The sequence below is a fragment of the Microcebus murinus genome, chromosome 21 (assembly GCF_040939455.1).
Source record: "Microcebus murinus isolate Inina chromosome 21, M.murinus_Inina_mat1.0, whole genome shotgun sequence".
Taxonomy (NCBI): domain Eukaryota; kingdom Metazoa; phylum Chordata; class Mammalia; order Primates; family Cheirogaleidae; genus Microcebus; species Microcebus murinus.
In genome coordinates, this window is record NC_134124.1 from 1949584 (window position 1) to 2510837 (window position 561254).

The 561254-nt window shown below is 47.4% G+C and overlaps 12 protein-coding genes, 3 long non-coding RNA genes, 2 other non-coding genes and 2 pseudogenes across 41 annotated transcripts; 10 read left to right on the forward strand and 9 right to left on the reverse strand.

The window, feature by feature from the left end:
• Nucleotides 1-8800: 8800 nt before the first annotated feature.
• PDLIM4 (PDZ and LIM domain 4) lies at nucleotides 8801-23794 on the forward strand. Of its 2 annotated transcripts, XM_012762113.3 has the most exons (7): nucleotides 8801-8974; nucleotides 13540-13691; nucleotides 17766-17847; nucleotides 22486-22667; nucleotides 22881-23044; nucleotides 23289-23391; nucleotides 23487-23794. In XM_012762113.3, the coding sequence occupies exons 1-7, from the start codon at nucleotides 8882-8884 to the stop codon at nucleotides 23689-23691; spliced, it is 981 nt and encodes a 326-aa protein (XP_012617567.1). In that variant the 5' UTR covers nucleotides 8801-8881; the 3' UTR covers nucleotides 23692-23794. The 2 variants fall into 2 exon arrangements, with proteins under 2 accessions (XP_012617567.1, XP_075852127.1); XM_075996012.1 differs by lacking the exon at nucleotides 23289-23391.
• Nucleotides 23795-29918: 6124 nt separating this feature from the next.
• LOC105870018 (short transmembrane mitochondrial protein 1 pseudogene) lies at nucleotides 29919-30062 on the reverse strand (annotated as a pseudogene).
• Nucleotides 30063-40034: 9972 nt separating this feature from the next.
• Nucleotides 40035-85007, forward strand: LOC105869946 (solute carrier family 22 member 4). The gene is made up of 10 exons (XM_075996014.1): nucleotides 40035-40644; nucleotides 57845-57948; nucleotides 58576-58730; nucleotides 66160-66331; nucleotides 69175-69301; nucleotides 74280-74380; nucleotides 75955-76169; nucleotides 77098-77280; nucleotides 81812-81947; nucleotides 84739-85007. Exons 1-10 carry the CDS (start codon nucleotides 40252-40254, stop codon nucleotides 84812-84814), a joined length of 1662 nt encoding a protein of 553 aa, XP_075852129.1. The 5' UTR covers nucleotides 40035-40251; the 3' UTR covers nucleotides 84815-85007.
• Nucleotides 69158-70056, reverse strand: LOC142863065 (uncharacterized). The gene is made up of 2 exons (XR_012913944.1): nucleotides 69706-70056; nucleotides 69158-69417 (listed from the first exon to the last, which is right to left on the reverse strand). It is a non-coding gene; the product is annotated as an uncharacterized LOC142863065 (long non-coding RNA).
• On the forward strand, nucleotides 81158-81274 carry LOC142863401 (U5 spliceosomal RNA). Its single transcript, XR_012914169.1, has one exon. It is a non-coding gene; the product is annotated as a U5 spliceosomal RNA (small nuclear RNA).
• Nucleotides 85008-110222: 25215 nt separating the features above from the next.
• On the forward strand, nucleotides 110223-137494 carry LOC105869948 (organic cation/carnitine transporter 2). 2 transcript variants are annotated; one of them, XM_012762115.3, is made up of 10 exons: nucleotides 110223-110664; nucleotides 118880-118983; nucleotides 124330-124484; nucleotides 125460-125631; nucleotides 127292-127418; nucleotides 128957-129057; nucleotides 130982-131196; nucleotides 133035-133217; nucleotides 134526-134661; nucleotides 135023-137494. In XM_012762115.3, the coding sequence occupies exons 1-10, from the start codon at nucleotides 110272-110274 to the stop codon at nucleotides 135108-135110; spliced, it is 1674 nt and encodes a 557-aa protein (XP_012617569.3). In that variant the 5' UTR covers nucleotides 110223-110271; the 3' UTR covers nucleotides 135111-137494. The 2 variants fall into 2 exon arrangements, with proteins under 2 accessions (XP_012617569.3, XP_075852133.1); XM_075996018.1 differs by lacking the exon at nucleotides 110223-110664 and having other exon boundaries at nucleotides 116096-118983; nucleotides 124330-124497.
• A 3784-nt stretch (nucleotides 137495-141278) lies between these two features.
• Nucleotides 141279-143133, reverse strand: LOC142863067 (uncharacterized). The gene is made up of 2 exons (XR_012913946.1): nucleotides 142874-143133; nucleotides 141279-141498 (listed from the first exon to the last, which is right to left on the reverse strand). It is a non-coding gene; the product is annotated as an uncharacterized LOC142863067 (long non-coding RNA).
• Nucleotides 142119-346986, forward strand: RAD50 (RAD50 double strand break repair protein). 7 transcript variants are annotated; one of them, XM_012762118.3, is made up of 29 exons: nucleotides 149569-149659; nucleotides 180263-180303; nucleotides 266106-266197; nucleotides 267722-267914; nucleotides 268324-268458; nucleotides 278596-278679; nucleotides 287711-287862; nucleotides 289152-289337; nucleotides 289698-289902; nucleotides 297323-297451; nucleotides 297695-297860; nucleotides 298951-299144; nucleotides 299981-300187; nucleotides 301426-301608; nucleotides 302059-302216; nucleotides 304277-304452; nucleotides 304981-305218; nucleotides 316856-317045; nucleotides 318268-318394; nucleotides 319147-319340; nucleotides 321360-321470; nucleotides 321863-321955; nucleotides 322030-322143; nucleotides 324909-325036; nucleotides 326982-327206; nucleotides 341674-341759; nucleotides 342279-342421; nucleotides 345232-345365; nucleotides 346526-346986. In XM_012762118.3, the coding sequence occupies exons 5-29, from the start codon at nucleotides 268375-268377 to the stop codon at nucleotides 346710-346712; spliced, it is 3894 nt and encodes a 1297-aa protein (XP_012617572.2). In that variant the 5' UTR covers nucleotides 149569-149659; nucleotides 180263-180303; nucleotides 266106-266197; nucleotides 267722-267914; nucleotides 268324-268374; the 3' UTR covers nucleotides 346713-346986. The 7 variants fall into 7 exon arrangements, with proteins under 7 accessions (XP_012617570.2, XP_012617572.2, XP_075852131.1 ...); XM_075996016.1 differs by having other exon boundaries at nucleotides 267762-267914; XM_075996017.1 differs by lacking the exon at nucleotides 268324-268458.
• IRF1 (interferon regulatory factor 1) lies at nucleotides 210080-217267 on the reverse strand. Of its 5 annotated transcripts, none has more exons than XM_012762125.3 (10): nucleotides 217042-217267; nucleotides 215961-216052; nucleotides 214588-214687; nucleotides 213582-213758; nucleotides 213425-213474; nucleotides 213191-213317; nucleotides 212885-213007; nucleotides 212356-212405; nucleotides 211370-211505; nucleotides 210080-211026 (listed from the first exon to the last, which is right to left on the reverse strand). In XM_012762125.3, the coding sequence occupies exons 2-10, from the start codon at nucleotides 216045-216047 to the stop codon at nucleotides 210938-210940; spliced, it is 939 nt and encodes a 312-aa protein (XP_012617579.1). In that variant the 5' UTR covers nucleotides 216048-216052; nucleotides 217042-217267; the 3' UTR covers nucleotides 210080-210937. The 5 variants fall into 5 exon arrangements, with proteins under 5 accessions (XP_012617579.1, XP_012617577.1, XP_075852134.1 ...); XM_012762123.3 differs by having other exon boundaries at nucleotides 210080-211062; nucleotides 217042-217263; XM_075996019.1 differs by lacking the exon at nucleotides 215961-216052 and having other exon boundaries at nucleotides 210080-211062; nucleotides 217042-217266.
• IL5 (interleukin 5) lies at nucleotides 259384-261346 on the reverse strand. The gene is made up of 4 exons (XM_012762126.3): nucleotides 261207-261346; nucleotides 260963-260995; nucleotides 259830-259958; nucleotides 259384-259718 (listed from the first exon to the last, which is right to left on the reverse strand). Exons 1-4 carry the CDS (start codon nucleotides 261342-261344, stop codon nucleotides 259620-259622), a joined length of 399 nt encoding a protein of 132 aa, XP_012617580.2. The 5' UTR covers nucleotides 261345-261346; the 3' UTR covers nucleotides 259384-259619.
• A 10968-nt stretch (nucleotides 346987-357954) lies between the features above and the next one.
• Nucleotides 357955-359329, forward strand: LOC105870008 (dnaJ homolog subfamily A member 1 pseudogene; annotated as a pseudogene).
• Nucleotides 359330-364572: 5243 nt separating this feature from the next.
• Nucleotides 364573-367150, forward strand: IL13 (interleukin 13). Its single transcript, XM_012762127.2, has 4 exons — nucleotides 364573-364984; nucleotides 365940-365993; nucleotides 366239-366343; nucleotides 366662-367150. The coding sequence occupies exons 1-4, from the start codon at nucleotides 364853-364855 to the stop codon at nucleotides 366761-366763; spliced, it is 393 nt and encodes a 130-aa protein (XP_012617581.1). The 5' UTR covers nucleotides 364573-364852; the 3' UTR covers nucleotides 366764-367150.
• Nucleotides 367151-375688: 8538 nt separating this feature from the next.
• Nucleotides 375689-383213, forward strand: IL4 (interleukin 4). The gene is made up of 4 exons (XM_012762129.3): nucleotides 375689-375823; nucleotides 376089-376136; nucleotides 379975-380151; nucleotides 383112-383213. The coding sequence occupies exons 1-4, from the start codon at nucleotides 375689-375691 to the stop codon at nucleotides 383211-383213; spliced, it is 462 nt and encodes a 153-aa protein (XP_012617583.2).
• A 7311-nt stretch (nucleotides 383214-390524) lies between these two features.
• Nucleotides 390525-434176, reverse strand: KIF3A (kinesin family member 3A). Of its 5 annotated transcripts, none has more exons than XM_012762131.2 (18): nucleotides 434016-434176; nucleotides 430807-431080; nucleotides 422259-422403; nucleotides 422034-422118; nucleotides 414544-414649; nucleotides 413201-413340; nucleotides 412565-412762; nucleotides 412084-412258; nucleotides 407918-408016; nucleotides 405837-405908; nucleotides 400141-400297; nucleotides 399551-399731; nucleotides 399216-399326; nucleotides 398426-398551; nucleotides 397105-397158; nucleotides 396658-396726; nucleotides 395955-396079; nucleotides 390525-393925 (listed from the first exon to the last, which is right to left on the reverse strand). In XM_012762131.2, the coding sequence occupies exons 1-18, from the start codon at nucleotides 434019-434021 to the stop codon at nucleotides 393877-393879; spliced, it is 2172 nt and encodes a 723-aa protein (XP_012617585.1). In that variant the 5' UTR covers nucleotides 434022-434176; the 3' UTR covers nucleotides 390525-393876. The 5 variants fall into 5 exon arrangements, with proteins under 5 accessions (XP_012617585.1, XP_075852150.1, XP_075852149.1 ...); XM_075996035.1 differs by lacking the exon at nucleotides 434016-434176 and adding an exon at nucleotides 433420-433507 and having other exon boundaries at nucleotides 390525-391180; XM_075996034.1 differs by lacking the exon at nucleotides 434016-434176 and adding an exon at nucleotides 433420-433507.
• Nucleotides 434177-437154: 2978 nt separating this feature from the next.
• On the reverse strand, nucleotides 437155-437261 carry LOC142863404 (U6 spliceosomal RNA). Its single transcript, XR_012914172.1, has one exon. It is a non-coding gene; the product is annotated as a U6 spliceosomal RNA (small nuclear RNA).
• A 7237-nt stretch (nucleotides 437262-444498) lies between these two features.
• SEPTIN8 (septin 8) lies at nucleotides 444499-471884 on the reverse strand. Of its 9 annotated transcripts, none has more exons than XM_075996023.1 (10): nucleotides 471664-471884; nucleotides 460606-460726; nucleotides 459435-459630; nucleotides 458349-458529; nucleotides 456481-456642; nucleotides 455817-455913; nucleotides 455518-455686; nucleotides 455184-455316; nucleotides 454896-455086; nucleotides 444499-445858 (listed from the first exon to the last, which is right to left on the reverse strand). In XM_075996023.1, exons 1-10 carry the CDS (start codon nucleotides 471691-471693, stop codon nucleotides 445693-445695), a joined length of 1446 nt encoding a protein of 481 aa, XP_075852138.1. In that variant the 5' UTR covers nucleotides 471694-471884; the 3' UTR covers nucleotides 444499-445692. The 9 variants fall into 9 exon arrangements, with proteins under 9 accessions (XP_075852138.1, XP_075852137.1, XP_075852142.1 ...); XM_075996022.1 differs by having other exon boundaries at nucleotides 444499-445855; nucleotides 458349-458535; nucleotides 471664-471882; XM_075996027.1 differs by having other exon boundaries at nucleotides 458349-458535; nucleotides 471664-471708.
• A 24561-nt stretch (nucleotides 471885-496445) lies between these two features.
• SOWAHA (sosondowah ankyrin repeat domain family member A) lies at nucleotides 496446-500140 on the forward strand. Its single transcript, XM_075996031.1, has 2 exons — nucleotides 496446-496844; nucleotides 497397-500140. Exons 1-2 carry the CDS (start codon nucleotides 496446-496448, stop codon nucleotides 498630-498632), a joined length of 1635 nt encoding a protein of 544 aa, XP_075852146.1. The 3' UTR covers nucleotides 498633-500140.
• Nucleotides 500141-504633: 4493 nt separating this feature from the next.
• On the reverse strand, nucleotides 504634-512394 carry SHROOM1 (shroom family member 1). Its single transcript, XM_012762146.2, has 8 exons — nucleotides 512311-512394; nucleotides 507321-508353; nucleotides 507167-507222; nucleotides 506768-506977; nucleotides 506025-506570; nucleotides 505798-505939; nucleotides 505417-505689; nucleotides 504634-505293 (listed from the first exon to the last, which is right to left on the reverse strand). The coding sequence occupies exons 1-8, from the start codon at nucleotides 512361-512363 to the stop codon at nucleotides 504961-504963; spliced, it is 2646 nt and encodes an 881-aa protein (XP_012617600.2). The 5' UTR covers nucleotides 512364-512394; the 3' UTR covers nucleotides 504634-504960.
• LOC105869967 (uncharacterized) lies at nucleotides 511341-528457 on the forward strand. The gene is made up of 3 exons (XR_001153363.2): nucleotides 511341-511526; nucleotides 521972-522061; nucleotides 522370-528457. It is a non-coding gene; the product is annotated as an uncharacterized LOC105869967 (long non-coding RNA).
• The last annotated feature ends 32797 nt before the right edge of the window (nucleotides 528458-561254 follow it).

Here is a 561254-nt window from a genome sequence, read left to right on the forward strand (position 1 = left end):
GGAGTCCCAGAAGGAAAGGGAAAAAAATTGGGGCAAAAAAAATTTTTTTAAATAGCGACTGAAATTCTATATTTGATTTAAAAAATAATTAACTCACCATCCCAAGAAGTTTGGAGTTGTACAGCCCCAAGTAGGATGAATACAAAGGAAAACACATCCAGGCACATCATAGTCCAATATCTGAAAACCAAAGAGAACATCTTAAAAACAATGAGAGAACATAAACACATTACATAAGAGGTACAACAATAAGAATCACCATTTATTTCTCACCAGGAGTAATGCAAGCAAGAAAACAATGGAATGATATATTAAATATTAAATATGGCATGGGGGAAAAATCAACCTAGTATATTCTATAACCAGAGAAATTACCTTTAAAAAGTGAATGAGAAAATAAAGATATTTTGGAACTTAAAAAAAAGCTTTTCATGGGAATCTCATGTGTAATAAAAAAAAGCTGAGAGAATTCATCAGTACAGGAAAGTTCTGTATTGGAAATGTTAAAGGAAGTTCTTAAGGCTGAAGGGAAATGATACCTGTTGGAAATTCAGCTCTAAATAAAGGAACAAAGACTACCATGAAATACAACAAGTAAATAGAAAATAGGGTTTCTTGTTTCTTAAATTACTTTAAAAGACAACCAATTGTTTAAAGTAAAAATAATCGCTATTATGGAGTTGATGTCATATGCAGAGGTAAATGCATAACAACACTAGCAAAAGGAGAGGAGGGGTAAATGGAAGCATATTATTACAAGGTTCTTAAATTATATAAAAAAGCAGCATTTATCCTTTGGTTATCTTTATTTTTCTTTATATTATCTTCATTTTTCTAGTTGCAAGCACAATAAAATTTATTGATATAAAATTAAAACACTAGAAACACATAATCTAGAAAAAGTAAATGTCCCAAAATACCATTTGCAGAAATAACAACTACCAACAGTTTGAAGCATATTCTCAGATATTTTTTTTATCTATATGTAACAGGAAAACATATTTAAAGTATTTATCTTGATGAAAAAGTTGTTTCTTACCCCAAGTGTCTTAGTCTGCTTAGTGTTGCTATCACAGAATACCAGAGACTGGGTAATTTATGAAGAAAAGAAATCTATTCCTCACAGTTCTGGAGGCTGAGAAGTCCATTTTCCAAGACCTCAAGGTGCCGGCATCTTTTGAAGGTCGTCTTGCTGCGTCATCCCCTGACAGAAGACAAGAGGGGGAAAAAGTGAGAGAGAAAGTGAAGGGAGCCGAGTTCATTCTTGATGAGGATGCCATTCTGGTGATAACGAACCCACTCCCACTGGCTTAATCCACTCCTGAAGGCAGAGTCCCTATGGCCTGATCACGTCATAAAGGTGCCACCTCTCAACACTGATGCATCTGGGATTAAGTTTCCAACACATGCATTTTGGGGGACACATATAAAAGATAAGATCAAGATGATAAAAATATTAACCCATATTTCCTACCAGATTTTTTTAGTTTAAACATATGAATAGTTTATTAAAACATTCCCATTGGAAAAAATGAAATATATAATCAATCTATTTGGAATTCATTTTATACTGTGGAAAGTTATATAGTATATAGGATTCAATGTTTTTTGTAGAGATGAGAATCTTGCTGTGTTGCCCATGCTGGTCTTGAACTCTTGGCCTCAAGTGATCCTCCTGCCCTAACTTCCCAAAGTGCTGGGATGGCACCAGGCCCAATCATGAGATTTTATAATGTTAACTCAAGGTTGTAATTTGAAAAAAAAAGTCCCCAAATTGATAACAGTGTTTTAAGATACTACGGCAGCCAATTTGCTATATTGACAGGTTACATGGATCCACTATTTTCTTAAAGGTGCTATGCTGGTATTAGGATGATGGACTTTCACAAGGACTGTGGAAGCTGTCCATCTCTCTCTGGCTCCAGAACACTGTGGCTCTCTGAGGGAGAATGTGTGTGCTTCTGCTGTGGGCCAGCAATGCTTCACGCTCGAATGACCGATGTCACAGCTCTTTGTGGTCAGCTTGTCTTAATCCGTGTCCCAGCTACTTCTCAGAGCCTGCTGGTCCTGGAGTCCTGGGCAGGCCCTTCCCGACTCTCAGTGCACTTCGAGCCCAGACCCACTATTTTCTCTTCCTCTTCCCTGAGATGGGTCAGCTCCTTGTTTAATTCACGGCACATATAGGTTCTTGTTGCACATCCTTTTGGAGTAATCTTGGCTTCCTCCTGCAGCAGAGGCATGACCCCCACTGTCCTTTAGGCGAGTCTACCTTCCCATTAACATGGTGATCTCAGAGAAAACGATGATTCGACCAAGGCATCCTCTTGGTGGGCGCTCAAGTCCTGTGAGTGCTCTTGCCACGGTGGGTGGATCTGAGAGACGCACAGCGTGAGGTTCAGCCCCACGCCCACGAGGGCTCCGCCACCCACGCCCTGCTGCGGAGCCTGGGTCTGGACCGCTGTGGGCTTCGCTTTGGGAGAGGAAGTGGGAAAGGATTTAGAAAGTTCTCAGAAGCCAAGAAAATAGCCACCCAGGACTTGGGGCTGAGTCACGGGCCCTGCTCCAGTCTATTCTCCCGACTTTACAGCCCCGGATCTGGCTCTTCCGACTCTAATCCCTGTGGCCCTGCACCTGGGTTCCCAGCCTCCGGGCCAGCTGGCGGCTGGGCTCCGGTCTGCCCCGATCCCCCAGCAGCACAGGCAGCCAGGCTCACACCAGGTGGCCCCAGCTGGGCTGTCCTGTGGCCAGGCCCGGAGGTGAGGTCAGCCTGAACTGCCCCACCAGCCTGTGACTCAGTCACCACTGGGCACCGCTGGGCAGGACACTTCCCCAAGACCAATCGGTGACCAGAGGAGCTGGCACTGTGGGGAGAGGACTGCTCATAGACCAGGAGGAAGGGAAAGGATGGGGCTGGATGTCCTGAGGGAGCCTCTGCCACCTCTGCCACTCAGTGTCACCACCACCAACCACCTCAGGAGCAGGGACAGAGGCCTAATCCACACCGGCGAGAACAGGGGCTCCGAGCAAGGGTCCATCCTGAGAAGAAGAGCCAGGAGGCCTGGAATTTAAATCTCTGACGTTATTTCCAAGTGAGGCTATACAGTTCAAATGTGTATTATATAGACTTAAATGTCCGACACTGAGGCCTCAGACAGTGCCCACTTGTAAGAGGCTCTTGAAAATATCTGTCAAGGCCAGGCGGGGTGGCTCACGCCTGTAATCCTAGCACTCTGGGAGGCCAAGGTGGGTGGATCGCTCAAGGTCAGGAGTTCAAAACCAGCCTGAGCAAGAGCAAGACCCTGTCTCTACTATACATAGAAAGAAATTAATTGACCAACTAAAAATATATGGAAAAAATTAGCCGGGCATGGTGGCACATGCCTGTAGTCCCAGCTACTCGGGAGGCTGAGGCAGCAGGATTGCTTGAGCCCAGGAGATTGAGGTGTGAGCTAGGCTGATGCCACAGCACTCACTCTAGCCTGGGCAACAAAGCGAGACTCTGTCTCAAAAGAAAAAAAAGAAAATATCTGTCGAATAAACATGCAAAGCATAAATGTCATAGTTCTTGAAACACTATTTTCTTACCCCAAGCATTTCTTCCCTTTTTCTTTTACTGAAAGCCTAAACATATGGAAGCAGCCTGGGCCACTCCAGCCCTGAGTATCCCTGGGTGTCAACTCAAGTGGTCAGGAAGAGGAGGGTCCTCAAGCCCGAGGCCAGACTGTCCCAGCCAGACCAGTGCCGCACCCAGGTGTGCGGGTCTGTGGGTGTGTGGGCTCGGGCAGGGCCTGGCCCAGCTGGCCGGCGAGTGGACGCGTGTGTCTGAGGAGCCCCAGTCTCTGGATCTCTAGGCCGCGTCCATGCTTGCCTTCTCTGTCTTCCGTGTGCTGCTGGTAGAGGCTCACCTGCCCTCACAGCCCCGCATGTCTCTCTCCTAGGCTGAGAGGGGAAGGTCCTGCACCCTTCCTTGCTTTTGTCTGGGCATGGTGGCGGTCAGGCCGTGGCCGAGAGTGTCCTGGGCACAGAGTGAGCACACAGCCCACTGCTCCCTGGAGGAGCTGATTTGTGAAGCCAGGCACCTTTCCTTCCCAGAGACCAGCGTGGCCGGGCTCATGGAAGCCTCCAGCTGTGAGGGGAAGCTGGACACCTGAGAAGCCCGGGTAGGGCCTCTCTTTGGGGGCTACAGGTAGGATTGGGGCAGTGGAGCTGGGGAGGCTGGGCCATCAAGGGCAGGCCGCCTGCACCCTCCCACCTGCATGAGAGGTGGGAGGGGTGAAGCGCGGTCTCCTTGGAGGCAGGGGAGAGGCCGTCAGCGGCCTTCCTGAGGCCCCAGTCACACAACACTCGGTCACACATGGGCCTCACTGCCACCGCCAACAGCCTGTTCTGTCACTTCCCTGCCGGGGCTGGGCTGAGCTGCCTCTGGCTGCCCCACGTGTCTGCTGCCTCCCCAGCACCCTTCTCCTCCCAGGCCTCGGGCCAGGGCCTCCCTGGGCCCAGCTGGCTAAACCTGCCCCTGCCCTGCCACCTGGAGCCCCTTTGTTGGGTCCCAGAGAAGACGGGGTGTCTCTGTGAAAACAGAGACAGAGCAGGTCTGACAGGCATTGTGTGGGGAGGCAGGTACGGCTGAGACACAGCGAGGCCCTGGCGCTAGGGGTGTGACACAAAGGCACCAACACGGGAACTAAACTCCAGACCCACCACTGGACCCTGTGTGAGCTGGGGGAGGCCACTCACTCTCCCCCGCACCCCCGGGCTCAGTTTCCCTGGTTCCGCTCTTGTGGCTGCCCTGAAACCTGGCTTGGGGCCAGCAACCAGGCCCCGGCCAGCAGAATCAGCTCTGTCCCTGTTTGGGTCCTTGGAGCCTGGCTCCTTCCGGAACACCCAGCCCTCAGCCCCAGAGCAGTGTGGCCGCTTGGGGAGTCCCCCACATGCGCCCCGGTCTAGTCGACCAGGCCCAGGCACAGCAGGACTTCAGTGTTTGCTAGGGGAATGCATGGCACAAAACGCGAGCTGGACGCTCCCTGTCCCGGGACACCTTCCTCCGTGTGCCCTGCTGACCGAAGCCCAGCTCTGTTGCCTCCTTAACTGAGCCCTGTCCTCCCAGGACGCACAGGGTGGCAGCCGCAGCCCACCCCTCAGGCCACACTGTCCAGACCTTCCTTTTGGGCACTGCCTGGTTCCCCTGCCCGGGGCCGCCTCCACCTCTCCCAGAGCCCCCAGCCCCGGCTAGGGCAGGCCTAGCTTGACTCCCTGTCACTTGAAGGCCCCATTCTGGCCCTGCGGGAGGCAAACGCAGCCTGCCCCCACCCAGCTCTGCCCTATCACAGACCGCTGTCCTCTCCACCATACAGACCCCCTGGACCAACAGGCTCCCGGGCAGCCCAAGACCGTGTGGCGGGAGCTGGGCCAGACAGGCACACTGACGTGGGGGCTTCTGAAGTTCTCTCTGGCTGCTCTCTGGGATCCTGGAATGGTCAGTACTGTGGCCTGGGCATTCAGCAGTTCTCCCTACCAAATATTTGGGCTCCCTGGAATCCAGGCTATCGGCTGGGGGCTGGGCCTTGAAGGAGGGTTGTACCGGCCCCAAGGAGCTGAGCCTGAATGGGGCAGACTCTGCCCAGAGACCTGTGGCCCCTGGGCCAGGGAGGAGCCGGTCAGCATCTGAGCTCCCTGGCCAGCCCCCCTGCACCCAACCTCACAGGAAGCATCCTCAGGTGTGGGCTGCCCTGCCAGTTTCACTCCACCTCCCCACCCACACTGCTTCCGACTCTGGGGCAGTCTCCCGGGCTGTCCCTGAGGTTGACCTCTACCTCAGTCTGACGTTGTTCCTGTCCCACCCCTTCCCTTACCCCAGGCTCAGGCTCAAGGGCATCTCCCAAGGGTGTCTGTCCTGCTGGGGCCTGCCGGCCCTGCCTGCCCATCAAGGAAAGGGCATTGTGGTTTCCCCCGACCTTGCACAGGCCTGGCTGCACACGGAGGGCCTGGGCACCGTGCCCTGAGCCGCCGTCCTCACCATCCTGAGCCTCCTCACACCCTCCCTGCCATTCTCTGGGTCATATCCAAGGGATGAGCTAAGATAACAATTCTAGGGACAGTGATAGTGTTGTTGATAGTGTTTTTGAACAACTTCCGTGTGCCAGGCTCTCCACTGGGTGCTGGGGAAACATAAATAAACGAGACAGCCACAGCCCCTGTCCTCACGGCCGCCTCAACCCAGCTCCTGGCAGGACCTGGCACATGGAGAGCACTCAATACATATTTGTTGAATAAATGAAGAATGCGTGAAATGGGCAGTCCGGTTATACCCAGCAGCACAGCTGCCTGGAGGGGTAACATGTGAAGCCCACGAGGGCGGAGGTGAGGCATGATCTGGCCACTGGCATCCCCATCCTGGAAGGGAATCCCGGGCCTTGTAGCTGTCCTGAGACTTGGTACCCCAAAGAAATGGGGTCTCAGGAACACAGCAACCCCCAGGACCAGGCCAGGAAAGGGGGAAAGGGAATTCTGAGGGCTGTCTGGAAGAAGTCTTGGGGGGGGGGAGTTGGAGAGGCCATAGGACCTGCGGCTTGTCTGACCTGCTGGCCAGAACCCAGGGAACATCGGGAGCGAGTCCAGACTGTGGCCCCCAGTAAGGGCTACCCCTGGCCTCCAGCAGCACAGGGGTCCCAGGCCTCTCTCCTGGGGGATTGTGCTGTCAGAAGTGGGCTGCTAGTGTTCTCTCCGGTCGGGGATGCCCCCAAGGGCATGACTGGCACGTACCTGGACATCCTGTACTACTCCAAGCAGTCCAGATGCTACACAACAAAATGTGAACGTTTCTGTACCAGTTTCTAGAAGATTCCCCCAGATTCCCCACCCCCATCTCTAGCCCTGTGGGAGAAGCCTTTGGAAGCAGATTACACTGCCCAGAGATGGAGGGGCCAGGAAGGTCATACCCAGGAGGACCACCTGCAGAACAGAGTGACACAGGCCCCACAGACAGAGGTAAACAGGGAATGAGGGAATGTCAGGGCAGAGGTGGGGGGACAGCCAGTCTCTAGGGGGTTGTAGATTGGGAGAAACAAGCAGTGTCTTGGAGGGGTCTCAGGACTCCACCATGGGGTGCACTGGGTAGAAGCTTCCACAGACGTGGGGATCCCTTATCCCAGCAAAACTCTACACTGCTGATATTCACTGTGACTCTGCGATTCCAGAGGCATCTGGCCACCAACCACGCTGGGCACCCAGCCCTCTGAGTAGCCAATAAGTGATGGTCGCCCCACTATCTACTCCACTCAGTGGGGTCTACATTCTGAGGAGCTTCTGTCCTATAGACCTCAGAGAGGCCATCCAGAGACCAACTCTCCACCTCTGGGTACCTGGGACCCAGGTCTACATGGGGCTGAGCAGAAACTTCTTCCACCACAAAGCATTGAGAGCCCATAGCCGGTGCTCTGTGGACCCAGACATGCCCCCAAACATACCACCCCCCCCCACATACATACCACTGCCACATACACCACGTAAGTGGTTTCTCTCCCAGCTGATCAGACAGCAGCCTCAGTGCCCAGTGAGGCATCCACACTCCACCCTGAAGGGCCCCTCCTGCCCTGGGTCTGCACCTCTCAAGTGCTCCTCCTTGGGGGGTACTGGAGACCCGGTGGACACGTGTCAGCCCACAACCCGTGAGGGTCCTGAGAGCAAACCCCTTAACAGAGCTTAGCTAAGAGGGCACACGGGGCTGTTAAGAGGTTGGCTGAAGACCGGGTGCAGTGGCTCACTCCTGTAATCCTACCACTCTGGGAGGCCAAGGCTGGAGGATCGCTCAAGGTCAGGAGTTCGGAACCAGCCTGAGCAAGAGTGAGACCCTGTCTTTACTAAAAATAGAAAGAAAACTCTGTCGCAAAAAAAAAAAAAAAAAAAAAAAGAAGGTTGGCTGGAAGGGCAATCGGGGTCTTGCCTCACTGATGTAGCCAGACGCAAGTGCCCAGAGAGCCAAGGTGAGGGGCGAGTTGGGCCCGCCCCGGCCGGCCTGGCCGGCGCCGCACCTGCAGAGGCTGTTCAAGGACAGCCCTGGAGAACGAAGGCTGGGAGTGGAGAGAAGACCTTGGGGAGACAAGGGCCCCGCATGCACCACTCCTCCGCGCACAGCCACTCCCCGCGCCCCGCTGGCGGCTCCTTTCCTGGGGACACAAAGCTTCTTGCAAAAGAGGAGGGAAGGGGGCCGGGAGGGGCTGGCGGCAGCAGGAGGGTGAGTGTTCAGGGGAAGCGGGAACACCGGGAGAGACAAAGCAGGTTGCTTCCAGACGCAAGTCAGGAGTCACCTCCTCCAGACAGCCTTCCTGGCCTTCCCAGACTAGTTTGGGGACCTTTCTGTTGCCACGCCCACAGTTGGCGCTGCCTGCTGCTGTCCTGGGTCTGTGTCCCTGGCTCAGGCCCGGTTCTGGGACCAGGGCTCTCGGTTGGGAGGGCCCCTCCCAGCGAGGGGTGAGGCCGCAGGTTTGCCTGCCCGGACGCCCCATCCCCCATCTCGGCCCCCTGCCCGCCCCTCCCCCGCCTGGGGCGCCCCCCGCACGAGACACTTAAAAGGCCGGTGCTCGAGCTCCCGCTGCGGGTTTGGGCCCAAGTCCCCCAGGTCGGAGGACGGAGCGGATCACATCTGGCGCGTCCCAACCCCGGGGGTCTCCGAGAACTAGGGGGAGTGCCGGGCTGCGGGCGAGGGGGGGGGAGAGAGGGGAGGGGGCGGGGTCCGGGCCCCGGGTGGGGGGAGGGGGCGGGTCCGGGCCCCGGGTGGGGGGAGGGGGCGGGCCCGGGGGGCGGGGCGCGGCGTCCAGGCGGCGGCGGCGACGGCTGCTCAGTGTCCGGCTCCGGCTCCGGCTCCGCCGCGGCTCCGCCCGCGATGCCGCACTCGGTGACCCTGCGCGGGCCTTCGCCCTGGGGCTTCCGCCTGGTGGGCGGCCGGGACTTCAGCGCGCCCCTCGCCATCTCGCGGGTGAGTGCGCCGGCGGCGGGTGGCGGGTGACCAGTCCGAGCCCGGGTCCCCGCGATCCGCCCGGACCCAGATCCCCGACGTGTGCGAGGCTTGACGCGGAGGGTGGCCCGAGTGACCCGCGCGCTGTAGACGCGGCTTCCAGACCGGCCCCGGCCCCTCCCCTCCTGCTGGAGAAAGTCCCCCGGTCCCCGGAGAAAGTCCCCATCCCTGGAGGATGTCCCCGCCCGCCCCGTTAGGGGTTCACCGGGGGAGCAGGGGTCCGGGCAGATCCGCAGAGGTTCGGGAACTCTCCTCAGACACAGCCCTGCCCGCAGATTTGGGGCCAAATGAGCGAGAGCCCCTCCCCCCATCAGGGTCCCTGCCGGCAGACCTGGCTGACCCCAGGGGGTCTAGGGTCCGTCTCTCAATCTGAGAAGGGTCCGTCCACTTCCCCACTTTGGGCCTTAGTCTCTCATTCACGACCTCAGTCCCCCTGAGGGGAAGTGACCAGGAGGAATTTTTGGCTTCTAGGGGAAGGAAGACTTGACTGTGAGGCTGTGAGACCCTTCCCTAGGGGACAACGCAAAGCCAGGGCCCAGGACAGCCCGGCCCGCTGCTAAGGGTTCCAGGGGAGGGGGCCGTGCCCTGCCCCAGAGAAGGAAGAAGAGGGGGCACACCCCGTGGGTGACTGGTCTGAGGACAGAAGAGCAGGGGAGGGGACCTGGGCCCTGTGGAAAGGGGTGCCCAGTCTAGGGGAGACAGGATCCGGGCCCAGCTTTGGGGTCCTCGTGTCTGGAGGGGCAGAAGAGGGGACTCAGACACTGTCCTTGGGGGGCCCAGCCTAGGGGACAGAAGAGAAAGAATTCAGGCCCTGCCCTGGGTGGCTCCAGTCTGGAGGGAGCAGAGGAGGTGACCTGGGACCCTCTGAGGCCACCCGTTGGTCCCACACAGGCTGCTGTGATCTTTGGGGACTGCGAGGAGGGACTGAGAACCCGCTTCCCCCACCCTACTGCCACCTCTCACCATGGGGCTGGGCCGGCTGGCCGGGCTCTCGGACTTCTCTCCAGTTCTAGGGAGGGGTGGACGCGGGTGGAGCATGGAATCGTGGAATCCCATTTCTGGGGGCCGGGGTGACAGGCAGGCCCAGCTGTCCTGGGAGGCTTCCCACATCTGCCCTCCCCGCCAGGTCCCGGGCAGAGAGGTGGGCCTGCAGCACATCCCGAGCCCTTCACCCCCCACTTTCCTTTGGGGTCCCGGCTGGTGTGTGCCTGTGGAGCCGTGTCTGCCTGCGTGTGTCATGCCGTGTGTCCGCCGAGGGTGACGGTGGGGGTTCTGGGCCGGCCAGGCACCCTGGGCGTGAGGCCGCTGACAGGCTCAGTGACGGCCGCAGGCGGCGGGGAGCGGAGACATCTGTTCCCACGCGGCCGCCTGGCCCTGAGGAGAGGCCTCCCCACGTCACAGCGGCGCTTAGCGGCGGCCTTGTTTGGAGCTGCCTGGGGATGCAGGCCCCTGGCGGGAGGGCAGTCTGGGACAGGGTTTGCAGGAGGAGCCCCACTTGTCCCCCAAAGTCACGTGGCAGCAGCTCAGGCCCAAGGAGCCAGGACGGCTGAGCCTGGGCTTGGGTGGGATCTGGGGAGATTTTCGGAGCTGGTGGGGCGCAGGCTGCGGCTTGCCTGGCAGGTACCTTGGGGGCAGATCTGCAGGGACTGGTAATAGGTGGGAGTGTCCCACCAAGGGGCTCAGAATCCAGCCCCTCCCACGCTTCCAGGACCTTTCCTGCTCAGGGCCCTGCAGGGAGGGACGGTAGGGGGGGGGGCTGGCTGCTGGGCAGGGCTGGGGGCTCACAGTCTCGGCCCACGAAGCCCTAGGGAGACCCCGGGAACAACATCCGGGGCTCCTTCCCCACAGACAGACAACGACTGCCTGCTTTGGCCGAGCATTGGGGCAGGCCAGGCCCCCCATCATGGGTGTTGGTACCAGCCCCTGCCCAGCAACTCATCCCTGGAAGGAGCACACCCATCTGCCCAGCCTCCGGTTGGGGTTCCACATGCCCTGGTGTCTCAGGTGGTCCTCACAATAGCCCTTGGAAGGAAGGCCTCCCTCTGGCCTCCAGGGTGGGGACACAGAAGCACAGAGAGGTCAGTGTACCCAGAGCAGCACCGTGGAGACAGGAATCCGGGCCTGTGACAGTAGGAGACTATTGGGACCTGAGGTTGATGGTGGCAGCTCCCACTGCAGCGTCTGGGCTGGGCGGAGCAGGGCCAGGAATGCAGCTGCCACAGGTGAGGGGCTGGTTCACGCCCCACCTCCCACCTGACATCACTATTCCTGTCTCCCTTTCTTCTTTCTGCTTACCCTGCACTTTAGCAGCTAGAAGCGTCGGCCTAAATTCAACTCTGTCCTGTGACTTCCCTGCTCAAAATCCTCCATGGTTTTCTACCCCCCAGGAGAAATACCAGCGTCCCACCTAGGTGTGCAGCAAGAGCCCTGCACCACCTGCTCCCTGCCTCTTCTATGCCCTCTTCATCTGTACCCTCTCCCCCCACTGACCACGCTCAGGCCACACAGGCCTCCTTCTGCTCTGCCTCCAGATGCCATGCTGGTCCTTCCACCTGGAACACCACCTCTCCCCAGGATACTCTCTCTCCCCTCACTCCTGTTTGAGGAAAAGCACAGTGATTAAGAACATAGCTTTGAATTTGGGAATCAGTTGGCTTGGATTGAAATCTTGACTCAGCCATTTATCAATTAAGTGTCCACAAGTGACACTGTACTTCTCTGGACCTCAGTTTCTTCATCTAGGAAATGGATCTGCCTTGAGGATTAACGAGGCAATGCATGTAAAGGTGGCTTGGGAGAGTCACAGTTTCCTGGCCTTGCGCCCGCTCTGACCAGAATGCCCCCCCCCAGCTAAACGGGGCTGGCAGCATCCCAGCCACCCCTGCTTTCAAGAAACTTCCTCCGCCCACAGAAGTCTGAATGCGCTCCTTGTGCTGGCTGAGTCATCTATAGCTAGCCACCCCTCTGAAGACGACAACAGTGTGGGGACAAGGGCAAGGTGTCCTCCCCAGGCCTCTTTTCCTGTATCTGTAAAATAGGGATGAGACTCTGTCACTCAGTGGTTGAGCGGTTGCCGTGAGCTAGTTACCGGTCAGGTGCTGAGCCCAGGCCTGGCACGGAGCAGGTGTCCACCAAGGGGAGGGGTCCTGCGGGGAGGAGGGATGGTGCCAAGTGGACAGGACAGGCATGTGCAGGTGCCCGGGCCCTGCAAGTGCACGTGAACATGGGCTGGCTGGCGAAGGGTGTCACGCCTCAGAAGAGGAACATTCTTGAGGCAGCCTGTTTCAGGGCCGGTCAGCTTGGGCAGTGCCCACACCAGGCCCCCAGCCAGGGAGCTGCCAGCACCTCGGCTTGTCCACACACTACCGGGAACTGGCTGAGCAGGCCTGGGGGGCTCCCAGGAGCTTCCACCAACACCCACGGGGACAAGGTCCCTGGCGGTTCTGAAGTCATAGCAGGGTGCTGGCTGGCAAGGCTGGGTGAGAATGGGGGGGCCTCAAGTCTATTTCTAGAGGCAATGTTGGGGCTAGGACAGGCCGGGGGGCACCCTGTGACCTGAATTCCCCTTGCTTGCTTGCTCAGGTCTCTCTGTGAGTCTAACTCTACCTGCCTCATGTGACCTGCATCACATGACCAGCATTGTAGCAGCTTCCAGATGTGGACACTACTTGGCCCCGTGGGGTCAGTGGTGGCACTGAGGCAGCCTGAGTGCCCATCCTGCAGGGAAGCAAGGGCGGCATTCTGACCTGGGGTGCGAGTGCAGCTGGCACCGGGCAGCCCTGGCCTGGCCTGCAGAGGGGATGTTCAGACCTCCCCACTTTAACTGTGACGAGGTGTCAACGTCCACAGGAGAGGTGAGGGGCACTCAGGGTACTGGGAGAGCCCAGAGGAGAGGCTCCTGGAGGAAGTGGCCTCTGTGCTGGGACCGGAGGATGAAGGTTTGGGAGTCAAAGGAAAGAGAGCTCCAGGTGGAGGGAAGAACCGCCTTTGCAGAAGGGTGGAGGTGAGACACCTGGCGCCCGTGAGTGTCCCATAGACATTTAGATGATCTGGACAGAGTTGTGGGGGGGGGGAGGTGAGAGCAAGTCTATAGGAAGGCAGGCTCTCAGGTTTGGATGTTAGGTCAGGGGGGTGCCATGCTGGGTGGGGCACTGTCTGTGTAGGGCGTTTGTGACATGCCCATGTGCTGTATGTATCTGAATACACATGTCCCTGTGTGTCTGTGTGTCCCTTGCATGTCTTTGGGCACGTTCAGGCTGCAAGAGTGACATCCACTTGTCCCGGCCCAGAGGAAGCCCTGCTCGTGTATGCTCACCCCCTGCCAGGCCTGCAGGTGCTGGAGTGGGGGGTTCAGAGCAGAGGCTGCAGCAGGACCACATGGGGACCTCCCTCAGCCTCCCAGCTTGCCCACCCCCAGCCCTGCGGGCAGCTGCGCCAGCCGGGTTCTGAGGCTGGAGGAGTCTAGAGCAGAGCCTGCAGCAAGGCCACGTAATGACGGTGCCAACCCTCCGGCTTGTCCCCCACAGGTCCACGCTGGCAGCAAGGCCGCGCTGGCCGCCCTGTGCCCGGGAGACCTGATCCAGGCCATCAACGGTGAAAGCACAGAGCTCATGACACACCTGGAGGCGCAGAACCGCATCAAGGGCTGCCACGACCACCTCACCCTCTCCGTGAGCAGGTGCGCCTGCTGCAGGCTGGGCTGGGAGGAGGGGACAGTTGTGGGCAGCCACACCCCGGGGAGCCGGACCTCGCACGGCCCGCTGCTCGGGTCCCGGGCACCCCAGCCAGGCAGGGCCCGAGGAGTGGGGCTTTCGTGGGATCTGGCAGGGCCTGTTTAGAGCTGGGGTAGCTTAGGGAGGGAGGAGGCCCCCTTTTAACTTGAGGCTGGAAGTGTGCTGGGCGCTCGTGGCGAGTGTTACCGGCACCTAGAATAAGCCTGAGTAGCCTCTGGGGTGTTTGTTTCAGTCATTTCCCTTCCCCGAGTGACCAGCTTAACGACCATTTCAAAGCAGTTTTTTGTCCAACACCTCGTTTAACCCTCAAACCAAGTTTAAAAAGGTAAAATCTAACGTAGTCTCTACTTTACAGATGAGACAGCTGAGGCCCAGGAAGGTTGGAGGTGCTTACAGCCACACAGCCAGGGAGTAGGGGGCAAAATTCAAACTCGGGTCTCCCTCACTCATAAAGACTCTGGTCCCCCCATGTGGCTGCTGACCAATCCTACCAGCCCCCCACAGCAGCCCTGCCTCCACTGTCCCCACCAGGGCCCACACCTGTGTCCTTGTTACCTCTGGATTTGGGAGGAGCTTTCTGCCAGGGACTGCATGATCCTGCGCAGCCCGTCACGGGGAGGAGAACGGGGTCACCAAGCCCAGCTGTGCCTCACAGGGGTCCCAGGACAGAAAGCCCACCCCAGGGTTGCCCAGCCCTGCTCAGGTCCCGGGTCTTTTTTTTGTGTGTGTGTGAGACAGAGTCTCACTCTGTTGCCTGGGTTAGATTAGCTCACAGCAACCTCAAACTCCTGGGCTCAAGTAATCCTCCTGCCTCAGCCTCCCGAGTAGCTGGGATTACAGGCATGCGCCACGATGCCCGGCTAATTTTTTCTATATATATTTTTAGTTGGCCAATTAATTTCTTTCTGTTTTTTTAGTAGAGACGGGGTCTCGCTCTTGCACAGGCTGGTCTCAAACTCCTGACCTCGAGCGATCCTCCCACCTCAGCCTCCCAGAGTGCTAGGATTACAGCTGTGAGCCACCACGCCCGGCCAGGTCCAGGGTCTTTATTCAGTTCTGACAAGCGCTTGGGCTCACCCCGGCTGAGTGGGATCTCCCTGAGCCCTGCCTCACTCGGATTCACAGCAGTCGGACAAAACTGCTCAGCCCCGCCGCGTCCACTGTTACAGGGACTTTCCACGAGCCCTGTGGAAGTATGTGGGCGAAGCCTGCTCAAACCACAACACAGCTAACCACGCCTGGGAGCTGGCGGGGTGGGAGGAGTCCACTGGCTCGGAGCCACTAACCGTGGTGGAAAGGCTGAGGTCGCCCCTGTTTGTGCCTGGCCCACGTCCAGCTCGGGGTCAGGTCAGGGCCCCTGGCTGTGCCCCGGCACCGAGCGGGCCCAGCTGCAAGCCTGGGCCGTGTATGCTCTGCCTGGCACACAGGGAGGGTGCCCCGGCCTTGGAGCTCTGCAGGGCCGGGCCTCATCTGGACTCCGGGGTCTTAGGTCAACCTAGGCTTCCTTTCCCATAGAATAGGACCGCGGTCATCACCCTCTCCCAGACTGATGTGCAGGCTGGACGGGGACATGTCAGCACTGCTCTGTCCACCAGTGGCCTCCCAGGCCTCCCACTTGGCGGGGTTCCTGGCCCTGACTCACCTCCAGCTTCAGCCCATGTGGCTGAGCGAGGGCGGCCCTGGCGGCGGTGGGGGTGGGGGTGAGAGGGGGCTGAGTCAGGAGATTCCCGGGGAGAATGATGTCAGGGCGGGTGGCGGGTGGAGGTCCCCCTTCCTTCCTTCCCTGGTCCGTTGTTCCAAGCCAGGCGTGCACAGACCTAGAGGTCCACTGACCTGTCCCACTCTGGGCATTTCAACCCCAAAATGCCGTTTGGCCGAGGAGCAGGTGCGAGCACGTCCTCCACGGTCCCAGGGCTGGCCCCAGGCCCAGGTCTGCATCCGGAAACCACGCCGTGCTCCAGCAGTGAGTTACCCTGAGCCTTAGTTGTCTCATCTGTAAAGTGGGGACAATATTAGGTTTTACATTTTCTAAGTTGGTTTGAGGGTTAAACGAGGTGTTGGACAAGAAATCGCTTTGAAATGGTCATCAAGCTGGTCACTTGGGGAAGGGAAGGGACAGTTTTGTGATCTGGGCCTTGAGTGACGATGACACCCCAGGCCTGCTCAGTCAGAGCCACAGCCTCTCCGTCCCCATCTCTAACCTCAGGCACGCAGACTCTGGGGGACTAAGACGTGGGGGCCACCTTGACCCTCTGGGCCAACGTTTCTTCTCCTGGACCCCTCCTAGCTGCCAGGTCTCTGACTTTGCTCCCCATCCCGCCTGCCCTGCCAGGACCTGTGCCCGGGCCCAGAGACACGTTCTGCACACACAGCACGGGCTCCACCGGGGCCCAGCCAGGCGGCTGGCTGCAGTGAAGCTACTCCAGCGCTTCTCCCAGGTCCCTGCCCAGACCAGCTCCCCACCTGCCCTCTTGGGCACAGAGGCCTTCATCCCCACAGGCTCCCCCAGAATGAAAAGTGTGGTAAAGGCTCCGTTCCCACTAGGCCTATTTTGCCAGGAGCCCAAGGCCAGGCGTTCAGCAATCCAAGCCCAGCACTTCCTGGGCACGCGCTATGGGTCCAGGTCCTTCCTGTCATCAACTCCGGCCCTGGGGCCACTGACCAAGCTCCTGCTGCCCGTCACCTGTGGTCCAAGGTGCCTCTGCACAGCCCATCCTCTGGCTGTCACTTTGTCCAAAGACAGGCAGACGGAGCCACCTGCCCAGCGTGAAGTGGAGGCCTGGGGAGGGGTCGGCACAGGACTGAGCCCTTCATTCCAACCTGAGGCCTTCCCAGCCCTCACAGCTCTGGGCTCTTGGCTCCCTCTGACCCTGGGACCTCAGGCTTGTGTGTTTTCTGGGCATAATAACTTCAGGGAAATAGAAGGCCAAGTAGATACCCGAGATGTCCCTGGTTTATCCCAGCAGAGTCCTGAGCAGGTGGAGTTAGGGCAGTAACTTGGGAGCCTGGCTGAGGGGCCTGAGACAGAGACCAGGCCTTGTCCTGGGACAGCAGAGCCCTGACACTGAGGCCCCAGTGGAGAGGTGGCCTGCCCAGGTCCAGGGGATGGGCAGAGGTGAGGAAAGGCAGAGCGGGTATGGACGATGGGTATAGACAGATTAAAACCCTCAGCTGAGAAGGGGAGGGAGGCAGGGATGAGCTGCTAGGCCATTGGCAAGATGTCAGGAAGCCCCAGGGGGCCCCTCGGGGCAGTTAGGGGACATTGTTCCCTTTGTCCTCAGCAGCAGCCTCACTCCAAACCCACCGCCAGGGCCAGGCCGGGGTCCTCGTACCCTCCCCGCCTGCCTTCCCACGGGGCTACTGCTCAGCGAGGCCAGGCCCAGGCCGCAGCCTCTGGCCCGCCCGCCCTGCTCATGGCAGGTTTACGATGTTTTTCTCCCTCCTGAGTGGTGTTTGGGTTTTGGTTTCTATGGTGAAGCAGGAATTTCCTAATGGCCTGCTTCCCATCTGGGCTGGGCAGACATCAGGGATGACTCTGCCAGCCTCTGAGGGAGGGGAGCCCCCTCCAAGCCTCCATTCTGCCTCCCCCGGAGCCCATGGATGCTCGACACCAAGCCCCTGCCAGGGCCTGTGGATGCCGAGGGCTCCTAGCTCATTAGCGCGGGAGGCCTGGTCGTCCTGCCAAGAGCTGGGCTTCTTGAAACTGAGCTTCCGTGGGCCCCGGAGAGGCTAGGACAGTGGGAAGCTGCAGGGCTTCTGCTGCAGCCTCTCCAGGAGCCAGACCAGAGTGGGACAGGGTAGGGAAGGGGGCACACAGCCCTGCCCCAGGAGGGTGGCAGATCGAGGGTTGTGGCTTCTTGTAACGACAGCCACCGTCATGGTACAGGGGGAAGCACGGGAGTGGTGTCCCACCTGCAGGCCTGGTGGCTCTGGGCACAGAGCCTGCGCCCCTGGGTCCTGGCCCCAGGCATGGTGGGCATGGTGGTCATACGTAACTGACCATCTCAATTCCTGCACAGGCCTGAGGGCAGGAGCTGGCCCGGCACCCCTGATGACAGCAAGGCCCAGGCACACAGGATCCACATCGACCCCGACGCCCAGGTATGTGCAGACTGGGCTCGACCTGGCCTGGCTCAGAGTGAGCCCAGGGCAGAAAGGCTAGGCTTGGGCCACAGGGTCATCTGCACCAGATGTCCTCGCTGTGGCTCTCAGATGCCCAGGACAGAGACTGAGGCAGGAGTCTTCCCTGGGCTGTGCCTACACCCGTCCCGTGTTTCTCAGGTGACAAGCACCTGCTGTGGGTTCTGTCTCTACCTGTGGCAATCCTGGATTCTAGACAGAGGTGCCTATGATGTGCAAGGGGTTGGCTAGGCCTTGGCTTGGGGCTGCCACCCACCCGGCTGCAGTTTACCCTGTGGCCCAGTATGGCCAGACCAGGCAGAAGTCCCCAGGCTCGGGGTGGGAAAGGTTGGTAGCAGCTCCAGGCTGTGGAGTGACCTCGGGCTGTGGGACACTCCTCTGCTTTGTCCCAGCCTTGGGTGCCCCACCCAGGCCTGAAGTTCTCTCCTGGCATCCTGTGGTTGCACCTGGCAGGCCTCAGGCTGCAGGCCTGTCTGCTCAGCCACCTTTCTGTGCCAGGCAGGAGTGGTCTCTGGTCCTGTTCTCAATGAGAGTTGAGGGGGCCGGGCTGCTCGGCTCTAGGGCCTTGCTTTCCCATGGGTATGGGGTGTAGACAAGTGGGCAAGACTGAGGCATCCAGAGCCTGCTGGACATCTGTGGGCCACAGAGTTTGGGCAGGATGGAGACTGGGCTGGTCTGGGGTGGAGCCAGAACCAGGGGACCCAGCATGTGGGACCAAGGCCTCCTGGGCCTGCTTCTGTCCACTCTCTCAGCTTGCAAGAAAAGGGACCAGAGCAGGGAGAGGAGGCTTGGCTGAGCCAGAGAGAAGGATCTACGCTGGTTCCTCCCTTCCCACCTACTCCACTCCCACTGTGCTCTGACGTTTGTCCCCTACCTTGCTTGGCCAGCATCCCTGAGGCCAGGTGCCGACCACCTGCCAGGGAGAGCCCATCCTGGCAGCAGGGAAAAGGCACTTTTAAGTTATGGGATGGGGGGAACCAGGGGCCAGAAGAGCCCAGAGCAAGCACGTGACTCAGATAAGGGGTCAGAGAGGGCTTCCTGGAGGAGGGGTTTTCCAAGCCCAGACCTGAAGGCCTAGGAAGAATCAGACAAGCCGAAGGGCATGGGGAGAGGAAGTGTGCTCAGGAAGCACGTTCAAAGGCCCAGTGGTGAGCTTGTGCACCACGGGCTCAGGGGACAGACAGGTCCAAGGGGAGGGAGGGCAAGGTTGGAGGGGGGGGCAGGGGCAAGGGACGAGGGGGTGGGGCAGACCACGGAGAAGCTACGTCTGTGTCTCAGAAGCTAGTTTTGGTGGCCTTGTGTGCCCAAGGCCCTAGGGCTGGGAGTAAAGGGGACAGATGTTGGCATATACAGATGAGCCCGGCTTGACCTGCGCCAGGCAGGAGGGAGCAGCTAGTGCAGGTCCCCAGCTTCCCTTGGAGGTGGCAGTGCCAGCAGGGACAGGATGGGGCCTGAGGTTTGGAATGTGGCACTCAGCTGTGTCCACTTCTCTAGGAGAGGCCCAGGGCCGGTGGGCCTGCAGGGCTGGGGGCCACGGAGCAGCTCCCTGCCCCCCGCTTATCCTCACGGACTCCCTCCAAGACCAGGCTGCCAGTGCTCAGGCTGGGGGGGGGGGACTTTCCACAGGCAGCAGGGCAGCCCCCCGCTGCCGCCCTACTTTTGTACTTAAAAGGTCATGGGCTCCATGGGTGGCGACAAAAACACCCCCACCCGCCCTGCAGGGCCGAACCATCCCCAACACAGACACAGGGCCCATTGTCCCCGTGCTGCTCCCACCCTCTGCCTGCCAGGGGCGTTTGGCAAGGGCACAGGGAGCTAGCTGGTGCCATCAGAGGGGGAGGAGACCACAGCTGGCCCCAGGAGCAGCACAAGGTGCCCCCGGCACATGTCCCCAAGGGGGAGGGGACAGGGCCAACTGGAGCTTCAGGCCCACCTTCCCTGGGGGGCTGGAGGAGACCCTCCTTCTCCCAGGCCGCGTGTGGGAACACAGGAGGCACTTGGCCCAGGCCAGGGTGCAGGAAGAGTGGTGATGAGGAGAGAGCTCCTAGAGGGAGCGGCATCTAAGCTCAGAACCAGGTGATGGGCAGCCACAAGCCTGGGGGGAGCCGGCAGTCCTCGTGCGCTCAGCCTGTCCTGTCCACGCCAGCAGAGAGCTGGAACAGAGCCTCTGGGAGATGCCACCTGCTCACCTGGACATAGTATCTGCCTCTGTCCAAGTTAAGTGTCCCAGATTGTGATCTTAGCTGCTCGGGGGCTGATGAGCAAGCAGGTGCGTGCCCCCATTCTGTTGGAAAACCCACTGAGGCCTCCACACACATGGCAGCAGCAGGCCGGCACTTAGCGGCGGGGAGCACGGGGTCCAAGGTGCAGCACGCAGAGAGGGGACATCCAGGAACGAGGGCGCAGGAATCCCCATCGCAGCCGTCCCTCCCATGGCTGACTGCTGCGTGCCAGGCCCTGTGCTGAGTGCTCTGTGCGCAACTGTCTTCTTTCGTCCCCGCAAGGAACTTAATACAGAGACCATCACATTGCCTAATTCGAGGATGAAGAAACTGAGGGTCAAAGAGGTGAAGTGACTTGCCCAGTGAGGGAGTGACAGAGCTGGGACTCTCACCAGAACTGAGGTCACCACTGTGTCCTAATCCCTGAGTTCAGACCTAGAGCGGCGGCTGCATGTGTGGCCATGGGAGGGGCCAGGCACTGATGACCCTGCAGTGGCCCCCACACCCTGCTGGGCTGGGGGCAGTGAGGCCTCCTTGCTCCCAGTCCCCTTCCCACCAAAGCTTCCTCCCGAGGCCTGGCCCTACCCCCACCGACCACGGCCCATCTGGTCCCCATTAGCGGCCAGCCCTGCCTGCCTGCCCGCCCGGCAGACACACGTGTGAGAGTACTCAGGTTTCCTGGGGGCTTTTGTTGGGCCTGAGGGGGGTGGGGGTCTTCCTGCTGCTGCTGCTGCTGCTCTATTGATGGGGGCCCACCTAGGCTGCAAGACCCTCCCCTTTATCTGTTGGGGTGGAGGCAATGGGGAGCCCCCACCCAACTGCTGGCCTGCCCATTCCCCAGGCTGCTATCCTGGAGAACGCAGGGGATGGTAGGGCAGAGCCCTGCAGGGGCGACTGTGCCTCAGTGCTGGAGGCTACTCGAGTGCAAACTGGGTTCTTTCTCGCTGGGGTAGGTGTCCTCTCCTTCCTACCCAGTCCCCCTGTGCACACGGTAGAGCAGAGGTTTACACGTCACCTCCCAGGCTAAGGCTGAGACCCAGGCCATGGCCTGGACTCAGGGCTCACCCTAAAATCAAGTTGCTCTGGATGCCAGCCACGGAGGCCACCATGGTCATTTCCATCGTGTCTCATGCTGGCTCCAACTATATATAACCATGTATGTATGATAAGTCATGTGTACGTGGACTGGCTGGTGCATGTATGTTGTTCTTATGCATGTGTGTAACATATTTGTGAGAGTATACATGCCCCTGTTCACACTGCTGTGCATGTGCTTGCGTGTGCTTACAAGTTGGAGGCAGCACAGCTCTGCACCCAGCAGGGACAAAGAGTCCCCAGTTCCCACCCAAATGCGCACCCACAGATCACTGCCCTCTGCTTATGAGCTGAGGGGCATGTTCAGGGCACTCCTCCCCAAAGTGTTTCAGCCACGGGCACAGGGCTGCCCAGGGGGTAGTGGGACGGGGAACCTTGAGCCCTGGCCCTGCCCCTCACCTGCAGTGCCCACAGCAGGCTACCTGCTGTGACCTGGGAAGCAGGAGATGGGGGTACAGTGCAGGCCTCAAAGAGGCTGACCCCACAGCAACACTCTTGAGCCTCAGCCTGCCCAAAGGGCTTTGGCCACACAACAATTAAGGACCCTTCCAGGCTGCAGGACAGGAGTTACTTGCCTTTTTGTGTTCCCAGCCATGGGCCAGTACCCAGCACAGCTGTGGCAGGTGGGAAGGGTCAGCACCAGGACCTCCTCTGCCACCCTGGCCTTAAAAGGCTTCTTGAAGACTGGATGCAGTGGCCACGCCTGTAATCCTAGCACTCTAGGAGGCCGAGGCAGAAGAATCACTTGAGGTCAGGAGTTCGAAACCAGCCTGAGCAAGAATGAGATCCCATCTCTACTAAAAATAGAAAAAATTAATTGGCCAACTAAAAATGTATAGAAAAAATTAGCTGGGCATGGTGGCGCATGCCTGTAGTCCCAGCTACTCTGGAGGCTGAGGCAGGAGGAGGATGGATGGCTTGAGCCCAGGAGTTTGAGGTTGCTGTGAGATAGGCTGACCCCACGGCACTCTATCCCAGGCAACAGAGTGAGACTCTGACTCAAAAAAAGGTTTCTTGGGCTGGACCTGCCCCAACCCCGTCCCTCACAGGTCATGGGCCTGGGTGGAGTCTCAGGTGCTCTGGTTTCTGTGTCTGACTTTCCAAGGGCGTTTCTACTTTTGCAGGGGTTGAACCAGGCCTAGGGCTCAGCCCTTCCCCGGAAACCCCTTCCCTGGCTGGGCACCATAGCCCTGAGATGCCAGAGTGACATCCACCGCCTGGGGGAGGTGGGTGAACAAGCAATGGCCAGAGTCTCCCAGAGCCTCAGGCCTCTCTCTCACAGGATGCCAGTCCGGCGACCAGCAGGCGGCCCTCGGGTGCTGGGATTGGGCCAGAAGACGGCAGGCCGAGCCTGGGGTCTCCGTATGGGCACCCCCCTCGCTTTCCTGTCCCTCACAATGGCAACAGCAACGAGGCCACCCTGCCAGCCCTGATGAGCGCTCTGCACGTGTCTCCGCCCCCCAGGTAGTACGCAGTCCTGACCTTTGAAGCCACACCCAGATCCCATCCTAAACTCTGAGCGCTCAAATATCACCAAGTCCCATCCTGACCCCTGACACTTGATCTTTGGGTCTCCACCGGTTGCATTCCTACTCATAAAACCTCCCCAGACCCGGCCACCAGTGCAGCACAGGCTGAAACTGCAACCCTGCCCCCACTTCATCTCCCTCTCCCCAGCGCCGACCCAGCCAGAGGCCCCCCGCGGAGCCGGGACTGCAGAGTGGACCTGGGCTCCGAGGTGTACAGGATGCTGCGCGAGCCCGCCGAGCCCTCTGCCTCGGAGCCCAAGCAGTCTGGCTCCTTCCGCTACCTGCAGGGCATGCTCGAGGCGGGCGAGGGCGGTAAGACCCTTGACCCCTGACCCCACCTGCCTTGCTCCTCCCTGCGGTGTGCGGAACCCCTCCCCCAACCCCTGCCGCCTGCCAGTCACCTGCACTGTCCCGGCATGGCCCTTGCGCCCTGCCCGCCAGCCCCGTCCCCAGGCTCAGTGCCAGCGGCCCCAGGAGGGGGACCCACCCGAACCCCCCACGGAAGCGGAGCTCGGACCTCCACCCCCGGCTCACGCCCCCGTGCTCCGCGTTGCAGGGGAGCGGCCCGGGCCCGGCGGCCCCCGGAACCTCAAGCTGGGCGCCCCGCTGAGCGGCCTGCAGGGGCTGCCCGAGTGCGCGCGCTGCGGCCGTGGCATCGTGTGAGTACCGCCCGCCCCGCCCCGTCCCGCCCCGCCGCCCTCCGGGCCCTGCGAACCCCCCGTCACCGCGCTGTCCCCTCCGCTCCCGCCACCAGGGGCACCATCGTCAAGGCGCGCGACAAGCTCTACCACCCCGAGTGCTTCATGTGCAGCGACTGCGGCCTGAACCTCAAGCAGCGCGGCTACTTCTTCCTGGACGAGCGGCTCTACTGCGAGCGCCACGCCAAGGCGCGCGTCACGCCGCCCGAGGGCTACGACGTGGTGGCCGTGTACCCCAACGCCAAGGTGGAGCTCGTCTGAGCCGGGCCCGTCCCCGCCCCGCTGCTTTCAGTGTCCCTGCGCGGCCCGTGTAAATACGCGTCTCCCCCGCCCGTCTAATAAAGTTCCTACCCCCGGCCTCGAACCTGTGTCCGGCCTGCTGTCCTCCGGAGTAGGCTGTGGCTCCCGAGTGCAGGGACATCTGTTCATGTGCCAGGCGTGCCCTGGGCACTGAGTGCCATGGGGAGCAAGGCAGGCACCCTGCTGCTTTCAGGGGGCCGCAGCCCGGGTGGGTGCCAGCCCTCCCATCACAAGGGGCGTGTGTATGAACAGAGGCGAGGCCTGGGGTGCTGCGACGCCAGGTCGAGAGGGCAGGGGCGATGGGGTGGCAGCTAAGAACACGAGAGAAGGGAGGCGAGAGCTGCACAGGTGTGCAAAGGTGAGCCTGGTCAGCAAGGGCACATGTGGCGTCGCGGCCCCTGCAGCCTCGGGACCTGTCGCCCTGCAGAGGAGGTCGCTGGGGCCGCCGCGGACGTCTGATCTTCCCGGGGTTCTCTCTCCGCCCCCCACTTTCTCCTGCCGCTGCCCCCACCCCTTCGTCCCTTTCCTCTTTCCCCGCTAGGGGGCGCGCTTCCTTTTCCAAAGAGAAGGAAAGGGAGGTTTCTGGAAAGATCTCTCGCCTGGGACTGCTATCCACCAGGACGCTCCCCTTCCCCCCCCCCACCTCCCCCAGGCCCGGCGCTGCCGGGACTGGGTCCGCCCTGGGCCCTTCCAGCCCCGGCTGCACGCACGGGAGACTCACACTTGCAAAAACAGATGCCATCAGAGTCAGTGGACTGTGGCTGTTCACACTAGACGCGTGCTGGGCCCCGGGTGGCGCGGATCCGCCCTCCAGGCCGCTCGCTCCGGGTGAGAAACCGACTCACGGCACTCAGCGCCTGCGTATTGAGCGAGCCCCAGTGACACACGTGTCTGCTGTTTTCAGTTTTGTGCCGTCACAATTCACACTCTCCCCACTGCACGCGACAGTGCCCGATACAGGATATTTTATTTGCTTTTTCTTTTTTGCCAGTCTGATACGTGTAGTGTGGTATGCCATTGTCTTAACGTGCATTTCTCTGGTTGCCAGCGGTGAGCGTTCGGTCACTCAACAAACATCTGTGCTGTGCGTTTGCGCTGCCCAGAGCTGAGGGGACAGAGTAGACCTCCCGCTCTGGGAGTGGTTAGCTCTGCACGTTATCTCCTGTGTGATGACCCTAAACCCTTCACTCATTTTTCCAGGGTTTATTTAACTTCTTTTCTGGGTGGGTGGGGGGAGACATTGAGAATGGTGGGGAATGTTTGTTTTCTTTAGATTTCTCCTATTCAATTTTTAGGTTTTCTATACTGTACCTCTCATTGTCATAATGAGATATAACTGTTATAGAGGGACGTTTCCTTATTAAACTTATTTTTAATGATGGATAGGAACTTTTTATGGTCTTGTTAAGAAATTTTTGTTAAAGGATTCCATCCCGGCTGGTCTATTTTCCTATTGGTGTGATAAATCACATTGCTGGCGGGGGCACGGTGGCTCACGCCTGTAATCCTAGCACTCTGGGAGGCTGAGGCAGGAGGATCGCTTGAGAGCGAGACCCCTGTCTCTACTAAAAATAGAAAGAAATCAGCTGGATAACTAAAAATATATAGAAAAAATTAGCCGGGCATGGTGGCACATGCCTGTAGTCCCAGCTACTCGGGAGGCTGAGGCAGGAGGATTGCTTGAGCCCAGGAGTTTGAGGTTGCTGTGAGCTAGGCTGACTCCACGGCACTCTAGCCCGGGTTACACAGTGAAACTTGTCTCAGAAAAGATAGTATCACATTGCTTTACTTACAGCCAGTCTGTCCTGGTTTTTCACTTACAAGCAAGTCAGGGCCATTCTCATACATTTCCAGGTGTCGGAAGCTCACAGCCCCGCGCCAGGCTCTGGAGGGACAAGCCTCTCCGAGGCTGGAGTTGCCGGAACCTAGATGCTCTAGATGCTCGGTGGCCTGGAGCTCTTTCCTCCGGGAGAGGACTGTGACCTGCACTTATCCTGCATTTACTTAGGTGCTGTGTACTCTTCTTACAAATGTTGATTTCCGTTTTCTTCTGGTTAGGTTTGTTCCAGGGATTCCTTCCAAAGGCTCCTCCTGCCGCCCCTCCCTGCCCCAGGGAGGACAGCAGGGGCGCTGGCAGGTGCCCCGGGAGAAGCGAGGCGAGGCTGGCAGGGCCTGAGTCGTGGGCCCTGGAGCCCCCGACCGCGTCCCGCCCTCGTCCCCTTCTGCGCCCAAGGGTCAGACCGTGGGCAGCGAGGGGCCGGCCCGAGCACCGCGAGTCCCCGCGCACGCAGACTCCCGCCGCCCGCGGCCACACCCGAGCAGGGCTGGGAGACTCCGCCCTCCCCTCCGCGCCCAGCCTCGCCCCTCGCTTGGTCCCGGCCCCGCCCGGTCACAGGCGGGAGCGAAGGCGGGTGACCGGCAGCCAGGGAGGCCGTTAGGCACTGGGGCGGGTGGAAAAATACAGAAAGCCGTGGGCACAGGCCCTCAGCCCGCGTCCACACTGACCGCAGACTGGGCTCCCCGCCCCACTGCAGCCGCACGTGCGCCAGCCGCGGTTCTCACCTTAACGCCCGCCCAGACTGGCTACAAGCCCCTGCCCCGCAGGGACCACCCTCCCTGGCACCCTCGGCTCCCCAAGACCAATAGCTCGACCGCCACCCCGCCACCCACGAGGCGAGGCGGCAGCAACCAGAGCAGCCCCTGCCTGGGAAGGGGGGGAGCTGTGGGGACTGTGGCTAAGGGAAGTGGCGCCCAAAACTGCCAGTCTGATCTGTCCTTTCCTTTTCCGCTTCAAGGCCCAGTCTCTGCCCTGTCCTCAGCCCACATCTCCTGCCTAGAGGCCCTGACTAGGCGCAAGTGCAGTGGATCATGAAAAGCTTGAGACACGGTCCTTGTGGGACAAGGTCTCCGTGGCCCCGGATCCCAGACCTGAGGGAGGAGACAGCAGAGTCTCTGTCCAGGATCCCCAACTCAGTGCCCCAGCCATCCTGGCCAGGAGCCAACCCTCACTGTTGTCTCCACATCTGCCCTGCCACAGGTCCTTATCTCAGGGGCCTTCCAACCAGAGACTTGGACGTGACCCTCTGCACCCTCACCCCACCATCCCACCCTGCCCATCACTATGTCTGGGGATCTGCCTCCTAAGCGTTTTTAGGGCCCACTTCAGGGCAACTAAAGGAACAGTCTAGCTCACAGCAACCTCAATCTCCTGGGCTCAAGTGATCCTCCAGCCTCAGCCTTCAGAGTAGCTGGGACTACAGGCATGTGCCACCATTCCCTTGCTTCAACCTTCCCATAGCCTCCAGGGCCCTCAGGATGGAGTCCCTGATCCACTGCCTGTCATTTTTTTTGTTGTTGTTGAGACAGACTCTCACTCTGTTGCCCGGGCTAGGGTGCCATGGCGTCAGCCTAGCTCACAGCAGCCTCAAACTCCTGGCCTCAAGTGATCCTCCTGCCTCAGCCTCCGAGTAGCTGGAACTACAGGCATGCGCCACCATGCCCGGCTAATTTTGTCTATATATATTAGTTGGCCAATTAATTTCTTTCTATTTATAGCAGAGACGGGTTCTTGCTCTTGCTCAGGCTGGTCTCGAACTCCTGACCTCGAGCAATCCGCCCGCCTCGGCCTCCCAGAGTGCTAGGATTACAGGCATGAGCCACCGCGCCCAGCCTAGGGAAACACTTTAAACACACATATGGAATAGGTACAGACTGTAAGCAGTGCTCTCAAGTAAATAAGGAAGGTACTGCAGTAGAGAATATGTCATGCCTGCGTATAAGGAGTCTGGGAGGACCTTACAGATGAGCTAACATGGGGGCCAGAGGCCTGAGGTGGTAGGAGAGCACCTGTGGAGGTAAGTGGGGGAATTGCATTCCAGGCAGAAGGATCAGCACATACAAAGGCCCCGCGGGCTAGGCAGGGGAGCAGGCCTGTGCGCTGGGTTCTAAGAACAGCAAGAAGTGCTGGAGCTGTGAGTAGCAGATTCGTCAGAGACATGTGGGCGTGGGGAGGCTGACCGCGTTGGCCCTTGTAAGCCGTTGGTTCTGCGGGGAGCAGCCTATGCAGACCTACCACCCTCCAAGGGCTGAGGGAGCAGAGAGGCTGAAGAAATTAGCTGACAAACCCAGTTTCTCAGAAAGCAGCATTCAACAGGGAGCGGCATCTCGGCAGTATCTCTGGTGGCCGTGAGAGGGCGGGTCCCTGCACGGCCCTCCAGAAAGTATTCTTTATGCAGTGAGCTGTAGGGTAAAGCACACAGCTGGTCACACCTTCAGACTTTCTTGCCAAGTCCTGTGACCACTGGGGAGGCTAGATAGGCATCTTTATGAGTCCCTGTGCTACAGGTATTGTTTAAGGATCTTCCTGCAGAACACCTTGGTATGTGGAGTCAAACATAGGTCATATCAGGGCAGTGAGTTTCTGTCGCTGTTGCTGTGCAACTGGCTGTTTTCCTGCAGCCACGGTAAGGACTTTGGCTTCTACGCTGAGACGGGAAGCCGCAGGGGTGGCATGACCTGGAATTATGTTTTAACCAGGCTCACTCGAGCTGCCGTATGGAGACGAGACCCTGAGGAGCAAAGGTGGAAGCAATGAGACCAGCTAACAGGCATGACTGCCTTCCTCCCTGATTCCTAACCAGCCTTCCACCGCCTCTGCCTTTGAAGCTCCAGCCCTGATCCAGGCCCCACGGTCTCTGATCTCCGGCCTGGGGAGTGTAATAGCTTCCACCTGGCCTCCCAGTCTCCCGTCTGGCCCCTTAATCCTTTCTCCACATGACAACGAAGGGAGGTTTTTAAAATGCAATTCCATGTCACTCCTGTCCATTAACGCTTCCTTCTTGGTGCCTTAGGACAAAGTCTAAATTCCAAATCCTGGCTCACAAGGCCCCAGGGGGTGCAGCCGGCTGACAGCTCTGACCAGGGCTCTGCTGAGACTCCTGGAAGCTTCCTGGACCCTCCCAGGAGGCTGAGAAAAAACAACTGAGTGCTACCTTCTGGTTCTCTGATGACAAGCTTTGTTACTCCCCACCTTCCTCCCTGAGAGCCAAAGGAGGGGAGTGGAGGAGGAGCCCAGATGGCTGCTCCAGGCCTGCCCTCCCTTCCTGGCCGAGGACCCAGCCCCTCCAGGGGGTGCAGCAGCCTGGCCCTGGCTCCCAGCTGTGAGCGCTGAGCTGGATGGGGCGGGGTGGGGGCGGGCTGTGACCCACACCGTGATGCCCAGGAGCCCGGGCTGTGGCCCCGAGAGGCCCTCTGCCCCACCTGGGGAGCACCAGGGAACACCTAGCCTCCTCCTCCCCCGTCGGGTCCTCCTGTCCAGTTCCGTGCATCCCAGTGCTGTCCCGGACAACTCGTTCTTACCCAGGGTGACAGCTGCTTGTCCTTGAACCACCGGTCAGCCTCTTCTCAACACTGGGTAGCTTCCTGGTTTATCATTTTCCCACACGATCGTCTGTGTTTCTAACTGTTCCCTCAGCACCTCTGAATGGAGCTGGCACCTCTTAAAGGGTCTAATAGCAAGCAGTGTCCTGTGCCCTCCTGCCACACCTGGGAAAATCTGGGTCCCCAAGGAAGCCAAACCCCAGCTTTGCTAGTGTCTGACGTGGACCCATTTGTGGCTGGAAGGAAGAGACTGGAAATCCCAGGAGAGGCTGCCAGAGGCCTCACCGGTCCCTGCGGGGTCTGGGGCCAGCCTCAGCCGCCATCTCAGAAACCCCACTATTCGCCATACCCCATCTATACTAAAAGAAAAATAGAAAGAAATTAGCTGGAAAACTAAACATATATAGAAAAAATTAGCCGGGCATGCCTGTAATCCCAGCTACTCAGGAGGCTGAGGCAGGAGGATTGCCTGAACCCAGGAGTTTGAGGTTGCTGTGAGCTAGGTCGACGCCACGGCACTCTAGCTCGGGCAATAGAGTGAGATTCTGTCTCCTAAAAAAAAGGTAGTAGAAATCCCAAAGAACAAGGGAGAGACTGCTAATTAAAGGTCCTATGTACTAATCCAGCACCATAATTCCAGTCGTGGAGTCTCCCAAGTAGCTGAAAGGAGGGTATGGAAAGAGGTGGAGATGTCTTTGAGTGACAACACGTGGTCTAGCAAAGAAAATCGCAGGGGCTGGAGAGGAAAACAAAAGCTTTTGGTTCAGATGGTAAAGGAGCCCTCAGGGGTAGGAGCATCGGAGTCCCTCTCAAGAACTAGGGAGTTTGTCCTTAGCGCTCAAGTCCTTTTTAATTTCTTCAAGCCTTTTAGCCAGGTTTGGTCTGTCATAGCTTGGAGCCAGATACACTCCGACCACTTTGCCCAAAGTTAATCCGAGCAGGAACTGGAGCATGATGTCGGCCGGGAGGGCAGACAGGCGTCTATGGTCTGACCTCTGTCTGCACTGGTATTGGCCTCCCTCCTCCCCAGTCCCTTACTACTGTCCCTTTAGGTCCGTTCCCAGATAAATCACATGCACACAGACCCTTGAGGCAGGCTCTGTCTTCAGGAGGAATCCCAGCCTAAGAACTGCTCTCAGGAGAGGCCCTAGAAAGCAGACCTGCAGGGAAGGGCTCTAGCAGGGGGTCATCCACCTTTCCAGCAGAGACAAGGCCCTCACAGCTGCTGGTAGAGGGTGGTGACAACCCCTGGCACAGGACATTACTGACCGAGACTCCCTGGCACGGTGGATGAGAATGAGATCCAAGAGGAAGGTGAAGCATCAGTTTGTTTCAGTGACTTTTCAACCAGGGGCAATTTTACCCCCCAGCAGAGGTTTAGCATTATCTGGATATATTCCTTATTATCACAACTAGGGGAGCGAGCTACTGGAGTCCAGTGGGCAGAGGCCAGAGATGCTGCTAACCATACTGAAATGCACAGGACAGTCTCCCACAACAAATAATTTCTTGCCCCTAATTGTAATAGTGGCAAGGATGAGAGAGCCTGATTATGGTTTTTAGAACATATGAGAACAATGGTGATTATTATAAGGATTATAAAATTGACTGGCTTTTGTTAATTGCTTTAGAAGCCCCAAACAAAGAAAATGACAGGCTCTAGCCTATTAAGTCAAGACCCACTGTGAAGCCAGGAAGCCTCCATGGCAGCTTGAAAGAGAACTTTATTTCCTGGAGCGACAAGGCAGAGTGTACTGGAAATCAAGCCCAGGGTTTAACTGTAAGGGTAGGAGAGCCACAGAAAAGACTGCATGCACAGCCTTGGTGGGTTTCCTGTGACAAAGTCATGGCCCTGTAGGACATGTGTGGAACCCAGGATCACAGAATGGGAACATTTGGGTAGAGTATTATGAGAATTCTGAATTCATGGTGTCCCCTAAACCTGCAAGGCTAGCAAAGGCGGCTCTCTTCCCCTTGCTGTAGAAGAGACTCTCCTCTCCTGCAATCCCGGCTGAGACTCCTCCTAAGGCAGGTGGTCTTGAAGATGATCCCTATTCTCTTAAAGATCCTGCCCCAGCCCCCTCGTTGCCTCCAAACGAATGACTAGGGTGAGGTGTCAGCACGGCCTCAGTGTGGAAATACAGGACCTGATTTGCAAGGCAACAGTGTGTGCCTTGGAAAATTACAGGACCTATATATCCTGGCAGGAACGGGGGGAACATGCATGAGCATTTATTAATCTGGAAGCACTCTCATTACTCAGGGATTAACATCCGCACAAGGAAACATAAAACCATCATCTTTGAAACCTGACACACAATTATCGCCTCCAGGAATGAGCTAAAGATGCCAGAACTTCCTTGGCAGAGTGCTGAAGGAGAATGTCAGATCGTAGTTATCACGCAAGACTGGGGAACCTGCCTCAGACGGTCTTGCCAAGCAAAGTCAGAGGACACTCTCTGCACCAAGGCAACACATGCTGTCCAGGCGGGGAGTCCCTAGTGTCAGCAGGGACGGTGGGATTCTGGGATGGTGGCATTTAAGCAACAGAGGCAGGGTGGATGTCGTCGCCACACAACCAAAGTGGCAACCAGTGAGCATGGACCCACGGGTTCTGTCTGTGGCGGTGGCTGATAGACCAGGGTGTTCCTTCTACATCGGCAGATGACCAGGTGACGCTCGGCTATCACAGTGGCAACAGCAGCACCCCCCAAATCAAGAGCTGGTAAGCAGAAGGCAGATGACAGCTGCCACCATGGAAAATGGTATTTCCTGACAAATCCCCCAGATCTAGGCCAGCTCTCAGGCTCAGAGCCTATTGATTTAACCACTTTAGTACCAGCGTCGACTGTAGTCAATGGCCACAGATGAACGCACACAGCAACTTTAGCCGACAGCTGTGATATAAAGGCGCACAGCCACGCGGCGACTTTAGCCGACAGCTATGATATGACTTTTCTAATTTTTCATTTATCAAAATAAAATTGTGAACATTTAAAAATAACGTGATGAAAACATATCTGTATATGTTACCTATTCTGATTTACACTACAAGTAAAGCTGCCTGTAAAGTAGAACAAGCTTTCAGTGCTTTCAAGCTTTCCTCATCACACAAGAGCAAAACGGACTCGTCGTCAATGCACAGCGCACGCTACCGTGCGGACTGTGAGCGCCGGCTGTGGGCGAGGTTTGGCAGCCGGTGAGCGCAGTACTGAAGTAGTTAAGGGAAAGCCAAGTCTCTTAATGGAAGAATCTTCCAGTGCTGCCCGAAGTATACATGAGAATTATTTCCCCGTAAGGAATCTTTGGTCTTTTACCAGAGTAGGTCTGGGAGGGAGGAAGGAAAGGACCCAGACCCTCAAGGGCTGTTGGGTGCAGAGTATGAGCTGGCAGCAATGCTGGGAGATGGAAACACTCTCATGGTCCCCCAATTAGACTGGGGGCTCCTGAATGCCAGATGACAGATGGAGTTCTCATGCAAGCAGATCAAGTGAGTCTGAGGACGGCATGCTCTGCTATCTCCCTGGTCCCTAAGTAGGTAACTGAGATATGATAGTTCTAGCAGCTACCAGCACCCTAACAGTTTACTCCCTGTCCCTTTAAGAGCCACTGTGGTTAGAAGTGCTCAGTGGAAGCTCCTGACACCCCACCTTTCTGAATGATTCATTAAGTCAGAAGTAAAACCACACCCTGGGTAGAATTGTAGAGATTAGTGCCAACATCAAAGATTTTCTTCTCAATATCCTTCCGCAAGGAGGATCAAAAGCTATTTGCTTTTATGTGGGAATAATAGCAGTACATATTCAATCTCTCACCTTGGGTTATGTTAATCCTCCTTCCCTCTGTTACAACAAAGTACTTAGTGACTTGCATTGTCTCAGTATTCCATAGGACATCATGGTGGTCCACTGTATTGGTGACATCATGCTAATTTGACCCAGTGAGCAGGAGTAAGCAAGTGCTCTAGACATCCTGGCGAGACACATCCATGTCAGAGGATGGGAGAGAAAAGATATGAAGATTCGTAGCCTTCCATATTGATCAAGTTTTTCTTGCCATTTTGTTCTAGAATTAGTTAAATGGATATAAAAGTAGACAAACTAGTAAAATGAACCACTAGAACCACTATCACAGCCAATCTTATTCCATCTATATCCTCACTCACTTCTTCTATCCCATATTATTTTATTTTATTTTTTGAGACAGAGCCTCGCTTTGTTGCCCAGGCTAGAGTGAGTGCTGTGGTATCAGCCTAGCTCACAGCAACCTCAAACTCCTGGGCTCAAGCAATCCTCTGCCTCAGCCTCCTGAGTAGCTGGGACTACAGGCATGAGCCACCATGCCCGGCTAATTTTTTCTATATATATTTTTAGTTGGCCAATTAATTTATTTCTATTTTTTTAGTAGAGACAGGGTCTCGCTCTTGCTCAGGCTGGTTTTGAACTCCTGACTTTGAGCGATCCTCCCACTTCGGCCTCCCAGAGTGCTAGGATTACAGGTATGAGACACCCTGCCTGGCCAATCCCATATTATTTTAAAACAAACCGGTGAAGTCACCAGGGATCCAGTAGTCTGGAGCACACCAGGCTCTCCCCGTAAATTAAAGGCGAGCCGTTGTGTCCTGTACTCTCCAACACTAAGACGTGGTGTTTGGTGGATTGTTACTCTGACCCACCTGTTCGATGCTTTGGAAGGCTCCCAGTTTCAAGTGAAGCCCAGAGCAAGGTGAGCTCTACAACTGTGGCTCCCAATTTCCCCGGTCTGTGGCCTGCTAGGAGCAAGGCTGCACAGCAGGAGGTGAGCAGTGGGCAAGTAAGCGAAGCTTCATCTGTGTTTACAGCCACTCCTGGGTTGCTGGCGTCACCGCCTAAGCTCTGCCTCCTGTCAGATCAGCTGCAGCATTAGAATCTCATAGGAGTGCAAACCCTGCTGTAAACTGTGCATGTGAGGGATCTAAGTTGTGCGCCTTTCGGAATCTAATGCCTGACGGTCTGAGGTGGAGCTGAGGTGGTGATGCTAACACTGGAGAGTGGCTGCAAATACACATTATCATTAGCAGAGAGGTGTGACTGCACAGAGACTGTAATAGATCAACTGCTTGAAGACTCATATCAAAACCCTATCAGGCCGGGCGCTGTGGCTCACGCCTGTAATCCTAGCTCTTGGGAGGCCGAGGCGGGCGGATTGCTCGAGGTCAGGAGTTCAAAACCAGCCTGAGCAAGAGCGAGACCCCGTCTCTACTATAAATAGAAAGAAATTAATTGGCCAACTGATATATATATATAAAAATTAGCCGGGCATGGTGGCGCATGCCTGTAGTCCCAGCTACTCGGGAGGCTGAGGCAGAAGGATCACTCGAGCCCAGGAGATTGAGGTTGCTGTGAGCTAGGCTGACGCCACGGCACTCACTCTAGCCTGGACAACAAAGTGAGACTCTGTCTCAAAAAAAAAAAACCCTATCAGTTGGCCGGCCGGTGGCTCACGCCTGTAATCCTAGCACTCTGGGAGGCCAAGGCGGGTGGATCGCTCGAGGGTAGGAGTTCAAAACCAGTAGAGACCCCGTCTCTACTAAAAAAAAAAAAAAAAAAATAGAAAAAAATTAATTGACCAATATATATAAAAATATATATAGAAAAAATTAGCCGGCCATGGTGGCGCATGCCTGTAGTCCCAGCTACTCGGGAGGCTGAGGCAGGATCGTTTGAGCCCAGGAGTTTGAGGTTGCTGTGAGCTAGGCTGACGCCACGGCACTCTATCCCCAGGCAACAGAGTAAGACTCTGTCTCAAAACAACAACAACAAAAAAAACCTGTCAGTGAGTGGCCAGTGACAAGCTGCGTCTGGTAGCAGGCTTTATAGTGGCAAGTGGGCATCTTACTTCAATTGTAAAGCTGCATCTGGTGGCAGCTTTAAGTCGGAAGCCAACATTTATTTTAGTCTGTGTGTGGCCTGCCCAGTATTTTTTTCTTTTTCTTTTCTTTTTTTTTTTTTCTTTTTTTTTTGAGACAGAGTCTTGCTCTGTTGCCCGGGCTAGAGTGAGTGCCGTGGCATCAGCCTAGCTCACAGCAACCTCAAACTCCTGGGCTCAAGCAATCCTCCTGCCTCAGCCTCCCAAGTAGCTGGGACTACAGGCATATGCCACCATGCCCAGCTGATTTTTTGTATATATATATTAGTTGGCCAATTAATTTCTTTCTATTTATAGTAGAGACTGGGTCTCGCCCTTGCTCAGGCTGGTTTCGAACTCCTGACCTCGAGCAATCCGCCCGCCTCGGCCTCCCAGAGTGCTAGGATTACAGGTGTGAGCCACCGCGCCCAGCCCCAGTATTTTATTTACCACTTCTGTCTGAGCCTCTTTCCTGCACTGCACACTTGTCTCAGTCACAGTGTTGCTAAGCCCACAGGCTAACCCTAGCAAAAATGAGTAAAAAACAAATGTTGCTGGAGAGCTTCTTTGGAAAGGGGGAAAGACTAAATGATGCGACAGCAGAAGACTCTACGACTGCCAACAAAACGAAAGCTGCATTTAAAAGAAAATACCAAGAGTCCTGCTTAAATTATGGGTTCATCGAAACAGGTGATTCACATTCTCCAGGCTGCTTTTTATATGTGGCGACTGGCTACCCAACAAAGCCATGAGACCCTCAAAGTTCAAGCACCCTGCATTATACGACAAGCCTTTGGAGTTTTTCAAAAGAAAAAAAGAACATGAACGCAAAGAACAGAAGCAATTATTGAAGGCCACCACTCCATCAAATGTGTCTGCCCTGAGAGCATCACTCCTAGTGGCTAACCGGATTGCTAAAGCTAAGAAGCCCTTTCCTACGGGTGAGGAGTTGATCCTGCTGCTGCTAAGGACATTTGCCATGAACTTTTAGGAGAGGCTGCAGTGCAAAAGGTGGCACCACCACTAGATGAATTGATGAAATATCAGAGCGTATGGAGGCACGGCTATTAAGAGAGGGTTAATGAGTCGCCGTGGTACGCAATCCAGATTGATGAGTCTGCTTGTTTCTGTGCCATACATTTTTCAGGAGGATGCGCATGAGGATATGTTACGCTCACTTTTGTTCCCAACCAACACCACAGCTACAGAACTATTCAAGTCTTCGAATGATCACATATCAGGAAAACTGAATGGGCCATTTTGTGTCAGTATATGCATGGTCAGAGTGGCTGCCATGACTGGTGGCTTTCTGGTTTCACTACTTAGGTCAATGATGTCAGTTCTGGCTGTGAGTCTGCGCATTGTGTCATCCACGGAGAAATGCTGGCTAGCCAAAAAAATGTCACCTGAACTCAACAATGTTTTGCAGGATGTGATTAAAATTATGAACCACATGAAAGTACACGCCCTTAACTCACGTCTGTTCTTGCAGCTCTGTGTGGAGATGGATGCAGAGCACGCATGTCTTCCGTATACACAGACGTGAGATGGCCTTCTATGAAGGTAGATCACTGGCCAGAGTTGAGTTATGAGAGCCGCTCCAGAGATTTCATTGAGAAAAACAGTCACCACTGGCAGCACATTTCAGTGACACAGAATGGGTTGCAAAACTTGCTTACTTGCGTGACACATTCAACCTGCTCAACGAATTCGATCTGTCATTTCACGGGAGAACAACAATTGTGTTCAAATTGGCAGACAAAGTGGTTGCCTTCAAAGCCAAACTGGAATTATGAGAGCAACAAGTGAACACTGGGATTCTTGACATGTTTCAAACATTAGCAGAGATTTTGAAAGAGACTGAGCCAGGGCCCACTTTCTCCCAGCTGGTGCATGATCGCCTATCTCAGCTTTCAAGAGCTTGAGCACTACTTCCCAACCACGAAAGACCCCTGAACTGGGAAGGAATGGATCCATGACCCATTTGTGAACAAGCCAGGTTAATCAACTTTATCTGTGCTAGAATAGGATCAACCACTTGAGATCACAAATGACAGTGGCCTTAAAACTATGTCTGAGACAATTTCAAATTTCCATACGTTCTGGATTAAAGTCAAGGCAGAATATCCTGAGATTGCCACAAAAGCACTGAAAAGCCTGCTTACATTTCCAACACCCTATCTTCGTGAAGCAGGGTTTTCTGCAGTGACAGCAACCAAAACGAGATTATGGAGTAGACTGGGCATAAGCAACACACTTTGGGTGTCACTGTCTCCCATCACCCCGAGATGGGACTGTCTAGTTGCAGGAAAACAAGCTCAGGGTTCCCACTAATTCTGCATTATGGCGAGTTGTATAACTATTTCATTATATATTACAATGTAATAATAATGGAAATGAAATGCACGATAAATATAACGTGCTTGAATCATCCTGAAACCATCCTCGTCCACCCTCCCATCCCCCGGTCAGTGGAAAAATTGTCTTCCCTGAAACCCGTCACTGGTGCCAAAATGGTTGGGGACCACTGCTCTACAGGGTGTCCAACTATGTACGAGCTTCCCTACTGTTTGGTCCATAAAATCCAGCAGGTTCCATGGAGCTAGAATGTTCATAAGGCTGCTGGGTAGAGTCTCCAACAAGCCCTAAAGAAGAGTCTTGGTGCAGATCTCTAGGGTTCCACAGCAAGGACATGCCTCTACAGCAGAGAGTTATTTGACTTCTGAAAAGCAGCTATTTGGCCCCAGTAAAAACCAAGAGCCTGGCAATGGGACGGTAAGGGGCTGTGCAGCCAGAGATGCCTAGTGTGAGTTGGGAATTGTCAGATCCTACCAAGTCATGTGACTAGGCAGGCTCACCGGCCGTCCATCAGACAATACTACAGAAATGACAGATTCAGGGTCAGAACTGAGCAAGTCAACAGGGTGCCTGTGAGCCAATAACAGGTGACTCACACTCCTATGACACCCACCTCAGCTGTACCAACACTTTTCCTTTAGCTCAAACCTACTGGGGGGTAGTTCTCTGTAACCAACTGATGGAGGGAAAAAATACTCAGCCCGACTCACAGATGGGTTAGCTTTATATGTTTATAGTTATCACACGCACACAAAAAGGATTGTCACTGTAACATAGCTCCATATAGAGGGTGAAGGGAAATCCTCCCAATAGGCTAAGCTTTAAGCAGAACAAACACGTTTGTTTTGTATGTATGGAGGGCGAAATGGGTCTAGGCACCGATTCAGCTCTCACTTGCATGCAACCTGGAGGTGCAAGGGAGTTAAGTGATAGAGACAGAGCTGGGAAGCAAATCCCCGACCATTATACGTGGCTCTTCAGAAGGCCTCAGTGGGATTGGACCCCAGTAGTCTTACAGCAGTAAGGACTGGGACAAGCCTGAGGTGTATGAAAAGAGAGAAGCATTTGCCCCTGGTACAGAATTGAAAATAATTCAGCAATCAAGATAAATGATATTTTAATGTAACATTTTTTTAAATCAAAATTAATGTGAAAATCCACGACGAAGACACTATCAAATTTTTAAATAAATACAGGATGCGAATTGCTAATTTCCCCTTTATCCTCGGGTTCCAATAGAGCTAGCTCTGCGTGGCACTGTGAAAGACCCTGGTCATTGCGGAGGACCAGCTCCACGTCACAGTCCTGTGTGCTGGCGTTACCTCCTTCCCTGTTCACGTCCTCCCAGGTCCCTCCGCACTGTTTGCAGGATCACTACTCCAGATCAACTACGTTACCTCAGTTTTGTCTCAGGCTTGGCTTCATTATTTGGGGTGGGGGTGAAGGGACGAAACCCAGTATGTCATTCAGAGAAGGATCCTCTCAAAAGTGAAGGGAAGCTCTGTGAACAATTTCACTGCATGGACAGGCTTGAGTCGGAGCTTTCCCGGCACATTAGGACACATGGTCTTATGCCAGGTGGGGAAACTGAGGTTCCAAGGGGGGGTGGGAAGCCAGTATAAGAGGAGGGGTCAGACTGGAAGCTACAAAATAAGAGGAAGAAATGTCCCTTGGCCTCTTAATCAGGGTCTGGAGAAGCAAACAAACTGGGGCAAACCCTCCGGAGACGAGGGCTCTTTAGCCTGTCAATTTCGTCTGCCTCAGTGGACCCGGGACTCGGGCTGCAGCGCCAGCCGGCGGGCACCACGGCAGAAGGACCTTAGGTCTGGGCACTGGGCGGACAAAACGAGCGGGGTGGGAGGGGAGTGGGGGGTAGGGAGGGTGCGCTCCCGCCGGATTTGAGCGCGTGTTCTCCTCCCCCTCCCCCCTCCGTTCCCGGCGGCCCTGCTGCGAACAGAAGCCCCGCGGCGGGAGCCGGCTGCGGGCCCGCCCTGGTAAGAGGCCCCGCGGCCGTGACGCGAGCGAGAGGGCCAGAACCAGGCCAGACGCAGGCGTGACAGCGGCGCCCCGGTGGCCGCGCTCCCGCCACAGGCCGGCTCGGGGGTGACGTCCTGTCTGCAGGCCCGGGACAGCCGGCAGCCCCTGCCCCTCCCCGCGGCCTGGGCCTGCGCCTGACGCGCGGTGACCTTGCTCGTCCCCTGCAGGCCCCGGCCCGTCTCCGGCCCTGAGGCCGCTTCCCCGGCGCCGCCGGCCGGCGACCGACTCGGCGCTCCCGGCCGCGTGCGGAGCGCTCGCTGTCGCCGGCGTCGGCCGCTCGCGCAGGGCCCGCCGCCCGCAGAGCTTTCCCGGAGCCGTCTCCACTGCCTCGCGCGCCGCGTCCCAGTGCGGCCGCCGAGACTCGGACCCGGGTCGGAAGGGACCGCGGGGGGAGCCCGGCCCGACCAGGGCTGGGGCCACCTGGCAGAGCCCTCGCTCTGCGGCCTCGGCTGCTCCCCGCTCCCGCCCTCCCACGTGGGCGCAGGTCTGGGCGTCCGCGCTCGCTCGGGGGCGGCCGGGGACCGCCCGGTTCTCGGAAGCGGCGCGCGGCGGAGCCGGCAGGAGGCCCGGGCGGGCCCGGAGCTGGGCGCACGGGGCGCGGGGCACGAGGCGGAGCCGCGGAGAGCCCCGCCCCGGCCGCCCGCCCTCCCCGCCGGGCCGGGCCCGGGGGTGTGGTCCCGGGTGCGGGCGGCATCAGGCTTGGCTCCGCGCTCCTGGGCAACCCCAACCCCCGCGGCCCGTTTCCCGGGAACGGCCCCAGCCCCGCAGCCTGCCCGAGCCCGGGAACGTCCTGACGCCCTCGGGGGACGCCTGCCCGAGAGCCCCCGGACCACCCCGATTGCAAGCCGCAGAGCGGGAAGCATGCGGGACTACGACGAGGTGACCGCCTTCCTGGGCGAGTGGGGGCCCTTCCAGCGCCTCGTCTTCTTCCTGCTCAGCGCCAGCATCGTCCCCAACGGCTTCAATGGCATGTCCGTCGTGTTCCTGGCGGGGACCCCCGAGCACCGCTGCCGCGTGCCGGACGCCGCGAACTTGAGCGGCGCGTGGCGCAACCACAGCGTCCCGCTGCGGCTGCAGGACGGGCGCCAGGTGCCCCACAGCTGCCGCCGCTACCGGCTGGCCGCCATCGCCAACTTCTCGGCGCTCGGGCTGGAGCCGGGGCGCGACGTGGACCTGGCGCAGCTGGAGCAGGAGGGCTGCCTGGACGGCTGGGAGTTCAGCCAGGACGTCTACCTGTCCACCATCGTGACCGAGGTGGGTGCCCGCGGCTGTCGGGGCCGAGGTGGGGACCGGGCAGTGAGCTCCCCTCCGTCTGCGTCAGCCCCCTTGAGACTCCCTGCGGCGCCCGGGGCGGCGCCCCGCCCCCCACACCTGCCGGGTGGTGCTTCTAGCCACAGGTGCGCGCTGTGGGGGAGAGCGCAGGACTCACTCTGGGCTCATTCCTGGATGGTTTCTGTCCAGGGAGGGGGTGATGGAGAAGAGAGTGCTGTGACCAACCGTCTTTTCCTTTCCGAGTTTCTCAATAGATGAAGTTTCCCAAGGGCTTAGATGCTGCCTGGGGAGGCCCAGCCCCAGACGGCCTGAGTCACCTTCCTGTCGGGGACGGGAGGAGGGGTGCCAAGGACTCCGTTGAGCTAAGATGCAGACAGACAGAACAGTACGTGGCCTGTTCCCTGGCCACGGACCTCTGGAGGTATGAGGACGTGCACTGCTCTGCCCAGTACCTTGTGGTGAGGCGTGGGCTCCTGTCCTGAGGCCCCGATTGCTCCGAAAGGAAGCAAAGGGCCTCCTGGTGCTGGTTGGGCATCAGCAGCAGAGACAGCAGAACCCGGCCCGGCACTCATGGCTGGGCAGACCCCAGAGACTTCTCTGAGCACAGGGCCAGCGGTGGGCAGGGGCTGCGGCTGCGGCTTGTGCTACTAGCCCCTCAGCATCCTGAGGGGTTGGTGGCAGGTTTTCTAAGTTCCAGGAAGCAGGACACACTGCTCCCGCTATTTTTCCTGTTTCATGTCTGGTAAGGACCAGCATATGCTGGATCCGGGTACAGCCTCCTCCTAGGGGGGCATCCTCACAGCCTAGGTAGGTAGGGTTTCCCTGCTTCTAGCCCCTCCTCTGCTGTGTGTTCCTCCAAAGAAAAACTTGAGTGGCCTCTGCTGGTCCTTTATCCCTTTCCATCTGTGCAATGTGACAGTCATCGGACATTGTGTCTGGCTTTGTGCTGGGTACAGGGCCTACACTCCGAGCTCAGATGCCCACAGAGCACACTGGCTGTGTTAAAGAGTGCTGATAACAGCCCTGGTTAGCAGTAGGGTTCTGCAGTCCTTGCTGTGTGGCTTTGGGCTAATAACCCTCTCTGTGGGATAACAAGAGTAGGAAATATTCCAAGACAGGGTGATAAAATTTGACCTGAGTCTGAAAATATGACTGATGCCTGTCTAGGCAAAGGACGCGGCAGATTCTGGGAATGGAATTCGCACAGATCAGGGTGGCTGGAGCTCAAGGGAGGACGGGTGAGACTAGAAATACCCCCACGGGCCAGGTGATAGTGGCCCTTGTAGTTATATTGAGGAGTCAACTTTCTTCTGAGGACAGCAAGGAAATAGTAAGGGTTCTAAGCAAGGCCAGATTTGTGTTTCTAGAAAGAGCTTACTCTAGCTGCTGTGAAAAGCAAAAAGACCAGTGAGTAAACCTTGGAAGTCACCTCTGCAGAACAGTGGCCAGCCAGGCCCGGTGGCTGTGAGGACTGCAGGACGAGTTTAAAGTAGGCTCAGCCTATGGACCACTCCGGACACCCCTACCCCCACGAGTCAGCACTGCACCTGCCCCGGGCCCTGGGGTGGCTGCGCTTCTCTGGCTTTGACCCCTTTCCCATAGCCTGGCCCAGGGGCATCTAAGACCAGAGCCAGCTCTTCCTACATGGATTCCTGGAAGTTTCGTCAGCACCTGAGACAGAGGCTGAGCCCACTGGCTGCAGCCGTCCGGACCAGCTGGGCTGACCTGTCTGCTGGCCACTTCTTCTCCAGTTTTATTCACCTTGGGATGGCAGGGTAGATACTGGCCTCTGCGCCTGTGGCTGCCCACGTTTGCCGTGTTCACCAGGGCCCTCGGGCACCTCCAGGATCCCCTCATCACACACTCACACAGGCAGCCGGATTCGCTCTTTCAGCAGACTCTCTCTTCCTCGCTTCCTTTCTGGTGGTGGGAGTGATAAAAGCCAACTGGGCAGTGGGGCTCGGGAGGAGGAGGAAGGGACGTGAACCCCAGGGTGGGCAGGATGGGGTGGCTCTCCCCAGAGGGGTGGTGGCACAAGGCATGCTGGAGTCAGACTGATTAGAGGGCCCATTTTGACTCCACCACCAACCACCTGGCTGACTCTGGGCAGCTTACATCTCTGCTTAAAGCCTCAGTTTCCTTATCTCTAAAGTGAGGACATACACATATGCAAAGATGCAGATCAAAACCACAGTGAGATACCACCTCACACCTGTGAGGGTGGCCACTATCAAAAAACAGGAAATAACAAGTATTGGGAAGAATGTGGAGAAATTGGAACTCTTGTGCACTGCTGATGGGAATTTAAAATGGTGCGGTTGTTGTGGAAAATAATAGGGTGGTCCCTCAAAAAATTAAAAATAACCTGTAATCCTAGCACTCTTGGAGGCCGAGGAAGGCGGATTGCTCAAGGTCAGGAGTTTGAAACCAGCCTGAGCAAGAGTGAGACCCCATCTCTACTAAAAATAGAAAGAAATTAATTGCCCAACTAAAAATATATAGAAAAAATTAGCCGGGCTGGTCAAGGTGGCTCATGCCTATAATCCTAGCACTCTGGGAGGCCAAGGCGGGCGGATTGCTCGAGATTAGGAGTTCGAAACCAGCCTGAGCAAGAGCGAGACCCCGTCTCTACTATAAATAGAAAGAAATTAATTGGCCAACTAATATATATAGAAAAAATTAGCCGGGCATGGCGGCATATGCCTGTAGTCCCAGCTACTCAGGAGGCTGAGGCAGAAGGATCGCTTGAGCCCAGGAGTTTGAGGTTGCTGTGAGCTAGGCTGACGCCATGGCACTCACTCTGGCCTGGGCAACAAAGTGAGACTCTGTCTCAAAAAAAAAAAAAAAAAAAAAAAAAATTAGCCGGGCATGGTGGCACATACTTGTAGTCCCAGCTACTCGGGAGGCTGAGGCAGGAGGATCGCTTAAGGCCAGCAGTTTGAGGTTGCTGTGAGCTAGATTGATGCCACAGCACTCTAGCTCAGGCAACAGAGTGAGACTCTGACTCAAAAAAAATAAAAATAGAATTAGTATATGATCTAGCAATAGCAGTTCTGGCTGTATATCCAAGGTAATTTAAAGCAAGGTCTCAAAGAGATACTTGCATACCTGTTGTCCATAGTAGCATTAATCACAATAGCTAAAGGCAAAAGCAACCTGAATGTTCATCAATGGATGGATGGACAAGCATAATGGGATGTATGCATACAGCGTTAACAATATTATACATACAATGTTATAATATTGAGCTTTAAGAGGGAAGTAAATTCTGACACATGCTACAACATGGATGAGCTTTAAGAGGGAAGTAAATTCTGACACATGCTACAACTCAATAGTGTGAATTCAATTCAATGATGATTAAGGTATGAGAAATTCCTAAAGGATTTTCTGCATTCCTTTCGTTCAAAGAGTTTTTCTTCAGTGTGTGTTTTTAAGTGCTTAGTTAGCAAATAAAACCTGTTGTAGGCTTTCCCTTGATATGTCTTATTACTACTGATATTGACCTTGATCACTTGGTTTAGTTGATGTCTTCTGGATCTCTCCACTATACAGTTACTGTTTTTCCCCCAATAATTAATAAATATCTTAAGGGAGGTAATTTGCAATTATATAAGGATATTGCGATTATATGAGGATATTATGCTTAGTGAAATAAGCCAGTTACAAAAAGACAAATATTGTATGATGTTACTTATATGAGTTGTAAAGAGTAGTCACACTCACAGAAAAGAAAGTATAAAGAGTAGTCACGGTTGGGCGTGGTGGCTCACGCCTGTAATCCTAGCACTCTGGGAGGCCAAGGCGGGAGGATAGCTTGAGGTCAGGAGTTCGAAACCAGCCTGAGCAAGAGCAAGACTCCCTCTCTACTATAAAAATTAAGAAATTAATTGGCCAACTAATATATATAGAAGAAATTGGCCGGGCATGATGGCGCACGCCTGTAGTCCCAGCTGCTTGGGAAGCTGAGGCAGGAGGATCACTTGAGCCCAGGAATTTGAGGTTGCTGTGAGCGAGGCTGACGCCACGGCACTCACTCTGGCCTGGGCAACAAAGCGAGACTCTGTCTCAAGAAAAAAAGAGTCACACTCACAGGAACAGAAAGTAGACGGGGGTTGCCAGGGGCTGGAAGAAGGGAGGAGTGGGGAGTTGTTGTTTAATGGGGATAGCGTTTCCGTTCTGTAAGACGAAAAGAGTTCTGGAGAGCGATTACACAACCGTGTGAACGCTATTGAACTGTACACTTAAAAATAGTTAAGATGGGCCAGGCGTGGTGACTCACACCTGTAATCCCAGCACTTTGGGAGGCAGAAGCTGGAGGATCACTTGAGGCCATGACTCTGAGACTAGCCTGGGCAACATAGAAAGACACTGTCTCTACAAGAACATAATAAGAATTAGCTGGGCGTGGTGGCACATACCTGTAATACTGCTGCTGGGAGGGCTGAGGCAGGAGGGTCCCTTAAGCTCCAGGAGTTCAAGGCTGCAGTGAGCTACAGTCGCACCACTGCCCTTCAACCTGGATGACAGTGCAAGACCCTGTCTCAAAAAAAGAAGAAAAAATGGTTGAGATGGTAAATTTTAGGCTATGTATGTTTTGTCACAATTTTTAATAGGGATAACAAGAGCGCCCACCTCATCTGAGTTGTCGGGAGGACACAGCAAGATCACGCCACACACTCAATCCCCCGGTAGCCAGCAGAGTCTGGCACCAGAGAATGGGCATCGGAGGCCTCCTTGCCTTCGCCTCTGGCTGGGCGCCCTGGGCACTGTGGGAGCTGTCCTGAGGTCCAGGTTGTGGCCAGTACAACAGGTGATGAGGTTTGTGGGAGGCTGAGCCTCCCTCCCCACAGTGGCAGCTCCAGGGCTCAGAGAATGGGACTTAGGTCCAAATCCATGCTGACCTGGCCAGGGCCAGTGGGAAGAATGATCTCAGCTCCCCCACAGAGTCAGTCCCAAGGCCCCTGAGCAGGTTCTCTGCATCCTGGCCGACACGCCACAGGTAGAGGGTAGTTCTCCACTTGTATCTCTGCCTTGCACTGCTGGGTCAGGATCTCCCAATGAAGACAGAGATGCCTGCCTGAATGGCCCCTCCCAACCCCTCTGCAGGAAGGAAGGTCAGCCAAGAACCCTAGGATGGCAAGTTCTGCTGTAGAAATGCCTGTCACAGTGAGCCAAGAGGTAGGGACTTGAGTATATATATATGTGTGTGTGTATGGTAGTTTCCTTCCTCACGGGCCAATGGTGAAGTCCAATTTATTTGTCCTGTGCAGCTACTAAGAATCAAATTATTTTTTAGACTTTATTTTAAAATAGTTTTTGATTTAGAGAAAAGTTATAAAAATAGTTCAGAGAGTTCACATATATATACCCACTGATGTTAAAATTTTAAATACCCGAATCCATTTATCAAAACCAGGAAGTTAACATTGGTTACAATGGTGCTAATTAAACTGCAGACCTTGTTCGGATTTCACCGGTTTTTCCACTAATGTCCTTTTTCTCTTTTAGAATTCCACTCTGTATTTGGTTGTCATGTCTCAGTCTCCCATCTGTGACCGTTCCTCAGTCTTCCCTTATCTTTCACGACCTTGATATTTTTTATGAGTTATTTTGATGTATGTCCCTTGATTTGGGTCTGTGTAATTTTTCTCAGGAGTAGATTGAGTTATATACTTTTTGGTTGGAATACCACGGAAATGACGATATATCCTCAGGACATCATGACAGAGGCGGGTGACATTGATATGTCTTTTTGTTTTTGTTGTTGTTGCAATATTTACTTTATTGAAGTTGCCTGGAAATAAACCCGCAATATCTCTAAGGCATGCATGTGATCTCAGATATTTGGTAAGACCCATGAAATTGGAGAAGGCTTTCCCTGTTTCCTACATTATATAGCTCTAGGGTAAGTTCTTAAATGCTGCATTGTGATCAGACTCCAATGCCTTGAGAAAAATGTGTATTCTCAAAACAAAAAACAAACAAAACCCAGATAGATTCTAGTAGCTCTCCTACATTTCCAAAATGCATGGGAGATCTTAAGACTGTGAGTTCTTTCACGTCTTAGAAGTGGATGGGGATACCTGAAGACTTTCCCACATTCTTTATACCAAGAATACTCAATAGTGTGAATTCAATTCAATGATGATTAAGGTATGAGAAATTCCTAAAGGATTTTCTGCATTCCTTTCGTTCAAAGAGTTTTTCTTCAGTGTGTGTTTTTAAGTGCTTAGTTAGCAAATAAAATCAGTTGTAGGCTTTCCCTTGATGTGTCTTATTACTACTGATATTGACCTTGATCACTTGGTTAAGTTGATGTCTTCTGGATCTCTCCACTATACAGTTACTGTTTTTCCCTCAATAATTAATAAGTATCTTAAGGGAGGTAATTTGTGATTATATAAAATCCTGTGTCCCCTAAATTTTTACCTATTGATTTTAACATTCTTCACTAGACCTTGAGTGAAACAACTATGACTGTGGTGTTTGCCTAGCGATGATTTTGTGTTTCCCACATTCCTTCTACACTTGGGAATTGGACTTCTGAAAAGAATAGCTTCCCTTCCACATCCATTTATTAATTTATGCAATTATTAACTTATATCAGTACAGGCTCATGCAAATTCATTTTATTCTGTCAGTTACAATCTGATACTATCCTCATTTATTTTGTTGCTCTAGTTGTTCCAGCTGAGACCAGGTTATGTTTTCACTGTAAGAATAAAGGATTTAAAAACCCAGAGTAAGGTCCTTCATCTGTGTCTGAAGTCAGGACCGGAGGAGGCTGTGTTTGCCCCAGGGAATGAGAGCCAGTGTATCTCATAGCTCAGTTTTCCTCTGCGTTGAAGCGGGGCAGGAACAGGAGCAGGGACTGGCAGGATCTGGGTTGGGACCGAAGCTTCTGTTGGAGAAAGAAGGGCCCCAGGCATCCCAGACTGCCTGTCTGATGATGGGGTCCTTGGCACTGAGACCCACCGTAGTGGTCAGACCCCAGACTCCATGGGCGTGGCCCTCCCTACAGCCCTCCAGTGCCAAGACCCCAGAGGGCAGAGGCCCTGCGTGTGAGCAGCTCAGAGCCCTCCTAAGGAGCAAGAAGGGCAGCAAAGGCCCTGCTTTCTAGGGGCTTCCGCTCATCAGCAGGACCACAGGGCAAGCAGCAGAGGTGAGCCTGGCTCCTGGCCGGGGTCTAAGCACGTGCTGGCCTTTGCCGTAAGCACGTCCTCTTTGCCCATGGGACAGCATTAGGTAGCCTTCACCCCCAGTGCACGGGCTGGGGAAACTAAGGCAGTTACCTTAGAGCTGGACACCGATCTTGCTAGGCCTCATGCTCCAGAGGCCCGAGGGTAGCGCTGTGTGCTGAGGACCAGCCTTCTCGGCAGGCCACATCGGTCTGAGCCAGGGCTGCTGCTGCCACCCCGTGTGGACTTCTGTCCTCTCCTGCGGCCGCTGTGTCGTCCGGGGCCTGTGGGTGGAAGAGCTGGTGGCTCCACCCCTAAGCGTGAGACAGGACCTGGGCCTCTGGAGTCACAGCCCTGTGCCACCTCTCCTGGGACCTGGGGTCCTAGACAGCGGCAGGACTTCCTGATTCCAGCCCACAGCCCAGAGCGGGCGGCACGCGGAGGGGCGTGAGGGCTCAGCCCCTGCTCTCCGTCAGCTGCTGGGCGGCTCTGGGAGCCCAGAGTGAGGGAATAACCAGACAGACGGAACCCGGCAGGTGGCCGGCCACCGCCTGGGTCATCACACAGCCGCTCTGGAGGGCGTGCCTTCCTGGGGTCTGGGCGGGCTCCGACAAAGGGGAAACTGTGTGACAGGCGGGGATACTGCTTGCTGCCGTGGAGACGGGCTGTCAGGACAGTCTGAATATTAACCAAGTTGCTCAGCCAAGTCCCTCCGGCAGATTCCAAAGGGGATAATGTGTGCGTGTCTCCAGCCCCAGCCGGTCCCAGCGAGGCTGTTATTTCCCGTCAGCGCTTTAGGAAGCAGGTCTTGCTGGAGAACAGACGCGGAGACTTGGGGGCCTGTCCCGCTCGGGCCTGGACGTGCTCCCCTGTTGGTTTATCAGCCACCGCGATCCAGAGTGTTTGCCGCAGCCTCTCAGCTGTGTCCCTCCGAGAGCAGACACCAGGGACCTCAGAGCGTGTCTTTGTGCAGAGGCTGCCTCACCTGCACCTCCTGCCAAGTTTCTGGGTACACGGGCTTTGTTTGTCCCTCCTGGGGGGCGGCAGAACCCTCAGACGCAGTCCAAGGCGGCGTGTTGACAAGAACTAGGCTTTGGCGGGGCTGGTCGGGAGGAGCTCCTGGTGCCCCTGGAGCCACTGTGGCTCCTCCCTGGGATGCATCCGGTTCGTGTTCAGGGCTTCTGCACGTCCGCCTGGTTGTGGAAAGCTGTCTCGTGGTTTTAAGCATGTCTCTGGAGCCCCAAAGAAAGGCACGGATCCCCGTTTGGAACAAAGATGGTATGGAGAGAATGGAGGCTCTGGGGAGGGGCTGGACTGACCCACATGTCCAGCAGGAAGCTCAGACAGGCCGGGCGCGGTGGCTCACACCTGCAATCCTAGCACTCTGGGAGGCCGAGGTGGGCGGATTTCTCAAGGTCAGGAGTTTGAAACCAGCCTGAGCAAGAGCAAGACCCCGTCTCTACTATAAATAGAAAGAAATTAATTGGCCAACTAATATATATAGAAAAAATTAGCCAGGCATGGTGGTGCATGCCTGTAGTCCCAGCTACTCGGGAGGCTGAGGCAGGAGGATTGCTTGTACCCAGGAGTTTGAGGTTGCTGTGAGCTAGGCTGACGCCACGGCACTCACTCTAGCCTGGGCAACAAAGTGAGATTCTGTCTCAGAAAAAAAAAAGAACCTCAGACAGTCCAAAACGGGTGGCTCCTGCTCCATGTTTGCAAGGCCGGAGGGCAGGTACACAGTGGCACCTCCCAGAGTGTCCCTACAGTGCTGAGTGACTGACACAGACCCCAGGCCGTTTGCTCTCGTCCTCAAGAGTGGAGGCTGGGAGAGCTGTGGTGGATCCAACGGCAGGATTCAAGGGCAGAGCCAAGTCCCTGAGTGGCCCCTCTCCTCCCCATAGCCCGCTCTCTCCCCTCCCCGGTTCCCACTCAGACTCACTGGGGCTTCTGCCTCGGTTCAGCCTCTGACAACCACAGAACTCTCCACCGGGGCTTCTGCACCATGGTGGCTTTTTCTTTACTGTAAAGAAAGACAGACAGGGACAGTTTAAGATTTAGCCGCCTCCAGGCTCAGTTATTTATAAATGGAAATACAAGCAGAAGAATTAAACAGCCAAAAAAGATGAACCCACAAAATGGGAGAAAATATTAGCAAATCACACATCTGATAAAAGACCTGTATCCAGAATATTAAAATAACTGTTGCCATTCAGCAATAAAAAAAAAAAAACCTGATTTTAAAATGGGTACAATCATTTGCCCATTTTGGAGAATAGATATATTTGCAAAGAAATACAAATACATAAGCACATGGAAAGATTCTCAGACTTTGAAAACGGCAGCGTGAGGAGCTCTGCAGACCTGCCCCCCAGCGAAACAGCCGTAGTGGTGAAGATCTTGTGTGTATAAAATACACGCGCACACAGAACATTTAGTCTCTGGAAATTGTCCCGAGGACATGCGGCAAATGAAGAAATGTTTATTCAGGAACGTCTGCGATGTCTTGGTGAGGACAGGTGTCAACGTCACTTGAGTCACGGCATGTCCACCCTCCCTTCCCCACTCCCAGGGCAGAAGGTGGAAGCCCCCTCCAGGTGGGGGTAGCCAAGAAGACGGTTCTGTCTCCACTCAGCTGCCAGTCAAAGGATGCAAAGTCTCAGCAAGAGGGACAACCAGTGCCTCCCAACCGCTCCTCTGCACCCTCCAAGTGCAGCCAGGAGATCAGAGGACTTGTCCTCCACCCAGCCTCTACTCACACGCTGGCGGCTCTACCCCGGGTGCCACGGGTCAAGAATATCAGGGCCCTGGCTGGGCGCCGTGCCTCATGCCTATAATCCTAGCACTCTGGGAGGCCGAGGCAGGAGGATCATTTGAGCTCAGGAGTTCGAGACCAGCCTGAGCAACAGCAAGACCCCATCTCTACTAAAAATAGAAAGAAATTAGCTGAACAACTAAAAATATACATAGAAAACATGAGCCAGGCATGGTGGCACATGTGTGTAGTCCCAGCTACTCGAGAGGCTGAGGCAGGAAGATCGCTTGAGCCCAGGAGTTTGAGGTTGCTGTGAGCTAGGCTGATGCCACGGCACTCTAGCCCGGGCAACAGAGTGAGACTCTGTCTCAAAAAAAAAAAAAAGAATATCGGGGCCTTGGTTTCCCTCATCCCAGGGCAGAGGTTCCACGCTAGGAGAGCTGAGCCAAGAACAGAGGCTGCACCTCCACCCAGTGTCCTACCCACAAAGGAGGGCATCGCCTTGAGAGACCTGGGCCACTTTCCCTGCCCACTGCCTTGCAGCAGTGGCTCAGAGATTTTGCCCAGGGGGAGAGAGAGTCCAAAAGTACAGAGGATGCCAAAACTGTCCCCACAGGAAATATATTTGAAACAGAGAGTGTGGAAGGTCAAGCCTAATATTGCTCCTGAAAACACGGAGATATTGCCCAGTTGCAGTGGCTCACGCCTGTAATCCTAGCACTATGGGAGGCTGAGGCAGGAGGATTGCTCAAGGTCAGGAGTTTGAAACCAGCCTGCCCAAGAGGGAGACCCCATCTCTACTAATAATAGAAAGAAATTAATTGGCCAACTAAACTTATATAGAAAAAAATTAGCTGGGCATGGTGGCACATGCCTGTAGTCCCAGCTCCTCGGGAGGCTGAGGCAGGAGGATCGCTTGAGCCCAGGAGTTTGAGATTGCTGTGAGCTATGATGATGCTATTAAACTCCAGCCTGGGTGACAAAGCAAGACCCTATCTCAGAAATAAATAAGAAAGAAAGAAATAAAAAGAAGTAAAACTAAACAATGCTGGTGGTTGCACAACTCTGTGAGTATACTAAAAACTACTGAATTGTATACCTTAAAAAGAGTAAATTTTATGGTCTGTAAATTATATCTCGAAAAAGCTCTTATAAACAAAAATAATTCAATAGCCAGAGGGTTTTTTTGTTTTTGGTTTTGCAGATGGTCAAGAAATTTTCAGCTTCAAATCATAATCAAGTTATAAAGATGGAACAGGGGTAGATGTATATTCTATTATTACCTAACTAATATTAATACTTCTCTCTTTCCCCTGAAATGAAAGATAACTATGGGAAGACACGGCAGAAATCTATTTTTCATTCTTAAATGGACCATTGCTCATTTTTCATGCACACTCATCTCTGGGATTGAAGTGCATTTGTAAAGGAATTTTATACCTACTGGTAAGAGGTTTTCTTACAAGTACACGGATAGGCCAAAAAAAAAATAATAATAAGTAAATAAAAATTAATAAAATTGAAAATAAAAAAAGAGCTTTTCTGGTTTTTAGTAATGGAATGGAAGAGTTTTTACTTCTTAAAATCTCTTCTGCCTAGGCAGGTTGGCTACAGCCTGCTTTACTTACTCACGCACACTGTTCCAAGTCACAGCTTTGCTGAAGACAAAGGCACAGACGGGGCTGGGCGCCCGCCCTTTAATGAGGCCGATGCTCTGTCAGAACCTCCACTGACATTTCCCGTCCACTGCACACGACGAACCCGGCAGGGGGTGTCACTGTCACCCCTTTGAAGACGCAGCAGCAGCTGACAGAGGTGGATGAGCGGCCGGGAGTCACACGGGCAGACTCGGCAGAAGCCGAGAAACCCCCGCTCTTTGCTCAGCACCAGGCTGCCTTCCAGAGCTCTCCGTCCCAGGCAGGCCAGAGGAGCTGCGCTTACCTTTACGATCCTTTACGGCTTCAGTACAAGTTAAAATTGCCAGACTTTGGCTGCTTGGAGAGTTCAAGGTGAGGGTGATTTTCAGAGTGCAGTGCGATACTCCCCAGCCCAGAACCAGACGTTTTCCTAACTCGTTTTCTGTTATTCCTATGTGTTTGGCACTCATCCATCAACAACGTGTTAAGCATGCACTGTGTGCCTAGCCCTGTGCATTAGTCGTCTAAAGTGCAATTATTCAGATTATTCAGGTTTTAAAGCTCTGTTCTTGTGTCAGAAGATGAGGAGGAGAGGGCTTCTCTTCCTCTCTAGCCAGAGCGTAAGGGCAAAGTGGCCCAGAGCAGACCTGCCCCGCCTGGGACCACAGGGCTCTGCACATGCGTGTGCACGTCTGATCTGTCCCGTAGAGCGTGCTGGACCTCGAGCTCTGTGAGGGCAGGGACCGTGTCTTTGTCCTGCCTCACATCGAGCCTGGCCAGAGCAGGTGCTCCATGTCAGGGGTAAATGACAATTTATCGGTTCATCTGGGGAACTCCCTGGGAAACTCAGCCTGCTGGCTGTATCGCTCGTGCCTCCATTTCCCCATTTGTAAAGTGAGATGGGAAGAGTCCCCGTTCCACACGGCAGCTCTGAGACTCCGTGAGATGATAACACAGGTGCTCAGTGAGTGCCCAACACACCGCAATTGTCATTCCTGTTACTGTCACCATTAGGAGGAGTGACAGGCACTTTCTTCTACGCCAAGAGACTCCGCCCGTACCCTGTTCCCTGTTCCCTGGCGACCTGGATTCCTGTGTCTTAGAGCAGAGACGAAGGCTGCAGGCCCTGCCGTAACACACGGAGCTCACCCTGCTCTGCTGTGAGAACATCAGGCTGAGACCCTGAGGGTGGGACGAGCACAGTGACCCGGGAGACCCCACCCAGTGTCCTGCCCTGTGCAGCTTGGGCCAGCAGCTGCCACATCCCACTTCTCGCTGGGGGAGGGCAGTAAGCTGTGTTTTGGGAATGTCAGTGTCTGCCTGGGAGGACAGCCCCAGGACAGTGCCAGCCAGCTGCTCCAGGACAGCCACCACCGGCCTCTGAACTGACTGTGTGTATGTTTGTGTGTGCACGTGTGTTCATGTGTGCGGGGACCCCCAGGGACAGTTCTGTCCCATCAAGGAAAAGACTGCCTCCCTCTGGGCCTACATGTCCCTGTTGGCCACAGGGGGCTCTCAGGGCCTTGGCTAGTGGGGGCCCCTAAGACACACCCCTCAAGCACGAAGGGACCGAAAACAGCCCTTTGGGGTCAAGGCCTCTCTCTGGGCCGGCAGCTGATGGACTCCTGCCCCACCAGCCCCAGCTGGAACTTTGCCAATCCTGTGCCCTAAGACCAGACCCTTGGCAGCTTTCCAGAAAGACTTCTTGGGCACAACAACTCCACGAGGGAGAACCTAGCCCTAGAGCCAGACATGGGCAGCCCTGGGGTCCAGCTACCTCGCCCTGCTGGCTGTAAGCGGGCTCCCCAAAGGCAGACAGCACCTTGCCTGGGCGTGGGGCAGATGGCAACAATATGCACAGGGCCTTCTCCTGTGCTGCGTGAGGCTGAAGGGGCTTCTTGGCCCCTTTTCTGGGAGGGAAGTGGACCTAAAGCAGCAGCTGCACAGACTCAAGGAAAGAGAGCAACGGGGAGCTGGCACCCACCTCAGCCTGCCTGGTGCCCCCCAGGTCAGGACTCCCACCTCTGCTCCTCCCCCCAAGGAGACCACGCTTGATCCACTCCCAGGGCCAGCTCTGTGGGAACACAGCCTGTGCAGTCACACCGAGCCCACACTGGGTTTCAACGCTCTGCAGTTGTTGTCTTGAAATTCTTAATAATTTTTGAACAAGTGGCTCTGCATTTTCAGTTTGCACTGGGTCTGCAAGTTAGGGAGCCAGTCCTGCCCACTGACTCTGCTCACACAATGCCTGGCCCCACATCTGACAGCCTCCCTCTTTCCTTTCCATCTCCAAATCCTGTCTGTCTCCCCCTACGGCAAGGTCCTGATGGAAAAGAGACGCTGTATTCGGAGGAGCTTTTCTGCTCAACTGCAGATGGAATGGAGGTGGTTGATAATAGACGTGTTAGATACGTCTGCCAAGCTCGAGACCGTGGTGGAGACCTTCTACCCCTAGTCCTGGGGTAATCCCGGTATCACAGTTCTCCAAGAAGTGTAGGGGATCATATATAATAAGCCCATTTTGTCCTGCCTTTAGAGCACAGGCCCAAGAAGGACATGGTGACGAGACTCAGGCTCATGCTGGTATCTGCACGCCCACTTCCTTGCTATGACTTCAGACAAATCCCAGTCCCACAGCCTCAGTTTAACCTTCTGCAAAATGGGTCACATTTTACATCATGAGGCTTTGGGGCCCCAAGTGCTCATCTCTCTGTGTGCCAAGGGCAGATCCCAAGCTCTTCTCCGAAGCTTCGGCCAGTATTTTTGGAGGGAGGCGGCTGTTAATTCGGACACACGTCCTCTATACCACTTCTGATCTGTGGGCTGGCAGAGGACACGAACCCAGCCATGCGGTCTAGAGGGTTCCTTCCCTCTTTCCCTGACGCCCATTCCGGGAGCTCAGGTGAGGCAACCCCACTCTGGATCTGGTCTCAGATTTATCAGCGGATCTTACCTGAGGGGCAGAGAGCTGAGTTCCTGGCCCAGGATGTTTCCTCCTGCAGAGCTGTGTGTTGGCGTCCTGCCCTAGCCAGCCTGTGGGCACAGTGACAGGCAGTCCCAGGAATCTTACTTTGCCTTGAGGACAGGGCTGTTCTCAAAGACATTGTCCTGGACATCACAGCGTGGCCCCTTGGTGGAAGAAGCACATAGGGAGATTTCTCTCAGTCTCAGCACTCAGAAACTGTGCTCCTGCAGAGTGAGTTTGCCCCTTGGGTGCCGTGGTCTCTGCAAGAGCTGAGCTGCTGGGAATCTCGGAGCCGGAGCCGGGACCCTGTCTGGCAACAGCCCCATGGACAAGACAGTCTGGGCTCAGCCGACCCCAGGCTTGGCTTTGCCACCCTTTACTCTCTGCTCTGATTCCTGAGCTTTTTGCTTGGCACTTTTCTCTTGTGTGTGCTTCATAAACTCTCTGTGCTATAGGAGTAGTTGTGGTACAAATATGCAAATTCATGTTTTTTTTTTTTAATCTTAATTTTTCTTTTTTTTTTTGAGACAGAGTCTCACTCTGTTGCCCAGGCTAGAGTGCCGTGGCGTCAGCCTAGCTCACAGCAACCTCAGACTCCTGGACTCAAGCAATCCTCCTGTCTCAGCCTCCCAAGTAGCTGGGACTACAGGCATGTGCCACCATGCCCGGCTAATTTTTTCTATATATTTTTAGTTGGCCAATTAATTTCTTTCTATTTTTTAGTAGAGATGGGGTCTCGCTCTTGCTCAAGCTGGTTTCGAACTCCTACCTTGGGTGATCCGCCCACCTCGGCCTCCTAGAGTGCTAGGATTACAGGCATGAGCCAACGCACCTGGCCTACACTTAGTTTTTCTTTTTGTTTCAGCATATTATGGGGGTACAAATTTTAAGGTTTTGAATAATGCTCTTGCTCCTTCCCCCCCACAAGTCTGAGCTTCAAGTGAATTCGTGTTTAAATCCACCGCATTTTCAGGGGAGCTGCGAGGATTAGGAACTGAATTGCATTGCAAATGCCATGGGAGCACCGAATGGAGCTGGAGTGGGTGGGAGACTAGGGGTCTTTCCTCAGCACCTCCCCATCCCCACCCACGAGGACCAAAGTGTTCACTGGCACCTGCTGTTTTATTTTATTTTATTTTATTTTATTTATTTATTTATTTATTTATTTATTTATTTATTTATTTATTTATTTTGAGACAGAGTCTCACTTTTGTTGCCCTGGCTAGAGTGAGTGCCGTGGCGTCAGCCTAGCTCACAGCAACCTCAAACTCCTGGGCTCAAGTGATCCTCCTGCCTCAGCCTCCCGAGTAGCTGGGACTACAGGCATGCGCCACCACGCCCGGCTAATTTTTTGTATATATATATTTTTAGTTGGTCAATTAATTTCTTTCTATTTTTTTAGTAGAGACAGGGTCTCGCTCAGGATGGTTTCGAACTCCCAACCTCGAGCAATCCGCCCGCCTCGGCCTCCCAGAGTGCTAGGATTACAGGCGTGAGCCACCACGCCCGGCCTATTATTTTTTTTATTTATTTTTTGAGACAGAGTCTTGCTTTGTTGCCCAGGCTAGAGTGAGTGCCATGGCGTCAGGCTAGCTCACAGCAACCTCAAACTCCTGGGTACAAGCAATCCTCCTGCCTCAGCCTCCCGAGTAGCTGGGACTACAGGCATGCGCCACCACGCCCGGCTAATTTTTTGTATATATATTTTTAGTTGACCAATTAATTTCTTTCTATTTATAGTAGAGACTGGGTCTCGCCCTTGCTCAGGCTGGTCTCGAACTCCTGACCTCGAGCAATCCGCCCGCCTCGGCCTCCCAGAGTGCTAGGATTACAGGCGTGAGCCACCGCGCCCGGCCTGTTTTATTTTTTAAATAGATGAAAGGTCACTAAACACACTTTGAAATCGTTGCAGCCTCCCTCGAGGTTTCATCCAATTGAGTTGAGAGCTGAGAACTAAGACTGTGGCAGAAACTCTCCTTGTGGGGATGCACCACAGCGACTTGTTGGGGCGGCCGCACCCACAGGCCCTGGGGAACCGGAGGGACCAACTTCCGGAAAGGCCTGGCCAGGAAGGAGGGTGGAGGAAGGGGGGGGGAGCTGCCCCGGCACCTGGGGCCCGAGTCAGGCCCAGGCTCAGCTGAGGCGTGAGTGGACCAGGGCCACAGAGGTGTCCTCAGGCGAGTGCTCAGAACGTGGAGTCGCAGAGCTCCTGGGGCCACGCGTACTTGTCAATAAGGGAGAGAATGTTTACCCGCCGCCCAAGTGCCTGTGCTCTCTGCCTGCCCCTCTGGGCTTCTCAGACACCGTCCCTCCCTGCTCAGTGGCCGCCTGAAGGGGCAGTGCCCCCTTGGCGTCACCCTGCGTCACAGCTGAGCACCACCAGGCACAGCTGCGGCCCCTGCTTGCTGCTTGTGACGTGACATTGGCAGAGTAGGCGCCGTCACCTGCCTTTCAGAAGAGGCAGGACAGTGACCTGCCCCGGGTGCCAGTCCCAGCGCTGGCACAGGCTGGTCCCACCCGGGGCCGCTAGGCCTTTGCCCCAGGCGCGCGCGGAGGGAGCCTGCCTGGCAGCCGCCACTGGCGTCCCTGACTCGGGGCGGGCCTGCGGGGGCCGGGCTCACACGCGTGTATTCTCCGCCCGCAGTGGAACCTGGTGTGCGAGGACAACTGGAGGACGCCGCTCACCACCTCCCTGTTCTTCGTGGGCGTCCTGCTGGGCTCCTTCGTGTGCGGGCAGCTGTCGGACAGGTGAGGACCCTGCCAGGGACAGCAGGTGGGCTGGTGGTTCACTCGCTGCCTGTCTCGGGTTGGGGCTGTTTCCACCCAGAGAAAGGAGGGCCCGCAGGCCACCGAGTCCGTGACGGGGGGGGGGGGGGGGGGGGGGAGGCCCGACCATCGCCGGCACCTGCTTTTGGACCGGCCGCCCTGCCTCGCACTCCCAGGGCTTTGGCCGGCGACGGGAGGGTCTCCTGACCCCACTGGAAAGAAAGCACAGTCCTCGCACCGCAGGCCCTGTGACAGACACGGTGCTGCCGTCCCCACAACAGCCAACAGCCGAGACCTGAGTTTGGGAAATGGGGCAGGAGACTGTTCCGATCACACCTGTGCTCCGTTCTGCCCACTGGTCAGCTAGCAGAGCCTGGAATTAACACGGCCACCCACTACGGTGTCCCCTGTCACCAGCAGATATTGCTGAAAGGGAACCAGAAGGGACCTCCTGAGCAGATGGGTGCCTGAGGCCACAGCAGGAGGAAGCTGAGAGGATGTGACAGGGAGAAAGTCTGCGGTGTGCCTGGCGCAGGGCTTGCACCACTCCGAGTTTCAGCCTTGTGCAACACGCACGCCTCACGTTTTCTGTCACACTGTGTTCTGTAGGTTCGGCAGGAAGAACATCCTCTTCTCTACCATGGCTGTGCAAACTGGCTTCAGCTTCCTGCAGATTTTCTCCGTCAACTGGGAGATGTTCACTGTGTTATTTGTCATCGTGGGCATGGGCCAGATCTCCAACTACGTGGTGGCCTTCATACTAGGTAGGCACGGCTCTGAGACAGAGGGCTCCTCCCTCCAGCCCTCTGCAAGGCCAGGGGAGAGAAAGACACTGGACCGAGCTCCCAAAGCCTGACGGGCCTGAGTACATGTGTGCGGGGGAGTGTGGCCAGGGGTTCTTCAAGCCAGTGACGGACAGGGCAGGCACGGGGAACCACCTCTGTGCTGGGCCCTAAATATGGTGGAGAGCAAGAGCTGGAGCTACGCCAGGCATGGTGGCTCACACCTGTAATCCTAGTGCTCTGGGGGGCCGACAAGGGAGGATCGATTGAGGCCAGGAGTTTGAGACCGGCCTGAGCAAGAGTGAGACCCCATCTCTACTAAAAATAGAAAGAAATAAGCTGGACAACTAAAAATATACATAGAAAAAGTTAGCCGGGCATGGTGTTGCATGCCTGTAGTCCCAGCTACTCGGGAGGCTGAGGCAGAAGGATCGCTTGAGCCCAGGAGTTTGAGGTTGCTGTGAGCTAGTCTGACACCACGGCACTCTAGCCCAGGTGGCACAGTGAGACTCTGTCTCAAAAAAAAAAAAAAAAAATAAGCTGGAGCTGGTAAGAACCAGCCACGCAACAACTGAGACACATTCTCAGGAGCAGGGAGGGCAGGAGTCCAGGGCAGGGACAGCCTGGAGAAGCCTTTGCTCTGAGCCGTGCAGGCTGGAGGCCCACGAAGGGACAAGGGCGATTGGTGTAACCAGCACACAGGCGGGGGATTCCACGCCAGCCGCCATCACTGAGCAGATGTGGCCTCACCCTGAGTCGGGGCCAACCGCAGGGCATGTCGGCTCAGTGCAGGACAAGCTGCTCTTCGCTGATACCCGCCCTGTCTCCGTCAGGCACATGGGGGAGACCCGCCAGCCACCAGCCAGGCAGAGGCCCCGGGGCCCCCAGCGCCTTTCCCTGGGAGGAGGCTCGGTGAGGCCAGGAGAGCTGGTCAGGGTCAGCCCCGGGAGTGGGAGCCCCCGTGTGCTCTCTGAGCCCACCTAGGCAGGTGAGGGGAGGGGAGATGAGGCCATCCTGGGACCACAGACCCCAGTTCCTAGACTCCCCAGTGTGATCGTATTTTCTGGCTGGCTCGCACAGTCCCAGTTTATCCCCATTGTCGCGGTGTCATTATGAGTGGTGCCCCCTTAATATAAGTCCGCTGATTCTTCTGATCTCCAGGGTCTGAGTCCGGCCAGTGGCCAGGTGACTCCGGCTGCTATTAAGAGTGCGGGTGACGCAGTGGCGTTGGGGACACTGTGTTTTCTCGCTCCGTGCGCACCCTCTGCCAGTTGCCAATGCGGACTTGTTCGAGTCCCACTCCTTTAATTATTTGTGAGGAGCTGGGGGGGTGCGAGGCAGAGCCACAAGGGGGCTGCTCTCCTGCCCGCAGTGGAACAGGGGAGCGAGCATGACTCGAGGATCATCTGTGCATAGAGAGGCACGGGGGCTCCAGGCCAGCCCTGGGACCTGGAGACTGCAGGAATTTAGGACAGAAACTGCGACTGCCCAGCGCCTATGGCCCCGGAAACTCGGGATTCTTGGCGAAGCGAAGCCTGTTGTTCTCACATTCTAAGTCCCCAGGATCTGCCTTCCTGGGGTGGCCCTCCCTGCACCTGAAAATCCTAACACGTGGCTCTGTGTGGGCCAGACCCCAACCAAAGACCACGTGGGCCTCCCTAGCACAGAGGGCCCTGCCCAAGGCCAGCAGACCCGTGTCACAGGAGGCCCCCAAGGGCTGTCTGGAGTGGAAGGGCAGGGAGTCGTGGTGAAGACCAGGAAGCTCTGTCATGGGGACTGGGACCAGTTGACACCTGTGCCAGGCGGTGGCACCCCCAGGCTCTATGTGCTGATCGGCACGGAGACCTACCTTCCCAGGGGCACAGGTGCTCCTGGAGCCCGGGAGCCTCCCCTCTGCAAGTGGCTGAGACGGGAGAGCACAGCCCAGGCTTCCTGCAGGAAAGCCCAACCCTGGCACTGCCATGTGCTCCCTCCCAGGTCCCCTCCCCACAGCTGTGGTCTCACGTGCAGGGCAGAGAGGAGCAGGGGCGGAGGGGTAAGTGAGGCCTGGGAGATTATCAGTGGCAGGCAAGAGGCAGGCAAGATGCCAGTGCTCGGGGCTTTGCTATCGGCTGGGCCCAGGCCTGCGCAGGCTGCTATGGTTGCCGCCACAGCTGTAGTCTCACTGCACTGGGCTTGCAGGGCGTTGCTAGCTTTTGTGTCCTGGTGTGGGCGTGGGCCCTGCTGTGTCAGGTTTCGGGTCTGGAAATTTGAGAGTGTCACTGACAACCAGCCTGCCCTGGGGCAGCAGTGGGCTCCACCGGGGCCTGGGGGACACGGTGTGAGGACCAGGTGGCCTCTGGCTCAGCGCAGCAGCGCTCTCTGGTGTTTGGGGGCCAACACAGCCAAATTCCAGGTTTTATTTGACTAAAACCAAAGGGTGGGGTCTGGCTGAGAAGTCCCATAGGTGCCGTCACTTATGCCCTCTGCCCTAGGGAAGGGCTGACAGGGCTCTGCCATGACAATCTCCAATCCTAGGCGTCTCCACGTTGATTCGAGAAGCGGAATCGCTCCCACTCTCAAAGCAGGTGCAGAAAGGGGTCCTCTTCTTGTGCTGCTTTTTAGAGGCTGTCAAGCCTACCAGAGCCACAGGGAAGCAGGGAAGGAAGCACAGTGCTGCCCAAACAACGTAAGTCGCACACCTGGGAGTGAAGGCACCGCCAGAGTGACTCTGGTGCAGGAGGAAGTGACTGACTGCCCAGGACCAAGGAAACGACTGACTGCTCAGGACCAAGGACGCTGGCCCGACCCTGCTCCAGCTCCCCGCACTGCCTCCTCCTGTTTCCCAGAAATAACGCCCTCCCCTTCCAGGTCAAATGCCAGCAGCGTAGGCTTCTGTCCCCCATAACGACCTGCTTCAGTGAATTCTGCATAAAAGTTAACTGTCTCCAATCTGCACTGATTCGTTAACTCGGTAATTTTCAGTGCTTCTCACATCAGCCCCCACACCGTGCACGCTTCTTTGGGCCTGCCGAGCCACTGAAAGCTTCGCTTCCTCTGGGGTCCAGTTGTCCCTCCCGTCCGTAAGTGTGTGGCTGGTGGACAGCATCTCCCTTTATCCCTTTGGCTGCCAGGAAGCTCTGGCAAATGCGAAATTGGACTGTATATCAACCACGCAGCTTTTACCAGCCACATATTTTTGAAGTGTTTTTAAATTGAAATATAATTTTGTCTTCGTCTGCTTGGGATGCCCGTAACAAAATACTGCAGACCAGGAGACTTAAACAGCAGAAACGCGTCGTTCCACAGTTCTAGAGACTGGAAGTCCAGGATCAAAGTGCCGGCAGGGGAGGGCTCTCTCTCGGGTCGCAGATGACAAAGAGAGAGAAAGTCTCTAGTGTCTCTTCTCGTTAGGACACTAATCCTATCAGATCGGGGCCCACAATTATGACCACGTTTCGCCTTAATTGCTTCTTTACTCCAAACACAGCCACACTGGGGGTTATGACTTCCATATACGAGTGTGTAATGGGAGGGACAGAAATATTCAGCCCATAGCAAATTTGCACACCGTGATATTCACTCTTTTAAACCGTACAATTGAGCGGTTTTTAGTATAATATATTCACAAAGTTGTACAGTCATCAACCCTAACCTCTCATCACTCTGAAAAGAATCCCTCTACCCATTAGCGTAGTTTCCCTCTTCCCCCAGCCCCTGGCAACCGCTGATCTACTTTCCATCTCGGTTTGGGTTTGCCTCTTCTGCACATTGGATAGAAAAGGAATCACACAGTAGGTGGCCTTCATGACTGCCTTCCTTCACTCACTGTTTCAAATGTGTCCACGTCACAGCGTGTATTAGATTCCACGGCACGAATACAACGCGCTTTGTTCATCCGTTCATCAGCCATTGGACATCGGGCTATTATGAATAATGCTACGAACATTTGAGAATCCGTTGTTTTATTTATTTATTTATTTTTGCAGCTACGTGTTTTCAATTCTCTTGGAGTTGAACATGAGTCCAACTACCTAGGAGCCAAGGTGCCAGGTCAGATGGCAACTCTGTGTTTAACCTTTCGAGGAACGGAGCTGCTAAGCTGGTTTCAAAGTGATCAGCTGCATATTTTTGTTCTTTTCTTCAAGGCACAACTTTTTACTTTTCTTTATATTTTATTTTAATGTTGCCATTTTTTATTGTATTTTGAATTAGAAGCTGCCTCAGAACCTCGGAGAGGCGTGTTGGGGTCTAAGCACATACACACGGTGCAGGAAGTTGCCACCCCCCTTGTTTGCATCGTACCGTGTGGGGGAGCAGCTGGGGGGGGGCAGGGAAGAGCAGGACCCACTGCCTGGTCACAGGGAGCCACTGCTGGTTGTGCAGAGGCTGCCAGTGCCGTTGTCACTGAGGACCTGGGGACATGGCGCGGGGAAGGGAGCACTGCTGGCTCTATGCAGAGATGAGAAGGCTCGCTTTTGACCGGAGCCAACTGTGAAGGTTTATAGAGGAGAAAAGGGAAGCCCTGGGCAGGGGAATATCTATGAATTTGATGAGAGTCCTGAGCATTTTCTGGGAAGCAGCGAGGTTCTGCTGTCTTCCACGGGGCCTCGTGGCGAAAGGCGCTGTGCTTCCTATCAGTCCCCTGACAGGTGCCACATTTCACCTTCTTGACCAGGATAAAGGTATAGCTCTTACTAGGCACCTGTCATGTGCCAGACGACCTACTAGGCACTTTGCATATGTTATCTCGGTCCTCATAATAACACCTCCTTGAAGCAGGGCTGATCACAGGCGCATGCCTGTAGTCCCAGCTACTCGGGAGGCTGAGGCAGGAGGATCGCCTGAGCCCAGGAGTTGAAGGTTGCTGTGAGCTAGGCTGACGCCACGACACTCTAGCCTGGGCAACAGAGTGAGACTCTGTCTCAAAAATAAATAAATAAATAATGCCATCTGTGCAGATGATGATGATGATGACGTATGACGAAGGGTGACTGCCTAAAAGTCAGAGAGCAGACAGCAGTGCTGACAAGGAATGATCTAGATTCGTGCCAGGCGCGTGGCTCCACAGGCAGGCAGAGAGGCACATTCACAGAGCTCTGTCCCCCACGTGTACGCTGCGAAGTTGTCACAACTCGGTTCTGGTCCGAGACCCGAGCTTGGAGAGGGAGATGATCCAGGAACCCTTCGGTGTGACCTCTCTCTCCTCTTACCAAGGTCACGGAGGTGTGAGGGAGCCCCCCAGCCTCACGATCCTACAAGGTCGCCCCTTGGTCCTGTGCACTTTCCGCTTTCCCCAACCAAACCCTCTGCCGCTTCACTTCTAAACCGTTGCTTAGCAACAAAGCATCCCTTACCCATTCCCGTCCAGTCCTGTCCCGTACTCGCAGCCAGAGGGGTTAGAAACCAGGGCGCGGCATGAAGGTCATTCAAGAGGTCAGAAGAGATCTGGGAATCATACTCACGGTCCTCAGAAAAGGCAGGGCTTATCCTCGGAAGTGAGATTACGGCTGAGAAACGCGGCGGACGGTGAGGGCCATTGCAAGGTGGGCTTGGGGAGCGCACAGAGCTGGCTGTTCTACCAGTCTGGCTTTCTTTAAACGACAACTGGAGAGGGGGCAGGCCTCCCAGTTCTGGGAAGTGAGGGAGGATGAGTGGGCTGCGGTGGGAGCAGGCTGGAGCTGGGAGAGCGAGACCGGCTGAAGTAGGCATTTTGCTGCTTCTCTGGAACCAGCCCTTGACCCCTTCGCCTGTGTTCGGGGCACGTAAACAGGATTGAGAAAATCTCTCTTGAAAGCCAAGCGTGAACGACCTTTGGATTTTCTGGGCTGCTGCTTCTCGGCAGTGTGGGCAGATCCCACACGAAAGGCAGAGCCTTTGCCTCTGGCCAGGTCCACACCCCGGGCAGAGGACCGAGGGTGGACTCTGTAGAAAGGCCTGGAGTTTCTGGCAAGAGAGGGAGCTTTGTCCTTGGACTCCCCTGTCTCCCGGGGGCGGGCGGGCAGCGTCTCTGGGCAGCTGGCGCGGACGTTCCGCCGTGGCGCTGTGCAGAGCAGCTCCGGTGGCCTTTCCTTGTCCAGACGGACCGTGTCCGCCTGGGGCTGATCTCGGGGCGCAGCGGGGCTGGAGGGCATCCCGTCCTGGGTGCTGGGGGCCCGCCCTGTGCACCCCCAGAGTCAGCTGGCTCCTGCAGATCATTTCTCGGGGCTCCAGGGTGGGTGCGGATGTCCTGACATCTCAGAAAGCGAGAATTCCCCGCTGTGTCCCGAGGGCCACTGTCTGTTTATTTAAAGTTGGGAACCGGGCGAGGTGGCTCACGCCTGTAATCCTAGCACTCTGGGAGGCTGAGGCGGGCGGATTGCTCAAGGTCAGGAGTTCGAAACCAGCCTGAGCAAGAGCGAGACCCCATCTCTACTATAAATAGAAAGAAATTAATTGGCCAACTAATATATATAGAAAAAATTAGCCGGGCATGGTGGTGCATGCCTGTAGTCCCAGCTACTCGGGAGGCTGAGGCAGGAGGATTGCTTGAGCCCAGGAGTTTGAGGTTGCTGTGAGCTAGGCTGATGCCATGGCACTCTAGCTTGGGCAATAAAGCGAGACTCTGTCTCAAAAAAAAAAAAAAAAAAAAAAAAGTTGGGAACCGTAGGAAAGGCTGACCCCACCAGGACCCCACACAGCCCCTCAGAAGAGCCCCCCTTGTCTCCTGGAAGGCTCCCTCCGCTGCTCATGTGGGGCTTTATTTCGGAGCTGTGGCACTGTCAGAAGAGACCGCCTCTTGGGGCAGGGCCTATTTCTACGACATGGAATGGCCTTTAAAAAAATAAATCTATTGGCCGGGCGCAGTGGCTCACGACTATACTCCTAGCACTCTGGGAGGCTGAGGTAGGAGGATCGCTCGAGGTCAGGAGTTCGAGACCAACCTGAATCAAGAGCGAGACCGCGTCTCTACTAAAAAATAGAAAGAAATTAATGGGCCAACTAAAAAATATATAGAAAAAATTTGCCGGGCATGGTGGCTCATGCCTGTAGTCCCAGCTACTCTGGAGGCTGAGGCAGGAGGATCACTTGAGCCCAGGAGTTTGAGGTTGCTGTGAACTAGGCTGACGCCATGGCACTCTAGCCTGGGCAACAGAGCGAGACTCTGTCTCAAAAAATAAATAAAATAAAAATTAAAAAATAAATCTATCATGATTTCTTAATCATAGGGGGAAAAAAAAGAAAGAAGGAAAAAAATAAATCCATGGCGACCCCATCTCTGTAAACTGAAAAGTCCGGGATCACTTCCCACCTTCCTCCTCTGGGCCACGAGGCAAACGCCTTTTCCTTTTCCTAAGAGGTTACAGTTTGAACTCTCACTGCCAGGTAACAATATACGAAGCAAATATCGACGTGGGTTAAAATGCTAATACTCCTCCCTTGTTTTGAACAGGAACAGAGATTCTTGGCAAGTCAGTCCGTATCATATTCTCCACGCTAGGGGTGTGCACATTCTTTGCAGTCGGCTACATGCTGCTGCCGCTGTTTGCTTACTTCATCCAGGACTGGCGGATGCTGCTGCTGGCGCTGACGGTGCCGGGGCTGCTGTGCGTGCCGCTGTGGTGGTGAGTGTGACGTGTTCCTGGACGGGCCCCTGCTGCGGGCCGGCACACCTGGGGCACACCTGGGCCACACCTGCAGCCTGGCGCTGCCTGGCCCGGGCCTGCGTGGCCTCCACTGAACTCACTGGGGCCAGCCTCAAAGCCCAGAGAGCTGCTGCCTCACTGTGGGGGCCTGTGTGGTGGGTTCAATTCTTCATTGTCCTACAAAGTGCTGTTCTCAAGAATTCCAGTCCCTCCCCAGACAGTCCCCACGCTTGTCGCTGTCGTCAGTGGAGATAGTGTTATTGGGCTTTGTTGGTTTTAGCACTTTTCCTTCTCTTTTTTTTTTTTTTTTTTTTTTGAGACAGAGCCTTACTCTGTTGCCCCGGGTAGAGTGCCGTGGCGTCAGCCTAGCTCACAGCAACCTCAAACTCCTGGCCTCAAGTGATCCTCCTGCCTCAGCCTCCCCAGTAGCTGGGACTATAGGCATGCGCCACCATGCCCGGCTAATTTTTTTCCTATATATATTAGTTGGCCAAGTAATTTCTTTCTATTTATAGTAGAGACAGGGTCTCACTCTTGCTCTGGCTGGTTTCGAACTCCTGACCTTGAGCAATCCGCCCGCCTCGGCCTCCCAGGGTGCTAGGATTACAGGCGTGAACCACTGCGCCCGGCCTTCTATATATTTTCAGTTTGCCAATTTCGTTGCCCCAGACGAAGGCAGCTGGGGCCAGCGCTGACAAGCCGAGTGCTGGTCCTGAGTGTTTAGCAGAGGCCTTCTCACTTTCCCATAAAAACGAAATAGGTTTCCTCCGAATGTCTCGCCCTTGGCGGTGGGACTGTCGAAGCCATGCCCATCGGTCTAGGGGCCAGGGCTGGGGGACGTTCCGAGCTGCTGCTTACCCAGGATGCGACACAGACTCTCCAGCCACACCCACCCCCGGGGAACCTGCGTTAGACCTGCAGAGAGACTGTAGTCAGTCCATTAACTTGTGAAGTGATCAGCTAGACTTGACGTTCTGTGCACCAAAAACTCAAGGCGATTTAAAAGTAGAGATCCCGGTGGCCCTGAGAGCAGCGGGCCAGAGAGGGGCGGGAGCCCACACAGGGCCATTGCACGTGGTCTGGGGGCTTTTTATGACCCGAGTTTCCAAAGGGCTTGGCAGTCAGCGGCCACAGGTGTCCAGGGAGTGTGTACAGGGGCTGGGGAGAGGCAGAAGGAGGCTGTGGACGCGACACTGAGAAGCTTTGCAGTTTCTGGCTGATGGTCTCTGAGCGCTGTAGGAAGTGGGTGTTTCTAAGCACCCCTGGCTGGGGGCAGACACTGCTCAGAAGCCGGGGCGTTCATGAATCTATAGCAGCTGCGTAGTAAGATCTCTAATTCTGCACTTATGCTGCAGCCGCCAGCCACATGTGGCTGTTTAAATTAAAATTAATTAAAAGCAAATAAAATACATTTTCATTTCTTCAGTCACACTAGCTCAACAGCCACATGTGGGTATTGCCTAATGTCTTGGCCAGCACAGATGTAGAACATTCCAGACAGCACGGCTACTGGACAGCACGGCTCTGATTACTGAAGGTCAGCAACTTGACATTATCGCAGTTCCTATAGGGACCCACTGAAGGCACATTCGGAAGAATGCAGACTGGGCTCTTTTTGCAGCTCACATGCTAGTGAGCTGGGGAAGGGAGTCGGCCGTTTGCTTTGCCCTGAGTTAGTTCCTTGTGCAGCTTCCGGGCCTGTTATAGGAGGACTCTGTGTCTGCTACGTGTAATTCATTTTCTGGGATAACTAAGTACAGATGCTCCTCTACTTATGATGGGGGTATGTCCCAGTAAACCCATTGTAAGTTGAAATTATCATGTTGACATTCCAAACCTACCTTAAACATGCTCAGAACACCAATACTGGCCTATATATAACACAAAACCTATTTTATAACAAAGTGTCAAATATCTCATGTAATTTATTGAATGCGGTACTGAAAGCAAAAAACAGTGTAGGTGCTTGAAGTGCGGTTTCTACTGAATGCATATCACTGCCACACCCCGGCAAAGTGGGGACATCACAGGTTGAACCATCGTGAGTTGGGGCCCGTCCATACAGATTGACAGAAACGTAAGGAGAACAAGAGCTGGCAGGGGAGGGGCTGAGAGATTTCAAGAAATAAAAATTAGGGAAGAACATAAGTCCAATTATTTGCAACTGTGTTTGAGCATCAGTTACCAATGTGAATAGACTATGTAGTTTTAAAAATTAAGTTTTTAGACATGAACCACAACATTGGGGTTCCTCTCCCCAAAACCGGTTTAGGTGCTCACTGACCTAGGAACCTATTGAAAACCATGGAGAAAGCCCTTAGGTGGGTGTCAGTGCCCCACCCTCTCCTGTGACTGCAGGGAAAGCTCAAGAGCACAGGCGCCGTGGCCGTCCTTTACCCACTAAACTGTGACCACCACCAGCTGGCCGCCAGGAGTTCTCCTAGGGACGTACACACTGGAAGGACAGTCTCTTCTCTGTCTAGTGGCCGTAGGTCTTTTATGGGACACATTGGCTGTATTAAGTTCGGGGTGGCCTTCTCCAGCTGCCCTGGCTTAGACAGACCCACAGCTAACGTCACCTTCATGGTCTGGTCCTGTTTCAAGCACAACAGACAATCGGTCTTACAATTTGATCAGAAGTTTGAAACTTGAAGGTGCTTTTATGTATTCTCTGTGCTCCAAGAGAAATCTCATGAGGACTCCCTCCCAAGTGTCTTTAAAAAGACAGACTAGAATTTATAATTATCTGGGGGCAACTTTTAGTTAATAGTATCCAACCCCGCTGTTGTGAAAAATCATAAACTATTAAAAATGAATTCTAGGTTTATTCCTGAATCTCCCCGGTGGCTGATATCCCAGAAGAGATTTAAAGAGGCTGAAGATATCATCCAGAAAGCTGCGAAAATGAACAACATAGAGATACCGGCCGTGATATTCGATCCTGTGGAGGTGAGCATTTGCAGGTGTCTCCTCTTCAGATCAGCTATGCATTCTTGATTTTTGTGGAATTTGATTTAATTCAACATTTGTTAAGTGCCCACTGTGTACCAGGTACTGTGCTGGGCCTGAGGAATACAATCAAGATTAAGCTCTAAGAAAAAAAATCCACCTTAAAGGGCTGTTTAAAAATTAAGTGCAACAATATGTGCAAACTGCTTTGAAGATATAACAGCAAGTGTTCATTAAATATCAACTCCCTTCATTTTGCAAGTTTACCAACAACTTTTTATTGGCATTGCTCCAGACTATCGATGCAGCTACTGTATTGATGGTTTTTAAATGTCCAGATTGAGTGGAAAAAATATGTTTAAGGACCAGTCCACCCTGGGTTCTCCTCTGTCCCCGAGTCTTACCAGAGCCTGCTGAGGAAGCTGTGCGTGTCTTTTGTCCTGCTGTGAGTCATGTCTGGAACCTGAAGGCCTAAGAGCACAGGCTTGAGGCTTCGCCCCTGCAGGGGGGCAGCCACAGAGTAAAGCTGATGTTCCACGGAAGCAGCTGCACGTCCTGACGGGCAGTGAGGACGCGCAGGGTGCCGTGCCCAGCTCCTAGAGGAAATAAGAAAAGTCAGACACGGCCCCTGTGCTACAGGAGCATAGAGCGCAGCTCAGAGGGGCAAGAGGATTAGATGAAGGCAAACGACGACACAGGGAGGAAATGCTTAGCACCCACGGAATGGGTTCTGTGTTCAAGCAGCACAGAGAAAGACAACAGGTGGCCCAAGGGCTGGAGAGACAGGTCCAAGCCAGGGAGGACAGCAGGAGTCACTTAGAAAAATAGAGAGGATGGCCGGGTGTGGTGGCTCACGCCTGTAATCCTAGCTCTCTGGGAGGCCGAGGCGGGCGGATTGCTCAAGGTCAGGAGTTCAAAACCAGCCTGAGCAAGACCGAGACCCCGTGTCTACTATAAATAGAAAGAAATTAATTGGCCAACTGATATGTATATTAAAAAAAAATTAGCCGGGCATGGTGGCGCATGCCTGTAGTCCCAGCTACTCGGGAGGCTGAGGCAGAAGGATCGCTCGAGCCCAGGAGTTTGAGGTTGCTGTGAGCTAGGCTGACGCCACGGCACTCACTCTAGCCTGGACAACAAAGCGAGACTCTGTCTCAAAAAAAAAAATAAAAAAATAAAAAACAAAAATAGAGAGGACGGAGCAGGGCATTCCGGGCTAGGAGAAGGCGGAGGACTGTGGTGGCGTCAGCAGCAGTGAACACGCCCTGACCTAAAGCCTACACCACCGGCTACCTCAAAAGCAGACCTGGGCACGCCAGTGCTCCACCCTGAGAGCTTTCTCCTTCCCTGGCCTTCAAGACCTTATCCAGAAGCAGGTACCCTGGCTGTGGCTGGAGGCTTAATTGCAATGGCCTTGAACTCAAGCTCTCAAAGAGCCTCCAGGTCAAAACATCACTTAATCCTTTGCCCTTCAAATCAAGAAGTCTATTCCCAGTCTTTTTTTTTTCTTTCTGACACAGAGTCTTGCTCTATTGCCTGGACTACAGTGCCCTGGCATCAGCCTAGCTCACTGCAGCCTCCAACTCCTGGGCTCCAGCGATCCTCCTGCCTCAGCCTCCCATATAGGTGGGACTACAGGCATGCGCCACCATGCCCGGCTAAGTTTTTCTATTTTTAGTAGAGACGGGGTCTTGTACTTGCTCAGGCTGGTCTAGAACTCCTGAGCTCAAGCAATCCTCCTGCCTCGGCCTCCCAGAGTAGTAAGATTACAAGCGTGAGCCACCGAGCCCGGCCCGTTCCCAGTCTTAATCAATTTAACTGGATGAAAAAACAACATAGGAAGTATCTAACACTTCTGCTTTTCAGAGCTGTGCTGGGTGTTCACTGGTGTTTGTCAGATGTGTGGCCTGATTTCTGTCTCTGAACCTTACGGTCTAGCTGTAGGCATCTGCCCACATGGATGAGAGCAATCATGAAACAGATAAGAGATACACAGTCATAGGCACGTAAGAATAAAGTCCAGGGTCAAAACGCACGCTTCTGATAGCGCCTGTGTCTTCCCGCCATGATGTTTGTTTGGCCTCAGCTGGAGAGGCCCACCCAGGGGAGGGGGTTCTGCTCTCCGGAGGCCGGGTCCTCTCTAGGGGGACCTGCAGACCCTGTGCCGGCCAGTGCAGCTGCTCAGATAGTGAAGAGCCGACCGGATGCCGGCCCGGGGTTCTGTGCATTTGATGCTCCTGCTGCCGTAGCTAGAAGTATGGCTCTTAGCCCCATTTTTTTCAGGAGAGAAAACTGAGGCGCAGAGAAGTAACTTGCCCGGGATCACACAGCTATTCAACTGGGATCTGCAACCTACATCTTTCTGATGCCAAAGTGCATGCTCTTAACAACTGTGCTTTTTTTTTTTTTTGAGACAGAGTCTCATTATGTTGCCTGGGCTAGAGTACCATGGCATCAGCCTAGCTCACAGCAACCTCCAACTCCTGGGCTCAAGTGATCCTCCTGCCTCAGCCTCCCAAGTAGCTGGGACTACAGGCATGCGCCACCATGCCCAGCTAATTTTTTTCTATTTTTAGTTGTTTGGCTGATTTCTTTCTATTTATAGTAGAGACAGGGGTCTCGCTCTTGCTTAAGCTGGTCTCAAACTCCTGAGCTCAAGCGATCCTCCTACCTCGGCCTCCCAGAGTGCTAGGATCACAGGTGTGAGCCACAACGCCTGTATTTTGATAGAAGAGGCTAAAGAGCATTGAATGGTAGCCAGCCCATTACGTATAGATGTGTTTTTTACTTTGTGATAGTGATTATTCTTTTTCTTTTTCTCATTTTCAATCAGAATAGAAATCTAAATTTCCAAAATAAGAAAAGAAGAATACAGATTCCCAGGCCTCTGGGCCCCATGGAAGTTGTAGTCAGAGGGCCAGGGTGGAAGCTGGCAGTCTGCAATTTACCGAGGGCACTGCGGAGGCACAGGTTACGCAGTGGCTTTGCTCTGTTGTCATGAGAGGGTTGTGCGGCTGGGGCGTGTTCTGGAGCCGTGCACTGCAGACAGTGCAGGAGAGGAAAGGCAACACGGCTGCAGGCTGTGTGAGCAGCCTTGGGTGATCACAGGAAAGAAGGACTCACACCTGGGGGCACCTGCTGCAAAGAGAGACTCCTCCCTCAGCCTCCTACTGCGCCCGAACCACAGGGCCACGGAGTCCTTGTACTTTATCCCCGAGAGACTCCCCACCTCGGATCCTAATAACTTTTATCTTTAGAGTTTAGAGTTTCAACTCTAATCAGCTTGGTTATCTGGATTCATAACTCATGGCAAGTTGGCACCGGCAGATTAAAAGCAAAAGAGTATAAAGCCTTTTGACAGTGGTAAGAAACGGCTGCTAGTAGTGGATGGCTAGCATCTTTTCCTCGACGATGCAGCGGTAATAATAATAATGGTCAAGGCCAGGTGCGGTGGCTCAGGCCTGTAATCCCAGCCCTTTGGGAGGACGAGGTGGGAGGATCGCCTGAGGCTGGGAGTTGGAGACCAGCCTCTGCAAAAAGAGTAGCCCCCGTCCATCTCTACAAAAAAAATTTTTTTAAAGTTAGCTGTGCATGGTGGTGTGTGTAGTCCCAGCTGCTCAGGAGGCTGAGGCAGGAGGCTCACTTGAGCCCAGGAGTTCGAGGCTGCAGTGAGCCACAGTTGCACCATTGCACTCCAGCCTGGCAACAGAGAAGGACCTGTTTCAAAAATAACAAAATAATAGTTAAAATGTGCTGGGCATTTACCATGGTCCAAGCACTGTGCTAGGCTTTCTATATATGATCTCATGTAATCTTATCGACTCCCAGTTAGTTTACCACTGTACAGAGGAGGAAACTGAAGCTCAGAGAGGAAACGCAGTAACTTGCTCATGGCCCCAAGTCACTGGAGCCTGTTCTGCTGCTAAGAGAACAGTGTTAAACTCACACATGGCCTCACAGCAGTTTGGGGCGAGTGGCCCTGCCCTTGAGTAGGCCCTAAGGGCCCCAGATTGGTGCGATGAAGGCCACCCTCAGTGATGACTGACTCAAGGAAAGGGTTTCCATAAGGAGCCAGTGGAGCTGGGGTTACACATTTAAAAGGCTTCTGTTTAGGCCGGGCGCGGTGGCTCACGCCTGTAATCCTAGCTCTTGGGAGGCCGAGGCGGGTGGATTGCTCAAGGTCAGGAGTTCAAAACCAGCCTGAGCAAGAGCGAGACCCCGTCTCTACTATAAATAGAAAAGAAATTGATTGGCCAACTGATATATATATATATAAAAAAAATTAGCCGGGCATAGTGGCGCATGCCTGTAGTCCCAGCTACTCGGGAGGCTGAGGCAGAAGGATCACTCGAGCCCAGGAGTTTGAGGTTGCTGTGAGCTAGGGTGACGCCACGGCACTCACTCTAGCCTGGACAACAAAGTGAGACTCTGTCTCAAAAAAAAAAAAAAAAAAAAAAAAAGGCTTCTGTTTAAAATGGGCTACAGGCCGGGCGTGGTCACTCACGCCTGTAATCGTAGCACTCCCAGGAGGCCAAGGCCAGAGGATCGTTTGAGCCCAGGAGTTCAAGACCAGCCTGAGCGAGAGCGAGACCCCGTCTCTACTAAAAAATAGAAAACATTAGCCGGGCATGGTGGCACATTCCTAAAATCCCAGCTACCCGGGAGGCTGAGGCAGGAGGATCGCTTGAGCCCAGGAGTTTGAGGTTGCTGTGAGCTAGGCTGATGCCACTGGCATTTCTAGCCTGGGCAACAGAGTGAGATTCTGTCTCAAAAATAAAAATAAATAAAAATGGGTACAAAGATTTTACAGTGTGGGAGTAAGCGTCACACATGTGGATGCCCTGTGGCCCCCAGTTTCCAGACTTCCAGGGATACTCAAGGGGAAATGCGAATTGCATGCCTAAGTTTTCCCCGAGCATCATGACGGAAGATAATTCCTTGCTACCTCTTAACCTCGTGGCTGTTGGTGCTATTGTAGTTGCAGGAGCTAACCCCCCTGAAGCAGCACAGAGTCTTCATCCTGGACCTGTTCAAGACCGCGAACATCGCCACCATCACCGTCATGTCCCTGCTGCTGTGGTGAGTCGCAGGGACCTGGAGCGCAGACACAGAGCGCATACGTGTGCAGCTGATGTGCTCGGATTCAGGGAACGCCATGGCAAGGCCTGGGCTTTCCTGAGGCAGAATAGAAATTAAACGATTCTAAATTCTTTAGAAATGCCTCCATTCGGTTCATGGGGCTGGATTCTGAAAAACAGCCGCAGGGACCAATATTTCAGTCTGCAGGACGGGGGCCCACGGGAAAGGGACCCCCCACACCAAGGCTGTGGGACTGAGGTTACTGATGTCCCTGGGACAGGAGTCCCTCCCCTCCTGGAGCCACGGGATTAAGACTGACGATGTCCTGGAGCCTGAGGCAGAGGTACGGGTCAGCTCCTGCTCCCGGGAGCCGGCGGGCGCTTGAACAGTGAGGTTAGAGTAACCCGGATCCCCCCGGCCTGGACTGGAGGCTGGACAAGCTTTTTACCCCTGCCAGTAGCAAACGAACAAGTGCTTTTAAGCACAGAAATAAGGAATTGGCCTTGTGGACTAGACTTAATAATAACACATCTGCCAAGACATGAGGAAGAAAAAAAGAACGCGCCTGCCCCGTGCTGGCCGCACAGAAAAACTCGCGCGTTGAGGCCGCAGCTCGTGTATTTTTAGGGCCACTTTGTTTTGTGGTCAGCGCTGATCTGATCGATGGCAGGGCTCGCGCCTCTGAATCAAGCCAGCGTGTCCGGGCACTCGGCCTTCTCTGCCCTCACACGCCAGCGTGTGCTGCTGATGCACACGCATCTCAGGCGGGGGCGCTGTTGAGCTGACAGCCAGCGCGTCGCTAGCCCCACCCACCTGCTCTTACCACTAAACGTGCAAACCACTAAGAGCCCCGGAGCAACAAAGTTCAATTTTCTGTTTTGTTTTGGATTAGTCCCCATGCTGCCCAACGTGGGTCTGGTGTGTGTGAAAAGACCCGACAGAGTTGGTGAAAACATCTTTCTGACCTCCTCTGAACTAGAATGACCGGATGCTCAGTCTGCACTCTGTGGTGCTTTGCAGCATTATGAGACTTTCATTCTTTTCCCTAAAGTGAGTTTTGCTAAATCAAATCAACTGTGAATGGATCTCTTATATCTGCTGCTGCTTCTTTTTTTTTTTTTTTTTTTTTTTTTTTGCGACAGAGTCTCACTTTGTTGCCCAGGCTAGAGTGAGTGCCATGGTGTCAGCCTAGCTCACAGCAACCTCAAACTCCTGGGCTCAAGTGATCCTGCTGCCTCAGCCTCCCGAGTAGCTGGGACTACAGGCATGCGCCACCATGCCCGGCTAATTTTTTCTATATATATTAGTTGTCTAATTAATTTCTTTCTATTTTTAGTAGAGACGGGGGGGGGGGGGTGTTGTCTCGCTCAGGCTAGTTTCGAACTCCTGACCTCAAGTGATCCTCCCACCTCGGCCTCCCAGAGTGCTGGGATTACAGGCGTGAGCCACCGCGCCCAGCCTCCAAGTGGCTTCTTGTAGGACAGCAACATCTGGACAGTCTCGACTACCATGAAATTTTAGAGTGATTCAGGCCAATCTTGTGTCATGTTTACCTTTTTCCTTTCATCTTCCAGGATGCTAACCTCTGTGGGTTACTTTGCTCTTTCTCTGGATGCCCCTAATTTGCACGGAGATCCCTACCTGAACTGTTTCCTCTCCGCCTTGATTGAAGTTCCGGCTTACGTCACGGCCTGGCTGCTGCTCCGCACCCTGCCCCGGCGTTACATCATAGCCGGGGTGCTGTTCTGGGGAGGCGCCGTGCTCCTCTTAATTCAGCTGGTACCTGCAGGTAAGGAGTTAAGCAAGGTTAACGATTGACCCTAGAAGACCCACACATTAACTAAGCCTCGAGTGAGTCACTACTCCCTGCGCAGGCAGCCTTTCTATCATAAGCCATTCATAAGTTACCAACAGTAGAGTGCTCATTTCCTGTGTTCAAAACAACTACCCTCAAACAGAGGAGTCTCAGCCTCGGAGAATCAGAAATCACCAACGACACGGAAAGAGTAACGCCCAGGCATCCTCTTCATAAAAAGACTCACCTAAACCCTCAAACCTCTTTCTCTGAGACACATTTGTGCTTCTTAATTTCTTGCTACTCTCAAACCTTTTATCTGAGGTATACACGCAAGTGTCAGACTTGGTGTTATGCGCTGGTCCCAGTACACATTCAGTGATTCTGTGGTCTGAATCTTAAAGTGGTTACATAGCACACAGTGATACATGCTTCCCTTTTCCCCTTGTGTCTTTCTCTTAATATTAAAGTGTTGATCAAACTTCTTAAATGGGGTAAAAAAAGAAAAAAGAAAAAAATAATAAAGTGTTGATAAATTATTGATACATAGTAACATATACATAGAAATAGATATTTCCTAATAACAAATAGGGTAGAAAGGATTGGACCTTTGAAGATTAAACTTAACTATATTAACATGCTAATAACTTATCACGAAACTGTTACAACAAAAGGCAAGTAGACAAAGGTCGATGAATGCATTAATGATCTATCATAGGATAACACCGGGGCAAAGTACAAAGCTACCCCTCACTCTCTCTCTTTGTCCACATCCAATTATTAGGAATTTGAAGAGAAAGTGTTATTTTGCGGATATCTTTATGTTAACAAAAACATTCCCACTGATGCAAAAACGACAATAAAAGGAACTGAGTTTATCCCTTCTAAAAGCACCCCTGTTTTCACTGGGTCCTTTTCCCAGATTACTACTTCTTGTCCATTGGCCTGGCCATGCTGGGAAAATTCGGGATCACCGCCGCCTTCTCCATGCTGTACGTGTTCACAGCGGAGCTGTACCCGACGCCGGTCAGGAACATGGCCGTGGGGGTCGCGTCCATGGCCTCCAGGGTGGGCAGCATCATTGCTCCCTACTTCGTCTACCTCGGTGAGATGCCTCTTGTCAGCTTCTTCTTTCACTAAGTTGGTTTTAAATATCGAAGGTTTTCATTGTCAAACATTCAAACACCACAGAATGTCCTGGGGAAAGTACAAGTTCACCTCTCCTCTCCCAGTAGCCCTAGAAGTGGCAAATATTAACAGTTTGCCGAGTAGCCCTTCACACATTTTGTTTTGCACAGCACATATACAATAGATATATATGATTTTTTATTTTTTTTTTTTGAGACAGAGTCTCACTCTGTTGCCCGGGCTAGAGATAGTGCTGTCAGCCTCATTCACAGCAACGTCAAACTCCTGGGCTTAAGCAATCCTTCTGCCTCAGCCTCCCAAGTAACTGAGACTTCAGACACATGCCACTGCACCTGGCTACTTTTTTAATTTTTTATAGAAATGGGGGTCTTGCTCTTGCTCAGGCTGCTCTCAAACTCCTGGCCTCAAGCGATCCTCCCACCTTGGCCTTCCAAAGTGCTAGAATTACAGGCATGAGCTACTGTGCCTGGCCATCCTTTTACCCACTTTTTCCATTTTTTTTTTTTTAAGACAGAGTCTCACTCTGTTGCCTGGGCTAGAGTGCCATGGTGTCAGCCTAGCTCACAGCAACCTCAAACTCCTGGGCTCAAGCAATCCTTCTGCCTCAGCCTCCTGAGTAGCTGGGACTACAGGCATGTGCCACCATGCCCTGCCTGGCTATTTTTTTTCTATATATTTTTAGTTTGCCAATTAATTTCTTTCTATTTATAGTAGAGACAGGGTCTCACTCTTCCTCAGGCTAGTTTTGAACTCCTGACTTTGAGCAGTCCTCCGGCCTCAGCCTCCTAGAGAGCTAGGATTACAGGCATGAGCCACCGCGCCCGGCCCTTTTACCCATTCTTTAATGGTTTATTCATCTTTTCTTTTTGGTTTGTGCAAGCTGTTTATAATGGAAGGAAATTAGCCCTTTATATAAATGTTGTAAATATTTTCTCTAGTTTATCATTTGCATCTGGACTTTATGATATTTTTGCAATGCAGAAAATTTTAGTTTTTATAGTATTTATGCTCCAGTGTATCCATCTGAGATAACACTACACAGGGATTCAGTAGCATATTCAATGTGAAGGAGGATCTAGCACTCCCAGTTTAGTCCACATTAAGGAAATGGTGAGAAATGTAGACATCTCCTTATTCTTCCTAGTCATCCACTGATTACCTACTGGTCCAAACACACACACACACACACACACACACACACACACACTCCTAAAGACGCATATGAATTCTCAGAAAGGTATACCCTGAAGCCTTACAAAGAAAGAGAAACATTTTTCTTGAAAATACTGTGAACTGCTGCCCTGAACCACACCTGAGATAGCATGTCCTACAGACTGCTGTTACTTCCCCTTTGTTCCTACCTGTGCTTCCAAACCATTCTCAGATGGGCCAGTTGTGGGCCACAAGTACAAAAACGTACAGAGTCTAAGACCTTTCTACTCCACAATATCCATTCCTGTTAGCGACACATAGGCCCTAGGGAAGCTTCAAGATCTATGTTTTTCTTATGTTTCAGGTGAAATAAAATACATAGATGTGTTGTTCCTCTATAATTTCTCTACGTATGCAGAAGGGAAGCAAGATGAGGGCCAATTACCCTTCTCTCTAACAGCCCATAAGAAGAGAAAGAATGGTTCTTCCCTTTACTTTTAAAACCAATACATATAATTGCTACAAAAGGGAAATCAAATCCAGGCACAAAGTGGTCTCACAGAATATGCCTGGTATTTGTCATTTATTGATTTAAATTAGATTGAATAGGCCAGGCACGGTGGCTGATGCCTGTAATCCTAGCACTCTGGGAGGCCAAGGTGGGGGGGGGGGCATTGCTCGAGGTCAGGAGTTCGAAACCAGCCTGAGCAAGAGTGAGACCCCGTCTCTACTATAAATAGAAAGAAATTAATGGGCCAACTAATATATAAAGAAAAAATTAGCTGGGCATGGTGGTGCATGCCTGTAGTCCCAGCTACTAGGGAGGCTGAGGCAGGAGGATTGCTCGAGCCCAGGAGTTTGAGGTTGCTGTGAGCTAGGCTGACACCACAGCACTCACTCTAGCCTGGGCAACAAAGCGAGACTCTGTCTCAAAAAAAAAAAAATAAGAAAAATTTAAAAAATAAATTAGATTGAACAGGCCGGATGCAGTGACTCACGCCTATAATCCTAGCACTCTGGAAGGCTAAGGCCCGAGGATCGCTCAAGGTCAGGAGTTCAAAACCAGCCTGAGCAAGAGTGAGACTGTCTCTAATAAAAGTACAAAGAAATTAATTGGCCAACTAAAAATATATAGAAAAAGTAGCCGGGCATGGTGGCACATGCCTATAGTCCCAGCTACTCTCGAGGCTGAGGCAGGAGGCTGGGTTGAGCCCAGGAGTTTGAGGTCACTATGAGCTAGGCTGATGCCACGGTACTCTAGCCCAGGCAACAGGGTGAGACTCTGTCTCAAAAATAAATAAATAAATTAGATTGAACGTATTAGATTTTTTTTCCTCTTAAGATTCTCAGGCTGGGCGTGGTGGCTCACGCCTGTAATCCTAGCTCTCTGGGAGGCCGAGGCGGGTGGATTGCTCAAGGTCAGGAGTTCGAAACCAGCTTGAGCAAGAGCGAGACCCGTCTCTACTATAAATAGAAAGAAATTAATTGGCCAACTAATATATAGAGAAAAAACTTGCTGGGCATGGTGGCACATGCCTGTAGTCCCAACTACTCAGGAGGCTGAGGCAGGAGGATTGCTTGAGCTTGAGCCCAGGAGTTTGAGGTTGCTGTGAGCTAGCCTGACGCCATGGCACTCACTCTAGCCTGGGCAACAAAGTGAGACTGTCTCAAAAAAAAAAAAAAAGATTCTCAGCTGGGCATGGTGGCACATGCCTGTAATCCAAGCACTTTGGGAAGCCAAGACAGGAGGATTGCTTGAGGCCAAGAGTTCGAGACCAACCTGAGAACATAGTGAGACCCTGTCTCTACAAAAAATAAAACAATCAGCCTGGCGTGGTGGTGCACCTGTGGTCCCAGCTACTCAGGAGAGGCTGATGCAGGAGGATCACTTGAGCCCCAGGGTTTGAGGGTTGCAGTGAGCCATGATGACGCCACTGCACTCTAGGCCAGGCAACAGAGTGCGACCCTGTCAATCAATCAGTCAGTCAATCAATGATTCTCATGGCTCTGTGGACCTAGCTTTCCACTGCAGAACACTGGTTTGGGCAAAAGCAGAGGTCACACCAGACCTGTAAGGGCCAAAACCTGCCTCTGGTACATCCTGGTCAACTCCTTCCCCTTGATCCTCCCCTTCCCCATCTCCAGTGGCCTCCACCTTAAGGCAGAACTTTGGTAGCAAAGACTCCTATCACTGGAACATCTGTCACACGTGATTAGGGCTTTTTTTTTTTTTTTTTTTTTTTTGAGACAGAGTCTCACTGTATTGCCCAGGCTAGAGTACCATGGCGTCATCCTGCTCACAGCAACCTCAAACTCCTGGGCTCGAGCAATCTTTCTGTCTCAGGCTCCCGAGTAATTGGGACTACAGGCATGCGCCACCATGCCCGGCTAATTTTTTCTATATATATATTTTAGTTTGCCAATTAATTTCTTTGTATTTTTAGTAAAGACAGGGTCTCACTCTTGCTCAGGCTGGTTTGGAACTCCTGACCTTGAGCAATCCTCCCACCTGGGCCTCCCAGAGTGCTAGGATTACAGGCGTGAGCCACCACGCCTGGCCAATGATTAGTAGCTTAGAGAATACCAGTTGATAGGAAAGAATGAAAAACTTTACGATACTGCAAGGGGATTGTAGACATGCACAGTCAATGTCGTCTGCCAAAAAGAAGCTGTGATACGATACGCTCTGGTTTCTCTTCAAAACAAACAAATCTTTCACCTTTTACTGAAGATTTCCGTGGAAAGGAACAGTTACGAGTTGATAACCAAATTTTTTGAGGTCTTGCTCAGGCAAGGCTAAGAAAAAAAAAAAAAAACAAAAGAAAGAAATAAAAAGAAACTGTGGGCTGGGCGTGGTGGCTCATGCCTGTAATCCTAGTTACTCTGGGAGGCCAATGAGGGAGGATCCCTTGAGGCCAGGAGTTTGAGACCAGCCTGAGCAACAGCGAGACCCCGTCTCTACTAAAAAATAGAAAGAAATTAGCTGGACAACTAAAAATATATATAGAAAAAATTAGCCGGGCATGGTGGCGCATGCCTGTAGTCCCAGCTACTCGGGAGGCTGGGGCAGGAGGATTGCTTGAGCCCAGGAGTTTGAGGTTTCTGTGAGCTAAGCTAGCCTGGGCAACAGAGTGATACTCTTATCTCAAAAGAAAAAAAAAAAAAAGAAAAGAAAAGAAAGAGAAACTGTGATATTGTGTTTGCATTTTCCTTCTGAAAATGTTCAGTTGTAAAACTACTCTCATACACTGTTTGCCAGCTTCACAAAACGGTTCTCAAGAGGATGCCCGCGATGCCTGCGTCTAGCTGATGTTCTCACGTCTGGGTCCCCACAGGTGCTTACGACAGGCTTCTGCCCTACATCGTCATGGGCAGTCTCACCGTCCTGAACGGAATCATCACCCTGTTCTTCCCCGAAAGCTTGGGAATGACTCTCCCGGAGACCTTGGAGCAGATGCAGAAAGTGAAAGGGTAAGTGGAACTTGACAGAAGGAAGCCCACATTCCTCAGGGAGAATGAACAGGCCAGAATAGCCAGGGAGGTTCTGAAAAAGAAGAGTGATAAGCAGAGACTAGATTCATCAGGTAATAAAGCATATTGTTAAGAAACAGTAATTAAATAGTGCAGTGAGGGTACAGGAGTGGAAACCAATGGAATAGAGTAGGGTTCAGGATAAAACCCAAGAAAATATAAAAATTCAGTACTTAATAAAGAGCAGCAAAGTTAGTGGGGAAAAATTACATTATTCAGTAAGAGGTATTATAACATTCGGCTAGACATTTTGGATAAGTAAAAAAGTTGAATTTTATAAAAAGCATTAAGATAAATTTCAGAAAGATTAAAAATTTAGGCCTAAAAATGTAAAATGGGAAATGTAACAGAAGAAAACATAAACATTTTTATAACCTTAGAGAAGATCCTTCTGAGCATAATATGAAAACCAGAGAACCATAAAGGAAGACATATCTGATTATATGACTTTTAAAATTATTATTTTATTTTATTTTATTTTTTTCTTTATTTTCTTTACCCTACATGAACTTTGACTAAACTTTTAAAATTATTGGTAAAGCAAAAAGAAACCATAAAGTCAAAAGTCAACAAGCCAGGGGAAAATATTTGCGACACAAAATACAGACACAAGGCTACCATACCTAATATACAAAAGCTCTTAGTAATCAGTGGGAAAAAACCAAATAACTCAGTAGGAAAACTGACAAAGAACAAGAATACACAGTTTACAGAAGAGGAAAGTTAAGTGTCCAACATACTTATGAAAAAAAAAGTAAAAAAATTATATACTCAAGTAAAAAGATTACTTGTCCACATCAATAAAGAAATTCAAAACAGTCTCATACTGCAAGTATTGGGAAAAATAAAAATAAATAAATAAAAAGAAGTGCAAAACAATTGAATATCCTTTTTTTGGCTTATGAGGTTATACAAGCACTTTCTTTCTGATATCTATTGGGTGTCTTACAATTCGGTTCAATCCTGACACCAACTACCTGAAGTTAGCATCAGACTCCACAGGATTCGGGGCTCTTACTCCCACGGAACTGCCTGACTCACTTCAGGTGCAACCCCCAAAGTGCCGGGTCCCTCGGTCACCCAGGTTTCTGTCTACTGGCTACGAAGTCTGGGGTTCCCACAGCTCCCCTGCTCAGCTTCGATGATTTGCTAGAATGACTCACAGACTCGGGAGGACACTTTGCTCACTGTTAGCGATTTATCACAGAGGACACAGGTGCACGGCCGGGTGAAGAGGTACAAAAGGGCAAGGTCTGCAAAGGTCCCAGGTACAGACAGGAGCTTCTGACCACACAGAGGAGGGTGCACACCCTCCTGGCAGGGGTATGTGTTCACCAACTCAGACGCTCCCCAAGCCCCCCATCGTTTAGGGGTTTTGTGGAGGTTTCATCACGTCTGCACGATGGATTAAGTCTATCTCCAGCCCCTTTCCTCTCCCCAGAGCTCAGAAGGAGGGTGGGGCTGAGAGTTCCAAGCTTCTAATCCAGGCTCAGGCTTTTGGAGGACCAGCCCCCGTTCTGAAGCTATTGAAAGGCTGTGCTGGCCAGGTGTGGTGGCTCACACCTGTAATCCTAGCACTCTGGGAGGCCAAGAGGTGGGCGGATTGCTCAAGGTCAGGAGTTCAAAACCAGCCTGAGCAAGATTGAGACCCCCGTCTCTACTAAAAATAGAAATAAATTATTTGGCCAACTAAAACTATATAGAAAAAATTAGCCAGGCATGGTGGCGCATGCCTGTAGTCTCAGCTACTAGGGAGGCTGAGGCAGGAGGATCGCTTGAGCTCAGGAGTTTGAGGTTGTTGTGAGCTAGGCTGATGCCACAGCACTCTAGGCTGGGCAACAGAGCGAGACTCTGTCTTAAAAAAAAAAAGAAAGAAAAAGAAAAGGAAGACTGTGCTAAGAGTGGCCTCATTAGAACAAAAAGGCTCTTACTACCTCTGTCACTCGGGAAATTATAATGGATTTAGGAGCTCTGTCTTAGGAACAAAGACAAAGACCAATATCTTTCTCTGACACCACAGAATGGTAAACATTTCAAATATTAGTGATATGGTAGGAGAGGTTTAGGTCTAGAGTAAAACTGCCCGGCTTGAAATCCCAAGTCCACTGCAAAAATCTGGGCAAATTGTCACTATAGAAGAGATGTTATGAAATTAAAAAAAAAAAAGAAAAAAATAAGTAAATAAATGAAAGAAAATAAAGTTAAAAAATAAAAGAAAAAGAAAAAAATGTAAAAAGAGAAAATTTGGGCAAAGCACTTAGTGTTCACTAAACCTCAGTCTTCTCATCTGTTATATGGGAATATTTCATATGGCTATTTTGAGGATATAAAAGATAAAGTGTTTTCATTGCCTGGCCATGATAAAGATAAGTCTATATGTGAATAGATGCTTTTCCCTGACAGAACTCCCACTGCAAAAGCTGCCAATGTTTAATTCGTTGTTTCCTCCTAATGATTTAGCTACTTCAGAATCAACTCTAACTGGGAAGAAGTTCATGTTTACCCCTCTAGCTTTTCCTCAGGCAAACCGAAAGAGTTTAAATTGTTGGTTTTATACTTAATTGAGAAAATGGCCCTAGGTGTTTAAAATCATAAAACACTAGCTCTATGCTCATGGGGTTATTAGAGTTCAAGTAATTACTTGTTCATTGATGGGAGAAATGTTTTTCATTGTCAGTTTGGCATTTTCGGGAGAGTCTCGAATTTTCTTTAGCATCTATTTTATTTTTAGGTTCAGATCTTGGAAAAAAGCAAGACAGTCAATGGAGACAGAAGAAAATCCCAAGGTTCTAATAACTGCATTCTGATAAAATTTCTACCCCTTTGGTGAAAACTGGAAAACAGATAAATAAGACTCTGTGAAAACCTGGAGCCTTTCCTGCCGAAATGGACCGAATATAACAATTAACACTAAAATGGACTTTGTTATCCAGAAATGCTTGTTGTGTGGTAAACTTTGGACTGTTCTTGCAGATAATGTACTTGTTTTTAAAAAACAAACTATTTCTAGAGAGCCTTCTTACTAATTAATTCTTACTAATTAATTCAAGGAAATGGATTGGTAAGATAGTTTTGAAAATATGTTAGTAAAAGACTGGTAAAACCCATATAAAGACTAACACTCATTTCCTAACATACAAATTACTATCCAAATAAAAAGAGTGTCATTGTATTAAGACAACTATTAGATGACAACAGTGTGTATGTATGTACACATGAAAACCAGCACATTCAAAATTATGGGGGTTGTGTTTTGTTTCTTGTTTTTCTGTTTTTTTTGAGACAGGATCTCTCTGTTCCCTGGGCTAGAGTGCCATGGTATCACCGTAGCTCATTGCAACCTCAAACTCCTAGGCTCAAACAACCCTCCTGCCTCAGCCTCCCAAGTAGCTGGAACTACAGGCATAAGCCACTATGTCTGGATAATTTTTCTTTTTTTCTGTTTTCTTTTTCTTTTTTTTTTTTTTCGTAGAAATGGAGTAGGGAGTGAGAGGGTTGGTCTCCCTCTTACTCATGTTGGTCTTGAACTCCTGAGCTCAAGCGATCCTCCCGCCTCTGCCTCCCAGAGCACCAGGATTACAGGCGTGAGCCACTGTGTCTGGCCTACAGCAGTTTTTGAGATGGACTCATATACCGCTACAACCAAAGATTACACCTATGCAGTATTCCCATCCAAGAAAACATTATCCACTCCTTGGAGAAGAATTGATGGCTGCTAGATGAAAAAAAAACAAACCATTTTCCCCATCTACTCTCACACTCAACACAGAATACTTTTTTGTTTTTTTAGACAGAGTCTTGCTCTGTTACCCAGGCTAGAGTGCTGTGGTGTCAGCCTAGTTCACAGCAACCTTAAACTCCCAGACTCAAGCGATCCCCCTGCCTCAGCCTCCCAAGTAGCTGGGACTACACGAGTGCGCCACCACAGCCGGCTAATTTTTCATATATATTTCTTTAGTTGGCCAATTAATTTCTTTCTATTTATAGAAGAGACGGGGGTCTCACTCTTGCTCAGGCTGGTTTCGAACTCCTGACCTGGAGCTATCTACCCACCTCGGCCTCCCAGAGTGCTAGGATTACAGGTGTGAGCCACCACGCCCGGCCTGTAATTCGGTTTAATTCTGATACTATCCACATGGAGTTAGCATCAGATCCCAGGGGGTGGGGGCTAAGTCCCACCAGATGGCCCCATTGCAGATGCCAGTCACAAATCGAGGCCACACATACTTCTGACTCACCAGCTACAAACCAGGGTTTCCTCAACTCTCTCCTTGTGTTCAATTAATTTTCTAGGGTGGCTCTCACAACTCAGGGAAACATTTATGTTTGCCGGTTTGTTATAAAGGATGCAGATGAACAGCCAGATGAAGAGGAACATAGGTCCAAGTCTGGAAGGGCCCCAAGTACAAGAGCTTCTGTCCCGGTGCAGTTCAGGTGCACAACCCTCCCTGCTTGGGGATCATCCACTAACTCAGAAGCTCATCAAATCTTGCTGTTCAAGAGTTTTCACATGGCCGGCGAGGTGGCTCACGCCGGTAATCCTAGCACTCTGGGAGGCCAAGGCGGGAGGATGGCTCAAGGTCAGGAGTTTGAGACCAGCCTGAGCAAGAGCGAGACCCGTCTCTACTATAAATAGAAAGAAATTAATTGGCCAACTGAAAATATATATACAAAAAATTAGCCGGGCATGGTGGCGCATGCCTGTAGTCCCAGCTACTCGGGAGGCTGAGGCAGTAGGATCGCTGAGCCCAGGAGATTGAGGTTGCTGTGAGCCAGGCTGACGCCACGGCACTCACTCTAGCCTGGGCAACAAAGTGAGACTCTGTCTCAAAAAAAAAAAAAAAAAAAAAAAGATATATTTTGCTGGCAAACAGAAAATCAGAAAAACTGCACAAATTGGTTAAATTAGTAGAGATAGTTTCTATGCTCCACAGCCAAGAGTGGTGGAGCACCCTGAGAAAAGGCTGTCGAAGCCAGCAACCTGGAGAGCCTTTTAACACTATTCTTGCCTGTAATCCTAGCACTCTGGGAGGCCAAGGCGGGCAGATTGCTCGAGGTCAGGAGTTCGAAACCAGCCTGAGCAAGAGTGAGACCCCCGTCTCTACTATAAATAGAAAAAATTAATTGGCCAACTAATATATATATATATATATAATTAGCCGGGCATGGTGGCGCATGCCTGTAGTCCCAGCTACTCGGGAGGCTGAAGCACAAGGATTGCTCGAGCCCAGGAGTTTGAGGTTGCTGTGAGCTAGGCTGACTCCACCGCACTCTAGCCCAAGCAACAGATTGAGACTCTGCCTCAAAACAAAACAAACAAAAATCCTTATCTTGAACTTTTCTGATTAACTCAGAATTTTTTCTCTATGTTATATTTCTAATGTACATTTTGCTGATTCTACTTTTTGATTGCTATTTTAAAATCCATAGAATATCTTAAAAATAGTTTATGCTTTGTCATTGGGAACACAGGTGTACAGCCTCAGCTACCTTGCATTTTTATCTCCTCCACTGAGGCCTGGCTAGATCACCTCTCCGCCTACCTGCTGGGCACCAGGTCACCTGTAGTCCCAGCTACTGGAGAGGCCGAGGGAGGAGGATCGCTGGAGCCAAGGAGTTGGAAGTTGCTGTGAGCTGTGATGACATCACGGCACTCTAGCCAGGGCTACCAAGCAAGCCAGACTCTGTCTCAAAAAAAAAAAAAAAAAAAAAGAAAGAGTTATGGTTCTCCTAAGGTTATAAATGACATGCCCTCATTTTATGGGGGCCATATATCTTCGGGTGTTATTTAGGCCTGAAGAAAATAAGAAATATTTTACCCCCAAAAAAACATTTCTTTGCCACATTTTGAGATGGCTGCAGGCAAACAGGAGGACGCAGCACGGCTGTCTAGGTGGGGAGTCTGGGTTGAGCTTCACATCTAGAGAGAATCTCTGATACAGGCCCTCAGGTCCTGCTTGTTTGCTCTGGGAAAGGTTTACTGAGACTCTAAAACCCTTAAAGGACTGAAGGAAAACCTTTCCTCAGGGCTGTGATCCTTCCCCACCGCCCCTCCCCAGGCCACCAAACCAGCAAGCAAACCTGTGTACTCATTTTCTGAGCCCCTTCCTTTCTTCAGAGGACCCCAGTGCCTCACTGGGGAGAGGAGGGCAGGGCTCGTGTGACTCGGTTTTGGGTCCGGTTCTTCCTTTTGGCATAATGAAGGGGGGAGGGGGCGGGCGGTCCTGAGATTTTTATTTTTCCTTTACGAATTAAAATTCATGCTTCAATAAGATTTAAGAGCTTAAAAAATAATTCTAAAGGATGTCAACCCAAAAGAAAGAAGTTGAATTAAAATTAATGTAAGTAGAGAGTTTATTTGGGCTTGAGTATTGCAGCCCAAGAGCATAGATTCAAGCAGCCCTCAATATCCCTCTGGTTAGCAGCAGTTTTAAGTAGATTTTTCAGGGAAGAAGAGGCAGTTCCTGAGTTATTTGCCAAGATTTTGTGAAACAGAAGGAATGGCCTAAACATCCTCCTCTCCTTTTTGAGAGCTAAAGCTGCATCCCTGCCTCAGGCCAGTGGTTGGGAGGGGCAGGGTGAGTCTTCTGTTTATTTGTGCAACAGGACATGGCCCAGCCAGACCCTTTGGGTAACAACAGCTCAGAGCAGTCTCAGGTACAAGAGGTATGAAAATTCATCAGGCCTAAAGAGACAAGAGGACAGGACCTGAGTCATAGCCCCAGAAACTCCTTTGTTCCCATGCCTAGGTGCAATTGTTTAAAGTCATTTTGTTCCAGACTAGCTGCCTCACCTGGAATTTGTGCTACAAAAAACAATCAGTAGTTTGTTTTTTTAACGTAAATGTTACTGAAAACTCAGCCCTTGTCCATGAGGCCTAAGAAGAATGAGGATGGGCGGTTCCAGGAGGAAGGAAAGAGAGTTTAATTACTTTGCCAACAAAGGTGGAAAAATGGTAGACCTCGTCTCAAAATCCAAATCCCCCACCCTGTCCTGCACATTTGCAAAAATACAGAGCTTTTATTTATTTATTTATTTAGAGACAGAGTCTCACTCTTGTGCCCTGGCTAGAGTGCGGTGGCGTCAGCTTAGTTCACAGCAACTTTGAACTCCTGGGCTCAAGCAATCCTCCTGCCTCAGCCTCCTGAGTAGCTGGGACTACAGGCATGCGCCACCATGCCTGGCTAATTTTTTCTATGTATTTTTAGTTGTCCAATTAATTTCTTTCTATTTTTAGTAGAGACGGGGTCTCTCTTGCTCAGGCTGGTTTCGAACTCCTGACCTTGAGCCATCGGCTGGCCTCGACCTCCCACAGTACAGAGCTGTTAAAGGGTGGGTTCTCAGCTTCAGGCAATTACTGCTCAACTACAGCTGGTGATCCTGATTGTCATATCTCAGCTGAAGACCATCTGGTGACCTCCGCCCAGAGTCCCCCTTTACCTGTGTGTTTGGCTGGGCTGCCTCCTGCTGCACAAATAAACAAAAGGCAGGAATGCAGCTTTAGTTCTCAAAAAGAAGAGGAGGATGTTTTAAAGAGACAGATAATATTTTTGCCATTTTTCCCAGGCCATTCCCTCTGCTACACTATTTTTCTTTTCCCAAAGGCACCCGAAAGAACAAATATGCAATATGTCTAAGAAACTTTAAAAAATGAACAGTGACAAGGGGACATGCTCTCTCGCATATATAAAAACACAGGAAAGATAAATCAGACCTAAATATCTGTATAATTGTAACATAGGATAAAGGTGGATTATGAAACAGCAGTAAACTGATACATCATTGAAGACTGGTGCTGGGACAATTAACAAGCTGGAAAACTGGTAAAAACTGAAAAACTGGGGGGAAAATAGCATCTCACCATAAATCACATAACAAATTAATTCATGGTCAATTAAGGAGTCAAACAGAAGGCCGGGTACAGTGTCTCATGCTTGTAATCCTAGCACTTTAGGAGGCAAAGGTGGGAGGATCGCTTGAGGTCAGGAGTCAAAGATCAGTATGAGCAACACAGCAAGATCCATGTCTAAAAAACTAGAACAACTAGCTGGGGGTGGTGGCATAGTCCTTAGGAGCCTGAGGCTGCAGTGAGCTATGATGATACCATTGCACTCTATCTTGGACAACACAGCAAGACCCCATCTCAAAAAGAAAAAAGAGCCAAATGTAATAAAGAAAGAAATGAAAAGCTAGAAGAAAATATAGGCGCTTATTTAATCTTAGGTTGAATAGGGACTTAAGATTAAAAAATAGATTTTACTATAAACTTTTAAAGAATTCCATTCCACACATCAAAAAAAATCTTAAAATTAATACAAGGAAAACTAAAGAAATGGTCTTTGCTCCCAGCACATGCACCCTCCTTATGCACTTGTTGCCCCACCCCGCCCCCACGCCCTCACCGACTCACAGACACTGCTGCGGAAAGTCCTCTGACTCCCTCCTCATCAATCCTTTCCCCTCTGCTGGACCTTCCCCAGGTACTATGTAGACAGGCCGGTATTCTACAATGCTGAAAACCTCTCTTTTGACCCTACTTATACCTTCAGCCACTGCTCCATCTCTCCCTGCCCTTCAGCATCAAAACTCCTCTAAGTATTGCTGTATACTTGCTACTTTCAATTTTTCTCTTCCAATTTTCTCTTGCTCCCACTGTGATTAAGCTTTGCCCTCCACCTTTCACCAGAGAAACTTTATCGAGGTCCCTAGCCACCTGCGTGTTTCTAAGCTTGGTGGTCAATTCATGGTCTTCATCTTACCTGAATTCTCCAGGCTTTTGACAAACTCATTTCTCTGTCTTCCTTGAAATGTTTTCTAGAACACAGGCACTTGCTTGGTTTTCCTCTTATCTTGTTGGCTGCTCCCTAACCATTTCCTTTGCTGGTTCTTCCTTATCACTCTGTGAAAAGAAAATCAAAGCCTCAGGGCCACCCCCCAGCTCCTTATGCAGAAGAGAAGGTGGTAAAGGCCTCAGGCACCTGTGAAGAGGGGGGGGGCGCCCAGGATCATTCCTTAAGGAAATTCCTTGCTAACCTGGTAAGCAAGGACATGCAAACTGTACCTCTGTCTAGCACCTAGAACTAAAACCTACCCCAGGCCTGGGCGAGGTGGCTCACGCCTGTAATCCTAGCACTCTGGGAGGCCTAGGTGGGTGGATTGCTTGAGGTCAGGAGTTCAAAACCAGCCTGAGCAAGAGCGAGACCCCGTCTCTACTATAAAAATAGAAAGAAATTAATTGGCCAACTAATATATATAGAAACAAAAAATTAGCCAGACATAGTGGCACATGCCTGTGTCCCAGCTACTCCGGAGGCTGAGGCAGCAGGATTGTTTGAGCCCAAGAGTTTGAGGTTGCTGTGAGCTAGGCTGACACCAAGGCACTCACTCTAGCCTGGGCAATAAAGCGAGACTCTGTCTCAAAAATAAAATAAATAAATAAAACCTACCCCAGTCCACATTCATAATGAATCACAAGTGTATCTCACAGGTAACAGCTGGAGGCAAGACAAAATCAGATGTTCTTCCTCCTACCCAGAGACTTCTACATAAGTGATGCTTCCTTCACTTCCTTATTTTATGTAATGATGTATTCATAGATTTCTTGGGCCTCACAAGAATTGTAACCACTACCTCATAACCCTCTCCCCAACCGCCTTTTCCTCCTCTATGTATGCCTTTATTTATTTTTTTTTTTGAGACAGAGTCTCACTCTTTTGCCCTGGCTAGAGTGCTGTGGCGTCAGCCTAGCTCACAGCAAACTCCGCCTCCTGGGCTCAAGCAATCCTCCTGCCTCAGCCTCCTGAGCAGCTGGGACTACAGGCATGTGCCACCATCCCCCTCTAATTTTTTCTAATATTTTTAGTCGTCCAGCTAATTTCTTTCTATTTTTTTAGTAGAGACAGGGTCTCACTCTTGCTCAGGTTGGTCTCAAACTCCTGACCTTGAGCAATCTTCCCACCTCAGCCTCTCAGAGTACTAGGATTACAGGCATGAACCACCGCGCCTGGCCTCTGTAAGCCTTTAAAATGCTGAAGTTTCCAACTTCCCCTTCAGAAAAACAGCCACTGCTTGTCTGCAGTCCATGTTTTTCCTGGTGTGTCCTCAAAATCTGGGCTTAATAAACCTCCATTGATTGAGATTTTTGCCTCAGTCATTGACTTGGGTCAACATCCCCTAGTGTTTACTATTGCAGTGCCCAGAACTTAGTCTTTGGTTCTCTTTTAAAAAAACAACAACAAAAAAAAACCCCTCCAGTTTCATGGTTTTTTTTGTTTTTTGTTTTTTTTTTGTGGACGAGGTTCTGGGGCCCCAAGAGAGAGGGGCCCCAGAAGTCACCCGGGTTTTAAATATCATCTCTACTATACATTGACAACCACCAAATATATAGAGATAAGTGAACTCAGGCTCACATACTAACTGCCCCTCAATATCCTCACTTGGGTGCAGAATAGGTATCTCACACTTAACATGTTCAAATTTAATGTGTGCTCCTAATTTACCCCCAAATCTGCTCTTCCTGAAGTTCTCACCATCTAAGTAAATGGCAACTTCATTCTTCTGGTTGCTCTTTCTCTCATACCCTATATCTAATCTGTCAATAAAACCTTTTTTTTTTTTTTTTTTTTCCCCGCGCCGGTCAATAAAACCTTTGATCATAATTTTAACATATCTAGAATACAGTTCCTTGCCTGGATTCTGTTAGCTTCCTTTTTTTTCTTTTGAGACAGAGTCTCGCTCTGTTGCCTGGGCTACAGTGCCATGGCGTCAGCCTAGCTCACAGCAACCTCAAACTCCCGGGCTCAAGCAATCCTGCTGTCTCAGCCTCCCGAGTAGCTGGGACTACAGACATGCGCCACCATGCCCAGCTAATTTTTTCTATATATTTTTAGTTGGCCAATTAATTTCTTTCTATTTTTAGGAGAGACTGGGTCCCAGTCTTGCTCAAGCTGGTTTCAAACTCCTGACCTTGAGCAATCCCCCACCCGCGGCCTCACAGAGTGCTAGGATTACAGGCATGAGCCACCATGCCTGGCCCTGTTAGCTTCTTAACTGGTCTCTCCTCCTTAAATTCTGCCCCTGCTCCCCTTGGACCCACTCTGAGCATGGTAGTTAGAGCTATCTCAATCAGATGATGTCACTTTTCTACTTAAAACCTTCCAAGAGCTTCCCATCTCAGATTTTCATAAAGCCCAAGTCCTTACAATGGCTTATAAATAGGATGATTACATGTCACATTTGCCTAGGATAGTGCCAGTTTTTTATCTATGGGCCTAGTGTTAGCTGTTTGGGGTTGCTTCTTTTTTTTTTTTTGAGACAGGGTCTCATTCTGTCACCCAGGCTGGACAGGCTGGAGTACAGTAGCACAATCACAGCTCACTGCAGCCTTGAACTCCAGGGCTTAAGCAATCCTCCCACATGGACTTCTCAACATGCAGGGGTCACAGGCATGAGCCACTGCTCTTGGCTGTGTTAATTGTTAATAATCCTCCCCCTTCCACCTTTTACTCCAAAAGTCTCCTGATTCAGATGACAAATTATATAGAGTGGTAACCTGCAAGTCACATTTAACAGGTTACTTTAAAAGTAAACAGGCTTCTAAATTAACCTGCCTTGGGAATGTCTTGTGATTCATGGTGACATCCTGTCCCTGAGTAAAGAGCCTTATCACAAGTTCATCAGATTGTCAGTGGACTGATCAATGCAAAACGTACTGACTCTGAAAAGGATGCATATTTATTTTCGAATCATAAAGTGTCACTGACTGTCTTGCACACAGACATGTTAGCCTATGTTGCAATCTCTATCCAATAATTGTAACCTCTCTATTGTACCCGCCAGTGAGAAAGGACAGCCCAGGGTATGATGAGTCCCCCTAACCTCCTGAACTTTTTGACAAAGGCTTCCAACTTGTAGCAGACCCTGGAACACTCCCAATTTTGTTGGTGTGTTTTCCTGCATCAATCCTCACATTTGACACCCAATAAACCTTTATCAAATTATTTCTGCATCGACAGCCTTAATTTCAGATGACACACTGGCATAGCCACAGCATTCAGGAAGGCCCTCCCTGGACCACCCAGTTCAGCTTCCAATCTTCCTGCAGGTACCAGCAACAAACCAGCTGCACTCCCAAACTCAGAAGCCCCTGCAGGGTGCGACAGACAAGCTCCTTCCGGAATCAGTGAACCCCTCTTCTTAATCAAAGTCCTGGTTTATTGAAGCTGGGGTCCTTTGCTAGGAGGTACAATGACTCCCTCTGAACAAGAGTTACTGCTATGAATTCAAAGTAGGGGTTCTGTTGAATTCTACAGCGAGGTACAATAGGAGTTTTGTCAGAGGTCTGAGGCAAGACAACCTTTCCTTAGCTTTCTCCTTTTTGATTGCACAAAGGCATTCTTGCTCCAAAGATAAGAGACTCTCACTCCCACCAGCCAAGTGGCTTTCGGGAAATCAAAACTGTCGGAGGTATCAGGATATGAGACACATGATGTGTGGCACTGTCATAGCAGAATCCCCACACTTCTTAACTTTTTGCTCAGCCAGCAGGCTGTATAAAGAATCATCCTCTCTGGCCCACGAGCACCTTGCTACTTCTTAAGAGGGGACTTGGGAATCTTGAGGCGCAAGGAGAATATTTCTGGCCCCCCTGCCTGCAATCTCCAGGAAGAAAGTGTTGTAATCAGCAAAGTCGATCCACTACACAGTTCAACCAAGATGGGAGATGTGTCCTCGAAGACTGAGGGTGCCCTGCCTCTATTGTATGCACAATACTATCGTCTTTCTACTTGCAAACATTTAGATAAGTGGATCCACCTAACCTAGGATGGACAGTCATAGGCAGCAGTGGCCAAAATGTGGCTCTTTTGAAAATGCCTAAGACAATTTATTTGCTCATGCAATTAGAAAAAGCTGGTTTTAGAACCTGACAAATGAAGTGGGAAGACTTACTTCCATAGCACCTAGAAACTTCTAAAAGAAATTCTGAAAGAGAAATATTTCCTCCATTTGGGAGGTAAACAAAAGGATATTTGAAGCTATTTCTGAATAAAGAAAGACTTCAGAGGCTTTCCCCTTTTTCGACTCCAACCTCTCTTCTTCATGGTCTGAACTGCTTCCTCTCTGCTTGTTCTCCCACATTTCTTAGGCAGAGATTTTTGGAATTTCACAATGCACACATTTCCCTCTCTCAAAAGGGGATATACATTAAAACTTGGAACAGAGGAGCAAATAGAACAACGACAGATAAGAATGAAACTACTAAGATTATAAAAATCCAGGTCCAACAAAATTTTTCTAACCCAGACTAATGAATAACATGGATGATTTATTTCAAGCTTCGCTGGGCCATTCATGGTCCCAACCTACCACTGACATGGTAAAATATATGCAGCCGCCCCCACTGAAGTGGAAGTAAGCCCAGATAAATCTCTTACCCAATCTCACACAATACCCTCTAACTGTCCTACTGGACTTCACAGATCCCTGGAGATGTAAAACATCGTTGCCCTTTTGGGAATCTTAAATTATTTCTCTGTGCTTTGAGATGTAAATTCACTACACTGGTTTTCCTGAAACATGGTAAGAGCATCAACCATGTAGAAGATATAAACTTTAATTTGTTCCACTTATAGAGGCATGATTTAATTCAACTGTCCTTTCAAGCTAGTGATTTTTTCCTGACTTGAGACTAAAATTTTTAAATCATGGTATAAAATATTTATTTGTGTCTGTATTTATCTGTGTATGTGTGTACATGTCTATATTTGTATATTATCTATATGGTACCAAATTGACTTATAAATAAATGAGCACTCATAAATTAGTAGGCCCAAATATTTTCCAAATTCATGTGACTTGAATAAATCTTTTGATGAATAAGGCTAGTTTATTTTATTTTGTTTATTAATTTTTTTGAGACAGAGTCTTACTCTGTTGCCTGGGCTAGAGTGCCCTGGCGTCAGCCTAGCTCACAGCAACCTCAAATTCCTGGGCTCAAGCCATCCTTCTGCCTCAGCCTCCCGAGTAGCTGGGACTACAGGCATTCGCCACCATGCCCGGCTGATTTTTTCTATATATGTTAGTTGGCCAATTAATTTCTTTCTATTTATGGTAGAGATGGGGTCTCGCTCTTGCTCAGGCTGGTTTCGAACTCCTGACCTCGAGCAATCTGCTCGCCTCAGCCTCCCAGAGTGTTAGGATTACAGGTGTGAGCCACCGCACTGGGCCAATAAGGCTAGTTTAATATTGTTGGTTTAATATAATCAACAGCCAGGGCAACATAGCAAGACCCCATCTCTACAAAAAATTTAAAAATTACCCAGGCATAGTGGTGCACATCTGTAGTCCCAGCTACTTGGGAGGCTGAGGCAGGAGGATCTCTGATCCCAGCAGTTCAAAAAGAGAGAAACAGAAAGAAAGAAAGACAATTACCTTCTGAGTTATTGGCAAAATCCCTATAAATTTAACTGTAAGATTCTTATTTAAGTGAACACCTAATATTCTCAAGTTATAAAAGCTGTTAATAGGAAAATAACTGGAAATGATGAATAAATTTGTTTAATTTCAGTTTTTATAAGTTATCTAGGTAAAATATTAAAAATAAATAATGTAAATCTGAACACTTATAAATGAACTTTTCATGTCATTTAAAATCTTAAAGTTGGCCGGGTGCGGTGGCTCACGCCTGTAAGCACTCTGGGAGGCCGAGGCAGGTGGATTGCTCAAGGTCAGGAGTTCAAAACCAGCCTGAGCAAAGGCGAGACCCCATCTCTACTATAAATAGAAATTCATTGGCCAACTAATACATATAGAAAAAATTAGACGGGCATGGTGGTGCATGCCTGTCGTCCCAGCTACTTGGGAAGCTGTGGCAGTAGGATTGCTTGAGGCCAGGAGTTTGAGGTTGCTGTGAGCTAGGCTGATGCCACGGCACTCACTCTAGCCTGGGCAACAGAGTGAGACTCTGTCTCAAAAAAAAAAAAAAATCTTAAAGTCATGTTAAATTAAATAATAGTCATTAAATATCTGGGTCATTTCCAATTAAGATAAAAAATATGTTATGAGAGGCCGGGCGGGGTGGCTCACGCCTGTAATCCTAGTTCTCTGGGAGGCCGAGGTGGGCGGATTGCTCGAGGTCAGGAGTTCGAAACCAGCCTGAGCAAAAGTGAGACCTTGTCTCTACTATAATTAGAAAGAAATTAATTGGCCAACTAATATATATAGAAAAAATTAGCCGGACATGGTGGCCTGTAGTCCCAGCTACTCGGGAGGCTGAGGCAGAAGGATTGCTTGAGCCCAGGAGTTTGAGGTTGCTGTGAGCTAGGCTGATGCCATGGCACTCACTCTAGCCTGGGCAACAAGCGAGACTCTGTCTCAAAAAAAAAAAAAAAAAAAAAGAATAAGGAGTATTCTTTTTTTTTTATTTTATTTTTTTTTTATTTATAAACTCTACTCGTGTGGAAGGAGTATTCTTTTTTTTTTTTTTTGTAACCAAAAACATTTGTAAGAAGGAGTATTCTTAATAAGAAAAATTGGAAGAAGAAGCAGAGAAGGATGGCAAAATAGAACCTTCCAGCAATCATCCATCTGCAGGAACAGCAAATCAAACAACTATCTAGGCAAGAAAGCACGTCATAAGAACCAAACATCAGGTGAGTGATCATAATATTTGGTTTTAATGCTACATCAAGGAAAGAGGCTTGTTTCTTTGTTGAAAGCAGAATCAAGCTGTCATCTGTTTAAAATAACTGGTTATAAGATTTTTTTTTGCAAACCTGTTCAATAAATAGTGTTGGGAAAACTGGATATCCATATACAGAAGAAAGAAACAAGATCCCCATCTCTCACCCTATATAAAAATGAAATCAAAATGGATTAAAGAATTAAATCAAATATCTGAGACTATGAAAATACCTAAAGAAAACATTGGGGAAATGCTCCAGGACACTGGTCTGGGCAAAGACTTCTTGAGTAATAGATACTGCAAAAGCACAGACAAGCAAAGCAAAATTGGACAAATGGGATCACATCAAGCTAAAAGCTTCTGACAGCTAAGGAAATTATCAATAGAATGAAGAGAAAACCCACAGAATGGGAGAAAATATTTGCAAAAGTACCCATCTGACAAGGGATTAATAAGTAGAATAACAACTTAATAGGAAAAAATCAAATAATAAAATTAATGGGCAAAAGGCCGGGCGCGGTGGCTCACGCCTGTAATCCTAGCACTCTGGGAGGCCGAGACAGGAGGATTGCTCAAGGTCATGAGTTCAAGACCAACCTGAGCAAGAGTGAGATCCTGTCTCTACTAAAAACACAGAAAGAAATTAGCTGGACAACTAAAAATATATAGAAAAAATTAGCCGGGCATGGTGGCACATGCCTGTAGTCCCAGCTACTTGTGAGGCTGAAGCAGGAGGATTGCTTGAGCCCAGGAGTTTGAGGCTACTGTGAGCTAGGCTGACGCCATGGCACTCTAGCCTGGGCAACAGAGTGAGACTCTGTCTCAAAACAAAAAACAAAAAACACACGTACCCCATAAATACATACAGCTAGTATGTACCTATAATAATTTAAAATAAAATTTTTTTAACAAAAGGAAAAGAAAAATTATACAACAAGCATAAAAAGAAAAAGAATAATTTTGTCTCATAAGGAGGTTATTTAAAGGTTGTTTCAAAACAGAAGATAGAAGCGAACCAGAATAACAGTAAGTAGGAGAGAGAGTTGAAGACAGTTATAAATATGAAATGTACTTCTGGCAAGGAAGGTTAAAAGACAAGAGAATAATTTTGTATGAGAAAGAATCTCGTATAGTAAATTTTTATCCTAAAGTAAAATGTCTTGTTATTTAAGAAATGGGAAGTCTCATCCAAATGGTAGAAAAGAGGAAGAGGAAAGCAAAACAAAAAGTCCAAGCCTGTCGTAAGTGGTCTGTGCAAATCATAATAAGATTTGTGAAATAAAATGTATGAAAGAAATCTTGCGTGTGATTAAGTTACCTATAATTAAAAGGAAATTATTTATGTCTTTCTAAAGATTGAGCTTTGATATTAAAAATACAAGAATATAAAACTAAAAATTATCATCCCCTATGTTATAACAAGGTTTTCTTAAAGTATTGATTTGCTCTTAATAAAATTGCAAGAGGTTTTGATTTTTCATCCTGAAATGTATTTCTTTCTGGAATTTCTTTTCATCAAGATGATTTCTGAATTGTCTTTATTAGGTTTTTGATTAAAGCTCAGGAAAACTGAGCTTTAAAAGGGATAAAGTTTTGGCCAGGCACAGTGCCTCACGCCTATAATCCTAGCACTCTCGGAGGCCGAGGCAGGTGGATTGCTCAAGGTCAGGAGTTCGAAACCAGCCTGAGCAAGAGCGAGACCCTGTCTCTACTATAAATAGAAATTAATTGGCCAACTAAAAAATGTATATAGAAAAAATTAGCCGGGCATGGTGGCGCATGCCTGTAGTCCCAGCTACTTGTGAGGCTGATTGCTTGAGCCCAGGAGATTGAGGTTGCTGTGAGCTAGGCTGATGCCACGGCACTCACTCTAGCCTGGGCAACAAAGCAAGACTGTCTCAAAAAAAAAAAAAAAGGGGGTAAGGTTTTTATGTCCACATAACTTTTTGTATTGCTTTTGAAGTCTTTGGATTATTACTCTGGTCAAATGAATAATTATTATGTAACAGCAACCTGTGACTCTGTTTTGGTTATGTGTTTTGAAATTTTTGACATCTTTGGCAAGTTTCCCTGGCATTGAAATGCTAAATTAAGAATTTTTGGCCTAAAATCAAGTTTGGGATTTTCCAGCTAGGCCCCTAAAAAGCGTTAAAGAATGTATGTCTCACGTTATAGTAAATGATTAGACTTATTTGGCAAATCATATGGGAGGCGTCATCAAATGCCTATTGACTTTATTAAGCTGACAGACTTAGAAAAAGACTGGCCTAGTAGCTTGTCTACATGGTTCCCTTACATTTCTAACTTAGTGGTAAGTTAAAAACATCACTTTCTGGCCGGGCGCGGTGGCTCACGCCTGTAATCCTAGCACTCTGGGAGGCCGAAGTGTGCAGATTGCTCGAGGTCTGGAGTTCGAAACCAACCTAAGCAAGAGCGAGACCCCATCTCTATTATAAATAGAAATAAATTAATTGGCCAACTAATATATATAGAAAAAATCAGCCGAGCATGGTGGCGCATGCCTGTAGTCCCAGCTACTTGGCAGGCTGAGGCAGCAGGATCGCTTGAGCCCAGGAGTTTGAGGTTGCTGTGAGCTAGGCTGACGCCACGGCACTCACTCTAGCCTGAGCAACAAAGCGAGACTCTGTCTCAAAAAAACCAGATTGTCTTTGTGGTTATAATCTTTATGTGCACAACATTTTTACTATCAAATTACTATTCTTTCATTTCAATGGATTTAGGGGGTACAAGCGGTTTTTGGATACATGAATGAATTGTGCAGTGGTGAAGTCAAAGCTTTTAGTGTGGCTTTCACCTGAATAGTATACATTGTACACAATAGGTTTTTGGTTTTGTTTTTGTTTTGCTTTGAGACAAGGTCTAGCTCTGCCGCCCAGGCTGGAGTGCAGTGGCATCACCATAGCTCACTGCCACCTCAAACTCCTGGGCTCCAGCAATCAAAAGGATGAAATGATAACCCACAGGTCACATTTGACAGGTTAGTTTAAAAGTAAACAGGCTTCCAAATTAACCTACCTTGGAAAGGTGTTGTGATGTGCAGTAACATCCTGACCCCGAGTAAAGAATCTTACAATGGAGGCCGGGCGCCATGGCTCACGCCTATAATCCTAGCACTCTGGGAGGCCAAGGTGGGAGGATTGATCAAAGTCAGGAGTTCGAAACCAGCCTGAGCAAGAGTGAGACCCTGTCTCTACTAAAAATAGAAAGAAATTAATTGGCCAGCTAAAAATATATAGGAAAAAAATAGCGGGGCATGATGGCACATCCCTGTAGTCCCAGTTAGTTGGGAGGCTGAGGCAGGAGGATCGCTTGAGCCCAGTAGTTTGAGGTTGATGTAAGCTAGGTTGACACCACAGCACTCTAGCCAGAGCAACAGAGTGAGACTCTGTCTCAAAAAAAAAAAATCTCACAATGGGTCCCTCAAATTGCTGACGTACTGATCAATGCACAACCTACTGACATGAAAACTGATGCTGATTTGTTTTTGAATCATAAGGTTTCACTGACTGTCTTGCACACAGACGTGTTAGCTTGCGCTGCAGTCTGTATCCAATGACCACAACCTCTGAATTGCACTTGCCAATGAAAGAGGACAGCCTCGGCCCGAGGGCCCCCCTCCCTTCTCCTAAAGCTTATTATAAAAGCCTTCCAACGTGTAACAGACTCCAGAACACTCCCAACTTTGCGGTGTGTTTTCCTGGGTTGATCCTCACATTTGGCTTTCAGTAAACCTTTATCAAATTATTTCTGCTTTGACAGCCTTAATTTCGGTCAATAGCGGTCACCCAGCCTATACAGTCCTACTCCGTCTGCATGTCCCTCCTTCGGTTCTCTGACTTCATCTCCTATTACTTTCTCCAGGGCTTTCTTCAGGCTCCTCAGGCCTTGCTGTGCTTTTTTTTTTTTTTTTTTTTGAGGCAGAGTCTCACTTTGTTGCCCACGCTAGAGTGTGGCATCAGCCTAGCTCGCAGCAACCTCCAACTCCTGGGCTCAAGCGATCCTACTGTCTCAGCCTTCGGAGTAGCTGGGACTACAGGCATGCGCCACCATGCCCGACTAAGTTTTTGTATGTATATATTTTAGTTGGTCAATTAATTTCTTTCTATTTTTAGTAGAGACGGGGTCTCGCTCAGGCTGGTTTCGAACTCCTGACCTTGAGCAATCTGCCCCCCTCGGCCTCCCAGACTGCTAGGATTACAGCGGTGAGCCATCAGGCCCTGCCCCTTGCTGTGCTTTGAACATGCCGGATGTGCTTCCTCGTGCTCCCTATTCCTGCTCCCATGCTCCTCTGGGGCTGGGCTCCGTGGGGGCTGAAGCCCAGGTCAAAGTCGTTTCTCCACCCAGAGCTGGGTGTCCTTATTCCCTTCCTCTCACTCTGCTCGAGCGGCAGTCACCTCTACTGTGATTTAGACCGAGCCAAGCTTGCTCTGCCCAGGTAATTGCCTTATCACCACGGCTACCTTCAACAAACTGCTGCACGGATTGTAAGAAATTATGAGGTTTGCACTATCACCCAGTCACTTCTTGGCCTTTTAACTAAGACCGGGTGAACTATCACCCAACGCCTCTGTCTGTGTTGCAAGTGTGGAAAAGTCTAAAGCCTGGTTTTGAGAACCTTGAGACGACCTTTCTCCAGCAAATTTGATCTTTCTCCTCTAACACTCCTGTTCTGAGTCCTCACTGTGCTCCTCACACGGCCTTGCCCCCCAGCCCCTCCCACGGTGCCTTCCCTGCAACCTCATCCTCTGAGACACCCACCCCACGGTGGACAAACAGCTCTCCCCGTTCAGGTACCTCCTGGCTGCTGTCCACTCTTCACCTGGACAGGGACCTGGTCCCGCCTCCCGTCCCCAGCACTGATTTCCCTCCCGGCCCCGTCTCTCAAACAGAGGCTGCTCTTTTGTGCTTCCTTCCCATGAACTTGACAGCCAGGCAGACCTCAGCACCGTCTCTTTGGTCGCTGTGACCAACAACCTGCCTGGCTATGCATCCACACTCGTGAGCTCTCTGGACACAGCCCGAGGTCCTGGTGGCTTTTGTGCTCAGGAGGATGAGCAGTTCTACACCCAGACCCAAGGTGCTTGCCCTTCACCTGTACTTCCCACCCTCCCTGCAGGGACGGCCCTGGACCTTGTCACCAGTCACAGCAGCTCCGCCCCACTCTAGGACCTTTCGTTTTCCTGCAACCTCTCAGCTCTCACCTGACCTCATTTTCATTCCCTTCCAGTTCATACCTCACCATGCCCTCAGTTCACTTGTACTCTTGCCATTGTGCTGTCCTGGTGTTCACTCCTCTTGCAAAATCCAGGCCCACCACAAGGCAGACCATTTTGCTCTTCACTCTCAATCCAGGCTGCTGGACCAAGACACAGGAGGGAAGGGGGATTGTGGACAGTTGGAGGAAACTCGGATGCTAGAGAGTGACCAGTGGGTGGAGGGTCCAACGGTGATTGGAAATGTAAATTTGCAGAGACACCAATTCGCACGGTTGTGTGATTTCCCCCAACGTCTCGGGTAAGAGTGAAGCACACAGAGGTCTGCAGTGCAGACCAGCAGGATGACAAGGGGACGGATGGGATGGACTGCAGCAAAGGACCAGAGTGTCCAGATTGAAGAGGAAAGGGAAGAAAAGCCGGCAACTTCTGTCTGGCCTCATATGCTGCATCCATCTACCTTTTCTTTTCTTTTCTTTTTTTTTTTTTTGAGACAGAGTCTCTCTCAGTTGCCCAGGCTAGAGTGCCGTGGTGTCAGCCTAGTTTACAGCAACCTCACACTCCTGGGCTCAAGTGATCCTCCCTCCTCAGCCTCCTGAGTAGTTGGGACCACAGGCTCAGTATCTGTCTTTGTGTTCTCTCTGTGTGCTCTCTTTGTGTTCTCTCTGTGTTGGAGGATTTCTGCCCACAGTGGTGAGGGTGGACCTCATTTACTCAATCTACTGATACAAATGCTTGCTACTCTCTGTCAGAAACATCCTCATAGACATACCCAGAAATAATGAGCTATCTAGACATACCTTGGCCCAGTAAAGTTGACTATAATATTAACCATCACACAGACAAACCCAGAGTTCCAATTTGGACCTTCCACATACTAACTATACATACTAGGTAAATTCCTTAACTTTTCTTTTGGTTTCTTTTTGTGTTTTGTTTTGTTTTTTTTTTTTTTTTGAGATGTCCACCCAGGCTAGAGTGCCATGGCATCATCATAGCTTACTGCAACCTCAAACTCCTGGGCTCAAGCAATCCTCCTGCCTCAGCCTCCCACGCAGCTAGGACTATAGGCATGCACCACCACTCAGCCTCCCAAAGTGCTAAGATAACAGGCGTGAGCCATTACTCTCAGCAGGAGTCATCCTTAATTTCCTTCCTCCATGCCCATATCCAGTAGAAAACCATGTCACCTCTTGCTTCCAAAATATATTCTGAATTCATCCATTTATCTCTTCCACAGAGACCACTCTAACTCAGGCCATCGTAAGTTCTCGCCTACGAAGCCGCACTGGCTTCCTAACAGTCAACCTTGCATTCTTGTCATCTACAGTCCATTCTCCATACGGCAGCCAGAATGCTCCTTTTATGCTAGAAATCAGGCCTGATCCCTTCTCTGCTTAAAATTTCTTTGATAGTTTCTCAGCTAGAAGAAAACTCAAACTCCCTTCCACTGCTCACAGGCACTGGATGATCGGCCTTCACCTATGCTGGCCTCCCGCCAAGGTCTCTGACTTAAGTCCCAGCTCTCCTCCCTCACTTGGATCACTGTGTTCCAGTCACGCTGGTCTTCCCGCTGCTGTTCTAGCACCCCGAGCGCATTCCTCACCTTGCAGTCTTTGCACCTGCTGCTCTTCTGCCTGGTACACTCGCTTCTCAGATCTCCATGACAGGTTTCTGCTCATGCCTAGCATCTCCGCTCAGGTATGGCCTTCTCAGAAAAGTGTCCACTCACCATTTAGTCTACAGTATCCACCCACTCACCGTCACTCTATACCCTCACCCTCTTTTATTTCTTCTTGGCACTTGCCACGCTTTAAAATTTGTGCTTATTTTTATTTATTTTTTATTATTTATTTTTTGAGACAGAGTCTCACTCTGTTGCCCAGGCTAGAGTGCTGTGGCATCAGCCTAGTTCCCAGCAACCTCAAACTCCTGGGCTCAAGCGATCCTTCTGCCTCAGCCTCCCGAGTAGCTGGGACTACAGGCATGCGCCACCATGCCTGGATAATTTTTTCTATATATTTTTAGTTGTCCAATTAATTTCTTTCTATTTTTAGTAGAGACGGGATCTGGCTCTTGCTCAGAGCAGGTTTCGAACTCCTGACCTCGAGCAATCCTCCCGCCTCGGCCTCCCAGAGTGCTAGAATTACAGGTGTGAGCCACCACGCCTGGCCCTTGAAATTTGTGCTTATTTTTAAAAGTTTACCGTCAGCCTCTCCATTCCCCAGCTAAAACGGGAGCTCCGTGAGAACAGACCTCTTCTCTCTTTCCTCACTTCCCAGAACTGTGTTTGGCGCATGGCCTACCCACACATTTGGTGAATGCATGAAGAAGCAGATAACATTACTGACCCGATTTTCCTGCTATTTCATATATTTACATAAAGGTCTTTTGGGAATACTCATATTTCTAACATTGGTCCTCATGAATGTCTTTTCCATGTATTCTAGAAAGTGCTAACCAGTCTTCAAAATGCAAGCAGCATATTTCTCATCTGATTTTATGCGGGTATACTCTGAAGGGAATGAGTTTACATTTCTACTGCCACTAACAGGATGGTCAAATTTGTGGCAATGCACAACTATTTCTATGGAATTCAGAGCCAAACTGTGAGTTTTCATATTGGAGGTTACATTTATCTAATGAAAAAGCCTGGACACCTAAGTCCTTAAGCAATGGTGCAAAGTATTTGATTACATTATTTTTCTAGTCTTCAGAACGTTTCAAGGCCCATTCTCTTTGTGATTAGTTACCTATCCGTCCAGGCCAAACAGACTGGGGTTATAATGCAGGATTATATAACAGTAGAAATATGATTTTGCTGGCCACTCTACTGTGAAACCCGGTAGAATTATGCCAAGTCCCGCTGGGCTGCAGCTGCTCTACTCTGCCCAAAATGCTGATCTGCACCGGGGTGAGCACATGCCACTTGAGATGCTGGCTGATGAGGCAGACAGACCCCTTTCTCACAACTCCAGGGTCACAGTCTGATACTCAGAGGCCAAGGCAAATAACGTCTCACAGAGATTTTGACAAAAAAAAAAAAAAATGGTTATTTCAGATTTTATTCAAGATCCCCTTACCATAAAAATCCATACACAAATCTGTGGTATCAACAGCAGAGGCTGGACAGACCTCTGAATCATCTTCCACTATGATGTTGAAGGTTTTTTTTTGAGACAGAGTCTCACTCTATTGCCCATGCTAGAGTGCTGTGGCATCAGCCTAGCTCACAGCAACCTCAAACTCCTGGGCTCAAGCGATCCTCCTGCCTCAGCCTCCCGAGTAGCTGGGACTACAGGCATGTGCCACCGTGCCCGGCTAATTTTTTATACATATTTTTAGTTGGCCAATTCATTTCTTTCTATTTTTAGTAGAGATAGGGTCTTGCTCTTGCTCAGGCTGGTTGCGAACTCCTGACCTTGAGCAATCCACCCGCCTTGGCCTCCCAGAGTGCTAGGATTACAGGCGTGAGCCACCGCGCCCGGCCTGATGTTGAAGCTTTAATATTGGACTAAGCCTGGACCTTCTTCTACTCTTTCCTCAAAGGAAGAATCCTTTCTTTGGAGGCTTCCTTCCCCTTCCTCAGGCAAGTAAGTGCTGACTGCTCCAGCCCACAAGGTCTCCAGACACACCCTAATGGATGGGGAACATGTAGTTCTTAAGGTACTTCTTTGGAGTCTCAATAATCAAAATAAAACTAATAATCATAGCTAATGTTTAGTTTGCACTTAATGAGTGCTAGGCATTTGAGCTAAGCACTACCATCCCAGGAAACTGAGGCTTAGAAAACTTTAAAAACTTGCCCAAGCTCAAAAGCTTGGAATTGGAGGAAGCAGCAATTAAATACTGGTGTTTCTATTACTGTCTACCCAGAGGCTATGCTCTTAACTAATACACAGACTATCGCTTATTGCACAAGTAATTATAAGGTTCTTCTGTAAAATTCTATTCTGTAGAATAGAAGGTAAAACAAATCAAGGAAGTAGAGATGTTGGTTCTTCTGGATATTTACTCAACATATTATTTGATTCAAATTATTTGTATATGAGTTCTCTATTGCCACATAACATTATATCCCCAAATTTGGCAACCAGCCTGGTTCAGAGACTTTCATGAGGTTACAGGGAAGCTATCATCAACCTCAAGACTCAACTGATGAAGGAGCTGCTTCCAGGCTCACTCAAGAGTGCTGGTGGGCCTCAGTTCCTCACTGACTGCTGGCAGAAGACTTCATTCCTAGACATCACGTGGGCCTCCCACAGGGCTGCCTGCCCAGCATGGCAGCTGCTTTCTCCTGGAGCAAGAGAAAGAGAAAAAGAGAATGCCCAAGATGGAAAGCTTCTACTTCTGCTGTATACTACGGTCACACAGACCAATCCTAGCACAAAGCGGGAGGTACCTACACCAGGAAGCAGAGATCACTGGGTACTATCTTAGAGGGAAGCTACTACACTTGCTAGCATTTGAGTCAATTTAGAGTTCTAACCCTGAATCTGCTATCTGCTATACAAATCAGTTTAGGTTCTCTTATATATAAAAATTCTAATTCAGAATCTTGACAGATAAAGGGCCTCAGGTAACTGATTCGAATTCTGAGTTCTCTCTCTCTTTTAAAAGATGCAATTTAAATAAAAATAACATTAGATAGCAATCACGGGGCCACCAGGAACTGGATGGCCCCATTCCAGGTTGCTCTTTGCCTTGTGCAGGAGGACAAGCCATCCATGACAAATGGCTGATTTTCTTCTCTTTAAAAAATTTTTTTTAATTATTTTTTTATTCGCGGCTTCTGTGGCTGTCTTAAAAAAATTATTTTTTTATTTTTGAATCAGGTAGCCTCAGAACTAGAATAGGTTCAGAGAGACTCTCTATTTCCTTCTTAAGGATTTGTAGCTTCTTTGGTAGTTTACCAAATTGTTTGCACATTACTTCATGAGGGTTTCTGATGCCCAACTGATATTTCCCTAATGTTAAAATAAGACTTTTTCACCTTGTTTGGTCTGGACACAGGTCAACATTTTCTCAGAGAACCTTTCATTTATTTTGAAATATTAAAATAATATTTTAGGATACAAAAAACCAAGTTTATTTTCAAGAAGCTTTGCTTTCTTTTTCAGTTAGTTCCAGATAAGGATTGTAACTTAAGATGTTAGAAAGGATTAAGTACATTGCTAAAGGCATAGCTAACCTTCTTCAAGAAGCAGAAATAGTGAACACTAAATACAAAGAAATTACCAATACCGTGATAACATTTTAATCACATCTTTAAAAACTCTTCTGTGTTTTATGGAAATATTTATATTTCCTTATGTAAAACCTGCTGGCAGGGTTAGCTTCCCCTTCTGTATTTTTATTTTCAATGTAGAATATAGGACTATTAAATATTCTTATCCAACAAATTATATTCTTCAAAGGTACACTTAGTTCTCTATCAGTAAACCACCATTATTATAAAAAAAGGAATATCTTGCTATGTTGAATTTAGCAGCTCAAACTCTTTTTTTTTTTCTTTTGAGAAGAGGTCTTGCTCTGTTCCTGGAGCTATACAGCACAGTGGCATCAACATAGCTCATGTAGCCTCAAACTCCTGGGCTCAAGCAGTCCTCCTGCCTCAGCCTCCAGAGTAGCTGGGACTACTGGCAATTCCACATGCAGCTGATTTTTGTATTTTTTGTAGAGATGGGTCTCACTATGTTGCTTAGATTAGCCCAAAATTTTAAATGCCTTATAATGGTGTCCTCAAATAAGACAGCCAGTAGCTAGCTACATGTGACTACTGAGCACTTAAAAAGTGTGGTAGTTCAAATTGAAATGTGCTACAAAATACACACTGGATTCTTAGGATTTAGTATAGAGGGGGAAAAAAAGGTAAGATCAATGATTTTTGTATAACAATGTAAAATATTAATAATTTCTGTATTGGCCGGGCATGGTGGCTCACACCTGTAATCCTAGCATTCTGGGAGGCTGAGGCGGGTTGGATCGCTCGAGGTCAGGAGTTCGAGACCAGCCTGAGAAAGAGCGAGACCCCTGTCTCTACTAAAAATAGGAAGAAATTAATTGGACAACTAAAAAATATATATATATATAAAATTAGCCAGGCATGGCGGCACATGACTGTAGTCCCAGCTACTTGGGAGGCTGAGGCAGAAAGATCGTTTGAGCCCAGGAATTGGAGGTTGCTGTGAGCTAGGCTGACACCACAGCACTATAGCCTGGGAAATAGAGCGAGACTGTCTCAAAAAAACACGTTATTTTTAATAACGTCTGTATTTATTATATGATGAAATGACAATGTTCTGGCTATGTACTAGATTAACTAAGTATTTTATTCAAATTAATTTCACTCTTTCTTTCTACTTTTTTTTCATGTTCTTTTTACTTTCTTAATGTGCAGCATTGCCAGATAAAATACAGGACAATCAGTTACATGTGAATCCCATATATGCCTGCATGGGACATAACAGTAAAAAATTATTTGTTCTTTCCCTGAAATTCAAATTTAACTAGGTGTCTTCTGTTTTTATTTGCTAACCCCCCAGAAATCTAATATGGCCACTAGAAAATTTAACGTTAGAAACGTAGCTCCTTCTTCTACTGGACAGTGCTGCTTTAGAATCATCTAGTTGCTATTTCTTTTTCTTACTGGTTAACTCTTGCATAAACTCTATTCTATGCAGAAATCAGTCATTAGAGGGGAACATTTCATCCTAGGGTAGGATCGTTAATCTTGAAGTTAAATTTTTACATTTGCTTGAACAACATTCTTTGTTACAGACCAATTTATTAAAAAGGGCTTCTGGGCTGGCATTAAAAGCCATTGTTCCCGGTGTCTCTACTAGGATAGTTAACAGTCCCAGTTGCAAAATAATCCGTGTCACTCTTGTAGGCTTGGGCGGTGACAACTGTCTGGGGACCCTGGGCCCATCCCAGTCCTGGGCAAAGGGTCGGGAGGGCGGGGGTGTCGCTGAGACTCGAGCTTAGCGGCCACCTGCCCGTCCGCCCACCTGTCCCGCGCTGGAGGGTCGAGCTCGGCCTCGGAAGTCCAGGCCACGAGTGTCACCGCCGCCCTCCCCCGAGCCTGCGCCACCCGGCCACCCTCTAGGGGCCCCGCCCGGTCCCAGGTGCTCGCGGGGGCCCGGCGGCCCAGCTCCGCCCCCGCCGCGCCGGCCCAGAGCCCGCCCCGGCCCGCCCCTATGTAAGGCCGGCGCGGCGGCGGCGACTGTGCGCGCGGCCCCGCTCGGCTCCTCGCTCTCGGCCCCGCGGCGGCGGCGGCCCCGCGCACGCGCACTGCGCCCCGCGCCCGCCGCAGCCTGCGACCCCGCGCCGCGCCGCAGAGGGCGGCATGCGGGACTACGACGAGGTGACCGCCTTCCTGGGCGAGTGGGGGCCCTTCCAGCGCCTCGTCTTCTTCCTGCTCAGCGCCAGCATCGTCCCCAACGGCTTCAGCGGCCTGTCGGCCGTGTTCCTGGCGGGGACCCCCGAGCACCGCTGCCGCGTGCCGGACGCCGCGAACCTGAGCGGCGCGTGGCGCAACCACAGCGTCCCGCTGCGGCTGCAGGACGGGCGCCAGGTGCCCCACAGCTGCCGACGCTACCGGCTGGCCGCCATCGCCAACTTCTCGGCGCTCGGGCTGGAGCCGGGGCGCGACGTGGACCTGGCGCAGCTGGAGCAGGAGGGCTGCCTGGACGGCTGGGAGTTCAGCCAGGACGTCTACCTGTCCACCATCGTGACCGAGGTGGGTGCCCGCGCGGCCCCCGGGCTCGCGCGCCCCGCCCGGGTGCACGCTGGATGCTGTCACTCCCCTCCCTCAACACTCAACTGCCTGGTGACCGGTGTCCTCCGCGCCAGGCGGCTCAGAGCCCTTTGCGAGGTGACTTCCAACCGGAGTGTGCCCCTCGCAGCACAGACCTGTCCGGCCTCCCATTCTGGTGGCCGCATTGAAGAGGGAACCAGGAAGACCCTGGTGGCCCCTGGGAGACACTCCAAGGCCCTGAGGGGGCATTACTTCCTCTGGATGGAGTTGGGAGGGGTGAGCCAGGGCTTGGACCAAGGGGCTGTCACCGTCTTTCCTCCAGTCTCTTGGTATCCGTTCAGAAAAAAGGAAATACTCCTCTTTCTTGAACTTTTAAAGGAAGCATGTGTATAAAACTGCCTCTTCCCTCTTCTCTCCAGTTTCTCCTTCCCCCATCTATCCTCAACCCACAATGACAATCTGGTCATGCCCTGTAAGAAATTGTGTCCCTTTTGCCCATGGCCACTGGTCAGTCTTTTGGGATCCGTGCATCTGGAGATCTGTTCAGGGTGACTTGTGTGTGGACCTGGAATGTTTTCTAAGGTATTCTCTGGCAAAGTCGTGGTCCAGATTTAGTTAAAGCATACAACCTGAGTGCACAGGGAGTGGAGGAAACTTTCCTTTCATATTTCCCAGCCCCTTGGATTTTTCATTTTGGGCTGCTCTGTCTGTTCCCTGGCCAGCCTGTTGGAGCTGGATGTGTGACATGATGTTAATGGTGCTTGTGCTTTATGTCTTATTCAGACACCGGCTCTCTAACTCCCTGGAGTTCCAGCTGAGCTGGAGGAGCCGGCAGTGACAGAGCTCTCCTTGATAGGCACTGGGTCACCAGGTTCACTAAGTGTCAGGATGAGGGATTCGCAGGTTAGAGAAGGTTTCCTGAGGGAGGAGGCCTCTCAGGGAGTCTGGGGTGTTCAGCTCAGCAGAATCCTGAACGGGAGGCCCAGGTGCAAGAGCTGGAAAATACCCAGCAGGAGGGCAGAGTTCTGGAGGGTGGAGAACTCAGGGGTGGGTGCCACAGGTCCATGGGTCCACAAAGAGTTGGAACCTTCATTTGTTTCAAATCCTGGGTTCTAGCCCCACAAGTAAATCTGTGACCTTCCTGGAAGCCACTGAGAACTGAAGGCAGAGGCTGTCCCGGGGGTTGCAGGCAGAAGCCATGGAGGAGAACAGGATACAGGAGTTCCTACAAGTTCTAGTGGCCGCAAAGAAGAGGAAGACAGTGAGGTCAGAAGCAGCTCATGGCATCTCCTGGGGTCTTGCCTTGACCCCTGAAGATCCCCTGATGTATTCGGGTCCTTGGCTCCTGCCCGGCTGCCCCCGTCTTGCCTTTGCCAAGTGCTGGTAGCATCGATGCACTCACTCCCAAAGGTCAGCTGTGCCGGATGGCCTGAGCCTACCTTGCTGCCAATGTCAGTTTTTCGTTTTTACATTCAGACCATCTATTTAGCTGTCTTAGCAGTTCCGTGAGCATTGTGTGCCCTTTCACTTACTTGCAGGTTGTCAGTCTTTGCAGGGAGGCGAGATTAATACTTTACTTAGCTCTGTTGCGGGATATTGGAATGTCTGACTTTAAAAATTCAAAGCTACTTTTTCCTCTCAGGAGAACAGTTGCTGTTGGAAACTGCTGCATCAACATTCTGATGGCTTTTTCTAAGGCCCATTTTCTTTCAACCCAGACCTGGCTGGGTTGCAGCAGCTAATTAGTCTCATGCCTGCTAAACACCTCCAAGCCTTGCCCTCTGCCCCAGATCATACAAAGAGGTGTTTGTAAGTACAGTGGTGTTGGATTCCTTTTCGTGTGTGTGTGTGTGTGTGTGTATGTGTGTGTATATATATATATACATATATATATATATTTTTTTTTTTAAATAGGGGCTCACTCTATCAGACTAGAGTACTGTGGTACAATCATAGCTCCCTGCAGCCTCAAACTTCTGGGCTCAAGCGATCCTCTTGGCTCAGCCTTCAGTCCCAGTAGCTAGGACTACAGGCGAACGCCACCATGCCCGGCTAATTTTTTAATTGTTTTTTGTAGAGGCAGGAGTCTTGCTATGTTGCCCAGGCTGGTCTTGAACTCCTGGCCTCAAGAGATTCTCCCATCTCAGCCTCCCAAATACAGGCATGAGCTCCCATACCTGGCTTCCTATTCATATTATTCAGCCAAAGACTTGAATCTCAGGCCTCCTGTTTGGTTTTCTTTTCCCTTTGTTTAAGTTAAAATGTATACATGTAGTACTAAACTTTGTGGTAGCTTTAGATCAATTCCTGACACAAGGCTGTATTCAGAGGGAAGTTCTCAGGAAAATTTTTATTGACTGGGTTTGTGAATAATTTAAGAAATCATCTGTACAGTTTGACAACTGAAGAAAAACCAACGGTTTAATTCTTAGAAGGGAAATTTGAGAGTGGCTAAAAAGGATTGACTGTAATATCGTGAAGGAAATGTGATTTCCCACCTGTTAACTGGGGCTTGGTGCTATGTGGATCTGGAAGGAGATCTTGGGACTGGCAGAAGGAAGGGGACATTCCTTAGGAGATGAAAGAGGTTTGTGCTTACATGTTCCAGGAATAGCTTGGTGGTCCACATGCTTCCAGGCTGGCCCCTCTGCTGGCCCTTCAGTCATGCCTGGGGTGCTGGGCAGCCAGCCAGCCCATCCTTCAGTGCTCCACAGCCCAGGACTGCCCCCTCCTCCAGGAACGTGGGTGATTTCTCAAGTGGCCTAGGCTGCCTGCTTTTTGGTTTCACCATGGCTCAGCCAAGCCTATAGGCAGAAAGGTTCCTTTTTTTTTTTTTTTTTTTTTTGAGACAGAGTCTTGCTTTGTTGCCCAGGCTAGAGTGAGTGCCGTGGCGTCAGCCTAGCTCACAGCAACCTCAATCTCCTGGGCTCAAGTGATCCTACTGCCTCAGCCTCCCGAGTAGCTGGGAGTACAGGCATGTGCCACCATGATGCCCAGCTAATTTTTTCTATATATATTAGTTGGCCAATTAATTTATTTCTATTTATAGTAGAGATGGGGTCACACTCTTGCTCAGGCTGGTTTCGAACTCCTGACCTCGAGTAATCCGCCCGCCTCAGCCTCCCAGAGTGCTAGGATTACAGGCGTCAGCCACTGTGCCCGGCCCAGAAAGGTTCCTTTAGAAACTTTTTTTTTTTTAAACAGAGTCTCTGCTCTGTTGCCTGGGCTAGAGTGCGGTGGTGTCAGCCTAGCTCAGAGCAACCTCCAACTCCTGGGCTCAAGCAATCCTCCTGCCTCAGCCTCCTGAGTAGCTGGGACTACAGGCGTGCACCACCATGCCTAGCTAATTGTTTTTATTTTTAGTAGAGACTGGATCTTGCTCTTGCTCAGGCTGGAGTGAGATGTCAACCAATCCTCCCATCTCAGCCTCCCAGATTGGTAGGATTACAGACGTGAGCCACTGTGTCCAGCATAGAAACTTCTAAGCTGGCGCCGAGGAGTCCAGGCCTCCTTAGCTGAGACCTGGCAGTCCTCTGCATCGCCTTGCTCCCTGCCCGCCTCTGCTTCCCAGAGCCGCCTGGTCCAGGCCTCAGCAGGACTCCCACTCACTCCCTATAGTCCTGGACTAGCTTTTTATCACCCTTGACTCAGGTGTAGACAGACAATCCTGGAAAATGGGAGAGCCCTCACTGGTACCAACAGACCTGCCCTGAGGAATCGCCATGGCAACCTGGGAGTGGGGCAAGGGCTGGGTCTGGGCTGGAACCCCCAGAGAGGCCTGGAGCTCGTGCCTTGCTGCTGTCTGTGCCTTTGCCGACTTCTCTCACTTGGGAGGCTCGACCCTCATCTGTACGTTTGCATCTTATGGGAAATCAGAGAAGCCACTTGCTGGCCCCTACAGCCCCTGTGCTGACAAATCACAGTAGACACGACTGCCCCCGAGCGGTCAGATTGAGCCCCTCACGAGCTAGCCGAGAGCCATCACCCTGGGTCAGAGTTCTGACAGTTGGCACAAAGCAAGGCATCAGGGAACAAAGAAAATACATTTATTCTGGAGAATGGAGTTTAGATTTCATCTGGACTTTGGGCAGCTGGGCCAGGAATAAGCCCAAAGGATACCATGATTGACACCCTGTGTGTTTATCCATTTACCCACTCACCTGGGTACCAAACAGCTCCTGAGCCTGTCCCCTGCGCAGGGCACCGGCTGGCAATGTGGGGATATGATAGCAAACACCTCTTTTCTTTGCACTGAGCACCTTGAGGCGAGGCTTCACGGTTACCTGTAGCAGGAGGTGGGGTGAACTGTGTGTAGCAGCACCCGGCGTGTAGTATAACACGCGGTGTCTGCCACTGTGTCTGACCGTCGGCGCGGTCAGGCTAGGTGCATCTCAGGGGAGGACGTCTGCCTTAAGGGCACAGACCCTATTTCTTTTCGCTTCCAGCCAGTTTACAGGTAAGAACATTTAGTCCCAGGGAACTATGTTGTCTCTCTACTTCCCATGACTGAAATGCGGCACTCATTAGCATGAGGTACGAGAGGCACAATTCTTCCTCTTTTAAAAAAGTTTAATGACTGGCCGGGCGCGGTGGCTCACGCCTATAATCCTAGCACTCTGGGAGGCCAAGGAGGGAGCATTGCTCGAGGTCAGAAGTTCGAAACCAGCCTGAGCAAGAGTGAGACCCCATCTCTACTAAAAATAGAAAGAAATTAATTAGACAACTAATATATATAGAAAAAATTAGCCGGGCATGGTGGCTCATGCCTATAGTCCCAGCTACTCGGGAGGCAGAGGCAGGAGGATCGCTTGAGCCCAGGAGTTTGAGGTTGCTGTGAGCTAGGCTGATACCATGGTACTTACTCTAGCCTGGGCAACAAAGTGAAACTGTCTCAAAAAAATAAATAAGTAAATAAGTTTAATGGCTTTATTAATACATAAATTGCGTAAAACCTGCATATATCTAAAGTGTGCAGTTTGAAAAGCTTGGCAGGTACATCTATACACCTGCGAAGCCATCGCCACCCGAAAGGCACATTTCTCATCGGAACGAAGCGCGAGTCTAGGCCCTTCGCCAGCGTCATTTCCAGGCACCGTTCAGGTTGGACCTGCTCTCGCAGCTCGCCCAGAGGGGAGGTGGTGACTCCAGACCTGTGACCTGAGCACATTCACGGTTAACATTGACAGCTGTTGTCAGCAGCCAGCACAGCCCGTCCGGGGTGCCTGGAGGCGTCAATAAGCTGCAGCCACTTCGGTCTCAGCTGGGGAGCCCGGAGCTCAGTGTGGAAACACCCTACTCTCAGGCCACTGTGCCCTGGTTCCTCTGTGGACACTTCAGGCGGGGGGGGGGGGGGCCGGGGGACTTAGCCTGGTCTCGGGGGCTTCTCCTCCCATCCCTGCTAAGGGGGCCTCAGGCCGTGCCCTGGAGCTGTGCTGTCCACCTGTTGGCTGGCAGGTGGGTGGATGGACTGCTGGGTGGGACCTCATGCGTGCCTGCCCTGGGTTCATGTTTGAGACCTGCCATGTTTCCTGCCCCTACTGTGCTCACAGCCCCCCTGAGGCTGGTGGAAAAGAAGTGTTAGCACACGTTCGCTTGTGGAGGGCCAGCGCCAGGCCTGAGCGTTGTCCAGGACTGTGGGGGGGCGGCACCGCTAACCCAAGGGGTCACACACTTGCCTAGACTAAGGACAGGCTGGGCCCAGCTGGGAGGTGGGGCAGAGGAACCCCAAGAGACACTCTGGCACCTGTCCCAAGGTGAGCACTGCAGTCACCCTGTCCCTGCACCCCCAGAACTCACTGTGGATGCCACGTGGCTCTCCAGCTCGGCCCGCCCTGCCGGTCCCCAGTCCTCGTGATAGACCTGAAAAGAAACGGCTGCTGACCCTTTGTTCATTTTTTTTCTCCTTTTTTGCTACAAAAGTAATCCATGCCAGCTGGAAAGTAGATCCCATCATGCTCAAGAGTGGCCATAGCTATGATCTGGCACCTGATGCTCAGCCTAACGGCAGAGGCCTGCACCTCATCCTTGATACCCTCAGCTTTGTCCCCCCGCCTCTGCCACTCCCAGCTTTAACAGCCATATGTGGGTGGGGTGAGTCTGCCCCAGGAGCACCCACCCACCGCCCAGAGAGAGGGAGTCTGGGTGTCGACACTGGGGGCCGTGGCGGCCCGAGCGCTCAGTCTGTGGTCTCTGACCCTCCTGGTCCTGCCCGTCTGGGCTTCCTCTGCGCAGGGTGGAGGTTGCCAGCCCACTGTCAGCCCCTCCAGGTGCGTGCTTGTTCCAAGTGGAGAGCCAGTGGCATGCCTGACTTCAGGGGCTCTTTTTTTTTTTTTTTTTTTTTTTTGAGACAGAGTCTCACTCTGTTGCCCAGCTACAGTGCCGTGGCGTCAGCCTAGCTCACAGCAACTTCAAACTCCTGGGCTCAAGCAATCCTCCTGCCTCAGCCTCCCGAGTAGCTGGGACTACAGGCATGTGCCACTATGCCCAGCTAATTTTTTCTATATATTTTAGTTGGCCAATTAGTTTTCTTTTTATTTTTAGTAGAGACGGAGTCTTGCTCTTGCTCAGGCTGGTTTTGAACTCCTGACCTTGAGCGATCAGCCTGCCTCGGCCTCCCACAGTGCTAGGATTATAGGCATGAGCCACCGCGCCCAGCCTTGCGGAGGCTCTTTGTGTACAGCCCGAGGGCTGCCCTGTGTCCCAACCCCTCCAAGAGGTGCCCAGGGGCTGAGTGCGTACCCTTGCCAGCAGGGCAGGGAAGCAGACTTGCTTTTCCCCATGTCTCTGGCCATGAAGAGCTGCTTTGTTCCAGGGAGCTGCACGCTCTCCCTGCCTCTGTTCATGAGTGGGGCGCTGACAGGCTCCGTGCAGGGCAGGCTGGCAGCCTGGCGCCACGGGTCTGCGTTCCCAGGAGGGTGGCTGTTCATGTGAGAAGCCTGCAGAGGTTGTTACTTAGTGCCGTCTCTCTGTTCTGGGAAACATTTTTCTGGGAACCACCAAGTTTCTTGTTTTGGTTTTTTCCTCCCTTTGGCTCCTTCTGAGGCTGAGGCAGCCTCATGTGTGAGTGTCCGGCTACTTCCCTTACGGACCGCTTTTCCTGTCCATAATAACTGTCGAGTGCTGGAAACCCAAGCAACGCAGCCCATTCCCTGCTCCTGTCCCTGTTTTACAAATGGAGAAATTAAGGCACAGTATTGGTGGGAAGTACTTGTCTGAAGTTGGACAACCATTTAGAGTAGAAGCTAAAACCTAGTTTCCTACATCCTAGCTCACAGCTTTCAGCTATAACTGGGCCTGGTATTTTTTTTTTTTTTTTGAGACAGTTTCACTCTGTTGCCCGGGCTAGAGCGCTGTGGCATCAGCCTAGTTCCCAGCAACCTCAAACTCCTGGGCTCAAGCGATCCTTCTGCCTCAGCCTCCCGAGTAGCTGGGACTACAGGCATGCGCCACCATGCCTGGCTAATTTTTCTATATATTTTTAGTTGTCCAGCTAATTTATTTTTATTTTTAGTAGAGATAGGATCTCACTCTTGCTCAGGTTGGTCTTGAACTTCTGACCTCGAGTGATTAGCCCGCCTCGGCCTCCCAGAGTGCTGGGATTACAGGCGTGAACCACTGCGCCCGGTCTGGGTTTTACATTATTGGCGTGCAGCATCAGAGATTCCAGCTCTGTCACAAGAAGGATCCAGGGCTTATTGGCCTCGAGTGGGAGCCTGAGCAGAGCTGAAGGAACAGGTCCAGGAGGTGCAGTCTGGGCCCTCTGGCCTCCGTCCCTTGCTGGATGCCTGGACACCCAGGGCCCTGCTCTGGAACACTCCTGTGCTGCTCTTGCCAGCGGCCTGGACCCCACTGAGCAAGGGCACCTGCCTCTTCCACAGCCCTGGGCTCCGCTCAGGGTCTTAGGAGCAAGCACCAGAGGTCCTGCCTTCTGGGTTGGCACATGGGCAGCGCACTCGCCCCTGCCGTCTCCCCTCCTCACGATGGAAGCAAGACAGTGAGGCCCATGGAGCCATGGAGACAGGGTGGGGAGGCAGCCTGCTCTCTGCCTACCGCCCCGGTGAGCGTGGTCTGGCTGAGTGAGCTCGCACACGGAGACCAGGCGGGGAAGCAGGATGCTCTGGTTTCGTTTTCTAAGAAGCCTTACATTTAAAACCTTTTTAGAAGAAGCGAGTGACACCCCCCTTTGCTCCTCTTGCAGTGGAACCTGGTGTGTGAGGACGACTGGAAGGCCCCCCTCACGATCTCCATGTTTTTCGTGGGGGTGCTGGTGGGCTCCTTCGTGTCGGGGCAGCTCTCGGACAGGTAAGGCGCCTGCCTCCCGCTGCTTTGACCCATTTCTCGTAAGCAGGTTCTTGTGCAATTCCGAAGTTTTTGACTCAAGGACCACCAGTGGCTTCAGGAATCCCAGAACCTTTGTGATCATACACAAAATGTTAGAGATGCTCCGTGAGCATTTTTCTGCAGGAAGGTCTGTGGCTTTCATGGAGTTCTCAGGAAGGGTCGTTATATTGCATCTCCCGACTCTGGAGCGTCTGGGTCTGTCGGAAAGCCTGAGACGGGAAGAACAGGCCTCAGCAAGGCTGTGGCCAACTGGCACGTGTGACGCAGCCACCGAGTCACAGGGCCACTCCGCGGGGAGGAGTCCCGGCATCCTCCGGCTGACTGAAGTCTCTCGTCTAGAAGTTCAGGATGAGGACGCCGTCCTGCCTTTGGAGCGAAGCCATTCTATCCTACTGCTCAGCTCAGGGATTCGACATGTTTGGGTCTGCGGGTTATTGTCTGTTTCCGAGAAGGCTTTCCTTGTGAAAAAGTTAAATATGTACGTTTCTCACTAGAGTTGTCTTTTCCAGAGTGTCATGTAGTGGTTTTTTTTAAAAAGAAAAAAAGTCCTACGGTCATCAGTGAGCATTAAAGAGTCCATTAGATGATGACCACAGATCGATGACTCTGGCTGAGCCTGAGACACCTGCCTCTTTGGAGGAAAAGCCTTTGCTTCCCCTGATCTTTAACCTTGTAACAGCATGGGATTTATTTAGTTAGGTAGGTATGTAGGTAGGTAGGTAGGTAGGTAGTGAGTTACTGTGTTGCTGTGCTAGAGTGCTGTGGCGTCAGCCTAGCTCACAGCAACCTCAAACTCCTGGGCTCAAGCGATCCTCCTGCTTCAGCCTCCCGAGTAGCTAGGACTACGGGCATGCACCACCATGCCCAGCTAATATTTTATGTATACTTTTAGTTGGCCAATTAATTATTTTCTATTTTTAGTAGAGACGAGGTCTTACCCTGGCTCAGGCTGGTCTCAAACTCCTGACCTTGAGCGTTCCACCCTCCTCGGCCTCTGAGAGTGCTAGGATTACAGGTGTGAGCCACCGCGCCTGGCCTAATTTATATTTATTTAACAAATGCATAGCATCTAATATACACCAGATGCTGTTATAAATACGGTATAGATTTAAAAAAAAAACCAAATAGTTTGATTCTCATAACCCTGTGAAGTAGGATCAGGAGAGTGAAACAGATGGGGTTAGATAACTTGCCCAAGTGACTTCCCCAGGGCAACTCAGCTGGCAGGTGGCAGTGTCAGGATTTGGACCTGGTTAGTTTTGTTCCTCTGCTTTGCACGGACTCCTGTTCCAGGTCCTTGCTCTCCTGGAACGTGCTTTCTATTTCTAGCAAGGCAGAGTGTATGGGTCAGCTAACTGCGGAGGTGGTTGTCATCCTTGGTCTTGTTAAGTGACGCAGAGAGGCGCAGGGCGTGGAGGAGGGAGCGTCTCACAGGGGAGGTCAGGGGAGACGCCCCGAGAAGGTGAAGCGTAGGCCGAGAGTTGAAATATGAGTAGAAATCAGCAAGCTAAAGGGGTGGACAGAGGAAAGAGCGTCCCTGGCAGGGAGAACAGCATGTACCGAAGCTCAGACTCAAGGAGAGGCACGGGACAGAGAAGGTCCATTGTGGCAGAGATGCAGAGAACGGAGAGCGCTGTGGAGTGAGTCAGGCAGAGGCAGGAGCAGAGGGCAGGCAGGGCTTTCATGGTTCACTGTTAGGAGGCTGCACTTCAGCCAGGAGCCATGGGGAGCTATTGACAGCTTTTTATTATTATTATTATTATTATTTTTTTTTTTTTTTTTTGAGACAGAGTCTCGCTTTGTTGCCCAGGCTAGAGTGAGTGCCGTGGCGTCAGCCTAGCTCACAGCAACCTCAAACTCCTGGGCTCGAGTGATCCTTCTGCCTCAGCCTCCCGGGTAGCTGGGACTACAGGCATGTGCCACCATGCCCGGCTAATTTTTTTTTTATATATATATCAGTTGGCCAATTAATTTCTTTCTATTTATAGTAGAGACGGGGTCTCGCTCTTGCCCAGGCTGGTTTTGAACTCCTGACCTTGAGCAATCCGCCCGCCTCGGCCTCCCAAGAGCTAGGATTACAGGCGTGAGCCACAGCGCCCGGCCTATTATTATTTTTGAGACAGAGTCTCACTCTGTTACCTGGGCTAGAGTGCCGTGGCATTAGCCTAGCTCACAGCAACCTCAAACTCCTGGGTTCAAGTGATCCTCCTGCCTCAGCCTCCCGAGTAGCTGGGACTACAGGCATGTGCCACCATGCCCGGCTAATTTTTTCTATATATTTTTACTTGTCCAGCTAATTTCTTTTTTCTTTTTTTTTTTTGTTCAGTAGAGATGGGGCCTTGCTCTTGCTCAGGCTACTCTCGAACTCCTGACTTTGAGCGATCCGCCAGCCTCGGCCTCCCAGAGTGCTAGGATTACAGGTGTGAGCCACCATGCCCGGCCAGCAGTCACTTTTTGTATAGGGCTAAGGTTTAGCCTTCTTCATGGCATATTAATAAGTCTAAATTCAAGAGCAACCAAAATAAGCCTTGGTTGTCAAAGCCTCCTGTCTGACATGATCGAGTTGTATTTATGGGTGTGAGTTACGAGAGCAGCGCAGCTCTGAGAACCAGGTTGATGTTTCCCGTTTCTGTAGGGGTGTGTGTGTTTGCCACTTGGTTGACAGACTTTAACAGTGAGCATGTCCGGCCCCGACTCCAGATTGCCGAGGACTGGGGCCAGGTGAGGGTCCCCAGATCTTTCTCTGCCGCCACCCCAGGGAGCCTGGGGAAGGGAAAGGGTGGAGGTTCCCCCTGCCTGCGCTGTGGTCAGGGCTCACCCTTGGGCGCCAGGCAGAGCTCTTGTTGGAGAACTTGCAGGGTAATTGGCCTTTCCTTCTAGGCCAGGGTTTCTCAGTGTTCACTCTACTAATATCTTGAGCCAAATAATTCTTTGTTGTAGGGGGTTATTTCAGGCGATTTAGAATATCTAATAACATCACTAGCCTCTGTTCACTTGGTGCCAGTAGCATCTCCTGCCCAAGTTGTGACAACCAAAAAAAAAAAAACCAAACTGTTGTGTTGGGGAAAAAAACTCCAAACTCTCTCTTACGTAGCTGTCAGGCTCCTGCCCTCCTCCCTCAGTCTCTTGCCGCACAGCCGACTTGGCTGGCGCCATCAAGCTCCTGTCCCTCACGCCCCTCCAGCCACGCTGGGAGGCTCTTCTCAGAGTCTGAGGCAGTCCCCACCCCACCCCGTGCCCCTCCTTGACCACACGGGTCACTCAGAGTCCCTGGTGTACGAGACCCTGGTTCCTGTGACTTTCCTTCATAGCACCGGCCAGAAATTGGCAAAGAAAAGGTGTCAGCACAGGACTGAAGTTGGTCTCAGCCACTAAGTGTCACTGGAAGCTTGGTCCCTGTGCTTTTCATCCTTCATTGTCAACAACGATTTTTCCCCATCTCAGTGTCCTGTTGGTGACCTGTGACCTTCCCTGAATGCTCAGTTCCCCACCCTCACCCCCAGTCAGGAAAGCTGCCTTTGTGGTGTCCCTCGTGCACCTGGAGCTGTCCCTGCATGTACCCGCCTCAGCGTGCGGCTGTGTGCTCAGCAGCGTGCTTGTGTGATTGAAATGTGATTCCAGGGCTGGGCGCGGTGCCTCATGCCTGTAATCCTAGCACTCTGGAGGCCAAGGTAGGAGGATCATTTGAGTTCAGGAGTTCAAGACCAGCCTGAGCAAGAGTGAGACACTGTGTCTACTAAAAAAAATAGAAATTAATGGGATGACTTAAAAAAATATATAGAAAAAATTAGGCGGGCATGGTGGCGCATGCCTGTAGTCCTAGCTACTCGGGAGGCTGAGGCAGAAGCCTAGCTTAAGTCCAAGAGGTGGAGGTTGCTGAGAGCTAGGCTGACGCCATGGGCACTCTAACCCAGGCAACAGAGTGAGACTCAGTCTCAAAAAAAAAAAAAAATGTGATTCAAGCCAGGCACGGTAGCTCCCACCTGTAATCCCTGCACTTTGGGAGGATAGCTTGAGGCCTGGAGGTCAAGACCACCCAGGGCAACATAGCGAGACTCTATCTATACAAAATATTTTAAAAATTAGTGAGGCTTGGTGGCGGGTGCCTGTAGTCACAGCTCCTGGGGAGGCTGAGGCAGGAGGATCATGTTAGCCCAGGAGTTGGAGGTTGCAGTGAGCTTCTGATTGTACCACTGCACTCCAGCTTGGGCAACAGAATGGGACCCTGTTCAATAAAAACTGTTTTTTAATTAAAAAAATAAATAAATAAAATGTGATTTATGTCTGCCTTACAAACTGTATGGTAAACTATTTGAGGGCAGAGATGGCATCTTCATTTAGAGATCTTTCCAGTGTTTGCTATAATAGATGCTCAATAAACATTCATTGAGCAGAGGTTGTGTCTGCCAGGCTTGGCCAAATTCAAGCTGAGTATATTGCTTCCCACTAGATTGACTTCTTCCTCCTGCTTGTGGCATTCTCTTTTTCTTTTTTTGAGACAGAGTCTCACTTTGTTGCCCAGGCTAGAGTGAGTGCCGTGGTGTCAGCCTAGCTCACAGCAACTTCAAACTCCTGGGCTCAAGCAATCCAATCCTGCTGTCTCAGCCTCCCGAGTAGCTGGAACTACAGGCATGCGCCACCATGACCGGCTAATTTTTTCTATATATATTAGTTGGCCAATTAATTTATTTCTATTTATAGTAGAGACGGGGTCTCACTCTTGCTCAGGCTGGTTTCGAATTCCTGACCTCAAGTAATCCGCCCACCTCGGCCTCCCAGAGTGCTAGGATTACAGGCGTGAGCCACTGCGTAACGGCCTAGGCTGACTCTTAAAATAATCACTTCCATGTGAGTTTGTGCATCCTTGGCACAAGTTTAATCTCGACCACTTAAAATATCTTTTAGTTCACTTTATAGATTCTCCTTCTATCCCTTTTTCTGCCTTACAGTTTATCCACTGAAGAGCCCGGGCCATGCCTTGGCCTCCCAGAGTGCTGGGTTTACAGGCGTGAGCCACCATACCCGACCCGATTCTTTTTTAAAAAATATCATTATAAATGTCTAGATTTAAGCATAATTTATGTGTTTCGATCATGATCATCATTGTGACACTGCTCTTTGGTGACCTGGGTGCCAGACCACACATCTGTCTTGGGGAGTGGGGACAGGGAGAGCAAGACTGGCACCAGGTACCCTGGTGGCACGTGCACGCCTCTCCCTAGATGGATCTGGGGGTGCCCGTCTGGGCGGAGCCCATTCCTACCACCTGTTTCCACCTGATTCTCCATCGCTCTCCGTCCTTCCCAGGTTCGGCCGGAAGAAAGTGCTGTTTGCCACCATGGGCATGCAGACGGGCTTCAGCTTCCTGCAGGTCTTCTCCAAGAACTTCGAGATGTTCATCGTGCTGTTTGTCCTTGTGGGCATGGGCCAGATCTCCAACTACGTGGCGGCATTTGTCCTGGGTATGGCCACCAGGTTGGAGCTGAGTACTTAACCCTGTGTCTCACCGTCCTCCCACCACCTCCTTTCTGGAGACCTCTGTGATGTCCCTCGAGGGAAAGTGGTCTCTAGCAAAGCCAGCTGCAGCGTCCTGGCGAACCCTGTGTATAGGCCGGGACACTGAGCACACAGCTGGCCAGCCTTAGGTCCCCAGCAGTGTGGTGGTCTGCCTTCCGACTTCCAGGGCCTTTCTGGCCTCCAAGGTGTGGCACTTTTTAGGACTCGATGGACATTTTACTGAGACTCCCCAGAGATCATCCGCTTGAAAAAGGGCCTGGCACTGTCCAGGACCGGAATAGTCGGGGAAGGCGGGAGGCGCGGTGCGAGAGGGGCCGTGGCTGGCCGGCTTGCTGTGGAAGAGGCCGCCTGTCTGCAGCGCCTTTGCTGATGGATCTGCAGAGCAGAGTCGGTATTCAGAGCACACACTGCTGAGGGCCGCTGCAGGGCTTTGGCTCAGACCTTAGCTGGCCTTGTGTCACTGAAAAGTGGCCAGTGTCACTGTGTGGAGGAGTCTGACTCTCGATAGTAAGGTCTTTGGGTTCCTTGGGTTGCATTGTTGAAAGGATTGTTTTTTAATTTTCACACTTAATAGCATGTTTCCTCCTTGAAGGGTATGAGTCAGTACAGGTGGCATTAGTACTGATTTCACCTTCAATGAATTCTTCTTCATATGAGGATCAAAGGGGCCTTGTATGGCATCCTGAGCACATGGCTTAGGGAAGCGGTGACATTGTCACGGGAGAACTGTTGCCACGGCGCCCCCAGGAGTCGGTCATACTAGACGGAGTTCAGAATCCCGTCCCCTCCCCCGGGGTTGGGAACTTAGAGATAAATCTGGTTGTTTTCTTGTCTGTGTGTCAAAAGCGATAACCATAGAAGATTAATAAGGAAATAACCCAAATTAAAATGCTCACTGACTCCTCCCTTGTTTTGAACAGGAACGGAGATTCTTGGCAAGTCGGTCCGCATCATATTCTCCACGCTAGGGGTGTGCATATTCTATGCGTTTGGCTACATGGTGCTGCCGCTGTTTGCTTACTTCATCCGGGACTGGCGGATGCTGCTGCTGGCGCTGACGGTGCCGGGGGTGCTGTGCGTGGCGCTGTGGTGGTGAGTGTGGCCCCCGCCTGGCGGGGCGTCCGCAGGGTGACGTCTGTCTGGCCCTCGCTAGGGGGCAGCAGCAACCCACAGATCCTGGCTCCTGGAGACGGGAAGGGTGGATTATTTATCAGCGGTTTCAGAATGTTTTCTCCACACTCAAAAGAACCAAAACAAAACAGAGTCCCAAGACATCAACAGACGTGTTCTCAGCCCTGTGCCACGTTGGTCTAAGTACAGGGACAAGAGAAAGTAGCTGTGAGAGGATGGGGTCCAGCGTGACCTCTGGGAGGTTCCCAAACCGCAGGGCAAGACCGCCCAGGCCCCGGCTCTGGCTGTGCGTGGCTGAGGCTCGTGCCACAGGTGCTGGGGAACGGGGGTCGCCAAGGCGAGATTCCGCAGGGGGCTGCGTGGTGGAGGCCGGGCCCCACCTGTGCCTCCAAGACAGGAGCCGGACGAGCGGAGCAGAGGCCGTTGCACAGCTAGCGGGAACACAGCACAGGAGCCGGGGTGGAATCGCCCCTTGCAGGTGGGGAAGGTGAGACCACCAGCTCCGCAGGGAGCATTCAGGGGACAGTGGAGAGGAAGCAGCACGTCACGACCAAGTGGGAGGCTGCCTGGTCACAGCGAGATAGAAAATACCTGCACAGACTCAGAGCACTCGGGCGAGAGTCTGGCAAATCTGTCAGATGACTCGGGGGTGGGGTGAGGAGAACACAGAGCCTCAGAGGCCAGTGCAGAAGCTCCTGTGGGTGTCAGGGACGGGGCGGGGACTGTGGTGGGGTCCAGGCTGGCCTGAGACATCCGCAGAAGCTGGGCTTTAGGAGCCTGCCTTGCCCTGACTCCCCAGAGCCGGGGGGAGGGGGGGGAGGGAGATACCACCACGCTTTGGGAATGGAGGTGGCCGGCCAGCGTGGGGACCCCATCAGGGTGCACAGGGCCCTCCAGATTTCGTGCCCTGCCGTGTACGGAAGAGCTCACACTTGAGGTTGTCGCTGGGTGTGGACCGTCTCTCTGCCTCGGGCCTGTGAGCACCAGACATTCCACAGACCCAGCTCTGGTTCTGAACCTCGTTCCCCGTGTCCAGCTGTGCCGTGTGTGCCCACGTCCAGTTGTGCCTTCTCTCGTGTGTTGTTGAGCAGGACAAACCATCAGAACCTGCCACTGCACACGTCGACCCAAGGCAGTCCAGGTGGCTGGCTTCTCCAGTTTACAAAGAGGACGTCATGAACATTCCTAAGTGCTTAAAATCTCGTTCCAGATCACACTTTTCTTGTCTATCCATCAACACTGATGAAGTCAAGGAGTGCCTAACATGAGATCATTGTACACACTATGCTTCATTTTCTCTTCAATGGGAAATAGAAGTGGGCTACATGATGTGACATATGGAGCAGCTGCAGCTGCCTGAGGACCAAGAAACAATATGCCTAAGCTGTAGCTGTTTTCTGAGGATTTCAGAGTTCTTACTGATACCATGTGTTTTTAAATGTTTTTATTAACCTGTAATTTTAATAAAGTAGACACTTCCCTTATGAGTCATTTTGAGAATTTTTAATTATATTAGAATCACATTCAATAAATACTTTTTCTTCAGCTAAAAAAAAAAATGTCTGTGCTCTGCTGCTCAGCCGTGGGCGGGGGCCTCACCGAGATGCTCCTGTGCTTCCAGGTTCATCCCCGAGTCCCCGAGGTGGCTCATCTCTCAGGGGCGATTTGAAGAGGCCGAGGTGATCATCCGCAGGGCGGCCAAGATCAATGGGACCGCCGCCCCCTCCACCATCTTCGACCCGAGTGAGGTGAGCCCAGGTGGGAGCGGTGGGGGGGGCGTGTCGGCCATGATTTGAGGGCAGCCGTGCCCGGCCGCCCCCAGGGCGGGCCCGGGTAAAACCCAGAAGTTGGGGAATAGGTTACTACCGCCTCACGCTTTCCAGTTTTCCTGTGGGTTTTAGGTTTTCCTACTTTATTAACTTCCTTTCTAAACGATCATATGTTTTTACCATTATTTTTAATAATAAACACCTTTTATGAGCAATAGGCCTTTTACAAAGTCATCGTTTCTTGTGCCTAAGGTAGTTTGTCGTCTTACAAAGCTCGTCCAGCCTGTGAGACGTAGCACACGGATGGATTCGGAGGTGTTCGGTCTCTTCCCACCCTCCCATGGCCAGTTGTCACCTGTCCTGTCCGAGTCAGGTCCCGCTCACTGCTCCCCCATCCCATCCCGGCCTGCAAAGCCCGTGCTCGGGCACCAGGAGAAACTGCTTGGCTCTGCTTGGTTCCCGGCTCTGGCTTTTCCTTCCCGCCCCCTCTCCTCTGCCCTCCCTGCAGCAGGCGGTTTCCCTCTGTCACAGGATGGTGAGGAGAGATCCGAGCTGTAAGAGCCGCTGCATGGTTCGGGGCGTCTCTCTCATCTGACGGGAAAACGAGGCACACTGGCTGTGGAGCAGCCACCACAGTCACTTAGGAACACTTGGGGCTCGGGGAAGAGGCCGGCGGCCACGGACAGCCCCACTGGCTTCCCAGGGAGGGGTCGCTCGGCCGCACTGGCCAGGGCCCTGCTGCACAAGGGTCAGGGCAGGCGTGCGGGGAGGCTGTCCAGCCAGGGTCAGTCTGGGTGACCCACGAGCCCCACAGGATCTGGGAGGAACCGAGGCTGTTTCAGGGGATGCTTTAAGCCGAGAGTTGACCTTGTGCTGAACTGCTAACTCAGGAACAACAAGCCCCAAAGCTGGGTTCGCTTAAGAAAGCAACCTCGGTGTGTTTAGACGTGTGGTTTATTAACTGCCTTGGCCCTGCCAGATTTCATAGGAAGTCACTCTGGGTGAAACTCAGGTCAATTTTCCTGTTTTTCTATTTCAATATTTTCCCCTGGAAGCGGACCAATAACTACTTGGTATAAGGACTCAAAACATTAATTTAAAAAAATATATCAGATCAGTAAAGTCCACAGCCAGTTTCTCTCTCTGACCCAGAGGGCGGGGAGCCAGGCTTGGGAAGGAAAGCTCAGGCCTCCCTGGAATGTGGCCGCTGGCGGGAGGATGAAGCTGAGTGGTGTGGAGCTGTTGGCTTGGCCTCCACTTTGCTGCACCCAAAGTAGGGCCTGGGCGCCAGCTTTTCCCTCTCGTTCTCGTTCACTGTTACGGACAGGGCCTGGGGGAGCTGTCAGCAGCCCAAATGCAGTCACCGCACTTACTGGTCTTTTCAAGGAAGAAATGCAACACTCCCAGCTCTGAGATGCAGACAGCTGGGACGCAGGGTTTCAAGCATGTTGTTTGTCATGTGCTCCGAGTCTCTGACCCTCTCTCCTTCCCGCACCCTTATTGTATCGTCCCCGCAGCTACAAGACCTGAGTTCTAAGAAGCAGCCGACGCACAGCATCCTGGATCTGCTCCGAACCCGGAACATCCGCATCGTCACCATCATGTCCATCATCCTGTGGTGCGTAAGTGCCGCCTGCCTAAGGCTTCCAGACGAGCCTCTGCAAGTGGCCGCTGGGCCTCTTGTGCTGCCTGAGGCTTCCAGATGAGCCTCTGCAAGTGGCCGCTGGGCCTCTCGTGTATAGACACACCTCAGACCGAAACTGAAAGGGTCATGCCTTGTGATGTATGGAAGAAATGGACATGTCACAGTTCTTTTTTTTTCTCCTGAGACACTCTTGCTCTGTTGTCCAGACTAGAGTGCTGTGGTGTCAACCTCGCTCACAGCAACCTCAGACTCCTAGGCTCAAGCAATCCTGCTGCCTCAGCCTCCCGAGTAGCTGGGATTACAGGCATGCGCCACCATGCCCGGCTACTTTTTTCTATATATTTTTAGCTGTCCAATTAATTTCTTTCTATTTTTAGTAGAGATGGGGTCTCACTCTTGCCCAGGTTGGTCTTAAACTCCTGACCTTGAGTGATCCTCCTGCCTCGGCCTCCCAGAGTACTAGGATTACAGGCGTGAGCCACCATGCCCGGCCTGTCATAATTCTTAATGTGATGCAACCTCAGAAAAGAAAAATGAAAACTATTGTGGAGGCTATTTGGGAAAATATGGGATCTCTGGGGGTCTCTCCAGGTCCTAAGGTGGATCCTATTCCCTGGGGCCTTGATTAGTTGTTCCTGTCCCTTACCCCCTCCTGCCCCGTCACAGATAGTGGCTAAGGAGGACAGATAGAACTTCTAAGAAGGATCTGAGTGCAGACACCATGTCTGTTAGGCTACCGAGGCTTCTAAGTGCTTTCTGGTAGCATGGAAGCAGGACATGCTCCTTCTGGGACGTTCAGAGTCAGGGCACAGCCTAGACGTTTCGCCAGGGTCCTTCTAACTGGGCATCTCACAGGGTGTCAGGAAGGGATTTGTGAGTCACCAGACAGGGAACACATTGAGTGCCCGGATAGCTTCTGCTCAGTGGCCAGACCCTGGGGATTGCAGGTGACTCCCCGAGCCTGCTGGGTGGGTGGTGGCAGGTGGGTGAGGAGGGCAGTCTCATCTAGCGTCCAGCGGTGGGGCACTGGGCGTTTTGTGCGTTGCCCGTTTCCAAGGAGGGACTCAGGATCCCTCAGGGCAGTGCTCCCCGAGTCTGCCCAAGCCAGGGCCGCACACAGCGTGCACCTGCTGTGGCTCACCCAGACTCTTCCCCGGGCTCTGGGTTTCCCAGGGACTCCTGTACAGACTCTTTTTCTTTGTCATGCCAGCTGGGTTTTCAACCTGCTGCTGAGTTAGAAACATTCTAATCCATAGAGATCCAGTTTGCCAAAGAGTGTGGGTCATCAGTAGGGAGAAAGCTTGCTGGGGACAGGGCCCAGGCCAGGGACATGGTGGGCATGCGGACAGGAGACAGCCTGGCCCACTGCTGGGAGTCCCCTCTCTCCTCCTTGGGTGCGGGGGGGGGGGGGCGGGGGGTTTGGTGTCAGCTGCCTCTGACCAGCCGCTGCCTGGCCGGGTGCCACTGACAGTCTTTAACTCAATGTTGTCCCTTATTTTGTCTCTTCCCTCCAACCCTGTCACACCTCACTTGGTATGTGCCTCCTTACTCATTCCCTAGCTCCTTCTGCAGTTGCTGGATTTGGGAGGTTCTGTAAATGCTTTGGCTTTGTGTTTTTAAAGCCAAAAGGCGGGTTGGAATTTCGTTCAACGAAGTCAGTCTGTGTGAATTATATAAGCTGTTCTGCTGTGACACTTCCTACGTGGAAGGCTCTGGCAGGACACCAGCACGGAGTTCTCGCTGCACCACGCGGGCGGGAGAAGTTGTCTTCTGCTCTGTGAAGTCAGGTGCAGAGTGGTTTGGAATTTACTGAAATAATCGCATTTTACAAGTTGCTTAGGTCGGGAGAGACGTGGATACTGTTCTTCCAGCTGCTTTCTTCTGCGTTCTGTTCCAGGATGACCATATCTGTGGGCTATTTTGGGCTTTCCCTTGACACTCCTAACTTGCACGGGGACATCTACGTGAACTGCTTCCTCTCGGCGGTGGTGGAGGTGCCGGCGTACGTGCTGGCCTGGCTGCTGCTGCGGCACCTGCCCCGGCGCTACTCCATGGCCACTGCGCTCTTCCTGGGCGGCAGCGTCCTCCTCTTCGTGCAGCTGGTGCCCCCAGGTAGGGGCCGCGTGCGTCTGTGGTCTGGGGTCTTCACTGAGCTGCTCGTGCTCTGCTGGGCTTCTCCCCCAGTTAATGGAGAGAATGAAATCAAGCCCCTCACGGCTCCTTGGCCTGTGTGCAGACTCGGCCTAAAAACCAAGATCGCCTCTTGGGATCAGAGCACCCCTGACGGCCTGGGCTTCGGGGGGTGGGAAACAGCAGCACTGGGGGCTGTGGGTTAATTGTACTCTTTCCCAAGTTACTGTGTTCATATTTATTTTCCACTCCAGAGTAAGGGGGAGGAGAGAGCCACCCCCATTGCTTTCTTTCCTGGCCCTGTCTTATTTATTTATTTATTTGAGACAGAGTCTGGCTTTGTTGCCCAGGCTAGAGTGCCATGGCATCAGCCTAGCACAGAGCAACCTCAAACTCCTGAGCTTAAGCAGTCCTCCTGCCTCAGCCTCCCAAGTAGCTGGAATTACAGGCATGCACCACCATGCCCAGCTAATTTTTTCTATATATATTTTTAGTTGTCCAGATAATTTGTTTCTGTTTTTAGTAGAGACAGGGTCTCGCTCTTGCTCAGGCTGGGCTCAAACACCTGACGTCAAGCAATCCTCCCGCTGCGGCCTCCCAGAGTGCTAGGATTACAGGTGTGAGCCACCGCGCCTAGCTTGTCTTATTTATTTATTTAGCAAGTAGCTATGGGTGCCTGCCATAGGCAAGGCTCTGTGCTTGGTGCTATGCAGTACGGAAGGAAACAAGTCGGCAGAACCCCAGGCCCTCATAGTTTACACCCTAGTCGAGAAGACCAACAACAAACAAGTAAATAAAATGCTTAAAATAGTGCAGACTGTGCTACCTTCTGTGAATAAAACCGAAGGGCAGCAGGGAGCTAGTTTACATAAAGTCGTCACAGACCATGTGCCTGAGCAGGGGCTGTTCAGTGGACACATATGTGGAGTGACAGAGAAAGCCATGGAAAAGTCTAGGAGGACATTTCAGGAAGAGGACACAGCAAAGGCAGTGACCCTGAGCAGGGAACGAGCCCGGCACATCTGAGCAGAAAGAGGAGCTGGATAAGAGACAGGGCCGCACAGGCAGGAGCAGGATTCTATTTCTGGAGCCGTCTTGGTGTCCTTCAGATGGGTGGGAGGAGGCCACGTCTGACAATTTACAGAGCTGGGCCCTCCTCTGGCCCTGTGCCCAGAGTCCTCAGTGTCCCCATGGATTGGGGGCCTCTGGTGGGCTCTCTCAGGCTGGGCACATTGCACAGGGACAGTCCCCAGGGGTGTGTGGCAGAACAAGCCAGAAATGATGTAGCCAGGTCACAGTGGGCTCAGAGACCCTCGGCCACTCACAGTGTCTCTCGTCAGCACAGGGAGAAGGATAGATGGGAGGATCATCCCGATGATGCTCTGTGAGTTTTTGAATAGTACGAAAAACATGAAATGAGTTAGAACTGGATTCTCCAATCTTGTGAAATCCATTAATGAATTCCGCTGTGCCTGCGGCATGAGGTTCTGGGTGACAGCTGACTCCTGGCAGACAGGTCTTGAATGACTTCCGGCCTGGAAAGCAGGGCGGGAGACTGAGGAGCTCGCTCCAGTGGTCTCTAGGCTGAGAAAATGCATGTCCTCATGAGCTGCGGTCCCCGCCTCCACCCAGGCATCAGCGTGGAGGGGAGTCTTGGCTGCAGTCCTTCATCCCACAGTAGGAAGTTACAGACACTAACCCACCCCAAAAAAAGACTGGGGGAGAAAGTACATTTGTTCAGGCAAACAAGAAGTGGAACTCTGAACAGTGGTGTGCTGTGGGTTGGCGCCTGCTCCCGCCTTCTTTCCTTTGCTCTGCAGACCTGTACTATTTGGCTACGGTCCTGGTGATGGTGGGCAAGTTTGGGGTCACCGCTGCCTTCTCCATGGTCTACGTGTACACGGCTGAGCTGTACCCCACCGTGGTCAGGAACATGGGCGTGGGCGTCAGCTCCACGGCCTCCCGCCTGGGCAGCATCCTGTCTCCCTACTTCGTCTACCTCGGTGAGTGGTGCGGGCAGGTGGGCTGGGAGCTTTAATGTGAGTGGAGATCGCTTGTTGGCAAGAAAGCAAGCGCCTACAGCAAACGTGCTGGCCTGTGGCCGGGGAGGGCTCTTCCCGAGTGGGCTGCCAGGGAGACGTTCACTTTCAAACGGAAAAACTGCCGATAGACTCGCTAGAAAGTGATGAGAAAATTAGAAGGTTTTGTTGCTGTTTCAGCCATCCCAGGCCTTCCACCAGAGACTAGATTCCTTTACCCTCTGAAACTACACAGTAGCTCAGCGAGCCAGTGGAGAAATTTCTTGGAATCTGCGTTAAGAAGGAACAGGAGGGGGAAGGTGTCTGCTTGAGAGGAATGATGGATTGGGAATCATTCTCACCAGGGCACTATGCAGCGGTTTTATGTTGTGTGAAGATCTGCCTTTTACGTAGCAGGGCCCCAGTCTTTCCTTCTCAAAAGCGTATCCTCACGGCACTGCCATCCCCTGCACGTCCCCAGGTAGGTAGGTGGCACCTGCCCTGAGTGCCCAGAGAGCTCTGTGGACATGCCAAATAGATCTGACAAGCAGAGACAGCCTGTCTAGGCTGGGCTTGGTAGCTCACGCCTGTAATCCTAGCACTCTGGGAGGCTGAGGCAGGCAGATCGCTCAAGATCAGGAGTTCGAAACCAGCCTGAGCAAGAGTGAGACCCTGTCTCTACTAAAAATAGAAAGAAATTAATTGGCCAACTAAAAATATATAGAAAAAATTAGCCGAGCATGGTGGTGCATGCCTGTAGTCCCAGCTACTCAGGAGGCTGAGGCAGGAGAATCCCTTGATCCCAGGAGTTTGAGGTTGCTGTGAACTAGGCTGACTCCACCACACTATAGCCTGGCTGACAGAGTGAGACTCTGTCTCAAAAAACAAAAAAACAATAAAAAAAAAAAAAAAGAAAGAAACAGCCTGTCTAGCCCAAAGGCAAACCGAATGGGTCATAACACATCTACAGAGGTGGCAGAGCTATTCCTGTCCCTGGCCAAGTACTTTGAGTTCCTTGGAAACCCAACATTGGGAAACAGGAGTAATCATCACGGCTCTGCTCCCCGAACTCCTGCCCTGTGCCTCGGGGCCCTGCTGGGCCTTTGGAGAGCTCTGGGCGTGTCCCTGCCGGCCCTGGGCTCCGAAACCAGGTTCTAGTCTGGTGTCCCAGCCTGCAGGCGGTGCTGGGACTGAGAAGGACGGTGATCCTTATAGAGTCCTGGAGGTATCAGGGATGGAGAGAGACCAGGTCTAACCGCAACCCCGGGCGGGGCTCTGTCTGCTCTGCCGCAGGCGCCTATGACCGCTTCCTGCCCTACATCCTGATGGGAAGTCTGACCATCCTGACCGCCATCCTCACCCTGTTTCTCCCAGAGAGCTTCGGCACCCCACTCCCCGACACCATTGACCAGATGCTGAGGGTCAAAGGGTAAGACGGGCTCCTTCTTCACAGTGGTGGTGATGCCCTCGGTCTGGGCCAGGTCCAGGATCCCTTCATGGTAGAGGCCCCCCCCCCGGCCCCCACCAAACTCACAAGTGCATGGACTAGTTTAGCAATCACAGGGTTATAAATAGCGGGGTGCTTACAGCCTGTGCTCTCTGGTCTGATCTGGGGCGGACGTGCCGCCACGCACATCTCCATGGCAGCGTGAGGAGAAACATCTCAGAATCCACTGCATGATTTCTTTTCCCCCCAGTGAAGATAGCCTCAGTTCTTGGTTGGTTGTTCTGAGACTGGCAGGCATCTTTTTAAGATGTGTTACTAACGTTTGTTTTGCCTGTTTTTACAGAATAAAATACAAGCAGACTTCAAATCACAGGAGGATGTTAAGAGACGGCGAAGAAAGCCCAGTCATCCTTAAGAGCACGGCCTTCTAACGCAGGCTCCAGTGAGTGAGGGACGTGAGAGGAAAGACTGCGTCTCGTCGGCCCGGCCCGTGCAGACGCGGAGCCCTTCGGGGACAAAGGCCATTACTGTTCATTCTCTTACCTGTGTCTGGCTCGCTGGCGGACGGCCGCCCAGACACAGAGGCCGCGTGGAGTCCCCGAGCACCACCTTCCTCTGGGGACACCGTGGCTGCCTTCCGACCACTTCAGATCAGTCCTGACGTTCGTGACGGTGCACTCGACACTTCCTAAGGAGTTGATAATTGACCAGAGCCAAGGGGGATTTGGAAGAATGTGAGAAGAATCTGCTAGATTTACATTTTAATTCTAGACAACCTGAAAAGGCCCCTAATAAAACTGCAGGCCTAAGTCCCCCCACCCTTCCTTCTAATGGTGACCTTTAGAGGAACAGAAATAGTTTCCCAGGAAGTTTGATTTCTCACCTTTACTTGGTTACAAATGACATTAACTAGGACAGTCCCTACCCAGGGCAGGAGAGCACAGGGTCTGGGTAGAGCTAACGGCACTTCGAGACGGAGAGTGAGCAGGTGCAGAGTACGGGGCGGGCAAGTGCATTGTGTGCGAGCTCTTGGGCTACTCGGTGTGACGCTGGGTGGGTTTGTTTACATCTGATCAAAGCACTGGGCTTGTCCAGGCCCATACGAAAAACATCATTAGATCCACTATTCTTGTTTTCCACTGCTGTGTGAATCAAACCTCCTCACTACTGTGGCTTCTTGGATATGGTTTGAAGGAAGTGTATTAGTGAGAAAGAGAGACAAGCAACTTTGTCTTTTCTCTGAAAACTGCAGTGGGTTTTGTTTTGTTGTTTTATTTGTTGTTGTTGTTGTGTCTTTTTCTCCTTAAGTTATTTGCCTTTCAGAATAGACTTGGGGAAGGCTGGTTCCTTAGCCTCCTGGTGTGTGTCCTTTCCTTTCTCCTTTCCTTTCTCCTTTCCTTTCTCCTTTCCTTTCTCCTTTCCTTTCTCCTTTCCTTTCCTTTCCTTTCTCCTTTCTCCTTTCCTTTCCTTTCCTTTCCTTTCCTTTCCTTTCCTTTCCTTTCCTTTCCTTTCCTTTCCTTTCCTTTCCTTTCCTTTCTCCTTTCCTTTCTCCTTTCCTTTCTCCTTTCCTTTCCTTTCTCCTTTCCTTTCCTTTCTCCTTTCCTTTCCTTTCCTTTCCTTTCCTTTCCTTTCCTTTCCTTTCCTTTCCTTTCCTTTCCTTTCTCCTTTCCTTTCTCCTTTCCTTTCTCTTTTCCTTTCTCCTTTCCTTTCTCCTTTCCTTTCTCCTTTCCTTTCTCCTTTCCTTTCTCCTTTCCTTTCTCCTTTCCTTTCCTTTCCTTTCCTTTCTCCTTTCTCCTTTCCTTTCCTTTCCTTTCCTTTCCTTTCCTTTCCTTTCCTTTCCTTTCCTTTCTCCTTTCCTTTCTCCTTTCCTTTCTCCTTTCCTTTCTCCTTTCCTTTCCTTTCTCCTTTCCTTTCCTTTCTCCTTTCCTTTCCTTTCCTTTCCTTTCCTTTCCTTTCTCCTTTCCTTTCTCCTTTCCTTTCTCTTTTCCTTTCTCCTTTCCTTTCTCCTTTCCTTTCTCCTTTCCTTTCTCCTTTCCTTTCTCCTTTCCTTTCTCCTTTCCTTTCTCCTTTCCTTTCCTTTCTCCTTTCCTTTCCTTCTTTCCTTTTGAGACAGGATTTCACTCTGTTGCTCAGGCTGAAGTGCAGTGGTGGCATGATTATAGCTCACTGCAGCCTCCAACTCCTGGGCTCAAGTGATCCTCCTGCCTCAGCCTCCCAAGTAGCTGGGACTACAGGTGCATGCCACCATGCCTGGCTAATTTATTTTTATTTTTATTTTTTGTGAGGATGAGATCTTGCTGTGTTTCCCAGGCTGGTCTCGAACTCCTGGCTTCAAGTAATCCTCCCACCCTGGCCTCCCAAGGTGCTGGGATTACAGGCCTGAGCCACTGCACCTGGCCTGTGTCTTTTTTTTTTTTTTTTTTAACTCAGAATCACTGCAGCAATGGTCTGCAGTTGGCACTGGTGCAAGGCCTTTCCAGTTTTATCCTGTGGCACTTCTCTGAGTGCCAGAAACAATGTGATTGTGTGTATTCCTTGTGTGATACCTAATCGGGGAAAAATTATAAAGAAATTTAAATTGTTCACAGTCTTTCAGAGCTGCTCATTTGAGTCATGTAACACTATCAGGAAATATTCTGTGTTCAGTAGTTGCCTTCTCTTTGCTGATTATGCTACCATAGTACTTACTACTAAAGCATATGCTTCAGTAGGTAAAAAAAACAACAAAATAAACCAACCATAATTTTGTGAAAGCTACTGATGTGCCTTTGAAAATGAGAAAGTTTTAATAAGTAAAATGATTTTTTAAATAATAGCAACTGCCTACAATCTTTATTTCCCAAAGTTGGTGACCTTGTGCCACACCATCGCCGGACTTTTCTGTCAGTGTGAGCTAATTCTGGCAATGGTTGGGATTCATCTCTGAAGCTAAAATTTAATTCCCGTGTGCCAGACATCTTTGCTCTATTAATTGACTATGGACTGAGCCAGCCTCTTGCACCAGTGTCCTTGCCTGGGTTCGCCTGAGAGCAGAGCCTGAAACCAGCATGACTGTGCAGGTAGATAGTTTATTTGGGAATGAGATTCCAGGGGGAGAAGAGTAGGAGGGAGACCAAATCCAAGGATGCATTGCCAGTTTGGTCAATGCCAAGGGCAGGAGTGCTCCGTCCAGCAGGAGCTTCTGAGGCGGCGTATGAAATGCATCTCAAAACCATCGGCCCCATGGATGGAAGGGGGAAGCATTTCTCTGTTGGTGCCACTCATCAGTCACAGCCACACAGGTGCCACTTCCCACATTTCCAGGTTGCAAGTGCATTAGTCCCAAATATGTGCAATTCCCTGGGCAGAAAGCAAGAGGTGATGCATCGTAGGCCCGAAGTGACGGTTGCTGGATCCTGTGTGGACTAGTCACTGCAGCCATGGTGGGGCTAAGAGGATAGGGGGTGCACAAGAGGTGTCTGATCTCTGTATACATTTGTCATGGGGCATTTGGGACGAGAAGGTGTGGATGGACCTGGGTGAGAAGCTCCAGTGTTGGATAGACAACTCAAGGGCATGTTGTGTAACAAAACAAGCAGCTGCAAACTCAGGTGGGAAGGAAGGCAGCTCATCTTCTGGAACACTGCTGGCCTCTCCACTCTCCTGAGACCTGGTTCTGTGCTGAGTTCCTAATTAGCTGACTTCCCTGGGACTCCAGAATCGGAGCTGTAGTCCTCCCTGCCATTCTCCTATTGCATGAATGAACAGTTTCTGCGTTTTCTCTCTTTTCAATGCCACTGATTCCAGTCATTTGTGGCCTTCTGAGGACAAAAGCGATAATTACCTGAATGTTTAGAGCTCTTCCTGTGGTAGGGCAACAGCCCAAGTCACTGCTCCTAGAGTTGAGCCAAGGGTCTGAAAATCCAGGCCCTCTGTCCGAGTCTCCTGGACGTGTGTGTACCTTGTTTCCATCAGCGCCGTGTCTTGGGAAGACGAACTCAGTTTTCTAGACCAGGGATCCCTCCTGTCAGGGATAGGAGTGTGCATAAACTGAGGTCACAGGGGCAGAGTTGGTGAGTGATGAGGTACTCAATAGCTGTAATAACTAGAAACCCATGGACCCACAGAAATATGAAGAGCAAAGAAGAGGTGGAGAAACAACTCAGAGTTTTGTTTTTGTTTTTGTTTTTTTAAAGTTCTGTGTCCCAGATCAAAGTAAAGGCAAGATCTACCCAATAATCTTTCCTATTCTTGGCAGCTAGTTCCTATCTCCATCAGGGTAGCCTGAACACTCTTTGTGGATTCCATAAGGGCTGCTGTTTGCCAGTGAGAATTATTCTGTGTAATACCTGGTCTAGGAGATGGTGAATGAGGTGGGCAGAGGACCCTGTTCTCTGCCAGGTAGTAAGTAGCAAAACAAAACTTTCTTCTAGGTGTTTGCCTATTAATTGCTTTTCCTCAAGGGCTTTTAGACTGGTAGAGGCTTGATGCAAAACATTAGCAACACCTTGTGTTGTGTGCTATTGCTATAAAAGCACTTTGGGGAAAATACATCAATTTTCTCATCTAATCCTCATAAAAAGAACTCCATGGGATTGATAGAGGATGCTCAGGATGGCAGAGTTAGAGGTTTCTCAGAGAACTCGTATGTCTTCTGGGAGCTCTCAGGCGGACCCATGCCTAAAAGTCTCACCTGCTGGAGAAGGGGCCTGATCTCAGAGACAGAGTTTTGTAAGAAGTTGCCGAGAGACCCTGTGACATCATTTCTCTCTTGGGCCAGCCAGAGAGCAGCAGCGAGGCACCTGACTGACTCTTTTTTTCCCCATTTATTTATTTTTGTAGCGATGGGGATCTCACCATGTTGCCCAGACTGGTCTTGAACTCCTGGCCTCAAGCAATTCTCCCACCTAAGCCTCCAAAAGTGCTGGGATTACAGGTGCTGACTCTTTACCCCAGAAGTCTCACAGAAAACTTCTCATGGATATGTAGAGGAGGGGTAGGAGCATGCTCTACACCTTGGGGACAGACTGCTGAACGTATGCAGTGGTATCAGTATTTCACATGGCTAGTCTGCTAAAGAGATTTGAAACATTTAATGCTCCATGTACTTTTGATTATGAACAAAATAGTTCTGAAAATGCCAAATGTCCTCAAACAATTACCCTCCCCCATACCAAAAAAATGAGCACAAAAAAAGCAAAAATCTACGCATTTTTTTCACCAAAACTAACCAAACAAGAAAGCAGTGCAACATAATGTATATCAAAAATTGATGAAAGGGGAAGAAATGAAGACTTTAACCCTGCCCCCAATCTCTTGAACCATATTAAAAAGTCATCAACATCTGGAAGAGTCTCTCTAATACTCCCAAATCTAGCAGACAGCAGACTAGTTAAAGGCCTCTATTTATTTACCTCTTCAAAGAATTTTGGAAACTACTCTAGAGCACATATAGATGAAGTAGAGAAAATGGAGATTGGGGATGACTCTGAAATAAGTGAGATCTGCCCAGTAAAAAATGCTAAACGAATCCTTCAGGCTGAAATGACACTAAGACAGTAACTTGAATCTATATGAAGGAATAATGAACAAGGGTAAAGGTGTCTACCTAAGTAATTATAAAGACAGTATTAATGTATTTTCTTAATTCTATTTCCTATATAATTTAAAAAACACCTGCATAAAGTAATAATTATAAATTTAGGTTAATGGGCATACAATGTATCAAGATGTAATTTGTGATAAGACAATAAAAGAGGGTGGAGCTAAATAAGAGCAAAGTTTTGACTTGGTATTAATCTAAACCAGATTGTTATAAATTAATATGAATTATAATCTCCAAGGCAACCATTAAGAAAATAAATCAAAAATATGTAGTAAAAAAATTGATACAGACTTAAAATGATACTTAGAAAATATGCATTTAACAAAAGAAAGCAGTAATGGAGGAATTAAGGAACAAAAGAGATAAAAGACAACAAGTAGCAAACTAGCAGAAGTAAGCCCTTATCAGTAATTATATTAAATATGAATGTAACTTCTTCAATTAAAAGGCAGAAATTGGCAGAATAGATAAAAAACATAATCCAACTATTATGTCTACAAGAGTTAGATTCAAAGAGAAAAATAGGTTGAAAATAAAAAGATGGGAAAAGATATTCCATGCAAATAATAACCAAAAGAGTTTGAATGTCTATACTAATATCATATAAATAGACTTTAACACATCTACAAAAGGCAACCAGGATTTGGCTTTATCTTCTTGTGTCTCTTCCTCGCTTTGCCCGACCTTCATTTTCCCATACATAGTTTTTATGCAGCAGCACATTTAGCTCTACTGTGCTCTCATAATCATTGTCCTATAACGAGGAAGAGGCTCCAAGGCTTGCCTTTGATTTTTTTTTTTTCCCCTTCATACTATGGACCAAAAGCATTATTTCTTGAAGGGGAAAACGTAGGCTGTTGTGTTTCTAAGGTCATCACTGGCTTGCCCCAAATCCCTGCCTCTGTTGAGGGAAATATTTATTAAAGGACACACAGAACCCAATATCAGTCACATACCAGGGCCTCCATCTCACAGGGAATGTGCCCAAATTACAAACAGGCAAACCAAAGTGACTCTGGACAGATGAAATAGTTTATTTTGGTTTTTGTTCTAGTTATCAGACCGCTCTATGTTTGTTCAAAAAACCATTCTAGGTTTGCTTTATAAAAAACAAATACACACATATGGCAAACTGTGGAGTATGGAGTTTTGTCAATGTTGTCCAAAACCAAGTGAAGAGAAGTGCTTGCAGAAGTATTTTCAGATTTCATTGGAGACACCTCCAAGTTTATCTGCTAACAAATAGAGAATGTCTATCAAGCATCCAGATAAACAATGGTTGGGTCACTGCCCTCAGGGAACCCACCTAGACTAGGCTGACAGAAAATACCAAGGATTTTCTTATTTAATTCCCCAAATTCTCTAAGTATGATTACTATGCCCATCCCGCAGGTAAGAAACTAAGGCTAAAACTAGTTATATATTTTGCCCCAAATCAGGCAGTAAGAGACAGCCAGAGCTTGAACCCTGGAATCTCTAAATCCTCAGTTATTGACGGGGACCACTCAGACCAGGGAGTCACAGCTTGGGCTTGCCGTCCGGTTTTATCAGAGGAAGGGTCCCCAGTTTCACCAATGTCATTGACTTTTGATTTCTCCGCTGACCCCGGAGGCCACTACCTGGTACCTCACGGTCAAGCTCTCTCCAAAGGGACCCCTCGGAGGGTCGTCCCAGCCGCCCAGGCCGGCGCCCGCCTCCACAGCCCACAGCCCCGAGCGCGCCGCCAGCGGCCAGGCCAGGCCCGCCGCCAGCCGAGGCCGAGCAGGTGCCGAGCGCAGGGCAGACGAGAGAACCGACCCGGATCGGCGGGAGAGCCGGCTGAGGGGCCGCCGGGCCTTCTGTGCAGCCGGGTCCCGACACTGGGCCCGCCAAGGCCGCAGCGCCTGACGGACTCGCGCGCGGCCGCCGTGTGGACCCGGTTCCAGCCGAACGCCGCCGGGCGGCCCCGAGCAGACACGAGGCCGAGGCCCCCGCCGCTCGGCCCGCGTTCGCCGCGCGCTCGGCCCGGGTTCCGCCTCCCGGGGGTTTTCGCTTTCGCTTTCGCGCCTAAGCCGTTGAGGAAAATGAAAGCGGCCGCGGACCGGACTGGCGCAGCTGCAGTCGCGGGCCAGGGGCGCTCAGTGCGGCGGCGACGACCGGCCCGTAGCGCGGGCCTGAGGCGGCGGCGGGCCCTGAGGTAAGCGCGTCCCCTTCGCGTCGCCTCGCGGGCTCCGCCTTGCGACCCGGCGGGCGGGACGCCGGCGGCCGTGAGCCGCGGGCAGGAGGGCTGGGGCCCGCGGGGGTCTCCGCGGCTTTGAGCTGCGAGGCGGGGCGGGGAGGCCGCGGAGCAGCGCGCCCGGGGCTGGCAGCCCAAGGGAAGGTGGGACCGCGGCCAGTCACCTGAGCACAGGTTTCCTTTTCGTGGAACGCCGACCTCCATGGGTTTTGGTAAAAAACAAACAAACCCTCAAAGAGGGAGCATGTGTGTGAAACGCCGAGCAGAGTACCTCACCCGAGCTCTGCAAGGAGCTCGCAATCCGCCCCTCGCACCTGCGAGACTCAGTTTCCTCACTCAGCGGTGCCTCACCGCCTGTGGCGTTTGCCTTTCTGAGTTTCCTGGATCTGGCGCACCTGGGTGCCTTCCAAGTGTCCCTGACGGAGCCAGCCGGCAGCGCACCTCTCCTGGTCGCAGGCATGGAGAGCAGCCCGGGAGGACGGCCTCCTCGCCTCGGCCCTGCGCGTGTGGAGTCGGGGTTCACCCTGCGGGGGACCCAACTCCACGGCTGGCATTGATGGGCAGGGACAGGTGCACTCAGAGGTTGAGTCCTTCCCCGACCAGGAAACATTCTGTCCAGCAGAAGCGTGAAAGCTGAGTGCTGCCTGGCCCTGGTCAAGTGTGCCCAGTTTATTTGCGGGGTGAGAAAATGGGGCTCCACCCCAAGGCTGTGGAGACAGCCCTGCCCATCCCCTGGCGAGAGAAAATATGCAGGCAGGTTACCCACAAGGCAGGTGGTGAGGACAAGGACAGATGAGTGAACGTGCTACACGCTGAGGATGACATGACTAAATCTGCAGGCTCTTGACTTACGTTTGAGTAATAACAGTTTCTGTGTGACAGTGCCAAGAACGTCCTTCCACTCAACTTTTGTCTCAGTGGTAATGAATTCAGCCTAATCACATGGATCTGATCCTAAGGCCCATCACTGAAACAAAACTTGAATGATCTTAACTTTGAAAAAGCCATCTGAATTTGACAAAAGGTGATCCAAGGTCCTAATTTTTAAAATGTGGGGTCCCCCCTCTGTCCCACCTTAGGGTGACGTTGAGTATTAATTTGCTTTCAGAAAATCCTGCTGTTTTCTTGAGCCAGAAAATTAGATTCGCTTCTACTCACGTTCCATTGGCAAGGACTAGTCTCATGGGTCTCACCTGGTTGTCAGGTGGCTGGAAATGTAGCCTGGATGCGTGTTCGCAGGAGGAGAACAGAGATGGCTAAGCACTAGCATGTCTTCCAAATCCGCTAATGCAGCGAATGACTTTACCATGAGATAGTTTTAATACACTTTTGGATTTGATTAGGTAACATTTTATTTAGGTGTTTAGCATCCATGTTTATAAGTGAAACTGGCCTGTTTTTTCTTTATTTGTACATACAGTGCATATTCCACAGTAACCTTAAGTCAGGTGGTGTTTTCTCTCTTTTTCTATTTTTTGAAGCAGCTCATTTAAGATAGAGATTGTCTACTCCTTGGAAGTTAGTAGAACATACTTGTAAAATCTGTGCTTGAGACTTTATGGGAAGAAATTTTAGAATCATTTCAATTTCTTAACTGGGTATTCACATTTCAGTCATTTTCATGCCAATTTTGGCAATTTTTATTTTTTAGAAATGTATTTATCTATATTTTCAAATGTATTATCATTATAGATATTATTACTTTGTACGTTTTTAAATGTCTGTTGTTTTGTCATTTCCTCCTTTTTCTGTAGTCTTTTTTTTTTTTTTAATCTGTCAGTTCTTGATCAGTCTCCCTAGAGATTTGTCTGTTTTCAAATAAATACTTTGGATTTTGTTAACCACATTTTTTTTTGTCCTCTATATCCTCTAATTCATTGATTCTGCCCTTACATTTGTTTTTTCATTTCTTCCTGTTTCTTTGGTTACATGCTTTTTTATAATAGATTGAAACAATGTAGATGTTCATAAAGTGAGACAGGAAAGTCCACTCTTGCCTCCTGTAAACCCATTCTCTCTAGGCAAGCACAGTTACCATGTTGGTATGAGTTTTTTTTGGACCCTTTCCTATGCTTATACAAACATTGTTCTATGACTTTCTAAACTATGTACATCATAGGCCTCTTTTTGTGGTACACACACACATATACACATCCACTAAAATGGAATATGTACCATAATTTATCCATTTTCCATTTATGGACATTTAGGTTGAAAGTTTTGGTCTTTTAATAGTGGGATTTAATTTATTCATATTTATTTTGATCACTGATAAATGTGGTCTTGTTTTGCCATATTATTTATCATGAGTTCTTTTCTTTTTTCTTGTGACTTTCTGGATTAAGTTCTCTTTTCTTTGTGTCTTCCTTCCTTCTTTTTATTTAGTGAGTTGGAAGTTCTATATCTTACAAGAGGCCACCATTTAGTTCTTAACCATAGATAAACTTATATTTTCCTATCAGTGGCAAAAATTAATCAGAATCAATAACCTTCTTCCAAACATAAGAAACTTCTGACCATGTTTTTATATCTTTTATTCCCACCTTTCCCCTGTAGGCACATACACTTAGGTATCTGCCCAGGAATTATTTAAATAATCTGGAAGCTTTCAATTGTTATTAATTCTTCATGTTTCAAAATATACTTTTCTTTTTCTATTTTAGAAATCTTACAGTTGCATTAATCTATAACCTATTTGTGTAATTGCACCAGGATAAGAAAGAACATATATTTCCTTTAGAGTTTTCATTGACTTGCCAAAAATTTGTAGTGAATTGTATTTTGTGATGCTTCTCGAGGTCTCCTGTTTATCAAAAGTATACTTTGGAATCCATGCTATTCTGATCCTCTTTTAACCTTTGCTGGCACAAAGACATTCTGAAATATTTGTAATGGTAAAGTCACTTCCTCATATTCAACTGAGTTTACTTTAGCTTGGTTAAACCAAGTGTAATATCAGTTTGTGGAAACTTACCACTAATTGAAGGTTTGTATTTGATAGCCCTGCCCTAGGGTTAGGAACTAGATAGGGGAGTATGAAAATAGCCTTTGAAAATTCAGCTGCTGAGTATTTTACACTAAAAATCTTAAAAGTTTTAACAATTTTAATATATTTGTTTATAATACTTAATATTTATGAGGGTGATGTAAAATAGGCACTCTTATGGTAAAACTAACTTGGATAGTGTTTGGACTGTGTTTATCAAGAGCATTTTTATTTTTATTTTTTTTTTTTAAATTTTTTGTTCCCTCATACCTTGAAATATCAAGAGCATTTTTAAAGTGTCCATACCTTTTATCTCAATTCCATTTCCAGGAATATATCCTAAGGTGTGTTTCCCGTGCGAAGTTATTTCAGATGGTGCAGGATAATTCTAGGTGGGACACAGTTGCCACATTGGCTAACACTGACTGACGAAGTGAGAAAGTTATTTCCCTGCTCAATTCCATTTCGATATTCGGATCAAGGGAAGGGGAAAAACCTCAGCTTAGTGCTAATATGTCTCTCTAAGTCTCCCTAATCTCCCATTTGATATAAAAGAATGAGCAAAATGAGCAAAGGAGTAGCATTGTCTTACCTATTTTAAACATGGTGTTTTGTTTTTTTTTAACCCTAACATGCATCCATATAAACATGGTGTTTTGATTCCAATAAATCATGTTTATTTTTATGATAGCCCTCATTTATTATATATGATGCTGCTTTTCCACTTACAGTAGTAAATAAGGTTTGCTTTTAAAATTTTATTTGAGGGCAGAAATGAGTTAATTTAAAGAGAAATGTTACATACAGTTCTGATAGTATTTAATTATGGCAAAATAGTAATGGCAATGCATGGATGTAGGAAATATGACTGCCAGGAAATAATTAGAGCTACAGACACAGATTTATATCTGGAGATGTTCTTAGATATGGAGATGTTCCTCCCAATGTCATTTATGTTATCATGAAGTTAGAAACCATTCAGTTGTCCAGCAAGTAGGGTTGGGGAAGTGATTTTGATATCTTTATATGATGAAATACTGCCACATATTAAAAAGTATATTTAATTACATGGAAAAGTTATATATTGTTAGATAAAACAAAACTGATTACAAAAGAAAAGTGTATACAGTACCCCAATTTTGTTAAAAATAAAGTGTATGTGAGATATGTGTGTATGTACATGTATATATTAATACCAAAGTAATTGGAAAAGACTAGAAAAAAATATTTCTTCATGGTTGGGACTACAGATTTTTGTGTTTTCCAATAACAGACATGTGTCACTTTTGTTACCAGAAAAAAATATATGCCTATTTTTTAATTAACTTGCACCTACCCTGACAGGACTACCTAATATTTTGCCATCTACAGGCATTTCTGGTCCTTTCATGCTCTTAGAACCCAGTTAGGTCCCTGTGGCCTGCAGCAAAGCCACAGGGGAACAGTACTTTGAAGATGTGTCATCTCTCAGGACAATCCACGGTACTTGGTCTTGCTAGGTGTATATTTATACCTCGGAGTAGAATAGAGATAATTTTTCTAAAAGTCTCTTAAATCATTTTTATTGCTTTTTCTTTTCAACAGCCCCATTAGGCAGGACCAAATTAGGATCCTACTTTTTAATAGGTCTGTATCATTAAATAGGAATGGAGTTGATGCTAAGAGATGGCCTCCTAGTTTCTTTAATTTCTGCATTATTCTGCTGACCATGAAGTTGTAATTTTTTTTATTTTTTAAAATTTTGTCATATTTATTTTATTTTATTATTATTTTTTATTTTGGCATATTATGGGGGTACAGATTTGAAGGTTTCAATAAATGCCCTTTCCTTTTCCCCCTTCCCCCCATGACCATGAAGTTTTTAGATGTTGGATTTAATTTTGGTGGTTCTTCACCTGGGTTGGAGATGTGTATATTTCAATTTGGACACCTTCTTTCCAGGATTACAAAATGTCTATTGAGGAAAAAAGAAAAAAAAGAGTTCACTACAAGGCTTATTGGCAGAAATAATTGCTACCTTTTGTCTAGTAAAAATTGCCTGGGTGTTACTTCTTAGAGCTTGTTCCTGAAGACTCCTGTACTCTATTATGGGAATGAAGTTGGCAGATTCTGATTAACAGAAGTTAAGTAAGTGCTGTGTCTGTCTGGGAGCGGCCTTAGCCCTGGTGTGAGCTTCCTCCTTCTATAAAGAGTGTTGGGCACCAGCCAGGGCGAGACAGCCAAGCCCTGAGCCTGAAATAGGCCTGTTGTGGCATTCCAGTAACACCCACCAGATTGCAGCAGAACTTTGACGGGGCTCTTCCCCTCCTGGGATCCTTCGACTCCACCATTGCTTTCCATGCCCACATCCACCACTGCTGTACAAGCTCTTCTATCTCTTGCCTAGACAATAGCAGTCACCTCCAACTGGTCCCTACCTCCCTTACTTCCAGTCTATTCTTTTACAGAAGCCAGTATATACTAGTCTCCTATTGATGCTATAACAAATTACCACAAGATTGGTGGCTTAAAACAATGTAAATTCATTATTTTACAGTTCTGTAGGTCAAAGTCCCAAAATCAAGTTTTTGGCAGGGCTGCATTCTCTCTGGAGGCTCTAGAGGAGAATCATTCTGTTGCCTTTTCCAACTTCAAGAGGCCACCTGCATTCCTTGGCATTTCATTGTTTTTTCATCTTCAAAGACAACAAGTCTTTCTCATTCTACATCACTCTGACACTCTTCCTATATAGTCAGCTCTCCCTGCACCTTCCTCTTACAAGAACACCTGTGATCACAAGTGTTGGGTCCCCCTGGATAATCTCCCCATCTCAAGACCCTTAACTTGATCACATCTGCAGTGTCCCTTTTGTCACATAAGGGAACATACACGCACAGCTTCCAGGGATTCAGACATCCACATCTTTGGTGGGGCCATTAGCCTACTGCATAGCATAATCTTTTAAAAACACATACCCAACCATATTAATCCTCTGCCTAAGACCCTTGTGGGGTGCTCCAGTTCTCAGAGGATAAGGCTCAAATTCCTCTTGTGGCTGGGAGTGTCACCCCAGGGCTGCCCATGCAGATTCTGCAGCCTCAACCTACCTGCTCTTCCTGCTGTCTGTTGGCGACCCAGCCTGTGTGCATGGCGTGCTTTTCACCAGGCCTGCTGCTCCTCCGCCACTCATCCCAGGCCTTGCCCCGACCCTAGACAAGGCCAGGCCTCCTTGAGATGGTCTCATTGGGTCCATGTGCTATTCTGCTATCACACTTATACAATCTAACATCTTTGCATTTATTTGGATGATTATTTGAGTAATAACAAATGTTCCTCTTTTTGAATAAGTCCTCTATACAGGCAGGACCATGTCTGTTTCTTGCCCACAATTGCATTCCTGGCACAGAGCCTGGCGGGCAGTTGTGGACAAGAAGTGACATGGTTGGTAAGTGCTTGGAAATGAATGAATATTAACAGCTTTGTCATCACACTCTCCCCCTGCTTTTTCTTTGGCACAGCATTTGTCACTTTTCCCCTCTCCTAGAATGGAAGCTCCACGAGAGCAGGGACTCTGTCTTTTGTGTTCACTGCTCTCTTCCCAGGTCCCAGAGCAGCATCTGGTCCATAACAGACACTAGATAAATATCTGGAGAATGAATGTCTGCAAGATGCTGAATATCTCTCACGGTTTCATGTTTAACCCTGCCCCTTTGAAATGAGATATTAACAAATTTTTCATTTTAATTATTCAACCTAATTCAATAATCGGGCAAATTTGCAGAGACCTTCTAAAATTGGAGAATTAAATTGTAAACAAATGCAAGTCCCTGTGAGCAGTGCCTGGCAACAGCAGCCATGTGTGAGAGTTTGCTGCTATTAAGAAATATTTGAATCCTTGATACCATGGAGGTCTTGCTTGCTGTACTGTCAGTGATGGGATCCCGGGCACAGACTGTTGATGGCGCAGTAGGCGTTGGCACTGGTCAGTGTTACTGGTTCTTATGTCATGATTGACCCAGATCTTCCCACTGCATGAGGATGGGTGGGGACTTCAGTAGGATGACGGGGCTGTCGCTTATGCTTTCTCTTGTGTCGCCTGCAGATGGCAGCATGCCCTGGATCTTCGTGACTTTGTGCTGTGCTGAGTCTGGACAGCAGAGAAACAAGAAAATGGAGTCCCTTCTACTGGAGATCCGAATGCCACCACCCGCCATGGGTGAGTGCAGAGCTCAACAGGAGTTCTTCTCTTATTTGTTCTATGTTATTTGTTTTTCAGTACAGGAATTGATGCAAATCACATGTGTTCAGTTTTGATGCAGTTTCTTGGTTTTCGGTTTGTTTACAAAAACAAAAAACAGTAGCAGTGTAACCAGAATTATTCCTAGAATGTCTCTGAGGGAATGAGGGACAAGGGGCATCCTCTGCATTGTAAGTGTAGCATCCTTCCTATCTGCGCCTGGGGCCTGTCCCCTTTGCCATCCAGGGTGGAGGCCGAAACAGATCAACAAATGTGTGGTAAGCCACAAGGGTGACATGTTCTTTGCACCGTCCCTATTGTGCTTCGTCCAGTTGCTCACAAGGCATACTGTTCGCCTACTGCCAGGGAGCTATCCCTGGCCCTACAGATCCCCCAGACCTGGCAGCCCCTTGGTGGTGGTCTTCCTCTGATCCTCCTCTCCTCCCACACCTATTTCCCTGCTAACTTATCTACCCTAAGATCTTAGTTGTGCTGCAGTCTGAGCAGTTGAATGGGGATTGTGTTCTGCTTCAATCCCATTTCTTAGCTTTGTGCTTAGTAGAAAATAATTTTTCATATTTGGGAATAAGGTTACCTTCTGCCCTTTGTGGCAAGGGCTACTATACCACTTCTTGGCCTTCTAGTAAATTTCTAGTAAATTTCAACACCTGCTAGGTTTGGTGATGTCTCTCCCTTTGGGGCCTTGCCTGACAAGGATTCTGTGACATCTTCCCTTAGTGTTCTTTTTTTTTTTTTTTTTGAAGCAAGCCCCAGAGATTAATGACCTATATAGAAGCTAGGACTTATAGAGCAAACCAGCATGGTCCCCCAAGGTCTCTGTCTCTCTTGCCTTTTACTGGAAAGTGAGCCCACCCTCTTCTAGGTACAAGATGAATCACATTTGTCTTGTAGTAACCTGGAAAAGGAATAAAGTGAAATTAATGAGAAACAACATTATAATCCCCAAACAACCCCCTTATTTAAATTTACTATCCTAATTTTACATAATACTGTTTTTCTTATCTATTTCATATAACCTGAACTGTTGGCACATACTGGTAAATGCCTTTATTACTATTTATTTATTTATTTTTTTGGAGACAGAGTCTCGCTTTGTTGCCCAGACTAAAGTGAGTGCCGTGGAGTCAGCCTAGCTCACAGCAACCTCAAACTCCTGGGCTCAAGTGATCCTCCTGCCTCAGCCTCCTGAGTAGCTGGGACTACAGGCATGCATCACCATGCCCGGCTAATTTTTTCTATATATATTAGTTGGCCAATTAATTTCTTTCTATTCGTAGTAGAGACAGGGTCTCACTCTTGCTCAGGCTGGTTTTGAACTCCTGACCTCAAGCAATCCGCCTGCCTCAGCCTCCCAGAGTGCTAGGATTACAGGTGTGAGCCACTGTGCCCAGCCTATTACTATTAATAGTTGCCTTATGTGCATCATTAAAATTTTACTAGTTAATGCAAAATTGTTTTATTGTTCATTTGAAGGACCCATAACTTCCATAAATTGGAAAAATTTGATTTAAAAACTTTAGAAGTCTTCCTCCACACCCAGGAGTTTCAGTGACATGTTTGAAGAAACACACCAATGAATACTAAGCTCTCTGAAAATGACACACTGTCTCAGCCTAGTCCTGGTAACTGATGCAAAAGAGAAAGTTCCTCAACCTAAGTCTAAACTGTTATCAAAATCAATTATTTTATAATCAGGCCTCTCATATTTTAAGTGAGAGAGTCTGAACATTTTAAATATTACAATTAAATTGTGGTCATTGAAAGCAAAGCAGTCTTTTGTACCAGAGCATCTTCCTGAAGACTGCTTTGGGGCATTTCTTCTCTGGTTACTCAGGACAAATAGCCTCAAGGACACATTAACTGTGGGCATTTCAAACTGGTAAACTTCAACAACTGTCCCTCTAGCCACTAACTTGTGATTGTGTGGTAATTTTTCCTATTTCCTTATTATAACAGCTTTATTGAGATATAATTCTCATACTGTGCAATCTACCCATTTAAAATGTTCTATTCAGTGGTTTTTAGTATATTCACCAGAACCAATTTTAGAACATTTTCATTATCCCAAAAAGAATCCCTGTACCCCTAGGTTATCATTCCTCCACTCCTCATCTCTCCTAGCCCCTGGCAACTACTAACCTACTTTCTGTCTTTATATATTTGCCTATTGTGGATATCATATAAATAGAGTCATATGACATGTGGACTTTGGCAACTAGCTTCTTTCACTTAGCATAATGTTTTCAAGGTTCATCTATATTGTATCATGTGTCAGTACTTCATTCCTTTTTTTTTTTGTCAAATAGTATTCCATTGTATGGATATACCAGATCTGGTTTGTTCATTCACCATTTGACAGATATTTCGGTTGTTTACGTATTTTGGCTACTGTGAATAATGTTGCTGTGAATATTTTTGTGTGCAGGATTTTGTGTGTACTATGATTGTGTTTTGTGACTCTGCCTTACAGACTATAATAAGCAAGTACTGTTTTTAAAAATCTAGGGGAGGGCCCCAAAGGCAAATAGCAATAATAAAACTAAGTAAGTAGGACTTAATTAAATTAAAAGCTTCTACACAGCAAAGGAAATAACAGTAAACAGACAACCTACAAAATGGGAGAAAGTACTTACAAACTGTACATCTAACAAAGGACTAATCTCCAGAATCTATAAAAAACTAAAACAAATGAGCGGCCAAGCATGGTGGTTTATGCCTGTAATCCTAGCACTCTGGAAGGCCCAGGCAGGCGGATCGCTCAAGGTCAGGAGTTCGAGACCAGCCTTAGCAAGAGCGAGACCCCGTCTCCACTAAAAATAGAAAGAAATTATCTGGACAGCTAAAAACATATATTAAAAAAATTAGCCGGGCATGGTGGCACATGCCTGTAGTGCCAGCTACTTGGTAGGCTGAGGCAGGAGGATTACTTAAGCCCAGGAGTTTTCGGTTGCTGTGAGCTAGGGTGACACCACGGCACTCTAGCCTGGGCAATAGAGCAAGACTCTGTCTTAAAAAATAAATAAATAGGCCGGGCGCTGTGGCTCACGCCTGTAATCCTAGCTCTTGGGAGGCCGAGGCGGGCGGATTGCTCAAGGTCAGGAGTTCGAAACCAGCCTGAGCAAGAGCGAGACCCCGTCTCTACTATAAAATAGAAAGAAATTAATTGGCCAACTGATATATATATAAAAAATTAGCCGGGCATGGTGGCGCATGCCTGTAGTCCCAGCTACTCGGGAGGCTGAGGCAGAAGGATCACTCGAGCCCAGGAGTTTGAGGTTGCTGTGAGCGAGGCTGACGCCACGGCACTCACTCTAGCCTGGGCAACAAAGCGAGACTCTGTCTCAAAAAAAATAAATAAATAAATAAATAAATAAATAAATAAATAGTAAAAAATACCCAATAGATGCTGGCACATATACAATGAAAAAGGAATGCTTATATACTGTTGGTGGGACTGCAAATTAGTGCAATGTCTATGGAAAACAGTATGGAGCTTCTTTAAAGAAGTAAAAGTTGACCTACTATTGGATCAAGGAATCCCACTACTGGGTATCTACCCAGAGGAAAAGAAGTCATTTTATAAAAATGATACTTGCACTCAAATATTTATTGCAGCCCAATTCACAATTGCAAAGATATTTAATCAACCTTAGTACACATCAATTCATGAGTAGATAAAGAAAATATGATACACACACACACACACACACACACACTATATGGAGTACTACTTAGCCATAAAAAAGGATGAAATAATGTCATCTTCAGCAACTTGGATGGAACTAGAAACCATTATCCGAAGTGAAGTATCTCAGGTATGGAAAAACAATTCCATGTTCTCACTAATAGGCAGGAGCTAAACAGTGGGTACACACAGGCACAGAGAGATGTTAAGGACATTGGAAACCAAAAAGAGGGGAAGGAGAAGGAGATGAGGGATAAAAACTTACCTGTCCACTACAGTGAACACTATTCTGATGACAGGCACACTAAAAGTCCTGACTTCAGCATTATACAGTTCATTCATGTAGCAAAAACACGTCCCCCCTTAATATTTTGAAATTTAAAAAAATCTAGGGGAGAAAGAGAACTAAGTTTAGGTTGTTTGAAATTTAAAGGGATAATTTTTTTGCTTGTATAGATGTAGAATTGCTTTCAAACGATTAAAGTATTGAGGTTAAAAATCAAAAAGTATTATGATCTAATTCTTCTCCATATCAGTTGAGTGTTTTAAATTCTGTCTTTTAATGCTCTTGTTTGAAAAAAAACAATAAGTGTTGGTCCTGAGGTCTCTCTTGAAAGAATGTGGAATTAGTATGGATAGAGGGTTATACAAGGACTTTTTTCCAGGTGGGTTTGGTACACGGGCAGGGGGGAGTGGAGGCATGGACCAGAGAGAGGAAGGAGGCAGAAAGAGAAGCTGGGGGGTGCAGGATGCCATTTGCTGTGGGTTCAGCTTCCCCACAGCCCACCTATGTGGCCACAGGGCTGGCCAGTAGTGCTCACTGTGGCCATTGCTTGCTGTCTGCGTGATGTGATTCATAGCTGTGCTCCTCTGTGTCCTGTTCCACTGTGCTTCTGATTAACCAAGTTCTAGTGCTGGGCTGTTGAGTTTTAGTAAAAGTAGGTGCTATGAGGAACATGTTGAAGGACAGATCAGCCCCTAAGGGACTTTGATAGACACAGTCGTAAAAACATTTCCGGGCTGCTTTTTTTTTTTTTAAACAGCAGTTAACAGTTTTCAGTTTAACTGTGTTTTCCTTCCTGAAATCTTTAAGTGAGACTAATTGGTATGATTTTTTTTTCTACACATTGTTTTAAGTGGGTTCCTGTACTTGCCAAGTCTAGGATAGAGATAGAGATACATTTTTTTTCCCCACACAGACCAAGCATGCAGAAATGGGAGTGACTTAAGTTCATCTCTAATTTAATTTCTATGTCCTATTTTTCCTTTCTTTGGGAAATGGAGTATTGGGGGCATTTTTACCAAATTCTGACTTGTAATTTCCAGTGAGTCAGTCAGCAGGAATTTCTGTGCATTTTTTAATGCCTGGTGGGGGAGACATTGTAAGAGAAGGTACAGTTGCCCCAAGGATGTTATGTTCCAGATGGGGAGTCAAAACGCTATTCCTGCTTGTTAGTAACACCAAACACTCATACACCATTGAGTGCCTAGAAAAGCCTAAGTCGAAGAAGACTTTGTGAGACCTGCTAGAACTCACAAAGTTGTAGTGTTGGGTTATAGTAAATTCAGATGCCAGAAAAGAAGGTTCTAGGCACACAGGTGTGAGAAGGAACAGGAGCATCTGGGCCCAGACATTGTGTTATATCATCCATCTCCCTCACTAGGAGGTAAGCTCCACGAGGGCAGGGACTTGGGTTTTGTTCCTTGCTGTAAGGCCAGAGCTTAGAGCAAGACCTGGTATATTTTAGGTGCTTAACTATTTGCTGAATATTCTGTGAAAGAATGACAAAGGAATGAGTGGAAAACTTCAGTACAGATAAAATCCTCAAGTGCTCCCGCCTGCTTTGGAGGATCAGGGCAGTAACAGGAGTCAGCCTGTGCTGTGGCTGCAGCTGTGCCATCACCGTGCCTGGCTCTCCATCAGCCTTGCAGCTCCTACACTGGAGGAAAGACTCGCCCAGGGACCTACCACTCCACAACTCCTCTGACAGTCTCAAGCAGCTCTTGCAAACTGTCAGGGCTGTTGCTGCGCAGATCATGGAGGCCTCCCTGGGTTCCTGCACCTGCTTTCCTAGAGCTTCGGAAAGACTGGGAAGTGACTTACCCACAGTCCCCTTTCACCCCATAACCAATTAAGCCCAGAGAGTGAGTGATACTGACAAGCAAACGCAGCGTGTGTGGACTCACAGGGTCACACAAGGTCAAGGCTGGGTGGAGCCTTTGTCGCATGCAGGCCAACCTGCATCTGCAGATAAGGCAGGCCAGCAGAGGGGCCAGCATGCCCATGGACTTTGGAGTTTGGCAGATCCAAACTTTGGAGCAGCAGGGGAGGGAGGAGGAGAGCAGGGTGAGAGGAGGAGTACCAGAGCGGTGCGGGAAGACTCTCTAAGGAGGGTGCTCCAGCAGAAACTGGTGACGGCTGGGAGCCAGTGCTGTGACAGTCTAGGTTCCAGGCAGAGGAACAGCGAGTTCATAGGCCTGAGTAGGATTGTCTGGGAGCAGCGAACAGGGCAGTGCGTGAGGGAGGAAGAGGAGAGTAGGGGGGCCACAGCTGGACAGAGCCAGGCTGAGCTCCTTGCAGGCTATTGGAGGAAGACAGGGCTTGTTCTGCTCTAGGTGTCTTTCAGGCCTTGCTCCTGGCTGGCTGGCCTCTAAATCTGCAGCCCTCCCAGAGAGCCTTTCCATCTACCCAATGTCCTCTACATTATTCCCTTTTCTGGCTGAACTAACCAGTTCTGTCATCTGTAACTAAGAACTCTGCCTAACGCAGAGTTTAGAGGAGAGGAAGGGAGAGCCAACTATATTTGGAACTGAATATTGACCAGCTTTATAGTGAAATCAGATCTGTTGGGGTTTTTTTATTTTTTATTATGATAGGTATATAATAGTTGCATGTCATTATAGGGTGCATATGTTGTTTTGATACAGGCATACAAAGTGAATTATCAAGTTAGGCTGATCAGGGTGTCATCCATCATCTCAAGCATTTAACATTTCTTTGTGTTAAGAACATTCCAATTCCACTCTTTTAAAGTATACACTAACTTATTACTGATTATAGTCACTTTGTTGTGCTACCAAATATTGTTCATTCTATCTATCTAACTACATTTTTACACACATTAACCATCCCCACTTGATCCCCCGCTCCCCACTACCCTTCCCAGCCTCTGGCAACCATCATTCTATTCTCCGTCTCCATGAGATCAGTTGTTTTTAATATTTAACTCCCACACATGTGAGATTTGTCTTTCTGTGCTTGGATTATTTCACTTAACATGATGTTCTCTAGTTCCATCCATGTTATTGCAAATGACAGGATTTCATTCCTTTTGTGGCTATATATTATTCCATTGTGTATATATACCACAATTTCTTTATCCATTCATCCTTTGATAGAGACTTAGGTTGATTCCATATCTTGGCTACTATAAATAGTACAGCAGTAAACATGGAAGTGGAGATACCTTTTTGATACACTGAATTCCTCTCCTTCAGATATATGCCCAGCAGTGGGATTGCTGGGTCATATGATAGTTCTATTTTTAGTTTTTTGAAGCACCTCCATTCTGTTCTTGATGGTGGTTGCACTAATTTACATTCCCACCAACAGTGTAAGAGGGTTCCCCTTTGTCCACATCCTCGCGAGCTTTCATTATTGCCCATCTTTTTGATAAAAGCCATTTCAACTGGGGTAAGATAATATCTCATTGCAGTTTTAATTTGTATTTTTCTGATGACTAAAGATGTTGAGCATTTTTTCATATACTTGTTGGCCATTTGTATGTCTTCTTTTGAGAAATGTCTATTCAGATCCTTTGCCCACTTTTTAATCAGATTATTTGATTTTTTTTTCCCTATCAAGTTGTTGGAGCTCCTTATATATTCTGTTTATTAATCCCTTGTCAGACGGGTAGTTTACAGATATTTTCTCCCATTCTGTGGGTTGTCTCTTTGTTGATTGTTTCTGTTGCTGTGCAGAAGCTTTTGAGTTTAATGTGATCCCATTTGTCCAGTTTTGCTTTGGTTGCCTGTGCTTTGAGATTACTCAAGAAGTCCTTGTCCAGACCAATGTCCTAAAGGGCTTCCCCAATGTTTTCTTTTAGTAGTGCCATAGTTTCAGGTCTTAGATTTAAGATTCTTTTTTTGTTTGTTTTTTTTTTTTTTGAAACAGAGTCTCGCTTTGTTGCCCAGGCTGGAGTGAGTGCCGTGGCGTGGCGTTAGCCTAGCTCACAGCAACCTCAAACTCCTGGGCTCAAGCAATCCTACTGCCTCAGCCTCCCGAGTAGCTGGGACTGAGGCATATGCCACCATGCCCGGCTAATTTTTTCTATATATATTAGTTGGCCAATTAATTTCTTTCTATTTATAGTAGAGATGGGATCTTGCTCTTGCTCAAGCTGATTTTGAACTCCTGACCTCGAGCAATCCGCCCACCTCAGCCTCATAGAGTGCTAGGGTAATAAGCGTGAGCCACCGCCCAGCCTTCATTTTTGAGTTGATTTTTGTATATGGCAAGAGATGAGGGTCATGTTTCTGCATATGGATATCTAGTTTTCCCTGCACCATTTATCAAAGAGACATCAAATCTGCCTCCTGCTTTGTTCTCTGAGAGGCAGAGGGGGTATGGGTGGGGTGCTCCCAGGACTGATGGTCTACTGCTGGCCAGATCCTGCCATCCTGCCTGGGGCATCACAGAAACCTTCTAGAGCCTGGAGTGGAGAAGGGGTAGGCCAGGCAGGCCTCCCTCTGATGGCAGGACTCTGGCTCAGGCTGGGGGGCTGTGTGTGGAGGAAGCATGTTCTCCCTGAATAGTTGGTCCCACCAGGCTGTTTGGAAAGAGAAATGGACTTTTCCCTGTGGGGCAGGGGCATCAGACACCCTCTCCAACTGCCCTGGTCACTCTGTTGCCTGAGGACTCCACTGGTCTTAGGTACGGAGTGATGGCTCTTGATCCTGGCACAGTAGGTTTAAGGACTTTCCAGATGGGTTTTCCCGGAAACAACAGTACTTAGAATTTTGCTTCAGGCAGTATAACACAAGGCAGAAGTCCACACACATAGTCAAGCCTGGGTTTGAATCCTGGCTCTGCCTCTTTGTGCATGTGGGTAGGTGAGTGGGAGTGTGCTTGGGAATTTATTCAGCTGCTTCAACTCTCAGTTTCTACATCTGTAAAATGGGAACAAGAATACCTGCCTCAAAGATTTGCGGTATGAATTAAATAATGCTTGCAAACTGGCAAACTGCTTAGCATGTGCATGCACGTGGCGGCTGTTTTTATCATCATTGTTATTATTAGGGACGTCAGTGGGCTCTGCTAGTCTGTGGGTGGAAAGAGCTTTCATGTGTGGCTCAGCCTCATGTAGGCTATGCATTTGCTGTGACTCAGGATTCTAGAATGACTAAGCCAAAGATCTCAAACTTCTGTTTGCTATATTATTATTTGCAGCCATATCCAGGGTAGAAATTAAGTTTCTACTGATGTGTGATGCTATGTTGGTTCTTTCTCTGTTTCTCTTCTATTTAGTTCAGTGTCCTTAAAAGAAAATAATAGTTATATAGCTACAATGTATTGAGGGTTTACTATGCTAAAAGTTTTACATAAATTACCTATTCACATAACAACCTCATGGAGAAACAAAGAGGTCCAGCAATGCCCAAGACTACACTGCTATTATGCAGCAGACCTGGGCTTCACACGTCTGCTTTCAGAGCCTACATCGGCCTCTGTATTGCCCCCTAAACACAGTAGTGGTTGAATTTGGTGACCCCTTTATAGACAGAGCTGTGCATCACAGAGGGGAAGATCTGTCCTACTTTAGAAACTTTCAAGAGAAAACTGGGGCTCCTCCTTTGGTAGCCATTTTCAGGGTCTGGAGGGCAGTGGCTTCTTCTGTGAGTCCCTTTGCAGGGTCCCCTTGAGGCCAGTTGTCCACCCTCAAGAATGGTTAGGAGATCCATTCTCAGAGCGTGCTCAGTCCTTGGATAGAAACCTGGAAACACAGATGGTAAGGTGATGTCGCAGTAGCACACAGATGATGGGCCTTCTGCCACGCTGGTCGTGGTGTGTGGCATTCAGTGCCAGGTGTCCTCCCCACTGGCCCTCTACTGAGTTGCCTGCCCACAGCTGGCTCCTTCCCACAGTCTGCCTCCGTTTGGCCCTGGGGGGCAGAGGATGGAGTCTGTGGGCCAGCTGGGTCACTCGAAGAGCTGGGTGACTGGCCATGCTCCACCTGGGCCTCAATCTCTGGGGTGACTGCTGGCAAGGAAGGCAGATCTGCTTATCTAGGGCCTTGAAGCCTGAGAACAAACATGCCCTGGGAGGTTCCTTCATTCCACAATCATTTATGGAGCACCCGCTTTGTGCCTGTGAGGCCGTGTAAGAGATCAGCACTGGAGATGGTGTTCAGGCTTCCTGGGTCCAGGTCGTTAGTAGCCACCAGGGAGCTCCACTGCTCTCAGTAGGACCCGGGGCTGGCAGAGGGGCCAGGTTGGCTCTGCTGCTGTTTAGCTTAGCAGACTCCATGGCAACTGAGAGATAAATACCTGAGGTCAAGCAAAGCCTGAAGCAACATTAGGTGTCTGGTAGGGTGAGGCATGTTCTGTGATTTGGAGACCTTTTGGTGACCATCTCTTCTGTGAGGCTAGTCAGCATGCTTAATTAGTTTATTAATTAATTAGTTTATACCCCTCCTACTCCAAAAGGATTCAAAATGACTCCATTCAGCAGGTATCTTAGAAGGAAGATGGTGGCATGAGCTTGTTCCGAGTGAGCTGTTGGGGCTTATATAGGCCCCAGGAGGGTTGTTTAGCAGCTGCCAGCTCAGCAGCTCACTCCCAGGGCCAGCTGCCTATGACGGTACAGTCTCTGCTGCCAAAGCCGGTTTGCAGTTTCTGTGATCACCTCCTGGTCTTTTTGCAACAAGTGGCTCCAACACCTTCTTGCCTTGAAACAAATCATGAGACTTAAGAGAAGCAAACCTAACCTCAATTACTAAGTTCAAACATCAGTCACTGGGAGTAACCAGGAGGCCAGTGTCTCTGGTCGTTTCAGTCTCCGGTGTTAAATATTAAGTGCGTTGTTCAGGGCGTGATAAAGGCTCTCTCTCATGATTTATGATTTCCAGTAAATTTAAACGCTTCAAGGAAGTGCCAGGAGCAGGTGAGAGACTCCAGACCTGGCCCTGCCCTGAGCTGGCAGAGTGATTTCAGCAGGTTGGGGGGGGGGAGGGAGTGAGGCTACAGCTCCTGAAGATGAGCCTTGTCCTAAGGCACAGCCAGAGAGCCACACTGGCTGCCCTGCTGGCCGTAGAAGGTAGGGCCAGTTACTCCAGCCAGGCAGCTATGTACACTCTCAGGGTGGGGATGTGGGAAAAGGAAGATACCTATCTTCAGTGTACTGACCACTGTGCCTGCCTCTTGCTGGGGCCTGGTCAGCTAGGGGCTCTGGGCACAGTCCTCTGTCAGTCTGGGCAGTAGGAAGCTCTGGCTGCTCTCACTGAAAGCTGGAGGACACTTTGGCATCTGGGGTTTGCAGACAGAGGAGCTGGGGTTCCTCAGCATCTGGCCACTAGGAAGGATGTCCAGGCCACAGGGAAGCTATAAGCAGGCAGCATATCCCACCTTGGCCTATGAAGGGAACCGAGGTTCCCTTCTGTCTTCTGATGCCATGAGGGAGGCAGCTCTGCAGGCCTGTCTGATTCTCTCTGGAGCTCCTGGTCTGACAGCAAAGATAGAAGACAGACATCAGATTACATCAGCATGCAGTAACAGTGGCATAAGTTCACGCAACAAATATTTAACGACACACTGTGCTACATGCCACACTGTGCTAGATGCTGGGCAGATGGTGGTGAACAGACACGATCCCTGCCCAAATGGAGTTGCAGCCTGGTGGTGGAGACAGAAAACACACAGAGAAATAAAATGTTAGTGCCAGCCGTAAGTGCCATCTAGCAAACTAAAATATGCTGTAACCAAGTGACTGTTTTGGTTGGGTGGTCAGGGAAAAGCCTTTGAGGAGGTGTCGTTTAAGGGGACACTGAAAGAGAAGATGACTGAGGAAAGTGCAGCTGAACAGTCATAAGGTGAACAGCTTGGTGAACGCAGTTTGGGGTATGTGACACTTTTTTTCTTATTTTCTGAATTGTGCCATAAACATTCATTCAGTAAACCTTTACTGGGTGCCCTCTGTGTGCCAGGCACTCTGCTGGATGGTGGTGACATCGAGATGAATATGTTCAGGTTCCTTCTCAAGTAATGTTCAGTGTGTGGGGAGAGTCAGGCCAGAAAAGCCAGACGACGTGGTGAGTTATGTGGGTGAGAGTGAAAGGGCAGCAGGAGCACAGAGGGGGCGCTGGGGGGCTTCCCATCCACTGTGGGCATGGAGGGGAGGAGACACAGCAGCCACCCCGGCAGAGATGACACCTGAGCGGTCTTGAAGGCCAAGGTGAGGTTAGCCAGAAGGAGGAAGGAGAGGCCTGTGGAGAGGCCTGGCAGACAGGGTAGCTGAGGGTAAGAACGATGCTGGAGGATCCTAGATATGGAACATGGCCAGCACCAGTGACAGAAGGCCTTGAACGCTCTGCTCTGGAGCCCGTATCAGACCCTTGAGAACAGCAGGGGCCAAGTCGGCAGCAGGTGAAAGTTTGAGGAAAAGATGCTGAGTCTGTGCGCAGCTGCTCAGTTTCCCGTGGGGGACCAACTCCCAAATTGGAACAGAAGATTCACTTGAGTCAGGTACCCAGATAGGGGAGTGTGCTGGTATTTAAACATCCAGGTGAACTCATTTGGCTCTTGGTTTGGGGGCAGGTGTGCTGAGTTAAAACCTATTACAGAAGTAAACACAACGTTGTGCATTGAGGGCAGGAAGACTGTCTTCACAAAATCCCTTTCTGGCAAGTTTCACTGGGTTATGAAATTGCAAAGACACTGTTATCACATCCCAGAAAATGCATAATTTGATTTTTTTTTTTTTTTTGAGACAGAGTCTCACTTTGTTGCCCAGGCTAGAGTGAGTGCCGTGGCATCAGCCTAGCTCATAGCAACCTCAAACTCCTAGGCTCAAGCGATCCTACTGCCTCAGCCTCCCGAATAGCTGGGACTACAGGCCTGTGCCACCATGCCCGGCTAATGTTTTTATATATATTAGTTGGCCAATTAATTTCTTTCTATTTATAGTAGAGACGGGGTCTAGCTATGGCTCAGGCTGGTTTTGAACTCCTGACCTCTAGCAATCTGGCCACCTCGGCCTCCCAGAGTGCTAGGATTACAGGCGTGAGCCACCGAGCCCGGCCCATAATTTGATTTTTTTTTTTGAGACAGAGTCTCACTTTGTTGCCCAGGCTAGAGTGAGTGCCGTGGTGTCAGCCTACCTCACAACCTCAAACTCCTGGGCTCAAGTGATCCTCCTGCCTCAGCCCCCTGAGTTGCTGGGACTACAGGCGTGCACCACCACACCTGGCCACTTCTTTCTATTTTTAGTAGAGACGAATCTCACTCTTGTTCAGGCTGGTCTTGCACTCTTGAGCTCAAGTGATCCTCCGGCCTCGGCCTCCCAGAGTGCTAGGATTACAGGCATGAGCCACTGGCCCGGGCCCCTGGTTATCTTTTTTACACATTCATTACTCCTTCAAAACACTCCAATATAGATAACAATATTGATTACTTGGAGGTCTCCTCAAGTAATCGTGACCTGTTGAAAACCAGGAAGTAAGCACTAAGCAAAAAAGACAGAGTCCAAAGTCCAAAATAAATTAGTATTTATTGAGGACTTGTGGACTTACTATGTTCTAGGCATTATGCTAAGTTCATCACATTCTGTATTTTGTTTAGTCTCCCATTTGCCCCTGCAGATCCACTTTCCATCCTCTCCACCTGCTGTGCTGGGGGCTGACCTGCATGGGCCCCATCACCCATCTCCCTGTCTCTGGCTTCTGGTTGGATGTGGCCAGTGGGAGCACTGGCAGGGGATGGAAGGACACAGGAAGATGAAGTCAAAGGTTTATTCTTCCAGGTCCCCATCAGGTTGCTGCAGGCCAACTGCACTGTCTGCTGGAGCCCACATCTCCTGCCGGATGCCCAGTCCACAGCTACCTTCCTTGGGTCTCCTTACCTGTTCTCTTCCCTTATGCCTTTAGGCTGGAGGTGGAAACAGTTCCCAGTGCTGCCAGTCCCCAGAATGCTCCACTGTCCCATGTTGGTTTCCCTAAGCCCTTTCCACACCTTTGTGGATAGTCCCAGTCTGAGTATGCCGTCTTCTTCCTATCAGTCCTGATGACACCATAACTTTGTAGGTGGGTAAGCACACTATTGTCCCCATTTTACGACAATCAACCTGAGACTTAGAGACATCCAGTAACTCATCCAAGGGCACACAGCTCGTAGACAGTAGAAACAGGTCTCAAATCCAAGTGTTCGTAATTTCAAAGCACATGCATGTTTAGTCATTATACCATGTTGCTTCCCCCACACCAAAGACTACCTCCCCAGTTCCATTGCAGTATCTGTTTACTCTGGTCCTTTGTTTCCCAATCCACAACCATTTTTAAAAAGCAAAAACTAGGAGTGAGTGCTAAAGGCAGGCTTTCAAACAAATCAAGAGAAGTGACTGGTGGCAATCTGAGATCGAGAAAGGGCACAAAGCTATTGAAAATAGACCCGCAAACCCCGGAACCCCTGGAGCCCACATGCGCCGTGTCCTCCACATGTTCCTCCTCTTCGCCTCCTGAAGGGCAGTTGCACTGTCATCTCAGCCTCGGGAGCTGAAGCAAAGGACTTAACTTGCTGAAAGGTGTCACTTGGGTTGTCTAACGCTGCCCCCATGCCCTCCAATACTGGTCCTTATTTTAGTGGCCAGTTTTCATGTTTAGTTTATGACACCCCAAGATCGGGACAGAGGTTCTTGTTTTTTTTTTTCAGTTCTGAAACTGCTGATTCAGTTTGCATGAGGATATTACTTTTTTAAAGGAACTTTCAAAAACACCTAAAATTTAATTCTGGCTGTAGTTAGAGAATCCCTGGGTGCAGAATTTTCTCCATTTCCCAGCATTTGCAGTATCTGACGTCACTTGGGGACTGGAGGGAGACTCTGGGGGAATGGCCAGGACGTTGCCTTTGGTCGCTTGAGCTGCCCAGTGGGGCGGGAAGGACCTTTTTCACCCTGGAACTCTGTTCCATGCAAGCTGTCTCAGGTTGTCATTAAGACAGCTCCTGTCTAGCCAGCCCTGCAACAGCTCAGTTAGAGGAGACCACAAAAGGCCTCCTTTGCCTGTATTTGACTGTTGGTAAGGTTGCACCTTTTAAAATCTTTTACACATATATTTCTTTTTTTGTTTGTTTGTTTGGGACAGAGTCTCACTCTGTTGCCCGGGCTGGAGTGCCGTGGCATCAGCCTAGCTCACAGCAATCTCCGACTCCTGGCCTCAAGTGATCCTCCTGCCTCAGCCTCCTGAGTAGCTGGGACTACAGGCATGCACCACCATGCCCGGCTAATTTTTTCTGTGTATTTTTAATTAACCAATTAATTTCTTTCTATTTTTAGTAGAGACAGGGTCTCGCTCTTGCTCAGGCTGGTTTTGAATTCCTGACCTTGAGCGATCCTCCTACCTTGGCCTCCCAGAGTGCTAGGATTACAGGCTTGAGCCACTGCACCTGGCCTGTATTTCTTTTGATAGTTTTGTTCACGTGTATGTCAGAAACTGCTTGTTTTTCCAGTATCCATTTGCCCCTTCTTTCTTAGTAACAAACCCAATTTTTAGCTGAGGCCTTTGCCACTCAGCTAAAAAACTATGTTTCCCAGGCAACTTTGCAGCTAGGTATAGCCATGCAACTGAGTTCTAGCCAATGGGATTATAAGTAAGTGTCATGTGAGACTTCAGCATGGTCTCCTTAATAGGAGGGGTATACCCTCTTCTACTCTCTCTCTCTCTCTCCATCCTACTTTGTCAAACGAGGTTATAATGAGTAGAGCTCTAGTAACGAACATGGACCACAGGATGAGAGCTGCACTTTAGGAATAGGGGCAAGGGTGAGCCAGAAGAGGCCTATGTCCCTGAGGCCCTGATGACTCCTGGAGCCATCATACCATCCCTGGCCTGACAATTTCTGGACTTTTTTTTTTTCCCCAGTGTGAGAAAGAAATAAACCTACTTAAGCCACTGTTGTTTTCTATTTTATGTAAATGAACAAAATTCTAACCAATACAAAATATGGTTCACAGCACAAAATACTGTAACCTATACTGTAACATTTTTCTTTTGGAACTTTTTTTTTTTTTTCATTCATCAGTAATGAAAGATACTATATATGAGAGATATTTCCTTTCTGTCAGTCTGTGAATATTCTCCCTTGTTTTGGCTTGCGTTTTGATTTTGTTTATGAGTTTTGTTTTTAAAGTATGGGTGTTTATTTTTAATGTGGTTAAAATTTTCTGGACTTTTGAAATGTTATTTATCGAAAATTCTTCTCCACTCAGATAAGTATTCACCAATATTATTCTAGTTTTTTTATGATTCCACTGTTTACATTTGGCATTTTAATCCCTTGCTGAATGCTGTAAGTTTATCATCTTTTGCAAGTCATGGGTTCTTCACTTCAACTACTCTGCTGAGCTCTAAAACAGGAACCAGCATCACTTCTTATTTATCCCCCATCCCCCCCTGAGCCTCCTGAAGGGGGGCACACGGGGCACACAGAGCCTCCCACTGCCACCTCCCACCCAAACTTCCTCTGCGGGTCCTTGACCCACTACCGAGATAGCGCTCTTGGCGTCTTCTGAAACCTCTGTGTCCAGCTCTGTTCCAGCCCATCCCTAATTCTGTTTACCTAGACCAGACCACTGACAGCCCTCCTAGCCACCCCAGGAGCCTTTTATTATTTCTTCTCTGGAAAGGCAATATGGAGCATTTTTATATTTTTCCAAGTAGATATGGAGCTTTTTAAAATAAAATTTTGTGTTCTAATAAGAGAAATGAACCATGTTCATCATTTTAAGAATTGGAAAATATAGAAAAGCACTAAACAAAATGAAACTAAAACCTGGAATCTCTCTATTACTACTACTTTCTGAAAGTATATAAAGGAAAAAGTGAAAACCCTGCCGCCCTCAAGAGGTAACCTCTGTCAACAGTTGGCATGTCTCCTTCCAGACTTACTTATATAAACAAATGTAAATCTTAAAGATATACATATGTACAGTTTTGATCACAATAATGGGATCATGCTATATACTTTGTTCAGCAACTGGCTTTTTACATATAGCACTCTGTTGTGCACATCTTTCTAAGACAGTGCATGGAGACCTGTTGTGGTCTGTTTTTTTTTTTTTTTTTTTTTGTTCTTTTTGGCAAAGACTGGAGAACAAGGTCTGTTTTATTTATTTATTTTTTGAGACAAAGTCTCACTTTGTTGCCCAGGCTAGAGTGAGTGCGCGTGGCGTCAGCCTAGCTCACAGCAACCTCAAACTCCTGGGCTCAAGCAATCCTGTTGCCTCAGCCTCCTGAGTAGCTGGGACTACAGGCATGCACCACCATGCCTGGCTAATGTTTTCTATATATATCAGTTGGCCAATTAATTTCTTTCTATTTATAGTAGAGATGGGGTCTCACTCTTGCTCAGGTTGGTTTTGAACTCCTGACCTCAAGCAATCCGCCCACCTCAGCCTTCTAGAGTGCTAGGATTACAGGTGTGAGCCACCACACCCAGCCTGTTGTGCTCTGTTTAAAGACCGCATGGTATGTGTTCCACTGATGGATGCACCATTATTTCATCTCTTCCCTTATAGATGACCTTGAAGTTTTCCAGTGTCCTGCTAATACCTATAGGTTACTGTAAATATCTTCATCCTTATACTTGTATGCATTTGTGCTAGTGTTTCTTTAAGATTTCTAAAATTGGGATTGTTGAATTAAAACATACATATATAGTAAGTTACACATACTTCAAATTACCCCTTGTCAAAACCTTGTACCAATCAATGCAGTGTCCTTTTAAATGGTCCTTTCACTGCCCATTCCCTTCGCTGATCATTTCCTCACCCTGCTGCTGGAATTACTCTTACAAAACTCAGTTCGGATCATAGCTTCCCTTGTTTAAAATACTTCAGTGGCTCTTCAGCAAAACCCAAACAGTCATCTGTGCTCCTTCTCAGCCAATTCAGGTCCTCTGGGAAGCAGGCACCAAGACAGATTTAAAAGTGCAGATTTATTGGCAGAGGGCAGGTAATGCCTGTGAAAGGTAAAGGAAGGCCAGGTGCAGTGGCTCATGCCTGTATTCCTAGCACTCTAGGAGGCTGAGGCAGGAGGATCACTTGAGCCAGAAGTTGGAGGTTGCAGCGAGCTATGGTGACACCACTGCTCTCTATCCTGGGTGACAGAGCAACTCTGTCTCAAGAAAAAAAAAAAGAAAGGAAATATAAAGGAGAAAGCAGAAGTAGGCAGAGAAAAGGCAACCTTCTTACTGCAGCCAAGGTCTAACTCCTAGGACATCAGAGAGGGAAGGAGAGGATTAGGTAGAAAGAACCTCAGACCGTGATGCAGCTCTGAGAACATCTCAACCAGCCCTACAGGGAGCTCCAGCCAAAGAGTGCCCAGAAGAGGAGTCCTTCTTTAAGCAGAAGTGGACAGGCCGTAGCATCCCTGCTGTGCTCTGCCATTGGCTGGGAGCTGCCCAGGAGGCAGTGGGGCCTTGACTTGAAGGTGCTGCAGATCCTGAACTACACCCTGTCAGCTCTGCACTCTGTGTGTGCAGAAGAGCTCTGAGTGGTACGTGTCCATGGCTGCTATGAACTGCAGCCTGCCTTTAGCCTTTTCTCCTCTTTCCCTGCCCCAGGTCCCAAGCTCTGGTGACACTGCCCTGACCACATGCCATGCCCTACACAGTCAATCATCCATACCACCCCCAGTCCCATATTTTCTCCCTTGGTTCTTACTGCCTGGAGTTCCCCTCCTTCCCGTCTATATCCAGCAAAATCCTAGTCTGTTTTCAAGGCCGGACTTAAATGTTTCACGTTTTCTGGGTCACCTGGTCTGACCCACCGTGTAGAATTAATTGTTCCTTGGTCTTGTGGTGGTATTATGGATTAGTATCCCAGGCTGGAGTGTTCTTAGCTGATTTTTCTCAGATTCTTGTACCCTCAAACCTCTAAGCCTGGCACATGGTAGGCACACAGTAAATGCTGACTGAGCTGTTGCCCTGCTCCTCTCAGAGCACCCCAAGGTTGCAGAATTCCAACTTTTGGAATGGGGAAAAGCACATAGTCAGTGGTCAATAAATGTGTGTTGAATTGTTTGGGACCTCATGTGTATAATTTCTTCCATGATTTGGAGAGACCCCAAAGGTGGTTTTTAAAGTAATCATTTATTGCCTCTGGCCAACAGATAGAAACTTTTAGGGATCTTCCCTTTTTCAACCACATTTCCGTGAGTTGGGCTTTTGCATTTCTCTTTATGGGCATGAGAGCCATTATGCTGCTGGGGATGAGATCTTCAGGTCAGAGACCCAGTAATCATTTTCTTCTTGGAGGCTTATGGGGTGGAGGGAGTTGAGAGGGTGGAAATGATATTTTTCCTTTTCCTCTTTCCCACACCTACTGCCATATAAAGAACTTCCTTGGGAGGGAACCTGTGGGAAATAGCCTTTTCCGGGGTGGGCATAGCAGGGAGTGACATCAGAGCTTGGTGGGGATGAGGGAAATGTATAGAACAGAGAGGAAGAGCTGCTGGCCCAGACTCTCCACGTGCCTTTAGATCTGCTGGGGTGTCCCTTAGCCACTGTCCCTTAGCTGAAGGAAGCTTCACCTGGGTGGCCATACCTTCCACTCCCCTCTCAACCCCTCCATGCTGTCAGGTTCTCAGAGGAAAGCCTAGGGTTTCCGCATCAAGCTATGAGGGCTGTGCACCTTTGCCTCCTCTAGTAGAGAGCTCAGCACAGGTGAAAGCAGGGAGGTTCTGGGCCAGAGGCCTTGGTTTTTGGTACTTGCTTGGCAGTGGTGAGGAATTCTTGGAGGCTTTGTAGAATGAAGAAGTCTGTAGGCCAGAGGTTTTTATCCCCAGGTCCACAGACTTCTTTTCAGGGCCTATGAATCCCAACCCCAAGTGTTAACAAATTGTGCATTTGGTGGGGATGTAGCTTTCATCAAATTCATTTCTACCAGAAAGGTCTGTGATCCAAACCACTATTTAACCCAAGAACAACCTTCTTAATAAAGAAGAGGATGTTTTCCTACAAGAGCCAAGTTTTAGTTGGATTACCAGCACCGAGTAATGGAGACCCCAAAATGACTCTGGAAAGAATCCCAGGCTGGGTACAGTGGCTCACACCTGTAATCCCCACATTTGGGGAGGCCAAGGCAGGAAGTTTGAGGCCAGGAGTTCGAGACCAGCCTGGGCAAGTCCTCATCTCTACAGAAAAATTTAAAAATTAGCCAGGTGTGGTGGTGTGCACCTGTAGTCCCAGCTGTAATACTTGGGAGGCTGAGGTAGGAGGATCACTTGAGCCCAGGAGTTGGAGGCTGCAATGAGCTATGATAAGGCTGCCCTCCAGCCTGGGCAATAGAGCAAGACTTTGTCTCTAGAAAATAAAAAGAAGGAAAGGAAGAAGCCCAGATCCCATCTTCACACTGATTGTCCCCAGGAACTTTGTATTCCTCCTGTATTTGGGGTTTATGGCAACTGGGACCATAAGGACTTTGTTGCCACAGATGCAGAGATTTGGACTCCCTAGAGTTAGACCCATGGTCTGGCACCCACCCCAAGGAGGACATCCCAGAGACAGAGCAAACCCTGCAGGTGTAGGGGTGTGGGCAGGAAAAGAGAGCTGTGTTTACCCTGCCGAACATGATATATTGGTAAAAATAGAATACTCCTAGGCTTGTATATGAGTTGTAGCATTTATTATTAAGTCATTCTAAAAACCCCTATTTCAAACCAGAGTTCTGGGACAGGTTCTGGTCTCCATTCTGGAGACAGTTCTGATGTTCCCAGAATCCGTTGGGAGAGTGTGGTGCACAGCAGGGACAACAAAGGAAAAGAAAACCGGAAAAGGAGAAAAGTGAATAGAAAGAAATTTCTCAGATTAGAGTAAAACACTGAACTCAGTTATGCAAGCACACAGCTATAACGTGACTAGCTCTCTGATTTTGACAACCCCTTCCGTTTTATTTTTTAAGTACTGGCCACAGTTATAAATAGGGAACCCTATCTGATGAGATTTCCCAAGAGGGGTGGAGTTACATAAACAGTTTGGATGGTTATGTCTTTTTAAACAGTTTCCGAAAATCCTGAAAAAAATCCCACTATTGAATAGTCTGGTGCCTTGAGGCAGTGCTGGGAGTCCCTGGGAGGCCGAGCAGAGTGGCTTCCTCCTGCTGGGTGGGGGCAGGGCCTGGCTTCGTGGGAGAGCAGGGGAGGAAGAGCTGGGTGGGGGTGGCAGGCAATGGAAGGGAGGAGGAGGCCCCAGATTGTCCTTGTACAGGCAGCTGGGTCTTGTCACCAGGAGAGAGCAGGGACCCAGGATGGAGCAGCAGACATAGGTCTTCTGGGGACTTGGCTTTTTCCGGAGAGAACATGTGTTCTAGGCACGCTCTTCCCGTTTCACAATCTGATATGATGCTGGAAACAGGGTTCCTCAGTCCCTAAGTCATGCTAGGATTGTTCCCCTCTTCCTTACAGTCTCAGCAGCCTCGGTGGCCTTGAGGGTTTCTCACACCCGAGGAGCTGAGGCTCATCTGACAAATGCCTACGTCTCTTTTGACACATCCTTGTCTTCACTCCAGGAGCCTCTGGAAAGCCATCTAGACCAGAAAAAGTGGTCTTCTATACCAGTGGGAATGGCTCAATATCATTCTCCCTGACTCAGGTTTCAGTTATGTCATTAGAAATAGATTGTTAGTTAAGTATTCTCTCTTCCCAGATATCTTTTTGGAAATGCATTTAGCTAAAGATATTATTCATTAGTATAATTTATACTTATTATAAACTCATTAGTATAAATTAACTTTATCAAACTGATACATGCACTTCTATTTAAAGAGAACTTGGTCTAGTGATTCTTAGACTTTTTGAGGTCACCCACCCCTTCCAGAATCAAATGGGATAGATAGGCCCTTTCCCCAGGAATATCCACAGACAGCCAAACATTTGCACTCTGGGAATTCTAGGGACCTCTTTGACCCTACTCTGAGGTTCTGGGTTCTTATGGGAGGGTTGTAAGTAGGAAATGGTGGTGATGAAGGGCAAGAGCAGGCACAGACAGGGACTCTGGGTGCTGCTAGAGATCACTCGGTTGTTCACCCAAGACCAGTGAAAATATCAGAAAGGAGTGTCTGCTGCCCAGCTGTGGTTGTTGCCTATCTCAGAGAAAAGGTCCGTCTCTCTCAGCACTGACACACAGCCATGGTTGTATCTCTGAGCTCCAAAGAGTGTGCCACTGGATGGGAGGAAACCTGCCCTGGGGACACTGGAGCTGGCTTCCCCTGGGGAAGGCAGATGGCAGCTTGTGTCCATCTGTTAGGTTGGGGTCCTCTTGGCAAGGTGACAGAGACCACTGGCCTATGACCACCCCCTCCCAGCAGAAGAAGTGGGGGCTTGGACACCCCAGACTACAAACTCATAACCTCGAGTCTGAGATCTCTTTTATTTTCTTTAGGGAAGTCAATTTTATGACGTAGCTTTTGATTGCTAGGGTATTGCTCTGTTCAAACTGGGGGAAACATGGGGGAAGTTTTTGGATCTAGACTTCATCCAAAAGCATCACTGGGGATTTTGGAAGTGATGCCCCATAGTGAAACAGGCACAGTGATTGTTTGGAGTCCAGCTTGTTATGCGAAGCTCCTCCTATCTGTGTTGTGACTCAAGGAAGGGAGAATTTCCCCTTTGGGCGCCAGCTGGACAAGTGTCAGCACCGCTGTCTCTGCAGGCTCTGGCGCAGAGGAGCAGGGCCTACATGAAGGGGAGTCTGCAGGGTTTGACGGCTGGACTTAGCCTAACACACACAAAAAGGGGCGATCCTTCTCTTGAGCCAGTCAGCCATGGTCCCCCTCCTCCCCACAGAGCCATTCCCAGCACCTGGCCCAGCATCCGATCCCAGCTGGGCATGGGCACACACTTGTGGCACTGACTGGAGTTTCAGCTCCCTTCCATGGCACATCCCAGGACAGGGCCCAGGCTTCGCACGGCATCTCAGGTGGACACAGTCTCGTGCTCATGCACCCGCCTTCTTCAGCACCCGCCTTCAAACTTTCTCCTTCACTTCTTTGTGTTCTGTAATATTAGTAATTTTTATTATTATTTTTATATTCACTGGATTTCTTGACATTAAGATAAAGATTAAACAGGATACAAAAAGCACTAGCTATAGGTGAAAAGACCAATAAATTGAACGTTCTTGAACTTTTGTTCATTAGAAATGCCATTAAAAGAGTGAAAAGACAAGCTAGAAACTGAAAGAAGATGTTCTCAGTAACTTGCCTTATAGTGGACTAGGACTTATATCCAAAATGTACAGAGAATTCCTGCAAGTCAATAAGAAAAAGACAAATTAGGTGAAAGCCTTGAACAGGAACATTGTAAACATGGATAGGAACTAGCCAATTAGCAAGTTAAAACTTATAAGATAACACTATACACTCATGTAAAAGACTAAAATTTTAAAGATTGATAACACGAAATGTTGGCAAACTCTCATACATTGCTGGTAGGAGTGTACATTGGTACAATCATTTTGGAAAACCTTTTGGCAGTATCTACTAAAGCTAGGATTATATCTGTTCCATAAACCATCAGTTCCACTTCCAGGTGTATACTCAAGAGGAATGAGTGCAAATATCCACCAAAAGGCATGAAAAAGGATGTCCATGGTATCTTTATTCATAGGACCCACAAATTGGAAACAACCCAAATGTTCCATCAACAACAGAATGATTAACTAATTGTCATATCCATACAGTGGAGTACAGCACAGCAGTTTTATAAAAAGAACAAAACTATGGCTGCACATGACATCACAGATGGATCACACTGACAGTGTTGAGCTGAAGAAGCCAGACGCTTATATGATTCTGTATGTATGAAGTTCAAAAATGGATAAAATTAATCTGTGGTGATTGATGTCAGAACAGAGGTTACTTTTGCATAGGTTACTGACAAGGAAGGCACGAGGGGGCCTCCTGTGGTTTTAGAAATATTCTGTATCACTGCTGCTCCTTGCCTTCCTCCTTCACTGGCTCCTGGATGATAAGAACACATTTTATGGCCAGGAGGTGGCTCACACCTGTAATCCTAGCACTCTGGGAGGCCAAGGTGGGAGGATCTCTTGAGGTGAGGTGTTAGAGACCAGCCTGAGTAAGAGTGAGACCCCGTCTCTACTAAAAATAGAAAAGTTATCTGGGTGTGGTGGCGCATACCTGTAGTCCCCAGCTGCTTGGGAAGTTGAGGCAGGAGGATCACTTGAGCCCAGGAGTTTAAGGTTGCTGTTTGTTAGGCTGTTGCCACTGCATTCTAGTCCAAGTGACAAAGTGAGACTCTGTCTCAAAAAAAAAACCAAAACAGAACACGCCTTTGTCTCTGAGCCCCAGTGCCTAGCACAGCTCTTGCCATGTAGCGAGTGAGTGAAGTAGGACACAGCCTTAACTCCTGAGATGTTATTAGAGTGACATCCCTGTGTGTTAGAGGGGAATCAGTCTGGGGAGGCAATTAAGAAATGCTCAAAGTTCACTGTAAAACAAAGCAGAAAATAAGTGTCACAAAGAGAAGCAGCAGTGAGGCACTTTCACCAGAAAGGGGAGGGGGGTGGCAAAGGGGCTGAGGTATTCACAGGTGCGCAGGGGATGAGGACAGCTTCCTGAAAGATGATATTGAGCTGAAGTTTGAAAAGTGGTTGAGGCCGGGCGCGGTGGCTCACGCCTGTAATCCTAGCTCTCTGGGAGGCCGAGGTGGGCGGATTGCTCAAGGTCAGGAGTTCAAAACCAGCCTGAGCAAGAGCGAGACCCCATCTCTACTATAAACAGAAAGAAATTAATTGGCCAACTGATATGTATATAAAAAATTAGCCGGGCATGGTGGCGCATGCCTGTAGTCCCAGCTACTCGGGAGGCTGAGGCAGAAGGATCGCTCGAGCCCAGGAGTGTGAGGTTGCTGTGAGCGAGGCTGACGCCACGGCACTCACTCTAGCCTGGACAACAAAGCGAGATTCTGTCTCAAAAAAAAAAAAAAAAAGTGGTTGAGATTACAACAGGCAAAAAAGGGCTGAGAAGAGCAGCCCAGGATTGAGGAATGGCATAGCCCCATGGCTCTCAAACATCAGGGTATATCAGAATCACCTGGAGGGCTTGTTGCAACACAGTTTGTTGCTGAGGTCTGGGGTGGCCCCTGAGAATGTGCATTTCTAACAAGTCCCAGGTGATGCTGATGAGGCCAGTCTGGGGACCACTCTTTGAGAACTGCTGGCTTAAGCCACAGCCAGCCGGTCTGGGCAACTGCATCTCACTCAGGCACTGTGTTGAGTGAGTGAAGCACAAGATGGGAGGGGTGTGGACAGGTGGAGGGGGCTGGAGACTGTCAGCCTTTGGCTGTCTTAGGTGTTCAGACCTAATTCTATAGACTTAATTTAAGGCCACAGTGGATGGACATGGTGTAATGACCTGGTCTCCAGGGATGTCCCACTCTAGGGTCTGGGGACACCCCTAGCCTGAAGCTGTACAGACAGACGGGTGATAAATTCATACTGGGTTTGTCCCTACAGAGATGAGCCCTGCGCCACCCCCACACAGCACACGTGCTGTGGGCACAGTTGACACAAGGAAGTATCGAAGCAATGCATGATTTTAAATACACCACATCAGGATTAAGTGTAGTCATGTGATCCATGCATGCAATGGGGATGGCAGGTGGAAAAGGAATCAGCCAATCTGTCCATTCAGGCAAAAGCAACAGTTTTGGCCTCAAGAAAGAGATAGTCTGTATTTTTCTTTGTTGTGGCCTAGGGCCCCCCCCCCCAGATTCCCAGGGGCAAGGATGTCACACCACATATCCAGCCCATTTCTGACACTAGGGAAGTACCTAGATCCAGGTAATTTCCTTCCAAATGGTTTCTCTTTGGCTAAGAAATAGAGTCGGTTGCCTGGGCAGGGCCTGGGGGGCAGCACATTCTGTGGCTGCCCAAGGGAAAGGGCTGCCACCCTCGACAGGGTCATCCTGGTCAGGACATACCGGACAAGCAGGACTGGCCCTTTCCCCAATGACCCAGTCATGCAGAGCAGATGCCATCTGTCCCCTGCGTTCTGGCTTCCAGTTATACCTCCAATAAGCTGGTACTGAGTACCAGCTCTTTGCAAAGTAATGTACTGATTGTGGTAGAGACACAAAGATGAATCAGCCATGGACCTGCCCTCCAGAAATGTATAATTTAATAGGAAGAGGGGAGAGAGAAGCCATCCTTGGTCATTAGAACCCTTCTCCCTGGTCCCTCATCCCCTACCTCTGCATCCCTCTCCAACAGTGCCTCATGCTGGGGGCTGGGGGCTCTCACTCATTCAGCCTTCACCACACCAGGTATCACAGGGGTCCTGGGCTCCCCAAGGTGAATAATGAAGATGCTATGGTCTGGTGGGAGCCCTTCATGCCCCATAGCTGGAGATAGGCCAGCTCCTGATTGTTGTGGCTGTGGGCCCACAACAATCACTTCTGAGCTGAGGACCCCTGAGTCTCCCTGATGAGTGGCTGCACACTGGTCAGGGAACCGGGACCCCCTTTGCTTCATTCAGCCTATCCCTGGCCCACCAAACCAGAGGCCACTGGGAGTCACAGCTGCTACATGCATGATGGTCCACAAGGAGATTGCAAAATTCTTGTCCGTAAACTGTCCTGAAGCCTCATGGGGAGTTGGACAAGAACATACACAGTGTGTTGCCCACTGTAGCAGAGACATATGGGTGTGGCAGCAAGCAGAGTGGAAGAAAACCAGTTCTGTCCAATAAGGGGACACTGCATAGCTCCTATCAGGGCACAGAACATGGTGGAAGCAACTCTCTAGGATTCTGGACTCTGGTGTTTGTTGAATACCAGCCACTGTGTTGAGTATTTTCCCAGTGTTTTATTTAGTCCCTACAACAAGCCAGTGAGATAGGCGTTATCATTCCTCTTTTACAGATGGCCAAACTAAGGCTCAGAAAGGATCATGCATTGAACTGACATAGTATTTATTGAGCACCTATTGTGTGCTTAGCAGTGTGGACCCAAATCCCTTCCTCATGGAGCCAGCATTCCATAGGTCAGGCGTCCTCAAACTGCGGCCCGCGTAGCGCATTTCTCTGACCCTCTGGGTGTTTTTGCCACCGCTGCCTGTCCTGCTTAGCAGCCAACTCATCCCAGGCCAACAGTGCACACTCTCCAATGGTCTGAGGGACAGTGAACTGGCCCCCTGTTTAAAAAGTTTGAGGACCCCTGCCATAGGTGAAGTCACTTGCCCAGATGAGGCTGGAATGTGTTAGAGCCAGGATTCAGACCTAGGTCTGGTGGCCTGCAGGGCTTGTGCTTTTTCCCACCTCACCTCAGAACTCACTAGCCCTCAGGACACCCTTAGGGGAGCATAAACTGTCCCTGATAATCCCCGTGGGGAATCTGAGGTCAGGAGGAAGGCTGTGTCAGGGATGGGAGAGGAGCTACTGATCCTGTAGAGCCTGACCACCCAGTGTCCCTCCCCCCGGGGGGGGGGGGGGCTTCCCCAGGGATATTTCAAGGGAGGATGGGCTAGTCTGTGTTCCAGGGTCAGAGAGTGACACCCTCTTCCTGCTGAGGTGGGGAATCCCCTTGGATTTCACGGGGTTTATGGGTGGGGCCTATTGTTTTCTATGGTTCAGATCTTCAAGGAAGGAAAACTCAATGATTAAATCAGCCTCTGGCATCTGCATGGCTCCATGGGTTTAGGGCTCAGCTCCTGGCCTCCCATCCCTCTGGGCGGTGATATTTTCTTTTAACCCAAGGAAGTGATCAGAGATTTGCAAATCTCCAATGCCCCCCCACTCACAAGGAAAAAAATACATGATTCTATATTAGAGCATTTACTCACCGTAGCAATCAATGTAAATTGCTAATGCTTAGGGATTAAATAAAGTATGGTGAAAAAATACATAAAATAATGAAATACTATGCAGCCATTAGAAATCACTATGGAGAAAAATATGGCATGAGAAGAGTGCTTTATAACAGATTTGGTCAGAGTTCAAGTCATAAAACAATGTACATGATCTCATTTAAAAATATATATATGCACGTAGAGAAATGTCTGGAAGGATACATAACAAATGTTAATCATAGTTATCTCTGGGTAGTAGAAGTGTAAGTTTTCTTCTGTTTTCAATATTTTCCAACTTTCCTTCAGTGAAAATGCATGTCTTTTGTCATCATGGAGAAAAAATTCCCACAATGTATACTGGAAAGAGCAGAGAGAGGGAATGTTTTCTTCGGTGCCTGTGCTTAGGTGGCCCCAGGCCCCAGCCGAGTTCCAGGAATGCAGATACTGTAGAAGCAATAGGGGAAGCAGCGGCAGAGTGAGGCCAGTATGAGGAGAATCAGCCAGGCTTTGCTGGCAAGGCCTCATCTTAAATGTCCTCTGGTCTCCATGTCACACGCCTGGTTGCAGGGGGCCCCTCCCATCCTTATTCTCTACCTTTAATGCCATCATATTGTCTTCATGGCACTTGACTGGACTTGCTGTCTGCTTATCTGTCTTCTGGGTGATGACTTGTCTCCTGTACCAGAAGGAAGCTCCCTGGGAACAGGGACCCGTCTGTCTGGCTCAATCTGACTTCCTAGCAGGAGAAAGGGCCCCAGCTGGATCTTGGCTGGCAATCGGCTGAGGATTGCTCAGTAGCCTCAAGTTACGGGTGTTTATTCAAAGTCTGCACATGGCAGTGAGAAAATGGAAATAACTTCATGGGAATCTAGAAGCAGCCAGAGAGCTGGTTTTTAGGACCAGAAATGGGTGAAGCTCAGCAACCTAGAGGACCTGGACCAGCCTTAGTAAAAATCATTGCCACTTACAGGTGTTGTGGAAATGCCAGCTTTGTGCTTTACATTTTATAAACAAGGAAAGTGAAGGTAGAACCAATTTATCTTAGTGTCTCTTGCCCCTTTTCTTCCCACCCTCCTGCTGCTGCTTCCCAGCTCGGCCTCCCAGCCCACAGCTCCAGCTCCTCCCTGTGGACCTGCTCCAGTCAGGTCCCCATTCCAGCCATTCTGCTGAATCTGCCCTGACGAGGATCCCCTGTGACTACAAGATGCCAAACACAATTGTTAATTCTCTGTCCTCATGTCACTTGACCTATCACATCTTCCCTGAAACTCTTTCTCCTGGTTTCCCTCCTATTTTACTTGCTAGTCCTTTGTGTATTTTGCTGAGCTATCAATGGAGCTTGGTCCTTGGACAGCTTTTCTACTGACATCCACCCTCCTGGTGAACCTCTGTGATGGCTTTGAAGAGCTGCACGCTGAGCACCCACAGAGCTTCATTTCTAGCTGGACCTCCCCAGTGGACTCCAGACTCATATGTCTGCCTGCCTACAGGCCTCCCTACGTGAGTGTCTAAAAGGCATCTCACACCTAACATGTCCAAAACTGAGTTCCTTATCTTCCACCCTAAACATGCTCCATGTGCAGGCTTCTACAACTCCAAAAATGGCAATTCCATCTTCTCAGTTGCTCAGGCCAAAAATTTGGGCATTCTCCTTGACTTCTGTTTTTTTTTGTCTCTCTCTTCTAGTCCTTCAACAAATCCTATTGGCTTTACTTTCTAGAATCTGACCACATCCCAGATGCTGCTGCTATGCTCCAAGATACCATTGTCTCTTGCCAAGATTTCTGCAGTAACCTCCTAACTGGTTCTGCCCTTCCTCCCCAGTTTATTCTCAGTACAGCATCCAGAGTGATCCTATTAAAATGTGGGTCACATCATGTCACTTCTCTGTATGAAACCCTCCAGTGGCTCCATCTCAGAGTCAAAGCCCAAGTTCCTACAGGGGCCCTCCCTGAATGCCCTGCATACTCCGGAGCCTCTCACTGCTTCTCTGAGTCTTGTCTTCCTTCTTGCTGGTTCACTCTGCTCTGCCCCATGCCCTCCTCGCTGATCTTGGCACACCAGGCTGGCTCTCACCTCCAGGCCTTCATACTTGCCGTTCCCTCCACCTGGAGAGCTTCTTCCTCATTAATTGTCAGGGTTCATATCTTCAGTCCTCACTTCTTTCAGGTCTTTGTTTATGATTTTTCCTTCTCAGGTCTCTAGCCTTCCCTGGACACATTTTTTCAATTTCGACACTCCTTTTCACCTCCTGCCCCAACATGCCCTACCCGCCTCTCCTGCTTTATTTTTTCTCCACAGCACTTACCACCTCTGACTAGTGTATTTTTAATTTATTTATTTTGTTAGTGGTTGGTCTCCCCCAGCAGATTGTAAGCTCCATGAAGACAGAGGCTTCTGTCTGTTTTTTCCACTGTTGTATCCCCACTGTCAAGCCCTGCGACAATGCCTGGCACTTAGTAGATGCTCAGTAAACATATCAGTGTAAATGAGTGAAGGGACCACTCACTGTTCATACAAGGCTTTGAGATGAGGTGGGAAGAGCACTGGGGTTTCTGCTCTCAGAGGAGCATTGTTAAGGCCTGTGAGGCTGAGTGAGAGAGAAATCCTCCCAGTGGAGAATGGCGCCAGTGGGAGCCAGGGTGCCTGTGTCTGCCCTGGGCCAGCAGGCAGCCAGCTCACACCTCGGCAGCTTCTGAAGAACTCACCACCTCACCACCGACACCTCTCCTCACTCAGCTTCCATCAAAGACCCATCCTCAGTGCTCCATCTCAGTCCTTTGCTTTCCTTTTTTTTTTTTCTGCAGGTGCCAGAGTTTACAGCCTATTGGTAGAAGACAACAACAAGGTAAGAGAACAATAAGACTATGTTTAGTTTGGGACTTCCCAACTTAAAAGGCTTGGAAAGCGTTCAAGGAAGACCAGGGTACTGAAAGTGTTGGCAGCTGGATGAAGTGAAGGCCCAAGGGGTTTGTGCTGACTTCCTGGATACAGTAAGAACCCTGGGGATAGCAGGGACAGCTCAGTGTCATCAGAGATGGCTGTGAGGTCTCTAGACCCAGGAGAACAGTGCTTCCCTTGGGAAAATGTGGTACCTTCAGGGCCCTCAGCATGGTCCTCATGCTCTGCCTGCCTTCCCTGCCTCCAGGTGCCCTTCCCACTTCCTCAGAGGTCCTGCCGTGCTGAAATCGTGCTAGGTGGCAAAGTGTCTAGGGCTTTTGTTTTTAGCAAGACTGGCTTAGTTCTGGATCCAGAGGAATATACTAGGATCCTTCAAGCATAGGGTTTCTCTGATTCTGTGTTAAATCTCAGTCCAAATTTTAAAAAGTAGAAAAACTTCGCAAATAATGGATGTGGGGGAAGGTGCACCAACGTGTACTGCTGATGTGACTGGGAAAGGGGCAGCTTTTAAAAATACGTCCAGCCTTTGACCAAGCAGTTCCACTTCCCAGAACTTATTTTAGGAAAATAATCACCTTTGTGCAAAGGTGTATGTTCGACGATATGTATAACTGCATCGCTTATAATAGAAAAAAAGTGAAAAATCTGAAAGCCCAACAAAAAGGAATTGGCCATTCAAAACTGGCATATCCACACAAGGGACTGTCCTTTGGCAGAGTGATGTAGATGTGTATTTATTAACAAGAGAGATATTTGGATATATTATTTTTTTAAAAAAAAAGAAAAATCTTACAAAACATGCAAAGAAAGTAGCTTTGGACTCAGCCTGAGGAGTTGAAATCCAGAGCAGTCTCTTCACCAACCTGGGAACTCGGGCAGGTAACGTAACCTGAGACTCTCTTTCCTGCTTGTAAAGCAGGCGTAATGAAGCTGGGAGAGCTTGGTGACAGGAACACGTCTAAAGCCTGCAGTGTCACTGCCACGAATGACAGCTCAGCACATGGGTGCTGGGACAAGACGTGGACTTGACAGTATTGTTAACCCCTGTATGAGCCTGGGAACATTCTGGAAATTCATAGACCAGGGGTGGGGTGTTTTGACTGGTAGAATCATGAGTGGTTCTCAATATTTTCTCATTTTTCTACAAGGAATATATACTACTTATATAATGATGGTATTGTAAGTAACCACTTAAAATGTTTTTTTAGAAAAACACATTCAGCAGGCAAGTCCACTGAGTAGCTCCTGCAGAACCGAGGTAGTGGCAAGGAGGAGAGGACATAGGAAGGGCAGTGGGTGAAGGAGAGAAAGGGAGGTCAGACCAAAGACTGGAACCCAAAGCAAGCGTGTGTGTCTCCCCGTCCCCCATCACTGGCACTTCCTGGATGTGCTCCAGGTAGGAGCTTTGATAACTTAAAGCTCATATGTCCCAGCTTCAGAGGAGCGTGGATGTGTGCAGCCTCCTTCCTCTGCTGAGACAAGCTGCCTCTAGCACATCCAGGTAGGAGCCCTGTGGCTCTACCCCTGGGCCTGCTTCATTCACCTTTTGTAAACCCAGCATTTTTGTCCATATCCGAAGTAGGAAAGGCAGGGAATCCTAGTGAATTCTCAGAAGTCATCCTAAAAGGATTAGCACCTCTTTTCTTTGGCAGCCCAGTAGGGCCCACACCCAAGAGCAGGGTCTCCCAAGCAGATACAGCCTGCTGGGCAAGGGAGACAATGACCAGCTGCCAGGCTCCCCTCCCACCTCCACCCACCAACTGCCTCACTGGCCAGTGATATCAGGAGAAGCTTCCACACAATGAGGGTTATGCCCACCCATGCCAGTTCACTGAGCATTCTTTTCTTTTCTTTTCTTTTCTTTTCTTTTCTTTTTTTTGAGACAGTATCTTGCTGTGTTGCCAGGCTTGATCAAACTCTTGGGATCAAGCAATCTGCCTGCCTTGGCTAAGTATCTGGAATGTGCCACCACACCCAGTTCTTGGAGAATGTTTTGGGCATGGCTCATCTGCATAAGAGAACTTTCCAAATAATTAAATTTAATCTCATCACATTGCAATTTTTTGTACTTATTTTAAATTAATTTTTATTTTATTAAATTTATCAAAATAATACACACATTCAAAATAGCTTGAAGAGAGGACTGTAAAAAATGTCACCACAAAGAAATGGCAAGTGTTTAAGGTGACGGACATGCTAATTACCCTGATTTGATCATTACACAATGTGTACGTTTATCAAGACATCACACCGCACCACTAAATATGTATAATTATTAATGTGTCAATCAAAAACAATATAAAACTTAAAAAAATAAAGCACACGTATGGTTTAAATATCAATTATTACAGATGTTGAGCATTTTTTTATGTTTGCTGGCCGTTCCGTTTGCCTTTGAAAAGTTTCTGTTCATGTTCTTTGCCCATTTATTAATGGGGTTGTTAGATTTTTTCTTGTTGAGTTTTTTGATTTCCAGATAGACTCTTGTTATCAGCCTTTTATTGGATGTGTAGAAAGCAAATATTTTCTCCCATTTTGTACTCAATTACAAGAAACAATGGTGATTTTGCACCTCTTACGTTTTCCTAGATAGAGCTTGAGCCCATCCTCTGAAGTGAGGTATCACAAGAATGGAAGAACAGGCACCATATGTACTTGCCATCACATTGGCACTAACTGATCAAGGTGCTAAGGTGCTCACGCTAAGGTGCTCACACAGTAGTAATATTCTTTAGGGGTTGGGAGTGGGTAAACTCATAACTAATGGACACGGTGAGCGTTGTAGGGGGGAAGGGCACTCCTCAAATCATGGTTTGGGTGTGGCAAAGTCATAACATGTAACCAAAATGTTTGTACCCCCATAATATACTGAAATAAAAGATATATCTATCAATTGTACTGAGAGGTTCATAATAAAAATCCCCTCCCCACCTTTCTCAGTCCCCCTCTCTAGAGATAGCCTCTTTCAACCCTTTATCAGATCCTATTTCTGTTTATATTGTTATTTCTTTTTTTTTTTTTTTTTTTGAGACAGAGTCTCGGTTTGTTGTCCAGGCTAGAGTGAGTGCCGTGGCGTCAGCCTAGCTCACAGCAACCTCAAACTCCTGGGCTCAAGCAATCCTCCTGCCTCAGCCTCCCGAGTAGCTGGGACTACAGGCATGTGCCACCATGCCCGGCTAATTTTTTATATATATATAAGTTGGCCAATTAATTTCTTTCTATTTATAGTAGAGACAGGGTCTTGCTCTTGCTCAGGCTGGTTTTGAACTCCTGACCTTGAGCAATCCGCCCGCCTCGGCCTCCCAGAGAGCTAGGATTACAGGCATGAGCCACCGCGCCCGGCCTGTTATTCTTGATCTACTGATTTTGGACACTTACTGTGATAGGTGAGGATTGAGCTTTCCTGCAGAACCACCCCCTCTTCTCCTCCCTCCACTGTCCCAACAAGAATATAACATGATTTGTGGTTAACTCAATAGTGAATGTGGACATATTCTTCACTGCTGAACTAAGTAGTGTCCTTGAGTTCTGGAAAATTTTCTTGTATTAGTTCTTTAATAATTTTCTCTCCTCTGTTTTATCTGTTAGATCATCTTGGATTGATTTTTTAATTTTCTTATATTTTTCTCTCTTATTTCCCATCTCTTTGCCTTTTTGGTCTGTCTTGGGAAATCTTCATTGGCTTCATTTTCCAACTCTTCTGCTGATTTTTGAAAAAAAAATTGGCTTTCATATTTTTAATATCCAAGTACTCATTCTTGTTCTGATTGTTCTTTTTCTATAACATCACATTCTTGTTTTGTGCGTATACTATCTCCCTCTTATCCCTCTTGAGGTACTATTTGTTTTCATAAATGTCTCCTTTGTCTTAATATTCTTCTATTCTCTATTTTGACTTTGCTTCTTTTGTTCTTTCTCTTCTCTCTCTCCCTTTCATGTTGGAGGCTTTCCTTAAACACCTAATGTCTTGGCTGTCTGTTGATGCTTGTAACAGCAATAAAAAGATGAACTAAGCTGTGTTTTCTTGGGGAGAATTTATCAACTGGGGCTTCACTAAAGGAGCAAGCCAGTCTTTTCATTTACAAACCTTCAATGTCAGCATCTTTCCTCTTGAACCAAGTTTCTCAACCTTGGCACTATTTACATATGGGGCCGAATAATGCTTTGTTGTCAGGGGCTGTCATGTGCCTTGTAGAATGTTTAACAGCATCACTGACTTCTACTCATAGATGTCAGTAGCAATCCCCCTCCCAACATTGTCATAACCAAAAATGTCTCTAAGCATTGCCAAATGTCCCCTGGGGAGCAAAGCCACCCTGTTAATAATCTCTATTCTGAAGCCATTCAACTTCTCAAGAGAAGCATTCTAACTCCTGGTTCTAGTTATCTTTTTGCTGCGTAACAAACCACCCAAAACTCAGCAACATAAGACAACAGCCACCTTTTCATTATGCTGCACGTCAGGAATCAGAAGGGCTCAGCTCTTCATGGCTCTGCAATGTCTCTGGCATCAGCTGGGATGACTGGGATGACCGAGGGTGACTGGGATAGCTGGGGCTGAAGGACCCAATTCCATGATGGTTCTCACCTGGCAGGGAGAGCTGGAAGGCTGGGCTCAGCTGGGACTGTTGACCGGAGAGACAGCATATGGCCTCTGTAGCACATGGTCTGGTAGCTGGACCTCCTACAGGTAGCTCAGGTCTCCAGTGTGCGTGTTCTGGCCAAACAGATGGAAGCTGCATGGCTGCTTATGGCCCGGCCTTGGGAGTCGCACAGCTCACTTCCGCTGCAGTCACAAGCCCACCCAGCTTCAGAAGAGGAGACGCAGACCAGCTCTCAGTGGAAGAAGCGTCAAAGAATTTGCAACCATGTTTTAAATTCACTACTCTCCTATCCAGGGTGACAGATACCTGGGGCAGGGCAAGGTGAGTGGGTGGGACACTGAGTCCCATTATCCACTCTTCAGACTTTACCTTCATCCCCCTGTTTTCATCCCTGTATTTATCTGCCTCCCTTCCAGCCTGAGTCTTCTGTTCAGTGCCTTTGTCTCCTGCTGTGTGGGTCATGGTGTCAGGGTAGGATCTGGGGAGGATTTCAGCCAGTTTCCTTGTTCATTACCCCACTGGCTCCTGTGCCTTGCCCCACTGTCTGTCTGTGGCACCTGTTCTCCTCCAGGGCTCTCAGTGTACCCCTCTGCAGGCCCCTAGGAGACTCGCTTCCTCCACGTCAGCCACTGTTTCCTTCCTGCCTTCCAGCTTCCAGGAGTTTGTAGAAATCTCTCAGCCACTTGTGTCTCCTTTACCATCTCTTTGCCTTTAAGGGTTTACACCATTTGATTTCTTTTTTTCTTTTTTTTTTTTTTTGAGACAGAGTCTCACTTTGTTGCCCGGGCTAGAGTGAGTGCCATGGCGTCAGCCTAGCTCACAGCAACCTCAAACTCCTGGGCTCAAGCAATCCTCCTGCCTCAGCCTCCCGTGTAGCTGGGACTACGGGCATGCGCCACCACGCCCGGCTAATTTTTTCTGTATATATTAGTTAGCCAATTAATTTCTTTCTATTTATAGTAGAGACGAGGTCTCACTCTTGCTCAGGCTGGTTTTGAACTCCTGACCTCGAGCGATCCGCCCGCCTCGGCCTCCCAGAGTGCTAGGATTACAGGCGTGAGCCACCACGCCTGGCCCCATTTGATTTCTTGACTGGCATTTTTGTGGTGTTTCAAGAGAGAAAGGAGATTGGGACATGTGAATAACCTGACATGTCTAACCGGAAGCCCTGCTGGACCTCTTTTGGATGGATCTATCTCTGAGCTGTGTTACAACCTTCCCAGCCCTATGACAGCTCTCGTAAGCAGTACCATGGCCACATTTAGCCTTTTGTTGATAATGCCAAGTCATCTATATGAACATACACGTTTACCTTGGAATTATCAAGCTAAGTAGAACTATTTGTCCCTCTGTGATGGGCCCTGGTCATTGTGTAGGAATTCCTTAGACCTTTCTTCACAGTCATCTCGGTCTCTGGCTGCGTCTCATCTCCTGTATTCATGGGGAGGGTTGGTTCTGCATTACAGCATGTCAAGTTCTCATTTGCTCTTTTTCAATGGCTAACCCAGATGGCTTTGTAGGGTGTTCTCTGTCCTGCCTCACCCAGTCCTGCTCCTGTTGGTCTTCCCCACACCTCCCAGGACCTGGCCTTGGTGGGTGGCGTCACCCAGGCTCCATGTCTTCATGCTTCCTGTTGGGTTTGGCCATCGGAAGACCCCACAGAGGTTGGAGGGTGGGAAGAGAGTGATGTTGGGGTTCTTCATTCCCCCAGCTCCCTCCCTTGCCAGGCCTCAGGTCAGCAATGTCTGTTGTACACCCCAAATCCATGGCTCCTGTTGGCAGCCCCTTCTTATAGCTCTCTCTGGGTTCCAGGGATGCTCCCCCCTTCCTCCCTTGGTAGAGAGGTGAAAGTCACAGCTCCTGCTATTGCTGGCTCCTGAGTGCTTCACCTTCCCATGTGGGTTTCCCTTAATCCTGCTCACCCCTTTGTAGCTAGTTCCTTCCCTAAACTCTCCAGTTACCAGTGGAGTGTATCCTGCTGGGACTCTGACCCATACAGGAGCCTTTTCTGATCTACATCTAAAATGAGAGTAAATATTCCATGAGTGAGCCTTGAGAGACTCTCCTAGGGGTCCTGGAGAAGAGCTTTGTGACATTTCTAGGCTACTCAAGGGCTTTTTTTGCTATTGTTCACAGCTAAATTTTTAACTAGAATACATATAACAGAGGGCAGTGGATTAGTGACTTCTCCATAAGGGAAAATATTACTTACTGGAGTATTTGAGAAGGAAAATACACATGTAAATAAAGGGAAACCAGGAGTGAGAATTTATGATGACTTTCACAAGTTACGTGACAGGCTGGAAAGTATCAACAGTTTCAGAAAAGGATTAATTACCATGCTGGATAACAGATCCTTGCTGTGTCTGGAAGGTAAAACTGGATGTTTGGATTCCTTCAGGCCTGACATCAGGAGCCCCTCAGGTGGGACCCGCCCCACCTGTGTGTTTCCCTGTGATGGTTTTGCTCGGAGGAGTACTGTATGCTTGTCAGTCCACCAGGATGAGGACACATTGGAGCCCAGAGAGGCCCCAGTACTGTCCTCTCACCCGCCAGGAGCAGCACAGACCCAGCCCCTGCCATGCTGCGCTCAGCCTGCCCACTCTCCTGCCGGGATACTCCTTGGATTCTCTTCCTCCTCATTCTCTGGCTCCAGTCAGCCCTCATTTGTGTTTAATTTATGTACTCCTTCGAAGCACACATATCTCTAGGGAAAAAATACAATTAAGAATTTCTCCTTGTCACCCATTTGCTGAAGCAGGAAAAGGAAGCATTTCATAAATGCTTCGTGAAGACAACAACAGGAAGGGGTCGTGTCACTCTGACTGGCAAGGGTTGCCACTGTGGCATTTCACAGACAGGGAGAGGTAAGGTGGCTCATGGGGCCGAGGTCCCAGCCAGGAGTAACACAGGCAGACTTCTCAGGGCCAGGCCTCCCTCTGGCTCACCCCTGTGGCCCCTCAGCCCTACCAAACAGGTGGGAAAGGCCTGGGGGAGCCAGAGAATCAGGAGAGTTGCCCCACCTGCCTTATTCATGATTATTTTAACATAGCTACCCTTGAGTGACACAGCATTATCAGTTCAGCTTGTCCTCTTGCAGCCCACGCCACTCTGCTTCCTTTGGCCAAGGGAACCTAGCCAAGGCCCCCAGCGTCCCTGCCCAGCAGAGTGATAGGAGGCCCTAGGCCCCTTCCTGTTCACTCTTGCTTTGTAGACGCCACGCTGCAGGGCAGACGTGCAGGGACACCACCCAGAGACCCAGCCTGCCGCTGAGCCTAGCTCACTGTTGATGGTGGAGGTCCCAGAGGGCTGGAGGGAGCTTGTTGAGGCCTCTCCACACTGCCCCTTCCACAGTAGGAGGTTCATGGTCCATGAGTCTGGGAGGCTGGGTGGGGCCCAGGTGGGTGGAACACCTGCGTGTGAGCCTGTGTTCTGTCTTTTCCTGTCCAAGCTGTCTGCAGTTTGACAGTTTGCTGGAGGCCAGCCACTGCTGGGGAGGCTGCCACTAACCACACAGAGAGGGAGGAAAATTCTCAGCCCTAACACTTAGAGCTGAGACCAGCGTGGTCCTCAGCAAGATGTTGCAGATTCCTAATCTGGATACCGAGGCCAGGGGTAAGCATCCTCTGGAACACAGAGCTGGCTGCTATCCACACAGATAGACCCTCTGAGTAAGACCTGCTCCCCACCCCACTGAGGCTGTCAGAGCCTCAGTAGTGCCACGGTCCTACATGGCAGCCCCTGGGAAGCCCAGTGCCACACCTCCACAGAGGACCCTGTAGCAGCTGTGCCGAGCGACCCCTTTCTCTGGGGTGGGTGGATGAGCAGGGCCCACCTTGTTGCCATTCCAAAGTGATGCAACCAGTTTTCAGCAGACACTGCCTGGGAGGTAACTACCCATTGCGACAGCAACAGTGTGCCGCAGCGGCAAAGGTAGACGTCTCCCACCCCGGCGTCTCCTCACTGAGCTGAGAATGGCCTTTGTCAGGACCATGTGGGGCATTTGAGCAGATCTGCTTCTCTCAGGATGTCAACCCAGTGACTTTCCATCCTGGCTGCACATCACAGTCATCTGGGATGTTAAAGATACTGACACCCGGACGTCCCAAACCCCCAAAGGTTCTGATGCATTTATGAGGGTTTCAAAATATCTTTAAGTTTTTTCCTTGGTAGTCTGAGAACAAAAAAAACAAACAAAAAAAATCTTTAAGTTTTTACTAAAGATGATATACATGCAAGCAAAAAAAAAAGAAAAAAGAGAACACAGACCCTAAGTATAAACCTCAGTAGATTTTCACAAAGTGAACTTACCCCAAATAACCAGCATTCGGATCGAGAAACTGAACATCATCAGTGACCCCCAAACCCCATCCAGCCACTGCCTGGCTCCGAAGCAAACCTCGCTCCTAGGTTCTAATGGTGTGGGTTAGTTCTGCCTGTTCTCAAATTTTATGCTACATGAATGGAATCACACAGTGTATGCCCTTTTGTGTCTGGCTTCTTCCACTCAGCATTGTGTTTGTGAGATGACTCGTCCTAGCTGTTGCTCTAGGCTGTAGCTTGTTCATTCTCGTTGCTGTGGAGTATTCTTCTATGTGGATATTCCTCAGTTTATCCATTCTGTTGTTGATGGCTGTTTGGGTTGTTGTTTATAGTGTGGAGCTATTATGATCACTGCTGCTTTGGCCATTCTGGTGTGTTTATCTTTTGGAGCACGTCTATATGCATTTCTGTTGGGTATATACTTGGAAGTGGAGTTGCTGGGCAAGTATGGATATGAGTATGTTCAGCTGCTGTGTCTCATGCCAGATGATTTTCTGTAGTGGCTGTACCAATTTATACTCCCCCCAGCAATGTATGAGAGTCCTGGTTGTTTCACATCTTTGCCAACAATTGGTATTTTCTACCTTTTTCATTGTTAGCCATTCTGGTGGGTATGTAGTAGTATCACAATGTGGTTTTAATTTGCATTTCTCTGATGACTAATATAATTGAGCACATTTTCATATGTTTATGAGCCATTCAGATCTTGTCTTTGCAAAGTGCCTGTGGAAGTATTTGGACATGAGTATTTTTTTTAAGTTCCTTAGGTATTAATAATTCTAATGTACAGCCAAGGTCAAAAGCCATTGAACTAAACCACAAATTATAATGGTATCTGCTGTTGCCTTTCTCAGTGTTCTGCCCTTGAACTTAGAGCATTCTGGATCTTAGAGGACCTCACTGACTTAGAGAAAGACACTCTTCACCCCATGCTAAGATAAGCCTACCAGAAGCAAGAAATTGGAGCTGACAGTTGAGAATCTTTAGGAATGTGACCTCTACTTCAGAGGGGTCCAGGAAGGGCTGTGTTGTCCGCAGCTGCCATAGACATTTCCTGACCACAAAAATGGCCCTTTGCTGGTCTCTCCGGAGCCCCAGGCAATCATGTGGGGGAAGTGGAGGGCCCCATGCCAGGTACTTCCCAGTTTCTAGGCCAGCATGAATGGGACACAGCTCACATGGGGGTTGTGGTAAGGATGGGGACAGTAGAGCATGTGCTCTGGGAACCTGGGTAGGACTGAGGGAGGCCTGCTGTCTGTAGCCTTTGTCCTGGGTGGGAAAGCAGCTGGTGGGCTCTGCTGCATGGTCTGAGCCTGGTCAGCTCTTGAGTCCTGTAGGTTTGCATGTGGTTCCCAGCTGATGTTTCCCGCACCTACAATGGCCTCCTCTGTCATCTGCTGCAGACTCTGCAGTCTACCTTGGGGGTCCTGCTCCAGGACCCTCCCTGGCCATCCCACCCCCCTGGGACTCCTCACTCCTCTGAGCTGGGAATAACTTAGAATGAAAGTTATACACACTGTGGTTTCTGATGACATACTGCTTTGACTGAGTCCCCATTGTGTCATCTGCGCTCATCTCATCCCCACCTCATCCCAGGGACTACCGGGCACTTCTCTGTGCTGCCCCCCAGTGAGTGAAATGCCATTTGGTAACTCACTGACAGTCTCCTCCAACTTGAGAAGGATGACACAATGAAAACACAGACCACCTATAGAGTCAGCATTTCCTTCCCACCTGTGCAGGTGTCAAGCCGAGCCACCCCGTGTGGGCCCTGTGCTGGCACACGCCATGTGTTGGGTTTCCAAGGGGCTCTGTGCAGTTAGTCTGGAGCTGGACCATGGTCAGGGGCTGGAGTGCTGTGCGTAGATTGTACAGAGGCTCCTCAGCCAGAGCTAGAGTGGGCCCCGAGCACCCTGGTGGGGTTCACTGCAGTTCCCTGAGCTGAGTGAGAGGCGTCAGCTCATCAGTACCTGTCTTGTGTGTTCTTTAGAAAGAACAGGGTCCACCTTCTAGTGACAGAAGTCCTGCCAGCTGCGTGGCATGAAAGGAGGGAAAGGGAGGCACGTGGGCAAAGTTGACATTTTGGAGGCTGGTGGGCACAGAGCCAACTCGAGACTCTGCGTAGAGCCATGTCCTGTGGATTCAGGCCCATCTTGGAAATTGCTGTGGACATAGAGCTCCTCATTTCTGATAATCCAGGTGCAGAAGTTGGGGTTCTCCTGGTTGGCCCAAATGGTAGCCTGCACTGACCAGCAACTGGAGTGTCTGAGCCTGGAACGATAACTGGAAGAACACTCCCTCCTGCAGTGTAGAGAGTTCTACCTGTAGGGTGCTTCACACTCTTGCCAACAGTCATATTGTCTCATTTTCACATTGGCCGTCTGAGCCTCATTAAAAGAAAGAATCCTCTCCTTCTACTAAGCCTGCATCCCAGCCCCCTAACCCTTTCTTCAGAGGCTCCTTCCCAGCAGTCCTGCCCTTCCACTCTCTCCACCTGGGTCTTCAGACTTTCCTTTTCAGCTGGCTCCTGCCGTCTCGTCGCCTGTGTGATGCTTCCCTGCACCTGCCTTGCTCATGGAGCACAGCCAGGCCGTCTGTCTCTCGTAGCCAAGGCTCTGGAAAGGGACACCTTCTCTCTCTCACTCATCACAACTCGTTTATTCAGCAAGTGCTTCTCTTACATTGCCTGTGCTGGACATGGTGGGGATTCGGTGGTGAATGAGAACACCAGTTCTACTCTCATGAAGCTCGTAATCAAGTAGGGACGACAGACATAAATTATTTTGAAATGTTTATGTTATGGCAGTTGTGATATATGCTGAACAGCAACGCCGCTTCCTTTCTTTGCACTTATGCTCTTAAAAACATCTGCTCATCCTTCAGACCTGAGCTCATATGCCATGCCATCTTCCTGATGCACACAACAAGGCACGCCTCTGTGTCCACAACAGCCCTTGGGGTGAACTGGTCCCCACCAGGCCACACTCACCTCAGAGCCCCCTGCCTGGACAGAGCCCAGCCCAGCGGAGATGCTCAATGGATGAAAAACAGTCTCTGCAAAGATTGTGAGAACCACCTGTGTGGGAACATCTCCAGGGGCTGAGAACTGCCTACTTTCTTTCTTTTCTTTTCTTTTCTTTTTTTGTAGATAGCCTTTTGTTTCTTTTTCTCATTATAAAAGGTATTTGGGCTAGAGCACAACAGTGTGAATATACTTAATAGTGAACTGTTTACTTTAAAATGGTGAAGATGGTAAATTTTATATGTACACTTTAATCACAACTTTTAAAGACTAATGCAAAAAAGGAGAAAAGGGGGGAAGGTCCATATTATTGAGGAAAAAAAGACAAAGGATTTGATTCAGACAGAATTGGATTTTAAAAAGTAATTTGGATTAGAGAAATGCAAATCAGAACCACAGTAAGATACCGCTTCACTTCCGTTAGGATGGCTGTTATTTATTTAAACATCAACAACAACAAAAAAACATAAAATAGCAAGTGTTGGCAAGGATGTGAAGAAATGGGAACCCCTGTACATTGCTGGTAGGAATGTAAAATGGTATAGCCACTATGGAAAACAGTGTGGCTATTCCTCAAAAAATTAGTTATCATATGATCCAGTAGTTCCATTTCTAGGAATAGACCCAAAAGAACTGAAAGCAGAGACTAAAAGTGCTATTTGTGCACCAGTGTTTGGAGCAATGTGCTATTCACAAGAGCCAAGGGGTGGAAACGCTAATCTCTATCGACAGATGAATGGAGAAATAAAATGTGGTGTACACATACTGTGGAACATTATTCAGCTTTAAAAAGGAATGAAATTCTAACATATGCTACAACATGGATGAACCTTGAAGACATTATGCCAAGTGACATAGCCAGACACAAAAGGACAAATACTGTATGATTCCACTTATATAAGGTGTCTAGAGTAGTCAATTCATACAGACAAAAAATGGAATGGCGGTGGCACCAGGGGCCAGAAGGAGAGGGGAACAGGAAGTTGTTGTTTGATGGGTACAGAGTTTACGTTGAGGATGATGAAGAAGCTCTGGAGAGGGATGGTGATGGCTGCACAACAGTGTCATGTCCTTAATACCACAGAACAGCACACTTAAAAACAGTTAAAATGGCACCATTCGTGTATATTTTACCATAATAAAAAAGTAATTTGGGTGTATTGTAGAGATTTTAGAAAATATTCCTAAGTACAAAAGGAAGACCATTAAAATCATTTGCAATTACCAGGTATAGACAGCTACTGTTAAAATATCAGTGTGTGTCTTTTCATTCTTATTCTCTCTCTCAAAACAGTGTGTGTGTGTGTGCATGTGTGCACCTGTGTGTGCATGCGTGCTTATGCATGTGTACATGTGTGCATGCATGTGTGTGCCTCTTGAGAGGCCACATTGGACTTACAGAAGAGCCTCCTCACATCTCTCTCTCATCTGTTCCCACTGGTGCTGCTCCCTCCCTTGGAGCCATCCAGAGCAAGTCCGTCCCTGTTCTGGATGTCAATCCTTTGAAGAAGTTTTCATGGCTGATTTCATTCCCCTGGGCCTCCAGGGTTGCGCTTCTCTGAAAATGCTCATTTCTTCTATGTGTCTAAAAACGTGGTTCCCAGAGTGGACCCAGTAACATGCCAGAAGGGGTTGGAGAGAAAAGCAAGTGCCTCTCACACCTTCTCAGATACTACACCTCTCAGCAGTGGCCGTGTGAGCACAGCAGCACTCTGGACTCTCTCAGTCTGTTGGTCTGCGCTGTGCAAGGCTCAAGTTCACCCCAACTGCCCCCGCCTTGGTCCTCTTGCTTTCTGAACCCAGTGCTGGGCCTCACATTGTCCCTGTTGATTCTACCTCTTAGCTCCTGCTTCTTCAGGCTGTCAGGAGGCTGTGACTTCATGCCCCAAGGAACAGATCCGCCCTCTCCCTTGCATGGAAAGGAGTGAGGGCTGCACAGCCTCTGACCCGTGCTAGGCCCCAGGGAGGAGCAGCTGCTTCCTCTGCTCCTCTCAGGAGAAGGTGCCTCCTTGTCTCAGGAGCCGTCCGCTCTATAGAGCAGCAGGTCAGCAGCAGTGACCCAGGCACCTGAGTAGTGACGTCTTCCACCGCAGGGGCTCTGTGGGTCCTGGGGGCTGCCTGCCTCCGCTGCTATAGGCCCGGCCCCAGAGCCGTGCTGCCACTGTCACACCCTCTGGAGGGACCCCAGGTCCCCATATTTGGGCCCAGCTACAGCCTCCCTCCCCAGCTTTTCCACCTGGCCCTGGAGCCAGGGCGTCTTTAGCTTTGTTGGCAGGGAGAGGTGAAGCAAGAGGCCACAGCCACTCTGGTAGCCAAAGTTCATGTTCATACCCACTGATTGGAGATGGGACAGGGCTTTCATTTGCCTTCACATCCAGCTATGGACACACAGCCCTTTTCTCTTGGCTCTGAGGCCCCCACAGAAAGGTTTTGTAAGATTGCAGCCAGGACCTTTACAGCCCAGTCCTGAGAAGATTATCTTTTTATTGCAATTTTGATTAATGATTGATCAAAAATTGATACTAGAAACACTGAAGAACAAATTTGCCCTAGAGATTAGGAAAGGTCTGCATCTGCCAGGCTCAGGGACCTGCCCACCTGCTCCTTCCAAGATCAAACCGGGGCAAAAGTACAGTGGGAGACCCAACCCCTGCACACTCCCACTTGTGCACTCACACAGAGGGAAAAAAGATTTAAATGTCCTTTACATCCTTTTGGAATTAGGCTAAAAATTGCAAATAAACAGAGCAAAGGACAGAACAAAAGGACCTAAGGGCTTTTGTAAAATTTTTCTTTCTTGTTTTGTTTCTGTTAATGCCTATTGTAAATTATCAACTTTAAGAGAAATTTGGAGTATGGGGAAGAGAGAAGCCTGTATGAAGACCACAGCTTGGACTTCCTATAGACTTCGAGTCCCAAATGACATCTGAGATGTGTCCAGCACCAGGCAGAGAATACTGAACAAGGAGGCAGCCTCCTGTGGTGGAAGGTGCCTTGGAGCAGGACTAGACCATGCCCTAAGTGTGTTCTGGCTGTCCTGATGGTCTCTAAGGCTGTGACAGACACAGTGTGGTCCATAGAGCACATCAGATTCACGGAAGGGCCCAAACCTGCAGCCTCAGAGACCAGAGAGCCAGGAATCTGCACTTTAACAACCTCCCCACAGTGGCTCTGCCCCTGCCACCCTGTGAGAGTGCCCAGGGTGAGGGTGCTGCTGGAGCACTTCTACCCTCAGCTCCTCTGCAGTTCCTGGGGCATGGGGGGTGGAAGCTGGCAGATCTGCTTCTAAACTGAAACTGGAAAATGAAACTGGAAATCACAGCCTCGTGCCCCGTGTACTGGAGTTTCCTTTCCACAGGGAGAGTCCCCTGGGGAGAAGGAGCGGGGACAGGGGAGACATGTTTCAGTAAAGGCACGAGATGTCCAGTCTGTAGCCTGGCATGGAGGAGTCTCCACGCTGCACCAGCTTCCCCTAAAGCTTCCTCTCTAGGAAAAGCTAATTTTTATACTGATGTTGAAAAACTCTTTTCAACCATAATTTGGGGTTGGGGGGGCCTGGCTATCCATTAATCTGGACCATTTCATAGCAGCTGCCTTCACCCCTTGGCCTGCTAGGCTCCCCCATATGCACACTTGGATGAGGAAAGGCGGTGCTTACTCATCTGAGTCTACCTGAGGATCAAGGATCAAAACCCAGACTCCCCTCTTTTCTGGTCCCATCTCCCCCATACACGGGTCTGTGCTCACCCAGCCACAAACGCTGTCAGCAACTGCCAGCAAAGGCACTGCTTTGGGCCAACTTTGACCATGCCAGCAAAGCAGCATTTATAGAAGCAGCAGATTTCCTGAAGGGCCTGGAATTCAGAGGAGGAGGGCAGTGGGGGAGAGCCACGAACTGCCCCCCCACACACACACACTAGCTCTGCCCTGCCCTTCCTTGTCTGAAATGTCTCTTCCTTGGGAGCAGCTGCCCAAGCCCCCCAGTCCCACACTCTCCTTCTTAGGTTAAGTCCCCCGAAGTTGCACCCTGTCATAGCACCTGTATTTTTTGGAGATTTGTGTGGTTATTTGGCTAATGTCTGCCTCCCTCTTGAAACTCTGTGAGGCCTGGAACCTGGTCTATTCTGGTCACTGTGTATCCCCAGGGCCTGGAATAGCGCCTGGCCTGCAGTAGGCGTACACGTGTTGGTGCGTGAGGGCAGCCTGGAGAGCCCAGGAGAAGGACAGTGCTCCCATAAGGGGTCTGCATCTGGGCCCCAGTGTCCAGACGCCACCCCAGCCCCTCTGAGAGCCTTCATCTGAGGATGCTGTGGACAGATGCCCCAGCTTTGCAGCCCACAGTACCAGACCCCGGACTGTGGGATGCTTTGAGCATTCCAGTGTGTGCAGTTCCTGAGCTCTGTGGGCTCGGCACGGGGAGCTGCCAGGGACAGGGGGCTGTGTCCCCTGTGGCACACTCGCCATGGCCCTGGCTTTGCCCCCCTTACCCGCACAGACAGGCTTCACATGGCCTCCTCCAGATAGGCTGGGGCACTGGGCTCCCTGGACCACCCAACAAGAGAAAGGCCACTTTGGCCTGAGGGTCAGGAGGAGACAAGCTGGGGTTGGGGGCGTGACAGGATTTTTAAAGCAGGGTGGGCAAGTGAAGGACGCTGGTGGAACAGTCCTCCGGGAGGAGATGTGGGCCAAGGAACAGCTCTGACTACAGGCCCTACACCAGCCCTTGGTCTTCCCAGCGTCACTTTCTCGTCTGTAAACAGGTCCTGTTCTTGTGTTTATGCCGCGAGAGGCAACGTCACAGAAGGTAGTAGGGCACACTTTGGAGCCAAGCTCTCTGGGATAAAACCCCAGCTCTCTGATTCACAGGCTATGTGATCTTGAGCTAATTACTAAATCTCTCTTTGCCTCGTTTTCTCTTCTGTAAAATGGGAACAGTTGCAGTGGATTCTGTGAGTTAATCCATGTTCCTGACACCTGGTGCGGCCCAGTCATTGGTGGCCATTATTGCCATAGCCAGTTGTGAGGACCCAGCGTGATGGCAGATTAGAGCGCGGCTCCTGCACTCGAAGGTGCTGTGCAGATGTGAGCAATGGTGAGTAGTATTGTGGAGCTATTGAAGGCGCAGCTTCTCTCCCACATTTGTCTGGGGTGGGGCAACCGTGTTACTTATTTAATGATAAACTAGAAGATGCACCAAAGGGAGGTGAAAAATGAAACCACCAACCGTTCGAGCTGTCGGCTGCACCAAGCAGTGTGGCCGGTGCAGATGGCAGGAGCCTGGGTCAGGCCACTTCCGCTGTTGAAGCTGTGCATCTCCCTCACACCAGCTGCTTCCCAGGGCTGCAGGAAGTGGGGCTGGGAACAGGTCCTCTGGATGTGTGGAAAGCCTGGGCAGGGGGCAGCAGCTGCCAGGGTGAGGATGGAAGCCTTTGATGTCCTTGCTGCATCCTGGGCCACCTGCACAGTAGCCCCTGCCCCCACCCCGCCCAGGCCTGCCCGGGACGAGTTGGTAGCAGACTCCTGCCCAGGCTTTTCTCTCCTGAGATAGTGAACCATCGTGCACAAGACGTCCAACCCAAGAGAGCAAGCTGGATGGGAAGAGAGCTGAATCTCTTCTCAAAGGAAATGCAGTTGTGGTTTTGAGATGTTCATATTTCACATCTGTGGTTGGCGTTTCCCAGGGTTCTCAGAGGTGAAGGCAGGGTCAGCCCATGTCGCCAAATAAGGTTCACAGTGACCTTAGCAACAGGCTTTGCTACCCATTGGCTGCCACTGTTGCTGCCCGCCAGTGTGGCCTCCCGAAAGCCAGCACGGCAGCTGAGCTGAAGCTTCCACGTGTGCAGAGGTCTAGCTGCCTCTGTCAGAAGTGAGTGCCCTGGAAGCAGCCACAGATGGGCAGAGAGCTCTGCACACAGGTAGATAAGCAGTGGAGGGCAGACTGCCCGGGTACCTGAGTTTCAGAGTCCACCCAGTCCCTGCTCACTGACTGAGTCCTCACTCAGCTTGATGGTCTGGTCCAGCTTGCCAAGGGAGCCTCCACCCCTGCTCCCCAACTGTCAGCCTGGGACTCCACAGTGGTTACCATTACATAGTTCTGCTCATTGTAGTTCCACTTGTTCTTTTTTCCCAGGCACTTGGCTAAGCTCCTTCTGCACATTATATCTTTTAACTCTCTCAACAACCCTGTGAGCTAGTTAGCCTCATTTTACAGGTGCAGAAACTGACACTAAGAAAAGTCAGGTAACTGGCCCAAGGTTGTACCACTAATAAAGTGGGGAAGTCACAATTTAAACCCAATTTAAAGAGGCCCAGATCCCCTGCTATAAACCATCGCATTGTGCTGCCAGACACTCCATGTCTTTGCTGCTCAGTGTCCTTTTGCAACATGGTGATGATGAGACCATACCTCAGACAGTTGGGGTCAGGATTCCATGGAGTGACTTTTGTACAAAGTGCTGGCTTGTCCAGTAGCATACCTTGGCACTGGTGGCCTTAGTGCCCCCAACTCATGCTCCACAAGCGGTTTGCACGTTCCTCTCTCATGGAGTGTGCTGCTGAGACATTGAGGTTTGTGAGCTGGACTTTTGTGTGTCTTCGTATTTGGTGTCTACTTCCTCTTTCTCAGCCTCCTCCTACCCCCACCCAACTGCAAAGTGGGGAGGCCGGAGAGGAGCCTGTGGGTGCCAGTGAACAGGTTGGCTGGGCTGGAGAGGATGAGATTCCCAAGACAGAAGTGGAAGGTCACCCCATAAGGGCAAACATACCTCATTTTCTCTACCTAGACAACTGGTGTTACAGCACTGTTTCTCTGAGAAACACGTTCAGGATTTAAAAAGTATATAAATGATCTGGTGAAGATGAAAATGCATATACCCTATAACCAAGAGTCCCAGTCCTCTGCTTTAACCACACTTTACCCATGTGCACTGGAATATTCACATAGCACCTGAAGGAGTCCATGTGTCCATCAACAGTAGAGAGTACGAATAAATTGTAAGCTTTCCTGCAGTGAAAATGAATGAACTACAGTGACTTGTAAATAGCTAAAATGTTGTAATATTGGATAATTGTACTGAACAGCTCATCAACATAATGCTAAGCAAAACTTAAAGAATGCATACAATATAATACCTTTTATAAAAAGTTTAACAACTGGCAGTATTGGACTATATTGTTAAGGATATATGCAGAGCAAGTAAAACTATAAAAAAAGCACAAAAGTTATCATAATTGTCAATTTGGTCATGACCACAGGGGAGGGATGGGGTTGTGATTTGTAGGAGAACTTGGGGGTCTCTGGAGGTACCAGCATTATTTTATCTCTTGACATGAGTAGTGATATAGAGATTTGCTTTATGGTTATTTGTTAAACTGAACATAGGTTTTGTGTATTTTTATGCATAACTCTTACTTCACAATAAAAAGTGTATGTATGTGAATCTGTTATAGCCTTGAACAGCGCATTGAATGGGCAGGGCCTGAGAACGAGCTCTGCCTCCAGGGTCAGGAGTGCCACGCTCTCGCCGAATAGCTATCACTGCAGACTGAGAAGCCTTGGAACAGAAAATAAAAACCATTGTGGAATCTGGGCTTTCAGGACATCCTTTCACACTCCAGCCATAACCAGTTTACAGCCAGGGAAGATCAGCATGTAGATGTGGGAACAGGAGCTGAAGAAACCGTGGCCACGGCTTGTCAGGGCTTCTGGGGACGTGGACCGGTGGAGGGACACATGCAGATGACTCTGCCTGGGACCCAGCCCCACTTGGGCCCTGTTGTAGTACTGACTCAGCTGGAGCTCAGATTCCAGGATCCTCTCTTCAGGAATGCCTGCATTTGTTGATTATCCGCCATGTGTCTGTCTGGTGCCTGCAGAATACAAGGAAGGAAGTAGCCTTCCGCAGTGGCTGAGACAGGAGCCCACTGGATGCACAGTAGAGTCCAAGGCCACAGGATGAGGCCCTGACTCCCCCCCAGGGGACAGGTGTTATCTGAGGGCACAGACCCTATGTTTTATTCCCCAGCCTGGAATGAGCCCTGGGTAACAGTTAATAAACGTCTGTTAAGTGAACAAGTGTGTAGAGCATGTGCTATAGAGCAGTGGTCCCCACTTTTTTTGGTACCAGGGACCAGTTTCATGGAAGACACGGTTCCACGGACCTGGTTCCACGGACCAGGTGGAGGTGGGGGATGGCGAGCGATGGGGAGCGGCTGTAAATACAGATGAACTGCGCTCACTTCCTGTTGCTCACCTCCTGCTCTGCAGCCCGGTTCCAAACAGGCCAAGGACTGTACAGTGTGTCCATGGCTCGGGGATGGAGACCGCACCTGCAGAGAGTTAGGCCCACTGGGCTTCCTGCTTCTCAGGAGCGCCCTCACCAGATAGCCCAGCCAGCTGCAGCAGGCTGCCTCAGGGTACCCAGGGCTGCTGCCCACCAGCCCGTCTGTCAGGTGTTAAAGATGGTCCTCCTTTCTCTTCTGCACGCTAAACACAACCAGTTTCCATAGCTCTTCATCTTCTGGCCCTCAGCATGCTGGTTATTCAGTCTGGAGAGGCAACAGAAATGTCCAGATGTGATCTGAACAGGCAGAACTGTGGAGGCGGATGGCGAGTTCAGGTTTGTGTGCTTTGGCATTCAGTGTGTTCGGGTTGTAGTGGTGACAGTGGCTGGCATGACCTCCAGCACTGTAGAAAGGATCAGGGTTTCCGCCCATCATCTTTCTTTCTTTGGTGTCTTCGCAGCCTTTACATAGACACTGTTTTGGTGTAAAACCCCATATTGTAGCCCTTGTCGAGAGTGTTATGTTTCTCTTCAACTATCCTGGAAACTCCCTGAGGCAACCGGCTTATGGCAGGCCTTCTATAACGTTAGCTAGTGTTATTTGCTTTATTGTTTTGTTGTTTGAATGGACACTCCTTCATGGCATTTAATGAGCATGTACTATGTGTGAGAAACAGGTGCCTGGACACAGCAGTGAACAGAATAAACCTACCCCTGCTCCCAGACCCCCCGACACTCTGAGAAGCCTTGCTGACTGAATGATAAACTTTGATTAAACCCACTGTAATTAACAATTCTGCCACCAGACATCATTGCGTGTCCTCTGCATATTCAACTCAGAACACACCTTTCTTGCCCTTGGGTGCTGGAATGTGAGAGTCTGAGGAAAACACACTGAGAGTAAAAAACACTGAACTTGGGGGCCCTGACCCGGGGTCATGTCCTTCCTCTGCCACAGACCCACTGTGTCACAGTGAGTGAGTTACTTGACCTCTCTGAGCCTAGTTATCAGTGAAATGGGGTTCATGATGTATCCCTCGGTGGCATGAGAAGATGAAATAGCATCACCACAGTGCACAACCCCAGGGGGCGCAGTTCACATTTTAGTCTGCGCACCCTCTGCTGGCCTAGGATTAAATGAGAGCACTTTTACTGTGTGACCTGTAGTTAATGGCCAGTAAATGGCAGCTGTTGTACACAAGTCAGGGGGAAGCAGGGTCACTGCAGCCAGCAGGCTGGATGCAGCGTGGCCAGGCTTTATTCTTCAAGGAAGGGCAGGGCTGTGAGAAGTGCAGACTCCCACACAGGGAAAGGCCAGGAGGCAGGGCCTGCAGGGCACGTCTGGAGGAACGAGGCTGGTGAGGGAGGTGGTCAGCAACTTCAAGTCTTGAGTAAGAAGTTTGCCTTCTCTCTAATCCAGAGAAGCCACCGGAAGCTGGGCATGGATGAGACCAAGGCAGATACTGTAATTAGTAAGCTTCAGAGGTCCAACGTCTTGTGTCACCAGGCAAACAAAGGTCAGGGAGAAAAAGTAGTGAGTCTCTGAGATCACACAACAAGGACCAGGGCCCAGGCCAGGACCTCCGCCAGTACTGGATCCAGCTCAAATGACTCCTTGGGTCCAGTTTGTGGCCCCACAAAAAGAAGTTCCTGGAATTTTTCATATATATTTATATTTTCCTGATTAGAAAATATAGGTCATTGTAGAGCATTTTTAAACCATAGAAATACAAAGAAAATATAATCACCTATAATCCCACCATCCAAAGATAATCACCTTTAGTGTTGTGATGTATTTCCTCCACATGTATTCCACCTAAAATTGTATATCATGGTCAGGTGTGGTGGCTCCCATCTGTAATCCTAGCACTTTGGGAAGCCAAGGTAGGAGAATCAGTTACGGTCAGGAGTTTGAGGCCAGCCTGAGCAACATAGTGAGACCTCATCTCTAGAAAAAGAAAAACATTGGCAGATGTGGTGGCACACACCTGTAGTCCCAGCCACCCAGGAGGCTAAGGCGGGAGGATCGCTTCAGCCCATGAATTGGAGGTTGTAGTGAGCTGTGATGACACCACGCAACAGAGTGAAACCCTGTCTCAAAAATATAAATAATAATTTATATAATCATTGAGTTAGAATTATATTGTAAATAGGTTTCATGTTTCACCTTTTCCCTTTAAAATTGTGTTTTATGAGGAAGGACAGTTTTTAACGCAGAAGAAACTCTAGAAAACCTTTTCCTTTAAAAAAAAAAAAGTGCAAAGCCCTAGTCTGCAGTGGTTGCGAGGACATCCGGTGGGGCTGTAGGCTGGCTCTGTCACGAGCATCCGGTGTGAGCTTCAAGGCAGCGGCTGTGGCCAGGTCCTGTTCTCTCCTGGCCCGGCTGCAGCCTCTTGCCTATGAGCAAGACAGGGTTTTGACACGTCTTCACTCACTCTTCCTACCCCAGCACAGGACACTGTGATCATCCACCCCATCAAAAGGCATGTGGGGTTGTGATTGTTATTGTTCATTAATAACAACAGCATCTCAATCTGTGCAGCACAATGTTTTCTCGTATGTCATCTCACCTAAGACTCACACACCCTGTGAGGCAGAAAGGAGAGTGCTGTTATACCCATTTTACAGATGAAGAAGCTGAGGCTGCAAGAGGTCTGGTGGCTTCGTGCCACATAGTTTAAGTGGCCCAGTGGGGACTTTACACAGATCTGGCTGGCATCCAATTCGGTGTGTGTGTGTGTTTTTTTGTTTTTGTTTTTTTTTTACATTATTTTTGCTTCTAGTACTAGCTGTTCCTGAGCCAAACTGTATCCCCTTAGTGAGGCCAAGAACTGAAAGTGTTCTGAGTACTATGGGTGGTGGAGAGGCTACAGAACTCCTCCCTGGGAGTCTCAAGCTGAACCTCTCGGGCTCTGACTGGCTGTCCCGGGTGGCCTGACCTCACGGCAGCTCCTGTAGCAACTTGGAGGCAGCATCTCATTCATTGGAGGTTTCGGGAGTGGGTTCAGAGGGGCAGCTGTTTCCTGTGGAGATGCTCAGCAAGGGCACTGTCCTTGAGGCGCCCTTCTTGAACGGCCCAGGTCCTGGAGGCCTACGGCCTGCCCAGGCCTCCTGAGTCGAGCTTCTCCCCGATGGATGGATCTCCCACAGAGGGGCTGTGGGGCCCTGCAAGGCTGATGCAGGGATTTTTGGCAGCTGCATCCCCCAGGTGGTTTCCCAATGTGTTTAGTTTCCTGTTGCTGCCATAACAAACTATCATAAACGTAGGGCTCAAAACAACATAAAATTATTATCTTATAGTTCTGTAGGTCAGATGTCCAGAATAAGTCTCACTGGGCTATACTCAAGGTGTCAGCAGGGCTGCATTCCTCCCTGTGACCTCTAGTAGAGAGTCCCTCTCCCTGCCCTTTGCAGTGTTTGGAGGCCGCCTGCATTCCATGGCCTGTGGTTCCTTCCTCTGTCTTCAAAGCCAGCGATGATGGCTGGTCGAGTCTTTCACATAATGCTGTCTCTGGTTCTGACTCTTCTGCCTCCCCCTTCCCGGTCTAAGGACTCTGTGATGACACTGGGCCCACTCAGATCATCCAGGGTAATCTATGGTAAAGTGAGCTGATTAGCAACTGTAATTCCATCTGCAACTGTAAGGCCCCTTTGCCATGTAACCACATATTCCATGCACTAGGACAGAGACATCTTTTTTCCTCTGTGGACCATTATTCTGCCTAACATAGCCAGCCTCTCCTCTGGGTTTTAAGGGCCCTGTCCTCATGCATAGATAGTGGGCCAGGACAGACCACAGTCAGGATGTCCTCGCCATTGTCATTGAGGCCCTTTCTGCCCATTTCTTTCCCACCTGCCTGTTCTTCATTCAGGTCACCGTGTCCTGGACTCCTCTCCTTCCATCCTGGACTCCTAGTCTTCGGTAGGGAGGATCTGGGCAGGAAGTGCCAGGGTGTGGTGGTGGAGGAGGGGAGGTTGGATGCACCAGGCTGGGGGGGCCCAGGGACAGAAGCCTTCCCATTCGGACACCTGCGCTTTGCAGGGGCTGGGCCTGACCCTGGCCTTGAGGGCACACTCAGGCCTGAGGGTGGCTCCAGGGCTGGAGGGGCAGCCAGCCAAGCATTGGAGCCCTTTCACTGTGCATCCCTGGCTGCCCCTAACAACCAGAATTCACCTGGGCCTTAGGCTTTGGCAGCTCCCCAGCCAGGCCTCTGTCCCTGGGCTGCTTAGTGAGGGCCTGGGGGATCCAGGACCCCAGAGGAGGGCCCGTGGGCACTGTAGGGCAGGAGGGGCTGGACAAAGCCTTTGGCCATCAGGTAGGGTGGCCAGCTGCTCTGGCTCACCTGGGACATTCCTAGTTTTAGCACTGAAAGTTCCAAATCCCAGGAAACTCTTCAGTCCCGAGCAAACCAGTACATTTGGTCACTTTATCTCCAAGGCCTTTGTACCTGCTAATCTACTCCCAGTCACCTCTGCAGCCTGCACTGCCAGCCCTTTGGACTCCTGGGTGCTGGGGAGAACTGGGTGCTCAGGGAAGGCCCCAAGCCATTGCCAGGAAAGTGCAGACTCCTGCCTGCAGCATCCTTAGCAGAGGCATCACCTGTGCACTCTGCGCCTGTGTCTGCAGGGGACAGAGCTCCTAGGCACATGCACAGGGAGCTCTCGCCTGAGTCTCTAAGAATTTAACAGCCTGGTTACTTCTGGGTGGTATATTGCAGGTGGCTTTAATGAATGTTTTTATTTGCTTATCTATGTTTTTACTCTTTGTACAATTAAACCAAGTTCCTTTTCTTATATACATTTTTAATAAAGGAAAGTCATTAATGACTCAGCCTTGCATCTCCAGCCCTGTGGAGGGGCAGGCCATGCTGCATGCCGTGCGCCGCCCACACACTCGCCTCGCTCTGGGGACTTTGACCTGGGCTGCTGGCTGGTCATGGCCTGTTCCACCCGGGGGTTGACTGAAGAGGCAGGGCTAGCTACCCCTCTGTGCCTTCCCTGCCCCTCAGCCTGCTCCCCTGCACCCCAGAGACCAGCCTGGCTTGTCTCCCAGGAAGGACTCAGGAGCCAGGTGTGCTCACAGTCAGTGAGCAGCTGCTGACTGCAGGGTCTTGCTGACCGGGAGGAGATGCTCTGAAGCATCAATCCCGACCGAGCACTGTAAGAATATGGAGGAGACGAGCTGCTTGCCCCTGGGAGCTTCTAGTCCGGGTAGAGAGAGTAGACACCCTGCAGACCACGTGAGGAGTGGCAGACAGGAAGGGACAGGCCTTGGATGGTAAGGCTTTGCCTGTGACAGCTATTAGATGAGGGAGGACCCTGGGGCTATACTGCACACATCTTAGTATGGCCGGAGACCGAAGATAGGGTCCTCCTGAGTGAGCTGCTGCAGGCCCCTCTCCAAGCCCAGGGGTGATGGTCTCCTGGGCCGGCATGCTAGCTGGGGTGGCTTTCCCTGAGGAAAGCCTGCGTGAGTCTGCACGCCCACCTGCTGAGTGCAGTGGCTAGCCAGCTGTCAGGGTGCTGCATTTCCTCAAAGATCAAGAAGCCAGGAATTAGACCCACCAGAGCCAGGGTCTGGCCCCAGCCTGTGGCGAGGAGGTAGGATGCACCCTTGAGTGGTCCTGGCTCTTACAGTCACCCAGAGTCCAGACCTCTGAAGAAGCCCAGGACCCAGCAAAGGGGCTGGTTTTGAGCAGAATAGGTTGCCTTGCTCAGACATAAAGGCAGCTGAACAGTCCCTTTTGATGCCTGGGGCTGAGATAAGGCCTGGCAGGCCAGAGTCCCCTGGAGCTGGAGCAGGTTTGCAAACAAGCCTATGTAGCTAGGCTGCCAAGTGACAAGCTGTCTATACCCAGCCCCTGAGGCCTCCCCCCTGAATCTACAGGTGGCCCCCAGAGCATAGGTGGGGCATCACTTCTCTTAAGGACCAAGCCACACCCCTCCTGGCAGGGCCCTCGGGCCTGTAGCAACAGAGCCATGTGGCCTGGGGTGTCGGGTGTGTGTTGTGGGGAGGGGCAGGGGAGCTACAGGCTAGGGCAGCAGTGCAGCTTTTGCTGCCTTCCCTCAACGTCCCCAGGTGTTTTCTTAGTACACGTGTTGGTGCCCTACGCCTTGCCAGTTCTCCCAAACTTCCTTGCCAGGCCTCAGTTTTCTCCTCTGCAGGGAGCCTGATACTGTGGAACCAACCTGGGTTCTGGACACAGACAAGTGTGGGTTGGAATCCAGGCTCTGTGCTGATTGACTGAGTCAAGCCGGGCAAGCCCCACTCACCTGGGGAGCACTGGTTTCCTGGTCTATGAACAGGAGGCTGTGGTGGTGCCAGCGAGAGGGTGCATGTGAGGTGCTTGGCGCAGCGCCCAGCACAGAGTGAGCACTGAGGTCCGTGTTGTCATTATCAAGCCAGACTTCAAGGTCTTTTCCAGTCCTGCTCATTTCTGAGTGGAAAGGTTAGTACTGAGTTCCAGCAAATTTCATACATCCTCAACGTGGAGGGTTAGCCACGTCCAGGTTAAGAAACAGTATTGGGTTTGACAGAGACAAAAGCTTCCTGTGCGGTCATCGTGTTAGCCCTGGGTGCTCCCACAAGACTGCCTGCAGGAATCCGGACCCGTCCAATGCAGAGCGGGTTTTTCAATCTGTGCAAACGGTGTGCAAGGAGAACAATGGTCCCAGAGGATGACAACCTGGGCATGACCCAGCCCTGCCAACCAGGGCTGGGTCCTAGAGACCCAGTCCTTTTCCTAGAGAAAAGGACTCCACCTCCAGCCAGAGTCAGGGCTTTTCCCAGGATTTCAGTCCTGTCCTTGGCAGGCCCTACAGGACGCTTCCGAGGGAGATACAACACCCTGCCGGGCACAGCGCACTGAGAGCTGTTGAAAGCTGATATGCCAAGAAGGGATGGTTTGCATATTAGGCTCTAGCGTTCTTCTTGCTGCCAAGTGAGCTGAAAGAATGAACCAGCCCAATTAAAGTGACACCTTTCATGGAAGGCAAGGAAACCTGTGTGACTAACGAGAAATGCCCTTGAACATCTGTGAACTCTGCCCAACAGAGGAGGTCTAGCTGGGGTGGCTGAGCCCAGCCCCACCATGCCAGTTCACCCCAGTGGAAAGTGGTCCTTTATGACAGTGATGTCATCACAACCCCAACAAAACATCTTTCAATTACCTCCCTGCTCCCTCGATCAAGAGCTTCCACCATGAGTGCTTAGCCTGAAACTCTTTGGAATGAACCACAAAAGCTTTGGCAGGTCCTTCAAATGGTCTTAAATTATTAGGTTTAAATTTGGTTCAGATCACCCTGATATTGCTTCATTTCAGGCATTGTTTAGCCAATGAGTTAATAGTGTCAGCTGCCATCACCTTTAGGTGAGCAGTCAGACTTTATTTTGTTCCTCTTCCAAGAAAGGGCTGGGGTCCCGGTGGGACATGGTGGAACAGCTCTCTATCCCGGAAGGTCTGGCTCCATCCCACAATACTCCACCAGGCTTGGTCCTGACGACCCAGCTCCCTTGTGATGAGGGATAGGGGTAGTGCCGAGTTTTGAGGTCCCGTCCTGGATATTCTAAGGAGTTGTTCCAAATCATTCAGGACTCTTGTGATCAGAAAAGGTGGAGGAGGTCAGGACTTCACCTTGGTTCTGGAGATTGGAAGCTGATGGACATAATTCCTCTCACGTTTTGGTGACTTACAAGTGATGAACTTCGCTTATGAGAACTTGAGAGATTTCCACAGCTGCCTGGACTTCACCATACCCACTGCCTCCTCTCCATCAGGGATTAGGTTGAGGACAGGAGAAGGGAGAAGCCAGAGCAGGCCTGCTGCCTTTTCTGGGTTGTGTTCCTTCCTTGCCATCACTCTTCAACCCACTCTACCTTGCTTCCTGCCACTGCCTGCTGTCACTAACTGGAGAAGCCACCCATTAGAAAACACCAGACGGGAGCCGCAGGAGGCTGGCCACCTCACTCTGAATCTTCTTGGAAAAGGCTGAGCCCTGCAGGAGCTAGAAAAGGCCATCTTGTCCATCCCTCTGCCTGCAGGTGAGGCTCTCTTGAAAACTCCAAGTGGGCCTTCTGCTGGGCAGGGCTTGACGGGGGCCTGTGCGGCATCCACGTGCAGATACACACCCGGCAGGAGTCCTCCTGCCACTCACACGACATCTCCGAGGTCAGGGAACAGCACTTCCTGAGCTTGGAAGAGAACAAACGTGTCAGGCTGACCTCTGCCCATTTTGCAGTTTTCTCATCATTTTCTCACTCAGCCTTCCTTTCCCAAGGGCCTATAAGTCCTTCCAGAGGGCTGGGCCCAGTGAGCAAGGCTCACTCATGTGGTTTCTGGGACTGAGTATAGGGAAGATGTTGATAGTGCTCTTGTTCCCTGAGCAATGCTCTTACTGCCATGACCCCATTCCCTAGACAATACCGGTGGTGCCAGCTGGCGTCCCTTGGCCAACCTGCCTCCCGCTGGGTCCTGTGTGTGCCCTGAGGCCAGACACTAGCAAGGAAAAGCCCATGTCCAGACTTTCTACCCTCAGACATTCTGTGACTTGGCCATCTGAAGGGGGCACTGTTGTGTCAGTGGTTCCCAAACTATGGTCTTCAGAAACAGTTTTGATCAAATATACCCTTTCATAGAGATTGTGTGCATTGTTAGCTCGGCCAAAGTCCTGCATCATGTGAGGTCAGCCGAAGTTTTCCTAACGCATCTGTGCACCGACCTGCTTCACACTGCACTGCAGGAGCAGCGTTCAGCACCAACAGTTACTGTTGGCTATCAAGATATAAAATACTCTCCAACTGGCAGGTGACTAGCCAAGCCCCTGTCCCCAGTGCCCTCCAGCCATCCAAGCCCCTCTCCCTCAGATCTGCTCCCAATCCAGGATCTGTCTACACTGTCCAATATGGTAACCACTAGCCACATGTGGCTATTTAAATTTCGATTAAATAAAACTGAAAATTCAGTCCCTCCATTGCACTGGCCACATTCCATGTGCTCAGCTGGCACATGTGGCAAGTGCAGTGGCTGTGTATTGAACAGTGCAGAGAAAACATCTATCACTGTAAAAATTAGACGGCAAGTAAGGCCCAGCACCGCAGCCATCAGGACTTTTCTCGGGCTGGTGTCTGTTCTGATTGTGACTGTCATAACAACTAACCTTTTGGAGTAGCACCTGTGTGTTCCCCAGGACACACAGTCTATGCACATTCCCCAGAACTGAAAACCTAACACCTCCAGACCCCGGTATCAACTTACAGCCATGCCTACAAAGTTCGGGGCAAATGACCTTGTTTACGTGAGTGTGTCCCTGTGACAGGACTGGGCCCTCCCCGCCATCTTTCCATGAACACAGATGAAAGGATTTTACAACAGACGTGTGTCCCCGCTCACCCTAAAGCCAAGCTCAGGCAGGATGCCAATAGTGAGTCCATCACAACGTTTCCATAAAATGTGGAACATCTGCAATTTCTCTCTAAATAAAAGGCCACACCACTTGTAAACAATTAACTTTTTATAAAAAGACAAATCTACATATTATACACGTCATATGTGGTCACACATGACTTAGTGGTTAGATGGCATTTCCAATTTTTAAAGTCACACCAAGGCGCTCACCCTTCCCTCCCTGGGCCTGCTGCGGGCTGTGGGGCTGCAGGGGTGGTGGACGCCAGGCAAGGCACTGTATAAATAAACGCAAAGGCCGGGAGATTGGGGAGCGTTAGTGTACACCTCTGATCAGAAATGTGGCGATGTCCACAAGAAAAAGTGCCGTGTTTTTCCCACGCCCCTAAGCCAGAGCAGGGCACAGGGCGGAGCTCCTTGGAGGCTAAGGCAGCCAGGCCCTGCCGGACTCTGTCTTCCTTCACATTTCACTGGCTCTAGAACAGTCCCAGGGCTCAGCTGGGAAGGGATGTGGTTCTTTGGGAATAGGATTCACTTAGTGCAACTGTCTTTTAGTGCAGAGCCAGCCCTGGGACTGGTGCTGTGCTCTTCTGAGGTCACTGTCTGTCCGCCTCCGAGCCAGCCAGTGACAGTGACACCCTCTTCCAGGCAGCTGGGCTCACAGGGAAAAGCTTGAGGCTGACTCTTCTGAGTCCCCCACCTGACACAGCAGTCTCAGAGCCCCATCGTCCCAGGACACAGGGCCAGCTTTATCCCATGAGACAAAGCCAGACCTGGCCTGCCAGAGGCCCCGAGAGGCCACTGACTCAAAGGGGAGGCCCCACCCCACTTGACAGTGAGGTCACACTGGGCTAAGTCGAGGGGCCCACAGGAGTCCAGTGTCTCTGCTCCACAGCCATCATGCTGCCAGGCCCTGCCTGCCTAGGGTATCCGAGGGGGCCAGGCCCAGCTACGGCACACACGGAATGGCCTGGATGGAGGTCATCCTGACCGGGGGCAGCACGCTGTCCAGCCAGCTGGAGTCCATGTTCTTCAGATCTGTGAAGACACGGTGTAGGCTCAGCCCGATATCCCCTAGAAGATGTGAACAAGGTTGTGTGAGGATGGGGAATGGAGGAATGAGGTGTGCTCCCCCACCCCACACAGCCCTTTCCCCCAGGCCACAGACACGGCCTCTGCTCCCCACACCACAGCAGCGAGCACCCACTCATCCTCAGGCAACCCTCAGGGCATGGGAGCAGTGGCTAGCTCACTAGCTGTGTGCTAGTTCAGGAAGGATGCTGCTGTACCTCATGGCTCCCTGGCCCTGCTCCCAAGGCTTCCCCACCCCCACATGGTTCTTCCTTCTCTAAGGAGCCCTAAGGATCCAGGGGCTTCTTACCGCCAGGACTGTCAATGTCTGACACCTCTTTGCAGCTGAACTCTCCGTACATGGAAGTGGGCTGGGCTCCAGGTTCGTTGAGCAGGTACCCCTTCCCATCCACGCTGGTCGGCTGCCACTCCGACTGCTCGAAAAGCTGGGGACAGAGGAGCAAAAACCGTCAGCCCCCTTCTAGTGCAGACTCACCTGTGACCCTGCCCTCAGTGAGCCAGCTCTTCCAGCTGGATTACACCCTTGGCCGTGTTCACATCCTCAGATGGACACACTCAGGATGAGGGCCTGAGGGGCAGGGGCAGAAGTGCACGCTGGCACTGACCCTGCATTCATTCCCACTCCTCCCACATCCGCCCTCTGGCTCGGCATCTCCAGGACTTCCCTCTCAATCATGTGGGGACACAGCAACTGGAAGTGTGGCTTAAAGCAAAAGGTTAGCATAACAAGTCAAGAAAAGATGACTGAAAAGCTAGAGATAAGGAACTCAGCCCATCTCTCCATTTTCTGGGCAACGGAGCAGAGCCAGGGCACAACTATGGCAAAAACGTTTTTATATTCAATTTTAAAACTTATCAAAACACCTAGAAGATAATTTGCCAGCTTTCTTTTCTTTATAAGCCACATTATAAGATCCCAAAGGCTGATTATTGGAACCTGATGTGCATTTCCCGGACTAGCAGGGCTGGGGCATGTTAGGGCAAAGGACACAGGCCAGGGCCCAGCGATGGTGGGGCTGACTCACAGAGCTGTCTGAGGCCCCAAGGTTTGCTCGAGGCTAGCCTCTTGGAGACCAGGCCTCCTACCTGCCCACACTGTCCACGGTGTCTGTCCCACCAGCCAACCACGTGAATGTGGCACTTGTGGGACAAGACAAGCAGTGGGGTGACAACAGTAGCGCCGACCCTCTGATTTGGAAGTTCACTGGTTGGTTCTCCCTCTGCTCACTAAGAAACTCTACCTCAAGAGAGTGCCCAGGTAGAGAGGGCCTTTACCTTCATGATGTCATCAGTTAACTTCCCTTCCTCATCCTCATCCGTGGCAGCTGTGGAAGGGACAAGTAGAGAAGTTGGCCAGCGGTCAGCTGCACTCACCCTGCAGTTCCAGCCCACTAAGTCCTTCTGCCCCTGCACACGCACACACACAGCCCTCCCTGCAGACCCGCCTGCCATGAAGACTCCACAATAGGACACTGGCCTGGTGACTCAGCCTCTTAAATTCTGAAGCCAAGCCTCTTCCTACCCCTCACTTCCTTCCTCACCCTCAGACGCTGGCTGCAGAGAAGCATGAGAACCAGCAACCTGCGACCAAAATGCAGCCCCTGAACCCCTCCCTCTCTGTACTAGCCCACCACAGCCCTGCAGCCCAGCCTAAGTGGCCTCCCTAGTGTCCAGGCAGCGTCCTCAGCCCCGTGGGGTAGGGGTGGGCAAGCTCGATGCCAGGGGGAGTTCTGAGCATCTTCTCCCTCAGGACGTGCTTCCCAGGACCCTAACAGGCAGGCAGGCCAGGCCCAGTAGCACCAACCTTCTGAGGCGGAGGGCATGGGTGACACCTGGAAGCTGTACAGGTCACTGGTGCTATCTGGCACAACTTCCAGCGGGATTTGCCAGTCGGGGAGAGTGCTACTGACGACACATGGTGACAGCGCTGGGGAACAGCAAAAGCCACAGGTCACAACTGTGTGCTTTCTTACTTTGCAAGACACCCAGCATCCCCACCCCGCAGCCTGCTCTAACAGGCCACCATCTGCTAGCACCATGCTTTCTAGATCCAAGAGAAAGAGCCCTCCCAGTGGCCTGTGGGTCTCCTGCCAGACCCAGCCCATCTCACCTGGAGTCAGGTCTACATCCAAGTCCTGCCCCACATAGCCCTGAGCAGTGTAGCTGCTGTGGTCGTCAGGCAGAGTGGAGCTGCTGAGTCCGTCAGAGAAGGTATCAGGGCTGGAATCCCCATATGACTGTGGAGGGAGAAAGATGCTTAGGCCCAGGCCTGTCAAAGCACCTCTGCCACTGTGCACCTGACCCATGGGTGACAAAAGGCCAGGCTGCTTAGGACCACACTCACCTTCCTCTTGGCCTTGCTCTTAGCATCTCGGCTAGACTTGGACTTTCTCTCTGTGGAGCAGACAGGCTGTCAGCCTTGGTACAGGCACACCAGCCCCAGCTGACCTTCTTTCACCCTCCCTCCGAGGCCTTTCCAAGGACCCAGAGCCCTTGGGTACCTTTCCTCTGGTTCTTGGTGAGAGGCGGGAGCATCCGGTACACCCGCACTGCAGAGCTGCCCTTGTTCCTGCTCTGGTCCTTCACCTCCTCAATATCTGGCAGGGAGTTCATGGCACAGCGAAAGTTGGCCTTCCACGTCTTGGGATCTGGCTCCTTTTCCCCTGCTTTGTATCGGCCTAGAGGGCAGGAGAGCAAAGACAATCATCAGGACCATGGGCAGAGATCCTCAGCTGCCCTAGCCAAGAAGGAAGAAGGCAAGAGTAGCCCTGAGCTCTCATGCTGCCAGAAACCCACACTGGTCAAACCAGCAGGTGTTCTTCAGGGACGCTTTGAAGGCCCTAGGCCCTGGGCTTCTCCAATGCCCAGGCTTGGCTCCAGCACATCCAGCAGGCCCCAGTGAAGGGCCCAGCCAGCACTGGAGGGCTCATATCTGCAGAAGTGTGTCTCTGTATCCTGGACCACACCTAGTCTTCCTGCTTGGAACACGAATGGCCAGAGAGTAGGGATTGGAGCTTATCTGATATTTCCAAACACAGGAGTGGGCACAGAGTGGGCAGCAAAGAACAGTTTCTACTGATAGGTAGGCTGATGGTTCTGACATGGGCCAAGGGACCCATCCCTCAAGGATAAAGGGAGGCCACCAAGCAGATGGGCCTTGAGACAAGGACCTTAGTCAACATCAAGAAAAAGTAAGACCTGGGTCTCTTTCAGTGCCCTGACTTACAGCTGCTTTTGCCAGGGGAAAAGCAAATTATTATTCTAGCCAAAAAACTCCCTGAAGCCACATTTTCTAAGATTTTGGCTTTACAAATCCCTTTGAGAATTTGCTGAAACGATGGATCCTCTCTCTCGTCTAGAAACACAGGTCTGTCCTTGAACCCCTTCCCAATAATTCTGCACACTATCTCAGGGAGCTCAGGGACCCCATTGAAGAGCCTGTGTTAACATTAGTGCCCCCCTTTGTCTCTTCTCCAGCCCTCCTGGGCCAGAGTCCCAGGCACACACCTGTGTGAATGGCCCAACTCCGGAACAGACAGGCATCCTTGTTGATGTCCCAGCCATGCTTGGCAGCATGCTTCCAAGGGATCTGGAAGATCATCTCTTCCTGAACAACGACACACATACATACAAGGCATGTCAGCTCAGAGACCATAGGTTTTGGGGCTGAGTCTGGGAAGAGGCTGACTTCCCCTTTTTACCCTGACATCTGGCTTGAATTGACCCATTCTAAAACTGGCTTAAACAGTCCGTTCTGTTTCTCTAAGCAGGAGTTTTAGGTTCTAATGAGCTGTGGCACCATCACCTCAGAAAAGACCTCCCTCTGCCTGTTACAGATTTGCTGGGACCCACACAGAGCATCCTCTCCCACAGCCCTGGTTCTGAAGCTCTGGGATGCTTCTCTCTAGCTTGCAAGCAGCAACATGGAAGAAAGAACTTCTTCCATTAGCAGGGATTGGTCTGGACCACTGGTTCCTATACAAGGTGTCCTGCTCACACCACTGAGGCAGCCCTGGGCCAGACTTGGATGCTGACCACCTGTGTGACTCTGGCACTGTCACTGTACCTCTTTGCCCCTCACAGTTTTCTCTGAAATGAGAAAACATACCTAAAAGAATGTTCTTTGAGAATTAAAATCAAAGCATGTGTGGTGACACAGCTATAAATATAAAGAGTAAGGTCTTACTGTTATTAACTGCTGGTTAATAGCATGGCTCCCTGAGCCTATTCAAATCTTGGCTCTACTGCTTTTTCTGTGATCTTATTATCTACCTCTCACTGCCTCAGTTTCCTAATCTGAAAGTGATCTTAATAGAATCTATCTTACAAGACCATTGTGAGGATTAAATAACACTATATAAGTAACATACTCAGCAGGGGACCAGGTGCATAGTGAGTATTCAGTGAGCGTTAACTATTATAATGAATACTGTTATTGCTATAAACTGTACAGGCTACAGGCTTCTTGGACCAGAGCAACTGGTACAAGATTAATTCTTCCATCCTCTGCTAAGCCAGCCACCTTCCTGCCCAGCAGGGCCTGCTTCCCTATCTCCTATGTGTCCCACGGGAGCCCTGCAGGATGCTGCGTGTGTTGGCAGGGGTCTTCCTCAGGAGAGACCAGAACTCAAGCTCTGCAGATGCTAGGAGAGTCTTGCTCGTGGAGACTGTCTCTCTAGGTGGGTGCCCTGGTCACACCTCAGGAAGGAGACAAGAGTCAGGCAAGCAGAGTCCAGGGCTGGGCCCTGCACACTCCCTACACGTAGGAGACCCACTAGGACACACATCTGCCTGTCCCCTTGTCACTTCTGTTTTTGAGCTGCATCTGAAGCTTTGGTCCCCCAAAAGTAAATGGGAAAAACTCAACGAGTTACACTCACTTTATTAATCCAGATCAACCCTGGGATTTGGTTGGAATTAATCTGCATCTCTAGCCAGGGTCTCATGCGCATTCGAGTGATGGGCATGTTGGCTGTAAAGAGAAGACAGAAAGCTCCAGTTTGGAACCTGTTGAACAGTCCTTGGGCACTGCCCTGCCCCACCCCAAAGCCACTTAGTTACCCTCCACTGCCCTCAGCCAGGTACTAGGGACTACAATCGTGGGGGAGGGGGCTGCAGTTGAATAAAACTGCACTCCAAGTCTTTTGCATATCTTGAGCAAAAACAAAAAACCCTCCAGCCCCTTTCCTCATCCCCTCCCAGCCAGTCCAAGTGACGGCTGCAGGATTTATGTGCAGGAAAAGAGACAAAATATACAGATATCTCAATACCAGAACTTTTCTCTCAAAATTCAAATCATTTGGGAAAGGAAGAGCTTCTTTGGCTTGATGTCAATGAGAAATTTCCCTGACTTGAGTTGTCGCCGCTAGCTGTGCACCTTCCCTAGTGGACACCCCCTCCCTCCCCCATCAGAAGCCATCCTCCGCCTCCCAGACGGCCCCAGTGCCCGCGACGCTAGCCCATCTGGCCCAGTCCCCCGGAGAAGGAGTCCAGGGAACACCTGTGGCGCCTTCTCCTGCAACCCCCTATAGGTCATAATCCCCTCCAGCCACCCGCGGCAGGAAGCCAGCCCTTGCCACCAACACAGGGAGCCCAAAACCTGGGCCTGGGCGCGGAGGTGGGACCTCGAAAGCCGGTGACACTGGGCGCCCACGCGTGGGCGGACACTCGAGTCCGCGGCACGGCGTGTGGATGCGTGCGACAAACGGCCCAGGCCGTCTGCAGGGCCTCGGCGGTTTCGCGCACACGGATCTGCGCCGGCAACCCTGGCCGGGTGGGCGGTCCACACCGCGGCCCGCCCTCCCCGCGCCGCGCTCGCTGCTCCCCGGCGCCCTCCCGAGCCGCGCGGGGCCCCGGCAACGCCGCGCGCCCGCGACTCCGCGGCTGGGGCTTTCGGCCCCCACTTCCTGGTGGCCCGCGCGCCTTTTGTTCGACGCCGCCGGTCCCCCGGGGCGGGCTCACCTCTGCTGCCGGGGCTGCGCGGCGAGGCGGGGGCTGCGGTGCGGGCGCGCGATTCCGGTGGAAGTGGGAGAGCGCAGAAGATGCCCGGGTCTTGGGCTGCTGCGCACGGCAGGCGCCAGCTGGGCTCGGCTCGGGCTAGCTCTGCTCGGCCGCCAGGCGCACGTCCTGCCTGCTTGGAGGAGAGGCGCGCTCTGCCGGGCCGCGGCGCGGGGAGAAGTCTAAACACTTAGCGGGATTCCCCCGGCCGGGCCCGGGCCCGCCCCCCGGAGCCGCGCGGGCGCCCATTGGCCGGCGCGCCGCGTCATTTCGGGGAAATCAGGCTGTTGTAGCGCTAGCGGCGAAGGGGAAGTACAGGGCGGCCGCTCCGCCCCACGCCCTCCGCAGGCGCCGCCGCCCCGGGGCGGCCGTGGGCCGGCCCCGCGCTCCGCCCCACCCCCACTGTCCCGGAAAGGCCAGTGCGCCCGCGGGCACTCCCCCGCCGTGCTCGCTCCTGCGACCGTCGCCTTCCCCTTCCTGGGGGGCGTCGGGGGCGAAGTGGGCTCATCTCTGTCTCCAATCTTGGTGAGGGGTCACCTGAGCATCTGCCGCCCTCTTCGAAGGACACTGGGACTGAATTCTGAAAACCAGCCTGGCTCCCCAAGCCGGCTAATGGAGTGTAAAGACGGGCAGGTTTCAGCCCTCACACTGCCCTGGTCTGGAGGAGGGACGCCCTCCCTACAGGCGGCTCACCTGCCCTGGGGAGGTTGAGACAGAAAGCCTCCAGGGCCGGGGTACTGAGTGGGCTGCTGGATGAGGGGAAACCCCAACCTGGCTGGTGCTGGCAGAGCCGGCCTGGGACTCAGAGCCTCAGTTTCCTCAACTACAAATAACAGTAGCCCTACCTTGCTGGTCTGCAGAGATGAGAAGAGATGATGCTTGCAAAGCACCGTGCCCCACGCAGATAGCATGCTGCATGGCTTCCAGTATCCCTGCCCCATGGTCTAACATCTCCGAGGTGATTCGCCACCCCTATTCCATCTGTATTCCTGAGACCAGCGATCCCCAACCTTTTTGGGACCAGGGACTGGTTTCAAGGTTTCACGGAAGACAGTTTTTCCATGGATGGGGGACGGAGGGGTGGCAGAGCTCTGCAGCCTGGTGGCTAGCAGGCCACGGACCAGTAAGGGCCGGTGCCCCGGGGGTTAGGGACCACAGCCTTATACTGTCCCTGGCTGGCATTAGGGAAAGGGAGAAAGAGAAAGGAGTTCAGAAAAGCCAGGACTGCTGAATGAGGGTAGGGGTCCAGCAGCTCTGGTCCCTCCTAACATTCCTGCATCAGGCCTCCTCCACAGCTTCACTGTGGCCCTTGCATGGGAGCTCCTCCATGGTAGAATTGGTGTCATCTCTGGGCCCCCATGGCTTGGCCCAGAGACTCTGTTCAGCATCTCGGAATTGCTCAGGGATGGCCCAGGCCAAAGGGTTGGAGAACCCAGGTCCCTGGGGGCCCTGTGCTAAGGTCAACAGCTTAACTCCCGTGTTTGAAACTAGTCCTTGTCCCACTTGCAGTTCTAGAGGTTGGGCTGTGCTCATTTTCCATACAGAACTCTGGTCCAGCAGGTGTCTTCCTTGTCTCCCCAAAGCTGCTGACTCAGAATTAAATCATTCTCCCCAGGCATGTAACTCCCCTCACCCCAGCTCTCTCTCCAGGGCAGCACCCCATTGATATAGGCTATAAATAAACACACTAGGGAAGCATTCCATCTGTCAGTCACTCTACTGCCTTTCTACCATGGAGGATATGCGTGTGTTCACCCAGTTCTGCTGCACCAGGATCTGAGTGCTGTGACTAAAGCCACACTTGGGCAAGCAGCCCAGGAGACCCTGCAGGAATGGTCAGAACTACTGACCAGTAGTGGTGGGTCCAGAGCCAGGAGAAGCAAGGAGCCTAGAGAAACTAAGGAAGGAGCCTAGCTGGGCATTAAGCAACATGGAAGGCACTGAGGCCCCAGAATGGAAAGTTGGGAGTTGAGGTACTTTGGCAAACGGGAGTGAGAACCTGCTACAGGGACCAAGACCTTCTAAGCAAGAAGAGCAGAAAACAAGTGACTCCCGAGTCCTGAAATCTGTTCTTGGTGCAACAAATGGATGCTTGTCATGTTCCTGAGAACCTGACTCAGACACTAGAAAATTCAGACTGAGATTAGGGAAAGGAAGTTTGCATCTCTTGTGGCCTGAGAAGTTGACCACAGTGATCCTGTGAAGGCACAGGGGGCTATAAAAAGTGCTTTGGAACAAAAACTTTAATTCACAGATATTCACCTGTGTGTGTGTATATATACAAAATGAGCATCTCTCCATGTCATGAAATGTACTTCTGCAATATCATTTGTAAAGGGTAAGTGCTATTCTATCATAAGGGTAAATAAAAATTTACCCAATTAATCCCCTATGGTAGGACATTTAGGTTATTTCCATTTTTTCATAATACAGACAACGCTGTTAGCTAAATTATTGCACACATTGATAATTTTTTGCTTAGGAAAAATTCCCCAGTGTTAGGATTTACCAGTGAAACTATCATTTCCATCTTTGAAGCGTTCTTTGACTTATTGTTAACTTTAGGAATTCTCATTTTATTTTGAAGCCTATAAGAATCTGCTTATCATAATTGGGGGTGCCATATTCCAAATCAGTGAAATAAACCTAAACCATGATTTTGTCATACCCAAAGTATCCAAAGTTTTTATTGTAACTGCTTTTGATGAATCTCATTCTAATAGGTATCACACATTCCCTGTGATGCTAAGCAGAACACATGGCCTCCTCTGTGCTCTTCTTAGTATTTCAGGCCAGCCCTTTTCATCCTCTGACTCAAAGTACTAGTCTTCTCCAATTCCAGCGATCTCCTCTGGGCAGATGGCCTCTAAACCCAAGCACTAGCTGCCTGCTGGACACTCCCCTACAATCCTATCCACAGATTCTCTGACTCACACACACATACAGAACTCTCCACATCCCTCACCCACACCCAGCGTTCCTACTCCTAATCCCCATCCTCTTCCCCCTCTTTGCCTCACCTCTTCCTCTGGGGCTTCCTTTTTTTTTTGAGACTGAGTCGCGCTTTGTTTCCCGGGCTAGAGTGAGTGCTGTGGCGTCAACGTAGCTCACAGCAACCACAAACTCCTGGGCTCAAGCAATCCTCCTGCCTCAGCCTCCCGAGTAGCTAGGACTACAGGCATGCGCCACCATGCCCGGCTAATTTTATATATATATATATATATATATATGTTGGCCAATTAATTTATTTCTATTTATAGTAGAGACGGGGTCTCGCTCTTGCTCAGGCTGGTTTCAAACTCCTGACCTCTAGCAATTCGCCCGCCTCGGGCTCCCAGAGTGCTAGGATTACAAGCGTGAGCCACTGCGCCCAGCCCCTCTGGGGCTTCCTTCCTTGCATCAGGTTATATTCACATTCCAGGACTAGACCGTCCCATCCTACCCTTGGGCTTCCCCCACTACCAGGACTGCCCAGGACAGTGAGGAAGACAGTGCCTCGCTGGAATAGCGCTCCCTAACATTTGCGTCCACCCCACACTCACATCTCTGCAGTCTTGCCCTGGGGTCCCCTGCCAACCTTCTCTCCCACAGACGGCTCTGCTGCCCTTGGCAGTAACTACAGGGGGGTAGAAAGAGAACACAGGATTTGAGTCTGAAAGCCTAGGTTCTTGTGCTTTTGCCACTTGCTATGTTATATCAGGCAACTTACTGTCCCTCTCTGGGCCTAGGTTTTCTCATCTGTAAAACAGATAATTAATCTCTGTCCATCTCTCCTAATTGTTGTGAAGATGAAATCAGACTATCAAAATCCTTTCCAAACTTTAAAACATTAGTGAAATGAGATGTGTTAACAGGAATACATGAACCTTTCACTGCATTTTCACTCTCTGAATACACTGCGTTTTCTCTTCATGCCTTTGCTCTTTCCATTTGCTCCTCATCCCTGTCTTCCTGTGATACTTAGCAGTACTCACTTCTTTCTCTCAATCTCCCTCTTCCTCACTCCCCTCCCACTTCAATTTCTCCTTTTTTAAGAGATTGACCTGGAGCAAACGCCTGGTCTCTTTGAAGTGCCCCCAAAGCAGCTGACAAAAGGTCCCCTCCTTGGAACTCGTTGGTCCTTAATGCCCATGTGTTGTCTTTTCCCCACATACTACTGTCTGGGTGGTGACTTTCTTCGGAACAAAGTCTACTTTTTTCTGTAAAAAATCTAAGCAGGTTCCTCACTCTCTGCAGCTGGAGGTAGTTGGGGTTTAGCTGAGGATGACACCCACCCTGTTCTGGGTTAAGGTCTCACACTATAAAGTGAATTCCTTGTGCGGCTTCTTCATGTGAGGCCCTGGGGTTTTCTGGGCCAGCAAGGCCTCCTTTGAGGTGACTTCTACAGTTAGGATGCTGGCGGCATACACGCACCCCTTGTGGGAGCCTCTCCCCTGAGGGACCAAGTCTTATCCTCAGCCCCCTCCCTCAGGCTCTCAGAACACACTGTTCACCCCCAAGTGGGCTCCACTTAGTCCTGGAGCCCAGGGGCGTTGCTCCCCACCCTCACAGGCCCTGCCTGCTGCAGAGATTCTGCAGCCCTGGCACCCCCAGCAGAGAGCCCAGCACACGGTAGGCACTCACCAGACCCCTGTTACATTCATGTGTTGCCCCCTCCCTCAGGAGTTCGATGTTCCTTCTTTCTCACATTATTAATTCTCTCCGATACAGACATTCATTGGCAACCTGTGGTCAAATCCTCTGCTGATAGAGATGGGTGTGGGATGGGAAATGTTCTCAGAAGTCACAGTTTGGTAGAGCTCGGATGCGGGACCCAGAGAGGCTTGAACTAGGTTTTTGCCTGGGAGGACTGGGAGGCCTGCTACCTGTGGAGCGGGCATCCAGAGTGGGGCCACAGTCCCCAAAGCAGACACCCCCATCTATCCTTGCAGGGGCAGAGGCCCCTCCCAACCATCATCTCTCTATTGTCACAGCAAACCTGAGGGGCAGACAGTCCTAAACTGTGAAGTGCAAAACACAAGGCAGGCATAAAATCAGCCCAAAGCGTCCAAAAGCTTGAAGGTAGAACCCAGGGGCCATCACCCTGCCTGCAAGGAGCCTCGCTGGAAAGAAAGTCTCTGCTCAATTCGTTCAACAAATGCGAATCGCACTCCTGCTCTGAGTCAACTCCAGGTTTGGCCCTGGAGATACGCTGGGGCACGAGACCAGCTCCTCCCCTCTCAGCGCAGCGCGTTGGCAAAAATGCTGCATGACACAGCAGAATAAACGTTGCACTGTTATAAAAATCCTCAGTTCAGAGCGGGAGGCTGCAGCTGGCTGGGAAGCCCAGGGGTCGTGTGATATGACCGACCGTGGGCCAAGGGATTGCTTCACGCCCAGGGCTGTTCCGGAACTCCCGGGGAGGGGGCGGGGTGACAGCGTGAGTTGTCGCTGATGCCCTGGCCCGAGTTTCATTTCTTATAAACACTGCGTTGAGAGGAAAGAGAACTCAGCTTCCCACCCGCCCTGTGGGGCCTCGAGACCGAGACCGGAGGAGGCTCCGCGGCGGGCCGTGCCCAGCGCCGCCACCCAGACGGGGTTTGATGGCGTCAGCGCCCCCTCCCCGCGGAATGGGGGCTGCAGGGCGGCCCGCGCCACTGTGGTGCCCCAGAGCGCCCCTGGCAGTCTTCGTGGGCTTTTTGGGGGCCGCATCACCTTCACTTCGCCCTGGGGTCACCCGAGCCTGGTGTGGAACCCCTCAGCCCCAGAGGACCCACGCTCGCCCTGCACCGGCGAGCTGGGTGTGTGTGTTTGGAGGGAAGGGGCGCCGGCCTTTCGGGCCAACTTGGACATTCCTGGTCGGCCCCGGCTGGGCTGGGGTGAGTCGGGGTGAGCGGCCGGCTCAGGCAGGCCGGCTTCCTGGAAAGGGAGGGCAGGCGGAGAACCGCAACGCCTCTCCACCCGGTGGCTGCCTAGGACCGCCCCTCATTCCTACCCACCCCTTCTCTGGCTGGCTGTCCCGCCCATGGCAGGCAGCTCACCTGCCCGCCGTCGGGGCACTTCCTCCTCCTTCCTCGCCCGGCCTCCCTCTGCGGGCTATGGGTTTGCAGCCAGCTCAGCAGCTACAGGCTGTGTGACCTCAGGCACGTTGCTAAACTTCTCTGTGCCCGTTATGAACTATTGCAAGATGGAGCTAGCAACCCTCGGGGTGCAGAGCTCTTTGTAAGCACCCTGCCTTTCCCTCTTTTTCTCCCTGCTCCCCCACTTGCCCCGCCTGCCTACTTAGGCATGCACACAGTAGGCCCACAGCGATGGCGCCCAGCTGTGGAGCGCTGTAGGAGAAGGCCGCGTTGCGTTCCTCTGCCGGGGCTCCCACCACCCGCTGCGGCCTGAGAGGCTTGGGCTGGACTCCTAGCTCCCCCGCGGGAGGCGCGGGTCGTGCCGAGCCGAGTCCGGGACCCGACGCACCGGCTCTCGGACGGCCCCACCCCGCCTCGGCCGTGCGGCTGGGGGAGCAGCGGGCCCGGGTGCAGAGGGGCGGGTGCGGCCCCAAGTTCGGACCAGCGCCCGCGCCGGAGGGCGGGGCCTGGGTTTCGGTTTCTTGCAAACGCCGCGGCGACAGAAATCGAGGAGTTTCCGGGAACCGAGCTGGGAGCTCTGAGCTCCGCGCGGCTGCAGGGGCGGGGCGGGCGGGGCACGGGCGGCGTCCAGTGTCTCCGGCCACCGGCCAGCTGGAAGTTCCAGCGGGAGCCGGGGAAAACCGGCCCCGGAAAAGCCCCACCTACCTGTACCTGCCCCCAGCCCTCTACGGAAGGTGTTGGTGCCAGGGATGGTCTGCCAGGCGGGGGCGGCCGTGTAGGGAATGGGGGTGCTGAGCAGGCTGGGGTCTGCGGTGTGGGGGTGCCCTTGGCTGTGCCACTCACTGTCACATCCCGTCTTACTCTCCTCATATGAGGAGCTCTTCTTCTTACTAAAATTATCTCCCCTTTGTGTACTTTTTTGTTTACTTTTTGGGGGACTTCCCCCCATGTGACTTGGAGCCCCTTGAGAATACAGCCTGCCGCATCTAGAATGGCCAGACCACAGACAGGGTTCGGTGACTGCTCATTGAAGGAGTGAAAGAAGGAGTTAGCAGCATCAGTGGGTACCCTGTGGCCTGCTGCCCTGCTCCCAGGGGACCTCGGGGTCCAGTTCCCCTGGCTGCCTAGCCCAGTCAGGTCCCGCCTGTGCCTTCAGATGAAGGAGATGCCTCAGCCCTTTGGGGGCGGGGTGCTCTGTGGTTCCCTGAGAACTGCCCTCAGAGGGGTGGTTGGGCAGCAAGGCCACTGTAGTCACCACAGAGGAATGCTGGCTATGGGGGTGGGCCACTTCCTTCCATCTCCAGGGCTTGCAGCTCAGGCCAAGGATGGCTGTGGGTTGGGTCCGGATCTGAGCCAAGAATGCTAGAAGTTTGGGATTCAGAGGCAGAGTCCAGAACCTGCCCTGATCTCTTGGCCCAAAGCGGTACCTGGGGTCCAGGCTGGCGGTGTCACTTGCAAGCATGTGTTTCCTGAATTCTTGCCCTTGAGCTCCCAAGTCTGCAGTAGGGATCTCCTTCCTTATTCCCCTGAGACCACAACACAAATCAAACTAAGTGAATCCCCTTGGTTGAGAAGAGCAAGGGGACGCAGCAGTTAGTGGTCGCCATGCTGGAGGCAGCCTGTTAGCCAGTGACAGACCCCAGCATCTCTTGTTGAGGACAGCACTGACTTTCTCCAGTCTGGGCTCAGGATCAGGGTGGGTGGCCTGGGAGAAGGCCAGGGAAACTCCAAAAGCTGCAAGAGTTGAGCTTGTGCTCTGAGCCCCCGGTGACTCAGCCCGGGAATCCCGACCCCAGGGCCAGCCCCGGGAGGAAGGCTAGGAACAATGAGGGGGGACCCTTGAGAGGGCCAGCCCCGGGAGGAAGGCTAGGAACAATGAGTGGGGACCCTTGAGAGGCCCAGCAACCGTGGCAGTGCTTCAGTGAGGCCCCAGACCAAAATAGGTCCTATGGTCTCGTGGCTATAGTAGATGTACCTCAAAGCTGGAAACTATCAACAGGATTGTGTCTTTGTGGCTTGGACTCAGCAAGTGCTGAGTTATTGGTACATTTATGGAAGGAAAGCGGGGCAAGAGGCAGGAGAACAGGTGGCCCTGTGGGTGTTCGGTCCTGTTCACTGCTGTAGCCTCAGGAGCCAGCCTTGGTTAAGCAGAGAGCATGCACCCCATGAACCCATGTGGCCTGGATGGATGGGTGGGTGGCTGATGGATTCAGATGGTCTTAGCAGCATGCATGTTTCCCCAAGATGGTATCAGCAGTGAGACAATTTCCACAGAAATTTGCGGACACCCCAAAGGGTGGGAAGGGTGTAGCATCCCTGAGCAGCACTCTGGATGTTTCTGCCTAGTTCTGTCCCTCCAAGGGGACCTCTGCTCCTTTCCCATAGTCCTGTTCACATATGCGGCACCTCCAAGTCCTGCAGAAAGACTGAAAGCCCAGTGGCAAGGGCCATCCAGATACAGACCAAGGAAAACGGGCTTTCAGCCAGGCGTGAGAGGTTCCAGTCCTTTCTCTGCATGGCTAAGTCCTCAGGAAAGCATCTGTCAACTAATTGACTGGCAGGAGGTTGTGAAGGGGCAGCAGAAACCCACCTGCCCAGATGGTGTGGGGAAAAAGCATGACTGCCCTCCAGCTTGACAAGTGACAAACCACAGTGAATGTGTCACTCTGTCAGATAGCCAGCTTGCAGTGCTGCACTGGGAGTGTTTTAGAGGATGGGGTCCATAACTAGGGGCAAAATGGGCTGGGCTGTATGCTGGGAAGAGGGGCTCTGAGCTAGCAGGCCTGTGATGACTGGTCACCTTCATGAAACACAAGCCATGCACCTTCCTTGAGCACCCACGTGAATCCTGGAGAGGGCTCCCCACGGCTTCACAGGCTGGGGCATGAGTGTATTGTTTTGCTTTTGGTGGAGCAGGTGACTTCAGAAGGCTTAGTGGCATCTGATGATCATCAAATGTTGCTCAGCGCTGAGCCCTTGCTGGCCCTGTGAGGGGACTTAGAAGTAAGTGCCGTGGTCCCCACTGCTAACTCGCATGTGAGCTCTCCAAGGGCAGAGGATGCTGCCCCCAGCCCCACCTCTAGCACCCCGCACAGCCCGCAGACAGTGGGCACTCAGATAAGTGTGCTCTGATTGCAGGACGACAGCTGGGTGGCACACCTGGAGCATGAGGCAGAGAGGCAGAGTTACGGGGACAGGGGAAAGTTATCAGCTAGGGTTCACAGATGGCTACTCTGAGAGGGTGACAGTTCAGCAAGGTCTATAAGGCTGAGTTAAAGTTTAATAGGCCAAGAGTGGAGAGGGCACTCCAGGATGTGGGAACAGCCCAAGGAAAGGCCTGGAGGCTCAGAGGTGCAGAACAGATCTTGCTTTTGTGTGGCCTGGGATGGCTGCCCAGGAGCTGAGGCTGGACCAGCAGTGGGAGCTGTGCTCAAAGAACACGAGCGTTGTGCTCGGCGGTCTGGACCTTACCCTGGCAGACAGGGGCTGCTCGGGGCAGGTACCAATGATTCCTCCCCTTCTGGACCCAAGCATGGCCCAGACCAGGGTCTGTCGTCACCTGTTTGGGCTGATGACCAAAATGGTCTGGGTTATGAGTATAAATTGCTTTTATTGGAGCAGGTGACTGCAGAAGGCCGACGACATAGGGACATCTGATGGCCATGAAATGTTGCTCAGCCCTGAACTCTAAGGCAGGACTGTCAGGGCCACTGGGGGCCTGACCGATGCTTTAGAAGACTCTCTGTGGCTGCCACAGACAGATGATGCCTATACACACCAGGGCAGGACCAGGGTAAGGCAAACAGTCTCAGGGCTGAGGTCCCCAACCTTTTTGGCGCTAGGAGTGGTTTCTTTTACTTTTATTTAATTTAATTTTTTTTATTTTTTATTTCGGCATATTATGGGGGTACAAATTTTAAGGTTTCAATAAATGCCCTTTCCCCCCACCCCCTAGGAGTGGTTTCATGGAAGACATTTTTCCACCAACCAAGCTGAAGGGGGAGGTGAGCAGTGGGGAGTGGCTGTAAGAGCGGGTGAAGCTCTGCTTGCTCCCCCACTGCTCACCTCCTGCTGGTGGCCTGGGGTGGGGACCGAAGTCCTAGGGCACAGCGTTGAAGGGGGCACGCAAGCTCAGGGGCCGACTCTGTACCTGCATGACACCAGGTGTGAGTGCCTCTTGATAAGTTCCGACCTGAGCTTGCCGCACTGTGTGGGACCCTGCTGCACACTGAGGCGGGGGTGGACAGAAGGCAGCTCCAGTGACGCAGGCAGGTTACGACTGTGGCCATAGGAAACGAAGAGAGGTGGACCTACTGAGACCGGAATCAGTGATGGGATTTGGCAACGGCAGGATATGGGACTGGCTGGATCAGGATACCCTCCAGGCCCGCTCATGTTCCACATTCCAGGAGGAGCACAAGGACCCCGTCCCCACTCTGCCTGGGGGACATGTGTGCCCACAGCTGGGCCAGGCCAAGACTCGGGGCCTTGGCTTCTGTCCCAGGTTATATGTCTGGGGAGCCAAGGGAACTGAGCTGAAAAGAATAGGCCACAGCCCGCTCCAGGAGTGCCCACGTCACTGGTGATTGTGGGAAGAACCTGAAACAATGCCCGATTGCTCGGCCTTGCCCTTCGGACGCTGGGCGTGTGGGCACAGCAGGCGGGGAGGGCGGGTAAGGTGCCCTCGCTGCTGGACGGGGCACGTCTACAGCCCGTCACCAGCAAGGCCAGAGCCCCCCACACACCTGTGTTCCCCAGGGGGTTATCAGCCTGGCTTCCCCAGCCCCAGACCCCTGTGGCAGCAGCACCTCCTGCTGGCTGATGTAGAGAACCACCCCCTTCGGCTCAGTGGAGGAGGGTCCGAGTCGAGGAGCGAGCAGGGCGGGGCCCAGGGCTGCCGGCAAGGGCGGGGTGCAGAATTGAGGTCGGACTTTGGCAAAGGCAGGTGGGCAGGTGCCGCCTGGTAAACAAAGCATCTGCTTCCTGGTCAGCAGCTTTTGAACAGACACAGAGAGGGCAGGACCCAGGCAAAGGCAGAGATGGGCTTTTCTAAGGTGCCTGCTGAGCAAAGCCGCCTCTCTTGAAAGTCCCTCCCGCCCCCATGGCCCAGGAAGGCCCAAGGCCTGCGTCCCAGGCTGAGTGTTTGTCTCAGACTCCCCCTGACAAGCCCCTGGGCCACAGGGGATTTGGCCTGGAACGGAAAGCCGAGAACTAGCCTGTGAAAGGGCAGTGCCAGGCACTCTGAAACAGAGGAAGAGTTGTCCCCAGAAGTCCTCCCCAAACCATCCAGGGCTAAGAATGGAGGCAGGGACACATCAGCAGAACAAAGTCCGAGAGTCCCCGAGCAGCGGCCTGGCCCTGCAGACTCAGATCTGGGTGGGCAGACTCCCCTCCTGAGCTCCAGGCCAGTGCCCAGGGCACAGGGACCGCCTCGGGGTGCAGGATGAGGTGGGGAGTGAGAGGACTCATGTGTGCTGCCCTGACTCCTCACCTGTGAGCCATGCAGACACAGCTGCAAGCAAAGCCACGCCCTGGGTGGCCACCTCCTAGCAAAGGTCCTGCCAGGAACAGAGAGAATGGCCTTGCCAAGTGAGCCGTGGCCGCCACAGCCCTGGCATCTGTAGTCCTCGCGTCAGATGAGAAGCCAGCGCGTGCGGGAGTCTGTGTACATCATGGCTCTTGACTGCAGAGAGGACAGAGGCCACGCCTGGCTCCTGGGAACACGGGCAAGGGTCTGGACCCCAGAGAAACTTTTCTCCCAGACTCAGACTGTGGGCGGACACTGTTCGCTTTAGGACTTGGAGAGGGCCTCATGCTCAGCAAAGCAGCTCGTCACTGACCCTGTGGGGCTTAGCAGCCATCCTGAGTCACCAAGGCAACACAGGCTCCTCACAGGGTCCACAGACACTCGCAGGGAGGGGCGAGGCCCGTAGGGGAGTCCACGAAGGGGAGAACATGGTGCTGTGTCGCCCAAACTGTCCACGCACTCCCGGTTCCACGCTCAGCCAGCAGGCCTGGTGCCACACAGCCTGAGAGCAGCACGGAGCTGTCGCAGGGCATGGGAGGGCGGAGCCACCATGCTGAGGCTGGCGGGATGGGAAGATCGACCTGCACACACCAGGAAGTATAGGAGCTGAGTAAACAGCAGCAGAGGCCAAAAGGGTCCAATTTGGTTTGAGGGGAGGTTGTGAGGAGGCCGCTGGGCTGTGCCAGGGACTGTGCTGCTGCCCGTGCTTTTTCTGTGTGCGCCTGACCCTGACCCTCCGCTGGGTGGCAGCTCCTACCAGGACCGGAGATGTGGTGATACTGCTACAAAGCTCCCAGGATCTTTCTGAAGGAATTGATCTCTTTTAGTCTTTGCAAATTTTCTCTTGTCATTTTCCTGCATGTGTGTCTGCTCTCCCACTGACCATGGGCACTGCCATGGGAGTGGATCACTTGACGTGGTCAGGCACCAGACATCTACTCAGTGCCCAGGTACAGGCACAGACGTTGCGCAAGACTGTGCTGTGCTTGTGCTACGTGCCGGGCATGGCTCTGGACACCAGGGACACAGAGATGAATAAGACAAAGTCCCTGCTGTCGGGAAACTAATATTCTGTTATAGTTGAGGCAGGCAATAAACAGATAAACGAGGAAAGTGTCATACAGTGGTGACTATTCTGTAGAGAAATAAAATGGCATGTCATAGAGAGCACGAAGGTGGTCACATTAGATTTGGTGTCCTAGGAACGTCTGAGGAGGTGACTTTTTAGCTCTCTAAGTGACAGAAGTGGTGACAATGTGCAGAACAGGGGGAAGAGCATCCCAAGCAGAGGAAATAGCTAGTGCCAAGGCCTCGGGATGAGAACAAGCTCAGTCTGTTTGATGGAGACGGTCAGTGTGGCTGCAGCAGGGACAAGGTGGGGAGTGTTCAGAGCTGGGGCTCATAAGGTGGGCAGGGTCAGGTAAGGTGCAGCCTTTGAAGCCTCTGGTCGGGCCTGGGCTTTATGCCAAGGAAATAGCCTTTGAAGGCTGTCACACACCGATGAAGTGACCCAGAGTGCATTGTAGGAGTGCACTGGCTGTGTGCAGACTGGACTGCGGTGGGGCAGGTGTGGAGACAAGGAGACTGACCCCTGGGAGGGGGAGTAGGATGAGGATCTGGGATGGAGGAACCAGATGGTGGTGGCAGAAATGGAGAGAAAGGGGGATGGATCCAGGAAGAGTATGGAGGGGAAGCCACACAGACATGAATAAAATGTGGTGGCTTCGGCCGGGTGCTGTGGCTCACGCCTGTAATCCTAGCTCTTGGGAGGCCGAGGCGGGCGGATTGCTCAAGGTCAGGAGTTCAAAACCAGCCTGAGCAAGAGTGAGACCCCGTCTCTACTATAAATAGAAAGAAATTAATTGGCCAACTGATATATATAGAAAAAATTAGCCGGGCATGGTGGCGTATGCCTGTAGTCCCAGCTACTCGGGAGGCTGAGGCAGAAGGATCACTCGAGCCCAGGAGTTTGAGGTTGCTGTGAGCTAGGCTGACGCCACGGTACTCACTCTAGCCTGGACAACAAAGCGAGACTCTGTCTCAAAAACAAAATGTGGTGGCTTGGAATGGGAGAAAATATTTGCAAAGCAGATATCCAATAAAGAGCATGGATCTAGAATATGTAAAGAATGCCTGCAACTAAATAAGACAGCCCAAATGGGCAGATTTGAATGAATTCTTCACCAAAAATAGATATGCAGATGAAAAATAAGCACATGAAAAGATGTTCAACATCATTAGTCACTAGGGATATGCAAGTTAAAACCACAATGAAATGCCACTACACATCCACTAGGGTGGCCAAAATGAAAAACATTAGCTGCGCCGAGCGTTAGCAATGACAAGGAACAACTGGAATGCTCCTGCGCCGCTGGTGGGAATGTAAATAACACAACTACAGTCGTGTACTGTGTAACGCCGTTTCAGTCAACAACACACTGCATGTATGACAGTGGTCCCATGAGATTATAATATGTTTTTACTGTAGCTTTTACATGTTTGGATACACAAATGCTTAACATTGTGTTACAATTGCCTGCAGTGTTCAGAACAGGAACATGCTGTATAGATTTATAGCCTAAGAGTAACAGTCTGTGCCTTAGCCTAGGTTTGTCATAGGCTGACCATGTAGGTTTGTGTAAGCTCATTCTGTGATGATCACATGAGGATGAAGATGCCTAACAACACGTTTCTCCAAATGTATCCCTGCTATCAAGTGACAAATGATTGTACTTTGGAAGACAACGTGGCGCTTTCTTAAAAAGCTAAACATACACCTACTATACAACCTAGCCATTCAATCCTAGGAATTTATCCAAAATAAGTGAACATATTTGCCCACACAAAGATTTGTGTATGGATGTTCATAGTAGCTTACTTTGTAGTAGCCTTTCTTCATTTTGTAAAAGCAACAAAAATGACCTTCAACACGAGAATGGATAAATAGTTTATGGCATATCTATACAGTGGACTACCACTAGGCTCCAGTTTAAGTAAGATGGAGTAAACAGACTCCAGCCTGCCTTTCCCACTAAATGAAGCAATAAAACCTGTACAGAATGCATGGAGGACTCTGGAGAGTATATGGTAGCAGGTGAATTGGTAAAGAAAATCAGAATTTGGAGCACACTGAATGGGAGGAGTTTCCCACTGTTCCCTCCACTACTCCCTGGGCTGGACTCAAAGCAGCCTGAAACCTGGTTTTCGGCATCAGGCACAGACAGTGAAAATTCTGGGATAAGCCTTCTAGTTCTGGTTTAAGGAGTGGGAAAGTAACTCCCAGTGCTCAAAGTGAGGAACTACCTCCTTTTTTCTCCATTCTCACATGCCTCAGCCCCCTGGCATTCTTGCTGCAGTGGCAGCTTACATTCTGAAGGAAGGAAAGCTCTCTGTTGGAGTCCCAGCAGACCCTGTTGCACAGGTTCCCCCACTTTCTCATCCCCCCCACTCCTTTTGACAGTTGACCCCAGCTGAGGGCATAGTCACAGGGAGTACAAGGCAGAGCAGGGTAGCTGAAACTCCATCTTTCTGCCCAGAGGTCTAAAATGAGGAGACCCAGGGAAGCAAAAAGGGGAGCTCATGAAGAGAGAGGAACTCAGAAAACTGACCCCACAAAGTGATTCATGAACCCTGGGCTCCCCTCATGCTGAGTGTGCATGGGTCCAGCAGCACACCAAAGACTTCAGAACTGAAGAAAAGGATAATCTACCACCCTGTTCTCGGGCTGACCACTGAGAAGCACTGACCACTGAGACCTTTGGAGGCACACACAGCCCTCTGAAGACTTGGAAAATGGAACGAACATTGAAACCACAATCCACAAGAGGCTGGTGAGAACTTGTGCCCTGAGCCCAACTGAGTTGATTGACAGCTAAAATATAAATATCCACATTCTCCATAGTGTTTAAACAACACCTAGAGTCTCATAATATTCACAAAGTCCAGGATGCAAAACAAATTATGATCTACTTGGCCTATGAAGATCCAGGAAAATCTCAATTTGCCTGGGAAAATACAATCAAAAGAGACCAATGATGAGATACTGTAATTAAATAATAAAAACTTTAAAGCACTATTATGAAAATGCTCCAAGTAAACACTCTTGGAATGAATGGAAAGATAGAAAATCTCAAAGAAATAGGAGATATAAAGAATAAAGAAATGGAAATTTTAGAACTTAAAAATGTAAGAACCCAATTTCAATATTCCTTAGATAAGTCAAGAGCAGAATGGAAACAATAGAGGAAAGAGTCAGTAAGTAACTCGAAGATAGGGCAATATAAATTATCCAGCTTGAATAACAATGAGAAAAAGATTTTTTACAAGTGAATAGAGGCTCAGAGACTGGTGAGACAATACCAAAAGATCTAACATTCATGTAACTGGAGTTCCAGAAGGAGAAGAGAAAGAGTGCAGTGAATACAAAAATATTTGAAGAAATATTGACTGAAAACTTACTGAATTTGGAAAAGGAAATAAAACTAAAGAATATACACATATATACATACACACACATATATATACGTGCATATATATGCACACACACACACACACACACTTTCTATTGCTATAGAAAAATGGCATGGGAGGACAGTAATTCAACTGACTACAGATTTCTCATGATGAGGAAGGGAGAAAGTCTCATTGTGGAAACCAGTAAGAAGTGGAACACATTTTTAAAGTTGGCAGGGCGTGGTAGCTCACACCTATAATCCTAGCATTCTGAGAGGCTGAGGCGGGCAGATTGCTCGAGGTCAGGAGTTCCAAACCAACCTGAGCAAGAGCGAGACCCCATCTCTACTATAAATAGAAAGAAATTAATTGGCCAACTAATATATATATAGAAAAAAAGTAGCCGGGCATGGTGGCACATGCCTGTAGTCTCAGCTACTCGGGAGGCTGAGGCAGCAGGATTGCTTGTACCCAGGAGTTTGAGGTTGCTGTGAGCTAGGCTGGTGCCACGGCACTCACTCTAGCCTGGGCAACAAAGCAAGACTCTGCCTGAAAAAAAAAAAAAAAAAAGAAGTGGAACACATTTTTAAAGTGAAGGAAAAGAACCATTAACCCATAATTCTTTCATAATCTCAGGAATATCTAATGAAAATATAATTCAAGAGTGAAAGTGAAATAAAGACATTCTCAGAAGAAGGAAAACTAAGAGAATTCCTTGACAGCAGACCTGTTCTAAAACAATTGCTAAAAGAAGTTCTTCAGACAGAAGGGAAATGATACCAGAAGTTAACTTGGAATATCAAGAATGAAAAAAAGACCAACAGAAATGGTGAAGATCTGGATTAATGTAACTCTCTATTCTGTTCTTGAGTTCTTTATGTTTTATGGTTGAAACAAATATTATAACATTTTTATGGTGTTTTCAATGTATGTATGTGTAATACATGAGACAACAAACCTAAAGTTTTCTGTTGCACTTAAAATGGTAAAATATTGATTCTAAGTAGAACTTGGAAAGGTAAATATGTATATTATAATCCCTAGAGTAACCACTAAAAGAAAAAACAAAACAAAACAAACAGAACTGTACAAATAGAGTTAAAAACACAATAGGTAGTGGCTCACGCCTGTAATCCTAGCACTCTGGGAGGCCAAGGCAGGAGGATCGCTCAAGGTCAGGAGTTTGAGACCAGCCTGAGCAAGAGCGAGACTCCCGTCTCTACTAAAAATAGAAAGAAATGAGCTGGACAACTAAAAATATATAGAGAAAAAATTAGTCGGGTATGGTGGCACATGCCTGTAGTCTCAGCTCCTCAGGATGCTGAAGTAGGAGGATTGCTTGAGCTCAGGAGTTTGAAGTTTCTGTGAGCTAGGCTGACATCATGACACTCTAGCCTGGGCAACAGAGTGAGACTCTGTCTCAAAACAAACAAAAAAAACACCCCACAATAGGTGCGTTTAAATGGAACACTAAAAACTGTTCAAATAACCCAAACATAAGCAGGAAAGAGAAAACAGAGGAACAACCACAACAACCGAAAACAAACAAAAACAGAAAGAACTGATAATAATATGCTAGACACAAATTTAACTATATCAATAATTACACTAAGTGTATGATCTGGGAGTGGTGTCAGCAAAAATGAAGTAGGGAACTCCAGAATCTCCTCCCTCCACAACAGTTTTGTTTCATAAAACAACAACACCAAAAAAAGGCAAAAACTGTTAGAATCAACTTTATTGGCACTCTGGAAACTAATCAAATATTTACAGCAATGAGGTAAATGCTTAATCATGAAAAAACCAGCTGAATCCTAGTAGGAAGACATCACGGTGTTTCAATGTGCCTGAGCGCCATTCCCCTCTCCTCAGCTCAGTGAGAGCCCGGAAGACAACAGCCTGCATTCTTAGTATAGGTTCTCAGAACCAGAGGGCACAGATGGACCTTATTCTCAAAGAATTGTGGTTGTTTGTTTTGACCAGCAGACATTGTTGAAATAAAGAAGACCTCAATAAATGGAAAGATAGTCTATGTTTATGTATTGGAAGACTTAATATTGTTAAGACATAAATGCTTTGAAACTGATCAACAGATTCAACACAATCTCTATCAAATATCCAACCGCCTTTTTTTGCAGACATGGAAAAGCTGATCCTAAAATTCATACGTAGTTGTAAGGGACCCAGACTAGCCAAAACAGTCTTGAAAAAAGAAGAAGATGGTTGGAGGATTCACACTTCCAGGCTTCAAAACTTACACTTTAACTATGTCCAGTTTATCATATGTTAGTTATATCTCAGTAAAGCTGAAGGATAAAATACAGTGGCTTCCCTCAAGGAACACAGAATCCAGTGACAAGGAAACTAACCTAGAGTTTCAAGAACAGGAGCTGTGGGGGCCCAGAGAAGGAATACTCCCCACCATGCCCAACTCAGAAATCCCCCTGTGGCTGGTTATAGCTGGCGTTTTTTAACTTTTGCATCCACAGCCTAAGTGACAGAAATCACAAGATCAGCTCATTAAAGCCAAGCATTTTAAAAAACTTTGCTTTTTTTCAGAATGCTCTTCAGGCACTTAATCTTTTTTTTTTTTTTTTTTTTTTTGGTACCTAAGCCAGAAACCATGGAGTTTTCTATGAATTCTGAATGAGTCTTCTTGAGTTCAGTTCCTAAAGATCTCTAGATTCTGTCATTCTCTCCATCTTTCCCACCCTTGTCCAGGTCACCATCATCTCTAGTTTTTTTGTTTTTTTGTTTTTAATTGTATTTTTAATTATTATGGGTACATAATAGTTGTATATCTTTATAGGGTACATGTGATGTTTTGATACAGGCATGCAATGTGAATTAATCAAATCAGAGTAATTGGGGTATTCATCAGCTCAGACATTTATCATGTCTTTGTGTTAGGAACATTCTAATTCCATTCTTTTAGGCATTTTAAAGTATTCTCTAGGCCTGGCGCAGTGGCTCATGCCTGTAATCCTAGCACTCTGGGAGGCTGAGGCAGGCGAATTACTCGAGGTCAGGAGTTCGAAACCAGCCTGAGCAAGAGGGAGACCCTGTCTCTACTATAAATAGAAAGAAATTAATTGGCCAACTAATATATATAGAAAAAATTAGCCGGGCATGGTAGCGCATGCCTGTAGTCCCAGCTACTCGGGAGGCTGAGGCAGGAGGATTGCTTGAGCCCAGGAGTTTGAGGTTGCTGTGAGCTAGGCTGAGGCCACAGCACTCACTCTAGCCTGGGCAACAAAGCGAGGCTCTGTCTCAAAAAAAAAAAAAAAGTATAGTCACTTTGTCGTGCTACCAAATTCTGTTCATTCTGACTATCTGACTATGACTTGACTGATTTTAGGCACTTAATCTTTTGTCCTCACGCTGTGCACCAGCCTGCCTTTCACTAGCCTGTGACCTTGGGCAAGTTACTTGGCCTCTCTGACCCTCACTTTCCTCACCTATGAAACACGGTCATCCAAGTACCCACCTACAGGGTCGGGGTGAGGAGCGAGTGAATCAAGTCTACAAAGTAACAACAGATCCCCACCTGACTTCTGGGAAGACTTAGTTTTATAACTTTATGCATATATATGTATGTATCTTTTATGTCATGCATGTAACACTATTGAAAATAGTGAAAAAAAAAAAAAAGAAAACTGCAACTCTGGTTCTGGACAGGAGAGTGTACAGTGAGGTTGTGGGGCCGAGGCGAGCCCGCTTCAGTTTAGACCTGGCCGCAGCCACGCGGGGCTGCCTGGCTCCTGGCGCAGCGGTCTACAACAGGGCAGACGTGGGGACGAAGGCTAGCTTGGAATAAACAATGGGGGCTACAAGTGGGGCTGGGGACACTTTCTAGAAAAGCCAGAGCATTCTGGCCCTCCGTGCGTCCCAGACCCCAGCGCCGCGCCCGCGGTCTGAGGATCGAGGGGCGCCTGCTCCACAGAGCGCGCACCGGCGCGGCGTGAGGGGCGAGGACATAAGAGTGGTACTGTGACACGATTCCAGTTCTGCCAGCGAACTTGGCCCCAGCTAGGCAGCCACCCGACTCGGGGCCGTCCTGCTGCCCGCGGGCCGGACGCCGAGGAGGCGCGGGGAGCTGCGCGGCGCGGGCGTCCCGAGAAGGAGCGCGGTGGGGACGCTCCAGCCCGCTGCCTGCCAGGCTCGGGCTCCCTCCGTCCCTTGCCCGGACTCGGGCCGCTGCTGGGGTCGGCTGGGACAGTCCCAGAGGCCTGGTGGCTCCTGCGCAGGACGCGGGACTAGCCCCAGGGCACGGGCCCCTCCGCCAGGCGCGGGCGGGCGGGCTGGCGGCTGTGGGCGCGCGGAGGAGCGGAGCGCGGGCGTTGACGGAGCGGAGCGCATTGACGCGCGCCGGCCACCAGAGGGCGGCGTCGCGGCGCGGCCGCGGCCCGGAAACCGTCCTGCCCTGGGGACGGTGCGCGGAGCCTGGCCTCCCTCAGCCAGGGCTTTCGTGCCTCGCAGGCTCCGTTTGCTTTCCCGACAAGTCTGGAGCACCTTGAGCTTTCAGAGCCACCGCGTGCGGGGCAGCCTCCCAGCCCGCCCCGGAACCTTTCTCCGGCGGGAATTGTCCGTAGATACCTGGACCCGCCGCTAGAGGGGGCTGGGGACCCGCTACCGTAGGCCCGCGTGTGCACAACGGACGGTCGGGATCCGCCCCAGAAATCACTGCCTCGGGAACGAGCGGGAATTGGGGGAGAGCTGGCGGGACGGCACGAGCTGCAGACAAGGAGAACGGAAAGGATGGAGAAGGGGGACTCCCCACGGTGGGAGGACTTGCTCGGTTTGCGGCTCCTCTGCGGCGGGGAGACCCGGCGGGCGGTCAGCGTGGCTGTGTGGACGGGATCAAGCGGCGGCTGCCCTCGGTCGGGTGCAGAGGGGCAGCACTGGCACAATGTCCTGACGGTGCAGAGGGGCAGCACTCGCACAATGTCCTGACGGTGCAGAGGGGCAGCACTCGCACAATGTCCTGACGGTGCAGAGGGGCAGCACTGGCACAATGTCCTGACGGTGCAGAGGGGCAGCACTGGCACAATGTCCTGACGGTGCAGAGGGGCAGCACTGGCACAATGTCCTGACGGTGCAGAGGGGCAGCACTGGCACAATGTCCTGACGGTGCAGAGGGGCAGCACTGGCACAATGTCCTGACGGTGCAGAGGGGCAGCACTGGCACAATGTCCTGACGGTGCAGAGGGGCAGCACTGGCACAATGTCCTGACGGTGCAGAGGGGCAGCACTCGCACAATGTCCTGACGGTGCAGAGGGGCAGCACTCGCACAATGTCCTGATGGGCCACACGGAGCTCACCGCACAGTCTCAGCAGGGACCCAGTGGGTGGTCGTCATGCGAACTTGCACACAGCCTGGCCAACACTCTGGCTTGCACCTGGGCAAATAGAATTTGAGCTGCCATCCAGGTCTCGGGAGCCTGAGAGAGCCCAGCTGACATCTGTATTGCGTGAGACAGCTCCCAGGCCGTGAGGCAGCAGCCTGGGGGAAGGTGGCAGGGATCCCAGGTGCAAGGAGTCGCCACAGCTTGCAGAGAAAATGAAATACCCCTGAGGGAAGGAAGACTTTTCCTGTAGAAAGTGGGATTTGGATCTGGATTCCAAGGAGAGAGAAGAAGCTGCATAGACATGGGAGAAGACAGAGATCAGGTGCCCGCTACAAATCCACCCAGATGGTTGTGGGCCTGAGTAAAAGCTGCTAACGGTAGAGAAATAGCATCCTAACTGGATTCCCTGATTAGATATGAACACCCTCATCTGTGTCTGCACAAAAGCTAGAGATCTTTTAAGAACATAAGTCAGATAATGTCCCTCCTCTGCTTTAAACCTTCAGTGACTTCCCATTACTTGAATGAAATGCAAAGTCCCTTTCTGGGCCTGCATAGGCTGTCCCTTCCCTCCCCAGCCTCATCTCCTGTGCCCTCCACTGATGTGCTCCAGCCGTCTCTGTCTTCCTGCTGTTCCTCAACCACAGCCACTCCTTTCCCACTACTGCACTTTCACACCTGCTGTCCCTCCTGCCCCCACACTCCCATATAGCTGGCTCCTTTCCACAATTTAGCTCTCAAACGTCACCTCTGCAGACATATTAATATAAGGTGGCACTTGCTCCCTACACCTCCCGAATCTCCCTCCATCACATCAGTCCCTAGCCCTTGTTACTATTGGAAATGGCCTTTGCTTGTCCAGTAACTCTTCCTCCACTATGATGTGAGCATGTGGCATGCAGGGACTCACCTGTCATCTTTACTACTAATCCTTAGTGCCTGGCAGATAGAGATGCTCAATAAATACTTTTATTTATTTATTATTTTTTTTGAGACAGAGTCTTACTCTGTTGCCTGGGCTAGAGTGCCGTGGCATCAGCAACCTCAAACTCCTGGGCTCAGCAGGAGTCTAGGAGTTTGGTTGGTCACAGCAACCTCAAACTCCTGGGCTTAGGCAATTGTCCTGTCTCAGCCTCCTGAGTAGCTGGGACTACAGGCATGTGCCACCGTGCTCAGCTAATTTTTTCTATATATTTTTAGTTGGCCAATTAATTTATTTCTATTTTTAGTAGAGATGGGGTCTTGCTCTTGCTCAAGCTGGTCTTGAACTCCTGAGCTCAAACGATCTGCCCTCCTCAGCCTCCCAGAGTGCTAGGATTACAGACATGAGCCACCACACCTGGCCAATAAATACTTTTTGAAAGAACAAATCCTCATTCAACTGTGTTCAGTATGTTTGATTATCACTTCCGATTTGTAGAAAGGGAGACTGAGTCCTAAAAAGTTTGATTAACTTGCCCAGTGTAGAGGCAGAACTCAAACCCAGGCAGCCTGGCTTTAGTGTCTTGACACTGGGTTGTTGTGCCTATACCTTTGCCATTCTTCCCTTGGAGGCACGCACCAAACTGATAGTCGTTTTGTTTGTTGTCTGACACCAGGATGCTGGCAGAGGAGGGCTGCGCCCTGCTCCCTGCCGTGTTGTCAATGCTGACAGCAGTGCCTCGAGCGTGGTAACTGCTCAGTGCGTTTGCTGATTGAACGAGTAAACAACCGGACGCACAGACAGAGGAGTGTGGGGGAATAGGAGGCACTGGTGGCAGCAGTGTCCCACGCCCCTTCTGGAGCCCAGTGCCAGCAGGGACTGAGCAAAGGGAACCACTGAGAGGCTGCCTCTCCCTGTCGTAGAAGGCGACTCTTGGGGCTGATGTCCGTATGTCTCTCGCTCTTACAACAAGGGTTACTGTGCTCCATGAATCTTCAAACTTGGGGTGATTTCCTTCCTGAAGGCAGGGGTTTGGCCTTTGTCCCAGCCACAGCTGAATGTCCAGCCTGCCCATCCGATGGCGCTCGGGGCTCTGGGCAGATCTTTGTATCCTGCCTCATTTCTACTCTTTTACATCATGTCAGCACCTTTTTCAGCTTCTGAGAAACAGGAAGCACCATGACGTGTGGTGGGGTTTGAAGAGGATGATAAGTGACAGATCACATTTCTTGGGTTTGGGCATGGAGAGCTGGGGTTCCTGTTTGCTCTGACTCCACAGCACCACCTTCTCCCTTAAGCCAGATGCTGGAGGGTGATGGCTATGCAGAAACATGCTTTCGAGGCCCGGCAGGTGGCTCACGCCTGTAATCCCGCAATTTGGGAGGCCAAGCTGGGAGGATCGCTTGAAGCCATGAGTTCGAGACCAGCCTGGGCAATACAGTGAGACCCCCATCTCCTCGAAAAATAAGTAAAATTAGCCAGGTGTGCTGGATAGCGCTTGTAATCCCAGCTACTCAGGAGGCTGAGATGGGGGGATTGCTTGAGCCTAGAGTTCTAGGCTTCGGTGAGCTGTGGTCATGCCACTGCTTTCCAGCCTGGGCTACAGAGTGAGACCTTGTCTCTTAAAAAAAAAAAAGAAAAAATATGCTTTTGAGGGGGGAAAAAGAGCAGGAGATCAGAGCCCTTAAAATTTATTATTATGAAGCATATCATATATACAAAAGAAAATGTAATCAACATATACAGTTTTAAATATTAACAAAACTCCACGCACTTACTGCCCAACGTAAGAGAACATTCCCTCTCCCCATGAAGGTGTCCCACCTCGCCAGAGGTAACCACTATCTGGATTTTTTTGGTTAATCATTTCTTTGCTCTTCTTTGTAGTTTTATCACATATATAAATATCCTCAAATTATGCATTTCATATCACATATATAAATATCCTCAAATTATGCATGATTTCATTTTTCCTATCTTTGACCTTTTTGTAAATAGAATCATAGTAGATGCTTTAAGACTTGCTTTTACTACTCAACAAAATGTTTTCAGATCCATCATGTTAATACATATCATGGTAGTTCATTCATTTACTCTATTTACTTTATCCCTGAATGAGCAAACCACCATTCATTTATCTATTTTACCACTGATGGACATTTTGGGTTTTCCCAGCTTTAGTTATTAAAAATAATCCTGCAAAAAAGGCATGGTAAACTAAAGCTGAATTAGGGATGGACATTAGTTGATAATAATGTATCAGTTATCGGTTCATTAATGTGATGAACGTACCATACTAGTATAAGGTGTTAATAATAAGGGGAATTTGGTGTGTAGTACATGGGAATTCTCTGTATTATCTTCACAATTTTTCTGTAAATATAATTTTTTTCTTTCTTTCTTATTTTTTGGACAGAGTCTCACTCTGTTGCCCCAGGTATAATGCAGTGGTGTCATCATAGCTCATGACAACCTCAAACTCCTGGGCTCAAACAATCCTCCTGCCTCAGCTTCCTGAGTAGCTGGGACTACAAGTGCACTCCACCATGCCCAGCTAATTTTTCTTTTTTTTTGTGAGACAGGGTCTTGCTCTCACTCAGGCTGGTCTCCAGCTCCTGACCTCAAGTGATCCTCCCACCTTGGCCTCCCAGAGTGCTATGATTACAGGCATGAGCCATCACGCCTAACCAATATAAAATTTTTATAAAATAAAAAGTTTATTTTAAAAAAACAGTCCTGCTATGAATATATTTGTTTCTATCTCCTGATGCTCGTGGGCAAGAATTTCTCTAGAATAGGCACTAGTTTGAAATTCTGGGTCATAGGGTACATGTACCTTCAATTTTACTAGGAACTACATTTCAAAAGTACCCTTTGACTCCTTTGCAGGCAATGTGTAAGAATTCCTTTTACTTTGCATCCTGGGCAAGAATTGGACTGTCTTGACTTTTTAATTTCTGCCTGTCTAGTGGGTGTGAAATGTTATCTCATTGCGGTTTAATTTTGTATTTTCCTGACTACTAACAAGGTTGAACATCTCTTTATATGTTTATTGGACATTTGTGTTTCCTGTTCTGAGAAATGCTTATTCATGTCATTTACCTTTTTTTTCCCTAGTGGGTTATTTGCCTTTTTCTTACTGATTAAGAGGACTTTGTTATGCATTCTGGAAACTAATCCTTAGTCATTATACGTGGTACAAATATTTATCCTAGCCTGTGGCTTGTTTTTTTATTCTCCTTATGGTAAATTTGATGAATATAGAATGTATGGATCTTTTCCTTGATGATCTGCTCTTTGGGGGATTTATTTATTTATTTAATTTTTTTTTTGAGACAAGGTCTCACTCTGTTGCCTAGGCTGGAGTGCAGTGGCGTCATTATAGCTCACTGCAGTCTCAAACTCCTGGGCTCAAGGGATCCTCCCATCTTGGCCTTCCAAAGTGCTAGGTGGGTACGAGCCACCATACCTGGCCTGGGCGTTTTATTTAATGAACTCATCCACTCCACACTGGAAAGCTCCCATTTGCCCCTCCAGATCCACTCTCATCTGTCCCTTATCCTTCCGTGTCCTGGGAAGCTGACCGGTGTGGACGGCATTGATGACTTCTTTGCTCACAGTTTCCGCACTGGGCTTGGCCATGAGGACCATTGACAGGCAGTCGAAAGGTGGGGAGTGAGTGAAGTCCAAGTGTTTATCTCCCAGCTCCCTCTAGGCAGGGTTGCTGCGGGCTGGTTGTGGCCCTTGAATGAAGGCCCCAGCTTCTGCCAAGTGGCCTTCTGCACACAGCTCGCTCTATCTCTGAGGAACTAGTCCGTCTTCCATGACAGCTGCTGTTGTCACCAGCCCCAAAGAGCTTTGTCTTCCCTATGTCCTGTGCTCACTTTTTGAATGGTCTCTTTATTAAAGAAACTCTCCTAAAATTACCCAGTGTGAGTATTCCAGCTGTTTCTTGCTGGATATACCCACCCCAAAGGAATATTTTCTTTTCTTTAAAAAATTATTTATTTTTTTAAGAGACAGAGTCTCACTTTGTCACCCAGGCTGGAGTACAGTGGTGTGATCACAGCTCACTGTAACCTTGAACTACTGGGTTCAACTGATCCTCCCGCCACAGCCTCTTGGGCCCGTACCTGGTGCTTCAGGGTCTTAATATGTTGCCCAGGCTAGTCTTGAATTCCTGGCCTCAAGCTATTCTCCTGCCTCAGCTTCCCAAAGTGCTGGGATTATAGGCATGAGCCACTGTGCCTGACATTTTTTTATTTTTTTTAATTAGTTTTTTATTGGTCTATCTCTATCCCCTCAGGATTTCTCAACCTTGGCACTACTGACATTTTGGATAGGAAAATTCCTTGTTGTGGAGGCTACCGTGTGCATTGTAGGGTGTTCAGCAGCACCGCTGACGTCTACCCACTACATGCCAGTAGCATGCCCTGCTCCATCCCTCCTCTCCAGTTGTAAGAATAAAAAATTGCCGAATGCTCCCTGAGGGGAAACATCACCCTCTTGTTGGGAACTACTTTTATATCCCCATTGTCAATACCACATTGACTTAATTATTTTTTTATATTTTATTTATTTTTTCTTTTTTGTTTTTTTTTTTGAAACAGAGTCTCGCTTTATTGCCTGGGCTAGAGTGAGTGCCGTGGTGTCAGCCTAGCTCACAGCAACCTCAACCTCCAGGGCTCAAGCAATCCTGCTGCCTCAGCCTCCCGAGTAGCTGGGACTACAGGCATGTGCCACCATGCCCGGCTAATTTTTTTTCTATATATATTAGTTGGCCAACTAATTTCTTTCTATTTATAGTAGAGACAGGGTCTCACTCTTGCTCAGGCTGGTTTCAAACTCCTGACCTACAATCTGCCCGCCTCGGCCTCCCAGAGTGCGAGGATTATAAGTGTGAGCCACCGCACCTAGCGTTGACTTAATTATTGAAGCTTGATACCAAGCAGAGCAAGTTCTCACATTTTGATCTCTTTCTTTAGGATTGTATTGGCTGTTCTTGGACCTTCATTTTTCCATGTACATTTTAGAGGCAGCTTAGTATGGACCATGAAAAAATTGTTGGGATTTTGATAGGAGTTTTAATAAATGTATAGATCAGTTCCAAATTATAGTTTGAAGTCTTCTATCCATAGACATAGCAGGTCTCTACATTTGTCCTTCTTAATATCCTTCAGTAAAGTCTTAAAATTTTTTCATATTTTATTTGATTTATTCTTTGGCATTTTGTATTCTTTTAAATGTAAGTATAATACTTATACTTATTTGTAATGATGTCTTCTTTAAAATTACATTTTCTATTTCTTGGTAATGCATAACAATGTAATTGATTTTGTATATTGATCCAGTAACTTGCTAAACTCTCTTATTATTTATAATCATTTGAATGACTCTACATTTTTTTGAGTTTTGTTTTTGTCATAGTATATCATCTGCAAATATATATATATGAATTTTGTTTCTTCCTTTACAATCCTTATATTTATTAGTTCTATTTATAATCTTATTGCAAAGGCCAGGATCTTCAGTCAGTTTTTTTTTTTTTATATATATATCAGTTGGCCAATTAATTTCTTTCTATTTATAGTAGAGACGGGGTCTCGCTCTTGCTCAGGCTGGTTTTGAACTCCTGACCTTGAGCAATCCGCCCGCCTCAGCCTCCCATTCAGTCAGTTTTTTAATCAAAATGAAGTTAGCAGTATCCGGGGCTACCACTAGTTCATATAAAGCCTCTATGCAAATTAGAGAAAGAAGCCCTTTCCTTAAGACACTTTACTTCTAGCTGGTGTAAAATTGTCTGCATATTCAAATCTACAGTATCTGTGACGTACATGGTGTTTCCTGGGATTACGCAGTGCACACAGAGTGGTCCTAAAGGCCTTCTCGCATTATTTCCACTTTAAATGGGATGTTTTGAATGTATTATCATTTATTACAGTATTGGCTGCAAATGTATTGGTTAAAGAAGTTCCTTTCTATTTTGGCTTTGTGAAAAGTAGTTATCATAAAATGATATTAAATTTCAGTAGTGCTTTTTGTGCGTTGATAGCATATGATTCTTCTCTCTAAAGAAAAAAGACTAATGTGGTAAATTACATGAATAGATTTTCTGATGTTGAAGCTTAAATTCCTGAAATAAACCCAATTTAGTTATGTAATATATTTTTATACAAACTGAATTTGGATTGATAACACTTTGTTTACAATGTTCACATCTTAATTTTCTTTTCTTATATCGTCCTCCTCTGGTTTTAGTATAATGTATGTTAACTTCACGAACTGAGCTGGGAAATATTCCATTTAGTTTATTTTCTATAGGAGTTTATATATGTGTGGAATTATGTGTGACTTGAAAGTTCAGAAGGGCTCATCTGTAAAACTGGACTTTGTATTGTTTGAGGGAAGAGTGAAAATGACAGTGTCGATGTCTTTAATGGTCATAGATTCATTCAGTTTCTGTGTCTTCTCACAGCAGTTGTGGACATTTATATTTGCACTGGACGCATATTTGTGTGCCTTCTCAGATTGCCTTTGCTGTCTCTTTTCTGTCTCTTGGTCAGCACTCCACCTATACACAGTCACCTCTTCACTTCCGGAAACAGAAGAAATGTTATGTTGCACAGAGCGAGCTCTGGCTGGTTACATGGTGATCAGTGGCTGGACGGTGTGTTTGGAAGTGCAGAGAAGTAAGCTCATGGGGACATGAGCCTGACCAATGGGACATGGGAGAGAAGGGCAGCCTGGCATGCAGATCTCCCCCTCCTGATGCTTCCTCTGCACCGTTTCGAAGTCTACTTTGTCTTTTCAACACGCCTGCAGGAATTCCATGTGCTGAGCAGACACACCTGCCGAGAGACTTGCTGAGTCTCTTGTGCCTCAGTGCAAAGCTGTGGCCAGTGAGTGCAGTGATGTGTCCGCCAGGCTATTTCACACCTTTCTTTTTCTTCCTCCATCTCACAGCATGGGTTTGCAATTCCCTAACAAAGTGCCTGACACTTTAATCTTTGCCTCAGGCTTGGCTTTCTGAGGAGTCGTGGGCTATGGCAATTGGTATCAGATGTAGTTTTAGATAACAAACCCTTGGACTGGAAAATTGAAGTTGGATTGTTCACCTCTTTAAGATAATAGGAACTTATTGCTGAGAATAAGTATGTTGACAATAATCTCTGGCATTCAGTGGCTTAGCAATGCGTTAAATTCCGACCCTCCCCCTTTTTCATGCACTTTCCCCTTCACAGAACTTTTCCTAAGTTTTTCACTCTGGTTAATGAAAGACAGGTGGAAAGCAAGGCAGTGGAAAAGAATATGGGATCTCTGGGAACCATGTTAATTGTAAGGATTGCAGAGTACAGTGCTGAAGGCCTTACCAAAAGAAAATGATACATGCAGGGTGGTTTAATTCCAACTTAATGTACACTCTGAATACTGGAAGACCTTGATGGAAGCTTTAAAGGAGCCACAGAACGCATGGAGCTGAAAGTTAGGTCTCATCATATGCAGGTCTTTGTAGAGCTTTGAAGGAGAACAGTGCCCCTTTGGCATTCTTCTGTGTCAAAGTCAGGGCTTTGGTGGGAAAGGGGTGGGACCATGAGACCTGAGATAAGAACATCTGGGTGGACAAACCTAAGACTGTTGAACCCCCAAATTCCCCTGAGCCCTCCTTAACTGGCAGAAGGAGCCCTTTACCCCTTGCCAGAGTAGACTAACTTCCCTTCCCTGGATATAAAATAACTGTTCCACCTGAAACATGTGCCATACGTTCTCCCACCACCCGCCTCCACAGCCCTCATTGCTGCCCGACCAATAATCAGAGTCAGATCTGAGAACATCCTGTGTTAATTAGGGGCAAATCAGTAGACAGAAACTATGCCAGTTATTTTAACAGAATTGAATAGAGAGACTTGTTAACCAGGTACTGGAAAACTCAATAGGCAAGAAGGGAGCAAGAAGGTACTAGGTAGCAGCTGTGGGCAGCAGCTCCCACTCCTGCTGGGAAGCAAAGGAAAGAGGTTGGGATTATCAAAACATAACTTTGGAGGAGGGAGGGTTTGTGGACCTGAAACTTGGACGTCTGTGGGAGATAACTGCTCCGCAGGCCCAGTGGTGTCCCTGCGCAGAAAAGGGGTCCTGTGGAGATGGGATCCACTACTCTGCCAGGTGCTGGTCGGCTGGGGCTGGGATCTCGGAGGGAAATGCGGTTTGCTGAGGTTGGTTCTGCGAAGGATGGAAAAACTGCTCGCTGTGACCAAGTGTAGCTATGAGCATGACTGTTGCCGCCAGGGTTACTGTTAGGAGCAGGAGTAGGACTAAGATTATAAAAGGACAGGAATAGGAAACAAAAACAAGGAAGAGGAGGCAAATAGGAAACAAGAAGTTCCTTTTTCTGCGTCCAGCCTCCCAGGCTAGCAACCCCTATTGACAGGTCCTAACAGAGATTCAGCTGGCAAAGGAGAAACTGGTTTTCAGAATCCCAGCTCTGCATGGTATAGCGTAGTAGTGAGACGATAGCTTCACAGTTGACAACAGTCTTGGCGGGCAGTATAAGGTGTGCAGGAGGTCACTCATACGTCCTGTCCGAATATGTACTGTCATATGTCACTCATACATACTGTCCAAATCCAGGACAGAGTGGCCCCCAGGCTGTTCATCCAGAGCACAGGGTTGAATAGGACTGAATCCGTTGCTACAGGTCTCCTCACTGTGATTCAGGAGTGAATGTTCTTGCAGCAACACCCAGGCTAGTCCTAACGGTTTGCTGCAACAGCTCCTTGAAGCCTGACCCTGACTGTGCACAGAATACGAAGCGGAGATGCAGAACTTCCTTCCACAGCATAGAAGCGAGCAGACAGTTCAGGGAGACAGGAACACTGAGATGCATTCACTGTTTCTGGCCTGAGAACCCACAGTCTTGCCATGGTCCTGGAGGGCACAGAGTACACGCCTTTTCCTAACGCAGCAATGGGTGGATGAGTGCAGAGAAGCAGGCGCCATAGCACAGGCTGGCAATGATATCCTTCGTAAGCTGGCTGCAGGTGAGGGAGGCTGGCAACGACGTGGAGTCGCTGACATCAGTGAGCGGGACAGGCTCCCTAGACTGGCAGGGGCCAGGCTGGAGCACTGAACCATTAGAGGCAAGGTGGGCATGATCACTACACAGAGTAGCAAGGCCTTAGTGGCAGTCTGAATGCCTTGACCTTTGACCCCCAGGGATCTATCGTGGTGGTTAATAGATGAAAGCGTTCCTAGAGGCAAGAGAGGGGGATGGCCAATCAGCATGTGTGCGTAATCAGACAGAATCAAGAGCTTATGGGTTAAGGGCTGACATCGGCCACCACACTGGAAAATCAGGCTCTTCATCCAGTCCCCAGACCTGAATCACTCATCGACTCAGTGCCCACTGACTAGACAGAGAGGACTCTGCAGTCCCGCTGCATGTTCACGCAATAAACTTTTTAAATCCTTTTCCAAAGAGACCTGGAGTCATTTATTAGGATAAATAGACACTAGTATAGGAAATACCCAGACTCTTCAAAGGTTGTTAGATGCAAGGTCTGAGCTAACACTGACACCTGGAAAAACCAAATTCACAGTGATTCTGTGGTTAGAGTGGGGCTCACATAGGACAAGCAATAAAGGGAGACTCTTCGGCATGAGACTTTTTTATACTCTCTATTTTCCTAGTTCTTTACTGTATAAATGGAATAAACGTTCTTAGCACCTGGGAGAACCTTCATATTGGTTCTTTGACCTGTGAAGTAAGGTTGAGTGGAAGGCCTTGAAACCATCCCCACACTAATCAAGAAGTAAATCAAAGACAATCCCGCATTGCTGGGTGAATTAAAGAAGTTTTTGCCACGAGGAAAGACTCAAAGCATGTATGAATTGTGGTCTCTAGTAAAGGCCCACTCCATTTGCCTTTCTAGCCTCTGCAAAAACCAGGACAGTCACACTTCGGGTTACTGCAGACTGGCTTGTAAGAGACCAGCCCTCTAGCTAAGAACAGCTAGGAAAGCTGGTCAAACAGTTTTAAAAATCTGTTTGAAAGAATCAGAGCGCTAACATGGCAATGAAGACTTAAGGGACCAAAGTCCTAAAGAGAAAGAAATCTTAAAAGTGAGACTGACAATGCAAGTGGCTCTGTGAGCTGAGAGTGGACCCTGCTGGCAGCCAGCAAGGAAAACAAGGACCTTCCTTTACGCAGTCACAAGGAATTAAATTCTACCAACAACCCGAGTGAGCTTGAAAGTGGATTTTTTTCCCCAGAGCCTCTAGATGAGAACACAGCCTGGTGATATTTTAATTTTAGCCTTTGAGACCCTGAGCAGAGAACTCTGCCTGGCCTTGTGACCCACAGAACTATGACCTAATAAATGGATATTATTCTAAGCTGCAAAAAAAAAAAAAAAGAAGTGAGCCCGACATTTGCCATAGCCTTTTCCCTTCAGACATTTACTGATTCATAGGCAGTGGTCTAGAGACGTGAAGCTGAACAACAGAGAATCTGTGGCTGTGGGGCCGAGAGGACAGAGTTTAGGCAGTCTTATGAGGATCGAGGCACAAAAATTGGAATTCAGAGCCCACCAAGTAGGAGGGGTTCCTGTAAATACTTCTAGGCTTTCTGTTGGGACACGCACAGGGTTGCAAGAATGAGAGCTAACTTAACATAGATCAGTCTTTTAAAACCAAACCCAGCTCTCAATCAGCTGTATCTCAGACTAAATTAACACTATCTGTCCATGCCTCAGCTGTTTACGAGAAGTAAATCATTTCTGGGGGAAGATAACATCATCCTGTATAAAACATTAACTAGATACTTTCTTCTTGCATTTCAGACCTTCCTTCTGAGATGATTTTCTCCTTCCAAAAGTAAAATCTATCAAAGTCTTTGAGTGAAGGGTTCAGAAACAGAAAGATAATAAGCTCTTTTGGGTTTTATTTGTTTTAAAATGCTTTTAGCTGATTAAAAAGTGGGCAAAAAACCTGCACAGACACGTCACCAAAGAAAATATTACAAGTAAGCGTATGCAGAGCCACTTAACATCATATGTCATTAGGGAATTGCAAATTAAAACAAGCAAGATGCCACTACACACCTATGAGAATGGCCCAAATCCAGAGCACTGCCCACACCAAACGCCGTGAGGACCAGGAGCGTCTCATGCCTGCTGCTGGCGGAGCGGGATGGCACATGCAGGCATGTCGGAAGACAGGGCCGCCTTTTCCCACAGAACTAAACATTCTCTCACCGTATGGGCCAGCAGTGGCGCTCTTGGGTATTTATCCAAATAAGTTGAAACTTATATCTATACAAAAACCTGCACCTAGCTATTTACAACAGCTTTATTTATAATTGCCAAAACTTGGAAGCAACCAAGATGCCCTCAATAGGTGAATGAATAAACTGTTATCCACCCAGACAATGGAATATTATTCAGAATTAAAAAGAAATGAACTATTAAGCCATGAAAAGACACAGAGGAATCTTTTTTTTTTTTTAGTTAGAGTCTCACTCTGTTTCCCTGGCTAGAGTGCTGTGGCATCAGCCTAGCTCACAGCAACCTCAAACTCCTGGGCTCACGCCATCCTCCTGCCTCAGCCTCCTGAGTATCTGGGACTACAGGCATGTGCCACCATGCCCGGCTAAGTTTTTTTTTCTATATATTTTTAGTTGGCCAATTAGTTTCTTTCTATTTATAGTAGAGACGGGGTCTGGCTCTTGCTCAGGCTGGTTTTGAACTCCTGACCTTGAGCAATCCGCCCACCTCGGCCTCCCAGAGTGCTAGGACATTTAAGATTATTGGAAAAAGCCAATATGAAAAGGATACATACTGTGTGATTATAATCATACGACATTCTGGAAAAGACAAAACTGTAGAGAAAGTAAAAGTGAATCAGTGGTTGCGAGGGGATGAGAGAGAAAGGATGGCTAGATGGAGCCCAGAGGACTTCTAGGGCAGTGACAGTACTCTGTATGGTACTATTATATGATGGTGGATACATGTTACACGTCTGTCAGGACCCGTAGAATGCGGCACCAACAGTGAACCCTGATGTAAACTAAGGACTCTGGTGATAGTGAAGTGTCAGTGCAGGTTTATCAGTTGTAACATGTGGTGGGGGGTGTTGATAACGGGAGAGTCTATGGGGGACAGTCATGAGGCACATGGGAATTATGCTTTCTGCTGAATTTTGCTGTGAACCTAAAACTTCTCCAAAAAACAAAGCTTTTTAAATTTTATTTATTTATTTTGAGACGGGATCTCTCTCTCTGTTGCCTAGGCTAGAGTGCAGTGAGGTCGTCATAGCTCACTGCAACTTCAGACTCCTGGGCTCAAGCGATCCTCCAGCCTCAGCCTCCTGGGTAGCTGGGACTACAGGCATGCACCACCATACCTGGCTTAAGTTTTGTAGAGATGGGGTCTCACTGTGTTGCCCAGGCTGGCCTTGAACTCCTGGCCTCAAGTAATCCCCGCCCCCCTTGGCCTCTCAAAATGCTAGGATTAGAGATGTGAGCCACTGTGCTGGGCCTAAAGTTTCTTTTTAAAACTGTTTTTAGTTCATCCTTATTTATAAAGGTAGTTTTCACACCTTATTTGTAAAGTTAATTTTCACAATCATAGAATGCTAGGTTAACAGTTTTTTTCTCAGCATTTTTTTTTTTTTTTTTTTTTTTTTTGAGACAGAGTCTCCCTTTGTTGTCCAGGCTAGAGTGAGTGCCGTGGCATCAGCCTAGCTCACAGCAACCTCAAACTCCTGGGCTCGAGCAATCCTTCTGCCTCAGCCTCCCGAGTAGCTGGGACTACAGGCATGCGCCACCATGCCCGGCTAATTTTTTTTTTTTTTTTTTTTTTTTTTTTTTTTTGAGACAGAGTCTCACTTTGTTGTCCAGGCTAGAGTGAGTGCCGTGGCGTCAGCCTAGCTCACAGCAACCTCAATCTCCTGGGCTTGAGTGATCCTTCTGCCTCAGCCTCCCGAGTAGCTGGGACTACAGGCATGCGCCACCATGCCCGGCTAATTTTTATATATATATATCAGTTGGCCAATTAATTTCTTTCTATTTATAGTAGAGACGGGGTCTCGCTCTTGCTCAGGCTAGTTTTGAACTCCTGACCTTAAGCAATCCGCCCGCCTCGGCCTCCCAAGAGCTAGGATTACAGGCGTGAGCCACAGCGCCCGGCCTAATTTTTTTTATATATATATCAATTGGCCAATTAATTTCTTTCTATTTATAGTAGAGACGGGGTCTCGCTCTTGCTCAGGCTAGTTTTGAACTCCTGACCTTGAGCAATCCGCCCGCCTCGGCCTCCCAAGAGCTAGGATTACAGGCGTGAGCCACAGCGCCCGGCCGTTCTCAGCATTTTAAAAGTAGCATTTTGCTGTCTCTTAACTTTTTTTTTTTTTTTTTTTTTTTTTGCCATTGAGAAATCAGCTCTCAGTCTAATTATCTTTTCTTTCTAGGCAATCTGTCTTTTCTCTTTGGCTGCTGTTAAGATTTTTTTGCTTTGGCATTCTAGGTTTTTATTATGATGTATCTAGGTGTGGGTTTCTTTTTATTTATCCTACTATTTATCCTCTTCTCTGTTTCCTTTGCTCTCTCTTTCTACAAATCTGATTAGATACACATTAGATGTTCTCATTTTACCTTCCTTATCTCCTATGGATTCTTCCTGTATGCAGTGGGAATCCAGGAAACATTTTTGAACAGAATAGTGGCATACTCAGCTCTGAGAAGTTTGTCAGCAGAGCAAGACTGGACTGGACTTGGAAAAGTTTGCTCTTGGAAGGCCCTGAAGGAAGTTTTGTCGTGGTACAATCAATAGTGGTGAGGGATATAATTGTCCCCAGGTGAAAGTGGCCAAGTTAGACGAGTCCATCCAGTGTCTGTTCAAGGTTTCAGAGGGGCTCAAGCCGTTTCTTCCCACCTGGTTGCTGAGACTCTGGTCTTTTGGGCTTGTTCTGTCTGGAAACAAATCTTACACTGTACCAAGAGGAAGGAAGGGAGGGAGGCCATTTCCAGGCTCTGAGCACTGGTTTCTCTGCTCAGAGGTAGCTGGTCACAGGGAAATGTTTTGGCTTCTGCACTTGACTTTATGCAAAGTGTTTGACTTTATGCAAAGAGGACAGCAAGCACCTTTCCACGTGCTGCCGTGTCTGTGGTGTGTCCCTTGGTTGGCTTGGGATGGCTGAGATTTATGGAATAACATAAGAGTGGTCCACGGCCGGGCGCGGTGGCTCACACCTGTAATCCTAGCATTCTGGGAGGCTGAGGCAGGCAGATTGCTCGAGGTCAGGAGTTTGAAACCAGTCTGAGCAAGAGTGAGACCCCGTCTCTACTATAAATAGAAGGAAATTAATTGGCCAACTAATATATATAGAAAAAATTAGCTGGGCATGGTGGCGCATGCCTGTAGGTAGCCCCAGCTACTTGGGAGGCTGAGGCAGGAGGATTGCCTGAGCCCAGGAGTTTGAGGTTGCTGTGAGCTAGGCTGACACCATGGCATTCACTCTAGCCTGGGCAACAAAGCGAGACTCTGTCTCAAACAAAAAAAGAGTGGTCCAGTTTATTGGGGACAAGTTATCAGAGTGCTGGCCACAACTCTGAGCATTTCATGTTGAAGGCGTGGATCATGTTGGCTCTCATTGGATTTTTTCAGAAAGGGGCAGGGTTTGTTCTCAAGGAAATTAAGTTTTCTTGGTTCCTGGTAGTAACCACAGCACTGGCTACAGAGTAAACACAGGTGCAGTGACTCGGGGGGGGGGGTTGGGGGTTAAATGAATTCCCTGTGTTTGCAGGGCTGTTTTTAAGAACTTGGATTAATATCCTCTCTCTGGCCGGGCACGGTGGCTCAAGCCTGTAATCCTAGCACTATGGGAGGCTAAGGCAGCCAAATCGTTTGAGGTCAGGAGTTTGAGACCAGTCTGAGCAAGAATGAGACCCCCGTCTCTACCAAAAATAGAAAAAATTAGCTGGGCACGGTGGCGCATGCCTGTAGTCCCATCTATTTGGGAGGCTGAGGCAGGAGGATCTCTTGAGCCCAGGAGTTTGAGGTTGCTGTGAGCTAGGCTGATGCCATGGCACTCTAGCCTGGGCAACAAACAAAAAACCTCCTCTTATTCACTGGGCTGTGAGCAGGGTCAAAGCTAAGGAAATATGCCTCCTCTAATCCACAGTGGAATGCAAGAAAAACAAGCAGCAAAGATAGAATTCTACAGAGCCCTGTATACCCTGTCTTCCTCCACCCTTGTTCTTCCTCCTTTCTTCTTCCTCCAGACACTTAAGGACACCACTAACTGTGCTGAGGACCACAAAGAGCTGGCTCGGACATGCTAGGCAGTCATCTTATCTAGTTCACTGAATTCCTAAGGCCAAGAGAATAAGACTTTCTCAGAAATTATGGGAGGTTTAGAATGGCATATGCCAAGATTTGAATCCCAGCTGTATTGTGTATGAGCAATGTGACACTGGACAGTAATTTAAACTCTCTGAGCCTTTGATTCCATATCATAAAAAAGGAGTAATACTGGCTTTCATTGGCTTATGATGAGAGTTAATGAAGATACTGATATTAGTGTCTAGGAAAGTCCTAACCCATAGTCAATGGTGAGTAAATAGTAGTTTGTTCCTTTTCTTTGGCAAAGCACTAGAACACTGTGTTCGTTGAATATTTCTAATTCTCCTCTCTTTCTGGACACATGGGAGAAATGTACTTCCCCTGCACCTTGAAGTCGCTCATGGCAGTATGAGTTGCTCTATCCAGTGTGATATGAGTGGAAGTATTTAAGAACTGATGTGTGATTCTCCACGACTCTTATTCTCTGCCAAGGCAATCACAGAAGCGATTGTTTATACAGACACATCATAAGATAGAAGCATCCTGGAATATAGAGCCAATACATGCAGGACAGCCGCCCTGAGCAGTTGCCCAGCCCCACACTAGACTCTGTGTGACCAAAAACCAAACTTTTGTTGTGTTCCACCCCTGGGGTTCTGGGATGATTTGTTACTACAGCATAAACTGAACTATTCTGACTGATACATATCCAGAGATGTATAAGATGGATCTCAAAATGCTTCAGTAGAAAAATAAGAGCTCTGTTAGAGAAGTGTTCAAAGTAATGCAGGACACTGAGAAGAGAGCAACAAGCACTCCTGGGCTAGGCAGTGAGAGAGTCAAAGAAGAAATAGCATTTGAGCTAGACTTGATAGCCTAGAGAGAGGGGTAGCCAAGTGGGGTAGCTCACACCCATAGTCCCAGCTACTCAGGAGGCTAAAGCAGGAGGATCCCTTGAGCCCAGCAGTTAGAGTCCAGCCTGGGCAACATAGTGATACCCTGTCTCTAATAAATAAATAAAAAGAGAGAGGGATGAATTAAAATATCTAAAGGGCAATTACAAGGTCACTAGCTGGGAGAGGACAGATGTCCTGAGACAAAGCGTGCAGTGTGGGCAAAGGCACAGAGGTGTGAAAATTCACGGGGTGTTCTGGGAAGAATAAGGACTAGCATTTCCTACAGAACATCTTCCCAATTACTGTTTTCCTTGTAGAATATTTCTTCATAGAATGTGTTTCTCAGTACGATGCTTTCCCACCAATATTTATATTGGAAAAATGGCATATTAATATACTCTAAATATAACACACTTTTTAAACAAAGTGATGAGGGGAGTCAATGGGAAAAAATCTTTAGGTTTATTCCAAATACAATTGGTAGCAAATCAGAGTTCTCAGAAGAGAATCAGGAAAGCTCTGAATGTCAACTCAGGGGGCAGACAGCACGTTACACAAACAAGCAACAACCATTTTAGCTGCTGAGCGATCAGGACGTGCTGTTGTAAACATTGTACATCCTATTTTACCACAATTAAATAAGTGAATACAATTAGAAAAATTTTTTACATCCTAATGTGTTTGCTTATATCTAGGCATTTTACCGTGTTTTATGTTTTAAGAAATTGGTTGAGGATTTGGAGTTGATGTGATGCAAATGTCATTTTTCCCATTTAAAATAGCAGAAAGGTGGCTCCTGGTTAACATTTTCTTGCCAATGACGTGAAGGGGCCGATGCCTGTATTTCTGTTTCTGCATGTTAGAGGGGGCAGAGGTAGACCTCACATGACCTGTGAAGGAGCCCGGCAGACAGTAGCGAGTCAGAGGTCTCTGTGCACATGTGGACATGTGGACACGTGTGTATTTTGTCAGCAGTCCTGCCTCCACAGGTGTGGGGAGAGCCCACAGGAGGGAGCTGGTGGTGGCTGAGGGGAGCAGTGGGGATGGAGAGGGGGGATCAGTGAGCGCAGAGGCTGACCTGTGGGTGGGAAGAGGGACACAGAGGGTAAAAGTCAGGGTGTCGTCCAGAAAGGTGATGGGGAGGTGGTCATAGTATGTTAGCCAAAGTAAGAAATCTCAAAAGAAGCAGGGAAAAAGGACAGGGGCACAAGCAGCGGCAGGTTTTGTGGCATGAGGATGGCTGGCAGAGAACGACTTGGTTTTGGGTACGTTGTGTTGAGTGTTCCCTGGGAAGCTTCCTCTGCCTCCTTCCAAAAACAAGCCCAGTAGCCCACGCTGGCTCCTCCCACTGGGCCGCAACAGTGGCACCACTCAGATAAAGTGAAAATAGACTCTCTACTGTGGGGATAAACTTTTAAGAGGAAAAACAAGCCTCGGGAAAGTGTTCCTCATAACCTGGAGCCCGCCCAGCGCCTCCCAGCCCCCTGTGCCCTGCGTTCTGGATCCCTGCAGTGGTCAGGCCTGCGGGGAGGGGGTGGGGGCTGTCCATGTGGCTGGGCAGGAACCTTCTCCCTCTGGCAGGGCCATCGGGATGCCTGTGTCTAGAGGGACAGTAGGGTCAGCTGGAAAATCATGGTTTCTGCCTTAAAAAGCCTCAGAACATCTGAGAAGCTCCATTTCGGCTAGTTACAAACAGCCCTAATTGCTTTTAGTTTCTCTGGGGCCTGGCAGATTAGTGAGGGTTCGTTAGTGGGGCTTCAGTTTGGATACTCCAGTCTGAGATCCACATTAACTACATTGGATCCTGATAAAGAAGTGGGAAAATGAGCTTTTTTTTTTTTGGGGGGGGGGGGGCTATCCCACGCATTGTATTTGATTTTTTTTTTTTTTTTTTTGAAAATGAGCTTTTTGAAGAAAGATGTAAGTCAACAAGGGTAGGAAATTTTATCTGTTTTATTCACTGATGAATCCTTGTCCCTAAAACAGTCCTGGAACATACTGGAGCTCAGCAAACAGTTGCCAAATTGAATTGAGAGTCTTTTTGCAAGCTGAGTTTCCTGTTTCCTGTCGGTTGCTAGAGCCTCAGCATCAGCGCGGTGGTGCTGTGCCCAGTAGATCCCGCTCGGCTGCAGCTCCTGGGGCTGGGTGTGTGCACAGGTGGGGGCCTGTGCCACGGTGGGTCCTGACCCCCATGCCTGGGCGCATGCTGGAAGGAGAACACGCCTTCGTCCGTAAAAGGACTTGCACTTCCCTACGAGGGACGCTCTGGGTCCTCTCCCATGCTCAGAAACAGCAAGGGCAGTCGCTTCACGCGGCAGTGGAGCCCAACAATGGCTGCAATCGTAGAATGCCCAGATAATGCCTAGGGCAGTGGCACTGGTCGCTAAGGACCTCCAGTGGGGGCCCACAGCTGTATCCCACACCCGGAACAGGGCCTGTGACCATAAATATTTGTTGAATGAAAGAATGAAAGAATTAATGGCATAGCCGAGTATCATTACTGGGTCTCTCCTCCATGTCTGTCTCAGTTTTAAAAATATTTTCTAGATCCCTGAGAAGTTTTCTCAAACAGAAGCCTCTCCAGTGACGTTACTGATAGTCGTAAGCAGGCAGAGCAGAGTGTTGTTCTGCCTGGCTGCTCTGCCCCTGGGAGTACAGGGCAGTGGCCCCACTAGGACCCAGCCTGTCTGGTAGGACCGCCCCACCAGTGCTTCTCTGCTCCTTCTGTCATGCCATAATGTCAGATGGGGTGAGGAGCAACTCCCCCTGGCCATGGGCCCTGGCCCAGCCCCAGTCTGGCCAGCCTCTGCAGAGAGGGTTTCTGGCTTCCTCCCTGAACGGGCAGTGGGATTGGTTTGCCAAATTCCTCTCATAGACTGGGAAGAAACCTAGTTACAGGTACCTGCACTGTTCTCCTTGCAGGGAAAACCTTATAACTCATTTTAATTCTACAGCCAGTCCTGGAAAGCCCAGTCATTCATTCATTTTCTTACTCACTTTATTTATTTATTTATTGAGACAGAGTCTCACTCTGTTGTTCGGGCTAGAGTGCCGTGGCATCAGCCTTGCTCACAGCAACCTCAAACTCCTGGGCTCAAGCAATCCTCCTGCCTCAGCCTCCCGAATAGCTGGGACTACAGGCATGCGCCACCATGCCCGGCTAAGTTTTTCTATATATCTTTTGTTGTCCAGCTATTTTCTTTCTATTTCTTTTTAGTAGAGATGGGGTCTTGCTCTTGCTCAGGCTGGTCTCAAACTCCTGAGCTCAAACAATCCACCTGCCTCGGCCTCCCAGAGAGCTAGGATTACAGGCATGAGCCACCACTCCTTGCCCATTCATTCATTTTCTACCATTTATCCTGCACCATCCTAGGCTCTGGGTATACTATGGAGAGGAAACCAGGTTCAGCTCCTGCCCATGTCCCTGCTCCCCACATCCCATTCAGTCCTGCACGATCACTTCCACCCTGGGTATGCCTTGCAACCCCGAGGCTTCTCCAGGGAGAAGCGGACACTCAACCAGCACGAGCTCAGACACCCCTCCAGACCTTAGCATGTGCTCACGTGCACTGTGCTAGCTTCAGGTGCTAAGACAGAGGCCAGCAGCAAATTGAACAATAGTCTATTGTTTGTTTTATTGAAACATGATATAACATGAAATAAATATTAATTTACCACATTCTTAATCATTGCATAAATAATATTAACAGACATTTTACAGAATGTTAAGTTAAACAAGATAAAATTATACATCAATTTTGCCATGAGTAAACTGGAAGAAAATACTTCAATGATTCTGATATCTAAAATATATCTCAAATATTTTCTGCTTTCTGCTGTGTGAGGTGGTAGAGTAGCAGTGTGCCTGAAATATTTACTTTGCCTCTGAAGTTCAGATACACTGCGAATCAAAGCCCCACCCTTCATTGGTTCTCATTCTCATTGCAATAAAATGTTCTTCTCTTCTTCCAAAATCTTTGGCTATACTAAACCAGTTTAGTCTCAACTTTCTATTGTCCACTCGGTGTTTATTACACCAAGAAACTCTTGCAGGTAGTCTAGGAATTGCTTTACTCTCCGTCTTTCTTCTCCACACTTTTTCTGTGAACAGAAATGACAGAAATGACAATGGGTATTGTAGGGAACAGTCAATTCCCGTAGAAATAGGCACAGCCAGACAAATAGAGTTTCCACTGAATGTTCGCAACTTACTTTTTGGAGGTCAATATATTTTTTAATTAAAGACAAGTTTTGGAATAGTTTTTCCACACCATTCTCTTGTCCAGTTTGATTCTTTAGTGTGTCTAGTCCCTGAAAGATTTCTTCAGTACAAAGTTGGTGCTAAATGGGGAAGAGTTTTAAAATGCAAAATATCAATTTTTAAAGCTTTTTAAAATGCAAATAATCAAAACAAGGTATAAAAATTTGGTCTATTCGTTATTCCACAATGTCTACATATTTCAAAATGTCATGTTGTATATGATCAATATATACATTTTTTAATTTGTCAATTAAAAATAAATTAGAAAAAAAATTTTGGTCTAAAAAGCTAGACTTTGTTTTGTGGTGTTTGCATGAGCTCCTTTCTCCAAAGAGTTTTTTGTTTGTTCCTTTTCCAGGTTTTAAACATTTTAAACATTTAAAAATTTTCATAAAGTAGATGAACTTTATACAATTACTGAGGAGTTTTATAAATGATATAAATTAACTACTTACCCAGAAATAAAGTGTTTAGGAAGTATAATACTATGTCATTATCCATTGAACTCACATTAATGTTTCCTTTTACAGTTACAGCTGGTAATTTTGTTCTATTTAGACTAATGAAATTATATATTTTACATTTTAATATGACTGGGACACATTCCAAATGTATACAATACCATTATATAGTCATATCACTTGAATATGCGGATATTATTAATATAGGGCACTTGCTGTATATTTTAATGTCTACCGATCATGATTGTAAAAATATAACTCTAAGTTGCTAATAGTTTCAGAAAGACGTTAGAGTGAGGAAGGCCAAAGATAGTCAGAAATAAACGGAGACTAGCAGGCTCTTATCACCCAGTGTGGGATTCTTTCCGGAAAGAATCCTTGACATGAGGCTCTTTGGGATGGAGAACTGAGGACATCACCAAAGGGCAAGATCCACTTGTTTAATGGATTCTACTTGTTAAAAAGTCATTCCTAATATTTATACGTACATCCATTCACATCCACCCAAATGAAAACACAATACAGAAAATTAAATAGTCCCAATGACAACTAATGATTTATAGCTTAAGATAGGAAATTTACTTATGCACGTGATCATTTTATCAAATCATAATTTAACTTACATTTTTATGTGCAGGAACAGGAATCCTCAGGCTCTGAAAAGGAAAAGAAATATAATCATCTTTAAAGCACTCTAGCATTCATAACTTTTAATGTAATGCTTGCTAGCAATGTGGTTACCACCTGTGTGTTACTAATATACTCAGAATTTTATTACTTATAATAGATCTTTACACATAGGACATGAACCATCACAAACGGCTAACTGTGCCTTTTAAAGACTGTAGGGATGAAAATGAAAATTACCTCGTTGCCTGTCAGCAGAGTCCGGTGCATGGAGAGCAGCGTCAGGGTCTCTCTCACCACTGTGCTCATGGCGCTGTCTATGGGCACAGCACAGACGCAGGCGGCTCCGAGAGCCAGCAAGCCCAGGCGCAGAAGCATTCTCTCGGCTCTGAAACGTTCAGCTTTTGCCTTTGGCAAAGAAAGTGCATAGTACAAGATTGTATCCTCAACCCATTTATTCTCTCTCTTTGAGGAAATGAATAATTTCTAACAATCAGATAGAGAACGCCTAATAATGGCATATCATGAAACCAAATGTTTCCAATGCTTCATATCTTTAAAACCATAAATTTTCCTTTATCTTTTAGTAATAAAAATCCCTATTTTCCCCCTTTCAAAAACATTTTCTATTACAAAAGAAAATCTTTGGGTTGATACAGCACTGCCCCACATTTGCATTTCTTAAAATCAAAAGATTGAGTTTCCTTTTAAAAGATGTGTATAAAAGTATAATGTATAAAGTATAATGTAAATCACTAAATCAAATTTTATGCTAAAATACATAAAAATTGGGAATGTTTTTCTAATTGACTAAATTCTACCATGGTTGCAGCTAGAGTGATCTGCTTGAATTAAACTGGAAAGACTGGTAGGAAGAGAGTGATTAAAACAGAGACTAACTTAGCAGGGTTAAGTTGTGTTCAGTAGGGTCTTTATTAGGATCTTTTCTGTTGCCAGTGACCAAAAATCTAACTCAAAGTGGGAGAAGATAAACGGGAAATTTATTGGCTTGTATAACCAAACAGTCCAGAAATTGAGGTTTCTTTGTATTTTGCTTCCTTCAGTCACTTTTCCTTGACTTCATTCCTGGGCAGCTCTGCTACTGAGGTCCCAAGATAATGTCAAAATTCCTGGCTGTTTGCAAGCAGCAGGAAAAAGCAAGTTGTGTTTTTCTGATTGTTATTGGGAAATAGACTAAGAGACGTGAGAAGTTTCAGGGGTTTTGCAGGTCTTTGCCTTGAAGGAATCTGTGGACATGTTAGTTCACAAAATAGAATCTGCTTCCAACACGGGGGGCATTGTCAGAGGACGTTTGCAAAGCAGCGTTTCTCCTACTGCCGGTCATCACCTTGAGCTTTTTTGCAAGGCAGAAGCTTGGTTTGGGCCCTTGGCAGAGAAGCTGATTAAAATGCCTGCCCAACAGATAACGTGCAGCTGGGACTATCCTGGACTTCAAGGCTATTCCTGCTTCACTCCTGACTACATGTCTCTGTGTTTAGAAGAAGTAGATTAGAGTAGTACATAGACTCAGTGTTCTCATTTTATACATTTTATCTTTAATTTGTATGCTCAGTTTGGTCTGTTTCTAACTTACAGCTTAACGTTGAAAAATTGTGTGACCACCTATTCTTGTAGATAGAATTAGGTAAGGTTCCCCTGGAAACCTTAAAAAGTGAACCGTATATGTAATTCTCTAACGAAAGACTACTGTTTGCTGTACCAATAAATACTGATGTGGGGCTTCATTTGGGGTCTCGGTTGGCGGGAAGCTGAGAACCTCTGACTCCCCCATCTTTTGAACTGCTCTTTGTCTCTGTCTCAATCATTTCTCCATCTATAATATATCATCTCTTTATTTCTTATTTCCATATCCCTTGTGACGATCCTGCCTTGGGACCTGTTTGCACTGGGAGGGTGGCCAACTCCTGTCAATTGTTCAGTCAAAAGTGCTAGAATTTAGTCTTTTTCTGACAAGTGTTCACCCTTGAACTGTTGCCAGGGTGTGGGACATACTTCCGGGCTCTCCGTGGTGCTAGAGTGGACCTCACCCCACCTCAACTGCATGACTGCAGAATACGGGGCCCTGGGCAGTGGTCAGGGGGACGCAGGTGCTGGGAAGTCAACCAATAAAAATCTGTCACAGACACAACGCACGGGCATGGCCACTCCTTTTTGTCCCACAAGGATGGAGGTGTCCTTCCACACCTGGGGTGGACCATGTGTGAGTATCTGTAATCAGGGGATCAGACCTGTGATCTCAGAAAGGAGCAAATGAGGCCCCTTCTAGACCACACCCTTTCCTCTTGTCTGGTCTGAGCACATACCATGGAGGTGCAGGCTGCTGTTTTTAATGGAAGGTGTCAGTGAGACCCCAAAGTGGCCCTGTGTTGGCACGCTAGAAGCCTGGCTTTAGGATCATCTTGAGCACCTAGGAAAGATGGTACCAAACACAAATTGTCACTCAGAACCCTTTTACAAAGCTGGATGCAGTCCTATATGAGAAGCAGAGGCAGTGGGAAGTAGACACATCTTTAACACACATGGAATCCCAGCTCTGCACCGGTAGGATAAAAGTGCAGGATTTCATTGGCAGTCTTGTATCATGTCTGGTTTTGTCTGTGCTAAAGTTCTGGACTCTCAGTTGGAGGTGTCTGATTTGAACACTTGAGAAATGAGACTTGAGACTGCCGGAGAAACAGTGGCTCACGTTAGTGACTCTATTAGGAGTAAGGTGGGAATCACAATAGGCTTGGGTCATGGTCCTCCTCAAATGGTGCTCTCAGAACGGAAGCTGGGTTCTGGCAGGAGCCTCCTCTGCCCAGATGATATGTGAGTTCTCTCTGGTTCACCCTTGTCGCCTGTCATGTACACTGAGGAAGTGTGGGCTTAGATGAAGGTTTCAGAGGAATTGCCAAACAACTTGTTATTTTAGTACTTTAAATACACAAAGCCATGAGTGTTTAAATTCCATCCTAGCCCTGCACAGGCAACCTAGGTGAGATACCACTGTGTTAGCCTTCCCTAAGTAGAGAAAACTCACCAACCACTCACTATTTGTAGTAAGTAATAAATGAGTGAAATGAGCAAGGTGTAACCCAGCAAAGGTGGTGGGAGCCATGGCAAACTACAGTATGCGCGGCCTGTCTCAAGGTGCCAGCTGCTACTCGGCTCCAGCTGATTGTTGACATGTGACACCCTTGGGCCTATGTTGCCAGGTCATCCCGTTTTCCAAAGAAGCCTGTAATCCTGATTATTGTGTGTTATCTCCTGACTTTCAGATGTTGGCCGCTGTACAGTTCACCTCTTGGCAGCCTCTGTTTACAACACGACTGCAGGTTCCCATTGGAGGGCTAGCTATAAAAAAATACTTCTTAATCAAAATTATATTTTTAAAAAATTTTTTAATTGTGGTAAAACACACATAACATAAAAGTTACTACCCTAACCATTCGTATGTGTGCAGTTCAGTGTTGAGTACATTCATAATGTTGTGCAACAAATCACCAGAACTCTTTCCGTCTTGCAAAACTGAAACTCCGTGCTCATTAAACACAGCGCTCAGTTCCCCCTCCTCACAGCATCTTCTTTCTACTCTGTCTTTATGAATATTTTTTAAATATGCGGGTCTATTTTATTTCCATTAGAAAAATATTAGTTATATAAAATTTTGGTCCAATTCCTTCTCCTAGACCTCTGTCATTCATATTTAAATACTTTAATTTTATTCAACTAAAAGAATCATAGATCTGACATGAGAACTAAATATTTCACATCATTAGTTTGATTAGGCATGCTTTTGATTATTTCTCAGAAATAATAACTCATCTTTCCTATCTGTTATTTCCCTTTATTTATCTGAGTAACTATGTAATGAGTATCTCTTTCCTACATTCAGTCAGTAAGTGTAGTTTACACACCAGCAACTGGATTCATTGTCTAATCTTCATTCATGTGCAACTATCCCTATTATATGCTACTTCCATGATAACTTCAGATATTTTAATCAAGTTTATGCTTCTATCAATTATAAAAATTAAGAGGTTATTAAATCAACTATAAAATTAAGATGTTAAAAATTCCAGACTAAACAGTGGGCCCACTTATAGCAATGGTGGTGCAAAAGGTGCTCAGACAGCTACTGCTTTGATTTCAATTCTGCCTCCTTTGGGCAAAGCAGCAACCTGGTAAGCAGCTCTTACAGGAAAATTACTCTTGGAATACTATTTGTAGATGTCATTGACAGTATTGAAGTCATTTATGTCAGCCAGCAAAACAGTTGTTTTTACCACCTTAGTGAAGTCACAGCCTGCAGTTTTCAGAATTTCGCACATGTTTTTAAGAGCTTGTTTAAGCCGGGCGCGGTGGCTCACGCCTGTAATCCTAGCACTTTGGGAGGCTGAGGCGGGCGGATTGCTCGAGGTCAGGAGTTCGAAACCAGCCTGAGCAAGAGCAAGACCCCGTCTCTACTATAAATAGAAAGAAATTAATTGGCCAACTAATATATATATATAAAATTAGCCGGGCATAGTGGCGCATGCCTGTAGTCCCAGCTACTCGGGAGGCTGAGGCAGTAGGATTGCTTGAGCCCAGGAGTTTGAGGTTGCTGTGAGCTAGGCTGACGCCACGGCACTCACTCTAGCCTGGTCAACAAGCGAGACTCTGTCTCAAAAAAAAAAAAAAAAAAAAAAAAAAAAAGAGCTTGTTTAGCTGCTTCTTCTACTCCTCCTGGCACTAGTTGTCCACTTGAAGGGTCCATGCCTACCTGTCCTGAAACGTAAACAGTCCTGTTGACTAATACAGCTTGACTGTAGGGGCCAATGGCCCTGGGGCTTTCGCAGTGCTGGTCATGCTTCCGATCAAGGGTGACATGGCTAATCCTCCCCTCTTTCGTCCCCTCAGGGAGAACAAGCCATGACTGCAAACCTGCTGGAGTCTCAGCTAACTGACTGAATTTTTTTTTTTTTTTTTTTTGAGACAAGGTCTCATTCTGTTGCCCAGGCTAGAGTGCAGTGGCATGGTCATACCTCACTGCATCCTCAATTTCTGGGCTTGAGCAATCCTCCTGCCTCAGCCTCCCAAGTAGTTGGGACTAATAGGTATGTACCACCACATCTGGCTAATTTTTGTTATTTTTTGTAGAGATGGATCTTGCTAAGGTGTGCAGGCTGGTCTTCAACTCCTGGCTTCAAGCAATTATCTGGCCTCAGCCTCCCAAAATGCTAGGATTACAGGTATGAGCCAAGGTGCCTGGGCCTGTCTTTATGAATTTGACTACTCTTTGGCTTATTTCACTTTGCATAATGTCTGTCCTTAAGGTTTTTCCATGTTGTAGCATGTGTCAGAATTTCTTCCCTGTGTAAGATTGAATAACATTCCGCTGCAGGTATACACCATGTTTTAGTTATCCATTGGTCTGTGGATGAACACTTAGGTGGCTTCCATCTTTTGGCTATTGTGAAAATGCTGTCATAGTCATTAACTTTTCTTCTATGAGTCTGATTACTCTAACCTGACTGCAAACTTTCTCAGAATAGGGACTATAAAATAATGTATTTGAAAGAGCTTATTCATGTAAAACTCCAAACAAAAGTTAATGGTTTTAATCTGCTGTACAAAAGAATTCCAAATAATATATGTAGATACTTCACCCTAGGAGGTGAAGCATAATCCCCCTTTCCTTAGGTGTGGAATTCGCAGAGTAACTTCTTTTAAAAGAGAACAGTATGAAAAGGGAAGAATAACAGGAGTAACTTTGCAGTGGAGAAACCCAATGAACACTACCTCAGCTAGGCAGTCAAGGTCAACAATGACGGTCATGTTAATTGCATGTACCTTTGATATGATATGATAAGAATGGCACTTTGTCCCTGTCATCTTCCTCCCCTAAACCCATAACTTTCATGTAACCATTAGGAAAACACTATACATACCCAAATGGAAGGACAAAATGCCTGAACAGTCCTCCTTAAAATCATTAAAGTCATGAAAAACAAGAGTCTGAGAAATAATCACAACCCAGAGGCTAAAGGTGATGTGGTATCTTAGATGAGATCCAGGAACAGAAAAAAGGCAATAGGTGCTACTAAAGCTAAGGAAATTTGGAAAAAACCTGGAGTTTAATAATGTACCAATATTCATTCCTTAGTTGTGACAAACGCCCCACAGTGATGCTAACAACAGGGGAAACTGGGTGCAAGGAGCTTCAGAACTCTATAGCATTCTCGAAACTTTTCTGTAAAGCTTATATTATTTAACATAGAAAGTTTATTAAAAAATGACACTGAAAGTTGAAAAAAGTTAATGATTATGCTTTACCATTATTATTAGTATTAAAAAGATTTTGCTTAGGAGGCTGAGGTGGGAGGGGAGACTGAGCCCAACCTGGGCAAGACAGTGAGACCCTGTCCCCATCCTTCCCCCAAAAAGGACTTTGTATTCCATGAATGTCATGCACTTGACCTCTTTACTGTACCACTAGACTGTGCACTCCTTGAAAATAAAGTTTTTATTTAATTGATCTCTTTATCCTCAAGGACTACCCTATTGTAGGCATTCAGCATTTGTTGAATACGTACCTGAATGAACAAGCATGCATTTGGTAGTATTCTTTGAACAAATTAATGTCAATACAGCAGGTCCTCAAATAACAGTGTTTAGTTCAGTGTGGTTTTATTCTATCATTGATGAGAAACAAGTGACTCTTGGCTGGACCACTGTCTGTGTGGAGTCTGCATGTTCTCTTCATGTCTGAGTAGGTTTTCTTCGCATATGCTGGTTTCTTCCCACGTCCCAAAGATGTGCACATTGGGTCAACTGGCATGTCTACATGGTCCCAGTGTGAGTGCCTGTGGCTGTGCCCTGTGATGGACTGGCACCCTGTCCAGGCTCGGTGCCCCGAGCTGCCTGTAGAAGATCCAGCCACTGGAGACCCGGAACTGAAAAAACTGGGTAAATGATTATCTTACTTGTTTTTTGTTTGTTTGTGGGGTTTGTGTTTGTTTTGTTCTTTGAGACAGTGTCACACTCTGTCATCCAGGATGGAGTGCAGTGGCACTATCACAGCTCATTGCAGCCCAGAACTCCTGGGCTCCCGTAATCCTCCTGCCTCAGCCTCCCAAGTAGCTGGGACCACAGGCAGGTGTCAGTCACCACGCCTGGCTGTCTTACTTGTTTTCACGAATCTTTCTTAAATGTATGTATAGCTCACAATTATGTTTAACATTAAGAAGTGTTTTGGTCTTATTTAGAAGTTTGATAATATTTTTGTGAGAAGAAATACGCTGTAGGAACTTAACTCTCATTTATACCAATTGGCCTATGGCAAAACTGGTTTAATTATATGCCATTTTACTTAAAGTCGTAGATTCCAAAAGCCTGTAGACAAAGTTAAGAGAAGACTTGCTGCGCTATGGATACTCAAGGAGTCTGTTCCCTGACGCCGGGAGTCTGCAGTGACTGGAACATTTCTGGCTTCTGGGAAAAAGAGCAAAGTGTAAGACTCAGAGACACCAAGCCAATGTGAACTACCATGAGATTTTTAAAAATCCACATTATTTTAGGGGAATAGAAAGAAATTGGCAACCTGCTTTTTAAAGACATTTTGGTAATTATATAGTTTAGAGAAAGGACTTTAATATTGAAAAGTTATATTAGTGGGTAATATTCATCCTTTGCCTTAAAGCCTTTATTTCTATTAGTGGGTTACAAATTGGCAACGTGTTTTTAGAAACTGATAACTGTGGTTTTTACCAAGCATGTAGTCCTTTAAGGTCAAATGGCTTTTCCATGAACTGATTCTAATCAATCATCTGGGCATGATGCCCCAAATTTTTGTGGTGACTAAATGTAAATTGATAGCATCTCTTTCTCTTTTTCACTGTATTCTAACTTCCATCCTTTCAATCCCCAAGCATATCTTTAATATAATTTTTTAACTGATAAATAACATTATAGGAAAATAAACCCAGAACTTGTTCCCCTTGACATGGCAATTATCAGTTTTTTGATGATATTTTCCAAACTTTACTAATGCATAGACAGTTTTACAGGGTTGCATTCAATGAATATATGCAATTTGTATTTTTTTGCTTATTAATATTTCTCTTTCATATATCTATATAGTTTTCCTATTTATTATTTTGATGGTCACCTGCTATTGGATGAAACTGGTGTATGTAGTTTACTTTACCATTTCCAAACTTGTAGGCATTAAGGTGGCTTCTAACATTCTGCAATTTTAAACAATGCTACTAGAAACCTCTTTGTAAAATTAAAAGAATATATGTCCTTCTAGTAAGGAACTCGTGTGATTATTTTTATAGTTTTTGTTACACTTTACCAGATCACCCTCTGAAAATAATCAATGCACAAAAAAGAAATCCCTTGTATTTTCACAGTGCTTTATGATTGGTAAAGCACTTTCTAACTTTGTTTAATCCTGGCATCAGCACTGAGAGAGATTTCTTTCCCTGAAGGTCTATCAGCACTAGGCTTTAATGGTTGTCCCAATGCAATGAGCGAACGAACCCTGAAAAGAGGGAGTGAGGTAAGGGGCAGTGGGAATGAAGAGTTTGAGACACACATTCACCTAAATAACTTATGCTGTTAAAAAATAATATTTAACTTATTTTGCTCCTTATTTCAAGACAATGAGGAACAAAAACACTGAACAGCGATACTGTGGGAAGTGGAAGGGATGATCAGAGCTGGCACATTTTATAGTTCTTGTACTGTTCGAAGGGTGCTAAAGATGGGCTGCACAACAGGATTGTGGAAATTTTAAGAGTACTCACTTAAAAGAATAGAAATAGAATATATATCTTCCAAACCTGTAGAGTAAAACAAAGGAATAAAGAAAGCTCAGTCAATCCAGAAAGCAGGGAAGGAAAAGAAGCAAAGAAAAAGCACCGAATAAGATAAGTCAGTTCAAATTTACCAGGAATCACAGTAATTGAAAACAGATTAATCTCATCTATTAAAAGGCAAATCCTACAAAATTGCATTAAAATAACCTAACAGCTATTTTCAAGAGATACACTTAATGCAAAATGACATAGGAAAGTTTGAAAATCAGGGATTAAAAAGATATACAGCAGGTCCTCAAATAACCTCATTTCATTATATTGTTTACAAGAAAAAAAAATTCCCAGCGGGGCCACTGTTTGTGTGGAGTTTGCACATTCTCCCCATGTCTGTGTGGATTTTTTCTGGGCACTCCAGTGTCCTCCCACATGCCAGGGATATACTTGTTGGGTGAACTGGTACGTCTACACGGTTGTAGTGTGAGTGTGTGTTGATGCGCCCTGAGGTGGGAGGATGTCCTGCCCAGGGCTGGTGCACACCTCACACCTGAGTTGCCAGGAGAGGCTCTGTCCACCCTTGACCCTAAACTAGAGTAAGAGGGTAAATAATTATCTTACTTGTTTCTAGGAATTGTTCTTAAATGTATACATAGCTCACATTTATTTCAATGTGTAATATTAGAAGTGTTTGGCTTTTATTTGAAAGTTCAATGATATTTTTGTGACAAGAAATATGCCATAGGAACTTAACTTTTGTTTGTATCAATTAGCCTGTGGTAAAACTGGTTTCCTTACACATTGTTTCAATTAAAGTTACAATTTCCAAGAACTTACCCAGGAGTTAAGCCATGACTTACTACTGTACTGGACAAATACTAGTCAAAAGAAAGCTCATGTACCAGTATCAATAACAGAAAAAGGCAGAATTGATGTCAGAAAGTATTATAAGAATAAAGATGGCTGGGCGAGGTGGCTCACGCCTGTAATCCTAGCTCTCTGGGAGGCCGAGGCGGGTGGATTGATCCAGGTCAGGAGTTCAAAACCAGCCTGAGCAAGAGCGAGACCCTGTCTCTACTATAAATAGAAAGAAATTAATTGGCCAACTGATATATATATAAAAAAATTAGCCGGGCATGGTGGCACATGCCTGTAGTCCCAGCTGCTCGGGAGGCTGAGGCAGTAGGATTGCTTGAGCCCAGGAGATTGAGGTTGCTGTGAGCTAGGCTGACGCCACGGCACTCACTCTAGCCTGGACAACAAAGTGAGACTCTGTCTCAAAAAAAAAAAAAGAAAGAAAGTATTATAAGAATAAAGATGATGATACCACTGCACTCCAGACTGGGAAACAGAGCAAGATACTGTCTCAAAAAAAAGAAAAAAAAAAAAAGAATAAGGTTCATTATTAGGTATAAGATAGTATCTCACAGTAGTTTTTTTATTTCATTAATTATGGTACCAGTGAAACCAAACATTTTTCAGAAGTAGTAGTTTACTGAGAAGTGGGGACTTGACTAATTTTCCTTTAAGTCTCTTTTTATTTTACAGATTAATCATTTTGATTGCAAATCTTTTTCCACTCCAATCCTAGAGCTTATGTTTTAGTTTTATAGTTTCCCACTGTTACAAAGTTGGAATTTTTTGTGATGGAATTTCTCTACCTAGTCATGTCCAGTTTTTTCATTCAACTCACTATTTTTTCCGAAGTATTTTAAAGCACAGACAGCATGACACTCTATCACTAATACTTCCATATACATCTCAAAAAAGGTCATTTTCTTACATAGCAAAATATTATCACATCTAATGTAATAAAATTAATAATTCTTTATCATCTTATTTCTAATCTACAAATTTCCCTATACATCACCCAAATTTCCTTCAGAATATGTCCAAACCAGAATCTCATGGAGCACGTATTACACCTGGGTGATATATACCTTAAATTTCTTTAAATTTGCAATAATTTTTTTAAAGTCTTTTAAAATCTTAAACAGTTCTTGCTTTAATGACACTGACCTTCTGAGAGGCAGGCCAGTGTCTTATGTCCCACCTTCTGGATTTGCCATTTCTATCCTTGTGGTACTGTTAGCTTACTCCTTATAATTCCCGTGAATCGGAAGTTAAATCTAACAGTGTGTTTGGATTCCAGTTAAACATTTTTTGTCCTTATCTCTTATGATGTTAAGTACTTCATACTGAGATCAGAGGTACACAATGTCTTGTCTTAGTCATTGTTTATTTCTTATATTTGTTTGAGTCATAAAATTCTCTTTTAAAAGTGGGGTAATTACATTTCCGGCCTTTTCTTTTACTGCTTTCTGAAATATCTTGATTTTCATCCATCCAGAACTTACAGTAGTAAGTAAAATACGGTATAGATTAGGTTTTCTCTTCCTACTGATATCCAGTTATCTGTAGCATTCATTTCAATGCTTTTGGTGGTTACCCAACTGTTTATATTTGTGAAAACTCACGGAACTGTGCCCTGGAAAAAGGTTAATTTTACTGTATGTAAATTATAGTTCAATAAGCCTAACTTGAAAGAAAAAAATAGACATTTCTTCAAAGAAGATATATCAATGGCCAGTAAGCACTCAGTAATAATTATTGAAATGCAAATCAAACCTATACTGAGATACTACCTCGTTAAGATAGCTACTATCAAAAAAAAATAACAAGTGTTGGCAAGCATGTGGAGAAACTAGAACCCTTGTGTACTGCCAGTGGGAATGTAAAATGGTGCAGCTACTGTGGAAAACAGTATAGTGGTTCCTCAAAAAATTAAAAATAGAATTACCATATGATCCAACAATTCCATTTCTGGGCATATACCCCAAATAATTGAAAACAGGGTCTCCAAGAGATATTTCTACACTCATTTCATTGCATTATTCACAATAGCTAAAACGTGGAAGCAACCCAAGTGTCCATTGCCAGATAAATGGATAAGCAAAATGTGGTATATAAAATGGAATTTTATTCTGCCTTTAAAAGGAATGAAATTCTGACATATGCTACAACATAGATGAACCTTGAGGACATTATACTAAGTGAAATAAGCCAGTCACAAAAAGACAAATACTGTATAATTCCACTAATATACCTAGTCAAAAATCATAGAGACAGAAGGTAGAATGTTGGTTACCAGGGGCTGGAAGGTGGGTGGATGGGGAAATGGGGAGTTATTATTTAATGATTACAGAGTTTCAGTTTGGCAAAATAAGAAGATTTGTAGAGATGGAAGATGGTAATGGATGTACAACAATGTGAATATACTTGATGCCACTGAACTATACACCTAAAAATGGTTAAGATGGTAAATTTTGTTATGTTTTTTATAACAATTTTAAAAATTGGCAAAAAAAGGTCTTTAATCATTTCACATTGGTTAATTACATTTGGTTTCTCAAATAAGTCATTACTAACATAATTTCAATCTGCTTTGTCTTTTGGTGATTTAAATTCTTTTTAGAGACAGGGGTCTCCTGTCCCCCAGGCTGCAGTACAGTGGCAGAATCACAGATCACTGAAGCCTAGAACTCCTGGGCTTGAGGGATCCTCTGGCATCAGCCTCCATCCTGAATAGCTGAGACTACAGGCACAGGCAACCACGCTGCTGGGCTACTTTTTAAATTTTTATTTTGGTAGAGATAGAGTCTCACTATGTTGTCCAGGCTGATCTCAAACTCCTGGCCTCAAGGGATCCTCCTGCTTCGGCCTACCGAAGTGCTGCGATTACAGGCATGAGCCACTGCCCCAGGTCTCCAATGGTAATTTTAAGTATCTGTTGGAATAACTGCCATTTCCATGTTTTTGGTTTTTTTTTTTACCTGATACAGTGTGAGACTATTTGACTTCCCTACTTGCATCCTTTGACACATTAATAGTTTATGTATTAGGTTTTGTAAATTACATTCTTGGGATTGTATGATTTATTTATTTATTTATTTATTTTTGAGACAGAGTCTCGCTTTGTTGCCCAGACTAGAGTGAGTGCCTTGGCGTCAGCCTAGCTCACAGCAACCTCAAACTCCTGGGCTCAAGCAATGCTTCTGCCTCAGCCTCCCGAGTAGCTGGGACTACAGGCATGCGCCACCATGCCTGGCTAATTTTTTCTACCTATATTAGTTGGCCAAGTAATTTATTTCTATTTATAGTAGAGATGGGTCTTGTCTTGCTCAGGCTGGTTTCGAACTCCTGACCTCGAGCAATCCGCCCCTCGGCCTCCCAGAGTGCTAGGATTACAGCTGTGAGCCACCGCGCCCGGCCGGATTGTATGATTGAAGAAATATTTCGTACGTTTTTCCATCTCAGGCAGAGGCAAATTATACCACTACAGTAATCTAAAGTTGTTTGATTTTAACGTCTATTGTTTCTGTAAGTTTTGTAAATTTTCCTATAGATCATTGCACATGGTATCCCTCCATTAAATTTGTTTACAAGAAAATAATACTCTCAGTTTTGAGAAAGGTGATTTCTCTTTTCCTTACATCTATCCCTATTCTGTGGCGGCTCTGATCGTAACAGATTTCCTTTACATTCTTGCTGTTTGCAGAACGCCTTTAGTTTATAACAGCATGCGGTTTTTTGGTCTACAACAGCAGTTTCCAAATTTTTGGTCTTAAACACCCTTTACACTCTTACAAATTACCGAGGACCTCAAAGAGCGTTTGTGTGAGTTGCAACTATCAATATGGACTCAACTAGAAATTGAGATTTCTTTTTTCCAAGTCCATGAACATACAACACACATTCCATTAGTCACCGCCGCGATGGCGTCAGCACGCGTCGTGAGGTCGCTGGAAAACACTACGCTTATGTGAGGGAAAGGAAGATAGTTTTGACGTTAACGAACTCCCGCGCTGGGTCTCCGACTCCACGCTACCCCCAGCCCTCCCCTTTCATAACCGCGCTTTCTGCAGCGCCGTCCGCCTCAGGTCTTGGTTTTCAATTCTCAGAGATGGCGTCTCTCTGCCAAGCCCGGCCCAGGCGAACCGGAAGTCAGCGGAAGCCCGCCGCAGCTTGTAGCCCGGAGCTCCGCGGTACGGCGCCCGGAAGCCAGAGCTGCGCGCGCACCACGGGCCTCCAGCTTCCCGGCGTGCCCCGGGCGTGGAGCGTGGACGCGCGCAGGCTGTAAAGGCTCACGTGACGCGCGGGGCAGCCGAGGCGGGAACCTGTGCTGCGCTTGGCGTCCCGGCGGCCAGCCCCAGACCGGCCGCTGCATCCGCTCTCGCGGCTCGCCGGTGGAGCCTCAGGGCGCTGCATTCGCGGGTCTTCGCGTGCGGCGTCGGCCTCACTGTTAAACCGTGCCAGGTCCCCGGTGTTGAGAGACAGGAAACGTTTGCAAACATGTCCCGGATTGAAAAGATGAGCATTCTGGGCGTGCGGAGTTTTGGAATAGAGGACAAAGATAAGCAAATTATCACTTTCTTCAGCCCCCTCACAATTTTGGTTGGACCCAATGGGGCGGGGAAGACGGTAAGTCCTGAGTAGCCACCTTCAGTGTACGGGGTCGCCGCGTTTTCCGAGTCCTGAGAATGAAGTGTCCGGGGAGTCCAGAACTCTCCTCAGGAAGCGAAGCGTCCCCACAGCTGTGCTCGTGGAGGCCCAGGAAGCGCCTCGGGGCGTGGCCCGCGGGCCCTGGCGACACTAGAAGTCAGCCCGACCCTGCCACGCTGCGGTGTCCGGCCTGTCCTGTGGACGAGGTTTGCCTGCCGCTCCCCTCAGCTCAAAGCCTGCAAGAAGCCCTTTATCTGCGTTGATGTTTCTAACGCGGTCTGCTTGCTCCCAGAGCACAGACAGCATTCACTTCCCGGTAGTTGTCCCACACAGAAATTCCTTAAAAAGTATGCCACATACAATGAATATGTGACTAAGAGTTCGTACGTGTGCTGTCTAAACATAATAAATGGCAAATGAACGGCTTAACTTTAAAATGAAACAGATGTCGTGGGGGTTAGTTAAATTGGAACACTTTTTTTGTTAGGATGCTCCTATCCAGTAGGAAATTGGAGCACAACTTATTGACTGTGATTTTTTTTTTTTTTTTTTTTAAGAAAGCTCTGGGAATATTTAGAAGTTTAAATGAGAAGCTAAGAAAGTTCTAGTCAAGCATTGTAGCTTGAGAAAAAAGCAAGGCAGTATCTACGTGGCAGGAAGAAGAGTCTAAAGGGAGGATTTGTGAAAAAAGTGTAGAAAGATAGGGTTGAGAGTTGAACGCCAGGCTTGTCTGCTTTAATTTTTTTATGTAAAACACTTATTTATGGAATGGCTGGTATGTACTTAGCACAGTGCTAAGTGTACTTCTGGAAGGGTTGCTGGAACTGTATAGTGTTTATGAGAATTGGCTGCCTGAATACAGATTTTTTTACTTCATCATTTATTAACAATAGCAAGTGACCCAGCTGCTCTGTGCCCTTTTTTTCCTCGCACATATTTAGGTTACTAAGTATGAAGTGTCTGATTGCCTTAAGTACTAAGTTTGATAGTTGATATCTCTGACATTTCACTCTGACACTTCTCATTTTTATTGTGAAGGTCTATCCTCATTCTTTCAAACACATGGTTTGGCTTGTGATTATCTTTATTTACTCATTTATTTATTTATTTATTTGAGACGGAGTCTCCCTGTGTTGCCCAGGCTAGAGTGAGTGCGCTGGCGTCAGCGTAGCTCACAGCAATCTCAAATTCCTGGGCTCAAGCAAGCCTACTGCCTCAGTCTCCCGAGTAGCCAGGACTACAGGCATGTGCCACCATGCCTGGCTGATTTTTTCTATATATATTAGTTGGCCAATTAATTTCTTTCTATTTATAGTAGAGACGGGGGTATTGCTCTTGCTCGGGCTGGTTTCAAACTCCTGACCTCAAGCAATCCACCCACCTTGGCCTCCCAGAGTGCTAGGATTACAGGCATTAGCCACCGCGCCTGGTCTGGCTTGTGATTATCTTTAAAATGTTTTTATAGCAATTTTTATGAAACCATGGGTAAGTCAAAAATTCGTGCTATTTTTGAATATGAGTTCCGTTATGGAATCAATGCAATGCAGGCAGCTTGAAATATCAATGAAGTGTTTGAGAAGGATGTGGCTAATGAATGCACAGTACATCAGTAGTTTGAGAAGTTCCATTTTGGTGATTTTAATCTTGAAAATGAGCCACGTGGGTAACCTGAGACCAAGGTGGATAATGAGCGGAAAGCTGTAGTAGAAGCGAATCCATCTTAACCTACTCGTGAATTAGCAGCAAGGTTTGGCATTACTATTGCAGCAATGTTGGACCATTTGAAACAAATAGGCAAGGTAAAGAAGCTAGATAGATGGGTTCTCCATGAATTAAACAAGTGTCAGAAGAGAAATCATCTCGAAATTTGCCTTTCTTTGCTGTCACAACATAAAGGTGGACCATTTTTACACTGTATCGTTCTGTGTGATGAAAAATGGGTTTCTTTTTGACAATCGCAAGCATTTGGCACAATGGTCAGATAAAAATGAAGTGCTGAAACATTGTTCAAAACTGAATATTCATCAGAAAAAGCTAATGGTGTCTGTTTGATGGTCGAGGGCTGGTATTATCCACTACAGCTTCATGAAACCTGGTCAGTCGATTACAGCAGATGTCTGCTGCAACCAGTTGGATGAAATTATGAGAATGATTGCAAATTAAGCAGCCAAGATTCGTTAGTAGAGGTGATTGCAAATTAAGCAGCTGAAATTGATCTATAGAGATAGGCCAATCCTCTTGCAAGACAATGCTTGAGAACATACTGCATAAACAACGCTGCTCAGACTACAGAGGCTAGACTTGGAAACTGTCATCTACCATATTCACCAGACCTTGCACCAACTGACTACCACTTCTTCCCGGCTTTGGACCACTTCTTGCAAGTAAAAATATTCAGTTCTCCACAAACTGTGGAAAATGTCTTTGGAGATTTCATCACCACTGGCTTTCTAGGCTTCTTTGCTGCTGGCCTAAACAAGCTACCATTAAGATGGCAAAACTGTGTCAATAGTTTAGGAACATACTTAGATTAATTGTGCAGCTTCTTGTTTGAGATATAATAAACTTTTGATTCAAAATCAGACATTTCATATTTAATGACTTAAGACAATGGGGTTAAAAATCGTTTCTATAAGCCAGGTGTGGTGGCTTCACAAAGCCTGTAATTTAAGCGCTTTGCGAGGCCAAGGCAAGGAGGATCACTTGAGGCCAGGGGGTTTGAGACCAACCTAGGCAACATAGCAAGACCTCTGTCTCTACAAAAAATTTTTATAAATTAGCTGTGCATGGTGGCTCTTGCCTGTAGTCCCAGCTACTTGGGAGGCTGAGGCAGGGAGATCACTTGAGCCCAAGAATTTGAGATTACAGTGAGCTATGATTGTGCCATTGCACTCCAGCCTGACAGAGATAGAGGAGATACTGTCTCCAAAAAGAAAAAAAAAATTTCCATAACCTAGAGTTAACGTGAAAGTTAAATAGTTAATGTATGTCAAAGTATTTAGTCCAACACAATACTTGACACATGGGAAGCTCTATGTAACTGTCAGCCATTATTACTAAGTTAATTTAAAGGATTTTAATTGAAAATAGAGAACTATTTTTTCCAAATCTATATTTTAGGATACTCCTAATTATATAGCTTTTCTATGAACTTACAGCAATGATTCTTTAAACATAATCAAATCTTTATTATAGGTTTTATAAAGCCAAATCATATCTGATTGTATCTTCTATAGTTTCCATGACAATATTTCTATAATGAATTAATGTTTTGTGTATACTTCTACAGTTCTCTTATAACCAAATAATATATTTTTCTATTCGTTTAGACCATCATTGAATGTCTAAAGTATATTTGTACTGGAGATTTCCCTCCTGGAACGAAAGGAAATACATTTGTTCATGATCCCAAGGTAATGGTGCTAGTAAAATTTTATATTTTTAAGATAAAATTTTTATAATCATAAAAGCGATAATAGCCTATTATAGAAAACCTGGCCATGGAAATGTATAAAGAGAGATGAAAGTCAACCATGCATGGTCTTAGCACCCAGTGATAATCATTGTTGACATTTTCATATATTTTTTATTCTCCTTTAAATACTGTTTTGCATAGCTGAGGTCATACTTTATTTTTGTTTTTGTTTTCTGGAGCCCCCCCCACTTAACGTTATCATAAAGTCCTATGTTATTAACAAATGATAGTAAATTCTTAATCTGTTTAGTATGTGAGTGCTTCTTTTAATCTTTATGCTATTTTGTATGTCTGAAATATTTTCTACTTAAAAGAGGTAATGTTTTATAAACATTTTGATAGTTATATAATATTCTTAAATTCAGATTGCTTTTAGTTTTTCATTGAAATGTACCTTGATAAAACTGCGCAAGGTGGCACATGCTAATAGTCCCAGCTACTCTGGAGGCTGAGATGGGAGGATCGCATGAACCCAGGAGTTCAAGGCCTGCCTGGGCAACATAGCGATACCCAGTCTCTTGGGAGAAAAAAAAGTACCATGATAAAAATCTTTGTGTATGAATCTTTGTTTGAATTATGGCATTTATATTACTAGTGTTTATAAAGGATACATAGTATTTGCCCTATAGCTTTTTGTTTTTGCAATGTATATGTAACAAGAATATATATAAAGGCTAGGCATGATGGCTTATGCCTGTAATCCTAGCACTCTAGGAGGCCGAGGCGGAAGGATAGCTTGAGGTCAGGTGTTCGAGACCAGCCTGAATAAGAGTGAGACCCTGTCTCTACTGAAAAATAGGAAAAAAATTAGCTGGGCAACTAAAAATAGAAAAAAATTAAGTGGGCATGGTAGCACAGTCCTGTAGACCCAGCTACTCAGGAGGCTGAGGCAGGAGGATCACTTGAGTCCAGGAGTTTGAGGTTCTTGTGAGCTAGGCTGACGTCATGGCCCTCTAGCCCAGGCAACAGAGCAAGACTCTGTCTCCAAAAAAAAGTATATATATGCATATATTTATTTAATGGGGTCATGTGCCTCTCTTACTACCCGCTCCCCCAGTCTCACTAGTTAAGAGTTTGTTGTAGATGCTTCCAGGCTTTTTTCTGTGTTTATAAAACCATTCCTATGTGAATATGTAAATGCACTCACATATATTTTAGCATGTAAATACAATTTTTACCACTCAAATTATTTAGTGACACACTATGAATTTGTAAATATATATGCACTTCTGTTTTGTTTTTATGAATTTCCCTTCAGAAATAGTAATAGCATTTAGTACATTTACTGAGCCCTGTCTACAATGACTATTTCACACCTTTCTCCTTAAACCTACAATCTATTTCCTCACTCAATGATCTTGTCTTGTGCTTGATTGAGAAATCAGAGGAATCAGATGTAAATTCCCTCATATTCCAATCAAAAAAATCTACCAAACTACCCTACATATGTACCCATACTGTTTTTTCTCATCTAGCATGGGCAAATTATTTTTTTTTTATCTAAACATCAGCCAATCCCTTGGAAGCTAGATCTCACCAATCCCTCTTACCAACACAAGGGTTTGAATAATGGTGTATGAAAGAAAGAAGTAGAAACATCAAGCATAACTCCAAGGTGTTTTTTTTTTGTTTTTTTTTTTTTGCCCTTTATGGGAATAGGGACTGTCTGGAAAAAGATTTGGGTGGAGTAAATAAGTAAATTAAGGATGTGTGTTAAATATCCAAAGGAGATGTCTGGTTGGCAAATAGAAGTCTCTTCAGGGAAGAGGTTAGCACTAGAAAAAGAAAATTAGGAATCATTGACCTATACAATTGGTTCTCTGTAGTTAATTTTTAAAGCCTGATGAGATCAAATACGGTGTGAATATAGAAAAGATATCCAAGACCTGAACCTGGAGCACTAGAGCTAATGAATTTCAAAATTGGGAAGAGGAGTCTCGCCAGCAAAAGATACTAAAAGAGCAACTAATAAAGTAAGAGGAAAACTGGGAGTCATCACCTGTGTCAGATTTGTTGATGGCTCAAGCAAGAGGAGTGTTTGGATATGTGGAGTCCATTGTTGCTCTTGACAAAACCAGTTTCAGTAATCAGAAAAGAGGAGATAAGGAACTGAAACACAGTTATTTTATGAGCTGTAAGTGGAACCAGAGATAGGACAATAGCTAATGAGGTTTACAGGATAAAGGAGAATTTTGTGGTTATTCTTGTTTTTTCATGCTTTTAAAATTGGGATGTACTAGAGCAGCGGTCCCCAACCTTTTCAGCACCAGGGACCAATTTCATGGAAGACGGTTTTCCCACAGATGGGGGAGGGGAGATGTGACACAGAGCTCAGGCAGTGATGCCTGGCCCCAGTTCCTAACAGGCTGTGGCCCTGGGGTTGGCAACTGTTGCTAGAGCATTTATAGACTGATGGGAATGACTCTGGCAGGAAAAATTGATTCAGGAGAGAGGATAATTGAAGAGCAAAATTCTTGAGTAGGCAAGAAGAGACAGGATCCATTGTCCAACTGGAGAGGTTCAGGAGCATGTGCTGTTTATTCATTGTAACAGGATGGCAGGCAGAGTGTATGATTGGTAAATTTGGTGGTGAAAGAATGAATTAGTTCTCTTTTGATTGCTTCTGTATTCTCAGTGAAAAAAAGAAGTGAGGTTATTGACTGAGAGTGGGAAAAGGGGTTGATTGAGCCTAGAAAAAATGAGTTTTTACCTCAGAGAGTAATTGATTAAGGGAAGTATTTTAGGATTACATGACAGTGTCAGGGGTTCACTTGAGGTTTATGTGTGAAAATTTAAAGAGAGACTGGTCATAGTGGTTGTGTGTGTGTTTTCAGTCTTCTTCAGCTGCTCAATGGCAAGTACTAAATAAGCTGAAAAGTTGGATTTAAACAAAGTTGGAAATTTGCCTGGTAAATACAATAATGGGAGTGAAAAGCAAGGAATGGACTATATTCTTTTTTTTTTTTTTTTTTTTTTTTGAGACAGAGTCTCACTTTGTTGCTCAGGTTAGAGTGAGTGCCGTGGCATCAGCCTAGCTCACAGCAACTTCAAACTCCTGGGCTCAAGCAATCCTCCTGCCTCAGCCTCCCGAGTAGCTGGGACTACAGGCATGTGCCACCATGCCCGGCTGATTTTTTCTGTATATATTAGTTGGCCAATTAATTTCTTTCTATTTATAGTAGAGATGGGGTCTCGCTCTTGCTCAGGCTGGTTTTGAACTCCTGACCTCGAGCTATCCGCCCACCTCGGCCTCCCAGAGTGCTAGGATTACAGGCATGAGCCACTGCGCCCGGCCGTATATTCTTTTTTTTTTTTTTTTTTTTTTTTTGAGACAGAGTCTCACTTTGTTGTCCAGGCTAGAGTGAGTGCCGTGGCGTCAGCCTAGCTCACAGCAACCTCAAACTCCTGGGCTCAAGCGATCCTCCTGCCTCAGCCTCCCGAGTAGCTGGGACTACAGGCATGCGCCACCATGCCCGGCTAATTTTTTTATATATATATATCAGTTGGCCAATTAATTTCTTTCTATTTATAGTAGAGACGGGGTCTCGCTCTTGCTCAGGCTGGTTTTGAACTCCTGACCTTGAGCAATCCGCCCGCCTCGGCCTCCCAAGAGCTAGGATTACAGGCGTGAGCCACAGCGCCCGGCCTCGTATATTCTTAATATATTTACTTATTTGATCAGTCCCCTTGTATGTAATGAATCTTCCATCACTATACCTGGGCTCCAACACCCACACTGGGCTGACTCTGCACCCATGTGCAAGCCTTCCTTGCTCTGCTGGGACTCTGCTCTTGATTCTGGCTTCCTCACGATGCCTTCCCATTCTGTGTAGGCTCTGACTTCCCCAGGACAACCTCCTCATGCTTCGTAGTCTGACACTCCATACCAGGTGGCCTCTTGCAGGAATGCTGTCTCTGCTTCGTGATTTGAATCCCCCCAGAGCTGAGTCACTCTTCCCAGTCTCATATTTTATTCCTGGTGGCCTCTTGCAGGGATGCCATTTCTACACGGTTAGCTGAATCCCCTTAGCAAACTTACCCCTCATGTGGACCCCCTCCTCCTCGTTATCAGGCTCTGAATCTCCACACTATTCCTCCCCCCAGCATGGACACTCTCCTCCTGAGCTTGGGTCATCCCTACTCTTGAATTCCCCTTTCATCCTGCTTGAACCTCCAGTATCCTTGGACTCTTTAAACCCTTTCTATGCCCAGCTTTTTCCCGTGAGGATGTGCTTCTCAGCCTACTGCAGCTGATTTATCCCACTCTAGGCTCAGTTACTGTGTCCTCCACCTTCAGCCAGCATGAACACACATACCTCCTTCTGCCCCACCTAATGGTTTTAGGACTAGATATTTGGAAAGGAGAAGGGCTTATTTTACTTTTAATTTTATTCTTTTGGATAGAAATCATTTGGAAGTGTAATACAGATTTCTTTGCCTTAATAAATTAACTAAATCTAAGTTACTCTTTTTGAAGTGATTCTTCCTCAGTAAGAACATCCACAACAGTATTGTGATAGAAATGCTACAAGATAGTCCTTACTTGAATTCCACTTACTAATTTGATGTTTGCCAGATAGCTAGATGCCATGGAGAGTGAATATGTATATTTGGCTTGCTAGTCAGTAGCACTGTAAACAAATTAATTTTTTGGTACATATATGCATAGCTCTTCAGTTTAATCATCGTGGATTAGCCCTCATTAGCTGCTCTCCTTGGGATGAAATGACAGAATCAAGTCCTTGGGCTTTCAAAGCTTTATAATGGGCCGGGTGCAGTGGCTTATGCCTGTAATCCTAGCACTCTGGGAGGCCAAGGCAGGCGGATTGCTCGAGCTCAGGAGTTCGAAACCAGCCTGAGCAAGAGTGAGACCCATCTCTACTATAAACAGAAATAAATTAATTGGCCAACTGATATATATATATAGAAAAAATTAGCCGGGCATGGTGGCGCATGCCTGTAGTCTTAGCTACTCGGGAGGATGAATCAGGAGGATTGCTTGAGCCCAGGAGTTTGAGGTTGCTGTGAGCTAGGCTGATGCCACAGAACTCACTCTAGCCTGGACAACAAAGCGAGACTCTGTCTCAAAAAAAAAAAAAGATCTTTATAATGACCTCTGGCATCTCCTTACTGAAATATCTATATCCTAAGAGGCTGTTTCTGAGCAGCCAGTCCAGTGAGTTCTCCCTCTTTACTTCTATCCTCCATGCTAAAATCCTTGTTCAGGCTGCCTTCTTATCTCTCCTGGATTATTCCCTGCTGCCTATCTTGCCTCAGCTCAATCTGTTCACGCTGAAGACAAAATAATGCTTCTAAAATGCCTATCTATTGCATAAGATTCCCCTGGTTCAAACCTTTTAGTGGCTTTCCATCACCTTAAGTCCTAAACTCTTGACATATTTCAGAAGGCTCTTAATTTCTGGAGCATTTTATGACTTTTTCCTACTTTCTGCACCAAACATTATGAAATTACTATAGTTGCTCAATGACTCAGATCTTTTCATCTGGCTAACTCTTACTCATCTGTCAAGTCTCATTTAAACATTCATTTCCTTTAGAATATCTTCCCTGACCTCTCCTAGATAGATTAAATGCCCCTAGTTTGTACTGCCAGATCACTCTATACCTCACTTATGATGGTGTTTAATGTACCTTCTCTACTCTTTTGTTTATCCTGTTTCTCTTCCATACTCCAAAGGAAAAAAGTCTATCACTTCAAACCAAAACAACATATGAAAGCTACAGGCTGGGCATGGTGGCTCATACCTGTTATCCTAGCACTTTGGGAGGCTGAGGCAGGAGGATCCTTTGAGGCCAGGAGTTCAAGACCAGCCTGGGCAATAGCGAGACCCCAACTTTACAAAAAACAAAACAATTAGCTGGACTTGGTGGCACAGATCTATAGTCCCAGGAGTTTGAGGTGCAGTGAGCTATGATGATGCCACTGCACTCTAGCCTGGGCAACACAACAGGACCCTGTCTCAAAAAAAAAAAAAACAAAAGCTATAAAGTGCTTATTAAATATTTGTTGAATGATTAATTTACTTAATAGCAAAGTTAAATTTATGCCAAAAAGTCAACAAAGGATATTATGATTTAAACAAAAGCAGAACCCAGGACTTCCTGATTTTGATTGCAATAGAATGAGTATCACACTTAGACCCTCAAAATGAACAATTATAAAACTGGATACAGTGATAAGGGACGGGGGCTAAAAAAAATAAAATAAAAACTGGAAAAAATACTTTTTTTTTTTTTTTTTTTTTTTTCATTCTGCTGCCCAGGCTAGAGTGCCATGGCGCCAGCCTAGCTCACAGCAACCTCAAACTCCTGGGCTCAAGCAATCCTACTGCCTCAGTCTCCCGAGTAGCCGGGACTACAGGCATGTGCCACCCTGATTTTTTTCTATATATATTAGTTGGCCAATTAATTTCTTTCTATTTATAGTAGAGATAGGGGTCTTGCTCTTGTTCAGGCTGATTTCGAACTCCTGACCTTTAGCAATCCACCCGCCTCAACCTCCCAGAGTGCTAGGATTACAGGCGTGAGCCACCGCTCCCGGCCCTGGAAAAAATATTTGAAGCAACTGTGGGCATTGGCAGCTTTGACAGAATCAAGCTGAGCTGTCAAAATTAACTGCCTGCTAGAACAAAACTCAACACATTTTAAAGGAAGTCTATAGAGTCCAAACTCTCAATGTAATGTCCAGGATATAATAAAAAAAAATAATGGATGTATGCAGAAGAAAATGCGATCTGTAACTAGGAGGGAAAAAAGTGAATAAAAACAGACCCAGAGATGACGTAGATATTTGAATCAGCAGACAAGGATTTTAAAAGCTGTGATAGGTTCAAGGATTTAAAGGAAAAGATGGACATAAAGATCTAAACAGAAATAAAAACTATAAAAAAGACCACAAGAAGCTCAGTGCATCACAAGCAGCATAAACACACCTATGTTGCATATTATATTCAAGTTGCTCAAAAGTAAAGATGGAAAGAAAATCTTAAAGCCAGGGGAAAAAGTAACATGCAAAGGGTAAAAATAATAAGTGTGATTGCTGTTTTCTTATCAAACACTATCCAAGCCAGAAAAGAGTGATATAACATCTTTAAAATCTTGGGGAATGTAAGTCAACCTCAACGTCTGTATCCCGCAAAACTATCCTTCAAAAATTGAAGGTAAAGTGGGCATGGTGGTACGTGCCTGTAGTCCCAGCTTGGGAGACTGAGCAGGAGGGGACTGCTTGAGTCCAGGAGTTCGAGGCTACAGTGAGCTGTGATCATGCTACTGCACTTTAGCCTGGGTGACAAAGTGAGACCTTGTCTGTTAAAAAAACAAACAAAAAAAATCAAAGACAAAAAGAGAGAACATTTTTGGATTTAATAAAAGGTAAAGGTAATTTGTTACAGACAGACTTACACTACAATAATTATTAAGGGAAGTTTTTGAGGCTTGAGGGAAAGTGATACTAAATTAGTCCTAGGGTAAAAGTTGCTCGAGACTCCTCTTTATAAACCTTAAAAGCAAAGGTTTGGAAGGATCAAACTTTTTTTTTTCTGTTTTCAGCATATTATGAGGGTACAAATGTTAAGGTTACGTATATTGCCCATGCCCCTCCTGCCCCCTCGAGTAGGATCAAACGCTTAAGACAGCACTTCCCAACCTTTTTGGCACCATGGACTGGTTTCATGGAAGATAATTTTTCCATGGAAGGGGGCAAGGAGATGGTTTTGGGGTGATCCTAGGGCATGACATTTATTGTGTAGTTAAACCTCTCTGCTAATGATAATCTGTATTTGCACCCACTCCCCAGCACTGGCATCACCACCCCAGCTCCACCTCAGACCATCAGGCATTAGATTCTCATAAGGAGTTAGATTCTCATAAGGAGCGCGCAACCTAGGTCCCTCACATGCCTTCAATTTGTAACAAAACAAAATGTATCTGAGTAGCACAATAAAACAAGGTGGGCCTGTATTTAATAGCTGTCATAATAATTCAGGTAAGAAGCACTAGGTGCTAAAACTAGTGGAGGGAATTTGATGAAATAGGGATAGTTACATGGTCTCAATACATCTGTCCCCCAAATGCTTATTAGTTGTAAAGTAAGAAAAATTTTTTCTGGGGAAGCTGTCAGATACATATTTGTCAAGAGATTGAAGTTAATACCCCCAGTGATGAGATAAATTGAAATTATGTCCTATCTGATGAGATGCAATGAAAGGAACTCATCATCACTTCTATAATATTCCAGCCAAAGATGCATAACCTAATTGTAGTCATGAAGAAATAACACAAACCCAAATGTTGGGAGACATTCTTTAAAATAATGGCCTATAATTTTCAAAATGATTCATGAAAGTCAAGGAAAATCTGAGCAACTATTCCAGACTGAAAGAAACTAAACAGACATGACCACCAAATACAATGTATAATTCTGAACTGGAACAATTGGAAAAACTTGAATGGGATCTATGGACTATCTGGTAGTAATATATTAGTATCAATTTCCTGATTTTTATGGTTGAAAATGTCCTTGTTTTGTAGGAAATACTGGTGATGGGACATCTGGTCAACAACTTAATGCTCATATGGTTTGGGGGGGTTAGGAAGTTATGTATACTGTATTTCTACTTTTCTATAAACTTGTGATTTTTTTTTAGTTTTAAAAAACATTTTTCATTCAGCTTCAGGTAGAAAGAAAAAACAAAAACATTTTTGGTACTTGATCTACTTACTCTCCTAATAATGCTATATAAAGGAGGTAGATAATATCATTTTAGTAAATCAATTAAACAGTATTCTTTTCCTCCCATATTTGTAATAGTGTGTAAAAATGACTTATTTTGTGTTTACCTTTTTTTTGTTTCCTCATTTTGGGTAAGATTGCTTATGTCTTTTCTTTCAGAACTAACATTCTGGTGCTTATTAAGGAAGCATAATTTTTCTCTGTTTAACATTCAAAGGTTGCTCAAGAAACAGATGTCAGAGCCCAGATTCGTCTGCAGTTTCGTGATGTCAATGGAGAGCTTATAGCAGTGCAGAGATCTATGGTGTGTACTCAGAAAAGCAAAAAGACAGAATTTAAAACACTGGAAGGAGTCATTACTAGAACAAAGTAAGTGTTTATATTATATTTGAATGTCTTCTTCATTTTTGTCTTTTAGGTCTATAGGACTATAGTTTTTTCCTATTTTAGGGAAGAGCATATTAATTTTTTTTCAATAGACTTTAATATTTAGAGCAGTTTGGAGTTTACAGCAGAATTAAGCAGAGAATATGCTCCCTACTCCTACACACAGTTTCCCCTGCAATCAACATTTAATTTTTTGTTGAAACTATTTATCAGTTAGACAGAATGATCCTATTAAAGATTTAGTGATAATGTTTCATTCCCTTGAATAAGTTAGGAACAATTGCTGAATTGAAAGTGCGTGGCTCATGCCTGTATTCTTAGCACTCTGGGAGGCCAAGGCGGGCGGATCTTTTGAGCTCAGGAGTTCGAGACCAGCCTGAGCAAGAGTGAGACCCCGTCTCTACTAAAAAATAGAAAGAAATTAGCTGGACAACTAAAAATATATAGAAAAAATTAGCCGGGCATGGTGGGGCATGCCTGTCGTCCCAGCAACTTGGGAGGCTGAGTTAGTAGGATTGCTTGATCCCAGGAGTTTGAGGTTGCTGTAAGCCAGACTGACGCCACGGCACTCTGGCTCGGGCAACAGAGTGAGACTCTGTCTCAAAAATAAAGAAAATGCATAATGACTCAAATGTAGGTTGAATGAATAAAAATATGCTAGTATCATACATAGAGATGGATGATGTGCGAAGCAGACGAGTAGGAAGGATTATTCTTCCTTTCAACCATTACTATTGGAGGCAGGTATGATCTTCTAATGGGTATGGGTTTTAGAATTAGGCTATCTTGGATTCAAGGCTCTATCCTTAATGAGCAAATGAGTTAACTATTCACTTTCCTCCCCTCCCTTTTATTTATCTGTTTAACTAATTAGATGATTCCTTTATTTTATTTTATTTTTTATTTATCATAATGTTTTGTTTTATTCATTTAAATTTCTGATTTTTAAGTTCTGGAGATGGGAAGACAGTTAATTTAGAATACATATAGATAATACATAGAGGAAAATTATTGTATTTAGAAGTCCAAATATGTAAAAAGAAATTCTGGCATTGTTTCCTGTACCACCATGTTTTATCTATCTTTTCATCAGCGAACTGCCAAATCATTTGAGAGTTATGCATTTTAAGCATAAGGAAGCTATTCTAACAGCAGACAGCTGAAGGGACTTTTTTTTTTTAAGAGAAGTACAGCATGAAGGATTGGTTAGGCAAAAAATAGGTACAACTGAAGGTTATTTTACATATACTCTTGGTTTTCATTTCCTACAGGCATGGCGAAAGGGTCAGTCTAAGCTCAAAGTGTGCTGAAATTGACCGTGAAATGATAAGTTCTCTTGGGGTTTCCAAGGCTGTGCTAAATAATGTCATTTTTTGTCACCAAGAAGACTCTAATTGGCCTTTAAGTGAAGGAAAGGCTCTGAAGCAAAAGTTTGATGAGATTTTTTCAGCAACAAGGTTTGTAACCCTTAAGTAGAGTATGTAGCCCATTAAGTTATTGAGCCATGTTTGTAATTTGTATGCTTCTTTTTTTAATGGAAAAAACTTAAAAAGCGAAACAAAAAGATAATCAGTTATTACTTCTAACCCATTGACAACCATTGAGCATATTTTCCTTTAGTTTTCTTTTGTGCAGATGTTTGTTTACCTGATTGACATTCTAAATGTAATTTTTTCACAATTACATTCTAAGCATTTTCCAAGTTATTAAAAACTCTTTGTAAGTATAATCTTAATGACCACATAACAGTCCACTGTATGAATATATACCATAATTTACTTAGCCAGAAATTTGATTTTTATTTCATATCTTCAAAGATACATTAAAGCCTTGGAAACACTGCGGCAGGTACGTCAGACACAAGGTCAGAAAGTAAAAGAATGTCAGACAGAACTGAAATATCTGAAGCAAAATAAGGAAAAAGCTTGTGAGATTCGTGATCAGATTACTAGTAAGGAAGCCCAGTTGACATCTTCAAAGGAAATTGTCAAATCCTATGAGAATGAACTTGATCCATTGAAGGTAATTCTATTTCTTTTTTTTAATTGGCAAAAGTGATATATCTTTATGGTATACAGCGTGATGTTTTGACATCAATATACATTGTGAAATGGCTAAATTGAGGTGATTAACATGTGCATTTCCTCACATACAATTTTTTTTTTTTTTCTGGAACACTTAAAACCTCTCTTGGCAATTTTCAAGTGTATAATATATTGTTATTAACTGTAGTCACCATTATGTTCAATAGTTGATTTCTTGTATACTAAGAAGAAAGTCATTTTTTTAGCCCATGATAGCATTTGCCCCCAAAAGCACTTTATGTGTATGTGAAATTTGGTGGCATGTATGTTTCTAGAAAAATCTATCAGAGACAATACAATGTTATTACTAATGTCTTAGGTTTATATTAAATGATTAGTCTTTAAATTGCCCAAAAAGCTTAGATTTGAGAGTAAACAAATTTGTAGCATCACACTAAATCAGTAATGTAGATCACTAGCTGTTAAGTAGCAGTGTGATTACCCAATATTGCAGTTCTGTATGTTTAAAATTTTTTTAAATTGACAGATCTTTTAGGAATTTTTTAAATTTGCAAGATGTTCTTGACAGTGCATAAGACTAGGGATTGATCCTAGTTAAACCCTATGATTTATAAGAAAGGCCAAAAAAATTCTGTTCATTCATTTAGCAAGCATTTCTTGAATGTGTTGTTTGTGCCAGAGTGTACCGTGCCTGGGGCTACAAGTACAAGAAGGACTGCAACAATGTCCTTGCCCCTATGGGATTCCTGGTTTAAATAAGTAAGACTATTCTTTAAAATGGCCACTTCGTAGGTTTCAGATAGAAGTTTTTTTTAATCATTTAAAAGTGTGTTGATTCGGTTTGTTTAAACTCATGTGTAAATACTGGTATAGATCTTTGAATTGTAAAGTAGAAAAAAAATTTTTTTGAGATGAGCCTCACTCTGTTGCCTGGGCTTGAGTGCTATGACGTCAGCCTAGCTCACAGCAACCTCAAACTCTTGGGATCGAGCAATCCTACTGCCTTACCCTCCCAAGTAGCTGGGACTATAGGCATGTGCCACCATTCCTGGCTAACTTTCTATGTATATTTTTAGTTGTCCAGCTAATGTTTTTCTATTTTTAGTAGAAACAGAGTCTCGCTCTTGCTCAGGCTGGTCTTGAACTCCTGAGCTCAAACAATCCACCCACCTCGGCCTCCCAGAGTGTAGGATTATAGGTGTGAGCCACTGCGCTTAGCCATAAAGTATTTTTTTAACAATGAAAGCTGTGCATAGAAATGTATCACAAGGGCTTCAGAGAGGAAGCAGGGCTGAGGGGGTTCTTGAAGAATGGGGAGAAATCAAATTAACAAACTAGAAGACATTTTATGTATGTTTATATACTTTTGGGATTTTTTCCTTTTAAAAATATATGCTCAAAGTGAAAAAGAAAAGGATAGTAAGTGAAAAGTAAAAGATACTTTTCTATTCCATATATATTTCATATATATGTAATTTTTAGTTGCATATTTATAATACACATGTGTATGCAAACATATGCATGTGTGTTTATAATTCACACCTACAAGCTTATCAGAACATGATTGTGAGAGAAAGAGTAAATCAGGATAAAAGGAGTGAGAAATATAACTGGGATCAGATTATAGGGAGTTAATAGATTAGGACTTGGTTCAGTAGACAGAAGAGCCGCAGGGCATGTCATATTTAGAATGCGTTGTCCTGATCACTGTGTAGGTATTGTAATTACTATGGGGAACACCGTGTGTTTCCTTGAGGAGCAGCCTGTTTGGAGAGGTGGACATATACACTTAATGGTAAGGCAAGGAAAAGATAAGAGCTGTAGGAGATCTGAGAAGGAAGGAAGAGAATTTCTGTCTGAGGTAGCTGGAGAGGATTTTGGGGCGTATGACTTTTTTGATCATAAATAAGTAGGTCATTAGAGACACAGGGGCAGTAAAACACAAGCTATTTTTGAACACAGGGAAATCCGTATTGTTGAATGGTGCATTTGTGTGTAGTAAATGATGTCATCGTGGAGCTAAGTGATAATTTCTAGCGTTGAGTGGTGCCAGGACTCTAACCAATGCTGTAGCAAAGGTTGAAGTGTTTATATACTTGTTTATTTATGTTTGATCATGACTAATTCTCTAAGAGTTTAATCTTATTCTTGTCTGTATCCTCCGAGTCCAGTCCGGTACCTGGCACATAGCAAGTGGTTCACATAGCAAGTGGATGACTTTCATAGTTCTTTATTAGCTCTGACATACGAGGATTTTTCCCTTACAGAACTCAATGTAAAGTTTGCATCAAATCACCTTCCCAGCAGCTGTCCGGAAAAGACTGCTTCGTTTCTACACTGTACTGTAAATGTATCCTCTCCCATTTTTAAGATTTTTTCCATCTTCAGGAACTCTCTCATAAACTACTTTATTTCCATCCCACCATATCCTATCCTCTTTTCTTGGCCCACTTAGATCTGTTTTTCTTTCTTGCCTTAAATGGCAATTGCTTGAAAAATTTGTTTCTAATTATTAGGCTGGTGCAAAATTGTGGTTTTAGCATTGAAATTTGCTGTTTATTATTGGAATACAATTCTTAAATATGTTATACATCATTTTAGTGCACATTTTGCGCTTTTTTTGCTAATGACTTATTACTTGCTGTTTATATTTAAGACTATGAAAATGATGTTAGACAAAAAACAAATTCGAACAATTTTCTTATTCGAGTTCAGAATGGTTCGTAAAGCAGCGGAGACAACTTTATGCATTGGCCCACACATTTGGCCCATGAACTGCTGATGAACGTATAGTGCAGTGGCGGTTCAAGAAGTTTTGCAAAGGAGGCGAGAGCCTTGAAGATGAGGAGTGCCCTGGCCGACCATAGGAAGTTGACAATGGCCAGTTGAGAGCATTCATCAAAGCTGATCCCCTGACAACTACCTGAAAAGTTGCTGAAGAACTCAAGGTTGACCATTCTACCGTCGTTCAGCATTAGAAGCAAATTGGAAAGGTGAAGAAGCTTGATAAGTGAGTGCATTGGGAACTAACTAGAAATTTTAAAAATATAGTTGTTTTGAAGTATCATCTTCTCTCCTTGTGTGCCAATGAACCAATTCTTGATCGGATTGTGACTTGCAATGAAAAGTGGATTTTATATGTCAACTGGCAACAACCAGCTCACTGGTTGGACTGAGAAGAAGCTCCAAAGCAATTCCCAAAGCCAAACTTGCACCAAAAAAAGGTCATGGTCACTGTTTGGTGGTCTGCTGCCAGTCTGAACCAGTACAACGTTATGAATTCCAGCCAGACCATTACAGCTGAGAAGTATGTTCAGCATATCGATGAGATGCACCAAAAACTGCAATGCCTCTGGCTGGCATTGGTTAACAGAAAGGGCCCAAGGCTTCAAAAGCTGAAAGAACTGGGCTACAAAGTTTTGCCTCATCCACCATATTCACTTGATCTCTTGCCAACCCACTACCACTTCTTCAAGCATCTCGACAACTTTTTGCAGGGAAAATGCTTCCACAACCAGCAGGATGCAGAAAATGCTTTCCAAGAGTTCGTGGAATCCTGAAGCACGGATTTTTACGCTATAGGAATAAAGAAACTTATCTCTCATTGGCAAAAATGTATTGATTGTAATGGTTCCTATTTTGATTAATAAAGATATGTTTGAGCCTAATTATAATGATTGAAAATTCACGATCTGAAGCAACAGTTACTTTTGCACCAACCTTAATACTTTTTCTACATGCAAGTTCATGGGCCTTCTATACCTGGTAGCCCAGCTGCTCCATTTTTTTGTATCATTTCACACTGGCACCTAAGCTTTAAACACTCTGCTGTATTATTTTGTTGTTTGCATGCTTGTCTTAGCTCTTTTTACTATGTTATATGCCTTGGGGATAGAACCAAAACACAGATGTCAGAGAAGGAATCCAGAGAATCTGGTACCAGCTGAATTTAAGGAATGAGGCAGCTAGAGATGTCACAAAAGAGCTAAGCCCAGTTGATCATTTTATGTTACCAAGAGGCAGTGAAAACACTGATGGAGTGAAGTTTATAAAGTACCATAGCTGAAGTGTTAATATTTAGTGCTCTTCAGTATCAATCCAATTCTCTTTGTTAGTCTGTGCTCAAAAGGTATTTTCTGAATACAAAATTTTTTTCACAAGTAGTGTGAATGGTCCCATTCATTGAATGCTTACTGTGTTCAAGTGCTTTAAAATGTCTTAAGTAAGCCCTATGGAAGAACTCTTTGAGGGTTTCCAGGCAAGAAAGCCAAGGCACGGCTGTTCACATTTGTAGAGAGAGGTACAGTTAGGATTAGAGTCCAGGCCTATAATTCCTAAGTTCATACTTTTTTCTTTTTAAGTCAGATTTATGGAGGTATAATTTACATATGGTAAAATCCACCCTTACCTTTTTTTTTTTTTTTTTTTTGAGACAGAGTCTCACTTTCTTGCCCAGGCTAGAGTGAGTGCCGTGGCGTCAGCCTGGCTCACAGCAACCTCAATCTCCTGGGCTCAGCGATCCTACTGCCTCAGCCTCCCTAGTAGCTGGGACTATAGGCATGTGCCACCATGCCCAGCTAATTTTTTTTGTATATATATTTTTAGTTAGTCAATTAATTTCTTTCTATATTTTGGTAGAGACGGGGTCTTGCTCAGGCTGGTTTTGAACTCCTGACCTCGAGCAATCCGCCCATCTCGGCCTCCCAGAGTGCTAGGATTACAGGCGTGAGCCACCGCGCCCGGCCACACCCTTACCTTTTTTATTGTAGCATATTACAAGGGTACAAATGTTTAGGTCACGTACATTGCCTTTGCCCCACCCGAAAATCCACCCTTTTTAAAGTGTATATTTCTATGCATTTGGACAAATATATATAGAACCATGTGGAATATGGAATATGTAAAATATTTCCATCACTCAGAAAGTTCTCTCAAAGTCCTTGCAATCAGTCTTCTCCCCCTACTCCCAGCTCCTGGCACCCACTGACTCGTTTTCTGTCATTATAGTTCTGCCTTTTTCAGAATGGCACATAAATGGAATCATATAGCAAATAGATTTTGTGTCTGGCTTCTTTCCTTAGCATAACGATTTTTAATTTATCTCTGTTGCTGCATGTATGAATAGTTCATTCCTTTTTTATTGCTGAGGAGTATTCCACTATATATATGGATATATGGCAATTTTTTTTTGTTGTTCATCAGTTCCCTGGTTGATGAACATTAAGTTGTTTCCAGCTTTTGGCTGTTACAGATAAAACTGCTCTAAACTTTTGTGTACAAGTCTTTGGACATATGTTTTTATCGTTCTCTTTAGGAATGGGTTTGCTACATTATATGGGAAGTATATGCTTACCTTTATAAGCTGCCAAACTATTCTCCAAAGTGGCTGTGCCATTTTGTATTCCTGCCAACAATGCATAAAAGTGCAGTTCTTCTGCACCCTTTTCTGCATTTAGTATTGTTGGCCTTTTTCGTTTTAATCATGATAATAGCCGTGTGGTAGTATCTCATTTGGAGATTGTTTGTGGTTTAATTTTGCATTTTCCTAATTGATTGTCAATTGATTGACTTGACTTTGAGCATCTTTTCATGTGTTTATTTGCCATCTGAATATATTCTTTGATAAAGTAGAAAAATCTTTTCCCTATTTTCAATGGTTTTTTTTTTTTTGGTCCCTTTATTGAGCTGTGAGAGTTCTTAACGTATTCTGAATCTAAGCCCTTTATCAGATATTTGTTAGGCAAATATTTTCTTAACTGTTTTTCAAAAGGCAGGAGTTTTAAATTTTGATGAGGTACAGCTTTTCAAATTTTTTCTCTTATTGTTTATACTTTTTATTTCATTTCTAGGAAACCTTTGGCTTACCTACTGTCACAAAATTTTTCTTCAATATTTTCTTCTAGAAGTTTCATAGTTTTTGAATTCTTACATTTAAGTATATGCTCCACTGCAGGTTAATTTTTTGAAATAGTATGAGGTAAGGGTTGAAGTTTACATTTTTGCATACACATGTCCAGCTGTTCCAGCACCTGGAGCTTCTAGTCTTAACCGTTTTGATACCCTGCCTCCTAATCTTATCTCCCTAACTATGTGGTTTTGTACAAGTCTGTAAGTCCTCTGAGTCTCCTGCTTAGTATGTAATCTTGTGAAGATTAGGGAGGTCTTTTGTTGTTGTTTTTGCCTAGAGAGGTTTTTTTGTTTTTCAAACTTTTTTGTAGAGATGAGGTCTCGAGGCTGGACTCGAACTCCTGGCGTCAAGTGATCCTCCTGCCTTGGCCTCCTGAAGGTTTAGAGAGAATTTATAGCAGCACCTATACAATGTCTGGAACATAATAGGCATTCAATCAATGATACCTGTGACTGTTATTGATAAAATTACTTTTGTCAGATCTCTCATTCTTTCCTTTAGCTAACACATTAAACACTTTTTACATGTTCTAAGGATACATTGGGGAACAAAGTAAACAAAGTTCCTATTTTTATGGTGATTATATGCTATCCGTTCATATACAAATCACAGGGTAATACTATTAGTATAATTTTAATAAATGATATTAATGTTGAGCATGCATTTTGGTGGAGCTATGAAAGTTTGCAATTGCTATATCTAAGCAGTTTAGTAACTTAAGAATAATATGTTTAAAAATTAGCTTCTGCTGGGCATGGTGGTACACACCTATAGTCCCAGCTACAAGGGAGGCTGAGGTGGGAGGATCACTTGAGCCTAGGAGTTCCAGGTTGTAGTGCTGTATGATCTTGCCTGTGAATAGCTGCTGCTCATCAGTCTGGGCAACATAGGAAGACCCTGTGTCTAAATAAAAGATAATAATAAATAAAGATCAGATTCTAAAAATATCTAAGGTGAGGACTTGGTCAGCTTTGGAGTCACAGAGATAACACTGGAAGAGGATTCCCCAGCATCATCCAAGTAGAGAATGCTCTAAACCAGGTTATTCATACTCCTTAGAGATGAGTCTAAGAATGTACTGGTAACTCACCATGCGTTTCTAGTCCCCTCAATAGTTCTCATTTTTAAAAAGTACATTAAATAGTTAGCCTTTTAAGGATTAAGTTCTTAAAATGTGCTACTCTATATATTATAACTCTAAGTGCTTAATGAATGAAAAATTTTTATGGAAGGTATAGAGGGCAGGATATAGGCTTTGGAGTTAGAAGTGGAATTTAATTCTTGCTTTTCTCTGCTAGCTGTGAAGACTTGGAAAAGTTAATGTCTCTGCTTTTCAGTTTCTCTATGCCCTTTTTACAGTGTCATTGTTAACATTAAATAAGATCGCTTTTACTAAATGCCTGGCCTTGGCACACCTTATTTTTCTGCATCCAGCAGCAGTGTAAGCTATAGTGAATTTTATTTATTTAGAGTGTTTCTTTATTTTTAGAATCGTCTAAAAGAAATTGAACACAATCTCAATAAAATAATGAGACTTGATAATGAAATTAAAGCCTTGGATAGCCGAAAGAAGCAAATGGAGAAAGATAATAGTGAACTGGAACAGAAAATGGAAAAGGTTTGTAGTAGTAGAATTTTGTTCTACTTCAAAATTTGGGGATTATTGTGAACTTTATTTGAATCAGTTTTGCCACCCACATTTTGGAAAAAAACAAGTGCAAATCTTGATGTTTGTGCTACTTCTCTGTATATGTTAAAATGAAGGGTGTTGAATAAGGGTGATGAATCTTATTTGGTACCTCAAAATGATCATATCTTCTTGTATTTATACATTAAAGCTTTTTATTTTGGTGTTACCTAGGTTTTTCAAGGGACTGATGAGCAGCTAAATGACTTATATCGCAATCACCAGAGAACAGTAAGAGATAAAGAAAGGAGATTGGTAGACTGTCAGCGTGAATTGGAAAAATTAAATAAAGAATCTAGGCTTCTTAATCAAGAAAAATCAGAACTACTTATTGAGCAGGGTAGGACAAAGTGTTCGTCTTTTTTTCGTCTGTAATGTTACATATTTTCTACATGAATGAAGTATCTCCTGGGAATTATGCTGAGTGAAAAAAAGCAAATCTCAAAAGGTTATATGCAGTATATTTTTATTTATGTAATTTTTGAAATGTCAAAATTTATTTTAGAAATGGTGGGCAAATTAATGATTGCTAGGGATACTGGGTAGGAGAAGGGGCAAGGGGATGTGATTATGCTTATGAAAGAAGAGTTCTTGTGATATTGGAATTGTGCAGTGTCTTGACTATTGTAGATATCTGTATGAACCCACACAGGTAATAAAATTATATAGAACTTAATACACACACATATACGAATGGGTGCGAGTAAAATTGGGGAGATTTGACTAAGATTGAGGAATTATATCAATGTGAGTATCCTGGTTGTGATATTATACTGTAGTTTTGCAGAAGTTGCTATTGGGGGAACCCGGGCAAAGTGTATGTTAGGGAGGGAACTCAGTAGTATGGGATGAGAAAGAATCTCAACACAGTGATTAGGACAGGTTTAAAGAAAAAGTTTTTTTTACTTTCCAAGGGAGGAAAGGGCACTGCACGAAAAAAGGAAATGAAGTGCTGGCCAAAGGGTAAGGGGCTTGGGACTTTTATTGGGATAAAGGGAGAAGAAAGAAAAAGAATAGTTACTGCTGCCAACTGATAGCAGAAGACAGCTGTGAGGTGGCTGCATTTGTTTTTCCTCTTTTTCCCCTCTGTGAGGCTGGTTTATCAGTCTCCCTGGAACTTGGGCTGGCTTGAGCTGGGTGAGGGTCATGCTCTTTCTGTCTTTTTAGTTATTTTCAAGTGCTGTAAAAACAAACTCTTAAAGACCAGAAGTTAAACCACAGGTGGTTCTTCAGAGGGGCAGTAGTACTCATTTTTTTAGTGATCATTTTTTTCCTATTGTTTTTCTCCATTAGTTTATTAGCAGTGCTGTCCTTTCAGTATTGGAGACATTGTGCTGTATTATTTTTTGCAACTGTATGTGAATTTACAGTTACTCAGCTTTTTAAAAACCAGCTGGAAAAATATAATTATTAGGTTGGCTTTTTTAAAGGTCGCCTACAGCTACAAGCAGATCGTCATCAAGAACATATCCGAGCTAGAGATTCATTAATTCAGTCTTTGGCAACACAGCTAGAATTGGATGGCTTTGAGCGTGGACCCTTCAATGAAAGACAAATTAAAAATTTTCACAAACTTGTAAGAGAGAGACAAGAAAGGGAAACAGAAACTGCCAACCAGCTGATGGTAAATATTTTGAAATACATTCTTTGTTATTGTCTTTTATTTGTGTCAGATTATCTACTTAAATTGTTTTAATTTTTGGATAGACCCTATTTTGACATATATTTAAATTAGTGTTAGGATGGAAGCTGCTACGAGGTAGAAGAAACCCGTATAGAAGCTAAGTTTTAAAAGCTTATAAAGATAAAAATATGAAGAAAAAATGTAGGCCTATGTTCGTTTTTCGGTAAAAAAATTTTTGGTTTTTTTTTCCCCCCTCTATTCTTACTATTATTCCCAGTTAAGTAAAAAAAAAAAGTTTTAGAGCTAATTGCAAAGAAAACATTTGCTCGTAGTTAATAATGATTATCTCTGGATGATGGTTTTTACATTTTTTAAAGTATAGTCATGCACCACATAATGACGTTTCGGTTGTGACAGACCACATATACAATGGTGGACCACATGTACAATGGTGGTTCCATAAGATTATAATACCAGATTTTTACTTTATCTTTTTTATGTTTATATATACAAATATTTATTGTGTTACTGTTGCCTACAGTATTCAGTACAGTAACATGCTATACAGGTTCATGGCCTAGGAGCAATAGGCTATATTATAGCCTGGGTGTATGGTAGGCCATACCATCTAGGTTTCTGTAAGTATACTCTAGGGTATTTTCACAGTGACAAAATTGCCTAATGATGCATTTCTCAGAATATGTCCCTGTGGTTTAACAACACATGACTATACTTTTCTATATTTTTTCATTGTACATGTATTAGTTTTGTAATGAAGAAACTCTCTTAATAATTTAGTGAAAAAATTAATGCTAATTCTTCACATATGTATTTAGAATGACTTTGCAGAAAAAGAGAATCTGAAACAAAAACAGATAGATGAGATAAGGGATAAGAAAACTGGACTGGGAAGAATAATTGAGCTAAAATCGGAAATCCTAAGTAAGAAGCAGCATGAGCTGAAAAATGTGAAGTATGAATTACAGCAATTGGAAGGATCTTCAGACAGGATTCTTGAACTGGACCAGGAGCTCACAAAAGCTGTAAGATATTATTTGAATAATAATTTTAAGGTGTAAGGCATATAGAATCTTGCATTCTGAAGTATTTGCTAATCCTTAGATTATGGCATTTTAATAAAAATGTCTTCCTTGTCTGTCCTAAGGTAAAATGAACTTATCTAGATATCTTGGTCCCTCAACTCTTTGGTTCTAGAAACTGGTGGGTTAAAAATTAGAATCACCCTAAGCTTTTTAAAATTATCTATTCTTAGATCTTAACGCCTCAGACCTTCCAAATCAAAATCTCTGAGAGCAGGGCATGGAAATATATGTTCAAAACATAGCTGGGCATGGTGGCATACATCTGTAGTCCCAGCTGCTTGGGAGGCTAAGGCAAGAGGATTGCTTGAGCCCAGAAGTTTGAGGTTGCAGTGAACTGTGATTACGCCACTGCATTCTAGCCAGGGCAACAGAGTAAGACTGTGTCTCTTAAAACACACACACACACCAAAATTAGGTGACTCTTATGAACATCCTACTTAAGATCCACTTACCTAAATAAAAAAGCAAGTATTTTTCCTCTAGGTTCACACACTGTAATTTTATGAGATTTTTGCTGTATTATCACATTTTCTATGGTAAAAACTTTTTTAGCCAATCTCTTCAAGAATTTCCAAATTTTCCTCATTTCTATTCTGTCCCTTTACTTCATATCTCCATCATCAGAGTAAGCATCCTACAGCTTGGCAAATCCTCTCTTAAATCCCATCTTGATAATTGAAGTAAACATTGATTTTTACTCCCTACTTATCATTGTAGCACATCTCTTTGTCTTTAGCACTTTATTGCAGTATTGTCTTATTGGGGTGAGGGGACACCAGTTGAGGACCACAGCACACTTTTTATAGTTTCTACATACCAGTCAATAACGTGAGTTACATGAGGACCTAATTAACACTTAATTGTTGACTAAAGAGTCTCTGATCTGTATACTTAGACACATTTCTCCTAATTTTGCATTGATTCTTATTTTTCCTTCCTATTTTGCCCTTCCAAGTTTATTTACTAATTCTCTACTATATAACATAGTAAGATAACTTTAATAAGATTTTCCTGAAAGCATATATGGTGCCTTATGTTTTTTCTCTTGTTGGTTATAAGCAAACAATGATATTTTGACCATTCTGAGGAGTAGTTAATTTCTAATGCAATAATTTCTAATTATTTTAATTCTTACACAAAGTACATAAACCTATGTGTTTGTTTGAATTATTGCTTAGGAACGTGAACTAAGCAAGGCTGAGAAAGACAGCAATGTAGAAACCCTAAAAACAGAAGTTATAAGCCTACAGAATGAGAAAGTGGACCTCGATAGGACACTGCGTAAATTGGACCAGGAGATGGAGCAGTTAAACCATCACGCAACAACACGTACCCAGATGGAGATGCTGACCAAAGACAAAGTATGATTTTCTTTTTGTTCTAATTATACTGTCTGGTATTTAAGATAGTTTATCTTGCATTCATAATTGACACACTATGAAGGATTGCATTGGTATCGACTTTATATTTTACAGGTTAAGTTAGCTTACTACTCTATAAAACAGACTGTCAAGCTTAAAAGTTACTGTTTAATTACAAAAAGTTTACATAGAACTATGTACACACATGCACATTGCTGTTAACTCTTAACATACAGAAGTTTTAAATTTTTATAGCATTAAACGTATTACTCTCTTCTTATGGCTTAGAAAGACCATCTCCACTCCAAGATTTTTAAGAAATTTCATATTTTCTTACATTTTTATAGTTATTTTTTCAGCCTAGAACTTGAGTCAGTCAAGAATTTATTTTTGTCTTGGTATAATGTAGAGACATTGAATTTTATTTTTAAAAGATGTTTTTACCTTTAGGCTGACAAAGATGAACAAATCAGAAAAATAAAATCTAGGCACAGTGATGAATTAACTTCACTGTTGGGGTATTTTCCCAACAAAAAACAGCTTGAAGACTGGCTTCATAGTAAATCAAAAGAAATTAATCAGACCAGGGACAGACTTGCCAAATTGAAGTAAGTAGTTATAATATTTGTAGATGTAACAGAAATTTCTTATTTCATGCTTTCATTTTAATTGTTTTAAAATAATTTGTTGTCATGAAATGGTATGTTGTATTTAGTTCTCCTATATGAGGGGACTTTAGAAAGTTTGTGGATAAATGGAAGTAAAATATAAAAATAAAATATATAAACTTTATTTCTGAACATAAGCCCCATCAAGTTGAAGACACTTTTGTAAGCAATAGTACCAGCCATATAGTCCATCCCTGAAGAACTGTGGGTCCTTAGAATTTAACCATGTCAGTGTAATCTTTTCTACATTATTAACTAAAGGAAAACGGGTGACCTTTAAATATTTTTTAAGATTTGGAAACAAAAATAAGTAAGAAGGAGCCAAACCAGGACTGTGCGTGAATACGGTAATTTTCCACTTAAACTCTCACAGAATTGCCCTCCTGCGTAGGGGTGGGGAACAGCAGGGCCTTGAGTCTGGGCTTTTGACTGAATCCAGACTTCACAGAACAAATGCCTTTTATCCAAATTCTGTGAAGTTTGGATTGGGTCAAATTTTTTCATCATACACATTTTCCATGAACTTTTTGAAAACTCCTCATATTTTACAAATTAAGCAAAATGGAAATGGGTTGCAATTTGGGCCCCTTGTCCTTGAAAATTGGTAGACTTAAGAGGATTAAAGTTTTAAAATTCCCTTTTCATTTCTGTGAGTAATCCATAATAAAAAGTGATCATGTTTCTCAGATACTACTTTGGATGGTGGTTGGATTAGAGGGTCAAAAATTCCACACAGATTTTTGATGAAAATAATGGATTTGGCTTTGGTTATGTTAAATTTATATTTCTTATGGAAATGTCTGTTAGGGAGTAGAAAATTGGAGTTCGAAGTTCAGGAGATTGGGAGTTATTGCTATATAAGGGAAGATCGAAGTTAGCATAGGCCGTATCGCCTTGACAGAGTTGTACAAAAAGGAGAGGGGGGTTATAGTTAGATTTCAGAGAAACACCAACATTTGAAATGTTGGCCAGCAGAGGAAGAGGAGCAAGTGAAGGAAACTAGGATGTGCCCAGGAAACCAGGGTGAGAGCCAGATAGGAGTGGTGTTGGGGGTGCCTTGGTAAGATAGGCCTTCAAGGATATGGTCTACCGTGTTTGGTGCTACCTAGAGATAGAGTAAGAGGAAGACTGCACTTGGTACTTGGGTTGTTGGTGACCTTGATGGAAAGTGCTCAGTGGAAGCTAGGATGGTGAGTGTATCATCTGTATCAGTCATTTTTTCTTCATATTTTTACTGCACCTCAAAATGGGTAGTATGATGAAGTGTGTGTGTAATCACACACATTTATCTGAAACAAATTTCTCAAAGTAGTACTTCTACATACAGTCTACTCCAGTATATTACATTCTGTTATTTCACTTTTTAAAAATAGGCTGAGTACAATGCATTAAATTGACTACATGACTTGTATCGTAACCAGCAAATTGAAAAACCCTGATATGTGTGAGTATTGAGGTTGGCTAGGATGATTGTTTAAGAGTTGGAATAGAGATAAATTGTACCAGTAACAAAATCTTTGATGAATGAGAGGGAATGAGTGATCAGTAGATAAGTAGATGACAGCAGCAAGGAGAGGAATAAGAAAAGGTTTTTATAGGAGAGTAGGGAAGTAATATTGTGAAAGAGGCTAAAGGGAATTAGGAAATTGTTTTCCTCCTCTCTTCTTTCCCTGCAGTAGACCCAGCAAGCATCTTCTTACTCAGGCTCTTAAGCTGAGATCTGAGACAATGAACCTCCAGAAACCAGGCAGAATTCTGCCTGTGTACGTTTTCCTGGGAGTAGGCCCAAGACTAGGACTGGCAAAGTGAGTCAGTGCCCTAGGTAGAGAGTCAAGGTGTAAGTGGACTGTTGCCTTGACTTCTAAAAGAAATAGTATTTTGTTATACCAAACTCTTGTAATGATTTGTTGACAGAATTTGTTTTGTATATGCCTACTCAAACTTTTCAAACTCTTTTCTCATGATTTAAAATTATAATCCACATTTTGTTCTTATTTTAGCAAGGAACTAGCTTCAGCTGAGCAGAATAAAAATCATATAAATAATGAGCTAAAAAGAAAAGAAGAGCAATTGTCCAGTTATGAAGACAAGCTATTTGATGTTTGTGGTAGCCAGGACTTTGAAAGTGATTTAGACAGGCTTAAAGAAGAAATTGAAAAATCCTCAAAACAGCGAGGTAAGTTACCTCCTTTATATTATCAAGGCACTTTGACACTTTTGAATTTTGATTCAGAGGTAACTCTTAAGGATGGGAGATTTAAAAACCTGGTTAGGGAGCCAAATGGCTTGAGTTTTAGTCCTGGCTCTACAACTTACTCACTGTGTCATTTTTAGCATCTTATTAAAACTTTCCTGTGTTTTACATTAATCATCTGTAAATGAGGACACAACTACCTACCGCCTAGGGTATTGAGGAATAAATGAGATTATCGTTGTGAAGCCCTTAGAACACTGCCTGGCATATAGAAAGGTCTCAATAAAAGTTATGTTTTACTTATTGTAAGTTACCAAAGAGTAATTTGTACAATCTAAATTTATCATGCCTTTTGGAAAAAGGTTTAAATATCTTTTTATTTATTTTTTATTTATTTTATGTTTATAAAGCAAGAGGAATAATCACGTATTTATAGAAAAAGATGTAACCATGTTGACGAAACTGTATTTATATTTCTCATTGGAGATATATTTATTTCTTTTAAAATAGCCATGCTGGCTGGAGCCACAGCAGTTTACTCCCAATTCATTACTCAGCTCACAGATGAGAACCAGTCGTGTTGCCCCGTCTGCCAGAGAGTTTTTCAGACAGAAGCTGAATTACAAGAAGTTATCAGTGATCTGCAGTCGAAGCTGCGGCTTGCTCCAGATAAACTTAAGTCAACAGAATCAGACCTAAAGAAAAAGGAAAAACGACGTGATGAAATGCTGGGACTTGTGCCCATGAGGTAAGAATAGGGACTTACTGTCACTGTACATGTGGCAGAGCACTGCAAAAGGTCCCAGTCCAGGGTCTGGCATAGGACAGGGACTTGGTAAGGATGCGTTAAATGAAAAAATTAGATTTTGAGCCATTATGCCTTATTTCATTTATGTGGTAAGAAGAATCAATTATTTTGTTTAAAGATAAGGTTATTTCTGTTTATTTAATCATGGGGTAGATATAGTCTTTATGTTTTTATGTGTTTAATGCCTGAGACTTGGCTTGAGGGCATAGATTTTGACAGATTTAGTAGTGTTCATTAATATGGTACTTTCTAAGCCCAGCAAACGAATTTAAGTACTGAAAAGTTCTCCCGAAAGATAAATTTCAAACTATATTTTTGTCTTTTTCACTTTCAGAAAGAATGAATCATAGATTATTTCTGTTTAGATTTTTCCTTGCTTGTACAAGAAATTCATGTGATGGTCTGTTTATAAACAAAATTAAATCAGGAAATATGTGATGATTACCTTGGTGTCTCCCAGAACATAGAAAACAAAGCTGGTTACAGAGACCCTGTCAATAAGACATTGCCCTCAAGGAGCTAATGATCTAATTAAGGAGACAGGCTCTCAAAATCAGACATTTATAAAGCTGATCTTAATAAAATGTTTAAAAAATGTTTCAAACAAATGCATAAGTTAAGAAGAGAGAAGTTAGTGGATACAAAACGAGAAAAGTACTTTGAGAATGAGGCAGGAAGTAAAGCTTAGAGAAGTTGGTTCATCTTATTTGAGAAGAGAGGGAAATCAGAACAGTGTGTGCAAAGAGGAGAGGTATAACCTATGCTGCAATAGAAATGGTATCTGGAGTTTGGGTAATTATTTGTAGGTTTTGATTCCCATAAGTTGGGAAAATAAGGCTACATTATGTTCAGTCCTAGTTAAAAGTCTCTCTGATAGGTGATGAGCCAGCCTAAGGGATTTAATATTAATAAGACTTGGTTTAGGAAAATTAATCTGATATTGGTATAGCAAAGGGATTAGGCTGAGAAAAACTCTGGAGGCAGAAAAATGAATAGAGTATATTGCCCCGAAAACCAAGGAGGAGTTTCAGGAAAAGGAAAAGTCTAAGCAGATGTGCTTTGGCAGCCACCTTCTGAGATGTCCCCAGTGATCTCTGCCTCCTGGTGTTCACACTCTCATGTAGTCTTCTGTCATGCTGTTGCAGGCTTGGTCTATGTAACTGATAAAAATAGGACAGACATGATACCATGTCCCTTCCAAGATTAGGTTATTTAAGCTACTGGGGCTTCCTTCACGCTTGCATGTGTGTGCACGTGTGTGTGTTTTCTCTCTCTCCCTCTGTCTCTCTGTCTCTCACCTGAGGGATGCCAGCTGCCATGTTGTGAGCAGCCCTATGGAGAGTCCCATGTGGCAAGGACCTGAGGCCTTCAAACGATAAGTTTGGAAGCCTATTTTCCAGCAGTCAAGCCTTGAGCTGACTGCAACCCTGGCTGATAGCCTGACTGCAAGTTTTTGCAAGACCCCTAGTCAGAAGCATATTTCCTGATACTTGTATCTGTGAGAAATAGTAAGTGCAGCTGTTCTAAGCTGCTAAGTTTTGGGGTGTTTTGTTATGCAACAATAGATGACTAAGATAAGTATCAAGGCTGAAAAGCAGATTATTGGGGCCACAAAGAGAATGTGATAAGGAGACAGATGCAGTAGTTTGAAAATAAAAAGGAAGGAGAGGAATTAAGTAGTATCTTGAAGAGAAAAAGATCAAGTAAAAGATAAAACTTGAAATTGGTAGAAAGTGCATGTATGGGAAATATATATGAGCTTAGTCCTGTGTCATGCTGCCATATAATAAATGGCAGAAATTAACTTTGTGCTTTAGGACTCTTGCCATCACAGTTCCCCTTCTAAGAGTAAGGTACATTTCTTACTGTCGTTGTACCTCCAGCACTTCCTTGTATATTATAACTTTGATAAATATTTGCTGAATGAATGAGAACTATAGTATCTGTTCCAGTTATTTATTACTATGTAACAAACCTCCTTAAAATATAGTGCCTGACAACAATTTATTAATTTTTCATGGTGCTGTGGGATGACTGAGCTCAGCTGGGTGGTTCTCACTTGGGTCTTTCATGTTGCTGCAGTCAGGTGTTGGCTGCAGTCATCTGAAGGCTTAGTTGGGTTGGATGTTCAGCATGGTTCTCATGACTGGTAGTGATGCTAACTGTTGGCTCGGAGCTCAGTCAAAAGGGCGTCTACGTGTGTCTTGGGTTTTTGGCAGCACAGCAGCTGGGTTACCAAATGAAGTATCCCAAGAGCAAGTGTTCCAAGAGACAGGAAGTGGAAGCAGCAGGCCTAGACCTAGAAACTGGCACAGTGACACTTCATTTTCTGTTGGTCATAGCCTACCAAGATTCAAGAGGACACTCAACCTCTTTTTTTTTTCAGGATATTATGGGGATACAGACATTTTGGTTACATGTTATGATTTTGCCACACCTAAACCATGATTTGAGGCATGCCCTTCCTACAACGCTCACTGCATCCAGTAGTTGTGAGTTTACCCACCCTCAATCCCCCAACCCCCAAAGAATATTACTACCCTTAGTGTTGATCAGTCAGCCAATTTGATGGCGAGTACATGTGGTGCCTATTCTTCCATTCTTTTTTTTTTTTTGCGTATTATGGGGGTACAAGTGTTAAGGTTACGTATATTGCCCATGCCCCCCTCCTCCCTCGAGTCAGAGCTTCAAGTGTGTCCATCCCCCAAACATTGTACATCTTACTCGTTGTGTTTGTATATACCCATCCCCTCCTCCCCCTCCCACCTGCCCGACACCCGATAAATGTTATTCCTATATGTCCACTTAGGTGTTGATTATTCTTCCATTCTTGTGATACCTCACTTTGGAGGATGGGCTCAAGCTCTATACAGGAAAATATAAGAGGTGCTAGATCATTGTCATTTTTTATGATTGAGTAATATTCCATTATGATTGAGTAATATTCCATTGTATACATACACCATATTTTATTAATCCACTCATGGATTGATGGGCATTTGGGTTGTTTCCACATCCTTGCTATAGTGAATTGTTCTGCCATAAACATTCAAGTGCAGATGTCTTTATTGTAGAATGTCTTTTGTTCCTTTGGGTAGATGCCTAATAGTGCTATTGGTGAATCTCATGGTATTTCTATTTTTAGCTCTTCGAGGTATCTCCAGATTCTTTTCCACAGAGGTTGCATTAATTAGCAGCCCCAACAGCAGTGTAAGAGTGTTCCTTTCTCTCCACATCCTCAACAGCATTTGTTGCTTTGGGATTTTTTGATAAAGGCCAATCTCACTGGGGCTAGGTGATATCTCATTGCAGTTTTGATTTGCATTTTTCTAATGATTAGAGATGTTGAGCATTTTTTTAATATGTTTGCTGGCCATTATTCCTTCTTCTTTTAAGAAGTTTCTGTTCATGTCCTTTGCCCATTTATTGATAGAGTTGTTTGATTTTTTTCTTGTTGATTTTTTTGAGTTCTAGATAGATTCTTGTTATCAGCCATTTATCGAATGTGTAGAGAGCAAATATTTTTTCCTTTCTGTAGGCTGTCTATTCGCTCTAATGATAGTTTTCTTGGCTTTGCAAAAGCTTTTTAATTTGATCAGGTCCCATTTATTTGTTTTTGTTGATGCTTTGATTGCTTTGGGGGTTGTCTTCATAAATTCTTTGCCTAGGCTAACGTCTGAAAGAGTCTTCCCTACATTTTCTTCTAGAATTCTTAAGGTTTCATGCCTTAGGTTTAAGTCTGTTATCCATCATGAATTGATTTTTCTAAGAAGTGAGAGGTGGGGATCCAGTTTCAATCTTCTGCATGTAGTTATCCAGTTTTTCCAGTACCGTTTATTAAAAAGAGATTCTTTTCCCTAGTGTATATTTTTGTCTGCTTTGTCAAAGATTAGATGACAATAGCGGTTGGTTTCATCTCTGGATTCTCAGTCCTCTTTCAAAGGTCTATATCTCCATTCTTGTGCCAGTCCATCCTGTTTTAGTTACTATAGCCTTGTTGTACGGCTTGAATTCTGGTAGACTGATACCTCCCGGTTTGTTCTTTTTGCTTAAGATTGCTTTGGCTATACAAGATCTTCTCTGGTTCCATACAAAGTGTAGAATTATTTTTTCTAGATCTGTAAAGAATGATGATGGTACTTTGATAGGGATTGCATTAATTCTGTAGATCACTTTAGGCAGTATGGACATTTTTTTTTTTTTTTTTTTTTTGAGACAGAGTTTCGCTTTGTTGTCCAGGCTAGAGTGAGTGCCGTGGCGTCAGCCTAGCTCACAGCAACCTCAAACTCCTGGGCTCAAGCGATCCTCCTGCCTCAGCCTCCCGAGTAGCTGGGACTACAGGCATGTGCCACCATGCCCGGCTAATTTTTTATATATATATCAGTTGGCCAATTAATTTCTTTCTATTTATAGTAGAGACGGGGTCTCGCTCTTGCTCAGGCTGGTTTTGAACTCCTGACCTTGAGCAATCCGCCCGCCTCAGCCTCCCAAGAGCTAGGATTACAGGCGTGAGCCACAGCGCCCGGCCAGTATGGACATTTTAACAATGTTGATTCTACCAATCTATGAAGAAGGTAGATTTTTCCATCTGTTTACATCTTCTACAGTTTCTTTTCTTAGTGTTTCGTAGTTCTCCCTGTATATGTCTGTCACCTCTTTCATTAAATATGTTCCTAGATATTTACCTCTTGATGGGAAGATAATAATATGTGTAGTAATCCTATATCTGCTCTAGCATCTGTGAGCCATTCTAGTTATCACACATTAAATAAGAGAACCTAAAGCTAGAAAAGGTCCAGAGGAAGCACTAAAAATGGACCAAGATGCAGGCAGGGCTGCTAAGTAAAGACACATGTGTGGTGAAACTGTTTCTATAAGGTGCCAAAATGTGAAAACCAGAACAGGCAAATGATGAACCCCAATTTGTTTACCAAGCTCTAACAGAATGCCAGTGAGACATCCTGGAGGACTGGAGAAAGATGAGTTTAGGACAAATGAAAGAGGAAGACCTCTTTCCAATAGCGGGCAATAACATTATAAAACACATTATAAATTTTTTAAGTTTAAATAAATTGATGAATGAAAAATCAATAATGAATTAAGAGGACTTCTTTTTTTAATGTGGAAAAGCAATGGCCTAGGAGTACAGTCAGACTGATTTCTGTTAATCTAGCTCTGTCGGGTGGCCTTAGGGATGCTGATTAACCCTTCTGAGCCTTCGTTTCCCCCATGTAAAGTGAGAGGTTTGACTTAGATGATCACTAAGCTTCTTTCCAGCTCTGGTTGTAGTACAGGACACTACTGTCAGACATTCCCCGGGATCCCTTTCTGAGACATTGTGGAGGTCTATTTATGACAGTCACTTAGGTGGAGAGATTAATATTATTGGTGAAGAGGGATAAAGTAACAAGAAAGATTATATTTACCAGTGTGTCATTTGTCTTTTCATCTGTAGAATGTGCCCTTGATGCCATATTTTCATGAGAATTATCTATGCATGCAGCCAATGGTTACTTTATAGGCACTGTGCTGGAGCACTGGTAATACAGCTGTAGACAAAGTAGACAAGGTCCCTGCCCTCAGGAGTTTATATCCTAGTGGGAGATGAATAACAAACAAATAAGTAAATATGTGATATGCCAGATAATGATCATTGGCATGGAGGAAAAATCAGCAGGATAAAGGAACAGGGAGTAGCTGAAGGGTGGTAGGAGAGGAGTTGCTGATGAAGGTGGCATTTGAGAGAAGTGGGTAGCCAGCCATGCACTAGAGGATGAGCATTCTGGGCAGTCCAGAATCTTTAAGGCTTGTTTAACCTGAAGGCCAGAGGAAAAAGTGGCAGAAGATGAGCTCAGAGAGGTAATAGAGAGGCAGATCTTGTTTATCCTCTTTGGGAAAAATAATATTTTTACTTAAAACCCCAAACTCACCAACACCTAATATAAGACCAACATTATGAATGAAATGTCATCTGCAAATATACCTGGTTTTTTTTTAATTTATTTATTTTTATTTTAGCATATTATGGGGGTACAAGTGTTAAGGTTACATATATTGCCCATGCCCGCCTCCCCCCTCGAGTAAGAGCTTCAAGTGTGTCCATCCCCCAAACGTTGCACATCTTACTTGTTGTGGTTGTATATACCCATCCCCTCCTCCCCCCTCCCACCCTCCCGACACCCGATAAATGTTACTCCTGTATGTCCACTTAGGTGTTGATCCGTTAATACCAATTTGCTGGTGAGTACATGTGGTGCTTGTTTTCCCATTCTTGAGATACTTCACTTAGTAGAATAGGTTCCAGCTCTATCCAGAAATATACAAGAGGTGCTATATCACCATTATTTCTTAAAGCTGAGTAGTACTCCATGGTATACATATACCACATTTTATTAATCCACTCATGAATTGATGGGCACTTGGGTTGTTTCCACAGCTTTGCGATTGTGAATTGTGCTGCTATAAACATTCGAGGTGTCTTTTTCATAAAGTGACTTTTGATCGTTTGGGTAGATGCCCAGTAGTGGAATTGCTGGATCAAATGGTAGATCTACTTGTATTGCTTTGAGGTATCTACATATTGCTTTCCACAGAGGTTGAACTAGTTTGCAGTCCCACTAGCAGTATAGGAGTGTTCTTGTCTCTACATCCACGCCAGCATTTATTGTTTGGGGACTTTTTGATAAAGGCCATTCTCACTGGAGTTAAATGATATCTCATTGTGGTTTTGATTTGCATTTCCCTGATGATTAGAGATGTTGAACATTTTTTCATATGTTTGTTGGCCATTATTCTGTCTTCTTTTGAGAAGTTTCTGTTCATGTCCTTTGCCCATCTTTTGATAGGGTTGTTTGATTTTTTCTTGCTGATTTTCCTGAGTTCTAAATAGATTCTAGTTATCAGCCCTTTATCAGATGTGTAGCTTGCAAAAATTTTCTCCCATTCTGTGGGTTGTCTGTTTGCTCTCTCGAGAGTTTCTTTGGCTGTGCAGAAGCTTTTTAAGTTGATCAGGTTCCATTTGTTTATTTTTGTTGCTGTTGTGATTGCCTTTGGGGTCTTCTTCATAAATTCTTTGCCTAGGCCAATGTCTAGAAGAGTGTTTCCAACATCTTCCTCTAGAATTCTAATAGTTTCACACCTAAATGTTCAAGTCTGTTACCCAGCATGAGTTGATTTTTGTGAGAGGTGAAAGGTGTGGGTCTTGTTTCAGTTTTCTACATGTGGCTATCCAGTTTTCCCAGCACCATTTATTGAATAAGGATTCTTTTCCCCAGTGTACGTTTTTGTCTGCTTTGTCGAAGATTAGTTGGCTATATGAGGATGGTTTCATATCTGGGTTCTCTGTTCTGTTCCACTGGTCAATGTCCCTGTTCTTGTGCCAGTAAAAAGCTGTTTTAATGACTATAGCCTGTGGTATAGTTTGAAGTCTGGTAAATTGATACCTCCTATTTTGTTTTTATTGCCTAGGATTGCTTTTGCTATACGGAGTCTTCTCTGGTTCCATACGAAGCGTAAAATTATTTTTTCTATATCTTTGAAAAATGATGATGATATTTTGATAGGGATTGCGTTGACTCTGTAGGTCACTTTGGGTAGTATAGACATTTTAACAATGTTGATTCTGCCGACCCACGAGCATGGTATATTCTTCCAACTGTTTACGTCCTCTGCTATTTCCTTCTTCAGTGTTTTATAGTTTTCCTTGTAGAGGCCTTTTACCTCCTTAGTTAAATATATTCCAAGGTACTTTATTTTCTTTGTTGCTATTTTGAAGGGAATTGAGTCTTTGATTTGGTTCTAACTTTGACTGTTGTTGGCGTATATGAATGCCTCTGATTTCCGTGTATTGATTTTGTATCCTGAGACTTTACCAAATTCATTTATCAATTCAAGGAGTCTCTTTGGTTGAACCCTTGGGGTTTTCTAGGTGTAATATCATGTTATCAGCAAAGAGTGAGAGTTTGATCTCTTCTGCTCCCATTTGGATGCCCTTAATTCCGCTCTCTTATCTGATTGCTGTAGCGAGGACTTCCAGCACTCTGTTGAATAGAAGTGGAGATAGTGGGCAACCATGTCTAGTTCCAGTTCTAAGTGGGAATGCTTTCAATTTTTCCCCATTTGGTATGATATTGGCTGTGGGTTTGTCATATATGGCTTGTATCATTTTTAGGTAAGTCCCATCTATGCCTATTTTGTTTAGTGTTCTTATAATAAAAGGGTGTTGAGTTTTGTCAAATGCTTTCTCTGCGTCTATTGAGAGGATCATATGGTCTTTGTTTTTGCTTCTGTTCATATGGTGAATTACATTGATAGATTTGCGTATGTTGAACCATCCCTGCATCCCTGGGATGAAGCCCACTTGGTCGTGATGAATTACTTTCTTGACAAGGACCTGGATTCGATTGGCTAGGATTTTGTTGAGAATTTTTACATCTATATTGATAAGGGATATTGGTCTGTAGTTTTGTTTTTTATTGCATCCTTTCCTGGTTTTGGTATCAGGGTTATGTTTGCTTCATAAAATGTGTTGGGGAGGATTCCCTCCTTCTCAATGTTGTGGAATAATTTCTGCAGGATAGGCACCAGTTCTTCTTTGTAGGTGTGGCAAAATTCGGATGTGAAACCATCTGGTCCAGGACTTTTCTTTTTAGGATGGTTTTTTATTGCTGTTTCAATTTCAGTACTTGATATTGGTCTGTTGAGGAATTCTATTTCTTCCTGGTTGAGCCTAGGGAGGCTGTGTGTTTCTAAGAAATTGTCCATTTCCTCCAAATTTTCCAGTTTATGTACATAGAGGTTTTTGTAGTATTCATAAATTATATCTTGTATCTCCATGGTATCAGTTGTAATTTCTCCTTTATTGTTCCTGATGGAGCTTATTAGAGATTTTCCTTTTCTGCTTTTCGTTAGTCTAGCCAAGGGTGTGTCAATTTTGTTTATTTTTTCAAAAAACCAACTTTTTGTTTTATTAATCTTCCGTATAGTTTCCCTGTTGCCAATTTCATTTAGTTCTGATTTGATCTTAATGATTTCACTTCTTCTGCTGGGTTTGGGGTTGGTCTGTTGAAAATATACCTGTTTATCATTTTGTGTAGTTCTGACTCAGATTCATTTATTATAGTATCTCATTTAAATAAAAACTCAATCAGTATTTCCTTCCATTTCTTCCAAAGAGTTTTTTCAGTACCATATAGGTGTGAGCCCTTTTACATGCAGTCCCCTTAGAAAAGGAATGCTGTCGAAATATAGGTGAATTGAATTTCTGAAAAACTAAACAAAAATCTCAAAGAGTAAATTTCAAATATCTCATCATAAAAAACAATAGGTAAGCAAGGTAGTAGATAAGTTAATTAGCTTGCGCTTTTTTTTTTTTTGTCTGGGCTTGAGTGCAGTGGCATCATCATAGCTCACTGCAACCTCAAACTCTTGGCTTCAAGCAATCCTCCTGCTCTGGCCTCCCAGAATATTAGGATTATAGGCATGAGCCATAGCACCTGGCCTAATTAGCTTGATTTAATCATTCTACAGTGTGTACATAGATCAAAACATTACATTATACCTCATAAATGTATACAATTCTGATTTGTCCATTGAAAATAATACCAATTTTTAAAAAACCTTGTAAACCATAAGAAAAATAAACTCAGGAAAAATCAATAAAATGTCATAAAAATGAAAAAAAACAAAATGAACCTAGAGAACCTAATTTTAGTAGCTCATTTGCTAGGGAAGTTTCTTTATTATTTATGAGAACACTTATTTTAGTGCCTTAGGTAATCATCAAAAAAGACACCAAAAACCTGGGCCATATTGATGAAGGGTTTTTGGCATGTATGAATATATAAAAATAGGGTTAAAATTGTATATATGCTTGTAGATCTCCACAGAGATATCCCCAGACCGTCATTAGGCCATGAGAGCTGGGTCACATTTTGGGTAGTGGGCACATAAGACCAGCCTACTGGTCTATGAATACAGTATTCAGGAAGTAACAGAAGCATGGGATTACTCATAATCTGAATACTTTCATATTTACTCATATATACAATAACAATACTTCATATTTTGTGTTATAAAAAGTATAGGTCTGTTGCCACAGATCAGTTCCAGTTGGCATTTCTTGATCATGGTGCGCGCTTTTTTTGATTATTAAGCAATACTAGTATGCAAGCACTAACCCTTGAGTTTCTGGTTTTTCTTTATTATGAGACTCCCAATATAGACTAATTCATTACACCACTTTGACTTTCTGTACTAATTTAATTTTAAATAAGAATCTAGAAGCTTTCTGAAGTAAATTTGATATTTTTTAAAAGATTCAATCCAAGTGTTACTGCTTCAGAAGTATCAGCAAAAATAGGTGTGGAGCCAGTATCTGCTGTAGAGACAGTGAGTCCTTTGCTGGAGTGGCACCAGTTAAATAGGTTCACAGTTTTTGTACCTTAAACCCATGTGGCATTTAGCTGAGTGGTTGGCTTCCTTCCTTTTTATCTGTAATTTAAATTTTTTTATTTTGAAATAACTTACAGAAAAAAATGCAAAAATAGTAGAGACTTCACATATGTCCTTCACCAGGCTTCTCTTGATGGTAACAGTTTATGTAAGTGTTATACAATTATCAAAACCAGGAAATTAGTATTGGTATAATCCTGCTAACTAAATTACAAACCTTATTTGAATTTCAGGAGTTTTTCTGTTAGTGTCCTTTTTCTGTTTCAGGATCCAATCCAGGATTTCACATTGCATCTAGTTGTTATTTCTCCTTAGGCTCCTGTGGTCTGTAACAGTTCATTAGTCTATCTTTGTTTTTCATGACCTTGACATTTTTGATGAATATGACCAGTTAATTTATAGAATATCTCTCAGTTTGGCAAACACCACAGTTATTACTATTGCAAGCAGGATCTACTAATGAATACTAAAATCAGTGTGCAGAAGTTGGAGGGAAAGCAGGATATTTACATAATCTAAATGTATCTCTCCTAAGACATTTATTAATTACAAAGAGCAAAATAGTAACTTTACAAGGGAGAAGTTTGGCTGTCACCACCTTAACTAAGTGATTAAGGATTAACATCACCAGTAAAATAAGACATATTGATGTCATGTACCCGCAGATACGATGCATTGTAGATCATACAGTCTCACTTTTATGGTATTCTTCCCCAAAATACATAACCTCAGTGTAATTACGAGAAACCTCAGATTATTATTATTATTATTTTTTGAGACAGGTCTTACTCTATTGCCCCGGCTAGAGTGCTGTGGCGTCAGCCTAGCTCACAGCAACCTCAAATTCCTGGGCTCAAGAAATCCTCCTGCCTCAGCCTTCCCGGTAACTGGGACTACAGGCATGCACCACCATGCCCAGCTAATTTCTTCTATATATTTTTAGTTGGCCAATTCATTTATTTCTATGTTTTAGTAGAGACGGGGTCTCGCTCTTGCTCAGGCTGGTTTTGAACTCCTGACCTTGAGCGATCCTCACACCTCGGCTTCCCAGAGTCCTAGGATTACAGTCGTGTGCCACTGCACCCAGCCAGATAGATTATTTTTAATTATACGTTTTCTGTTAAGGCAAAGCATAATTGATTTGAAGGAGAAGGAAATACCAGAATTAAGAAACAAACTGCAGAATGTTAATAGAGACATACAGCGCCTAAAGAATGACATAGAAGAACAGGAAACACTCTTGGGTACAATAATGCCTGAAGAAGAAAGTGCTAAAGTATGTCTCACAGATGTTACAATTATGGAGAGGTTCCAGGTAAGTTTATTGTAGTTGAATAAACTTGTATAAAACTCATTCTGTGGTGGCTTGAATGTGAAGAGTGAGAGTGTTAAAAACAGTATGCAGGCACAGATTGTATTTAGAGTTCTGCATCCTGAATTGAGGTAGCCTCAGGGAGCAACTGCTTAGTTTACATTACTGTGTTTAAATTTTTTTGTTTATAAATTATGGAAATTAAGACATAATTCTGGTTGTCTTTCATTTTTAGTCAGCTTCCTTTTGTTTATATCATTAGCATTGCTAAAATTTAATTTCACTTTTTTTTTTTTTTTTTTTTTTGAGACAGAGTCTCACTTTGTTGCACAGGCTAGAGTGAGTGCCGTGGCGTCGTCAGCCTAGCTCACAGCAACCTCAAACTCCTGGGCTCAAGCAATCCTTCTGCCTCAGCCTCCCGAGTAGCTGGGACTACAGGCATGCGCCACCATGCCCGGCTAATTTTATATATATATATATATTAGTTGGCCAATTAATTTCTTTGTATTTATAGTAGAGACGGGGTCTTGCTCTTGCTCAGGCTGGTTTCGAACTCCTGACCTCGAGCAATCCGCCCGCGTCGGCCTCCCAGAGTGCTAGGATTACAGGCGTGAGCCACCACGCCCGGCCATAATTTCACTTTTAACCTATTAAACTTGGCTAAAATCATACCTGGAAATGGTTTATAAGTTTAGTTTTTGTTTGTTTGTTTTGATACAGGGTCTTGCCCAGGCATGAGAGCAGTGGTGTCATCATAGCTCACTGCAACCTCAAACTCCTGGGCTCAAGCGATCTTCCTGCCTCAGCCTCCTGTGTAGTTGGGACTATAGGGGTTTGCCACCATGCCCAGCTAATTTTTCTATTTTTTTCTAGAAACAGGATCTTGCTATGTTGCTCAGGCTGGTCTCAAACTCCTGACCTCAAGTGATCCTCCTGCCTTGGCCTCCCAAGGTGCTAGGATTACAGGTGTGAGCCATCATGGCTGGCCTATAAGTTTAGATTTTAAAAAATAATTGATATACAGTCCTTGGCTCTGTGTAAAAAATAAATAAATAAATAAAATAAATAAAAAATAATTGATAATAGTAATTCTTGGATTACAGGTGTGAGCCATCATGGCTGGCCTATAAGTTTAGATTTTAAAAAATAATTGATAATAGTAATTCTTAAAGATTTTGAATAATGATAACGTAAGTTTCTTAAAGGATATAACTTTATTCTTCAGATGGAACTTAAAGATGTTGAAAGAAAAATTGCACAACAAGCAGCTAAGCTACAAGGAATAGACTTAGGTCGAACTGTTCAACAAGTAAACCAGGAAAAACAAGAAAAACAACACAAATTAGATACAGGTAATATAGTCTGTTTCCTCATGTGTACCATAAAGACCGATATTGCCAGCATATGCTTTTTTTTTTTTTTTTTTTTGAGACAGAGTCTCACTTTGTTGCTCAGGCTAGAGTGAGTGCCGTGGCGTCCGCCTAGCTCATAGCAACCTCCAATTCCTGGGCTCAAGCAATCCTGCTGCTTCAGCCTCCCGAGTAGCTGGGACTACAGGCATGTGCCACCATGCCCGGCTAATTTTTTGTATATATATTTTTAGTTGGTCAATTAATTTGTTTCTGTTTTTAGTAGAGATGGGGTCTTGCTCAGGCTGGTTTCGAACTCCTGACCTTGAGCAATCCTCCCGCTAGGATCACAGGCGTTAGCCACCGCGCCTGGCCGCCAGCATATGCTTTTTATAATAAATTTTGTACCTCTTACATGGACAAGGAGCTTCTTTACAGCTCACAGTATATTCATTCTTTTCTCAAAAGCATCACTTCTCTTTGTTTCCTTGTTTTGGATGATAGATTTTGAATGGTCAGAGAGTATCAGATGAGTTGTACTCTCAGTCATACCTGCCCTGTGAGCTTTACCTGTGAGTGGCGAGGAGAGGACATCAGGCATCTTGGGGAATGGCAGGGTCCTTGGTACACTTTTGTTGCAGTGGGTGGGGCCCACAGGAGCTCAGCCTTGGTGGATTCCATAGACTAGGAGAATGATACTAATAGTATTTTTTGTACCCTTACGTTAATCACCGTGTTAATATGCTTCCTTACAGTTTCCAGTAAGATTGAATTAAATCGTAAGCTTATACAGGATCAACAAGAACAGATTCAACACCTTAAAAGTACTGCAAACGAACTAAAATCAGAGAAACTTCAGATATCCAGTAATTTGCAACGTCGTCAGCAGCTGGAGGAGCAGACTGTGGAATTGTCCACTGAAGTTCAGTCTTTGTACAGAGAGATAAAGGTAAGAACATTTATGCATGTGTTCTTGAAATTAGTTCATATATATAAAATACTTTTTATTGGTGTAGAGGATAGAACCATGACTATTGTGAGGATCAAATGAAAATGATTTGACAGTTCTTTATGTGATTCCTGAATATCAGAACTTTACTAATAAGTAAAGATTTCTGGAAGGAGGAGTTTGGCCATGATAAGGAAGAACTGGCTGCGTGGTTAAGTAGTGAACTGTATGTTATTGGAGGTGGTCAGGTGGTGGTTGTATAACTCCAGATAAGGATTCCTGCTTGTATGGGAGGTTTGTTTTATCTAAAAATCCTATATCCATGGCAGACACTCAGTCATGGCACTCTTTCTGTTTGATTCTAGATGTAGTCTTGAAGTTCTTACCAATACAGTGAGCAGGCACTGAGTTGCTGCTAGAATGCATTTGTCATCCCTTATTTAGATGAATCAAATCTAAGACTCAACTAATTAAGTTTATGAACAGTTTTAGCAACATTCTTACCTAGGTTTTCATAATTACACACATGCATTCAGCACTAAATATATTACTGAATCTGTTTATCATTGCTACAAATGTTTCTTGATTAATAATTTTGGATTACAAAATATCATAGGCTTAGAAAATGATATAAAATAATACTACCTTGCATTTGTATAATTTTTTTACTGTTTATAAAGCACTTTGGGCTGGGCATGATGGCTAACACTATAATCCTAGGACTCTGGGAGGCTGAGGTGGGATGATTGTTTGAGCTCAGTAGTTTGAGACAGGTCCAACCAACAGCAAGACCCCATCCCTACTAAAAGTAGAAAAATTAGCCAGGCGTCATGCATGCCTGTAGCCTCAGCTACTTGGGAGGCTGAGGCAGCAGGATCGCTTGAGCCCAGGAGTTTGAGCTATGATGATGCCACTGCACTCTACCGAGGGCAACAGGGCAAGCCTCTGTCTCAGAAAAAAAAAAAAGCACTTTGACATTAAACTATTCGGTGTCTCAGCAACCCTGTTGAGATAGATGACTAAATCTCATTTTTATAGAAAAAGAAATTGAGATTTACAAATGTCCCATGAGTTGCCAAAGTTCATGCAGCTAATAGGCAGGGTTGATTTTCAGATAGATCTTCTGAACACTAAAGATATTTGACTTCCTGCCACATCATACCACTTCCCAGTATGATAAAATATACCTTCATTGAAGTAATACTAAATAATTATATCTACCTTTATAGATTCAATCGATATTTCAGGATCTTAAAGTGCTTGAGGATCACTGTTTTCATCAGTGGTCATCATATAATTATGTTGTAGAAATGCTATGAAGGCTAAATAATGGGGACTTCTGATTAGTAAGATAGTTTATTACTTGAAAGTCCCCTTCCTTCCAGAATAGGCATGGACACAGCATCATCGGTGTAACAGTATGCCTTTATTACTGTAAAATATCTGCTTAGTCTTAGCAGACTAAGTTTAAGGACAGAAGTGCTTTTATCATCATATACCTGTCCGTAAAAGAGACACCTGGACTTAATGAGCTTTCCTATTCTTTGATCACACAGAGCTGACATGGGTGCCTATAAAATCATGAAAATTCATGCCTGAAGACATATGCTAATATAATAGGAAGCACATGGCTTAGATTAAGACTCAAGTTAGCTCCTTCTGAGTTGGCTGTGGTAAAAAAGAATAAAAAAAAAAAAAAAAGACTCAAGTTAGTGACTGAGGCAGTATAGCATTCATCCTGGTTAAGAGAATGAACTCAAGCTGAACTGGGTTAGAATCCTAGCTGCTTCATTTATTGGTTATTGTGAGCCTCAATAATTCATTCCCTTTGCCTGTTTGTTCATTTGAAATACGGGGATGAAAATAAATGTGCCTTCCTCATAGGGTCATTGAAAGGAGCAAATGAGTTGACTTTGAAAACTTGGCACATAAAAATGGTTTTATTAAGACTGTAAAGTCTGACACCTACAATAAGATAATGGAATATTACATAAGACTTCATGTTGTTAATATTTTTAGGATGCTAAAGAGCAGGTGAGCCCTTTGGAAACAACATTGGAAAAGTTCCAGCAGGAAAAAGAAGAATTAATCAACAAAAAGAATACAAGCAACAAAATAGCACAAGATAAAGTAAGATTTCGTTTATATGCTTACCAGTATCTATATTAAACTTATGCTTATAGCACCATGTTGGACACTATTATTTCACATGAAATTAAATAAGATAAGTAGTATTTTCAGATTCATGATATAATTTTGATATTAGAAATTTCTGTAAGAATAAGGATTTTTTTAAGATTAAGGATTTAACTTATTTTGCTGCTTGATCTAAAAATAGAAGCTAAGAATTGATACTATTTAATCCATTCCCATAGATGATAAAGGGACTTGTCTGAGATCATAAAATTTGGTAGTGGTGGAAACTGGAACTCAAGGTTCATAACTTCCAAGCCAATGTTTTATTAAGCTCTTCTATTAAGTGCCCTGGTCCCAACCAATGTAACTTTAATATTTTTCTACAGGTGAATGATATTAAAGAGAAGGTTAAAAATATTCATGGTTATGTGAAAGACATTGAGAATTACATTCAAGATGGGAAAGACGACTATAAGCAAGTAATTTAAAACTTAAAATTACCTATTTGGTTATATTTTTATTTCATGTTCTTAAAGAAGTCTCTTTTTTGTAGCAAAAAGAAACTGAACTTAATAAAGTAATAGCTCAACTAAGTGAATGTGACAAACACAAAGAAAAAATAAATAAAGAAATGGGAATCATGAGACAAGATATTGATACACAGAAGGTAGGTCTTTTTTGCTTATGGTATTACTTATACCTATAATGTTCTTTTTTATATGTAGTTTTCTTTTCAATAGAAGATCCATTAAATAACAATGCAAACAGTAGGACGAAAGCAATTCCATTAACACTTTCTTTTCTTATTTCCTTATTTTCATTTGTATTTTCAACAAAAGACTCTTGATAAAATTTTAAACATAAAGGCATAAAATTAAAAGTGTTCCCTCCCCTTCTCCTAATTTCCAGTTTCACTTCTAAATGTTTTTATTGTTACAGTTTCTTGTTTGTTCTTAGTTTTTTATTTATATGCCATCAGATAGATTAAGAGTATATGTGTATTTAAATTTACTTTTATAGATGGCATCATACCAAATATATTATTCTGTACCTTTTTTTATTTAATGTAATTCAATCTTACATATCAACTCACAGATATGTCACATTCTTTTTAATGATTATATGGATGTGGATGTGCCATAACATAGGTTATTATTTTTTTCTTGTTGCAAACTGTGTGTCAGTGAATATCCTTCTACATATTTCTGTGTCTTTTTTTATATCTTTATATAGGATAAATTCACAAAAGAGGGATTGAGGTCTAATTCTTAAAAGTTATCTATAAGGAAAGTATTTATATGTTAAGTCATTTCCTGATTGATGTTTATATCATTTATTTTCTCTATTAAAGGCATTTTTACTAGTAATTACTGAGCCAGACACACTACTGATTATATACACTAATTCATTTAATCTTCACAATAGCTCTTTATGATGGGAGTATCATTATCACCATGTTATTGGCAAACTGAGGCTCACAGAGCTTAAATTAATTTGCCTGTTTTCTAGTTTAAAAATTGTAGCACTGAGATTTGAGTCCAGATATACCTAACTTCAAAGCCTGTGTGCTTTAACTACTGTGCTATGTACTCTCCATCAAAACTAAAGAAAGAATAATAGAAGCTGACCTAAAAGAAAGAAATGCCTAGCTTTCTGGTAATCCTGCAGGCAAACAGACCAGGAACAATATTTCATGCCAAAAATCAGTCTCGCCTAAAAATGTGATAGCGCTTTGAAGAGTCCTTTCTTGTCTTCATGAAAGCAGATTCAGGTGTTACATAGTATCGGATGAAAGCAAGCAACACATTCCCATGTTCCTAATAAGGAAAAAGCAGTTATCTTTGATTGCTTATAATAATGCCTTTAATAAATACAGGCCTACCTTGGTATCTGCAGGAATTAGCTTGAGGACCCCACAGATACCAAAATCTGGGGTGCACAAGTCCCTTATGTAAAATAGCATATATAATATTTGCATGTAACATACCCACATCCTCTTGTATGCTTTAAATCATCTCTAGATTACTTATGATACCTTATACAACATAATGCTATATAGATTTTATACTGTATTTTTAAAATTTGCATTATTTTAAATATTGTATTGTTATTTTTCCCCAAAATATTTTTAATCCATAGGTGGTTGAATCTGTGGATGTGGCCCTGTTGAGGGCTGACTTATATATTTATATTATTATTTCCAGGAAAAATGAAAGTAGTCTTACTTTCTGGCTATTAAAAAAAAAAAGACTCTAAAAATGGTGATTCATCTATGGCCAGCTTAGATGTGAACATTAAGCATGTGAGAGAAGTTCTTGACTTCCTTTCTCACTCCCATCTACCCTCCGGCCTTTACTGTTGGCAACAAGATATTGCCACAGGTCTGCCCATCTGTCCGCTTCCCACATGGCTGACTTTATCTTAGCTGAGAGGGCTACTGCAGGAGGGTTCCAGCTCCATCTTTGGGAAGTCCTTACTCTGAACTTGGGATAGATAAGTTTTCTACATATGGGCTTTTGTGGGCCAAACCACCATTGTTTCTGCAGAAAAAGGGTTTTTTCTAAATTTCAAATAGTCATCTTATAAATTGTTTTCTAATGTTTGTCTCTTGACAACACAGTCCATCATAACCACCAGGAAAACTACTGAAATAATTGTCGTATTGCTGCTGCTACTGCTAAGTGATTGGGTCTCTTTTCAAGGACAAAGCTACTCAACAAAAACAGCCAGTTTTTAAAAATTTGAATTCAGTAGCCAGGAAAGTATGAAGAAGTTCAGAGATAAATACTACTATTATCGCATGGTTTACTGCCTTATGTGATCATCATCAACCTGAAGGTAGAGGTTATATCTGACATGTGATACCTAACAGTCTTGACACATGTTAGGAGACAAATGGAAGAAAAAGTTGGGGGAGATTTTGATAGTATTGACCTCTTGTGATCTTTTAGATCAGTAGGCTCCATTGTGGGGTTCCTATGCAAGACCGTCTAGGTATTAAATATTAAAATGTCTAGTCATATTTTTTATTTCATCATTTTAAATTTCTATTTTGTATGTTTTATAATGAATACTATTTAATAGGATTTTTACTAAATATTTTAATACTTTATAAATAAGTATACAAAGATATATGCTCAAATCATTTATTATGGGACTCCCCATCAAACATGAGACCTCTTTTTTAGATCATGGTCAGTAAAGGGCAGTAAAAGCTGCACTACAAGAGATGTCACACTTGTGATTGAGAATGGGGTGGGTCGTTCAGATCAGTCCAGACCTGGAGATTCCTTCCCAGTGGCCAGATTTGTGTTGAATTCGATATGATTCTGAATAAGGCACAGTTGGCACTGCTGATCAGCAGTTGCCTGTTATGGATCTCATGTTAGTAACTTGGTTCTTTTTGTTAACTGATTTAATGTTTACATTTAGATACAAGAAAGGTGGCTACAGGATAACCTTACTTTAAGAAAAAGAAACGAGGAATTAAAAGAAGTTGAAGAAGAAAGGAAACAACATTTGAAGGAAATGGGTCAAATGCAGGTTTTACAAATGAAAAAGTATGTTTCAAAAAATAGTCTTTAGTTTAAATAAAAGTTTTTATTGAATCTGAAGAATATTAAATATCTGTTTTTAAAAATAATTTAAGCCTCAGTCTAGTATCCCTTGAGACTTATAGGAAGATGAACAGGGTTTTGGTAGAAATATATTTCATGGCCTTAAGAACTGAATTACTAAAGAAGTGATGTAGAATTGGTAATCACCATGGTGATGGCAGTAGTTATTCAGTATTAAACATGCCAAGTCCCCAGTCGTGTTGCTAGCCTGCTATACACAGTAGTGGTCCTGAACGTGAAGAATATGTGCTCGTGGACCCTGCCTGGGTCAGGGCTTGTGCGGTCTGTACTGTTGCCAGTGGAGTTATTGCCAGAGTCATTTGTCGGTGAAGACATATCCTAGATTTTCGCAGATGTAATTATGTGCCCACTAGAGCATTTTTTTTAAATGAACCTGATGTTTCCTTTATCTGGTCTTACTGGTGCTTATTGTAGTTGCTACCTTTCTGGTACAGCCGGAAAGATTTTATTCCTGCCATGCCTGCCTTAGAGGTAGGAATTCTGTAAGAACCTGGTTGATGCTAAGGGACTAGTCTGGTGTAAAAGGTTGTACTAGCCAAATACTTAGATTTTTAATCACCTCTGCTGGTAAAATCTAGGCTTCTCAATCATTCAACCCTTCCTTGTATATTTTTCATATGTCGTCTTGAATTTATACAGAAACCTGAATCACAGAATGCTTAGGTTTTTCTAAAGGATATAGTAAAGTGAAGTTTTATGTTAATTTATAAAACCTAACAAATGGTTAATCCTGTGTTATTGTAAGCACTCTTGGTTTAGCTATTTAAAATCTCTTTTGTACATCAAGGAGATCAGACTTTTTAACTGGAAAAGCTTGTCATCTTCAGTCTCTTCATTTTTTATGCATTTGGATGCTGAGGCGCAGAAAAATCAGAGGAAATTATGATAAAAGCCAGAAATGTGAGCCTGCTGTCCTAGCTCCCAATCCGCACCTCTTTAATGCTACACAATGTTAGTGCATTCTGTGACAAGCTGTAAAAGTAAAGCTTTTAAATGAAATAATTTATTCTTTGCTTATTAAGGACCAAAACGAGATATTTTTAAAATTCCTTCTGTGATAGGTACATAACAATGCTTTTTTAACTTACATTCATTCAGATTACTAAGTACAATTGATCTTTTTCAAATCTTTCTTCAACCAGGACGCAACAGAAATGTCAACAAAACATAATCAGACCAACTCTACAAGGCTGTCCATGAACTTGAGAGCAGTGGTTGGCACATAGAGAGGGTGGTTAACAAGTGGTTGTTAAATAAATGAAAAATTATAAAGCATACATTGAAATTTGTGTACTCTGCCAAAGTCTCAGAAAAGTTTAGGTATTTTACTTCTTTTTGGTCAGTATTGTGGTTTTTATACTTGTGGAATAGAAATTTTGTTTTCATAGAGGAGTCAAAATTTGTAGTAAGTTTTACTGCAGAAAATTAATTTTAACTTGGATAAAATTGTATTGCATCTTCGATGTATTGTAAGCAAAATGGTGAAGTGTATCCAATAACTTCTCAGTGTTGGTAATTGTGCATTCTTATTTCACAATCAGAAATTTGTGAATTTGTAATATTAATCACTAAGAGTATTTTGCATAGGTTAGTCAGTATCTAAAAGTCAGGTACTTTCTCAGTGCTCACATGTGGTGAAGTTTCCCTATTTAGCCCATAAAAATTAGCTGTTCAAAACCTATGTGCTGCAGAGATTTGGAAGGAAGAGAATTTTCTTTAGTACTGAAGCCTTGATTAAAAAACAAGGAGAGACTCTGTTGTCATATACTGATTGCTGCAGAGAATGACACCTATCTAAAGAGATCTATGATTTTTCCACTTCAGTGGCTAAAAAATGGTCTTTATTTGTCATTTTTCCCTTTTACAGTGAACATCAGAAGTTGGAAGAGAACATAGAAAATATAAAAAGAAATCACAGTTTGGCATTAGGGCGACAGAAAGGTTATGAGGAAGAAATTCTTCATTTTAAGAGAGAACTTCGAGAACCTCAATTTCGTGATGCTGAGGAAAAGTATAGAGAAATGATGATTGTTATGAGAACAACAGAGCTTGTGAACAAGGATCTGGACATTTATTATAAGACACTTGACCAGTAAGTACTAAATAGAGGATTTTGTTCCCAGTGCAGTATCAATTAGCATATTTAAGTCATCTTTTCCCTGTTTTTTCTTTTTAAATGTGGTATTTCATATATACCATAGACTGGAAAAACACGTACTAACTTACGTTATGAAGTTAAATACCAAACAAATGATATCCACTATTTTTTAGAGAAAACACGAAACATTTATGAAAATAGACCATATATGATTATTAAAAGTCTTAATACATTCCAAATGCTCAGTATCATAATAGACAGTATTCTTTGACCATAATGAAATAAAATTAACATTAATAACAAAAAACTAGCTTAAAATTCTAAATAAAGTAAGTGACATTTTGCTATCTCTGGGTTAAAGAGGAAACTATAAAGGAAATTAAGAAATACTTGGGGAAAAAATGACAAAATAGTAATTATCAAAAATTTGTGGGACATAGCTAAATCAGAATTTAGATATACACTTTTAACTTTACATGCATTTATATGGAGACTGAAAATGTTAAATACTTAGTTTCCTTAATTTTTATATCAAGAAAATAGAAAAAGCAACAAATCAAAATTGAGAGAATTTAAAAGCATGGTGGCTGGACATGGTGGCTCACGTCTGTAATCCTAGCACTTTGGGAGGCTGAGGCAAGAAGATTGGTAGAGGCCAGGAGTTCTAGATGAGCCAGAGCAAGACCAAGACCCCATCTCTATAAAAAATAGAAAATCAGCTGGGTATGGTAGTGCACTCCTGTAGTCCCAGCTACTTGGAAGACTGAGGCAAAAAGATTGCTTGAGCCCAGGAGCTTGAGGTTGCAGTGAGCCATGACAACCTCACTATACTTTAGCCAGGGCAACAGAGCGAGACCCTGTCTTAAAAAAAAAAAAAAAAAAAAATAAGCATGTCCTTGTATATATCCTTGGTCCTTGTATTTGGAGACAAAGCATTAAAACCAAACACCAAAGCAGCAGAGTAAAGTGAAAGAAGTTTATTAAGCAAGTATATTTCCAGACATGGAGGATGGTGTCAAGAAAGATTAGGAAGTGATAGTACATTCCAGAAGGGGGCAGGAGAGGAAACACCTCCAAGCAGATGGTGGCCCTGGGGTCTCTTCCTCTTCCCTTCTTCTGACTTCCTCATTCTTGTGTTGTCCTCCCCTAGGCCACTGAAAATGTTATCTCCTCCCATCCATTATGCATGGGAGTTTTTTGCTTTATTTGTCGAGGCCCAGATGTGTCTGGCTTCCAAAGCCCATAGTCAGGGGGCAGTGATTTATAGTAACGATGGTATAATGAAGCCAGAATCACTTGAGGACACTCTTGCCCTCCATCAGTGCAGGTATCTCCCGAGGAGCTTCCCCAAACTGTGATAAACAAGGTGTATTTGTAATAGAGCCAGAACAGTTGGTTATTCATAAGGATCAATTGCAGCTTGATCATAGCTTTTGTTCACATTGATCCATCACCCTAATTTTGTTCCTGTTGTTCTGCCCCACCTATATTCCCTATTCTGATCTCCTGACTCAGTTGAATTTAGCAGTCTTTTGTGGTTCTTGTTGTGTCTTGTTTAAGAAATCCTTCCCTACTCCTGTATTTTCTTCTAAAAGTTTTAAGTTTTGCTTTTCACATTTAAGTATTTAATTCTAAGTTGATTTTTTTCCCCTCGTGATAACCAGGTGTTCTGGCTCTATTTATTGAGTAGTCTGTCCTTTTCTCAGTGATCTGCAGTGTCATTTCTGTCATATATCAGAGTTCTGTACGTGCATGTGGTTAGTTGTGGGTTCTCTATTCTACTTCATCGGTCACTTTGTGTCTGTGCCATTAACCCCACTATCTTATTTATAGCTTTATATTAGTAATATGTTTAGCATATAGTAGAATCATCTTTAATCTATCTTTGTTTTTTAACTAGTAATTGTAGTCCTTTCATATTCATTGTGATTTCATAATAGAGTTAGATTTATTTCTGCCATCTTTTTTCCTGCTTTTCATAGGATTGATTTATTTTTCTTTATTCCTCCTTTTTCCCTTCTTTGGCTTGTAAATGATACACAGTTGACCCTTGAACAAAACAGGGTTTAGGGGTGCTGACCCCCTGCAACCCCCACACAGTTGAAAATCCTCATATAACTTTTGACTCCCCAGAAACTTAATTACTAATAAATAGACTGCTATTGACCAGAAGCCATACAGATAACAGAAACAGTTCATTAACTCATATTTTATATTTATATATATTATATAGTGTATTCTTACAATAAAGTAAACTAGAGAAAAGAAAATGTTATTAAGAAAATCATATGGAAGAGAAAATATATTTATTCATTAAGTGGAAATGAATCATCATAAAAGTCTTCACGTTTACATTGAGTAGGCGGAGGAGGAAGAGGATGGTTGTTCTTGCTATCTCAGAGATAGGAGAGGCAGAAGAAAATGTACATAACACACAGACCCATGCAGTTCAAACCTGTGTTATTCAAGGGTCAGCTGTATTCTACTGCTTTAGTCATTTGGGTGCTTACCTTTAAATTTTTAACGTACTTATTTGACTTAAAATCAGTACATTAATTCTCAAAGTGATCCTGGAGGAGCATTATCAGGATCACCTTGGAACTTGTTAGAAATGCAAATTCTTAGCCTCCACTTCCAGACCTCTTTGATCAGAAATTTGAGGGTAAGGCCCAACAGTCTGTTTTCAACAAGCATTCCAGGTGATGCTGATGCATATCGAGAGTTTAAAAACCATAGTTTTAATGTGGATTGCTTTATCTTCTTCCTGAAAACTTATTTTCTTTTCCCATCTGCAGTGTTTCTATTGTCTAGTATTTTAGTTTTACCTTGTTTTTTTTTATATCATTCCAAATTAGTAGTAATTGTTGTGGTGTTTCATAAACATGTTTGCCAGTTTGTTCATTCTTCACGTCTCCTTTCTTTTTAAATGTCAGCATCCTTTTTGAAATACATCCTTTTATTGTTTTTTCAGTAAAGAACTATTTAGTGATATGCACTCTATCAGTCCTTGAAAAGTCTTTGCCCTCAGTTAGATAGTTTAGCTGAGCATTGAGTTCTAGATTGACAGTTTTGTTCTTTTGGCACTTTGAAAATATTCCATCTTTTCTGGCCTCTATGATTGCTATTGAGAAATCATTCTAATTACTCCTTTAGAAGTAATTGCCTGGTTCCTTTAGGATTTTCCCTTTGTCTTAAGTGTTCTGCATTTTTATCATAGTGTGTCTAATCTTAGCTTTATTTTTTCTGCTTAAGAATTGTGCTTATTGATCTAAGGATGGTATCTTTCATTGATTTTAGAAAATTCTCACGCATTATTTCTTCAAATACTATTCTTTCCTCATTTCTCACTCTTCTCCCCTTCTTCATTTCTCATGAGCTATAAACCGCCTCATTCTTTCCTCTACGTTGCTTAACCTCTCATGCATATACTAGGCACTGGGTAACCTCATAAATGTCTTCAAGTTCATAAATTCTTCAGCTTCTGCTGATAACTGCCTATTGAGTTGTCATTTGTTTTTTCTACTTTGTTTTTTATTTCTGTAGTTCTATTTTGTTCTTTGTCAAAAATTTCTATTCTTTTCCTTGCTGCTTTTGTGGGGCCAAGAAATAAAAAATAAATAAATAAAACATTTCTATTCTTTTTTTATCATGTATTTTTTTCTTAGTGTGTTCATGCTTTCTTGTATATCTTTACTCACTTGAAATGTACACATTTTATATTCTCTGTCAAATTATTTCCTATTTCACATTTTGCACATTTTGGAGAGTCTGTTTTTGCTGTTGTGTTTTTTTTTTTTTTTTTTTTTTTTAGAGATGGAGTCTTGCTATGTTTCCCAGGCTAGCCTCTAACTCCTGGGCTCAAGTGATCCTCCTGCTTCAGTCACCAGAGTAGCTGGAACTATAGGCTTATGCCACCATGCCCAGCTTATGTGTTTTAATAATATTATGAGCATATCTTTAGTAGTGCTGGTTTGTTTTGTTTGGTTGGGCTTTTTTGTTGTTATTATTTTTTGTTTTTATTTTTTTGAGACTTTTCTTATGACCTTTTTGTGTGACAGTGCCTCCACTCAACAATTTTGGTTTTATATCAGCTAGGATTTCTAGAGATAACCAGGGTCTAAGGTTTTTATTAATTTCTCAGTTGGTAGGTTTCTGAATTACATCAGTAGTGTAATATTGAATCGCAAACTCATCTAAGATATTTGCCCTGGACTTTGAATGTTCAACTTACTAATTTTCTACTCTTTCATTGAGGATTGATGATACAGTTCTGTAAGAGTCCCAGCTTTTATGTTGGGAGTCACTTTTAATCCTCTGCCTCACTTGAGTCCTCTCCCTCATCTTCTGTCCTCAGTAATAAGATCTAATCCCTAGATTATGAAAATAATAACCCCAAATTCAATTTCTGCATCAGATTACACACTGACCATTCTGATTTTCAGTTCGTTTCTTTTCAGTTGTTTCTACCATGTAGAAATTTCTTTCTTTCTTGTGAGCTCAACTATGATTTTAAAAGAATTTTTTGTTATAAATCTATCTAGCAATTCTAGTTTTGTTGTGTTTTTTTGGTTTGTTTTTGGAGACAGAGTCTCACTCTGTTGCCAGGGCTAGCTAGAGTGCTGTGGTGTCAGCCTAGCTCACAGCAACCTCCAACTCCTGGGCTCAAGCAATCCTCCTGCCTCAGCCTCCCGAGTAGCTGGGACTACAGGCACGCACCACCATTCCCAGCTATTTTTTTCTATGTATTTTTAGTTGGCCAATTAATTTCTTTCCATTTTTAGTAGAGATGGGGTCTCGCTCTTGCTTGAGTTGGTCAAATTCCTGACCTTGAGTGATCACCTCGGTCTCCCAGAGTGTTTAGGATTACAGGCGTGAGCCACTGCTCCTGGCTAGCAGTTCCACTTGTTTATGGCAGGAGAATCATCAGTTACCTTAGATTTTATTTATTGTTGTTTTTTCTGGAATGGAAAATATCCTTCTCAACACTAAGAGAGCTACACAGAGAAAGTCTCTTCTCTTGCAAGGATTCAGATAGAGGATAGTCAGATAAAGCACATTCTGCAGACCGGCCTCAGCAGTGGTGTTCAGACCACCCTGCTCAGGGGACAAGAGAACTCCGGTTTCCAAGTGAGAACTAACTTTATTAAGAAAATGTAAGCTTCTGTTGTTCCTATTTAAATTTAGAGATTAAATTTCCCAAGCTTGGGACTATGCAGAGGAGACACTAATGTTAATTGAATACTTACTATGAGATAGCCATAATCTAATTTAATTCTTGATCTAACCCTGGAAAGCTGTGTCCCCAACCCCCATGCTGTGGACCACTGCTGGTCTGTGGCCTGTTAGGAACCAGCCATAGAGCTCCACCCCTCACTGAGCTCCGCCTCTTCCCCTAACCCTGTCTGTGGAAATACTGTCTTCCATGAAACCTAGGAAGGGGCTGCACAGCAGGTACCACCTCCCCTGCTCAGCTCTCCCTCCCCACGCCCCCTTTGCGTGGAAAACTTGTCTTCCATGAAACTGGTCCTTGGTGCCAAAAAAGACTGGGGCCACTGTTGTAAAGGGCAAATATTTATATTAGAGATTAAGCAGCCTGCCCACAATTGCCCAGGTAAAATGATAGAGATAAAATTATTATAGGTCTCAGAACCAAAAGTCCTTTCTTTTCCCACTGTGACATGCTGCTACCATAGTGGCCCTCTTTTTAACCTTTAAAAAAACTAAAAGTTTTTAAAGGTCATGTGTGTGTGTGTGTGTGTATATATATATACATACACAATATATCAGATATATTAGGATTTTCTTCACTGAAGATTTGAGTGCTTATGTGCTTGATACTGTTCTAGATAGTAAGCATACAAAGATGAAGAAAGAGAAAATTAATAAATAAATTAAAAGAGCAAGTAATGGTAGGTACTACAATGAAAATTAACAGTGTGAGAGTGACTGAAGGCAGGACTTTTCCTGAGCATGAGACATTTAGGCTAACATCTGATTGGTGACAGAGAGCAAGATATGCAAAAAGCAAGGGTACAGGCCCTTGGCTGGGAATAGTTCATGCAGCAGCCCCAAGACCAGCATGAATAGGAGTGTTCAGGGAACAGGTAGAAGGCACGCGTGGCTGGAACACAGAGGTAGATGGTTCCCAGAATGTGTCATGCCTTATAGCCTTGGTAGACAGTTTGCTTTTGTTCTAACTGCATTGAGCAGTCCGTGGAGGTTTTGCAGCGGAGAAGTAATATAATCTGAGTTACAGTTTGAAGAAATTGCACTGGCTGCTGTGTGGAGAATGGATTGTAATGGGCAGGAGTGGAGACAAGGAGTCCAGTGAGGGGGCTATTGTAGCAACCCAGGAGATGGTGGTGAAGTGGACAAGGCTGGCAGCAGTGGAAATGGAGAGAAGTGGATGGTCTTGGGATTTGTCCTGGAGATAAAGTTGACAGACTTTGCTTCTGAATTGAGTGTAAGGAGGAAAAGGAAAGAAAAGAATCAAAGATTACTTGTACATATTTTGACGTGAGCAACAGGATATTGGGAGAAGAAGTTTCCATTACTTGAAATGGGCAGGGGGCAGGATTGGGGTGGGAACATCAATAGTTCTGTTTTAGGCACTTTAAGTTTGAAGTCCCTGTAGACTTGTAAGTAGAGATGTCGAGCAGGCAGTTGGATGTATAATCTAGAGTCTAGAGTTCAGGGGAGAAGTATAAATGTGGGAGTCATCAGCATATACATGGCATTTACAACCATGGATCACATGCTGAATGACTGTAGATAGAGAAGGGAAGGGTCCAGTACTCAATCCGTTTACAAATCCAGCAAACAGCGGCTGATGAGGTGAGAAATCAAGAATCTAATGCTACTGGGAGGTCAAATAAAATGAGGACTAAGAAGTGATCCTTGAATTTGACGAAATAGAGGTTTTTAATGACTTTGAGGAGCAGTTAGTGGCACACTTGGAACTGACACCTGCTTGAAGTTGAGTGAGGAGAGAATAGGTGGTCAGAAATGAAGACAGTGAGTGTAGACAATTCTTACAAAAACTTCTGCTGTGAAGGAGGACAAAGAAATGGGGTAATAGCTAGAGGGGACTGAAGGGCCCAGTTAGGTAGGTAGGTTGCTTTTAAGTTTTACTTGCAAGTATTCTGCTGCAAGGTCAGCTCTTCCTCGTATAGCACCTTGACTTGCAGACCTGGGGTTTCATGTGTATTAACTGAAAACAACACTAGGAGCCTTCCAGCTCTCTGCATACCCTGGGAGCCGGTGACAATAGGAACAAGAGAAATTCCCACAATAAGGTGCATGTTCATTCAGTGATCCCTACTTTGTCCCTCTCTTGTCAGGCTCTGGGAAAGCAGTATAATTACCCCCTGTCCCTCTTCCAAACTGGTGGCAGTCTGATAGGTGAGACCGTGGCTCCACAGTCTTTATTTGGCCTGGGCCATGGATAAGGAAGGAAGAGCATTTCAGCAGAGAAGTCGCACCACCCTGAGCAGGGTGGGGGCTTGGTGGAGCCAGCCAGGGCTGGGTGGGGCTGGGAGGTACGGGGTGCTTTCCAGCAATTTAGACTCGCTCAAGGAACAGAGCCAGGCTGTTTACTGAGTTCTGTTACTTGGTAATCAGATGGATTCTTCTTAATGAGAAGAAAAGAAGTGGTACAAATTTCCCCAAATTGGGTCTCTGTGGGCTTATACTTGCAAACAGTAGCCTTTTCCAGGTGTATACTATGAGCCCTTAATTTGCCTTCTCACCCAGAAAAAAGTAAGGTCCAAAATTTCCCTCATTGTTTCACCTCTTAGAATAAAGCATGCAGTCAGTGTAATTGTTACATTCAGCTGTCTATTTAAGGTAACACAGGAAATTAGTGTATTTTCAAGAAAAGCTGATTACCATCTGTTGTTAGTAATCATCTAAAAACATCACTAAGTATGAGCATTGGCAGTGGTCAGAGACAGACTAGATGAAAAGGGGAAAACATCCATCATTTACAATATATTACTCCGTACTGGTAGAATACATCAATTTACATTAATTTATTTTGGAATATGTCACTCAAGGTATAATGTTCTATGCCCAAAATGTTCTACTCTCATTTTTTCCCAGACGTGAAATGTTACATATTAGGTCATACTTCTGAGACTCGGTGGAAACAGGCAGCTATGGTTTCGCATTCGAGGCAGCTCAGAGCGGGGTCCCTGCGTTCACGGGGAGCTTTGGATGAGGGCTCATCTCATAGCCCCCTCCTCATCCTGCCACGGACACAGTAAGATTTCACATCAGTAGTTCCTGTGTCATCAAGACAGTAGATCACAAAACCAAAATGCAGCCAGTGGCACTTTCTACCTACTGCAGGTTTTTTAACCAAAGGTTTATCTTGCCATAGTGGTTGAACCATTGCCTGAATTTTAAAAGCTGACGTTTGGGAGTCTGGCTAAAGAAAATTAGTTTGATAGGTTTAAAGATTTTAGGAAATTTGTTTAATAGTTTTAAGGATTTTATCTAGAAAAAGAGGTCACTTCTTGCCAAGTTAAGTTTGGCAAATTAGGGATTTTGAGTTTTGCTACATACTAAAAGTCACTGTTACTTTGGAAAATGATACTCAGTGGAATACACAATTTTCCTTATGCAAAAGGGCTTCTGCTAACCCAAATGTAGGGAAAGGAGGTAAGAAGTTCCCATAGTGGTATTATACCAGGGCAATTGGGAAGAGTAGCCAATGTAATAGTGGATAACAATGGTCATACCCAATTTTTCAGCTATCTCAAAGTTTAGTACAATTTTAAATGTAAGAGTGAGGATAATACAGTGTTAGAAAATGTCTTTTGTGTATATTATCTTTATTGCATTTTCCAGCTTAATTTTCATTAACAATAGTTTTTATCATACTTCTGAACTAGGAAGTATGATTTTTTTAAAAAAACACAGAATGCCTTGTTGGCATTAGGGACCGGATTCATGGAAGACACTTTTTCCATTGGGGGGGGGTGGGAGGTGGAGCTCAGGTAGTGATGGGCAGTGGCTGTAGATATAGATGAAGCTTCGCTCCCTCTCCCACTGCTTACCTTCTGCTGTGTGGCCGCCCCCTGTACCTTTATTCGCCGCCCCCGCCCTTTAATTTTTCTTTTTCCACCGATAGTGGGGGCAGGGTGGTGGAGCTCTTCAGCCTGGCCCCTAACATCAGCCTGGCTCCAGACTGATGCTGGCCCTGCAGCCTGGGGGTTCAGGACCACAGCCTTAGACACCTGCTCTCCAATGAGTATTTTAGGCATTCAGTTCTGTGCTAGTGACTAAGTACTGAGAAGGTTAGAAAAAATGGCCCTCAGAGAACCAAGAACCCTGCACTCATGTTTGGATGCTGTTACATTTGTGACATCAAGCTAGAATCTGTGTATGCTCAGGAAGAAGGTAATTCAGAGGCTTTCAAAAGCTTTTTATTAAAGGCCAAGTGTGGGAGGCAGTTGGATAGCTTTGGACCAAAAGCAAAGTCATCTGATTGCTGGGTAGAAGCCATGGTGCAGAGGTGCTAAAGGACAGTTCCGTCACCCTGGCATCTAAAGGAGGTGTCCAGGTGAAGAAGAGGAAGGAAAGGAACACTACACTGGCACATGGACTTTTTTTTAAATAGTTTAATTTTTAGAGCAGTTTTAGATTCATAGTAAAATTGAGTAGAAAATACATGGAGTTCCCATGTACCCCCTGCCCCCCCACACACACAGCCTCCCCACCGTCAGCATCCTTTAGCAGAGTAACACATTTGTTAAAATAAATGAACCTTCATGGGCGTAATCATCTCACTCCAAAGCCCATAGCTTTGCATTAGAGTTCACTCTTGGTGTTGTCCATTCTGCGGGTTTTGACCAATGTTTAATGACATGTGTCTACCATTAGAGTATCAGAAGAGTTTCACTGGCACATGTCTTTTGTCATTCTGGCCTCATGATACCTCCTTTCAAGCAGGAAATATGTTTCACTGGCACAAATGACCCTGTTCATGTTCTGTCACAGCTTGTTAATTTTTCTTTTTTGTAGAGACAAGTCTTGCTATGTTGCTCAGGCTGGTCTTGAACTCCTGGCCTCAAGCAATCCTTCCACCATAGCCTCCCAAAGTGCTAGGATTACAGGCGTCAGCCACTGTGCCCAACCCCCATTTCATCTCTTATTAAACTATGTTCTAACCAGATGGGACCATTGTATTCCTTTATGACACCCTATATTTCCCTGTGTTATTTCTCCTTCCTGGAATGTTACCTTGATGAAGCCTTTCCCAAACAGATGAGATCTAAATATTTTGTACCTTTTACATAACTAATCGCATTCAGCCTTTTATAGATGTTTGGGCTTCCCATACTCCATGACTATGCAAATCACAGAACAAACTTCAGGATAGACTTAGGTTTAGTTCCATGAAAATGTCTTTTATTTAGCACTTAAGAATTATTACATTGATGATGTATTTCCATTTCCCTCACTATACCATTACATGTAATGTACACAAATATAGGTTTGTTTTTATGTGAACGGTATCACAGGTAGGTATTTTTCTAGGTTTTTTTCCACTTAATGTGATGCAAATCTCTTTGTGTTCATATATGTAAGCACCTCATTATTTTTAATGGCTGCATAATATTCTACAAAATGGATGCTATATCTCCTTCATCTACCCACTCATGCATATGTTAGGAAGCTTTTAAATGCTTCCACAGATAAAGCTGCAACGCATGTCTTTGCACACGAGTGCAGATATATCCAGAAGATAGCTTCTTAGAAATGGAGTTACGAGGTCAGAGGTTGTGTACATTTTTAACTTGTTAGTGCCATGTTGCCTCCCAAAAACATGTATAAAATTTATGTTTCCACCAATAGCATATGAAACTGCCCATTTCCATGTCTGCATTTTGTTATTGACCATTTTAAGTTTTGCCTATCTGTTGCACAAAAATGCTCTCACTTTGCCATTTCCCTGTTTACTAGTGAGGTTCAGTGTCTTTCCATATGTTGGTTATTTGTATCTCTTCTGTGAGAATTGCCTATTCATATCTTTTTGCTGATTTTTCTACTAGATTGTCTTTTTCTTGATTTGTATTACTTTTTTTTTTATAGATTCTAGATATTAATCCTTTCACATACATTGCAAGTACCTATTCATAGTTTATCACTTGTCCTTTAACTTTCTTTATAGTATCATTTGTGACTTTTAATTTTTAAGTAGGCAAATCTTTAGTCTTTTTATTTATGGCTTCTCAACTCTGTGCCTTAATTAGAAAGGCCTTCCCAATTTTACAACTATAAAAATGTTTTCTTCTGACAGTTTTATTTTAACTTTTAATCCTTTCATTTATTTAGATTTTATTTTGGGGTTTGATAAAGGATAGTGATGCCATTTTAATTTTTTTCTCCTTTTCACCTCTATTGAAACTTTTCCAGTTCATTTGAAATGTCATAAATTAATGTTCTGTATGTATTTAGGTTTATTTCTGGATTTTTCTCTGTTGTACCAACTTTTTTTTATTTATTCCTTTCCCAGTACCAGGATTGTATTATTTTGCATTATCTCTTCTATATGAAATTTAAAAATTTTTGTAAATCTTATTGAGATTTTTATTTGGATTTATGGATTATGTGGGGAGAATAGACATTTTAGGAATAGCGAATCTACCATTTTGGACCCTTTAGAATGTGTCTATTTAATCATTTCTTTTTCTTCCTTTATAAAGTTTTGTAGCTTTTTCCTCTAGAACCTGTACCTTTTTGTTAGATTTCTTCCTAGACATTTTATAGTTTTTATTGCCACTGTGAATAGGATCCTTTTTTTCTACTATCTTTCTTATTGGAATTGGCTGTTAGACAATAAAATATTTTTTATATATTTATTTCTGACCACCTTAGTAGTTTTAATTTTTCAGGTTATTTTCTAAGTGTACAATTATATTTTTTGTACAAAATCAATGGTGAATTTTTCTTTTTTCATTTATTCTTCATTTCTTTTTATTGCCCTACTGAATTAGGGGTTTCCAGGACATTATTTTAGAGTAACCATAGTAGGAGGCATCTTTCTTTTGTTCTTAGCTTTAGGAGTAACACTTTTATATATTTTAAATTAAATTTGATGCTTGCTGTGGCTGTCGGAGAGAGCCATTTTGTCAGATTAAGAAAATTTCTAGGGCAGGCACAGAGGCCCACACCTGTAATCCCAGGACTTTTAAGAGGCCAAGGCAGGAGGATTGTTGAGGCCAGGAGTTTGATACCAGCATGGTCAACATAGTGAGACCTTGTCTCTACAAAAAAATTTTTAAAAATTAACCAGGTGTGAGGCCAGGCACGGTGGCTCGCGCCTGTAATCCTAGCACTCTGGGAGGCCGAGGCGGGAGGATTGCTCCAGGTCAGGAGTTAGAAACCAGCCTGAGCAAGAGTGAGACCCCGTCTCTACTATAAATAGAAAATTAATTGGCCAACTAATATATATATATAAAATTAGCCGGGCATGGTGGCGCATGCCTGTAGCCGCAGCTACTCAGGAGGCTGAGGCAGCAGGATTGCTTGAGCCCAGAAGTTGGAGGTTGCTGTGAGCTAGGCTGACGCCACGGCACTCACTCTAGCCTGGGCAACAACAAAGCGAAACTCTGTCTCAAAAAAAAAAATTAACCAGGTGTGGTGGCACGTGATTTTGGTGAGGCTGAGGCAGAAGGATGGCTTGTGCCCAGGAGTTTAAGGTCACAGTGAGTAATGGTCACACCATTACACTGCAGCCCAGGCAGCAGAGCAAGACTCTATCTCAAAATAAAAGAAAAAAATTCTCTTTTTCACTTACTGAAGATTTTTATCAAAATTCAGTATTTTTTATCAAATGCTTTTGTGATGTCTATTGAGATAATCATTTTTTTTCTTTTAATCCATTAATGCAATAAATTATCTTTTTTTTCTGTTTTGCTATTCTTTCTTGGGATAAGCACTATTTGATAATTTGTTTGATAATTTGTTTGATAATTCTTACTAAATTTGTTTTTATCTAGAATGTTTATATTCATAAGCAAAATAGCCTGTACTTATTTTTTATCTTTTTATGCTTCTCCGTGCTACGTAATACTTCATATACTAGGTGTACCTTGAAGATTTGCTGTAACAGATGGAATTTTGGCTGCGTTCTAGTTTTAACAGTCATATTCAAGTTAATGTCCTAGCCACTTTTCTCCAGTCTTGATCATTACTAATTTCATCCGATCTGTTTTGTTAATGGTGAACGGAGATAACAAAATCTAACTCCCAGTATTGTTAGAAGGATTAAATGAGATTACTTGGCATTGTTGTGTCTCAGCAGACCTTCCCACAGGCCAGGATATGCCACCGCCTGTACCAGGAACCAAGATAGAGACTGTACACACCTTGGACACCTCTGTCCTACCTGGAGCTTATTCTCCACATTGGGCTTGTTTGTGTTACTTATTGAAGGTTTTTAACTTAAATGGAAAATAACTTTTCTAAAAAGTCATTGAAAAATCAGGATCATAATATATAAAGCTATGGAAAAGCAGTCTTTACATGATTGGCCCCAATAACATTCTGTGAGGTTTGGTTTGTTTTTTTCAGGGTTTTTTTTTTAATGAAATACTTAGATGTTCTTGTCTCTTTTTAAAAGGAGCATAAAATGTTAGGCTGAGATACATGTATAAAGTAGAAAATGGAGACTTGTTGCATTCTCATCAGCTAGCAGAATATGGTTTTTTCCAGTCTTCACTACTTCACAATCATTCATCTGATATTTAAAATGTATTTATGTTGAGTCATTTCTTTCTCCTTTGCTGGTGAACCCAAAGATCATGAAATGATTCTACAGAGGCAGTGCAGTAGCATTACGTTCAGTTTCTTTTTTTGTATATATCAGATAAGAGGCTTGCAAATGGAAGTTAAGTCACCTCACATCCTTTGTTTGGTGGTGGCAGTGATGTTTGTCTTTTTATCTCTGGCGCAACATTTATTAGTTCACAAACTCGCTTCCAACGAACCTAAGAACTTTTTGGTGAAAGGTGACTGTAGTAGAAACATGTTAGATTTTGATAGGCTACTTTTGTTTTTACAAACATTTCTTCTTTTTAGTGTTAAGAAAATACTACTTTAAAAGACAGCTGGGGGCAGGGGCATGCCAGGACCAAGTGGAAGTTAATGCAAGTGTTTGGAATCCGTGACCAGGAAGGCAAAGTAAAATTTCAGTTCAGCCCTCACCTCTAGATCACCCTCTCTGAACCAAAGCTCACTGTTGGTGAAAATCTCACATATGTGGGGAATAAAAGCAGCATGAAAGGCTGGCTTTTGGTAAAACCATAATAGCAACAGAAAAGGGACAAGGTGGCAGTCCCAGAGAGTCACTTCCCTACAGACCGAGGGCCCCTTGGCTAACTGTGCGCTCGCACCCTCCAGCTGCCTGCGTCCATTCATGTATATATAAAGTGCCAATGGTTTTCTTTTCCAGAGCAATAATGAAATTTCACAGTATGAAAATGGAAGAAATCAATAAAATTATTCGTGACCTTTGGCGGAGCACCTACCGTGGACAAGGTAATCGACCTGGTGTGTCCCAAATGCCCTTTCCAGACCCTGTCGTCATGCCGGTGTTACCTCCCTGTACCCCTTTCTGAGCATCTTTGAGATTTTCTAAGAATTCTTATCTTAACATCTTGTAGCGAGAAGAAAATGTAAAATTTTCTATTCCAAAGCTTGACAGGACTTACATATTTGGCTGCAGTAGACATTGTGTTTAGCTGATGACTTAATAGGTTCTGTTGAAATGCAGATAGGGATAAACCGAAATGTGATAAGAAGAAAACCATATGGAGGAAACTCTTAATAGAGGAACTAAGACAGAGTTGAGGCTGAGGGTTGGGGCATCTGGGTGGCTTCTGGCCAGACCAGCAGGCTCCCGATGCTCCCCAGCTGGAGAGGCAGGTTCCAGACCAGCCACGGTTCCCCTGGTCATGTCAGCCTCACGCACCGTCTCTAGGCTCACTCGACAGTGTTCGTAAATGACAAAAGGCTGCAGAGTATAGGTTCCTCTGAAATATTCTTTTTCTGTGTCAGATATTGAATACATAGAGATTCGGTCTGATGCCGATGAAAATGTATCAGCTTCTGATAAGAGGAGGAATTACAACTACCGAGTGGTGATGCTGAAGGGAGACACGGCCTTGGACATGCGGGGACGGTGCAGCGCTGGGCAGAAGGTGAGTATCTCCAGAGGCCAGGGAGCCCTCACACAGAGCTGAGAGAGGGAGACCAGCAGTATGGTGGGCACCCCAGGCTGCCCTTCCTTGTATCCCCTCCCTACCCTTGAAGGGTGGAAGCATCCTGTTGCCAGGTGAAATGACTTAGGCTCAGCTGCCATCGTGACACTCTCCTAATGCCAGCCACCCTTTCCTGCAACACAGTGGGCTTTTAACCACTTCGGTACGGCGCTCACCGGCCATGAAACCCTTGCCTCAGCCGGCACTCACAGTCCGCACGGTAGCGTGTGCTGTGCGTTGACAACAGCTCCGTCTTGCTCTTCTGTGATGAGGAAAGCTTCAAAGCACTGAAAGCTTGTTTTACTTTATAGGCAGCTTTACTTGTCATGTAAATCAGAATAGGTAGGCCGAGCGCTGTGGCTCACGCCTGTAATCCTAGCTCTTGGGAGGCCGAGGCGGGCGGATTGCTCAAGGTCAGGAGTTCAAAACCAGCCTGAGCAAGAGCGAGACCCCGTCTCTACTATAAATAGAAAGAAATTAATTGGCCAACTGATATATATATATAAAAATTAGCCGGGCATGGTGGCGCATGCCTGTAGTCCCAGCTACCCGGGAGGCTGAGGCAGAAGGATCACTCGAGCCCAGGAGTTTGAGGTTGCTGTGAGCTAGGCTGACGCCACGGCACTCACTCTAGCCTGGGCAACAAAGCGAGACTCTGTCTCAAAAAAAAAAAAAAAAAATCAGAATAGGTAACATATACATATATGTTTTCATTACGTTATTTTTAAATGTTCACAATTTTATTTTGATAAATGAAAAATTAGAAAAGTCATATATCACGGCTGTCTGCTAAAGTCGACGTGCGCGTTCATCTGTGGCTGTCGACTACAGTCGACGCTGGTACCGAAGTGGTTAAGAGAAGGGCCTGGAGCATTCTCACAGCATATGCTAAATGTAGAATAAGGTCACGGTATCAATTATAAAACACCGCTATTTTATGTGCCACCAGGAATGAAAGAATGCAATTTATAACCATAAGATGCATTCTGTATTTCAGAGAAGTCAAAATGGGGTGGGGGTATATTTCAGTATCAGTGACATAATGGCATTAGAAGCTCAGTCCCAGGTTGAGCCAGGTGAAACAGTCTAATAGACTCTCATTGAGAAAGTGGCCCTCAGGGGACTGCGGCCCATCTGAGGGAAGGGTCTGCTGGAGTTGATGGCCTCGCTACCCACAGTGCCTCTGTCCTGTCACCACACCCACAAGGATTCGCTGCTGGGGCAGGCCGGCTGGCTCCAGGTGAGGCTGTGGGATGATGGCCTATGTTGGGTGTGGAGCATGGAACACGATCAGAAAGAGCAGTGAAGTGTTAGAGTCAGGAAAACAGGACCTGCATCTCTGAGCAGCAAGTGCACAGGCCTGTACCAAAGATGACAGATTCCTGAGCTTCCTCTTTTCAGACTAAAGCAGATGATCACATTTGATAACACTTCTGGGTCCCTGGGTTAATAACCTATAAAATCTTAAAAATGGACACCCACATTATCTGTTTTCATAGTTTTCAATTTTTGCTTAAACACACACCATGCCTGTATGCACATGTCAGCTTAGACAGCTGATACCAATTTTAAGGCTCTGCAGATTACTATCTACATCATAGTCTACAGAAGTGACAAACTTGTCATGTATAATCAGTATCCCTACTTTGGTGGGTTTTAGCGGGAGTTATAAATGAGAAAATACAAAGATTGGAACATGACCTCTTTCGATTAAAAATACTTTCTAAGCAAAAGTAGATTTCCTATAGGTAATCTAAGTTATGAAAATTAGCAGTAATTGTTTCCTTGGTGTGGAACAAATAAATAAGACAAATGAATGGTTTGGTGGAGGTGAGCCTCTACCCTGCCCAACCCCAGCGTGTGTTGAGTCCCCAGAAGCCAGCCTGTGCGTGGGCCTTGATGGCAGAGGGATGCAAACGCAGGAAGGAAGTACATGTCCCTCAGAGGGCCACACTGTCGCTCTGGCTCGCCTGTCCCGGGCATCATGAGAAGGTGTAAACTGTTCTAACAACAAGTCGCTCTCTGATGCCCTCCCACTCACAAATTCAGGGACCGGGGATTTATAGCTCACACAGTTTCTGCTTCACAGAATAGTCTTCCACTCTTAATTCTGTGTCCCTTGTCCCCTCACATGGCTTCAGTTGGTTCTAAGGGTTTTTAGTGTTAGATTTCTAGTAACTATGAAAGTGCCTAAGAGTTCCAGTGACTTGGATCTCCCACAGGTAAGCTCAAAGCCACACTTCTAGACCCCTGAGTCTTTGACCCATGATGTTTTTTATTCTCCCTCCTCCCCTTGAAATTATACACACAAACTTGGGGAGATTTAAGATGACTCTAAGGGAGAAAGTGTATGTAAGGCTCTGGAAAAATGTGTCGAAACCTAACAAATCTCATTTCCTTATCAGGAAAATAAAATAGCCAGGTGAAGAATTAAGGTTATTAATCTTTATACCTTTACTCAGATGAAGAGTAATCTGTTTCAAGCCTGTGATTTCAAGTTTTTTACAGCTGATGTGAATTTGTGTGTGTGAGAATCAGTGAGGTTTTGAGCTTTTTATTTCATTGGAAATGGTGAGCTGAGAAAACGCACCCAATAGTTCACCTTCTGGACGGGTGTGAGGGGCACTAGGCTCTCCCGGAGCAGTGATTTACCAAACACGTGACCCCTGGGCCATGTCCCCACCTTTCCCTTCTAAAGAGATCGGGCCAGGTCTCTGACCTGCCCGCATCTCACTGAGGCCTTTTTCCAGGTATTGGCCTCACTCATCATCCGCCTGGCCCTGGCCGAGACATTCTGCCTCAACTGTGGCATCCTCGCCTTGGACGAGCCAACAACAAACCTTGACCGAGAAAACATCGAATCTCTTGCCCATGCTCTGGTTGAGTAAGTGTCACATGGGTGAGGGTAGGTCGTGCTAGTTTTTGAGAATTATGTGGTGATGCACTCTCTAGCTGTGTCCTTGGACAAGCTGGTTGGTGCCAGGCCCTGGGCTTTACCTTTTGCTGGTGATTCTTCAGAGCCCTGAAAAGGAACCAGGTGACCAGCAGCCCCAGACACACCCGAGTGTTCACAGGGACAGTCACTGTGGGGTTCCTGCCTGGGTCTGGTTTTCCTGTAAACCCGTGAGGGGAACCACATGTCGTGCACAGGAGTCGGCGTGCCCTGCTGAGAATGACAGAGCACTCACTTAAAAGCATGTTAGTGATTAAGTAGAATCCAGAGAGGATAACATTGCACACACCTTTTTACCACATTCACCTGTGACTCCAAGCTGAAGGACTATGCTAACAGAGGAAGGGCACTTTGTCTGAGGCAGGAGGAGTGAGCGGCACTGGGCCTCCTTTCTCCAGCTGCCTCTCAGTCATCCTCTTGGAACAGCAGGCAAGGGCTAGTGCTTTTGACATGTCAAGTGCATCCAGCTCTAGGAAAGGGGTAAATAAGGGGGTAGTTAAAAGAAAAAGTCTTTCAGGTCTCAGTTTCATAGCTGGTTACCTCACCATATAAATAATGAGCAAAAATGTTTCCAGTACACCCACTTGGGCCCCCGGAGTGTCACAAGTAGTGATGCATCTAGTGAGTGGTGGTGGCAGAATTCTAAGTAGACCCAGCTCTTAAGAAGGCAGTGTTATTCCCCTTACCTGTGGTTGGTCTTAATTCTAAAATTTTCTTCAAGAGAAAACTGGTAACAGGTCAGGAAAATTCAGGCAAAGGAATGTTAGACTCCTAACCTTGAGCAGTTTAAGGAAACCTCTACTGCTTGCTTTAGTAAGAATTTCTGATCTAAAAGAAACTGGTTCTTGTATTCTTAGCAGTCCCTGAGCCAGACCTAGGTGAGGAATGAGGCCCTGTAACCACACTGTCTAGAGAGGGGCCTTCTATGTGGCTGGCCTGGGGCCACCCCACCCCTCCCCCACCACTGACACAGGAAAAGCCTGGTTGTCACAACATAAGTTCATGTGTCTAACAAGGTTCTCAGTGTTTTTGCAAATAAAAGAAAGGGTTATGTTCTTTAGTAATAAAATGTTCTAAATATACTGTTTCAGGATAATAAAAAGTCGCTCACAGCAGTGTAACTTCCAGCTTCTGGTGATCACTCATGATGAAGATTTTGTGGAGCTTTTAGGACGTTCTGAATACGTGGAGAAATTCTACAGGATCAAGAAGAACATTGATCAGTGCTCAGAGATTGTGAAATGCAGCGTTAGCTCCCTGGGATCTTACGTTCATTAACAATTTTCAAGATTTAAATGCCATAGAAACATAGGTCCTCAGCCAAATCAACTGTGAATCAATAAGAAAATATGTTCTTTAAAGGTAACTTAGTATCTAGGATTTTGAATTTATGAAAATTGTTTCACATGAAATTTGGACTGATTTGCTGTTTCTGATTCCTTGAATTTCATCCTCTGACAGGCCTTTCAGGTTCAATAGCAGCTCTGTTGAAAAAGATTTTCAGAGCCTTGAAAATGTATGGTTTGGGTATTAAAAAATAAGTATTAAATGTTACCTGTGAATTTATTTCCTTGCATGTGGTTCAAAAAACTGAGTTATCAGTGAGTATTAATATCTGAAGATGACCAGATTTAAAATTTGACTCTGCTCTTAACTTTATAAATCCGTGCAACTGACCTCTCTCTGAGCCTCGGTTTCCTCAACTAAAATTTGAAGTAGTTGATTGGAGTCTCAAGGTTTGACAGGAACTGTAAATGATGTAATCCAGTACCCACTGTCTGCTGCGAGAGCCCAGGCCGAATGACTAACTGGCAGGGCTGTGTGGGGAGGGCAGACAGGGAAGTCCCCACTGTGCACCTCCACCTCTGAGCTGCCCATTATGCAGAAACCTGTACCTGCCTCTCCTCTGTGTCCGTCCTGGGCACCATCTTGGCCTCGCCCTCAGTCCTGATTGCTCTCCAGGTGTGCACGCCGGTGCGGAAGGCCAGCCGGGCTCACTCACAGTGTCAAGATCTACTCCCAGTAGTGTCCAACCGGAGTTGGAAGGACAGGCCTCTCATTTTCACTTCAGATGCTATTTCCAGTAAAAGCCCAATCACACTCTTATTGCTAGCTGATGTCTTGAATCCTCCTGCAAGCATTCCCCACAGGATGCAAAGTTACACACTGTGGAGTTCTGTCATTCAGTCAGGATCATACTGAGTCTTGATTCAGTCATGTGGCACAGTTTTGTGCCATCTGCAGATCTGATGAGCACACCGTCTACACAGCCTTTCTCACCCAAGGTTCAGAAGAGAAACCCTAAGATCCTTAGGTATCTGTGGTAGGCTAAAGAGTGGCCCTCAAAGATATCCAGGTCCTAATTCCTGGAACCTGTGAATGAAGGTTACCTTATATGGCAAAGGGGACTTTGCAGATGAAATTAAAAGTAGGGATCCGGAGATGATAGGGAGACTATCCTGGCCAGTCCTAAATGTAAGCACAAGTATAATAATAATGAGAGGGAGAGAGAGGCTGGACTACAGGTGAGAAAGCAGTGTGTTACTGGCTGCAGGTCAGAGTGATGTACTTTGGAGATGTAGGAAGGGGCCCTAAGCCAAGGAGCACAGGCAACCGCGCAGACCTAAGAAAGGCAAAGAAGCAGATTCTCCCATCAGCCTCCAAGAAGAACCAGCCCTGCTGACACCTTGACTTTAGTTCATTGAAAACGATTTTGGACTCTGGCCAGAAATGTGTGTTGCTGTAAGCTGCTGAGCTAGAGGTAGCTTACCACCGCGGCAATAGGAAATGAATACATTATCCTCTGTGTCTAATCAAGTTCCATACATCTAAAATGATACTAGTTATGTGCCATCCTTGACAGAATTGAGAAAATTACTTGAACCATTTTCTGTGTTCCGTGGCTCACATGAAGAAAGCTAGTTACAAAAGACTCGCACTGAGCCCTGGATGAAAGAGTCCCGCAGCAGAGACACCGCTCCAGCCACCTGGTTCCTGTCCACCCCACAACCCTCCTCACAGCGAGGTTTAGTCGCCGTAATTAGCTTTTAAGCATCAGTCATCCTTTTAGCTTTGATAAACTAAAGTTACATTATTCTAATTTAGAAAATAGGTATCAAGAAAAAAAAAAAAACAGCAGACCAGTCTCGCTCAAAGATCAGGAAATTCTTAAATTAAGACCAAATCAATTCTAGTCATATATTGAACATATACAATAACCAAGGTATTTTTATCCCAAAAATGCAAGAATGATTTCAGAAAATGTTTTGTGTTCAGAAATCACTACAATAAACCCAAAGGAGAAGAAGTTCTGATAGATACCTAACAACAACATTTGATAAAATTAAACATGTAGCTTTAGCAAACTGATAATTTTGCAAAGAATACTTTCTTAATGTTATCTGTCATCAAATCAAAATTAAACAGTCATCTTAGTAGCAAAAGATACAACTATTACAACCAGTGCCTTCTCTATCAACATGTTTCTGAAAGCTGTTAGTCATTGCAACAAGTAACAAGCCAGCACAAGAAGATAATTTTGTTTCCCTGCCTACATATTTACAAATTAAAACAGACTTCCCAGTTTTAAATCTGGTTTCCCCAAGTGTGTGCCTTCCCTTGCCGCCCTTTGGAGAGTGGCTGCCTTCACCCCCAAGAGGTCAGTGGGCTTAGAGGTGGGACAGGTGCCCTTCCCGCTTTTCGGCGCTGCTTCTAGATCACTCTGCATTAAGTTTCCCTGCTCTCGGTGTGGGGGTTCAGGATGAGCCAGACTGCCTGGGCTGAAATCCTAACGCCACCACTCACGGGCTGTGGGACCCTGAGCACGTTACTAATATTTGTCCTGTTTTGCTTCTGTTTCTTTTTCTGTAGAAGTGGGTGAAATGGCACCAAGCCTTAGGGTTGTTATGAAAATCAAATGACTTAATGTTGACAAACTGCTTCGTATGAAGTAAGGACTCTGTTCAAGAGGAACATTCCTATCTCCAGTTCACTCTTTCTCACTGCAGTCTCTTTACCCCCGGCCTGGTCACTCACCCCCTTATTACAGTGTCTGTGAAGAACAGCAGCCTGGTAACCACAGGAGGGGGCAGAATGGATTTACAGCTCGCCCAAATTTCCAGAAACTGCCACTATTTGACTTACCCAGCAGCTCACTGGAAAGGTCTGTTCTCGGCACCTGATTCAGAGCTCACTCTGCAACAGCCCGACCTACAGGGCCAGCCATGGTGGACGGTCAGCACTGTGGCTGCCTGGGGCAAGGGTTACCAGCTGGGGCTAACAAGAAGCTGAGCAAAAAGCTGAAAAGGAAAAATTGAGTAAGGTGTCCATGGGAGCCCTGATAAACCTGACCATATCCCTGGGAATCTAGAAGTCCATGTGCAGGGCTGTGTGTGTGCCCAGGAGAGACCTGAGAAGACCCTAAGCTCTCACCAGTCTTGAGGCTCTACTCGTGCAGGACGTGAAGGTTAGGGCACAGGTGTAAACTGCCTGCTGAAAACGCAGCTTGACACACAGACATGCACAACAGTAACTAGAAAACTAATTGGCTCAAAGCATTAAAGGAAATCTCTGCCCAGTCATTAGCTTACCACTAGGGTGAATAGACACTTCAGTAATCAAACATGATAGAGAATACAGAATTTACATAATCAGTCCAGGAAAGTCACAGAACCAACAACAACAAATAGCAACAAACCCTGGGGAAGAGGTAATCTGAATGCCAGAGTTGAAACATTATTTAAAATGTTCAATTTTCAACAAAGTATAAGACATGCAAAGAAACAGAATTATACGGCCCATACACAGCAATTTTTAAAAAATAGTCAATAGAAACTATCCCTGAGGAAGCCCAGTCTTTATTAGGCAAATACTTTAAATATTAGCTATTATAAATATATTCAAGAAACTAATGGAAACCATGTCTGAAGAATTAAGGGAAATTATGTGAATGATATTTCACTAAACAGAGTATCATTAAGGAGTTAGACATTATTAAAGAAAACCAAACAGATTCTGGAGTTGAATTCAAATCAAACAGCATATTTGAACTAACAGAAGAAAGAATCAGTGAATTCAAAGACAGGTCAATTGAGATCATCTAGTTCGAGGAACAGAAAGAAAAATGAAGAGTTTCAGAGACCTGTGAGACACTAGCAACCATACCAAAATACCCAGCAAATCAACCATAAGGAAAATCCCAGAAGGTGCAAAAAGAGAGAAAGGAGAAGAATATTTGCAGAAATAAGGGCCAAAAATTTCCCAAATTTTATTAAAACATTAATCTTCGGCTGGGCACGGTGGCTCACGCCTGTAATCCTAGCACGATGGGAGGCTGAGGTGGGCAGATTGCTCGAGGTCAGGAGTTCGAAACCAGCCTGAGCAAAAGCAAGACCCTGTATCTACTATAAATAGAAATAAATTAATTGGCCAACTAATATATATAGAAAAAAATTAGCCGGGCATGGTGGTGCATGCCTGTAGTCCCAGCTACTGGGAAGGCTGAGGCAGAAGGATTGCTTGAGCCCAGGAGTTGGAGGTTGCTGTGAGCTAGGCTGACGCCACGGCACTCACTCTAGCCTGGGCAACAAAGCGAGACTCTGTCTCAAAAAAAAAAAAAAAAAAAAAAAAAAAAAAAAAAAAAAAAAAAAAAAAATCCTACAGTAAAAGAAATAAAGGAATTAAAATGCTATAGTAGAAATTAACACAACAACACAAAAGAAAGCAATAATGGAGGACTAAGAAGGGAAAAAAAGCATATGACAGAAAACAAGTGGCAAATGGCAGACATCAATCCTATATGAGCAGTAATTTCACTAAATGTAAATGAACTCAACACGCTAACTGAAAAGCAGAGACCGGCAAAGTGGACTAAAAAACATCTCTTGACCAGGTGCAGTGGCTGGTCAGATCTCAGCACTTTGGGAGGCTAAGGTGGGAGGATTGTTTGCAGCCAGGAATTAGACCAGCTTGGGTAACATAGTGAGACCCCATCGCTACAAAAAACTTAAAAATCAGCAGGGCATGGTGGTGTGCACCTGTATTCCTAATTACTTAGGAGTCTGAGGCAGGAGAATTGCTTGAGCCCAGTGTTTGAGGCTGCAGTGAGCGTTGACAACACCACTGCACTCTAGCCTGGGCAACAAAGTGAGACCCTGTCTCTAAAAAACACACAAAACATCATCCAACTGTGTTATATAGACATATATATGTACGTGTGCAAGAGACACACTTTAAATGCAAACATACAAATAAGTTAACGATGAAAGTGTGGAAAGAAGTACCATGGAAACAGCACCCCTAAAGATGCTGCGGTGGCTGTGCTCTGTCTATCCTCTATCAGTCAAAATAGATTTTAAGACAAAAATTGCTACCAAAGAGAGAAAAAGACATTTTGTAATGATGAAAAAGTGAATCCATCACAAAAAACATGTATAAAGATACAGGTACCTAACAACAGCTGCATGTGTGAATGCAAATACATGAAGCAAAAACCAACAGAACTGAAGGAAGAAATAGGCAGTTCAACAATAACAGCCACGTGGGGGAAGACTCCAATACTGCACCTTCAATAATGGATGGAAATAACAGAATGAAAGAGAGGACATTACTACCAGCCTGAAAGAGGTTTAAAAATATAATACTGTGAGCAATGGTATGCCAACAAACGAGATAACCTACGTGAAATTAACAAATGCCTAGAAAGATACAAGCTACTGAAACTGGCTCAAGAAGAAAGAGAAAATCTGAGTAGACCTAGACCTAGAACAAGGAAAGAAATTAGTAATTAAAAAATAAAAACTTCCTACAAAGAAAAGCTCAGGCTCAGTGGCTTCACTAGTGATTTCTGTCAAACATTTAAAGAATAATTCCAAATTTTTCAAACTCTTCCAGAAATACAGAAGGAGGAAACACTACTCAACTCACTGTGCAAGGTCAAGATTACACTGATAACAAAACCAAAGATATCGCAGGAAAGGAAATGACAGCAGTGTTCCTTACGAAAACAGATGCTAAAATTCTCCATCAAATACTAGCAAACTGAGTCCAGCAATACATAAAAAGTATCATATACTAAAAGCACAGGCAACAAAAGACGAAACAGGTAAACTGACTACATCAGAATTCACAACTTCTGTGCACAGAAGGACACAATCAACAGCCTAGAAAGGCAGCCTGCAGGATGGGGGGAATGTTTGCAAATCGTATGTTCGATAAGGGGTTAATATCCAGAATGAAGAACGGTTACAGCAATTTTTAAAAACCTGATTTAAAAATGGGCAAAGGACTTGAATAGACATTTCATTAAAGAAATAAAAATGGTCAATAAGTACATGAAAATATGTTCAGCTCCATTAAGCATTAGGAAAATTCGAATCAAAACCACAATAAAATACCACCTCACACCCATTAGGATGACTACCATTGAAGAAGAAGAGGAGGAGGAGAATTGGAACCCCTGTGCACTGTTAGTGGAAATGTAAAATGATGCAACCACTATAGCGGTTCCTCAAAAAAATTTTTAAATTTTGAAATCTTTAGAATAGAATTACGATATAATCCAACAAATCCACTTCTGGCTATATAGTCAAAAGAATTGAAAGCATGCTCTCAACAAGATATTTGTATATCCACATTCAAAAAAGATGGGTTTGTTCAAGAACACAGTTCCTAACCTGATTAATAACTCCTAATGAACAAAGATGGAAAAATTTGAGCACCAAAATTAAGACAGTCTTGGCTTATAGCCCACAGAGTAAAATAAACACTCATGGGCTCATATGGATATAAGCAAGTACTTAATAAGTGAGGTACAAGGACAGCTCTTCTTTACAGAATTACAACTAATGTGCAAATTAAAGAGAGAAATATAAAACTCATCATTACGCAAATACCACAGTAAAAATTATTTCAGACGAGTCACTGATGGGTGCTAACACCAGTAGGCACAAATCTGAGGGGAAACGATGTGTATAGTCTCAAACTGTCTCCCTCAATGTATTTAATTGAAAACGGAAAGACAGTAAAGTGGAGAAACCTGATAGAAACTTCTTGACCATGTGGACGGCGTCACCACCAGTAATGACACTCGTTGACATCACGAACCCTGTGATGTCACACACTGAGGGGGACACACCTGTCATTCTGTGACAGTCTCACCAAAAACTTGTGACCTTGGCCCCACCGTGACGAAGCAGCAGGCAGAGCCAAACCGAGGAACAGTTGACCGCATACCTGTTCAGTATTCTTGGAAAGCGTCAGGCTCATGAAAGACGGGAAGAAACCAAGGAGCCGTCACAGGCTGGAGAACACCACGGAGAATTAGCAGCTAAATGCCACGTGACATCCTGGGGCAGACCCTGAAACAGAAAAGACGACGTTGGTGGAAACACTGACGGGATTGGAGTCCATGGTTTACTCAATGGCAGTAAACCAACGTTCATTTTTGTGTTTTTGATCATCGCACTGTGATCATGTAAAGTGTTACCATCGGGAGAAGCTGGCTAAGGGAGGGTACAGAAGCTCTCTGTACTATTTTTGCACCTTTTATATAAATCTAACATTAATTTTAAAAGTATTTTTAAAAAGAAAAAAGGTAAACCGAGTCATATCGCTCCTGTGCTCAGAACTGCAGTGGCTCCGTATGTCGCCCGTCATGGAAGCCCTGGTCCTCACTGTCACTCGAGGCGCTAGTGCTCTTGCTCTGGACTCGACAGTCTTTCCCCCACACTGCCCCGCGGTTTCACGTCCTGGCGGGTCCTCAGCGCGGGGCACTTCCCCGCTCCAGGGCTGCTGTGGTCTGAGCATTTCCCTTCAATATTCACACACCGGAATTTAACCCCCAAGGGGATGGGAATGAGTGGGGCCTTTGGAGGGTGATCAGGCCACGGAGGGGACGGAACTCGTGCCCTTATAACTGGGCTTGAGGGAGGAGTCTGTCCGGTTGCCCCAGCGTGAGGACCCGGCGAGAAGGCACCACCTTGGGAGCAGGGAGCAGCCCTCGCCAGACACCTGTCCTGCCGGCACCTGGACCTGGCACATCCCGGCCTCCAGAACCCTAGAAACAAAGTTCTATTATGCATAAATTGCAAACCAAGACAAGGGCCTTTGCACACGCTCATGCCCTCAGCCTGCAGGCTCCTTTCCCCAGACGCCTGCGTGGTCCCTCCCTCCCGTCCGTCAGGGCTCCGATCGAATGGCCCCTTCCGGAGAGGCCTTGCCTCACCCCCTTTCATAGCAGCACATGCACCCCATCCTGCCGTCCTCCCGCCTTTTCCCCCCTCCCTGGCACCTCGCGCCGCCCAGCACACCATGTATTACTCCTCTGTTCCTCGTCTGTCTCCACCCGTGGGACGTAAGAGCCGTGCTGTTCAGTGCCCTGCACATAGTAAGCACTCAGTAAACATTAATGAATGAATGAACTCACAATTGTGGGAATTAGTAATTATTTGTTCAGTCATTCCCATACTAAACTGAATATTTATAAAAGATTTTGTATTTTCGGAATGAGTTACTTATCCTATACACATCCACCTACTAGAATGACAGATACCAAAATATCGCAGTGATTACCATTTCTGTATGCTGGGATGATGGGAGCTTTTTATTTCTTTGCATATCTGCACTTTACACAGTAACATTTTTGTGTAATCTTTTTTCAAAATACAAAATTGACAACGGAGAATGTTCTTAATATATTTTAAGTGAAAAAGACATTAACAATTATATGGTATATTATCCCATTTCTTTTTCTTTTTTTTTATTTCGGCATATTATGGGGGTATGGATTTTAAGGTTTCAATAAATGCCCTTCCCCCCCCCCCCATATCCCATTTCTGTAACAAAACACAAGTGCACACAGCAAGGGGACTAGTGACAGCCGCAGAGGTGTTACTAGGACCAGGTCAAAGGGATGCAAGATCAGTGCTTGCCTCTTATTGTGTCTCTCATTTATAAATTCTCTACATTAAAAACATAAATTCCAAGTAAAAACAAGAGAGTGAACACAAACTCCCACCTCATAACACACTAAGATGACAGTCTCCGAATTCTTTAAAGTTTTTAACCCCAATGGGAGACAGGAGCCACGGCAACAGCGCCTGGGAAGGTGGGCGTGGACAGACGGCAGCAGGCTGTTGGGCGGACCCAAGAAAACTGAACCCTGAACCAGCTGCAGGGAGCTGAGACCCGCTCTGATCTAGAGTCCTCAACACGCTCAGGAATTTGCCAGAAACCCAAGTAACTCTGGAAGGACAGGGCTGAAAACAAGGTCAATTAGTTGGAACGTGGTCTAAGCAGCAGTTACATCCCCATTTCTGCTCCTCCAAGCCGAGTGACGGTGGCCCCAGCAGCTGGGTTTTCCCTCTGGGGAGGGTGTCTGGGCCAGAAACACCGGGCAAGCTGAGGGCAGCCGAACTGTCCCGAAATCAGGCCACTCAGCGAACCATCGACTGGTGCCGAGACCCCTGCGCCAGCCCTCTCCCCACCCTTGGATGCCAGGAAGCCGGCACTAGGCTGGGAACAGGGAGGATCTTATCTGGGCACGCTGACCTGCCTTCCAAAATACGAGCTTACAAAAGTGGCCTGGGAGGTCCCTGTGCAACACTCAGCCATGGGTCCTAGCGAACGCCCCCCGCCCGCACGCTCACACGCAGAGCCCTGTCTGCTTCAACAGAGCAGGGTCCAGAATCGCCTGACATCCAAGGAAAGCCTATTACATGAAAGAAAAAACACAAATGTTTTTTTAAAACTTGGAGAAAATAAAGTCTATGCATTGAGAAGGAAACTTTAAACATACCAACTTTCAGTAAAATTCTCAGATTGCTAACAGCAGATAACCTCGATGAAACAAGAACACGGTGCTATTACCACACACACACACATTCAGAGAGGAATAAAATGTCCTTGGGAAGAAAGATAAAGCTATGGAAATATCCTAGAGGAGAGAAACTTTTGAAGTGGATAATAGGAAAGAAAAAAAATTCAAGGACCAGTCCGAGAAGTATATCATCAGAAAGCAGCAGTCCCAGTAAGAGAGAAGAGAGTGGAGAAGGAAAAGTTATAAAATGTCCTGAGCTCGCTAAGTGTAGTTACAAACATCTCTCTTCATGAGTGAGAAAAAGACAGGGCAAAAGATGTATGTGATGCCACCTCATCTGTAGGGACAAGGGAAAAAGACCACATATTCATAGCTGCTGGAATTCACATAAACTTTGAGAAGATATACACACAAAAAATAAGAATAAGAGTTATTTGTGAGGGAAGTGGAGACATTCCACTGAATTTTTTACATCTACAGTTGACCCTTGAACAACATGGTTTGAACCATGCAGGTTGACTTACACGCAGATTTTCGTCTGCCTCTGCGTCCCCAGAGACAGCAAGACCAACCCTCCTCCTCCTCAGCCTACTCAACACGAGTAGGCCTATAATGATCCACTTCCACTTAATGAATAGTAAATACAGTTTCTCTTTCTTGTGATTTTCTTTAATAACATTTTCTCTTCTCTAGCTTACTTTATTGTAAGAATACAGAGTATAACACATGCGATACACAAAATATGTGTTAATCGACTGTTTATGTGAGTAAGGCTTCTGGTCAACAGGAGGCTATTTATCAGCAGTTACGTTTGTGGATAGTCAAAAGTTACAAGCAGATTTTCAGCAGTGCAGAGGGTCAGTGCCCCTGACTCCTGTAGTTTTGATTTTTAAGCCATATGAATGGAATACCTATTCAAAAATAAGTGAAAATAAAATAACAATTTTTAATTTTGTTTAAAGACAGACAATTTAGCAGAACTTAAAGACATGTTTTCCATTTGAATGGGCCCCCGTGTGTAGATAAAAACAGTAGATGAAAACGGAACTACGATAAGGCACATCACTGTAAAATTTGGAGCATGGGGACCTAGAAAATTTCCTACTTTCATCTTGCTCACTCTTGAAAAAAAAAAAAAAAGAAAAAGAAAATTTCCTACAAGTTTCCAGAAAGAGGATGGGAAAAGATCTGGATTCATAATGGTTTTGGACTTCGGAACTTCTGAGAGAGAGCAGGCAGTGAGGCAACACCACAGGCCTTTCAAATTCTAAGAGAAAATTATTTCCTGGCTCAAATTCTATACTTGGCCAAACTATCAAATTAAGTTTGAGGATAAAGACGTATTTAGACAGGCAAGTTGTCCAAAACCTTCCCTCCTACACACCCTTTATTAGACGCTATCAGAGGATGTGTTACCCCCAAGAAAGAGGAAAGACTCAGGACCGGAAGAACCACCAGGGCAGTGGTGACATGAGACCTTGGACAACAGCTGGGCGGCAAGGTCAGAGGGCAGCCGCAGGTCAGAGCAGGTCAAAGACCCCCAGGACAGACTTTCTTAGGAAAAAGAAATTGTGAGAATAAGTGATTTACCTGAATCTCGAGAGGAGGTTTATATAAGCAGCCTGCAGTTGAGGGTTCGATCATTGAGAAGAACACAGCAAATGGAAGCACAATTAACTCCAGAGGGAAAAAGTTTTCAGGGAAAATAAAAGTGATCGCAGCGGGAACTTTCCAGAACGCTCGGTGAGAGGTGGAGGAGCAGCGGCTGCCCAAGCTGCGCACGGCTACGCGCTCCTTCCCGCTCTCCACGTCGGCCTCAGCCCGCTCACCGGCTGTAGAAAATGGTGAAAGAAACCACTTACTATGATGTTTTGGGGGTCAAACCCAATGCCACTCATGAAGAGTTGAAAAAGGCTTATAGGAAACTGGCCTTGAAGTACCACCCTGATAAGAATCCAAATGAAGGAGAGAAGTTTAAACAGATTTCTCAAGCTTACGAAGTTCTCTCTGATGCAAAGAAAAGGGAACTATATAACAAAGGAGGAGAACAGGCAATTAAACAGGGTGGAGCAGGTGGCGGTTTTGGCTCCCCCATGGACATCTTTGATATGTTTTTTGGAGGAGGAGGAAGGATGCAAAGAGAAAGGAGAGGTAAAAATGTTGTACATCAGCTTTCAGTAACCTTAGAAGATTTATATAATGGTGCAACAAGAAAACTGGCTCTGCAAAAGAATGTGATTTGTGACAAATGTGAAGGCCGAGGTGGTAAGAAAGGAGCAGTAGAGTGCTGTCCCAATTGCCGAGGTACTGGAATGCAAATAAGAATTCATCAGATAGGACCTGGAATGGTCCAGCAAATTCAGTCAGTGTGCATGGAGTGCCAGGGCCATGGGGAACGGATCAGTCCTAAAGACAGATGTAAAAGCTGCAATGCAAGGAAGATAGTTCGAGAAAAGAAGATTCTAGAAGTTCATATTGACAAAGGCATGAAAGATGGCCAGAAGATAACATTCCATGGTGAAGGAGACCAAGAACCAGGACTAGAGCCAGGAGATATTATCATTGTGTTAGATCAGAAGGACCATGCTGTTTTTACTCGACGAGGAGAAGACCTTTTCATGTGTATGGCCATACAGCTGGTTGAAGCATTATGCGGCTTCCAGAAGCCAATATCTACTCTTGACAACCGAACCATAGTCATCACCTCTCATCCAGGTCAGATTGTCAAGCATGGAGATATCAAGTGTGTGCTAAATGAAGGCATGCCAATTTATCGTAGACCATATGAAAAGGGTCGCCTAATCATCGAATTTAAGGTAAATTTTCCTGAAAATGGCTTTCTTTCTCCTGATAAACTGTCTTTGCTGGAAAAACTCCTACCTGAGAGGAAGGAAGTAGAAGAGACTGATGAAATGGATCAAGTAGAACTCGTGGACTTTGATCCAAATCAAGAGAGACGGCGCCATTACAATGGAGAAGCATATGAGGATGATGAACATCATCCCAGAGGTGGTGTTCAGTGTCAAACCTCTTAATGAGGCCAGTGAATGAGACTCACTGCTGACTTTTTTTTTTTTTTTTTTTTTGGAGACAGAGTCTCACTTTGTTGCCCAGGCTAGAGTGAGTGCCATGGCGTCAGCCTGGCTCACAGCAACCTCAGACTCCTGGGCTCAAGCAATCCTACTGCCTCAGCCTCCCGAGTAGCTGGGACTACAGGCACGTGCCACCATACCCAGCTAATTTTTATATATATATATTAGTTGGCCAATTAATTTCTTTCTATTTTTTATAGTAGAGACGGGGTCTCGCTCAGGCTGGTTTTGAACTCCTGACCTCTAGCAATCCGCCCGCCTCGGCCTCCCAGAGTGCTAGGATTAGAGTCGTGAGCCACCGCACCCGGCACTGCTGACATTTTATATGCAGTAGTGAAATGAGTGAAGGACTATAATCATAATACGGTCACTACTATTGTTTTTCTTATAATATTCAACTATAGTAGTGTTTTAAAAGTTAAATGAATAAACGCAAATATAAAAGCTGACTTTGCCCTGTATGTATGACTTCAGTGTGCAAGGTGAAATTTAATACCTGTTAAAATTACTTTAAGAAAAAGTTCCCCTAGCATTTATTAGGCTAAACCATGTAATTGATTTCAGCTATGTATGTGGACAAGCTTAGACTGAAATGCTGGGTGTATGTATTGGCTTCATTGTGACCCTTCATTGTTAAGCTATGAAATTAAAACTCTGTATTTAACTGGCAATCAGAACAAGAAAACTTAAATTTGTAGACACGTGTTGGTCTGTATAGTTAATTTGTATTAGGTGGGATTCATTGTGATGCCTCTGAATTTATTTTGCCTCAGCTGTTACTTGAAGATGGCATACTACATAATCTAGCCCATGGTATCAGTGATAGAAAAGATGCCTTTCAAAAGAAGGGGTTTATCATAATATGCTGCTTCTTGAGGGCTTGCACTTCTAGAGTTGCATTCCCTCTGTGCCATCCATATATAATATATCCATATATATGTAACTTGACCAGTCTTGGTTATTTTTTCCCTCTTCTCTTTGGACCATGATAAGCTCCCCTGAGTAGTAACTTCCAAAAGTGGATAATTTAGAAGTTGAAGAAGAGACCTTTACATGGAGAGGTAATTTGCATGCATAATATAGGAAGGTCGTCTTTAGGTATGTTACAGGCTTACTTTAAAGCATTTGACTTATGCTCCAAAGTAACTGTAATTCAATGTTGGTAGTATAGCAAACGATGAATAGCTTTAATTGTATGTTTAAAAGTCTCATTGATGTGTTCACATGCTTAAATCTGGGTATCAGAATATAAGCAGTTCTTGAAATGTATGGATGTCTCTTTAATATACTGGTTACAAACCATTTCCAATGTGTGTCACTACAGGTTTTTTTTTTTTCACACCCCCCCCCCGACAATCAAAGAATTGGCCCTTTCACCTAATTAAGATACATAACTTCTCATTTTAACTAGTTTTGGTTTTTGGTTTTTTTTTTTATTTCAGCGTATTATGGGGGTCTCATTTTAACTAGTTAAAACAAGAAATACACTCAGAGATGGATATTTACATGCAAAAAAAAAAAAAACAAGTAATACAAAGAAGTACTATTGAACTATAGTTAAATGTTTAATATTAACCAGGGTGGGGAGTAAAGGTGGAAGACTGGGTAATGAGCCAAGGAAAGGGGGCTTAGAAAACTTTGCAAACATTGCAGTAATAATACAAGAGGACTTTTTACCTATATAGTCTGTCTGGTTCTGCTGCAGTCAAGAAGCTTAAACATTTCCAAGCTTGCAAGTGGGCTGTATCTTAAGTTTGCCTCAGAGAGAGAACACTTGAGTTTAAAAAAGGAGAAACTAAAATTGGTGTAAGAAATTGTTCCCAAGCCTTGTATTTCTTGTCAAGTGACATTCATAGTTGACAATTTCTTCCTCTCCTGTTATCACTGGATTGTTTTAGTTTGTGCCAGACAGCTACCCCAATGTTTTGTGAATGTGAAGCAGATGTTCCAAAAAGTATAATTGATCAAAAGTGTTCAAGATAATGCTTGTGACAGATTTTAATTTTCACTGGGTTTATTTACTAATTCTAAAAATTTCTACAATGTACGTACATTATAATGCATTTAAGAATGTTTTTTAAAGGACATTCAAAAATTTTTACAGATAACCCCTATATGAAGGGCTTGAGCATCCTCAGATTTTGGTATCCAAGGAAGGTCCTGGAACCAACCATGGATATAGGATCTAGGAAAATTCATTGAGGCAGAAAGTGTTAGAGGATATCAAAGCAGTGGAGCCAGGGGGGAGGTGGAAAGGGAAGTTAATTCATGTTTATAAGGTTTCTGTTTGGGGGCCAGGTGCAGTGTCTCACGCCTGTAATCCTAGCAGTCTGGGAGGCCGAGGTGGGAGGATTGCTCAAGGTCAGGAGTTCGAGACCAGCCCAAGCAAGAGCGAGACTCCCGTCTCTACTAAATCTATATAGAAAAAAATTAGCTAGGCATGGTGGCACATGCCTATAGTCCCAGCTACTTGGGAGGCTGAGGCAGCAGGATTGCTTGAGCCCAGGAGTTTGAGTTGCTGTGAGCTAGGCTGATGCCATGGCACTCTAGCCTGGGCAACAGAGTGAGACTATCTCAAAAAAGTTTCTGTTGGGGTGATGAAGTTTTGGAAATAGTCATGATGGTTGCACATTATAAATAATGTCACTAAAGTGTACACATTGTTAAAACAGGAAATTGTGTTACATTTTTTTTACCACAAAAAAATCCTAAGGACACTAAAAAAAAAAAATGATCGCAGCTAACCTCATTTCACCTGTGACTGTATCAGTATAGTTATGTAGACTTTGAGCCAAATGATGATCTGTCTGTACTGGTAGGCTGGGAAAAGGGAAGGATGTGAGTGAAGGAAGGAGAACAGGGAGGAAAGAGAATTCAATATGCATCTAGACAACAGATAACACCTGCCCCTGATAATCAAGAAAATAGCAACATACGTTTAATTTAGAAACATGGAGGGAGGCAAACACCAAAAGAAACGGTTACAACACAGGTTCCTGTGGAGAAGTAGCTAAGGGGACAACAGGCCGCTTGTCAAAGCTGAAGGATGCGAGGTGGCACCGTACGAGTAACGCATCAGAGGCGAAGACGTTTATCACGCACCGTAGTGGCCGTAGTCGAGGATCGTATTTGGTCCCCTGAATCCCGACGTCCACAGGCAGGTGCGGAGACGCACGCGGGGGAGGCTGGCCCTGGGAGCCCGGGAGAAGCGCAGTCCGCGGGAGACGCGGAGGGGGCCGGTCCCGGCCTGCCGTTTTTCACAACCAACCTCCTCAAATTAAGTTTTAAAATTACCTGCACAAGTAACTTTCCTAAAAGTGAAAATCCAGTAAGTTAAACTGGTTTACTTACGGAGACACTCGCGCAGCCCGGACTCCTCCTGGCTGGGCATCCTTTCTTGGCCCGCGGAGACCCAGAGTCCAGGGAAGTCAGGAATGGCAACCCCAGCTTTCCCGAAACTTCGCGGATAAAGGACGGAGCCCGCCCACCCCCCAGCGCAGGGGCGAGCGGGGCGGAGCCGCCGGCACCGCGGCTGCGGGCCGCACCTGCGCGGCAGCGGGAGCCTCGCGTGCGGGCGGCGCACCTGCTGCAGTTCGCGCTGAGCACACCTGAGCGGGGCGCGGGCTCCCGCACCCGAGAAACCGGCAACGCGGGCCACCTGCCCGGGCGGAGGGGGCGGCTGCAGCGGACGTCCCGTGTCCGGCCGCCCCGCCCCTCCCGGACCCCCGCGCCCACCTGGCCGCCCCGCGCCCGCGCATCCGGCCGCCCGTAGGTTACATAAGGCCGCGCCTATCTCCGGGGCCATCGCCGACCGCGCCCCTCCCACGCGCGGGCGCGGCTGCCCCCAGCCCCCGCACGGCTTCTCTGGTCTTGGAGGGGCGTTGACTCACACGGGCGGGGCTCCGGGACCCGCGTGGCCCAGGTGGTTTCCCCGCTTCTTCCCCCACACGGAGACCCTATGGGGGATGCCATGGGCTCCGTTCTACAGATGAGGAAACTGAGGCCCGCAGAGGGTCACGCAACTAAGCAGAGGCGCGGGGCGGTCCACCAGGGGCAGGGCTGGCTCCGGGGTCAGGGTCTGCAGCTGGGCTGGGAGGCGGCGGCGGCGGCGCGGACAGAAGAGCGATGGGAATTGTGTTCCCCGCGGGAAGACGGCCTGGGCAAGGCTGGGAGGCTCGGGGCAGCAGCGAGGCTCCAGCGTCCCGTCCCGGGAAGACCCGGCAGAGCCCCCTAAGGAGAGGAGGGGAGCCTGAGCAGGCAGAGCGGGCTGGGCGGGGAGGAGCTGGCCTAGGGGAGGAAGTGGGTGAGGGAGAGATCTCCACATCAGCACCTGATAGGCAAATGCTGCGGCCTCTGCTGAAGGGGCTTCTGGAGACTTCCAGGGAAGTGGGCGAAGAGCCGGGGAAAGGCCAGTTGCGGGGGTTCTGCAGGGGGTGTGCTGCTTACAGGGCCAGGAGGTACACTCAGCATCCCTCATTCTGGGGGCAAACTTGGGGCCCCCAGAAGGCAGGGTTTGTCCCAGCGAGACTGGAGGGCAAAGGTGATCGTCCCAAGCCCCAGGGGCACTGGAACATTTACGCTCTCCAGTCTGGGCTCAGGCTGCCATCCTGGCCCGGTCAGGGTTTCCCAGCAGGATGGCCTGGTGTCCAGGCTGCCCATATGCACAGTTACCATCAAAACAATTTTAAAAATTAAAGGGGTCAGGCATGGTGGTGTGTGCCTGTGGTCCCAGCTACTCAGGAGGCTGAGGCAGGAGGATCACTTGAGCCCAGGAGTTAGAGGCCAGCCTGGGCAACATATTGAGACCCCATCTCTTTTAAAAAAAAAAAAATTAAAAGTCCCAGGAGGATCTGTGAATCTGGCTGGACCTTTCAGTGGAGACTTGGGAATCTGAGCTTTCATAATCCTTCCCACAGTGGGGGCAAGGCGGAATTAGGTAGGCCAGAAGTGAACCTTATGCTTCTCCTTTTATCTTGTTTGAATTTTGAATCCAAAGCAAGTATTATGATGGTAATTCAAGAGGCCAGTTCATTGCAAAAATAAAGCCCCCAAATTCCCACAGCTCATAGACTATGGTCACAGCCTAGTGCCAGTGAGACTTTGCCCAGGACTTCCAGTGACCCAGGGCGGTCTGAGGACGGGCTCAGCTGTGCAGGTGACCACCAGGCACAACTGCGGGAGCCCAGAGGAGCCTTGCTGAGGCCGGGATGCCCTCAGGGCTGCCCTGCGATTGGGCCCATCCAGATCTGGAAACTCTGCCCCAGACTCTTCTCAACAAGTCCACGAGAAATCAAACTCTTTCCTTTGTGCGACGCTGGATTTTCCACAAAGTAAAATCAAGATGAGTAAAGATGTGGTTTCTAGATAGTGCCCGAAAAAGCGGAGACCAGGGTGTCAGGCGTCACCACTTAGCCTATAAAAGCTGCCACAAGAGGCCAAGGCCACAAGCCGCTTAGCTCGGGCCAGCCTACGCGTCTGCTCCTCAAGCCTCCCGTGTTGGCTCTGGGCCCATGGCGCCGTGGTTGACCATGGTCATCGCTCTCACCTGCCTAGGCGGCCTCGCCTCCCCAGGCCCTGTGCCTCCCTCCACGAACCTCAGGGAGCTCATCGAGGAGCTAGTCAACATCACCCAGAACCAGAAGGTGAGTGTCACCGGCCGGGGGCCAGCTCCGAGGGTGCCTCTCAGGTCAGGAGCAGGCGGGGCCTGGTCCTCAGGGGCCCCTGCTTGTGGATCAGACGAGGCGCCCGGGACTGGGGGCCAGGCCCCCCGTGAGGGAGAGAGGAGCAAGGCTGGGGGGACCACAATATAGACGAACCCTCAAAGGGGGTTGGCAGGGCTCCAGGGACACCTGCTCCCCGCCTGGCCCTGCCTAGCACCGCCCAGCCCTTCTGAGCAGAGGGGCGCAGGGAGAGGCTGGCAACCTCCTAGAACCGTGTGGCATCTGTCAACGGGATCTTGAACACAACAATGAGCCGTTATCCACAGCATCTCAGTTAAGGCCATTCTGACAGCAGGATTCACCAGCAGGACCAGCTCCGCTCCCCAGTAGCGACAGCTCACACTTCCCAAGCACTGAGCATGCGCCAGGCCGGGTGCTGGGGGCTTCACCTGTCCTCTGGTCACTGCCGACCCCTCCTGACGCAGGTGCGACGACCCCACTCTGCTGACTAAGGTTCAGCGAGAGTCAATGACAGGCCAGATTCAAACCAGGCCTGGCTGACCCCCTGCGGAAGGCTGGGCATTTCGTATGTCAGCCCCTCCCCATCTGATCTGTCCTGGAGTGACAGCCCAGGTCACCCCTTCCCTCTCCCACCCCCACGTGGCCCGTGCTGCAGGGCCCAGTCCTCCTGCCCCGGCCACGGCCAGCTCCAGATACAGCTCACCCCTTCCCAGTGGTGCCACTCAGCTTCTCAGCTCCGAGACCCGATACAGTGGGTCCCTAGTTGCCCCCTGCCCCCGCCGTGCAGAGCAGGAGATGAAGCTGGGTGGCTAGGGGGCTGCCAGGCCTGCCGCCGAGCTAGCCGGGAAGCTGTGGGGCCTGTGCCGGGTGGACCTGGCCCTGCGGCCGCTCTGCTCACTGTGTCTCTGCCCCGCAGACGCCGCTGTGCAACGGCAGCATGGTGTGGAGCCTCAACCTGACGACGGGCGTGGTGAGGGCCTCTGGGCGCTGGGGAGGTGGCAGCGGGGGCCGTGGGCCTTGGGCTTGTCCTCTCTGACCTTCCCACGCATCTGGGGGCTTCCAAGAAAGCTTCAAGAGCTCCCCGCCCTCCCCTCATAATTGGGGCCCTTCCTGACCACCCAGACCACCCGTGCCAGGCCTCTCAGCAGCTGCCTCCCGGAAACTCACGGAAGGCGGCTGCCGAGCAGGGCCTGACGCCCGTGTCCCCTCCCGCAGTACTGCGAGGCCCTGGAGTCCCTGGCGAACGTGTCAGGCTGCAGTGCCCTCCAGAAGACCCAGCGGATGCTGAGGGGACTCTGCACGCACAAGCCCTCGGCCAGGGTAAGGTCCCCCCGAGAGCCCCCCAGGTCCACTCCTGGCAGCCCTGGGGTCACCCCGGGAGCTCCCAGGGACCTGGCCGAGCACCTGATGTGTGTGTCCACCCAGGGGACAGCAGGGACGTGGCCTTTAGGATTTGCAGGACGTGGGCTCAAGGGCTCTGACTCCTACCTGAGCCTCAGTTTCTCCACCTGTAAAACATAAGTTCCCACCTCGTGGGGACTTTGGGAGGATCAACGAGATAGTCCCTGGAAAACCCCTGGCAGGTGGGTCGGCCATGCCACTGGCGTCCCACCGACGTGGTGGCCTCTCGTCCTGCAGCAGGTCCCCGCCTCCAACACCCGAGACACCAAGATCGAAGTGGCCCAGTTCATCAAGGACCTGCTCAGACATTTAAGGAAACTCTTTCGAAAGTCCAACTGAAACCTGAAAAGCGAGCGTCATCGTCATTAGCAGAGGCGGCCCTGGCGGCTTAACTTGTAGATGGAGTTTGCTTTCAGACGTCAGGAATGTCTCAGGGGGTGGGAGGGCAGGAGGGTGGGGGGAGAGATTTCCTTAGCTTGGACCCCGGCCTGCGAGAGGTAGACGGGGCGGAGGACGGCCCCGGACGCACTGCAGCATTACAGTGGGCGCCGCCCTCGAGCAGCCCGGGCACATGTCTTTGTGGTTATTTATTATTGTGTGTTATTTAAACGCGTGTCTGTCAGCATGGGGTGTGGGGAGACCGCTGCTGCCGGCACTGGGAGCCGCGCCGGGGTGCCGGGGCCCAGCACTAACGCAGCGCACCAGGAGCCCCTGTACTGAGTACTGTGCACAGTTCTGCTACCTCACTGGGCCCCGGCCCGCCCCGAGGACAGGAGGGGCCGCAGCAGCCCCTCCTGTCTGCCAGCCGGCAGCCACCTCCAGCCAAGGAGTAATTTATTGTTTCCCTTTGTATTTAAAGTTAAGTATTAAATATCTTAGCAGAGAGTTACTAATATATAGCAGGGCGCCCTAGAACACTGAGAGTGGTGTGTGTGGTCCTTGAACAAACTGTTTCGTTGTGTCTGACTGAAGCCAGAAATAAAGATGGTGACAAATGTTAAGCCTGACCGCGTCTGCCTTTTACTTGGGCCTTTGGGGACACTGGTCTGTGGTCTCCGAGTCGGGGAGCTCTAGGGGGCATGCGGGTCGCAGGAGGGGCTGGGAGGGGCAGGACCTGGGCTGAGAGAAAGCCCCTGGGGTGGGGGCTGCGAGCTGGAGGGACCCCCATCTGCTGCCCAGTGAGGAGGGAAGCTGGGGCTGGGTGTCGGGGTTCAAGGGGGCATCTGGGGTGGGTGGAGACCTAAGAAGTCATCTCATGGCCAGCTCCTGGGGGGCAGACGGCTGTGCCCGGCACCACCACACACGCACGCCCGGTCTCCCTCACCATGGCAGATGAGGCCCCGGGCTCCGAGAACACAGGTGGCTTGCCCAGGGCCACGGCTGCTTAGGGGTGAGGCCAGGACTTGGACCCAAAACTCACTCCAATTCCAAAGCCCATGCACTTAACCACCCTGCCTCTTTCTGTCCAAATGTCATCTGGCCTGAACGCATTATTTCTAAGACTGTCATCAACCAGTCTGGGCAGCCCCTGCCCCCACAGGGAGCTCAGCGCCTACTTTCTAGGGACAGCCCACTCCATGTCTGGACACCCCTCATCATCCAGGAGCGGACATCCGTCCTTCTGCGGACAAAGGTGCATCTCTGACCTGTGGCCTCTAGACCGTGGAGAGTCTGGAGTGGAGAGTGTGGCCGATGGCCCTGCTGGACCCTGCTGGGCCGCTCCTCAGAGCAGGTCCTGTTACTTCTCCCTGGCCCGGCCAGCAGGCCTCACGTACCCGGCAGCAGCGGTTGCACTGTGACTCTCTGGGAGGTGGCTCCAGAGGACAGGATGCCTTTGCAGCGGGCGGTGGGTCATTGGGGACCTTCCTCCCAGGAGAGCCCAGAGCGCTGTGGGAGTACCACGGTGACACTCAGAAGTCCGTGAAGCCAGCTGCCCACATGAGCAAGAGCTCACAGCTGTGTGTCACCCAGACAGCAGCAGCGGCACTGCAGGGACGTGACTGGGGGCTGATGACGGTGCCGGCTGCTCAGGAACTGGGGACTGCCCCTGCCCACTCAGCACCTCACCTCCAGCCAGAGTCTAGGGTTTTAAGGCCAGGAGGACATTTATGGATGAGTGATGGTTTTAATGCAGAATTTGGGGATCCATCCTCCAGTAGTGTCATCTTCGACCTTTGACCTCCACCCAACAGAAGCCTCGGCCTGTCTATCCAAAAGGAAGAGAGAAACATTTCCAGTGAAATTCTGCAGGGATCCCGCCAGAACAAAGCCCAGAGTGGAGGCTGGCGTGGGTAGGGCCCCTCAGGACTGTCCCCGGGACGCATTCCGGACAGCCGAGGGCAGGTGCAAGTGCAGGTGCAGCCACTAGGTGTCCACAGCTCCCCACAGCCTCGGCCTGCAGCGCCCGTCCCTGGCACCTCTGAGGCTGCCCCACCTGGGTACCCCGTGGTGGCTGCGTGGGAAGCAGGAGAGGACAGGGGCCCCCGCTGAGAGACGCTCTGCAGAGCCACAGAAGCCACGGGGAGGGGGCCCAGTCGGGAAAGCGAGAAAGGAAGAGAAGCAGCCGGCAAACAGGTGTGTCAGCCTCTGCTGCCGGAACAGCCTGGGGACTGACCCTCGGGGTATTTGCAGGGAGTTTTCTCTGACCACAGGGCCCCCCCAACTTCCCACACGGGGAGCCCTAAGCAGGCTGGGGGAGGGGGCAGGGGCCTGAGAGGAGATAAGCACAGCTGAGTGGGAGGGGACAGGCACGGCCCCACGGGGAGCCCGTGGGCACTGGGAACCCCGGGCCAGCAGGTTTCGCTGGAAGAGGGGCTGAACTCAGGCGAGAAGCGAGACACGCCAGTTTCCGGTGAGCTCAGCACCAAGTGCTCTGTGTGCTGCTGAGGAGTCAGAAAATGCTGCAGGGGCTTCTCCAAGGCCCCACGAGGGGCAGGCCCAGGGGGATGAGCCCACAGCTCATTCCCTGCGGCCGGGCACAGCTCGGGGCGGGCATTCACCCGTCAGCTCATCACTTTCCATTACGGTCACGGGAGTGTCTTGCACCATCTCCATCTGGCTGGTCCGTTGTGACAGGGCAACCTGCTCCTCCTCCCGTTGCTGCCCCCACAAGGAGGCCTGGCCGGTCAGGGCGGGGGCGGGGGCGGGGTGCTCCAACAGGGCAGCCCTGGGGGACACACGGCCCATTCCTCCCACTGCCGTCAGAGCAGGGGGCTGGATCCAGCCACTCTCCCACCCACGGCCACTCGCAAAGCCCGCCATTTCTCGGCTCCACCCAGAGCAGCAGGGCCCTGGTTTGCAGCGAACTTTCCCAGCTTGACTGATTTCTCAGCAGCCAGAGCGAGGCCCCGAGAGCCAGGGCCCCATGACAGACGAAGCCATATGACATGCCAGAAGCAATTGTCTACTTACGACCTCACTTTCTGTTGCTCTGTCCCTTCCCCTCCAGATGCCTCCTCTGACGGAAAGTGGCTCTTGGCCTCGGTCAGAGACGCCCCCAGCCCATGAGGTGAGGCAGGCCGTGGGGGCGCAGTGGGGCCAGATGCCAGCACAGTGCGTGTGATGTGTATGTGCTGATGCACATGTATAGTTTATATGTTACTTACATGAATGTCATGCAATACACAGATTATAAATAGGACTATATTATACGAACATATTATGTATTAATATCATATATTATATAAATATTAAATATACTTAAATTTGCTATCCACTTAAGTTTTTTAAATCTTTAACTACAAAAAATGTCAGACGTGACACAAGAACAACTCGCAGGCATCCCATGCCCGGCTGCGACAACCAACGACTCACAGCCAGTTCTGTGTCACCTCCACCCAGCCCCGCTCCGCCACGACATCCTAACTAGAAACTCAGACCCAGGGGAGGCCGAGGCTTCGGGATGGAGGTCTGGGGCGTGTGGGGGTCGCGTGCTGGTGCCGAGCTGTGTGAGCACCTGAAGGACGAACTGCGGACCGAGCTCAAGGGCAGGGGCCAGCCCCACCCTGGCAGCTGCCCCCACCGCACCTGGAGGCCGCCTCTCGACGTCACCAGGTACCGAGTGTCACGGCTCAGCCCAGGACTCGCTTCTGCCTCATCTGCTCACTGCCCGGCTCAGGCCTGGATGCCACAGGGCTCCTGCTGCCAACTCCCCTCCGCCTCCCCACCTTGCAGTGTGGCTGGAGCCCCAGCTCCTGCTCGCACCCTGGCTGGGCCCCTGCGTGCCCCCAGCAGCGGCCGTCCCCACACAGGGCAGCTCCGCAGCCCACACAGCGCCCGTGGCTCCGCACTCTCCTCACCGCCACGTGCAGCCCGTCCCAAGCGCATTGATAATGGTGGTGACAGACTATCTTCTGAGGGCACCACACCAGCCTGTCACGACTGTCCCCGCGTGCAATCTTCACACAGCCCTGCCATCAGCCCAGTGTTGCAGGGAAGCCTGGACAGGCTTCCACGGCCACCAGAACTGGGACTCAGAACCAGCCAGGTCCTGGGGGCTCCAGGACGCCTGGCCTCACCTTGGACGCTGTGCTGGGCGGGCGACGATGGGACCCACAGGCCCCACAGCCCTGCCCCCGCTGAGGCTCGCTCCCCACCCTCCCTCAGGTTCCCGTGTCTCACGAGTGTGAGGAGGTGCATAGGCCCTGCACACGCAACGGAGGAGGAGGCAGGCGAGCTTCTCGGGGCTCGGGCGGAGCAGGGACCACAGAAAGGGCTGCAGAAGCGAGAGCCCATCAGCCGGGCCCCTGCAGCGGCTGCTCTGCCAGCTCCCCTACTTCTGTGGGGCTCTCGACACGGCGGCCTGGAGTCCAACCTCTGCGGTCAGCTGGTGCCCTGAGCTTGGCAGGGCGGGGGCCGAGGCCGCCTTCTTGCCCCCATCTGTGGCGTGGGGGGTGGTCCCCTCGAGGTGGGGCCAGCTGTGGGGCAGCACCGGGACCCCCCACTGCAGACTCGGGGTGGCCTCCAAGCTGGGGCCCTGCTTGAGGCAGCTCTTCAGAGTCCCGGGAGAGTCGGGGCCTGCCCGCCCCTGACATTTTACCAGCACCCCGTCCCACATGAAACGCTTCCCACTACAGCACCCCCAGCAGCGTCTGCTTCCTGCAGCGGGTCCGGACACAGACGGGGCTGTAGCGGCGAAGCCAACCGCGACTCACCACAAACAGGGACGGCAGCTCAGAGACTGGAAAGGAGACACATTCAGGAGGGACACATGGGGAAACCTGCCTGGCAAAACCTCCACCGCCCTGTCCCGAGTGGCTCTGCCTGACAGAGTGAGTATCGCAGACCTTCCACGAACCAAAGACATAATTAATATTAATACTAATGACAGGGCTGTCATGTACATAGCATTCCCTGTGCCGGCTACTCTAAGTATTTTGAAACTTAAACTCATCTGTTCCTCAGAACAACCTCACAAGGCAGGTGCAACCGTCACCCCCATTTTACAGATGAGGCCGAGTGCGGCCCAAGGGACACAGCAAGGAAGCAGAGCAGCCGGACGCGCTACCCGGGCCCCATGTCCGATCTCCGACCACCCCAAGCTACAGCAGCCTCTAGCAACAGACGCCTTTTGGGGGGCGGGGGGCGTGCCTAGCACCTTCCAGAATCCCCCACTTGCTCCTCACAGGAATTCCACAAGGAAGAGCCACAGTACTCCCATTTCACAGATGAGGAAGCCAAGATCCAGAGAGAGCCAGTGATCTGCCCAGGGTCACAGAGCTGACAAGTGGCTTGTTTGCTGGACTCCAAAGCCCAGTGCTCGTAGCTGCCATGCCCTGGGCCTGAGCAGAAAGCTCCTCAGCCACGAGAGGCAGGAGCTGGTGCTCAACTCCCATGCAGGGCAACGGGAGGGGCCTGGGCAGACGCAGCCAGAGCCCGGCAGAGTCCTTAGCTCCCTCCGGCGCCTGCCTCACACCACCCAGACACAGCCCATGGCTCCTGCGGGTGGCCGTGACGGTGGCTGCCGCTCTCCTCTCCATCCCTAACATGCAGGCACCTTCCTGACGTCTGCCCGCCAGCCTCACGCACGGTGGCCATGGCGCGGCCACTGCAAGGAAGGGCGGCCCGTCTCCTCCTGCCCTCTGAGGAGCCATTCTGGTCGCTCTCGGATGTTCCAGAAAGTTTATCTTTTTTTCCTTGTCCCCACTCAACCATAGAGACAAACAATACAAGCTGTATCTGCTTCTAAGCTAAAGGTTCCCGTGTCATATTCCTGTTCTGACTCATCATCTTTGCCCCCATAGCCTCGAGCGCAGGGTCTATCCCCCGGGAGTGCTCAGAAAAACACAACCTGAATCCCTGAACGGCTGTTCTGCAGCTCAGACCTGTGGAACCTGCCCTCCCCTCCAGTCCTCCCGCGTCCTCCACATGCCTCAAGAACTCATTCAGTGGAACTCTTCCCACTGTCTGCACTCTCAACAAGCTCACTCTGTTGTCAACAGGAGTCTCTGCTCCCCTCCACTCCAAGTAAGAGTTAATCCAGACTTGAATCCTCACCTATCCTGGAAGGAACTGTGTGCTCTTCCCATAAACTCTCTCCCAGTCTGTGGAGTGAAGAAGCAACTTTACCCAAAGAGAGATCTGGCCGTTGTCCTAGCTCCTGGGAGGTCTGACCAGCTACCAACCTTTGGAATCAAGAATTTGGCTTATCTTTTGTCACTAGCTCCTAGGAGGCAGCCCCCAAATCCTTGGGATTTCCCAAGTAGTAGGAGAATCTTTGCTATTTCTGGTGGGCCCTGAGGGTTTATGCCAGTGAAGTGATTCATGGTGGGCTGGGCCCTTAGACAGCTTCTGCTAACAAGGTGACCCAGGATGGGGCTGGCCATGCCCCTGAGTTACTGTGACATCAGCCTGGCCTCCAGGAAAAGGGTTTGGAAGAAGAGCTCAACTACGTGACCAATCAGCTGTGCCTACAGATGAAACTACAATAAAATCTCTGAACACTGAAGCTCAGGGGGTCTCCCTGGTTTGAGGGGGTTGACGCAGTGATGCACAGGCACAAGACCATGAAGGGTCCTAAAGGGTGTTGGGATCCTCCTACATCTGGCCCTCCGTGTCTCCTCTTTGGCAGTTCAGATTTGCATCCTTTTGCTACGATAAAACTGTGACCTTATATATAGCCCTTTCCTGAGTTCTGTGAGTCGTCCTTGTAAATTGTTGAACCTGAAGGGGCAGTGGAAACCCCCAGATTTGCAGCCAGTGGGTCAGAAGTGACGGAGGACTGGGGACTGCTGAGATTGCAGCTGGAGTCTGCAGTGAGGGCTGCCTCGTGGAGCCCGTGCCCTCAGCCCATGAGGTTTGCCTCAGCTCCGGGTCGTTGGTGTCGGAAATCACTACAATGAGTCTGGCAGCCCCTCTGCAGGGCCCCAGCGAAGGATCACAAATACGGTCCAAGGACCTTTCTGATGCAACTATCCAGACTCTCTCCTTCACAGAGTTTGCGGCACTGATCCAAAGTCACACATACACAATGGAGCACTGCTCAGCCTTACAAAAGACACTCGTGTCATTTGCGACAATATCGATGGACATGGAGGACGCCATGCTAAGTGAGGACAGCCAAGCCGCACGACCTCACTCACATGTGGCGTCCTAGAAAGCCTGACTGGCAGAGGCCTCAGACAGGAGACTGCTGGGCACAGGGGCTGCGAGGCGGGGATGGGAGGACGTTGGTCAAAGCACACAGAACATCAGTTAGACAGGGGGAATTAGCACAGGAGGCATGGTGACTATAGTTGGTAACAATGTATTGTATACTCAAAAATCACTAACAGTAGATTTTAAGTGTAATCATCACAGATAAATGGTAAGTATGTGAGGTACTAGTTGACCTTCCAGAGGAAATCAGTAGGGAGAAGAGGGTCAGAACCCAGGGAGCGGCCTGGCGAGGAAGGCAGTGGGCACGCAGGGCCCTCTTTGGCAGCGGGAGGCTCGTGCGCAGGGGCCTGGCATCTGAGTGCACGGTGGGTCCTCGAGTTCATTGTTGGGGTGAGGCAAGGAGCCCCTCAACAGGCCCACATGCATCAGATGGAAGCCCAGGCTTCGTGCTGGGGCACTGACAAGAGAACTGCTTTATGAGTTGGTTAAACTGTGTTTTTTTCCTAATTAGCTGAGGATGCGTTTAGGTTCTTTTTTTTTTTTTTTTTTTGAGACAGAGTCTTTCTTTGTTGCTGGGGCTAGAGTGCTGTGGCGTCATCATAGCTCACTGTAGCCTCAAACTCCTGGGCTCAAGCAATTGGCTACAGGTACACACCACCACACTAGGCTAATTTTTCTATTTTGGGGAAAGACAGGTTCTCACTTTTGCTCAGGCTGGTCTTGAACTCCTGGCTCAAGTGATCATCCTACCCCAGCCTCCCAGGTAGCTGGGACTACAGGTGCCACCATACCTGGCTAATTTTTTCTATTTTTAGTAGAGAAGGTGTCTCACTCTTGCTCAGGCTGGTCTCAAACTCCTGGCCTCAAGCAATCCTCCTGCCTCGGCCTCCCAGAGTGCTAGGATTACAGGTGTGAGTCACCGCACCCAGCCTTAGGTTCCATTTTAAAAAGTGGTCATTCCTGAAACCCCAGCATAGACACACCTGGCCTAGGGCCTCCTAGGTAAAAAGAGTAAAGACCATGCGGACCTGAGAGGACCCCAGCTAGGCCCAACCTGATGTCATCTGTCTTTCCCCAGAGCCCTTGACTGGGAAGAACATCCTGTCCCAGCGTGAGGACAGGAGATGGCCTGTGCCTGTCATTCTCCTCTCCGCAACAGGAGAGGCTCCGAGATGCCACCCGTACTTGGAAGAAGCCAGGTTAAGATACCGTTCAAGTTGAACTTTCTTGATATTACTCTATCTTTCCCCAGGAGGCCTGCACTAGAACAAATTCGGACACCTGAGGCCTCTTCCTTCTATGCAAAGCAAAAAGCCAGCAGCAACCCCCAAGCTGATAAGATTAATCTGCACAGCAAATTATGGTGTAATTTCCTATGCTGAAACTTTGTAGTCAATTTTAAAAAAAGGTTTCATTTTCCTATTGGTCTGATTTCACAGGAACATCTTACCTGTTTCTGTGAGGCATTTTTTCTCCTGGAAGAGAGGTGCTGATTGGCCCCTAACGAATGACAGTCGGGTGTAATGAAAATTTCCAATGTAAACTCATTTTCCTTTGGTTTCAGCAATTTTAAATCTATATATAGAGATTTCTTTGTTAGAACTGCATTGTTAGCTTCTCCTGATAAACTAATTGTCTCAGATTGTCATTGCAAACAGAGATCTATTAATGGGTCTTACCTCCCAGATGATCCCTCCTCTGTTCTGCCTCCTAGCATGTGCCGGCAGCATGGCCCACGGACACAGATGCGGCATCATCTTAACAGAGAGCATCAAAACTCTGAACATCCTCACAGAGAGCAAGGTGAGTATCTGGCACCATCTCTCCAGAAGTTCTGGGGATGCTGCGGGTTTTTCTAGACCATGAGAAGAACATCAGAGCCGCTGGGGAAGTTGAAGCTGGGATTGGTAGCTGGCGGCGGTGCAGCAAGACTTCTCTCGACAGACACTCTTTTCCAAGGGAGTGTAGGAAGTTTTCTCCGTGGGAGGAGGGAGATGCTCATCGAGGGTCTGTGTGTCTAGTGGGAGGCTAATCCTGTCTCTCGCTCTCTCGTTCCTGCCTGGCCCAGACTCCGTGCACCGAGCTGGCTGTAGCAGACGTCTTTGCTGCCCCCAAGGTAAGAAGCGTCCCTTGGTCCTTTGGGCAGTGGGTGACTCGGGAGAGGAGCGCCGTCCACAAGAGTTTGCACTTGAAACTTGTTTAATGGGAAACGGGAGGGCACACATTAACCATGACACGTTAAACATTTCCAAGGGATGAGAATTCTGATCTTTACTCTTGAGCATGATTTGATGTTTCTGGTTTCACTTGATTTAGAAGATGTGTAATAGAAGGCTTAGATTTTGTAATTCTAATTCAGATCCTGGGTAAAGAAAAGCTCTCTGGGGCTTCACCCAGCACTTGGCATAGCACCTGGAATGCAGGGGACGTTCAGTAGAGGCCTGTTGAATGAGAGAACTTTTCTGGCCCATACATTTCTGAAACACCAAACACTCTCACAGAAGCAGATATTGAGATTACAGGCTGAAGGAGCTTTCATTTTGTCTAAGAGACTTCCTATGGCAACAGAAGAGGTATTGCCAGAGCCCCTCCTCTCCCACAGCCTGGTCACCTAACAGCCCCCTGGGTTCCAGGGTCTGGGACCCCTCAGCCTGCCCTGTCCTGCCCAATTCCCCTCCAGCTGGGTCCAGAACAGTCCCGCCGGACAGGTCCGACACCCCCCCCCCATGGCTGCTCCTGTGCATCTCACCCCCGCCCCCCATCTGCAGTGGGAGGAGACAGATCTGACAGTTGATAGTGCGTTTTCTCTGACAAACACATGATACAGCCGTATCGATAGCTTTGTGCACTGCAGTTCCTGTTTTCATGGAAACACACGACTGAGAATGAAAGCCCTAAAGCCTCAATTTACCAGTGGTCTCTGAACTACCTGCTTTCCACGGGAACTAGGGGGGATGCCTGGGCCAGGAGCGAAGCCCTGTGGGTGGGGCAGGGCCACCTCGGCCACTCAGGCCGCAGAACGGCCCTTCCTGCTCCATGGGGAAAACTGCTCTTCAGACCTCCATCTGCATCATCTCACTGCATTATAGATTATCCCAGGAGTCTGACACAGGAGATTCTGAAGGACAAATATATGCACACACGCATATGTAATTTATATATGTACACAAAATCTCCAAGCCCTTCCAACCCAGGCGGTTTGTGCCAGGGCTGCTGCTCTGCTGAGAGGCTCTGAAAAAGCCCCGGGACGGGACCAGCCCACCAGGACCTGGCCCTGGAGGAAGAGCCAGAGTTGGAAGTGGGAATGCGCACAGTTCCAGCCCCAGTTCCGCCGCCGTCACCTAGCTGTGGCCTTTTGCGAGTATTCACACCCCATCACGCCCTGGTTTCCACACTGGAAGATCTGAAAGTGATTATGAGGTGATTTGAGGGATGGCTGGAATCCGGCTCTTGCGTCAGTGGAAAGTGTTGCTGTCAGATGTCACACACTGATCAAAAGCCCACACCAGGAGGTCTGTCCCTCACGGGAGTGTCTGGAAGGAGCCACCTGGGAGAGTTCTTCTGTGGCAGTGACTACATTAGAGTTCTAACTGGTTCCTGACCAGCCTCGTTTAGGACCATGAAAACCCACTGGCCTTGTCCCAGCTGAGTCGACAGTACTCACTCTCCCCGAGCAGCTCTGAGCCAAGTTTGGCCAGGCGGCCGGGAGCAATCCTGGGGCCACTGCCGGACACTCCAGCAGCAGAGGCCAGATGGGCAGGGGGGAGCAGGAAGCCGGGGTGGGACAGATGGGGCATCCTTTTGCGGCAAAACCAATGGAACTAAGAGTTTAAGGCCTTTAACGAAAACTGCCTTTAGAATTAGTTCCTTTAAAGTTTTTCCATTGCATGCCAGCTCTTTTCAATTCCTATTTTATCCTCATCACCTTTAGAAAGTCCTTTGACTAATATCTTTAGATGGTTTTTTCCTATATCATGTGGCCACACACTGGTCAAAACTAAGATGCACTCTAATTCCTATGCTCCAACCGGAAGCTTCAGAAAGTCTCACTAGGTTTTGGTGGGAAACTAAGCAAAGGGGCTCTTCTCTGGACCTTCCTGAATCTCGCTGTTCTCTCTACAGCATCGTGGTGCCTGTCCACCTCTGACACACGGTGGCTGCGGCCTCCTCACCACCCCTCGTGCTCCCCACCTGGCTCTGTCCAGTGAGCCCAGAGGGGTGTGGTGATGGGTGGGAAGTTTCTTGACTCCCAGAGCCCAGAGAATCCGACACTGCTCTAAATTTCCAACTAAGATCAGGGACCACGAGTGACTCTTAGCAGTTCATTAAGTAAATGTCCTACCACTGGCCCTTCCCTTGGGACATCACCCCGCAGAGGGGAGGGGAAGTTCCCATGGTCTGGGATTCCAGTGCTTCAGTCTAGACCCTCCCAGAAAAACCTTAAAATAGGAAGTGCCCTTCTAGAACTTAGCCTGCATACATAAGAGATGAACACAGAGATTTACGCAGACTACTTACTCTCAGCCACATTTACAGAAACAAAAAACGACGACAGCAGGGGATTGATAGATTACGGTGCAACTGTGCAGCGGGTTTCTACGCAGCTCGCAAGCCCGTTCATAAATGCTATGGAATGACTTAAGAAAAATGCTCATTGGGTGCATTAAGTCCGAAAGGGTTACAAAACAGCACTAATAGTTGATGCCAATTTTGGAAAAAAATAAAGTATTAAGAAAACAAAGGAAGATATTTACTAAAATATTAACTGTAGTTATCTCTGACTGGTGGGATGAGTGGATTCGTTTTTGTTGACTATGTATTACCTTTATAGCAAACATATATTACCTTGATCATCAGAACAAATACATAACTGTAAGAACTGAAAAGCTACACAGTGTGTCTCAAATAACCCCCTGGGATCTTGTCACTGCATGTTCTGATGCAGCAGGTCTGGGTACGGCCTGCGCTGCTCATCCCTAACGAGCTCCAGGCAACGACTAGGCTGCTGGGCCGTGGCCCACACTTTGAGTAGCAAGGGAGAGAGCGAGTCCTGGCAGAGGCTAGACGTAGCTTTCTTTATCTGAACTAGATAAGGAAACCAGCTCCAGCTGACACTGATCTCCAAGGTCTGTGCCTTTGTTCTTCAGTGGAAAATGAGGGGATGTGCCAGGCCCGGTCCCCAACAAGAGCTGTTTCCTAGGAAGAGCCACGTGGCCAGGCCACGTCAGAGCTGCGAGCATCCCAAAGAGGCCCTGACCATGCTCCACTTAGGCCAAAGGGCCTCTCTCCAAGGCCCAGCTCAGTGGCCCCCTCTCCCAGAAGCGGGTCCCACCCAGATCTCCCCAGGCCAGACTCCTGGAGCACCTGGCCCTGATCTGGGCACTTACCTCTTGCTGTGTGGGGAAGCACCTTGTCTTCTCACGTGGACCACGAACCTCGGCACACACTGCTTTCTCCCACGGGGAGGGCTGAGTGAGGAGCCGCCCATGGCAGCAGCATTCAGGCCACAGGATGTAGGATTTTCAGGGAAACCTGGATTTTAAAACCTTGTAGGGATGAAAGCAGAATCCAAGTAAGCTCAGGTGGGAACTTTCCAGGCAGGAACAGCTCACATGGTACAAAGACAGAGACACGGGCAGTAGGGACGGAGGGTCCTGCATGTCCCCCCACTCTGCCACTTATCTGGTGGGGCAGCTTTACTCAGGTCCCTCTCAGCAAAGCCCTCCAAGGGGAAGAAACGGGAGGTTCTGGGGAGGAGGCTGCTGCATTGGCAGGTAGCCGGGAGCCATGTGTGGAGGCCTGTGACCATGACCGGCCCCCTTCCTTCAGGGGAACATGAGCAAACTCACCTTCTCCATCTGTCCTCCTGGAAAGAAGAAATCGGGAGGAAAAATCTCCCTGCGGGGTCTGAAGCAGAGGGAGCACACAGCTACCTGTGGCCTTTCTCTTTCTAGAACACCACTGAGAAGGAAATCTTCTGCAGGGCGGCGACCATGCTCCGGCAGCTCTACAGTCACCGCGAGAACGCCATCTGCAGGGGCGCGGCCACACCGCCACGGTTCCACAGCCACCAGCACGTGATCAAACTCCTGAAAGGACTGGACAGGAACCTCTGCAGCATGGCACACGCGGTGAGCTGACAGCTTGTCCTCACACGCGGCTGCCTCGCTTCTAAACGCTCCTCCTTGGCTGGGCCCGGTGGCTCACGCCTGCAATCCCAGCACTTTGGGAGACCAAGGTGGGAGGATCGCTTGAGGCCAGGAGTCTGAGACCAGCCAGGGAAACATAGCAGTCCCCCATCTCAAGAAAACATTTTAAAAATTAGTGGGTATGGCAGCGTGTGCCTATAATTCCAGCACTTCGGGAGGCTGAGGTGGGAGGATCGCTTGAGGCCAGGATTTTAAGGCTGTAGTGAGTAATGATCACACACGGTGCTCCAGCGAGGGTGACAGAGTGAGACTTTGTCTCTCAAAAAACAAAATTTCTCCTTATGAGTTATAGTACTCTTGATGAATAAGCCCATTTATTCAACAAGTATTCATTGAAGCTCTACGAGTGCCAGGTACTGTTCCAGGCACTGGAAACACAGCATTAGAGGTGAGAAGGCAGAGTGGGATGCTCTCGTGGAATGTTCCACTGGGGGAGCTAGAAAAACACACATGTAATCTGACGTCCCGCAGTAGTAAGTGCTATGAAGACAAATACAGGAATAAAGAGGGCACTGACTTAGGAGCTGGTGACGTTATCCAAGCAGATGTTTAAATTAAGTGAGGGAGAAGTCAGTGACCAACTGGGGAAAGAACATTCCAGGCAGAAGGAAGAGCTATGCTAAGGCCCTGAGGTGGAAATGAGCTTCCTATGCTCACAGCTCAGCGGGAAGGCCCGTGGGGCTGCATCAGAGTGAGCAGAAGGGACTTTCCTAGGAGACCAGATCACATAAGGCTTTTGGACTCAGCTCCAAGTACAGTGGGAGACACCTGCAGAGTTCTGAGCAAGGCCAAGAGGAGGATCTCATGTCTGTGATTTAAAATGACGACTCTGCGTGGTCGACAGACTGAACACAAGTACATAAGCACGGTGTCCTGCTGGGAGGCTCCATAGCAAACCAGGCTGGAGATGATGGTGGCTTGGACAGGGTGGAAGCAGTGGAGGTCCCTAGATCTGGGGCATAAACTAGAAATAGAGACAGAGGGATTTGCTGGCAGAAGATTGGTCGTAAGGGGTGAGAGACAGAAGGGTAAAGGGTGACCTCTTGGTTCCTGCCAAAACCCCGTTGGGGATGGTTGGTGGTATTTGAAGAGACATGGAAGATGGGTCAGAGCAGGGCTGGAGGCTGAGCAGAAGATCCCGGTTAGATTTTGTCCGTGGTGAGTGTGAAGTGCCTATTGATAGCCAAATGGAGATGCTGAGAAGACGCTAGATAAGCCTGGATCTCAGGGGAGAGGTCAGAACTTGCAGTGGAGAGCAGAGAGTCCTCAGACAGATGCTGTGTAAAGTCTCAATGACAGACAAAGGGAGAGACCCAAGGCCTGAGCCTGGAGGCCCCCAACTATTCAAGTCAGGAAGAGGAGGGTGTAGCGACACAGGCTGAGAAGCAGCAGCCAGGGAAGCAGCGCAGAACTGGAGAGAGCGTGGTGCCCAGAAGGCAGGTGAGGAAACTCTTCCAGGAGGAAGTGATCACCTGTGTCAAACGTCCTACAAGGTCAGGTGAGAGGAAGACAGAGAAGGGCCACTGGGCTCAGCGTGACAAAGTCGTCAGGATGCTGGTGTCAGCGGGGGCAGGGAAGGAAGCCGACTGCAGCTCCCTCACTAGAGGACTGGGAGGGGAGAGGGGAACAAAGGGGACAGTGAGAATAGAAAGCTCTTCTGAGGTGTTTTGCTGTAAGACTGTGGAGAAACAGAACAGCTGGAGGGCAGGTATGGCAAGAGGGCAGCTCTTTTCAGGTGGGTGTACACTCAGCACGTCAGTAACCAGTAGAATGATCCAATGGAGAAGGGAGAACTGATGACACAGGAAAGAGGGAGAATGATTAGAGGACAGAAGCCCCTGCAGCCAGGTGACACTATCTAACATTGGGTGGAGGAAACGGCATTAGTGGAAAGCAAGGACGTCCCTCCCCTCCTGGGCCTATCGCCTTATTATGAGGCAAGGTAAGAATAGGGACCTGAGGCCGGGCGCGGTGGCTCACGCCTGTAATCCTAGCACTTTGGGAGGCCGAGGCGGGCGGATTGCTCAAGGTCAGGAGTTCGAAACCAGCCTGAGCGAGACCCCGTCTCTACCAAAAATAGAAACAAATTAATTGACCAACTAAAAATATATATAGAAAAAATTAGCCGGGCATGGTGGCGCATGCCTGTAGTCCCAGCTACTCGGGAGGCTGAGGCAGTAGGATCGCTGAGCCCCGGAGATTGAGGTTGCTGTGAGCCAGGCTGACGCCACGGCACTCACTCTAGCCTGGGCAACAAAGTGAGACTCTGTCTCAAAAAAAAAAAAAAAAAGAATAGGGACCTGACATGACACACATTCTCCCCATTAATGCTCTCACATTATGAAGCAGGCAAGGAGGCCAACGATTGTCCCCTCTTACAGAAGAAATTGAAGCTTTTATAGATTAAGCAGTCTGTCCCAGGCAATGCAATTCATAAGCAGTATGCTGAGATTCACACTGAAGCAGCAGCCTGGTGGCAGGTGTCTGGACTGTGTCCCACTGTTAGGGCCACTGGGCGGTGGGGCTGCTATTTCATGGGCAGGAGAGCGACAGAAATGAACCTCCCAGATGTCCAGGCGGCCACACGGGCAGGTCTGAGCAGCACCTGGCTGTGACCAGAGACTGCGCAAGCCCTGAAGGAAGACAGGCAATTGTGGTGCACTGACATTTCTAGAAGTGTAAGTAGCACATACCAAGAATAGGCAAACCCTGCTGGCCTCGTGGCAACATTAGTTAGGCTCCTCATCAAGCTGGACTGGAGGCCCTGGTTTGACAAGGCTGTTTGGGTGGCAGGTGCCGGAGTGGGCATGCTGGAGTAGACGGGCATGACAGCAAAACTCACGCGCTGACCCCTGCAAGCTAACGAGATGACTCTTTTGCAGAGCCGCTGCCCTGTGAGTGAAGCCAAGCAGAGCACGCTGAGAGACTTCTTGGAAAGGCTAAAGGCGATCATGAAGGAGAAATATTCAAAGTGTCAGAGCTGAATGTTTTAATTTATGAGTTTTTAATGGCTTTATTTTAAAAATATTTATATATTTATAATTCATCATAAAATAAAGTATATGTAGACTCTAACAGCAATGGCATTTGATGGTATTGGCTATGTTTGCTTGACAAATGAAGTTATGGTTTGCAACCTTTAGGGAGACCAGTTTAGTTCACTGAGAGACTACAAATGTGGTGGGAGCAGAACAGGAAAGACCATGTCCCTCCCAAGGGGTCCCTCTCTAGTTGGGGACACAAAGCACAAGACAGTTAAAGGATACAAGGCCACACAAGATGTCAATGACGTGTGCGAGAGTTCGAGTTCACGAGTCCTACTGACTCTACCATATATTTCTGAATAGAAAAGGCATCACCTGGATGCTTAGAACATGCTTCTCCCACTGACACAAGGGTTGTTACATTGAGTCTCTAGAAAACATAAGTAACCTTCACACACTACATGGCTTTGCAGTGAACAACACTTACAACCATAATGTAAATTCCCTTGATTAGTGTCAGAACCAACCAACAGAGCACAGAAGACTTAATCACGGTAAGAGAACAGACTATCAGTGCTATTCGCCTGACGCTATGAAAGGAACAGCTGGAAACAGTTGGGAGGTAAAACAGAAGTAAAGAAAGAGAGGCAGGGCCCTGAAATCTCCAACTCATACGGAGAAGGCATCAAATAACACTAAGGCTCATGGAACAAGAACAAGAAATATAGGTATTTATTCAAAACTGAACTGGTAATAGAACTAAAAATAATTTCCTATAAAAAAATTTAGAAGCCAGGCACTGTGGCTCGTACATTTTTTCCCAGCTACTTGGGAGGCCAAGGCAGGAGGCTTGCTGGAGGCCAGGAGTTCGAAGCTGCAGTGAGCTGTGATTGTGCCACTGCACTCCAACCTGGGTGACAGAGCAAGAGCCTGTCTCTAAAACCTAAATTAAAAATAAAAATAAACAATTTGGAAGTAGCAGTGTAAATTACATAAACTCTCATTTTTCAATAGGGAAATCAACATATAATATTTAAAGTTGATAAATCAAAATATAATAGTAATAGTGGTCATGAACTGATTATTATGGCTGGGGATGGGTACGTGGGGGGTTGACTGTACTATTCTACTTTCATACATATTTGAAAGTTTTTATAATAGAAAGTGAAGGAAAAAAACCACTAATGAATGAATTCAGAAGCCTTTGGAATTAGGACGCCAGCCACTGGAAACACCACAAACAAGAAAGGGAAGACGCTTTGCTAGGAATGGAGCTAGGACTAAGCAAGTGGGCTGGAGACCTGGCTTTCGACTACTGAGTCCCTGTGTCACTACGTGCGTAAATGATAAATTGTTTTTTAAAATTAAAGAATAAAACTATAAGGGCAATACATGTGGAAAAACTGGAACCCTACACATTGCCAGTGGGATTGGAAAATGGTGTGGCCACGGCAGAAAACGGTTGGCTGTTCCTCAAAAAGTTAAACATAATTTATGACCCAGAAACTCCAATCCTGGCTATATCCCTAAGGGCACTGAAGATACATGTCCACACAAAAACCTCTGCACGAATACATTCATAGCAACATTGTTCATAACAGCAAAAAAGCAGACACAATCCAAATGTCCAAACTGATGAACATATAACAAAATGTGGTATACCCATATGATGGAGTATTATTATTTGGCAATAAAAAGGAAGTGCTGATATATACCACAAAGTGGATGAACCTGGGAAACATTACGTAGAGCAGACGCCAGACGCAACAGTCCACAAATGGCATGATTCTATGTAGCCGATACATCCAGAACAGGAACATCCAGAAAGGCAAACACAGAACATTGGTTGCTAGATGCTGGGGGTTTGGAGGGACAGGCAGTGACTGATGATGGGGATGGGGTTTCCTTTGGGGGTGACAAAAACGTTCTGACACTAGATAGTGGTGATGAATACACAATTCTATGAAAACACTAAAAACCACTGAATTATACACTTTACTTATTTTTTTTGAGGCACGGTCTCATTCTGTTGCATGGGCTAGACTGCCATGGTGTCAGCCTAGCTCACAGCAACCTCAAACTTCTGGGCTCAAGCGATCCTCCTGCCTCAGCCTCCTGAGTAGCTGGACTACAGGCATGCGCCACCATGCCTGGCTAAATTTTTCTATATATTTTTAGTTGTCCAGCTAATTTCCTTCTATTTTTAGTACAGATGGGGTCTCACTCTTGCTCAGGCTGGTCTCGAACTCCTGAGCTCAAATGATTCTCCTGCCTCAGCCTCCCAGAGTGCTGGGATCACAGGCATAAGCCACCGCACTCGGCCTTGAATTATACACTTTAAAAGGATGAATTTCATAGTACGTGAAGTATATCCCAATAAAGCTCTTATTTTAAAGAAATTAAAGAGAGAACAAAACAAAACCAAGTTTCAGGCCATCGAAACTTGCCTTTTGGAGACATTCTCTGCGAGAACATGGATCTCCTAAGAGTGACTGAGCACTCTTCATCATTGCTTACACACAGGTGGCAAAAATTAATACTAGTACTAAAATTACACCAAAATATGTTACATCTTTTTAACCCTTTCAAAATAAGGGAATAAATCAAAAGCTTAAAGTCTCACCCTGACCACAGCCAGTTTCACCCTGCCCACATAAAATACCAGCATGCCAAGGGCAATAAAAAATTGAGAGTCATGGAGGCTTCTGAGGCCAATCGGAGAAGATGTGCACTGAGAATTTTAGTTTCCTTTCTTCTCTGACTGAGCCTCATTTGCATTTGATGGCCAATGTGCACCGTAGTCTGCCACAGGATGTGACTGTAGGTTATAGTCTGTACATGAGGCCAGGATGGCGAAGGAAAGACTGTCATGAGAAAGACACAGAACAGGCCATGGGAGACACGCAGCGGCTCTAAGTGGGTTTGTCGTGAGACAAGCTTTGCTGGTCAAGGTGCAACTGACTTTCCCATTCACCCCCAGACAGGCTATTCTGGACTCTAGATGGAAACATCCAACAACAAACCTCTGAATTTGCCAAAAGAATGAGAGAACAGGAATCGAGGAGGATACACATGAGAGTAAAAAACCTCAGGATTAAGTGAAAGTTAAAGTGTTGTCATTTAAGCACATTCACTTAGGAAACTCAGCCCCAGCTCCACGGGACATGACCCTTCTCTGCACATGGAATGAGTGACATTGACCACAAAGGCCAAACCGCACCCTCCTGGCTATCAGCAACCTCCACCCTTTGCCACAAATAGGTATCTCTAACTGGCATCTGGTAGGGAATATTTACTGGATAAATGAATGGGGGGAAAAACCCCATTTGGCTCACATCCATAGCTGGCTGCCTTTTATCGAAACATTTGTGAGCCACAGTTAGAAATGCTGGCTCGGACAAAAATGCAACAGGGGTTTTCTTGCTGCCACTGGTCTGCCTGAGCCACGGAGCCTGCCCTGTTTTTCTTCACTCTCCTCCACGTGCCATCTCAGGGTGTTCAGATCACCTGAGCACAGGCATCTCAAGATAAAGTATGACGAACGGCTTTCTCACAGAGCAAAGTCCAGCCTGGCCTCTCGATTCCTCCCAGCTTCTGCCGAGGGCCAGGCAGGCCCTTTTTCCAGTTATAGGAAAAAGGAAAAACCTGATTTCAAGGTTCAATTCATCAGTTCAAGTTGGGGTTCCGTTCCCAGGTGCAGCACTAAATCCCTAGTTAGCTGCCACGCCATCTCCTAAATTGGTTTTTCGCCCTTAAGCACCCATTCTCTCCACAGCTCTCTGAAGTGCCTCTCTTCTAATACACCCTTCCTGTCAACTCCTTCCCAGTCCAACTGTCAGTCTCTAAGCTGTCTGCTTCTTCTTATTTCCTACCAGCCAGCGTTGAACCAAACACAAGTATGTTTTCATGTTGTGTGTGTTCACTGCACACCTGGGTACCTGTCAGGAAACATGAGTAAAGAGAAGACAAGACACCTTTGCTCCCTCAGTCTAACCCATCCTGAGAGCAAGAGAAACAGCTGGGAGGGCTGGTGACTGTTTCAGCCCCCAGGACACAGGTGTGTCCATCATCTGCTCTCCCAGCTGCCATGTCTTGCTCCCTCCCCCTCTGGTCCTTTGCAATTTTTCCAGCAGTTGTTCTTATAAAACACAAATGCGACTGACCCACTTAAAATCCTTCCATGGCTTCCCATTGCTTGCAGAAAACTCTCCCACAAGAGGATCTGGGCCTACTCCTCCGCCTTTCAGGCTCACATGCCCCCAGCCCTTTTGCCTTACTTGAAGCATGCCACCAGTGCACGTGGCATCCAAACTCAACGTCACTCCTTCCCTGCTTGTGGAACTGCTTGTATAAAGCAGTTTTTTATACTTTATACTGCTGTATACTGCTGTATACTTTATACAAGCAGTTCCACACAGCAGCACTGCCCATTCAAAGCTGCCTTTTAGGAACGTTTGGTCAGGCAGACACGTGCCAAGTACCACGCTGGCCACAAGGGCAGAATGCCACGTGGCAGCTCACCATCCACCTGGCTTCACCATCCACCAGCCCTCACTGTGCTGCGCCATAAGTCTCCATTTACGTGGCCGCATCTCCCTCCTGAAGGAGACTGAGTTCCGCAAGGACGTTCTACTCAGCACAGTGCAGGCACGCAGTAAATACAGAAGAGATGTACACGTGTAACACGAGCAGCTACAGCAGCAGAGACACACTTTGACGTAGCATAACCCGTGGTGCAATAGAAAATCAAGGCCAACACAATATCTCTGTAATGACTCTGCTATTTTTAGGGTTGGGTTAGGCAATATCCTCTTGCTAAGATTGGTATCAACTCTGAGAAATATTTTATGCAGTTGTAAAGTCCCAGATAAATTGCTTTGTACCGCTGGAGAAATAAAGCCTTTGATTAAAAACTAAAATTTCCCCAGCCCTCTAAAAAGGGATAGGGGGAGGGAAACAGATGCAGAAGAATGTCTGATCTGTCATATTCTTTAGTCATAGCCATGAACTGTTTGGTTAAGACAATCTGATGTTCTGATAACGATGATAAAAGTAACTTGAAGATTGGGTCACAGGAAGCCCAAGATAAAATGCTGAGAGGAAACAGGTTCTTTTTGAAGTAGCCTCTTCATAATCATTTTCCCACACATTTGTTCAGCTTCCGAGGGAGGACTGAATGCCTGATTTGCTTTGCAAATGAAACAGGTCAAGAATAAGAAATTTAGACAACAGCGAAGTGCAGAAGGCTCCTCCAGCTTGCTTTAGGTTTAGATTGTGGCTTCACAACTGAGAGAACCGCCCCTGTGAGGCACAGGCTAACTGTGGCCTTTATCTATTTGTATACTGCCTTGTTTTAAAAAGACTTAAAGCGGTGTACTAGAAAAGATTAAGACAGAAAAATAACAACAATATTATTTAGGACCAAAGAAGAAAGGGAATAGGAAATGGTGATCCACAGAAAAACAGGCTGTCGGTGAGCAGGCCATCAGAGTTTACAGTCTATCAGCCAAAGCAAAACAAAGAGCACTTTGTTTTACCTAACTCTGTTACACATGAAGGGGTAAAATAGCTCGTTAGGCTTCTGTTTAGCTTTAAAAGAGATTTCTCTTGAGGGTCTTCACAAGATGATATGATGGACAATATCCTCAGCAGGGTCCTGACAACACAGGCTTCCTCAGGGAGGGCCTCAGTGCTACTGCTTGATGCAAGTGAACATATCACAGCTCCAAAATTCAGCTGGGGAGGAGGGACAAGGGGGAGTGCAGAGGCAACACTATTACCTTGCTTATGTGACAGCAGGCCTTTTATTTTCATGTACTACAAACATGTGGGAGAGTTTTATATAAGCTAGAAGTTGTGAACAGGAAGAGAGCAAGGTCTGGAATGACCAGAGGAGTTGCCTCTCCTGTGCAAAAAACAGACCTTTAACACACAAAATTACAGCTAAATAGCAGGAAAAAGTTCTAGTGTTTTATACCACTATTGGATGACTATAGTTAACAATAATATATATTTTCAAATAGCTAGAAGAGAGGATATTGAATGTTCCTACCACAAAGAAATGATAAATGTTGGAGAAGATGGATATGCTAATTACCCTCATCTGATCTCTATACATTGTATGTATTGAAACATCACTATCTACCCTATAAATATCTATAATTACGTGTCAACTAAAAAATAAATTTTGAGGCTGGGTATGGTGGTTCACACTTGTAATCCTAGTAATTTGGGAGCCTGAGGCAGGAGGATCACTTGAGACCAGGAGTTCAAGACCAGCCTGGGCAATAGCAAGACCCCATCTCTACAAAAAAATTTTAAAATTAGCCAGGCATAGCAGCACGTGCTTATAGTCCCAGCTACTTGGGAGGCTGAGGTAGGAGGATCGCTTGAGCCCAGGAGTTTGAGACTGCAGTGAGCTATGATCAGGCCACTGAACTCTAGTGACAGAGTGAGAACCTCTCTCAAAACAAACAAACAAACAAAAAAAACATAAAATAAAATTTGAAATTTGTTAGCAAATCAAACTTTCTCAATGTCCACTCTGAATTTCTTAAGGTTGCCTAGTACAATGTCTGGTAATCAATGTTTGCCAAAATAACATATGATTAACAATAATCCAAGCAATGTTATTGTTTTGGAGATACTTTTAAGTTTATGAAGAGTTTCTGAATAAGATCATGGTAATGTTACCACTAACCAATGTTTCCTCTAACCTTTTAGCGGGGTACATTCTGCATATACACGAAATGATGACCTGAGAACTGGTTTCTGTTCTCAAATACCTACTGAAAAGGATAACAAAACTTGGACAAAAATATTTTTGCTGAAAAAAAAGTCTTTAACAAATTTGTTTGTTTGTTTTCCTGAGACAGAGTCTGGCTCTGTCATCTGGGCTAGAGTGCTCTGGCGTCAGCCTAGCTTACAGCAACCTCCAACTCGTGGGCTCAAGTGATCCTCCTGCCTCAGCCTCCCAAGTAGCTGGGACTCCAGGTGCATACCACCACACCCTGCTAAATTTTTTTATATTTTTAGCAGAAACGGGGTCTTGCTCTTGCTCAGGCTGGTCTTGAACTCCTGACCTCAAGTGATCCTCCAGCCTTGGCCTCCCAAAGTGCTAGGATTACAGGCCAAAAATTTCTGTTTTATGATGAATTCTGTTTAAAAGTCCCACAACATTAAGAGTTTCTGGGTATGGAATTACACAAGCCCCTTAACCATACAAAATTAAGACACCAAGCACAAAGAACCTGCTCCTTATCATCAGAATGGAAATAAACACAAAGAAAAGATGACAACCACCACAACAGGTAGTAGGCAAAACACTTTTATTCTTATTTAACCATGCTGCATGTATACATACAATATCAATATATACAACTGGAACAAATACAATTTATACATAAAATACAATAAAAGCGTGGCTTTTGAAATTGATGCAACAAACTTACTGTACAATTTGTAATTCTGGCCAGTATATAGCATTATAATAATGCTATTAAAGTTATTAATGATTTAATCAGACTACAGTATAAGTTCAAAGGCACTAGAAAGATCTATGTTTTCTTCTAGTATTTTAAGAACAAATAATAATTAAAAAGGAAAACAAATGTATACATTAAGAAATGGGGCAGACACTGGCATGCTTAAATGTAAACTCTACCCACCATTCCTTAATTCACAGCCCTGTAGGAAGGAGAGGGACCTTCCTCAAGAGTCTATTAAAAATAGACTTAAAAAGAAACAAAACAAAAAACACTCAAAAATCATAATCGCAATTTTAAAAACGTTACAGATAAAGTACCACCACCCTCTCCACCAAAGTAACCTTAAATTTCCTGCTGCAAAAAAAAATTCCCCTTTCTCCAGAAAGTAAGTAAAATAGCTTGTCACATGGATTCCACTTGTGGCATAAACATGTAGATGCAGATTCTCTCTCCTTGATTAACCTTATACTTTACGTGAATCTAAACAAAAATGGAGAGTACTATTATATTTTAATATCCTATTAGTATATGTAATTATAAGGTTTATTAAAGAACATACTACAAGCCAATAACTCTACCAAGACTCCTTTTAATAAATAAATATTACTTTTTAAGTTAAAGAGAAAAAAGAATACCCTTTCATCAATAACCTATTTATATATATGTGTCACTCATTTTAAATCTGCATATTTATTTCAAATAATGAGCAAATTTGTTCATCTATATCCTTTCATGAAATTAACACTGAAGTTACAAAATATTTCATCTGTGGACAAAGACACAGTAAGTATGAAGAGATTACAGAACTGCTAAAACTGGAACTAAATGAATAGCTCTGAAGTCAGTGTCCCATATTTTCATATGGAAATTCAGGCCTGGCTTGAGTATCAAATTTTGGTATTTTATTAGATATATACTTAATGTTCACTTAGTATAATCAGCTCTAACATAATGCTTTTTGTAAAAAAAAATTGCTATAGTAGCCTGCTTTAAGAATTTCTCAACTGTATTTTGATAGACTGACTTTTTATTTCGACTCTTTTTTTTGTTTTGTTTTTTGAGACATGGTTTCACTCTGTTGCCCAGGTTGGAGTGCAGTGGCATGATCATAGCTCACTGCAATCTCAACCTCCTGGGCTCAAGCAATCCCTCCTGCCTCAGCTTCCCAAGTAGCTGGCACTATAGGTGCATGCCACCAATGCTCGGCTAATTTTTTTTAGTATTTTGTAGAGATGGGGGTCTTACTATATTGCTCAGTCTGGTCTCAAACTTCTGGCCTCAGTGATCCTCCTACCTCTGCCTCCTAAAGTTCTAGGATTACAGGTGTGAACCATTGCGCCTGGCCTATTTTAACTTTTTATAGATTTCTTTTTGTTTTTGTGGTGGGGTGGGATAGAAAAAATATCTGACCTACTGGCTTAAATTTCTATGATGTTTTAAAGCTTAATTCAAGAGTTATTATTCATTTCTTATTTACTGCATTGTTACAGCCTAGAAACATGGACTTTTTAAAAGAAGCATGGATCTTTTTTTCTACCAGCAAAAGCAAGATTTCTGTACAGTAAATACTAACAGAGTTAAGTGTGCATCATCAAAAACATTTTACAATTACCAAAATATTCTGCTCACACAAAGCTTTTACAAGACATGTATTTACCTCAAGTCTTCACAGAACCTAAACAATGCCCCCCAGAGTAAAGTTATAAACTTAACTATCTTGCACCCTACAAAGAAAATGCTCCCAGTGAATTGCAATTCTAATTACCTCAAAAATATTCACCATACACAGGACATTTAGTACTCTACTTCTGGAATATACTTTAAATTTATGGACACATTTTTACCACCACTCACAGCTATTCTGTACACAACTTTGTAATTATAAACCAATATTTAACCAAACTTTTGAAAATAACATTAATTTAATAAATACTAAACTTATGAAGTCTCAAAACCTTTGCAACCTATGTGTTTAAGGGCTGATTACATAATTTCAAAATCCGTAAAACATATATTAAGTGGTTTAGGAAGTAGAGCAACTTTCAAAAAAATAAAAATTTTGAAAGCAGCCACAAAAGAACAAATAATTCTACTACAACTTATTTTACTATAAAATGAACATAATTTTTATTTATAGAGGAATACGGTCTAACTGGATTAATCAATAGTAGAAATTCAGGGAAGAATTTTCTTTTATAAAGTATGAAGAAAAAGTGTTTTAAAGGCAAGGACTAAAAGATATTTTTCTTGCTTAGCTGCATTTTCTGGAAATGGAAACCCTTAATTGGGAGATACAGAGTAATTTCCATCAAAATTTTGAACTCAGACAAAGAAAAGCATCCATAAGTCACACTTCAAAGTAAATATTTAAAAATACACATACAGGCAAAGATAAATGACCAGTACTTAGATTCTTAATTTTCTGCAAGTATAGCTCCTTTATACTTAGGTACTATTCAACGTTTCAAGAGAACATGAAACCAGAACAAAAAAAAAAGTATATTTGATTTGACTCAAAGTAGCCAAAAAGGTCAGGAGAGGTCCGGATGAAACACATTTTCACCTTTTTTAAAACATGTATACTTGCAAAGATTATAGAATTATAAAATTTTCTACAGGATATCAGTAAGATCAATCATCTCATACTTAAAATGCAATGAATGCTAGAAAATTAGAATGTGCTTAAACAGGCTGAGTGGGTTAGTGTTAGGACAAAGTCATTTCTTAGATGTGCAGCCAAAACATTCATATACAACAGTGCAACACAGGACAATTTGATCTGCTACTTTCTATGTGCAAAACAAGACATACTTTTTTTTTTCTATTTTGAAATTCTGGTTGTCTAAATATACAGCAGTTGGGTAAATAGCTAACTGATTTATAGATACATCTAAACTATAACTCTTCCTGGTATGAACTGCTTCCCCAACTTCCCTGCACAGTACAACTGAAGAGCAGTATGACAATTTCAACAGTCACCAGTTGTACAATTTTAATGTTATGTTAATATATAGAGAGACTAAAAGTTATTAGGCATATTATTATATCCAGTCTTACTCCATCATTTACAGCTTCATTACGTGAAGTTACACAGAAGTCTTCAGTGTTTTAATTAAAGATTTTGTCCAAGCATAAGAATATCACTAATTTTTATTGTGACTTTATGTCTGTAACATTTACTGAAGTAAAGAGTCAATAACAGTTTCAGGCTTTGCAGAACGCTTTCTGTTTGGAGAAGAGAAAAAGCAAGCATGAATGCTTTCCTAAAAGAATTAAATGTAGACACTTTACATTATGTAGCAGAAAATACACAGTGGGCATAGAGTCTGGAAACAAGGCCAATTTTAATATGTTTGACCATGTTAAGTGATCAATTAATTCCCACCTTTTCAGGCTAGGGGAAGGTCATCTAGAGTAAGCACAATGGGATGAAACTCCACCCCACTGTGCCAGAATAATGAGGGACTGGGTGGATGGCAATTTCCAAAACTGAACTAGCCAATGTGGCCAGGCCAAGTGGGCCGCATGCTTGCCAGACCTGAATCCCATGGTTATCTATTCTGAGGTATGTTAAAGATGCAGGTGGACTCAGAAAATCAGAGACACAAATCATCTGAGGCAATACCTCACAAATGCATGTGTAGGGAACTGACAGAAATGCTACATTAGTGCACCATGGTTATTGCTATTTTGCCTAGCACATTCAACTATATCTTTCTAATGAGGAACATCATAGTAAACATACCATGTAATGTCATGTAATATTATCATTAACCATTTATTGTACATATTTGCCCATGTTTATGGCTATCATTTTCTTAGTGTTTTCATGATACAGCAGGCTACTTCTAGTACATAGAGATGCTGGGTATGGCTCACATAATGTTGCTCCATACATTTTTTTCTTAAACTAAAAAAAGTACATATTTTAAAATAAGCATTCTGGCAACTGTATTCAAATACCCTATAAAATTATTGATTAGTTTAAGTCCACATAGTAAAAAAAAAAAAAAAAAAAAAAGATAACTAAAAGTGAGAGCTCTCATAAATAACCCAGATTTCTGGCTTCTTAGAAAAGAGAAGATCCAGAAATGAGCCCTCTATTCCCACAACCAACTAGGAAGAGAACGGCAGCTGCTTGTGTTAGACAAAACTGCTCTCCAGTCTGCCCCAGTCCTCATCTTGCCCATTGTTCTCCTGCACTGAGGCCAAATCAAATGTCTTACCATTTATTATCACACTTGCATTGTCATTTTTACTACTAACTGTAAAGTTAAGAGGAAAATATCTCTATTAAAAGTGGAAAAGGAAAAAAATACATCTCAAGGGACTCGTTTTCTTAGAATGATTTGCTTCATTCATTAATATGTGTGGCTTCTGTGGGCATATGAAAGTTTTGAACTCCTCACTGAAATGCTAAAGAATGCAAAAGTCTATACACTTTAAATATGCAACCGATTTCCCCACAAGTTCAACTATACCAAATTTATAAGTGTTAAGTTATGAATTAACACTTTCAGTTTTAAGTGTCTATGAGATCATGTAACACAAAAATATTAAAACTATACAACCTCATTCTACATGTAACTCGAAAGCCCATGCCCTTGAAGTAGAGAAAAAAGCAGCTAATTATTTTCTACCATTTCAGGAGCCCCAGAGTTTTACAATCAGTTTAAACAAGCTGAACAGTACTTGATGTAGAAAAGGGAGAGAAAAAATAGGCTCCAACACGGCGCACCCGCACCCTGATCTCCTTGGGTGTATGTGATGACACATGGAGACCACCCCACAGTCAGAACCAGTGCCCACAGGAGAGGAAAAGACATCCAGAGTTTTCCCTTAACTGGTAACAGAGGAAATCAAGGTTGTTGGGGCAATGTTTATTATAGAAAAACTAACCAGTTAAATATAATACCTTGGGAGTCTAACCAGGCAAATTAATTAGCATCTCACTAGAAGAATAAACACAAGAATTAAGGAATTAAACAAGATAGTACGTGATCCATTAACATACTTGGAAAGAACAAAATGAATTAAGAATAAATTCTACTACTCAAGAGGCTAAGGAAGTTGAAACACCATAATTCTTTAGCCAGATTTAATTTACTCAAATTCTAACTACATAAGGAATTTGATTTTTAATGTATGAGCCAAATATTTATTATATTAACTAAATCAATTTTTATTTCCTTTAAATGTATCTAATTACAATATCTCACTACTTTCCTTACATGGACTGAAGGGCAGTCCTTACCTTCTCCCTGTCTTTGGCCTTGCTTTCCCCTTTGAGGTCCGCGGCCTCTCTAATTTCATCAGAGACTGACGCAAACTCTCCTCAGTATAAGCGAGATACACGTGGGAAAGGTCCACTTCGAAGGGCTAAGTAAAAGAAGCACACACAAGGCACTGTTATAGGAGGAAGTTGAATCAGATTTGGTGGAAGATTTAAAATACTGAATAAACTCCTAGAAAAAAAAAGCCACAGAAGACAAAACCAAACAAATTGTCTAAAGATATCTAATCCCAATATCTAAAATGCATTCACCAAAGGTTGGTAAATAAGAATCTCTCACACATGATAAATTTCCTTAGACATAAAGAAAAACTGTTGCTGTTTTCCTTAAAGCTGCTCCCTCTTCTTGTTAACCTAGAACTAGAACTAACTTTGAAAGGGAAGACAGACACATTCTAGTCTCTAACCACATCCCCATGATGCAGAGAGGGAGTGGAAAGACTCCTAACAGTGACTCTATGCCGCTCGTGTAGAGTAATAAGCCTGCCATCGAGGCAAGCAGAGCTGTCTTCATCATCATGCCATCCCAAGGCCTTTATTTCCAAAAGATAAGTCCATTTTCGTCAGAGCCAATTAACAGATACAAGAGTGACAACACAATGTAATGGCTCATATTCCTATAAAGAAACAACTGCAGTTTTAAAAAGAACAAAAAAGTACTCACATCTTTCTCCTTTTTATCCGGTACTGGGGTTTGCTTCCTCATGTTATTTCCTGTATATGCAACACATTTCTCAAAAAAAGAAAAGGAGGGGGACAGAAATGTCTTCATTAGTAATTGATACCATGAATTAGGCAAATTACTGTGTGATGAACTGATGTTGCACTTGTAGAACATGATCTGAAGCTGGAGCACAAAGGCCTCAGAGGTTACTCAGGCCTATGGAGCACTGACGTGGACCATTTCCACCTAGACCATGATCTACTGTTACAGTTTACTAGTTGTTATAAAATATAATACAGCTAATTAGGAAAACATCTTTTCCGCCCTCCTGGATTCTCCTCTAATTCATCCTCTGGACCACCTTCCTCCCCATTACAGCCAATATAATTTCTAGTCCACAGGAAGCCCTCTGTAAGTATTTCGTGAAAGGATGAGGGTAATACTTACTAGCTGCCATTCTCCTATGTCTTCATTCCAATGGACATAGTTTTCAATCATTTCCTTTTAAAAGAGTCAATGATAGTCTATTTTTAATGTTCAATAACATTTACAATATAGAAAAGTATTCATAGAACTAAAAATCTCAACCATGTTAAGTGAAAAAGTTTTAAGTCTTAAGACATATACTACTGCATGATACCCTTTTTATAAATTTTAAAATATATATTTCTTAGGAATGCATGTAAATACAATTAAACTACAATTAAAATAAAAATGCAAAAAAATGAAGAAGACAGGAATCAGGATTATGGTCACCCTGGGTTAGAAGAGGCAAAAGGATGGATTCAGGGAGGGAGAAACCATTTAGTTAAAAGCAGACTACTGCCAAGGTCCTAGCTTTTGTCCTAGGTGATGAGTCAGCTACAAAGCAAGTAAATAAAAGTAGGCCACCCAAAGAGCAGTAAGGAGAGTATACCATGAACCTAGGATTAATTCTGTGCACTTTAGGTCCAGTGGAAAAAAAGATACTACGATTCATTTTCAGACAAATTTCTTAAAGCTGTACTGAAATCCAAAATATATTTTTTAAAAAATCAGAATGTTAAAGTTTACTAAAACATATTGGAAAGACAGAAATTTTGAGTTAAAAAATTTGATGATGAGATTTTTAAATTATACTAAGAATTAGCATCCATCTGGAGATGGATGTTGGTGATGGCTGCACAACAATGTAAGTGTACTTAACGTCACTGAAGTGTACACTTAAAAATAGTTAAAATCTATACCAGAGGCTAAGGCAGGAGGATCCCTTGAACCCAGGAGTTTGAGGCCAGCCTGGGCAATATAGTGAGACCTCATCTCAAAAAACAAAAAGGTAAAAATGATAAATTTCATATTATATATACTAAAGTAAATTTCATGTTATATATATTTTACCACACACCCCTCCCCCATACACAAAGAATTAGCATCCATATACATGAAGAAAAAGACAGCACTGTGGTTCTATTTATTCTACTTATATGATAAAGGATGTTGGATGAAGGAATAGGACCTATACCTTGATTATGGTTGCATTTACATGAATCTGAGTTCCTCCAAAGAGCTGAAAAATTCTTCTTTAGATACTTAGATACTCAAACAGAGAATTATGTATTACGAAAAGTTAACAACTAAAGTGAAATGTGATAGCATTCATTCAAGAAAACTTTTTACTCAATAATTGAAATGTAAGGATTTACCATCAATTAAATTAGAAATTATATTTCTTTGTCCTATAATCACAGTTAAGTGACCTAATAACTAGGTCAGAGAACTTATCACTTACCTGATAATCCTTAGGTATAAAGTTATCAATAATAAGCATCTGAAGTCGAAGCTCCCGGCTAAGTTGCCGAATGTTCTCCAGAAGGCCTTCGATTTCCCTCTGATGTTCTTGTTGGAGATCAGCCATCTACCAGAAAATCCATGAAAATACCATGAACAAATAAGATTTTAAACAAAAACAGTTCCACCTCACATAGGGCACTGGTCTAAGAGGCCTGTGAGAGCTTACCCAGTTCTTTCACAAAAATAATGGACAGAGTGACACTGTCACCATCTAGTCCACGTTATCAGCTAAGGTTGGAAAGAAATGAGTTAGCCAACAGGTAAAATTAAAAATTGTACATAATGGAGAAATATTATTTCTTTAAAATTACAAGCACATACTATAATTACTATGGATTCTTAATTCTTTTTTTTTTTTTTTTTTTTTGAGACAGAGTCTCGCTCTGTTGCCCTGGGTAGAGTACAGTGGCATCATCGTAGCTCATAGCAACCTCAAACTCCTGGGCTCAAGCGATCCTCCTGTTACAGCCTCCCAAGTAGCTGGGACTACAGGTGCATGCCACAACACCCAGCTAATTTTTTCTATTTTTAGTAGAGATGGGGTCTAGCTCTTGCTCACTGGTCTTACACTCCTGAGGCTCAAGGGATCCTCCCACCTCGGCCTCCCATAGTGCTAGGATTACAAGTGTGAGCCACTGTGCCCCACCAGTCTTAATCAATCTTAATCAAAGGAACTCCTTTTTAAAAAATTCAAAACTACATCAGTATATAATTTTTAAAGGACCAACCTCTGACTTGGCAGCCATAAGCATAGTCCAAACTTTCTTTAATTTCTTGGTCTTTCCCTGTGCTTCCTCTTGCAAACTGGTATATTTTTCTTCAATATCTAAGCGTTCTTGCTATGATGAAAATTAATAAACTTCAGAATAATTTTCTTCATTAAATCACAAATATAATTATTTAACACATGATATAACACATGATATAAGTTTAGACACTTATCTTCAAAGCAATCCATAAATCTGCTTTAAAATTTCATCAAGATTATAGATACTTAGCTTTTCCCTAGAAAAGTTAATTATCTTAGGCAAAATATTAAACTAAAAACAAAAAGTCATATTACTTCTTTCTCCTCAAGTTCTTTGCGAAGTTGCTCTGCTCTTTTCCTTCTTTCTTCCAGCTCCATATTAGATTCTTCAAGAAGTTTCTCTTGTTCCTCAGCTTTGGCCAACAAATCAACACCACCAACAATTACCTTCTTCTCCAGGGCAGATAATTTTTCTAACAAAGACTGATGTTCTTGTCTGTTAATTAAAATAAGAATACCCTATATTCACTGATCATCTACTCTTCTACTGATATCATTTCCCCAAATTTAACAAGAGTTTGGATGTACAGTTTCAAAATAGAAATATAATTATGTAACATCTCTATCAGACTATACCACTTTGTAGTATTAATGATTTAATCTATAACTAATTCAAATTCACCATTTTTAACAGTATTTTTTTCTCCCATACAAAGATGAAATAATCAAAACAGATCTGATTTTTAAAAATACATCACATACCTTGGGGCTCTTCTATCCAAAAACAGCTACTCTGGAGACAAAAACCAAGCCTTTAATTAACTATTCAATTTTCCTATTCATACATCCTATGAAAAATATTAAACATTTAAATCATGAATCCATCTCAATTCAATAATACTTACTGGGCTTTAAGTAGATCTTTTTCCCGTTTCTCTAATTCAGCTCTGGCCTTGTTTCTTTCTTCTTCTTCCATGTCAAGCTTTGTTTCAAGTGCTTTTCTCTCCTCATCAATTTTTGCTTGCATTTCAACCATTTTATCTGGAGAAACTTTCTTTTTACCTATTTGAGTCATTTAATTGCAACAATCACTAAAATGAGTCAATGTTTTAGACACATAAATTACCTTCAATACAGAACTGCCTACACTCCTCAATAATACAAAACCAAATATCAACATTTTAAGGAAGTCAAATCAATACTATCCCTCATTTCTATTTATTATGTTCCTAGAAGAACTTTTTAACTCACTTTTTAAATTCAAACTGTTGGCCAACTGTGCAAAGATAAATGAGAACAAAAGTAAGTGAATGAGAAATAAAATAAATGAGCTGAAAAATAGGGAAAGAAAAATTAACAGGAAAGCCAAATAAAAAAGCAAAGATTTGTGTGTCCCCAAATGACATATATAGGTTAAAAAAAAGCAAAATGATTCTTCAGTTACTTTTTCCTGATAACCAAGCACAGAATCAAGAGGCTCCCCCAAATCACATAAAATTAAAATAAAAGTCACAGATAGGTATTAAATGCACAGATAAAAGTATCAGGCAGAATTTATACCAAGTAGTTTTTAATATATTTTTCAGAGTTTTTCTAAAATTTTTATTTAATAAAATTACTTGAAAGTATTTTATTTGTTAGCATACTTATAAAGGAAGAAATTCTACACTATGGAATTATATAACAGTAATTAACGAAGCATTTTATAGCTGCTGAGCTATCATATCATCATACCCTAAATTAACAACTAAAATAGCTTGTTATTATGTCAAACTCAGGACCCTAAATCTCCCTAAGTCAGATTAAACATGCCAAGTGTCAAATGTAAGTGGAATTATTACCAAATAATAAAGTTGGAATAGGGCTTCCAATTGATTATTTTGATTATAATGTCTAATAAAGTATTTTATATACATACAATAGGTACTCAATGAAAGTTTATTGATGAATTTCAAAATCATTAAATCCAAATGAAAAAGAGAAAATAAAAACTAGCTAATATTAAACGGGTTAAGAAACTGAATCAAAAACAATTCATTTCTGGTAATACAATTTCTTAGAAACATACATTCCTTCAGAAAACCAATCAAACTTTTCGTAGAATTGGTCTAAGCCTCTCCTAGAAGCTTTCTATCATTCTTAACTTTCTTCCCAAAGGACCACAGAAGAAGAGTGAAAACAGAAGAGTTTATAAATTGTTAATATCTCCACCCAAAAGCTAACCCCTCCTGCTAGCAAGGAAAAAGAACTGAAAAATACTTATGGAGAAATATATCTGAATATATTCTCTCAGGAACCATGAGATGAAGAATCATGCATGGGCTTTCATTCTTTAAGACAAAATTATATCAAAAACTCAAGGGTTTAAAAATACATTATCCTTCATTTCTATAGAACTGTAAGTCCAAAGAAAATCTAAGCCATAAAACAAATTAAATAAAACAGTAAATAAAAGCACTGATTCACATTCATGCTTTGGTGTGGTGTGATTCATTGCATTCCAAAAGCCAGCATTTAGATCTGAGTTTGTTGGCTTGTCTGGCACAGTTACCTGTACTGAACCTTCTGAATTAGCTGTTAAAAAATAACTTTTAAAAATAATTTAATTCCTATTCCTAATGAATTCCTAGAAGTATTTCCCATCAGTTATACTGTTTCTTAGAAATTTATTTTATTTTATTTTTGAGACAGAGTCTCACTTTGTTGCCCAGGCTAGAGTGAGTGCCGTGCGTCAGCCTAGCTCACAGCAACCTCAAACTCCTGGGTTCAAGCAATCCTTCTGCCTCAGCCTCCCAAATAGCTGGGACTACAGGAATGTGCCACCATGCCTGGCTAATTTTTTGTATATATATTTTTAGTTGGTCAATTAATTTCTTTCTATTTTTAGTAGAGACGGGGTCTCGCTCTTGCTTAAGCTGGTCTCGAACTCCTGATCTCAAGCAATCTGCCAGCCTCGGCCTCTCAGAGTGCTAGGATTACAGGCGTGAGCCACCGAGCCTGGCTTGTTTCTTAGAAATTTAAATGAGAAAAGTATAAGTTCAGGTATACAGTAAGTGCATGCATTAAAAAAGTTGTAACTTGTTTTCCACCTCAGAATTATAAATATTTAAAGAAAAAAATGGGAATTATGTTAAGACAAAAATCAATGTATGAAGACATAGATACTAATGGTATAGAGGAAATGATCTGATGAACATATTAACATTAGATTATTATTTTTAGGCTTCTAGGGTTCGAATTGTTTTATCAATACTTAAAAATGTTTCAAAACCCACTAAGAGGCAAAATAAAGAGATTTTATATATAGAAATATAAAAACACATGACCACTGATGAATTATTATGTTAGTAATTCAAAACCTTTCAGGTAATTTTGTTAAACTGACACTTTAGTAGAAAAAATCTTACTGTGTTCTTGCAACATTTTCATGAAGATGATTGACTATGGATGCACAGCTAGGGTTAGTTTCAAAAATCTCGTATTTAAGTAACATTACTTTAGCCAGAATCATTCTGACAAATCATTATATTTCTTTCCAAATAATATTTTAAGTGAAATGTAAATATGTGCCAACTCTCTTAACCAGGCATTTTAAAAGTGACAACACTAAAAGTTACTTTTACATATATTTTTTAAAGTTTTTTTTAAAAAAAACCCTTATCAAACAAACCAATCAAACAAAACCTTTCCCAAATACTGCAAAGTAAAATTCAGCACAAAATTTCAGCCAAGTAGGTTTTAAAAAAAGTTAATGCCATATAGAGTTTTTGTTTGTTTGTTTGTTTTTTGAGACAGAGTCTCAATCTGTTACCCTGCGCATCACCATAGCTCACTGCAACCTCACACTCCTGGGCTGAAGAGATCCTCCTGCCTCTTGAGTAACTGGGACTACAGGTGAGTGCCACCACACCCAGCTAATTTTTCTACCTTTTGTGGAGACTAGGTCTTGCTTTTGCTCAAGCCATCTTCCTGCTTCTGCCTCCCAGAGTGCTAGGATTACAGGCATGAGCCAGGCGCCCGGCCCTTAGCAGGTTTTAATTTAGCCAAACATAGGCAGTAACATTTTTAATTGCCCTTCACCAAAAGTGAAGGTGAACTGACAAAGGAAAGTTAAAAGGAAGAACTTCAGGGAAGTGCTAATTCAATTTTATTATGTGAGTACCCATAGGCGCAGGTAACTAGGCATTTGATCATTAGGGTTTTTGATCGTTAGGGTTAGGGTTAAAAAAGCAGGAAGAGAATGTTTGAATGTGAAATTATTTATATTTGTATTTCCAAAATTTGTCTTAATGGGTCTTTAAGAACTTAAAAAAAAAGAACATTTCTTTTAAAAGGCTAAAATTGAGAGATTTTTTTTTTAAATATAAGATGGATACTTACCTTACTAAAAAATCATTAAATTTTTAAAATTTAATGTATTTAAATAACAAAGTTCTTTATATGATAAATAAATTGTACCATGTGGAGTGCAAATCAATCACACCAACCTGCTTGATCTTGCAATAAGAGGTAGTAAGCAAATCGTAGACAGGAAGCATATGCACAGAGATGAGGAGGAAAAAAAGGAAAACATTATTTCTTTTGTAAAACAAAGAAAAATGTATAATAGCATAAGTATAGAAATAAATCTAATCATTATCAAAACTGAAATAGAGCGTATATTAAAAAAAGCATATTCAACACAATAAGAGATGTAATTTAAGCAAGAATGTTATTAAGATTAATTTCATCTAAGATCACAATTCGAATCAATCTCAAGAGCTCACACTGATTTCCAAACTCCTACAAATGTACAATTCAACTCCATGTAGTATGCTAAAGGTAGACATGGAATTGGGAACCTGCTAAGACCTAAGAAGTAATCTAAAAGGGCAAAACAGAAAATTACACCAATTTTAAAAATTAATAAGTTAAAAATAACAAAATTCACATTGTCCATTTCTAAAATTTCCCAATTCAATGTTTCTTCCAGCTTAAGGATCCATTACAGGTGTGCCTCACTTTAAGAAAATCCAACACAAAAACCTGAACCAACTAAATAGATAAATTAGATTATAGTAATTTACACCAATTATTTGATTAACAAAAATATTCAGTGAAGAAATTTTTAAAGATAGCAAGTTCTAATACATTTGATTTTCAAACCTTATAGACAATTTTTCAGAAAAAAACATATATTACATAAAATGAAGTACACCTGTATAATAACAAACTTAAAATACATTCAATCTATTAGTAGATTTTTAGGGGTAATTACAATAATGTTTCTATAGAAGTAAATGCTAATTGATGATTCAAGCAAGGGACACCTAAAAGAAGGCCATTCACATTTTTAAAAGGAAAGGTACATACAAGTTACAGCCACCACATGCTGGGACAACCGTCTCTTCACTTCACCAGCACGCCCACGTTACAACAAAAAAATGTTATGTGCTAGGTATGCAAATAGTAATTAAAACTTTTTGAATTGAATACAACTCATTTCATAACATATGTCATATAACTACTCCTTAAGAATTAAGATAAATTTTAAAACAGAAAATTAAATTACAATGCCTCCCACTCAGTTATTTTCTCACACCCTACTATTTATAATACAAAATAATACTTCTATACGGTGTCTAAAGCAATTTCATGTATTTTACAAATTATCCTCTGAAATTAATTGTTTTGGTAACTTGCTTAAGAGTTGTAAATAGAGAAAAAGTTTCTAATATTCCTAGAATTCTTCCTCTAGAAAGCTAAAAGCATGACAATAATAAGCAGTATTTTTGTTATTAATTTTAGAAAGGGTTATATAGATAATGCTTTAAAAGACAGTAAGCTGCAAGCTGGTACAATAAAGCATCACCTCCTTTTCTTCTGAAAATAAAATATAAATAGATAAAATTAAATAACACTTTTCAACTTAACTAAAGTTTAAGAAAAAGCCTTTAAGTTTGAAATAAGTCTAGATCCTGCATGAACAACTTCTTGTGATGCTGAATTCTCTAATCACATCTTAGAAAATTTCTTAAAATCTATCAGATAATTTAGAAATAGGGATAAATGTCCATTTGAAATAAAATACTATTCAATTTATCTTCACTTGCTTCAAACTTTACATTTTTCTTTGAGAGCCTTTAATCTTGAGTTACTTCTAAGAATAGGACACCAAAGTGTAAAATGTTTTTAACTGTACGACATGTTATAATGGGCACTGGTGTACTTCCAAATATAATAGTACTTTTAGAAATTTAGGATTTGATATTACATGTCTCTTGTAGTGAGCAAGATTAGAAATTTATCACGAAACCTAAAAAAGAACTGTAAGAATTATTCTTTTATACAGCTTACTAGCTCTCTTTACATTATCTCAGTTGCAAAAGCATGAATCTCTCTTCCATTGTCTCAAACATAAGCTGAAGCATATGTTTTAACAATTATGGTTTACTGGAAGCAATGAAGGGATGGAGGGAATCATCACATGCTTTGTTCTACTGAGAAGTCCAACATGTATTCTTCAAGAAATGACAGGGAGCAGTACAGCATTTCTCAAATGAAGCCCATGGGTTATGGAAAAGCCAAAGCTCTGTTAGAGAATTTAAGAGCTACCACTCACTAGGCAAGAACTTATCCAGAGGTTTCTCTATGACAGAACATGTGGAGTCTGAACTACTGCTGCTGCTACTGCCTGGAAGACAAAGAAATGAGCCCAACGGGAACCAAAGAAAGAGGAAACAAGAAAATGAACACATACACAGAGGAAAATTCAGTTCCAGAGAAAGAATTTAAAGGACAATCAAGCTTTGCATTAAAGAACCAAAACTTACTTTCCCATAAACCAGTCTTGGTAATTTATCCAATATTCTCTACTTTACAAAGCCATGAAGGCGAATTCCCCCAAAGAGGGAAAACTTTTCCATTAAGCAACTACTGTGGGCAAATCCCATTAGTCACCTAAAACACAATAATTGTGAAGGTTAAAATGACTAGAATAAAAAATAAATAAGTGCCTGTAATCCTAGCACTCTGGGAGGCTGAGGCGGGCGGATTGCTCAAGGTCAGGAGTTCAAAACCAGCCTGAGCAAGAGCGAGATGCATCTATACTATAAATAGAAAGAAATTAATTGGCCAACTAATATATGTAGAAAAAATTAACTGGGCATGGTGGTGCATGCCTGTAGTCCCAGCTACTCGGGAGACTGAGGCAGCAGGATTGCTTGAGCCCAGGAGTTTGAGGTTGCTGTGAGCTAGGCTAACGCCACAGCACTCACTCTAGCCTGGGCAACAAAGCGAGACTCTGTCTCAAAAAATAAATAAATAAATAAGTACATAAATAAATAAGTAACTTGGTGACCTTTAAGTCTGTTTAAATTCTGTAGGTTGATAACTTAAAGAAATGGAGTTGTAAAACTTAAAGTCATACATAATTAATTTGGGAAATGATAAATTATATCATTCCTTCATTACACACACTTTGCTGTCTCCACTTTCACTCTCTCTCCTCCAAAACATGAAATTATCAAATATAATTTATGTTCAAAGTCAAAACTTTCAAAAGGCTCACTGAAGATTTTTAAATTCCTAAGTCTAGAAGGAGAGTCTATTACTATTAAATATTTTAATATACTAAACAATGGCTTTTTTTCTATTTAAAATTTTACTTTTTACAAATCTATTGTCTGCTTTAGCTTTGAAAAGAATAACCTACTCTGTGAAAAATGAGGTATGAATAAAAAATCATCTCTTAACCAGGTGTTGGCAAACATTTTCTACAAAAGGGCAGGTGACAAGCATTTTAGGCTTTGCAAGCCACACAGTTTCCACAAAAGCAGCCACAGACCATACGTAAACAAATGAGCATGGCTGTCTTTATTAAAATTTAATTTACAAAAACAGGTGGTAGGATAAATTTGGCTAGTGGATTGTATCTTGCCAACTCTTGCCCTAAATCATGCTTTTCTCTGCCTTTTGAAGTTACAGAATCTTTATGGCTTTTAAATTTGGGACTCCTATTCAAGCAGTGATGAGTTTATTTTCAGCAACATCATTTTAACAAGACAAGCAAATTATGCACCAGCTTGAAAACAATGACTACGTTAATGGAAGAGAGTTCTGAAATAAATATTTACAGTAAAAAGGCTTGAAATGTAGGCCATTATAATATGTCTGTCTCTTCTGCATGTCATCTACATTCTTATCAGAGCAAACACAGTCTTATTTCATACTCAGCGTGAGAAGGAGAGTACATTTTATAAAAAAAACCTAGAATTGTCATACAAATTTATTATTTAAAAATTCAATGACTTCTAAAGACTAACCTTGTTTGAGGGAAAACTCCACAGTATCCTAATTTCCTATCAAGTTCCTAACACTGATGAAATCCCTCTATAAAATTAAAACCCTACATGAAATTTTAAAATGGTATAAACCACCATCATAGAAATTCATACAATTCTAAATTATTTTAAAAAAACAGAACATACAGTATTCTGAGGCAGCTATATACAGGAGATCAATATAGGAGAAAAAAATGCAAAGTTAACCAGGTATATAGCATACATCCTCTGTTCTCATTGCTACCATAACTTAAATTGGCAAAACAAAAGGCATGCACTCTACCGCCTTAGTAATGAGAAACCACCATTAGGCAGTAATTCTAGCTAATTTCTACAAATTAGAACACTAAACAGAACTTACCCCTTCTTTTTTTCCTTTTCTCTCCATCTTCTCCAATCTCACCCTCTTCATCATCATCTTCCTCTGAGCCACTGATATCAGAGCCTGATATTTCTTCTCCTTGAACAGAAATTTAGTACAATGATTTTTATTCTGTACCTACTCACTGGCTATTTAAGAGATTCCTATATCAACTTTTTTAAATTAAATTTTTGTTGCCCAAGTAACACATTTAAATTCTATTCGAATGCTCCTAGCCAGTATATCAGATATGCTAATCCCAGAAATAGATAAGACATATACTGAGATTTTATTTTTAATGTCCCTAAAAAGAAGTTAAATTCTGACCCATTTAAAATTTCAAATCATTAATTTAAGTTCTAAATATATATATAAACGATGTGATAGAGTTATTAATTCAGTCTTTAAAAAATGTGATCACTTTGGGGAGCAATTTCTCTCCAGTTTCCTGTTTAAGACTTTAAAATAATCCATTCAATCTGTATTTTTTTTTAAAGAGCCATAAAACTGTCATCTAACACAGTGATCCCACTTTTAGGACCATATCACAAGATATATTTCAAAAGAAAGGCTTATTTGTACACAGATAATGTTAAGTATATATTAAAGACCAAAAAATCCAATAAAATGGAATGATTAAACCAATATTAATACAGATCAGTACTATATTATCTTTGAATTATTTTAAAATACTATCCATATATGAAATGTCTAAGGAAACAAAGGATATTTGAGGAAAAAAATTAAATATACACTAACCACAACCAGGTAATAATTGTACCTGTAAATAAAGGATGAAAAGAGAACACAGAGTACTAGGAGAAGGAATTCATTAAAAATATTTTGTTCTGTGGGCTTAGAAACAACATTTTGGTGGCAATGAGCACACCTAGTGCCCAAATTTTCGTTTCTAAACACTATTCTCCTACCAAAGGAACCATGGAGAAACAGACAATTCTAAGGTTAAACAGGGCAGACACAAGATGAACCTAACACATCTTGTAGTGCCAGAAAGTAAGGGAGAGCTCAAAAACACTGACAGGAGCACACTGAAAGGCTACAGGAACTCCTATAAAGGAGCTCCTAATAGCCGAAGCTGGGACAATCTGAGCAACAAAATAAGTAATGATAGTATTAGATTATAATCCACAAACTAAGTAAGAAAAATAGTTGAATAAATGAATAAATAAATGGGGATTAAGGGACTGTTATACCTTACAACAGAATTCTATAGACTAAACATAGAAGAAATGATGACAACAGAAAACCACCATTGAGTGAATGCCGCAGAATTATTATCACAGGCAAGAAGCATTGATGGATGCTAAAATTAGTAGAAGAAAGTATGATGTGATCCCCACAATATACATAATAATTACAAATGGAGAAATAAAATAATAGATTTATAGTGGAGAAACCTTACAGGATAATTATTAGAGAACTGTAGATAAACCCAAATTAAGGAACATTCTACAAAATACATGACCCACTGCACTTCAGAATGGTAAAGATCATGAAAGATAATGCAAGACTGAGGAGCGATGGCAGACTAGAGGAGAAGTCTGCTGTAAGATGTCATTAAGAAGGCATGACAAATAAATGCAATGTGTGATCCTGGATTGGATCCTGGACCAGAAAAAAAGGCAGTGAAAGGAAAACTGGCGAAGTTCTAATAAGGTCTGCAAATTAGTTAATAAGACTGCATAAATGTAAATGTCCTGGTTTCAGTAATTGTACTATGATTATTTAAGATGTTAATAGTAGGGGAAGCCAGGTGAAGGGGAGACAGGAACTCTCCATAGTTATCTTTCCAAGTATTCCACAAGTCTAAAATCATTTTAAAATAAAAAGTTTAAAAATAATTCTTTTAACACTATTGCTTACTTTTTTATTGTTTATATGAACAACTCTATTAACTAGATTATAAAAACAAATGTCATAAGACCACAAATGAAATGTGTTAAAAAAAAATAGGCCGGGCGTAGTGGCTCACGCCTGTAATCCTAGCACTTTGGGAGGCCAAGGCGGGCGGATTGCTCAAGGTCAGGAGTTCGAAACCAGCCTGAGCGAGACCCTGTCTCTACCAAAAATAGAAATAAATTAATTGACCAACTAAAAATATATATACAAAAAAAAAAATTAGCCGGGCATGGTGGCGCATGCCTGTAGTCCCAGCTACTCGGGAGGCTGAGGCAGTAGGATCGCTGAGCCCCGGAGATTGAGGTTGCTGTGAGCCAGGCTGATGCCACAGCACTCACTCTAGCCTGGGCAACAAAGTGAGACTCTGTCTCAAAAAAAAAAAAAAAAATAGTATTACCGTAGGATCCAACAATTCTGTTTCTGGGAATATATCCACAATAATTTAAAGCAAGGACTTGAACAGGTATGTGTACACCCATATTCATAACAGCATTATTCACAATTGCCAAAAGGTGGAAGAAACCCAAATATCCATCAGTGGATGAAAGGATAAACAAAATATAATATACCCATACACTGGAATATCATTCAGCCTAAAAAGGAAAGAAATTCTGACACATGCTACAACATGGATGAACCTTGAAGACAGTATGCTAAGTGAAATAAGCCATTTGCAGGATAAACACTGCATGATTCCACTAATGTAAACACTTAGAGTAGTCAAATTCATAGACTAGAAGGTAGAATGGTTGTTTCTCGGAACTGGGGGAAGAGAGGAATGAGGAGATACTGTTTAATGGGTACAATGTTTCAGTTTTGCAAGATGAAAAAGTTCTGGAGATGGATGGCTGCAGAACACTGTGAACATAGTTAATGTCACAGAACTGTACACTTAAAAATGGTTAAAATGGTAAATTTTATGTCATGTATATTTTACCATAATTTCTAAAAATGAAAGAAATCCTGGTACATGCTAGGACATGGATGAACCTCAAAGACTCAGTCTAAGTGAAATGAGCCAGACGCAAAAGGACAAACACTATGAGTTTACTTACCTACAGTACCTAAAATAGTCAAATTCATAAAGAAGAAAGTAAAAGAGAGGTTACCAGGAACTAGAGGGGAAGAGAATGGGAAGTCAGTATTTAATGGGTACAGAGTTTCTGTTTGGGATGATGAAAAAGTTCTGGAGATGAATGATGGTGATAGTTGCACGACATGAAATACTGAACGCCACTGGATTGCACACTTAAAAATAGTTGCAATGGTAAATTTGGTGTATACTTTACATTAAAAATGTAAAAAAGTCAGCAAAATAAAGGTATGCACTCAACATTAACATTAGCTAAGAAATTAAAAATCTTTAAAACATACTGGCTATAAATACCACCTAGTGGTCACATTTAAAATATGAAATTTCATTATCTAAGAGTTCACTTACTGCTTTTCCTCTATAATCTTAACTAAGTTTACCGAATCGGCACCTTCTCCAGATATTTGTGATGCGGGCATCTCTGGATTTCACCTCTAACCTAATCAGTTTCCCCACAAACTGTAAAGGTGCAATTTCAAGGCTCTCTGTTTCTGTGCTAGGCAGAGAGCTCTACACCAGACAGAAAGGACTAGGAGGTGCAGGGATTCACCGAGTACTTAATGATAACTGGGAGTTTCTCATTCTCAGGAATAAGATATTCAAACTTTCTAACTTTCTAGCACGCTGCTGTTAGAAAAGAATTTCCAAAACAGAATCCCACGTTCAAATTTAAGTATGAAAGCATACTTTTAAGGGCACACGACGCATTTTTATTTACAGCAAACTTGGTTTACCCATGACTGTTTGATATCTTTCTTTACTTCAAATAGTGAACTAATATTAATTATAAAAGCCAGAACTCTGGTCATTTTCACCTAAATACATACCTGGTAGAATTTGCTCTCATAGAGAGACAAAAATTAATTTTCTAACAAGTAGTCATATGTTATGTACAAAAGGTCATGGGAAAAAGGATAACAGATGAAGTTAAATTAATTTTTTAAAAAACCACATACACCAGTATTACGCAATTTAACTTAAGCTTAATATGAAAATGCTAAGTACATAAGTAGCAAGTTACTTTCCAGAAATTTCTTTTAATTATCGATGTTAGAGGTGCAAAAAAACATTTAATAGGTGGTTTTTGTTAGGCACTCAGGGGTTAAAAAACATACTTATAGTCAACATAATGATTAATATTTTAAGAAGTTACCTTCTTCAAGCTTCTTTTTCAGTTCTTCTATTTCTTTCTGAAACTGACGAAGCAAAGCATCCTTTGGATCTTCATTAATTCTAGCTTTATTTTTAATATTCTTAGCACGGTTGGCATACCGTAACGTACTAATAGTTTCATCGTAATTGTAATCTGCTGGCCCAATATTTGCACACTGTTGAATTAAGAAAAAAAAATCTTTTACACTTGACATAGTCAAATTAATACTACCATTACAAACATATGAAAAAAATTTTTGAAGCACATATGCACCCTGGCCTTCTTGAAAAAAAAGACTATCAACCACATGGATTTCCAAACAACACTGCTGTGGGCTGATACATATGGTGTACTACAGAAAGGATAACCACAAATTTTAAAAGTAAAATAATAGTTTTTAAAATGTTATATATGTCAATTATTGCCATAAATTGGAATCATAAATGTGTCTGATGTTAACTATACCCCAATTAAGTCTTACCATCATGGTTTTTGAATTTCCTCCTAAGGAATCCTGAAGAAGACGTGTCAATTTAGAGTTACGATAAGGTACGTGAGTGCTTTTTCCATCAACCAAGGCAGAAATTACATTACCAAGGGTGGAAAGAGAAAGATTGATTTTCGTAGCTTCCTTTAGGCGCTGTCCAGTAGCTCCAGTTTTTGCTTGTCTTTCTGAACCCTAGCAATAAACAGAGACAAAAGTAAGCTAAAATTAAAATGTACATCGCTTCTCAACCTTTTGGCTAAGATCAAGTGTAAAATTAAAATGTACAGAATATTCTACCCAAGGTTTTTAAAAAAGTAATTTAAACAGTAAAAAATTGGATGCATTGTCTAGAATTTACTTGACAATAATAGAGGAAAGTAAAAAGTAGGTGAGAGTAGATGCAAAAAGATTAGCCATGAGTTAATAATTGTTAAAGTTGAGTGGTGGGTACATGGGGGATCATTACACTATTCTATCTACTTTTGTATACCTTTGAAATATTCCATAATAGACAATAAGTTAAAAACACACACAAGTAAAAACTTAAAAAATCATGCCTTTTCACTTTAATTCTTACTCATTTATAAAATACCAGAAAGAGTACTCCTTAAGTAGTACCCTGTTACTTACAGCAAGATCTACGAGATGGAGCTTCCCCATCCTGACATGCATGTTACCATCAACACCTTTTTCACTGCATTCTATAGTAATTGTAAAGATGGCGTGAGAACGGGAACTATGTTCATTCATATTAGTTGCACCAACAGAACCTTTAATAAAGAAAGGAAACTCGTTAAAAAAGTGGTACGTAGAATGTCTTTAAAAATATAATTAAATATCTAGAACAATTTAAAATACTTAATTTAGTTAATTTAATCACAATCAACAATCAGAGAACATGGCTAAACCACAAAAGCACAAATGTATATTTAGCCATTCCATTATATGAAATTTCTTATACTTTATGTTGATAACAAAAGAATTGGTAGGCCAGGCGCATTAGCTCACGCCTGTAATCCTAGCTTTCTGAGAGGCCGAGGCGGGCAGATCGTTTGAGCTCAGGAGTTCGAAACCAACCTGAGCAAGAGCGAGACCCCGTCTCTACTATAAATAGAAAGAAATTAATTGGCCAACTAATATATATAGGAAAAATTAGCCGGGCATGGTGGTGCATGCCTATAGTCCCAGCTACTCAGGAGCCTGAGGCAGTAGGATTGCTTGAGCCCAGGAGTTTGAGGTTGCTGTGAGCTAGGCTGACGCCACGGCACTCACTCTAGCCTGAGCAACAAAGCGAGACTCTGTCTCCAAAAATAAATAAATAAATAGTAATAAAGGCAAATTTTACTAGTATGTGCCAACAGTTCAGGTTATATGAAATAGATAAGAAAAACAGTATTATGTAAAATTAGGATAGTAAATTTAAATAAGGGGGTTGTTTGGGGATTATAATGTTGTTTCTCATTAGGGTTAGGGTTAGGGTTAGGGTTAGGGTAATGTTTCTCATATAAAAGACATGATTTTAGTACAGTCCCTGATTAATGCAGACTGATGGTCTACGTTTGAACACTAATTCTGTTAATACCACTTACTAGTTATACTACCTTAGACAAGTTACTTAAACTAAGTGTCAGTTTCCTCATTCATAAGGTAAGAATTTAATAGCATCATAGCCTCTGTGAGGATTAAAAGAAACTATCCTTAAAAAGCACTTAGCACAAGTACTTCCCAGTTACTAAGTGCTCAATAAATTTTACAATATTATTATAGCTAACAAGAGAGTTTCAAGTATTAGCACTATTAAAAAGAAAATTGGGGTCAACATGGAAAATGATCTGTGATGTCATTCATTCACATATGCTTGCTATATGTTAATAGTAAATAATCAAAGGGAATGATTTCCAAGAAACCATTTTTGCTTTAAACCAGCTGACTCAACACACAGATGTTTAATCACAATTAAGCATGACACTTACGATTTTTGTGGCCTAGTGTCATAATTCTATCCATATCATCAGCATTATTTACCACATAAGCTGATAAATCTTTGATATAAACTCCCACATCGGGTCTTTCTTTAACCTAAAAAAAAAACCAAAAAAAAAAACCACTTTACATTTATATCAATAATTCTTCCAAAATTATTTATTGCACATATTGAGAACATACAAATGGATAATTACACAAAAAATTATTTTGTGTCAATTGTAATGATGCCATGAAGAAGAAATACGGGAAGGTATGGGAATATATTACAGAACACTAAGCTAGTGAAGGGGATGACTAAGTTTCCCCAAGATGACATTTAAGCTAAGACTTGAAGAAGAAATATGAGGGAAATAATCTGGGTTGTGGTAGGAGAAGAATACATGCAAGGATCCCGAAATTAGAAAAAACTAAGCACTTCAAAAATAAAACAAAAAAGACAGGGTAGCTGGAGAGAGCAGGAAACAGAGGGAAATAGGCAGAGGAGATTTCAGAATGGTTACTGGTCTTTATGCTAAGAGTAATTTGGAGAATTTCAAGTAGCTGAGTGAAATAATCAGATCTATATGGATATGTAAAAAGCACTGTCTTTCTGTGAGTTATCCTATGAGAACTTTTACTAAATTTAAAGCATGTATTTAGGATGGATTTACCTAAAATACAGGTGGTGCCCTATATACAAAATTCACTTTGGAGGGCCCAACAAGTCACCTCCACAAGCCAATAGAATAAACTGAAACTAAGGGGCTGGGCGCGGTGGCTCACGCCTGTAATCCTAGCACTCTGGAAGGCTGAGGCAGGCAGACTGCTCGAGGTCAGGAGTTAAAAACCAGCCTGAGCAAGAGTGAGACCCTGTCTCTACTATAAATAGAAAGAAATTAATTGGCCAACTAATCTATATAGAAAAAATTAGCCAGGCATGGTGGTGCATGCCTATAGTCCCAGCTACTCAGGAGGCTGAGGCAGCAGGATTGCTTGAGCCCAGGAGTTTGAGGTTGCTGTGAGCTAGGCTGACGCCACGGCACTCACGCTAGCCTGGTCAACAAAGTGAGACTCTGTCTCAAAAAAAAAAAAAAAAAAAAAAGAAACTGAGGCAGAGCCTGTGACTGCCAGTGGGGAAGCCATTCCACAAATAGTAAAGACCTCACAGACACAGAAGACAAACAGAAATTTGAAAATAATTCCAGGAACAAAACTTACAAGAGCAGACGGACACTACATTCCTCGTGTTTATTTTCAGTCCAGTTAGAGTGTGTGTGTGTGTCTTTTATGAAAATTTATAAGATATATTTACAAATTAGGAAAAATTATACTTTATGTCATAGAACAGGGGTCCTCAAACTTTTTAAACAGGGGGCCAGTTCACTGCCCCTCAGACCATTGGAGAGTGTGGGCCCGGGACAAGTCAGCTGCTAAGCAGGACAGGCAGCGGGAGCAAAAACACCCGGAGGGCCAGATAAATGTGCTAGGTGGCCCACATGTGGCCTTCGGGCTGTAGTTTGAGGACGCCAGTCATAGAATATAAATTAAGCCCCTATTTTATTAGCAGTAAAAGGAACATGTTGGCCTCTATAAACAGTGGGTTTAAGACCATGCTCTAAAAATCCCTAAAGTCCACAGTGGCACTGAGGGGCCACTGTGGGAGTTTGGGGGTCTTCAGGCTCAGAAAAATTCTAAAGAGAGCTTTACCTTCGTGAAATTTGCACCCTGAGCTTCCACACGGCTTTAGTTTGATGAAAGTTAGTTTAAGTGCTTTATTTACACCTTTTAAAAGGTTTAAAAATTATTGGTCTATATCAATGCTTCAAAAAAATGACAAAGGACAATGTGTGTATTTCCAATCTGATAATTTTGTAAAATACAAAAATCACGGCTTGGATGCCATGACAATGTCAAATTGCTATGGAAATCTTTTTGTGCTCATCTCACTACAGACTAGAAATAAACATTCTTCAAACACATCAGTATGCGAGTTACTGGTCTTTATGGACTCTAAGGTCTTTTCCAATCACAATATAATATTAAATCAAAATTCAATTATTAAGTGTAGATTACTGATTAGATATAAAAGATGAAGAAACAAAATATGATTCCAAATTTGTGCAAGTTAAAAAAAGTGATGGTAGTGCTGGCAAAGAATTTTTATCATAAACATAGGAATTTAATTTCTATAATGAACACAGTTTATAACAATGGATTTCAAAGGGAGTAGTTACTCCTCTTCCCCCAGAATGTTCAGAAATTTGTGGAGGAGTCTAGTTCACTTGAGGACATTATTAGCATACAGGCAGGGCCCAGGACTACTAAGCATCCTAAAATGAGTGGGATATCCTGACCCAATGAAGGATTGTCCTTCATAATTTTGAAAGTCCTTCCAGATTTTCACATGGGTGAAAAAACAATTTATAATTATCTGGGTCTATCTATATGTAACTTTATTTTGCATATTAAGACAAAGTGCTTTTCCATGATAACAGTAACAATAGCAATACCATACAGGCTGGTCGCGGTGGCTCACGCCTGTAATCTTAGCACTCTAGGAAGCCAAGGCGGGCAGATTGTTCAAGGTTAGGAGTTCGAAACCAGCCTGAGCAAGAGCGAGACCTGTCTCTACTATAAATAGAAAGAAATTAATTGGCCAACTAATATATATAGAAAAAATTAACTGGGCACAGTGTCGCATGCCTGTAGTCCCAGCTACTCAGGAGACTGAGGTACAAGGACTGCTTGAGCCCAGGAGTTTTAGGTTGCTGTGATCTAGGCTGATGCCACGGCACTCACCCTAGCCTGGGCAACAAAGTGAGACTCTGTCTCAAAAAATAAAAAATAACAAAATAACATAATACACAAATACAGGAAAACCAAGGAAAGAATTGTACTTTATTTTGCTCAGAACTCTACAAAGAACTAATCACTATTTTAAAAGACTGTATCACTGACAATAACACCAATCAAGGTGTTTAGATCACCAAGACAATGTATCTTGACACTCCACATCTGTTGCTCTTATAGTTATGGTGATTCTATGGGCCTCTATTTCATTATGTCATCGAGTGTGGTCACATTTAAGCATTTATATACTGAAATACTAGTATTTTTCTATTAATTTTATTTTCCTTTATATTAAAGTAGGGCAATATACTGATTTTTTAAATTATGTATATAGGTAGATTTTAACATTTATGAATTTTATTTCATGATAGTCAGAAGAGCATCACAAAATGTATGTTATAAAAAGGGGCAGAATCAACACTGTTAAAATGTCTATAATACCCAAAGTGACCTACAGAGTCAATGCAATCTCTATTAAAATACCATCATCATTTTTCACAGATACGGAAAAAAATAGTTTTATGCTTCATATGGAACCAGAGAAGACCCCATATAGCAAAATCAATCCTAGGCAATAAGAACAAAATAGGAGGTATCAATTTACCAGATTTCAAACTATACTACAAGGCTATAATAATTAAAACAGCTTGGGACTGGCACAAGAACAGGGACATTGACCAGTGGAACAGAACAGAGAACCCAGATATAAAACCATCCTCATATAGCCAACTAATTTTTTACAAAGCAGACAAAAACATACACTGGGGAAAGCATCCTTATTCAATAAATGGTGCTGGGAAAACTGGATAGCCACGTGTGGAAGACTGAAACAGGACCCACACCTTTCACCTCTCACAAAAATCAACTCATGCTGGGTAACAGACTTGAACATTAGGTGTCAAACTATTAGAATTCTAGAGGAAAATGTTGAAAATACTCTTCTAGACATTGGCCTAGGCAAAGAATTTATGAAGAAGACCCCAAAGGCAATCACAGCAACAACAAAAATAAATAAATGGGACCTGATCAAATTAATTCTGTACAGCCAAAGAAACTGTCAAGAGAGCAAACAGGCAACCCACAGAATGGGAGAAAATTTTCACAAGCTACATGTCCGATAAAGGGCTGATAACTAGAATCTATTTAGAACTCAGGAAAATCAGCAAGAAAAAAGTAAACAACCCTATCAAAAAATGGGCAAAGGACATGAACAGAAACTTCTCAAAAGAAGACAGAATAATGGCCAACAAACATATGAAAAAATGCTGAACATCTCTAATCATCAGGGAAATGCAAATCAAAACCACAATGAGATATCACTCAACTCCAGTGAGAATGGTCTTTATCAAAAAGTCCCCAAACAGGCCTGGCGCAGTGGCTCACACCTGTAATCCTAGCTCTCTGGGAGGCCGAGGCAGGCGGATTGCTCGAGGTCAGGAGTTCGAAACCAGCCTGAGCAAGAGCAAGACCCTGTCTCTACTATAAATAGAAAGAAATTAATTGGCCAACTAATATATATAGAAAAAATTAGCCGGGCATGGTGGCACATGCCTGTAGTACCAGCTACTTGGGAGGCTGAGGCAGAAGGATTGCTTGAGCCCAGGAGTTTGAGGTTGCTGTGAGCTAGGCTGATGCCATGGCACTCACTCTAGCCTAGGCAACAAAGTGAGACTCTGTCTCAAAAAAAACAAAACAAAACAAAAAAAAAGTCCCCAAACAATAAATGTTGGCGTGGATGCAGAGAGATAGGAACACTCCTGCACTGCTGGTGGGACTGCAAACTAGTTCAACCTCTGTGGAAAGCAATATGGAGATACAAGTAGATCTACCATTTGATCCAGCAATTCCACTACTGGGCATCTACCCAAAAGATCAAAAGTCACTTTATGAAAAAGACACCCACACTCAAATGTTTACAGCAGCACAATTCACAATCGCAAAGCTGTGGAAACAACCCAAGTGCCCATCAATTCATGAGTGGATTAATAAAATGTGGTGTATGTATACCATGGAATACTACTCAGCTTTAAGAAACAATGGTGATATAGCACCTCTTGTATATTTCTGGATAGAGCTGGAACCTATTCTACTAAGTGAAGTATCTCAAGAATGGAAAAACAAGCACCACATGTACTCACCAGCAAATTGGTATTAACGGATCAACACCTAAGTGGACATACAGGAGTAACATTTATCAGGTGTCAGGAGGGTGGGAGGGGGAAGGAGAGGATGGGTATATACAACTACAAGGAGTAAGATGTGCCACGTTTGGGGGATGGACACACTTGAAGCTCTTACTCAAGGGGTGAGGCAGGCACGGGCAATATATGTAACCTTAACACTTGTACCCCCATAATATACTGAAATAAAAATAATAATAAAAAATAAAAATAAAAAGGGGCACCAAGGCCAGGCACAGCAGCTCACACCTATAATCACACCATTTTGGGAGGCTGAGATGACAGGATCGATTTAGCCCAGACGGTCGAGGCTACAGAGAGCTATGATTGAGCCACAGCACTCTAGCTTGGGCAAGAAGACCAAGACTCTGCCAAAAAATGAAAAAAAAGGCCAGGCACAGCAGCTCACACCTATAATCCTAGCACTTTGGGAAGCTAAAACAGGAGGATCACTTGAGGAGTTCAAGACCAGTCTGAGCAACATGACAAGACCCTCATCTCTGTAAAAAATAGAAAAATTAGCCAGGCATAGTGGCATGCACCTGTAGTCTCAGCTACTCAGGAGGTTGAGGCAGAAGGATTGCTTGAGCCTAGGAGTTTGAGGCTGCAGTGAGCTACAAATGCACCACTGCTCTCCAGCTTGGGTGACAGAGAAAGACCCTATCTCAAAAACAAAAAGGGGCAGGGGGCGCGTTGGGTCTGCCAGGGTTAAGAAATAATGACAAGAATGTTCCTGAAGATAAATCTGATCCATAATTACTGGCACAAAAATGGAAATGTTCTTTCCAAATAATTTTTTCCTACAATTTGCATTATAAAACGATAAACTTTTAGGAGATAAAAGTATAGAATTAGCAAAGTATCCATCAAAACTAAAGATGACAACTAGCAACAAATTTAGAGGGGTTTCATGACTTGCTTAACATCACATAGCAGGCTGGGTGCCATGGCTCATGTCTGTAATCCTAGTACTCTGGGAGGCCCAGGCGGGAGGATCACTTGAGCTCATGTGTTTGAGACCAGTCTGAGCAAGAACAAGACCCTATCTCTACTAAACATAGAAAAATTAGCCAGGCATTGTGGTGTGCTCCTGTAGTCCTAGCTACTGGGGAGGCTGAGGCAGGAGGATCACTTGAGCCCAGGAGTTTGAGGTTGCAGTAAGCTCTGATGACACCAATCTACTCTACATTGGTGGGTTGACAGAACGAGGCTGTCTCAAGAAACGAAAGAAAAAAATACATTTGCTGTATACATGTTATCATTACAGAATAACCATTCATTAGGGTCCAACAAGCACAAACAATCCCTAACACTGTAATATACTGCTCTAAAAAACTCAGTTTATACAGTAAACTTAAAAAGAAAAAACTAACATTTATTGATTTAAAATTTTTGCTTTGTTAACCTTGGCAATAATCCTATAAAGTAAATGCCATTATTATTTTTTAGATACCATTATTATTTCCATTTTTAGATGACAAAACTAAGGCTTATAGAGGTTAAGTGACTGGGTCAAGATCAAAGCCAGAATTCAGCTGAGAGTAAGACCTAGAAACCATCTTATCAATCATAGATGACATGATCATTCACTTGCTACGTGATTGTATTTTTTTCTTTCGTTTCTTGAGACAGCCTCGTTCTGTCAACCCACCAATGTAGAGTAGATTGGTGTCATCAGAGCTTACTGCAACCTCAAACTCCTGGGCTCAAGTGATCCTCCTGCCTCAGCCTCCCCAGTAGCTAGGACTACAGGAGCACACCACAATGCCTGGCTAATTTTTCTATGTTTAGTAGAGATAGGGTCTTGTTCTTGCTCAGACTGGTCAAACACATGAGCTCAAGTGATCCTCCCGCCTGGGCCTCCCAGAGTACTAGGATTACAGACATGAGCCATGGCACCCAGCCTGCTATGTGATGTTAAGCAAGTCATGAAACCCCTCTAAATTTCAATTTCTATATCAGTAAAATTGAACTACTGGGAAGAGTAAATGAAATAAAGTATGTACTACTACCACCAACTACCAGGTCTTGCACTGAATGCCTACAACACACTGTATGAGCTCAGTAATGATGGGTGCTGTTGTTCTATTAACATATATACTCCATACAATTCCACAATGGTGGCTATTGTTATTCTATATATATTATTCTCCAATTGTTTTACTGGCAATGCAATTCCAACCAAAATTCCAATATTAATATTTTAAAGGCGAATCTTTTCTTGTTCTTTCTTATGCCTTAAAATACTAAAATATTTGGCAATCTCTATCAAATTTACCATTTACCAACTGACTCAGCAATCCTGCTTAATTTATTTATCCCAAAATATGTCTGCACATGTATGAAATTATATTAATATATGTACAAGGTTACTTAAAATGTTAAAAGTACCTTTTTGTACAAACAGAACCTTAATATAGTAAACGTTCTGTTTCTGTGGAAAGTATTCCAATTTCCATTATCCTTACCTCCAATCTTTGTGTCTGATCCTTGCCCAAAAGGTCACGAACTTCTTCATTATATATTTCCAAATAAGACACTCGAACCAAAAATCTATAAATATCATTTTTAAAACATAAAAGAGAGTAAAACATTGATAAGAACAGTTTTAAAATGTCTATAAAATTTATACCGATATGCATTTCCTGTGTTTATACTTCTCAATGTCAGAAAATAAAAGAATTCTCTTTTACCGTGTATCACCCTCTGCTTTTGCAATATGACCAAATATGTGAGCAAATGAATTGGGAATTATTCCTCTAAGTTCAGGAACAGCTCGAACACCTTCCATGGTAAAAGTTTTGCCTGTTCCAGTTTGTCCATATGCAAAAATAGTCCCTGAAAATGATGAAGAGAATCAGTCACTTTTCAGAGTCTAATATGCTAATAAAAATAGCTCTTAAAATTAATTCCTTTGACACTGACACAATTTCTTCCATGGATTCAAAATTTCTTCTAGCATAAATTTCACCTTTACCATAAACAATCACAGTAAGTATTCTGTGCCATAGGAACAAAGCACTGTTAAGGCACCAGAGTCAATAAGACATTCCTAATTATTAATTTAAAAGTACCAAGCCTTAAATGTAAAAACATTATAGTACAGCAAACTATAAGAAATATCTTGTAATGTATACACTGATTACTTATTGTGGACATTAAACTGGAGAAGGCTGTATAAATGCAGCAACAGAATGCAGGCTCCACAGCAGAAAAACCTCATTCTGAATCCACATGGGCCACAGTTTAGCCCCTTGACCTTGGACAAGTTACCTGCCCAGAGACTGTCTTCCCCATGGTAAAATGGGGATAAGAATCACAACTCTACATAGACAGTAAGAACAGGGAACAATTTTCTTCAAATGACCAACAGGATGCCTGGCAGACAGTACCAGTAAATGACAGCTTTTTCCCTCTTAGTCCTAAAATAAGTACATTATTTTTTGAAAAATTGTTTTCATGTAACAGCTGTAAGAAAAAGGGGGCATTAACAAAAAGGTGAAATGCAATTACCACAAGTAAATGCAGATACAATTTAAACTTTCTAAATACCTAAATTCATTTATTCAACAAATATTTACTATACACCTGAGGTTGGCACTTTGGTAGGTACCAGAGACAGTAACAAAACAAACACATCTGCAATCTTATGCTATGTATAATCCTGGGAGGAGATATTGGTGGAATAATTATAAGCATGATGAGTACTGAGAATGAGAAACACAGAGTTCTAGATGCAAGTGAAGCAGTGAGCCCCAACCCCTTTTTGGCACCAGGGACCAGTTTCATGGAAGACAGTGTTTCCACGGACTGGGGGCATGGGGTGGTTTCAGGATGATTCAAGTGCATTACATTTACTGTGCACTTTATTTCTATTATTATTACATTGTAATGTATAATAAAATAATTATACAACTCTCCACAATGCAGAATCTATTGCCGCCACTGATGTGACAGGAGGTGGAGCTCAGGCGTGATGCGAGTGACAGGGAACAACTGTAAATAGAGATGAAGTTTCACTCACTCACCCAGCACTCACCTCCTGCTGTGTGGCCTGGTTCCTAACAGGCCATGGACTGGTACTGGTCCACAACCCAGGGATTGGGGACCACATGAGTAAAGGATACAAACTAAACAGAGGAATTAAAGTGAGAGGAAGGGGGAGAGGAGGTCAGGGAAGGCCTTTTAAAAATAAGTGAGGTTTAGATCTGCAATGCAAATACGAATCAAATAAGACCAGAGTGGGCAGCAAAGGCAAGAGGGAGAAAGGAAATTTTAAGGAAATGAGACCAGAATGGAAAAAACAGAGATGGAAAAGGAAAGCAGATGCAGACAGAGCTAGAGAAACTAGCAGGGTCTTAATCATATAGGGTCACGAAGACCACATTATAGTTTTTAGACCTAACCCTAAAAGCAACATGAAACCATAAAATGATTTTTCAGTCAGAGGAGTAATATCAAGATCACTCTGGCTATACTGTGAACAAAGAATTAGAAGAAAGCAAGGGTAGATGTGGAGTAAACAGAGGGCTGGAGTAGTTGGCCAGGACACAGTGCAGTATGACAAGATAGCCTGGGATGTGATAGCATAAATGAAAAAGGTTCCTCAGTTATTACAACTCTACTCAGTTAATCTCAACTTTTTTCAGACTTTTTGTGAAAATAAATTAATCATACAAGAAGCTATTTTTTACATATGGAAATTAAAAAGTCTCAACTTTTTTTTTTTTTTTTTGAAACTGACTGTTTCAACTCTGCCATCAGGAATATAACTTACTGCATTCAAAGGAGCTGCAAATATTATGAACTCATAGACTGAATTTCACAACAGACACACTGAATTATTAAATAAAAAATAAGCTTTATAAGGATAACAGCTACCATTTACTCATTTACTATGTGCTATGCTAAGTACTTTACGTGCATTTTTATTTTTATGCCAATCCTAAGACATAGGCACTATTTGTATTCCTATAGTTTATTTGGGGAAACAGAAGCTTTGAGAGGTTAAGCTCTGTTAAGTTTTGTTTTTCATTTTATTTTATTTTTTAAATTATAGACAGGGTTTTACTCTGTTGCCCAGGCTGGCGTGCTGCAGTGCAGTGGCATGATCATAGCTCACTATAACCTCAAACTCCTGGACTCAAGCAATCTTCCCACCTTATCTTCCCAAGTAGGTAGGACTACATACAGGTACAAGTCACCACATTTGGCTAATTTTTTAATTTTTTGCTAAGATGAGGTCTCACTATATTGCCCAGGCTGGTCCTGAACTCCTGTCTTCAAGCAATCCTCCTGCCTCAGCCTCCCAAAGTGCTGGGATTAAGGTGCCGGCCTTATTTTCATTTTCTATTTTCTCTCCAGATTATTTCTATTGGTTTGTTTTCAAGTTTACTATCCTTTCTTCCCTTTATATAGATCCATATTTCCATCTAATACCATTTTCCTTCTGCCTGAAAAACTTCCTTTAATATTTCACCAGTATAGGTCTACTGGTGATGAATTCTTTCAGTTTTTATAGTCTAAAAAAGCATTTATTTAACCTTTGTTTTTGAAATATTTTCACTGAATATAGGATTGTAGGTTGATGGTTTCTCCTTTCTATACTTTAAAGATACGATGTTACTCTCTTCTCACTTGCATTATTTCTAACTAGAAATCCACTTTCATCCTTATCATTGCTCTTCTATACATCAACATGTCTTTCCTTTCTCTGGTTGTTTTTTAAGACTTTTTTTTTTTTTTTTTTTTGAGACAAGGTCTCACTCTGTTGCCAGGGCTAGAGTACAGTGGTATCATCATAGCTCACTGCAACCTCAAACTCCTGGGCTCAAGGGACCCTCCTGCCTCAGCCTCCCCAATAGCTGGGACTATAGGCATGTGCCACCATGCCTGGCTAATTTTTTAAATTTTTTTGTAGAAACCAGGTCTCACTGTTGCCCAGGCTGGTCTCCAACTCCTGACCTCAAGCAATCATGCCACCATGGCCTCCCAAAGTGCTAGGATTATAGGCGTCAGCCATTGCACTTGGCCTGATTTTTTTCTTTATCACAGGTTTTGTGTAATTTGATTATGATGTGTCTTGGTGTATTTTTCTTCATACTTCTTGTTCTTACATTTCATTAAGCTTCTTGTAGTTTGCAGTTTTCATCAAATTTGGGAAAATTTCAGCCCTTTTTTATTTTCAAATACCTTTTCTGTCCCCAAAGTAGGTTTCAGAACAAAGAATATTATCAGGGATAAAGACAGTAATTTCATAATGAAAAAGAGGTTAATTCATCAAGAAGACATTAAAATCTTAATCACTGTGATATTTATAAAAATGGAAATAACTATAAAAAAAAATCTTAATCAATTATGTACCTACTCACAACGTTTCAAAATACACAAAGCATGGCGCATGCCTGTAGTCCCAGCTACTCGGGAGGCTGAGGCAGAAGGATCACTGGAGCCCAGGAGTTTGAGGTTGCTGTGAGCTAGGCTGACGCCACGGCACTCACTCTAGCCTGGGCAACAGAGTGAGACTGTCTCAAAAAAAAAAAAAAAAAAATACACAAAGCAAAAACTAATAGAAATAAAAAGAATAGGCAAATCCAAAAATATAGTCAGAGAATTCGATAGCCCTCTCACAATAATTCATAGGCCAAGTAGACAAAATAAGTAAGTACATATAAGATTTGAACAACACTATGAAACAAATTGACCTATTGGACATTTATAGAACACTTTCATCCACCAACAGTGGAGTATTCATCCTTTTCAAGTACACAAAACATTTAAAGATAATCAACTACATTCTGGGCCATGAAACAAGTCTCAATAAATTTAAAAAGATTCAAGTCATACAGAGCATGTTCTGGGACTAAAATGGGATTAAATTAGAAATCAGTAACAGAATCTCTGGACAATCTCAAAATATTTGGAAACTAAGTAACACATTTCTAAAGAACCCAAGGATCAAAGTAAGGAGGTAGAAAGTATTTTGAACTATATGAAAATGAAAACATAGTGTGTCAAAATCTGTAGGATGCCACTAAAACACTACTCAGGGATTAAGTTATAGCATTCAATGAAATTAAATTTAAATTTAACTTAAATTTCTTTAAATTAAATTAAAGAAAAAAACCAGATAACCTGAATAATCCTATATCCATTAAAGAAATTAAATCTATAGTTAAAAACCTTCCCACAAAGGAAACTCCAAGGCCAGGTGGCTTCACTGATTAATTCTACCAAACATTTAAAGAATAAATAATCCCAATTCCAGACGAGTTTTTTTTAGAAAATTGTAAAGAAGGGAATACATCTCAACTCATTCTATGAAACTGGCATTATCCTGATACCAAAAGCAGACAAAGACATTAGAAGAAAACTACATACTCATATTCCTCAGGAACATAGATGCAAACATCTTAAATAAAATCAAGCAAATCAAATCTAAAAATATATGAAAAGAACAATAGCATGATCAAGTGGCAAAGCTAATTTCACATTTGAAAACCAATTAAGGACAAGCACAGTGGCTCATGCCTGTAATCCCAGCATTTTGGGAGGCAAAGGTGGAAGAATCACTTGAGTCCAGGGGTTTGAGACCAACCTGGGCAACAGTGAGACCCCATCTCTACAAAAAATAAAAATATTAGCCAGGCATGGTAGCGCATGCCTATAGTCCCAGCTACTTGAGAGGCTGAGGCAGGAGAATTGCTTGAGCCTAAGAGTTTGAGGCTGCAGTGAGCTATAAGCATGCCACTGTACTCCAGCCTGAGTGACAGAAACCCTATCTCTCTCTCTCCCTATCTCTCTCTCTAAAAAAAAAAAAAATCAATGTAATTGCCCATATTAATAAACTTTTACCCCAAAAAACATGAATTCAATAGGTGCAAGAAAAATCGCATTTGACAAAATCCAATATACTTTACTAAAAAAACTCTCAACAAATGAAGAACAGAAGCAAATTTCCTCAGTCTGATAAAAGGTATCCGTGAAATACCTATAAATAACATCAACCTTACTAGTAAAAGAATGAATGCATTTTCCCCAAGATCAGGAACAAGACCAAAATGTTTACTCTCACCACCTCTATTCAACATTTACTAAAGGTTCAAGCCAGTCAAATCAGGCAACAAAAAGAAATTAAAGGCATAAGGATTGAAAAGAAAAAAGTAAAAACTGTCTTTACTTTCAGACAACATAATCTTATATACCGAAAATCTTGTGGAACTTACAAAAAAAAAATAGTAATAACCAAAACAAAAAATCTACTAGACTTAATAAGGAAGTCTAATAAGGTTGCAGGATACAAGGTCAATATACAAAAATCAATTGCAAAACACAATGAAAATCAATTCAAACCCACTAGGCTGACTATAATCAAAAAGACACTAACAACTGTTGGCAAGGATACGGAGAAATTAGAAACCTCCCATATCGCTAGTGGGAATGTAAAATGGTGCAGCTATTGTGGAAAATAGTTTGGCAGCTCCTCAAAGGTTAAAGAAAGTTATCCTATGACCCAGCAATTCCACTCTTAGGTATATATGCCGAAAAGAATTAAAAATATATGTTTATACAAAAATGTTCAATGAACATTCACAAGAATGTTCAAAGTAACATTATTCATAATAGCTTAAAAACAGAAACAACACAAATGTTCACCAACTAATAAATGGATAAACAAAATATAGTATATCTCTACAATGAAATATCATTCAGCCAGAAAGAGTAATGAATTGCTGATATATGCTACAATAGGGATGAAACTTGAAAACATTGTTGTAAGTGAAAGAAGTCATTCACAAAAGGCCATATATTGTATAATTCTATTTATAGGAAATGTCCAGAAAAGGCAAACTCATGGATACAGAAAGCAGATTAATGATTGCTTAGCTAGCATTGAGGTGGGTGGTGGATTAGGAGTGACTGCTAATGGATACAGAGCTTCTTTTGGGGTGATGAAAATATACTGGGAACAGAAAAGTGCTGACAGTTGCACAACACTGTGAATGTACTAAAAACCTATAAAACGTACACTGTAAAATAGTTAAAATAATAAATTTATGTTGTTTGAATTTTATCTCAATAAAAAAGCTACCTAAAGAAATCAACTGCATTTCTATATATTAGCAATGTACAATCCAAAAATGAAATTGTGAAAACAATTCTATTCACAATAGCATCAAAAAATACTTAAGACTAAATTAATCAAAAGCAGTGCAAGGCCTACACACTAAAAGCTACAAAACACTGATGAAAGAAATTAAGCAAAACATAAATAAATGGAGACAGATATCATGTTCATGGATTGGAAGACTCAATATTATCAGAATAACAATTCAACACAATCCTTATCAAAATCCTAGCAGGATTTTTGTGGAAATTGATAAGGTGATTCTAAAATGTATATGAAAACACAACTGACCCAGTAAAAGCAAAACAATTTTGAAAAAGAATAATAAAGTTGAAGAATGTATACTACCTAATTTCAAAATGTATTATAAAGCCACAGTAATCAAGACAGGATAGACATGAAATAGAATAGACAGTCCAGAATTAAGCCCACACAATTGTAGTCAACTGATTTTGGACAAAAGTGCCAAGTTAATTGAATAGGGAAAGAACAGTCTACTCAGCAAATGATGCTGGAACAAGTGGATATCCATTGGGAAGAAGAAAAAATAAATGAAGGAAAGAAAGAAAGAAAAATAATTTGGACCCTACTTCATCCCATATAAAAGTTAATTCAAAATGGATCACAGACCTAAATGTATTCAAAATGGATCACAGACCCAAAACTATTCAATTTCAAGATGAAAACATAGAAGAAAATCTTTGTGGTCTTGGGTTTTGCAAAAGTTTCTTAGCTGTATTACCAAAAGCATAATCTACTTTTAAAAAACTGATAAACTGAACTTACAAAATTCAAAACTTTTTCTCATCAAAAAACATTAAGAAAATGAAAAGACAAGCCATAGATTGGGAGAAAATATTTGCAAATCACATTATCTGATCAAATATTTCAATCTAGAAAATACAAAAAATAAAAAGATAGCCCACAAAATGTTTAAAATCTACAAAATATTTTAAGAGACATTTCACTAAAGAAAACATTCAAATGACTAACAATTACAGGGATAGATACTCAACATCTTTAGTCATTAAGTAAAAACAAGTTCAAACATAATGAGCTATCAGTACAGTTCCTCTAGAATGGCTATAATTTAAAAAACTTTACAATTTAAGTGTTGTCAAGAATGTAAGGAAACTGGAACCCTCATATAGTACTGGTGGGGGGGAAAAAAGTAGTATAGTCACCACCATAAACAGACATTTATGATTACACCGCACAATTTCACTCCTAAGTATCTAACCAAGAGAAACTTTAAAATGTCTGCACAAAGACAGACATATATATAGGAAAGTTCACAGCAGCATTATTTATAGTAGCCAAAAGATTGGAAACAATCCAGATTTCCATCAGCTAGTGAACACAAAAACAAAATGTAGTATATTCATAGAATGGAACACAATCCAGCAATAAACAGGTACAAACTACTGATATTTTGAAAAAATGGATGAACTTCAAAAACATTATGCTAAGTGAAAGAAAACATTTTAAAATGACATATTAGGCCAGGTGTGGTGGATCACGCCTGTAATCCTAGCACTCTGGGAGGCCGAAGCGGGTGGATCCTTTGAGCTCAGGAGTTCAAGACCAGCCTGAGCAAGAGCAGGGACCCTGCCTACTAGAAAAATAGAAAGAAATTAGCTAGACAACTAAACTATATATATATATAAACTTAGCTGGGCAGGTGGCGCATGCCTATAGTCCCAGCTAGTCAGGAGGCTGAGGCAGTAGGATTGCTTGAGCCCAGGAATTTGAGGTTGCTGTGAGCTAGGCTGACACCACAGCACTCCAGCCTGGGCAACAGAGTGAGACTCAGTCTCAAAAAAAAAAAAAAATGACATATTATATGATATGACTTAGGTGAAACTTAAAGAAAAGGCAAAACTACAGTAACAGAAAGCAGATCAATGGCTGCCTGGGGGTGGGACTGCAAACAGACAAAAAGGAGCTTTTGGGGATAATAGGAGTGTTCTAAACTGGATTGTGGTGATGGTTTCACAACAGTATATATTTACCACAACACGTCAAACTGTATAGTTTCAATAAGTGCATTTATGGTGCATAAATTATGCCTCAATAAAGATATTTTTTAAAAAGCAAACTATATATTCACTTACCATTGTAGCCTTCAAGAACAGAATCAATAATAGGTCTTGCAGTTAAGTTATAAACATCAAGTTGTTTACTCTCTGGTCCAAAAACAGTATCAAAAGTAAATGTCTTTGGAGGCTCATTGGAAGAGTCAGTCTTGTGCACAGTGATGGTTCCCCTCATCTCATCCACACTGACAGCTTGTTTGTAGCACATGGATTTCTCTCTCTCATTGAGGGGCCGACACCTAACAACCACTTTCACATTATCGCAGCTTTCTGGCTTCTCTGATTTATTGATCTGGTGGAGACAATGTTTAGAAATAATAAAAAGAACACTTACTTTTACCCTCAACAGATTAAATCTATAATTTGAAAAAGGCTACTTTGCTATCTCAGTGCCTTGCACACATTAAGGACTTCATAAATATTTGTTAAATGCAATTAAAGATCTTACACATATACAGAAAAAATGTATTAAAAGATACAAAGAGGAGGCTGGGCACAGTGGCTCCACCTGTAATCCTAGAACTCTGGTAGGCCAAGGCGGGAAGATCGCTCAAGGTCAAGAGTTTGAAACTAGCCTGAGCAAGAGTGAGACCCTGTCTCTACTAAAAATAGAAAAAATTAATTGGCCAACTAAAAATATATAGAAAAAATCAGCCAGGTATGGTGGTGTAGTCCTGTAGTCCCAGCTACTAGGGAGGCTGAGACAGGATGATTGCTTGAGCCCAGGAGTTGGAGGTTGCTGTGAGCTAGGCTGACGCCACGGCACTCTAGCCTGGACAACAGAGTGAGATTCTGTCTTAAAAAAAAGAGATACAAAGAGGAAAATAGTTTCTTTTACACAAAAGAGGGGAGAAAAATATCTAATTTACATTTGTAGTAAATGCTGTACAAGCAGAAAATGAATACTATAAGCAGAAAATGAATACCAGTATACTATAGGTTGTCTTTCTGCACAAAACTCCCTGACATCCTCTCTGAGTTTCCTGCCTATAGGAAAACACGTGAACATGATCAACAAATTTAATTCAAGAATATAGAAGGTCCTTTGTTTCCCTAAGACTTCTAGTTTTATTTCCTAAAATTCATTGGCGAAAAGTTTTTTGTCATGTAAAAATCCACGTATGGTTTATCTTCTCTGCAGAAGACAATAACTTAAAGACAGAAAAGAAAATCTAATGGCAGAGAAAAATATCTTAGTATGACCTAACCTTATGAATATTTGTATAAGTTTCAATTTCTGAAATTTTGTGATTAAGAATCTATAGTAAAACACAATTCCATTATTGAAGTGAAAAAGTTCAACAGCTTAGTTGAACAGATACTTGTTAAATTCCTACTGTTTCAGATATTCTTCTTAAATTCCTACTATTTCAGATATTCTTCTAAGTATTAAAGAGAAATACAAGCCACTGCCATTGACAAGTAACAGATTATATCAGTACAATAGACTTCTCTCCATCTCCACCTTCATCACCCTAATCTAGGTCACCATTATCTTGGCCCCGGATTACAGCCTCCTAACTATACTCCTGCATCTATTTAGATGATTGCCCTACAGTCTGTTCTCCACATTGCAGTCAGCATCAACACAAACCTAACCATGTCACTCTCCTACTTAAAAATTCTTCAAAGGTTTCCCACAGATCTTAGGATAAAAATCAAAATCCTTAAGATGGCCTGTAAAATATGACTCCTACCCACGTGTACTTCTCTGGGCTTATTCCACAAGATACATTGCCTGGCTCATTCTGCCCCAGCCACGCTGGACATCTTGGCCTTTTCTAGTCCCCATGCTCCTTCTCCCCACTGGCCTTTCCATGTGCTGTTCCTTCTACCTAGAACATTCCTCAATACCTTCTTCACTTAGTTAACATCTATTTATCCTTGGGATCTCAACAGCCACTTCATCTGTGAAGAATTCCCTGACTAGGTCAAATACTTTTATAGGCTCTCAGAGCGTCCTGTACTCTCCTTCATAGACTCGCTTTTACTTTTGTCTGTTCCTTATTTGATTAATGTCTGTCTTTCTCTGTCTACATCAGAGGTTGCAAACAGGTAGTCAAGGGGCTGAATTCACCCCACAAATTTCTTTTGTTAGACTCCTAGTATTTAAAAATCTTTTGAATTAGTTGCTAAAATCGAGAAATTTCATGAAACAACAATTTCTAAAGTCTCCTGAAAAAAATAGATGATCTGATATCCGTAGGCCATTATTCCTACCTGGCAACACTTTCCAAACACCAGACTCTATTTCCATCTATTGTAGGACACCCACCCACCTCATTCATTAAGGTTATGTGTCTTATCTCTGTAAATGTGTACGATTTTCACCCATGCCCAATAAGGCAAGCTTCTCTCTTTCCAAGTTCAAGAACCTGCCTAGCTTTGCTCAATATCGTATCTCCAGTGCCTAGCATGTGGCTGGCGCACCACATTTATGAAATGAACAACTTGAAAGCAATGAACAAGAACAACTATAGAACATTTAATGCTAAATATCAAGCACTGCCCTTCAAGTCTCCTGTGCATTATTATCTTACTTCGCCCTGACAGCAACGCCATGAGGAAAAGTTTAATTATGCGGGAACTAAGGATCCAGACAGATTAATTAATAATTATCTGAGGACTCACAAGCAGTAAATAACCGGCCATGGCTCAAGTTTCCTCCACGACCCTTTATTGGGCTTACAATGTCCCATTACTAAGTGCACAATAGCGGTCTGTGGAATCCTGGAAGACAACATACCACCACCACGACACACAAAGACACCTACAGGTTACACTCCGCACTGTCAGCTAAAGCGCCCCAAGAGGAATGACAGCTCGAGCCTGGGAGAGTCTGAGTCAGGGGCCTGGACAGGGGCAGGCGGGCCTAGAACACGGACCTGAGGCGGCCTCAGGTGCGCCGCTCCCAGAAGCCCCGCTCGGCAGGTAGGGCCGGGAGCCGCAGCGCATCCTCCGGCACCGCACCGCGCCTTTATGCCAGCGGCGCAGGCCCCACGGGTCGCAGCCGCGACGAAGGCAGCGGGACTCGCCCCCGGGCCCCTCCCCGGGCCGGCCGGACCCCCGAGGACCCGGGGCCGCCCCGCCCAGGCTCCCGAACCGCCCAGGCCCACCGAGCCGGCCCTGCCCCGCCCCGCCCGCTCCGCGCCTCCATGGCAACGGCCGCGCCCCCGGCCGGGCCGCCGGGATGAGGAGAAACCCCACGGCCGAGCGACTCTCCTCACCGGCATTGTGGCCCCTCCCGTGCCCGGCGGACGTCCCCGCTCGGGGTGCGCCCAACCACGCCCGGTTCCCGGGAAAGGCTTGCCACAGACAACCGAAACCCCTCCTCAGCGTTCTCGAGACTGCGGCTCCGCGGGAGAGAGCGCGCAGTGCGCAGGCTCACTCCGAGTCCGCCCGGCCCCGCCCCGCCCCGCCCCGCCCCAACCGCCGGCTCGCGCGGCTCCTTGAACCGCGCCTGCGCGGAGGCCTTTCGCGTCCATCTCCTAGGATGCTGGACTGAGGCTGCGCCTGCGCAGTGCTGTCGTTCCGAGGCGCTGGCCCCCTGACCCGCGCTGAGATGGGGACGGACACCTGGCAGCTCCCGGGTGGGGGGAGGCTCTTATAAATGGCAAGGCTCATCTTCCGGCTCGTGTGACACCCTGAATATTAAAAACAACGACGGCCATTGTGCATTGTGTCCCATCTAAAGTCCTTTCATACATTATCTGGATTGATTGCTCACTTGTTCGTGACCTGGTTTACTACTGGAAGGTGAGCTCCTGAGGATCGGTATTCTCAGGTGTATCTCCAGAGCCTGGAATAGAAACTGGCACCGAGTGGATTTCAATGAATATTTGTGACAGAACCAATGATCTATCCTCTTTCCAGTCTGAACCTCATTTCAAGCTTTTCATGTCCACACTTGAAAGTGTAATCCCCCTTCATTCGCCCTGCCACCCCCTCAGACTTCCTTCATCTCAATAAACGGAAGCTGAATTCTGAAAATTGTTCAGATTAAAACTACAGTCTCTTTCCCTCATTCCCCATATCCCATCCTTCAATAGAGAGCCTGTTGGATCTATCTTCGAAGTGGAACCAGAGTTTGGCCACTTCAGAGCACCACCACCACCACCTCTCACATGCCTTACTACAACTGCACAGAACTGGTTTCTCTAATTGCATACTTGTTCCCTTTTAGTATCAGTATAATATATTTTCAACAAAGGAGCCAGAGCGATGGTGTTAAAACACAAATCACATGTTGTCTTTTCTCAGCTCAAAAACTCACCATTAATGTGAGGGGTTGCTGAGGAAGGAACACCGTTTGAGGCCAGAGGTGAAGACCAGCCTGGGCAACATAGCAAGACCCCAGCTCTACCACAACCTTCTTGATAGTGTCCTTGGAATCACACAAGTTTTTAATTTTGACGAAGTCAAATCTATATATTTTTGTTGTTGTTGTGCTTGTGGTGCATATGTGAGAAACCATTTTCTAACCCAAGAAGACTTACTCTTTGAAGAGTTTTATGGTTTTAGCACTTACATTCAGGTCTATAATCTGATTTATTTTTGTATATGGTGTGATGGAGGGATCCAACTTCATTCTTCTGCATGTGAATATCCAGCTGTCCTAGCACCATTTGCTGAAAAGACTATTCTTGACTACCCTGAATATACCCAATAACTGATCTTGTCTGAAAAGACTATTCATTGTTGCATTTGTTTGTTGGTTCTTTTGAGGCGGGGTCTTGTTCTGTTGCTGGAGCTATAGTGCAGTTGCATCATCATAGCTCACTGCAACCTCAAACTCCTGGGCTCAAGTGATCCTCCTGCCTCAGCCTCCCAAGTAGCTGAGACTACAGGTGCATGACACCAAACCCAGGTAAGTGTTTTGTTTTGTTTTGTGGGTTTTGTGGTAGAGAAAGGCTTCTGATATTGCCCAGGCTGTTTTTGAATTTCTGGGCTCAAGTGATCCTCTCACCTCGGCCTCCAAAAGTGCTAGCATTACAGGTGTGAACCACTGTGCCCAGCCTGAAAAGATTGTTCTTTCCCCCACTGAAGTGATGATACCTTCATTGAAAATCAATTCTAGTCCATTGGCATATACATCTATCCCAATACCAGTACCACACTGTCTTGACTACTATAGGTTTGTAGTAAGTTTTGAAATCAGATAATGTGAGGCCTCCAATTTTGTTCTTCTTTTTCATAATTGTTTTAGCCATTCTGAATCCCTTGTACTTCCCTAGGAATTTTAGGAACACTTTGTCAATTTCTGCAAAAAGGCAGTTGGAATTTTACCAGGAAATATGTTGTATCTATAGATCAATTAGGGGAGCATTGCCATTTTAACAATTAATGTCTTTCTACTCATGAACACAGAATGTCTTTCCATTTAGTTAGGTCTTCTTTAATTACTTTTGGTGATGTTTCGTAGTTTTCAATGTACAAGTTTTACATTGTTTTTGGTTATATTTATTCCTAAACATTTTATTCTTTTTATGCTATTGTAGATGGAACTGTTTTCTTAATTTCATTTTCAGATTGCTCATTGATAGTGTATAGAAATAAAAGTAACTTGTATTGTACATTGATCTTGTACTATGCAACTTTTCTGAACTTGTTTATTCTTCTAATAGTTTTTTTAGTGGATTCCTTAAGATTTTCTATATACAAGATCATATCATCTACAAATACAGATAGTTTTACTTCTTCCTTTCCAATGTGGATGCCTTTTATTTCTTTTTCCCTAGCTGGAACCTCCTGTACATTGTTGAACAGAAGTGGTGAGAACAGACATCATTGTCGTGTTCCTGATCTTAGTTGGAAAATATTCGGTCATTTACCATTAGGTATGATGTTAGCTGTAGGTTTTTCACAGATACTCTTTATCAAGTTGGAAATTTTCCTAGTTTATGGAATGTTTTTTATTATGAGATGATGTCAGATTTGGTCAAATGCTTTTTCTGGATCTATTGAGATGATCGCGTGTCTTTGTCCATTATCAGATATATATTGATTTTCAGATGTTAAACCATGTCATTTTCTTTTCTGGCAGTGTCTTTGTGTGTGTGGGGGGGTTTACAGCATCAGAGCGATACTTGCCTCATAGAATAAGCTGAGGTGGGGACACTGATCCCATCCTGTGGAACCCACCCTCGTTGACCTCAGCAAACCCTAATTACCTCCCAAAGGCCTCATCTCCAAATACCATCGCATTGGGGGTTAGGACTTCAATATATGAATTTTGGGAGGACACATTCAGTCCGTAACACAACCCTAGCAGACTAATGCAATTATTTAAACCATTCACATTTAATGTTATTATTGATAATATTTAAGTCTGCCATTTTGCTTTTTTTACTTTCTTTTTTTTTAAAAAAAAATATGGAACGCTTCACGAATTTGCGTGTCATCCTTACGCAGGGGCCATGCTAATCTTCTCTGTATCGTTCCAATTTTAGTATATGTGCTGCCGAAGCGACCACCATTTTGCTTTTTGTTTTCTATATATCCTATATCATTTTTATTCTTCTGTTCCTCCTTCACTGCTTTGTTTTTCATTAAGTGAATATTTTCGAGTTTAAGATTTGAGTTTCTTTAATGATTGCTTTATTATTTTGTTGTTGTTGTTTGTTTTTAGAGAGACAGGGTCTGGCTCTGTCACCCAGGCTGGAGTGCAATGGCAAAATCATAGCTCACTGTAGCCTCAGACTCTTGGGCTCAAGCGATCCTCCTGCCTCAGCCTCACAAAGTTCCATGACTACAGGCATGAGCCATCGTGCCCAGCCTTGTTTTATTATATATTTTTTAGTTATTTTGTTAGTAGTTGCTCTAAGGCTTACAGTATACATCTTATCATAATCTTCATATTTATACTAATTCCAGTGCAATTTATAAATGTAATTTCCATATAGCTCTATTTCCTCCCCCCTTTTTATGCCATTATTATTATACATATTACATCTATATATGTCATAAGACAACAACATATTGTTATAATTTTTACATTATATATATTTTTTTCTTAGAGTCTCACTCTGTTGCCTGGGCTAGAGTTCAGTGGTGTTGTCACTATCTCACTGTAACCTCAAACTCCTGGGCTCAAGTCATTCTCCTTCCTCAGCCTCACAAGTAGCTGGGACTACAGGCATGCCCCACCATGCCCAGCTAATTTCTTTCCTTCCTTCCTTCCTTCCTTCCTTCCTTCCTTCCTTCCTTCCTTCCTTCCTTCCTTCCTTCCTTCTTTCTTTCTTTTTGAGAGATGGTATCTGGCTATGTCACTCAAGCTGGTCCTGAACTCCTGGCCTCAAGTGATCCTCACACCTTAGCCTCCCAAGTGCTAGGATTACAGGTGTGAGCCATCACACCCAGCCACATCATATAATTTTATGTCTTTTAAATCTTTTAAAGAAGCACAGACAAGGAGAGCCATTATATTTATAGAGTTTGTTATATTAACCTTCTTATATACTATTTCTGGATCTCTTCTTTTTTTGTTTTTCCTGTGGATTCAAGTTACCATCTGGTGTTATTAACATTTTATATGATTCCATTTTCTCTCCTTTCTTGGCATATGAATTATTCTTCCTTTTTAAAAAAAACATCTTTTTTAGTGGTTGCCCTTTGCAATATACAATTACAACTAATGCAGGTCTACTTTCAAATAACATTATGTTGCTTCACAAGTAGTACAAGTACCTTGAAACAAAGTATTCCTAATCCTTCCTTCCAATACCTTGTATCATTGTTGTCATTCATTTCACTTATCCATAACCAATAATCATCAAATACATTATTATTTTGAATAAACTGTTAGATCAATTAGGAATAAGAAAAACAAAATTTTTTATTTTACTTTCACTTACTCGTTCTTAATGTTTTTCTTTTCTTTACGTAGATCTAAGTTTATGACCTATATAATTTTTCTTTTCTCCTAAAAACTTCTTTTAACATTTCTTGCAAAGCAGGTGAGAAACTCCCTCAATTTTTCTTTGAGAAGGTCTTTATTTCTCTTTCACTTTTCAAGGATAATTTCATCGAACATAGAATTCTAGGTTGGTAGGTTTTTTTCTCTCAACACTTTAAATATTTCACTCCACTCTTTTTTTGCTTAATGATGATTTCTTAGGGTAAGTCCATTGTGATTCTTACTTATCCTTGCTCCTCTATAGCTAACATTCTCTCCTACTCTCAGCTTCTCTCTTTCAAGATTTTTGTCTTTACTTTTTATTTTCTGCAATTTTTTTTTGGGGGGGGAGGTGTTTGTTTTTGGTTTTTTAGAGACAGGATCTCACTCTGTTGCCCAGGCTAGAGTGCAGTAATGCAATCATAGCTCACTGCAGCCTTGAGTTGCTGGGCTCAAGAGACTCTCCCACCTCAGCCTCCTGAGTAGCTGGGACTACAGCCATGTGCCATCATACCAGGCTATTTTTTTAAGTTTTTTGTAGAGATGGGGGTCTCACTATGTTGTCCAGGCTGGTGTCAACTTCCTAGCCTCAAGCCATCCTCCCATGTAGCTGGAATTACAGCCATAAACCACTGTGCCCGGCCTTTTCTGCAGTTTTAACAGGAATGTTTAGTTGCAATTTCTTGGCATATATCCTGCTTGGTGTTCTCTGAGCTTCCTAGATCTGTGGTTTGGTGTTTGACAGTAATTTGGGGCCATTCTCAGTCCTTATTGTTTCAGATATTTCTTCTGTTCTTCTCTTTCTTCTTCTTCTGGTATTCTCATATATTTTAAATGTAAATGTAATGTAATGAAATTTTTAAATAAAATTTAACTGAGGAGCCAGGCATAGTGGCATTCACTTATAAGTCCCAGCTACTCGAGAGGCTCAGGTGGGAGGATTGCTTAAGACCAGGAGTTTGAGGCTGTGTGCTATGATCACATCTGAAAATAGCCACTGCACTCCAGCCTGGCAACATAGCAAGACCTCATCCCTAAAATTAAAATACATACACACACACACACACACACGTTACATAAGGAAAAGTGTATAAATTGTAAGTGTACACCTTGAATGATTTTCACAAGGTGAACTCACCTATGTAATCAGCATCTAGGTAAGAAAACAGAACATTACCAGCTACCCACAAGCTCCTTGTGTTCCTTTTTCAGTCATTATCCACCCACCTGCAAGGGCGACCACTATCTTGATTCTAACATTATAGATTAGTTTTCCTTTTTAAAATACTTTATATAAATGGAATCACACAGTATGAACTCTTTTGTATCTATCTGTTCCCTTACACTCACTATTATATTTGTGAAATAATTCTGAACTGTTGGGTATACAACTGCTGGCAGTTCGTCCTTTTCCAACAGGGTGTAGGATTCCATTATGTGAATACACCACGACTTATTTATCCCATTCAACTTTTCACAGACATTAGAGTTGTATCCAGTTTGGGGCTATCACAAATAGTCTTGCTCTGAACATGCTGTGGGTGTCTTTTGGTGCACGCATATGCATTTCTTTTGGGCATATACCTAAGAGTGAAATTCCTGGGATTTCCATGTATTCTACTCATGTTTATTGCCTTTCTCTCCTAACTAGACGGTATGTTCCGGGCCTATTTGTGTTCACTATGCTCCAGCGCCCAATACTCAGTAAGCCTTCAGTAAAGCACTGATGAATGGACGATGCGTGCGGGCATGAACGCGTCGTGAAGGGAGTGCTATCACTTTGTGAAAGAAGGGGTGCCCGAGCGCCTGAGGGGTCCACACGTGCTCGAGGTCTCGCAGCGAGTCCTGATTCCATCTGGGGCGCTCCTCTACCTGGTCTCGCGTCCTGGAGTCTGCAGTCCGAGGCGGGGCGCAGGCGCAGGTTCTGTGGCCTGGTGTCCTCGCCCAAGGCCGGCGGGGTCACCGGCCGCCCCGTCGGGGCTGGCGACAGAGCGTGGAGCGCGGACTTCGCGCGGGGACGAGGGGTGCGAGCGGGGGTGGGGCGGAAGGAAGAGGGGGCCCACCCACGCGCGCGCCGCCCACCCACGCAAGTGGGGTGGGGTTGGGGTGGGGCCGGCCGGCGACCCCTGCCGCAGGGTTATATAAAGCGGGTAAGTCGCAGCGAGTCCCAGGAGCCGGTTCCCGCCATGGCCTCGGGCCCGCCGTTCCCGTCGCGGCCGCGGGCGTCGGAGGGCAGAGCCGCGCGGCGTGCGCTGGGGGCGTCCGGACGGAGCGGCCCTTTCCCCGCCGCCGCCCCGGGCCGCCCCTCCGCCCGCGCGGACGCGGAGCAGGTTCCCGGGGCCCCCCCAGCCCGCGGGACCCCGGACGCCCCCGCGCCGGGCGGCGCCGCCTCGGCGAGACTCACACCCGGACCCCGCCCGCGGCGCGCGCCGGGCGACCTGGCCGGCCCCCTGGACGAGCGCCGGCTGCTCGGCCGCCTGGAAGTGGCCCGGGAGCGCGAGGCGCGCCGGTGGCCGGGCGACAGAGCCCAGGTAGGGCGCCCGCGGCCGGGCCCGCCCCACGCGCACGGGAGGCGGACGGGCCCCACCTGTGCCGCGCTCAGGTGTTCCGCACGCTGGAGGCCCGGCCCTTCCCCAGGTGTGTCCCCCTCACTGGTAGGACGCTGATTCACTCGCTTCTCTTCCTGGGCGGTGGGCTTGCTGGAGTTGGGGGCCCCGCTCAGCACGAAACGGGGCGCGGGGTGGGGCGTGTGCGTCGGGGTGCAGCTGGGCAGCAGAGGGGCGCCTCATCTCGCGGGGACGCAAGGCCAAGGGGCTTCTCAGGTGACCAGACAGGCTGCTCCTGCCGTTGGTGACCGAGTCTGGCCACCAGCGACCTCCTTGCACGCCCTGCCCTTCTTTCCAGCGGGCTGAGATCTGCGGCGCCTTTGAGGGCGCCGTATTGCGGCTCCTGAGGCTGGAGAACGTCTTCGAGTTCTCCCAGGCCACCTTCAACCTGGCCCTCACCATCCTCGGGCGCGTCGTGCTCTCGGCGAAGGTAGGGAGGCCTCGGAGGGCGGGAGACAGACGGTGGGGAAAGAAAAGAAACTAGCCTTTGCTCCCCATTCTGCCCGAGAGCTGGGGGACCCAGACGTTCAAACCGAGGTACACAGACTAAATACCCGCCCAAGTGGTGAGCTGGGATGGGAACTTCGCCACGTCCGACCACGGTGGCCGTGTGGCTCCGTGCCACGCGGTCGTCAGAGCTGAACTTGGGGAGCATCAGAGGACCCAGCGGGGAAGGGCTGGCTTCCTGTGCGAGGGGGCAGGGGCGTTTGTGCGGGGCCTTGTTCCCGGAGAAGGTGCCTCGTTCCCCACCCCCAGGCCGTCGCTGACGAAGGAATCCTGTTGTTCTGAAATCAAGAGCACCTTCGCTGGCCAAATCTAAAAGTGGCACTTGCTGTCTTGTGGAGAAAAGAAAGAAAAGAAAAGGGCTGCTGCTGCTGCTTTTTTTTTTTTTTTTTTTTTGACTTTAAAATAATTGGGGATTTTTTCCAGTTTAGACCTAGGTAGAAGACCCTTTCTTTCTTTCCGTGGCCTTGGTAAACCCCCCCAAGGAGGGCGTATTTTCTTAAAGGAAAAAAAAAAAAAAAAAAACCACAGATGCTTTTCAGTGTGTTCCTGGCATTCACATTCTGCCCACGTGTTTGCTCCACACCGTAGGTGACAGAGAGGTTACTCCACTGTGTCACAGTTACTTCCTTGAGACTCGCTGTAAAAATTAACGAAGAGCAGAAGGTATGTGTCCGGGCAAGGCCACGGGGGCTGCATTTGAGGTACAGGGTGTAACACTGCGGGGTGAAACGCTCAGGTTTCCTGACGTGTCTGTGCCTTTGAGAACAGTGGGCGTCTTGGGAACATCACTGACTTCCCAGGATCCCTGCTGCCCCTTCCCTAGGCCGGTCAGACCCCAAGACCCCACCAATGGACGATTAGAACAGCAGAGCTATCCTGCCCAGCAAACCCGGCAGCCCGGCCTCGTGGCAGATGCATGTCGCCTCGCTGGTTGATGCCACATGCCGCCTCCCGCTAAACAGAAGCGTCTGCTGTCGAGCTGGGAAAAAGGCTCCCAAACTGTGTGGCTTCATGGCCACTCCCAGAAACTGGTCTAAGGAGGCTGCTTGAGACTTAAGGTCTTGCCTATGTCCATGAAACTGGTCGGGGACCCTTCATGGAGAGGGCCGGGAGGACCATGTGCGGGGGTAAAGGAGAAGCCCCCTGAGTGCCTCAGGCTTGCCTGGGCTGCCGGGTCCGCTGTGGCTTCTGTTCAGGAGCAGATTGTCTCCTGACCCTCATCCCAGACCTCCCCTCCTCCGCCTGGCCTCTGGGGTGGCAGAACCACTGCCATTCCCATGGGGTCTCCCTGGGCTTGTCCTCGGCCCCCAGAAGGCAGGGAAAAAGTTGTGTGTCCAGTTTCAAACCTTCAAAAAAAATGTTTTTAAACTTTTTTTTTTTTTTTGAGACAGTGTCTCACTTTGTCACCCTTGGTAGAATACAGTGACACTCATCAGCTTACTGCAACCTTGAACTCCTGGGCTCAAGCAATCCTTCTGCCTCAGCCTCCCGAGGAGCTGGGACTACAGGTGCACGCCACCACGCCCAGCTAATTTCCTCTAGTTTTGGTAGAGACGGGCTTTCACTCAGGCTGGTCTCACACTCTTGACCTCAAGCAGTCCTCCTGCCTTAGCCTTCCAGAGTGCTAGGATTACAGGCATGAGCCACCATGCCTGGCCCCTTTTTTTATTGGAATGTAATTTGTGTCCCCAAAAGTTTGCTTTTGTCCAACTAAAAAGTAAAGGACCCTTAAAAGAAGTATTTCTGGAGGTTTATAGGAATGCTTCCTTTATCTAAAACTGTAGGACCAGGTCTTTAATGCACTTGGTACTTGAACATTTACTCTTAGACAAGCCTTAGTCTTCTGGAGGAAAGTCAAGAGTTTTTCCAGACCGAACCACCTTCAATCGAGGTTGAAGGAAATGTGTTTGCAGTTGCGATGCCAGAAAACCAAAGGAGGTTTTGTCAGTGGGCTTGTCTGGTGCAGATCAGGAAGCTCAAGACCATAGCTTTTTCTCTCCTTGACAAGTCACCTTGGTAGGGACCAGGGACAGGAATGGGCGGGAACCACGGCTCCTGGAAGACTCCGGCGCATTCTTGCAGCTGCACCAGAGAGATGGCCCAGCCCCAGCCTCCCAAGCACCTTTGGGGATGAGCGGGCATGCAGCTGGGGGATCAACACCTACTTGTAGAGTGTGACCATGTGACGTCCAACACACACCTACCTGAGGATTCGACAGATACCATGTTTCCCCGAAAATAAGACAGGGTCTTATATCTATTTTTCCTCAAGACACCCTAGGGCTTATTTTCAGGGGATGTGTCGTTTTCCCCTCAAAGCCTCAGCTTGTAGCACGCACAGGATGGCCAGGACCTGACAGGGGGAGCCGACCTTGGTGGTGGGGCTGCCCGCACCTTTCCGGTCACCTCTGGGGTAGTAGCTATTACAACGGGGCAGATGAGAAGGGCTGCTCATCGTCTTTACCACTCTGCCAGGAAATGCATGGGTTGTGCAGATGTGCTGCGTAGCCACGCCCAGCACTAGGGCTTATTTTCGGGGTGGGGCTTATTTTTATGGGTAGGTCTTATTTTCGGGGAAACACGGTAGCGAAGATAGGGCTTCATTTTTCCTTCTGAAGAATTTCCCGTGACAGGCCACTAGGAAACGCCTCCACTAAGGTCTCGGATGCCCAGTCCCCACGGACAAGAAAACAAAAGCTACTGTGACGTGATGTAGGGCTTTCGCCTCTTTATTTTCTTTTTACAGTTAATTCCACATGTAAAAGACTTCTTAAAGCACTATGGCTCTGGCTATAGCCCAAATGAGCTGCTGAGGATGGAGCTGGCTATTCTGGACAGACTGCACTGGGACCTCTGTATCGGGACGCCGCTGGATTTCTTGATGATAGTAAGTAGGGGGAGTTTGCAGAGTCCACTCCGGACTCGTCTGTGCCTTTGGAACAGCCGTTCACAACGCAGGGTGGCAGAGCATGGGCGGGCACACGTCCCCGCACACGCACCGCGGTGAGGTCACCCACAAGGCTCACGACATACGGAGGAGGGAAAATGTGCCTTAAACCCAGCACAGTCCCACCAGACTCCTGCTTCCAAGGGACATGAAATTAACTTTGCAAAGACTTTGTAGATGGCACTGTTATGGCGAGTTTCTCTTTTAAATACACACTGCAAAAATATTTTACCTTTCCATTCTATGAATACTGTACATAAATAGCTGTCTGCTTGTGCTACTCTTTACACACATTCACTGAGCTGTCTCTCTTCACCTACACACCATTCTTGCTGAGGCTTTAGACCATATTGATCTGGCACTTAAAAAAATATCATACATTAGTTCGTTTTAGTTGGGGAATGATGGTCATCCTTAGGGATATGGTTCTGTTAGTAAGGCAAAATTATGCAATATGGAGATGTCATGGGGTTTTGGTCTGTTATGAAGCATGAAGATTAAATCACTAAAGGGCTGTTTTGTTATGAGAACCAGCCACTGTTGCCAGTTTGCAGAGTTTCTTATGTCAAGCAGATACAAGTAACTTCTCTGCTATCCTTAATCTCTTGAATATGTTTCTATTTTTTGGGGGGAATCGAAACATTGTCATCCAAGTACTTGAGGCTCAAAATGACCATGTCACAAAGCTGATTGTCTTTTCCCTCGAGGGTCAAAGCTCAGCTTTGGCCACAGAATGGGCATTCAGCCCCAAGCCCCTTGTGGAGCCACGGATAGGAATGAAAAGGGGTGGGCGATATTCGGGTACTCCCTGATGGAAATTTAAATCATTTGCACTTTTGGTCATGGATATAGGAAAAGTATGGGGTTTTCTGTTCTAACATTAAAAACCATGGTCTCCAGTTCCATTCCCTGGTGGTCCTGAGCTGGCCCCATGTGTTGGGGCTGCTGCCTCAGAGGAATCCTTCCCTCCACGTCGCGTCCCTGACCAGGCAGCTGCAGCACTGCATGGCCGGCCACCAGCTGCTGCAGTTCAAGGGCTCCACACTGGCCTTGGTCATCATCACCTTAGAGTTGGAGAGGCTCATGCCCGACTGCTGTGCTCCTATATCTGATCTGCTAAAGAAAGCACAGGTAGACATCAACTTTGCCCAGACCGGGCTCTGCGTCTTGCCCCTTTAGCTGATGCATGCTGCCCCCAGCAGGGTAACCTTGGCCCTTGGGGGCGCCAGAGGATGTCCCAGCCACAACTCTGGGGAGAGTCTGCCTAAGGGCTAAGTTTCCACACCTGGCTGTGCTCTATAGACTTGAGCATGGGACACACGGTCCCTTCACCGGACCAATGGTGGTGGGTTTCTCGGACAGAGAAATTTTATCTCCGTGGCAACCCTTGCAACCAAGAGAACTGCAGGGCAGGGAGGTGCCCAGCTCAGGAAGAGGCAACCTTGAGCTTACTATTGGGGAGTGTAAATTGCAGACTCCTCGCCCTCGGGGTGAGCACGTGGTGCCAGGTACTGGGGTACCACGAGACCGGCACTGAGAGGGAGGGGGGGTACATCAGAACAGACAGGTTAGGATGGGATGCGCAGTTAGGCTATGACAGTTTTAAGGAGGCTGGAGAGGCATGTCCCTGAGATGGTAGGATTAATGCTCTTTAGTTGGGTGGTTGGACCTTTCTGCAGCTACTTCACACTAACATTCTGGCACTTGGCTGCCTGTTCCTCAGAATGTGAGATGCCTCTGCCTCAAGGGGGGCTACTTTGTTTTAACACAGGTCAGTCTCGAGCAGTACAACCGCTGCAAGGAACTTGTAAAGCAGCGGCTGAGAAGTTTTTAGTCATCCTCCTGCACAGAAAGCATTGTGTTTCACCTGCCCAGCAGCCCTTCTGCCCCTTCCCCTGTGCCTTCAGAGCATAAAGGGAATGCTCCTTGCTTAGATTCCTGTGAATCCTTTGGCTTTATGAATCCTGTAACAAGAATGGAGAGAAAGCCCTGGAAGAACAACAGAGAAGAGGTTCCCGAGTCCTTAGAAAATATAGGGGTGGGGGGAAGGCAGGTTGGTAGAGGTCAGGGTGGTCTGACAGACCATGATCCTGCCTTCCCCGTCTCTCCCCTGGGCCTGAAATCCAGGAGAATAAATGCATACTCAAACCGCCCCGCGTTTTTCCTTCCTTCTCCAGCAAGCGTTAGCACTGGGCCCTGAGAGCTGGAATATGAGGCCAGGAGGCCGTCCTTGCTCAGGGCTGGCTCTGACCGAACGAACAGCCCTTGCTGCTCTACCCGCCAGAGCTGGCCAGATCCTTCCACTTTCCCAGGCTCACCTCAAACACATGTGCAGTTCTGCTAGCTCCAGCTACCCTGTCTGCCGCTCCAAACACGGGGCGGCATGTCCACGACTTACGTCTTCTCTTCACAAGGACTAGATTATAAAGTATGCTTTTGTTTAACGTACAGGAACTTGAGCAAGCTTCAGGCATACTTTTCCTTTGTTCTTCTTTTAAGTAGTTTAGGTTATTGGGGTTTTTGTTTGTTGGTTGGTTTTTGAGACAGTCTCACTCTGTCACCCAGGCTAGAGTGCCGTGGTGTCAGCCTAGTTCACAGCAACCTCAAACTCCTGGGCTCAAGCAATCCTCCTGTCTCAGCCTCCCGAGTAGCTGGGACTACAGGCATGCACCACCATGCCCGGCTAATTTTTTCTATATATTTTTAGTTGGCCAATTAATATTTTTCTATTTTTAGTAGAGACGGGGGTCTCGCTCTTGCTCAGGTTGGCTTCGAACTTCTGACCTTGAGCGATCCTCCCACCTCGGCCTCCCAGAGTGCTAGGATGACAGGCGTGAGCAAGTTACTGGTCTACGCTAACGAATGGGTATTACAGGCTAACACCTGTGATGGGGAGCCTCAGCTCTAAGAGCCCTTAGTTGGGATGAGCAGGTGCTGAGGCCACGCCTGCCTGCTGCAACCACTACGCTGCCTGGAGGAGGAGGAGGAGGAGGCCACCTGCATGGCTCTGCGGCGAAGCCAGCAGCTCCATGAGGCTGCGCTGCTCTGGACCAGTCTCTGAGCAGGGCAGCCCAGCTGACAAGGACACCCGTGCGGATAGCGCCCTGGATGGGAAGGGCCGAGCCAGGCATTCAGAGGTGGCCTGTGAAGTCTTTCCGCAGCGAACGGCTTATCTGTAAATACACTAAGCCACCGGATGGGGTGGGCGAAGTGGTCAAGGGCCAGACACACTATCATTGCCCACGTTATAAGGTGGGCGTACATCTCTGCCTCTTCTTGACACAAATGTGCTTGTTGGAGCTTTCGTAAAAAAAAAAAAAATAATAAACTTTAATTGCTTCCGATCCTGTCTTGAATCTTATTTTGCATTTATGGGATGCTGTGCTTAGTGTGCTAGCATCTTGGAACGCTATTTCCTAGGTCCTATCAAGAATTTTCCTCTAGTCCTACACCCAATTTTCGGATGGAGATGCTGAGGCCATACTGCTCGTGGTCACAGCGTCCAGTGGAAGCCACGACCGCCCTCTGCTTCCTTCCCTCCTTCCGGGGCGAGCTGGCGCTGTGGCGGCAGGAGGGCTCCCTGAGGGCCCACGCCGGCCCAGGCTGTCTCAGAGTTTGCGCAGGGTCGAGAGGCCTCTGGGCCTTTCTTAAACCTGTCCAACAGCACTTCCCCCAAACGGGCGAGGGGGTGCACGGTGCTCCCCTACCAAGGAGGCCCCTTCTCCCCTGGCTTCCAGGAGAGTCTCTGTCCTCCAAAGCTCAGTGAAGACTTTGCCTCCCGCCACCTGCCTTCCCACGGGTGCAGCCGCGCTACCCCTTCATCACAGAGGTCTGCGTGCCGGGCTCCCCAAACCTCTGTCCTCGTTTTCTCATTTTGGTCTTCCCAGTCTACCTAGGACCCGACAGAGAAAGTCCCTCAACAAATAAACACACGTATTTGTTTGTCACTTCCTTGAACCACCAGTCTGTCCTTCCTCCGCCAAACCTTTGCCTGTGCCCCGGGGCACCCCACCTCTGCAACACCGCTTCAGGTCCCCCAGCCCACCCGCTGACTGCACACTCTCAACACGGGCCACATCCCCGCTCCTCTTCCATCTTTCCACTGGGACGCCAAGGAGCGGCGGCAGCTCGGGCACTACAGGTGCAGACTACCGACAGTCAAACCCCAGCCCCTACTGTCACTTGCTATGTGACCACGGGTGATTACTTAAGCTCTCCATGCCTCACCTATAAAACAGGGGATGATGGCACTAATCACAGGATTACGGTGAGGATTAGAGGAGTTAATGCGTGGAACGTACTTCAGAGAGATCCTGGCACATTAAGCACTCAAATGTCAGCTGTCCCAGGTCAAGCCTCTTTGATAAGGACGTCGACTCCTGCAGGGCAGGGTGTGCCTGCTCTCCTGTCCTGTGTCCAGTGCCCGATAAAGAGTCGGGCCACAGCCTACCTTCTCTTTCCTAACTGTTTCCTCCAGCCCACACTCATCCAAGAGCCTTTCACAGATGAACAGCGGGATTCCCTGTTAAAATGTAATTCCTACGGAAGTACAGCAACCTCCACAAAAGTTCACAGAAAACACAAGCTGTATTTCACCACAGTGATAGCAGATGAATAGGCTCGGGACACTTGTTAAATCAGAAAAGCGACTGCCCAAAAAAAGACACCACAGAAAACTCAAAATAAATGCAAAAATTTAATGGGGGGAAAAATGAGTACAAAGTGAATGGAAAAGGAACAAAAACAGTCAATGAATGCAGGAGTAAATGAATTAACAAGTGAAGCAGTTTTAGAAAAGCACGTTAACATAACAGACTAGCAAGCAGCACTTCCTTCAGGCCGTATCCAGTAATATGAGCCCCACTTAACAAGGAGTCCACACACAGACATACATGAACACATGTGTAGTCGGCCCGCACCATGACAAACCACCTAGGTCAGGGTTACTCATAACTAGGGAGACCATATAACCCAGTTCACTTGGGACCGTTCTGGTTTTTGCCTGTTGACCTGGTGTATTTATTAACAACATCCCCTTTCTCTCTCAAAAGTCCCAGTTTGGACGATAAATTATATGGTGATCCTTCTACCCCAAACCAACATGGTTTATGAAAGACATGATAGTAAATGCCACCATGACCCTACATGACAACTGTAATAATGCAAACAGATGACAACGAGGAAAAAAAAAAGAGGGGGGGGATACATTAGATCCTGAAGACAAAGTCACATTCCACGAGGGGTAGCTTGTTAAATAATGGCAAGTTTGAAGCTCACCTTGTGCACCAAGGATTACTTTGGTCTCAGCTAAAGAAGACAAAATTGCAAACACAACAAACAGCCAGGGAGAGGAGCGGTGGGGCTTGCTAGAGCCAGTGGCACCCATGGTGGCAGCTCAGACCCTAAAAATTCCTATTCTGTCGGGTCTCCCCAGAGATGCAGGAAGTCTGGGGCCCCCAGGCAAGCAACCAGCCACAATTGTGCCCTTCCAGGATGCCCAGGGTGGGGACGCAGGCTGCCCACTCCAAGGTCCCCAGGTTGGGGCATGAACCAGAAGTTGTCACCTCCTATATAGCCAATGTCCCTGCTGGGTCACCAGGCCTCATCTTCAGAAAGACATCAGCTGAGAGAAGCTATCTTAAAGGTCACACTTTGACCCAGCTGAACAGACTTTCGGACACAGGATGACCCTAAGGACGGGCGCCTTGCAGCCCACCTCTGCCCTCCTGTGCTGGCTTCCCTTCGCAGACACCCACACGGGAGCACCGGTTTTCGGTCACAGCCCAAAGTGGATTGATCGTGAAGCTAACGAAGCTTAATCTTCAAGGCCCCTTCCAGGGCCTGTCCCTAATGTTATTTTCGTATTCTCTTTCTTAAAGAAGTTTTCCTAAACATTCAAGCTTCCAGCCCCACAAAATCCAGGTCTGCCCCTGAATCTGGCTTAAGGGGCGGAGAATTTTCGCTCTGAACACGAGCAGGACCCGCTCTGCTCCTGGCGCGTGGAGGTGCTCCCGCGGGAACGCTGCCTCTCTCTGGCCGTGCCTCAGTGGACACAGGCAACGCGCCCCTCCCCCGCCCGGAACATCCTCTCGGAAGGGCGGGAGGAAGCCAGGACTCGGTCCTGGAAGTCAGTAAAGCAGGCCAGGCAGAAAGGGGGAGACAGCGATGGCTGGGAGGACAGTGGGCGCAAAAAGCAAACCACGGATTCGACAGCAAGTCAGCGCGGCCTCCTGAGCTTCCCGCCAGGCAGCGCCGGACCGGGAGCTCCTTGAAGGCAGGGCCGTGCTCCCCAGCGTCCAAGGATGTCCTTCCTTTCGTCTCCCATGTCACCAGGCTACGGTCTCAACCTTGACACTCTCAGTGGCTTGGAAGCCAACAGGAGCACAGGTGAGCCAAGGCTGCTGTGACTTCCTCTCAAAATGCTCCCCTTAGAGCACAGCCGAGGGGGAGCTCCTTGTCTGCTGGTCTGTCCCTGAATTGTCTACACACAGCAGACACCGACATCTCTCCACCCTGGGACTCAGCCAGGAAAGAAGAAACAATGACCTTGAGGTACCGACCTTCTCCGCACTGAGCACTCTTTGCATTTGGGGTACACAGGATTGGGGTGGGGGGGTGCGTTTGGCCGGAGTCAGACACTGCGCACACACACGGAGCTGGTCCCTGCTCACAGGTAGCACCGCAGGGCACAGAGACAATGGCTTTGGGCTGCTGTTCCATTTACATTCACAGTAGAGACACCGGGCATGGTCTCACTCCTGCTGTTCCGCTTCCATCCGGAAAGAAATTCCAAACACTGTCATTACAGGACGTTTATTACCCACCTCTCCCTATGTATTATGGGGGGGCCTTTTATACATAAGAAAGGTTTAGAGATATTTTTAGTTTTCAAAAACCAGAGCATCTGTGTTATTTATGAAAATAATGGGAGAGGGTATTATTCGTCTTTATGTGCTGGTGCCAAAATAAAAATTTAGAAGTGTTTTAAAGTTATTATTAAAACGAAGCTCTAGGTTAGAAAAATTAAAACGAAGGGGGGCCGGGCGGATTTTGCAGCATGTGCACGAGGCCACGCGCCCGGGGGCTGCCGTCTGGACGCTGGACAGCAGGCCCGGCGCGGCCCGAGGTCGCCGGCCGGGACCTCTGCTAGAGCGGCCGGCAGCTGCTCCGTCAGGGAATAGTGACACTGTAAATGGAAGACCAGCCACTGGCTCTGAAAAAAATAAATCTCGTCAGTTTTGGGTTCCAGCATTCATGGCTTTTGTGTGTTTGCATGGGGGGGGCGGCCCGCCGGGGGCAGAGCTGTAAACACTGGAGTCTGTACCGGCTCCCAGTCCATCCTCACACCATGCTTTGGGAGAAGGGTCCCAGGGTGTAACTCAAGCAACTTAACACATGAAAGGCTAAAGTCCGCTCTTGACATGTAAGTCTGTGCGTGCGTTAACTGAAAAATAAAAATAAAAACAAACAAAACAGAAACAGACGCATTAAAAAGATACGCAGAGCGAATCAAACAGAAGCCAGAGACAGCGAGGCAGACGCGGGGAAAGGGCAGTCAGTTTGGCCTTGCGCCGCGCAAAGCAGAGAACTCGCTTCCGTTTGTGGCGTCACCGGCTGAGGGTCAAGATCTGATTGGGAAGCAACGTTGCAAAAACGGATTAAAACCCGAAGACCAAATATAATCGAGCAAAGCCATTCACACAAATGGTCACGAAAAAATACCCTCCCCGCCACCCCTCCCAGAAAAGGCACTCCCGGCTCACCCCGTCCCCGTGACCGGGGCAGGAGGAAGGGGCGCTTCCGGCCACCCCGCCCAGCCCGCTCCTGGCCCCCAGGAGGCCAGCACAGGAGGGGAGTTCTCTCTCCCAGAGGCCAAACTGACTGGAGCTTTCTGGCATGTCCAGCAAACGGAACAGACCTGTTTTCCAGGCCAGGGATGGGGAACACACCAAGGAGCCCCGGCCACATGGGGGAAGCAGGGAGACCAGTCTCGAGGGACAAGGCCCTGCCTGCACCCGACCTCACTGGCCTCACACCCTGACCTGGCCACAGGCCCTTGTCTTCGACTTCTGAGTGGCTTCTCTGCAGCTCACCTCCTAGGGCAACCTGCCTACCTTTTCTTTCACAGCATGGCCTGGGCCGAGCTGCCAGGAAGTACGGCAAAGTCAATTTGGGTGCCAGACCCTGGGTCCCAGACCTCTGCCCACCCCCCACCCCTGGCCCCAGGAGAAACCCGATTTCTGAGCTGCCAGCTTGAAACCCATGCAGGTTCCAACCCACGAAGCCTCCACGCTCACCACACAGACAGCTGGACGTGGGAGCAGGGCCAGAAGCAAACGCCAAGCAGGGGGGAAAGTCACATGGCTGGGGGAGCACGGGCTGGGGTCCTCCCTGCAGCCAGGCAGGGGCTCATCCGCCCCCCAGCACTGCCAGTAGCTGGGGGGGGGTCGGGGGAGGACTGGACATGACGATGGGGGAGCTTACACAGAGCGGGAGGGCTTGTCCCAAAGCAGAGGACAGACCTTAGGAAGGAGAGTTGGCATCCAGCTCCTGGAAGCCTGGTTCTCTGTCACTCGGCTACCCCGGGGAGAAGCCCTTTGATTGTCTTGTCCTCAGCAGGTATCTGTGCCTCTGTGCACGCACTGTGCGTTGGCAGACATGTGCCTGAGCCCGCGTGTGTGACGGGGCATGGGGAGACTAAGACAGTGTGTGCACACGTGTTCTCCTTGTACGTGTTAGGAAAAATGCAATATTGGGGATGGAAAGGGGGGAAGTGCTAACGGCAAAAACAGCACCCCAGGGCCACAGCTAACTATGCACTGCATGGCCCTAACCACTAGGCTCCACTGCCACCAGAGAAGGATGCGCTTGTGCACACATGTCTCCAGACATTCCAGGAGGAAACAGACCCTGAGAACAAGGGCCAGGTGGGTACCCCTGCTTGGTTCCCGGGTTGGCAAGAGAAAGTCGGCACCTGACACCAGGGCAGGGATGTGCAGAGATGGAAGAGACCCCTACAGTGTGATCTGGCCTGGGGCCATGAGTGGGTGGGAGAGGGGGTCCCCAGGAGCCAGGACACCTGTGCTCTGGCTAAGGGTGTGGAGACAGCGGCGACACGCGCGACTCAGAGCTGCCCCCACCTGGCCACTAGGTTCACTGCACTCCCGGTGCTGGGAAAAGCCTTGCCTCCCCCTCCCACCCCACAGAGCCCGGCAGGGAGACACGGTCCTCCCGTCAGTCCCACGTGCCCCGTAAGACCGCTGCACCGTGATGGCAGTGTCCGGGGGGTCAGTGCAGCTGGGCATGAGTCCTGCTGCCAGCGACACGGGCCCGACCCCGTGACTCCAGAGACTCGGGGGGTACGTGCCACGGCCGTCCGGGCGGAAACCGCAGGAGCTTTTGGAGTGTGGCTGGAAAGGCTGATGTCCCCAGGCCGTGTCCCTCTCCTAGGCCTTCCCCCAGACCCGACAGCTGCCCCCTCCACCCCTGCCTGCGCGGCCCGGCCTTCTCCACAGAGCAGCAGGGCCCAGCTGCGGGGGGCTGCAGGAGGACAAGTGCACCAGTGAGAGAACCCCAAGAGTGAGAGCTGGGCACCCTCAGAGTGACAGCTGGACACCCCGAGAGTGAGAACTGGGCACCCTCAGAGTGACAGCTGGACACCCCGAGAGTGAGAACTGGGCACCACGAGAGAAATGGTACCCCGAGAGTGAGAGCTGGGCACCCTAAGAGCAAGAGCCGGGCACCCTGAGATTGAGAACTGGACACCCCGAGAGTGAGAGCCGGGTACCCTGAGATTGAGAACCGGGTACCCCGAGAGCAAGAGCTGGGCACCCTGAGAGTGAGAGCTGGGTACCCGGAGATTGAGAACTGGGTACCCCGAGAGTGAGAGTTGGGCACCTGGAGAGAGCTGGGCACCCCGAGAGGACAGGGGTGGGGTCAGGCGGGGGAGGGAGAAGGCAGGCACAGGGTCACCTGTGCAGGACAGAGCGTGACCCGGATGGCGGGATGCCAGGTCACCAGCGAGAGAGAGGGCAAGAGAGAGGTGAGCGAGACAGAGGCGGGACCGCCTCGAACACGAGAAAGAGCAAAGCGGGAAATGAGCAGGAGGAGCCCGAGCGAGGGTACAGGGGACGGCCGCCCACCCGCCACCTACTTCTTCTTGTCCTTGTCCTTCCTCAGGGGCTGCTGCGAGGTGGCGTGCAGCGCCTGCGCCTGCAGGGCCTCCACGGCCGCCTTCCTGCGGTTGAAGGCGCTGGTCTCCTCCTCCAGCTCCCGGCGCTTCTCCTCCACCTTGCGCTTCTCCTCCTGGTGCAGCCGCTTCAGGTGCTCGAACTTCTCGTGCAGCTGCGGGTGGGCGGGGGCGTCAGCCTGGGCAGGGCAGGGGGTGCCACACCCCAGCCGGCCTTCCTCGTCCTCCCCGCGGCCCCCGGCCCGCACTCACCTCCCTTTCCTTCTCCTTCAGCTCCAGCTCCGTCTCCTTCACCTTGTTGACAAACATCTGCCTCATCTCCTCCTCCTTCCTCTGCAGCTCGCTCAGGAACTCCTTCCTCTTGGCCTCGTACGTCTCCTGCAGGCTGCGGGGTGCAGGAGAGAAGGGCCAGGGGGATTAGGGGCAGTGACAGGCAGCGCCGGAGGAGCAGGGTCTCGTGGCACTAGGGCCGCTGGCTCCCAAGATGCCAGGGCACCGATGCCGGTCCGGTCCGTGTGTCTGTGACACCCACAGCCGGTCCGGCCGAGACGGCGAGGACAGGCTCCCTCCCTGCCCGGGCTGTCACCTGAAGGGCTGGCTGTCGCCGTCGCTGTCCTGGAAGCCCATCTCCTCCAGCTTGCAGCGCCGGTACAGCTCGTAGTGCCGGCTGTGCGTCTGCTCGCGCAGGTCCTCCATATTCACCCGGATCAGCATCTCCCGCAGCTTCACGAAGTCGCAGTGATTCTCGTTCTCCACTGAGAGCGGCGGGCACGTGGGGGTCAGGCGGCCACACGGGGGACAGAGGGAGGACGGGGCAGGGGACAGCAGCAGGTGGGGATGGGGACCGCGCTCAGGCCCCAGGGAGGGCTCCCCCGCCACACTCACCCTGCACCACGCCCCAGGGGTACTGCCGCGCTCGGACCAGCTTGTTGCCCACCTTCACCTCCTCGGTGCTGCCCACCACGGCGAAGGGCAGGTGTGCCTGGAAAGGGCCCAGGTGAGCGTGAGCACGAGCCGACTCGGGCCGACGGAGACGCCCTCACCGCCCCTGGGCCCAGGGAGGGACTGCCAGCGTGAACAGCAGCCCCAGGGCCAGATGCCCACTTCCCACTCTCTACTGGAGCAATGTTCTAGAACAACCCCAAACAGGTGAAGGGGCCAAACCCCCAACCCCCTCCCTGGGGCTCCCGCCTCTCTGGGCTGTTCCTTCAGCACCGGGGCTCCCCAGGGACTGCCAGAGCCCCCTGGAAGGACCCTGGGCCTGGCTCCCACCCAGGTGCCCAACCTGGCCTCAGGCCTGCCCACCCCTGTGGGTTTCGGGTGCCGAACCTGACCCAGATCTTGTGACACTCAGACCTGGGGGGACCCCGTGCAAACCCAATAGCAGATTCCTCCCGTCCCTGCCCAGGAGACCTAGGCCCCGCCGGGTCCAGACGCCCAGCCCTCTGTCCTGGAGAAGCTGAGACCGGCCGTCTAGGGAACAGGTCCCTGGGGATGTCTGAGCTCCGTGCCAGCCCCGGGGAGCCCCAGGCCCTCGCCCAGCACTCACGTTCATCACGGCGTTGATCTCCGCGACAGCCTCGTCGTCCGTGGGGAACTGGTAGATCTGGACGCCGTTGCTGACCAGCTCGCCCATGATCTTGATCTTAAACTTGTGGAGCTCGCTCTTGGAGATGGTGTCGGCCTTGGCGATGATGGGGATGATGTTCACCTGCCCAGACCAGGTGGGGACGGCGGGTTGGCGGGTATTTCGAGCAGTGGCTCCCTGACTGGGGACAGCCACACGGGGGCCACGTCCCTGGGCAGAGGGGCGGGAAGCCGAAGAGAGGAAGCTACTCCCGTGGGCGGTCCCGCCCCAAACTCAGCCACCTGCAGCCACACTAACGTGTTGTGATGATCGGCTGCTTCTCACAGCCCTGGCTCCCCAAAACCACCATCCAAGCCCAAACTGGCCCCCCGGCAGACGTAGCTTTGACCCAGAATGCTCCGAAGGTCCTGAGTGGCCTGGGGCCCGACAGCAGCGGTGGGGACAGGGGCTCAGCTCCCCACCAAGCAGTGACCTGCCAGCAGCAGTGGCCACAGGAAGATCTCAAAGCTTCCCAGGCCAAGGTTATCCCAGGTTTCACAACAGAAATTCACACCCGAGACGCAGACGGCAGGGCCATGACAGCTGACAAGTGAGTGTGGGGTCTCATGTCCTCTAGGACCCCCAACCCTCCCTGTCCCCCCACGAAGCTGCCCTCACAACAGCTACGCCTCATCCACATCCGGGTCCTGGGGCTGAGCCCCCTCTCCCTGGTGGGCTCAGAAGGAACCAAGGGAAACCATGTCAGGGAGGAAAAGGGAAGTGAAGGCAGGGATGAGAATAAGGAATTGGGGGAGAGAAGTGAGCAGAGGCTGGGATGGGACGGGACCCCTGGGGAAGCATCACAGGGAGGCGAGGGAGCTGGGGGGAGGGGCGGCAGGGCTGAGAATGCACACGGATTCGGCTGGAAGGAAGAGGCTCAGGGCCAGACGCGGCATAGGGCGCCGGAGGGGCGGCCCAGAGCGACGGGGCGCTGGGGCAGCGGAGACGGTGAGCGACGGACACGGCCGAGCCAGGGCGCCGCTCCCAGCCCCGACCAGCCCCCACCGCCACTGAGTCCAGCCCCCACTGCCAGCCCCGACCAGTCCCCACTGCCACCACGTCCAGCCCCCCACTGCCAGCCCCGACCAGTCCCCACCGCTACCACGTCCAGCCCCCCACTGCCAGCCCCGACCAGCCCCCACCGCCCCTTCCAGCCCCCCACTGCCAGCCCCGACCAGCCCCCACCGCCGCGTCCAGTCCCCACTGCCAGCCCCGACCAGTCCCCACCGCCACCACGTCCAGCGCCCCGACCAGCCCCCACCGCCCCTTCCAGCCCCCCACTGCCAGCCCCGACCAGTCCCCACCGCTACCACGTCCAGCCCCCCACTGCCAGCCCCGACCAGCCCCCACCGCCCCGTCCAGTCCCCACTGCCAGCCCCGACCAGCCGACACCGCCCCGTCCAGTCCCCACTGCCAGCCCCGACCAGCCCCCACCGCCCCGTCCAGTCCCCACTGCCAGCCCCGACCAGCCGACACCGCCCCGTCCAGTCCCCACTGCCAGCCCCGACCAGCCCCCACCGCCAGCCCGACCAGCCCCCACCGCCACCACGTCCAGCCCCCACTGCCAGCCCCGACCAGCCCCCACCGCCCCTTCCAGCCCCCCACTGCCAGCCCCGACCAGCCCCCACCGCCACCACGTCCAGCCCCCACCGCCAGCCCGACCAGCCCCCACCGCCCCGTCCAGTCCCCACTGCCAGCCCCGACCAGCCCCCACCGCCAGCCCCACCAGCCCCCACCGCCACGCGTCCGTCCCAGCGGGAGGCACGGGACGAGGACGGGCGGGGGCACACCTTGCTGTCCAGTTTCTTCATGGTCACCAGGTCCAGGGACTTGAGCGAGTGGCCCGTGGGCGTGATGAAGTACAGGCACACGTGGATCCGCGTGTCGTGGTAGTCGAAGAGCGAGCGGCGGATCTTGAGCTCCTCCTGCAGGTAGTTCTCGAACTGCGCGTCGATGTAGTCCACGATGGGCCTGTAACTACAGACGGCTCCGTTAGCGAGGAGGCGGGGCCTGTAACTGCGGCGTCACCGGGGGGCGGGGCCTGTAGCTACAGAAGGCTCCGTTAACGAGGAGGCGGGGCCTGTAACTGCGGCGTCACCGGGGGGCGGGGCCTTAACTACAGACAGCTCTGTCCGTCACTGGGAGGCGGGGCCTGTAACTACAGACGGCTCCATCACCGGGAAGCGGGCCTGTAACTACAGACGGCTCTGTCCGTCACCAGGAGGCGGGGCCTGTAACTACGGACGGCTCAGTCTGTCACTAGGAGGCGGGGCCTGTAACTACAGACGGCTCCATCACCGGGAAGCGGGCCTGTAACTACAGACGGCTCTGTCCGTCACCAGGAGGCGGGGCCTGTAACTACGGACGGCTCAGTCTGTCACTAGGAGGCGGGGCCTGTAACTACAGACGGCTCCGTTAACGAGGAGGCGGGGCCTGTAACTGCGGCGTCACCGGGGGGCGGGGCCTGTAACTACAGACAGCTCTGTCCGTCACTGGGAGGCGGGGCCTGTAACTACAGACGGCTCCAACACCAGGAGGCGGGGCCTTTAACTACAAATGGTTCCGTCCGTCACCAGGAGGCGGGGCCTGTAACTACGGACGGCTCAGTCTGTCACTAGGAGGCGGGGCCTGTAACTACGGACGGCTGCGTCACACCCCCCCACCCCCCCACCCCCGTCTCCTTGGGAACGAGCAGCTTCCCCGGGATGCCCGTCTGGGCACAGGTGCGGCCGCCTCCCCTGACCCTCCAAGGGGTGCCACCACGGGGCCCCAGAGGAGTGTGGGGCTCGGCCACGCGTAGGGGCAGAGTCTCAGGACGGTGGCCCCGGTGGCCGGGATGGGGCGGAGGCTGGCGGGCCGCCCTTCCCGCCTCTTGCCTCTCATCCTTGTTGACCTGGTCCCCGAAGCCCACGGCGTCCACGATGGTCAGCTTGAGCTGCACGTTGCTCTCCTGCAGGTCGTAGGTCTGCGGCCGCAGCCGCACGCACGCCTCGTGGTGGCTGGCTTCCTCCGTCTCGAAGGTGGTGTTGAAGAGCGTGTTCATCAGCGTGGACTTGCCGATGCCCGTCTCCCCTGGGGCGGGCGGGAGGGCGAGGGTGGCGGCAAAGGCTGCATCCAGGGCTGTCTCGGGCCGGTGTCTAGGCCGGGCGGGGCCGGGCACCCGCGGCCCCACACAAGAGAGGGGGCAGGCCTCGCACCCCATCCCTCGCTGTCCCCATCCCCAGGAACTCTCCCTCCCTCGGTGGCCCCAGAAATAACATGTGGAAGAAAGAGCGCAAAGGCGGGCCTGGACACGAGGCACAGCCACGCGGGAGGTGTGGCATGTTTCCGGGGAGGTGGGAAGCAGCAGACCGGGCAGCTAGGGAGGCACCGCCAGCCTCAGTGGGACCCTGGCACCCAGCACACTGCCCGCTCTGCACACCGCACCCAGGCCCAGGATGGCCACAGGGCAGCAGGGCTGGTGTCTGAAGCCCCCAGTGGCTCAGTCCCTGTGTCCCCAGCAGCTCCAGTTCCATGTGGCTTTAACTGGCTGGCGGGGGTGGGGGCTGCCTCTCCAGGGGCACAGTCGCTCTGTGCAGAGCGCTCTGTGCCCCCCAGGAGTCCCAGGCCTTGAGGTGCACAGAGCCTCCCAGAGCCCCCTGCCTGGGTTGCACTCGTGCAGACAAGCGCTGGAGACTCACTATGTGTCATTGCAGTGGGGTGCACATGCCTGTTTGCCATAATGTCCCTGACACACAGTAGGGATTAGTAAACAAGTAAATGCTTTTAAATAAACAAATGAATAAATGAATCTAAATTTCTGTAATAAACACCCATGGTTCACAAAGCACCTTCCTGTGCCTAATCCCTGTTTCCTCTTCATGTCACCTCGCTGTCAGGTAGGTCCCAGCTCAACAGAGCCCTCGTCCTGACCCCCAGAGTCCCGCCCTGCCTGGGAAGCTGCCTTGCAGCCTACGGTTGTCCAGGGCAAGGACACCCATCTCCCGGGTGGTTCTCGTCCATCCTTGTCCGAGGCTGCCCTGGCCAGGCCATGACCGTGACACTCACCCACACAGAGGATGTTGAAGCTGAAGCCCTGAGTGACCGACTTGCTGACCAGCTGGTCCGGGAGGCTGTCGAAGCCCACATGGCCGCCCATCGAGAGGCTCCGCGGCTCCGGCTCTGCATTCTGCCGAGAGGAAGACGAAGCAAGGCAGTGAGCCCCCAGGGTGCAAGGCCAAACTGGGGGAGGCCAAGCCTGAGTTAAGCCAGGCCTGCCCGCCTCGTCTGGATTCTCAGCAAACCTCGGAACACACTCTGAGCATCCCAGAGCTCTGACGCCCAAACTCCAGGCCAAGCTTCCGCAGAGAGCGCCCAGTGACCCTCAGGGCCCAGGACTCCCACCCTGGAAAAGGCCTTTTCCCCTGGGAAGAGGCTCTGCTCTCCCTGGGACGGCCAGGGATGCCTGGGCCCGGGGCTCATCCCTCCTGGCTCAGGTGGCCCCAGGGCCCAGGAGGAGATCCCGATCGGAGAGTTTGTTCCTACAGCAGCTCTGAGGATGGGGTGATGCTGCACCTCCCAGACCCTCCCGCTGAAGCAGGATTCCAGCAGAGGCAGGTCTGCCCGACCTGCCTCGCTCCATCAGAGAGGTCTGTCTCCCTGAGCAGGCTGGGCCCAGGGCCCTCCACGTCCACCCCTGCTCCTCACGCAGACGAGCAAGGAAGTCACAGACGGGCCCTGCCAGACAGCCGGCCCCCCTCAGACGGCCACCACTGGGGCTCAGGGGTGGTCTCCGAAGGGCTGGTGACGTGACTGTCTGGGGCTTCCTCCCTCCTGCCTCAGTGGTCTTCTCTGGAGACCCCTGGGCTCCTAGTCCTGCCACCCTCCGACTCCCAGCCCACCCCAGCCCTGGCTGTTTAGACGGAGGGTTCTGGGTGGGAACGTGGGGCCCAGCCTTGGTAGAGAGATGGCAGCAGGGCCCAGAGGAGCTGGGGCCCCTGGAGTCGGCCCACAGCACTAAAAACGAAACCATGAGGACCCAAAGCCTAGGCCACTGTCGGGCTCCAATTTCCGTGAATGGTTCCCCAGCTTCCCTGGGAATGGGGCAAAGTGTTCCCAGGCTCAGCCCCTCTTGAGGGCAGGCCCCAGACAGCTCCGTGGTGGGCAGAAACAGGCCTCCTCCAGTCCTGGGCCCCCCTGCCCTGACCGTTGGCTAGAAAGAGGAAGGACAAGCAAGGCAGGAGCTCAGAACATCACCTGCCCACTCGCCCACGGCTCCGAAGGGAGGAAGCAGGCCCAGCTGAGCACAGCTGGAGCTACGCACCAGGGCAGCGGCAGCCCTCGTGCAGATCCAGATACAGGCAGGCCCAGGGGCTCAGGCCTGAACCGGGGACCCCAGCTCCTGCCTGTAGACGGCTCCCCTCGGTGCCGAGCTGAGCACCTGGCCTTCTGCAGCCGTGGTCCTCTGCCTCGGCCTGAGCCCCTGCAGCCGCTCGTTCTGCTGACCACAGCCCTCCGGCTCTGCGGCCTTCTGAGCGGCTGCACTGGCCCCTCAGACGAGTCAGGGTTACCCTTAGTGGAGCCCTGTCCCAAGAGTCGACCCTTCCCCTGTCACTTAGCCCCAGGGCGTCACGGCCCAATCTCCCCACGCAAGCCCAGGTCCCTTAGCGCTGCAAACATAACCGACACCTGGGTCCCACAGGAGCTTTCTTTCACTGGTGCCCACATCAAGAACAATAAATAGAACCCAAGATATGTGTCAGGTCCAAACCCCTTAGCACGGCGTCCCAGGCCTTCCTCTCGGGCTCAGATCCAGCCCAGCAGGTAACGCCAAATTCACTTTCCAAACTCTGCACCTTGCCTGGGCTCTAGAGCTCAGTTTACCTCTTCCCTGGCACCTGCTCTCACCTGGCTGCCAAGTACTCACATTGCAGACCCCTCGCTTGGCAGGATCCAATGATCCCATTTCCTTGTACTATTGGCATCCTTTTTTTTTGAGACAGAGTCTCACTCTGTTGCTCAGGCTAGAATGCTGTGGCATCAGCCTAGCTCACAGCAACCTCAAACTGCTGGGCTCAAGGGATCCTCCTGCCTCAGCCTCCGAAGCACCTGGGACTACAGGCATGTGCCACCATGCCCGGCTAATTTTATATATACATATATTTATTTTAGTTGTCCAGCTCTTTGCTTAGCCTGGTCTCAAACTCCTGAGCTCAAACGATCCTCCCGCCTCGGCCTCCCAGAGTGCTAGGATTACAGGCGTGAGCCACCGCGCCCAGCCTATCCTATTTTTTATAAATCTTGTTTCCCCACCTATTCCATGAGCTTCTCGAAGTTGGCTGGGGGAGAGCAGGTTTGCCATTCTCCCCACCCCTCCACAGCTACGCTGGACACCACCACCATCTGTAAGTCACCGGACACCGTCGTCACCTGCTGTGGCGTCCATCCGCCCACCTCACACAGGGCTGCACTATCTCCTCTCCGTTCCACCTGCTCGTGCGGGCTTGAGGATGGAATGGAGAACAGAACAGTCAGTCTAGAGCTTTTTTCTTTTCCGGCGAGACTGAAAGCCTCCAAAATTTAAGGCGTGCTGGGCTTGCAGAGAAGGCTACGTGTTTATTCAGCCTCTTCTTCCAAGGGTGACACAATCAGGATGCAATGCAGCATCCTGCCGCCAAACCCACGGAGCCAGCTGCGTCTGGAAACCACACACACGCTCTCACACTCACACGCAGTCACATACACCCTGCCGTGGAGTGCCTACTGAGCAACAGGCCATCCCATTCCTCAGTTTCCCCACTTTCTCACAGTTCCAGACGCCAGAGGCTAGGAGCAGCACCGGGGGTCTCACGTCAGCCCACCTCTCCCTGCTCAGCGACTGCTGCCCGGCCCTCACTCGCACGCCTGGGCGCTCTCGGGGGAGTGGATGGCGTTCGGGGAGGTCGTCACCCGCAGGTTGTAGCTGGAATGCAGTCGTCATTCCAGGGGCCGCAGACCTGCAGCGGCGTCTGCTCAGGAGCAGCAGGGACCAGTGGGGTGTCAGTCTGTGGGGCACGGGCACACACGTGTACACACGTGCACACACGCAAGGATGGTCACCGGCCCCGACGGAGACGGTGCTGTTTTCCCTGGTCTCAGGAGACCGACCTGACCTCTCACCTTTGCCGAAGGGGACTCTCACTGATGCATACACTTGGCATCGACAACACGGGATCTAAGCTGCACGGCTTGCTCCGGGGGCCCGCCCTGACTGTCTACTAAGCCAAGTGGGCTCACAGCCCAGCAGGAGCCGCCATCTCCAGAGCATCTCCCGCACGTCCCGGCCACCACCACGAAACAAAGTCAGCAGTCGACCGCAGCTCCAACCCCAGGGCTGGGGGCCAGTGAGCACGATCCCACGATGGGTTTAGGGACAGGCAGGGGACCCAGGTTCGACCATCAGGGGGGCTGGCCTGAGGCGGAAGTCACTCCCAGAGGACAACAGAGCCAAGGAAATCACAGAGAAGAGGGCCCGAGCCAGCGCCTGCCCAACCCCTGGCTTTTCCCTTTGTCCCTGGCCTCCCACCTTTACTGCTCAAGCTCGTGGAGTGGGGCTAATCTGTTACCTGCAACTGAAAGCATCTTGACTGCTGCGGTCCTCATAGAGAACCGTCTGGATGCAGAGGAACAGGGAGGAAGCAAGGAGAGCCAGGAGAGGAAGGGACAGCACGGAGATTAAACTTCAGTCTCAGTGTCTACAGCCGCGGGGAGGAACGCACGTCACAGGGGACACCAGCACCTCACTGAGGACCACCCCGCACAAACAAACAGATCACACAGGCTCTTGGCTCCTTCCCGCCACGGGGGCAGACGACCCGATTACCCCCACTCCACGCAGAAGCCGGGCACTAATCCAGGCAGGGCAGGGCTATGATGGCAGGCGAGCCCCACACCACCCTGCTGCGCCGCCTCCCGCACCCTGGGCCGGCCCCCCACCCACTCGGCACTCCACACACACTCCCTGCACACCCCGCCGCGTGCCAGGCTCTGGGATGAAGAAACGAGGACACCACATCCTGGACCTCGGGGGGCTCAGGTTTAACGCGGATGCCTGCGGGGCCAGGCAGGTGACGTGAGTGGATAAATGGGGAGCAGGCATAGTAGTCGCCATGACAACGATGGCATCTATCAAGTGCTGGCTACGGGCAACTCTGCTTTAACCTCCCGCAGTCCCCCCTTCAGCCCTGTGACGTCGGCTGCAACAGGATCTTCCCGTGCGGACGAGACAACGGAGGCACCAGAAGATTACGTAACTGGCCCAGGACCACACGGCTGGGGAAAGCGAAGCCTGTGAATGGAGCGGGCGTGACTGCAAAGCCCCGGCTCCCAGCCGCACGGCGGCTCCGCTGGGCACGGGACAGCGCTGACTCAGCCTCGCCCAGAGAGGCGGGAACGGCGGAACCGGGCTCTGCCCAGTCCACCGCGGCCGCAGCCCCGTGGCTCCCAGCCAACTGCAGGGACGAACGCAGGGCTAGTGTTGCTCAAGCTTCCCATTTTTCAAGAGAATCCAGAAATCCAGATTTTTAGGTGAAATCCTCCAGTCTTCAAAGGCTGACGATCAACACAAACTGAGAATACAACACGTCAGCGGGCTGGCCTGGGCCTAGGCTTGCCAGTCTGCAGCCGGGTTCGGGGGAGACAGAGCGGGACGGAGCACGCGCCCGTCTCCACTCTTGGACCTCGGAGCCCACGGGAGACCGACGGCTCCACGTCGAGGAGCCTTCGGGCGACAGCTCAACCTGGAGCCCAGAGGGAGAAGGACCTACAGCCTCCGGCCCCTTCCACACACCCCGCTCCCCGGGGTGCTCACGCAGGGGCTCTGCAGAGTCTTCAAGGCCCGAGAAGAGACAGAGCCGGCAGCTCTGAGCTCTGCACGCACCGGGAGAAGTGCACGGGGCCATTACCCCTCTCTAATCATGAGCAAGCTTTCGGCTCCCGCGCCAGGCCCAGGCTTCTGTGTCAAGATCTCTTTGGCACATCAAAGACAACATCCGAAATAACAACTGCTCCAGCCGGCTGCGTGCCTCCACGCCTGGCGCCCAGAACAAAACAGAGAACAGCGTTTTGTTACGCAGCCCAGCGGATAACTGGGACGCCCTTTTCCCGATCAGGAAATGCGGGTGCTGGGCCTTCCCAAACGGCCTTCCCTCATCGCCGGCCAAGAGGAGCCGCCCCTTTGACCAAGAAGCAAGGTGGCATCTGGGCAGACCACGTCTCACGCAGGGTTTGCCCGCACACACACAAAAAAACCAGGCTTTTTATCCAGAAGGAACCGGAATCTGCTGAATGTCTTAACCAACAAAGCCAGGAAAGCTGTGAGATCAAACGTCTCAAACGAGATTGGTGGTTGGGGTGGGAGCAGGGAGACAGCCCACCATGGGGTATTTGGACACCGAATCCTTGACAAAGAGCAGCTTCCTGACCCAGGTCTTCCACGGAGTTCTCCAGTGCCCTGGACTTCGGACACTTTCCTGCCCCGGGTCCCGTGCCTGGCACCCACTCACCACGCGCTCAGCCAGGTGCATGGGAGGCCACTCCCCAAGGGAGCTCCAGCACTGGCCCTGCTACGTCACCCAGCAAGGAACCCAGGAGTCACTGTGCCACTGGGAACCTCCCCCACCCAGGCCCCTGGTAGACCACCCCACCCCCAGTTCCAGACACTCCCAGCAGCAGGGGCCTGAAATAGCCAAAGCTGAGGCCGCAGGCCAGAAGCCATGGTCTAAGCACAACTGTCCTTGAGCCCAGGAGGAATCCGAGGAATTTTCCCAGGAAAGGCTTAGGCGCTGGTCCCAAGATTCCATAGCAAGTCTCTAAGCCCAGGTCAGAGGTTACGGGAAACAGCCAAAGGGACGTGTGTGGGAGGGTGGGGGTGGGGACGCTGCTAGCCTGGTCCAGGGAGGAAGAACAGAAGCAGGATACACCTGCCCTAAAGCAAGAGGACACCTGGGAACCGAGCATCTCTGTCCTACGGCGGCAACAGGAGACTTGGGGGAAGACTGCAGCAGGGATGGACCATCATGGTCCAGTGAGACAATCAGACACACTAGAGCGAGGCCACCAGTCACCCTCACCAGGCTGGTCCTGCCCCACCCCACCCCACCCCGGGAAGAGATGGAACCTTTGGGAGCAAAACTATCCCCAGGCGTCCAAGGCCACTCTTCCCCTGACCCCGCCCCCCATTCTCTCCCCTGTCCCACCAAGAGGCATTTCTTCCTTCCCTGCACTCAGAGCACCCGGCCACAGCGTGTTGAGACGCTTTGTTTCACACTTGTCTTGTCAAAATCACGTTTCCAGGAAGCTCAGAGTCTGTCACTGGTTGTGGGCCATGCTCACTACCCTCACCCCCGGCCCAGGACCCAGACGCACGCTTGGGCTTTCTGCACTGCCTGAGAGGAAGCGGTCCAGCTCACCGCAGAGCACATGGGGCGGGCGCTCGGGCCGCAGGTTCTGGAACCCCCAGTGTTCTTATTTCCTCAGTTGGCGCAGGGACTCCAGCAGCAGCCACCACTGCCTTGCAACAGGGAGAGCCACGGGCGGTCTGGACGTCACCGGAAGGAGGGGGCAGCCTCTGCTCCACAGCTAGGAGACCCACCCTTGCGAGGAGGCTCGTGGGCAGCACAGGTGCCCCTGGCTCCCTGCCCCCCAGGAGGGTGCTGGTGCTGGGAAGGGGCAGGGGGAAGCACAGGCACCTGAGTGCCCTGGCAGAGGTTCAGGGGACCCTGCTGGCCTTCCCAGACCAGCACCATTTGGGGTGTCAGGCTCACGCCCAGGCCCCACAGCCGGGTCTGGCCAGTGGACTTGGGTCCAAACCCATAGCCCAGCCCAGGAGGCCCCTCAGCGAACAGGCAGCACCTGTGATCTGAAACAGTCCTTATGCCCTGCACCCCAGGTTCTGTCCCTCCAACTTGGCCTCTAGGATGGGGGCCGGGAACCACCAGAAGCCACCTGTTCTAGGGAGAACATCTACTTTGCCCCGAGAACACCGAGGGCAACTGCAGCGGGAGCCAAGATGCCCCTGCCTGTTCCCAGTCACAGCCCCCACGAGAGCCCTGGGGATGCAGAGAGCAGCCAGGAGGCCAGCGGAGAGTGCCCGGCTCTGCCGCGAGGGCGCACCAACCTGGGGTGTCCCTTTCCCGGGCAGCTGTGTCTCCCGCCTGCCTGCACAGCTCCACATCTGGGTGTCTGGCGAGGCTGTGGGGGCCACGCCTGCAGTCCTGTGACCCCAGCCGGCAGCATGGAGCCTGGAGGCTGCAGGGGACACGGGCTGGCGGGGACCAGGCCCTCTGCTCTCGCATCCTGCAGCTGCTGGACTCGAGCCCCAGAGGGACATTCGTGCTGGTCGCTGCCCCTAATAACACCTCTACCGGCCCATCCGCAGGCTCAGATCTCAGAGGACTCCACCCCCTCTGTCATCTCCAGGGGGTACTCGGGTGCTGGTGTTTGGGCCTCGGGCCTACCCTTTGCTGGCCGATGACCAAAGTCTGCATTCTTACCGACCCCAGGCTGCTGCCATCAACAAGGTAATGGCACAAAGCGCCCCGTGCCCTCCCTGCCACCCAAAGCTTTCGACAAGAGTCAGAGCCTGGGTTCCCAGCCGCCATCCATCCTCCATCCTCCCTGGCTCTGTGACCAGCCTCCTTCCTGCCACCCTCGCTGCTCCCATCCGGGTTGGTCCCTTATCGTGTGCCCCCTGGGAGCCCCAGTGCCTTCCCTCCAGCCTCGCAGCTCTGACACATCTAGCCACAATCCTGAGCAGACCTTCCTGCGCCGAGCGCCCACGGAAGACACGAGGCCCAGGAGGTCGGACAGGGAAGGCAGGCCCACCTCCCGGGACAAGGGCACGGAGCTGCGTCCTGGCAGCGGGTGCTCATGCGTGACCCCTCGACACCACCAGGCAGCGAGAGCCGCCCAGGCGTCCCTTGCTCGGCTCTCGAGTCTCCTGCAGAACGGCTCAGCAAGGCGGCTGCTGGCCACTTTCACAGGACAGGGAGACGCCACTCCACTCTGTGACCGCCTCCCACGCCCCTTCCTACCCGTCCTTGCTTCGGGAGGGAACAGGCACTCCCCGGACCGCCTGCTTCTTGGGGAAGTGTCAAGATGACAGGGGTGACGACGGAAGTGGCAGATGGTGCTGGGGATAAAGCGGAGACGGGGGTGACGGTGGGCCGGGAAGGCTGCCAGCCGGGCTGCACGTTTCTTCCCTCTCCTCCTCCGGCTCCACTTTCCCCTGGCCCTAGAGGATCCTCACCATGGAGTCTCGTGACAAGGGAAACACAGGAGCTCACCTGTGGGAAACACAGGAGCTCAGGGCAGGGAGGGACGAGCCCCAGAGTCGGAGCCCCGGGAAGGAGAGGCAAAGCGAGAGCGGACACAAGTCCGGCTGCCCAAGGAGGGAAAAAGGCAACAGAGACTCCCCAGAGGTTCTGGCCCACACGTGCACACACAGGCAACACTGATCCTAACCCCGTGGCTGAACCAGGGCTGAGCAGGGCCGGGTCAGGACGTCATGGCTGCTGGGTCTGTGGTGTACACTCCACGTCGACCCTGCAGCTGGCAAGATACCTTAGCACGTTTCCAAACATGCCACAGACTGCACTGAGCCGTCCATGAATTCTGCAATCAGCATGGCTGTGCCCATTTTACAGCAAGATAAAGGAAGAATGTCCCAAGATGACAAGCCAAGACAGGAGAATCGAGTCCAGACTCCTAAATCCAGGCCAAGCTCCACCCAAGGTCTCCACCCAAATGCAGCCCTGCCTAAGTCCTCCCAAGAGGCTGACAGCCCAAAGCGTGGAGGGTGTGGAGACTCTGGCTCAACCTGGGACAGTAACCAAGTCCCTGAGCTCAGGCTCTACACCCTCCCCTACCTGAGTCAGTCCCTTCTCTGTGCCTCAGCCCATCTTGGGGGTGACACCCAAACTCCTCACAGAACTGGTCCAAGAGCAAACATGAGGAGGTACGGGAGACTTCCAGCCCACAGTCTGGCAGGGCAGGACAGGCCACTCAGCTAACCCTCTGTGGGTACAAGGATGGCAGTCCCTACAGAGAGTGCCATGTAACAGGCAAACACTCTCTCCGCTGCCTTCTTACACACAGGGCTGGTCTTCATGTCCGTGTGGACGCGAGGTATCGTGGATCATTTACCGTGTCATTACCGCGTGCCAGACACAGCTCTAAGCACCTCACCTGGATCCTCTCACTGGATCCTCAAAATAACCCTGTGAAGGAGGTAGCTATTTTCATCCCATTACACAGATGAGAGCACTGAAGGGTTAAATAGTCCCTGGCCACGGTCACATGGCCAGCTAGCAGCTTCTAGGATCCCTAGCAGGCTGTCTGATTCTGGTTAGGCTACATACCACTCCCACCTGCAAGATCAACTGCTACAGCAACCTCTGGCCGCAGACAAGACCCAGACATAACTTTCTGGTCAGCTGGGCACAGGAAATGCACACAGACACACATGCAGAGACACCCAGCACTCACAGGTCTCCCGGCCTCCAGCTAATCGGCAGGTCTGCCACGATTCAGGTGCTGCCCACCTTGGGCACATAAATCCCAATTTACAGCACGGGGGTGGGGGGGTGACATGAATCTCCGAGTGGCCCAACCTCTGAATCTGCTCCTCCTGTATTTAAACTTAACTGACACACAGCTCCCCCTTCCCAATGGGAATCAAACACCCTAGCATCTAGGAATTACGAAACCAAGAGCGCCTGCTTTAATTACGCACAATTCCAAAGTAGACCAACAATGTATTTCCAGATTAAACGGAAAATTTACATATATAAATTCAGATGGCAGTATTTATAGCATTAATTACATAAGACCTGGCTCCCTTTTTTAGTCCCAGAACCAAGTCGTTATCGGCCACATATTCAGAATTCCCCCCTCCTCCCGACAGCCCTGGGCCCTCCCTCCCCCTTTCCCCTCCCCTCTCTCCTCCCCCTTCCAGCCGCCCAGGGCCTCACATGCTGGCAGGAGGACACAGCTTCCTTCACTGTCACAGCCTAGCTCCAGACACACCCAGATCCAGCCTCAGACACAACCCCAAAAGGTCTCCCTCCCCGGGTGGACGATAAAAACCTTTAGTAAGTTGGCGGGCTCAGGTCCAGGGAGACCCCCGTAGGGACCACCAGGGCCGCCTACCCTGCAGAAGGCGGACCTGGCCTGGGGCCCCAACAAACGCCCACAGGGCTGAGTCTGGACTCGCTCCAGCCCCGGGAATGGCTGCCGCAGACGCGACCACTGAGGCCTGACCTGCCTGGAGTCGCACCCAGACCGTGGGGCGCAGGACCGGGAGGAAATGCAGGACCAGGGTCTTCAGGACTCCAGTCTGCAACCGCCCTGAGCTCGTCTGGGGGGCCCCTTGGACCCCCAAGGGCTTCATCCTCACCGGCTGTGCCCATGCCACACACCTGCGCGGCCGGGCATCTCCCCAGCTGTGCGCAAACAAACACCCGGGCGGTGGGGTCGGAGCATCCGGATCCCACCCCCTGCGGCTCCAGGGCCCCAGTCTGGCTTCGCACCTGCCCGGAGCCAAATGGGGCTTGGCTCCTTCCCGCGAACGGGGTTTGCCCTGTCTGCACTCGCGGGGGCGACCCCGGCCGGCCGCCCTGAAAGGCGCCCCGAGCTACGCAGCGGTGCCCCCCAGCGCGCGGGGCCGACAGCCGGGCCCGGTGTCCCCGCGGTGCCAGGCGGCGTCGAGGCCCCGGTGGCCCCGCGCTGACACCGCTCGCGCCGCGGCCGGGCCCCCCGCGCGCCCCGGCGCCCCAGTACCCCCTGCGCCCCGGTCCCCCCAGCGCCCCCTGTTTCCCCCCGCACCCTGGTACCCCCAGCTCCCGGTCGCCCCCGCGCGCCCCGGTACCCCCCCAGCGCCCCCTGTTTCCCCCCGGGCCCTGGTACCCTCAGCGCCCCGGTCGCCCCCGCGCCCCGGTCCCCCCGGCGCCCCGGTACCCCCAGCGCCCCGGTACCCCCCAGCGCCCCGGTCCCCCGCGCACCCCAGTCCCCTCGAGCGCCCCCTGTTCCCCCCCGCGCCCCAGTCACCCCCGCGCCCCGGTCCCCCGCGCGCCGCGCCCCGGGCCTCACCGCGACGCGTTCCAGGTCCGCGGCCGCCATGGCGAGCTCCGCATCGGCGCGGGGCCGGGCGCGCGGGGCCGGGGCGGGACGGCGGCTGCGGGGCGCGCTCCGCCCGGCGGCTGCGGCTGAATGGATCCAATATGGCCACTTCCTGGAAACTCCCCTCGGCCGCGGCGGCGGGAGAAGCCGCGGAGCCGCCCCCGCCCCCGCCCGCGGGACCGGCCTCCCGCCCGGCCCGGCCCAGAGCGCAGCCGGCCCGCCGCGCGGACGGCGGGGTCCCTGCGGGCGGGGGCGCCCGCTGCGCGGGCTGCTGGGACTTGTAGTCCGCGCGCGGGGGGCGGGCGGGGGTGCCGGGGTACCCGCCGCGTGTTCCCGGGACCCGGGGCCGGGCCGGGTGGGGGTGTCCCGGGCCGGCGCGGTGGGGGCGCCTCGGGGACGTGCCCACCGCCAGAGCCCGCAAACGCGCCGGGACCCCCGGCCGAGTGTGCGTGAGCCGCGGGCGGGTCTGGGAGAGGCCGCCTCGGCCTCGTCACCCCGTGCCGTGGGCCCCACCTGATGCTCCGGCCCGAGCCAGGGCGGGACCCGGGCGGGACCCGCGCGTCCGGCCAGGCGGCCTTCCCGGGCAGGGGACCAGCTCCGGCGCCTTGCGCAACCGCCGAGCAGGATGGAGCAGGATGCGCAGCTCGCACAACAGAAAAGCGAGTTCGAGGGTCCAGGCATCACGTTACGAGTGACCGTCGCCCTGCCTGTCCCGAGGGCTTGGGACATGTCTGGATGGACCCCTCTCCTGTGCAGAGGACGGCTGCCCCAGCGCACGCACATTCCTTCTGCCAATCTCAGCCCTCCAAATGGTCACCAAACTCAGAAAGTTAATGTCTGTGCCCAAGCCGGAGGCCTCGGGGTTCTGCACCCTTCTCACTGACCATCAGCACAAAACCCAGCTCCGAAATCCTCCGGAACCCTCCTTTTCTTCCCTTCCCCCTCTGCCTTTCTGTCTGCTCTCCGGGAACATGGCAAGGTTTGGCCTCTGCCCCCCTCGCTGGCCTCATCCAGGTTGGTCCACCCTCCACGCACACCCCCCCAACACACCCCACCCCAATATCTTCCTGAGAAACAACCTGGCCTGTCCTCCTACTCGGGAAAAACCTGTGCTGCTCAAGCTTCCTGCAGACCGCTTTTGAACTAGGCACCCCTGGCTTAAGAGGAGCCCCGTCCCTAAAGGAAGACACTTTTGACCTTCTCGCCCTGAGGTGGCTTTCCCCTCCTCCATGTCCCCGGCAAACTAGCTTGTCACCAAGGTGAACTGACATCCTGCTGGACCCTCTGACAACGTTTTCACTTTGTTGCTCTCTCTATCATGCTGTTTCCCACGTAGTTAAGGTATCTGTAAGAAACAGGGCAGAGCACTGGTTAGGGGAACTAGATCTACGGGGAAACTTCCTGGTTGGAATCCTGCTAGCCTTTTAACCTTACGCAAGTTCCATAACTGTGCCTCCCTTGCCTCATCTCAAAAATGAGACATATGGTATATATATATATATATATATATATGTCACAGGGTTAAATGAGATACAATAAGGACTTTAAACTGTACTTAACATGTAGTGTTAAATAAAATCTCCCTCTCTAGACTACAAGAGCCTGGATGTCACAGCCCAGGAAGTGTGTGATCAATGTTGAATTGATCATCCTAGACTGTAAGTCCTGTTTCCTTTTCCTATAACTGACAAAAGATCACTCCCAGCTGCCATCTTCTGCATCACAACTCCCTGGAATTTGCCCTAAATTATCTTTAAAATGGTCTTTTATCCCCAGGTGGGTATATTTCAAAAACATTGACTTCTGGCAGCCCCAGCCGGTACTAATGAGAAGGAAGAGCCCAGGTCACGGCTGACTTCCTTCTCTTGGGATACATCCACTCGACTAGGAGAATTTACTCCTATTTCCCAAAGTCCGATTTCTGCCTCTTTTTATGCTGCTGCTGCTGGTCAGAACTTATGAAGGAGTGAGAATTGCCTGTGAAGACTCACAAGGTGAATCATTTCTCTTGTGGTAAGGTGGTATTTCTTATGGCAGCACTTCTAAGGGTTCCGTCTACACCCAGCGGACATTCCTAGATGTTATAATACAATAGAAAAAGATTGGTCCCACCACGGCCAAATAACTGTGGGGAATGCGGGGTTCCATGCAGGAGAAAGGTGTCTGCAGAAGCCCTCAGAGGTTTTGACAACTCGCATGCATTATCCCTGTGCGAAGAGAAGCGGAGCAGCTCCCAAGCAGCTGTCTCCCACCACTGCCCCCCAAACACACACACCCAGCACCACGCTGAACTTGGACACGCCAGACCTCACTCCCAGAAACTGGAGCTCTGCCCTCCAGTTCTCTTGCTTGTCCTTTACTTTTGTTTATAGTTTCTTTCATCATATAAAAGTTTAAATTTCAGGCTGGGAGCGGTGGCTCACGCCTGTAATCCTAGCACTCTGGGAGGCCAAGGCAGGAGGATTGCTTGAGCTCAGGAGTTCAAGACCAGCCTGAGCAAGAGCGAGACCCCGTCTCTACTATAAATAGAAAGAAATTAACCAAACAACTAAAAATAGAAAAAATTAGCCAGGCGCGGTGGCGCATGCCTGTAGTCCCAGCTACTCGGGAGGCTGAGGCAGGAGGATCACCTGAGCCCAGGAGTTTGAGGTTGCTGTGAGCTAGGCTGACCCCACGGCACTCTAGCCCGGGCAACAGAGTGAGACTCTGTCCCCCCATCCCGAAAAAAAGGAAGTTAAAAATTTTGATATTATCAAGTTTACTTGTTATTTTATGTTTTCACCTTTGCTTCTAAAAGTAAGGGCTCTTCCCTAAGCTCATAAAGCTATTCTCTTTATATTTTCTTTAAAAAACTTTAAAATAATTTTTGTTGCATTTAGGTGATTTGTGTGTATGTATGCCAAACCAGTTGTCTCATCAAATACGGTTTCATGGAAATCGTATCATAGATTAACTTTCTATGTGGGTGTGTACGTCATGTATTGGTTAGGATTAGGGTCAGTTGCTTCAACAAGATAGAAGTTTCTTCTTTTCTTATGTTGTCCAGGTAGGTAGTCTGGGACTCATGTGAATATCTACACAGGCCTCCGTCTTGTTCCTTGTCCTTGAATGGTCTTGTCTTCATGGTCAATATGGTGACATCTGCACTCCAGGCAGCAAGAGGGGATGATGCTAATACAGGGCAAATGAGCAAACTCTCAAATGATTCCAGAAGCTTCCGTATGGCACTTCCGCTTATATCCTATTGACCAGAGTTAGGAAATAGGGTCTTTATTCTGGCCATCATGTGTGCAGCTAAAAATTCCATAAAACCTTAGAGGAGGAGAGGAGATGTTGGGAGACAATAACCGTGTCTGCCAAGTCTGTTTTTGGAATATTCTATTCCAGTGAGATGTCTGGAAAGTTTTGTTCAGTAATTTAAAATTTTCGTTTATTTATTGGGAAATTAAAATGTAAAAAATGACAAGCAAGAAAATAATCAGCATTCACCACCATTCAGAATCAACCACAGATATTTTCTTAGCCTATCCACCCCCTTTTTAGAAAAATCGCATAGTTTTCGAAAAATGGTATATGTACACTTAAAATAATTCAAAAAATACAGAAAAGTTTAAATTTATCCCAATCCCACTACCCAAGAATGACCATCATGAACATTCCATTTACATCATTCCAGAAAGCCTTCTATGCAAATTTGCCAACAGGAGGAAAGATAATAGAGATATTATATAAAAATTGAGTCCATAATACTGAGGCAATTTGAATAAAAAGTATTAAATTTAATTTTACTTGAATTTAAAACAAGAAAAAGAAGTGAAACTGAAGGAATTGCTGACTTTCAAAGAATGTTTCTTGACCACAGGCAACATTACTTCCTAAAAGATACCTTCTGAGGTTAAACAAAAATAGTGAAAAAATTAAGAGGTTAGAGTCCTCTTCTTAAATTACACATTTCAATTATATATAAGTGTGTGCGTTTATTGTTTTGAAAGATTAGCTCTCATAATTCTTTTCATCTCCCCAACTATACCTCCTAACTTTGTTACTTACTATTGTTACATTGTCCAGGTTTATAAAATTCATATTCTGTTCTGAATTTGTAACCCCATAGTTAATGAGTAGACTTTCTAAATTTTTTTTTTGAGACAGAGTCTCGCTTTGTTGCCCAGGCTAGAGTGAGTGCCTCAATCTCCTGGGCTCAAGCGATCCTGCTGCCTCAACCTCCCGAGTAGCTGGGACTACAGGCATGCGCCACCATGCCCGGCTAGTTTTTTCTATATATATTAGTTAGCCAATTAATTTCTTTCTATTTATAGTAGAGACGGGGTCTCGCTCTTGCTCAGGCTGGTCTTGAACTCCTCGAGCAATCCGCCCGCCTCGGCCTCCCAGAGTGCTAGGATTACAGGCGTGAGCCACCGCGCCCGACAGATTTTCTAAATGTAAATGAATTCAATGCTCATCACTGGTCCTTTTACCAAGGCTTTTCCATTTGCAAGCGCTTTATTTCAATGCATCTCATAATGGACTGAATTTCACTGTTAAGCTGTTTTTCCAAGAGGGGTTGTGGATGCCTAAGAATGTCTGTAGCCTCCGCACTACACCGTGTCTTGACTGGGTCTCCCTGTCTTTGCCACATAATGTGGTAGGTTTTACTCCTCCTTATTCTGGGCAGAAGCCTGAGGCCAGCCTCAATTGTCCTCCTCATAGGTGACATTTTATCTGCTTGGATGCCTAAAGAGGTCACTCTTCATCATCATTTTTTTTTTTTTTTTTAGTTCAGTGACTTAACTAAACTTAACTAAGACCCGTCTCGGTATTAAACATTTCTAGTCAAGCTTTCTTGGAACACAGTGTGTTCTTTCAGTCTGCAGTTTTAGTTCTGAAGCTGTTTATTTTCCTGCATTAAAGGAATTCTCTCTTGGTTCTGCTTTTGGCTTCTCTTCAGGAATATCAATCAATCTTGATATTGGGTCATCTTTGTCTGTCTTCTGTTTCTGCTCAATCTAATTGCTTTAATCTCTTTGCCCAGTTTAGCTGCCCCAATTCGGTAATTGGAGTTTCAAAGGGGCCCATTCTCTTTCATGTCAGCTCTAATTTATTTGTTCTCTAATAATGTTGTTTTTGTCTTCGGTTTGTTTCTTTCCATCTCATTCTCTCGTTTTATTGTGCCATCTTTGAGCCCCTACTTTATTAAATTCATGTTCCTATTAAGTCATTTTATAATGTGAATAGTTGTAAGGAATTTCTTAAGATTTTTTTGTTTTTAGGGGTAAAGAAGAGCCCTTGTCTTTTGCCCTCAGTTTCCCCTCTTATTTATCGTTAATATTTTGCTGCATGTGTTTGCGTCCCTGCGCATCTTGGTTTGGTGGCTCCGTCCAGCCTCCACGCCGGTGTACCGTGGCGGGGGAGGGGCTGTCTCCCACTGCCTGAGGCCAGTCTGTCTCTCCCTCCCAGCTAAATGCAGAGCTGGGAGTTTGGGTTCTCTGTACGTTTTGGTAGTGAAGGGCAGGAGGGATGCGGGCAGAGCTCAGCTGAGGCACGCAGCAGTCTCTGTTGCAATAACCTGGGCATGCTCCCATCCCAAGGTCCTATTTAATGTCCTGTACGAGGCTCACATTGCCCCATTGGGGCTAGAAAGGAGGACACTATACACCTCCTGCAAGGAAGGGAGGTAACTCAGGGTCAGTCTCTCCCTGTGGAGTGTTGCTGCGGCGACTTTATTTCCACCAGCCGAGTCAGCTCAGGGGCTCGTGCCCCTGGCGGTCCACTTCCCCTCAGGAGGTTCCGACTCGGAAGAGGAAGAACATCAGGACACGACTCACATCTGCTTCCTTTCAGACTCAGGCTCACTAGGAAGAATGTTCAGGGTTTTGTCAGTTGAGGGGCGTTGAGGACAGGGCAGGGAGCAGAGGTGAGCTGCACCACTCCTTGTCACTCCAGATTCCTCTGTATCTTCAGTGCCAAACGTGAGGTGCACGGCATGGGCTGCTGATAGTAAGTTTACTTCCTCCTCCCCTGCTGCCGCCGTTTTTAATCTACTTTCTTTTATTTTGTTAGGAATTGAGAAAGAGAAGTTCTGTAGGGAAACTATAATCAACTGTCTGCATCTGCAAGTGTCACTACCCATTTTTAAAGCAGCCTTTGTTATCTCTGGCTTTCAGGTCTGACTTGTGTCAACGGCGAAGCAACATAGAGCTGGAGCAGACCTGAAGCACCCACTGGGTCCTCGGTAGAGTTCGAAAACCCCAAGGTGTCCCAGGCAAACTCCCCCATTTTGCAAAACGTCATTCTTTTTTTTGAAACAGAATCTCATTCTGTTGCCCTGGCTAGAGTGCCGTGGCATCAGCCTAGTTCACAGCAACCTCAAACTCCTGGGCTCAAGCGATCCTCCTGCCTCAGCCTCCCAAGTAGCTGGGACCACAGGCATGCGCCACCATGCCCAGCTAATTTTTTCTGTATATTTTTAGTTGTCCAATTAGTTTCTTTCTATTTTTAGTAGGGACGGGGGTCTCGCTCTTGCTCAGGCTGGTTTCCAACTCCTGACCTTGAGCGATGCTCCCACCTCGGCCTCCCAGAGTGCTAGGATTACAGGCGTGAGTCACCGCGCCCGGCCCAAAACGTCATTCTTGAAGGTCGGGAATGACAGTCACTTGGCAGTACTGAGGCCTAGACCGGGAGTGCCCGCTTAGATAGTTCCGGAACTGTGTTCTGAGTCCTTCTGCCAGGAAGGTCGGCAGGAGCTTGCACCGAGGCTGGGGCAGGCGCCGTGTGGCCCGGGAGGAAGAACCGTCAGGAAGCAGCCCGTGGGGTCCTGTGCCTCAGGGCTCTACAGGGACCCACGTGCTGCAGTCAGGGGTGTCTCCCCGTCTTCCGTCAGAGCGTTTGTCACGATGACCTGGAGACCCTCCCAGGGACACCTTGAAGGCCTAGAGATGAGACTCTGCCTCTGTTCACGGAAGAGGCTCCCGGAACACGGGTCTCTGGGGAGAGTCCTGAGTTCCAGGTTCCCAGAGATGAATCCAGGTTTTGCAGAGCCTAACGTTTATGGAATTTGGAAAACTGTCTCTAAAAAAGAACATACAGTTGTAAAGACAAAGATATGGAAGTAAGTACTTATTTAGCAGGAGAACAGAGCAAGACGTAGAAGGGACCCACGCAAGTGGAAGGCGTGGACACATGAGCCTCAAGGGTTTCGTGGGGTCCAGTGTGGCCCCCGGTGAATGGGCTGCGGAGGCACCCACAGGCCTCTCGTCCTGAGTCTCGGAGCCCCTGGAGCAGCCCCTCGGTCCAAGCCGCCCCCTGGGGAGGAGCCCCGCTGCGAGCCTGGCCTGGAGGGCGTGAGGACGGGGAGCTGACACTTCACAAGGGGCTTCGTGAAACTTCTCCAGAGACTCTGCCCCTGGGCTGGCCGCCCCTCCCCCGGACTCCTGGAAACCTGGGCCTTCCTCGGGTGGAAGCCGTCTGCTCTTCCAAGGTAGTTGTCACCAAAAAGAATGCTCTGGAAAAACAAAATGCCAACTGTCCACTAACCCGAGAGCTACAGCCTATGATACAAGTGGGGGAGTTAGAGGCGCTCACATAGCTGAGCGGCCAGCCAGCCCTGTCCGTGTGGTCTCCGTCCCTGCGGCGATGACCAGGTGGGACACAAACAGGGGAGAAGGAGCCCCAGGTGTGGTGTCACTGCGGGCACAGATGAAGACGTTGCAATATTTTGCTTCTGGGGGAAAAGGTGACCTTCACGGGGCATGAGGGCAATGGAGAGGCACTGACGGAAGCTGCCAGGGAAGCAGACGGGTAGCTGAGGACAGGCGGGTCGTGCGGCAGGCCCAGCACGGGAGGCGTGTGCAGAGCCAGGGTTTCAAACCGGACGCAGAGGCGTGGGGGGGGGGGACAGAGAACAGGCCCGGCCGGTGGGGCTCCACCCTCTCCCCAAGCGGCCCCTCGCATCTGCTTTATGTTTCGGGCTTTCATTTCGACAAAGGGTTCTTCTGCAGCTAAAAATAAGTCTGAAAACCACATCTCTGGGGGAGATTTGTTCAGACAGACAAAACGGGTCTGGAGAAGGCTGCTGCCGAGAATCCAGGGAAGCCGCCGAGCCTGAGCCGTCCTCCCGGCCGGTCCCTTGGTTCCGGGTGGAGAGGGCTGGCCAGGGAGACCCGCTGAGAGAAACGACTCTCACTTGAATTTGAAGTAGGGATGACGGCAAATGAGCAACAAAGACGGCCGGGGCCACCCGCCTGGGGAGTGAAAACAGAGAAAGCGAAGGACCTGATTAACGCGTAGAACCCAGAACCCGGCCTGCATGCACCGAGCGACAGAGGCCCCAACTCGCCTGATTGGTGCGAACAACGGCGGGGCTACTGACTGAGAGTCCTCACCTGGCGGGGCGGGCGGGGCGGGAGGAGGGTGGTGGAGAGGAGTAACAAGGCAGAGCCTTGGGAGAAGCGGGGGAAGGTTCCCTCCATGCCCTGGTGTGTGGCAGGACTTCTGCTGTGCGGCGTGGGTCACGGCTGGGCTCCAACTCCCGGGCCGGCCGGCACCAGTCTGGCCGTGGCCCGTCAGGCCCGAGGCCGCACTGCGGGAGGCGAAGTGGCCCCACCAGCCGCTCCCCACCGCCCGCATCACCGACTGGGCCCCCAGTTAGACCCGCTGCAGCCTCGGGCGCTCGGAGGAGCTAGGACCCCGCTGTAAACCGCACACGAGAGGGGGCCAGGTCACGAGCTCCCAGTGAGTCCAACACCTGCTGATCTGAGGTGGGGCCAAGGTGACGGCGCCCCGCCAGCCCCAACACCCACCCCGCGCCCTCCCCCACCTTTCCATCCGAGTAAAAACTGTCTTCATCGAAACTGGTACCCGGTGTCTAAAAGGTGGGGGACCGCTGGGTTATAGGACCCAGCAGGCAGGATGATGTGACGGTCATACTAACGGTCCCCCAAAGATGTCTTCGTCCCAACCCCGAGAACCTGTGGACGTGTTGCCTCACAGGGCAAAAGGGATTCTGCAAAGGTGATTGAGTTAAGGATCTTAAAATGGACAGATTATCCTGGATTTTCAGGGTGTACCGAATAAGATGACAAGGGTCCTTACGGGGGGAAACAGGAGAGTCAGAGAAGGGGATGTTTTGACGTAGCAGAGAACGCAGTGATGCAGCCAGAAGTCAAGGAATTCAGGCACTTCTAGAACTGAAACAGGCAAGGAAATGGATTCCACCCTCTAGAATCTCTCTCAATTTTACCCCAGTGAGATTGCCGACCGCCAGAACCATGAGGCAAGTTTGTGTGGTTTTAAGCCACGACGTTGTAATGACTTGTTACAACTGCACTAGGAACCTAGTACAGACGGCGTCATGTCTGACTGTGCGCTCTGAACTCAAGTCGCCCGAATTCTCATTCCAGGGCCACCACTTTCAGCAGAGAGACCTCACACAAGTCACCTTGCATTCCGTGCCTCAGTTTCCCCATGTGCAAAATGAGGATAATAATGATTTCCGCTTTATATGATTATTGTGAGACTTAGAACCACTTCTGACACGGAGTGAGCTTGTCAGTAAATGTTAACTGCTGTTAGTATTAGTAGTATTATTAGTAAATTATCCTCACGAGATGTATTTTAACTACGTTGCTTTCACCTTCCCAACCCTGGCCTCAGAAATGAAGCTTGACCAGAAGACAAAGGGCAACTTCAGCGTCGCAGATGTTAAGAGCAGGCACCAGCACGGTTCGCTCACTCCGTGAAATGTTTGCTGAGCGTCTATTAGGTGCCAGCCACGGTTTCAGGTGCTGAGGACACAGGAAGACAGGAAAGGGGACAAAGGCCCTCCTCCTTGCATCACTCTTGGCTTTCATCAAAGAAGAAAATACTTCCCAGACGCCCCCCCTCACCCCGTAAAATGTCCCCCTGGGGTCTCACTGAGTCATGTGACCGCACAGAAATTAAAGCACCGCCAAAGGTTGGCTGGGACTAATGCAATGCGTGCTGGCTGTGTGATCGAGAATATCTGAATCAGCTATAGAAGGCAAGAAACACAGAAAGCAGTAGGCAAAATTCATAGGATGTGTTAAGAATAGATAGTAAGTTGGTAACTTGAGAGACACGCTAGACATAGACTAAATGAAACATATGGGTGTCAAGCATAGATAAAGAGGATAGAACACACAAGAGTGTTGCTTACAGATAAAAAGGGACTGAAAATTCAAGTTGGGCTGGGCCCGGTGGCTCACGCCTGTAATCTGGGAGGCCACTCTGGGAGGCTGAGGTGGGAGGATATAGCTTGAGGCCAGGAGTTTGAGACCAGCCTGAGCAGGAGCAAGAGTGAATCTTGCTCCTGAAAAAGAAAAATTAGCCAGAAATGATGGCACATGCCTATAGTCCCAGCTACTCCAGAGGCTGAGGCTGGAGGATTGCTTGAGCCCAGGAGTTTGAGGCTGCTGTGAGCTATGATGATGCCATGGCACTCTAGCTGAGGTGACACAGTGAGACTCTGTCTCAAAAGAAAGAAAAAGAAAAAAAAAAACGAATTGAAGTTATAAGGTAGGGATTGTGCTAATTCCAGATTGACAGCTGTCAACCTCAAGTTGGTCCTCTAAGAGACGCCCATTATGATCCCATTCAGGTCCCTCCTGTACGCGTCCCCGCTGCGTGGCAGGGAACGGGCGTGCCCTGGCTAGAGTGGGGCGTGCTGGTCCCTGCTTCTGTGACAGCATGTCAGCTCCAGGCACCTGCTGTTAGCCGAGCCCCTCGGTTCAGCCTCGGCTCTTGTTTTCATAACCGCACGGCCAGTGGGGACGGATGACGAGAGGGAAGGAGAGAGAAGGGGGCAGGGCAGGAGACGGACAGAGGGGCGGGACAGGGACATCTGCCACAGTCAGGCAACCCGGTCCTTCCACCCTGCTGACGCCTCGCCCTGACCGGTTAGCCGACCCCCCCCCAAGGTCTCACGTAAGCTTTCAATGGAATCAATACGCCGGGTGATTTAAGCATCTTGAATTGGCCTGCAAGTCTTTCTGTCAGTGACCTCCAGACAGAGTGCCTGGAAGCTGCATTGTATCAGGACAATTTCCCTCGTGACAAATGATAACGATTCGTCCCTGAGGGCTGGGCACATTGCTGTCTGAGCGAGACCAGAGTCCTGCTAGAAAGGAAAAGGGGAGAATGGCTGTTAGGTCGGGGCCTGAAGGCAGAGGGGTCACTTGGTCTGGTCTTCCTTCTCCAGGCCAGGTACGCTGAGTTCACTTTACATTAAAAAAAAAGAGAGAGAGAGAGGGTCTGTTTTTCGGGTAAATTATACACCTGGGCCCTTAGAACTTGTTCTTATCAGGGAACCCCTGTGGGAGGGGAGGGCGGGGAGGGGCCGGCTGACTTGTCGGGATCCTGCCAGCCCCGCTGTGGAGACTGTAGGAGCTCCAGGCCTGCTGGGACACCGACACCGAGGTCCTGCACCCGGCGAGGGTGCCCGGGCGCTCACGCTGTGCTGTGGGCACGGAGGAGATGGGCGAGGCGCGGCTGCCGCCTGCCCGAGTTCAGAGCCCAACAGGCGGGCGGACACAAAAATTACTCATTATGATAACAGACAGCCCAGCTTGCCCTCAGCAAAGCCAAATGTGTCCAGAGTAAGATAAAAGGGCAAAAACAGCAGCGCTAGGAAGCCCGGATCCTGAGCCGCCCTGTGCCAGCAGCCCGCTCCGGTGTCTCCCTGCCAGCCCCTGCCTTTCCCTCACGTCTTGCCACTCACCTGGCCCGCCCAGTGCGGCAGGGCACGGGCACTCGGTGTCCTGGCTGACACCGTGGCTCTTGCTCTCCGTCCCCAGCTGTCCTGCTCAAGCCCTGCTGCTGGCGGGTGCTCCCCTGGCCGTCGCCCCCCGTGCACCCCATGCCCTGGCAGATGTTGCACCCCCAGCCCCGGCTGGCCCCGGGGACCCAGCCCAGCCCACCTCAGGGGGTGCACTGGCCTGGAGCCCCCGCCGGGTGCAGGGGAGGAGGGCGGAGGGAGGAAGGCTTCCCGGGAGCCGGCATTTGGGCTGAGGCCCACAGGCTCACTTGCTCTGCTCAGCAGCAGCTTCGCCCACAGAAGATGAGCCCACCCAAGGCCAGCGCTCGCTCCAGGAACGAAGCCAGGGCCTTGGGGAGCTACATCAGCTCTTCCAGGCCCCCCGCGGAGAGAATGACAGCAGGTCACCTCAGACTACAAAAAACCCATCTGCTTTCTCGGCATGCTCCCCAGCTGCCCAGAGTTGCGTGGGGGAGAAACAGTGTCACAAACCCTGCCGCCTGACAGCGCTACATCCTGGCGGCGCCACGCTCAGCAGACCTCCCAGAGTTGCCCGGAGATCCCACGCTTGTCCCCGGGCAGCAGCCCCAACACCAGTCGCTCTCCCCCACTCCGTCCCCCTCCCACTGAGCTGATGCTCCCTCCCCTTTTATATATAAAGAAGATCCATTTGTTCGGCCAGCAAACGCTAACTGAGGCCCTACTGTGTGCTGGGGCCGCGGGGATAAACCAGGCGTGGCGTCCCCTCGCAATGCAGTGGGAAGTCGGAAAGGTACAGACAGACACGACATGATTCGGGACAAGCCAGCTGCGCTGGCACCGGGCCCACACAGCCCCTAAGGCCGCACCCCACCCCACCCCGCCCCCAACACCCACCCAAGACATGTGTCCCACAAGGCTGCCTGGACAGCCTTCCCTCAGGGCTCCAAGAAGGAAGCGCCCCAACTCTTCCCTGGGCATCCCTTTGATAGGCTGAGTCATTCCTTCCTTTGTCCCCATCTCAAATCTCCCCCAGCCCTCTTTCTGTCAGCCTCTCACCTGGCCCACACCCTGGAGTCTCCCCCATCTAAAAGCCTGTGTTCACTCCCTCCACTCAGCCCTTCTCCTTCTGCTTCCCTTTCCTGCCCAGCTCCTGAAGGAGCAAGCTGCTTGTGTCTTCTGTCTCCATGACACTAAGAAAAGCTATTTTGTTGAGGCCACCAAGGACCTCTTAGTGGCCAATCCCAGTGGCTTCTTTTTTTTTGAGACAGAGTCTCACTCTGTTGCCCGGGCTAGAGTGCCATGGCGTCAGCCTAGCTCACAGCAACCTCAAACTCCTGGGCTCGAGCGATTCTCCTGCCTCAGCCTCCCGAGTAGCTGGGACTACAGGCATGCACCACCATACCCAGCTAATTTTATATATATATATATATATATATATGTTGTTTTTTTTTTAAGTTGTCCAGCTAATTTCTTTCTATTTTTAGTAGAGATGGGGTATTACTCTTGCTCACACTGGTCTTGAACTCCTGAGCTCAAACGATCCACCTGCCTTGGGCTCCCAGAGTGCTAGGATTTCAGGCGTGAGCCACCGCGCCCGGCCCCCATGGCTCCTTTTCAATGCTGGTACTACTCCATTCACACGGCACGGGGCCCCTGTTACTTTCTCTATAATATTGCGTGCACTCATTGTGAAAAAAAGCCAGATATAGCAGAAGGACATAAAAAGGAAAGAGTGGGAGACCCCTGCCCCAGCCTCCCACTCCACACCCTGAGTTGCAGGGTTGACTTCCAGACATTAGTCCATAGAAGCAAAGGTGGAATCCACACACATTTAGAGTCTGGATTAAAAACAACAACGTGAGGCCGGGCGCGGTGGCTCACGCCTGTAATCCTAGCACTCTGGGAGGCTGAGGCGAGCGGATTGCTCAAGGTCAGGAGTTCGAAACCAGCCTGAGCAAGAGCAAGAGCAAGATCCCATCTCTACTATAAATAGAAAGAAATTAATTGGCCAACTAATATATATAGAAAAAATTAGCCGGGCATGGTGGCACATGCCTGTAGTCCCAGCTACTCGGGAGGCTGAGGCAGGAGGATCTCTTGAGCCCAGGAGTTTGAGGTTGCTGTGAGCTAGGCTGACGCCACGGCACTCACTCTAGCCTGGGCATCAAAGTGAGACTGTCTCAAAAACAAACAAACAAAAAAACAACATGAGAAACTATACATCCCATCCTGCAAGCTCAGACCCAGTGTCCCAGTTTCTCACAGTGGGCCTGACCCTAGCTCTCCCCCTGGCGAGGAGCATCTTTAACCATTGGCACCTTGCAAAAGCCAAACCGCCGGACACGTTCATGGCATCCGGACTCCAGACCCACTGGGCCTGTGGCCTGAGACTCTGGGTTTATATTTGGTTTCTGGGCCATGGAGATTTTTATCTTATTTGAGTGTACCTCCCATTTCTCAATTTTCTCCTTCTATACTTTACCTATCATTACCATGGGGTGAAAAGCATGAACTTTCAGTGCCAATATTCTTGTTCGATAAGTGACTCTAGCCGGGCGCAGTGGCTCACAGCCTGTAATCCTAGCACTCTGGGAGGCTGAGACGGGCAGATTGCTCAAGGTCAGGAGTTCGAAACCAGCCTGAGCAAGAACGAGACCCTGTCTCTACTATAAATAAAAAGAAATTAATTGATTAATTGGCCAACTAATATATATAGAAAAAATCAGCTGGGCATGGTGGCACATGCCTGTAGTCCCAGCTACTCGGGAGGTTGAGGCAGGAAGATTGCTTGAGCCCAGGAGTTTGAGGTTGCTGTGAGCTAGGCTGACGCCATGGCACTCACTCTAGCCTGGGCAACAAAGTGAGACTCTGTCTCCAAAAAAAAAAAAATAATTGACTCTATTAAAGCCTAAGTCAGACACTGTCACTACCATGCTCATGAAGCTGTCATGGCTCCCATCTCCCTTGGAGTAAAAGCCCGAGTTCTTAGGATGCCTGCAAGGCTGTAGTGACATGAGCCCCTCGTCACTTCTTTGGCTCTTGCTCTCTGGGGTTCAGTGACAGGAGGCTTTCCTGCCCTCGGGCACTCCCAGCCCATCCTTCCCCTACCTGACCACCCAGTGTGAGCTCACAACCCTCCCACCTTTCATATCCTTCTTCTCTGCTTTGTTCTTCTCCTTAGCACTTGCCTCCCTCTAACATACTGTGTGTTTCATTTACTTATTTTACTTCTGTCTTCCCTGCTATATTGTGAGCTCCACGAGGACAGAGAGTTTTGGATGTTTTGCTCACTAATTAATCCCCAGGGCCTAAGAATAGTGCCTTGCACTTAGTAGGTCCTCAATAAATCCTAGTGAAAGGAATAAAGTGGCTGGGTTTACTTAGCAAATATCATGCATGACCTTTGCTCAGGGTTAGCACATACAGCTCTTCCTCATCCGTGTTCCAAGAGGACGGCCTCGCCACAATTTAGCCATTCCTGTATCTTGAAATACGAGATATTTGTATCTTGAAATCCTTTCCTCGCTTGGCTTTTCTGGCTCTCCTCCTGCCTCTCTGTCCATTCCTGCCTCTTCCCTCCCATGGGTGCTCTTTACCTGCCTCTTTGGGACTGAGATTCCCACAGGGTCCTACCTGTTCCTTCCTGCTCTTGCTCTACCTCCTCCCCAGGTGGAGTCTCCATCTGGAAGCTCACGGCTCCCCCATCTCCAGCGTCCTCATTTGCAGCTTCTCCCCAGGCGACCTACAAACACCTCTGACCTTAAAAACTTAACTTGTCCAAATTTGCACCTTGCCCCTCTGTTATCTTTCCTGAATCAGCAGACAGCAACATGTTTTTATCTTCTTGCAAGATGGAAACTGTGGAATCATCTCTGAATATTCACTTTCTCCCATCCCTACAGGAAGGATCACCAGATCCTGACCGCGCCCTTGGAGACGTCTCCTCGGCCAGGCTCTCCTCTCTCTCAGGCCCTCCTGGCCCTGCCCTGTCCAGGGCCTCTCCATCTGCTGCAGACTCTAGCAGTAACGCCCTAACCGAGCCCTGGTGCGGGGCTCTCCAGCTCGTCACCCACACCGGCACCAGGGAGGGTCCTGGATGGTGAGGTGGCCACCCACTGCCTCCCGGCTGGCCACACAGAACGCCTGTGGAGCAGGAGGATAACCTTGAACACGGCGAGATCCTGCCTTCAAGGAGGGCAGGTCCGCGGGCAGGCACTGACCAGGGAACTGCAGGAGCCGGGGCTGGGGCGATGCAGAAGGCACGGAAGGTGATGGGAGCACACAAGGAGGACTTGATCTAGTGGGGGGCCAGAGGAGATCACCTCAAGGAGGAACGGGCACAGACTGCAGCAGGGAGTTAGCCAGGCACGAAGTCCGTGTGTGGGGGGAGGTGGGGAAGGAGAAATAGCCTGAGATGAAAGAACGGACTGTGAGGAAGACCTTCTCGTTTTTTCTTTTTGTAGATTTTATTTATCTTTTACATGTTTGAATTTTTAATTATGTTGGGTACAGAATAGTTGTATATGTTTATAGGATACGTGTGAGGTTTTGATGCAGGCGTACAATGTGTACAATCAAATCAAGGTAGTTGGGGTGTCCATCACCTCGAGCATTTGTCATTTCTTTGTGTTAGGAACATTCCAAGTCCACTCTGTTAGTTTTTGTTTGTTTGTTTGTTTGTTTGTTTTGAGACAGAGTCTCACTCTGTTGCCTGGGCTATAGTGCTATAGCGTCAGCCTAGATCACAGGAACCTCAAACTCCTGGGCTCAAGCAATCCTCCTGCCTCAGCCTCCTGAGTAGCTGGGACTACAGGCGTGTGCCACCATGCCCGGCTAATTTTTTCTATATATTTTTATTTGGCCAGTTAATTCCTTTCTATTTACAGTAGAGACGGTGTCTCGATCTTGCTCAGGCTGGTCTTGAACTCCTGACCTTGAGTGATCCTCCCACCTCGGCCTCCCAGAGTGCTGGGATTACAGGCGTGAGCCACCACGCCCGGCTGATGTTAGTTATTTTAAAGGGTATGATAACTTATTGTTGACTATAGTCACTTATTGTGCTTATCAAAGTCCTTCTTTTTTCCCCACTGTGTCTTCTGTCTTTTATAGGGACATTTGTTGTGGGATTTAGAGCCCACCTGAATGATCCAGGATGTTTTCATGCTGAGATCCTTAATTGCATCTGCAGAGATATTTTTCCCAAATAAGGTCCCATCTTTTAACAGGTTCTGGAATAGAGATATATCTTTTTGGGGGGGGGGGCACCATTCAACTCACTGCACCTTCTGAATGTAAAGCAACACACAGAAAATAGGATTGGTGACTTTGGGATATAAACAGTCTCTCTCACTGGAGACACAACGTTCTTTAAAAATTTAGGCTGAATAGTGAAAAACTGCCGCGAAGAAGCAGCAGCGAAAAAGCCCAGTGCTAACGCACAACATCGACATGATTGTTTTTGTGCTGGCTGTCACCGCCACACAGAGGGCTCTGTGCGGACTGTGGTCTCATTGTCTCTCCCCTGGAAAGTTTCTAAGGCCCAGTTGAGCTCTTAGGACACTAGAACATTGTGACATTTTGCCAACATTTTCCAGTGAAAAAAAGAAAGGATTATTTTGCCCAGGAAATTCTATCATCATTGCTAATGAAGGGAAAGATTGGAGAAGGAAGAAGAGAGGAAAAAACACACTGCCACCCATGAATAGACAGACGCGGCCTCCGTCCTCTTTCTACTGGGAGAGCGGCCCTCAGGAGTTTGTGTTTTAAGGACAGGATGGGGGAGGAGACCCTCTCCTCTGGCCGATGCCCTCAGTGTCATCTGTATATATTATATATATATATATATATTTTTTTTTTTTTTGAGACAGAGTCCACTTTGTTGCCCAGGCTAGAGAGAATGCCGTGGCGTCAGCCTAGCTCACGGCAACCTCAAACTCCTGGGCTCAAGCAATCCTCCTGCCTCAGCCTCCCGAGTAGCTGGGACTACAGGCATGTGCCACCATGCCCCCGGCTAATTTTTTCTATATATATTAGTTGGCCAATTAATTTCTTTCTATTTATAATAGAGACGGGGTCTCGCTCTTGCTCAGGCTGGTTTTGAACTCCTGACCTTGGGCAACCCACCCATCTGGGCCTCCCAGATTGCTAGGATTACAGGCATGAACCACCGTGACCGGCCTGCATCCGTATTTTTTTGTCCCTTGTTCTTGCTCCAGCCATTCTATCTGGAGTTGAAACCTTGCAGCTGCCATAACAGATTACTGCAAACGGGGTAGCTTAAAACCACAGCAATTTATTCTCTTACAGTTCTGGAGCCCAGAGGTCCAAAACCAAGGCGTGAGCAGCGCCTCGCCCCCTCTGCAGGCTCCAGGGGAGAATCCTTCTTTGCCTAAGGGTCAGTGGGGACATCTGTGCTGCTCACTTCCATTCAGCCAACGTCCGAGAAGGGGACCAGAAGTTTATGCTCAGCACAGTTCCAGAAAAGCATCCCTCTCCACGGCCCCACTCCCAGCTCCTAAAATTACGGGACTCAGACCACCTTCACCTACTGTAACATGCCCAAGTGGTTTACAGACTCTCACCCGAGGATGAAAGTCAAGTATGTAGAAAGTAACCTCTGACTGCATTTGGAACAGGCAAAGTCAAAGTGACGAGAGTGGTGTTGGCAGCCTGGTGGTGGGCGCGGCTGCCTTCCAAAGTGCTGAGAGTCCTCACTGCCGTGACACATTGTTACTGTTCCATCGTTATCAAGAGTTGCTGGACACAAGGCATACAGACAGCACCCTCTGTGACACATTGTTGCCATTGCATCGCTATCCGTATTCACGACTCTACCCCAACCGACTAGGACAGAGAATCTTATTCCTGGGAGCCTGAGCCACTTGAAAACACATAGCTGAAAAGAGACCTGTATTGATCCTTGTTTTCATTCAGCACTGTTAATATTTCATGAACGCTTAGTTAGAAAAGTAAATCCCGTCCTGTGAACCACTTCTTCCCCCCACCACACAGCCTCAAAGGGCGAGTTCATCTTCCTGGTTCTTGCTCACTGTTCGGTGCTACAAATTATTACTCTGAGGACTATTAATAAAGTTGTTCAATATTTACTTAGCTGATAGTCTCGAAGAGCCAGGCAAGTAGATCTCCTGAGGACCTGAAACTAGACCGTTGGTGGCCTGCCCCCATCCCCCATGTTCTGCCCTCCCCCGTCCCCCCCTGTCCTGCCCCTCCCACCACACACCTGGCTTGACTGCTACCGGAACCCATCCCCTCCAGAAAGGAGAGCCTTGGTCAACACCTGCCTTTCAGTCTTTTACTACAACTGACTTCAGATTATTTTATTTGAGCTGTTAATGAGCTCTCTGAATCACTGGCTAAAAAGCTGGATAAGCCGGTCTCTAAGGATTCACTCTACCTCTAACCAAGTTGCCGAGTGGAGGGCGAGTTAAACGCGGTCTACTGGTACAACAAGAGTGTACGAAATAACTGAGCTGTTTCCACCTGTCCATCTTTAAAGCCAGGACAAGGTTGAATGCTCTTGCTGGGTTTCAGATTTCCAAATATTTGGGGCTATATTTCTCACAGTCCTGGTGGCAAGAAAAAAAGAAAAACAGATATTTGGTGCCGTAATCCCTGAGCCCCTCTGCGTGCATAACCACATGCGATGGAAGTCTGGCCTCCCACTTGCTGATTCAACCGCTTTGACTCCTTTTCACAGCTGAGGAAATGGTTCAAACAGCACTTTGCAGGCCTCTCCTATTAGGCCATTCCTAATCCACTGACACTGACCCACGTGAAAGAAAAACTGAGCCCAGAAATGTCTCGGGGCAGGAGAGGAGGCGGGTAGGATCTTTTAAACCGAAACTCATATATGGGAACAGAAGAGGCTGAGAGGAGCTGAGGGAGGAAGGGTAGCAAGGACACCAGCTGGGCGAGATGCACCAGCCAGAGCGCAGCGTTCCCGGTCTCCAAGGACCAGGCCTCCTGGCTCCCTCCCTGGCAACCAGACATCGTCTGAGGAATCAGAGAAGCAGCCCACAAAATGAATCGCAGATACAAAAACTCCGTTTACAACAGCAGCACAGGATCTGCCATTTGTCACTCCGATTTAGAAACCAAGTCCCTTTGACCTCAGGGAAGACCGGGCTTGCCACGCACGCCACAGGCATGAGGAAGGAAAGGGCTCTGTTGCTTCCCCGGGCTGGTAAGCAAGAACAAAATACGCTCGGTTCTGGAACCTGCGTATGCAGAAGCCTGATATCTGGGCAAAGTCCCCTTGTAGCCGCCGCTGGGCAGCCCATCCCCCTCAGGTCCCTGGAGACCATCCTCTTCTCTACATTTAATTATGCATGGGGGAGACGCCAGGGGCACAGGTGGCAGGCCACTGACAGGGGACCAGACAGTCACAAACATACAGCGTCTACTGCGGCTCTCAGTAGGGGCTAGGCATGGGGTCCAGAGGGTAGTGGGTGTTGGAATAAGCAATGTAACATATGACTATGGAGAGCTTTTAATTTTATAGGTATTTAATAATGTAGCTTTACAAACTACAGAGGGCTTCTGCCCTGACCTCCTTCAAATAAACTTAAGACCCTGAGACAAGAACAAACAGCCTTCCCATGACATTCTCCATGTTCAACACATGTTATGGAATTTTACCCTTGCTATAAATATAGTTTTTTCTCTTTGATTTTCCTAACGTTTGCAGGCAAACTGCTGGGTCATTGAAAGAATCGATTCGGTGCCCTCACTGGCAGCAGGGCGCCACAATTAAAAAGCAGCCTGGGGACCTGGATGTCATTGGCATCCTTACTCTAGTGGTTGCTCAGACTATGAACTTGTCACTTAAAATATTAAAGCAGAGTATGTTCAGAGGCACAAGCATAAAGGTTTAAGTTGGATTTTTTGTGAAGAATTTTCCCTACTTTATTAAACATTCAGAACATTGTTTTTAAGTAATTGGTGATCTAACCTTGCATGGTAACTGAGCACAGGCAGGTGGCCTGGGGTTTGAGTTTGGCTCAGCCAATTATTAACTGTGACCTTGGGCAAGTTTCTTTGTATAGCTCAGGGCCTGAAGCCTATTAAGCACTGTCAATAAACCCTGCTTGTACCAGCAATTCCTGTTCAATCAGTATTTACTCCTATTCTTACTGATCACAGTCGAAATGAGTTAAACCACATAAATCAATAACGATCTTTAACAGGGGCATCTTCTCCCTCCTTGGAGAGAGGGGCAGTAACAAAAGCCCAAGGTTGATTGAGGCTCCACTACCCGAGATCATGGAAATGGTTTTTCAAGGGACCCAGCAATTGACCCAGAAAAAGTGAAAAATTACACACACACACACACACACACACACACACACACACACACATATATATATATATATATAGAGAGAGAGAGAGAGAGAGAGGGAGAGAGGGAGAGAGGGGGGAAGAGAGAGAGAAGCTGTTGAAATGAAAATCACAACAAAGGGAACGTGACTTTGCAAATGAAAACAAGGCAATTCAAATTCTGCTTCTGAAATAGCTTTGGCACCATCCCACTGTGCTGGCTTGATCTTCCACAAGGGCCCTGCCATCACCTTCCCAGGGCCCCCTCTTCTCCCCCTTTGCCACACCAGCCTTGGAAGGAGCCTGGGCTGCGAAGTGACGAAGTGACGTGTGGTCTAATCGCACCTGTGCAGAATGGCACAGCTGGCTGTGTGTGTATCTACAGATGTGTAGAGAAAAACTGCTCACAGCATAAACCGAAAAGTATCACGAGTGGCTCTCTAACATGTGATATGTTCTTTTTATATGTTGGAAACAGAATTGGGAAAACATCATTATTAATTTTAGAATTAGAAAATAATTACTCCTACTTTTTAAAAAGAAGAAAGCAAGATTTTAATGGCATTCTACTGCAAACAGGGTAAAGTCCAAACTAGCATTTAAGGCCCTCCACCCATGACCCGGATTACTTTTCGAGCATTATCTTCTTCCGTATCCCTGGCACACACCCTAAACTGCAAACACACTAGACACTATTTACCCTGAATTCAGCCTTCACAGTCCCACTTCCAAGCCTCCACCTACCCTGTTCTCACAGCCTGCCTCCGGAAGACTTCCTGGGTCCCCTGGCCTCCCCTAGCCCTAGAATCAACGTGCTGGTAGCACCTGGAGTGCTCATTTCATGTGGCTATGTAATATAATTAATTGCATGTTTTTCTCTCCTCCACTAAGCAGTAGGCTCTTCAAAGGCCAGTTGTGTCTTCTTCCCAGAGTGCCTGGCTCACTGCCTTGCACCCAAAGATATTCAATAGATGTTTGCTGAAATAAATTATAGAAGAAGTGCAGAGCATGATACACCTGGAGCAGGCGCAGAAGGCTTTTCAGGGATAGGACTTGAGGTAGGTTTAAAGAAGGACTAATATTTAGACAGAAACGATAACTGATTACAGTATCATCATATGTTAAAAACAGAAGGACTTCTTCCAAGGGGACTGTTATCATTCTGATGTAGATTGCTTAATACTACAGGGTATATTGATTCTGAAAGTTCTCCTTTAAATGGGAGATATACTTTCTTATTTTGCACTTACATTCTTAAGCTAAAAGAATACATTATTTACAATTGAAAAAATAGTTGTCTAAACATGAAAATGTCATAAGAAAATAAAATTAAAAGACAAATGACAAACTGGGAAAACATAACATATGTAATAAAGGGTCAATAACTACACATAAACAAGAAAATTATTAATAAGTGGGTAATGGGAGAAAGGCAATTCACAAGAGAACAAATTCAGAAGTAGGAAAAAGTTTAACTTTGCCATAATAAAATAAATGCAAATTAGAGTGAGACAGCTTTTTGCGTTTTGAATTAACAAATTAAAAGATACAACTCAATGCCAGTGAGGGAAAGACAGGGTACTTTGATGGATCCGTAACTTTTCTGGGAAACAATTTAGCAGTAAGTTTCAAGAGTCTTAAAGATATATAAGGTTTTATACCACAGCAGCACCATTCATAAGAATTAAAAACTAGAAACAATATAGACAAATAAGAATAGGAAAACAAAGTATCATACTACATTTAATTGATGTTATCATTAAAAATTATATATATGTATATGTGTGTGTATATATATATATATATATATATTTTTTTTTTTTTTTTTTGAGACAGAGTCTCACTTTGTTGCCTGGGCTAGAGTGAGTGCCGTGGCGTCAGCCTAGCTCACAGCAACCTCAAACTCCTGGGCTCAAGCAATCCTGCTGCCTCAGCCTCCTGAGTAGCTGGGACTATAGGCATGTGCCACCATGCCCCCGGCTAATTTTTTCTATATATATTAGTTGGCCAATTAATTTCTTTCTATTTATAGTAGAGATGGGGTCTCGCTCTTGCTCAGGCTGGTTTCAAACTCCTGACCTTGAGTGATCCTCCCATCTCGGCCTCCCAGAGCGCTAGGATGACAGGCGTGAGCCACCGGGCCTGGCCTCCACTACTAATTTGAATGGTCACTGTAGGCCAAGCATTATTCTAAGTGTTTTGTCTTTATTTTCTTACTTAATCCTCACAACCACCTGAGGAGGTAAGGACACTTTGCATCCTGGTTTGGCTTTACAGAGAAGCCAAGGCACTTGCCTAAGCAAGCCAGGATTCGAGGGTGGAAACCTGACTGGAGTCTTGTTTCCTTAATGACTGCAACACGCTTCCTGTGGTTATACATCGTCATACCTTTGTAGTACTGTGCTTGTAAATTAAGAAACTAATTCCACCTTTGCCCCAGCGGTTCCCTGGGCTAAGAAAGCTCTTCCCCATCTACATAATTACTCCCTGATCTCTTACAAGTCCTTGTTTGTCACCTTCACAGTGAGTCCTAGCCTCACCACTCAGTTCAAAATTGCAACCTCTCCCCCTTCTGTTTTACCCTGCTCTATTTTGTCCACAGTATTTATCTAGCATATTATGATTTTCAGATTCACCATACTACTTATATGACTTCTGTTCCCCTCCAATATATGAGTGCTCTGCCCCCCCCCCTTCTTTCTTTCTCTTTTTAATCTGTCTTGCTGATTGATACCCTGCAGCCTTAAAAGGTCCTGGCACTAGCTAGGTGCTCAATAAATATTTGTGGAATGAATGAAGTTTAAAAAACACAGCATGATTCTGACGTTGCTTTCTTATTTTGAAGCGTGAACATGTATACATTTGGGGGGAATATTTCAAAACGTTAATAGTAATTTTCAGGTGATTTTTTTTCCTTATGTTTTCCAGAGATTTTATTTCCAAAATTCTACATAAAACTGTATTATTTTATGAGAAAACTGCTTTTAAAGCGTCTCAGCCTCCAGCATTGCCACGCACTGCGAATTGTCTCGCTGTAAATTTCACGAAGCTGTCCCCCTGCATGGCACGCGAGGGAAAACTGGAGAGGTGCTGACGGTCTTTTATAAAAAATTGGTTTTAAATCATCACCAGGTATTTTTTAGTGGCTAGCTATTTCTCAAAGCAATGCAGAGGCATGCCTCTGCGGTTCTCGGCCGCATCGCTAGGAACGCGCCCACCTAGCAACGGGCCGAGCCGGCGCGCTGCGCCCTTAACTCCCGGGGGTGGGGGGGATTTCCGCTCCCCGCGTCGCGGGTGGCAGCTGTCACCTGCAAGGCGAGCACCGCGCGGGGGATGGAGCCCGGCGCCCCGCGGCCGGCAGGCACAGGCGGGAGCCCGCTCCGAAGGCGGAGGGCCCGGCGGGGCGCCGGCAGGGGGCTCTCGCCGCGGCGCCCCGCGCCCTTTGCCCCGCGACACCGGGCGTGACCGAGACGCAGCCCCGGGTACACGCCCGAGCGGCGGCCGCGGCGACAGCGATCCCGGTGAGCGCGGCCGAGGCTGGCGTGACTCTGGGAACCGCGGCGCCCGCGCGGCGCCCGCAGAGGCCGCCTGTCGTGGGCGGCGGGCGGGGCGGCCCGGCCACCCCCGGGGACGGGGACGGGGACCGGCACGCGGACGGGGACCCACCATGGCGCTCGCCGCCGCCGCGGCCGCCGCGGCCGCCGGGGTGAGCCAGGCGGCGGTGCTGGGCTTCCTGCGCGAGCGCGGCGGCCAGGTGCCCAGCGCCGAGCTGCTGCGCCGCTTCCAGCCGCTGCTGGACGCCGGGGACCCGCGCGGCCGCGCCGCCCGCAGGGACCGCTTCAAGCAGTTCGTCAACGACGTGGCCGTGGTGAAGGAGCTCGACGGCGTCAAGGTCGTGGTGCTGCGGAAGAGGCTGCGGCCGCGCGACGGCCCGCAGCCCCCCTGCAGCCCCGGGGCGCCCGGCCCGCCGTCGGAGCCCGCCCCGCTCTCGCCCGGGGAAGACTCGGCGGAGCCGCCAGGGGACCCGGCCTGCGCACCGCGGGCGGCGGAACCATCAGGCGACCCGGCCTGCGCACCGCGGGCGGCGGAACCATCAGGCGACCCGGCCTGCGCACCGCGGACGGCGGAGCCATCAGGGGACCCGGCCTGCGCACCGCGGGCGGCGGAGCCATCAGGGGACCCGGCCTGCGCACCGCGGGCGGCGGAACCATCAGGCGACCCGGCCTGCGCACGGCGGGCGGCGGAGCCATCAGGGGACCCGGCCTGCGCACCGCGGGCGACGGAGCCATCAGGGGACCCGGCCTGCGCACGGTGGGCGGCGGAGCCATCAGGGGACCCGGCCTGCGCACCGCGGGCGGCGGAGCCATCAGGGGACCCGGCCTGCGCACCGCGGGCGACGGAGCCATCAGGGGACCCGGCCTGCGCACCGCGGGCGGCGGAGCCATCAGGGGACCCGGCCTGCGCACCGCCAGGCGACCGGGCCTGCGCACCTCGGGCGGCGGAACCATCAGGCGACCCGGCCTGCGCACCGCGGGCGGCGGAGCCATCAGGCGACCCGGCCTGCGCACCGCGGGCGGCGGGACCGCCAGGGGACCCGGCCTGCGCACCGCGGGCGGAGGGACCGCCAGGGGACCCGGCCTGCGCACCGCGGGCGGCGGGACCGCCAGGCGACCCGGCCCGGCCACCAGAGCCGCGAGACGCCCCCGGGGCTCCGGCGTCTGAACCCACTCAGCCGACTGCGGGGCTGCCGTCGGGCCCCGCCGACCCGCGAGCGCCCGCCCCGCCCGGGCCGCCGTCCGAGGCGGCCGCGCCCCGGGTGCAGCCGGCAGACCCGGCCCCCGCGCCGCCGCCGCCCAAGCCCTGCATGCTGCCCGTGCGCTGCGTGCCCGCCGCCGCCGCCCGGCTGCGCGCCGAGGAGCAGGGCCTGCGCCGGCAGCTGTCGGAGGAGCCGGGCCCGCGCCGCTCGCCGCTGCTGCTGCGGCGCCTGTCGGTGGAGGAGGCGGGCCCGGGCCTCGCGCCGGGCCCCGGCCGCTCGCCGCACCTGCGGCGCCTGTCGCGCGCCGGCCCGCGCCTGCTGAGCCCGGACGCCGAGGACGCGCCCGCCGCGCCGCCGCCGCCCGCCGTGCCCCTGGAGCCGGCCGAGCACGAGTGGCTGGTGAGGGCGGCCGACGGCCGCTGGAGCCACCAGCTGCACGGGCTGCTGCTGCGCGACCGCGGCCTGGCGGCCAAGCGCGACTTCATGTCCGGCTTCACGGCGCTGCACTGGGCCGCCAAGAGCGGCGACCGCGAGATGGCGCTGCAGCTGGTGGCGGTCGCGCGGCGCGGGGGCGCGCCGGTGGACGTGAACGCGCGCTCGCACGGCGGCTACACGCCGCTGCACCTGGCGGCGCTGCACGGCCACGAGGACGCCGCCGTGCTGCTCGTCGTGCGCCTGGGCGCGCAGGTGCACGTGCGCGACCACAGCGGGCGCCGCGCTTACCAGTACCTGCGGCCCGGCTCCTCCGCGGCGCTGCGCCGCCTGCTCGGCGACCCGGGCGTGCCGGGCACGGCGGAGCCCGGGGCGGCCGACGGCGGCAGCCTTGCAGCCCGGCGCCCCGTGCAGGTGGCCGCCACCATCCTCGGTTCCACGACGAGCGCGTTTCTGGGCGTCCTGGCCGACGACTTGATGCTCCAGGACCTGGCCCGCGGCTTGAAGAAATCCGGGTCCTTCAGCAGGTTCTTGGGCGCCTCGCCCATGGTTCCGCGCAAAAAGACGAAGATCCGTGGTGGCCTGCCAGCCTTCTCCGAAGCCTCCCGTCGACCCGCTCCCGGGCCTTTAGCTGGCCTGGTGCCCAGTCTGCCTCCCACAACCTGACGGTCCCTGGGGCCGCGGCCTGGTTGATCTAAGCGGACCTTTCCCGCACAGTTTAAGGCTACCCAGGGCTGGGGCCCAATACCCGCAGCCCCGTCCTGTTTTCAGCGTTGTCCGCTGCAACCTGTTCTACGCAAATGGGCCTGCGCCCCCAGAGTCTGTGTTAAGCTTGACCCGTCTCCAGAGACTCCAGCTCTCACTGAGACCTGGAATCTTCTCTTATGAAGAACTCCAGTAGTCAGGCCCAGAATTCTGGAGGAGACTTGAAATTTAAGGTTGAAGGTTAAGGGGCAGCAGCTGGTCTGGCCCCTGAATGCCTTGGTATCTACACGGCCCCAAGCCAGAACTAGAGCATGGGTGTCTCTTTGACTGTTGGTAGGTGTTAGGTTGTCTGTCAGCCTTAAGATATGTGGTGGTTTTGTAATCTGATGCTTTTATTCTGTTTTTAAATTGAAATGAGGTAAAGCGACTTTCATAATAACCTTCTGAAATTATATTTTTCCACTCTTAGGCAAAATGCTCAGACATTGTCAATTTTTTGCTAAATATTTTGGAATTCTATTTAAAAAATAGATTACCAAGATCTAAAGGAAATTAGTCCCAACAACAAACTTAAAAATTTATCTACCTCATTTTAGGTAATCAAGATTCTAAGAGAGTCTTGAACGCAGAATAACCATTGTGACCGTTATGAATGTAATTAATTTCAGTTGTACTGTGAATGCTAAATATTTGGAAACAAGTGCATCTTAGGAGTAAAGGTGACAAAGAGAAAAACATTTTGGCAATTATTTTAAATTTGCGGTTGTCTTCATAGTGAAATATAAATGTTGTGTTTGGCACTGGTACGTGGCTATTTTGATTTGGCACGAATATTTACTTTTTTTAAATTGTGATTTGTGAATTGCACTTTTGGACCATGTTTCTGAGTCTGTGGTTTTCAAATCCAGCTTAGTCTTTTGGTGCAATAAATGAATATTCAAAGAAAAAAAATTCATAGCATTGCACCAGAAAAATAATAGTAATGGATACAATTAGGGAGCAACTACTTTATATGAAAGTTCTGTACAAACAAAAAGCATGTGATATCCATTAAAAATTTTTGAAAGCAGACAACTTATTCCAAAATAGCAAAAGCAGATTCTCTTTGTTCAGTCAACTTGGATGAGTGTTTTAACTTCCCTGGTCCTTTTTTCCTACCTGTAAGCTGAAGTTGTAGATAATGCCAAGATTTCCCAGGTTGAACACAGTGTAATTATAATGCATTTTTTTTTTCTGTTTTAAAGATGTGGAATCCATTTGCCCAACCAGCCTTTTTCCTATCATATTGTAAGATGCTCTACTTTTTCAAATTGCATTTGCATGTCATTAGTTATATCAAATAGTTTTTGTGGCACAGGATAGTGGGGCATTTTCCCCTGGTATATATCAGTGAAGGCTTTGAAATTATTTAAGGCAGTCCTTCTTGGAATGTTTTGATTTAAGAAATGAAATAAACAGTCCTCCATTTGTTCTTGCTTGTGTGGTGATGTACTTCCCTTAAACATTCTACAGCTTTTGCTATTGTATTTGCCTTTTCTTATCTACTTAAGTTTTTCCTTTTTCCCTCATTATTCTTCTGCCTCTTTGAAGCATTCTGTTATTGAAAGAGTTTGGATTGCTCTGCAAAGTGAAGGAGTCAACCACACATGGATATGGTAGCCAAGAACTGTAGATAAATGTAGGCCCTGATCTGACTCTTCCCATCCTCCTTGCCTGACACTGTAGGTCATTTGCATAAATTATTTTTAAATGCAAATTAAATCTGCCTCTGCAGAAAAATTGTGGGAGGCACAATTACAGTAATCTGAGTAGCTGAAGGTCTAGAAAACAATAAAATATTAGAGATTTTCCATAGTAGTAGACCTGACTGAGACAAGGTAACAAACGTCACAGACACAGGTATGACCTACCTTGAGAAAGACTAAAGTTAAACCAGCAAAGTGTTAATAACAACTGTTTATTGCGCACTTAAATCAGAGGGTTATATGAACTGCCAGAAGAATCTTTGTGCTTCAGAAGGTGTGCTGACAGCCTTCCATGTTTAGTAAAACATTTGGTGAGAGTCAATACCTCTAACACTCAGGTGTTAGAAACCACTGCTTTTTCCTTCCAGGCCAAAGCTATTTTTTTTTTTTTTAAATTAAGGCAATTTAGCTGGTAAGAATTGTCACGAGGACAATCATTTCTTTTAATGGGGGAGAAGCTAATTGTTGATGTAGATGTGTATGAGTCATATGCATAGCAAGCTTTTTAATAAAGTTTTACGTTTCCTTTAATGGAAATGCATGTGTTGTGCTTACCTAATGGAGATCCAGGGTGGTGCTTATGCTGTAGAACCTGTATTTAAGTGCCAGGCACAGTTCTAAATTCTGCAGGTATTAACCACAACCTTACACACAGTATGTACTGTTTGTATTTTGATTTTAAAGCGAGGAACCTGAAGCCTAGGGAAGTTGTAAGTAACTGGTTTGGGCCCCAAAGCTAGTAAGTGGCAGAGTCGGGATAGCAGCCTCGTGCTCTTTTTCATGAGGCTGTCACAGGAAGCGGGGTGTGTCATCTCAACCCTTTCTCATCTAGCGACCTGGGCAAGTCCCCCAATTCTCCAACCTCCATCTCCCTTCTCTGTGGGACAGAAGACTGGCATACCTGTCCTACAGGGTGCTGGGAAGGAAGAACACATGGAATAAGGAGGTAGAGCTTGTTATGAATTGCAGTACCAACCTGAGAGATTACCAGGAGTGCCAAGATGGTTCCATGGGGATAAAGGGCTGCATTCCAAATCAGCCTGATTTGTGGGTTTGCTTTACAGGATCATTCTTTTATCATGTTAGCATTTGCATACGTAAACAACTCTACTAGGAAAAATGTATTCTCATAAAGAAGATCATCCCATGTTCTGTATACGTTATCACTTTAGCTAAAACAGCGATAACAATGACTTACTTAACTCACATTCCTGTGTCCCTACTCCCAGGTTCAAGACCCAAGCTCCCGCCGTTCAGCCAGCTGGGCTGAGAGCACCCCTCTAGCCACACAGTGAAGGCTGGGCCCACCCAGGACTCGTATTCTCACCCTTTTTTGGCCTTTTCCTGGAAGACATTATTCGACCATTTAAAATGTTTCCTTAGGCCAGGCGCGGTGGCTCACGCCTGTAATCCCAGCACTGCGGGAGGCTGAGGTGGGAGGATCCTTTGAGCTCAGAAGTTTGAGATCAGCCTGTGCAAGAGACAGACCCGTCTCTACTATAAATAGAAATTAATTGGCCAGCTAATATATAGAGAAAAAATCAGCCAGGCATGGTGGCGCATGCCTGTAGTCCCAGCTACTCGGGAGGCTGAGGCAGGGGGATCGCTTGAGCCCAGGAGTTTGAGGTTGCTGTGAGCTAGGCTGATGCCACGGCACTCACTCTAGCCTGGGCAACAAAGCGAGACTCTGTCTCAAAAAAAAAAAAAACAAGAAAGAAAGAACAGGTAACAGTCCACTGAGACCTGAGCAGCACCGAGTACAAAGCACCAAGCACCGAGCAGTACCCCCGCAGCACGACGGGGTCCTAGAGAGGATGGCCGGCCCCTGTCCCCCGCCCCCAAACGCCCCTTTCCCGCTCTTTCTGAGGCGCTCGGCCACTTTCCACCTGACCTTCCTCACAAGCGTCAGAGTCACGCGGGAGCGAGCAGCCTGGCAACTCGTCCCGCGAGGCTCCCGGAGGCGCAGGCGGCGGCTCGCGGGGGCACGCTCCGTTCCCGCCCGCCCGCGCGCGGGTTGGGGCGCTGCGGAACCCCGCGCTCCGCGGCCGGAAGGTGCGACGCGCGCTCTCCACCCGCACGCGAGGAGGCGCCGCGGGGCGGGGGCGGGGCGGCAGCGCTGAGGCGACCGCGCGGACGCCTGTTGCCCGGCAACGACGCCCGCCAGCCCGCCGCCTCCACAGAGCGAGGGCGCCGCCGCGCGGGCAGGCGGGCGGGCGGGCTGCTGAGGGCGGCGGGGGCGGGAAGCCCAACCGCGACCCGCGTAGCCCTCTTTCCCGCCCTGGGGCAGCGCACGCGGCCCTTTTTGCTGCTGGTGCTCGCCATCCACACCCCCGCTCCGCCATCGCTCATCATCAGCCACCCACTTTCCCACCGAGGCCTAGCGGCAGAGGGGCGCCAGCCCGCGTTCTCCCGCCTCGCTGGCCCGGATCCCTTCCGACGTGAGCGAGGGGCTCAGCTCCAGCGCTGGGGCCTGACAGCGGCTCCTCTCGGCGGCGAGGCAAGGCCGGGGCCCTGCGGCCGGCCCGGGGGGCCTGGGAGCTGGGGAGGCTGCGGGCGGCCAAGCCCGGGCAGCAGCTTTCACCGCAAGGGGAGGAGCGCCCCCTGCCGGCGCCGTCCCCGAGGGTCTCTCCGCCGGGCGGCCGTCCCCGGAGCCCGGCGGTGGTACCCATCGGGACCGGTTGCAGGGCGCTCACTCCAGACCGCTGAGGAGACGTCAGCATGGAAAGGAGGACTGGAGCAAGCAGGAGACAGAGGCAAGGCGACGGGAGGGCCGGCGCAGGCGGTGTGGCCTTCCTTTGGGGGCTCTCCTGACCTGGCAAGGACACCCTCACATTTATTTCCCTGTGGAAAAACTCAGCGCAGAACCGAAGCCCACGTTTGATGGGAAGACGGCAGGCGCCCCGCAGCCCCCACGCCCAGCCGGGGTTGGAGTGCTTTGTCCGAAGTACACAGTTCCCACTGGCTTGACGGCGGCGTCAGAGGTGCTTCTAAGAACATCACAGTGGGAGAATGCGATGGGGGCCGCACAGGGGAAAAGGCAGCAATTAGTAGCTTCTGAACGCGCCTGCTCGGCTGAGGACCCTGGAGCGGAGGCCCTGCCCACAGTGTTCAAAGGAGCGAAGCAAAGCATAATGTCAGAACCTCAGCAGGAGCCCCATATGTTTTTTATAAAACGGCACAATGTGAGCATTGTTCTGTGCTCAATAGCACAACTGTTATAACTAATGCTTCTGGTATGAATACGACCATTTAAAATTCCCAACCAGTTGCATTTAGTGACAATACACATCAGAAAACAAACCCAGAAGCACAGAGTTCTCACTTTGGGGTCAGTTGGCTTTAAATACACACACACACGTGCTTTTTAATGTGCCCAACTTCCAAAAATACACTGAACATTTGCAGAGCAGTGTTCTTGTCCCTGGGACGTGCAGCCACAAATGCTGTAGCAGATTTTCACGTGTATATCTGAGCACCTAACTTTGATTCTGTGTACCCAGGGCTGATGCACAAATGCAGGAGTTTGTCCTGTGTGTCGTACCACTCCAGCCCCTGACTTCCCACTGCCACCCCCAGCGCACCCCCAGATCACCTTTGCACCACACCACGGCAGCTGCCACTCCAGTGGAAGGTCTCTAGCCCCCCCCAACCTTCACCTTAAGCTCCCACCTTTGACTGTTCTCCTCAGGCCTGGCTGTCTCTGGAGAAGAATAGGATAAACTCAGTTTTCATAACATAATTGGAAAAGGAAGAAAGTTCTTTCTGGGTCTTGGAAGGAATGTCCCCAAATGTCCATGCATACCGAACATTTGTCAGGGTATTTAGGCAGCAAGCATCTGAGCCCATTTTCAGTTTGGGGGGATTCCCTATAGTTTGAGTCTGGAAGGGAGGGAGGACCTTCACTTTCACTACTGAAGTTGGGGGGTTGGCTAAACCCAGCCAAGGAACCCCGGACTCAGCCAATCAGATCTAGGCTTCTGTGGTAGTGGTGTAGTGTCCAGGACAGATTACTGGCAGCAGTCAGCTGAGGGCCCAGTATCTACCTGGTCCCTTCCCGTTTCAAGCCTGGTTCTCCGGTGTTCCCAGCATTGCAGGACTTGACCCATAACTCTGCCAACCAATCCCTCTTCTGCCCTAGTCAGCCGAGGCTGGCGTCTGCAGTTTGTAAACAAGACGCTTCTCTCACCTCTCCCCAGCTGTGCCACAGGTGACACATACACTTTCTTAGTAATTTTTATTGAAGGAACAAAAAAGGCAGTTTTGCACTTTAAGTTGAAGTGCTCCTCAGACTTGTCTCTCTCCTCCCTCCAACCCTGACGGCCCCTCTCTCATCACTGAACGAGGTAATACTGCAGTTTTTAAGACCCATAAGTTAATTATCAAATAACCCTCAAGATTTGGGTAAGGCCACATGAGAACACTTCGAAGGACTATGCTGGCAAGGTCTGGCCTGCGTCCTCCCACCCCCTCAAGGGAAAAGCACAGGACAAACCAGCATCACCCCGTTGTGTGGGTGAAAGGTAGGGGCGCCCCACCACCCATAACTAGGCACGGGGAGGAGATAAGGGCTGTTCATCCGGGGGACAGGTCTCCGGGGGCCGGGCCGGCCTGGGAGACGGGGGATGATGGCCAAGGTCGCTACTGACGGCGTCCAGTTGGTCCTGAAGCAACCGGACGCGCTCGTCCAGGCTGCGCTGCTGGGCCAGGACGGCGGCCTTGCCGGCCAGCAGGGCGCCGTAGGAGCGCAGCGCCTCGGCCGGCAGTGCCCGCACCAGCACCTCGCGCAGGTCCCGCTCGCGCCGCGCCACGTGCTCCTTCAGCTGCCGGGCGTCCCGCTGCTGCCGCTGCAGGAACCCGAGGCGCTGCAGCAGGGAAGCCTGGAGTCGCAGGGAGAGGGCGCCGTGAGCAGGGCGACTACACCGCGCTGCCCGCATGTTTCCAGCGGGAGAGGCGGCGGGCCCCTCACCGCCCTGCCTGCCCCCAGCCTGAACCCCTTTTACCCGCTCCTCAGGGTCGCCTTCTGAGCCCGCCCAGGCCAGGGCGCGGTGCACGCGGGCCAGGCGACTGGCCAGAAGCAGCAGGAGGCCAAGCACGCGTTCTAGGTCTGCCATGAACCGGCTGAACCTCTCCAGATGCCGGGGTGGACAGGCCTGGCTCACTGCAGCCTCCAGAGCCGCTTGGCTTCTGGCCCACGCTTGGGCTGCCCCGCGCAGCCTCTCCTGCTCGGCATGAAGGTCCCGCAGCATCTTTTGGAGGAGGCTGGCTAGCTCCACCTGTGGGGAGGCCTGGGTACTCAAGGCTGTTGTGCCAGGCCCCTGACTTCTGTGCCCGGACTTTGGGCTCTTGCCCTCCCCCCAGCCTCCCCAACCCCCCAAACTTACTTTCTTGGCCTGGATGCTGTTGCTTGGTGCCAGGAACCCCTCGCTAGATGGCTGGTCAGGCACTGGGTGGGTGGCAGAGTTTTCGAGCCTTGTTTCCTCCTGAGAAGTTGGCAGGAGCTGGGTGAAGCTGAATTGGTAGGGCCTGAGGACAAAGCCAGAGCTCCTTGGGTTGTCCTGCCCCAGACTCAGGTGCTTAGACTCAGAAGTCCCTGGTGCCTGTCACTCACCCTGGCTCGGAAGCACCAGCAGCCTCCTCTCCAGCCTCCCCACAGGCTGTGCTCACTGCAGCCCAGACCTCCGCTAACGGAATCAGCCCATCCAGCAGGCCTAGGGGTAGCTCTGGACTGGGCTGGAAAGCAAGAGTGTCACACAGAGAGGGATCCAGTCTGGCCAGCTCCTGCACCAGCTCCTCAAGGCGCTGGCTGGGCCATGTTGGCCTGGAACCAGGCTGGCCAGTGGCCCAGGCCAGGGCACTATGGGGAGGGGGCTCTGGGGCAACTGGGAGAGGTTTGAGGAGGTCACTTTCTGCAGCTGCCAGGGGGTCAGTGGTCAGCTGTCCAGCAGGGTCACTAGTTGGGATGTCACCATTTGCAGTCCCAGGGGGGCTACAGCTTGGGGGCCTGGAAACATCCGCAGAACCATTCACTCTCTGCCAGCAGTCATCGGCCCCTGCAGTCCCTGGGTGCTCATGGAGGGGGTCCTCTGCGGAGATTTCAGCCTGACCGGCCCTTTGGCCCAAGTCAGTTCCACACTGCTGGTCAGAGGCAGGGACTCTGGAAGCAGAGTAGATAAAGAAACAAAAAAGCTCCAGCCACAGAAAAGGGGTAGCCCCGAAGGGCTGCCTGCCCCCACCCCCACCATCGGGGCTCCCCGGGTCCATTTAGGAGAGGGTTCTCTGCCCCCTAGCAGTTTGTAGATGTGTGTTGAGAGGAGGATGTCTCGTGATGCTTGGAAGCAAGAGGGAATGCACCTGGTTGGGAGCCCTTTGGGGGCATGGGAGGCTGGTGGCGATCTCCTTCTGACTGGTGGGGCTTCTTCCAGGAACACGTCATCAGCAGAAACAGACGCGAGCCGGGCAGGCACCATGCCGGTCTCTGAGACCCTCTGCTCACAGTCGGCAGGGATGCTCTGCGGGTCGTCTGGGGGACACACTGCTGTCGTCTCCTTCTGAGTCAAGAACCTGGAGGCAGGAACCCCACACTGACCGCAGTGACCAGGAAGGAAAATTTTGGTGTTGCACCAAGGAGACAGGAGGGTGTTCAATGTGCAAAAGACAGAAGGCCCAGACTGAGGCTAGGTGTGTGGCCTCCTTTCTTGGGCAAGAGTGTGAAAGCTGCCCCCATCCCCAGCTCGGTCCACAGAGTCTCACCTGGAAAGTTTGGTCTGAAACAATGGTCTGGGGGTTTCTGCTCCTTGGGGAACAGCCTAGAAAGACGAACAGTGGAATGAAATGTGGCTCGAGTTTTCAGTTTCCCAGATGCTCCCCCACGTCCCCGCCAGCCTGACTCCCCCCTCTTCCATACCTGGACGCCGGGCATGGCCCCTGCAGAACCTCCCCAGGAACCCGAGACTTCGCCTGAAGCGCTCCGACTGCGACCGGCAGGCCTGTAGGTGTCTGCGAGCTTCGAGGACCCGGAGTGCAGGTAGGCTGTGCTTCGGGGCTGGGTCTTGGGCAGCCATCTGATCCGGTGACATTCTAACTCAGCCAGCGCGGGATGCTGCAACGCCTGGGGCTGGGGCCCGGCGAGGCCAGTGCTGGAGCAGGCTTCACCCGTGCATTCCCCTGCCGGCCCCCCGCCTCGACCCACGCGGTCCAGCTTCCCCGGCTCGGAGAAGCACCACTTCCGCTGCTGGTTGGTGAGGGGACCCCGGCCCGCGGTTCCTGGCGCGGGAGTCCGGGAGCAGGCGGGCTCCACCTCCCCGCCCGGGTGGCTCAGCGAGGCGGAGCGCGCGTGCACGGCGGGGGGCCGCGCGGGGGCGGCGGGCCGCAGGCGGGCGGGCAGGCTCATGCGGAGCTCCTTGCGCTGGAAGGACGTCTCCCGGAGCACGCGCCGCTGCGCGCCCTGCAGCCGCTGGCGGTAGGCGGCCCTCGAGGCCGGCGGGCTGGGCGGCTCGGCGGCTCGCGCCGCGGCTTCTGCCTCCGCCGCCAGCGCGTAAAGCAGAGGGGTGGCCTGTCTGTTTAGTGGCCCCGGGATGCCTGGAACCTCCGGCTGCTGGGGCCCATTGCGCGTAGCGACCGCGGGCCGTAGCGACGCAGGCCGGGGCCGCGGGGATGTACGAGGCGCGGCGTCTGGCAGGGCGGGTGCCGGGCCGCCCCAAACCACGCGCACGTAGTCCCAGTCTAGGTAAGGCAGGAGGTCGGTCCCCGGCGACGGCGTGCGCTGCTCAGGACCGCCCGAAGCCGCGGAGAAAGAGCTGTAGGCCGAGTCTGCGCGCACGGACAGCCGCCGCAGGTCCAGGCTGCGGGTGGACGAGGCTGGGGAGGCGCGCTCGCCCCCAGCACCCAGGGCCTCCATGGCTGCGCGGGTGGGTGGGCACTGGCTGGCTCCGTGGGTCCTGGAAAAACGTACGTGGAGTGGTGGGTGAGGAACTCCAGGTAAGGGTTAGAACAGCCTGCTGGCCCCTCCAGCGCGGAGAGCTAGGCGCTTATAGGTCCTCTCTGCGGCCACACTGTCCCTGACACTGGCAGGCATCCCCTTTCCCCCAGATTTTGGGGCGTCACCCTGGGGTCAGGGATGGGGAGCAGTAGGACCAGTCCCAAGGAGCTACTCTGGTGGTTGAGGGCCTCAGCTCAGGAGAAAGGAACTGGCTGGCGCCTGGCTCCTACCCCCTGCTGGGCCCCCTAGTCCACAGCAGCACCTTCTACCCTGCTCCCCCTGCAGAGCTGAGATCCTACCCAAGGTCCTTTCCTCCCCAGCCCTGTTCCACCCAGGCTGCTTCCTGGCAGCTCTGTTAGCCTCTCCGCGTGATCTTTCCCCAACAAACACGGGTCTAAAATGATCTGAGATCACAGGGGAGCCAAGAAAGGAGTGGGGAGACCCAGGGCAGGGGCAGCTTCACGGCCTTCCTCCCTTCCTCTGTGCCTGCTATGGTCCCGTGCTTTATAGAAATATTTATCTTGATCCTCGCAACTGCTATCTGCGTTTTACAGATGAGGACACTGGTTCTGAGGGGGAAGTGGTTTGCCCAGGGACACATAGCTGGCAAGTGGCACAGCCCTGCCTGGACTCTGGGCCTGCCTCCAAGCTCACTGCAGCCAGAATCAATTTCCTGGGAGCAAACCCTGCTGACAGCCAGTGTGTCATGCCCCCTGCCTGCCCCAGCCGCCTGAATCCTCCCAACAAAACCCAGACTCCGCTGTGAGGAACAGTTGCTCCCAGCTCCCCACGCTCTATTGACATTCCAGAATAATATGGTCCCTGCTTCTGAGACTTTGCCTTTTGTCTAGAAATGACCCACTGACCCCCTCTTTGCCCTGCTACTCTTGTTGATACTATAGGGCTCAGCTGAGAGGTCTCCTGACCTTTTGGGATTCCTGCCGTGTCCTGAGCTTCTCCCCACCTAGCACCCATCACCCCACATTGTAATTGTTGGCTTGCTTGGGATTCTGTCCTCCAATCCCACCCCTGAGCTTCCTGAGGACGGGCCCTGCTCTTACTCATCACTGTGCCCTCGGTGTCTGGCACAGTGCCTGGCACGTAGTCAACCTTAAGTAAATATTTGTTGAATGGCAAAGGGAAAGAACAGACTTGCGGGGAGTAGATGTAGGGGCGGCCTTCGTAGAGAGGGACGAGGGCTCCTGAACTTCTGCACACCGTTCTCTCCTTCCTGAAAGACTTTTCTGGGGAAGAGGGCAGGGTGGGTGAAGCACTGGCTACCACGGACACTGACCAGGTTCCTCGTGCACTGTTAGCAACAAACAGACCAGGACTGGCCAGAAATCCACACCTCCCCAGTCCCTCGAGGGGTACCCAGGTTAAGGGTTGGGTGGGTGGGGCTCCCTATGAACTATGGAGACTTTGGCGGTGGGGAGTGGCTTGCCTTCCCTGAGCTGCTTGATGGACAAGTAGGGTGGCCACATGCAGCTGGGGTGGGGACCAAAGGACAGGCTTGTTTGAGCCTCCTAGACACTACTGGGAGTGCAGAGCTACCCTCTGTGAACCTCCCTGCGGCCCATAATGTTACAGATTGCTGGTTAGGGAAGTAGGGCAGTTAGTGGCAGGAGGGTACAGTGTTTCCTACAAGGCAGAGGCAGTCCCTGCAACGTTCCTAGGAGGGGCTCCCGGCAGACCAGGGACCAGAACATCTTGACATGACCCACCTGGGGGGCATCTTTATGCCCATTAAGCCCTGCAGGTTGGCCCTCACACTCAGGCTTGGGGATTCTTCTGCAAAGCATTTCCACTCTCTAAACTTCAGGACAATGAGCTACTCTGAATAGCAGCTCCTGGGGGCTCAGACACCAGCCCTTTCTCTTCGTAGGCCTGGTCCTAGTGCCCCCAGCTTGGCAGCGCTGTTTCCCTGGCTCATGGCACTCATCCTGCCCATTTGGGCTTGCCACATCCACAGACAAGGGCCGACAAGATACAACGATGTTTCCTCAAATGAGGCCTTGAAAATCTATAAAAATCTCTTATTTGTGAGTTAACAAAGGATTCTGAATCCAGCAAATGAAAACCGCTTGAATGGGCAATAAAAATGTGTATGTGCATCTGTCTTATATTGACTCTAACTTGTCTTGAGGATGCGTCTGCATTAGTGGCCCCACCAGACTGACGTCCATACAAGACATCAACCTCACATGCTCACATTGTGCCTTCTGCAGAACCTGCCATGCCAGGAGGGCCCAGCTGCTTTAGTGTGTATTGGGGCCAAAGCACAAAGTACCAAGGAGTTTTCACATTTCTCTGGCTGCAGAGAGCTTCCTGCAGTTCAGCCAGCCCCCTGTGGCAGGGGGTAGCCATACCCTAAGGGCCCCCACCTCAGCATCAGTGTCAGCTGTGGGCTGGACCGCAGAGCCTGTGCCGCCGGAACCCAAGTCCAGAGGCTGGAGCTCAAAGAACTCTGCAGGCATTTGGCCAAGCCTCACCAGAGCAGGGGGAACAGCACGGAATCCCTGCTAGAAAGCCGCCAGATTGGGGTTCTGGGGGGAGAGGAGGGAAACATTCCATATATATTTGGCACCTGAATGGAGGAGCAAGAGAGGAAGAGGAGACAAAGATGAGTTCAGCATTCAGAGTTCGGGGGCTGAGAGGCGGAGGCACCAGTCCGGAAGGAGCAAGCTGGGGCTGGGGACTGGCCAGAGGGGTCCGGTGCTCCTCCGGTCTGGAGCCCGTGGGCCTTGCAGTGACTGGGAGGTCTGGTCTGGAGCCGGGCGGACAGGGTGGGCCAGGCAAGCAAGCGACCCACGTTTCCAGTTAGGGGTTGTTGGGGAAATAGACGATGACACTTTTAATCCCACCAAGGCAGTGGGAACAGACCCAGGTAAGGTGACCGAGGAGGCGCCGGGAAATAGCCAGCCTCAAATTCAAATGATCAGGATTTCAATCCGACCTCTCTGCAAGGCCACCTCACATCTGACCCTGCTAGTCCCGGCCGCCCCTCCCAGCCATCCTCCCTCAGAGCCGGGCTCACTGTGGGGGCGCTGTCTGCACGTCGCTCTCCCAGCCAGGCTGAGTTCCTGGGTCCCGGGCCAACCTCCGGCTAGGTCTGGCCGGGCGGGCGTTCCGGTAAGTTCCGCGGCCCCCCTGTTCCCAGCGTCCCCCCACTGTCCCTGCGCGTTGGCGCCGACCGCGCAGCCCACGCGGTGCCCGCGCTCCCCGAGAGCGGCCGGTTCCGCAGCTCGTCGGTGCCGCAGCCCCGATGCGGGCTCTCCAGGGACCCAGCTCCGCGCCGCGCGCAGGAAGTGCAGGACGCCGGCGACACCTGGGGACGGGAGGCCGCGGGCGCGCCCCGACCTCGGTACCCGAGGCTTCAAGCTCCGGGGGTCGAGGCGCGCGGGGAGGCAGAGGGGAGCGGGCCCCGGCGACCGCAGGGGGCCGCAGAGTCCCGCGGGGCGGCGGGAGGGCGGGTGGCCGCCGACCCGCGCACTTCTCGGACTTTCCGGTTGGGTTCGCCGCGGGGGAAGGAGGGCTCGGACCGCGCGCACAGGGACGGCGCGGGCCCGGGCCAGAGGGGCCCGGATTCTCCAGCCGCTCCGCGAGGAAGGGCGGGGCCGGGGGTCGGGAACTTGAGACCCCACTGCGCGCGCCGGCCACACGCGGGTCCCCCGCAGCTCGGCCGGCCGCCCGGCTGTGTCCCCTGCCCGCACCGCGCCGGGCAAAGGCGCGCAGGGGCGCGGCTCCACTCGCGCCACCGGACTCGGCGCGGGGACCGACACCCGGCGAACGCCGCGCGCTGCCCGCGGCCCCGCCCCCACCCGCCTCGTCGCCCCCGCGCTGTCCCCGCCGCCCGCCTCCCCCGAGCCGCCCGCCGACCCCACGGCCGCGCGCCGCCGCCCGCCCCGCCGCGTACCTGCCGTGCGGCCCGAGACGCGCTCCCGGGCGGCCGCCGCCGCGCGGTGACATCAGAGCCCCGGCTCGGGCTCCGACCCCACCTCCCGGCTCCGGCCGCGGACACAGGGGAGGCGCCACGTCCGGCCGCCGGGGGCGGGAGCTGCCGCGCCTTTGTGCTGCTGCTCGCGGGCCGCGCCCGGACGAGGGGTGCACGGTGTGTTCTCCCCGCCGGACAGGCCTCTCGCCCGGGCCGGACGCGGGAGCGCGGGGGAAGGAGGGCGACTGCGACCACTGCCCGCCCACCTCCAGCGCGGCCAGGCTAGACGCGCCCCTGGTGTCCAGGTCCCGCGGGCCCCGACACCCCCCTTGGCGGGGAGGCCCAGGCCAGGTGGCTGCCCCTTTTCCTCTCAAACCCGGCCAGGAAAACAGATCCGCCCAAGGTTGCGCCCAGTCCTGTGCCTCTGAGTGCGGCTGCGGATGTTCACACGCGCCTTGATCAACCCTCCCTCTAGACACCCCGTTTCCAAAACTCTTGCAGCTCTTTTAACTCCCGCCACGGGCTCTTGTCTCCCATTCTTGTCCCCTTTCTTTCCAGTTCTCCCACCACCCAGCACAGTCTAGGCCAGGCGTCCGCAAACTATGGCCCCCGGGCCACCTGCGGGTGTTTTTGCCTGTTTGTTTTTTACTTCAAAGTAAGATACGTGCAGTGTGCATAGGAATTTGTTCATGGATTTTTTTTTTTTTTTTAACTACAGTCCGGCCCTCCAACGGTCTGAGGGACAGTGAACTGGCCCCCTGTTTAAAAAGTGTGCGGACCCCTGGCTCTAGGCTCTCTGGCCTGCCGTGGAGGCGGGAGACATGGGGAAGTCCGTGGACTTGTGCATTCACCCTGGCTGCCCTGAGTGGGTCCTCTAGGTGCTGGCCATATGCACCCCCCTGTGGCTGCAGTCGGGCTCCCAAGACCTTCACCTTTGGGCACCTCCACGTTCCAAAGAATCCTCTGCCTGGACCTGCCACTTTGCTCGCCTCCTTGCTATGTCCGAAGGCCCCTCTGCCACAACTTGCCAAAACTATCCTGTGAACAACCCTGCCCAGAAAGGCTCCATTCCTAGGAGAAGCTGGCGGCCCTTTGCCAAACCCCTCCAGCTCTGAGGCCTCTGCTCCTGTCCTCAGCTGCCCTCACTCTCGCTCAGGGTCAGCAGGCCTAGGGACAGGGACCGTGTCCTCCCGGGGTGGCATTCTGACGGATAAAGGTGCTCGCTGGTGGTAATAACCGGGACCCAGAATTCCGGCCAGGAGTCAAGGAGCTTGAGGAACTCTGTCTTCTTGAGTCTTCTGGGGGTGGGGGTTGGAGGAGGCAGGCACCTGAGCCTGGCTTCTGAGAGTGGCCCTTCCTGGCCTCACTCAGGCGTCAGCTTCTGCTGGAGCTGGAGCTCTGGGCCTGGACAATGGCCCTTTCAAGACCCTGATCCACGTGGTCTCAGAGCACCGTCATATAGAAGGAACACACCTAGCATCCAAAAAACCATTTAACAATTGTTCAAGGTTTTTACTTATATTTCTTGAAAACCGTGGGGACACAGTGTCCATAGCGACTCTTATCAACCCATTCCACCCTCCTGCCCCCTTGTTTGTCTTTTTTTTTTCTTTTTCTTTTTTTTTATTTCGGCATATTATGGGGGTACAGATTTTAAGGTTTCAATAAATGCCCATTTCCCCCCCTCCCCCCCAAAAGTCTGAGTCTCCATCATGACCATCCCCCCCTTGTTTGTCTTGAGCACACCACAGCAACTCTCTGCCTGGATTCCCAGAAAACGGAAATCCTGGCCACCCATGTCTCTCTTAGCCTTCTCTTCCCAGAAAGAGATGCGCAGCCCCTGACAGCTAGAAGTTGGCCTGGGACCACCACCTGGACCTTGGTGTGGCCAGAGGCTGACCTGACATTCACAGCAAGGCCCTTGGTGTTATCCTTTCAAACATAAACCACTTCACAGGACGTCAACATGAGACAAGGTCATTTTTTAACCAGGATGGATAAAGACAAAAACAAAAGCAACTCTGTGATTGTGTCTGACACAGGCAAAGACATGAGCATTGTCCAAATTACAAAAATGACCAAATATCTTTCCCTCCTAGCTAGAGAGTGGCCACTGCTTCTTTATCAATTGTAGGTTTGACCTCACTCCAGTCATTGCTTTCTGGATAAAATTAATGTACCTAATCACAGAACTCATGCTTCCTAACAGCTTCCAACACAGATAAAGCCCTGCTCCTTTTTTTTTTTTTTTTTTTTTTTGAGACAGAGTCTCACTCTGTTGCCCAGGCTAGAGTGAGTGCCGTGGTGTCAGCCTGGCTCACAGCAACCTCAATCTCCGGGGCTCAGTGATCCTCCTGCCTCAGTCTCCAGAGTAGCTGGGACTACAGGCATGCGCCACCATGCCCGGCTAATTTTTATATATATATTTTTAGTTGGTCAATTAATTTATTTCTATTTTTGGTAGAGATGGGGTCTCGCTCAGGCTGGTTTCGAACTCCTGACCTTGAGCAATCCGCCCGCCTCGGCCTCCCAAAGTGCTAGGATTACAGGTGTGAGCCACTGCGCCCGGCTTAGCCCTGCTTCTTGAACTCTCTCAAAACCCGCAAACACAAGCCCAAACCCTATAAGTCCTTTTTAATGCTTTCTTCCTGAGACACCCCGTGGCTCCCCATGCCTGTGATTTCCCGCTCTGCAGCAAGCAGTGAACCCAACTCGCTCAACTATGTTCCTGATGTTCTTTGGCTAGAGGGCATTGACATTTCCTATCTCGGTATTACAAAAGCCCAAAGAATCTTGGAGTGGAGGAGGGGAAAGAAACTGCTGGAAAGGTGGAGTCTTCCTTAGTGATGGTGGTTGGGGGTGGAGGGTAGGGAAGCGGGGGCGGTTGCATGTAGAGGATGAAAACATGCATATATTTTTCTACTACATGAAAAGACAGGTGTCTGTGCCCTTCAGTACCTCAGTACTTTCTCAGGCCTGGTAGAGTTCTTTGGAAGAGTCCCCTAGAGCCAGGCACTGTGGCTTGGGCCTGTAATTCTAGCTACTTGGGAGGCTGAGAAGGGAGGATTTCTTAAGGCCAGGAATTCAAGACCAGCCTAGGCAACATAGCAAGACCCTGTATCTTAAAAAAAAAAAAATGTATATTAGAGTCCTCATTTTCCTACATCCTAACAATGTGATATCAAACTTTTTTTTTTTTTTTTTTTTTTTTTGAGACAGAGTCTCGCTTTGTTGCCCAGGCTAGAGTGAGTGCCGTGGCGTCAGCCTAGCTCACAGCAACCTCAAACTCCTGGGCTCGAGTGATCCTTCTGCCTCAGCCTCCCGAGTAGCTGGGACTACAGGCATGCGCCACCATGCCCGGCTAATTTTTTATATATATATCAGTTGGCCAATTAATTTCTTTCTATTTATAGTAGAGACAGGGTCTCGCTCAGGCTGGTTTTGAACTCCTGACCTTGAGCAATCCGCCCGCCTCGGCCTCCCAAGAGCTAGGATTGCAGGCGTGAGCCACAGCGCCCGGCCGATATCAAACTTTTTGATCTCTGAAATATGAAAGGTGAAAATAGTATCTCACATTTACATTTCTTTTATCATGAGATAAAATACATCATTTTGTGTATTTAAAAGCCATTTGTATTAACTATGATCTGCCCATTTCCTTTGCACATTTTTCTGTTGGGTTATCAGTATTCTTATTGATTTGTAAGAGTTATTTATACATTAAGGCAATTAATACATTTTCCTGTTTGTGGCAAATATTTTCCCAAGTTTGTGTCTTTGCAAGTTGTGGCAGCAATGGATCTGTAGTGCATACTTGAAGCAAAAGATGTATCGATCTTTTAGGCAGCAGCTGCGTAGCTGTCAGAGATGGTACTGCATGTATTAAAGGACATTAAAGGCCAGAAATCTTTCAACAAAATCATGTTGTCTATTTTCGGAAATCCAACAAAGCATGAGTTATTGCTTATACACAGATGTCTACTTAAATTGCAAATGCTCTATGGGGGCAAGTTTGTTTGCTTTTTAATTATGCATTGAATTCACCACAGTTGTCCAAAGACAGAGCTTTCTAGGAAGACAGCCAGAGAAGAAAGTGCTCAGAGAGTGAAACTTACCTTCTCCTGTGACAGGCAAGACCTCTGCACAGGGCGGGTGAAGGGTGGCTGGCCGGGATCAGGGCAGCACTCCCTCTCAGAGCAGCAGTTCCTGGAAGGAATGCCGGGCCGTCACATTCCTGCGCAGTACACATATCTCACCTTTCCCCACAGACACCAGGTGACACCCAGCTTCTGTTTGCTTTGGTCATAACAACTCAACTTTTTCCCTTCAGCCTGGTCCCCAGCCCCAGGCCTGGGACTCCTCTGTCTTCCTGGCCTGTCCCCATTCAGATGTTACCCACACATCCCTGGACAAAAGAGGATTAATGAGATGGATGGGTACAGGTTTCTCTCCTCTCCTGGCAACACCGGTGGACCAAGGACAAATACGTGGTGGTCAAAGGAGCTTTTCTTTCTTTCTTTCTTTCTTTCTTTCTTTCTTTCTTTCTTTCTTTCTTTCTTTCTTTCTTTCTTTCTTTCTTTCTTTTTTCTTTCTTTCTCTCTCTCTCTCTCTCTCTCTCTCTCTCTCTCTCTCTCTCTCTCTCTCTCTCTCTTTCTTTCTTTCTTTCTTTCTTTCTTTCCTTTTCTTCTTTCTTGTCTCACTTTGTTGCCCAGCTAGAGTGAGTGCCGTTGCATCAGCCTAGCTCACAGCAACCTCAAACTCCTGGGCTCAAGCAATCCTCCTGCCTCAGCCTCCCGAGTAGCTGGGACTACAGGCATGCGCCACCATGCCCGGCTAATTTTATATATATATATATATGTATATATATATATATATATTAGTTGGCCAATTAATATCTATTTATAGTAGAGACAGGGTCTCGCTCTTGCTCAGGTTGGTTTTGAACTCCTGAGCTCAAACGATCTGCCCTCCTTGGCCTCCCAGAGAGCTAGGATTACAGGCATGAGCCACTGTGCCCGTGGCCCCTAAGGTTCATTTTGGCTCCTAAAAACTATCTCAGGCTCCGGGCTGGGCCCCCACAGCATTCCCCAGAGAGGGCAACAGCCTCCCCAGGGCCTGGGGTGACCAGGCTGTCTCTTTTGTACCCAGACCCTAAAACATCCCCTACTAAAAGTGTCCTTTATTTTTGGAGACAGAGTCTCACTTTGTTGCCCTGGCTGGAGTGCATAGAGTACAGTGGCATCATCATAATCATCATAGCTGACTGCAACCTCCAACTCCTGGCCTCAAGCCATCCTCCTGCCTCGGCCTCCCAAAATGCTAGGGTGACAGGCATGAGCCAGTGTACCTGGCTAAAAATGTCCTGTTTGAACTATACCTCCCAGATTTCTGCTTGCCGGGGAGTCACCTGGTCAGCATTTTCAATGCAAGAACAATCCAATTCTAGAGCTCTAGGCCCAGGGCTGCACACAGAGGCTGCGTGACGGACTCAGCACAGAACTGGGTCACAGCGTGCCATGTGCATGTTTTAGTGAGTTCTGGCTGCTGGCTCTGGAGGCAGACTGCAGGCCCTTAACCCAGGAAACCTGCCTGACTTTAACTGGTGTGTCTGGTCAGTCTCTCACATGCAGGAGACTTTGTTCTAAAACCTGGAGGTGTGTGTGTCCAGCATGCATCATGGTCCATGCATTATATTTTTAGGGCCCTGCCAGGGGTGAATGTAACAGCACACACGCGCACGCGCACACACACACACACACACACACACACACACGGTCTAGTTAGCAGCTCCTCTACTTCAAGGGAAGCATCAAGAGAGGTAAAAACAAATGAAAAAACAAGGTAGCTAGTTACTTTTGACCTTCCTAGCAAATCACTTAGCGAGATGAAAGGGGACTGTGTCTACTTTTTTTTTTTTTTTTTTTTTTGAGACAGAGTCTCACACTGTAGCCCGGGCTAGAGTGAGTGCCATGGCATCAGCCTAGCTCACAGCAACCTCAAACTCCTGGGCTCAAGCAATCCTACTGCCTCAGCCTCCCGAGTTGCTGGGACTACAGGCATGCGCCACCATGCCTGGCTAATATTTTCTCTATATTTTTAGTTGGCCAATTAGTTTCTTTCTATTTTTAGTAGAGACGGGGTCTCGCTCTTGCTCAGGCTGGTTTCGAACTCCTGAACTCGAGCAATCCGCCCGCCTCGGCCTCCCAGAGTGCTAGGATTACAGGCGTGAGCCACCGCGCCCGGCCCGGGAATGTGCCTATTAACTGGGTGGCACCAAAGGAATCTGGGGACAAATAGCAAGTGGCAGCACTGCCTGGAAGTGGCAGAGAGAGATTCATATGCGGGCCGGTGGCCGTCCTCGGTTTCTCACAGTGGAGCAGGGACAGTGAGGTGTTCTACTCCAGGGCATCCCGGGATAGAGTCACCAGTGTGGCGGGAAAGAGTGTGGGTCCCAGAGTCTGCCAGACCTGAGTCTGAAGGCCAGAGCACGGCAAACCTGCCGTGGAGATATCCCGGCCTTCCAGAACCTCCGTTTCCTCATCTGTGAAGCAGGGACAGTGCTACATACCTGCCAGGTAGAGCTGAGTGAGATGTGATCAGGTGTCTTAGCACCAGGCCTAGAGTGGGCCATCAATAGGTGGTGTCAGTCATTGTCATTATTCCTCATCTGAGTTTCTCCTGAGGAATACGATCTCAACTAAATCCCAGCCCCGATTTCATCTCTAAGGATTGGTTTAGACCCCAGGGGTCTCCCGTAGGTGCCGTCCGTGCTGTTGGTAACTCTGCTCCCCCTGCCTGCAACCAGGGCTGCGGTGGGCAGCTGAGCGCACACTTCCTTCGGACCTTGCTCGGCCTGCGGAAACAGCTCTGCTCTGTTGCTTGAAGCTGAAAAGCTGATAAGGAGCCACAACACCTTTTAATGCTGGGATGCCAGCGTCAGGCAGCAGGAAAATCTCACCTTAGTTGGGTGTTTGGAGCTAGTCCTTCCCTGAGGGAAGCAGCCACTGGGAAGGAGGTGAGAACGATCCCAGAGCGGGATCCGGAGCAGGCCTGGGTTTCAGGAAAGGCAGCCCTGCCCTTTGATGTGGCTGGAAACCCTCTCACAAAGTCTTGCACAATCGCAAAACCAGTAGCTCGGGAAACAGGAGAGAGGCAGGCTGGCGAGTTCCTGGTTCAAAGTCATAAACATTTGCTATAAAAACGAAAACAAGATTTCCCTTGATAAACATAAAATCAAAGGCAAGAAAATGTGGAGGTCAGTTGCTTTTTCCTATTCCTGCACTAAGGAGGGCTGACCGTGATTCCACCTTTGCTTTTCACTCCAACGGGGGCCAAAATATTTAAGCTGATGGCAGCCCGGGCTGCAAACCCAGAGACAGAGGCTTCTACCCCGTGTGCTGGAGTTTCATTTCTTCTTCCCTCCCCCACCAGCAAACATCCCTGGCGAGGACCTGTCAGCCACACCAGCCCTGAGGCAAGCGTCACCTCATCAGTGAGGCCTTCACTGGTATCCCCAGGTAGACTACATCGGTCCCTGTTTTACCTGATGCTACCTTGTAGAACACGTGGCCATTTCAGCGTCTGTGTGTGGCACTAGAGAGTGAGCGCTTTGACGGAAAGGACCGCGGCTGGCAGGACACGGGAGACCTGAGCCCACGTGAGAGCTGTGCTGACAGCAGCACCCCAAGAACGGCCGTGGCCTCCAGGAGCCGGACATACGCATGTGTGTGGGTTCCATGGGGGTGTGTAGGGGAGTCCGCACAATCAGCATTTCAGGCACCAAACGGCCCTCCTATGGAAGCGATTGAATAAAAGGACTTATTAAATCAGCAATTATCGAGTGTTCGTGCACCAACTGACCCATACTCCTGTCTTCCCCAGCATCGGCCAGCTTTGAAGGGTCCTGTGGCTCCGCCATGAAGGACTCGTCACCAGCCCTCACCAGGGGAACCAACTTCTAAAGCAGCATCAGATCCTGGACTCTTCAGGTCTCCACACGTCCTGTTTCTCTTTCTTTTCTTTCTTTCTTTTTCTTTTTGAGACAGAGTCTCACTCTAGCCCAGGCTAGAGTGCCGTGGCATCAGCCTACCTCACAGCAACCTCAAGCTCCTGGGCTCAAGCAATCCTCCTGCCTCAGCTTCCCGAGTAGCTGGGACTACAGGCATGCGCCACCATGCCCGGCTGATTTTTTCTATTATATATTTTTAGTTGTCCAGCTAATTTCTTTTTATTTTTAGTAGTGACGGGGGTCTCACTATTGCTCAGGCTGGTTTCTAACTCCTGACCTTGAGCCGTCCTCCCGCCTAGGCCTCTCAGAGTGCTAGGATTACATGCGTGAGCCACGTGCCCGGCCCTGTTTCACTTTTTCCTTTTTGTGGTCTTAACAAAAAAGATGTGCCCTACCACACCCGAGGCGGCTGCTTCCTTCTCAGAGCAGAGAGCTTCAGTCACTCTCTCGGGCTCAGCGACGAGGGGTCGAGGGAGCTGCTGCCAAGCACAGAAGGAAGGATTTTCAGGGGAGATCAGCTGGGTCCTCTTCGCTGGCTCTTGGAATGGGATTTGTAACCTAGGTTCTAGTTCTCAGCTATTCTGTGAAAGAGGGCTCTTTTCAAGAACTTCGTAAAGTACCTGAAAAGGATTAATTAATTAAAGCCACACCACAACCCTCTGGTCTTCCTGGAGCAGTGAATGTTTTACCTAAATTAGATTTACCTTAATAGGTTTAGGAGCTTACAGTTCAACAGGTAACAAGACACATAATCCAGGTTTTAAAAGTAGGCTAAGGATCTGAATCGGGAGAATTTGAATTTCTCTTAAGAAGATATGTGAATGGCCACCGGTTTCCACCGGGTAAGCATATGAAAAGATGCTCAACGTCAAATGAAACCAAAACCACAACTAGATACCACTTCATACGCACCAGAATGGCTGTAATCACAAAGTCAGGAAAGTGCCCACGAGGATGTGAAGGAAGGAATGCACCGCTGGAGGGAACCATGCAACGTATTCGGTTTGTCAGTCCATCAGATGACTAAACTCGGAGTTACCGTATAACCAGCAATTCCATTCTTAGGTATATATCCAAGAGAATTAAAAACACATATTCACATGGACACAAATATTTACATCAGTATTATTCACGACAGCCAAAAAAGTAGAGATGATCCAAGTGCCCACCAACAGATAAATGAACGGAATTTGGCATATCTGTGCGACGAAATATTACCCAGACATAAAAAGAAATGAGGTGCTGACAACGCTATGACAGAGATAAACCTTGGAAACACTACGCTAAATAAAGCAAAAACCCCACATAGTGTATTATTCCATTTTTTGACGTGTCCAGAATAGGCAAATCTGCAGTCAGGAAGTATTAATAGAATAATGGTTGCTTTGGGCTGGGAGGAAGAAGGGATGAGGCGTGAGTACTAATGGGTATGAGGTTTCTTTTTAGGATGATAGAAATGTTCTGCCATTAGATCATCATGATAATTGTAAAACCTTGTGACTATACTATAAATAACAATTTACACTTTAGAATGGTGAATTTTATGTCATGTGAATTTCTCTGTGTGTGTATATATACACACATATATACATACACTTAACGGTTTTCACTGACTTTGGCCCCTTCTTGCTGCAGGTCTGCATATACCAAGCAAGAGATGGCTTCCAAGGGAGGGCTCTGACCACCCCGGCATTTTAAGCATGCAAATGCAGAAGGAAATCTCAGGTACTGTTGCACAAGTTACCCACTATGTCAGAGCACCTTCTACCCACAGACCTTAAAGCATCTTGCAAGCCAGGTGACCTCATGTTTATTTGTGGGCATGTGTTCAGCTATTCTTATGCATGTGGATCACATGACTTTTGAAAATGACCACTGAGGGTAAGTTAAAGTCTACTGATTACCAAAAATTAGGAGTCTTTAGTAGTAATATGAAAAAAATCTGTTCAAAAGTACATAGCCTAGTGCTCCCTGTTAACCAGTTTTAATCTGGCTTGATCAAATCACATTGACAATACCTAAATTATTCCTAGGACCTATCAAGTCAAGGCACATCTCAATCCTGATACCACTAGTGTATCTACATGGTGGTTCTCAGCTTCGTGTTACCGGTTTTATGAAAGAGAAAGAACTTTGGCAGAACTGGGTCCAGGTCTTCTTGGTGGGCTGGACACCTCCCTGTGTTCTGTCGGTTCCTGTGACTTGGATAGCACAGACGATCAGCCCCTGAGGACCCCACTCCAAAGGCAGCTGAAGAAAAGCAACGCACGTTTCGCACGTTTTGGTCTGTGCCTCTCTCCTCAATCGTGCCTGGTTTCGCCAGCAAGAGCTGCGATTCATTTTATACCATTAATGATTCCGTTGTGCTTAGGCAGTTCCGTAATAAAATAGTACTTTGAGTGTTGTTATTCAAAAGAGAAAGCTGCTGCACAGGAGGAGGAAATGCATTTGATTAAGTAACAAATATATAGTGTGTGTCCTTTAGAAGTGCCATGAGCTCTACCTTGGGGAGGTATCCATGTGGAGTTTAGAATAAAATAATGAGGAAGGGCCGTTGGGCTATCCAATAGAAATATAACGTGAGGGCTGGGTGTGGTGGCTCACGCCTGTAACCCTAGCACTTAGAGAGGCTGAGGAGGGAGAGGTTTGAGGCCAGGAGTTCAAGACCAGCCTGGTCAACATAGTGAGACCCCATCTCTACAAAAAAAAAAAAAAAAAAAAAAGGTGGTGCATGCCTGTGGTCCTAGTTACTTGGGCAGCTAAGGTGGGAGGATTGCTTGAGCCCAGGAGTTCCAGGTTACAGCAAGCTGTGACCGCACTGCACAATTGCACTCCAGCCTGCGTGACAGAGAGAGACCTTGTCTCAAACAAAACACAGGAATTCTTCTTTTTGACTTGGAGAATTGAACACAGGCATTTATCTCTGCTTCCTCCCACTAACAGAGTAAATGAGTATCAAATATACCCATAAGGGCAAAGAACAGATAAGGGGAGCACAAGGGGATGGGTGTAAACAGAGTTTTTAGAAGCTAGGAATCGGCTGGAAAAGTGAACAGAGTAAGGAAAAGATGAAGCCTACACCTGCTGGAGGTGCAGCTGCCAAAGAGACACCAGCTCAAGAAATGAAGATGATTCCAGCTGTTCTAGCCTCGGCCCTTTGCCTAGAGGTTCCTGTACATGACTACTCATTTTGTATACTGTCCCCATGGCCGTAACATAAGCTCCACGAGAGCAAGTATCACGTCTACCTTATCTGCCACTGTTACACCATCTCCAAGAGTACCTGACACGTAGCATGTGCATGCCCAATGTCTATTGAGTGAGCGCAGTCACAGAGCAAAAGCCTCGACGTTTCAAGGGCAGAGGTGACGTGGTATAGGATGAAAAAATAACGAACCATTAAGTTAATTCCATTAGGGGACATAAAAACTCTACTGATGTTAGGTTCAGCATTTCCCTTGGCCCAGGAAGGTTTCAGTGTCAGAAAGTCTACTTTATTAATGTCAGTGTATCCTAGTTGTCATATTATGCTATCATTTTACAAGACATTATTATTGAGGGAATTTGATAAAGGATACACAGGGCCTCTCTGTATTTCTGACAATTGCATGTAAACCTACAATCATCTCAAAATGAAAAAGTTTATATTCAAAAAGTTCTGATCTAAAGGTAAGATAATTCAGCGTTCATTCATCCTGCTTAGGTAGTTCCACCCCAAATGCATTCCTCCAAGGAATGTTCTGGAATGGCAAACACTCGCTGATGGGACTCAGGGTAATACAGGAAATCTCCGTTTCCTTAATCTTTCTGGGAGCCGAGAACATCTGACTGTTCTTAACCACACGCAGTGCCTGGCCCATAGTCAATGTTCAATAAATATTTATTCAGTGAGCTAATTATTACCGAGGAAGCAAAATCACATCCAGTCACAGGCCGTGAACTCTTATAATACAGCTTGTCATAGCGTTCCAACACGGAAAGACACCAGCGGCAAAGACGGGTCCATAAAAGGCTCCATGAACAGCTCACAAAGCACTTGTTCCTAAAGCAGTAAGATGCCCAAAACGTACAGTTGACGTGTGCGCGTCTAATTACTCAATGCTTTGATGACGATGGCATTACGCGTTAACTCAGGACAAAGAAATACTGTCAGACCATCTATAAAATTCTGTTCTTTAACCACTTCGGGACCAGTGTCGACTGTAGTCGACAGCCACAGATGAACTCGCACAGTGACTTTAGCAGACAGCCGTGATACGACTTTTCTAATTTTTCATTTATCAAAATAAAATTGTGAGCATTTAAAAATAATCTCATGAAAACATAGATGTACATGTTACCTATTCTGATTTACATTACAAGTAAAGCTGCCTGTAAAGTAAAACAGGCTTTCAGTGCTTTAAAGCTTTCCTCATCACACAAGCGCAAAACGGATCCGTCGTCAACGCACAGCGCGTGCTACCGTGCGGACTGTGAGTGCCGGCTGTGGGCGAGGCTTCGGGGCTGGTGAGCGCCACGCTGAAGTGGTTAAATAGATAGTGAAATAGCCCTGGTCTCATTAACAAGTCAATGCCCTTTCTAAAAACTGGCTGGTGAATCTGTGGTTCAGGAGGTAATTAACCACTTGAAGAGACCCTCTTTGACTTGGTAAAGGGTGAAGTGTCTGTACACCCTGGACCCTGGCAGTGCTTACTTTTTTGTTTTCAGAGAACAACTAATGGGCAAAGTGGCACACTTTTCTATGGCACCAAGACATTCAGCTTATCTGTGTACCTGAGAGTGCATTTGGGATTGACATGCTCTAAAAGAATATTTTTAAATATTTTAATTTCACTCCATTATTTTACAAGTTACAATCCCTAAGAAGTTAAAAATCAAAAATAACTACATAAATTTTTATACAAACCAAGTTCTAGCGGAGCATTTTTCTTAGGATCATGCATACTTTCCCCTTTTACCCCATGAAAAAGCAGTTCTTTCCCACAAACTGTCTCAACTGAGCTCTCAACCAAGTAGTGTGGCTGCTGCCCTTCAAGCTGATTAGCAAAACACTAAGCACTCAACTCAACACAGGAGCTGATTTAGACTGATAAAGAGCAGGAAATTCAGAGCTGAAGGTAAAAGCAGCTCCTGACGTGGCCTATTGTCCCTTGGGGTGCTGAGGCCCTCATCTCTCTGGGTGACCCGGTATCTCATCTGGACTAAATACCAGAGCTGAATGCATCTATTTATGGCAGATGCAGCTTCATCCTTGAATTTCCAGATTTAGATCACTGCTGTCCTTTCTCATTTGTTTTCTAAAGTGGCAGCTTTTATAAGAGTAACTAAAGAAAAATGGGTTTCATATGGGAGACAGAGTTGGGAGACTAGTATACCCTTCTCAGTTGCAAGAGAACCTTTGAAGTCTAAATTTAGCACATATGTCAACCCTCAATATTAACACTGTCCTATGAGTGAAACTAGATTCACAAATAAAGCCTAAGAAAAAAAATTTTAAATGCCAAGCTTATAGTTCAAGCTATCATTATTCAACTGTAGCATCAAAACTATGCAAAAAAGTTTAAATTTAAAAGCTACTTTTAAGAATGCCCAGTTATTTTTCTGATCATAAATTTTGGCATTGACTCTAATACTTAAATTCCATCAAAACTGCCCCTTCATTGTCTTTTTGAAACCTTCAGATTTCAGACCATATTCCATATTCCGCCATAGAACTAGGCCATGCAAAAAATAAATACACACACATAAAATTTTCCTGTTCTGGCAAAAAAAAAAAAAATATGTATCAGTTTAGAGTATTTGAGAAACTATGAAGAATCCTTTAAGTCAATATATATTTCATGTCCTCCATTTGAAAGCAGCCATATTTAAGAGAAGTTGCCTTCTAATAAGTTCAGTTGTACATCGCCACTGTTACTTTTGCCCTTTTTGTGCCAGATTTGTTTTTACTCTTAACCACTTCTGTACGGCGCTCACCAGCCTTGAAACCTTGCCCACAACCGGCACTCACCGTCCGCAGGGTAGTTTTTGCTGTGCATTGACGACGGATCCGTTTTGCTCTTGTGTGATGAGGAAGGCTTTAAAGCACTGAAAGCTTGTTTTACTTTACAGGCGGCTTTACTTGTAATGTAAATTAGAATAGGTAACATATACATATATGTTTTCATGACGTTATTTTTATTTTATTTTATTTTATTTTATTTTATTTTATTTTATTTTATTTTATTTTTTGTTATTCCAACAAAGCCTCCAAATAAATGACGTTATTTTTAAATGCTCACAATTTTATTTTGATAAATGAAAAATTAGAAAAGTCGTATCACGCCCATCTGCTAAAGTCGCTGTGTGCGTTCATCTGTGGCTGTCGACTACAGTCGACACTCGTACCGAAGTGGTTTTGAGAATGACAGAAGATACAAAACCTTTGAAACATCATTTATCTCTTAGACTTTCACCTTCCTTTACAAAGGAGTTATGTCTCCTTCCAGTTATAGAACAAGATGGTAAAGTTACTTGGAATCTGGGCCCCTGAAATTTCTCCCTTTGTTTTAGATCCATTTCTGAAAAAATCTGAGAGGAAAAAATCATGAGCAGATACCAGATCATTTATGTCAGTTTATGCAGGTTTGTAATGTGTATGCAAGATAGCACCAGAAAACAATCCAAAAATGAAATTAAGATAATTTCATTCACAGTAGCAACAAGAAAACTATATTTAAGAATAAATTGGCCGGGCGCTGTGGCTCACGCCTGTAATCCTAGCTCTTGGGAGGCCGAGGCGGGCGGATTGCTCAAGGTCAGGAGTTCAAAACCAGCCTGAGCAAGAGCGAGACCCCGTCTCTACTATAAATAGAAAGAAATTAATTGGCCAACTGATATATATATAAAAAATTAGCCGGGCATGGTGGCACATGCCTGTAGTCCCAGCTACTCGGGAGGCTGAGGCAGAAGGATCACTCAAGTCCAGGAGTTTGAGGTTGCTGTGAGCTAGGCTGACGCCACGGCACTCACTCTAGCCTGGACAACAAAGCGAGACTCTGTCTCAAAAAAAAAAAAGAATAAATTTAATGGCCAGGTGTGGTGGCTCATGCCTGTATTCCTGGCACTCTAGGAGGCTGAGGCTGTAGGATTGGTTGAGGTCAGGAGTTTGAGACAAGCCTGAGCAAGAGCGAGACTCTCCACCCTACCCCTGTCTCTACTAAATATAGAAAAAAAAAATTACCTGGGTATGGTGGTACACCTGTAGTCCTAGGTATTAGGGAGGCTGAGGCAGGAGGATCACTTGAGCCTAGGAGTTTGAGGTTGCTTTGAGGTAGGCTGATGCCTGCACTCTAGCCAAGGCAGCAGAGAGAGAGAGAGACTGTCTCAAAAAATAAATTTTAACAAAAAAGTGTCGTACACTCTAAAAACTACAAAACATTGTTGAAATAAATTAAAGATGATCTAAATAAATGGGAAACATCCATGTTCGTGGATTGGAAGACTTAACATTGTTAAAATAGCAATACTTCCCAACTGATCTATAGATTCAATACAATCCCTACCAAAATCCCAGCTGATTCCTTTGTAGAAATTAATGAGCTGATTCTAAAATTTATATGGTTTACAAGATACCTAAAATAGCTAAAAAAAAAAAGTCCTGAAAAAAAAATAAAGAGAAAGAATATTTGTTTTCAAACCTTACTATAAAACAATAATCAAGACTGTGGTAAAGGTATGAGGATAGACATATAGATCAATAGAACAGAATTGAGAGTCTGGAAATAAACTCATACACCTATGTCAATTGATTTTTAACAGCACCAAAACAATTCAGTGGGAAAAAGTCATCTTAACAAATGGTACTTAGACAACTAAATATCTACATGCCAAGATTATGAGTTGGATCCTTACCTCACACCATATACAAAAATTAACTCAAAATGGATTAGAGACTTAAATTGAAAATCTAAAACTGTAAAACTCTTAGAAGAAAACATAGGGGAAAATCTTCGTAACATTGGATTTGGCAATGACTTCTTGGATATGACACCAAATGCACAATTGATAAATGAAATGATGTATGATTGGACTTCATCAAAATTGAAAACTCTTGGCCGGGCTCGGTGGCTCATGCCTATAATCTTAGCACTCTGGGAGGCCGAGGCGGGTGGATCGATCAAGGTCAGGAGTTCAAAACCACCCTGAGCAAGAGCGAAACCCCTGTCTCTACTAAAAAAAAAAAAAAAAAAATAGAAAGAAATTAATTGGCCAACTAAAAATATATAGAAAAAATTAGCCGGGCATGGTGGCACATACCTGTAGTCCCAGCTACTCAGGAGACTGAGGCAGTAGGATTGCTTGAGCCCAGGAGTTTGAGGTTGCTGTGGGGTAGGCTGACGCCACGACACTCTAGCCCAGCCAACAGAGTGAGACTATGTCTTAAAAAAAAAAAAAATAGGCAGTCATAGTTCCCACTCAGACATATTTTAGTGAACACCAAATAAATAGAACCAGCACTGAGAAAAGGAGTATATTTGATTTCCTTTAAGCCCTAAATGAACCAGTGCTTATCTTTTTTAGTTGGAACTTAGTGGAAGAATGAATAATCCTTTGATAAGGACGTGTTTGGGTATCTTTGGTATAGCCTTACCAGCTTAGTATTGTTTGTGTGTCATTCTTGATGTAAAATACAGGAGATGGGAGTTGTGATCACAGATTCGGAGAGCTGCACTTTAGTTATTAAGCCTATAAGGAGTAATCTTGGTATTTTCCTCTGAACAATTTGGAGCCTACGGGGTTCTAGGCATCCGTTCCTTTAGAAAATATTTCTGAGTGCTTGCCATGGGCAAGACACTATTCTAGGTGCTGGAAATTAGCAGTGACCAACACAGGCCTTGCTCACAGGGAACCTGCATTCTAGTGGGAAGAGACAGGTGAAGTTGCCATGCATTTCAAATAGTGCCAAGTGCCGTATAGAAAATGCAGCAGAGTGGTGGATACGCAGTGACTGGGAACAGGGGGCCTGGAGGGAGGGGCAGCAGGCTGCTTGAAATAACGTGGCCAGGAGAAAGGCCTTTTGAGAAGTGAGAGCTGAGTGATGGGTCAGAAGGAGCCAGCAGCCACAGGAAGAACAGGGAGCAGAAGGAACAGTAGTGCAGAGGCTCAGAGGCAGGAAAGGGCTTGCTGGGTTCCCAGAATGGAAAAAAGGCAAGGTGGGGAGGTGTGGCATGAGATGGCCTTGGGAAGATGGGCAGGGCCAGAGTGTGGAGAGCCCTGCAAGCCACATTAAGGAGTTTGAGTTTATTCTCAGGACAGTGGGAACCCACTGGAAGGGTTCAGGCAGGAAAGTGGCATGATCTGACTTACCCTGTCTGAAAAGTTGCTCTGGCTTCCTTGCAGCGAATGGGCTGTAGGGACCATACTACCCTTTTCATGGCCCTGGTGACATGTTTCTTTTCTTTTTCTTTATTTAAAAATTTTTTAAAATTTCAGCATATTATGGGGTTACAAATGTTAAGGTTACGTATATTGCCCTTCCTCCCCTCCCCCTCAAGTCAGAGCTTCAAGCATGTCCATACCCCAGATGGTGTGCATGGCATTCATTATGTATGTATATACCCATCCCCTCCCCCTGATCTGCCCGACACCCGATAAATGTTACTCCTGTATGTCCAGTTAGGTGTTGATCAGTGAAACCAATTTGCTGGTGAGTACACGTGCTGCTTATTTTTCCATTCTTGGGATGCTTCACTTAGTAGAATGGGTTCCAGCTCTATCCAGGAAAATACAAGAGGTGCTATATCACCGTTGTTTCTTACAGCTGAATAGTACTCCATGGTATACATATACCACATTTTATTAATCTACTGATGTATTGATGGGCACTTCAGTTGTTTCCACATCTTTGCAATTGTGAATTGTGCTGCTATAAACATTCAAGTGCAGGTGTCTTTTCTGTAGAGTGTCTTTTGTTCTTTTGAGTAGAGATGCCCAGTAATGGGATTGCTGGATCAAATGGTAGATCCACTTGTATTGCTTTGAAGTATCTCCATATTGCTTTCCACAGAGGTTGAACTAGTTTGTAGTCCCACCAGCAATGCAAGAGTGTTCCTATTTCTCCGCATCCACGCCAATATTTATTGTTTTGGGACTTGTTAATAAAGGCCATTCTCACTGGAGATAAGAGATATGTCATTGTGGTTTTGATTTGCATTTCCCTGATGATTAGAGATATTGAGCATTTTTTCATATCTTTCTTGGCCATTATTCTGTCTTCTTTTGGGAATTTTCTGTTCATGTCCTTTGCCCACTTTTTGATAGGTTGTTTGATTTTTCCTTGTTGATTTTCTTGAGTTCTAAATAGATTCTAGTTATCAGCCCTTTATCAAATATGTAGCTTGCGAAAATTTTCTCCCAATCTGTAGGCTGTCTGTTTGCTCTCGTGACAGTTTCTTTGGCTGTGCAGAAGCTTTTTAATTTGATCAGGTCCCATTTATTTATTTTTGTTGTTGCTGTGATTGCCTTTGGGAGCTTCTTCATAAATTCTTTGCCTAGGCCAATGTCTAGAAGAGTATTGCTCTAGAAGAGTATTTCCAACATTTTCCTCTAGGATTCTAATAGTTTCACACCTTAGGTTTAAGTCTGTTACCCAGCGTGAGTTGATTTTTGTCAGAGGTGAAAGGTGTGGATCCTGTTTCAGTCTTCTACATGTGGCTATGCAGGTTTCCCAGCACCATTTATTGAATAAGGATTCGTTTCCTCAGTTTATGTTTCTGTCTGCTTTGTCAAAGATTAGTTGGCTATATGAGGATGGTTTTATTTCTGGGTTCTCTGTTCTGTTCCACTGGTCAATGTCCCTGTTTTTGTGCGAGTAACAAGCTGTTTTAATTACTATGACCTTGTAGTATAGTTTGAAGTCTGATAAATTGATACCTCTCATTTTATTTTTTGTTGTTGTTGCCGTTGTTTTTTGGTTTTTTTTTTTTTTTTGAGACAGAGTCTCACTTCGTTGCCCAGGCTGGAGTGAGTGCTGTGGCGTCAGCCTACCTCACAGCAACCTCAAACTCCTGGGCTCAAGCGATCCTATAGCCTCAGCCTCCCGAGTAGCTGGGACTACAGGCATGTGCCACCATACCCGGCTAATGTTTTTGTATATATATTTTTAGTTGGTCAATTAATTTCTTTCTATTTTTAGTAGAGATGGGGTCTCACTCAGGCTGGTTTCGAACTCCTAACCTCGAGCAAACCACCAGCCTCGGCCTCCCAGAGTGCTAGGATTACAGGCGTGAGCCACCATGCCTGGCCCCATTTTGTTTTTATTACCTAGGATTGCTTTTGCCATACAGGGTCTTTTCTGGTTCCATACGAAGTATAAAATTATTTTTTCTATATCTGTGAAAAATTATATTTTAATATGGATTGTATTGACTCTGTAGATCACTTTGGGTAGTATAGGCATTTTAACAATGTTGATTCTGCTGACCTACAAGCATGGTATGGTCTTCCATCTGTTTACATCCTCTGCTATTTCCTTCTTCAGTGTTTCATAGTTCTCCCTGTAGAGGTCTTTTACCTCCTTAGTTAAATATATTCCTAAGTACTTTATTTTCTTTGTTGCTATTTTGAAGGGAATTGAGTCTTTGATTTGCTTCTCACTTTGGCTATTATTGGAGTATATGAATGTTTTCAGGAAGAGGTGTTAACTCTATGATTGGGTATCTTAAAAAAATCTTATCTAGAATTTGAAAGGAAGTGTGGTTAAAGCTCTGATTGGTAAAGTAGCCACTATTGCTCATATTAGACAAGAGAGAGAGGTGTTTCATCAGTTGCATAGGTTAGACAATGTCCATATTTCTGTCTGCATTCAGATGTTAATGGAAAAAGATCCAACCTCTGTAAAATGATTTAAAAAGGTTTATTCTGAGCTGAATGTATGCCAGCCCAGAGCACATGGCCTTAAGAGGTCCTGAGAAAATGTGCCCATGGTAGCTGGGTTATAGTTTTGTTTTATACTTTCATGGTGACAGGAATTACACAAAGACCCTAAGTCAGTATATGGGGGTGGCTGTACCTTGGTTTGGCCTGAAAAGGTGGGACATCACAAAGCAGGAAGGAGGGGGGCTATAGGTTATAGATGGGTTTAAAGATTCTTTGATTTGTATTGGTTAAAGAAATGAAGCTTTGTCTAAAGACATGGAAAGTTTTAACTTAAGAATATGTGTTAATCAGAGTCAAGCCACCAGATATTTACCAAAACTCAAGCAATCTGTTAAGTAAATAAATGGATGGCCTATAGGTGTGGTTGAGCTTTGTCTTGTATAGCCTTAGGCCTGTTAATGATTTAGTGTCTTACTAATATAAAGAATGCTATTTCCAAAAAGGGTGGGGGGCATGATGAAGCCTGTCTGACCTCCCTTCTCATGGCCAGAAACCCAGGTTTAAGTTTTTGGGAGGTTCCCTTGGTAAAGAGGGGGTACATTCAGTCAGCTGAGGGGCTTAAGGTTTTATTTTCATTCACAATCCCCCATTTTTGGCCAAGATCTTCCAGACACAGCACTGAGGACCAAACTTCTATTTTGTCCCATTGCTGCTGGGTAGTGTGGATACCTGTGTCAGGCCCATCCAGGCCCTCGGTGAGATCCCTGTGGCCAAGGAACTTACAGCTCTGGAGATGAGGGGAAACTTCCCTTTCTCTGAAAGGTCACTGAACGATCAACTCATAACTAAGAAGGATTAATAAGAAAAAGAGGCTTACTGACTATACCCACAGGGAGAATCACAGTGATTACCCAATATCCCAGTGGGGTCCAGAGATTTTTATACCCTCCTTTTAGAGACAAGGGGGAGATGAGGAACTAGGTAATTCTGTTTAGGGGCAATAAATGGTTGCAAAGGAGAATGAATGGATGCCAGAAAGAGATTGACTTTGTAAATGAGTCTCTTTGCAAATTAAATTAACCTGAGAGACAGGTATTATATTTTAAATGATCTTGGCCATGTCTGGTTGCATTCTTAATCTTCTTTCCTGCACTACTTTAAGATAACAGGGAAGGGAAGGGAAGGGAATTTGTTCTTTTTCATGGGTCCATCTGGTTTATGCAGATAGAAGGAAGCCCCTTCCAACACCCATTGATCTCTAAGGGCCTTTAATTCAAAATATTCTTTTTTTTTTTTGAGACAGAGTCTCACTTTGTTGCCCAAGCTAGAGTGAGTGCCGTGGCGTCAGCCTAGCTCACAGCAACCTCAAACTCCTGGGCTCAAGTGATCCTCCTGCCTCAGCCTCCCGAGTAGCTGGGACTATAGGCATGCGCCACCATGCCTGGCTAATTTTTTCTCTATATATTAGTTGGCCAATTAATTTTTTTCTATTTATAGTAGAGATGAGGTCTCACTCTTGCTCAGGCTGGTTTCGAACTCCTGACCTCAAGCAATGCACCTGCCTCCGTCTCCCAGCAAAATATTCTTTATACCAAGGAGTCATATTCTGGGACGAAATTTCCTGAGCTCCTTCATTGCCCCCATCTGGAACTTCCCTAGAAATTTCGCTCATTAAAAGCCAAGCAGGTGACTATGGAGACAGAGATCTGGTTAGCAGCAGTCAAGTAACAAGAGAGCTGAAAAAAGAGACAAGAACATGGATTAAAATGAAAATAAATAAGTAGAAAAGAGCAGATCTAAATACATTTCTCCACACCCCATCAAACCTGTCTCCCATTTTGGGGAATAGGTCTTCATTAATCTGATGAAGAATATTTATCTTTTCTTTTAAGAGGTATAGATTAGTCCTTACTTGCCTAGAGTAGTTTCTGTAGAAATAGCATTTTTTTGCCAATAACCACACAAGTTCCTCCCTGTTGAGCTGTCAGGGTATCCAGAACACAAGGTTTTGGAATACAACAGTGTCTAAGCTGTTGACTTCGAAGTGAAGTGTTCCCAGTGCTTGCAGAGTGACATTGAACTCTTGTTCTATTACCTTGGGAAGATTCAAAACTGCCTTTTCGATCGCATGAGTTCCGAATGCTGGGAAAAGAGTTCTGAGCACCAAAAAGCACTTAGAATTGTGACATACAGGTGATTTTTAAAATAATATAGCACCTAGCACGTTTATGTGGTACCACTTTATGAACAAAAGAGTCCAAGTTTGCAGTTCGGCTGGCATTTAAAGTGGAATACCTGGTAACAGAGATGTCAGATAACAAAGTCCATAGCGGCCTGGCCATCTAGGTAGGGACCACTGTACACTTTATCGCCACACACAACAAAAAGACCAGTGCTATTTACAGAGAGGGTCAGGTTGGAGCCTGTGACTTCCCAGTCTGGCCTTTGCTGTACTTCTTTCTCATTGGCGCTTCTGCATCTCCAGTTTCTGTTACAGCCCAACCAGGTTCCTTGCCTGCTGCTCAAGAGGAGGTCAACACGCTGAGACAGCAGGGGTTACAGCAGAGAAAGAGTTTTATTATCACAGGCACCATGAGGGGAGAGGGGAATAATTTCTCAAATCCATCTTCTGCAAGAATTTGTGAGAAAGGGTTTTTAAAGGTAGTTTGGTGAGCAAAGGGCTGGGGAATGGGGTCTGCAGATTGGTGAGGGATGAGCTCGTAGGGTTGGAATGCAGAAATTATCTTCTCAGTCGGTAGGTTTCCTGGGTAGAGACTTTCAAGGCTGTTGGATCCATTCCCTCGTCTATCCATGGGTCTGGTTGGTGTCAGTAGGTCTCCGGGATGCAGAGTCTAAAAAACACCCCAAAGACCACTCTTAAGATTTAAACAGCAATGGAGTCAAAAGTCTTGGGATTTACAATAGCAATTTTATCTACAGAAGTCGTGGGGGGAGTCACAAAACTTGTGCCTGTCAGAGAGGACAGTGCAATTGAGTAGTAACCAGTTACAGCAGCAAGGAAGTTAGGGAACAAGGGCTGGTTGACTTCTAGCTATATCCATACTTCTATAAAAATCAGATTTAGAATACGATTTATGCTTTGTGGCTTTACGTTATTTTAATATGGACAGTTTCATTTCCATGTGTCCCTGCCAGTCTGTGGGAACAAAACAGGTTGTGAAATATTTGATACAAAAGGCCTTTGGTCTGGTTCTGGCAGTTACAGGGCTTGGTTTTGTCACGAAACCAAGTCAGTCTGGACTTTTGGCCTGTCTATATGTGGTCATTAGTGGCTGGCAACTTAACAAGGGGAGCAAGCGAGTTACCCCAAGTTGCAGGGGCTTGTGAGCTGTTCATAACACGTGATTATTTAACAAGCGTTGACATCATGAGGGTATCAGACTCATCTAAGACGTGCAAGAATGCCATCTGTAAAATCAAACCATGGGGTTTGATCACAGTATTGCCCTAGAATGTCACCCAGACAAGATAAAAATTTTCTTTCTAGTGACCTTACCTGAGAGCAAAAGACACTTTTTCCATGTTCAGTCAACTCACCAACAGGACAAGTACCATAATACGTTTCCTCTGGTTGTGGGTGCCCCTTCTTGTCCTACATCCTCTTCCAGAGCAATTCCACCAGGTACTCACATTGGCAGAAACAACAATGAGGTCGGATTCCTTTGTATGGTCTGCATGTTGGCATAGCTAGCAATCAGATTGATCAGTTCCTGTGGCCAGGGTTAGAAAGACCGGTGCAAAGGGACGCAGGGTCTGTGTCTGACCAGCTGGAAAAGCAGTAAGAGTTAGCAAGAGCGAGACACGGTTTGAAAGAAAAGTCACAGTGGAAGATTAAAAGGGAAATTGGGATAGGTTGAGGCAGTCTCCATTCAGCTTCCAATGTGTAATCCTCGAAAGGGGAGGTTTAAAAGAAAAAGTATTCATAAAGGACCTTTTGTGTGGGGAGGGGATAAAAATAGAAACAAAAAACAGAAAAAAAGGAGTTTTTAGATAAAAAATGTGGTTTCTTCATCCAAAATATTGGGAAAAACCTATCTATTTAGTGAAGATGCCTGCTTGAGGGGCCTGGAAACTAGACCTGGAAATTCTTACTTTCAGATCACCTATAGGGCTGGGCTTCCAGCTGTCTTGGTGCAGTTTGGTGTAGCTTGCATGACTCTGGGATAATTTTTCTTTTATTTTGATGGCAGTTTAGGTGGCTAACCGTACTTCATAGGGGCCTTGCTGGAGAGATGAAAGCATGTGTCTTCTTACAAAAATTCCGATATATACAAAATCTCTTTGATCAAAAAGGATGGTAAAGCCTGTGAATTGGTGGAAGTCATGTTCCGTCAATCTACTGATGACATACTTCAAGCATATTAGTTACTGTTTGTAAACAGCTAGTCTTGCTACTGAAATGTACACTTAAATACCAACAGTGTGCACACACCGGAACTTAAGAAATTATTGCTAAAACACAAACCACACAAGAAAAAAGAACAAAGAAATACAATACACAAATATCTGTGAAAACCTGAATGCTTGAGTACCATGTATTTGCCATAACTCTTTACTCATAATGTATTGATGATGAACACAGATGTTTCAGTCCTCTAACCAGTTTAAATATAATTAATTACCAGACATATTCTAATTAAAAATGACTTATCTCTGAAAATAGGAGAGTATCCTGTGAATTATTCTTTAAAGAATGAACCGAACTGTGGTCTCGGGGTCAGTGTAGTGGATCAGAGTGTGCTGATTGTGGGCAGGACTGCACAGGGATTCAGCCCTGAGTCATTTCCCGCCTCTCACGTGTGCCTCAGGTTCTCTCTCCAGGGGTCTAAGACCTCCAGGAGGGCTCCAAACGCCGAGTGATCAGCTCTTATGTGCGTTTCCTGGACGAGCCTTCTTTTAATTAATCTTGCTGGGGATTCCCTCTAGGGCCAGTCACGCCACGGGCAGTCACAGCAGGCACTCCCACTCGCACCCCACTCACCCAGGCAAACCTTCGGCTGGGACGGGTAAAGTGCCCTTTCTCTTCGGAGCTGAGCAACTCAGTCTCTCATTTCTCTACCAACAGGACAGTTCGGTTTCCTCTTTCATTTCACAAATGCTCAGAAGAGCCAACTCAGATCAGTTTGGAGAGGAAAAGACAATGAATGGAGAAGACCCTTACAGAGCACCAGCAGTTTGGTGGCAGTCTCCGTTTAAAAAGCCCTTTTTTTCTTGTCAAGAAGCAACCGAACTGTGGTCTCGGGGTCAGTGTAGTGGATCAGAGTGTGCTGATTGTGGGCAGGACTGCACAGGGATTCTGCCCTGAGTCATTTCCCGCCTCTCACGTGTGCCTCAGGTTCTCTCTCCAGAGGTATAAGACCTCCGGGAGGGCTCCAAACGCCGAGTGATCAGCTCTTATGTGCGTTTCCTGGACGAGCCTTCTTTTAATTAATCTTGCTGGGGATTCCCTCTAGGGCCACGTCACACCAGGGGCAGTCACAGCAGGCACTCCCACTCGCACCCCACTCACCCAGGCAAACCTTCGGCTGGGACGGGTAAAGTGCCCTTTCTCTTCGGAGCTGAGCAACTCAGTCTCTCATTTCTCTACCAACAGGACAGTTCGGTTTCCTCTTTCATTTCACAAATGCTCAGAAGAGCCAACTCAGATCAGTTTGGAGAGGAAAAGACAATGAATGGAGAAGACCCTTACAGAGCACCAGCAGTTTGGTGGCAATCTCAGTTTAAAAAGCCCTTTTTCCTTTTTTATTTTTATTTCTTTATATTCCTTTCTATTCTTCAGTGAAAAATGAGTGTTCCATCTTTGTACTTTAGCTCTAACTGACTGTAAGATCTCCAACTAGCCTTCAATTACAAACAGCATAGACATTGCACCTGTCTCAAGAGCAGTAGGAAGAGTTAGCAGGTTCAGAGTTGGTAGAAGAGAAAACAGAAAGACAGAGAACTTGAGAGACTGGACATTTGAAATTCATAGTGGCAGGTTGACCATTTGATCTCTGAATTTTCCTGCATGGAATTTGCCCTTCGGTTCAAAAGCATGCACAAGAGTTGGCCTTGGCCAGCTACAGTCCAAGCATACCTGCAGGATTGGAATCTTTGCATCTACACCGATGCTTCTGCATCGAGGTGCCCAGAACCACCCGGGGTGCCCAGATGGCTTCATTCTCCTTGCCTCTCCTCTCCTTTGCAGCATTGGTTTCCCTTTCTTCTTGACAAGAAGCAACCGAACTGTGGTCTCGGGGTCAGTGTAGTGGATCAGAGTGTGCTGATTGTGGGCAGGACTGCACAGGGATTCTGCCCTGAGTCATTTCCCGCCTCTCACGTGTGCCTCAGGTTCTCTCTCCAGGGGTCTAAGACCTCCGGGAGGGCTCAAAACGCCGAGTGATCAGCTCTTATGTGCGTTTCCTGGACGAGCCTTCTTTTAATTAATCTTGCTGGGGATTCCCTCTAGGGCCACGTCACGCCAGGGGCAGTCACAGCAGGCACTCCCACTCGCACCCCACTCACCCAGGCGAACCTTCGGCTGGGACGGGTAAAGTGCCCTTTCTCTTCGGAGCTGAGCAACTCAGTCTCTCATTTCTCTACCAACAGGACAGTTCAGTTTCCTCTTTCATTTTACAAATGCACATAATAGCCAACTCAGATCAATTTGTTGAGGAAGAGACAATGAATGGAGAAGACCCTTACAGAGCACCAGCAATTTGGTGGCAGGCTCTGTAAAAAAAGCCATTTCTCCTCTTCTTTTGGTCAGTGGAAAATGAGTGTTTGATCTTTGTATTCTAGCTTGAACTGGCTGTAAGATTTCCAACTAGCCTTGAACTATCAACTGCTTAAAAGAGCAGTAGGCAAAGTTAGCAGGTTCAGGGGTGGCAGAAGAGAAAACGGGGAGACAGAAAGCTTGAGAGACTGGACATTTGAAATTCATAGTGGCATGTTGACCACTTGAGCTCTGAATTTTTCTGCATGGAATTTGCCCTTCTGTCCGAAGGCATGCACAAGAGTTGGCCATGACTACCTTCGGTCCTAGCATACCTGCAGGCTTGGAATCGAATCTTTGCATCTACACACATGCTTATGATCCAGGTGCCCAAAACCAACCGGGGTGCCCAGATGGCTTCATTCTCCTTGCCTCTCCTCTCCTTTGCAGCATTGGTTTCCCTTTGTTCTTGACAAGAAGCAACCGAACTGTGGTCTCGGGGTCAGTGTAGTGGATCAGAGTGTGCTGATTGTGGGCAGGACTGCACAGGGATTCAGCCCTGAGTCATTTCCCGCCTCTCACGTGTGCCTCAGGTTCTCTCTCCAGGGGTCTAAGACCTCCGGGAGGGCTCCAAACGCCGAGTGATCAGCTCTTATGTGCGTTTCCTGGACGAGCCTTCTTTTAATTAATCTTGCTGGGGATTCCCTCTAGGGCCAGTCACGCCAGGGGCAGTCACAGCAGGCACTCCCACTCGCACCCCACTCACCCAGGCGTACCTTCGGCTGGGACGGGTAAAGTGCCCTTTCTCTTCGGAGCTGAGCAACTCAGTCTCTCATTTCTCTACCAACAGGACAGTTCGGTTTCCTCTTTCATTTTAGAAATGCACAGAATAGCCAACTCAGATCAATTTGTTGAGGAAGAGACAATGAATGGAGAAGACCCTTACAGAGCACCAGCACTTTGGTGGCAGGCTCTGTAAAAAAAGCCATTTCTCCTCTTCTTTTGGTCAGTGGAAAATGAGTGTTTGATCTTTGTATTCTAGCTTGAACTGGCTGTAAGATTTCCAACTAGCCTTGAACTATCAACTGCTTAAAAGAGCAGTAGGCAAAGTTAGCAGGTTCAGAGGTGGCAGAAGAGAAAACGGGGAGACAGAAAGCTTGAGAGACTGGACATTTGAAATTCATAGTGGCATGTTGACCACTTGAGCTCTGAATTTTTCTGCATGGAATTTGCCCTTCTGTCCGAAGGCATGCACAAGAGTTGGCCATGACTACCTTCGGTCCTAGCATACCTGCAGGCTTGGAATCGAATCTTTGCATCTACACACATGCTTATGATCCAGGTGCCCAAAACCAACCGGGGTGCCCAGAGGGCTTCATTCTCCTTGCCTCTCCTCTCCTTTGCAGCATTGGTTTCCCTTTCTTCGTGACAAGAAGCAACCGAACTGTGGTCTCGGGGTCAGTGTAGTGGATCAGAGTGTGCTGATTGTGGGCAGGACTGCACAGGGATTCAGCCCTGAGTCATTTCCCGCCTCTCACGTGTGCCTCAGGTTCTCTCTCCAGGGGTCTAAGACCTCCGGGAGGGCTCCAAACGCCGAGTGATCAGCCCTTATGTGCGTTTCCTGGACGAGCCTTCTTTTAATTAATCTTGCTGGGGATTCCCTCTAGGGCCAGTCACGCCAGGGGCAGTCACAGCAGGCACTCCCACTCGCACCCCACTCACCCAGGCGTACCTTCGGCTGGGACGGGTAAAGTGCCCTTTCTCTTCGGAGCTGAGCAACTCAGTCTCTCATTTCTCTACCAACAGGACAGTTCGGTTTCCTCTTTCATTTCACAAATGCTCAGAAAGCCAACTCAGATCCATTTGGAGAGAAAGAGACAATGAATGGAGAAGACCCTTACAGAGCACCAGCAGTTTGGTGGCAGTCTCATTTAAAAAGCCCTTTTTTTCGTGAGAAGAAGCAACCGAACTGTGGTCTCGGGGTCAGTGTAGTGGATAAGAGTGTGCTGATTGTGGGCAGGACTGCACAGGGATTCTGCCCTGAGTCATTTCCCGCCTCTCACGTGTGCCTCAGGTTCTCTCTCCAGGGGTCTAAGACCTCCGGGAGGGCTCCAAACGCCGAGTGATCAGCCCTTATGTGCGTTTCCTGGACGAGCCTTGTTTTAATTAATCTTGCTGGGGATTCCCTCTAGGGCCAGTCACGCCAGGGGCAGTCACAGCAGGCACTCCCACTCGCACCCCACTCCCACTCGCACCCCACTCACCCAGGCGTACCTTCGGCTGGGACGGGTAAAGTGCCCTTTCTCTTCGGAGCTGAGCAACTCAGTCTCTCATTTCTCTACCAACAGGACAGTTCGGTTTCCTCTTTCATTTCACAAATGCTCAGAAAGCCAACTCAGATCCATTTGGAGAGAAAGAGACAATGAATGGAGAAGACCCTTACAGAGCACCAGCAGTTTGGTGGCAGTCTCATTTAAAAAGCCCTTTTTTTCGTGACAAGAAGCAACCGAACTGTGGTCTCGGGGTCAGTGTAGTGGAGCAGAGTGTGCTGATTGTGGGCAGGACTGCACAGGGATTCTGCCCTGAGTCATTTCCCGCCTCTCACGTGTGCCTCAGGTTCTCTCTCCAGGGGTCTAAGACCTCCGGGAGGGCTCCAAACGCCGAGTGATCAGCTCTTATGTGCCTTTCCTGGACGAGCCTTCTTTTAATTAATCTTGCTGGGGATTCCCTCTAGGGCCAGTCAGGCCAGGGGCAGTCACAGCAGGCACTCCCACTCGCACCCCACTCACCCAGGCGTACCTTCGGCTGGGACGGGTAAAGTGCCCTTTCTCTTCGGAGCTGAGCAACTCAGTCTCTCATTTCTCTACCAACAGGACAGTTCGGTTTCCTCTTTCATTTCACAAATGCACAGAATAGCCAACTCAGATCAATTTGTTGAGGAAGAGACAATGAATGGAGAAGACCCTTACAGAGCACCAGCAATTTGGTGGCAGGCTCTGTAAAAAAAGCCATTTCTCCTCTTCTTTTGGTCAGTGGAAAATGAGTGTTTGATCTTTGTATTCTAGCTTGAACTGGCTGTAAGATTTCCAACTAGCCTTGAACTATCAACTGCTTAAAAGAGCAGTAGGCAAAGTTAGCAGGTTCAGAGGTGGCAGAAGAGAAAACGGGGAGACAGAGAGCTTGAGAGACTGGACATTTGAAATTCATAGTAGCATGTTGACCACTTGAGCTCTGAATTTTTCTGCATGGAATTTGCCCTTCTGTCCGAAGGCATGCACAAGAGTTGGCCATGACTACCTTCGGTCCTAGCATACCTGCAGGCTTGGAATCGAATCTTTGCATCTACACACATGCTTATGATCCAGGTGCCCAAAACCAACCGGGGTGCCCAGATGGCTTCATTCTCCTTGCCTCTCCTCTCCTTTGCAGCATTGGTTTCCCTTTCTTCTTGACAAGAAGCAACCGAACTGTGGTCTCGGGGTCAGTGTAGTGGATCAGAGTGTGCTGATTGTGGGCAGGACTGCACAGGGATTCAGCCCTGAGTCATTTCCCACCTCTCACGTGTGCCTCAGGTTCTCTCTCCAGGGGTCTAAGACCTCCGGGAGGGCTCCAAACGCCGAGTGATCAGCCCTTATGTGCGTTTCCTGGACGAGCCTTCTTTTAATTAATCTTGCTGGGGATTCCCTCTAGGGCCACGTCACGCCACGGGCAGTCACAGCAGGCACTCCCACTCGCACCCCACTCACCCAGGCGTACCTTCGGCTGGGACAGGTAAAGTGCCCTTTCTCTTCGGAGCTGAGCAACTCAGTCTCTCATTTCTCTACCAACAGGACAGTTCGGTTTCCTCTTTCATTTCACAAATGCACAGAATAGCCAATTCAGATCCATTTGGAGAGGAAGAGACAATGAATGGAGAAGACCCTTACAGAGCACCAGCAGTTTGGTGGCAATCTCATTTTAAAAAGCCCTTTTTCCTTTTTTAATTTTATTTCTATTCCTTTCTGTTCTTCAGTGGAAAATGAGTGTTCCATGTTCGTACTTTAGCTTCAACTGGCTGTAGTTCTCCAACTAGCCTTGAACTATCAACAGCATCAAAGAGCAGTAGGAAGAGTTAGCAGGTTCAGTGTTGGCAAGAGAGAAAAAAGAGAGACAGAGAGCTTCAGAGACTGAACATTTGAAATTCATAGTGGCAGGTTGACCACTTGAGCTCTGAATTTTCCTGCATGAAATTTGCCCCTCGGTTCAAAGGCATGCACAAGCCTTGGTCAAGACCAGCTGCAGTCCTAGCATACCTGCAGCCTTGGAATCTTTACATCTACACACATGCTTGTGGGTCGAGGTGCTGAGAACCAACCGGGGTGCCCAGATGGCTTCATTCTCCTTGCCTCTCGTCTGATTGACAGCATTGGTTTCCCTTTGTTCTTGACAAGAAGCAACCGAACTGTGGTCTCGGGGTCAGTGTAGTGGATCAGAGTGTGCTGATTGTGGGCAGGACTGCACAGGGATTCTGCCCTGAGTCATTTCCCGCCTCTCACGTGTGCCTCAGGTTCTCTCTCCAGGGGTCTAAGACCTCCGGGAGGGCTCCAAACGCCGAGTGATCAGCTCTTATGTGCGTTTCCTGGACGAGCCTTCTTTTAATTAATCTTGCTGTGGATTCCCTCTAGGGCCAGTCACGCCAGGGGCAGTCACAGCAGGCACTCCCACTCGCACCCCACTCACCCAGGCGTACCTTCGGCTGGGACGGGTAAAGTGCCCTTTCTCTTCGGAGCTGAGCAACTCAGTCTCTCATTTCTCTACCAACAGGACAGTTCGGTTTCCTCTTTCATTTCACAAATGCACAGAATAGCCAATTCAGATCCATTTGGAGAGGAAGAGACAATGAATGGAGAAGACCCTTACAGAGCACCAGCAATTTGGTGGCAGGCTCTGTAAAAAAAGCCATTTCTCCTCTTCTTTTGGTCAGTGGAAAATGAGTGTTTGATCTTTGTATTCTAGCTTGAACTGGCTGTAAGATTTCCAACTAGCCTTGAACTATCAACTGCTTAAAAGAGCAGTAGGCAAAGTTAGCAGGTTCAGAGGTGGCAGAAGAGAAAACGGGGAGACAGAAAGCTTGAGAGAGTGGACATTTGAAATTCATAGTGGCATGTTGACCACTTGAGCTCTGAATTTTCCTGCATGAAATTTGCCCCTCGGTTCAAAGGCATGCACAAGCCTTGGTCAAGACCAGCTGCAGTCCTAGCATACCTGCAGCCTTGGAATCTTTACATCTACACACATGCTTGTAGGTCGAGGTGCTGAGAACCAACCGGGGTGCCCAGATGGCTTCATTCTCCTTGCCTCTCATCTGATTGACAGCATTGGTTTCCCTTTGTTCTTGACAAGAAGCAACCGAACTGTGGTCTCGGGGTCAGTGTAGTGGATCAGAGTGTGCTGATTGTGGACAGGACTGCACAGGGATTCTGCCCTGAGTCATTTCCCGCCTCTCACGTGTGCCTCAGGTTCTCTCTCCAGGGGTCTAAGACCTCCGGGAGGGCTCCAAACGCCGAGTGATCAGCTCTTATGTGCGTTTCCTGGACGAGCCTTCTTTTAATTAATCTTGCTGGGGATTCCCTCTAGGGCCAGTCACGCCAGGGGCAGTCACAGCAGGCACTCCCACTCGCACCCCACTCACCCAGGCGTACCTTCGGCTGGGACGGGTAAAGTGCCCTTTCTCTTCGGAGCTGAGCAACTCAGTCTCTCATTTCTCTACCAACAGGACAGTTCGGTTTCCTCTTTCATTTCACAAATGCACAGAATAGCTAATTCAGATCCATTTGGAGAGGAAGAGACAATGAATGGAGAAGACCCTTACAGAGCACCAGCAGTTTGGTGGCAATCTCATTTTAAAAAGCCCTTTTTCCTTTTTTAATTTTATTTCTATTCCTTTCTATTCTTCAGTGGAAAATGAGTGTTCCATGTTCGTACTTTAGCTTCAACTGGCTGTAGTTCTCCAACTAGCCTTGAACTATCAACAGCATCAAAGAGCAGTAGGAAGAGTTAGCAGGTTCAGTGTTGGCAAGAGAGAAAAAAGAGAGACAGAGAGCTTCAGAGACTGAACATTTGAAATTCATAGTGGCAGGTTGACCACTTGAGCTCTGAATTTTCCTGCATGAAATTTGCCCCTCGGTTCAAAGGCATGCACAAGCCTTGGTCAAGACCAGCTGCAGTCCTAGCATACCTGCAGCCTTGGAATCTTTACATCTACACACATGCTTGTGGGTCGAGGTGCTGAGAACCAACCGGGGTGCCCAGATGGCTTCATTCTCCTTGCCTCTCGTCTGATTGACAGCATTGGTTTCCCTTTGTTCTTGACAAGAAGCAACCGAACTGTGGTCTCGGGGTCAGTGTAGTGGATCAGAGTGTGCTGATTGTGGGCAGGACTGCACAGGGATTCTGCCCTGAGTCATTTCCCGCCTCTCACGTGTGCCTCAGGTTCTCTCTCCAGGGGTCTAAGACCTCCGGGAGGGCTCCAAACGCCGAGTGATCAGCTCTTATGTGCGTTTCCTGGACGAGCCTTCTTTTAATTAATCTTGCTGTGGATTCCCTCTAGGGCCAGTCACGCCAGGGGCAGTCACAGCAGGCACTCCCACTCGCACCCCACTCACCCAGGCGTACCTTCGGCTGGGACGGGTAAAGTGCCCTTTCTCTTCGGAGCTGAGCAACTCAGTCTCTCATTTCTCTACCAACAGGACAGTTCGGTTTCCTCTTTCATTTCACAAATGCACAGAATAGCCAATTCAGATCCATTTGGAGAGGAAGAGACAATGAATGGAGAAGACCCTTACAGAGCACCAGCAATTTGGTGGCAGGCTCTGTAAAAAAAGCCATTTCTCCTCTTCTTTTGGTCAGTGGAAAATGAGTGTTTGATCTTTGTATTCTAGCTTGAACTGGCTGTAAGATTTCCAACTAGCCTTGAACTATCAACTGCTTAAAAGAGCAGTAGGCAAAGTTAGCAGGTTCAGAGGTGGCAGAAGAGAAAACGGGGAGACAGAAAGCTTGAGAGAGTGGACATTTGAAATTCATAGTGGCATGTTGACCACTTGAGCTCTGAATTTTCCTGCATGAAATTTGCCCCTCGGTTCAAAGGCATGCACAAGCCTTGGTCAAGACCAGCTGCAGTCCTAGCATACCTGCAGCCTTGGAATCTTTACATCTACACACATGCTTGTAGGTCGAGGTGCTGAGAACCAACCGGGGTGCCCAGATGGCTTCATTCTCCTTGCCTCTCATCTGATTGACAGCATTGGTTTCCCTTTGTTCTTGACAAGAAGCAACCGAACTGTGGTCTCGGGGTCAGTGTAGTGGATCAGAGTGTGCTGATTGTGGACAGGACTGCACAGGGATTCTGCCCTGAGTCATTTCCCGCCTCTCACGTGTGCCTCAGGTTCTCTCTCCAGGGGTCTAAGACCTCCGGGAGGGCTCCAAACGCCGAGTGATCAGCTCTTATGTGCGTTTCCTGGACGAGCCTTCTTTTAATTAATCTTGCTGGGGATTCCCTCTAGGGCCAGTCACGCCAGGGGCAGTCACAGCAGGCACTCCCACTCGCACCCCACTCACCCAGGCGTACCTTCGGCTGGGACGGGTAAAGTGCCCTTTCTCTTCGGAGCTGAGCAACTCAGTCTCTCATTTCTCTACCAACAGGACAGTTCGGTTTCCTCTTTCATTTCACAAATGCACAGAATAGCCAACTCAGATCAATTTGTTGAGGAAGAGACAATGAATGGAGAAGACCCTTACAGAGCACCAGCAATTTGGTGGCAGGCTCTGTAAAAAAAGCCATTTCTCCTCTTCTTTTGGTCAGTGGAAAATGAGTGTTTGATCTTTGTATTCTAGCTTGAACTGGCTGTAAGATTTCCAACTAGCCTTGACCTATCAACTGCTTAAAAGAGCAGTAGGCAAAGTTAGCAGGTTCAGAGGTGGCAGAAGAGAAAACGGGGAGACAGAAAGCTTGAGAGACTGGACATTTGAAATTCATAGTGGCATGTTGACCACTTGAGCTCTGAATTTTTCTGCATGGAATTTGCCCTTCTGTCCGAAGGCATGCACAAGAGTTGGCCATGACTACCTTCGGTCCTAGCATACCTGCAGGCTTGGAATCGAATCTTTGCATCTACACACATGCTTATGATCCAGGTGCCCAAAACCAACCGGGGTGCCCAGATGGCTTCATTCTCCTTGCCTCTCCTCTCCTTTGCAGCATTGGTTTCCCTTTGTTCTTGACAAGAAGCAACCGAACTGTGGTCTCGGGGTCAGTGTAGTGGATCAGAGTGTGCTGATTGTGGGCAGGACTGCACAGGGATTCAGCCCTGAGTCATTTCCCGCCTCTCACGTGTGCCTCAGGTTCTCTCTCCAGGGGTCTAAGACCTCCGGGAGGGCTCCAAACGCCGAGTGATCAGCTCTTATGTGCGTTTCCTGGACGAGCCTTCTTTTAATTAATCTTGCTGGGGATTCCCTCTAGGGCCAGTCACGCCACGGGCAATCACAGCAGGCACTCCCACTCGCACCCCACTCACCCAGGCGTACCTTCGGCTGGGACGGGTAAAGTGCCCTTTCTCTTCGGAGCTGAGCAACTCAGTCTCTCATTTCTCTACCAACAGGACAGTTCGGTTTCCTCTTTCATTTTACAAATGCACAGAATAGCCAACTCAGATCAATTTGTTGAGGAAGAGACAATGAATGGAGAAGACCCTTACAGAGCACCAGCAATTTGGTGGCAGGCTCTGTAAAAAAAGCCATTTCTCCTCTTCTTTTGGTCAGTGGAAAATGAGTGTTTGATCTTTGTATTCTAGCTTGAACTGGCTGTAAGATTTCCAACTAGCCTTGAACTATCAACTGCTTAAAAGAGCAGTAGGCAAAGTTAGCAGGTTCAGAGGTGGCAGAAGAGAAAACGGGGAGACAGAAAGCTTGAGAGACTGGACATTTGAAATTCATAGTGGCATGTTGACCACTTGAGCTCTGAATTTTTCTGCATGGAATTTGCCCTTCTGTCCGAAGGCATGCACAAGAGTTGGCCATGACTACCTTCGGTCCTAGCATACCTGCAGGCTTGGAATCGAATCTTTGCATCTACACACATGCTTATGATCCAGGTGCCCAAAACCAACCGGGGTGCCCAGATGGCTTCATTCTCCTTGCCTCTCCTCTCCTTTGCAGCATTGGTTTCCCTTTGTTCTTGACAAGAAGCAACCGAACTGTGGTCTCGGGGTCAGTGTAGTGGATCAGAGTGTGCTGATTGTGGGCAGGACTGCACAGGGATTCAGCCCTGAGTCATTTCCCGCCTCTCACGTGTGCCTCAGGTTCTCTCTCCAGGGGTCTAAGACCTCCGGGAGGGCTCCAAACGCCGAGTGATCAGCTCTTATGTGCGTTTCCTGGACGAGCCTTCTTTTAATTAATCTTGCTGGGGATTCCCTCTAGGGCCAGTCACGCCAGGGGCAGTCACAGCAGGCACTCCCACTCGCACCCCACTCACCCAGGCGTACCTTCGGCTGGGACGGGTAAAGTGCCCTTTCTCTTCGGAGCTGAGCAACTCAGTCTCTCATTCATCTACCAACAGGACAGTTCGGTTTCCTCTTTCATTTCTCAAATGCACACAACGTGCCAATTCACATCCATTTGCTGAGGAGGAGGCAATGAATGGGCAAGACTCTTTAAAATGCACCTCCATGTCAAAATCAGGACCCTCCAACCATCTTCCCACCAAAATCTTGACAGGTCAGCATAAACCAAGACTGTCGAGGCAGATAGTGAGTCCTTTGCCTTCAGCAGCATTTTTCGGATTAGCTCAAGGTAAATCTTGTAGCAGTTCTGGGCTCCAATGGGGCCATTCCTTTACCTTCAGCTTATCGTGGGCTACACCTTGGGCGTATCCTTAAGTCTTCTCTTAGCCCCACATCTTGGCACCATCTTGTCTATGAAAATGAACCCAACCTCTGAAAAGTAACTGCCAGATGTTGATTCTGTACTGAGTATGTGTGACCACAGTCCTGGAAATCACAGGAAAGTAGTCTTCACCAAGTTCTCTCTCTCTCTGATTGGGTTACCCCTTGGCTTTATACGTGTCAGAAAGAGAGCAATTACTCATAATTCAGTCTACAGAAGATGTCTACTTATTTGGCCTAAAAAGGCAGGACGTCTCAATGCTGGGTTATAGATGCATTTGTAGACACTGTTTGGAGATTCTCTTTGGATTTTAATAACCACTCTGTTTATCCTAAGTTTAATTACTATAAAAAACGACAGTTAGGGATTTGTTTCCCCAAGCAGAAACTGTGCTGTGTCTGTGCACTGGACACATAACCAGCCGGCTAGCAAAGGCGGACAGACAGAGTGGGTAAGAGCAAAGGGAAAACTCAAGCTGCCATTTTGAGCCCTTGTAAGTACAGCTTCAAATCCCTAATCCTAATGTTACTATGACACAATACAAAGAGGGAGTCAGAAACAGATCTTATGTGTACCTTCCCACAGATATTCAAATCAGGCAAGGAAATACATCTGCAACTAGGATTAAATGGCCAAAATGAAATTAACTTCATAAGTCTTTGACCATAAGTATCTCTTCTTTTAAATCCTTTAAAATGGCGTCCATTATTATCATTCCATTTCGTCCAATCTAAGCTGATACATATAATTTTGTGTTTTAAGCAGTTGTAAGGTCTCTGGTAATTTACTTATAAACCCAATAAAGGAAATTTATAAAATTTAAGTCATGAGAAATATTACCCTCTTATTAAACAAGGAAAAATATTGTTGCTAACGTTATGTTTACACGGTAAACTAATTTTTTATGAGAAAACATACCACACACTAAACTGTCTAAGGGTGTCCTTGAGAGAGGACCACGGGAGCGTCCTCACAGCCAAAGGGCGCTGGAGCCCGGGCTTCACCCCTCAGGACCAGGCCCCCTGCTGCACTCCAGCCTGGCAACCAGCGTGTCCTCCGCCCCTTCCCTGCCTGGGCAACCCCGAACTGCGCCCCAGCTGCATCACGACGTGACCCCGTGACCTCCCGCTCCCACACGTCCGACTCCACCCACCGGTTAGTTCATGGAGTCAAGTCCTCCTCTCCTTGTCCCTGTGCCAGAGGACCCACACATCTGCAGCCCTCATGTCCTTCCAGAACTTTCCTTCTCACCTAGCCCACCTCCGCTGCTGTAGCGGAGCCAGGTGTCCCAAGTTTTCAGGTGGCTCAGAATTGAGGCCCTTTCCCCGGACGCTGGGGTGAACTGGGCCCCAGGAGCCAAGTGTAAGGCTTCACAAGAGCCCTGGGTGGGGAGGGGTCAGAGGCTTGAGACCATCTGGCTGTCCTGACTCTGCCACCAGCATTTGCCCCCACCCCTCTGAAGCACCTTCCTGGCCACACCTATGAGCTCCCAGGGTGACAGTAAATAAGCCTGGACCATAGATGTGAAGAGGAGTAACCAGGAGACCCAGGTGCCCAGTGGGCTTTGGGGAGGCGACGCCTGGGGGCTTGCATGTGGGGAGGAGAGGCTCTGAGGGCTGGGCTCCAAATTTCAGGATCAGGGAAACAGTTCGTCCCCCAGAGCAATTTTCAGTTGAGAAAAAAAAAAAAAAAGGATTCAGGAAAAATAGTTATTTTTTTTTTTAAAAATACAAAGTTCTTATAGGAAAGGGACCACTACTGTGGCTCAGGCTCTCAAAATGTATCATTATAAGTCAAGGTGACTGTGTCTGCTTACGTTTCCGCATCTTTTTTTTTTTTTTTTTTTGAGACAGTCTCACTTTGTTGCCCAAGCTAGAGTGAGTGCCGTGGCATCAGCTTAGCTCACAGCAACCTCGGACTCCTGCGCTCAAGCAATCCTGCTGCCTCAACCTCCCAAGTAGCTGGGACTACAGGCATGCACCACCATGCCCAGCTAATTTTTTCTATATATATTAGTTGGCCAATTAATTTCTTTCTATTTATAGTAGAGACGGGGGGGGGGTCTCACTCTTGCTCAGGCTGGTTTCGAACTCCTGACCTAGAGCAATCCACCCGCTTCAGCCTCCCAGAGTGCTAGGATTACAGACGTGAGCCACCGCGCCCAGCCCAACCAATTCTTTTATACTCTTAAATATTTGAATGGTTTTCCGTGTCCATAAACTTTAAATATAGTTTTACATGACAGTATTCTCTGGATCTTGCTTTTGTGGTACTGTAACTTGCTCCCCGCTAGCTCACCTCCTGAGAACTCAGTCTCTCATTTATCTACAAACGGGACAGTTCAGTTTCCTCTTTCATTTCACGAATGCCCAGAAAAGCCAATTCAGATCAATTTGGGAAGGAAGAGGCAATCAATGGAGAAGACCCGTTAGAGTGCACCGCTAAGTCAAGATCAGAAGCCTCAAAACAACTTCCTACGAAAAGAATCCACAGCTCAGGATCAACCAGGACCATCAACCAAGATCGGGAGCTCTGGGGACTCAGGAGGACTTACCTGTTCCACCCAAGGGAAAGCTCGTAGCCAGGTGGCTCCAGGGGCCCTGCTGCTACTTGGCGCTGATCTTGGGCCTTCACGGAATCCTGAGTCTTCTTTGAACCTCAGGTGTGAGCACCATCTTGTCAAAAGGAAAGAACCCAAACTCTTTGAAATAATTGAAGAGGTTTATTCTGATCTCCACATGTGTGACTCACCTGGAGCACACGGCCTCATCAGGAGGTCCTGAGAATATGTGCCCAGACTACTGTGCTACAGTTTGGTTGTACACGTTCATGCAGACAGGAACTTCAAATAAGGCCCTAAGTCTATGTGTGGAGGGGCTGTATTTGTTTTGCCTGAAAAGGCAGTACATCTTTAAAAAGTGTGTTCTTACATGTTGTAGGCTCACTTAAAGATTCTTTGACTTGTAACTGGTTAAAGAATGAAGCTTTCTCTTAAGGCTTGGAATCTTTTAACTTAAGTAATCTGTTAATCAGAGACAAGCCACTGGTTGTTTACCAAAAGTCAAGTGATCTCTTATGTTCATTGAAGGCCTATAAATTTGTTTTAATCACTTCCGTACGGCGCTGACTGGCCGCAAAACCCTGCCCACAGCCGGTACTCATAGTCCACACGATAGTTTGTGCTGTGCATTGATGATGAATCCATTTTGCTCTTGTGTGATGAGGAAAGCCTGAAAGCACCGAAAGCTTGTTTTACTTTACAGGCAGCTTTACTTGTAATGTAAATCGACCGCCCAGGCTCGGTTCATCTGTGGCTGTACACTATAGTCGACGCTTGTTCCGAAGTGGTTAAGCTTTGCCTTCTAGAGCCTTAGGTCTGTCAACGATCTGGCGTATCAGTGTTATAAAGTGTAATGTCTCCAAAAAGACAGAGGTGCATCATCATGCGGGTCTGACCTACCTCTTCGTAGCCAGTGTCTCAGCCTCAGGTTTTTCCGCAGTCCCCTTTGCCAACAGGGTGTCCATTCTGTCACAGCTGGAGGGCTTAAGATTTTATTTTAGTTCATTCAGACATGAGTGCAGAGCGTTCTTCTTTTTGCCTCGCTCCACCACGATCTCCGTGCGGCCTCTTCTAAAGCTGGTACTCTGAAATTGTTAACATTCAGCAGAAATATATTATCACCTTGCTATGAATACCTGGTCTACCGCTAGCAACACCAAATCCTAACAGTGCCAGGTGAGTTTCCAAATATTAGAGGTTGCCTCTCTCTTTCTTAGTGCCCCCTTTTGGCCAAGGTCAAACAAAGTCAGGTTTCTGGATGTAAATCAGTGCTCTCTGCCATTTCTGTGATGTTGTTAATCAGCTGCTTGTCCAGGGAGCATGGCCTATAGAAATATTAGGGCTTTTAATTCACCGTCTCATAATACAACATCTTTTTGTTTCTAAAGCATTTCAGAGTCGTGAACTAACCTAAAATCATACCTACCATCATAAAAAAATATTTCTTTTCTTTTTTTTTTTTTTTTTTGAGACAGAGTCTCTCTCTGTTAGAGTGCTGTGGCATCAGCCTAGCTCACAGCAACCTCAAACTCCTGGGCTCAAGCAATCCTGCTGCCTCAGCCTCCCGAGTAGCTGGGAATACAGGCATGTACCCGGCCAAAAATATTTGTTTCTTCATCGTTTGGCAATTGATATATCTGGATGATGGCAATTAATGTAACTGTCTGGAATTATTTTATTTCTGCGAGTAGCTTATATTACAAGGCCTGATTTAAGTTCCTGATAGTATACTCATCTTCATAATTTTTAGTTTTTTTTAAGTATTAACCACATAAAACCACATTAAAATCATGGTCATTTTGTCTATAAGGGTTAAAGTGTTGTGAATAGTTCCTAAAATGCTGGTAACTGTTGGGTTCTTCAGGTGAAAATGAGGGGTGGCTGGGTTCAGAGTGAGGCAGCAATGGGTAGAGAGACCTCTGAAGAGGAGAGTGGTAATATTTTATAGGATGTTAGGTGACTGTCAATAAAACAGTCTGAGGCCGGGCGCGGTGGCTCACGCCTATAATCCTAGCACTTGGGAGGCCGAGGCGGGCGGATTGCTCAAGGTCAGGAGTTGGAAACCAGCCTGAGCAAGAGCAAGACCCGTCTCTACTATAAATAGAAAGAAAATTAATTGGCCAACTAATATATATAGAAAAAAATCAGCCAGGCATGGTGGCGCATGCCTGTACTCCCAGCTACTCGGGAGGCTGAGGCAGCAGGATTGCTTGAGCCCAGGAGATTGAGGTTGCTGTGAGCTAGGCTGATGCCACGGCACTCACTCTAGCCTGGGCAACAAAGCGAGACTCTGTCTCAAAAAAAAACAAACAAAAAAAACAGTCTGTCTAGGATACAAAACAGTAAGTGTAGTGGAAACTCTGGAACTAAATCAATGGAACTTTTCATACATTTTTCTATTGCTGTTATAGATCTCAAACAAGGTGGACATGGCTTGGCCACTAGATCTAACAAAATACTGAAATGAGCAGGAGGTCTCTAATGATTCCCACGTACTTGAGTACACACTTGGTCAGAATTTTCATGAAGAAAAAGTAAAAAAAGATTGTTGAGCCTAGAATCCTAGAGAAAAATCTGATAGTTTATATTTCAGTATGTATATGTAAATAGGAGTATGCTTCTTTTAACTTGAAAAGTACACAATTCATAAAACATACTTCTATTAATACATTTCACTAAGATATAATTAAACCTAAGATCAACTCTCTTTTGGATTTGCCAGGTTTGGAGCATTTTATTTTGTGCACAGAGGGACGTAAACCTTAGATTTTGTTTTTGTTTTTAAATAGCAAGGTTGAGGGTAGTGACTCTCATAACATTTTTGAATTATTGAAAAATCTGAAGAGTTTTAACAAAACTACTTATTCCTATTTTCCTTTATTTCATAGAGCAAAGTTACTGTTCTGAATTTTGGAAGGGTAAAACAAAAAATAGTAGTTACAGAAGACATGCTATAAATCATAACTAATGTCAGAAATAATTTTAGGCAACATTGTAAAAACACTGTAAATAACAATTGTAATTGAAAATAAATTAGGAAAAGGAAACAAGATTTTTTCAAAAAACTGATTGAAGAGTGCAAAAAACAATAACCAAAATTTAAGAGAATTACAAAAAGAAACTTGCACATAAGCATAAAATAGCCAGGTCATTTTAAATTAAAATGTCCCTCATTTTGTTTCTGTTTTATAACTATTTATATAATAATTTGGAGGAAAGGACTTATATAATTAGACATACACAAATATATAAATATAAAAATTGGTAATAATTAAAATTCCCTATAGCTTTAACAAATAATTAACTAATCAGTATATTAAATAATACATATATCATATTAAATTTGTCCTGTGGATAAACTATTAATTTCTTAAATAAGAGGGAAATCATATCTAATTTCTTGTATACATATTTTTACTTCTCTAATTATCATACCTTATATAATTATTTAAATCAAATGTCTTCATATTAAATATATAAAATATATTTTATATATCATAAAACATTATATTTATATTACAAATGTAATTATATATTTGTATTAAATATCATCTTTAATCAAAAGAAGTATTTATCCAGACACAAAAAGAGAACTAGAGAAATAAAAACAAGAATTGTTTTACTATTTTTTCTCCATTAACAAATTTAAAAATTGGAATAGATGAATATACACATATTCACATACCGCATTTCCCCAAAAATAAGACCTACCCATAAAATAAGCCCTAGCAGGATTTCTAAGCATGCGCACAATATAAGTCCTACCCCAAAAATAAGTCCTAGTGAAGGGCGTGGTTATGCAGCACGTCTGCACAACCCATGCATTTCGTCACAGAGTGGAAAAGAAGACGAGCAGCCCTTCTCATCTGCCCCATGAGAGCTGTATTGCTCAACATGAGAGATTGAGGCCAAGGGTTCTAAAGGAAATAGAGTCGCAAGACATTCAGGATGGAATTCAGGGTTTGGAGAGTGATGATGATGTTCCAGAAGACGACAACTTAACTACATTTGAATAAATGCAGATGGTTGTACCATACTTAAAAAAAATAACACATCCCCTGAAAATAAGCCCTAGGGTGTCTTCTTGAGGAAAAATAAATATAAGACCCTGTCTTATTTTCGGGGAAACACAGTAAATATATACACACGTACATATTTATTTCTATTGTATAATTTTGAATATACTGTGTGTGTGTGTCTGTGTACATATACATATATACACGTACATATAGCCTCTGAGGACAACTGGAGGATATTTATTTTGTCCTTCATCTATTCTCGTTCAAAAATAACAAGAATAGGTATTATCATTATTTATAAGTGTTTTGTGTCTATTTTTTACTAAGAAACTTTTGAGGCTTTCAAAAGTTATTAATTAACCGAATGATATATCTAAGATCTTAAAGGTATATAAGGACAGGGAAATTATAATGTAGCTAATACATTAAATCCTTATGATTTGTAGCTTGTAAAAACTTTATAAAATTAAAACCTTTGAAATGGCATCCATTATTACGTTTCGTTTAGTTCAATATAAGTTTCTGCATATAATTTTGTGTTTTAAGCAGTTATGAGATCAGTGGTAATTTACTTATAAATCTAATATAGGAAATGTATAAAATTTAAGTCATAAGAGATATTACCCTCTTATTAAACAAACAAAAATACTGTTCCAGGCCGGGTGTGGTGGCTCATGCCTGTAACTCTGGGAGGCCAAGCCCAGTGGATACTTTGAGTTCAGGAGCTCAGGAGCAAGACCACGTCTCTAGTAAAAATAGAAAGAAATTAGCTGAACAACTAAAAATATATAGAAAAAATGAGCCGGGCATGGTGGCACATGCCTGTAGTCCCAGCTACTCGGGAGGCTGAGGCAGCAGGATTGCTTGAACCCAGGAGTTTGAGGTAGCTGTGAGCGAGGCTGACGCCACGGCACTCACTCTAGCCTGGGCAACACAGTCATACTCTCTGCCTCAAAAAAACAAAAAAAAAAACAAAAAAAAAACCTTTAAATTTAAACAAAAATATTGTTCCTCACATTATGTTTATGTTGAAATTAATTTTTTGTGAGAAAACATACCACACACTAAACTGTTTAAGGGTGTCCTTGAGAGAGGACCACGGGAGCGTCCTCACAGCCAAAGGGCGCAGGAGCCCGCTCTTCACCCCTCAGGACCAGGCCCCCTGCTGCACTCCAGCCTGGCAACCAGCGTGTCCTCCGCCCCTTCCCTGCCTGGCCAATCCCGAACTGCGCCCCAGCTGCGTCACGACGTGACCCCGTGACCTCCCGCTCCCACACGCCCGACTCCACCCACCTGTTATTTCATGGAGGAATATCCTCCTCTCCCTGTCCCTGTGCCAGACGCACCCACCCACCTACAGCACTCAAGTCCTTCTAGCACTTTCCTTCTCACCTAGCCCGCCTCTGCTGCTGCAGGGGAGCCACCTGTCCCAAGTTTTCAGGCAGCTCAAAATTGAGGCTCATTCCCAGGACGCTGGTGTGGACTGGGCCCAGGAGCCAAGTGTAAGGCTGGTGGCAGGGGGCCCCCCTCTCCATCCCTCCTTGGATCCCACAGAAAAGGCTCCCGAGACCAGACCCGCCACAGACAACTGCCAGGCCCCGCTGAGGAACAACCACACCCAGATGTCCACCCGGATAACAAAGTTTTGGCTCCTGGATTGCGCAAATACCGCCAGCCCCTCCTATTTCTCTATGACCACCAAAGGTCACAGTCGAAAAACCCCAGCTCTTCCCGCCAAAATTCCTCAGCCCACTTAAAACAGTATAAAAGCCTTCCCCCCCAGTCAAACGGACACAAATTCTCAGGCCCCCCCTTTCTTGGAACCCGAGAAGCTCACCCAGGAGCACGCAATAAAGTCACGTTGTTGGCCCCACTCTCCATCTCTGTCTCTTTCTTTCAAGGCCGAAAAACTTTCCATTTGGTGCCAAAACTCAGGAAGGGAGCCTTAGCCGTGCCGGCCTGCCTGAGGCCTGTGGTTGTCCTGTCCCCTCTCGTGTCGTCCTAACCTCGGACTGGGACCTCCAGTGGACACCAGACGGTCAATTGCCCTGGGCAAGTCCCTCTGCCCTTGTGGTCCTAGCCCCATGTGTCCATTCCAGGGTCTCTGTCCATAAAACCATGGGCCCAAGTCAGAGATCCTCCACCATAGGGACCTGAGTGCCTCAGGGACGCCCCATCCACTAGTCCATCCTTCCCAAGGCTCAGAGCCTTCCCTCCAAGGCATGATCAGGGATCTGGGCCGCCGGCTCTCTCCCTTTGTGATTTCTCCCACATTGAAAAGCGTTTACGCTCCTTTTCTAATGACTGCCAGCCCACACCAAAGAGTTCCGCTATCTTACACAAGCATGTGATTTGACCTGGCATGACATTTTTGTTATTTTGGCTTCTACTCTTACTACTGATGAAAAGGAAGGTGACTGGGTGGCGGCTAGAGACATGCCGACCAAGTCCATCTAACGGACGGCACCATGCCTGTCAGGGCCAAAGCTGTCCCACGCAGTGAGCGAGAGTGGGAACACCAACCAGACACCCCCGCCTGCCGAGATGGTAGAACCCGCCGAGATTGCACACTGCAATGTGTTCTTGCCGGCCTCCAGCCCGCTGCCCATCGGGCAGTTAATTATGACAAGCTTAGAGAAGTCACTCAGAAGCCAGATGAAAGTCCCGCGGCCTTCCTCAGCCGCCTTACGATGCTCTCATCCAACACACCCGCTTGGACCCCACTTCCCCAGCAGGGGCCACCGTCCTCGCAACTCACTTTATCACCCAGTCCTCCTCTGACGTTAGACACAAACTTAAAAATACAGAAGGAGGCCCTCCGACCCCCATCCGTGACCTGATGAACGTGGCATTTAAAATCTTTAATTCCCGAGCTGAACAGGCAGAGGCCCAAAGGGAGCCCCGTGTCCACCAAAAGGCACACCCAAGCCTTGGTGACAGCCCTGCGGTGGTGGGACCTGAGAAGCCATCAACCTTGTCTACGGTGACCAGCCGCGCTCCACCAGGCACCTGCCTCCAGTGCAGGAAGCAGGGCCACTGGGCCAGCGGTGCCCGCAGCCACGTCCGCCCACCAAGCCTTGCCCGCACGTGGTCAAGAGGGACACTGGTAATGTGACTGCCCCTCGGGACAGAAGTCCAGAGACCCGGTCCTTGCTTCCCTAGACCTGCCGATGGCAGTTTGGGGCCTGGCTGCCCAGTACAGAGGAGGCCCCAACTCGGCGACCCTGCCCACCCCCGCCCAGCCCAGGGTAACAGTCAAGGTAGCGGGTGAGGCAGTGTCCTTTCTGGTTGACACGGGGCTGCCTACTCTGTCCTGTCTCCGTTATCAGGCCCTGCTTATCCTTCTCAGGTGTGGGTCATGGGTACCTACGGCAATCCCTCTCAGCCCCCACCACCGCCCCCTCACCCACTCCTTCCTTATCATGCCCTCCAGTCCCGCTCTGCCTCAAAAAAAAAAAAAAAACACTTTAAATTTAAACAAAAACATTGTTCCTCATGCTATTGTTACGTTGAAACTAATTTTTTGTGAGAAAACATACCACACACTGAACTCTTTTAGGGTGTCCTTGAGAGAGGACCATGGGAGCGTCCTCACAGCCAAAGTGCGCTTGAGCCCGTGCTTCACCCCTCAGGACCAGGCCCCCTGCTGCACTCCAGCCCTGGCAACCAGCGTTCCCTCCGCCCCTTCCCTGCCTGGCCAATCCCGAACTGCGCCCCAGCTGCGTCACGACGTGACCCCCGTGACCTCCACAAGACCAACTCCACTCACCTGTTCTTTTTTTTTTTTTTTTGAGACAGAGTCTGGCTTTGTTGCCGAAGCTAGAGCGCTGTGGCGTCAGCCTAGCTCACAGCAACTTCAAACTCCTGCGCTTAAGTAATCCTGCTGCCTCAGCCTCCCGAGTAGCTGGGACTACAGGCATGCGCCACCATGCCAGGCTAATTTTTTCTATATATATTAGTTGGCCAATTAATTTCTTTTTATTTATAGTAGAGATGGGTCTCACTCTTGCTCAGGCTGGTTTTGAACTCCTGACCTAGAGCAATCCACCCGCCTCAGCCTCCCAGAGTGCTAGGATTACAGACGTGAGCCACCGCGCCCAGCCCAACCAATTCTTTTGTACTCTTAAACAATTGAATGGTTTTCCATGTCCATAAACTTTAAATATAGTTTTACATGACAGTATTCTCTGGATCTTGCTTTTTGGTGCTGCAACTTGCTCCTGCTAGCTCACCTCCTGAGAACTCAGTCTCTCATTTATCTACAAACGGGACAGTTCAGTTTCCTCTTTCATTTCACGAATGGCCAGAAAAGCCAATTCAGATCAATTTGGGAAGGAAGAGGCAATCAATGGAGAAGACCCGTTAGAGTGCACCGCTAAGTCAAGATTAGATTCCTCAAAACAACTTCCTACGAAAAGAATCCACAGCTCAGGATAAACCAGGACCATCAACCAAGATCGGGAGCTCTGGGGACTCAGGAGGACTTACCTGTTCCACTCAAGGGAAAGCTCGTAGCCAGGTGGCTCCAGGGGCCCTGCTGCTACTTGGCGCCGATGTTGGGCCTTCACGGAATCCTGAGTCTTCTTTGAACCTGAGGTGTGAGCACCATCTTGTCAGAAGGAAAGAACCCAAACCCTTTAAAATAAAGAGGTTTATTCTGATCTCCACATGTGTGACTCACCTGGAGCACACGGCCTCATCAGGAGGTCCTGAGAATATGTGCCCAGACTACTAAGTACAGTTTGGTTGTACACGTTCATGCAGACAGGAACTTCAAAGAAGGCCCTAAGTCTGTATGTGGAGGGACTGTATTTGTTTTGCCTGAAAAGGCAGGACTTCTTAAAGAAGTGTCTTCTTGGCCGGGCGCGGTGGCTCACACCTGTAATCCTAGCACTCTGGGAGGCCAAGGCGGGCAGATTGCTCGAGGTCAGGAGTTTGAAACCAGCCTGAGCAAGAGCGAGACCCCGTCTCTACTATAAATAAAAAGAAACTAATTGGCTAATATATATACAGAAGAAAATTAGCCGGGCATGGTGTCGCATGCCTGTAGTCCCAGCTACTCGGGAGGCTGAGGCAGGAGGATCGCTTGAGCCCAGGAGTCTGAGGTTGCTGTGAGCTAGGCTGACACCACGGCACTCTAGCCTGGGCAACAGAGTGAGACTGTGTCTCAAAAAAAAAAAAAAAGAAGTGTGTTCTTATATGTTATAGGTACACCAATGTTCAGAGCAGCATTATTCTCAGTGGGTAAGCGGTAGAAACAACTAAGTGTCTATCAATGAATGAATGAACCAAATGTAGCATATATACAATGGATTATTATTCAGCCTTGAAAAGGAATGAAATTCCGATACATACGACAGCATGAATGAGACTTGAAAACATTATGCTAAGTGAAATAAGACAAGACACATAAAGACAAATACTGAATGATTCCAATTATAGGAGGTAAAATCAAATTCATGGAGATGTAACAGAGGCAGGCGGAAAGAGGAAATGGGAAATTATTTTTTAATGGGTAGAGTTTTAGATAGGGGTGATGAAAAAGTTCCAGAGATAGTGGTGCCAGTTGAACAACAATGTAAATGTACTTAATGCCACTGACTTGTACGCTGAAAAGTGGTTAAAATAGTGAATTTTTATGTTATGTGTATTTCATAATAAAATAAAAAGTGAGAAGTCAACCCATGGTATAGGAGATAAATTTGGAAATTTTATCTGATAAGAACCTTGCATCTAGAATATATGAAGAACCCTTACAATAAAGCACAAATAGCCCAATTACAAAATGACAAAGGATCTTTTTTTTGAGATAGAGTCTCACTCTGTCGCCCAGGCTAGAGTGCGTGC

Excerpts from the sequence above, each read along its gene's own strand:
- PDLIM4 (XM_012762113.3), top strand. The coding sequence starts at position 8,882 with ATGCCGCACTCGGTGACCCTGCGCGGGCCTTCGCCCTGGGGCTTCCGC. Across the intron at positions 22,668-22,880 it reads CACGTGTCTCCGCCCCCCAG|CGCCGACCCAGCCAGAGGCC; the intron begins GTAGTACGCAGT and ends CCCTCTCCCCAG. Across the intron at positions 23,392-23,486 it reads CGCTGCGGCCGTGGCATCGT|GGGCACCATCGTCAAGGCGC; the intron begins GTGAGTACCGCC and ends TCCCGCCACCAG.
- LOC105869946 (XM_075996014.1), top strand. The coding sequence starts at position 40,252 with ATGCGGGACTACGACGAGGTGACCGCCTTCCTGGGCGAGTGGGGGCCC. Across the intron at positions 69,302-74,279 it reads TGATATTCGATCCTGTGGAG|TTGCAGGAGCTAACCCCCCT; the intron begins GTGAGCATTTGC and ends GTGCTATTGTAG. Across the intron at positions 77,281-81,811 it reads TCCCTACTTCGTCTACCTCG|GTGCTTACGACAGGCTTCTG; the intron begins GTGAGATGCCTC and ends GGGTCCCCACAG.
- LOC105869948 (XM_012762115.3), top strand. The coding sequence starts at position 110,272 with ATGCGGGACTACGACGAGGTGACCGCCTTCCTGGGCGAGTGGGGGCCC. Across the intron at positions 127,419-128,956 it reads CCATCTTCGACCCGAGTGAG|CTACAAGACCTGAGTTCTAA; the intron begins GTGAGCCCAGGT and ends TCGTCCCCGCAG. Across the intron at positions 129,058-130,981 it reads ATCATGTCCATCATCCTGTG|GATGACCATATCTGTGGGCT; the intron begins GTGCGTAAGTGC and ends GTTCTGTTCCAG.
- RAD50 (XM_012762116.3), top strand. The coding sequence starts at position 149,554 with ATGCCCTGGATCTTCGTGACTTTGTGCTGTGCTGAGTCTGGACAGCAG. Across the intron at positions 299,145-299,980 it reads AAACTGCCAACCAGCTGATG|AATGACTTTGCAGAAAAAGA; the intron begins GTAAATATTTTG and ends ATATGTATTTAG. Across the intron at positions 319,341-321,359 it reads CTTTGTACAGAGAGATAAAG|GATGCTAAAGAGCAGGTGAG; the intron begins GTAAGAACATTT and ends TAATATTTTTAG.
- IRF1 (XM_012762123.3), bottom strand. The coding sequence starts at position 216,047 with ATGCCCATCACTCGAATGCGCATGAGACCCTGGCTAGAGATGCAGATT. Across the intron at positions 214,688-215,960 it reads GGTTGATCTGGATTAATAAA|GAAGAGATGATCTTCCAGAT; the intron begins GTGAGTGTAACT and ends GTCGTTGTTCAG. Across the intron at positions 211,506-212,355 it reads TAACTGATGACATCATGAAG|CTTTTCGAGCAGTCGGAGTG; the intron begins GTAAAGGCCCTC and ends CTCTGTCCCCAG.
- IL5 (XM_012762126.3), bottom strand. The coding sequence starts at position 261,344 with ATGCTTCTGCGCCTGGGCTTGCTGGCTCTCGGAGCCGCCTGCGTCTGT. Across the intron at positions 260,996-261,206 it reads CTCTGCTGACAGGCAACGAG|AGCCTGAGGATTCCTGTTCC; the intron begins GTAATTTTCATT and ends TTTCCTTTTCAG. Across the intron at positions 259,719-259,829 it reads AATATATTGACCTCCAAAAA|AAAAAGTGTGGAGAAGAAAG; the intron begins GTAAGTTGCGAA and ends TTCTGTTCACAG.
- IL13 (XM_012762127.2), top strand. The coding sequence starts at position 364,853 with ATGGCGCCGTGGTTGACCATGGTCATCGCTCTCACCTGCCTAGGCGGC. Across the intron at positions 364,985-365,939 it reads ACATCACCCAGAACCAGAAG|ACGCCGCTGTGCAACGGCAG; the intron begins GTGAGTGTCACC and ends TCTGCCCCGCAG. Across the intron at positions 366,344-366,661 it reads CGCACAAGCCCTCGGCCAGG|CAGGTCCCCGCCTCCAACAC; the intron begins GTAAGGTCCCCC and ends CTCGTCCTGCAG.
- IL4 (XM_012762129.3), top strand. The coding sequence starts at position 375,689 with ATGGGTCTTACCTCCCAGATGATCCCTCCTCTGTTCTGCCTCCTAGCA. Across the intron at positions 375,824-376,088 it reads ACATCCTCACAGAGAGCAAG|ACTCCGTGCACCGAGCTGGC; the intron begins GTGAGTATCTGG and ends TGCCTGGCCCAG. Across the intron at positions 376,137-379,974 it reads ACGTCTTTGCTGCCCCCAAG|AACACCACTGAGAAGGAAAT; the intron begins GTAAGAAGCGTC and ends TTCTCTTTCTAG.
- KIF3A (XM_075996034.1), bottom strand. The coding sequence starts at position 433,440 with ATGGCCGGTTATTTACTGCTT. Across the intron at positions 414,650-422,033 it reads ATCAGACACAAAGATTGGAG|GTTAAAGAAAGACCCGATGT; the intron begins GTAAGGATAATG and ends TTTTTTTTTTAG. Across the intron at positions 397,159-398,425 it reads TTATACCTAAGGATTATCAG|GAAATGATTGAAAACTATGT; the intron begins GTAAGTGATAAG and ends CTCTTTTAAAAG.
- SEPTIN8 (XM_075996027.1), bottom strand. The coding sequence starts at position 471,693 with ATGGCGGCCGCGGACCTGGAACGCGTCGCG. Across the intron at positions 455,914-456,480 it reads AGATCAACGCCGTGATGAAC|GCACACCTGCCCTTCGCCGT; the intron begins GTGAGTGCTGGG and ends GGCCCTTTCCAG. Across the intron at positions 455,687-455,816 it reads CCCCTGGGGCGTGGTGCAGG|TGGAGAACGAGAATCACTGC; the intron begins GTGAGTGTGGCG and ends CGCCGCTCTCAG.
- SOWAHA (XM_075996031.1), top strand. The coding sequence starts at position 496,446 with ATGGCGCTCGCCGCCGCCGCGGCCGCCGCGGCCGCCGGGGTGAGCCAG. Across the intron at positions 496,845-497,396 it reads CGGAACCATCAGGCGACCCG|GGACCGCCAGGGGACCCGGC; the intron begins GCCTGCGCACCG and ends CCGCGGGCGGAG.
- SHROOM1 (XM_012762146.2), bottom strand. The coding sequence starts at position 512,363 with ATGTCACCGCGCGGCGGCGGCCGCCCGGGAGCGCGTCTCGGGCCGCAC. Across the intron at positions 505,940-506,024 it reads GCTGGTGCTTCCGAGCCAGG|GCCCTACCAATTCAGCTTCA; the intron begins GTGAGTGACAGG and ends CTTTGTCCTCAG. Across the intron at positions 505,294-505,416 it reads AAGGCGACCCTGAGGAGCGG|GCTTCCCTGCTGCAGCGCCT; the intron begins GTAAAAGGGGTT and ends CTGCGACTCCAG.